Below are 576716 nucleotides of genomic sequence, written 5' to 3' on the forward strand. Positions count from 1 at the left end.
ACACCACTGGGCCGGCCCTGCCATTTTTCTATTGCATTGTCTGTCATTTGTTTATTGATTTATGGAAGTTCTCTGTATTCTCTGGATAGGCGTTGTAAATATTATCTCCCTTGTGACCTGCCGTATCCCTCTCAATGCTATCTTTTATAGAAGAGAAATGCTTAATTTTAGCATAGTGTAATTTGATAATCATTTCCTTTATGCTTAGTATTTTTGTGTGCCCTATTTAAGAGTGTTTTTCCTATTATGAAGATATACTCCTTTATTATCTTCTAGAAGTTTTTTTTTTTTTTTTTTTTGTGAGGAGATCAGCCCTGAGCTAACATCCGCCAATCCTCCTCTTTTTTTTTGCTGAGGAAGACGGCCCCGGGCTAACATCAGTGCCCATCCTCCTCCACTTTATATGGGACGCCGCCACAGCATGGCTTACCAAGCAGTGCGTCGGTGCGCGCCCGGGATCCGAACCAGCGAACCCCGGGCCGCCGCAGCGGAGCGCGCGCACTTAACCGCTTGCGCCACCGGGCCGGCCCCTCTTCTAGAAGTTTTATTACCTCACTTTTCGTGTTTGATTTGCAATCCCTTGATCTTTGTGTATGGTTTGAGGTAGAGATCATTTCATTATTTTTTTCCAAATTAGTATCTAATTGATCTAGCAAAATTTATTGAATAGACTATCCCGTTCCCACTGCTTTTCAGGGCTTCCTTTGTCATTATATGTATGTATCTATTTCTAGATTCTCTACTCTGTTCCACTAGTCTATTAGTCTATCCTTGGGATAATGCCTCAAAGTTCTCTAATATTTTTTAATTTTTCTTAAAGATGATTCTGCTATCCTTAATCCTTTACATTTCCATGTGAATTTTAGGATAATCTTGCCAACTTCCACCAAAAACAAAATGTGCTGTCACTTGGATTGGAATTGCATTTAATCTGCAGATATTTTCAATACAATTAATGAACATGGTCTATCACTTTATTTATTTCTGTATTCTTTCATTTCTCTCAATAGTGCTTTAAAATTTTATGTGTCTGGAGGTCTTGCATATCATTAGATTTATTCCTAGATATTTGATTTTTTTATGTTATTATAAATGTATCATTAGTCACTTAAATTCTCCATGTTTTATTTTCCTAATTTTTACCATACAGATACTTTAGATGAAGAAAATAAAGCATGAAGAGGTGAATTATTTTGTACAAGATCACACTTCTAATAATTGGCAGAGACAAGATTTAAATCCAAGCAATTTGACTCTCTAGCTTATACCTTAACCACCACCTTATGAGATCTCATCAGTCATTGCTGATTTCAGAAATACCCCAGCGGACTGTCATGAGACGGGTCACAGAGAGTGCTACAAAATGCCCTATAACTCTGGGCACATACAGGATGGCAGGCAGAGAAAAGGAAGAAGGGTAAACGTAGCCTTATCAATTTGCGGAAGAAATTAAATTCTCAGATTCCCAAGAAAATACCAAAAAAAAGTAAAGGATTAAAGGTGATTTTAAAAGCCTTGTTTTCAATTCTTAATTTCAAAAAAAATGAGAGAGAGATGGGTGATTCCCATCTGAGCTTCCTGGAAGGCAGGACTGAGACCCTCCTGAGTGACCTACAAACAAAGGAGGTAAGATATCTGTCTTATAATGAGGCTCTCCTACTCCACACTTGCGGAAAGATCACCACAGAGCCAGCCACTGTTATTAGAGTGGGAGCTACAGTCCTCAAAACCCAATTTGGGAAAGAGAAACAGTCCCACACTCGAGATGGAGGTAGAGAGTGATATCTGGATGAAAGTGAAATTTCTTTGCAGAAAAACAAAGAATTTCTGGAAGAATGTACCAAGATAATATTTTTTTCTGATGTTAACATATGTCCTATCCTAGTATTTCCTCTTTTCCATTCCCCCCATTAAGACAGTTAAGATAATCTTAGCCTCAGAGAAGGGATGTGAGAGCTTTTAGAGAGCAGATTAAATAGCTAGGACAGAAACATGAGAGAAAAAAAATGCCCAGAGTAGGGAAGAAGTTCCCTTGGATCAGAAGGATGTGAGGAGAAAATGACGTTACTTTGAATGGCTTTCAGAGAGTATGTCTGAAGACAGCCAGGACTCTGGGCGGCCTCACATAAGGGATCTCAGGTCCCAAGCATGGCACAAAAGCTGAAGGGGTTTCCTGGACCTTAAGGCCTTGCTGACTGCATCATTGAGCATCTTAGCAGTAACCTGTGCGTCTCTCTCCTCTGCCTTGTTGCCACATCACCTCTCTGAGACATAACACAACCCTGGAGAGAATTGATAAGACTCATGCTAAGATTTCCAAACACAGCCCAGTATGACAGAGCTTAGAGAGAGTTTTATTTCTTAGACTTCCGAGTTTGTGGTCTGAAGTACATTAACTACTACATTCTATCCTACCATACCTAATACAACTAATATAGAATTTCCCAAAATGTGTTTTTAGGATACAAAAGGGGGTTCCTTATTTAAACAGTTTTGTGGAATGTTGTCCAAACTATTAACAGTGGTATTTCTATTGCTCGTGAAGCAAGAATTTGTAAGGTGATCAGTGCTAGAATTGGCCTGGGGTCCACAGCAGAGAAGCCCACAATATAAGTTCAGAGAAAGCTGGCTATTGGGACAGCCACGTTTCCAAAGGCGTACTAAGAGGTAGCATTCAGCAGGACCAGGTTCTGTGGAACCTGGAGGGGAAATGGGCTTCCCCTTCTCCAAGTTACCAGTACTTGAAGATTAAAACTCAAGAGTCGGCCTCAGTAGGTAGCTGAAATTGGGGCTTTAGCCTCACAGGGGCATGTCACAACATAGCACAGAGAAGCACATGCTTCAGAGGAATACAACATGATGTTGCCAGCTACCAGTCAGCACAAAGATATAGCTGAGTCTTGTATGGGCCACCAAAGCCAGGGCTGCTAGGAGTGAGTGGGACAGAGGGTCCTACTGGAGTCGCCACCTGTCTTACATCAAGATGATGAGAATAAGCGAGAACAGAAGTTATAGCCACTTGCCAAGACAGTCTGTTAAGCAGATATTAGTATTTTCCTTCCATCTTCTGCCCCATCAGCAGAGGAACAAACATCGTTTTGAGGAAGGAAAATAGAAAGGTGTGAAGACAGACTATGTCTTTTTTTTTAATAAATATTTCATGGTCAAAGACATTTGGAAGACTTCATATTAAACAAACTAAATAAGTTTCTTTGCTGCACTTGCTTCTTGGAGCATTTAATAATATGAAATCCTGAAAAGGGAACATTAGGTACAATCTGCCCAAATTCATTTAGCCACTTAATCCTTTTTTCACAGCATGGTATAAAGATGTAGGGTACTGCTGAGTACCTTTTAAGAAATGTTAGATTATTTTTCTGTACAGTCAGAAGCAGGGGTGGGGAGTTCACAGAATACGAGGGAAATATCCAACTTCATTCCAACCCCATGCTTAAATAACACCCATATGTCTTTTAAAAAATTTAGGCAAGTATTTTTCTCTTCAAAGATGAAATGGTAGTAAATATCAAAAGGTTGAAAGTCCTTTCATCTGTGTATAGGCTGCAAATGTTTTGAGTCTTCAGCAGCTTATCAAGTGTTTAAATGACCTTGTTTTCCAGAACAAAACATTCTGGAGAAAATATTTCTTTCTGAGCCTTTGGCTGCTGGAGAACAAGATAAACAGGTTTTATTGAAAGAGAAAAAAGTTAACTTTCATTTCAAGAAGTAAACATGTAATTCAAAAAAATAAGTACATCTATCATCAAAAATGTCTATCTAATTGTATTCTGAACATTTTAGAAATGTATTCACGTTTCTATTTACTTCCCATTGGCTTTTCCACCCCCTCCAAAACACATTCATTTTTAAAGATTAAAATTTTTTCTTGCTTAGTCAGTCATTCCCCAACACACACACACACACACACACCCTTTCATACCTATCTTTCTTTAAAAATACAGATGAGGCCATTCATTACCATCAAATATTTCCCTAAAAAACCAGTTGGATTTAGTATATTCTAGCCTGGGAAAACATGGAATTAGAAATGACTCTTTATTGATGATTGAATCCCTGAGGGGGGTGAGTTCATCGGTGTAAAGCCTCCGTTTATTTTGTCTTTGTTTCACTTACCTAAACTGGAGTTAAGACACCTGAAGTAAAATTTTGTTGGAAAAACCTGAAGTCAAGCTGCAACAGTTAATTTGTTCTCATTTCCTGAACTTCTGGAATCAAATGGAAGTGAAATTTAATATGAAAGCACTCTTTTCAATCACTTGCACTTCACTCCTTGTCTCCATCAAAATACACAAAACTCTTCTCAAGGAAAGGAGTTAATGTTGGAAATACAAGTCTGATGATACCTAAAGTCAAATTAGTTTTTACCAGTGAGTGACACATAACTCTGAAAAATATCAGGGTAATTTTAGTGAGTAGGATTAGGAATCCTAACAGTTGCCAAGAATGGTAAACAGACCATAACATACACGTTGCACTCATTCACCTCTGGTTTTCAGGTGAAGATATCAGAGAATAAGGTGGGAGAATGGGCAAGGCATGAAGGAGATAATTATCAAGTGTCACAGTTTGTCTTGGGGCCACGTTCAGCACCTCCCCTTTTAGCACCTCTTTCCCTCCAGATAGTCTCAGCTTCTAAGCCATCTTAATAAACTGAGACATATTCAATATACAGGCAAGTACAGGATTTCAGACACGGGGACCACCTTCCCACTGCTTCTCAATCACACCATAAATACACACAAGGGCTGATTTACTGATGTAAACATAAAAAAACACAGTTTGTTTCTCAATTGTTGTTTCCTGTGCTTTTCCTTGATTTGTCTTCTGATTCATATGATTTGCTATAGCAACTACTCAGGTTATTTAATAGTCAAAACATAAAACACCACTGGAAAGACAAAACACTAAAAAGATCATTAAACTCCAAACTGACTTCTTGTTCCAGCAATAATGGATTTTTATTGACAATTTTAAAGAGCGGTAATGAAAAAAGCAAAATGGCATGTAACAAGCTGACACACTGAACAAGTCCCATAATATTAGGTGACCATATGAAATTGTTGAGATTTCACCATTTTTGACATGCAAAAATGGCAGTTTGATATGGTTGGATCTAATAACCAAGCACGCAGACCTTGTCTAAACTGGCTTGCTGTTGCCCCCCTTCCAGGTCCCCAAAGGTCAAGATTCCATGTGTAAATTAAGGAATTCCTCTAATTGCTAAATCTATGCAATGCTGAACTGTGGTAACAATGGTAATAATGGTAGCTACTACTCACTGAGTGCCTACTATGTGTCAGGAATCTTATATTATTTATCATATTTAATCATTACAGACAAAACATTGGCTTCTCCATTTTGCCAATAAAACTCAAGGAGGTTAACCATTTTGCCGAATTCACACAGCGTGGAGGTTCTGATGTTGGCAGTCTTTGGATTGAGTTTTGCCTAACTCCAGAATGTGCACATCACATCCCCTCCCACTAATCATATAAGTTCGTTATTGTTTCATTTATTTTTTTCCGAAAGACAATCTCTTTCACTATGTTTTCAAGGCGTCAACTTGGAGTTAAAAATAATTACTTTCTCATTCAGTGCTGTGTTACTAGAAAAAACAAACTATAGTTGAAATATATGAGTTCAAAATGAAACTAATAGTTGCAAAGTTTAGCTAACCTAAATAAAAAATAATAGAAAGTGAGAGCAGTTTAAATTTCCACTTTACCGCCTGGCTTCCTCTAACCCTGGTTAAACTGTTACTTGCATTTCTTCAAATGGCAGGTAATAGAGACCAGCCTAAATAACCTTCATTTTTTTTTTAAGTGAGGAATATTGACAGTGAGCTAACATCTATTGCCAATCTTCCTCTTTTTGCTTGAGGAAGATTGTCCCTGAGCTAACATCTGTGCCAATCTTCCTCTATTTTGGATGTGGGATGCTGCCACAGCATGCCTTTATGAGTGGTGTGTAGGTCCATGCCTGGGATCGAAACCTGCGAACCTCGGGCAGCCAAAGCAGAATGCGGGAACTTAACCACTATGCCACCAGACTGGCCCCTTGAAGTACTTTTTAGTACAGACTCTGATGAGCTTAGTGGTTTTTTAAAAACAAAAAATCTCTCGGTGTCAAGTGTAGCCAGGTGAATGCACCTTTGAGGTTTGCCCTTTTCTTTAGATCCAGTACTTTACAGAGGCAGCCAAGAGAGCTTCTGTGCATTCTGCTGCCCGGTCCAAGTGTGATCTGTCAGAGAGAGTACACGTCACAATCCCTGTGAAGGCACCTGAGGAGGGAAATACAGAGAGCCTCAGTTCACATTCCAATCAAACGTGTGCACACTTTATTACTAAGACATTTATCTGGGAATTGTACTAAAATATTATAGCACATAGTTGAAGGAAGCATGTGTTCCAAATGTCCACTATCATTTATTCCTCTATGATACTCTGAGAGTTATGCAGGACATTTCGGTTTCTAGTGAAATGACAACAAAACCTAATTTAATTTGAATCTTTGGCATCTCTGTACTGCTTATTTTATTTAATGTCATCATTTTCATATTTGATCAATTCTAGAATGCACTTTTCCCCTTCATTTTAACAGCTCTGAAATCAGGAGCTCATAATTGATGACATCTTCTAATTGCTGTTGACCCCATGACACAGTTGTAATATAATTTTCATTGCTGCTGCATGCAGGAATTTCTTAACTATTCCTGCTAATGTAGCTGGGCAATGGCAATTCCCTGACCTTTTATTCAAGAAAAATTTTAAGGATCGCTTGAAGGCATGTAAATCCTAGACATTGTCTAAAAACCTTCCTTTCACACATTCTTGTAAGATCAACAAAGTGCCAGCATCAAAGCTTACAGGTTCAAAGAAAATCCCAGAAACAATAGCAGAGAACTCTTGTTGGCACAGAGGACAATACTATATGGAAAAAATTGATTTTGACAATTCTGAGTATAAAAATGACTTGTAAGAATGAGATTCTGAATGTGAAAATGTTTTAGGAATGCTTTAACCAGTTTATTTTGCTTGCGTTTTCCTTTTCAGAAGAGTGAAGTATGATTAAATAAAATTCTGTCTAAATAAATCTAAAATAGCTCTTTCAATTAAAAATCCTAAGCGATAAGAAAGCATTATGTCAAAGTTTAGTAGAGTTTTTTTCTTTCTTGGTGATAGATAAAATAATGGTGCATTTTACAATTGAAGTTGACAATGATTGGTCATAATCTAAGCCGAGGATCATCCAAGGCTTCCACAACATCTTCCCCCCCTGTGCCCAATTAATTACGAGACCTTGTCACTTTTGCTTCTGTAATATAATTTTAATCTGACCATCCTCCCCCATTCCCACTGTTTCTTCCCTAATTATGATCCTCATAATTTCTTCCAAGATTGTAACAATAGTCTTTTATAGATCTCTCTGTCTTGGATCTCTTCCCAGACCAATTCATCTTTCTAAACGACTGAGTGATCCCCATGAAATGGAGTTACATTCACGTCACTACTCAGGTTGAAAACCCTCAACAGCTCTTCATTTCCTAAAGCGTGGTTAATAAATATACTGTGAGCATGTCCTCTCCCCACATGTCCATGGCTAATCAATCAAGGTTCTTTTTCTCCTTTAGTTAATATGCTCAATGAGGGCATCTACTAAGTTCCAAATCCTTAGCACACCACTGGCACATAATATGGTATCAATAAATTTTTGGTGAATGAATAAATGAGCCAAATGTGCTTCATAATCCATCTAAACACCAAACTCCAGGTAGCAACTATCTCTTGGAGTTGGCACTTAAAGTCAGCCATCCCAAACCTGCATGACTAAGTCCTACCCTCTTTAAAATAGTAATCAAGGTCATTAAAAGTCTATCCCTATGTTCTTTTACAGTTTCATCTCTTGTTTCTCTCCTTCATGCACCCTTACACTCCAACCTCATCAGACCACTTGACATTTCCTGAATAATCTTGCCAAAATTCATAACTTCCTCTGTGCTCCCCTCATACTGCTAACTCAACATTATTACACTGAGTTAATTGTATATGTGTCTGTTTGCCCTCTAGAAAGTGAGCTCTTGAAGGAATTAGGCCATAGTCATTTTTTATGCCCTGAATGCCTACCATCATTTCCACCAGAAAAATGTGCTGACGTAGAATATTCATGGATGACTGTGTTAGTTTCCTAGGGCCGCCATAACAAATCACCACAAACTTGGTGGCTTAAAACAATAGAAATTTATTCTCTCACAGTTCTGGAGGCCAGAAATCTGAAATAAAGGTGTTGGCAGGACCACACTCCTTTCAAAGGGTCTAAGGGAGAATCCTTTCTCACCTCTTCCAGCTTTTGGTGGCTCCCAATGCTTCTTGGCCTTCATCTTCACTTGGCTTGCTCGTCTTCTCTGTGTCTCTCCTCTGTGAATCTCTTATGAAGTAGCTTGTCATTGGATTTAGGGCCTACCTGAATAATCTCCTCTTGAGATTCCCAGCTTAATTACATCTGTAAAAACCTCTTTACCAAATAAGATTACATTCACAGGTTCCGGGATGTGGACATATCTTTTTGAGGGCCACCATTCAACCCACTAAATGACTTTCTAGCATACACACTTTCCTCACAAATAATTCTCAGAGTATGAAATCAATAAAATGTAAAGGTATATCTTAAAGGGACTGCACACAAAAAAACCTCTTACATTTCAATAGTACTACCATGTACTCATGTTGCTTAAATCTCAGGCTAATGTTGTTATTTTGTATTACTGCATTTTTACTGATGTTAGAATTATGGCCATTCTATGGTATATCACTAAAATGCAAATAAGTGATTCTATTACAGACTGTGAATTATGATCTCATCTCTCTACATTCAAAGTACGCATTTTATTCATATACTTTCCAAAGTCAAATCAGTTATTCTACAGACTATATATATGTGTGTTCATATATGTGTATATATTTATTAATATACTATATAAGTATATTCATACATCTACCTATATATCTAGGAGTGGTGTCAGCTTCCTGCTATTGCTAGCTCAAGGGAATTACCATCTCTTGTTGGTTTCCCTTTACCCTGCCCACAAATTTCAAATAATCCCTTAATTAATTTCTCTTTAATCTTTTATTTTGAGTGTGACATCTGTTTCCTTCTATGATTCTAAAATACAGTAATTGGCATCATGAGTGACCCCAGGAATTAGCCTTTAAAATGAGATTCTGTAATTGAGTTGCTAACACATTTGGGTAGAATGAAGATAACCTCCTTGCTGTAGGGAAATATGACGAGTAATCATGGCACGCAGTGGCATCACTATTACTCAGATTATCACATATGGTGGCATGGAATAGAGAATATAAAGAGGGCAAAATATTGTAAGATCAAGTGACTAACACTTGATCACTTTGGGGACAATGGTGATTACAAAATTGTGGCTTAAGCTGGTTATTTCTGACTATTCTCTGGAGTGTGTAAAGAGAAGAGACAAATTGAAAGCTTTGAATGTCAAAGTTATTCATAAAGGAAAAACACAAAGCCTTTAGGGTTGCTCTAAAGGAATATTTTATCCCCTATAGCTGCAGAGCAGATATGGTTGAGCATCAAGCCTATGGCCTAAGAGTTGCAAAGTTGTCGTGCCAATTAAATATGCAGCCTTGTCAAGTCTTTTAGGCCTATTTGATCTGGTAAGTAGGAAGTAGAGAGCACACTAGCTTTACTAAAACACATACATGCCAAGGGATAGGAGGTAAACCCCACGAAAGTGCTGGGTCCTTCACATAAGTGAAGTTTTTAGGCCTCTTGTCTGGAGCCTGTTGTGATACTCCTTCTAAAAGGAAAGGCACATCATACTGCCCACCACAAAAAAAGAGGCACAATTTGGTGTGTCTTTTTGGATAGCAGGGGACAAATATACCACGTTTGGGTGTGTTGTTCCCATTTAATTACTGAGTAATCTATAAGACAGTTTTGAGTGGTGGTAAGAGCATAAAAATATTCTGTAGCAGCTGCAGGTGCGGTGTAAACTGCCTTGCCACCTAGACCTTACGACCCAGCGGACCAATTTGTATTGGAAGAGTATGTGGCAGACAGAAAGGATCTATGGCGTATCTGGTAAGTCCTGATAGGAATGCCCTAGGGTTTTAGAGTAATGTCATGTCCTCTTCTGCCATTAACTATTTTCCATTTGAAAATCAACTCCTGGCTTGCGTTACTAGAGATTGAAGACCTGACCGTGGGATATCGAGTGACTATGCAATCTGAACTGCCCATGTTATGATCCACTGAATCAAAAATTGTATAGGTGCAGTGGTATTCCAGTGCTAAACGAAAATGGTCTGTGTGAGTTTGAGCTTTAGCAGATCCAGAAGGCTCTACAAAAACGAATGAATGGGTAGCTCAGAATCCCATGGTATCTGCTGGTACTGCTTTTTTTTTTTTTGTGAGGAAGATCAGCCCTGAGCTAACATTCATGCTAATCCTCCCCTTTTTGCTGAGGAAGACCGGCTCTGAGCTAACATCTATTGCCAATCCTCCTCCTTTTTTTCCTCCAAAGCCCCAGTAGATAGTTGTATGTCACAGTTGCACATCCTTCTAGTTGCTGTATGTGGGACGCAGCCTCAGCATGGCCAGAGAAGCGGTGCGTCAGTGCGCACCGGGGATCCGAACCCGGCCACCAGTGGTGGAGCGCACGCGCCTAACTGCTAAGCCACGGGGCCGGCCCTGCTCCTACTGCTTTGCCACTTCTTTCTTACCTCGCATTCCGGGCTAAACTATACTGTATGCTAACACATGCCAGAAAGTAGATAGCCACTGCATTACAGCTCCACTCAGAGGTGGCCCTGAGAGACAGTGGCTAAGAAAAACCTCTAAAAGAACAGAACATCTAGTTGTCTACTTGACAGGGAAGGAGAGATGGTCTGAGATGCAGATCTACATTGGTTCATGAGTAGCTAGGAAGTTTATTAGTGGGTCAGGGACCTAGAAAGAACATTGGAAGAATGGTAACAAGGAGGGATGAGGAGTAGCATCCGGATGAGCTCTTAATAAATCAATAAATAAAGCTTTTAATAAACCAATAAGTAAGATGACCTGACCCATAAATATCAGTCAGTTTTTAATCCTGGTCACTCTTAATGCTTGTTGAATGAGCCCATGAACGAAGTGCCAGGATGGCAGGGATGGAGGTCTTGCATGTACTCAACAATATGGACTTTCTCTCACTAAGGCTAATCACTAGCTACTCAATTCCTGATCCCACACAACTCATCCTTCTCTCAATTCATCCCCGAGCCCCATCTCATCCCTGGGAGAAAGGCCTACCCCTGCAGGTAGGAAAAGTCGAAGCAACAGAAAAACTGGTGCTTGAAAAGCAAACTTTACTCCTTTTACACGTGTGCCCAGAATTTAATCCCCTTCCCACCATTTCCTTACAGCGGTATTTTATAGTGTACAGATGATGGCTGTATGGGATTGGTTTTCCACTCATTTCACACTTTACACAGAAGATGAGAATTCAGGTCTTTTTTGTGTGAGTGTGAGGAAGATTAGCCCTGAGCTAACATCTATTGCCAATCTTCCTCATTTTTTTGCTTGAGGAAGATCAGCTCTGAGCTAACATCCGTACCTATCTTCCTCCACTTTGTATGTAAGTCACCGCCACAGCATGGCTGATGAGTGGTGTAGGAGGTCCGTGCCCAGGATCCAAACCTGCGAACCCAGGCCACCGAAGTGGAGTGCGCCAAACTTAACCACTATGCCACGGGGCAAGCCACCCCCTAGTCTTTTTAGAAAAAAGGCATTTTAGAGGAAACTGCAATTCTCTCTTGAGTTGTCATTTTAAAAATTTATTTGACTTGCTGCTATAAATATCTGAAAAATTCAGCAATTACAGAATACAAGTCTCTCTGTTGACTTGGACCTTGAGGGAGCTCCAGATGTTCCTCTCAGCTTTCCAAAGCCTGTGCTCTGACCCTGCATTTGTGTAAATTGGAATGCCTTTATTAATTTAGAAAACTTTAGAATTTGGAAACACCACCTTAGAAGTAATCTAGATTATTGGTTCCATTTACAAATAGGGAACCTGGATCTCAGTCAGATATACTGACTTGATGAAGGTCACACAGACCTCAGAGTTAGGACTCAGACCCACTCTTCTGTCTCTAGGTCACTCAGGGTATTGTAGACAGGGATGTTTGCCTGGCCTCTCTGGAGCATACTCTACTATTTTCATGAACAAACCAACAAATCCAATTAGTCAACAACAATAAAAAATTAATAGTGAAAAGGAAGCACCAGGTCTTTACTGGTGATGTGAGCATCCAGTTTCACATGGTCACTAAACACATCAGTATCTCTGTTCTTTCTCTCAGCATACAGTGTGTGTTGATGTTGGAGTCCCATGTGACATCTGCCAGCCACTCTGCCCCCTCAGAATTCAATTTTTCTCACATGAACAGAACTGTCCATGAAATCGACTGATAGATGGGCACAGTTCAGTTATTCACTTACCAGGAAATTAGAAAATTAGAGTTTGACAGGAGGTGGGGGGGACGTTGTGCAATCACTGTCACTTTTGTCTGTTGATTTCAAGACATAGTGATGCTAGCATGGCATAATGTTCTCCCTGAACTTCTTGTTCAAATTCAAAGACTGATTAACTAGCAAAAGAAAAGGAAAATTTATCAATATATACATTTTAAATTCAGCAGCAGAAATTTCAGGCCAATTTCCTCTCCTTGAGCCATTATTTATTGGTCCCGTAACTTCTTCAGTTTCAATTTCCTTATTTAGGTTTCCACGAGTTAGTCATCATTTAGAGTCTGCATTTTTATTTTGTCAGAAGGTCCTATGATCCCTTTAAATTTAGGTTGTTTGAGCTGTGAAAATGCTTGTAAAAATAAACATGCTTTGTTTAATCTGTTCTAGTTCTCAGAAGACTGCACCCGATTCATGCTTTTGTTCTGTTCATTGTCTTTGCCTTTGTTTATTTTTCTGATGGAGTAAAGCCTCTGAATTCTAGTCTAAATTTTTTGTGATAAACTTGTGATTATTTTAACTTATTTCCATTTCCATTGTTCCCATTATGTAACTTATTTCCATTATAGTCTGTGCCTATTTTATTTAGTTTGCAAAGTATCTTCTGGGATATTTAGGGGCTAAAAAACTAAAGATTAAGTGGGGAGTTTAATTTTGGTTCCTGAATTTATTGACAAAATATTATACCTAGATTATTCTTTATTTCCCTATGTCCCATTCAAATAATTATAAAAATTTACATTATTAATTATGTCCAGTTGAGCAATATAAGCTTAATTTTGTATACATTTTAATGAATCTCTTTATCTGTCACTCCTTGATTAAAGTAAATATATTAAATGAATTCATTATATCACATTTATTTCTATATTTTTTTAACTTAGTATCAGCGATACTACAAACCAGTTTCTGAAAAGACTGATTTGGTTATCACCTGGTGCCAGACAGCCTCTTAAATGCAAATGGAGAAGTCCACTTGATTTAGTCAGAAAATTTGCTTCTAATGACTTTATGTCTGTTTAAACTGAAAACCCAGGACTATAAATTTTTCCAAAAATAATTGAGAATGATTCCTTCTAAGATCATATGGCTTCAATTCCATCTTCTTTTTCAAATGTACTAGACTACTAATATTTATTTAAAATATTTGTTAAAATAGTAATTTCTTTTCACTTAGCTTTCTAATCAATTAAAACATGCATAATGATTCAGTTAGCATACGAAAATTTGAAAAATGGAACAGTGTATAATAAGCCATTTACCTCAACAATTGGAGAGCAATGCATATAAGACCTGGTGCTGATTCTTATTTGATTAATATCTGAGTCATCAGTCCATGCATTTCCATGTTCAATGTTGAAATGTATAAACAATAGGAGCTATGCCTATACATATTTAATAAATGGGTTTTTTCCATCACACTAATACTTTCAGCATGGGAGAAGAGTTGTGTCTGTCTAAATAAACACGTGCACATACACCAGCAGTCAAGGGAAGTGATTTTAAACCAACTAAAATACACAGACCAAAAAACGCTTTTATAACATGGTCTGAGATAAAAAGAACATTTTAAAAGAAAAGTATTCTACTGATTACCAATTGCACTACTGCTCTTTGAACTTTTTTTTTTAAATGTACAGCTGTGAAAAGAAACAATGCCTTTCAGTCTCTGTCAATATGATGGTCATTCTGTTTAATTATCTTTACAACTCAGAGGCCAAACCATATGGCAGAGAATATGTCAGGATCATCTCTGGAGTCAAGTGTCTCATACTCATGGTTAAACATCAGAGATAAGAGCAAAATTGTCAAACTACACCAGAAATTAGTGGGTGAACAAAATTAACATGGCATTATTTATTCTCATCATAAAATTTTAGGCATTTTTTTTAGCCCTTTGGGAAAGTCTGACTAAAAATGTAGAACATATTTCAAATTTAGAAATTCTGATGGGTGGGTTTTGCCAGTTGACTCTCGAGATTTATAAAAGGACAGACTTTTGTGAAAGATACACATCCTCAGCATCTCAAAGTACGTGTTTGGGAATTGTATATGGACCCTAACTTCTTTGGTGTGCCCTGGGATGTTGCCTCACACATTAGTCTCCATTCTTGAACATTTTCAACATATTCTGCTCCACAAGCTCCTTTCTCTCGTCCTCCAGGCACGCACAGGTGTCCCTCATTCTGAAAATACCTTCCCTCAACCAATCTCCTCCTCTTGTTACCACTGCTCCTCTCTCATTCCCTTCACCAACCAGCATTCTTGAAAGAATAGTCTTTATTGGTTGAGTTCATTTCCTCAACATTTATTCTCTCCTAGTCCCCTTACAATCTTGGTTCTGCTTCTAGTACTTGATTAAAAACTGCTCTCACTGAGGTCATCAAGAATATTCTTCGAGAGATTGGGAGGGGTCACTGCATTAAAGGCTGTTGAAACCTCAGATAGGATTGTGTTAAATCTAGACCTCCAAATGGGGCAGTTAGGAGAAAAGCAACCTAGGCTTTTCATTGTGGCATGTCTAGGTGTCATGAAATAGAGTGTGTACTCCCAAAGGTAAGGACGCACTTGTTTTTTTGTTTTTTTTGCTGAGGAATTTCACCCTGAGCTAACACCCTTTGCCAATCTTCCTCTTTTTGCTTGAGGAAGATTCACCCTGAGCTAACATCTGTCCCAATCTTCCTCTATTTTGTATATGGGTCACCGCCACAGCATGGCCGCCAAAGAGTGGTATAGGTCCATACCCAGGAACCAAACCTGGGCCACCAAAGCAGAGCACACAGAACTTAACCACTAGGCCATGGGGCCAGCCCCAAGGAGGCATTTTTTAACATTCCAAAATGTATGCCCTGTGATTTGGAGAGGTTAAAGCTTAAGAATGTTACCCAGTCAGTTAAGGTAGCAGAGAGACATTCTGAGATAATCAAGAAATCTGAAAATAGAAATTTCACATGTTTTTAAGGAAAAAATATTACTCAAAAATGTATATAATTCAACCGAGAAATGAAGCAAAATTAATAGCTCATGAATAGGGAACTTGTAAGAAATTATATAAAATGACAAGTAACGAAACAAGACAAAAATAGGACTAAGTCTAAATGATTCAAAATTTCATTGCAAAACTAATGTCAAAAATGAATATTGCAAAAGGAGCTATGTAATATAAAGATCATGTTTTAATAAAATTATTTGGGTCAAAAAATAATAGATTATACTAACAAGGAGCAGTATATAATTGGGGAACCCAAAAGGAAGAAGTTTGTAAGATTCAAGCTGACCAAAGAGATATGCAAATCATTCATAACTAAAAGTGTATAGGAGTTTAAACCTTCCCAATAAAGAAAAAGATTTTCATGTGGAACAAAAAATTAAAATAAATGCAATTATATGTTCTTTCCTACAGCTACCTCCATAAATATACAATTCACGTATTTTGGCTTCTGGTCCAACATGGTTTCAAGTAATACATATAATAGGTAACTCCCTGTTATAGAAACTGAAGGCTTAGTTGTTTTTTAAAAGGCAGAAAAATATATCAAACAATACAAACTTTTTGAGAGTAGTTTTTGTAGTTTGAGTAGATTTCAAGGCAAAAGAAAAAAAATTGTAAAATATACTACCCACAATGAAGATAAGTTAGTTATGGACTTTTAAGCACAGAGAGCATAAAAATATATGAAGCAAAATGTTTTAGGAATACAAGGATTCATTGATAAAAATGCAGGAGAAGTAGGAAACCACACTACTCTATCAGTATTTGGCAAATTAAGGCAAAACACAAATAAGGATAAGATGTAAATAATATAATTAGAAAGTTTGATTTAAGAAATTGCAAATATGTCATTTTATGTCCTATGATAGAGAACACCCATTTTTCAGAATCCACAGAAGATTTGCAAAACTTAATCTTAGAGTAAGCCATAAAACACTCAACATAGTCCACGTATTCTGACCACATTGCAACAAATGTAGAAATTAATGCTTTAAAGTTTAGACCTAGGCAACTTGGAAACTTAAAAAAATTACTCTAGTGCTTGAAATACACAGTATTAAAACAGAAATTCACAGTGGAAGGAGGGCTTATATTTAGTTTATTTTCGAATTCAAATAAAATTTATAAGCGTAAGACTTTCATATTTGTTAAAGAGATATTGCATTAAAATTTTGGGAAACACTGATTTTGAAAATAATTAAAATGAATATTCTATATATGAAAACTCATAGGTACAAAGTCAAACTTGAAGCAATCCTTAAGTGTTTCTATTATTAACCAGAGAGAATTAAATTACATCTAATGCTTTAAAAGGTAGAAAGAGAAAAACAACCATCTAAAAAAATCAGGACAAAAGAATTAATATATTCAGTTATGGATATCAATACAAAAGTCTTAAGTAAAATGTTCGACAAAAAATTGAAAACATACTTCAAAATGATTAGTGAAGGAAAGAGTAGATTCGTAGGAGGAAAAGCTACTATCTTTGTATTAGCAAATCAAAGAAGAAAACGTTTCACTATCCAGAATACTGTTAAAATATTTTACTAAACTGGAAAGATAAATTATCAACATGATCAAGAATTTCTATTTCCAATCAACTGCTGGTCTTAAACTTAATGGAACATTTCTATTTAAGTCAAATTTAGGAAAGAGGTGACCTGGCATCACCATCTCTATTTTTTTTCTGGAATTCGAGCTAACGCTATGAAGCAAACCAAGAAGGGAGGGAGAGAGCGAGGAAGAGAAGAGGAAGGAAAAGAAGAGACGCGGAAGAGAGTGAGAAAGAGAAAATAAGTGGTATAATATTGGAAAAGACACAAATATACTTGGAGGTAATAGGATCACCATATCGGTGCCCTAAGGAAATGTCAGCTATTAACAAAAAAAGCCATAGAATTTTTATGAAAATAAAAGCAAACTAGAAAATATTACAAAGATTTAAATGAATGGCCATTTATTTCCTACTGGGTATTTTGGTAAGACTCCATATGGTATATATATCCATTTTCCCCAAATTAATTTATATGCTAAATGCAGTTCACATAAAAATTTTAACAGAACCTGAAAGCAATCTTAAAGTACCTCTTTGGTGCTTCTGGAAGAACACATGAGCAAATATTGCAAGAAAAAATATAAAAAAGAAGAGTAATGAGAAGGAATGTGCCATGCTGATATAAAACACGTTTATAGAGGCCGGCCGGGTGGCACAAGCAGGTTAAGTGCGCGCGCTCCGCTGCAGCGGCCCAGGGTTCGCCGGTTCGGATGTCGGGCGGGCACCAACGCACTGCTTGGCAAGCTATACTGTGGTGGCGTCCCATATAAAGTAGAGGAAGATGGGCAAGGGTGTTAGCTCAGGGCCAATCTTCCTCGGGAAAAAAAAAGAAAGGGGGAAGGATTGGCCTCAGATGTTAGCTCAGGGCTGATCTTCCTTACAAAAAAAAAAAAAACACGTTTATAAAGTTACGGTATGTAGTTAAAACATTGAAGTATAAGAATAGTTAAGTCAGGGTGACAAAATTAAAAACCTTGGGACAGATGTTTGTATTTTTAATCATATATGAATGTCAGAGGAGAAATCGATACCTCAGCTCTAGCAGCGAGGTGAACATTTGTGTCTGAAACATGAGGCAAATCCGAATAAGGACCTTCAGAACCAACACACATACCAACATAATCATGTTTTTTTGCAAGTTAAGAAATGAAAGCGCTTAATGAGACTGAGTAAAGAATGAATAAAGTGTAAGGAGAAAAATTCAAAATCTAAATATATAAAAGAGGGCATGCAAAGTAATCCTATACTTCTAGTGGATAAGGAGTAAAGGAAATTTGTCAAAAAAGAGTTATTGGTAAAGCATTTAAAGTAGTAAATTGTCTTTTAAGTTTTTATTGTACAAATATTTGTAGTTCAAGAGCAAGTAGAAATGACGAAAAATCATCTTTCAAGTGATTTGATCATTCATAAACAAATGCTCCTCCTTTTTGTTATTTAACTTCATTTCAAGTAGCAGCTGCTAAAACAGCTGCAGGATTCTGTGTTCTTAAAACTGTTATTAGAGTCTTTGATGAGTCTTTAAAGTGGAAACAAAGCTGACCTTGGAGTGCAGTCATTTGTCATTAAGGGCTCTGTACAAAATAAACTTTAAAAGTCACAAATGAAGACTTATCGTCCAAAAACTTGTCACAAGATAAGTTTCCTGCCTGAGGACTTCATAGGAGAAAGCACTGAACTTGCTCCGGCAGTTTTCAGATGGTGTTTCATTTACAGACAGAATAAATGAAATATGATGCTTGTCATAGCAGAGTTTATTTTGCAGCCACAAACACTACAGGTGGAGCATGACTTTTTAAAAAAATTTTTTACGAGATTAAAACACTATCATGAGAGTCATGCCTCCTCCCTATCATTCCAGAGGCTATTCTGGTCAGAAAAATTTTTCTAACGGGAACGCTGTTCACAGAATCTCTTTTTTGCAATGTTGTTCTTTGCCAGAGACAACAATCTTCCAAATCAGTCTTTGACTCACCTCCTGAGTCGCCTTTCAAAGACTTGCCAGGAGGGAGGATAGGGGAGTGGACAGAGGGCCGGCCAGAGGAAAAGGAAACTGATTTTGATAATAGTGCATTGTATAGCTTTGTTCAAGTTTACTTCTTTATCTGAAAAGGGGGGATGACCCCGTTTCTGCCCAACAGCCCAATATGCTGGCTCTTGATTTTGTTCATTTAACACTTATCTACATGATGCCCCCATAACATTATCTAATTATTTCAATATGTTAAGAACAAGAGACTATAACATATATTTATTATATATCCCCCACAATGTTATCATAGGGCTAAGAATAGTATTTAATACTTCTGTGGAGTATCACAGATTTTGAATTGAATGAGAATTATCATTCCATATTACCATGTTGAATCACTTAAAAGTCTAAACTGATAAACAAATATAAAATTTTATTACTCTACTCTCACAATAACAGAAATTGGAGATTTGCTAATAAAGGAGGTTTCTCTCCTTTATTTTATCTTATTTAGTCCAAAAGTATTAGAGTCCAAATTCTATTATAATAAACTCTTAGGGGATGATCCAAATTATATTGTTGCCTTAAATTTTTTGTCGTATTCAGTAACACTTCAAAGTTGGCTGGAGGCTGGAAATAATTGTTATTCATAATTTTAATACTTTTTTGATAGAACTAATTTTAGATTTTGTTTCAGGTTAATAATTATCCGTCACTAACACTAATCCTCAGTTTATCTTCAAAATGGTCAAACATATTTTTTGTTAACTTAGATCTCAATTGCAATAGTTTTTTTTTTGTTCCAAGTGAAAGTATATTTTCTTATTGACATATATATCTTCAGCCACAGCCAGTCTATTACAGGTGAACAATCTCTTGTTCACGTTGATAAAATTCAAAAAACTCTGAAACCTGAAAACTTTTTGTGACTCATTTAGAGCCAGAATCAAACCCAAGTGAACTCATTAGGCGGCAAAACTTGGGTTAAGTGCTGCTAAGGTGGCTCGTATTAATGGCAGCATCTCCCACGGTTGTTTTCAGCCTGCAGAGAATACACACTACATACTTGTCAAAGATGGTTCTATCTGTTTGTCTGTTTGTCTTCCCATATTTTCTTTTTTCTAAACCCTTATCTAAAACTTTGTTTCACTATATAATGATATTCAATTTGTTTTGGTTCAGAACCTCAGAATCCATTCCCACATATATCCCTGCAGGTCTTTGCCAATATAACTTGGCAAAATATTGCCCTCTTTTTGGTGTATAAGCTTTTTCTTTCTGGGTTTAATTTTGCAATGGCTTTTGAAGCGTGCTGGAATCTGACATGAGTTATGGGTCTGAGGCATCGAGGGGTATTGGGAATAGGTTGTAAGGAAACTTTCATCACCTTGCAAGGTGACTGCCCCAGGCAAGGTGCTTACATAATTTTCAAGGAAAGCGGGAACAGCTCATCAAACACTGGAGAAAAAGCGAGTTCTTCTAGTTTAGTAACTTGGAGTATTCAAGGTACTCTTTTTCAGAGTTTTCCCATTTGTCCCAATTATGATTGGGATTCCAACGTCTTACCTTTCAATAAGAGACATGGTACCATTTGAATTCAACTGAAGTAATTCAGAAACCACAGGATTAGACTGTGCATTTACTTCTCAGTTTCATCAGCCCTGCAGAGATGAGAGCTAATTTTAGGGTAATCATTTTATCGCCCTGGCTTTTTGACTGTCTTTAGTTGAGAATTTAAAACTTTAAGCTTGTCATTTCCTTTCTTTCAAAGCTCAGCACATTTAGAAGTCTCAACTCCCCCTAAACCTCTTGCATTCTTCATGCCCATTATACTGTTCTAAGGCAGCAACCATTCCCTCCCCCAATTCCTTGCCTTTAACAGCCACTTTATTCCAGGTGACCAAGACCACACATGATAAACTAAGCAACTGTTCCACTATAGTGCACCCTGGGCACCAGTGCTCTTTTCTCTAAGACCAACCGCATCCTCAGAGCTTTCAAACCCCATCTCCCGAAAATGAATCCGAGATCCACTTCCATGAGGGTTCCTTGTACCTCTCATAGAAATTCTTCTATTGTTAAAAATCTTAGTTGCAAGTAACAACATTCATTCTGCCTAATTTAAGCAGAAAAGGCATTTTTAAAGATGCTAGATAGCTTATATACTCATTGACAGGGTTGGGGGTAGAAGCAGGCTAACATGACCAGAACGTTACCCATAGTCTACTGCCAGCTCCTGAACTGCTTCGAAAACTATCGCAAGGAAGAAGCTGCCTGTGACGCTGCCAACTCCACAACCACTAGAGAAAATGGACGCTCTCCAGAGCCTGCCCTTTCTTAATCACTACCAAATTGATGACTCACGTGGGTGCAAGTGACTGGTGGAAACTAGTCCCCTGCCTGCAATCCTGGGCACAAGGGAAGCTGGGAAATGCAGTTTTTAATTTCTATCTTGGGAAAGCAGGATTCAAAAATGTCAAAATGCAATTGGGGGTTCAAAGTATTGTTGTGCAGCCAAAAGTGACAAATTTATACTATATATGGCTGCTGTGTTTAAAATACTGTCATAAAACTTGTGAAAATATTTCAATAATTATACCTCCTTTTCTCATATATTTGTGATATGGAAATGATTCTTAAATAAGTAGTATAATACTTAGCAAAGTAATAATAACCACAGTTGTACTAAGAGCATCTAGATTCAAGATGCATTTTTAGGAACAATATCCCCACATGTATAAATTCTACAAATGTTATTGGAGTTTAGGTATATGATTCTTGCCATTCAGAATTTATATTTGCTGGAAATTCTTAAGTGGCAGTTAAATCACAAAATTTATCATTATTTTTTATCTGTTCATATGAGTTATTGATGTAAGATGTACAGTCCTTCATTAATATATATTAATATATGATATTGATATATTATATCATATATTAATATATTATATATTAATAAACGTTAAGACTCATTACTAGACCCTCTTCTTTTCTCTATTCTTTTTCCCTAAGTAATCCATACATGCCCAGTCGTTTAAAAACCATCTACCCATTGATCACCTCCAGATTTATATCTGCACTCTAGACTTCTCCTGAGCTTCAGAACCATATATCCAATCAGATACGTTAAAAGTGCATCAAGCTCAACATATTCAAACTCACATTCTTCCCCTCCAATCCTTGTCTTCTTGTGTTTGCTACCTCTATAGGCATTGCAGCTTCCGTTTTGCTATGTTGGAACCCTGAGACCACCACAGTGTGAAAGAGTCCAGGATGAAAAAACCACATGCAGGGAGAGTTCCAGCCCTCCCAGCTGTGCCAGCCATCCTAGCTGAGACTCCAGGTGTGTGAAAAAGGCCACTTTAGAGCACCCTGCTCCAGTGAAGGCAAGTAAACAAATTCTTGTCTCCAGATTTACTTCTAGGGGAACCCGCATTAAGACACCTACTTAAGATCTCCCTCTCCATCACATGCCAACTCCAATCTAATCTCAAATGCTTTCAATTTTACACTATCTCTTGAATTCTTTTACATTGATTTTACTTTCAACCTACCTATGTTGTTGTATTTGAAGTGAGTTTCTTACAGACAGCGTATTGTTGGACTACATTTTTTCTTGTTGTTGTTTTGTTTTGTTTTTAGTCCAATCTGCCAATGTCTGGCTTTTAATTTGTGTATTTAGACCATTTATATTTAATGTAACCTTTGATATGTTAGGGATTAAGTTTTCCATTTTATTATTTGTTGTTTGTTTGTTTCTTTTTTCATTCCTCTACCTTCTTTTATTATCTTCCTGTGAGTTACTTGAACATTTTTGAGGACTCTATCTTGATTTACTTATAGTGTTTATTAGTATATTGGTTTGTATAATGTCTTAGTTATTGCGCTAGATAATACAATATACATACATAACTTGTCGCAATCTACTGTTATTGACATTGCACCACTTTGAGTGAAGTGTCAGAGACTTATTTCCATTTAGATTCCTTTACCCTCCCCACTTTTAAAATATAATTGTCTCAAGTATTTCCTCTGTATTCAGTGAGCACCACATTAGATAGTGTTACAATTTTTGTTTCAACCATCAAATATGATTTAAGAAACTCATGAGAAGTAATATAGTCTGTTACATTGACCCTTATTTTTAACCATTCTGGTGTTCTTTTTGCTCTGAATTTTCTAGTCTTCTGTTATGTCCTTTCTCTTTAGAGAACTTCCTTTAGCTATTCTTTAAGGGTTGATTTCTTGGAAACAAATTCTATTCATTTTCTTTTGTCTTAGAATGTTCCTATTCCCCCTTCACTCCTGAATGATGTTTTGACCAGATATACAATTGTCTTTTTGTTAAGCTTTACTGAGGTATAATTGAGAAATAAAATTGCAATATATTTAAAGCAAACAGCATAATTATTTGATAGATGTATACATTGTGAAAGGATTTCCACAATTGAGTTACAATTCTCAACTGAAGGAAAACTTTCAGTACATTAAAAATGTTGTACCACTTCCTTCTGGCCTCCTTGGTTTCTGATGAAAAATCTACTATTATTTGAATTGTTTTTCTCCTAAAGGTAAAGTATCATTTCCCTCCGGACACTTTCAAGATATTTTCTTTGCCTTTACTTTTCAGAAGTTTAGTTATGATATGTCTTGGTATGGAATTGTTTAGTTTTATCTTACTTGAAGTTCACTCAGGCTCTTGAATCTGTAGGTTTATATATTTCATCACATTTTGGAAATTTTCAGCAGTTGTTTCTTTGAATACTTTTTCAGTCCCACTCTCTCTCTCTTCTCCTTCTGGAAATCTGGTGATACAAATAGTAGCACTTTTGTATTGCCCCATCAGTCTCTGGAACTTTGTTTATTTTTTTCTCAGTCTATCTTCTCTTTATTGTTTAGATTACATAAATTCTATTGACCTGTCTTCAAGTCCACTGATTCTATCCTCTGTAATCCCCACTCTATTATTGAGCCCATCAAGTGAGCTTTTATTTCTGATATGGTATTTTTCAGTTGTGAAATATTCATGTTTTTTTTTTATAACTTTTATTTCTTTGTTGAGATTTTCTAGCTTTTCATTTTTTCTAATAAAATTTATAATGACTTTTTGGAGCATTTTTATAATGGTTGCTTTAAAACTCTTGTCGGATAATTCCAAACATCTGATTCTTCTCAGTATTGGAGTGTATTGATTATTTTTTCTCATTCGTTTTGTGATTTTCCTGGTATGATAAGTGACTTTCCATTGTATCCTGGCCATTTTGGATATTATATTATTAGATTCTGGATTCTATTTTATCTTCTTTTAGAAGGTAATCCCCTGGTGAGATGCAGCCCAAGGGCTGGGTGAGTGTGTATGTTCAGCTTCTTGCTAGGGTCCACCAACACCATTCAGGCGAAAGTGGAGCACTGACTCGCACCGTCTCATCTGTCAAGCCAGAATTCTGTGTCTAGTGAAAATATGCTACAAGAATTAAGGTAAAATAAAGATCGTCTCAGGTGAAGAAAGCCTAAGAGAATTCAAATGTAGCCAACAGACTTGCTCTAAAAGAATTGCTAAAGGAGGCTCCTCGGATAGGAAAGAAATGGTACCAGAAGGAAATGTTAAACATTTGGAATGAAGGAAGAGCAATGAAATTCATGGAAGAGTTACACAGTTGCTGGGGATATGAGGCAACAAGAGAGAGTTGTGCCACCTGGACACACAGGCCAGTGATCCAGAAGACACGGATGTGGAACTATGGCCAGCTTCAGACGTGGACCCATTCACCATGCTTTATTTAGATACCAAACCTTCTTACATTGGAAACTACATCTACTCTTAAGTCCTGGAGACATGTCATCTGTCTATGATTACAGCCAAATAATAAGATACAACTCAACAAAAGAAACACATCAAGTTATCAACTCATTTCACTTTTCATAAGACTGATTTATTCCATCAGGAAGAAATGAAATGGTGGGAAATCTATTGAGACCACTAGATTTTTTGGGGGCAGAGGGGAGGCCCCTCTTGTACCCTGGTTTCATACGGACATGCTTCTGGAGATTTTTTTTTTTACTCTCTGGTCCACTACAAAGGAGTCACTTTTCTATTTCCCTACATTTCTAGCTTCCAAGAAACTGCTTTTGAAGCTTAAATCAGTCTCTGCCCTTGCAACCAACTGTATTGGCAGCTATTGTGAAGAATAGGCTTAGAAAACTGCGGCAATCTTTTTAGCATTTCTTGTAGTCCTAAGGATTCAAGCATAACACGTATAAGATGCAAGCATTAATTTCTGAAGTAAGTGTGTGCACAAAAGAAGGATGAAAAAGACAATAAAGGGCAAAAATAAATTTTTTAAGTTGCTATTTGAATTTATTTTAAATATATTTATTTATTTATTTAAACTTTTTATTTTGAAATAATTATAAATTCACAGAGAATTGCAAAAATTGTATAGAGAGGTCCCATGTAACAGTCACCCAGTCTTTTCTAAAGATTACATTTTATGTAACTATAGAACAATATTGAAACCAGGAAACTGATATTGAAATAATGTGTGTGTATAGTTCTGTGCCACATCTGTAGATTTGTGTAACCACAACTGCTCTCAAGATACAGAACTAGTCTATCACAACAAAGATCTGCCTTCCTTGTGCTACCCCTTTGTGGTTACAGACCTCTCCCCTCATCATCTCTAATCCCTGGCAACTTCTAGTCTGTTCTCAAGTTCTACAAATTTGTCATTTTGAGAATGTTTTATAAATGGATTCATACAGTAGGTGATCTTTTTATATTAAATTTTTTCATTCACCACAATGTCCCTGAGATCTATCCAATATGTTGCATGTAGCAATAGTTCCTTCTTATTGCTGAGTAGTGTTCCATGGTGTGGATGTATGAGAGTTTGTTTAGCTATTCACCTACTAAAGGAAATTTAGATTGTTTTCAGCTGTTACAAATAAAGTGGCTATGCATATTCATGTACACATTTTCATTTCTCTAGGATAAGTGCCTAGGCTTGCAGTTGCTGGGTTGTACGGTAAATGTATGTTGAGTTTTTAAAGACTACCAAACTATTTTCCAGAGTGAGCAGACCATTTTACATTCTCATCTCTCAGTGTATGAGGGATCTAGTTTCTCTGCATCTTTGCCAGCATTTGATATTTTCCCATTTTTTTTATTATAACCATTCTAATAGGTGTATAGTGATATCTCACTGTGTTCTTAATTTGCATTTTCTAATGGCTAGTGATGTTGAACATCTTTCATGTGCTTACTTACCATCTGTATAGCCTCTTTTGTGAAGTGTCTCAATGTCTTTTGCCCATTTTTAAAATTAGATTGTTATTTTACCGTTGAGTTTGAGACTTTTAAAAAATATATATATTCTGGATTTGAGTCCTTTGTCGGATATGTGGTTACCAATATTTTCTCCAAGTCTATAATTTGTCTTTTCATTCTCTTAACAGGGTCTTTTGTTTAATAGCATTTTTAATTTTGATAAAGTCCTGTTATTGATTTTTCTGTTATGGCTTATTGCTCTGGACTGAATATTGTGCTCCCCCAACCCCCAAATTCATGTTGAACTCTAATCCCCAATGGTATTTGGAAGTGGGGCCTTTGGGAGATAATTAGGTCATAAGGGTGGAGCCCTGATGAATGGGATTAGTACCCTCATAAGAAGAAATACAGAGAGCCTACTTTCTCTCTCTCTCTGGGCTCCACCAAGTGAAAATACAAAGAGAAAGTGGCCATCTACAAACTAGGAAATGAGCCCTCACCAGAACTTGACCTTGATGGCACCCTGATCTTGGACTTCCCAGCTTCCAAAACTGTGAGAAATAAATCTCTGCAGTTTAAACACCCAATCTATGGTATTCTGTTATAGTAGCCTGGACTGAGATACTCATGCTTTTGGTGTCATGTCTAGGAACTTTTTAAAATTATGGATTTAATTTCCTTGACAGTTAAAGGGTGATTCATTTACCTATTCATTATTTTGTGAGTTGTGGTATTTGTGCTTTTTGAGAAATTGCTCCATTTCATCTAAGTTGTCAAATTTATGTGTGTAGAGTTCTCTATAATGTTCACTTATCATTTTGATGTCTGTAGGGCCTTAGTGATATCTTTTGCTTCATTCTTGATATCAGAAATTTGTGTCTTCTCTTTTTCTTTGTCAGTTTTACTAGAGGTTTTTTCAATTTTATTGATTTTTTTTAAAGAGCTGAATTTTTATTTCATTAATTTTCTTTATTTTTTTGTTTTCAATTTTATTAATTCCTGCTCTTTATTATTTCCTTCCTTCTGCTTGCTTTGGGTTTATTTTATTCTTCTTTTTCTAGGTTCTTGAGGTGGGAGCTTAGATCTTTGATTTGAAATTTTCCTTTTTTAATATATGCATTTAATGCTATAAATTTCTCTCTCATCATTGCTTTAGCTGCATCCCACAAATTTTTATGTCATATTTTTATTTTCATTTAGTTCAATGTATTTCTTGATTTCTCTCAAGATTTCCTTTTCACCTCATTGTTTGCTTAGAAGTGTGCTGCTTGGTTTCCAAGTGTTTTGAAATTTTCCTCTTATTGTTCTGTAATTGATTTCTAGTTTTATTCCTTTATATCGGGGAACATACTCTGTATGATTTCAATTCTTTTAAGTTGTTGAGATTCGTTTTATGGCCTAGGATATGGTGTATCCTGATAAATTCCCCATGAGTATTTAAAAAGAATGTGTATTCTGCTCTTGTTGTGGGGAGTGTTCTATAATTGTGAATTCAATGTTGTTGGTTGATGGTGTTGTTGATTTCTTCTATATACTTGCTGATTTTCTGCCTAGTTCTACCATTTCTTAAGAGAAGGGTGTTGACATCTCCAATTGTAAGTGCAAATTTGTCTATTTCTCCTTTCACTTCTATCAGCCGCCTCCCCCCTATCCCCCATGCAACACTCATTTTGCAGTTCTGATGTTTGGGGCATATATGTTTAGGATTGCTATGTCTTCTCAGTGGATTGACCCTTTTATCATTATGTAATGTCTTCTCTGTCCCTGGTAAATTTTTTCACTCTGAAGTCCACTTTATCTGACATTAATATAGGCACTCTTGCTTTCTTTCCGTTAATGTTTACATGGTATATTTTTCCATCTTTTTACTTTCAATATTTCTATAGTATTGTATTTGAAATGAGTTTTATAGACACCTTACATTGGGTCATGATTTTTAATCCACTCTTGTCCATCTCTGCCCTTTAATTAGCATATTTAGATCATCTACATTTAATGTAATTATTAATATATTAGGGTTTAGATGGGCTATTTTGTGTTCTGTTTGTCCTGTTTTTCTTTTCTGTTTCTTATTCCTGCCTTCCTATGTGTTACTTGAACATTTTTTTTTAATAATTCTATTTTGATTTATCTATAGTGTGTTTGAGTGCATATCTTTGTATAGATTTTTTTAGTTATTGCATTAGGTTTTACACTATACATGCATAATTTATCACAGTGTACTGGTATCAACATTTTACCCATTTGAGTGAAGCACAGTAACCTTATCTTCCTTTAAGTCCCTTTGCCTTCCACCATTTATAATATAATTGTCTTTATTATTTCCTCTATATAGACTGAGAACCACATCATATAATGTCACAATTTTTCTTTCAAAAACTAAATCTAGTTTTAAAAACTCAAGAGGAAAGTCTGTTGTATTTACCTATGTATTTATTTTCCCATTGTTCTTTCTTCCTTGTTTATGTTCCAAGTTTCCTTCTTTTATCATTTCCTTTCTGTTTCAACAACTTCCTTTGGGCATTCCTTCAGGGTAGGGCTGCTGGCAACAAATTCTCTTTAGTTTCCTTTCATTTGAGAATGTCTTGATTTTCCCTTTATTCCTAAAGGTTATTTTCATTGGATATAGAATTCTGTGTTGACAGATCTTTTCCTTCAACACTTAAACAATATTGTGGCTCTTCCTTCTAGTTTCCATGGTTTGTGATGAGAAATCCACTTTCCTTGGAATTCTTTTTCCTCCAAGGGTGAGGTGGTGGTGTCTGTTGATTTTCTTTTCCCATTCAAGTTAGCAATTCCTGGTTCTTGTTTTGACACTGATTTTCAGTTGTATCCTGGACATTTTGGACACTCTGGATCTTATTTAAGTATGTTTTAGCAGGTCTCCTCTGACACTGTGTGAGAAAGGGAAGAGAGATACCATCTAACTACTGCCGGGTGGAGGTGGGAGTCCAATTCCCCTGTCGGTCTCCACTGTCACTCCAGTGAGGAGGGTCACCTCATTGCTGAATGGGTGTGGAATTTCAGGCTCCTCACTAGGCCTCTGCTGACACTCCTCTAGCAGTAGGGGAAGGGATGCCTCATTACTACTTGGAGGGGGTGGAAGTCCAGGTCTGTCCTGTGCTTTCTACTGATAGGAGATTGTTGACACTTGGAAGGATTCAAAGTCCAGGCTCCCCACTTGGCCTTCTCTGATATCATCCCGGGGGTAGAATGGTGGGGTGTTGTAAGTATGTGTGTGTGGGGTGCCTGTTACAGTGGGATGATGAGGGTTGAAGTCTAGGCTTCCCTCTCAGTCTTTGATGATGAGTCTGGGTCCCAGTTTTTCCCATGGTGTTAGGCTGGAGTAGGGCAGTTATTGTCTCTGTTTTCTGTCTTACTAGGCTTCTCCTTTCCCAGTCCTTTGGCTAGAGAAAGCAGTCGTTTTTTGCAACTTTTCTGTTTGCATCTCTTGGTATTTCCAGGTTGTAGGCTTCTCCAGCCCCCGGTCCGGACATATGAGGCAAAAAGAAAACACAGGGAACTTACTTCCGTGTTATTCCTTGGGTCTCAAAGTCCCTAGTTAGTCTGTCTTCTTTTCCCTACTTTTCAGAGTCTCCTATGTTTCTTTGATATACAATGTCCAGGATTTTTAGTTGTACTTAGCAGTAGGAATAGGAAAAGAGTATCCACTCGTGTTATCCAGAACTGGAAGCCCTGTAAACGCCCTTTAAATTTCTATTTTTGTATATATTTTACACCAGTTATATAACATTAATATAATTATGCATATATTGAATTACAAATAAATATACAAACACATATATAGAAGGTACATGCTCAATTTATTTTACTAATGGGATGTATAGCCAAATGCAGATCATAGGCCACTTGTGTAATCAAAGCAGCGTTGAGTCATTTCTTGGCCTGGATCTTCTACTAATTTCTATGATTTGGAGCATTCCTTTTTTTCACCTCTAAAATGAAGCAATTGTGTAAGATGGTCTCTAATACCACTTCTACCTTTAAATTCTACAAATAATACCAGCTGGTATTCCTTCTAAAAGATATAAAATACTACATGAAAATTATTTCCCTTATTTATGTTTTTTAAAAGCCTTTTTAAATCCTAAAAAATATTCTTTCCTTCAAGGATAAACTTTTACACAATTTGTATTATAATAACTTAATCAAGATTGATCTCATACAAGTAATTGTTACACAAAAACAGCAAAATTAATTTGATTAAAAAGAGTCTCTTATTGTCATTTTCTGTGAATTGTTTAAGTTCAAGGTTGCAGTATCTTATTAAGTAATTTAGTATTTTTCTTTGACGTTTTTCAGTAATACGCCCCTCTCTCCTACTTTTCTGATGAAACTGAAAAGGTAAAAAACTGGAAAGAGAGGCTGTTGTGCTCTGTGCCTAGTGGTCCAAGAAAATAGACCTTTGTCTTTTGTGTTCTGTATGTATACATAAAATATATTCATTCTACCTTAACACATTATACGTTACTGTCTTAATTTGCTAGGGCTGCCCTACCAAAAAAAACCATAGACTGGATGGCTTAGAGAAATTTAGGAGCAGAAATGTATTTTTCCACAGTTCTGGAGGCAGTAGGTCTAAGATCAAGCTGCTCACGGGGTTAGTTTCTCTTGAGGCCTCTGGGCTTGCAGACGGCTGCCCTGCTGCCTCTTCACGTGATTGCACCTCTGGACTTGCATGCCCCATAGTCTGTGGATCTCCATCTCCTCTTCCTCCTAGGACTCCAGTCAGATTGGATTAGGGCCCACCCTAACGGCCTCATTTTTAACTTAAAGGCCCTATCTCCAAATACAGTCACATTTTGAGGTCGTGGGGGTTAGGGTTTCAACATATGAATTTTAGGGGGGACAGAATTCAGCCCATAACAGCCACATTCACCATTCTGCTATTAAGAAGTAAATTCTGTAAGATTTTGAGATTAGGTCCAGAAGGGCTATTTTATAATGACCACAGCTTTAGTTTGGCTGATACAAACTTATTGGGAGATGTGTGTGAGTGACATATTTGTTCAAAAGAAACCAGCCTTCCATGGGTTGTTTCAAGGCTACAGGCTGTCAAAATGCTCTACAGATATACAGTTTAACAGTACCTAAAAATATGGGTCAGTTAGAGATACTGTAGGCTAAATAGAATAGTGTTGCTTAATCTTTTTTTTTGATCTAAAAACTCGATTATTTTATCAATTGTATCATTACTCAATAACCTGTGACTTTGTAATCTTGAAAACTGGGATTGGTTTGTTAAAATGGAAAGTTTGCTATTAACATAATTTTACTAGGTTTTAAAAATCAGTTTTAAACATCCACTATTCCATCTGCTTTTGAACCATGTGCATTATAATTTTTAAAGTACTATACTTTAGCATTAAGAAAATTAAATTGGCACTTATATTTCTAGCCAATTAACAAAAAGTATGGTTGGAAAGTAGCAAAGCAAATACTTTACAATTTCACTTGTCAGTGATATTTCATGAAGTTAATTAATTTCTGTCATAATAAAATACAGTAAAATATATATATTCTATCACTTACTTTCCAAATATAGCATACCTCAGTGTTTTGATTTCTAGAGCAGAACTGATGTTCTCCTGAGGTGTCAAACTTGATTTGAATATTCAATTTAAAAACCTATAAAATGTCTTGCTAATTTAAAAAAATGGTTTTTTAGATTTTATGTCAGTTTAATGTATTTCACCATTATGAATTCTTTGAAATTTTATGCATCTTTAAATGATTCTATTTTAAAAGTCTCTAGATATAATCCTTGTTAGCAGAGCCAATCCCTCCCACAATTTATTAGTCTTATTTATATTTTTTCTTGCAACTGCATTTCTAAATCTTTATTTCAATTTATGAATATATTTTCTGCCCAAGTAATAGCGCTATTATTTACATTTAAAAAAGTGTTCTAGCAGAAACAGAAATAAAGTAAAGCTTCAATGATAGGGCGTCACAAACCATATTCTAGAATACTCTGCAGCCATCTCAAATGGTGCTCCTGAAGAATATTTAATGACTCCAGAAAAATGCTTTGGTATATTAAGTTTAAAAATCAGATTAACGAACAATATTTTTAATAAAAATTTCAATATTTTTAACAATATTTTTAACACATAGAGAAAATAGAGAAGAGATTAATATTAACTGAGTTAGGAGATGATAGATGATTTTTATTTAGATTTTTGTTTTTTCCAAATTTTTTAAAGTAACACATATTACTCTGATAATTAGAAAAAGAACAATACATGTTATTCCAGAATGGTTCCCACAGGTATAGGATGCAAGTAAAATCAATACCACGTGATAGGTCCTCAAGTGCTGGCCCTAAGGAAGTGCCACAAGCCAATCTGAGCAGGGGAGCCAACTACATCACTCTGACTCTGACTAGATCACAAGAACAGAACTTACCTGAACCTCACTAACTGAGTCCCACAAGGAAATGTTTGTCTGATTTAGAGGCGGTTTCTGTGACTTGAGCTTTTGACTGGGGTGGATATAAAACACTACTATCTTGAAAAAAATGTGAGCAAATTTTTAATCTTCAAACTAGTTAGTTCAACAATTTATTCAAAAAGCATATTAATAAGCATTTACTATGTTCTGGTACTAAGGGATAGAAAGCTGAGTAAAACAAGTCTCGTCCTCAGGAAGCTCAGAGTCTAAATCAAGTGTTTTTCTCTGTCTTGTATAGCATGGACACCTGTGATAATTTCATCTAAATTTTTTGTTTAAAATCAGACAATAGGAATTAGAAAATGTTTTCCTTCTTTTGTTTTGGCTGTGAAGAAGGTTAGAGCTAGATCTTACAACAGAAATCATGGATATTAGTTGAGATATTTGTGCTACTTATTTATTTTGATAAGAAATTTTCTATTTATTAAAATGGCTTTATTGTTTTTTGAAAAGGACACAGGTGACAAATCATACATTAAAACCACATAAATGATTTATCATTTAATTATAAAGTATTTAAAATTCTATATAAAAACAAAGAAAATTTGTTTGGTAAAGGAAATAAAGAATAAAATGAATCTTCCTCATTGACGACTTAAATTGTTTTACTTCTCCAAAGCAAGTAAAATTTATTTCAATGACTAAATTCTTTAAAAGTTCACCTTGCAAGGTCAGATGTAGATGAACATGTATTGAAATAAAATAAAGAGAAGACAAGATGTGTGGGCAGTGGTAGCACTGCTGTTGCGTGGACAAACGAACAAGCAGTCAAATCCCATTATCTACTCTTGTCGACTTTGGGATCCAACAAAAGCAGCAAAGCGCAAAATTTAAGGTATTCTAGAATGTTCTTTCATCTAAAAGAGTAACTACTTAATTCTTTTCTTGAACACATTCTGAAACAAGTTTAAAATTTAATGATTTTTTTCTTTGTTCAGTTTATGAGGACTTCAGTTTTCCTAGACAGTCTGGATGACTGAAAAAAACAAAATATATTTACAAAAAGTATGTATAATATACACATATAAAGAATTTATATTTTTAAAATAAATATAAATTAATATTTAATTCAAGAAGTAAATATTCTACTTAAAGCTATATGAGGCAGAGATGTTTAGTTTGAATGCATGTTAGATCAAATGTGTAAATAATTCAATTTTAAAATAGTAAAGTATGAGAAAAGAAGGTTTACTGTGATTGCAACAACATGATTTTTCAGGATTGTATTTTTGAGGATAAGAATTAATAAAGAAAATGCAGCTTGATGATTAGATAAGATATAGCTTTAATTTCATATAAATGACCTCATTTTAATTATGCAGGCTTTATTCCTCGTGGAATATAATTTTATAGTAATAAGTTAATTTAGAAATAATACCATTTAAAATTTTTCTAAGCCACGAAAAACAAATTATTTTTTCTTAAACTATTAAAACTATTTTTCCTGGTTATGTCACTAAGAAATAAATTTGCCAGATTCTTTCCCTTAAAAAGTTCATTTTCCAAATCAAGCATTAGAAATCACATACAAGAAATTTCAGCTCAAAAATATTTTTTTCCAGGAAGGAACTCAAAAAGTAACTTTGGATTAATTGTACCTCCTTTATTCTTTCTTATTAATTTTTCAAAATTTAGTCAGTGCTTTATAAAATGTACTGAATAAAAGAATGTAAAGTCTCACAAAATGACATGTACTAAAGAGAATAAATTAGGTTATGGAATATTATCAACTAATGGGATGTATTTGGTAGTCATAGCTGGAAAATGTTTGGCTAGCACAACAAATAAGATCCACTAAGAATGGAGGAAGAGTTTATCCCTGGAAGCAATGAGGCTTGAAAATAGGATTAGAAGAATTGCATCTTTATAAAAAAATAAATGTGCTGCTGGTTTCTGAATTTGAATGTTGGATTGACTTAATAAAAGCTGATGTGCACAATTAGAGTTGGCAACTCTAAGCTATAGCCTTCTGTGTATACTGAAGTCCAAGGAAAAAGTGTTTCATTCTGTTTTCTACAGGGGACCTGAGCAAACTTTATGATACCTTGGAGCCAGCAGATTTTAGTTCTTATTAAAACGCAGAGTCAAAGTTATTACTAAAGTTATTACTGTCCAGGAAGGAACAATGTTTAGGGAATCAAGTTGAAAAAAAACAACAACGGTATAACAGAGAAATGGAAATGTTGGTATTTTGCATGTGTGCAAAAAGTAACGACTTCAACATTTTGGGCAAAAAATTTTAAAGTTCAGTCATGACTTTAAAAATTGGAGAAATATAGGTTAAAGCATACTTTTAAAAACTTAAAGCTAAACACTGGAAGCTGGATCAATTTCTCCTAGCCCATTGATGAATACAAAAGGAAGTAAAATGTCCTCCAATAGCCAAGACAATTGACTTTGTAGGAAAAAATAGGTCTAGGTTTCAATTCATGTACTCAGATAGCTTCGAGACTGATTAAAGTTCTTAAAAAACAAAATAATAGTAAGAGTAAGAATGGGAAATAAAAACTTTAGATGGCTACGTTTCTGATCAGATTAGGGAATGTCTTTCTAAGCAATTTAAATAAAGATGGCTTGAAAGGTATAACCCCACAAAAAATTAAAATATGAATGACAAAAAGTATTTGCTTTTATATATAACAAAGGAATAACATTCTTTATATATAACAATCTCTTATTCATTAATATGCAGAAAAGGAATATTCCAATATAAAAACACATAACGAATTTAGAATATAATATTCAAAAGAGAAGACATACAAATGATCAATAAGCACATTAAAATGTTTAACCTCGCATAAAAATTAAAATGGAAAACTCAAGTTTTGCATATAAATTAATTATTCAGAGGCAGGACATGTAAAAATGTAACACTCTTTCATATAGCTAGTATGTGTTGTTTTTAGCTTAAAATAACCTTTATTTTTATTTACTCTTGTTCACATAGCTTATGTCTATTTTCATTCATTCTCCTTGCTGATCTGTATTCATCTAGAACTTAAAGTGTAGGCACACTGGTGTCAAGTTTATTCCTCATCTAGATCATTTGTGATTTTGTAGTTGAAAGCTTGTCTTCAAGGGCCTCCTGTCGTTTTTGGGGTCTCTGACTCTACGCTCATGTCTGTTTTTTCTTTGAATTTTTGAAATCTGCTTTCTTAAAGAACAAATCATTTTTCTTCTTGGTGAAAATTAACTTCGCAAGTTCACTTCTTTTCTCTTTTATTTTCCATGAAATTATTAGTAAGATAAGGCAACATTTTGTCACATGCTCAGATTTTAGCAGAAGATATCTGTATGGCTGATGTCTCCATTAGGGACTTAATTTTTTGTTGTGCCAGTTTGTGACATTATTTAACCTGATTTTACAGACTATAATTTATGAACTCTCTTAAACAAACAAAAAATATAAACGGTTTATCATATACATTAATCATCTATCATCTATCCATCCATCCATCCATCCATCCATCTCTCATCTTTATCCTCATGCATACAACTTCTAGTGCTCGACTGTATAAAAAAGGAGGACATCTTGGGACCATATGTTCTCTTTCCAACGTCTTCTTTCCTCATTGGTATACAATTTCTCTTATCCTCATTTTCTTAGGCTGTAAAATGGTTATACTAGGAGATAGGATCCATTCAGCCATAAAATTGCATTTGTTTCTACTCAGTTTCCTTTCTCTACTGTCCATTTCATCTGGACAAAGCATATAGTGCTTCTAGACTGACTCCCACTCAAATCAGATTATCCTCAATCCTCTTTCTGTTTATTAGTTGTGAATTACTGGACACTCCCAATATGATGCATCTGTTTTTGCCATTCATGCTCTTCTTTGAATTATCTGAGCAATTTTCTTTACCTTCAACTTTTAACCTAAATTCTTTTACATTTGTTGTATAGTACTCCAATTCCCAAAGTGTGTTCTGTGGAACATTAGCTACGTGAACTGTTAAGATGAGCTACAGGATAAAAAACAACAACAACAACAACAAAATGAGGGGGGTTCTAATGTCAAAGATGTCTAGAAAGTAGTGGGTTAAATGAAATAAAACTTTTGTAGGACTTCTCAGTGCCTTTAAATGCTAATTTATATTGAGAATTTAAATACTAATTTAGGGGCCAGCCCCATGGCTTAGCGTTTAAGTGCTCACGATCTGCTACTGGTGGCCCGGGTTCGGATCCAGGGCGCGCACTGCCATACCGCTTGTCCAGCCATGCTGAGGCGGCGTCCCACATACAGCAACTAGAAGAATGTGCAACTATGACATACAACTATCTACTGGGGCTTTGGGGAGAAAAAGAGAAAACAAAAGGAGGAGGATTGGCAATAGATGTTAGCTTAGGGCCGGTCTTACTCAGCAAAAAGAGGAGGATTGGCATGGATGTTAGCTCAGGGCTGATCTTCCTCAAAAAATAAATAAATAAATATATAAAACAAAACAACAACAAAAAAATAAAACAAAAATAAAATAAATAAATGCTAATTTAATTTGAAGACTATGCTACAGGATTAGCATTCATCATTGGAAATTGTTGTAAGTACCTCTGCATACTTCTGCATATCCAACTCACTTTTACATGGAGTCTTGATTAGGGCGCTGAACCTTCTTTCTAAGATGGTATTCCCATCCACTGCCAGAAGTCCATTATTCCAGTAATGTTAGTCATGATTCAAAAAACGAAATCCCATTTCATGAATATAATTTATATAAGCAGCCATTTCCTTTCTACATCCTTTTTTCTTTTCCTAAATTCAAACATCTAGAAGGGATTAAAACCACTGAATGCTTTCAAATCCTTCAAGTTTTCTATGTATAATTTTGAAGTCACTGGAGATACAGACCAGGTTTCTCTCTGGTATTATCTATTCATTCTCTTGTCATTCAGCAAAAGTGGGTGGCAATTGGCAAACTGTCAGATCTCAGGTGCCTACTATAGAAGCTGCAATGCCAATTCCATGGGAATTTTCTGCTTGTTATGGGGAGCTCCAGTGGTTTTGAGATTTTTTTCTTCTTCTTGTTTCTCTCTGTTCACTCTTTTGCATTCAATAATTTATCAGCTTCTTAAAAGTAATTTTAATTCTCCAGGGCATCTTTAGGATTCTCTGCCCCTGCCTCCTTCTCAATTATTTCCAACACCCTAAAAGAATTTTTCATACTATTAAGAAGTCAGAGTATAAGTATTTACACAGCTTATTTTCTTCCTAGGTAGGACATGTAAGTTCCTGTAAGTCTCATATAACTGATGAGTGCCTACAGCCCTCTCTAGAGATTTCATTTAATCTCACTTTGAAACATCTCCACACTGATGATTTCCAAATGTATTTCTGGCCCTCCTCTCTTTCCTGAACTCTGGGCTCAAATATTCAGCTGTAGTTGTTATTTCCAGGTTAAATGTCCAGTGGCAAGTCAAACTCAACATGGTCAAAGTAGAAATCTTATTCCTCCCCAACCTTGCTTCCTCCCCGTCTGCTCTGTCTCAATCATCAGCACCGCCATCAGGCTAATTGCTCAGAAACTGAAAAGTCTTCCGTAACTCCCCCGTTCTCTCACTCCCTATAAACCTCTGATTCATCAGCCAGACCTTCAGTTCTGCCTCCAAAATAGATCCTGCATCTTTCCATTTCTTAGCATCTCTACTACAACCAGAGTTGTTCAAGCCACAAATGTCACTAAACTGGACAACAGCAAGTTTCCTTCCTGGTGTCTCTGCTTTGACTCTTTTCTCTTATACATAGCAGCCAGAGAGTGATCTTTTAAAAAAATGCTCATTAAATCTTATCACTCCCTGGTTTAAAACCTTCCTGTGGTTTGGCAGTGCACTGAGAATAGAATAAAACTCTTTACCAGGGCTTTCAAGATCCTTTGTGATCTGGCTTCTACCAGCTCTCGGACCTCATCTCATGCACTCGTCCCTCTTTTCCTGTGCCTTGAAAATGCCAAGGACATTCCTGCCTTAGGCTCTTTGTACCAGCTGTTCTCCAGGCCTAAAGTGTAATTCCGCCAGATCTTCTTAAGGCTAACGCCTTCCCATCATCTAGGTTTTGGTCTAATATAAACTCAGTGAAAACTTCTCTCATCCCTAGTTCAAAGTAGTGCCCCTTTCTCCACCATCCTCCCCACAAGTCACTCTCCTTAATATTGCGTTATTTTTATTCATTGCAATTATGATTATCAGAAATAATCTTATTTATTGCTTTCCTTTTTTAATATGATTTGTTATGGTAGGGACCTTGTCCCTCCTCACAGCTGCACACCTGGAGCCAGTACAGCTCGTGGCACAGAGAAGGCTCAATACATCACTGGGGTATCTACAAAACACCAATGTCTCCAGCTCTCCAGAACCTCAAGCAAAACTCGCTTTTTATAAGTCCCTAGTAAATTGACCAGAAAACTTTTTTCCTGGTAATAGGAAATTGTGGGAATATTGACTTTATTCCAACTTTAAAAGAAAATGAAATACATTTCTGACATGAAAAAAAAAAACCTCCTAGAGAATTCAAAAGGGCATCAAGAATAATTCCACTGTTCTAGCTCAGCTGAATCTGATACATTAGGAAAATCACACTCTACTGGGATGAAGAGAACCACTTCATGAGGAAGCAAACAGGGAAAAGGCCAAGGCACACAAGGGACCTTCTCACCCCATCAAACCCAGTGAGCATAAACTCAAATCTCTTCTAGAGCAGGGAATGACACAATGTCACTGGGGACACTTGAAGCTCCATTACTGACCCTGGAAAGGAGGTGCTGGGGGAACTACCTTGTAACATCCTGTCCTGGGCCAGACACAGAGGTCAACACATAAACAAACAAACAAACAAATAAGTAAAATGCAACCGAATACAAAAGAAAACATACATATTGGTTTGCTTGGGTATGTGTGTGTGTGTGTGCTTGTGCAACAAAAGGGTTTGAAAGACTAGGGAGGTGGGGAAGGGGCTACATAATTTGCCTGGCCCACTGCAAAATGAAAAATTTATTAAGAATTCCAAGACGGTGACAGGCAGCAGACCACTGTGGCAGAGCATTACACCAAGCAGGGCCCTTCTGGGGTCGGGGCCCTGTGCACCTGCACAGTCACACACCCACGAAGCCCGCCCCGGTGGGAGGAGATTAGAATTCATCTCCAAGAACTGGGAAGCACCCCCACCTCCCTACCCCGGCCAGAACAACAACAACAACAAGAAACAACTACCCAAATTAGAGCAGATGGTGCCCAACCTTGGTGGTGGTGGTGGAACTGGGAGCACCACTCCTGCAAAGCAGATTTGAGAGTGATGGAAGAGGAAAGAAAACAGTTTCTGAGGCTCCAGAAGTAGAAGCGCCAGACACAGAGAATAAGGTAGAGGGAAAGAGGCCACATCAGACCTTCCTCCTGCTTTTATGTAGACAATGCCTTTTCTTTCAAAAGAGATCGTCTCCTGAATTCAGCCACTTGTGTACGTCTGGTGCCTTGGGAGCTGCGGTGGAGTGGGTGGGGCTGTGGGTATCAGGGTATGTCCGAGGGACAGAAAAAGTAGAGACAGGTTTAAAGACGTTTCCGTGGATTGGCTTCCTGCCCTCTTTGGCAACAAACCCAAGCGCTCCGAGAAGGAGCCGGGATGTAAGTGGGTTTCCGAGGACCCTCTATTTTCACCCTCCTTAGACGCTCTAAAGGTAAGACCCACGGAGACCCGCAGGGCTCGTTATTCTTGGGTCCATCACAGGTCACCTCACTGGCAGCAGCGCGTAGTCCTCGGGCATTTGGAAGAAGTGGCAGGGACTTGGGGACCGGGAAGCTCGCGGCTCCAGGCAACGGGTCGCAGGAGGTGCGCCCCGTCCCCTCCGTCCGCAGTCGGGCAGCCCGGCCAGCGAGAGCGGAGTCCCGCCGGGGAGGGACGGACCGCGCCCGCGGGGGCGGCCCCGAGCCCCGCTGCTCGGTCCCGCCCCGGCTCGCGGAGGCTCAAGCCCGGGCACCCGCGGGCGGAGGGGGCGGCGACCGGGCACCCTGCGGCCACTGCGGCCGCGCGCCCGCGGCTCTTGAGGCTCCGGCGCCCGCGGGGTGGTGGCCGCGCAGTGCCCGCCCCCGCGCCCCCTCCCCGCCCCCGCCCCGCGGGCCGCGCCGCCCGCCGCCCGGTGCCCCGAGCGGCGCGGCGGCTGCTCCTCCGCGGCGGCGCCTCCCCCGCGCGGTGCCCGCGCTCCCGGCGGCGCAGTCCTCCCGCCTCGGCCATTTTCCTCCTCCCCTCCCTCCCCTCATCCCGGGCCCTCCCCCCGCGCGGGGACTTTTCCGGAAAGTTTTTATTTTCCGCCTGGGCCCTTGCAGAGAGAAGCTCCCGGCTCCGCGGCAGCAAAACTTTTCGGCTGCCCGGCCCTGCGGCCCTCGGCGCGCCCGCCGAGCGATGAGCGCCCCGCCGGTCCTGCGGCCGCCCAGCCCGCTGCTGCCCGCGGCGGCGGCGGCGGCGGCGGCGGCCGCGGCGCTGGTCCCGGGGTCGGGGCCGGGGCCCGCGCCGTTCCTGGCTCCCGTCGCGGCCCCCGCCGGGGGCATCTCGTTCCATCTGCAGATCGGCCTGAGCCGCGAGCCGGTGCTGCTGCTGCAGGACTCGTCCGGGGACTACAGCCTGGCGCACGTCCGCGAGATGGCTTGCTCCATCGTCGACCAGAAGGTAAGGCGCCGCGCGGCCCCGAGCCCGGCGCCTCCCCGCCGCGCAGGGGGCGCTGCCCGCCCGGCCGCGCCAACTTCCCGGCTCCGGGGCTCCGCCGGGGGCCGGCCTCGCCGGCGCTCCGGAGGGTCTGGCACCGGCCGAGGTGGGACGCCCGCGTCCGAGGCACTGCGCTCCCTGTTGTCCAGTTCTCTCCTTGCCCCACCTTCTTATATTCCCGATTTCTCTCCGGTCTGCACCCTCCTCACCCATTTCCATCTCTCTCAGGACATTTCCAGGTATCTTGCCCTTTTCTCGTCGCGCCTCTCCTTACCCCTAAGACTTCCCGGCTCTCCCCTCTTCCCTCTGGACCAGCGCATTCTTGGCGCCGGAATCCTCCTTCCTGCACCGGAGTTCCCCCCCGGGGACACGCTCCGCACGATTTCAGCACCACTCCCTTCCCCTTCAGGCCCCTCTCCCAGCTCAAACTGATGCCGAGGAGTTCTTTGGAAAGATCTGGAGATGAGGAATTTCTCACCTGTCAAATAAGCTTTTAGGGGAGGATGATTGACTCGGCCAGCTGTGAAAACAACTGACCAGACCGCAACTACCCACCTCCTTGTCATCTTTTAGTCTCACATCTGTGTGAGCAAATTTTTCATGGGAGCAAATTTTTCAACATAAAATCTGAAAGTTGCAGCCTTCTTGCTTTTCGTCCCTGGGACGCCGATAATGGGGCACTGAAGTGTCGGAGGGGCACAGGCATTTAAATGGTGGGAGTATTGCCCAAGAGCGCCCCGAGGCCGACCGTGCCCTTAAGTTTGGAACTCTGGACAGCGGCCACCAAAGGCGGGTTGGAAAAAGGACGATTATCCTGGGCCAGGCCACCGGGGAGGAGACCCAGCTGGCCCACCACTGTTTATAGTGCAGTTCCGAATTTCAGGTTGTTTCTGTAGCCATCCAGAGGGATGGTGCACGGAAGAGGGTGATAAGAGAGTAAAGGAGGGAGCGATGGCGCCAGTCTTCTGAATATAAACTGCCCGAGTTTAGGGAATGGAGACAGAGGTCTCTAAAGGTGCTGAATTTCAACCCTGGAGGAGTGGCTAGTACACACCTTATAAAGATCACTTGAATAATCGTGAATGCTTTCTTTGAACTATTTGGAACAGAATTTGCTAAACCTGAGTGTTGTGAATTGTGGCAATGAGCACAGGGATGTTAGGAAAAACCCTGGGGAAAAATCACGAGTCTAGGAAGTTGTAAAAGTTTTGGAGGCCAGGCTAAGGTAACAGTGAGTGCCGGAAGTTTTTGTTTATTGAGAGGGGTGACATTCTATGTTACATGCGACTCTCAGTTTTTTGCAACTTCCTTGTAAATTACAAAATTTATCTAATTCTGGTACAAGTTGTATCATGTGCCGCCTCCTCCTCGTCAGTATTGAAGAATGTCTATTGCAGGTGAGCAGGAGCACTCACCTAGGCATTGAAAGCCTTCCCTTAATGGAAGTTGTAGTCTGCAACAGTCTCTATTAGAGCGGACACCAGTTAATTAAAGAACAATACAGGATAAGCATGTAAACAGTGTATAATAAAACTTCTCTGAAAGCTAATGCCATTGTATAGGATTTTAATTTACCTAAATTCTAAAGCAAGTCATAGATTTACAAGGAATATTCAGTTTGGGTCAAATTAATATGAACACACTGTTTTTGACCAGCTTGAAAACACACAGACACACACGCACACACACGTACACACATACATATACACACACCTTGATGGAGTATAGGATGGGGAGAAATGTGTGGTTCAAGAGGTTTGGGATTGGGAATTTGAATGGAGAGTGGATTCCAGTGATCTCAGTAGCTACGGGAGGGATGTGACATGGAGGGAGTGAAATGAGCGCAAAGGGAGAGGCACCCAGCCCCGGTGGAAGGCAGCGGGCCTGGGGGGAGTGTCTAGAGTGTTCAGAGAGATTACAGTTCTGAAAGGCCTTGAAATTAAAGTGAACTCAGATTACTAGAAGCCTCAGTAATCTACACAGAGACATCTGGAAGGTGGATTTGCCATGTGGAAGAGGTTTTAGAATGCGAAAAATGTTATGGCAGAAAGAAAACTGGAGTTCAGTCGTGAGCTAATTGAGGGCTGAGCCCAGGCTCGCAGGGAGAGACCTGGAGAAATACTGGAAGGGGACAGACAGCGGCCCTGCGGGCTGGTTCGCAAGGGGACTCCTTTTGTATTACTCTGGTAGTTCCTCTGTCTCTAAAAGAAGAGTTTGAACAGTTTGGCTGCTTGGGAGAGCCAAGGCAAAGATCTCACTTGCCCTTTTTTTTTTTTTAAGGTGATGGCAAAGGGAGAGTTAGATTTAGAGATGTGGCTTTGAGAGTTATTCATATATACGATACTGTCAATAAATATTTACTGGATGGTGGGTCTAGACAGGGAAAATTCCATCTATCTGTCTGTCTTCTGGCATCTGTCTTGAGCTACATTGTCACCCCAGGCGTAAACAAGATTTTGGAGGCCTGAGTATCCATCACAGGGTAGCGGTGGTTTCTTTGGTTTGTGACAGTAGAAATGGCAGCGAGGGTCAGTGTGGAGTTAAGGGAGCGGGAGGAGGTGCTTTGGCCCTTTATTTCAGGTTCTCTTGAAGTACTTTCTGAAGATAGCAACTGTGAAGGAGGATGCACAGGAGAGAAAGAGAGAGGGAGGGAGGGAGGATGGATGGATGGATAAATGGATGTTTTAGGAGAGAGCTGAGAGTTTGAAGTCATTTACAGTTTACTGTGTAGCCTAGAATCATGTTGAGCCCGCAGCAGCAGGTTCTCCTGATTTTCTGAGTTCTCCTCATTCATTGTGTTATAACACGTTGAGAGAGTTTTTATATGGTTTGTTTGAGAGTTCCCTAAATACTAACAGAGATCAGACTAGCTTAAATCTTTGAAAGTATTAGCTGACAATTCAGTTTACTTCAGCAACATTCATGGGGCATTTTCTGTGGGATGAGCTGCTGAGGTGTACGGGCCTGAATAAGAGAGATCCTGCCCCTGAGAAACTGATCTTTAAGTTATTATCGTTATTACTTAGGATTTATAGTTTTTCTTTAATTGTGGAGGTTTGAAAAGTGGCAGACATATGATTGTACTCGAAATATTTTAATGGTAATTCAACAAAAATATTTTTATTTTAAGATAAAGTACCCTAAGTATGTACTGAATTATATAACTAAAGAATTATTTCTTTTATCTTTTAGTTTAGATGATAAATCTAGTCTTGCTTTTTTGTACGTAACAATGCATGAATATAGAAGATGTAATTAACTCCTGCTTTTTTGGAAGTATCAGCCCAAGGTTTTATTTATATTATGCTTATTTCTTTACTTTGCAAGCATGTAACCTTGAAGGCTGGTTGTATATAAAAACATGTATTCTGTTCATTAGTATCCATGATTATTGTTTTCTGGAGGGTAAAAAAATGATAACAGTAATTGACTTCACTTGGAACCACTGTTACTTTCTGCTATCAAAGAACCTTGAATACAAGGACTAAGAAGGAATTGTGCTGAAGGAAGGAACAGTATTCCAAAGGAAGAATTAATTTGGTTTTGTAGTACATCATCTGTCTATCTATCTACACACACACACACACACACACGCACTTTTTTAAGCAAGCAGTATTAATTTAGGGATGTGGGATGCAATTAATATGACTGTCCATTCATTTGGCTGTTATCTGAGTAGAAAGATGACTCATATTTCCTTTTTGAATTTACTTAAGTGGAGTAATAACATCTTAAGACTCTAGCATATAGTTTCTCTGTGCACAGCCATTTATGTGACCAAAGAAACTGAAGAGTGAGATTTTATAGAGGATAGCTCACTAAAGGACTAGCCCAGGTGAGTGCCTTGGTTTGAGGGCAGCTTTGCTCTGCCTGTAGTTTTTTCACTTTTTTAATTGTAAATTGTTGTCTTAGTTGTAGTGTCATTTTTAACTTTTCGTTAATTTTAGCTACTCTACTTCTACACAGAAAGCTGGAAGTAATTAGCTTCTTGACCAGCCCAACATATGTGGAACACAGGATCTTTTTAGGCTATTGATGGTGTTTGGGTCTTAGTGTATATTTTTAATTCATTTTCTATTTTTCATTATTGTATGTCTATTGATTTCTGATTTAATGATGAAGTATAGAATTTGTTGTTTCATTAATTGATTCTTAAGTAATATAACTTTAATACTAAATATTTAAAATTTCAATTTCTTTTCAAGTTTAGTAGTATAATAGGATTATATTTTGGTATATGTAATGCCTATGTAATATATATGTAATATATGCATATATATGTAGCATATTATCTAAGTGTCTGACTGTGTTTTGATATATATGTATGTTTTTTTTTGGGAGGAAGATTGACCCTGAGTTAACATCTGTGCCACTCTTCCTTTATTTTGTATGTGGGATGCCACCACAGCATGGCTTGATGAGCGGTGTGTTGGTCCGCACCAGGGATTCAAACCTGTGAACCCCGGGCCGCCAAAGTGGAGCGCGCGAACTTAACCACTATGCCAGCAGGCTGGGCCCATTGGTACATATTTTTAAAAGCCTCATTATCCACGTAAAGCCTTCAGATGCTGAAGTATTGTTTTATATTTTGTGCTGTAGGCTGCAAAAAGGGGGCCTCATTGTATATCCCATAATCCAAAAGAGAAACTCTGCTTTACATTTTTCTATCAATACACAGAACTGAAAACCTTATCTTACAGGTGTGTACTATTTGACAGTTTTCACAAGAAGAATGTCCTTTGAGCCAGTGAAGTTAAAGGCATTAAGCTTTACAGCCTTTGGGTTGGGGAGAATTGGATGGTTGACTGTTTTGACAAATATATGAATTAATTTTGACCTGTAGTTCCAGGTTGAGATAAACTTGAAAGAATTTTCTGTGAAAACTATAGTGTGTGTGTATATGAGAGTGGGGGTTAGGGGTAGGGGTGGGGCTGGAAAATTATTAGTAAAGTTTGAAAATTTGCCCCATACTTGATGGCTGTGTTGCTCCATATAATCAGACTCCTATCATAACTATTAAGGGAGATTTAAAACTTTATTTTGCCACTTATTATTACTCTTTTTTTGTTGTTGGTAGTGAGGTGATTGTATATGGATCTTCACCAATTTCCGCGTGAAAGACTTTTAATGACCTTACTATACAATACAAACAAATTCATAAGCCTATGAATGTATGGTTGTGACTTATCTAAGATTACTTTGAAGATTAAAGATGATACGTATAAAGGGTTAAATATACTGCCTGGTAAATAGATACATAATAAATAGGATTATTGATATCCTAAAGCTTTACAGATTAGCATACTGTCTGGTTAACAAAAGAAATGTGTACTTTATTATTCTTATCTCAATATATAATTAGAATTGTAGTATTAAAAAGCAATCTGGCTGTAAGGCCCAGGTAGCATTATTTGTTCTCTGCCCTCTATAATAGGGCGAATCTTAGGAGTAGTTGCATTTTGAAACTGCCTCTCAAATCGCAACCTCTCAGAATTCCTTAAAGAGTAATTTGATTATTGCTAAATGGAAAACACATATACTGATAAAAGTAAAGCATATCTTCATTGCTTTTTATTATTTTTGATAAGAAGTTGATTTAATTACTTTTCAGTTGCAAGAGTAACTTCAGTGATATTTCATTTGATAAAAAAGGGAAATAAAATAGGTAATGGTGCAACATTTGGCAACATAATGATTCCCAACTCTGGTCCTCAAGACTGAAATCAAAAGTTCTTTTGCAGATCAACCCTTGATATGAGGAGGAAGACACTTTGAAATGACTTGCTGTCATGCTAGCATCTAGAGGTTGTTTGCTAATTTGTTACATCTGATGAATAGCTAATGTAACATCATTGGTTGTACATGTGCAGAAGTGTTATAAATGGAATGAGAGGTAATTTTACTGGGAAACAATTGAGTTAGCAGTTTGGCTAAGCCAATCACAAGTCTTTTCCAGATCTTTTCACTACCACTTACCTCTCATGGAAGTCCATGCCCCATTATAAAATCATTAGACTACCACCATCAGTAATTATCCATCTTTTAAAGAAAAATGAAATGGATAATTACATGAAATGTGTGTGTGTATGTGTGTGTGTAGACTAGAATCGTTGCATAAGCTCTCAAACTATACCAGGAAACTAGTATAATGATCAAGGTAGTGGGGCTGGGCTTGGATTAGATTAGGAGTGGGTAAAATAAAGAGGCAGTTCCATAGGAGTTGATCATAACATGAGAGTTCTTTGTTTTATTTGTTGCTTTGTTTCTGTGTGTTGGGGATAACTAATCCTTTTGACCTCTGACCTCTGATAATCACTTTGGCCACTCTGAAAGATCTAAGCCCAGATGTGAAAATAGAGATCAAAACATAGTGTGTTTTTAAAGATAGTGGTCACCTTTTAATTTCCTCAGCACTATTCTAGAGAGGTTTTGAAAATGAGATTTCAGTTTCTTAAATCTTTCTTTAATGTTGGAATATGTTAGAACAATGCAAAATGACAAGGAAAAAAGCATCAATTTTTCTCTTTCTATTGATAGAATTTAGATACAGAGAAAATGGTTATTTTGCTCACATATTTTCAAAATTCTTTTCCATCTACAAGAATATGTGAAATTTCCCCCAGGAATTCCTCTGATACTGTCAACCAAATATTTTTGTACAATTAAGAACCAATAATGACAGCACCATTTGAAGTTACTTGGCAGCAGAGAAGCCCACATCATGCCGTTTCTTACTCTGTCTTTCTAGTTGCACACAGAAAACAGATAATTAAATAAACAAAGCCTTTAATTACGTGGCCACTATAGCCATTATGGAATATCATATAATTTAGATGGTTATAAAGGTAAGAATTGGTGTAAAAACACGACATATTGAGACACAATTATGCCTGTCCAAATTTACAGTTTCCTGTATAGAAGTTTATTCCAAAGTTGCAAAAAGGTTTTATTTGGCTAAAGCTAGACAGTTGATACAGCAGCTTAGCAATGTTGGCAAATATGAAGATTAGTTTTTTAAATATGCAATCATGCAGGAATTTTGTCCAAATTATTTTGGTAAAAGGGAAAAAAAATTATGTGCCCTTCACTGGTTCATTGGCTTCTATTCTGACTAAGCCACTGATTGAAGAGGAATTTGTTGAATTTACTGCTTGTATTTAGGCACAATTTCAAAAATTTCTGAATGCCTCTCTCCCCAACAGTCAGCAGCCACTTTTCTCACATATATATTATAAAACGAATGAAAAGTATGAAAGTTATAATGAAAATATGAGCAAAAGGTATGAATATGCATGATAAATGGTATTATTAATAATCTAAGGCTCTACAGACAATTAAAAGACTATTAAATATGTGAAGTAAAGATCTGTCTATTTCCTTTTTTATAAACAGTGGGATAAAAAGAACCTGAGTATAATCAAAGTCTGATTTGATAAGATATGTCACAGACAGAAACATTTGCACATCAAATAAAAGAACAATTTATTCAGATATGAGGTTCATATACCCTTAAATCAGTTTGCCTTTTGTGTATTTTCTGTAAATGGTTTAAGTTGACTGTAAGAATTTTTGGCTTGAAATTTATTCTGCTAGATTTACATTGATGTAAATTTCAGACTTTCTTAAGGAGCAAAATATTTTCCATTAAGCATTAATAAAGATTAAACCATTAGGTTAAAGTGTTAATAAAGATTTTTAAACTGTCAGTGTTGGATACACCAAAAAATCAAAACCTTTCCTGAGGTTGTCTAAATCACTCATACTAATGATATAATAACTACTGGGTAATTATAGAATATCACTTTGATTTGAATGGATAACTATAGCCAGAGAGAGACCAGGGATTCAGTTCTGTTCAGGTGCTTGAATTAAGTTCCAGACAACTTAATTGATTGAATTAGGCCATCTATCACTGGTCAAATATTTATTCATGACACCGTGTCTCAACTTTTTTATCAATTAAACATGAACCTTGTTTTTCCTCTTTTGCATCCTCAGATTATTGAGAAATGGTGGTAGGCTTGTGGTCTGGTAGTGCCTCTTAGGTGGGACCAGGAGTTCTTATAATACCTCAGAGTGGCTACGTCTGTCTCAGAGTTCTGGGAAATCATGGCCGGCCTTCAGGAAGGGACATACATAAGGGCTCCAGGGCATCTGGTGTAGGGAATAAGAGGAATTTGGGTGATTTCTTTTTTTTTTTTTTTTTTGTGAGGAGATCAGCCCTGTGCTAACATCCGCCAATCCTCCTCTTTTTTTTTGCTGAGGAAGACGGCCCTGGGCTAACATCTGTGCCCATCTTCCTCCACTTTATATGGGACGCCACCACAGCATGGCTTGCCAAGCAGTGCGTCGGTGCGCGCCCGGGATCCGAACCAGCGAACCCCGGGCCGCCGCAGCGGAGCGCGCGCACTTAACCGCTTGCGCCACCGGGCCGGCCCCAGGGTGATTTCTTTGCCAAAGAAAATAGATTATTAGGTTGGGACAAGAGAATATTTCTCAGTTTGCGGAAAGGTGAGGTCTGCTGTCCGTGCTGAGCCATCCGTATAGTCTTGGCGCTCAGCATCTTTGAAAGGTTTGGTCTGTATCCCGGATGGGGAAAGCTGCAGCTCAGAACATGTGTGACCAACAGAATTGTAATTATTTCGAGGTTAGTCCAGTGGGATCCTCAGAACAGTAACACTAGAGGTCAAGGCCCCTTGACCAAAAGCAGTGGTCTAGGGCAGACAGCTGCAGCTTCCATCGTGGAAAGCAGGAAAGAGTGGGAGGAACTGGGGGTCGGGAGGGATGGCAGGTAAGCTTTGGTGACGGCTTTGAATCAGTGGTAGTGAGTAGACCTGAGCAGGAGACAGTGGGCAAGGCCTGTGCCATCAGGAGACTAGTGGCACCTGAGGGCAGAAAAGGACAGTGACAAGGAAGCTCTGACCTGTGGATTGAGTAGCAGGAATGGCCCCATTGGATAACTCAGGAATAGCAGTGGGGAGAGGTCTCGGAGGTGGTGTTTTACAAGCAGAGGGGTCCTCTTTGGAAGTTTTCAGAGCGTCACAGATGAGGGGGTTCGAGGAACAACTCCAGGATGACTTGACTGGGAGAGTTTTAGGAAGAGCTTGTTCCTTTCTTGATCATGATCTACAAGGTTCTAGGGCTGCAGAGGGGAGCCTCCAGGAAGAGAACCTTCCTAGCATTTACTCTGTGTCCCTGTTTGTATCAAGGCTTCTTTTCATTTGTTATCTCTGATTTTCACAGTAGCCCTTTGCGATATTCATTTTCTCTCCATTTTAAGGATGAGAAAGCTTAGAGAGGTTAAATCATTTACCCCAAAACACATAGCTAAGTAGAAAGCAAACCCCTCCAATTCTTTATTCACTTCACTGTAGCTAATCCTAAGAACAGAGAGGGCTGGGATGGCCACAGATCTGTATTGCGAGTTTGGAATTATCAAATTGTGGGGGAGGGGGAAGTGTTAAACTTCCTATTATGTTGGCTGAAATGTTGGCTGAAATTTACTTATAAACACTCCGCTTTCACAGTGTGATATTATCTATATGTTAGTTTAAATTATTCCTTAGTCTGGAAGGCTTCCCTCATCTGGAATTCACTTCTCAGTTAGTGGTCAGCTAGAATTCTAGTCTCTCTGGAGGACGCCATTATAAGGCTTCTCTTATCAGTGGCAAGATACCCACCCCAGGTATTGGTAATTAATGTAAGGAATGTTAAAAATGGGCTCTTATTGGGGATATTAGGGTCATTACAGATATGTGATTGCCTAAAGTATTTTAGCAACGTCCTAACCCTTCAGGAGTCATATGAACTGTTATATGTATATATATTTTAAAATGAATATCTTTGTGGCAGAATTTGGTTTGGAATTTGCTTTCATTATCCTCTGGTAAGAAGATGTGGGTGTAGCCAATCCTCACCCATCTTTAAGTTTCCAGACACCATTGTTATTTGTCCAATGAGGTTAATTTCCTTGTGTGATTAAATTGGCCTAGGTTGTTTCACAACACTTCCTTCCAGTGAGATGTGGACACAGGTGTTGTGGAAGAAGCGCTTATAGTAGATCGTGTATTGGTCACTGTGGCTCAAGATTAGAGGACGTAAAGAATCCTGGCTACCAGAAGTCAAGAAATCATTTCTTCTTGAATAGTGCATTGGTCCTTAGCAGATACTGAGAAAGTAACTAAGAATCCTTAAGAAAAGTGCCTTTTAATAGTTGCCTTTCATTTGAAAAGTATTTGGATGCCCGTATGCTAAGGATAATGTTTTGCAAATATGTTTTCTGTTTTTATAAATTTTATGCATTTGTTTGTTTGCTTATGTTTGGTCAATTATGAATGAACCCACCCTAAGGTACACTTGTGCATGATCAATCACGGGCCACGTGGAAGTTTTCTTTCCACTTAGTAGTGCTGGCCAGTCTGAACTGTGAGTTGCCTTGCATTCCTTTGCATTGCCTGTCTGCAGAGCTAAAGCCAACACTTCTCTTGTAGACTAATTGTACTAGTTTTAGGCTTTACAAAAATGTAGTTGTATATATAGGTAGACATGATTTGAGCTCAAGTATATCCCTAATTCAATTAAATCCTAAGGGTTTCTGCCCTGAATGTCTATTGGGAAGCATATAGTAAAGTGGTTACTCATTCCTAATGGACTGGAAAGGTACCTGAACTGTTGCCTCTCTCGGATGTATTTGGAACGTTCGCAGCTATAATACAATGGATAAGTTACGTAGAGAATTCTGTTTTTGACCTGACTCACCGTAGTCTCTTGGCTGACCGAAAGCCAGCAGACCTGTGCAGCTGCATTAGAAGTTTGAATTTACTAGATGTCTGCTAGTCAAGTACGTGCCTTGTAACAAGCCTTATCTTGAGATAACTCATTTTTAACTAGTAGGACACAGGGCATCAGTTGTTGTTGAAGGAATAGTAAGGTGGATCACTCATGCCTAGTTCTTCTCTACCAAATGACCAGTGCTGAGAAATAATTGATTAGCTTCAGAGTAGCCTCTAGACAGGAAGACTCCATGCCCTTCCCTGCGACAAATGTTAGTTTCATCTACGAATGTGAAATGAGCTGTTGTCACCTGGGATGTAGATCTTTAGAATATTTTAATAAATCCAATAGCTTGCATAGATTTTCAAAGAATAAAAGACTAGATCTTGCATGATCTTTGCTTTTATTCAATTCTTTGGGAAGAATAGGGAGCAAAAGTGAACATCCAGTGAGAATGCACTGATGCGGTGGAGTTGAGCTAGGACACTAAGTTAAATAGAGAGACCATATGCCCACTTGTCCAGGACAGTCCCAATTTATGTCTGATGTCCTGGAATTCTTTTAAATTGTATGTTCGCTGATAAAAACTATGGAGTTTTAAGTTAAAAAACAACAACAACAACAACAAAAAAAAACAGAGAAACCTTAATTAGGACAGACATTTTATTACTTTTTGGCCGAAAATCCTTATACATTTAAAGATAAAAGCAAAACTTACACTTAGAATTTATTTCATGGGAGGAGTCATCAGATTATATATATTAACCATGTCACTTTGAGTGACTTTTCTAAATGGAGTCTTAAGCTAAAAACAAAAACAAATAAAAACTTTACTTGGGTTAGAATGTTATCCCCTTTGACCAAAAGTTTCTGTATAACTTAAGGATGAAAAGACAATCCACCCAATCATTGTAAATCAAGATGCTATGATGGATATGTACATTTTTCTTTTGTGTCAAATAGCAAATAATTTTACTTACTCTGGTAGTTCATACTAGCTTTATTAATTCAAATAAGTAAACAGAAAGGCCTGCCTTGAAGCTTCAGCACCCTTGGCAACCATCACAAGGGCAGAATACACTGACTTACCTGCAGAGGGATAACATTAGAGGTTCAAGTTGTACTTTATTGTATTCTCTGATCTGGAAAAAATGTAACATGGTTAGCAAAAAAGAGAGAAATTGCACACAAATGCATTTGATTACTTAGAAAACTTGTTTTATATTTAATAACAAGTAGGCAAATAAGGGAAATAAAATTTTGGAAATTATATTGTCCCACAATAAAAACGTGTAGGCTGTAGCTTATATTTTCTGAAGATGTTCACAGGAATAACCTGGATGAAGCAAATATATTCTGTTGATGAATATACTGTTGAAGTAATATTAAGAATTATAGGTTCAGAAATTATAATAAGTGTTCTAGCTCCTGAAAAATAATAGAAGTCAATGGGTCTAAAGCCACTTGAAAAGGAACTTGATTTTGTATAATCATTTCTGTTTAGAGTTTTCCCCACATGAAAAATTATAATTTTTATACTTTAATTAAATAATTGTTTTTCTTTTATTTTGAAAATTACAAAATTACAACATGTGATGGGCTGAATAATAGCCCTCAAAGATGTTCCACATCCTAATCCCTGGAACCTGTGAATGTTACAGCAAAAAGGACTTTGCAGATGTGATTAAGTGAAGGATTTTGAAATAGGAAGATTGTCCTGGATTATCTGGATGGGCCCAATCCAATCATGTGAGTCCTTGAAAGTGGTGAATCTTCCAGGTTAGGTCAGACAGATGAGACTGAAAAGCAGCAGAGATTCTAAGTGTGAGAGGGCCTCCATCCCGTGTTGCTGACTTTGAAGGTGGAGGAAATGGGCCAAGAGCCAAGGAAGGCTGGGTCCTTGTAAGAGGGAAGCAGGAGGAGTTACAGTCATAGCAGTAGATGAGACAACAGAAATAAGAGGTTGGAGTGATGCGAGGAAGGGGTCATGAACCAAGCAATACAGTCAAAGCTGGACGCTAAAAAAGCAAGAAAAATGATTCTCCCTTAGAGCCTCCAGAAGGAACCACACCTTGAATTTAGCCCAGTGAAACCAATTTTGGACTTCTGACCTTCAGAACTGTAAGAGAACAAATTTGTGTTTTTTAAAGCTACTAAGTTTGTGGTAGTTTGTTATAGCAGTAACAGAAAACGAATATGCCACATTCACTGCAGAAAAGATGAGAACTTCGGATAAGCCCCAAAATGGATCGTACCACTCAGAGTTAAATGCAGTTAACATTTTGGTGAATATCTTACCAGATTTTTTTCTGTAAGTGAATATTCTTGTCATAACTCACATATGATTGAATTTTCTCTTTTCATTTGATACTAGGTCTTTCTATATAAAATGTTTAGTGCCCTTGGGGGTAACTTTTGTGTGAAGAAAAGGCTTTTCAGATATTTACTTTGGTTTTAGAATTTAATATTCAAGTTATTGAAGTTACAGGTTCAGATGTTAATCTTTCTAGTGCAACTTATAAGTATTTTTATTTTTTTGGTCTAGCAAATTTTAACAATCATATTTAAGAACCTTTGAAGAATTAGTATCCTTTACAAACTTAATTATTTAGATACTTTTAAACATTTTGAATTGCATTTTTAAATTTAATATATTCTATTTCCTTTAAATACTGCAATTACCTGCTTGATAAACATTTATTTGTTTTTAAGTAATGCTTGTACATCTAATAAGTGAAACTTATAAACATGTAAATATGGTAAAGTTTAAGTTCTTCAGTGTTCCATGGCATACACATAAGCCGAAATTAGTTGCATAATTCTATGTACATAATATGCACAAAAGCATTAGTTTTATAGTTTTGATTCTCTTAAACTTTTCTATATTTAATTTCAAATATTCCCAAAGAAAATTTCATTTTCTTTCTCTTAAGGCTACATAATTCCTATAGATATTAGTATGTGATTGAATGTTGGCCATCTCTTGGGGCTTTGCTTGGCCGTTTAGTCACAACTTATACAATTATTCTTCTAACTCGATGTCTTCCCCTGTAAATAAAAGAAAGCTCAGAGCACTGCTTTCTAACATCTGAATAGAATTGGTATGTGGATTGATCACAATATGTTTAACTTGTTCCCTACTCTGGCAAATTTTTTCCCACTGACATATATAGTATGTATATCTGAACTTGTCCTTTAATATTCCTGATTAATATTATCTTTTAATATTTTGATATTGTCCATTAATATTCCTAGGATTAATATTTAGATTATAATTTTAATTTCAGAATTATAGTGATGCTTTGCTTTTTTCAGTTTGAAAGGTACAAATGCATGGGATTTGGGGTTTTTTGCTCTGTATTTAAAGAGAAAAATCAAGGGAAGCAAGCAGCAAGATCAGAATAAATTGTTATATTTAATAGCCAACACTTAAATATCCATTATTGGATAGACTGCATATGAAATATGTCTAACAAGTTCAACAATGAACAAATAATAAACTTTAAAAAATGATTATCACTTTCCATTTTCCTGCTTTTCTTTCATAAGAACTGGCCTGATATTTTCTCTGTGTATCCAAATTCAGTTTGATCTTTTAAAAAGCAGTTTGAAAAACACACATTGCTATAAATATTGAAGAAAATTCCATAGAATAGTTTCTTAAAGGTAAAATTTCACCCTAGTTTGTTCTTATTCAGCTCTCTATAGTGGTCTTTAGAAACGTGAAATACAAGAAACTGAGGTTTTTGTAGACATCAATGAATGTCATCTTTGACATGTCCATTCTCCCCCCAAATCGTTTCTTTTGTAAAAGAAGCAGTTGTATTGCTTATTAAATGCAGTAGAGCTGTGTTTGGCAATTTAAAGTATATTTTGATTGAGAAAACTTTGATTTACACAGCAAGGTTCAGGAACGTCTTTACTGCATGAATTAAGTCAGATCCAGTAAATCACATGAGAGTGGGAACACCGAACGCTGTCCTGTGCTGCTTTTTCACTGTTACTCCAGGGTCTAGCACAGTGCCTGCTCTGAATGACTTGAACAAATGGTTTGTCCCATTATTTACTAGTTCATTTCCTCCTCGAAGCAGAACTGTGTGGTCAATCTTTATGCAAATTAAGTTTTTTGCTATGTCTGGGCTATTTGCTTTCTAGGAAGTGCTCATTTCTACCTTGATCCATAATTATTATTCAAATAGCTGTTTTTTAAAAAGTGAATCAGAAGTATTTTGGGAGATTGATGTTCTTACAGAGAATGTTGAACTGTTGTTTGAGGAAACAAACACAAACAAACCCCTGGGATGGGAGTGTGTTCTGAGGAATTGGTATTCCTCTCCTCTAACTGGGCCAAGGACGTAAAGCCTGTGAAAGCCTTCCGTCCTGAAAACATTTTATGAGAGGGCTTGAATAAATGTTTATTGAATTGAATTCAATCTTTGGAACAAAAGGAGTTTTTGTGGTTGTTAGTGGATACCTAGTTGAAATATTATGAAAGACACTTCAGTGTTTTACTTCTCAAATCTCAGCCTAACTTACCTGTAGATTTTAAAAACATGATTATGGAAATAGTAAAAAGCCTGACATATAAATGTAGTGGTAGGAGAGATGGTGTTGGAGAGGAAAGAATAACGTCTTTCGGGAAAAAAAGCATCAGAAAATAACACAAACTCAACCACTGTTAGCTGGAAGTCCGTTTTTTGTTGCCCACTGCCTTGTGAAGTGAATTTGAGAAACTCAGATGGGCTGACAGGGAACATTCAGCAGAGTGGCCTCCAGAGAGCAGCTTTTTAATCATTAAAAGTCACTAGTTTGGCTGCTTCGATGTGGGTCAGTAGGATTACGGTTTAAAAACATTTACCTTGTCTTTGTTTCCTGCCAATTCTTAACCTTAGTTACTTTAATTTTTTACTTTTTGCATCTCAGTAACTGTGTTTTATATTTCTTATTAAGTCAGATTTCAGCTTTTTAAAAGATTTAAGCTTACACTTATTTTTGAAAATCATTTTTATTTATACTTTTAATACTTATTTATTGTATACTAGATGAAAGGTGTTAAATTATATATCTGTATCTATCCGTCTATATGTGTGTGTGTCTTTGTGTTTCTTATCTTGTTTTCTGGGATTTTTTTTTTAGTCTTTGGCTAATTCTTTGTATTTTCTCTTGTTTGTAATTTTAGCTCTTGACAACCCAGATTTACACCTCATATGTTTTAAATTTTCTGCCCTGCTGTTTGTATCTTTTTTTTCCCCTCATAATTTGCTTTCTCCTGCAGTTTTAAGCCTTTTCTGACATTCTTAAGTGTCTCATAGATACTCATGAGTTATTTTCTCCAGTCATGAACCCCGCTGGGTGGATATCATATTTGATTTTCTGGAACCCTGTTGCTTTTTAACATAACATCCAGTCCTTGGATGAGAAATCTGTGTTCTCCCAAGCCCATAACTGCTGTATTTTGGGCAAACAGTTGCATGCTGTAAGCCAGAAGTGTGTGTAACCTCAACAGTTTCCTGGGGAAAGCTTCTCCCAGCCCTTGGTGCTAAGCCAGGGGAGATGATACCCCTGTGTCACTCATTCATGAGAGGTGGAATAGTAGCAATTTTGTAGCCATGTTTCTGTTTGAAACTAGCCTGCTTCTAGGCTACTTGTTACCAGGATGATCCCCACCTTTCCTGGCAAGGTTTTACAAAGAACTGAGAAGCTGGTGGGAACAGGAGTTATCTCAACTTGGATTTTCATAGTGAAACCTGTTTTCTCCATTGACAAATAGTTAAGTCATCAAGTGTATCTTTTATCCAGCCATTTTAAGAGTAGGGTTCTTGATATCCAAAAAGCATTCCTCCTGTTTATTTTCGGATTATTGACTGTAGCCCCTCAGAATTCCTTGGGGTACAGGAACATGGAAGACTAGAGTCCCTGGAGGAAAAATGGGTCAAATTTTAGGAGTTAGGCCAAGTTACAACACTCTTGATGGTGTAGTGTGACCTTCCTGCCTTTCCCTCCCAGAATTTTCTCTCTCTTTTAAAGATGTGCTCTTTCACCTTGAGTGGGTCCATCTCACACAGTCTGTGTGGTTGTGCACCTGAAAATCAGCGAAGGAAGTGCCATCACTCATCTAGCAGACCAAGAGTCCAGTTAAATCGCCTTCAGAAAAAGTGAACATGTGTTCTCCACAAATTATTTGTTTATTGGTCTTTTGTCCAAACTGATTTCCAACTAGAAACTCTGAGTATTTTAGGCAGTGATTCTAGAGTAGGAGCAGTCAGAATTTAGATACTGTTCTTGTAGCACCTCCTCTAACAATATCAGACTCCTTTCGGGTTTTATTAATCTCACCTTGGCCTTCACATCCATGAACAAGAATCAATTGTGAGCTGATCTGTTTGAACTCAGCATTTAGCCCTGATCATTTAAGCTGTATCAGAACCTGCCCAGTAAGGGACTATTGGCATAAACATCAGTAGGAATCAACTTCTGATAGGTCAGTTAAAGTAATAATAGCAATTATTGTTACTGTTATTATTATTATTATCCTAATGTAGCTAACATTTCTCAGCCATTACAATACCACTCTTTTAAAGGGCTTAGTGAGACTAACTCATTTACCTGGGAGGTGGGTAATTACTTTTACCCTCATTTTACAAGTGAGGAAATTGGGGCACAGAAAGAATTGTCCAGGATTACAGAGGCAGTGACAGAGTGGGGTTTAAATTTAGGCATTTAGTCTCCAAAGTTTATGCACTTAACTAGCGGACTATATATATAGAACGTCTTAAACATTTGCAGGTGGATTAACAAATCTGAAAAACAATGGCCCCTCTTCCCTTTAGCTTGTTTCTTAATCATTTGATAATACTTTTGAATGAGCTGGATGCCTGTTATAGAGAACACAAAGAAAATCTTCTTTTATAAATGGATAAGTTTTATTATTTGGAATTACGAGGAGCCCAGACTGGAGACTGATACTGTTAATTAATTGTTGCCGTAAAGATGGGTACCTGTAAATTTTTCTAAATCTAAATTTATTATGTTGGCAAATGTTTCCAAGCTTATAGTTGGTTTAAAAGAAGCAATAATATTATACATGTGTGTATTTGTATATGTAAAAAGTATATATGTAAAATATAGATGTATTTGTAAAAACATATATTTATATGTAAAATGTATATGTGTATTTATTTTCAGTTTCTTGGTATGCTTCTCACAAATGGTTCATCTTAAAGAGTACATTAAGATTAGTACTCTACAATGTTAGGCTTTCTTTGGATAAATTATTAGATTTTTATTTTCACTTTTTAATTATGAATTCTATGTACCCATCACCCAGCTTCATCTAGCTTCAATCATTATCAAAATATAATCAGTCTTCTTTCATTAATAATTAATTTCTAGTTCTCCAATCATACCCCTTCATCTTCTTCGCCCCAGATTATCTTGAAGCTAAATATTAAGATTTATTTTTAATCCAAGCTCTGGAGAGTCTTCAGAATGAATTTTGCAGAGAATCCTGGTGTTACAATAACACTCTCTCTGAGAGGGGTGCCTTCCATTTAGGTGCTCCGCTTTGTAAGGCTCCTGCATTTTAGTTTTATTGTCTGTTAGGACACGCGGTTCTCTGATCATCTGGCAACGAAGCTAATCTGTGCTCCAGGCATTATACTGATGCTTGCTGCTTGGTGTGCACGGGGTGGCCTTCAAGAGGCGTTGCTGGAGGGACAGACAGTCTGCCCATTCTCCCAGATCTTTTGAAGTACACTCCTGAATCAAGTTACATTAAAGAATTGTGTGTCAAAAGGCATTGTGTTAGTGAAATGCAGAATTACTTGTGGTGATGCCGTTAACCCATCTCTAAGTTGGTTAGACAGTCTGATCTTGTCAAACTCAGGTCTAAGGTAAAGCCCCATACATTGTTCATTATACTGTACAGTCTTCTTTGTGAGGAACCTGTGGAAACATTTCCTTTTAAATTTTAGTTCCAAGAATAGTTGTTCCTCTCCTGAGCCATTCCTATACTTTTAATCTCATTGACAGGGCAAAGTGTGACATTAACATTTTTCCATCTTATGTGGACTGCCCTAAAGGTTACACCCACATTTAGGGCCCAAAGAGCAGGTATATAGGACATTGGGGCACTGATTTTAAAATCTGCTTTTTACTCCCCCTTTGTCCTCACTCTTGTTTTTCTTATTCGTTTTTCAGTTAAGAAAAACATAAACAAATTAGCAAATATCCTAATAGTGGTTATCTCTGGTTTGGGGTAAGACACTTTTTTTTTTTCTTTTTATCACTCTAAATTTCTTACGATATGCATGATTATAAAAGTAACAAGGAAGAGATGCAAACTCTTCTAAAAATTGAATCTAAATAATGAACCACGATATAAAAATTGTGGTTAGAAGCCAGGGTCATGTGAGAATTAAAGGGATCTGTGGGTACAGGTTTTATTTTGTCATTCTGAATTAGACTTAGTTGAAATGACTAAATAAGCCTTTATGGAACAGGGCTCTATGCTGAGCATGTTCAGAACAGTATTTCATTCCATCCTTGGAGCATCCATGTAGGAGAGAAATTTTCAATCTCTCCTCTGTGGGCCAATAAAAAACTCTAAAATGTAGTGATCCATCCTCAAAAATACCTTCAAAGGAAATGATAACTTCAGCTCAACAGCTGTTAATCTGATGCTTTAGCTTTACTGTGTTGGCCTCACTTTTGGAAGGCACTATACTCTTTTGATGAGCCATGTTATTGATAAAAATAATTTTACTCATTTCTTCCAGGAAGTGTAACGTATTTTTGAATGAGTTTCTTGCCATGAAAATGAATAAATCACAATTCCAATGCATCTGGATCCAAGTCGTGCTTTGAGTCCCGGGGGAAGAGTGATAGTGTGACAGTATTGAAAGAGAATAGTGGCTTATGAGTAGAAGACCTAGGTTATGGTGTTATACAGATGTGCATTCAGTATTTACTGTGTGCCAAGCTCTGTTCTAAGCACTTGAGATATAAACTCAAACAGCTTTGGGATCCTTGACAGTTGCCTAACTTCTGAATTCTGAGTTTCCGCAGCTTTACAATGTCTCATCTAACAGGGGAAGCAGTATCTGTTGTTCCTACCACCAGAGTTGTTGTTGCAGGGATCAAAGGAAAAATGGCTTGAGTATTTTTCAAAAGGGCCCAGCAATGTTGTAATTAGAAAGTAGTGTTATTGAGTGAAATAGATTGACATTTTCATGTTAACTATGGATCAGATGTAAATGGGAGTTGATTAAATAATAAATTTGGAGTTGAAAACTCATAGAATTCGTGGACTTTTTATGCTTTACCTTTTAAATTGTTTTATAGTAGAGTTATTATGAAGATCTTTCTTTTTCCCTTTCCAAAGCCAAGCATTTTTATTAACGCTGGCTCTCACTATGAACTGTATAAGGGAATAGTTAAGAGGACGAGTCTAGGTTGAATCCTGTTTCTGCTACTTGCTTTCTGAGTACCTTGGGCAGTTTACTTGTGAACTCAATTGCCTTTGCTGTAAAATGGGGATAATAAGTGTCTGTGCATCATAATAGCTGTTTTATAAGGTTATCATGTGCGTTAATAACATCCGTAGAACACAGTGCTTTGCACATGCCAAGCAGTCAGTCCATGATAACAGCCTCCTTCATAGCCTTGTTATGGTTATAATTTCGGGCCTGTGTGGGCAAAATCCTAAATAATAAATTCTTATTTTACATGAACAACCTCTCCGTGGTTAAGGATGTGTTGTATAAAAGAAATTGATTCTAAAATTTTTTGACAAGGTTTGAAAACTGGCAAATTGATGTATATGATAGTAACTCTCATGAAGAAATGTTTAAATTTTATTTACAACTGTATCTAAATTCAGTGTTACAAAAATACTGTATTTATTTGATGTAAACTGCGTTCTACTGGTGTGTGCTTGTATTGATTCTTAGTGAATTGTGGATTGAATTCAAAATAGCAAGTGCTAACCTTGATATAAATATTTTCATGTTTGCATCATAAGTATGAGAATTTGCACTTTGAGCATTTCATAAATATTAATCAATCAAACTTCAGAACACTCCAGTGATCAAGATATTCTAAATCAACCTTCTGGATGAGTATTAGAATTTGCCAGCCCACAAAGATATTCTCTGCCTTCTGTCCTCTAAAGTAACATCCAGAGGAGTCTGTAATATTGATTTGTTCTTTAACATGTATCTCACTCTCTTTTTGTTTTAAAAGAAATATTTAAAAACATCTGTACTGAATAGCAAGGGACGGCCCAGGCAGTTTGTATCTGCGGACACACCTGATGTAACCATTTGGACTGGATTGGAGCCTACTTTGTCAAATTCTCAGACAACTCAAACAAAACCAACATGAATAGTGATAACAGTGGCTTCTCTTTTGGTCAGAATTATCAATCTAGTTATATTGAAAGATATAAGGATACAGATGAACTGATGATGTGCTTTGTGTTAAGAAGGCTAAGAGCCAACTAAAGTGTGAGATGTGATATATTTTACACTTTTCCATCAAAAGCTCCAGTATTTGAATAATGTGGGGTTCACTTATTCAATAAACAGTTTGAAATGTATCTTTATTGCCCTAGGCACGCATAGACCTGTTGATGTAAAAAGTGGAGAAAAAGACCACGCCCCTCCTTGAGGAGCTCATAGACCACTCCGTGGCTTCCTCAGGCACCTTAGCTAAAATGTAGTGAAATCTTTTGAATCTTTTTAAAAAGGAAGTAGCCTCTTTTGCTATTTCAAGCTTAGGTTATCATATTTAATGACCTGCATAAACATTGTACAGAGATTCCTTGACTGTCTTATTTTAATGTGCAAAAATACACCTAAATGGAGAGCTGCAAAATCCGGAATTGAAAAATTGGCTATACTATGGACTTTGGAAACACAACGAATAACAAAAAACTAATTTTTAAGTTTTTGAAATTAAGAAACAGTAGTTTTGGGTCGGCCCCGTGGCTTAGCGGTTAAGTGCGCGTGCTCCACTGCTGGCGGCCCGGGTTCGGATCCTGGGCGCGCACCGACGCACCGCTTCTCCAGCCATGCTGAGGCCGCGTCCCACATACAGCAACTAGAAGGATGTGCAGCTATGACATACAACTATCTACTGGGGCTTTGGGGGAAAAAATAATAAAATTATAAAAAAAAAGAAAAAAAGAAACAGTAGTTTTAGGATAAATTCATTTTAATTTTTAACTTGTTTGAAATTTAAAGGAGTAACATAATGTATGACACACTGCATTTTCCTTTACATTTCGAGAAACGCTGGTAGCTCTATATTGGTGTACAAGATTATTTTTGAAAAAGCATCTCAGTATCTAAGAAAATGCTAACTGTTACTTCTTGAACATTAGTATTCAGAATTTATCTTTTACCAAAAAATCATTGAGTACTGCTGAAGAAAAGAACTTACCAAATTATTAAAAAACCCTTAATTTTTCCCCCGGATTTTAGAATATTGTATGTCTGCCTTCAGTGGTACAGCACATGTGACCAATGTATGTTGCATTACTTTAATATTTGAGTCATCTCCTCAAGAAAGGAAAGTGTTATTTCTATTTTTGCATAAAATGCCCTCCAAATCAAACTTTATGTTCAGATAACATTTCGAGTATTGCAAAGGTCTTTTTTTCTGTTAACTGTACATCACAGTCTCTTCAGCAATAACCCAGCTTTCCTTGGATGGTTCAATAGACTTTGGTGGGTCCTATTTTGCTGTAGCTTCCTGCACCTCTTGTACACTGAATGGTTAGGTAAGCTGTCCAAACATGATGAGATCCCAGGGCAGCAGTTAGTTTCTCCAAGTTAGTAAGTCAGTGTTTCAGAAATGCAACTCTATTTCTTTATCATATCTTTAGAAAAAAACAGAATTACTAGGCACCTACCAGATACACAGCACGTTACCCATTTCCTTTCCTTTTTTCTTTTTATGTTCATCAAAATATTGTGAGGTTGGAATTGTTGTCGTTTTACAGATTAGGGAACTGTGACACACGCAACTTAATAACAAGGATGCATAGTTAGTAAATAGCAAAGATCTGTTTGCTCCAGAGCATCACTTTGCCCCCGATCACGGTTCCCCACCAGAGGTCATTGCACCGGAATGCACAGGGTTGCTTGAAGTGTGGCATTTGCCGTCTGGTCATGGAGAACACTCCCCTTTTCAAAAAGAACTGGATCCATTATAGCTGTTAGTGAGGTTCCATAAGTGCAGAGTTAGAGGGGGCTTTAGACCACACCTTCCTCCCCAGTGCATACTTCCTCTTCATTTTCTCTATCAGAGTGTTTCTTTTAAATTCCTTTTTAAAAATATCAGTTTGAAACATAAAAACGTTGTATAATGCTTCCCTCCCTGGCGAGTTTTAACCCTAAGTTTAAATGTGAGTTGTCTGAGTCACACAGTTTACTACCAAATATTCTCCAACTTAAGATGCACAATTTTAAGATTTCTGAAACTGCGAAATGTCTTATCTCTGTTCTGTAGCATTGTGAAGAGTTCTTTCTTTTATTAGCTTTGTGACCTTGGGCAAGTTACTAAGCCTGTCTGAGCTTTTTTTGATTTTTACATTTCTGGAAGTATTGTTACTGAAACAAGTGGGCTCGCCTCCTGGTATGTTAAATAAGACTCTACACCAATGGAAGCTGTCTCACAAAGTAAAGTGTATTTGCAGCAAGTAGGAGACCATGAGGAATCATTTCCAAAGTCATGTCATCCCCCAACAAAGGGAAGCAGTGACCTTTATGTCGGATGAGGAGTGACTATTCAAGAGGGAGAGGTGGCCAAGGACCACCCGGTGGTGGCACAGTGGTTAAGTTCCCGTGTTTTGCTTTAGTGGCTGGGGGTTTACAGGTTTGGATCCTGGGCGTGGACCTACGCACTGCTTATCAAGCCATGCTGTGGCAGGCGTCCCACATATGAAGTAGAGGAAGATGGGCACGGATGTTATCCTAGGGCCTGTCTTCCTCAGCAAAAAGAGGAGGATTGGCAACGGATGTTAGCTCAGGGCTAATCTTCCTCACCAAAAAAAAAAAAAACCCCCAAAACAAAGGGAGAGGCGGGTATTCACTTGTGCAGGCTCAGTTGGAAAACATGCTTCCACGTACACTGTGGGTTATGGGAATGAGGCCTAAGCTCCTCCTGGAGAGATCTTAGCATTAAAAATAAGGCAGAGGTCATGGGCGTAGCTCTTGTGGTGAGGCTTGGTCAGTTTCAGGGTGGTTGGTGGTTGCATCTCCTTAGCATAACAAAAGGGAAAAAAAACAACTTGGAAAAGCAACTTGGAAATGCTTCCAAACCCACCCTTGAGTTTCTCGGGGCACCTAGTGGGTGACAGTATCTCTTGATTTTCCTGTGCCACCTGCTTATTGGGTAGATCCATTGAGACCACGGAAGCCAAACCTTTTGTAAGCTGTCCAGCACTATAAATACTTAACATACGGGCTAGCGATTCTCAGATCTGAGTGCTCATGGGAGTCAGCTGCTGAGCACTGAAAATATAGAGTCCTGGGGCCTACTCCCAGTGAGGCTACTGGTGTGGATTTGGGGAATAGAAACAGACCATTATTAAAAAAAGAAGATTGTGCTAATAAGCATGTGAAATTTTGTAATAAAAATGCACACAGGACATCTTTGGGAGACTAGTTTTCACCTGTGAAATTGATGAAGATGAAAGCAATAATACTTGGGGTGGGGAAATGACTATTCTTGTATGTCGTTGACGTGAGTAGAAACTTGGAATCGTTTTCTGGAGAATCGTCTGAGAATATGTATTAAAAGACATAGAAATATTCTTGCTCTTTGATCTAGCAGTTTCATTTCTTAAAACGAAAATCTCACATGTACACAGTCACATGTGCACAGATGTTGGTGAAGGAAATGAGCTGCAGACAACTCCAGTGTCTCACAATGAAGAATTAGGTAAATGAATTGTGTTGTAGCCACATAATGAAGAATTATGCAGACTTGAAAATGTGGATGTAGAACCATATTTTTATTTACATGAAAGATGTCTGTGATATATGGTTAAGTGAAAAAGGTTTATAAAACATGTAAAATGAGCCAATTAAAAATTTGTATCTATACATAGAAGTCTAGATAGATACTCTGATCATCTAAAATGATAAATGGTTTTCTCTGGCTGATAGGATTATAGGTGTTTTCGTTGTTATTGTATATCATTTTAAATAAAATATGAAAAATTTACAAATTTTTATAATCAGAGAAATACAAGAAAGCAATGTTTTGCTTTTAAAAGGAAAAATATTTAGGGAATTTCCATTATTGATTAATGTCATTATTTTCTCTCATTCTTTGTTTCTATAGCCACCCCCCCAACGCCCCCCTCCCCACCTGCCCCCTTCTTCTGCTAAATGTAATAGCTACTTCGTTTGTTTTTCTCCAAGGCACTTACTAGAAGACTCATTTGCGTGTTAGTTGTGGTGACACAAGCCAAGGAGGTTCCTGCCCCCTCCCTGATTTTTGTGTTTCATTCTTATGATAAATTGGAACGTCTTGAAGCTCAGCCTTTTTAGACCGTTTTCTGTAGCTAAGGCCTAGCTACCATAATTTGATGTCCTTTTACTCAGTTATCACGTATCTTGTTTGTTTTGTGTTGTATTTGCCCAGCTTTATAACCATATCTGAAGATTTTGCTGATGGAGGCAGAAATAAGTCCTCTCTTTTTATTTTCCTGATTATCAGAGAGACAAAACCACTGATGTCCACTCTCTCTCCTGTCACCTAAGCAAATACTACTTGTTGGAGGGAAAAACAAACCTATGTTTAGGCTGACAGTCTTGATGGGGAATGGTTGTTCGTGTGTGTGTGTGCGCGCGCACATGTGGAAGCTTTAAAAACCTGATGACTGTGAAACATTAATGAAAAATGGATTTACTGAACTTAAGAGTCAGGAAATTTGGATTTAAATTCTGGCTTAGTACATAGGAAAATTATTTAAATTCTCATAGGTTCTGTTTTCTCATCTACAAAATGGAGATAATTGTTCCCATATTGCTTTACAGGGTTTAGAACATGATTCCATCAGATAATATTTGTCCTTCCTTCCTTCATCTGTTCTACAGGGATATATTGAGCACCTCCTGCAGATGAGGCGCTGTTCCAGGCGCATGGGTCCGTCCGTGAACAAAACCGACAAAATCTCTGCTTTCTCAAAGCTGCTGTTATAGTGGGTAGAGATGAACAATGAAACATAAGCATAAAAATAGTAAGTTCTATGAATTCAGGAGAGAGATGGCAGTGGCTTGGAAGAGAGTGGGTGGGCCAGGTGGAGTGAGTAATCTATGAAGCACAATATAAATGAAGGCAGGTTATTCCTCTAAACATGGTGTTGAGCTAGAGGGTATCCACTTCTCAAAGTTTTTCTGCAGGGCTTACAGTTTAAATGTATACTCTCGTTTGAATGTACACGTTTTAACATCATATGTCGAAAAATGAAACAGGACATCTTAGTTTTAGACTGCTTTTACTGAAGCCCTTGTGAAGAAATCAAGTTTCAAGCTCAGTAAAGATTGCTCTTGTGCTTCCTCTGACAGTACTTATATCACACGATCCAGAGGGTGATTCAGTGTTGCCCTTGCTTATTTCAGAAATTGAGAAGTCATTCTCAACACCACCCTCTCTCTCGTCCCTCTGTATAATGACCAAGTGCTCGTCCATTGTGTTTTCAAATGGTAAATCTGTTTACCTCTGTCCACCTCCACTGTTCACCCCATGGTCCTAGACATCATCAGTTTTGCTTGTATGGCAAGTATCCTCGTTCATTCTCTACTAACCAGGTGCAGAGTTTTGTACAAATGGGAGTCTCATCAAATCACACCCATGTAAAACCGTTCAGTGACAAAATTCTTCTCCACCCGCCTCTGTCCATTCTGTGCCCAGCTCTGTACCCCGGGAGCTACAGACTTCATCACTGGAACTCCTTTGGCTTCTGGCTTCCCACTGAGGATAGTATACTTCTCCTTCCACCTAGGGTGAAGTCCACAATCCATGACACGGACCCTGATCCGCAAGGAAGGCCCTGCAAGATCTGACTGATCGACCCAGGAGACTCATCTCGCCTCTTTCCCCATCTCTGACTCTTGACAGTTGACTTTCATTTCCTTAAAGACCCTAAGCCCCTCCTACCTCCGTGGGTTCATACCTCTCATTCCTTCTGACTGGACTGCTTTTCCTCCACTTCTCTGCCCCTTCACTTGTCTCACCCTTGCTCATCCTGAACGTCTCGGCTTTAATGTCACTTCCTCAGACAGACCTTCCCTGTTATACTCCCATTCCTCACTAAATGTTTCCTTTGTAGCAGGTGGCATGACTGCACGTAAATGTTCATGTAACTATTTGCATAATATCTCTCTTCTGTGCTAGATTTCAGGCTTCATGAGGTCACAGATATGAAAGTTTTTATTTATCTTTTAAGTCTTTGCCTCAGAAGCAGTACTTGGTACGTGCAGAGCACTTGCTTAGTCGCTAACTGCCCGGTGAATGCATTCAGAAAGTGAAGATAGCTTCACAGGGAGTTTCCAGTAATTATCAAGGAAATTTTAATGTGTTAGTGTAGAGTCGGACCTAGGCGCAGAACTGTAATTCAGAATTACAGCTAGAACTGGACTTAGATCCCAGGTGTCTGTACAGTCTTTCCTGTGCTGAAACTGATACTCATGAACCCAGCAATAATATGTAAGACCCTAAGAACCACATGCTAAAGAAAATAATGTCAACAAGGCAGTTCTCATCTCTCAGTTTGGAAGTTGAAAGAGTATATAATCTGTTTCATTGCAATAACTTTTGTAACTGTAATTATTGACTTTTTTTCTGACTTTAATTAAGAACAAAGTTGTATTTAACAAACGGAAATGAGGGAGGGAAAGCTTTGGCACCAGATATGTGGGTGAAGACAAAAAAAATGACATTAATAAGGTTTGGAAAAACTAAAAAAAAACTGTATTACAAATAATTCTAGTTATTTCAAAAATAAAAATATTCCAATTATTTTAGAAAAGAATAACTTTGGTCATTAACATTCTCTATAAAGTATAACTTTTGCACAAGACAATTTGGTTTTGCTGATAATAAACTGCTCTGTTATATGCATTAAGTATTTTGAAATCTGATCTTTTCCATTTTTGTTATTATGAAACTTTAACTTATTTTCAACTATTTCTACTAGGAAATGAAAAGCTACTAATCTTTCAACACTGTTATAGCTCAGTTTTATTTCTTTATTCGTTTTAAAAAGTTTGAATTGTACCCCGAGAGGGTTCATCAATAGCCATTTCAGAAACAAGTAAACAGATATATTATTGAAATACATATGGTATTCTAAGTATTTCAAATTCATAGAGCTGAATGGAATTATTTTTAACTTTATGAAGAAATAGTCTTTGATGAACGTTTTTAATGGCGCTTCTATTCCAAATAAGTTTGTGGCTGTAACATTCTAGAAATAGATGTGTCTGATGGAAATGTTGACAGATTCTTATTTGTAAGCAATGAATGAAGCCACCTAGAATTTTAGTGACCTCTCTTCCAGTGAATGGCTATTCATATTTATTATTATCAATTCTAATAATAATCAGTTTTAGAGTGCCAACTGGGCACTGTATAACATTTGATGTGGTGATCTCTGGAATGGTCCACTTGTAAAGTACCGTGGTTCAGCATACTAAAGCCAGTGCCTACCTGAGAAGATGACTCAGCCTTCAGCCTCTGCCTTTTCCAGGAGTTATTATACGATAGGAGGTCAGGACCCATATGTAATAGACTTTGTAGCATCAAGTCATTCTTGGCACTGCAAGGGAAGGTAATTTGTGTAGGGCTTTGATTGTGAGGTCTGTCGGCATGGACACCGCAAAAACAAATTCCCGAAAGAGATAATGCCTAATACTCTTTTGTCATTTTTTTGTATGAATGTTCGGAAATGATTCCACATTTAGTAGAAAAAGGCACAGAAAATTGTTCTGGATATAGAGAGAAACTTTCTCAATAGTTTAAGGTGTTTGGAAAACTTGGCAAAGATGTTTGGAAAACTTGAGTCCTTAAATGAGAAGAGAAAACCCAATTAAAATAATTATTTATCTGGTGTCTACTGTGTACTTATTAAGGTGTTACTCTCAATACATTGGTGTGTTTTTAAATGAAAGAAAGAATGGTTGTGCGTGTAGACATGGATGTTGAAATGAAGGAAATTAAGGTGCTGACAAGCTGCGTGTAGAAAAAACAGCTGGAGAGTGTGCAATCTGTAAGAAGTGTGTGATATAACATCCCCCATATATTGAAAGGACATGCATTTTGGTGAAACGGAATAATTTTTAATTTATGCCAAAGTGAAGTCATTACTATTAATACCAAGGCAATGAATTAAGTGACTTATTTCTTAGCAGTGGTGGGCGTTAAAACTTTTGATGAAAGCCTTTTAGAAATTTTAAGAGGTGAAAAGAAAATTCTTTAGAAGTGTTTATGGAAAATCAATTTAAATTAGATTATTTTGTATGTTTATATATGTATGTGTTTGTACATAGCTAGCTACATGTAAACTCTGTTTCTGAAATTAATTCCACAAATCTCTCTCAAGTACCTTCTATTTTTCAGGCGACACATATTTTCTGTAAGGGCTGAACAGGGGTGAGGTACATGTGTCCTTTTGGAGGACCGAGCTCATGGATATAGAAAAGAGATTGGTGGTTGCCTGAGGTGGGGGTGGGTGGTGGGTGAAATGGGTGAAGGTGCTCAAAAGGTACAAATTCCCAGTCACAAAAAAATAAGTCATGGGGATGTAATGTACAGTATAGTGACTGTAGTTAATAATGCTGTATGGCGTATTTGAAAGTAGCTGTAAGAGTGGATCTTGAAAGTTCTCATCACAAGAAAAATATTTTTTTGTAGATGTGTATGGTGAAGGATGTTAACTGGACTTATTGTGGTGATCATTTTGCAATATACACAAGTATTGAATCATTACGTTGTACACCGGAAACTAATGTAATATTATGTCAGTTATACCTCAATTTAAAAAAAAACACAAAGAATTTCAAAGATGGAGTTGTGTCAAGGGGACACAGGAGCAAGCTGAAGGGGGCTCCCACCAGCCAAAGTTGAGATAATTTCCACTAACCCATTATTAGAAAATTGTGAATTAGGGGGAAAGAATTAAGCATTTATCTCACCTAAAAAAACAAACAAAAAAAGAAATTTACCATATATATGGCAAACAAAACAATCTAGATGGAGATTTAAAAAAACCAGACTAATAATTTGCCATCCAGTAGTAAAGGTGGCTTGTGAGAGACCATGTCTTGGAGAGTCAAAGGAGGGCGAGATCCTATTCAGTTAGAAGGGTCAGGAAAGCATTTTGGAAGAGGTAAGTGCTGGAATAGAACTTGAAGGAAGAGGCTTATTGTATATATGAGGATGGAGAAGGAAGAGGCGTCATAACTTTAGATGATGGACTGTAATACTATAAGAGGGCGCGTGAGAGAGAGAGGGAGAGAGACAGAGACAGAGACAGAGACAGAGAGAGAGAGCACACAGGAGAGGAGGGGGAGGAAAACAGGTTATCTAATCAAATATTTTACTTGTAATTTTTGGTTTGTGCTGCCGAGTTGGGTAGAGGCTGTTGCTATCCATGGTGGCACTGCTTTATGTGAGAAAGAGCCACTCCATTTCTGATTATTGTCTATCTAGGCTGTTGGTATCTCTTGAGTCTCTGAGCAGCCTGTACCTCTGCCACACCAGTGATATTTATGCTCCTCTAAAGGAGTTTTTCTGCCCACTCATTTTGCATTTGCAGCTTATTACCTCGCTGTCTATTGGGCGTCCTGCTAGCATCCATTTGCCGTGTGTGTGCCCTGTGATAGGAGGTGTGTGCATTGGTGCATCTCTTCCTTGATAAGTCGCCAGTGTCTCGAACAGTGCCTGGGAGATGGCAGGTACTTGTTAAATGTTTGATTAATGTTTTTGGTCGGGATTCTGTCTTGATTTTTAATATCAGGTTATATTTTGTGTGAAATACAGATAATACCATAAGAAACTGTGACAGGGGTGACAGATACAATTTTCAGTCATATAGAGCATCTGATTTCACAACAGTGGATCAGTTGCATAAAAAATTACACATCTTTCTTCTCCAAGTGTGTGGTGTCAAACAGCAGTCAGGTTTCTTTGTAATTGGTTTCACTTTGCACTCTCATCCGCTCATATGCTGTTTAGGCAGTGTCTTCTCTTGAAAGAGTTATTGTATTGGAAGGTTTCCTTTCCTTGGAAGGTACTTGGAATATTTTATCTTTAACCAGTTTTTTTGGGGAAAAAAAGAGACAAGTCAGTTTCAGTCCCGTGATGGTCCTTAAAGTATATCTGACTTTGTAAGGTTATTGCCTAAATTACCTTCCTTCTCTACACTGTCAGGAGTTTTCTCATCTGTCTATCTATCTCTCTGTCTCTGTCTCTCTCTCTACCTACCTACCTACCTACCTATCTATCTATCATCTATCTACATCCACACACACACATATGTATTTGTTTTCTGATAACATTTATTATGTCAGGCACTGGGCCATATTCGTTATTCCTCCCAGCATATTTGCTTTATAGATGAAGAACTGAGGATTAGGGGACTTAGCTTTCTTGCTCAAGAGTAAACAATTAGTAAGTTATGGGCAGGAATTGAATCTAGAGAGATTCTTTATTTGATGGGGTTCTCAGTTTCAAAAGATGCCATCCAGCGAGTCATTCTTTTATTTATTACAGGTTGGGAGAATTAATAAGAGTTCTTAACCGTGAGAAGAAATAAAACACTTGAAATATCTGAGCGTGTCAGAAACTAGCAGCTCTGCCTTATCTTTAGGAGAACAGAATGGTGTCCACAGTGAACTGCATTTGATGAAATATTGGCAAAAGTATTAAAAGACTACTATGGTAATATCAATAATATAATCCATCTAGGGGTTTATTACACATTCGGATGTGTAATAAAGATGATACAAACTGAGAACCTTGCTAGAGAATTACTGAGGAAAGATTTTTAGTTTAAGTGATTTCCTGTATTTTTCAGGGCTAAAATTTGTCCAGAAGTTTCCATTTTGAATAGTCAGTGAGAATGGACATGGTTGAAGTACATCTATGAGCATCTTAGTAGTTGACTCACTCATATTGGAATGCCCTGGATAGCCTGCCCGCTATACTTGCCAATATTCTCAGTTTGCAGCCTAGAGTACACTTTTGCGCTTCTGATAATTTTGGGGATATGACTATGTCATATTATTTTATCTCCAAAGTGAGCAGTTTTTATAGTGAAATGATCTTAGTTGTTTTGTGTTAGAGTAGCATAGACCTTTGACTTTTTCTATGTACCTCTTTTTATTTTTTTAAGTTGTACTTATCACATTATTGTCTGACCACAATGTAATTTCACATTTACTGGTGTGATTCTCTAATTGATGTCTGTCTCCTCTGTTGGGCTCTGCTCCACAAGGACGCTTTCTGCTTTCTTCTCTATCTGCAGAGCCTAGAAGGGTGTCTGGCATAGAATATGTGCTCTGAAAATTCTTGTCGGGTGAATGAAAGGACCTTTGAGGGATTTTTAGAGTAGGCTAGATAAAAACCCATTTTACAGCATCCCTGACTGCATTATGTTCTAAATGCTTAAAAAGCATTTGTAAAGGATGAAATTGTTTTAAATGGTACCTTTTCCCATTTTGAAAATCCTTCTTTGATTTGCTTGAATTTATTCATACCTAAACCACTTAGATATATTGACTTCTTGTCTGATTTTTCCAACAGCTGTTTTTTCCTCAAAGAAAATAACAATGTATATTAGACATTTTTGCCTGTATTTGCAGATGAGAAAATTGGGGTAATTTTTTGTGATCACTTAGCTAATAATTAGTAGGAAGATATAAAGAATTATATTCTTTTATCTTTTTTTTGCAAAGAAGAAAATAACCACTTATGTGGTAGTTTTTCATTTGCTTCTCTCTCTATTTAGATGTGCAGTTATACTGCAAATAATGATACTTTTATTTCATTTTCATTACATAACTCTTTTATTCCTTTTTTTTATGTCCATGGCATTGGTCAGTATTTCAGAAAAAAAAGTTTAAAAAGTGAACAACAGTATTTCTAGAAGAACACTCACAGCGCTTCATTATTCAGTAATGATGTTAGCTTGTTTAATGATAAAAATGGAAACTTTTTTTATCCCTAATACTAATAAGTGTTAGTGTATTACTTGAAGAAGCACAAGTAGAGATCATGGCAACTACAAATCTTAATCAAAAGTTTGGTTTGGGAATAATCTTTCTAATTTAGATCTGAAACATATTTGCCTTTAAAATCATAATTTCAATCATATTAGGCCAGCAGTATTTATACTTTTAAATTGCATTAAAATTAAAATGAGTTTAAGAAATAGTGTCAAGAGCTCAAGGAGTAGAGGACTAATGCTGCTGATTTTAGTAGTCTCAATCCGAGGAGAACCCAGACATGGAACCCTTGTGGGTGTGTACACACATTAGGAGCACAACTCAGGGGGTAGGAGAAGATATGTTTCAAAGGTTTAGGTCACTGTCACGGTTTGTATAATACAGGACTGGCTTTGCCTACCTTTACTCACCAAGTTATTTTCACCTTATGAATTGTATGCTTTTGTGTGAACTCTTTCTTAATCATTTTAGAAACAGGGTTGAGTATCTGTCAATAAATACTAGGAATTTTGGAACTAGGTGAGCTATAAATAACTGAGTATTGTTATAATAATAAATTATGCATTACCTAGGAACTGAATTTCTGAGTTTTGTGGTGTACATGTTCTTTCCATCACTCCTCTCCTTTTTTTCTATTTCATTGCCATGTGGAGTTTTATTCCCATTTACTCACCTGTATCAACCCTATTGGTCAATATGGATGTCACAGATTTCCTCAAATGCTACTTGTGATTTGTTATTCTGTTAACCTTGAATTAAACCATTTAGGTCTGAATTTTTTTTTTCTTCTCTTGAGCATGTTTATTTACTAAAATATAGCCTATACTCCAGGTCTCGAGTATATGATGTCTGCCTTCGTGGGATGCCTTTCTAGCCTAGTCCATGTAAAAGTTGGTACATCTTTCTCTAGGTTTGCTATAGGCCTTATGTTTTTCCACTCATAGGGCATTTATATGTTGCCTCAAGTCTTAATGAATGGGACTCATGTAACTATGACGTATTGCATTGTATATTAATAACTTGAGCTTTTCTTCTTGATTTTAAAGTCTTTGAGGAAAGGCTTTATACCTTATATTCTTTTCTATCTGTGAAGGAGCCTAGTGCTGTTCCTTCTATAGATTAGGTGCTAGGTTTTTCCATAGTATTCTTGTCCTCGTAGAACAGATAGCCTATTTAATACTTATTTAAAAGAAATAGTGTTCTTGGTGCATCGGTAATATGGACATATTAAGTACACACAGATATAATGCAGATCAAATCTTCATGCATTATAGAGAGCATGCGTCGTGTTGACTCCCCATTGTGTACCTGTCGCACTCCTAGTGGGAGACTTGTCCATCTTTGTGCAAGAGGAAGGGAGAGCAATAGTGGCAGTAGGCTGCTGTGAAAGTTAATTTATGTCCACCCCCAGGGCAATCTGAGATCTTTCCTGTAGTTTGAGCTGATCGTAAGCATTAGAACCATGTCTAGAAGATTTTATATTAACATTGGCAAGAAACAAACAATTGACATCAGGCATAAGTCTTAATTTTGAGTTATGCTTTTGGCGCATCATTGCTGGGAAAATTATGCTAATCCACACCATCTGCAGCTACCAGATGTGCCATTGAGAGGTGCACAAGTTCCTTTCCAGAAAACTGCTTGATGTCGGATGTCAATCATTCGTGTTAAAATGACAGCACCCGCTATCAGAGGAGGGAGAGCAACTACAATTCATGTTTTTTCTTTACCATCACATACCAATCTGGATGAGTAATACTGTGGTAAATTAAATGTGGCTGACGGGAAAACTAACAAATGGAATTGCTCAGTCTATCTTTTGTTCTGTTGCAAAATAGCTATAGCATCTGTTAAAAGACTGTCTCATGGAGTATGCATGTAGAGTGGGTGTGGTTACGTCCTGCTGACTACCTTACATTCCTTGGCTTGTACGGTTTATTGTATGAAGAGAATTGGCTGGAAGGTGTCAGCAGGTGGTGCTAGGCACAGAGTTGCCTGGTTGAGTATGCTTCCAGGAACTCTCTCCCAAATAGGATTTTTGAAAATAAGCTTGTTCATTTGAACACACTGATGGGTTCTTCATCCAGATTGTTATGTTATAAAAGACATTGCCATCAATTTAGTGAAACTATGAGTTTGTTTCTTTTGGTTGAGGGAGAGAGAAAGAAGTGGTTACAATCAACTTGCACCTGAAATGTTTTCATGTTCTACCTGGGTCTGGATGTATCTACATTTAGAGATAACAGAAATCCTTTATGTTCTAGTTTCATATCCTTTCAATTTTGGCAGCTACTGTGATGCATTAAAAGAATGCCAGGGCACAGAAGCAATTTGAACTGTTGAACATACCAGGTACACCCTAAAATTCCAGTGATTTCTGGAATATTAATGAATAACAGTGTTTGGCAGCAGTTAGAACTTAACTGTGAGCTTTCCTGGTGCAAGAATGTGTCAGAGTGGGAGTGAGTCTCTTCCTTTCCCTCCTCCTTGTTCTGAGGTTCCTGCCGGCCACACTGGTGCCTGAGGGGGCTGTGTATGGACATCAGAGTAGTTTCTCCTAGCTCAGATAGTCTGTAAACACGGCCAACCATTGTATCAGAAAAAAGTGGGTTTTGATTTAAATTCTTCTCCTTAGGAAATGAAGAATTCCCCCCTTAACCCTGATAAATGCTGTTCTTATTCAAGTTTTGCTACTAAATGAGGCATTTTTCAGTCATACTTATTTCTACAAACTGCCTTGGATAAATATCTGAAGTCACACTTTGGTCCTATAATTGGTACATGGTGTGGTTTTTAAGTCCTGAATAAATGGGAATTTATAAAAGAACACGAAAGAAGAGCCAGCTTAGTTCAGAAAATATGGGGTCCTCTGGTCCTACTCATAATCATAAATGTTAAAAGAATTAGGCTATTTGGCCTTTTTGAATAATAGTGCCCATTGAAGGCTCATCTCAGAAATAAATAAAACTATACATTTTATTTTCTCAGGACCGAGGAATAGAGCCTACAAAGAAAAATATTTTAAACAGTTTTTGCCAGCTTCTGTGCCTTTGCTCTGCTGTTCCCTCTGCCTAGAGATTTGTCCCTTTGCCTGCACAAACTCTGGGCTCAACCCCAGGTGAATTGTTACTCATTCTCAAGACTTCACTTCCTCGTCTTCTTTGTGGGATGCCTTTTTTTGGACTTCTCAGGGAGGAGTTCTATTCTTGCTCCTTTCCGTACCCCCAGCCTCCTTCCTGTCCACTCTCAGGGAACTGCTTATATAAGCTCTAATAACTTGCTGACAGCTGGTTTTGTTACCTGACTGAAGTCCTTGATGTGTTGAGACTGCCTGTCTCGCCTCTTTTTTTGTTAGATGTATCTTTGAATCTGTCTTGGAGACATAATGATTGCCTATTACCTGTTTGTTGAATAAATGAATGGATGAATAATTTTATAGTATGTTATTCTATGCAAAATTTTTATATGGAAAATTATGTTTGCTGTCTTAATCTTCAAGGTTCATGAGAGTATAAAATTGTGGATCATAAATTGAAGGTAAAATAATTTGTATCTCTTTTAATTTTGAAAAATGTAATTGCATAATCCATTATCTTGATTTGATATTGCTGACATTAGAGTTGAAATATTAATACATCAGTGTACATTTATATGTTTTTAATAAAGTCTTATTAACTTTCTGTTTTAATCGTTTTAAATTTGAGATATTATTTATCATATATGTTTCACATTAAAAAAAACTTAGCTGATTGAAAATCTTACCAGCAAGAGTTACTCCTACACTTTCGTTCATTACACAAGCAGAACATTGCATACCATTTGAAAAAAAATTCTTTTAGTCCTAATGTCGGTAAATTACCCTTAACATTTTTGTCTGTAGCCCTGCAGACCTTTTGAAATTTATTTATGTACAAACTTTAAAATAAAAAGAAGATCACGCTGTACATATTGTTCTTTAACTGAGCATCACTTCTGAGTTGACCAGGTTACCCAAAACATTTTAGGGTAGGAGTTGCCATTTGATCATCATCTCTGCAGATGATGCACTTGTCGACAGTAGAAAGTCAACATATGGAGAGGTTAAAAATAAAATCTGCTGCCCTTCAAAATCCTCTTATCAGCCACCTAACAAGGTCAGATGCTGACAATGATGCGCCTGAGAGCAGCGAGTAAAGACAGATTGCAGAAGTTTCGTAATTGTGAATTGTGTTTCAGTTTATTCATTTTTGCTTATTTTTGTTCCCAGTCGTGGAGTCTCTGGACTGTGCAAATTCAGGTGGCAAATCTCAGATGCAGCCCCAAAGGGCCAGTAGATGTTTACATATTCATGCGTGAAATAAAGTATTTTATGATATGTCAATCAAATATGCTCAGAAATCAGGAAAAAAGTGTTTTCCCAAAGTAAGTTCCTTCTAACTCTAAAAAGAGCTACTTTGTCATTAAAGTGAATGAATATTCATTTTTAGAGCAGACATGGTGTTTGGATTGTGTTAAACATATGTCTGTTAGTGGAAGTGTGAGTCACAAAGATAAAATTTCATCTAAAAATACAATCTATAGAAAAAAGCAATAAATATACACATGGAAAAATACTTGTCTTGTCTGTACACTTTTACTTTTTTATTTTTAATGGTTATGATATGGTATGATAGGGTTTTTAAATTTTCTTTTATTAAAAGAAACTGGAGACAATGTTCATAGTAGCGTTTTTTACAATAGCCGAGAGGTGGGAGCAACCCAAGTGTCCATTGACGGATGAGTGGATAAACAAAGCGTGATATATACATACAATGAAATATTATTCAACCTTAAAAAGGAAAGAAATTATGACACAGGCTACAACATGGATGAACCACGAGGACAGAAAAAGACAAATACTGTATGATTCCCCTTATATGAGGTATCAAGAGTTGTCAAAGTTCGTAGAAACAGAAAGTAGAATGGTAGTTGCCAGGGGCTGGGGAGAGGGGGAAACGGGAGATTGTTGTTTAATGGGTACAGAGTTTCCGTTTTGCAAGATAACAATGTTCTGGTGATTGGTTGCACAACAATGTGAATATACTTAACCCTACTGAACTGTACAGTTAAAAATGGTTAAGATGGTAAATTTTATATTATGTGTATTTTACCACAATAAAAAAAGAGAAAGAAATTGGAGAGAAAATACAGTTTTTAGACTAGAGCTTATTTATTCTTAGCCATAATTGTTTCTACAGAACAAATACTTAGGATTGATCTTTGTGCCTTTAACAGTATTGCAATATAATACATGATTAATGATCAAGTGGAAATATGTAAGAAAGCAATAGTTAAGGTTCTTTGGCAAGTCACATGTCCCTAAATTGTCCTGCTGTATTTATTTTTGGTGGAAAACATTGGATATAGTAAATTATTGTTTGTAAAATAATTAAATGCTAACTAAACTACTGAAATCACTATGTCCAAATATGTATTTAACAGAGATCCTTTGCTTTTATGATTATCAATTCATAATCCAGAATATTTATTTATTCAAATATTTATTGACTGTTTACTATTGTGTCAGAGACTGAGCTGGATTTAGCTATACGGTGTTAAAAATTTTTTAAGTCATCCTCAAGGAGTCTCAAGTCAATTGCAGTTGGGCAGGGAGAGTAACAAATAAACAGAAAATTGCAATAAAGTAGCATAAAGATCATGAAAGGGGTAAATAGTGCAATGGGAAAAGGTAGGGAGTTTTGGGATTTCAGGGTTTCAGTTCTGGGGCTTCAGGGAAGACTTTATGGAAGAAGCAATAGCTTAGTTCAATAAGAAATGGAAATTAATTAGGTGAAATGGTTGGAAGAGAAAATGGAGAGAACCATATGTGCCGAGGCCTGGAGGTGGAGTCTTCCAGTTTTCCCAGGCTAGTCTCGTATACCTGTTGTCCTGGCGTCCTGTTTGGATGGGTTCTTCCTCACTCTCCCAAGTCCAGGTGGGGTGGTTTGCCTGTAGGGCTCAGAGAAGATGGCTTGTGACCAGGAGTAGTTTACTGTGCTTGGAACACTGAGTTTGGGGTAGGGGGAGAAGAGACACTATAGGTAGGAGGAGGTTATATAATGAAGATATATGCCACCTGTACCACGATTCTGGCGGCAGTGAGAAACTGTGCAAGATGTTTATAGAGGAGAATAGTATGGAGAGATGTGTACTTTAGAAATTGAAGTCTGGTCGCGTTGAAGAGAAGAGATTGGAATGGAACAAGAGGCAGGACCATTGCTTAATAAGGCAGCAGTATGGTGGGGGCAATAACTGACGTTGGTTGTGGGGATAGAAAGGAGTAAGTGAATTCCAGAGCTATTAAAAAGCTAGACTTATGAACAAGACTTAAGAATATTGCATGTGAGTTGGTGTGGGTGTGGGTGTGGGGGGTGTGTGTGTGTGTTTGTAGGGGAGGGAAAGTAAAGGATGGCATTATCGCTTGTACTACTGAGTGGATGATGGAGCAGTTCACCAAGATAAGGACAGAAAAGGAAGGAGAGGTTTCGAGAAAGCATATCCAGTTTCATTGAAGCCTTGGGAGGGGATGGATAAGCCTGGTAAGAGTCCATGGAATGGGACCAAAAGAGGTCCAAAAAAGGGAACTGGAGGGGACCGGCCAGGTGGTGCAAGCGGTTGAGTGCGCGCGCTCTGCTGCGGCGGCCCGGGGTTCACCAGTTCGGATCCCGGGTGCTCACTGACGCTCCGCTTGTCAAGCCATGCTGTGGCGTCCCGTATAAAGTGGAGGAAAATGGGCATGGCTATTAGCCCAGGGCCAGTCTTCCTCAGCAAAAAAAGAGGAGGATTGGCAGATGTTAGCTCAGGGCCGATCTTCCTCACAAAAAAGAAAAAACAAAAATAAAAATGGAACTGGAGGAAAAAAATTAAAGAATTAACAGAGGATGAGCATGAGCAGCCCATAACCAAACTTAACGAAACCAAACCAACAAAGCCAAACGAAGAACTGAGCAGGAGTGGGTCAGAGAAGGAAGAGGAAGACCTGAAGTGTCATCTCAAGAAACCAAGGGCACAGGGCGCTTCTGGAGCGAGGCAGCAGTTGGTGGGCTTGTCAGGAAGGATTTGGCAGTGAGGTGCTGGGTGCTGTGCTTGGTGGTAGGCGTTTCAGGAGCACTGTGAAGCTGGGCCAGGCTGACGTGGGTGGCTGAGTAGATGAGAAGTGGAGGCTGTGAGTGAAGACAACCCTTTCAAGAATTTTTACTATAAAGAGGAGGAGAGTAGATTAGAAATAATTATACTAGAGAAAATATAATTTTATTTTGTTAAAACTTCTTATTATGGTAAAATATACGTAACATAAATTTACCACTTTAATCATTTTTTTTTTAATGAGGAAGATCAGCCCTGAGCTAACATCTGATGCCAATCCTCCTCTTTTTTTTTTTTGCTGAGGAAGATTAGCCCTGAGCTAACATGTGTGCCCATCTTCCTCTACTTTATATGGGACACCACCACAGCATGGCTTGACAAGTGGTGTGTTGGTGTGCGCCTGGGATCTGGACCTGCGAGCCCCGGGCCACCACATTGGAGTGCGCGCACCTGACCGCTTGCGCCACTGGGCTGGCCCCCACTTTAATGATTTTTAAGTGTACAATTTACTGGCATTAAGTACATTTGTAGTGTTTTGCAACCAGTATCACTATCTTATTCCAGAACTTTTTCATCGCCCCACACAGAAGCTCTGTATCCGTTAAGCGATAACTCTCCATTCCTCCCTCCCTCTAATCCCTGGTAACTTCCAGTCTTCTTTCTGTGTCTATGAACTTGCCTATTCTGGATATTTCATAAAAGTGGAATCACACAGCATTTGTCCTTTTGTGTCTGGTTTATTTCACTGAACATAATATTTTAAAGGCTCATCCATGTTGAAGTGTGTATCAGAATTTCATTCCTTTTTATGGCTGAATAATATTCCATTATATGTGTATACCACAATTTGTTTATATATTCATCAATGGACCCTTGGGTTGTTTCTACCTTTTGGCTATTGTGAATAATACTGGTATGAGCATGAATGTACAAATATCTGTTTGAGTACCTGTTTTTCATTCTTTTGGTATAAACCTGGGAGTGGAAGTGCTAGGTCATATGGTAATTCTCTGTGTAACTTTTTTTTTTTTTTTTGGTGAGGAAGATTAGCCCTGAGCTAACATCTGTTGCCAATCCTCCTGTTTTTGCTGAGGAAGATTGGCTCTGGGCTAACATCCATGCCCATCTTCCTCTGTTTTATGTGGGACGTTTTCCACAGCATGGCTTGATAAGCGGTGCGTAGGTCTGCGCCTGGGATCCCAAGCTGCGAACCCCTGTCCGCTGAAGTGGAGTGTGCGAACTTAACCATATGCCACCAGGCTGGCCCCTCTGTTTAACTTTTTGAGGAACTGCCAACCATTTTCCACAGTGGCTGCAGCGTTTTACATTTCCACCAGCAGTGTGTCAGGGTTCCAGTTTCTCCACATGCTTGCCAACACTTATTATTTTCTGAGTGTGCGTGTGTGTGCGTGAAGTGGTCCCTCACTGTGGTTTAGAGTTGCATTTTCCTGAGCTAGGGTTCCTTTCCTATAACACAACTCCCTGTGTGTGCTGAGGTCACCTTGTTCTCTTTGCCTTCCCTTCTGGAATTGGGGCTCAGGGAACCAGCACACACAATAGAGTGCTGATAATCTGACTAGTACACTTAATGTGAGAAAGAGAGAGGTGGAGGGGGATGATTTGGAAATTTGAGGAGCTTGAAGAAGGTTCGATATAGCTGTTGTGGAAAATGAGAGCAAGTGTTAAGGAAATATGAAATTGTATATTAATTAAAACTAGTTTTTTGTAGCAATAAGTCGTTACTGTTTTTATAGATATATGAAGAAAAAACCCAAAACAACAAATCAGCAAGGCTTTTTAACACCTTCCCTTATGATACAATAAGCCTTATCAGTTGTTTAAATCAGAGGTGCATAAACGAAAGCAACCTAATGTAAATTATTTGCCTATGGCAAGTAGATAGATGACTATGCCGAAACACGTCACTTGTTGGCAAGAACATTTAACACAATCATTAATTCTTAATACTTTTGTCAAGGCTGTCTTATAATTTCCATTTAAAATGCATGGCACAAACAATATTATACCGACAGTAACAGAAACCAGAAAAGGAAAATAATTGTGCATAATTTTGTCATCCTAATAAATGAACTGTTTTTCATGGGCTCATATGCATGACTGGGCTAGGTCCACATACATACGTAATGTCGACTCACCTGTTAGTTACGTCATAGGCAGAAGTTAATTTATTCCTTTTCTTTTAACATCATTTTATAAGCATGTTTTATATATGACTCCAGGACTGTAATAATGATAATACTTTCTATCATCCAGGCTTTTGTGGACTCCACCCTCCGCCCCCAATTTATCTTTGTCTTCGAGGCGTTATCATCTCCATTTTAAAGATGTAAAACTGAAGCTTAAGGAAGGTTTAGCAGTTTGCCTGAGCTAAGTGCATCGCATCTCTCAGGGTAAAATGTTTACAGCTATCAAGACTTAGTATGCTTATCATATTCCTTATTGGTTTTAATTTTCCTCTCCATAAATATTAGGTAAAACTCAAAGCTAAACATGTGAGATTACAAAGCAGTCTGCTTATTCATGATACGTGCAGCCTTTACTATGTATAGTACTGAGCAATGAAAATGTGTATTAATACACATGGCAGCCACATTTGATAAAATTGTTAGAGAGAACTGTAGCAAATAAAGTTTGTTAACATATAAAATAACTGCATGAATTTGATCTGTGAATGAGGAGTTTCCCATTTTGTATAATCTTCCAACTCTTTTGAACACACACACCATTGGTGAAAACAAATTCGATCACATACTCCAGAATATATATAAATTATATACATGTGCTGCTGTATTAATAGAATTTATATATTATAAAGTAAAAAGCTATATACATTTTATAAAGACAAGATTAACATTAATATGAAGATAATCTCTAGAATTTTCTCTCTCTTTACAATGGTTTTTCTTGCCCATTTCTGGGATGGGTGCATCTCTGCTTGTGTGAACTACTGATAGAAAAATGGCTAAGAGCCATCTTCTTTGATATGTTCAGGAACATTTAAAAGAAATATTTAAAACATTCTTTGCACGTGAAGGGTATTTACTCATGTCAGTTCACAAATGCGTGTTGAATATCTATGTACAAAGTATTTTTGTATATGTAATGATCTTGCTTTGCTCTCTGCAAAATATGCAGTATAACAATGAATGCTGTTTTTCTGAATCAGCAACCTCCTATAAAATCTAATTTTGAATTGATATCCAGCTGAAGTTCCAGAAGCTTGTCGTTGAGGAAGTGCCTGTAATTATAAGGGAAAATAGTATAAGCAACAGCAGATTTACTTGTAAAGAAATGTTTGCAACCTTCATCTGTAACTTATATTTGAAATGTCTTTGGAAAAGTGAACGAGGTGATAATTTCTCTCATGAAGTTGTTTGCGCTGATGTTTTGGCATTTTGAAGAAAAACAAAAATACATGAAATCCAATAGAATGTCAGGGGAAGACTGGCAAATGACTCTCTGTGATCTCAGGAAAACAATATCTAAATATACATATATATATTTTAATAGCCTGGGTTCACGTGAATATGTTTCTGTTTTGACTGCTTTTGTACATCGATTTGCTCCATAGCAACTACCAAATAGAAATATTCTAAGAGGAAGAAAGAAAAGGAGGATATTTGGTGTGGAGCTTGTAACTGCTTTTTGAGTCAGAACAGTCTGCTGTTTTCCTTTTGACTATAGTAATTATTTAAGAAGATTTGAAATGTATTTTTGTGGTTATATTTTAAGGACGTTAGTAAGTTTTTCCTGAATGGTGTGTTTTTGTTTTTTAGTTGGGTGAATAAAATGAATTTGCTCTTCTGAAACAACATCAAATTCAGTTTTTCAAGGTCAGAACGTGTAATCTTTTTCCTCAGTGGCTCCTGAACATCTAATGGCTCAATACAGGGGACTGTCTAGCTAAATTCCAGAGACTAGAATAATGAGTGAGAAGAATAATATCATGGGAACAGCTTATCAATGAATACAGCTACTGTTATGTGAGGTCTGGAATAAGCAAAAGGTGACAGTTTTCCATTTGTGCAGGAGAGTGAAGGACACACTTTCTAAGTGTGTTTCATATCTTTCACATACCTTTTTGATCCGTATTTTTATTTTATTTTATTTTTTTGGTGAGGAGGATCGGCCCTGAGCTAACATCCATTGCCAATCTTCCTCTTTTTGCTTGAGGAATATTAGCCCTGAGCTAACATCTGTGCCCATCTTCCTTCATTTTGTATATGGGGCACTGCCACAGCATGGCTTGACAGATGGTGCACAGGTCTGCGCCTGGGGATCCGAACCCTTGAACCCCAGGCCGCCCAAGTGGAGCTCACGAACTCAATCACTAGGCCACTGGGCCGTCCCCCATCTGTATTTTAACAGGATTAGTAGATGGTAATTCAGGCCAAGAAGTTTACCATCTCAGACAGAGCTGACTTGATTTCCAAACACGTTATCTCTTTTGGAAAATAGGTTAATATATGTGACACACGAGGACCCAGACCTAGAAACAAACCCTTGGTAGACAATTCATGTAAAGCAGTTAAGAGCACTTTACCATCATCCTCAGACTGTGGGTCTAGAACCGCCCTTTCAAATGATGAGGGTGGTGATGATACTGATGAGAGTAGCTAACATTTATTGAGAATTGACTAGAACCTACTTGGCTAAGAACTTTGCATGTATTATCTTATTTAATCTTCAGAACTTTGCCTGTATTATCTCACTTAATCCTGAGTTAGTTACTCTCATAATCCCCTTTTTATAGATGAGGAAACTGAGATATAGTAAGGACAAGTCACTTGTTCAAGGTCACATATTTAATGGCAGAGTCGACCTAAGAACTCAAGCTTTCTGAGTGCAGAGCCTGTGTCTACTACATTCTACTGCCTCTGATTTTGGCCATAAATTTTCTCGCAGATGGTGATCACAGAAGTTGCTTAAAGTCACAACTTTTAAGTATTCTTTTTTTCTAAAACCAAGTTGTGTAGCTCTTATCTCCCCCAAATTATGTTATCACTTTTGTAGCTTTGAAGAGGAAGGTGTGAAAATTTGAAATGTTATCTATTCTCATTTAATTTCCTACTTTCCATGGAGAGCATACCATACGCAGATCTAAATGTCATTACCAATTGTTTCTCACACAGCGAAAGGGAAAGGATGTGCTCAGTTTTGAGCAGAGGCTCCCTTGTAGGAGTCTGACAGCCCTCAGCAGAGTTTTGGCACTCGTGTTTGGCAAGACATCCCAGGCAGATGAGTGTTTCATACGGCGGGAACACTGCTACTCCAAAAGGTGCCTTAATATGAATGTTAGCACCTCTCAGTGTCTATGAAATAACCTTAATGGAAGGACTAGGATATTGACAAAACGTTTTCAAAACAGTTATACTACATTTAACGGTTAAAGATATAGACAAAGAGTAATTTATTGAAGAAGTCTGTGATGATTCAATTCCAAGTTGTATGTGATATCTGTAATTATATTTTGTATAATTTATATAATGTTATATATAATTATATAATAAATATAAATATATAATTATATTTTATATAATATATTATATTTATATAATTATATTTTAGAGGAATATTAAACAATATGGATGTGATATTTGACTCTTAAATGTCATCATTATACTGAGTTCTAAATATAATCCATCTGTAACCATACTTACAACAGATATTACTGTGTGACAAGCAATACTTAGATGTAACAAGAAAAAAATGGAAATTTCAAACTTATATGACTTCAAAATGATTCTTAGCATTTCTTCAGGGGTTATTAAGGCAAATGAGAGGCATTTTTACAAAGTGCAATTCAGTTGCAGTTTCCTCCTCAGAATTCACGTTATTGCCACAGCCTACAAATGACAAACATTTGTGGACGATGGCAGCAATCTGTTGGGTGTTTCAATCTATTTTGAGCTGAAATTGATTAGCACTTTATGAAAAGTGTACAGAAAATTGCCATGCTTATCAAGGCAAATCAAGCCATAATTCTGCCTTTTTTTTTTTGTACACCTGCAGCTATGAATATTTTTTGGTGGCTACATTGAGATGTGCTCAAGAATATACGTATTGGACTGCATATCATGCAATTTGTTCTGATCTTACTGACAGTTTGCAAACAAAAACTCAAAACAAGATGCAACTGTGTGCAGCTCCCACACTGTAGGTTCTGATTTTGGCATCTATGAATGCCGGAGGAAGGGGGCCACAGCTGAAGAGGTGTGTTTTTGCTCATCTTACTGTGAAATATAATCTGGGCATTTGTTTGATGGATTTCATGAAATACAGAAGAAATTCGCACTAAGGATTTCACCTGGTTGCCTTTATTTTTGCCCCACCTTGGTGATAATAAGAAGTGAAAATAACCTGGAGTTGATGATCTTCGTTGTGGAAGTTCACCATATTCAGGGAGAGTTGTTAAGAATGAAGTAAGTGAGCAATGATGGTGACCTTCTTATTTTGGAAGGAAGAGCCCTCTCTGTGGCAACATCTTCCAAGAAAAACAAATATCATAGGCCAAAGGAAAAGGAGGAAGACCATGGACTACATGGAAATCAGTGTTATTTGATAGGATTTTTAAAACAGAAAAATGATGTAGAAATAGGCTATTTTTTTATGCTGTTACTCTGGGGTAGAGTTGAGAATAAATATCATGAGATTAGAAAAAGAAAGAAAATCGTTGAAAATTTACGTGTGCTGTGGAGTAAGCTATTGACCTCAAGCTCAATTTAATTCCATCAAATGTTATAAGTAACATGCTGTGTGCAAATGTTTTACTTAATGCTTGGCTCTATCTAGAAAAATATCATAAATCATCCTGCTAAGTTCTGTATCTGCATTGAGTCTATTCTGATAAAATTCTGTATTTTATATGAAAACACATTTCTAATAAAAATTATCTTAAAAATAACTTTTTAAATGTTTGTTATGAAAAATAAGGAAAAGCAAGGAAGTTTAGATCACTCATGATCTTAACACTAAGAGACAACACCATTAATATTTTGGAGTACATCATTCCAGTCTTTTTTACTATAGATTTGATGTGGTAAACTGTTTTGGGATTTGCTTTTTCACACGATACATCACGAACCTGTTTCTATGTCATTAAATAGTCTCCTATAGTATTATATTTAGAGAACATACAGTTTTTTTAATCATATGGTCTTTCCAACTTTTTCATATGAATTTCTAGCATCCAATCTCTACATGGTTGGGATGTTGAGATATTTCTAGTACTTTGCAATTAACAATAATAATAATTTTCAACCTCATCATCAACATTAAAAAAATGTATTGAGGTGATATTCACATAACATAACCCTCACAGTGCTGTGCATCCACTGCCTCTCTCTAGTTTCAAAGCATTTCTGTCACTCCAAAGTAAAACCCCTTCCTCATTAAGGGGCATTTCTCTTTCTGGTCCCAGCCTATCTCTCCGTCATTATTTGCACTCCCCTCAAAATTAGACTCTCAGATCTTATCGGGCCTCAAACCCACCTTGTAAATTCCTGCCCTGTCACTTTTGTCAACTGCATTCTCTCCATTCGTTATTCAAGCCCAAGTCAGTTCCCATCTCTTTGGTGAAAACTCTTACCAACTAAGCCTAAATGATCTCTCTCTTCTGAAAACTCTTAGCACACGTGTCTGTACTGCTGCTCATTTGGCCCCTTTTTCATCTTAACTTGTAATGCCAGTTCAGTAGCATGTGTTGCCCATAAATTACATTGCAACCAATTTCTGTTTTGCTAAAGTGATATTTACCTATTTTATGTCCTCTAATGATCATCTTAGTGCATGGCACAGCAGAAATGCACAATAAATTCTTGTCCAAATGTATTAAAATTCAGTTTTTTCCCTTACAGACCATAGCATAGTGCTTAGCCATCGTAGAGTCCCAAAAAATATTTGCTGATTGATTTTAACATATTTATACTTTTATTTAATTCTCTCTCTTGAGGTCACAAGTTCTGCATAACTAACAGCTTTGTAAAACAATATTGTATGTACTCTCATTTATATGACCTTATTTAGGCGATTGCATTTCATTTGTAAACACTGCGATTTATTGAACAAGGCAAAGTTCATCATATGTAATTCTTTCTCCTGTCTTTCTTTCTTTCTTTCCTTCCTTCCTTCTTTCTCTCTTTCTCTTTCTCTTTCTATCTCTTTCTGTCTCTCTCTCTCTCCCTCTCTCCCTCTCTCTCTCCCTCTCTCCCTCTCTCTCTCTTTAAAAAGAGTTTGATCTAGTCTTTTCTCAGCCTTCTTTCTATGTGTGGTTGTCTGCACATGGCAAATTCCAAATGTGGGACTCTAAAATGTAGGATTATGTTTTTTCTTTTGTTTTCATAATGGTACTAGTGACTAGTAACTTCAGAGAACATTCCACAGTGACTTGTGGGTCCTTTTTTGGCTATTATTTGTGATATCTCAGAGCTCATTTTACTGGAGCTATAAATTGTATGATCTCTCCCTAAGTGTATTTGCCTTGTTCTTGTGTCCACATTGATTGGCCTCATTGAGTTGAATGAATGTTTCCATAGGAACTAGAAACAATAAATTGATATTACCATCCTAGAGTTTCATTGTTCCATGAAGACATTTGCCAAGCAAGAGAATGTGAATTTATATGCTAAGTAATCTGTCCATTTTGCTTTTTAAAATAATATGTATTTTTTTGAAAAGATCCACTTTAAGAAAATATCTTTCTCTTCTTTATTACTTCTGAGGAAAAATTTCTACTAGGAATTGATGAATTTTTCACTCACCCATTCCCCTCTAATATGATTCTATGAAAAGCAAAGGAAAAAATAATGCAGTGAAGATCAGATTCAGAGCTAAATCTCTCAAAGTGTTCCTCCATATATTTCTGTTAGACTTTTTTACAGCATAAGGGCCACCGTTTATTTTTATTGTTCTTGTAATCAGTGAATAGGTTGAGCTTAATTTTATTTACATTCCTTTTTAAAACAATTCAGCCTGATTTCAGAAGTGACATCTTCTGCATTAGAGAGGATTAAATGCTGCAGACTGGCATCCTTTGAGGAATGCTCATTACCAGAGTGGGAAAAAGGAACGCAGCTCAACAGTTCCTATAGTGATTGCAAACTGGCGCACTTCCCAGCTCTCAAAAATGTCAGCATGGGTTTTTCTTGATTGACCATCAGTCGTCAGCATCTCTAAACGTGTATTACACACACACACACGCACACACACAAACACATGCTTGGCCAGACACAAGATAAACAAACAAAAGACTCATTAAACTCGGGGAACAGCTTACACAGAGTGATTTAATCCTTTTTGCATAAATAGGATTCCTGTTCTGTTACGCTCTTTTGGAATATGGAAAGTCTATAAAGCTTGGCTCTAAATTTTCAGGAGGCATAGTCAACTGTAGAATGTTTTTTTAGTGTCCAGATATTCAAGGTCTATGACTAACGCTCTCCTGACACGACATAGATGCTCTGTAGTCTAAAACACATTGCCAGACTAATTCGAAAACTAATTTGTGACTACCACTTCCAGCTCCAAAAGTTGTTGGCTCAATTATGTATTAATTCTGTCATCTATTTTTGGGACATTTACCATGTTCCAGGTTCTATACTAGATAGATACCCCCACGTCCATTCTGTCTCCCCACTTCTGCATGCCACAATCATGGTCATCTTTAACGAGACAAATTTGACCATTATTACCCTCCTCCTTAAAACATTTTGATGAAGTTTCATTACAATTTGCATAAATTCCAAACTCCTTATCGCAGCTCGCAAAGCCTTAGGTGATGTGGCCCCTGCCACCCTCTCTGACCTCCTTTCCTTCCATTCTGTTCCTTGGCCCCTGTGTTCCAGCCACACTGGCTGCCTTTCTATGTCTAGATGAGGCCAGGATCTTTCTCATCTACAAGCCTTTGTACATGCTGTTCCCTCTGGTTGGGAGGGAACACCCTGTTGCCTGTTCTTCCCAAAGTTGGCTCCGTCTCCTCCTTCATGTCTTATCTTACATGTCACTCCTCAGAGAGTTTTCCTCTGACAACACTATGTAATAGGCCTCCCCATAACTCTCTTTTGTTACACTCTGTTTTCCTTATAGCACATTCCAAGTTCTAAGTTTATATTTGTTTGCCTTCTGTATTATTTTCTGCCTCCGCCGCTAGAGAATGATGTCAGGAGGGAGTTTACAGACTGAGAGAGTAAAGTTTCTATTGGATTGAAGAGAAGGTGTAGTGGAATGAAGGTTTGAGAGAGCTCGAAAGATGGAAGATTGTGGCCAGATTGCCTTCTAAGATTTTAAATGTGCAGCAGTTCTGAGGACAACTTTGGGGTAAGGCTATAGGTGCAGGAGGTCAATGTCAAGTGGAGATGAAGGTTGCTAGACTTGAGTATCTGTTGTGAGGCAGGCTTCTTTAGGCAGTGGGTACATAAGCCTCAAAACAAAATCCAAAGCTCAAAACCCGCTATGGTGTTTTTCTTATTGTTTCTAACTCATTTCCCAATGATGCTGTTTATTAACCTCCTGCCTCTGCCGCATTCTTTTCCCTAAATCCGGTTTAGGCCTGCTCTCTGGCTTTCCTTTTTGCCTGTCTAAATCCTGTCCATCCCGTAAGCCTCAGCCCTTGGAAGTCCTTTCGAATCACCTCCTTCCCAGCTGCCCCCATCTCCCACTGGCGGGTGTCGTCTGTCTTTCTCTCAGACCTGTCGAGCTGTGTGACCTCTCTTTGTCTGTGCTGCCGTTGTGTTTTATCCTTTCTCCCACAGATCTTATTTTCCCAGCTAGATGTAAACATTTGGAGTGCATAACAGTTCCTCATATATCTTCATAATACCATGTCCCAATGAAGTCTGTTAGGGAAGCCATGGGAAAAACATTTGATAACAGAAAATTAAGTGAGAATTTCTTCTCGTTTATACCTTCCAAAGTGTTATGTGGTGCTAATACACAGCCGATTAAGAAATTAACCATTTGACTACTTTGTTTATAAAATGTCTGTCTTGCCAGTTATTATAGTAAGAAGCTGATGGAGAGAGACTTACTAGATCTCTAAATGTCGTAATTGCCATATTCAAGGCAAATCCTTTTCTTTTTCTTTTTTTGTCTGAAATAATAGCAGTATACTTTCTAAATTTGCATGCCTTGTTTCCTGGCCATCACTTTATCTTATCGTGTGAACTTTCACAATGATTAATATATAGAGAACATCATCCTTCAACATGGTTGAATAATAGTACTTTTTGTTCATTTTCATTTTTGGAGAATGCAAATTATAGATTTTTAAAAAAATTAAGTCACATTCAAAGAGTATTGAGCACAAGGTAACCTTTGTTGATTAAAAAGTACTTTAAGGTCTTACAAGCCATAATTATCCACAATTATTATTGTATCCCAGATGTATGGAAGTTAATGGATGGTTTTGCTCGATAAAATACAGAACTAGGAGAGGGTTTGTTGCAATAGGTAATCTGGAGAGTAGCCAGGCAAGTGGAATTTGGGATTTCTTCCATTACCAGAAAGCAGCATGGAGATAACGGCAAACGGCGAGACACAGATAGCTGAACGACCAGGGCCATTTTGATTTCCTCACTTACACTGTTTTTGAAACCTTATTTATTCATTCAGCAAATGTCTATTCAGTGCCTAATCTGTTGTGTTGGAGGCTCGAGACAATTACAAAGGGAATAAACCAAGCACAGTCATCTACCCTCACGATGCTCACGTTATCTTCGCTACCCAACTGAGCATGCGGTTTCTTGGCACCTACCTCCCTTGCATTTAGTATATTAATTTTATATGATCACTAAGTACTTCCTGATTGACTGATATGATCATAAATATATGTAGCAGTTTTGTGTATATTTTTATAATTAGATGTTGCCTGCACACGTGACTCGTGTGCAAGTCAGAAAAATATGGAAAATATTTGAAAATCTGAAAAGACTACCATAATTTCTTAGTTCAAAGGTACAACTTTTGAGAAACAACCTGATAAAATAATTGGAGCAAGTGGCTTAAAGATTAGTCCTTGAGACAATTCAAGAGCATTCTCCAGTAAACTGAGAATTCAGAGAAATGAATCCAGTAGGTCTGTGCTGAGTTTATTCACATGGACTGTTTACTCTTCTAGTTCCTTTATTTCCCTGCCTTAATCCAAGGCTCTTGGGATTTCAGCTAAATTGCTTCTTCTTAAAGTCATCTTCAGAATGATTCATTTTGAGTACCAAACTGTCCGTCAGTTTATTTACGCATACCCACACTCCGCTTTGGCTTGTCCCTGTGGGAGGGGACATTTTAAATGTCTGTTCTGAGTCTTTGCATTGCAAAAATGACAGTACACTGTTGATAAAAAGGAGTGCCATTCTTAGGAGAAGAAGTAGCTATGTTCGTTTTTTCTTTTCTTCATCCTGTCGGTACTGAGGGTCTATGGGAAAGAATAGGTATTGAACTCAGAGCCTTGGGCTGCCTAAGGTGTACTTGGGATATACGTAGAAGTCAGATAGAATGTGCCTTCTTTTTAAGGCCAGAGTCTACATTTAGAAAGAGAGAATTGGGGCTGGTCCCGTGGTATAGTGGTTAAGTTCAGCATGCTCCGCTTTGGTGGCCCAGGTTCATGGGTTCGGATCCTGGGCGTTGACCTACACCACTCGTCAGCCGTGCTGTAGTGGCGACCCACATACAAAATGGAGGAAGATTGGCACAGATGTTAGCTCAGGGAGACTTCCTCAGAGGGGAAAAAAAAGAGAGAGAGAATTGGATTAATTGGCAGATAAATTGAGATTCCATATTCGGGAACCCTTAAAGACTTTTAAGTGCAGGCTCTGCTATTTGGATGTTGGAGTGAAACTTTCCATATATATATATTTTTGATTCCTTTAATAGAGTTATAAGGCTGTCGTCTGACCAAGTTACATTGGCAGGAACATTAATGTTTTACCACTTGAATTCACATATGGTCATTGCCCAGTAGTGACAGAAATGGCCAATTATTGTGATTTAGTTCTACTTTTTAATGCATAAAATAAATATTCTCTTTAGTATCTTACTTTGGAGATAGAGTCATTGCTTTAACTGGTACCATACATCTGTATTTGAAAAACAGGCATTTTTTTTACTGCAAAATGGTATCATATCATTTAATTTTAGGTTTACTTTAAAAATTATTTTGGCTGTTCTTACAGTCCCTCTGTTTCCTAGAAGTAGCTAAAATTGCTGTTTTTCTTTTGTGGTTTTTGAGATCATATCGTCTTACCTTAGATTCTCTGAAAAACTCTGTATGCTTTAGTGACTTTTCTTGGGGTAGAAGTATGCATTTCAGTACACAGTTCTCCAGGGATAATGGACATTATTGAAATATGAAAAATAGTAAGAATGTACAATGACCCAAGGAGGCTTTGAAAACAAAGGGCAAGAGAGTGGTGGTCACATTTTCTTTGCTGTGTATTTTGCTGGATTTTCTATTATATATTAACTTATTTATGTTTCTCCTTTTCTCCTCAGGTATAACAAGTCACTTTGTGACCAGAGCATGTAGGAAGACTCTTAGGGCTCATTTAGCTTTCAACAGTTAGTTCTAAAGGCCACTGTGGGTCCTGAAGCCTAAAATCTTTGTTTGTCTTAAAGGAGATAGAGTGAAAGATTTGGAGAGAAAGGAAAAACATGAAGATTTCAAAAAAAAATGAAAATTCTTTAATAGCATCAAGTTAGGATTGGAAGAGAGGAAGGCAAGTGCATTTCAGGAACACTAATGAATAGAGAGCTTAGGAGTGAAAATTGGGGAGATAAGAATTTGTATGCTGAAATATTATTTCCTCATGGGGCCATTCGCCATCCTCTTAGGTCAAGTGTGCCTCTTCTACTTTCTCATTCCTTTTCCTTCCTGGCAGCTATTATGCTAGTAAATGTAATTATTACATGACAGTCTGTCTCTCCCCATTATTCTCTTCTTCGTTGGTGTTCCCAATAAACGTCATGGAGCGTGGAACATGGGCTCAATGCATTAAAAATACAACAAAACAAAAAAGTTGGAAAGACAGACAATTAGAAGAATGAAAAATAAATGGTGTGCACATTATCATGTGAGAACAAAATAATACAACTTTTGTTATGGTTCCGCAGATGAAAAACAGACAATAGAAGTGAAAAATAAGATGGCTTGTTTTCAGCTCCAGGGGAATGGTGTATTTTCTTCATGCAGATGAAGCATTCAGTTCAAAACACTTTGTTTTTAATTCCACTGTTTTCAAAACACTTTTGTCTCTGACATCTTGTTTTACCTTAGTCTCCTGTAAGGAAGTATAAGTAGAAATTTATACTTGGTTTGTTGATTTAAACAGAAAAAGAACGTGTATGAAATAAAATAAATTCTTTGATTTTTGACTCCTAATCTGACTCTCTTCTGCCAATTTTAGTTAATATATATGCTTTTCCCACTTGAGAAGTCAGTGAAACGAAACCCTCGAACCTCTGCTACACTTATTCAGTAAGAAATTCTCAAAGAGTAGAGCTTAATCCAACTATGAAAATGTTGCTGTCTTTCTCAAAGCCAGAGTTGATTTTGCTCTCTGAAGTTGCCAAAGAAGAAAATGCCTGATGAAGAGGTAAGATAGAGTTATACATGGTATAATAAAAGCTTCTAGAAATTGTGTGTCAGGATACAGTTTGTAAGTCAGGGCACCTCTGGTTACAGATAAGCAAAACCAACTGATTTCAGGAGAAGTGGCACCAATCAAACTGAGAGCTCCCTTTTCCACTTTCCGTTTTTCTCCCCACAGCTATCACTCTGTAGAAGTTATACTTGGTTTAGGAGGTGCCAGTTATAGTTTATTTGGAATACTTTTGTCGTTTATTCTGGCTGAAAAATGGTTTAATTTGGCTTGTTCAGTGTATTATCAAATAATTTTTAATAAAAAAATTAAAAAGTAAGTGATGGAAAGGAGGGCCTGTTTCATCTAGGCTTGAAAATTAGACTGGCCTGTTTTCTTTGTAAATGTGGAAAAAGTAACCTGCCTGATTACAGCATTGACACTTAATTGGGTGAGATAAAGCTTCGGGAAAAGCTGGGAAGTTGATGCAGTGGAAAGTCTGTTGGCCCCGGAGTTACACGATCTAAATTTGAATCCAAGTTCTTCTTATCGAGTGACCTTAGGAATGGCATTTAAATTATTTAAGCCTCAGTTGCCTTATTTATAAAGAGAGAATAAAAACACCTACTTCAAAGGGTAGGTAGTAATATTTATAAAACCACTTTCTAGATTGCAAATAGTTAAGCACATATAAGATATGTCTATTAAATGAAAAAGGCATTTGTAATCCCTGCAAACCTTAGAATGGCATCAGTAAGTAAGAGCTAAAGTGTGATCTGAATTTGTAGAGTTATGGCTGTAGAAGTATCTGTGTGTCAGCTGTAGGCAGCAGCATCTCGGAGGATATTTGAGTTGAATGAGCTTCAGTATGCACCACCGTGAGACCTCCATGTACTGCTACTTGACTTGGTTGCAGCGAGTCTGGGAGACCTGGTTTGACTTCCTGCCTTGCAGTTTTCACTGTCAGGAGGTAGACCATCTGTCTCGCCTGATGTTCAGAAGAGTGTCTTCGTGTCCCCTTCTGAGCTACACGTTGCCTGTGCAATTGATTTGGATTTCATTCTTCCAGCAAAGTGTGGCCAGATATTTTCTACCGTAGACCATCTGCTTCTCCATAGCCTTCAGCGCGATAGAGCGGGTTATGTCTGAATCCAAGGGGCTTGTCTTGTAACCATTAGAATTTTTTCAGGAATAGCACTCCCAGCAGAAAGAAGCGTACTTGTTTTGGAGATTGTGGGTGTGGTTTATTCGCTCATGTGTATTCCAAGCGAGGTGTTTGTTTTCCGAAACCACTTCTTGCTCCTCCCCTCTTGCCCTTTAAGTTTCTAGGAATGAAGAGTTGATTTGACCAGTGCTGACCTGTATAGGAAAATGTTCTAAAAACTCACGAAGTACCTTTAATATATTTGATTCAATTCAGAGATCAGTTTACTCATTCAGATTATATATGAAAAATATTAATTATGCATTGTTTTACAGAAATAGCTTAGGCTATGCTAGTTATTTTAAAAAATATGTTATGTCCTGAGCATTGTCTCCAACTGATGAAGAATTACATGTCTCTTTCTAGGCCTTGAATGTTTACTACCAAGTCATGTAACTTCATGATTATTAGTAATTAATTAGTTACTAAATTTCCTTTTCCATCTTTGCTTATTTTAATGAGATCAGGGTTATAAAGTGAAGCTTATTTTATTTCACCCGTTTATCTACAAGAGGATGCTGGGTGACCAAATATAAAGGAGTCATTAACACCAGGCTTTTAAATATGGTTGATAAAGCAGCTGGCTTTGACTGTTGATGGCCTGATTTATGTTCAGAATTATCAAACACTTACTGTGCGAGTCTGTCAAGTGGGGAAATGGTTTACTATTTTATAACGGTTAGTATAAACAGTGAATTCATTGGTCTAAGAAGATGGATTTGACCTGCCTTTTGCCATTGGTTTAATAGTTATGGCCTTTTTGTAACTAAAAGGATAACAATTAATTAGAAATAAATGGTATTGTGCCATTATTTGAATAGAGGAGACTTCTTTAACATTGGGAGCAGGTGGTTCCAGGGGAAGTGACTTTCAGACATTAAATGTGAAATAGATTATAGTCTTCCCTCCCCTCATTTTTCTAAATATCAGTATTTTTTTCTACAGAAAAAGAAATGGGAAGGTCTTACCGTTCTGTTTACGTGATTGGCTTCAGAGGTCTTTTCAAAGAGAGAGGATGGAGAGTATACGGCACTGAAAAAAAGGCAGGGAAAGCCATTATATATGTGGAATTTTATACTTTTGGTGCAGGTAGAAACTCTCTTTGAAGGCTTGTATTTTTTCCTCAAAAAATATTCCCAGAGAAAAGTGGTGTCAAGGACAGTATCAGGACAAGTGATCTCCAGTGTTTCAGAGTGGTCAATGGGGCATTATTTACAGGGGAATGAGCACCAGCCCAGACGGTAGTCTAGTACTTGTGGGGTGCAAGAAGTGGAGAACTGAAGGAGGGGGGGACCCAGAGCCCTGCCCTTAAAGGCTCAGCATTTAACCTCAAGTGTCCTATGAGGACATTTCCCGCTCAGTTCAGTCATTCACTCATTCAACAAATACTTACTGAGAATTTACGACTTGCCAGGCACTGTTTTAGGTGAGGACTTCGGCAGTGTGCAAAACAGCATGTACCCTCATGGAGTTGATGTTCTAACGGGGAAGACAGACAATGAACTAACACACAGATAAATATGCGTTGTAAGGTCAGATAATGATATGTGCTGAGAAGAAAACCAAACCGAGATCAGGGGAGATAGATCGATCAGGCTGCTGCCTTACGCTGGCTTGCCAGGAAGGCCTTCCCTTCGTTCATTCATTCATCTGTGCATCTGATCATCTATTGGTTTAGTGAAATGTATTATCAATCTTAAATAAGACAGATGTGGTTTCTGCTTTCAGGGAGTCATGTGAGTGAGTTCTGTGGAACTTAGAACTCATTTTCCTATACCAAAAAATGTTAAACGAAGTTAAGATTCCTAGCTGGCTCACAAAAATCCCCTTTAACGCCTGTGGTACTCAGGATGGAAGGCTGCATTCTGGTTCTTAGGAGAAGGAAGAAACCAAGACAGTAGGGGAAAAAAGGAGAGGAAGTCCTCCTCTTTCCTGGACACCTGGTGGCCGTCTTATGAGCAGATTTTTACATTGACTAGTTTTGGTTTCTCACTCTTCTATCAGATTTTCAGCCCGCCAGACTTTCCTTATTTCCCCACGCTGCCCTTTTCAGCCCCACTCGGCCTGCTCTACTCTTAGAAAGTGCTCTGTTTATTCCAGCATTTTCTTTATCTTTGGTTCTCCCTCCGGTACCATGTGAGGAGAGCAGTTGGGTTGAACTACTTTCCATAAGTGTATGGATGAGGCATAATGTGAGCACAACCCCAGCCTGAACAAAGAAATGTGCATTTTCTAAAGAGGATATTTGCATCACTAATTGCTGGGGTTTTAAGCTGCCTAACAAAGCTGAGTGAAAATACTCAGAGGGGGTAGAGAAACTCCTATGGGTGGGGGGCTCCTGGGTCTTGAAAGCCAGCACTTCCTCTCTGTGGATTGAGAGGTACAGTATGCAGCCTTGCTTTTCCCCTTTTTCTCTTCCTCCTGTGAAAAGACTGGAGTTTTCTTCTCTAATGGATCCCATGCCAGCAAGGGTAGAGAGACAGAGCAGGCACAGAGGCATTTTTATTTTCTGCCTTTTGTAAATTGGATGTTTGTAAGTCAGGAGTGGCAGGGTGTGTGTAGAGTTGGTTCTACTGATGTAGGTAGTCTGACCTGCCACCATGTGTGAGTGGGGAGGCAGTGACAGCGACAATAACAAGGATCATAATAGAGATGGTGTTTTCTGCCTGTCTAACATGGTAGATATTTCACGTGCATGCATGATTCCGTTCAGTCTTGACCACAGTCCTGCAGGGTGTGTAATAAGACCATCCACCACGGAAGGCTGAGAGGTTGAGTAATCTGCCCAAGGTGACACGACTGGTAGTGGAGTTGGGATTCAGACTCAGGTTGGTTTGATCCTGAAGTCTCTTTTCTCCTCATCCCTGCTATCTCAGACATAAGTGAATGATGATTCCAGAGAAACTAGTCCCTTGTTCGACTTGAGCTCTGTTAACTGGGGATCAGTAAGTGGCTCCTGGTGTCCTGTTTGCCGAGGCAAAGGGAGAAGGCTGCGCAAAGGAAAGACTGGCAGCTTGGGTTCTGTGTGAATGGGTTTTCTCAGGTCAGCTCCCCGCAGGCTCAGAGACGTGCGTGGACTCAGTTCCTAGCTCAGGTATCCAGACTCCAGCAGGTCTCCCAGGCGCTCTGCTCGGGCTCTGTCCCGAACTTGCTCCTTCTCTCTCTTTTGAGTATTTAAAACAGATACGTGGAACAGTGAATTAGTGCATTGAGCTGACAACCCTGTTGGTCCTTCTTTTCTGCTCGCTATTAACAGAGCCTCCTTCTGCAGGCTGAAGATAAAGTTTTATCTATTATTCACACCCTTTAGCTGTTTGTATTTCTTACTCCATGGGGACCCTCACTGATTGTTTGCTTTTGGTCCCCAAAACACCTAATGAGAAATCTGTGGTTTTAGTCTTTGTTCTGCTTAGGGCACCTGACAGATCTTTGGTTGTGGTTGTATTACCGGTTATTCAGGTACTTGAACAACTGGCTGCGTTAATTTTTTTTTTGAGGGGGATGGGGAATGGCCAGTAGTGCCTGGGTTGCTGTATTTGGAATGTGAAATGATCTGCTTGGCTCCAGTGAAGAACTCCTTGTAGACTTGGCAGAAGAATTTGTCTTTGATGTATAGGCTGGCAGCTGCTTTTTGGTTTTCCAGTAGTTTCCAATAGCCAGTTTCAACTTGCTTTATTCCCTCTGTGATGTGAGGTATTGGGTGCAGCATTCTTTATAACGTATCATCCTTCATCCGGATGCACGTGTTTAGTGAAGCCCAAAGCTGAAGGAATAGAATGATTCCATGATGATGAGTCTGCGTACAGTTTTTGACTTATCCTCTGTTATCAAAGATGATCCTTCCACAAGTGTACTTTTGCGTCAGAAACTTCATCACCAGTGAAGGCAGTGGAAACTAGTATAAAGAGCAGGAATCTAGATGACCTTGTATGGTCCTATCTCTGCCACTGACTACAAATGTAACATTTGATAAGTTCCTTTATTTTGTGGGTCTTAGTTTCCTAGCTTATAAAGTAAAGCTATTATTAAGATGGCCTTTAAGGCTGTCATTCTGGTCTCATATTCTATCATCCAAAGCAGAAATAAAATATGGTACAGAGAAGTGCATTCTAAGAATGAAGAAAATAAGACTGACTAGTTAAAATACATCATGAAATATGGAGACAACAGCAACATAAAATAGCACCTGGAGATCTCAGATTGTATTGAGATGTGGTAGAAGGGTATGGATTTTGGGATCCACTACTATAATTTACTTTAAAATGCTTCATCTGACAGTGTTCTATTATGTTTGTGTTAGTTTAAGCTGTATCCTAGGGTGGTCATTGCCCTAATCAGGAATACACATCACCAAGAGCTAAGCATTTGATCAAGAGGCCAAACTGAAGAGGTGCATACTAACCCACGTTTTAATCTCTAGTCAACATGAGAAATTTTACTAGTAAGCCAGTGAGTGTCTGAAGAGGATTTTCACTGGTGAAATTCATGCCTTGTTAGCATAATGGATGCTCAAGTGAGTTTTTATTTTTTAAATAAAAAGTGGTGTTCAAGATTCATGGATTGGCTACACTATCAGACACTCATCCTGCCCCTGCAAGACCATGGCGCAGGAATCTAGTGAGACCTTCAGGAATGGCAACGGAAGCGTGAATCCTAAACTGGCATCTGATAATCAGAGGATTATAGTTGTTGGATACCCGTGTAAGGATAACTGAATTCTATCTCTAGATTATTGCGTGCAAGGTATGATTAGAGCCCCTAAAGTAATAGAAACCTGGGACCTCATCGAAGGTATAAATAATAAATGAGTTTAAAGAACTCGTTTTTTGTTTATGTACTTTTTTGCCCCTGATAGCTAATTAATGTTCTAAGTGGGTCACAATTTGTTCTAAGACTTGTTTTCACACCTACTTCTAATGTCCAGGGAAAGAAATCCAGACCCTTCTTTTACTCCTAACTATTGATGGTGGCTTTCGAAAAGAGCTCATAGTTGTGCATGGCCAAATTAGCTTAGGTCAGTTTGCATGAGAGTCAGAAAATCTCAACTCTGCTGCTTAACCAGCTGCGTGAAGAGTTATTTAGCATTTATGCGTCTTGGTTTTCCCATCTGTACATTACCTGAACTGGTGATTGTGATCCCTGAGATAGTATTTGCAGTGTCCTTGGCACAGCTCTTGAAACTATGGTCAGCATGAAGGTAGGGTGTGGTTACAGTTAGGATTTGCCGGGCACTCTTGTGCTTGAGCAGGTCCCAGAAGAAGCCAGTTTAGACGCGCCACCCCTGCTCTCCTGAACACCTGCTCCAAGCTGAGCCAATTAGATTATCTTTCCTAGGGATTTGGCTGTTGACCCTGCAGTTGGTGTGTGTGTACAGCTGGAACTGTATAACATGTTTAAATTTGGGGGCTGTAGGGTGGCCACCTTTCTCCATCATGAGGTCCAACTCCATTTCTGCCCTGGCTGCAAGAGAGAGTTTTGTATCTGTCTACTATACCAAATCAAATCAAACCAATAAAAAGTTTTGTTTGGGCTAGCTCAGGTTAGTTTCTATTAGTTGGAATCCAAAAAAAAAAAAAAAATCTTAACTACTCTATTTTCAAGGTCACCAACGGCTACAGTGTCAGTCGCATCTTTCTCAAGCTGTCAGTAGCATTTGATGTAGTTGTAGTTGCCTTCCTCTTTCTTAAAATACTTCCTTGCTTGGTGTCTGTTATACTGCACTGTCCTTAATTTCTTCCTGCAATGGTGGTGACACTTTTCCAGTCTCCTTTGCTGGATTCACTTCTCTTTCCCACCTCCAAATGGTGAATCCCTCAGGGCTCAGTTGTGGGCCTTCTCTTCTCTTTATCGACACTTAACTGGGTTATTTCATTTAGTCCGATGGCATCAAGTCCAGTTGACTTAATTAAATATTATCTATATGGTGATGACTCCCAATTTAAATTTTTGCCTCAGCCTCTTCCCTGAGCTCCAGACCTGTATCCAACAGTATAGTTAACATCTGCTCTTGAATGCTCTTAGGCATCTCAAACTTAATGTGTCCAAAACTGAACTCTTGATTTCTCCTCCCTGCCTGTGTCTCCCACCATCTTCTTGATCTTAGTCAATGGCACTGACGTTCGTCCAGTTGCTTGAGTTAACACTGGTGTCATGCTTGACTTTTCTCTTTCACTTTCAGCCTGTATCCAGTCCGTCTGCAAGTACCGTCAACTCTACCTTTCAGTGGATCCCAGCGCTGCCTCCTTCTCCTCATCTTCACCACCTTTTGTGTTTGTCGCTGCCACTCCCAGCTGCCAGCCTACCAGTGAGCTGGTCTCTGCTTCTGCCCTGGTCTGTCTGTGGTCTCTTTTCTTCTCAGCAGCTGGAACGGTCTTTCTAAAGTGTCCTCTCATGTCCCTCCTCTACTGTAAACCTTCCCAGTGGCTTCCCATTGCACTCGGAGTGCAAACCCCCTTCTCGTGGCCCCGGGGCCCTGCATGATCTGGCTTCTGGCTGCCCCTCTGACTCACCTCGTGTGACTTCCCTGCTTTCTCCTTCCAGTCCCTGCCCCTGCTGCTCAAGCATGTATGCCTCAGGGCTTTTGTACTCACTGAGCCCTCTGTCTGGACTGTCCTTCCCTTGTATCTTCATGTGACGCCTTTCCTCCCTTCAGTCAGAGCTCTGGCTAAGTGTCATACCCCAGAGAGGCTTGCCTTGACTGAATTCAAAATACCGCCTCTTTCCCCTGGACCTTGATTTTCCTTGCCAGTTTTATTTTTCCTTGTGGCACTTATCATCTGCAGTTGTATTTTATATTTATTTGTTAATTGTCTCCCACAATAAAATGTAAGCTCCGTAAATCAGGGATTTGTTTCGTTTGTACCTGTATCCCCAGGGCTTGGAAGAATGCTTGACATCGATGAATATTGATTTTAGTTTGATAATGAATGAATAAATACTACCAACAACTATCACCGCTTAGATGTTGAAAAATATGAAACTTTATTGGTTAGCTATAAAACATCTATAGCATATTTCCTTATTTTTAAGATTTTTTTGTATTTTATTATTTGAAATCAAGTTGCATCTTACAGTTGATACCTATATTTAATAATGGTAGTGTAACATCCTGAGCTGTTATTAAATAGATTCATCAACATCTCATTCTAGATTATAAATTTAAGCAAGATATTGGGTATGCAGTTGGTAGGGTAACCAACACACTTCTGGTCAAATATTTATCAAATATTTAATAAGAATAGATGCATAGTTTGTTGTTTGGAAGTACTTTTTTTTTCTTAACTGGATATAAGTTTTTGCTGTTTATTCATTATTATTCTCTAGACCTTAACAAATTTTCAGGCATTATTTCCATTGTATGTACACTGTAGTCATACTATAAGTGCTATGTAGATGGTAGTTTTGATTTTTGCAATTAAATTAGCTTTATCAATTTAGCAAAATATGCTGCTATGTAAAATGGGACATATTTTCTAAATCACATACTATCAAAATCGTATGCTATCTTCCATTTACTCATATTTTTGGAATTCTACATTTATCTTGATCACATTATCTTGTGTTCAGATTTTATCTAAATATTTTCCAAATGTTGAGCTTTGATGGAAAACATGTAACTTGGCAGCTCTTTTAAAATGTTTTATAACCAAAAAGTCTTTCTTGGAATAATTACTTTGGTAGTGTGCTTATAGATGGGAAATATATTAAACATACATGGATTTTGTATCTAAGTAGTGTAGCTCCTTAGTATTTTTGAGAGATAGATCTTTAGTTAACCTCTAAGTAATTTAGTTTTTCCCCTTTAAGTTTTCACTTTACAGATCACTTATGTTTTGATATCGCTTCATAACTTTGAATATCTTAAGCAAGAAAACCTTTTCGTTTTCAGAATTATAAATATTACTCATGCATTGTAGAACATTTAGAGAACTCAAAAAAGTTTTGTGGCAGAGACTACTAGGTGCCTTCCTGATCTCTTCTTCCTTTCTTAATTAGGAATAACAGCAGCAACCACAGTCAGGCTGGCATGCCGCCACCCGCGTAAAGACTATATATCCTTGTCGAGCTGTAGCTGTGATATTCTGACCAGAAGTGTTGTGTGGTTCTTAGGAGAAAACATCGTAACGGCAAGGGGGTACCATGCTTCTTCCCTTTTTCCTCCATCTTGTTGACCAGAATAGGTATCTGATGGGTAAAGCTCCACAGCCTTGCTGGACCGTGAGGATGAGGGTCAACCTCTCAGGATGGCAGAGTGGTGAACTGGAAGGAGCCTGGGTCGCTGATAACTTTGTGGAACCTTCGTACCAGCTTTGGGCTGCTGACCTCCAGCCTTTTTTTAAATGTGTAAGAAAAAATAAACTACTGTCTTATTTAAACTATCATTATTTGCAGGTGATCATCTGTTATCCTGCTTTACAGGGATAAAACTTGCTTTTCTTCCTGCAGTCTTTACCTATGTCTGTCTGTCTGGGACACATCCATGCACAGTCCACACACACAAACCCACACAAAGCTGAGGCTAGACTGTTGATAGTGCACTTAACTGTATTAATATATTTTTGTCTCAATATTTTATCCTCATTTTCTCATATCATTAAAATTATTTTTAAACATTTTCATCTACTTAACATGTGTATATACCATAATTTGTTTATATCACTATTTTTGGATAATTATTTCGTTTTACTATATAGCAGTCTTTTTTATTTATCCTAGGAATATTTTTATTAATATTTTAACTTACTGAGTATATGTTGCATCAAAAAACTTATTTAAACACAGCACATGCAATTCGTCTCTCACATCTCCAAGAGCCCTTCCCTCTGAGAAAGATGCCCTGGCTTTTCTGCCCTTTAGTTTTGCTAGAATTCCTTGCACTTGCCTCTAGTATAGCACTTGGCATTTCTACTTTAATTGTTTTTTTTTCTTCCTTGCTTCCCTCATTTGCCCCTGAGGAAGGTCTGGAGCTGGGTTTGGTTACTCACTGACTATTTGGTTCCCTCTGTTATCCCCATCCCTCCACACAATAGCTCTGTGCTTCCCTGAGCTTGAGTTTCCTCATCTGTTAAATAGGTATAATATATTTTTTCCACTATTAGTATCTTGAGGATAAATGAGATAATGCCTATACATTGCTTAATACACAGCCGGACCCAAGGTCGATAACTTAATAAATAACCTGTTGCCTTTAAGTCTTTGCTCAAATGTCATCTTTTCTATGAAGCCTATCCTGCAGCTGTATTTAAATTCTAAACGACTCTTACCCATCACTCTTAATCCCTCTTGCTCTTTTTTCTATAGCATTTATCATTTGCAACATACTATATGATTCATCTGTTTATTTATTTATTAGGTCTGTTGTACACTGTATGACTTGCTCCCAGAGTGGATGCTTCAGTGATGGTAGGAATGTTGATCTGCTTTTGCTTATGGAAGTATCCAAGTCCATAGTACAGGGCCAGGCACAGAGTGGGTGCTCAGTAAATATTTGTTGAACACTGGTGATATTAGTCCATTTAGGATGTATTGAATGAATACAAATGTTTGAGGAGCACTTTATAATTTTCTCTGTATTTGTGGTTTTAGAGACTCTGTGAAAAGCATCTATAACTTTTCTAGGCTCCAGAGGGTATTTTTCAGGCTCCATATCCTGTCCTTTGTCAACATCTGCTGCTGCTTGGGTCTGGAGCCTCTAGTTTCCATCCTGCGCTTACCTTCTGTGTTAGTTTTCTAGGGCGGCCATAACAAAGTACCATAGACGGCTGTCTTCAACAACAGAAATTTATTGTCTCACGATTCTAGAGGCTAGAAGTCCAAGATCAAGATGTCAGCAGGGTTGATTTCTTTTGAGGTCCCCTCTCTTTGGTTTGTAGATGGCCATCTTCTCTTTGTGTCTTCACATGGTTTTTCCTCTGTGCTTCTGTGCCTAATCTCCTCTTCTTATAAGGACCATCCGTCATATTGGGTTAGGGCCCATCCTGTGACCTCTTTGTTCTTGAACTGCCTCTTTAAAGGCCCTGTCTCAAAATAACAGCCACATTCAGAGGTACTAGGCATTAGGACTTCAACGTATGCATTTTGGCGGGAGGCGCAATTCAGTTAGTAACGCCTCTTTCTCTGACTTGCCTTTTCTTTAAGCTGCATGGTGGGACAGTCTGTCTGAATTTTCTTTTCTCATCTTTGGACACTGTCTTTTTGATGACCTTTTGCTCAAAGCTTTGAGTTGGCCAGTAATTGCCTCCTTCCCCTGCCCCGCAATATCTAACCCTATGCCTAGCCCATATTTCCAGAAGCCTTTCAGAAAATGAGGTTCAAAGGAAAGATTGCTTTCATGCCTGGTGTGCTCACAATTCTGTGGACATGTCTGTTTGGTTTAGTTTTGGAGAATAATGTGGGTCAAAGATGAACAATTAGTATTCAGAAAAGCATTATTTTATGTGTTAAAGGAACAATTCATCAGGACAGTCTAACAATTTGGATATTATGTACATCCAGATAATATAGCCTCTAAATATCTAGCAAAACAAACAGAATTACAAGGAGAAAATGGCAAATCCACAATGGGAATAGATGCTTTTTTAACATACTTTGCTCAGCAATCTGTAGATCAAGCCAGTGTTTTTCCTACTTGAGCATACTCCAGAATCACTTGGAGGACTTAAGACACTCCCCATCCCCTGGGTTTCTGATTCAGTAGGTCAGGGGTGGAACCTGAACATTTGCATTTCCAACAATTTCCCAGGTAATTCTGATGCTGCTGGTCTGGGGATCACACTTTGAGAATCACTGGATTGATCAACTAAAAATGAGAAATTAGTAAGGACATAGATGATCTTGACAACAGTTAGCAATCTTGATCTAATGGACAGATTAGAATCCTGTATCCAATAATTAGAAAATAAACCATATTTTCAATCATAAAGTGAATGTTTACAAAGTGACCCAAGTACTGTGGCATAAAGCCAACTCAGTAAGCACCAAATTTTGATATAATACAGACATTTTTGATCACTGTACAATTAATTAAAAACCAATAATAAAAAACTAACTAAGAAAACCCCCATATGTCTGAAAGGTGTTTTTACAAAACTCTGTACTTCTAAGTAATTTCTTGGTAGGTTTATATAGGGGGCCTCAATTCTACCTATAATTTTTATTTCTTAATAAACAAGAGATGGAACAATGTTAAGAATGGACAATTTGGGATGATAGTTCCATTGATGTTTTATTCTACTCTGCAGTTTTTATTTGTTTTAAATGTTTTTAATTAAAAAAATAAATGATTTAGAACCCTATACCCATGTGCATGAACTTTATGTGGGAGGGAAAAATAGAGGCATTTTCCTAGACTTAAGGGCCCAGAAAATTCACCACCCATGGAACCTATTTGAAAGAATTATAAAATCAGAAAAACCTTAGAATCCATTTCACTTGGCTAAGCATTCTTAGATCCTCTCCTATGAAAACTAGTACGTGAATGCAAACAGGGAGTTTTGTCCTCTTGAGAATTCCATGTAGCTTTCAAAAGCCGGCAGCAATGAAGTAACAGTATTTTCTAATGTAGCACAACGTTGAATAATCAAGAATGTTTGAATAATGGGTACACTGATGAAGTAAATCTGGCATTCCAAAAATTAATCAATAAAGCTTTTTACTGCAATAATTGAAATTCTATCAAATTTTTCTAAAACATAGGTGTACAGTATTATATATATATTTGTGTGTGTCACAATAAGTACAGTTAGCAAACCAAAATCTTAGTAATGATTGAGAATCAATGTTTTAGTTACGATTATTCACATCAATTACTATTACTCTCTATATTACTGTAATTAATGCGGATACTTTACATTTGCTTTTACTTATAGAAGCTTTAGGCACAAAATACAGGCCTCGTACTGAATTTATACTTGACAAAGCCATAGATTATAAGTGCCCATTTAAAATAAGTCTTTATGCTACTGTATTTCATCACAATTTGTCTTTATTGAAAGTAGGTTTTTAGTTATTCAAGGGTTTATGCAAATGAATTTGATTACCTCTCTACTTTTATAGTGTTAAGTATTAAGCTTGTCAAAATACACATAAGAAAGCTGAATAAACATCCTTAGCACTAATGTCTAATATTTATTAGAAAACATTTGATTGAAAGTACAATGATTTCTGTATAATGGACCAAATTACATTTTCTTTTAAGGCAGACCAACCTTGTACTTCAGGCTGCAGCAAAGCAAGGAGACCTAAAAGTAGTGGGTTTTGTTTGTTTATTTGCTTTTATTTTTCTTTTAGTTTTGAAAATAATTTAATTTTGAGTTCTTTACAAAAAGAACGCTTCAGTCATCTTGAGAAAAAAGGGTGCTTAGTTGCTTTCCTTCTCTTCTTTTATAGTCAGTGTATTTATTGGAATTACTTATGGTGTGGAGGTGCATTATCCTTTTTTTCAATTTTTAGCGCCATTTAAGGTCTAAATCCAGGCATGGATATAAAGATCTTTTACTGTGCAAGGAACTAGATGGAATCGTTTTAACTACACTTACAACCAGAAGCTAAGCTGACCATTCTGGTGACAGGTCTGTGGTTGTGACTTTATTATGATTTTTAGGAATACTTTGTGGAGTCATGTGGCCTGCCATTTCTTCTTCTACCTTCCTTCCTACTAAACCTCATCCTAACCCTGTCTAGCTCTCTCAGCTCTGCCCTTCCCACCTATTGGCCTTTGGCGCTAGTGGAATGCCAGTGTGTTCCATTGCTCACCCCGCAGGGTTTTCACGATTCCCATCTGCTCCTGTTACTTGAAACCGGATCCTCTGATGACGCTAGTCTTCCTCTCAGAGCATCTCCTGGGAGGCTGCTTTCCTTGCTGCCTCTGACTGAGGGCGAGGAGGAGGTGCTGGTGAACCTTTGCTCCCCAGGACTGAGTCCAGACTTTGGTTACATGATTTCTCAGCAGTCCCTCTCCGCAGTTCCGATGCCTGCTTAGACTAGCTGCTTCTCACCTTTGTTAGTGTGGTCTGGTGAACTCTTAAGATGTTCTAACACCCAGGGTTGCCAGTTTCCAGCTTACAGCTCTCTTTTTCACCTGTCGCCTCCTGTCATTCTTGATGAGCTCTACAATGTCACTTAGTAGTTCTTCAAGGTCGTCAATACCAGCAACCACTTTTTCACCCCCTAACCTTGTAATAAACTCCCTGGGTTCCATCCTACTCTCGGTTACCATATTAATTTTCCTGGTTCACTGCTCTGGTTCACAATCTTCAGTGACTCCTCAAAGTTTACCAGATACAGTACCAAAACCTCAGTCTGACAGTCCCGCCTCAGTCCCCTCAATTGGCTCCAATTTACTTTCCAAATAGTTTATTTTCCAGCTGACTAGGTGTGCTTGATATTTCTGAGCATACTCCTTTTTGTGTGAAATGCCCTCTTCCCTCCAGCCTCTTTCAATTTAGCCGTGCTCTAGTGAAAACCTGGCATAATTGCCACCTTCTCAATGAAGCCTGTCTTGATTGTCTCATCTGGGGAGTCCTCTCTCTCTTCTGATCCCCCACGGTACTTAGTTCATATCTTTTAAATGGTATTTATTAAACATTTTTATTTTTAATATGTTTTACTTTGTTTTATGATGGCATGAAATACGAAAGGGGGTCCTGGACCTCAGGAAGAATATATTTTTGATTATGCCTGGATTTTTAAATAATTTCTTCAAAAAGCAAAGCCCAAAGGTGACAGAATTTCAGAGTTTGGTCAGTACAGATTGAGGAAATGAGTCTTTGAACGAGAAGCAGCCAATTTTAAATCAAAGTTGGTCTTAACAACTAATTTCTTTAAATCTATACTGTTATGCCCGTTGAGGTAGACTCTACTATGTAATTATATGATTTTCACCCAATAAAAAATGCAAAAGCTGAACATGTCATTCAGTTTTCCATTATTCAAGCCAATAAAGGCAGGAAATAGAATATGAGCTGGAAAATATTAGTGTCCACAGCGCAAACAAGTTGCTAAGTAAAAGCAATGAATAATCTTGATTTTTTCATTTTCTTTAACTGCTCCAGCATTTCTATAAAATAAATTTATTTTTTTCAGTACACTGAAACAGCATTCACAGCATGAGTGTACATAACACAATTTTTTTACGTGACACATTTTTAATTAAATTTACTTGTTGGTTAGTGTTCCCACATTTGTTTGTATTTCTTTCTACGTTAATTTTAATTTATTGGGTTGTTCACAAATGGAGAAGGATAAGTTCTTCAGAGAAAAAAATAGGTCTCTGTACAGCATTGTGTAATAGAAGGTAGTGATTCATAGCGTTTAAAAACATTGACTCTGGAGTCCACTGCCTGACTATGAATCTTAGCTCCGCCATCTTTAGCTGTGTGACCTTCGGCTAATTACTTAACAGATATGAGTCAGTTTCCTCCCTTTTAAATGGGGATGATATTTACTTCATAGGATGTAGGAACATTAATGAGATAATCTTTGTAAAATGCTTAGTAAGATGCCTAACACATAATGATTGGTTAGTAACTTATTGTTATTGCTATTTTAATAACACATTACAACATAGTGCCACTAATATTTAGTGAAGTAGAAAAGAAAAGCATTGGGAGAAAAATTAATGATATGTAAATTATCTATAAAATAGAAAACCAAGAATTAAATAATTAAGAGTATGTTTTGGTTAATTTGCTTTGTTCTAAGATTTACAGCTAGTTAAACCTACAACTTAGTTATATATGAGGACTAATGTTAGAGAAAAAGAAATGTTTTATTGAAATACCAGTGATGTTTGCACTATGTCAAAGAAACTAGAATCATTTTAGAGGGGGAAAAAATCACTTAACAAAATCAGGCCTCTATTTCAAACAAAACAAGAAAAGTTAGACAATAGTCTGTCAACACAAACGAACCAGATAAATGGCACAGCTATATTTTGCCCAAATCACAACTTGGATTTATGAGTTCCCCCAACCAGAACAATGAACAGCTGACAGCTTCTGCCTCTAGCAGAGCCAGTTTGATGAAACTCATTAGAAGATTTTTTTCACTAAGAAATCTTGCTTGAAAATATTTTTGTAGTTTAAAACAAATTAAAGTTTTATGAACACATAAAATTTAATATTAAAACTCATATAATTACTTTTTAAAGGAAGAAAGATCTATTGCTGTAGGAAATCTATAGCGAGGGCCTCCATCGGGGCAGATGGAGAAGGACGTGCTCTTTCAGAAGACAGCTGCCTTCCTTTGCTCTGCATTTTACCTTGAGAGGTTTGAATAGCTACTCTCTTGAGACTTTTTCTTTTTTTCTTTTCAAACTCACTACTATCTATTCAGTAATGGGTCTGATGGATAGAAAATAGAGGAGTAAAAGGGATTGCTTTTATATATATGAAATTGAAATTGGTTGAATTCAACAAATAGCAATTTCAATGTACAGGAAGATAAATCAACTATGGTCAGGTCCTTTTGGAGATAACTCAGAAGATGGATATGTGGTCAGTTATCAAGTAGAATCCTGTATTATACATATTCGTATACTGAAATGTTTCCTACTTGCTTGGGAAGGAAAGGCTGTTCAATTCTGTCTGCTCTGGAAGCAACAATAAATATCTGACATCATCAGAATCCATTTCCTCTGAGGTGCACTGCCTTCAGTTTGTGAGTAATGGTTTTTATTGCAGTAGATATATTGAAGAAAGGAAGTTGCTCATCCCATTTTGGGCTGCTGAATGTTAAAATGAGATTTTAGTTTCATGGCTGCTGTATAGGCCCTCGAGAATAGTGTGTGTGTGTGTGTGTGTGTGTGTGTGTGTAGTTCAGCTGACTTATAAAGGAATAGAATTTTGGAGATCATTTTGCCAAATATATTGTTTTATGTAAAAGGAAAATGAGGTTTAGTGACTTACTTATAGCTACACAACTAGTGGCAAGGTGTTAGATGTGTAGAACTACTTACTCATCCACATGATTTCCAAAAGAATAATCCAGGATAGGCAAAGCATTTACTAGGTGCCGCCTTTCAAAAACGGGTTCTTGTCTACCTCTATACTTTTGATATATATATGTTTTTTTTTTGGTGAGGAAGATTGGCTCTGAGCTAACATCTGTTGCCAATCTTCCTCTTTTTTTGCTGAGGAAGATCAGCCCTGAGCTAACTTCTGTGCCCGCCTTCCTCTATTTTGTATATAGGACACTACCACAGCAGGGCTTGATGAGCAGTTTGTAGGTCCGTGCCCGGGATCCGAACCTACAAACCCCAGGCTGCCAAAGTGGAGCTCGCGAACTTGACCACTATACCACCGGGCCAGCCCCAAGATATATTTTTAAAGAAATATTTTATAAATAATGAATTATAGGGAAATTAGATTTTGTTCTTATAATCTGATTTCTTATGTAATAGTCTTCAGTTGTACATACAGTTTGTATTTCCAACTTCTCTGAAAGCTTAAAAATGTAGGTTACCTCAGTAATAAGACAAAATGACTCCAGAGAAAGAAGGAAGCATATACAAAGTATGATACCCAGGTACCAACAGCGGATAAAATAAAATACCACAGATAGGCCAACTGATAAAATGTATAATCCCGTAAGTTACTGGGATCCTTGTTAAGATGGATAATGTTACTTTAATAAAAATTATAAATATTTTAATATTTTTCCTTAAAATAATATAAAATGAAAAGATAATTTCACTTAAAATGAAACGATGAATTCTGAATTTTATTGATAATAACCAAGGATTTAAATAGTGACTTTGAGGGGCATTTTGCTCAGTGTGAAGAAGGGATTAGTCCACTTCTTGTTCTCTTCCTTTTCTTAGAGGAAGTTACAAATAAGGGTGCCATTTCTAAAAATCTTGGATGAAAATATGTATGCTCATATGAATTTGAATTTATTGTGCTAATCAAGAGTAAAAAATAGAATAACTTTGCTCTCTCAAAACTAAGGTCCCTGTATAATAAAGGATACTATGAACAAAGCTAAACGCCAAGTTAGTCTGAGAAAGAACAATATATGTAACAGACAAATAGAAAAAAACTTACAAATCAATAAGAAAAATATAAACCAGCCAATAGGGGAATGAGTGAATGGTAAATGAATTAAAGAAGAGGAAATATAAACAGTTAATATTAATGCACTAATCCACAGGGAAATGCATAAAATAAGAATACCACTTCATTTCCACTAACAATTTAAAAGTTTGGACATATGTGTTGGAGATTTGGCGGGAGAGTTGAGTGGGGATGAGACTTATATGGAAGGTGTTCCTGAACAGCTGCTTGCAAGGTGCCTTCAGGAGAGTGTTCTTTCATTGTGTGAAAGTGATAGCCATTCTGTATGGCTATCTGTGTAGTGGGTAAAACTCACTAAATGGATGGAACCGCTTTTGAAAAGTATTTGGCCATATATAATGAAGCTAGAAATATACATATACTGTGAGCCAGAAACTTCTACAAATAAGCCCCAAGAGACATGTACAAATATGTTCACTATAGCATTGTTTATTATGATGAAAAACACAAACAACTTAATAATATAGTATGTTCATAAGATGGCTATAACTAGAAATTAAAAATAACAACCTGGATATACATACATATATGGACAGATCCTTCAAGCATAATTTTGAGCGACAGAGCAACATATTTATAGTACAAAACATGTACGTAAATAAAAAATAATTCTATATGTATCAGTGATAAACACCTATAAGTGATTACTAAATAATCATCGAATGGTTAAAGCATGGGTGAATACATGGCATATTTAGGAACAGATGGATGCAAATAGGGAGAAAAAAAGGACTAAGAAATTATAAACCCTTACACAGAATGGGAAGTAGAAAACATTTGATTGACTACTGGACTGTGATTGAGAAGGACTGGGTGTAGATTTGTTCTGCTGCTAATTTAATTGCGACCTTAAACTGTCTGACGTCAGTTTCCTTACCTAAAAAACAAGACTGTTTTATTAAGCCATCCGAAGTGTTTCTTCCAAACTTGAAAATGTTACGAGTTTTGTAGCTGTGTGACACCAGGCCTATTTTGTAAACATACTTTGTCTCCGTTTCCTCATCTGTAAAATGGAGACTAATAGTAGTGCCGACTTTTCCCTGTAGAGCGCTTAGCGCTTAGCTCTGTGCCTGGCAGGTGTTATCACTCAAAAATGTTAGCTACAACAGCCATGACTTTCAAGTTTAAATTCATGAAACTAATCAGTTGTGGCGTACTTTAATCATAAAGGATATTTTCCTCTTTAGAGATTTCTTTTAGATAACAAGTTTTTCCAAGATATTACAATAAACTTGGTGTGTTTATGGTTCCCAGGGACTCATGTCTCATGTAGAATAAGCTGGTCGTACTTTTTCTAAATGTTGGTTAGATTGTAGTTTTTAATTTGGAAAGGAAAACATATATGAAATGAAAAATTTAAAACATTGATTTTTTTCCTTTGCATTGGTTAGAAGGTAGACCGTCTACTTGAACCACATCGTTTTTTAAGTCTGCTGATTGTTATGGTTAAATGTATATACCCACTTGAGGAAGACTAAAAAAATATTTTATTGAGAAAATGGCATTTAATCCTCTAACGTGAGAATGAAGCCACAGAGTACCTCCAGGGTAGACCTGACTTAATTCTTAGATATAATTCACTAAAATACAGATTTCTTAAATGAGCAGATTTGACAATGTGCATAATTTAATTGTACAAAGACAAACTCCACTCGGAATGTCTTCTTGGCAAACGAAGGCCCATTAAGGCATGTTTCAATACACGCTTTGCTGTGGAGGGTGGGGAGGGAGAGAGGGACAATTTGTAGTACACTGTATCTACTTTATGGCTACTGATTTTAAACAAATTTCAGATTACCCTTATTGTCTAATCATATGTTTGGGAGGATGGGCTATTTATGAGATGTTAGCTTTCCAGATGCTCGAACAATGAGCTTTAAATGCTGTATTCATAAACCGGCCCCCAAAATGCAGCAGATTAGCTGTTTCTAATCTTTGAATTCAGAACAAATGTTAGAAAAAGGAACACTTGCAGAGCTGTGTCGCCTCTATTACCTCATTAAAATGTATTTATAAATGAAGTAGACAGAGGAGCAAATGTCTGCACAAAACATTGCTACTTCATTAATATTTTCTTTATTACAAAAGCACTTTCTATGAGATCTGCCAGCCTAAAGGAAATAAGGGAATCAGTTGTCTTTCATTTTTGTGTTTTGTTTATTTTCCCTGATTGGCAAATGCAAGTTTAAAAGAAATATTTTAGCAGTAAATATGAACTTAGCGAAATAAAAAAAAAGTAGCACGTGCCTAGGAACAACATCTGCTTCAAAGTATGCATAATGCAAGGATTTAAGTGGGGAAGTTGTCTGAACATGAAAAAGGTTGTATTTTTCTTAAATGTGAGGTTTCTGTTAGTGGAGAAATATTATGTTATGCTAGGCTTCATGCCTAAGAGTAATTCCTTAAAAGAATGCTTCTTGTTATATCAAGAGCAGCTAGAAACAAACAAACATACATACAAACAAACATTTTTTTCCCTCCAAATTAGAAATTTTGTGTAAAATACTTAGGTTTAAAAAAAACGTAATAAAGGAAAGTTAAAAAAAGGGAGTGAAAATACCCCGTAGGATACTTGAATGATGGATACATGTCATTATATATTTTGCATAAATATAATTATCACCCATAGAATGGGCTATACCAAGAGTGAACCCTAAGGTAAGCTATGGACTTTGGGTGATAATGATTTGTGCATGTAGGTTCATCACTTGTAACAAATGTACCACTTCGGTGGGGGATGTTGGTAGTGGGGGAGGGTATACATATGTCGGGGCAGGGGGTATATGAGAAATCTCTGTACCTTACTCTCAGTTTTGCTGTGAACCTAAAACTGATCTAAAGAAATAAAGTCTTTAAATTAAAAAAAAGTAAAAAGTTTTAAAAGCACACTGTGACATTCTTCCCTATTAAGTTTGTATAAGGCAGTTTATTTTGGTTCCTACTTAAGAAAGATTTGATAGTGAACTACCTGAAAGGTCTTGTAATGGATCTTCTTTATTTTAAGGATGGACCTTATTCTGGTTATCTATTGCTGTATAACAAATCATCCCAAAAGTTAGTGACATAAAACAACACGTTTTTTTTATTATGTTTTAGATTCTATAGGTCAGGATTAAGAAAGGGCACAGGGAGCTTTTTGTGTCTGTTCCATGATGTCTGGGGTCTCAGCTAGGAAAACTCGAATAGCTGGGGACTGGAATCATCTGGAGGCTTCTTTAGTCCCATGTCTGCTCCTGGGGAGGTATGATTGAAGACTATATATGTCCACGCCACGTGGTTTGTGTTCCTCACAACATGGTGGCTAGTTTCTAAGAGGGGTCTCCTAAGAGGGAGAGTCCCAAAAGGGAGAATTCCAAGAAAGCCAGGAGAAGGTCCATTGTCTCTTAAGGACAAGCCTAGGAAGTTACATACCATTGTTTCCACTGCACCCTATTGGTTGAAGCAATAACAAGCCTGTCCAGACTTCAGGGAGAGGGATGTAGACCCCACTTCTTGATGGGGGAGTGTTGACAAAATATTGGTGGTCCTATTTGGAAAGTTGCAGTTAACAACAGTTCAGTCTTTAAAATCCTACTTGATATAACATGACTAAAATGTAAATCAAACTATGTCAACTATCCCTTTAAATTCTTTAATGACTACCTCTTTGGGGATTAGGTCCAAACCTTGTTATAAACTTGTTAAAAACAGTCTTTCATGATCTGGCAAGTACCTACTTCTCCTTCTCTATCCCATTGAAATTTATGCTGCTTTTACTAGAGAGAATTTTCCCTGCCTCATGGCAGTGACTCCTCACAAACACTCACACACACACACAAACACACACGTTCAAAGGTATGACTCTATGACTCTTTGCCTGACCAGTTGCTACTTCTTGTTGCCCATCAAGTGTCAGTTCAAATATCACTTTTTCAGACCTCGTCTCTGCCACACGTACCCCTTTCTATGCATACTGCTGTCAGAGCCCTCGTGACATTGTAAAGAAACCATCTTTTTATATATTATTTTCCCCTTTGGACTGTGTTAAGTCTTCATCCTTATTTCACCAGGAAGCACCTGTCACGTTTCCTGGCACATGTAATCTGAGAAAATCTTTCCTCCGAAACACAGAAGAGAACACTCAACTTTGAATTCCTCCTTAAGGAAAACTGGAGCCCCACTAGATTTTAGGACCAAAAGTGTTATTTCTCTTTGGAAAATGCTCAGACTCGATAAAATTGTAAAAGGTGGATATTCCAGTGCTCCCATGGGATACAGCATTTATCTGAAAGGATCCCCTGTCGAGGTGATTCATTCTCTGGCTTTTTCAGTATGAACTGACAAGTGGATGACTACTGAGTTGGCATCCTGTTGGATTAAATAATATGTTGTTATCATTACTGACAAATGCTGGGATATTTGCAATCACAAGGCTCTCTAATTTTGTGTGTGTGTGTGTGTGTGTGTGTGCGAGGAAGATCAGCACTGAGCTAACATCTGATGCCAATCCTCCTCTTTTTGCTGAGGAAGATTGACCCTGGGCTGACATTCGTGCCCATCTTCCTCTACTTTATATGGGACGCTGCCACAGCATGGCTCGACAAGCGGTGCATCGGTGCGCGCCCGGATCTGAACCTGTGAACCCTTGGGCCGCCGAAGTGGAGCGTGTGCGCTTAACTGCTATGCCACCAGGCTGGGCCCAAGGCTCTCTAATTTTTTTAAAATCCTAAACAAGATACATCCTCAAGTATCTATCTGGAATTTCATATGGTTGGTTGTATAACTATCTCCAAGTCACCTAGAATGGCAACCAGTTAAAGAATGTACTTAATAGAGTTTCTGGTAGAGTAATTTCATCGGTATCATGAATAAATTTCTTGTATATGAATATATTCTGTTGGCGTCAGTCAGCTTGTTTGTTTTTCAAGTAACATTTTGAGAGGTCATTTGATCCATAGGTTATAATTGGAGAGACTAACGTTGTGCCTGATTATTGGTATAGGGTCCTGAACAGAAAGTGATATTGACTCTAAATTGACTTCACGATGCTAGATCTTGTTTAGCAGGGAAGGGAAGGAGCCACCATGTCCTGGTGCTACTTAAAAAATGGTGATTAGGGTTTTGAAGGGGGATGAGAGAGTTGAGAATCAAGTTTATTTTTTAAATCATTTTGGTTGTTCAAAACGATAAAATATAGGTCTTACCTTTAATTTTTGTAAATGGAAAATTGTGAAAGCTTGTTTTGGAAACTTGGACAAAACATTATTTAGTTTAGTCTGCTACCGCTAAGTTTGCTCCTTGTAGACTTTGGCAGCAGGTAGCGAGTGTGACAGAGGCTGTTTCTCTGAAATGAATAAAGGAACATTAGAACATTCAGATCCTATTACTTTCATTTAAGACCTTTCCAAATACAGAATTGCTGCACCCTCACCATAGCTGATAACTCACTTAAAATTCACACAAACTGATTAAAAAATGCAAGGGCGTCAAGCACTGCATTCCAGCTGTGTGAATTCTGATTATACTGAATGCATGCAGTGTGTGTCCGCAGAATGTGTCAGCGTGTGGAGAACTGGGGGAGTTTGTAAGGCTTAACCTCAGAGTTCTGAAATTGAGCATTTGGAGAGCCAAAATACACAATGGAAAATACACACAATCTTGCTGTTTCCAATTAGGAGCGGGCTCCTGTTTCTTAGACTTCAGCAGGTGGCTATTCATCATTAAGATGAAAAATGTTTATTAATGTGAATATGATATTTTGGAATGTTTACAATTTGGAATCAAAGACTAAAAATCTGTTGTTTTCTCTTCCATCAACAGTTTATCATGGTCTCATGTGAATGTTTCTGTCCTCTGACTTGTTACTTAAGAGCTTTACAAAAGTGGACTTGACCTTCTTCCTTTTTTATGTCAGCTCTTGGGTTATGTAATCGGGGTGAGTGCCCCACTAAAGAGTGTTTTGTATTTGATCCAGTTTACTAGGTAGTACAAAGGAAGTGGTGATGTGGTATTCATTCAATGATTTTGTCATTTGTATCAATCAATTTGATGGGATTAGGACCCATGGTATTTTAAAATTATAAACTTTGTTTACATTTATTAATCACATATATACTTTAATATGTTTGAATTTGAATGGGTTTTATATAGAATAATTATGAACACATAGGCTATGGAAATAACTAACATTAAAAATAGCTTCGGAATCCACTTGTGATAGTTACTTACCGTGTATCAAAATGGGATATTTGTGATATTCTCTGTTCACAGACTGGCAAGTAATCATTGAAATGCAAACCACACACATGCATAATGAAAAATTATGGAATTCCCTAATGTTGTTTTCATTTACAGTGTCAAAATGGAAAATCAAGAAGGAAGGAATATTTAGTGAGTGCCTATGGGGTACCAAGTGTTAGGCTTAGTTTATTTACATAGTATATTCAGTTATTTTTATCTGAATTCTCAGCAAAGTAAGTAACTTGTCCAAGGTCATCCAGCCTGTAAATCTGGGAATTCAGGTCTGTTTGAATTCATTTGTGACTTTTAAACCTAACTGCACTGTTTCCAATCCTGAATTAGTATTTTGTGTCATTTACTTTTGGCATAACTTTAAAATTTCCTTAGAGAATATATATATTTTTTGATATCTTCATTCTTCACAGAAATATCGAGCTCTTCTTTAGTCAGATGTCCCTTTAAGAATGTGGTGGGACTGAATCAAGTACTGTGGGAGTATTTTCTTAGTAGCAAGAATCAGTAAAGAATGCCCCTTTTACATCCTAGCTGTTTGTGGGATATTCCCTAAACAGAATAGTTTCCAGATATGCATGAACAAAACCCAGGATTCTGTACTTAGAGCAACATTTTAAAAAATGTTGATGAAAATCTAGATATCATGGACCTAAAGTAAAGGGCAGGACATGAGCGGCCTGCAAACCTAGTGATTGCTGTCTTCCTCTGGAAGCTAAGGATCTCTCAGCATGAGATTTTATTTATAAACAATACTGTTTCTCTTACAGGAGGTTCATCATAAGGTCATCCTTTTGACTGTCCAGATTGAAGTACTAAAATAATTATCGCTCTATTAACATGCTAGACCAACAGCAAAGCCATTTTGGGTCTGAGCCTTTATTTGCTGAGTTAGAAAGGCATAAAGTGAATATTGACCCAAGAGAAATATTCACAAAATGAAAAACAAGGTTGTGCAATGCACATAGAATAAAATTCATATCATTTCTGGAGCAAAGAAGCCACTTGAAGGATTCTGTATGAATCGTACCTACGTCATTCGTTTTGAAGCTACTGAACTTGATCTGTGACTGATTTTTTTCTATAGCTCATGTGTAATGACTACTTGCAGTCAGATGACTGGGTGTTATTTATTCAAATGATTGTACAAGAAAAACAGATTGCTTTCTGTGGTGACCTGGGAGGCCAAGACCGTTGAAGATCTGGGCAGTACATTAATCATGAAATTTAAAAAGGAAAAAAACTTATATAGAGAACAGATTGGTTCGTGGAGTAACTTGGTTGTGAAATGTGCTTGCTCTGCTGAGTTACTGACTACAGGTCTCACTGTTTCTGTGAGCGGATAGATGATTGCACCAGGCTGGTGGTCGCTGTGGGTGATGAAGGGGAAGTGTTTAAAAGGTTGCTCTGACTGTGAGTGTGTGTGTTTGAGGAAGTTGTGTGTGAGTGTGTGTGTGTACACACACACACTCTCACTTGAGCATCTGCGGGCATTCTATGTGGAGGATGCTTGTTGTTTAACCAAGAATCACTTGGCATTGACTCCGTTGAAATCAGAAGTTTGCATTATTTTGCCCATGGTTTATTATCATATTTTTCCCATCAACAATTTTTAAAAGAAGAGTGAATGTGTTCAAGAATTAGTTTGTGAACCTTTTTTCTTTTTCTTTTTTTTTTTAAAGGAGATTTTTGTTTTGTTTTGTTTTGTTTTTTAGGAAGATTGGCTCTGTGCTAACATCTGTTGCCGATCTTCCTCTTTTTTTTTTTTTTCTCCCCAAAGCCCCAGTACATAGTTGTGTATCATAGTTGTAGAGTTGTAGCTCTTCTATATGGAACGCCACCTCAGCATGGCTTGATGAGTATGTCTGTGCCCAGGATCTGAACCAGTGAACCCTGGGCCGCTGCAGCGGAATGCGCGAACTTAATTGCTACGCCTCCGGGCAGGCCCCTGTGAACCCTTTTTGCTTTGTGTTGCTTTATAAGCCTTGCGTGGCTATAAAGGTTCTAGTGTGTCCATGATTATGCTTCCTTTTAAAATAAAGTCCTTTGTTTAATTTTGCACTTCAGTGTAAGAAGAGAGTGAAGAGAATAACTTGAACTATACTCTCAAGTCACTGCCTCATTCAGATGTAGTAGAAAATTGGGGCTAGTATAATAATCAGGACATAGCAAACCCTGTGGTGCCTAACAGACCTCAGTGAATGTATGTTGAATGTTGGTTGAACTGTGGTCACTGGGTGTCTTATCTATATACAAGTACCGTGTAATCCCAGTTACCATATAATTCTCCCTTCTCTTGGCTTGTTTTCTTTCTGATTATCTTTAAATGTCTGTCCTTAACTGTCTTCTCAATCTACAGTTTTCCTTAGGGAACACAAGAGAACTATCTCGTATATAAACATCATCAATATGACTCTAGCGTCTTTACATTTACCCTAACTTCTCTCCTGAACTTCAGTGTATTTCCCATAATCCTAAATTCTGTATTGAACATCTCTAAGCATACTACACTGGAATTTCAAACTCAATCACTGTTAATGACATCACTGTTAATGACCCTGGAGTTTAAGGTAGAAAGCTGCATCACCTTAACCCTCTATCCCTACCACATCTCATCGTACACAATCATTTGGATGCTGAGCTCTGCTCCTTCTAATTCCTTAAATGTCTCTTGCCTTGTTGATGTTGGCTCAGTTCAAGCTCTGATCACCACACTTGAAGACTGTTGCAATTACATGTGAGCTGTTGTTGATTCCTATCTTTTCTTGATAATACATGCTTGACATTTCAACCAGAATTGTCTTTCTACAACAAAAATTTTATTACGTAAATTTTCCTGTTGAAAATATTCTACCATTCTCTCCACAGGATTACCTTGTAGTTCCTTAGCGTGCTAGACAAGGCCATTCAGGATCTGGCTCTAAAGCCAGGAGATGCTGTGCTCCCAGCCATACTGATCCCCTCATTTTTCAGTGAAAACAGCTTACGCTTTCATGACTCTAGGCCATTGTCTTATGTTATTAGCTGCTTTTACCTGGAATTCCCTTCTCACTTCTTTTCCTGTCAGCTGGGGAAGCACTTACTCATCCTTAATGTTCCTTTCCCTGACACAGAGTGAATATTAATTGAATAACTGAATGAAGCTAAGTCCCACCTGTTCATTAAGTCCTTCTCAGAACATTTGATATACACCTTTATCACGGCAGCATTTCATAGATTCTATTGTAATTACAGAATTATGTATCTTTTTCTTCTTAGGTTGTGAGTTCCTTAAGATTAGTGTCAAAGCTTATATCTTTCTCTTCCTACCACATAGCCTAGCGCTGCACATAGTAGGCACTAAGTAAATAGTCACTGAGGGGCCGGCCCCGTGGCTTAGTGGTTAAGTGCACGTGCTCCGCTACTGGTGGCCCGGGTTCGGATCCCGGGCGCGCACAGACGCACCGCTTCTCCGGCCATGCTGAGGCCATGTCCCACATACAGCAACTAGAAGGATGTGCAGCTATGACATACAACTATCTACTGGGGCTTTGGGGGGAAAAAAAAAAAGGAGGAGGATTGGCAATATATGTTAGCGCAGAGCCGGTCTTCCTCAGCAAAAAGAGGAGGATTAGCGTGGATGTTAGCTCAGGGCTGATCTTCCTCCAAAAAAAAAAAAAAAAGTAAATAGTCACTGAGTCAGACCACTGGAGTTATACCCATAAGGTGTTGCCCCTGGATTGGTGGGGTGGATGAACCTTATTTCCAGGGCTGATCGGGGGTGGCTTAGTGATCCTGCAACCGTTGTGTTTATGATGGATGTGCCTCATCTTCTCGTTGTGGAGACTGAGTTTATAGTGACTAAGGAACTGGAGTGTATCCAAGAGTGCCATTTTGGCGAGACCTTAGTGTTAGAAATGACTGGTGCTCCACGTGGACCAAGGTCTTTTGAGACTGGAATGTCTGTGATAGTCTGTAACGTAATGTCAGTACTTCGAGGGCAGGTTTCAGGGACTCTGTGCTTCTGTGTCCTGTAAAGAGTGCGCTCAATCCATGCTTCTGCTTCATGTCAATAGTTTTTATTGTTGCCTTTTTTTTTTTTTACTTTTTATTAGGAAATAATTTCAAATTCACAGAAAATTTGCAAACAATAAAAATAATACAAAGAACGCCCCTCTAGCTTTTGCCCAGATTTGCCTAAACATATTAGCCCATTTGCCTTTCCCTCATTGTCATGCTTTTTTCCCCCTGAACCATCTGAGGATGTTATGTAACACGGGCCTTTGCATCCATCTGCTGCAGTGTGTATTTCCTAAGGATCGGGTATTCGTTCATACAACTAGAGTATAATTATCAACCTCAAGAAATTTATCACTGATAAAATACTTTATTCTGTCATTCGTATTAAGTTTTATCAATGGAGTCAATAACCTCCTTTAGAGCACTTTCTCCGCTCCGGTGTGGATCCAGCTGAGGGTCAGGTGGTGCATTTGGTGCTTATGTCTCTTCACTCTCCTCTGATATGGACATTTCCAGAGCATTTCTTTGTATTTATGACATTGACTTTTGAGGAATACAGTGTACCCCACCCTCTTTTTTTAGTAGAACATTCCTTATTTTGGGGGTTTGATAGGTCAGTAGATTTTTCTTAAACTTATAGATAGTTGGATTTGAGCTAATTGGTTATTACCACATCTAACATTAAAACTATTATTACTTAATTTTCTTTGAGTAAATTGATATTATTTGTGAAACTTCACACAGAAGTAAAGCAGATCCTTCAAAAAATGTTTATATCCAAAAGAAGCAGATTGAATAAATCAATTTTTGGTAAATAAAATGGTTCTTTCTGGTGTACTACAAGAAAAGAAAAAAAATGCCTACTATTGGGTTTTCATTGATACTAAAACTGAACATAAATAATTGTATTGGAGAACAGATAAAAATTTTATTTTATTTTGAAGAAAGAGGAAGTATTTACTTTAAATGAAATATTCTTTTCAGTAGTAGAAATTTTAAATGCCAAGCAGATTGAGTTTACCTCCAGTTCCATATGTTGACCAATTAATTGATATTAAGTCTTTAAGTAAGAGCTTTGCTGTTACATTGAGGAAAGTGTGCTATTTTGACTATAGGTACTTATAGATTAATTCCTTGGAGAATAAAACCCTCAAGGTATTAAAACATAATACATGAATATTTAATAGATAACAAATATTTAGAATGTTTAAACAAGAAAGTAAATTAGCATCGAGTTAAACAAGCTGCTATGGAGATTTATTAACTATTGGAGAGAATTGTGTGGTGTGGTGTTTCTGTTTGTTGTTGTTTGTCATCTGTTCTGCCATCTCAGCTAAACTCATGAATTCAGAAGCAGCCTGGGCTTATTTCCACAACATTCAGACCTTACTGTGCATTTACGTTGGCTTACAATATGCTTCTCTCTTCTTTCCAAGCCTGGTCGTCTCTCATTTTCACACCCTAGGTGCCCTGCGCAGCCACGCACACAGTGCAGGCAAATTGTCGTGAGCAGCCAGGTAAAAGGGATGCTGTCAAATGCCATTTCTTTAAACTTTAATTTGTTTTTCTCTCTTCGTTGTTTATGATAACCTCCTAGAAACTTGAAAATAGCATTTCCTTCCCTGCTGTTTTTGTCATTTGTGTTTGGAAGTCAGTTTTTTTCCATGAAAAATAATTTATGTTGCCTTTAACTGAGGAGGAAAAAAACTCCAAAGCTGTACACTTTTTACTTTCCTCTATAATCAAGATGTTTTCTTTTCTTTCTTTACTTGATTTTCTAGTGGAGTTTATGAGAAGAGTTAAGGAAGCAGTGGCCAGCAGAAGCAGAATAAGGCAGTTATTATGAACGTGGACTCTGAACTCTTACTGTCTGGCTTCAAATCTTGGCCTAAGCAGTTTACTAGCGAATGGTCTTGGGAAAGTTGCTCCATCTCTATGTTCCTCTACATTCTCATCTGTAAAATGGGATTTATGTAACAGTACCTACTCATAAAGTTATTATGAGGATTTATAGAGTTAATATTTATAAAATACTTAAAATAGTGCCTAGAATATGGTCAGTGGTATGTGTTTGTTAAAAAAAAAAACAAATATCTTCACCTTCCCCAATCTTACTACACTCATCCTTTTTCCTTATGCTATGCCTTAGTAGAAAGCAGAATTCACAGCTCTTCAGCGGGTCCTCAGAGAAGTAGGGGGCCCCTAATTGAAGAACCCTAGATCATTTTTGAAATACAGTCTTTTCAAAAGTTGCAATGTGTTGATTTGCCACTCATCCTTGTGCTTTGGCTTGGTTGAGAGAGGGCATATTAAAAGGCTAAATATGTTTATTCACCCCTGGACTTCACACATAGCATGTCTTCATTTTGCTTTAGAAGGAGCGCCACTCTATAGTTCTTGCGAGGAATGTTTATTTTAGTTTAAAATTTCACAGATGTCATGTATGTAAACTTGAAAGAAAACACATTTTCAAAGGTGATCCTAGGAGATATATCCTCATTCTTAAAACAACCAAAATATCCCCAAACCCCCAGCTAGCATGAAAGTAGAGTATATAAACGTATATTTAAAAAAATTAGTTGTAAACCTTCAGATGTCTTTTTTATTATGTACTTAAAGTGAATGTAGTTAAAGTGAATCATTTTTGAAGCCTAGTAGGTCACCAGTAGTTTATTTTATACTGAAAGTAGCAAGAGAGAAAACAAGATCTCTTGGACTGCCAGGAATTTGGGGGCATTTTAATGTGTGGCTCCATTTTTAGTAATCATAGGGTTACATGGAATAGATTATTTACTTTATCGAGGACATAATATCCTGGATGACAACTGTCTTAGTCAGTTCGGGCTGCTATAACAAATTACCATAGACTGGGAGGCTTAAACAACAGACATTTGTTTCTCACGGTTCTGGAGGCTGGGAAGTCCAAGATCAAGGTGCGGGCAGTTTCAGGTCTTGGTGAGGGCCTTCTTCTCGGTTTGCAGATGGCCATCTTCTTGCCATGTCCTTACTGGCAAGGAGAGCAAGCTCTCTTGTGTCTCTGCTGATAAGGGCGTTAATCCCAACATGTGGGCTCCACCCTCTTGACCTAGTCACCTCGCAAAGGCCCCACCTCCTAATACCATCACATTGGGGATTCAAGTTGTAAGATATGAATTTTGGGAAATACAAACATTCAGTTCATAGCAACGACTTTTACGCACCATTGAAATATAGAACTGTAAGCAAAGCTCAAGAAGCCCTAAAACAACATCTTCACACAGGCAGTCAGAGTTCATATAAACTTCTGAAGATCACTAAGGATGTGGCTGAGGATATCTATTTATTAGAAAAAGAAATCACCCAGCACTTACGGGCAGTGGATCATTAAAAGAAGTTCATATGTTGGACCGTGAATGATGAGAACTAAAAAAGCAGATAACTTGGTAAATTATTTAAATGTTGCATTCATGGGTAACAATTTTGCCATTAATTATGTTATCATATAAATTTCATAACAATAGATTTAAGGAAGAATAAAACATATTTTAAAAACGAATGAAAATCAGCTCCATACTTCCATGTTTCTATTGTTGTTCCTGAATGTGTGGCTCATGGATAGTTCTTGTATGAGGCAGTGGTGGTAGCTCCGAGAAGCTGGCTTTCTCTCTGTGCTGATTTCTATAAACTGTTGATAAAAAGCTTCTAAGAGGAGTGTTGATTAACTGCTGACATGGCTATGTTCTGTTCCTTAAAGTGTTCCCTTTTGCTTACACCTACCCTGAGGGTAGAAATATTTTTTTAAGTTAAGGAAGAAATGAGTATTATTAATATATAGAAAACAGACACCACGTTTAAACTGGTAGACGTAAGAGCTATTATAATTTCTGTAGTTTACCTGGAGATAAAGATGAGGTCTGGAGTTGTGCTGTATGAGAAGCACAGTTGGAAGTGTTGAGTGGACTTTGAGTCCCCTTCAAGACTTCTAAAGTACATACATTCTTAATGTTCTCCTGGGAAGAACCCTGAGACGAGAAGACATGTTCCATTATCCAGACAGGTGGATGTTTCATGAAGCTGAATCCTTAGTGAATGTTCCAGTGCATCGTTCTATAAATTGTTCCAGGCTCTCTAGTTAAGTACCACTTGGATTAATGTTTAGATTGTTATCAATAAATTTCTCCCCCGTTTTCTGTTTCCTCTTTTCACATTCAGATCTGAGGTTATGCTAAAGGCTTGTATTTTGTACTTGGATTTTTCCTATCATTGTCATATTTATCATCTTGCTCTCAACAATTTCCCTCTAGGGGACATTTTGAAACTGAATTTCTGGAATGGAGAGGTGAGAATATGCTGGAAGGATCTAATCATGAAACTCTCTATGGTATTCATGTTAACTATGATGTACTAGTGGATTAGAAAGAAATAGCTAATTACCATCTGTTGGATTTATCTTAAATAATTTAGCTATTTCTAATGGTAGTTTTGCCATGTCATGATTAATCATTTAATATTGTAGTAGTTTGCAGTCAACTGTGGTAATTTTTCTTTCATGATTAAAAGGTCATTGATGCACTCTTTTTAGTAGCTTTTTAGCTTTAAAGGTAGTGAGAAATCTCTCAAAAAGAGGTTGGACGAGGAGCAGGGGAAGTGGCAGCCGCAGTTGATTTGAAGGGCATATTTTAGAACACTAGTTTTTGAGAATCAACACAAAACACTTTGCATTGTTCATCTCTGTTAAATCAGGTGTTTTGCCATCTTCTTTTAGATTGGTATTTATTTAAATATTAAGCTCTCCTTTACTGTTTCTGTAGTGACACAATTCAAGTTGGCTCTTACCTGTATTTTCCTTAGTCATTAAAAATTTTGCATGCGGTTAAATTTCATGAAATATAATTAGCTTAGTTTTGAGTGCTGAGGAATCCATGAGAGACTAGAACCGAGTCAAGGTTTTTGTGGTGAGTAGATACAAAGCTGTGTTTGTATCGGTGCCAGCAATGGAGGCAGCAGGGAATCACCGAGACGGGCACGCAGCCAGCCTGGGAGCCGAGCCTGCGCCGAGTGCAGAGGGTTTTGAATGTACCTTTAGAAGTATGTCGAAGCCAGGTGTGTGCGTACTGCGTGAGGGCACATGCAGACATCAGAGTGAGCTGTTCAGAACTTGAAGGCCCAAGATGGGACAGGGAAAAGCCCAGTTCCTTAGTATACTGGCCCAATCAGGAGCCTAGGAATCTGCTGGAACTTGAGATTGCCAGAACAAAACTAGGGCCCCTCGAGCGAGGAGACATTGATAGTCAGCCAGCGCTGCTCTTCTGCCTTGGGAGGTACTTAAGTGCTTTTTGTTAGACTCGCAGGCTCAGAGCTTGGCTAGACAAAGACTCAGTAATTTGCCACACCTGGCAAACGCTGACACACATATCCACATCTGACTGGTGCTGACAGTGGTTCATTATGTCATAGGGGAGCCCGATACAGTCAAGTGAGGTCATGAGCAAAGTGCTGTGATATTTATGTTTGTGATGCCTCCCCTTCTACTTTGATATTTTAGCTCTAAAATAAGGCTGAAAGGGAAGTTAACTAGTAAAGAGAAAAAAGCCAGGTTGGAGAAAGTCTGTACATATCCATTCATTCATTCAGCCTTTCATTCAACAAATATTTTGTGAATGCCTTGGTATGTAATTACCCAAACCGAATGAATATTCATTCGTCTTTGAAATTCAAATTCCATTTTACTAATGAACAGACCAGTGTTTTACCCAGAGGTACAGAGTGAGCAGTGGCAAACTTAATTTGGATTCCAAACTTCTTTCTTTGTTTAATCAGTGCTTCAGGTCTCTGCAAAGACCTGGCTGAAACCAAAGGTGGGTTTATCTTGGCAGTGAGCATTGTCTGACAGAGCAAGAAATAATAATTGAATGCATAATTTGTATTGAGTTGGTGCTAAGCAGTTGAGGGGTCAGAGTGGGAACAGGCTGTTGTGGTTGATATAAATGGCTCAAGTCTATGAGGATTTCGAACGTGCTAGGCTCTGTGGTGTTACTTCTATTACCTCATTTAATGTAGTCAAAGTAGAAGTAGGTGCCCTTTTGAGCAGTCTCTGTCTCTGAGGCCCTGCACACTTGGCCACACCTTTTCCTCTAGGACTGTGACAAGATTGATCCCCTTCAGGCATTTGCCCATGTACGTAGTCCTAAAAAGCAACATAGAATTCTCACCCAGCTCAGTTCGTTGGGAACTCAGCCTGGAGAATTCAAATTTTCTCTATTATATTTTTGATATTTCAGTACCTGACCGGCAAGATGTTTTGTCTTTTGTGTATAAAAATTAAGTAACTGTACCAGCATCAAAGATGTACTTTCAGTTGTAAATTGTATACAGATCGCCTTTCTGGATGCAAGAATTAACATTTTAAAGTTGATTTTGTGCCATTCCACATCCACTTGTCTCTCCCTTTTGTGAATAAAGACATGCTTTTGTGTAGACAGTTTCAGTTTCCAAAGTATTTTTATAGTTTCTAGACTGTGTTTTCATTTTATCTTAAATAGATAAGAGAAGTTTCAGCAAGAAATATAGCTGAATGCATTCCTTTTGATAGTATACTGTGCGGTTAACATGCTGATTGCAGATTTCGTATTCTAGCTAGTCATTAAAGGATTACTTCTTTATGTCATATCAAAGTCAAATTATATTCAATTTAATGTTCTGAATATATCCAGGTATAGGTAGTTGTAGTAATGATCTCCTGTGTGCTGTATTTTGTCCATTTGATAGGCCTTGGATCTTTTTTTAAATTGAGATAATTACAATATACAGTTGTAAGAAATAATACAGAATTCTCTTGTACACTTTATATACAGTTTCTCCCAGTGGTAACATTTTGTAAAACTATAGTATAGTGTCACCACTAGGATACTGTCATGGATATAATCTACCTTTCCCAGTTTTCCTCAGATTTTCCCCTTTTTACGTATACGTGTGTGTGTGTGTGTGTGTATGTATGCATATATATTCTGTTCTATGAAATAAAAATATGGAGCACATAATGAATTTGTGTGTCATCTTTGTGCAGGGGCCGCACTGATGTCTCTGTTGTCCAATTTTAGCATATATGCTGCGGAAGCGAGCACAGGCCTTGTGTTTCATATGAATCAGGACTGGCTTCATGGGCCTGTGACCAGGGCAGTTGGTTGGGGTTTAACGCTCTGACTTGGCTGTCTGGAAATCCTTCGCTTTGTGTTGAATTCGTGTTTTGTAAGTGAAGCCTGAGGGGATAGTGGCCTGCCCCCGCTGCTCTGGAAGCCTTGGCTCGGTGACCGCCTCCTTGGGATGAGTTCTCTACTTCTCTCCACTGCTCTGTCCCCCACCTCCTAGGGCCCCAAGCCCTGCTGGCCTCTTCCTCCTTCCTTCTCCTGCCCCACAACTGCTGCTGCCTTCAGCCCCTGGCAGGGAAGGATCGGGGTTTGGAGCAAGAGCCCAGGACATTTCAGGACATTGATGTGGCCGTCCCCATCCGGGAGTGCCACGGTGGATGCCTCAGTAGGGCGAGCCCCTTATCCACTCCAATCTAGGTCCCTAACACATCCTTTCCTAGAGACTGCAGTACTCCTGGGGGTCACCTGTCTGCCTGTGGGTTGGGGGGTGGTGAACTGTGGGAAGGGAGATGCCTGCCTTGGCTTCCTCTGCCCTAGTTGGTGTGCAGAGCGTTGTTCTGGAGGCTGGAGAGAGGGAGAACTCAATACCTAGTGAATGCGCGGTTTGTATGCACTGGGGGGCACCTGTGGAGCAGAAGGTCTGCGCTCACCCGGCAGGTACCCCTGTGTCTGAGGGATCACGACATTGAATAGCAAATCAACAACACCATGGCAGGTTGAGAGAAACTGCAGACAAAGAAAAAATCTTGATATTTTAGTACCTTTAGTGGAACTTTTCCTCTGCCTTTTGAACAGGGGACCCCGCGATTTCATCTTGCACGGGGCCCTGCAAATTATGCAGCCCATTCTGATAGGCATAGTGTTATCTTCAGCAATCATTTACTATACACAGTGCCCACTTGTTTTCACTGCATCATCCTATATTTGCCTCAAATTTCAGTGACATAATAAGAAGATATTCAGTGAGACTGTGTGGGGACTAGAGCAGCACAAAACCCATAATGATATAAATATGTGGTGGAAAATTACAATAAAACCCTCACATCTTCCACTTTAATTTTGCCTCAAGGAAATGGCAAAATGCCCAGCTGGCGATAACCAGTTCCAAATGAGCTGCCAAAACTGCTAGGTGCTGAAATATATAGTTTGTTGCTTTTCCCCATTTTGGTGCTTGACTATAGGTTTTGAGGTTGGTGTTTTAAAGCCAGAGCAGGTGCCTGCCACCTGGAAGCATTTTCTTAAGTGCCTTGCTAATATCAACACAATGAGACCTATTGAAGTGTATTTTTAAATAACATTGAAACTGCTTTACATGTGTATACATGTCTATTGAAATGCAATCATAAATAGGCCCTAAAATGTTTTCATCTGGAATTCAAAGGGATATGATTTGTGTCTTGGAACAATGAAGGATTCTTATAAAAAGGAACAGGCTGATGGAAAACATTTAGATAAAATTAAAATATTTGAAAAGTTTGTAAGTGTAGGTTGAAGTGCTAGCATAACAAAATTAGATTGCTTCACCCCAGAACCTAATGAATAGAGGTGCCTAGTAAGTATCAGGTGGTCGTGTTAATGGGGGTGAGGTGGTGATGATGAAGTGCAGTTTACAGGACACATTTCAGTCTTGTGACCTCTCGTTTCATTTGAAAAATGTACCTTCTTTTTGGTACTTGTCAGTACATTTACACATCTCATTTCAGGACACTGAAAGCCAGTTCTTTGTGTCCAGTGAGGGTTTTTCTTTTCCTTAAATCAAGCTAGAGTTTTCCATGAGCGTCTCTGCATATATATTGCATTAGGGAGCAGTGAATGTCACATGTTTTCGAGGTCAGTTTTTGTTTTAACGCTTTTCTGAACAATCTGAACTGTTTCCCAGTGTTCATCTAACCAGACGGCTACTTTGTTTATAGTTCTGCCTGACCTGAAGTATACTCTGCAGAATGTGCTGGCTGTTTCTGATTCAGACTGCGCAATTCAGATGGGTCCGCTCAGCCTTTCTCTTCCCCCGAGACGTGAGGGCCAGGCGAAGAGGGTTCATTGATATCTAGGATTAATAAGAATGTATTTTCATCATGAGTTTCACATCCTAACCTCCCTCTCCTAAACCTATTGCTAGATCCCTGAATATGAGGAAAAAAACAAACTGATTTAATAGGCTTCTCTTCTCCCTGCTCACTTTCACAAAGTTGCTAATTAGAAGCAAAATGTCCAAACAATCCTGTAGGAAGAAGAAAGAGACCCAGCAGGGGGCCTAGAGAATCTGTAAATTAGGTAATTAGTGTAAGAATAATCATGACTCTGTCATGATTGAGTGCCTTTTAGAATATTTGGTGGAAGTAAACTGTTCCCGTCTTCCTGGGGTTGGTGCCATCTGCCCGTGGACTGGCTTCCCTCTCCTGGGTGGTCACCTGCCGAGCGAGCGGATGGGTCTTCATTCATCGCATCCATGTCCGGGTGGAGGATGCCTCTGTTACCACAGTGTGCTCTTCTAAATCTATTTTTCTCCAAACATTACTTCCATTTTCTAATTTACCCTTCTCCAGCTTGTTCTCATTTTCTCTCAAGTTTTCCTCTCTCCTCTGTTGCATATTCGCCTCCATTGGCAAGATAGAAGAACTTACATCACCTTGTGGTGAGTCACAATACCCATCAACCCTGAAAAGTGCTTATGTTCCAGACATTGGAGCCCATGCTCTGGAGGCAGCCTGCCAGGGGTTGAGTCCTGGCTCCACCACTCACCAGCCAACGTTGTGATCTTGGGCAAGTTACTCAACTCTCCTTGCTTCCTTTTCCTCATCTGTAAAATGGGGATGATGATATAGTTTCTACCCCATAGAGTGGCTGTGAAGATTAAATGAGTTATTCCATAGCCAGTATGTAGAACAATGCCTGGCACGTGTAAGGCTTAACAAATGTTAGCCATTATTATTACTTAATTTTGTTTAACTCAGTTATGTGACCACTGAGTCTCCTATTAGAAGGTTTAGTATTGCCATTTTTCTCAGTCATGTTCCAAGGAGGGCAGTTTGAGGTGGAAGATCTAGAAGTAGAATCTCTCTTATGGTCAAATCCCTCTTTTGTACGTATCCCTCTGCCAACGTGTTTGCCTTTTGCTCTTTCTCCTGAGAAGTCAGTAATGTATTCCCACATGGCGACTTCAGGTGTGGCCTGCTGACTAGCCGCGTGGGCATCACCTGGGAGCTTGTAGAAATGCAGATCTCACGCCACACCCCCGACCAACTGGATCAGAATCTGCATTTTAACAAGATCCCCAGATGATTCTTAAGCACGTTAATGTTTGAGAAGCACTGTGCTAACATTTCTGGGTCTAGAGCACCAAAATTCGGCTCTAGGGAAATAGGAAGAAACCAACCTGAATTCTATTTTACAACACATAATATTGACTACTTCTACAAGAATAGCACTTTAAACCCTGTGAGATCTCCTGGAAAACCTATGTTGGCATTCTCTTGGGTGTAATTGTTATTGATTAATGTCATGATTAAGAGTGTAGCTTAGGTCTACTGGGAACTTGAGCTCATTGAAAGAAAAAAAAACCCACCTCATTGATCTGAAGCCCTCAGTCAATCATTCTTACCTTTTCAGAAAACACTTCAGATAAATAGCAATAATCTTAGCAGTGAGAGATTTGTCTCAAGGGATAATCTTTCCAACAATGACTTGCATTGATTAAGTTCGTTGCTTTTTAACTGTTCACTTTGTTGCTGTGGTAACTCTGTTTTAAGAATTAGGATGGATTTTTTTAGTTGGGATTGTATATGGGGAAGGGAGCACAAGGAAGCACTTTTGGGCTGCTTCTGTGCTGGTTAGGTACTTGCTGAGAGTCTGGTGCCCTTGGTGTTTTCTGAATATTGTTTTGTTGCAAAAAGGTTCTGGAAAGGGGAGGCGTTGGACATGTTTACGGGGTAGACAGCATCTGGAAGGGTTAGGCTAATATTACCATTCTTGGTATCTCTGTCAGCTGTCAAGAAAGCACCAAAAGTGCTAGATTATGAACTGGAGAACTTTGCTTTCTGAGCAGTTTAGTCTTGTAAACCACGTGCAATAGTGTTGTTAGATTGTTGCCTTGCCTTTTGCATACATCTGGTTTTTCTGGTGAGTGGAACATTTGGAATGTCTCTAGCTTGCTGTGGTTGTGAAGATTGAAGACTCAGCTTGCTAACTGGAGTTTGATTTATGAACCACTAAATGGAGTATATTAACTCATTCAGCTCCCTCAGCTACCATGCATTCTTTATCATTGCAACCGTAATTATTTATAAAAAAACAGAATTTACTGCCTCTCCATTAAGAAAGACCGCAGAAATATAAGACCGGTATCACCTGTCTCCCATACTTCGCCTTGAAAAAGTGATCTTTTTAAAGATTTTATTTATTTATTTTCCCCCCTAAAGCCCCAGTAGATAGTTGTATGTCATAGCTGCACATCCCTTTAGTTGCTGTATGTGGGACGCGGCCTCAGCATGGCCAGAGAAGCGGTGCGCCGGTGCGCGCCCGGGATCCAAACCCAGGCTGCCAGCAGCGGAGCGCACGCACTTAACTGCTAAGCCACGGGGCCGGCCCAAAAGTGATCTTTTTAAAATGTAATTCAGATCATGTCTTTGTGTCACTTAAAATTCCACAATGTCTCCCTTCGCCCCCTGGACAGAGCATGACTCATCCAGACAGAACTGACCATTCTCTGTGTGTACCTGGAGTTCCTGCTGGGGAGAACTACTTGGCTTTTCCCTGAACACTTGGTGCTCTCTTAGACCTCTGGACTTCTGACCATCCTGGTCCCTCCACCTGGATTATCCTACAGTTCCCTTCTCTGCCTGGTGCCATGGCTTCAAGACTCAATCCAATGATAGCGCCTCTGTGGAACCTTCCCTAACCCCACAGGTTGTTCACCTTGTATGCTCATAGGTCTGCTGTGGCATTTATAGTGTTGTATTAGTCAGGGTTCTCCAGAGAAGCCGAACCAGTAGGGTGTGGGTGGGTGTGTGTGTGTGTGTGTATAAAGAAGTTTGTTTCAAAGAATTAGCTTATGCGACTGTAGGGGCTGGCACGTCTGAAATCCATAGGGCAGGGTGTCAGGTTGGAAACTCTCAGGCAGGAGCTCATACTGCAGTGGTGAGGCAGAATCTCATCTTCCTCAGAGAAACCTCCATTTTGCTCCTAAGGCCTTTCAACTCATTGAATGAGGTCCACCCAGATTATTGAGGGTGATTTCCTTGCTTAAAGTCAACTGATTGTAGATATTAATCACATCTATGAAATACTTTTAGAGGCACATTTATATTAGTGTTTGATTAAATAACTGGGTACTATAGCCTAGCCAGATTGACACATAAAACTGTCCATCACACGTGTCATACTGTGATCATTTGTGTACCTGTGTTTCCAGCTTTGGACTGTGAGCTCTTTCAGTCATAAATGAACATTACCTTTAAATAATTAAAATATTATTTTATAAATTGCTTAAATCATGAAATAAGAAATATATTTCTACCATTTGAATGTATTAGTCCTTAAAAACTTGTGAGTCAATTTGCCCATGATTTATAATGACGTTCTGAGTTGATACCTTGCTAATATTTTTAATGGAAGGGAAACAGAGGCAGCAATATATTTATTAACAATAATTTATACATTATATATTGGTAGACATTCATTATTTGCTTTATTAAATTATTAAACTTGCAAAATATGGGTATAAAAATGAAAGAGAAAGATCTGTGGAAAAATTGAGATTCAGCTTGTTTTAAAAATAAGAGATCTGTATCATTATATGTAAGTATAGACTATCTTTATTTTCACTCATAAAAATCCCCACTGTGTATAGTATTAAGTATAAGTGCTCAATAAGTATTTAGTGTCAGCTTTTCTTCCATATTGTGTCACCACTGAAAAGGCAGTCTCCTTATTTTGATCCTATTTCTATATTACAAATTTTTGAAAATACAGCTCAAAACTCTTTTCTCTTGTGAAAACTTCCAGGATTAATTAGATATTTTGATGTTCCTTTCCTCTCCTTAATACTTGTATGTGTGTTCACATTTGCTCTTTTTTTAAACTTATTGATATGCTTTTCCATAACCTTCAAACATTATTTTATGTTAATGGTTTGAATCTCTTAATATTACTATTTAACATCTGCACCTGGGTTCATTATTTAAGGCCAAATTCAAATTTTTAAACCCAATCTCCTTGCTACCCTATATCTGCTTTTTCCCCTGGTATGTGTATTTCTCTTAGCGGCCCTATTGTATTTCTAACCTTGGACTACACATCCACCTTCCCAGGACCCTCACCTTTCGAATCCAATCACATGCTCAGAGAATCCCAATGATTGTCCTTTCCTTACGGTCTCACCTTCACATCTTCTGTTTTTAATTCCAATAACCATCTTTCCAGCTTGGATTGTTATTACCTCCTATGTAGACTGTTGCAATAAACTTCATGGACCACTCACTTCCTCCTTAAAGATAGCTACTACGTTCTTAACAAGTTAATTATGCTAATGTAGAATTACAATGTTGATATTCCCCAGCTCAAAAAAAAAAAAAAATCAAAACTTGGTGGTTTCTCATTGCCAGTAAAATAAAAAACGTTTTCCAATCTGGTCACTTAAAGTGCTCCAAATGGCCTGTTTATCTTTGCAATTTTCTTGTTCAGTCTTCCTATATATGGACACCAAATTGGACTGTTTATTTTAATCAGTATGTGCATTATGTTTCCCCATCTTTGAGCCTTAGCTATACTTATCTCCATCTGGAATGGTCTACTCACAATTTATGCCCATTAAAGTACTTCTTATCCTCGATTTTTCTGAAGCCTCTGGGTCCTTTCTGCCTTCAGCATACAGGTATAACTCAAGGAGCACTGTTGGGAGGGAGTACAGACAGGGCAGTCACGTGTGGCCTGGCAATCGCATGACTGGTTCATTGAGGTGCAATTTCTGGTTCTCAAATTTTAAGCTTCAGAAATTTTATTTTTTCCTTCCAGCCAGAGTTGCTGTAGTTCCTAGAAGACAAACCCCTGCTAATAAGACTCACAAAAAATATTTTTATGAACTAGAATGCATATTTACCAATCCACAATGAGCGATGTGTTTTTCTAGGGCATTACTTCTTCCTAGCAAGATGCCTGCGAAGCAGAATCAGTAACTGGAAAGTTGGTGAATTGGCCCAGAGTTGAAACATAAGGAATTGGTTGGTCTTGGAGGATATTCCATCTAGGTTATGGGAAAACCTCTTTGCCGTATTGGGTCACCCGATAAGGTTCTTTTCCTTGGATAATTTGATATAAACATTGATGGATCTTCAGGTATCTACTCTCTTATCCATCACCCCAACTGACTGAATTACAGTTCTCCTTTACATTTTCCTTTCCAATAGCGTCAGTCTAAAGATGTTGCTTTGTTACCTTGTTTAAATTTAGTAACAGTTTATCCTTATCAATTAATGAGTAAAGTAATCCAGGTCTACGAAACCACATTTAGATCCATCTGCTGTGGTGTCTTTGGATGGCTGTTCTCATACATCGTGTGTCTAGTTTTGACCCTTCATGGTTTCAGAATGTGCCTTTTGTCTGAACTTATACCAGAATTTTTAAATTGCTTTATGCATTGGATACATTCACTTCTGTATCTTTTTCTTTTCTTTTTTTTTTTTTTTGTGAGATCAGCCCTGTGCTAACATCTGCCAATCCTCCTCTTTTTTTGCTGAGGAAGACTGGCCCTGGGCTAACGTCCGTGCCCATCTTCCTCCACTTTGTATGGAACACCGCCACAGCATGGCTTGCCAAGCAGTGCGTTGGTGCGCGCCCAGGATACGAACTGGGGAACCCTGGGCCACTGCAGCGGAGCGAGAGCATTTAACTGCTTGTGCCACCGGGCCGGCCCCCTGTATCTCTTTCTTAATATGTCTGTATTGTGGTTATTTGCAAACTGGCCTTATTCACTACTTGTCAGGGCTAAATTACTTGAAAGCAGGGACTATTTTTTATTCTCATTGGTTTTTCTGTAGTCTCAAGTACAGTGAGACTTAACTTTGTTAAGTTCTTTCCAGAAGTGAATGTTGACATTTATTCCTTCCTTTACTTATTTATTCATTCATTTTTTTCTTCCTGTTTTCTTTCTTTTCTCTCTCCCTTTCTCCTTCCCTTCGTTTCTTCCTTCTTTCGTTTCTTCCTTCCACACATATTTATGAAACACCTACTACACGCCAGGATTATTTTGTGTCTGTAATACGGTTATAAAAGACACAGACCCTAATAACATAGTACTGGCACTCACTGACTGCCCTAAGCTCTTCATCAAATCCATACAGTACCACCAAAAGGTAAGTGTAAATACACCTGCCCCCTCCTTTTTTTTTTTTTTGGCAAATAAGCATACTAAGGTTCAGGAAGGAAAATGACTTGCTTAAAATCACACAGCTAGTGAAACAGCTAGGATTTAAACCCAGGACTATTGCCTCAATTTGTTCCTTTTCCCTATTGCTTATAGTGCTTATTGGAGCAACTTTATGATTTAAGATACTTGGTAGTTAGTTATATGTACCAACTTGGCTAGGCTGTGGTGTCCGGTTGTTGGTTAAACACTAATCTGAGTGTTGCTGGGAAGGTATTTTGTAGTTGTAGTTTGTATCTACAATCAATTGACTTCAAGTAATAGTGTAGGTGGGCCTCATCCAATGAGTTGAAGGCCTTACTGAGAAGAAATTTTGCCTCAAGACTGAAGCATCAGCTCCTGCCTGAGTTTCCAGCTTGCCTGTCTGCCCTATAATTTTGGACTTGCCAGCCTCCACAATCACTTGAGCCATTTATGTATATAAATATAAACACACATACACCCACCCACACAATTGAGTTCTGTTTCTCTGGAAATGTACTGATTGATACAGGTTCTGACAATTAAATAGACAAAAGTATTACACAGATAAGTGTCTATTGCATTATGTTAAATTCCCAAACTAAAACAATGTTTTAAATTTAAAATCTATATGGCATATAGTAATTCTTTTTGTAATAGGTAGGATTGGCACCAGTGGTCTTATCAGGTAGCGAGCAAGTGTGGAGAGGGAAGGAAAATGATGAGGGATTGGATTATTTCCCAGAGTGACTGAAATAGAAGGCTGAAACAGCCTAAAGATATTCATGTGATAGCTGTCCAGGGAAAGATTTATGGAATTGCTAAAAAGTTTTTCTTTCAAGAAAATCTAGCAAGAACAACAAAAACAAACCCCAGTTTTTTTCCCTCCTATTTGACGCTGGCATCTGTCAAAGGTAGAGTTTGTAGTATTCAGAGTTTTACTTTGGGATTTTATAAGGTAGAGCAAGTCACATATTTTCGTGAAACATGGTCTTTCCAAACAAGAAGACATTGAAAATGAAAAAAAGAGTAGTGATTTTAGGGATTCGGATTGCAGTAGAAAAGTAATTTCATTGTTAGACTCTAAGTCATCATGGTCAATCCATAAAAGTTAAGTTTTTTGTATTTTTATTTGCTGTAAATCAGAGATATCACTTTATAACCCCGAAGTCTAAATTACAGATTTTTATTAAATAGAAATAGACAAAATCTTGGAACAAAGTTTTATTTATTTGTTTTTTCTTTGTGAGGAAGATCAGCCTTGAGCTAACATCCATGCTAATCCTCTTCTTTTTTCTGAGGAAGACTGGCTCTGAGCTAACATCTATTGCCAATCCTCCTCCTTCCCCCCCACCCCAAGCCCCAGTAGATAGTTATATGTCATAGTTGCACATCCTTCTAGTTGCTGTATGTGGGACGTGGCCTCAGCATGGACGGAGAAGCGGTGTGTTGGTGCGTGCCCAGATTCTGAACCCGGGCTGCCAGTAGTGGAGCGTGCGCGCTTAACCGCTAAGCCACGGGGCTGGCCCAGGAACAAAGTTTTAAACAAATGTGAATACTCTGCTTTACTCCCAGTGCTGCCTCTCCTTGGAATGGTATATCACAGCCAAATTGATTGGAAATACACAGTTGGCAGTAGTTATATTCTGCAAAGTCACTTTGAACACTGAATTAGCAAATACCAAACCATTGCTCCTAGGGGAAATGCAGAGTTGGTTCCTGTGAGCCTCTGGTAACATTTTTGTTGACCAATCAATACGTAATCTTGTTATGTGTGTTTGCATTCAAAGACACCTTGTTTAATATACTCATGGCCAACAGTACCATAACTCATGCCTGAATGAAGCCTATCTAACCCACATGTTTGCTCCATGAGACCCATCACAGCCTTCTTGCACTTAGGAAGATCAGATGGCAGTTGAGTACTATGCTTGGGGGCCATTTTAAACAGCAGAGTCACCAACAGGAAGCATAAAATGTGAAAAATGTGGCACTGAATAGACTGAGAAAGTACGCTTGTTTACAGTATAAGAGCTGAAACAAGAGTATTACTGAACCAAGTGAGTTCGCTTCTTAGTGTGTTAAAATCAAAGCCTCCACCAGAAGTAGTTGTCACACAAAGTAAATTTTATTTGCAGCAAATAAGGAGACCACGAGGAATCACTTCCAAAGCCGTGGCTCCCCGAGCAAGGGAAAGCAGGTGCCTTTTATTTTTGGTAGAGAATGAATATTCAAAAGGGAAGTTTTGTCATTACATCTAGAGGCAGGTATAATCTTATGCAGGCACAGTAGGTGTTCATGCTTCCTCTGTGCCTAAAAGTGTACTGTTGCCCACCCTGGGTGGGAATTTTACTATGTTAATGAAGCAGAGGGTGACGTCTGGTCATTTTTCAACCCATCTGCGCAGGTGTTGCTCTTGCGGTGGGGTCCTAACCGGTTCAGGGTGGTTGGTGGTTGCTTATCTTCCTGAATCAACGCTGAAAAACAACTTTGAGGAACTATTAAATGCTTTTGAAGCTTCCTTTGAGTTAACTTGGGGCAGTTAGTCAGTGAGAAGAAGGTAGAGTGTCAGCTGGACATGTGTACTTTGGGTGACTCAGAAATTTTGCCACTCTGTGAATGACCCCAAAAGCCCCATGAGTATTGATTTTTGGGGTTACAAATACATTTTAGCCAGTAGGCAGATTCACAGATACAGAATCCACAATTAATGGGGATCTACTGCAAATAGTTTGGGTCTTTCTGAAAGATACATATATTTGTAGTTAAATAGCTTCCTGCAAAGCCACTCTGTAAGAGAGTACAGTGCTGCCAGAGAAAATTGTTGCCTTCTAAATGTTTTCTATTCATTTGCAGGATTCTTTAAGAAACATTTTTTTATTTTTTTATTTTTTTGTGAGGAAGTTCAGCCCTGTGCTAACATCTGCCAATCCTCCTCTTTTTTTCTTTTCCTGAGGAAGACTGGCCCTGGGCTAACATCTGTGCCCATCTTAGTCCACTTTATATGGGATGCTGCCACAGCATGGCTTGCCAAGCGGTGCGTCAGTGCGCGCCCAGGGTCCGAACTGGCGAACCCCCGGCTGCCGCATCGGAGCGAGTGCACTCAACCACTTGCGCCACTGGGCCGGCCCCAAGAAACATTTTTTTTTTTTTTTGAGGAAGATCGGTCCTCAGCTAACATTGGCCAATCCTCCTCATTTTGCTGAGGAAGACTGGCCCTGGGCTAACATCCATGCCCATCTTCCTCCACTTTATATGGGACGCTGCCACAGCATGGCTTGACAAGCGGTGTGTCAGTGTGCGCCCGGGATCCGAACCAGCGAACCCCGTGCATGCTGCAGTGGAGCGAATGCACTTAACCGCTTGCGCCACTGGGCCGGCCCTCCAAGAAACATTTTTAATCCTTGCTATTGCAGCCTTTTAGGAGAAGAAAATAAGTACTATTTAAACTCCAAATATGGCGATAGGCTTTCCTCAGGAAACCTTGAGCAATTTCAGGTGTCTGTTTTGAACCACTGGAATGATTAATAAAATCAACACAAAATAAAGAAAAAATCAAAATCCAAGCAAAGTAATTTGTCATCTTTTCCAAAATATTAGTGGAGAAGCTATTTGTTTTCTTTCACCAAGATTTACAAAGTCAAATCATTAACATGTCACATGTTTAACCATGTTAAAACAATTACTTGTTTAATTGAGGTTTTCACCTTTTAATGATTTTGTCATATTGAAATTTGCTAAGAAATTAGCAAGTCTACAACTTTGATTCTTGAAAACTGTTTGTGTACTTCTAGGTTGATGCCAGTCCTTTATTTCTTTATTTGTCCAGCACTTATGTGCAAATTTCTGTGCTTGAAAGTCCTGAATTAGCAAACCAGGGCTTTTCTTGGCTTAAGCAGCTGCCATATCATAGAGGTACCCCCACCCAAGAAAGAGGAGTAAAAGGAAGATCTGCTCATTTATAGCTCCTGAAGCAAATTTAGAACTCAAGGGCAGAGGAAATAGATTGGCTTAACTATTGATAAGATTCTTACCAAAAAAAAAAAAAAAAAAAGAAAAAATGAAAAAGAATCAGTGATGTAGAAGAGTATTTGAATATTTTATTGTCAATATGTCAACCACTAGACCACTGTACACTGAAAAAAAAGGTTAGGTTATTATTTCTTTATAACAAAGATATTGCAAACCACTTTTCCCAGCCATTTCATAAATGAGAATGGGAGAAAATAGATTTATATTATAGCAAGTAGAATTTAGTTTAGACTAGTGGAACGGGACACTACCAGAGGACTTGGGTTATGAATATGTATAACTGAAATAACTACAAGAAGCAAACTAGAGAAATTAGCATTGGCAATAATTATGTTCGTATAGTGACACTCTGACTTGGAGAGAATTATATTAGGTAGTCAGAAAACTTAAGCCTATTGCTGCTTGAAATTATGTATACGTGGATCTCTAATGTTCTGGGCTTGAATTTGAAAGACTCACTCATCAAGATTTTTAGACACATTATATTTGCTTTTGCAAATTAGAAGCTCCAACCACAGATGCAAGTATATATTGCCATGTGTGGAATTAATGCTTCAGACAGCTTATGAATATGTATGTGTATTTTGGTGGCGCTTCTGCTACATAAGTCTGAAAAGGAGTGGGAAGTGGGTGGGACTGCGTGGAACTGCATATTGCTGTCAGGAAAGTGCAATTCTCAAAGAAAAAAAATTATGGGGGCAAATTTTCTTTTCAGACGTGTCTCCAACGACATAAGATTTTCCAAAACAGGAAAGCTGATATTTGTCCGTTTTAATTGTTAAAATTTCTGTTGACATTTTCATAACAACTTGGAAATGTTCTGAGACAATCCTTTACATTTAAGTGTGCATACATCTTCATGATGGTTTCTGGAATGCCTTAAGTATTAATAGGCAGTGAGATTGGATAATATTTAGTTCTGTAGTTACAGTGGTACTTGATTGAGTGTCTCTATTACTGGTATGTATTGGTTGTTTTCAGCTTAAATTTTAGTGTGAGGTTTTGTTTCTGTACGTCACCTGGATTTTGATATTAACCAGTGATTGCCTCAAAATTGTGTTCGTTTCGGCAAGAAGATGCCAAGTAAACGGTATTGCAGTTGCAATCCGTTCTGCTTCGTGGTCCCCAGGCCTAGGTCATGGTACCTGGGCAGGTTGGGGAGGAGGAACAGGAAGGCTAAGGTGAACAGCTGCTCCTGCAGTGGCGTGGTCTCTGCCGTGGTGGACTTGCCTTGAGATTCCCTGGGCTCAACGGGAAAGGTTCTGCACCAATTGATTGTGGCCCCCTGGGTAGTTTGAGTTGATTACTCATTATGGTTGGTGCAAAGTGGCCTCTTTTGTAAAAGTTTTAGGTGTTCTCAGAAACCTTGTTACTTAGTGACAAGTTGGTGTAAGGGTGTGGCTACAGCAGGATCTGATCATATTTACATATTCTGTGTGCTCTAACAGTACAATTCTGATACTTCAGACAGACATTTAAACTGTTCCCTCCAGAGTATATTTTAAACATCAAATTGAAAGGCGATCATAGCATCATCCTTACAGCTCTATTTTATTGATTAAACTTATTACATTTGACCAGTCAATCTACACCAAAGAGATTTTAATTTATCACTTACATAGAATTTGTTTACAAGGCATCTTAATATCCCCCCTAAAGACCACCTGATACAGCTTTGCTTTTTTACTTATGGGAATAAGGACCCTCAGGGGATTTCCCATTACCCCAGTATCACTTATGAAAGGGAAAAAAGCACTTGGCTGTTGCTTTTCATATACAGGTAGAATCCCTGTACATCTTAATCACTTTGAAAATAGGACTGGCCTAACTGAAGATCAGAAGTTTTGTAGACAGAAATACTTTCCTCCGGTTAGCCAGGTCATCATTTCTTTTTTTTTTTTTGCCGAGGAAGATTGGCCCTGAGCTAACATCTGTGCCTATCTTCCTCTATTTTATATGGGACGCTGCCACAGCATGGCATGATAAGTGGTGTGTTGGTGCTCGCCCTGGATCTGAACCCTCGAATCCTGGGACACCGAAGTGGAGCTCGCATACTTACCTGCTTGTGCCACCAGGCCAGTCCAGGTCATCATTTCTTAATGGCCTTCCTTATTAGAGCTTTTAATTGGATTAAGGGAATATGTTGTCTGGGAACTTGATAAAAAGTTAATTGTAAATTTTCAGTTGTCTTAAAAACAAACAAAAAAACCCCCTGTTGCCTCTTCTCCGCTCTTGCCTCTCTAGCTATTCTTTGTCTCCCTTGGCAGTGCAACTCAACAAGCCCATATTTGTCTCTACTTCTCCTTTAGTTATATCTTAGATGTACTTTAATCAGACTTTTGTCCCCACCACTCCACCAGAAATCTGATTAGGTTCAGCAGTGACCTCCTCTAATTTGCTCTATCCGTTGATCAGTGTTTGGTCTTCATCTCACTTGACCTCCCCCAGGGCAGCAGAGACAGTGCATCCTCCCAGATGCTTGTGATTCACTTGTTCCTTCCTCCTCTTTTCCAGCCTTCTCCATGTTGCAGTACCCCAGGGATCAGTACTTAGTCCTCTTCTCTCTTCCATTTGTTTGCACTTGTCACTGGGGATCTCATTCAGTCCCATGACATTAAATGCCATTTATAGGCTGATGACTGCCAAATTAATGTCCTTCACTCAGAACTGTCTCTCAAACATTCAATTTTTCTATTTTAGAAATTATACGAATTTCTGCTTCTACATCTCAAAATTTTAACAGCCCAGTTTTGCATCTTCCACCAAAAAGAAAAAGCCGCCTATAAGATGATAGATAAAAATGCAATTTAGAAACTTCGATATTGTTATAATTAAACATTCATTCTAATTTCTGTATTCAGGCATTGGGGAATTTAACTTCAGATAGACAAACTATAATCACTCAATTCAGGAAAGCACCTCATATGCGTTTAAATGATTTTTTTGCATACTTGTTGATTGCTATTTCATATTTAAGGTTATTTACCTAACAGACTAATTCATGCCAACATAATATACCATGTAATCCTATTTGGGGAGATATCATTTAGCCGGGGAATCATTTGCTTGTTTAGAAGAGTGTTAGAAATATGCATATCACTGTTATTTATCTATAAATAGATGAAAGAAGAGTCTAGATTTATCATTAAGGAAGAAACATATATACTAATATGACCAGCTGACACATTTAAAGTGATCTTAGTAAATTATGTTTGTTTTGCTTGCCTTCCTTTGGAAACGTCCTTTTTGCTTACCTACCAATAAAAAGTTAACTGTTTTAATCAAGTCGAAAAGTTGAATTTTAAAATTAAAATATGGAATCCATAGCATATTTCTTATATTTTCAAGGCTTAAAAATGTCCAAAATAATAATAATGGGCATCCTAGAACATTTTGTGTTAAGTGTCTTAAATGACTGTTTTAATACCTGGATAATATTCCAAATTATTGTGTTTATCATTATTACCTAGTTGGTCAGTTTTGCTGTAATTTCCCACTGGAAAAGAACTCTGATTTGAAAACAATTTCAGACTGCTTCATTTCAGCTGTAGAGTCACCAAAATATATACTCATTCTCTAAGCTATACCACTACTACTCATGTTGAAGAAAAGACAAAGTTAAAGATTCTAGAAATGTTTATTAGAATTTATTATATGAAAATTAGGTGAGAATAGAGTGGGAACATGAGTTATTTAATGCGCAATATTGCAAAACTGAGGTGAGAATACAGAGGTAGATAAACTTTCCCTATATCTCTTGTAATTCAAGACAGGAAGACATTTAATATATAAAATAGATTAAAAGTAATTAAATATATGTACATAAGTAAATAAATGTTATATTTAAAATATATAAAAATAGAAGAAAAACAAAAATAGACAAAAGCAAAGTGGTTTAGGGGTGACGTTTTCTGGCTTTCCCTAATTTAGATTCTCAATAAATTTAATGGTATAATGAACTATGGATACATTTGGTGACTAGAAAATTCACATTGATGTCATTTAGAGAATTAATGAAAATGTATGAGTGATAGTCAAAGAACAGATGTCCAGAGAATGAAAATAAATTTTCTTATAAATGAAAACAAATATCAAAGTTGAAAGGAAAAATGTTCAACTTAGTTGTTCATCTTAATATTACAGAAATGTAAGTTAAAATAAGTATGCATACTACTGTCCATCTACTGAATTATCAAATAAGTAAAAATTATAAATCCATTTTAGGAAAATCTGTGGGGACATGTGAACTCGCACGTTGCTTCTAGTATTATGAATTGGAAGAGTTTATCATTATATTGGGAAGGTTACAACTGGGATCATACCTTTAATTCTACCATTTGGCTTCTATTTCTGAGACTTTTCCTCAAGAAAAGAATCCCAAAATAAAATACAGTGGCAGAGAGAGAGAAGTGTCTAAATTTTTTATATCAATTATGAAGATATAGTATAAATTGATGAACAACTATGTTTGAAATAAATGTCATCAGTGTGCAGCATTTTTCCTCCACAATAATTATAAATATCTAAGAGTCTATATGTAGAAGAGAAATGAAAAGAATAGGCCAAAAAAAAAAAGGAACCCTAATAATCTATAGATGTTGTTTAGTGGAAGGGGTACTTTATAGCTTTGTTTACTACTTCACTAATTTAAATTTCTAGTTATAATAATTGTTGCATATTCCTACTTTAAAAAAGAATGCAATGATTTTATATACTAAACTATACTCTACTATATACCGTAATGTTTATTCTAAATCACGGCCCTTGTTTTATATGAGTAAAATTAAAACTTGAAAATAGTCTAAAATAACTTTAGACATTCTGAGCCTCCTTTTGTAAAATCAACATGTTAACCTTAAATTACAAGTTGTATTTGAACCTAAAATATCTGTTAATATATCTGCATTTTGGCAACAAAACCAACTTAATCACCGTGTACAGTGGAAATTTGCACACTGCTAATAAGCTTGATTTGAAATGGCCACAGTAAAAATCTGTGATGGAAGGAACATTTGATGCTAGTAAATTCAGAACACAGCCCATGAATTGCTGTGTTTAGAAAAGGTATTCCCTTAGTTTGCTTGTTTCATTGTCTCTCTTTAGCTCTCGCATTAATGCGAAATACACCTGTAGATAGAATAAAAATAATATTATATGTTTAGAAAAAATCTAATCAAATTCTACATCTCATTTTCGGTGGTTAGACAGCAGCTGTGGATGATTTAAAATGTGCAGCTTCAGTAGTTGTACTGAAGAGTTCTGGAGATCAGGTTCATTTTTCAAAGATTAAGAAATTAAAAACAAACAGAAAACCAAAAAAAAAAAGAAAACCCCAAAGACCAAAGTTGTACTTGTTTCTTGCTATTTGAATCAGAAATACCCACTGTTCATGGACATGGTTATTTTGAACATTGCTCCTATTTAAGTGCAAGAAACTAAATTGTTCAAATGAAATAGAGTTTTTATCTCCCAACTCCCCACAGAATACACAATGAAAAGAGAGCTGTGATATTCTTTACAGAATGTGGGATTTAGGTACACAATTATCTTAGAACAAATCGATTCTTGGTAGTGGCTTTTGTTTTCTTTAAGGAGAACATATCTCAAATTTACCTGAAAGGGGGACAAAAAAGTGAACTGATGAAGTGTATCTTTTGTTATTGTAGTTTGGATGATTTTAAAATAGTTCGTTCTTTTCTTTTTCCTGTGGGCATTTTTTCTTGCCAACGTTTTAAAGATGACTACTACATATGAGGTATGGAACTGGATGTCTTTTTAAGTGCAATTCCATTTTCTATTCTGCAGAAACACCTACCATTTAAATAAAATTACAGTGCTCCTACAAGCAAAAAATAGTCGTTTGGTACCTTTGTATATTTATGCATATTTTGCTTTTATTTTAACTACAAGAACTTTCTCCAATTTTGGCAGCACTAATAATCTACAGATGGTCATTTTTTTAGTGATGTAAGTGTGAAGTCTTCAAAGAATCTGATTTGTAGCTGTCTCTATATTGCCATTATGTTCTCTTGTACGTTTTTGAATGTATTTTATTTTTCGATTAGATAACTTTTGATTGAGTGAACATTAGAGGAATATTTGGCTTTTTAAACCAATGGTTCAAATTGACAGCACTTGAACGTTGGTTGTTTTACTAAAACCTTTCCAAGTGAATTTGAGTTATTTTTCCTGTCTACTTTCCATTACGTCATGGCTTTCTTCGCAAGTATTGCTGTGTCCAGGTATTTGGGAGTTCGTAGCAAGTTCCATATAGATAATAAAGCTTTTCTTTTTGCCTGAGTTCTTCAGTAATGTCATGTGCTGGCACTTAGACATTTTAGCAATTTTCCTGGCTGCTGCTTTCACTGAAATGGCAAAATTATTTCCTCCCTGTTTTTTTGGACTTACTTATAATGGTCATCAAATTTCAGCATCCTGGTTGAAATTCCATAAGCTCAAATTGTGCCAGGTGTTGGGCTTGGAAACTTTAAATATTGAATAAAACTCTTTTCTACGAAGGAACCACTTATAATAACATTTGAGATAAATTGATATGTGAAATATTCATAATATTACTAATATTTGAGAATTCTACTAAAAAGGTATCTCATCCAGCCTAACTCCACAGGGTTATAGTACAAAATTTGGACCTTCTGATCTTATAAAAATTTTTTACTATTTTTTTTACTATTTCATGTTTTTTTTTTTAATACTATTTCATGTTCTAATCTATGCCTGGGATTAAAACTCATTTGTTTGCTAATTTGCCTAAGTTTCATAATAGTGACTTAAGTCAGTATGAAAGTTCAATTTTAATAGTACCTGGCATAAGAATTTTGACATTTTAAAGTTTTATATTTTTATATTAGAACACAATTTTGTGTAATTTGAAGGGACTTTTTGTAATTTACCTCATTGGGAGGAAAATGTGGGCAGAGCTTCACTTTTCTGATCTATGACATGGAGATGATATATCTTTTTCATAGAATGGGAATTAAAGAAGATATACCTTTAGAATGGCTAAAATTAAAATGATTTACCATATCCAGTGTTGTGAGGATATGAAGGAACTGGAACTCTCATACACTGCTGTTGGAAATATCAAATGGTATTACCACTTTGGAAAACAGTTTGGCAGTTTCTTAAAAAGTTAAAAAAATACCCTGCCATATATCCCAGCTATTCCACTCCTGGGTATTTACCTAGGAGAAATTTATTGTACTTTGGTATGCCATGTCCATACCAAAAATTGTATACAAATACCTATGTTAGCTTTGTTTGTAATAGCCTCAAACTGGAAGTGACCCAACTGTCCATCAACAAGTCAATATATAAACAAACTGTGGTGTATCCAGACAATAGAATAATGCTTGGCAATAAAAGGGAGTGGAGTATTGATATATGGTGCAACATGGATGAATCTCAAAATAATTATACTAAGTAAAAGATGCTACTTTTTGTATACACAAAAAAGTACACAATGTATGATTCCATTTATAGAAAATTCCAGAAAGTTCAACCTAATCTATAGTGCAGAAGAGCAGATCAGTGGTTGCCTGGAATCAGAGGGTGGGGAGGAGCTAAGGGAGGGACTACAAAGGAGCATGAGAGGTGATATGGATGTTCTTACCTTAGTTTGGACTGCTAAAACAGAATACCGTAGACTGGGTGGCTTAAACAACACACATGTATTTCTCACAGTTCTGGAGGCTTGGAAGTTAGAGATTGTGGTGTCATCATGGTGGGGTTCTGGTGAGGACCAGGACCCTTTGCACGGCTTACAGACAGCACCTGCTTGCTGTATCCTCACATGGCAGAGAGAGAGAGCATCTGTCTTGTGTCTCTTCTTATAAGATTACTAATCTCATTCATGAGGGCGCCACCCTCATGACCTAATTAGCTCCTAATTACTCCCATCTCCTAGTATCATCACATGAGGACTTAGGGCTTCAACATATGAATTTTGGGGAGGGGGACACAAAGATTCAGTCCATAGCAGTTCCTTTGGGATAAAGCATATATTCATTATGTTGATTTTGGTAGTGATTTCAGTGGTGTATCCATGTCAAAACTTATCAAATTTTGCACTTTAAATAAGTGTAGTTTATTGTATGTCAATTATACCTTAGTTAAGCTGTTAAAAAATTAAACAAAGTAACACATACAAAAGCACCTACTATCTTGCTTAAGAATCGACAATCTCACAATGCACTGTATTAAATTGAAATGATAAAATGATGAGGTGGAGGAAAATCAGAGACAGTTTCACTTCGCTACAAGGAAGAAAATGGTTAAAGAATAGTTTCTCTTTCGGTGAGAAAATTTCTGTGTATGTTTAAGAATTGCTGTATACACTGTTTCACATTTATTTTTGTGTGTGCATTCATTGAAGCCACCCTCACCCTGTGTTAGTCACCAGGTTGTCCACACATGTGAATGAATACAGTAGCAGGTCATGGACTCTCCAAGTGACTGCTGAGTCTGGGGCTCCCTGAGGTGGCCCACACTGAACAGGAGCTGTGACTGACGAGTGTGGAGAGATGCAGAAAGGCATCCTTGAACAGGTCAAGGATGCTAAGTTTCTCAATGGCTTCACGCACACTGGAGGAATGACAGACCTAATTATGACTGAGCTGCCCGTACTCAACCCTAGTCCTTCTGTTTCCCAGAAAGTAACATGGCGTCTCCCATTCGGATCTCAGATAACGTATTTGGAGTAGGAGAACCAAAAATATCCCTGGGAGGGGCACACTGTAAAGCATCTGATGAGCAGATCTGTGATAAAGTAATGATAAAGACAATGAAACAGACAGCCACAAACTCTAAGGCCCGTTGTGTTATTTCTGAAACAACAGACAACATATAGTTTTTCCTAGCACATCTGATTCTATTCATAATATATTCTAACATGCCTGGTTTGGAGGAAAGATCTTGAGCTGAATGGTTTTAGCTGTGTAATCATCATCATCATCATCATCGTCATCATTGTCAACATCGTCATCGTCGTCATCGTCATCATCAATCATCATCAATCAACATCATTGCTTCACTGAGTGGCTGCTATGTGCTGGGCCCCAGGGCAAGTGCTTTTCAAACATTTAATTTTCACAATAACCCTCAGAAAAGACTTTTCTGAAAACTTTTTCTCCAATCCCTCTTCCCCAAATTAAGTTGGAGCTTCATTTTATATGGTCTCGTAGCGTCCTGTAAACCTCTACAACTCTTGTGACTATTGCAGTCATATAATGGATTGCATAATTAGTTGATTAATATCTATATCCCTCTAAAATGTGAAACTAGATATGTCTTATTCACAGCACTTTGTACATACTTGAAGCTTAATACTATTTGTTGAGTGAGTGAATGAATAAATATCATAACATAAGTTTTACGGTATGGCAGTAAAGACCCCGTGATATAGTGATTCCAAGTTCTGTATAAAGATGTTTAATCTAGAGATAATTTTAATTGTAAACAAGTGAAAAACACTGAATAGAAATATGAGCAATCACATTGAAAACAGGCATAGAGATTGGGAAATTGTGATGTTGTAGATAGGTTAAATCAAATAGAAAAATCCTCTGGGGCTGGCTACTTCCAGGGATTATTAAACTCAATCAGTTGATGAATATCTTCATCAATGAGAGGCATCTGTTGTTTCAAAAACCAAAAGGAAAGACCTAGTGGTATTTATGGCATATGATCAGCACGTTGTTGAATAAATTAGGAATCTTCTGTTACATTACAGCTGGCATGATGAAAACTAAATAATAGACTGTATCCATAACATACATCTTTTTGTCATAAGTTGCTCACTCAGGCAGGCACACATTATTAGCAAATATGACTTTTATGATGCTATATCTTTAAATGCAACATACTTAGATGATGATTCTAACGAATTTTCATCTTTACTGTTAAATAAACAGTGAAAAGTTCCCAAACCAAATACAACAGAAGACAATTTAAACATTAAAATTATCCAAAGGATGGGGCCGGCCCCGTGGCGTAAGTGGTTAAGTGTGTGCGCTCCGCTGCAGAGGCCCGGGGTTCGCTGGTTCTGATCCCCAGCGCGCACAGACGCCCCGCTTGTTAAGCCACGCTGTGGCGGCGTCCCATATAAAGTGGAGGAAGATGGGCATGGATGTTAGCCCAGGGCCAGCCTTCCTCAGCAAAAAAGAGGAGGAGTGGCATCGGATGTTAGCTCACGGCTGGTCTTCCTCACAAAAATAATAACTAAATAAAAATAAAATAAAATTATCCAAAGGAAAGATTCATAGTTATAATTCATTTCCCTACCTAATGTAAAATCATGTTTTGTGTTTTGTTTGGGGACTTTGTTGTTGTTGGTAATGCTCAAAGTTTCTCTCAGGAGAAATCATTAAAGTAAACTAGTCTTCAAGATAAAGCAAACTACCCAGAATGCATTTGTGAATCAGACCAGAACATCTTAGTTCAACTGCTCTTGAAATCAGAACATTTGACAAAGACAGAGAAGCACTGATAGTGTTCAGAAGTGTTCACCGGTACTTTCAAGTGGCACTGATAACATCTTTTCTCCTTTATCCAGAACTTTCTCAAAACAAGTAGGATTTTAGTCTTCAACTGAACTGAGCGTCATGATAGAATGTCTTAGGAAAACAAGTGTTTTTAGGTACTCAAGGAATATAAAGCCATAAAGAATATATCATAGACATATTTCTGGATACACAAACCATATGGATATTCTTGACAGGACAAAAGAAAAAAATGATTTAACCAAAGAGGAAGAATATAAAACGCCCACTTTATAGAAGTGGCACCAAAGTGATCACATACCTCAGTGAATTTTCCAAGAATATTCACAAATGGTACAATTGTCTTCTTTTAAATACTCTCTAGGAAGAATATGCCGTGTGCTCTTATTTTCCCCATCAAGTTACTTTAGTAAAAATGTGTTGTGTGGTTATGTTATGGAAGTGTTCCTGTAAACTAAAATCTTTGAATATACAGTGTACAAAGTGAACTTAAAAAAGATATTTCTACTCTAACCTGGTATTGGACGTTCGTCATTGTTTAGATCCTCCCGCATTTTGGGGACTTCCCTATGTTTTGAGGCAGAGCCCTCAGCCATTACTGAAACTGGAAACCCCTTCCACCTGATTGAGTTTAGACTTGTGCAGGAGGGGCCTCCCTGACTGTTGTGGCGGGTCGGGCTACAGCTGTGCTAATTCCAGTTTCCTGAGAAAGCAGTGGCACCTAAACCCGAAAGTGTCCAGCAGTGTCTTGCTTTGGAAGTGTTGGGGGTGCAAGCTGGGGCGTCAGTATCCAGTGGTGGGACCTCTGTCTTATAACTTCAGGCATTTCATGGCTGATGAACCTCCTGGCTCTCCGGTCCTCTGGAGATTCTACAAGCTAATTAGATCTTTTTAAATAAATTTTTTTTACATCCTAAATTAGACAGAATTTGTTTCTGCTGCTTCCAACTAAGAACCCTCAATGATACAAACTCTTCTATCCAAACTGTCATCAAATCTTGTCATTTCGTGCTTCAAAATGACCTCTGCTACACTCAGTTTCTCATCTCTTTAGGCATGATTACTACTACTTCTTGGTAAGTAGTCTTTTTTTCCAACCTTCTCTTGTGATTTGTCTTTCATAGACATCTCCCTAAAACACAACTGTGATCATGCTGCTTTCCTGTAGAAGAACCCCAGAACACTCCCTTAGTATCTCCTAAATGATGGGAAGCTTCGGAATCAGATGGACATGAGCCCACATCCTTACTTTTTTCATGTTAGATTGTGTGACCACAAGCAAGGTAATTCATCTCCTAAACCACAGTTTCCTCATCTTTAAATGGAGGGTAATAACCTGTAAAATGTATAGTTATTGTGAGAATTTAGTTTAGTAATATGAGAAAATGCAGAATAATGTGGATTGCCTGTGTTTCAGATCCTGGTTTACTAGCTCTGTGAATTCCCACAAATTATTTAACCTCCCTGGGCCTCAGTTTTCTCAGCTGTGAAATGGTGATGGTGATAGTACGTAGCTCCTGCATGAAATATGCTTAGGAGAGTGCCTGGCCCAGTAAGCTCTCAGCAAGCATTAACATGAGTAGTAGTAAAACTTGCAAGTAATGGTAGCACTGGTTTCCTCCTCCTCCTCGTCTTCTTCTTTCTTCCACCTCTCCTCCTCTCTTACTTTATTACTGCTCCTACAAAAGGAACTGATGGAGGTATTATTTAATAATAAAGAAAGCAAGAAAAATGTCATGAAAGACTCTCTTACATTCCAACTCTAGCCAAGCACTTTAGGCCTGTTGTAATCTTGTTCCATCCTACCCTTTCACAGTGGCCATCCTCTTGGGTCATACACGTCTCATTCTGTCCAGCACATGCCACACTAATTACCATTCCCTTGTTGTTTTCATGTTAATGCAAATAGAGAAGGTGGTTTTGTGATTGGTTCTCCGATGAGCATATCCACATCCCTTTTTTTCAAGACTTTGTTCATATTTCGCCTTTTCTGGGATGCTTTTCCCATATACTCCAGCTCAACTGATCTTTTCTTTCTCTGATCTAATATTTACGGCACATGAAACTTAACCCTTCATTTCTCTACAGTTCCTTATGAGTCTGTGTTAGTTCGTGTCTTGAAATATGAGGTCCTAGGGGGTTGGGGCCACAGTGGCTCACTCACTACTGGTCATAATGGTTAGTTTTCATTAAACACATAGTCCTGAATTAGTCACTTTGGAATAATTTTCAGGTTGTGTGGGTATATATCATAGTTTCATGTCTAGTTTGTGGTCCCTTATCAATTTAGTTCTCTCAAAATAGGAAAAAGTCAATTTTAAACAAGCAGTGGTCAAAACTAATGAGAAGTTGGAGTCAAGTTTTGTTTCTTTCTGTAGAAATGATATATCAAATGTGATTGAGTTATATAACCTTATACATTTATATTTTTAAAAGGAAGAGACAAAGCACAAACAGCTCATCAACAAAATAGATCTAAGAATAATGTATGTGTCACATAGAAACACATGTATCTACCTACGTAAGGGTTGGGTTGTCTTTACTCTTTTTTTCTTTCGGTGAGGAAGATTCACCCTGAGCTAACATCCATTGGCAATCTTCCTTTTTTTTTTGCTTGAGGAAGATTAGCCCTGAGCTAACATTTGTGCCAGTCTTCCTCTATTTTGTATGCGGCATGCCTCCACAGCATGGCTGATGAGTGGAGCAGGTCCGTGCATGGGGTCCGATCCCATGAACCCTAGGCTGCTGAAGTGGAGTGTGTGAAACTTGAAACACTCGGCCATGGGGCCGGCCCCCATCTTCACTCTTTTTTAAAGCTAATTATTTCTAAAAGCGTTATCTAAAACTATAGTTTTAGAAAGATTTATCAAAAAGTATCTTCATTGGTTACCAATGCTTATTTTAAAAATATTTTAAGCAGTACAAAAAAATTAAAATTTTATAAAGACATTTTAACATTTAAGAAATCTTAAGCCACTGGGCACCAAGACAATTGAAATTATTGAAACCCAAAAAATGAGCCCAAACAATAAGACACTATAAAGTGAAGATAAAGGATGTAATCACTAAGATTTTTCTGGAATAAAACCTATGAAGAAAGTTCCTATTAGTTGTGCTTCCTAAGGAATGTGTGAAAGCTGAAAATTGTGAGAGTACACATACAGAGGATAACAAAGAGAAATGGGCATTATTTTTGCAAAAAAGGTGAAAGAAGCTAAGATTTCTGAGAAACTAAATCCTGCAGTCTCTGAAGGTAGGGAAATATACTTTTATTTGTTTGTTGACCTAATGTGTATTGTCACATAACGTTTTATCTTAGGCAAGCTTTGCAGCCTGTGGGCAATTGTCAGATGTCAGCAAAGACAGAATTGGTATTTGTAGGTGTCAGGAACATTTTGGATGATGATAGAAGAAAAAATGTGGACTTATACACAGAAATCAATATGAAATATATAATATGTAAGGTATAATGTATGATATATAATTTATAGTGTGTAACATATAATACATAATATATAATATATAACATCTTATGTATCATTTTATATAATACCTAGAGTATTTAATGATGTGTTAGTATAAATGTTTGTTTATATTCATATATATAAATAAATTTCCTTATATAACAGTCCATACTGCTATTTTCCTATACATTGTGTATATGTATGTGTACATGGTATATAGTTTCTTTGTTAGTTTCCTTAATATACAGATGGGTTGTGGGTTGAGATAGTAAACTGCTGCTTTTTTCCACATAAAGGAAAATATTGGTATGGACTCTTTTGTAAGAAATTTTCATGTAAATTCCTGAGGAACATCGATATTCCATACTCCAAAAAAATAAAAAAAGAAACGAGCCGCATATGAAGGAGTCACTCTCTGGGTGTGTCCCCAAAGGGTAGACCTGGGGGGCTTTGGTTTTCTCTTGTTGGCAATGTGTGGAGCTCCCATGACCTGTATTTCTGTCTTTTTTTTTTCGGGACTCTTATCTGTTGACGCTTCTGTTATTTCCTGGTATTTGTACAAGTTACTGTAATACTTTTAGTTTCCTTCTTATCAGCTAACGTTTGGCCCAGATTCAGCATTTTGGGGTGTGGGGGGCAGAAGGAAATGTAGAGTTCAGGGCTTACAAGTGACTTGGTCTCCCAGATTCAGGACAGTGCATATCATGCTGGGCTTGAGATGTGTGTAACCAAGGATGGTTATAGTAGAGGGAGAGCATCTTTTAAAACTGGTTTCAGGAAGTTTAAAGCATAGAGTAATCTAACATATACAACATCCTGCCTAAAAGAAGGCATTTGAAACTAGTTTCACAATAAGAAGACCATGGAAGAGGCAAGCTAATGTTTGAGGCCTGTTATATGGTGGTCTTAGATGACAAAGAGACAGCAGAGGTACTAAATAATTGTTTTGCTTTGATCTTTTTTTTTAATCAAGGAGAAAGAGATTCAAACTCTAGAGTTAGGACAAAACTGGCTACAGGAATTTGATGCCTTGCGAGATGAGGAAATAGTGAGCAAACCCTTAGGTAATGAATGAGTTTTGTCTTGAGTCCAGATTTACTACACAGGGATCTTGGAAACATAGTTAGTCATCTTTACAGATTCAAGGAACCAAAGAGTTCTAAGAGATTAAAGATAATTTTCCAGAAGGGGTAAATGAAGAATTTACAAATTACCAATTAGTAAATTTAACCTCAAAGTTGAGCAAAATTTCAAAGCAGATTATGAAACTGTGTGAGCACTTAGAAAAGTAGCAGTGATTAATAGGAGATGGTATGGCTTCCAGAATCCAAGAACAAATTGTACCATACTAACTTGTGTTAAATTAATTAAACAAAGAGGCCGTTAGGCTGAGCTGGTTCTAATGCCTTAGTAGCCTATGTAAACAAACCCAAACCTAAGCCTGTAATGCCTCAAGGTTAAGAAATCAAGACCTGAGGGCACCCAATCCCAAACCACCTACTGGGTTTTCCCCAAATAAGACAACAGCTTAAGCTATAGCCACTCAAATCATTTCCTTCCGGGTCTTCTCTATAAAAGTCTTGCCCCTCGCTCCTGTTGGTAGAGCGCTGCTAACCACTTCCCGTTTGACACTGCCCTGTTCCAATGGGTTTTTGCTCAAATAAACTTAAAATTTTTAATATGCCTCAGTTTATCTTTTAAGACTTGACATCTCTTTTTAAACATCTCTTTTCGATTGAGGTGCAGGGAACTTGGTGTATGTGGTAAATCTGGATTGGTTTTACGAAATTTCTTTTGATAGTTTTACAGAGTAGATGGAAAAGTATGGGTTAGATGGAAATTGTTAGCTTATTTCTTAGTTGTGAAATTAACTCATAAGGACTGTTGTTGAATGGTTCAGTGTCCCCCTGTGGGAGAGATCTAGTGGTGTGTTACAAGGTTCCATCCTTGGGCCCCACCCCGTTCAGAAGTTTATCAGTGACTTGGGTGAAGACTAGAAGGTCTACTTGTCAATTCTGTGTTTATCTAAAGTGGGGGCTGGTTAATAAAGGGCAGGGAGGTAGAGCACAGACTTGAGAGTCACACAAACCACATACAAATGCTGATTTCAAGGCAAGTTACTTTGAAGTTTTTGGACCTCTAGTTCCTTATCTTTAAAATAACCACCTATTTTCTGTGTTACAAAGCAGTAGATACTCATAAAATGTTAATGATTTACCTCTTGGTTGAAGGAATAAAGATAAATATTTCAAGCAACTCAAAAGTTGGTCTGTAGTTATTGTGTACAAATATAAAGATAGATATAACTTTGTTGAAATTAATCCCTTATACAGAATATAATATAACTGTGCATGAGAGAGAGTTTCTGAAGGCTTTGCTGACTGATTTTCAGGCAACAGTGTAATATTGCTGACAAAAACAGGCTTTATTCCAGGCTGCATTAATAGTAACATGGTTTAAGTATAAGCTCCCACGTAAAGTTTGAGCACTTTATTTTGGAGAGAACAGTAACAAAATGGAGTTCAGTCCAGTGATGGATTCTGAAACCAAATCCTTTGAAAAACAGTTGAAGAAATTGAATATGTTTAACCTAGAAATAAGAAAAGAGAACCCTCTTCAGATGTATATGACAGACCTGCATGAGGTTGAGAGATTGGAGATGTCTTACATGGCTCCAAAATGTACATCGCAGACCAACTGGTACTATTTACACGAATTAATTAGAACTTCCTTACCGTTTAAATTACTCAGATTATGGATCCTGTCTCATTGGAGGTTGAGTGCATCATTGCTGAAGGTTTTCAAGCTGGATAAGCACGCAACAGAGATGAATTAGGTGGCAATGTTGCATGGGTTTTGGAAGACTCGCTCAGAATTGGATTCTGTAGACAGATTAAACAAGACCTCCAGAAACTGGATAGATCACTCAGGTGGAGCAGAAAATCTGGGCAGGTTTTCTGTTGTCAGGGAAGAAAAGATTCAGGAGAGTCTGGAAGCATGAAAATCAGGATTTAGGGGTGAGGGTTGGGGACTATAATTAAGAGTAATATAAGAATAACTGCAAGTAAGTTTTAAAAATTTAAACATGATGTGGAATACAAACTATTCCTTTTTGGAGAGTGTTTTTAAGTAAAACATTACTCAATTGGGAGAGGGAACAAATTCCTAACCTTAAGTACAGTTTCTCCCTTAGGACAGTCGGGGATTGATTACCAATTTTTAAGTCCAGTGCACTGAGTGATACCAAAGTGTTCCCAAAGAATGTGCAGCATGTTGAACAAATGTTGTAATAAAAGTAAAAGTTTTTATTTCCTTCCCCTACCTGCAAACATGTAATCTTAAATTCTGAACTAAAGTCCCGCATTTGAAAGAATCACATTCTTTGGTCCCTAAAATGTTATCTCAAAATCTGTTAGAAGCCATGAATTATGTTTAGCAGCCACATTTTTCCAATTACATTTTTTAAAAGTATTTAAAAAACAAATCCATGGGAGTATACATCTATAAGTTACAGGTAGCACTTGTACTCCTGCTGAGGTTGAGGAGAGAAATGTCACATAGTTCCTGTCCTTATATTATATCTGGAGAGCATGGCATCGTATGGTCAGCACTGTACAGCATTGGTGACATTCATGGACAATACCTGTGAAAACAACCACAGTTGAGGTAGTTATCATTATCTGGAAGAATGATGTCTGTATGATTAAACAAGTCTAGAATTGTATTCAGCAAGTTCATCCTGTGATATCCTGATCATTTCCCCTGCTCCTTGAATACTCATTCCAGGATGTATTGTGTCATAGTTTTTTGCTGATTGAGAACACTAGCAAGGAGAAGCCAAAGTCAGGACAATAGCCAAATAAGACTATAGAGAACAGCCGGGCGAAGGAGAGGGTTACTGTAAAGCACTGTATGGTAAGAATGGTCTGACACTGTGCACCCAAAGGCTGAGGTCTGGTCACTGGTCTCATGGAACTTGGGATGTAACTCAGGGTTGTTCCCCCCCCCCCTCCTTCCCCCCTTTCTCCTCCCCAATCCTTTTACTCATCCTCCTCCTCTTTCTCTTTTCTCTTCTTCCCTCTTCCTATCACTCTTTTTTCCTCTTTTTTTAAAAATATTGTTTTCATTATGGAATACAGTAGCAACCACAAAAGCCCATGAAGCTGAAAGTATGGTTTAATGAATTATTATAAAGCACAAATCCATGCAGTTATCACCAGGTCAAGAAAAATAATATTAGCAGCTCTCCTGTGTGTCCCTTCCCAGTTATAACCTCTCTCACTCCCCAGCTCCTTTCCTTCCCTTGAAAATTTTACTGCTGTGTGCATACCTAAACAATATGGTTTGATTGGGCCTGTTTTGGACTTTTATATAAATGTAATTGTACTATAGGTACTTTAGTGACTTGCTTTTTTTCATTTACTATAATGACTTATTTGGTTATTGTGTGTAGGTGTAGTTTGTTTATTCTCATTGCCATGTAATATTCTGTTGTGTGCCTGTACCACAATTTATTTATCCATTCCACTGTTGGTGGACTTCTGGGTGGTTTCCAGTTTTGGCTATTAAGAACAATGCCGCTAAGAACATTATTGTATATGTCTCTTGATGTTCCCTGTAGGATGAGTGTGTAGGATGTAAACCTCAGAGTGGAATTTCTATAGTGTGTATGTTTCTTCATCTTTATGAGTAAATGCCAAATGGTTTCTAAAGTGTTTTTTACCAGTTTATATTTGTACTGGAAAGGTAGTAGAGTTACTCTTTCTCGGTTCTCAGCAATATGTCCCATTCTATATACTAAGGCTATATACTAAGCTATATACTTAGCTATATACTAAGCTATATACTATATACTATATACTAAGCTATATACTAAGCAATCAGCAGGGTATGTAGTGTCTTTAATGGTGGCTTTCTTTTTCTTTTTTTTTTTTTTTTAAGTATCTAATTTTTTATTTATTTTTTATTTATTTATTTATTTGTTTTTTAATTTTTTGTTTATTGCAGTAACATTGGTTTATAACATTGTAAAAATTTCAGGTGTACATCATTATACTTCTATTTCTGCATAGATTACATCATGTTCACCACCAAAATACTAATTACAACCCATCACCACACATGTACCGAATTATCCCTTTCACCCTCCTCCCTCCCCCCTTCCCCTCTGGTAACCACCAATCCAATCTCTGTCTCTATGTGTTTGTTTATTGTTGTTATTATCTACTACTTAATGAAGGAAATCATACGGTATTTGACCTTCTCCCTCTGATTTATTTCACTTTGCATTATACCCTCAATGTCCATCCATGTTGTCACAAATGGCTGGATTTCATCGTTTCTTATGGCTGAGTACTCTTCCATTGTGTATATATAGGTGGCTTTATTTTTCCTTTCCCCAATTATTAATGAGGTCGAGCAACTTTCATGTATTAATTCACCATTTGGATTTCCTTTTCTGTGGAGTATCTATGTAAGTCCTCTATAGGTCTATCTATATTCTGAATATTGGTCCTCTGTCTGTGACATGTGTTGCAAATTCTCCTCCCGTTTGGTGGCTTGCCTTTTTCCTTTCTCTATGATATCTTTTGATGAACAGAAGTACTTTATTTGAATATAGTCACATTTACTTGAGTTCTAGAATGAAGATACCTTCCTGCAGATAAAATCTATATTTGCTTCTGCCAGGCACCTGGAGGCACTTTGAGTCTAGTACTAATCAAATTCAAGGCTTGAGTTTCTTTGGAGTATCCTCATAATGCTAATCTGGGCTGCAGATCCATTCTGTTTTTCCTGTACCCTGAATTTAAGTTGGGATTCCAAAAGGATTTGATATTTTGCTTCTGCCAGGTCATCTCGTATTAGATCATCCCCCCTGTGCCAACATGGGACTTTGGTTCAGCCACCTTCTGCTAGGGAGACCATTAGGACAAGAGTTCAAATGTGCAGGAATTTTGAAATTTGTCAGAATTGGCAAATGCACTCATGGAAAGGTGTCTTCCATGCTAGCTTATCTGTCTGGGTTCTGTTTTCCCTTCAGTATTGATCTGATCATTACTTATCATCTCTTTGATGCTTTTAAAATGATTTATTAAAAAAAAAAAATAATACTCAGCATTTTTTAGATTTTTTTTTTCCAGTGAAGGAAGATTGATTTGAAAACCTACTTCATTATTACTGTGAACTGGCAGTTCTCCAGTGGTTCTTTATCAAGGGTGTTCCTCAGAACCAAATAGGGACTGCTTTTGAACCCCTAAAATACACATGCTTGGATTCCATCACAGATTCTGAATCAGTATGTCAGTGGGATAGAACAAGTCTAATTTTAAAAGTCTCCCTAGGTGATTCTGTTCCGCAGAATGGTTGAAGTCTCATTGTAAAAGCAAAATCTACCTACCTATCTATCTATTTTACCTGCCTACAAAGAAACGATACAGACTATTCTAGTTCTTAAATTTAAAGCAGATTAGAATCAACAAATTAGAGAAAAGGAGGTAATGTAGAGAGGAAATGTAGGTTGCCTGGATTGCATTTGGATCCAGGATGAGCCAAAATGCAACAGACGTTGTATCCTAGCTAGAGTAGGAGCTGCTGCAGCCAGTTCTCTCCTCTGTATGGATTCTTCAACAGGAAGAATCACAGGGAAAAAGGAGGGTTTGCGGTGCTCAGTTCCCAGTCCATTGTCCTTTCTATGGCTCCTTTAAGCTACAAACCAAATCCTCAGTACCTTGAACATCTACAGAAGCTCCTGGGGACATCTATGGAAGTCCCAAGGCTGTGGGAGCTACATTTCCCTGCTGCGAAGCTTCTGCCTTCTATTCTCCAATCCCTCTACTGTCAGGAACACAAAATTAACAATAATCACAACCCTTCCCCCCCATTACTAATCTGTAATTTACTTTTGAAATACTTCAGTATAGTCAGTAATATATGTGTATGCCCATGGTTACTTTCCACTGTAGGCATGGTCAATAAGAAAGACCTTAGAGGGTGTCTGTGGTCTAAAGTGGGCACTAAGAACACTTCAAATATTGCCCTATAAATATGAACCACAAAATTCATTAATTAGTGAAAAAGATGTTAGAAATAATTCTCCAATGGTGAGATGAGCGTGGTTCATTAGAAGTTATATAGGTACCTCCATCCTTTGCCTGAAAGGTGTATAAGAATTTTGCAAGTACAATAGCTAACACCTTCAGAGTAAAGCCCCTAGTTCGAGAATTCCAATAGGTCTACTCAAAGGAGCATTCTGCCTCCTGATTTGACTAGTGGGTTAGCTGATCCTTCTGGAATGGTGAATCTTTCATTTCGAGTGGTGGTTGGTGTGCCTAAAAAGACTAGGAAAGGGGAGTTCCAGAGTCTACAGTAACAGGCAGCATGATGTTTTATGGGCCTGCTTGCTAATGCTTGTTTGAACTTGGGGCTGAGTTTAGTCTAGGACTTGTTTTCATTACAAACATACTTTGCTGATTATCTGAGGCTACTTATATGTTTATCAAAAGAATTGGACAATTGTTTCTGGCTCAATTGGTGTAAATCAGTTTGTAACACCTCTTCTTCCCCCATTTTCCTTCAAGATCCTTTTTGTTTAAGGAAACCCACTTCTCTTGCTTACAGAGGGAAGGAGGAGAACTCTTTTCTATTTTATATGGGAAGGCTCCTTTTATTTATTGTATCTTGTGCCCCCTTTTTTACTTGTAAGAAACCACTGGCTAACATAATGATAGCAATGATAGCATCAGCTTGTAGCACAGGAAAACAGACAATAATAGTAAAATCAAGCATGAGAACTGTACGTGTGCAGAAGTCTGGAGCTGTTTAGACTGAAGGCAGAAGTTTCACCTACCTCAGCAGATTCTGAGAGCACTCCAAGCCTTCTAGAGGAATGATACAGACTTATGTCCTTTGAGTGCTGTTAATTTTCTGACTCAGTCATCCCAACAACCACATGAGAAATGTGTTCTTATTCCCATTTTGTAGATAAGCAATCCAAGACTCAGACAGTCCCACATAATTGATGGATTTGGGCATTGAGCCCAGGACTCTAAAGTGCTCATGCTTTTAATCCTTCACTGTGTTGCTTCCAGTAATTATTGGTGTTTATAGTATGATGGCTTCAAGCTAATGTTCAAAATTTAAGTTAGATTTAACAAATATACTTAAGGAGGCAAGGAAGCATGTTTTCTGTGTTAGAAAGATTTCAATACTGATTGCTTAATTAAAAGAAGGGGTTAAAGTGGTAATTAAAAGTAAAACATTATGAAATCCAGCTAACAAAGGTATGCCTAGGACCACCGATTGTATAAGAGTTTTCTTTAGGACAAACTTTTACTATATAGCTATGTAAATACAAACTAGCAAAACATAAACCAACAAGAAGCTGTCTATTATTGGAGTAAATGTATGTGTTACGAAGGATCTAGAAAGACCGATAAACAAAGTGGAATGACTTGTATTGTAATGTCTGGTAGAATGGAGCTACTAGACAGTAATCAAGAAATAATTCACCAATATGCATTTTAACTAACTTATTTAGTGTTAGTTACAAGGTGAGAAAATTCTAGATGGTGAGATCTAAGTGTACCTTAAACTGAATTTGAAATCCAGAAGCTGTCCTAATGAACCACTGTGTGTGGTCTCTTATTGGCATAACTCAGCGACTATGCAAACTAGAATGTAGAACAATTTCTCCAATGTGAGTAAAGAGGGAATTTTGGGTTGGCTGAATGGAATGCTGCCTATTAAAAGGAAAATAAGAGAGCTATTGAAAACTGTCATCATACAAAAATAGTCAACAGTGGTTCTTGCCCATTAACTGGATACAATAGTCTCATTTAATAATATTGTGTATGTGTGTGTGTGGGGGCTCTGTATTTCTAAAGCCTTTGCATGTGTTTAGTCAAGGATATGGTTGTTCAGATTATTTTAACTTTTGGCCATAAACCTCTGAATGTGAAAAAATTGAAATTAATTTTTATAAATAGAAAGTATTTTGCCATTGGCTAATATGCAATTTCTTAGTCATAAAGAAAATATATGTGCAAAATTTTTTGTATGAGTGCTCTCATTAAGAGTTTTCACTTCATGAATTGTGCCACAATGCACCAGCTTTTCACTTACATGAGGTTGGCACCTCAATACCAATTTCAGCACACAATACCAATTTCTACCGCTGTGCTCGTGGCTCTTCTATTTTCTATGTGCTTGGTGGGCTGTCATATTTCTTGCATCAAAGCACAGTGTTATACATTTTAACAGAAGCGCTCTGCTAAAATGACCCCCAAACTTATTCTGGGTATGACTCAAGTGCACAACCTCCATTTTAACTACTGCTAAAATACAGAGGGTTAGTAGTGCAGTTGCTACCCCATCTGTGGTGGCTTCTGGAATGTTTACATTTCTAAATTAGTGTTAGGACAGTGTTTAAAGTTGCCTAAAGTGTGAAGATGCTTTAACACTCTTTAATGATTGAGCTTACTCTCAAACTAATAGAAAGATTGCTGTTTTTCAAATTCATTAGGGTCCGTTACATGGGCCCTATACTTACCACATAGCAGGCGATTTACGTGCTCCTTCAGGTGAATTCCATTTACACTGGACATCGTCCCAATTACTCTCTTTTTTCATCTTTTTCCTCTTCTTTTGTTTGCTTCCTAAAAGTATGCTTCATTTCACTAGCACCTTCCACACTTACTGCCTTTGCACCTAAACTCAATATTGTTTGCTAACTACAATTGTGGAACCCACAAAACCCAGCACAGTTACAACAGTCTCCCTACACTAGGGAACCGGGTGATGGTTAAGACCAAAGTGACTGCATATGATTAGTGACCACCGTCTTTAAAGTTGAGACACTATTGCTCTGGAGTGCATCTTTATTCTTATATATGAAAGTTTATAAATTGAGAGTTTGTCAGCATAGGAACTCTAGTATTTAAAAACTTATTTCTACTGGAAGTAAATGTTCTTATATCAAATGACTATAATTGCAGTATGGAAAATAATTAATGTGACAAGAGCATTCTTTTCTTCAAGAGTGATAGATTGAGGTTCCAAAATTAGCATGTTCTCTATCAGAAGAGGGAGGCTTCTCTTGGTCCCAACTTTGGATGTCATAGAGGAGAGTGAGCCTCATGTGGCCAGATCTTCTAATTTTTGAAGAGAAATCAGAAATTATGTGAAATTTCCCAATTTTTAAATACTGGTCAAAAAAAGAAGTATGGGCTACACCCAACACCTTGGTGAAACTGACCTCTGTGCTCTCTAAAGCTCAATTGAGGAGTTGAGACTTCTTACAAATATGATATAAATACATCTTGATATAGCAGTTAAACTACTCCAGTTATATCTTTGCCAACTGTCTGCATGTGTGGAGAAAGGACTAAAATACATCCTGCTCGATCCCTTCCCTCCTTGGCTCTCTCGGGAAGAGAACAGGCTTTTACTAACAAGAGGTGCCTGAGGTCTCTGACCTCCTGCTGAACTGCCAGCCATCTCTGAAAGTTTTACTTTCATGGTTTGCTGGGTCACAGGGGTTTTGAAGACTCTCACTGTAGCCACCTTGAAGTCAAATCTGCACAGCTGCTAAGGTTTGGCTCACGCTCGCTGCTGCTCATTACTTTCTTTCCACTTTCTGTGGTTCACTTCCCTCTTCTTCCACATTGCACACTCTGCTCTTTGAAGTATCTCGTTTTTTTCTCTTTCTCCTTTCCATGCTTTTATCCCCTTCTCTTGGTAAGAAGAGATTTTTATTTACCCCGTAGGAAACTATAATTTTGGCAGAAAATTACTAGCTTCTGAGCAGAGCAATCAGAAAGAGAGGCACACCCAGTTAGCAAGCCTTGTAGCCTGGCGTTTCATAGCTCCCAAGGACAGTTCCTCATCTTCTCCCCTAAGTCACTCTTCCTCCTATATCCCCAACTTTAGAGAATGTCAACATGGACTTTCTGGTAGATCTGTTCCCAGATCTGAAAGTTGTCCCGTCTCTGCCATTGCCCTGTGCGCACTACACCTTCCACATCAAATCTGCTGCCCTTCACTGTATTGCCTTGCTCTGCCCTTGGGATTATAATAAAATAACGCTTCCTCTGGGGGTTGCTGCCACTCCCACTCTCACTCCCTTTAAGCCAGTCTGTGGAAAACCTCATTTATGATCAGGCCATATTTCTATTAAAAAAAAAATAAATCAAACTCTTTTGTGTCCACAATAAACAGGAAATCCTTATTGTAGGAATCATGAGCTGTTCCCTGCCTGCTTCTCCTGCCATTTTCCTGAAATATGATTTGTTATAGCCATACTCCGCCGTTAATCATTCTCATGGAGTGCTGTATATTTTCACAGCCCCCTCTCTCTTTGCCCAGCTGCACCTTATGCTTCAAAACTCAGGTGAGATGACACTTTCTCCTTGTAGCCTTCAGATGGGGTTGGGCACCCTGCATTTAGCTTTATCATTGGGCATACCACATGGTTCTCCAGCTCCCTCACTAGACTGTGAGCTCCTTGAAAGCAGGAAATATCTTTCATCCCAGATCCTTAGGGTTTAGTGTGATGCTTGCTATCTGCCCAGGCACTGTGCTGGAACCTAAGAATGGTGAAACAGCTCTCAGACTTGAGTTATTCATTCCTTCAGGGTATGGAGCTGTTCCAGTTTACTAGCGATATGACATGTTCACTCCGCTGATCTTTATTAAGACTCATACAATCGATTCATTTAGCCCATATCTTACAATTATTATTATTTTTTGTATAGTTGAAAACTCTAGGTTATAGTTAAGTGATTTTTAGCCTTTTAACTGCACAAAGAAGTCTGAAATTAAAAACATGAAGTTTATATGGTATAAGGGTGCTATCGTCTGAATGTTTGTGTCTGCCAAAATTCATCTGCTGAAATCCTAATGCCCACTGTGATGGTATTAGGAGGTGGGGCCTTTGGGAGGTGCTTAGGTTATGAGAGTACAGCCCTGATGAATGGGGTTAGTGCTCTTATAAAAGAGACCCCACAGAGCTCCCTAGCCCCTTCCACCAAGTGAGGACACAGTGAGAAGCCTGCGACCTGGAAGAGGGCCCTCACCATGCTGGCACCCTGATTGTAGACTTCTAGCCTCCAGAACTGTGAGAAATAAATTTCTGTTGTTCATAAGCCACTCAGTCTATGGTATTTTGTTATAGCAGCTCGAATGGACTAAGTCAAAGGGACTTCAAAGTCAAATAGTCTGTTCTACTAGAGAGCACTCAAGTTAAAGGAGACATAGATATTTGTCCTTAGCCACTCTGCTCTCTTCATAAAATTCATGAACAGCTAACTCAAAGGGCAGTCCCTTCTGATGAGTCCTGAGCCTTTCAGGTAGTTTCTGAAACATTGCATCTCCCAATCTGTGACTACCACTGTGGTTTTGCCATTCTGCAGGCTCCCAGAGCTTTGTCTGCAGGACCTCAAACTTTCTGATTGTGTGGTAAAGACTCCGCCTGCAGTGAGGTTGAGGAGGGACCAATGGCATAGTTCCTGAAATCACATGAGTACTCAGTATCCACACTGATCCTGTTTCCATCAAGGATAGAATAAAAGACAGACATTGGATAGTTGTGGTGGAAGTTTTGTCTTGCTTTATTTTAAAGTAATATTCCAAAGAACTATCTATGCTATTAGTGTTTTTTTTTTAGACGTTTTTATTCTTGAAAGCTTAAAAGCTTAATTGGGTAAGAGATGAACTACCACATACATATTTTCAAATTCTGCAAAAAAAAAAAAAAAATCCTCAAGCTCTTGAATATACCTTCATCACTGAGTAAATTTTGGTTTAAAAACATAAAATGTCTTTATACATAGTACAGAGAAAGAACACTTCAAACAGACTTTGGCAGCATGTGTCATTGTTTCTAAATGTAAAGTTTTTAAACATAGCTTGATACAACAGTTTGTTACAGTTAAAATTCAGTTTGTGTCACTTTTAGAAATCTAAACATTGTTTCTCTGTCATATGTCTTTGAAATGATATCATATGTTCTGGAAACTCAATGGGGCTATTGAGAGTGCCAGAACTTGCTAGAGGAAAAAATACATATGTATAACCATTATAGATAGATATAGATATGACTATATATAAATATATTTTTTCCTATTTTTTTCTCATTAGGTTTATGAGACAGTAATGTCACAATTGGGGACTAACTATGGAAATGAAGTGATAACTGTGTGTGATAATTGGTAAATCTCTGTTTTATCTGCAAATCTATGGCACTGTGACCTGGGCAGTGTGGGGCTATGCTGATTGAGTAGAGAGCTAAAGAGAAAGCTGGTTGTTCACAGAGTCCAGAGAAAACCAAGGTCTGAAAGCGAGATCAAGGCTACTGCTTAAGAGGACTCTGTCTCAGCACACTTGAGAGCAAGCAGAAAACATGGGCTCAGAATATCAAGGCAAAGGCCACAGAGCCACAGTTTCCATCAGGCAGCGTTTTAGGGGGTCGGTAATCAACAAAGAACCAAGGAGGATCCAAGTGTACAGACTGAGGTTTAGGACCAAATTTTTTAGGAGTCGTGTGATTACAGATGTCAGAAACTAGTTGAAAAATTTTTCTCGTGGAACTCTTGGTACACCAAACTGTATTGACCAGGACTAGATTTGGTTTCATACAGGACTCAAACAGTGTCATCAGGGTTCATCTCTTGGCTTTGGTGACTCCACATTTGGCTCCAACCTACACAGTGAGCCCCTGTAGTCTAGTTTCTCCCCTTATGATTTCAAGCCTCATATTCTTATACTACTAAGCCAAGCAGTGAAGAGCTTTGTTTTTCCAACTCTTCATACAAAAGTTCTGGGTTTTATTCTCTCTGGGCCAATTAAGGTCATATACCCAATCCCTGAACCACTCCCTAGGGCAGAGGTAACAGATTTTGCTGATTGGTAGGTTTAAGATACATACCCCACCTCTAGAGCTGGGGGCAGAGTTACTTCTCCAAAGTATAATGTCTGATTTGTAAACTTTGAAAAAATGAATTCATATCTAGAAAGATATAAAGTGCTCAGATTGACACAAGATTCAATAAAGGGTTGGAATTAATTAATTAACTATTAAAAACACATAACCCAAGCTCAGATGGCTTTGTAAGTCAATTGTACCAAGCTTTTGAGGAACTCTAATTCCTGTTGTTGAAAGTTGTTCTAGAAAATTGAGCAATAGCTGTCCAGCTCATTTAGTGAGGCTAACGTAATCTTAATTCTAAAGCCCAGTGAGGACAAGAGAGGAAAAGATCATTATAGGCCTGTTTCTCATATGACTATAGAGACCACAATTCAAAGTAAAACATTAGCTAAGCAGATCCTATGGTGTGTTATGAATAATGCAATTTGATATTTAATATTTAATAAATTTAATATTTAAATATATTTAATAAGATAGTTTGATATTTTACAAAAATATATCAGAATAGTTGATTGTACTGTTAGATCAAAGGAGAAAAAAAAGCAGATGATTATCTTAATTGATCCCAAGAAAGCATTTTATAAAGTTCAATACCTGTTTATGAAAAATATATCTTAGGCAAAAGGGATTAGAAGGGTACATTCTTAATTTGGTACGTGTTATGTACAGAAAAACCTACAGAAATAATTATATTTCGTGGAAAAATTTAATACATATATTGGAACATGAAAAAGTTAATAGGTAAAGGACAACACTTTGAAAAAAAAGAAAAAAAGAAATGGAAGGATTAGCATGAGACAGATAAAGCTTTCATTATTTGCAGATGAAATGACCATCTATCTTAGAAAAAAACAAAAGAATTAACAAGCAAAATATTAGAACTATTAAAAGAGTTAAGCAAGGTCTTGGATGCAAGATCAACTTTCATAATCAATAATATTTTTCTATACCAGAAAACATCAACTAGAATTTATAATAAAAAAAGCAACCCAAGGTATTAAATGTCTATGAATTAACATAATTGAGTTTATACAAGACTTCCATGGGGAATGTTAAAACTCTAGTAAAAAGCATAATTGATGATTTGTATAAGAAGAGACAGTCCATGCTCTTGGGATGATATAATTTAATATCATAAAGATGTCAAATCTCCCTAAGTTAACCTTGATCTCAATTTCAGTTGGGAAAAAAAATACTAATTTTCTTACAAAAATTTTGTGGAAGAACAAAATTCCGGAAATAACTGATTAAACTTAAGAGGAGGAAAGCAGAGGGATTTGGCCATCAAATATTAATACATAATACCAAGTTGTAGTAAATTCGAAGAAAGGTTTATTGGTACAAGAACAAATAGACTGAAGAGATTGAATGAAGGGCTCAGAAATAAACTGATATATATGGGAGAATTTTATATATGATAAAGAGTGGCACCACAAATCAGTGGGGACAGATGGATTGATTAGTAGGTGATCTTGGGAAAATTGGCTTACAGTATGGAAAAAAAATAAACTGGTGTCTTTTAAATACCATATACAAAGGTGTATTCCAAGTAGATGAAAAACCTAAATATGAAAGTTAAAATTATGAATTGAATTGAAGAAAATTTAGTATACTATCTTATAATGGAGAGAGGGAAGAAGGCCATCTTAAAATTTCAAAAGCAAAATTAGAAAATGAAAAACTGATGAATTTGATGACATAACTTATAGGACTTCTGTTCATCAGAGGACACCATAGATAACATTAATAAACATGTAACTAAATGGAAAAGATATTTGTAATATCTAAAACCCAACAGGGGACCAATACATAGAATACAAGGAGTTTCAAAAAATCAATAAGAGAAAGAGAGCAACACCAATAGAAAAATAGGCAAAGAATATGAACAGCTAACTTATAGAGGAAGAAACCCCTAATGCCCACAACCTCAAATTATTTTATGATTAGATAAATGTAAACTAAAGGAACTATGAAATGTCTTCTTTCACCCATTAAAATGCAAAAAAACTAAAGCTGGATAATGCCAAGTGTTGACAAGGATTTGTGTATTTAGGAAATCTTAGGCACTACTGGTTAAAGTGTAGACTGGTGCAGCCATCCCAGAGAGTAATCTGGCACTATTCAGTCAAATTAAAATATGCAGATATTGTAACTCAGCACTTTTGGGTGCATATGGTCTCAAAAAATTTCTTCCACTGGTGTATGAGGAGGCATGTATCAGGATATCCATTGCTGCGTTGTTTATAGGGGCAGGGAGTTGGTAGAAATCTGAGTGTCATCACTAGAAATGTGGATAAATAGATTATAGTGGACACTAAAGAATATTATGCAGCAGGTAGAAACTATGGATTTGATGTGCATATGGTAACATGGATACATCTCCAAAGCAAAAAAGGAATAAAATGATATGTTGCATAACACTATTTGTATATATCAAAATATATGCATACATATACAAAGTAAAAATACACCTGAAACACATTATGATGACTTTCTTTGGAGTGGAGAGAGGAAAGGAAGTAAGTTGTAGGAATTAAGGAGAAAAAAAAAAAAGACATATGCCAAGAGACGCAGGAAGCACAGATAATAACATTTCCAAAAGAGAAGAATGAACCCTGTCTGACCAAAAATGGCAAGTGTCTACTCTCAGGAATGTTCTAGAAGTTGGAACATCAAGAGTAGACTCTAACCCAACAATATGCTGCCTTCAGGAAACACATCTTAGCACTAAAGACAAGCACAGGCTCAGAGTGAAAGGATGGAAGACAATACTCCAAGCTAATGGCAAACAAAAGAAAGCAGGTGTTGCCATACTCATATCAGACAAAGTAGACTTCAAGATAAAACAGGTTAAGAAAGACAAAGAAGGGAAATATATAATGATAAAAGGGACACTCCATCAAGAAGACATATCACTTATAAATATATATGCACCCAACATAGGAGCACCAATGTACATAAAACAACTATTAACAAACCTAAAAGGAGAAATCAACAACAACACAATAATAGTAGGGGATCTTAACACCCCACTTACAGCAATGGATAGATCATCCAGACAAAAAGTTAATAAAGAAATATTAGACTTAAATGAAAAACTGGACGAGATGGACCTAGTAGACATATACAGAGCACTCCACCCAAAAACAGCTGACTACACATTCTTCTCAAGCGCGCATGGAACATTCTCTAGGATAGACCATATGTTGGGAAACAAAGCAAGCCTCAATAAATTTAAGAAGATTGAAATCATAACAAGCATCTTTTCAGACCATAAGGCTACGAAACTGGAAATGAACCAGGAAAAAAAAACTGGGAAAGTGACAAAAATGTGGAGATTAAACAACATGCTACTGAACAACCAATGGATCATTGATGAAATTAAAGGAGAAATCAAAAACTATCTGGAAACAAATGAAAATGATAACATGCCATATCAAACCATATGGGATGCAGCAAAAGCGGTCCTGAGAGGGAAACTCATAGCGATACAAGCCCACCTTAACAAACAAGAAAAAGCCCTAATAGGCAACCTTAAATTACACCTAACAGAACTAGAAAAAGAAGAACAAACAAAGCCCAAAGCCAGCAGAAGGAGAGAAATAATAAAAATCAGAGCAGAAATAAATGATATTGAGACCAAAAAAACAGTAGAAAGGATTAATGAAACAAAGAGTTGGTTCTTTGAGAAGATAAACAAAATAGACAAACCCTTAGCCAGGCTAACTAAGAAAAAAAGAGAAAAGGCTCAAGTAAATAAAATTAGAAATGAAAGAGGAGAAATTACAACGGATACCAGGGAAATACAGAGGATTATAAGAGAATACTATGAGAAATTATATGCCAACAAATTGGACAATCTAGAAGAAATGGATAAATTCTTAGACTTATACAACCTCCCAAAATTGAACCAAGAAGAAATGGAGAATCTGAATAGACCAATCACAAGTAAAGAGATTGAAATAGTAATCAAAAACCTCCCAAAAAATAAAAGTCCAGGACCAGATGGCTTCTCCAGTGAATTTTACCAAACATTCAAAGAAGATTTAATACCCATCCTCCTCAAACTATTCCAAAAAATAGAGGAAGATGGAACACTTCCTGAATCATTCTATGAGGCCAACATCACCCTGATACCAAAACCAGACAAAGACAATACAAAGAAAGAAAATTACAGGCCAATATCGCTGATGAACATTGATGCAAAAATCCTCAACAAAATATTGGCAAACCGAATACAACAATATATTAAAAAGATCATACACCATGATCAAGTGGGATTTATACCAGAGACGCAGGGATGGTTCAACATCCGCAAATCAATCAACGTGATACATCACATCAACAAAACAAAGAATAAAAACCACATGATTGTCTCAATAGACGCAGAGAAGGCATTTGACAAGATACAACATCCATTTATGATAAAAACTCTCAATAAAATGGGAATAGAAGGAAAGTACCTCAACATAATAAAGGCCATATATGACAAACCCACAGCTAACATCATACTCAACGGGGAAAGACTGAAAGCCATTCCTCTGAGAACAGGAACGAGGCAGGGCTGCCCACTCTCACCACTCCTGTTCAACATAGTACTGGAGATTTTGGCCAGAGCAATTAGGCAAGAAAAAGGAATAAAAGGAATCCAAATAGGTAGCGAAGAAGTGAAACTCTCACTATTTGCAGATGACATGATTGTATATATAGAAACCCTAAAGAATCTGTTGGAAAACTGTTAGAAACAATCAACAACTACAGCAAAGTTGCAGGGTACAAAATCAATCTACAAAAATCAGTTGCATTTCTATATGCTAATAATGAACTAACAGAAAGAGAGCTCAAAAAGATAATACCATTTACAATTGCATCAAAAAGAATAAAATACCTAGGAATAAATCTTACCAAGGAGGTGAAGGACCTATACAATGAGAACTACAAGACATTATTGAGGGAAATCCACGATGACGTAAAGAAATGGAAAGATATCCCATGCACGTGGATTGGAAGAATAAACATAGTTAAAATGTCTATATTACCTAAAGCAATCTACAGATTCAATGCAATCCCAATCAGAATCCCAATGACATTCTTCACAGAAATAGAAAAAAGAATACTAAAATTTATATGGGGCAACAAAAGACCCCGAATAGCTAAAGAAATCCTAAAGAAAAAGAACAAAGCAGGAGGCATCACAATTCCTGACTTCAAAACATACTACAAAGCAATAGTAATCAAAACAGCATGGTACTGGTACAAAAACAGACACACAGATCAATGGAACAGAATTGAAAGCCCAGAAATAAAACCACACATATACGGACAGCTAATTTTCGACAAAGGTGCTAAGAACATGCAATGGAGAAAGGAAAGTCTCTTCAATAAATGGTGTTGGGAAAACTGGACAGCCACATGCAAAAGAATGAAAGTGGACCATGTGCTATCGCCATTCACAAAAATTAACTCAAAATGGATCAAAGACCTGAAGGTGAGACCTGAAACTATAAAACTCATAGAAGAAAATATAGGCAACACACTATTTGACATTGGGTTTAAAGGAATCTTTTCGGATGACATGCCTACCCAGACTAGGGAAACTAAAGAAAAAATAAACAAGTGGGACTTTATCAGATTAAAGAGCTTTTATAAGACAAATGAAACCAGAATCAAGATGAACAAACAACCAACCAGCTGGGAGAGAATATTTGCAAAACATACATCTGACAAGGGGTTGATCTCCATAATATATAAAGAACTCACACAATTGAACAACAAAAAAACAAACAACCCGATCAAAAAATGGGCAGAGGAAATGAACAGACACTTCTCCAAGGAAGATATACAGATGGCCAATAGGCACATGAAAAGATGCTCAACATCACTAATCATCAGGGAAATGCAAATCAAAACAACACTAAGATACCACCTCACACCCGTTAGAATGGCTATAATCACCAAGACAAAAAACAACAAATGTTGGAGAGGATGTGGAGAAACAGGAACCCTCATACACAGCTGGTGGGAATGCAAATTGGTGCAGCCTCTATGGAAAACGGTATGGAGATTCCTCAAAGAATTAAAAATAGAGATGCCCTATGATCCAGCCATCCCACTACTGGGAATCTATCCAACGCACCTGAAATCAACAATCCAAAGAGGCTTATGCACCCCTATGTTCATTGCAGCATTATTCACCATAGCCAAGAAGTGGAAGCAACCTAAGTGTCCCTCGACTGACGATTGGATTAAGAAAATGTGGTATATATATACAATGGAATACTACTCAGCCATAAAAAAAGACAAAATCGTCCCATTTGCAACAACATGGATGGGCCTGGAGCGTATTATGTTAAGTGAAATAAGCCAGAAAGAGAAAGACAAACACTGTATGATCTCACTCATATGTGGAATATAAACCAACACATGGACAGAGAAAACTGGACTGTGGTTACCCGGGTAGTGGGGGTGGGGGGTGGGCACAAGGGGTGAAGGGTGTCATATATGGGGTGATGGACAAACAAAAATGTACAACCCAAAATTTCACAATGTTAGAAACCATTAAAACATCAATAAAAAAAAAAAAAAAAGAGTAGACTCTAATAGGCAGAATATCTGAGAACACTGTGTGAACACCAGCCTAAGGCACAGTGGTGACTTCATTTATAGTTATTATCAAATTGAGAGCCACCCAAGGTCCTGGGCACCAAAAATATGGAGAAAATGGCTAACTACTTAAATGTTAGGAGAAGGTTTGGCAAGCATTTGCAGAATGGATTCTGAAATACTCATCATGGCACAGTAAGCCAGAAACTAATCGTGTTACATGCAAAACTTTCTCTCTAGCTCTGGAAAAATTTGTTTCATTGTGATTTTTTCTCGCTCTCTGGCTCTTGTTTGTGCTTCCTATTTCTTTTGTATGCCTCTCAATTTTTTCTATAGTGTCATTCACATTTTTTGGCTCTGTCCTTTCACAATTTTTTTTCACCACATCAACTTACTTTTCCACTTGTTTTTTCTTTCTCTATATATTAAAAAAATCTATTGTCTTGGTATTTCTCTTTCTACATTTTTCCTGTTCCAAGAGTCACACAACCTCTGTCCCCATTTCTTCCTACTAAGAGATTGATTTTCGTCAGCCTGCAGAACTATCCCGCACACCTCCCACACTCTGTTCCTAATATGACTTCGGGAGGAAAATGGTGGGAGGGAGTAAACTACTAGGTTCCTTGATCTTATTTTCATGCACATATTTTAGCAATAGAAAGTAAAGGTTATGAAAAAACCAGGAAATCAGAAAAGTTCGTTTCTAAATATACTCCTTTTACCTTTTTTTTAGCACTGTAGGTTGTTCTTTGATGATTTCACACAAACAGAAAAATTAAGTTTAATCACTCTGTCAACTAACATCATTTTTTGGCCTTGGACCTTGTGTTAAGTTGGTGATGCCCTCATGGATTCTCAAAAGTGAGGCCTGCATAAGAAATTGTTACCTGATTCCTATTTGTAATTGGTGCAAATGTTTCAGAGGGCATGGATGTAATAGTAGTAGTAGTAGTAGTAATAATAATAATAATAATAATAATAATAAAAGACTGTTCACTCCTGGGGAGAAATACAAATAAAATGTCCTTGTATTTGGAAATCCACCTCCCCACTCCACCTCCAACCATTCTAGCTTTTCCTCAGGTTATAAGGAAGTTGCAGCCTACTTTCACTGATTATGTCATCCTTTTGCTATAGAGCTGAGCAGCATTCTTTTGGGGAAAATAATGTATTATCTTTTTTTTTCATAATAGAGAACTGGAAGAATATATTCTCTGTCTCAGCCTCTGAGACTTAGGGGGCAAGGTGGCACATTATCTCATACTCAGTAGCATGCTGGTAAATGTTTACCAACCAACTCTCTGAAAGTAATATTTATTATAAATTTTCATGATATGAAAGGTGGTGTAGCATATAATTTACAAATAATAATAAAATGTGCAATACTCTTTGTTATAAATTCCATATGGCCAATTATATCTCACAGAATAATTTTATCTATTTTTTCCCTAAGCTCTTGTATCCTATGGATACAACCTATGGTTGCGAATGGTGAATGCATATAGTTATGACATGACTGTTGGTTATAATTTTGTTTATGTGAAGGAGTAAGATGCAAATGAAACAACAAAGATGGATGTCAGAACTTCATATGCCCATCAATGACATGAATGAGTTCTTTGCTGCATTGAATAATGGTTTTGAATACTGGAAGAAAATTCCCTCTGTGTGTGTGTGTGCATGCATGTGTATGCTGTTCACATTGGCAGTGGCAGGTTTCAAGGGCAGCCAGAGAGGACAAACTCTAATCTAGAGCTTGAGTCATATTTGCTTACATCCTTTTGGCCAAGGCAGATCACATGGCCAATATCAGAGTCAGAGCGGGAGGGCGCTAACAATTACAGGGTAGTGGAACAGACGTGGATACAGGGAAGGAAATAATTGCTGGTCATTTTTATGTATTCAATCCACCATAGGTGCCTTCAGCCCCAAGTCACAGAAAACCCACAGAACAATGTTAAAATATAAGGACACATGAATGTATTGAGCACGGAGTTTGCAGGTGAAAGGTTCTACCACTCCACCATCTCAGCTTGCAGGGATGGTATCTCGGATTCCCGTGGCTTTATCCTCATGGTCATAAGATGGTTACCCACATTCTAGACATCATGGCCTTATAAAACTTTGAATAAAGGCAGAAGGTATCTGAGGGGTCAGGACAGTGAGAAAGCTTCATTTGCACGCTTCATCCTTTTATCAGGAAGGAAAAAGTGTTCCCAGAAGCCACCAGTAGACTGCCCCTTATGTGTCTTTGTCCAGAATGGGATCACATGACCTCCTCTAGCTTTGGGAGTCTGGGATAGCAATTTTCAGGCTTTTTCCAAGAAGGGATGGAAATAGCTGAAGGATAGTCAACGACCAGTGACTAAGCAGGGCTCAGGAATATCCTAGGATCCTATAATTCATTAAAAGCTGAGTCAGCTTCTCCTTTTATGCCCTTGTGTTACTCAGCTCAAGGATTAGAGGCACAGCAGAGGCTAGTTGGCATAGCTTGGGTCATGTCGTGGCTCCTTTGCCAGAGGAGGAAATGTTCTTTCTTTGTACCTTCAGTGGACCAAAGATGGAATAGTAATTTTCTCCACCAAAAAGTAAAATGCTGTTGCCCGAGAGAGGAATGGATAGAATGGCAAAAACCACACTACCACCACAAATGTTCTCCATCACGGGGCATAGATCTTTTGAATGGGAAGATAAAATCTTCTGACTAATTACGAATGTGCCACATTGCATACTCTCCTGGCACAAAAGTGTACGATTTGAAGCTATGGTCAGTTAATAATTAGTGTTCAAATCCATAGATGATTTTTCACAAATTTGCTTTACTAGAATGAACTGATCCTCTTACTGGGCTTCCCTTGGCCCGGGTTTGTTAGATTATTGATCACACCTCTGAGGGAGACTTGAACTCATGAACTGCGATGCAATGACCCTTGTCCCAGACAGTGCAAGGACAAGGTCGTAATTCCTTTGGCAGCTCCCCAGACTGTGCCTTGTGACACCTCTTTTATTGTGATCTTGAACACATTTTTTTCATATTGTTTGCTGTGTAACTTTTCATGTGTGTATGGTGTACATCCCCAACTAATTCTGCCAGCAGCTTATTATATTTTCTCTAAAGCCATCTTGTACATGGTCGAAGGAAAACAGATATGAGATTTGTGATTAAATAAGGGTTTAGAGGTATAGGGTTTCATCTGTCCGTCACTGATTTTATATCATCTACTTCTCTTACTTAATAATAACTAGTTATAAGAACGTTGACTATTTATTATGCTTTATTATATGCCAGACTCTGTTCCAACAGCTTTATAGATAGCCACATGATTTGTTTGCACATAAGTAAGGAAGGTCATGCCAAGCATGGGTCAGTGATGACCATTACGTGAGTAGGTGAGCTGTGTGCCTGACCTTGGCCATGTTCTTCCCATGATTCCATCTTGGTGCTGATAACTGTGCTGTGGTAGAGGAAGCATTCCAAAAATATTGTTAGGAAGTGAGTTGCAGCCACTACATACCAATATAAACACATATACACACATACAGACATATCTGGCATATATTCCAACCTGAATAGTCTATGAAATTCTATCCTGGAAGGCAGAGCACCACCCATAGCCTGGTTCTTGCCTGTCTCTCTAACTGCCTGCTTGTCACCTCCATTTTTCTCTCCTCCTTTCCTGTGTGTTTGAACAATGGGGCTATAGTCTGGCACATAACATGGTAGGAGCTGGGTGGCTAGATAGTGGGAGAGGAGATAGCATAGTACTTCTAAGAGAACAGCAGAACTAAGTCCTTCTGTTATACAATAGCTTTGCCCCACTTCTTAATTACAAAGGGATTACACATATGTAGTGGAAAGTTTGAAAAATGCAAAAAAGCATAAAAGATAAATACAGTCTTTCATAATCCCATTCCTAGATATATCTACAGTTAATATGTTTGGATTCTCTTCAAGTCCTTTTTCTATGAATGCATTTATTTTTAACAAAATAAGTGCTCCATTGTCTGTGCCATTTTATAATCTTCTTTCTCACTTACCGGAGCATCATGACAAATTTCTGACAACATTAAAGATTTAATTTTCCACCATTCATTCAGAACATATTTATTGAGAACTTTGTATGTGATTGGCATTGGATTTTAAAGGTGACATAGGAGTACATTCAGATGATTCATCTTCATTTATTTCTTTAATTTTCTATTGATGGGTGTTAATTCATTCAATAGACAAATATTTATTGAGCACCAGTTATGTACCTGGCATGTTCTGGGTACCAAGGATGTGGCAGTGAATGATGCAGATAAGATCCCTGCTTCCTGAAAGCTTACACTGAGGGAAACAGTAGTTGGAGTCTCCATGTAAATATATGCACAGGAGAGGTGAGGGCATATGTGAGATCTGTTTCCATCAGATTTCCATCTTCTTGATGTTTGTCAAAAGTTTTGGTTCATTGATAGCTCTCTCCACTCCCATGTTCAGTGGTGATATGGATTAAATTCCCTTTGTACTTTACTCTTATTTTAGTAGAATTTATGGAAATGAAACATTATTTATGCTTCGTCTGCCATCTTGCACCAGAAGACTGATTGGCTTAAATGGTTAGAAAGGACTTTCCCCAATCAGATAAATATACTCTTATATTTCTTTCTGATGTATTTACTTAACTATTTATTTTATATTTAATTCCCTTTAGCATATATTTTATTTGGTTGTAGATATTTCAATTTATTTTTCCTCCAATATTTTGAAATCCAAGATCATAGCACATTATATGTATTCAATAAATTATAACTATGACTCTAATTATTAATAGAATCAGAATATCTTCTGTTGATATTTTCTATTGGGAAATATTGCAAATAGTATTCTATAGCCAGATTACACGGTGCCCATAGACATGTTACATAAAGTATTTGGAGTGGTTTTGGTGTATGTATTTAAGAAGAATTTTTTTTTTTTTTTGTGAGAAATATTGGCCCTGAGCTAACAACCATTGCCCATCCTCCTCTTTTCGCTGAGGAAGACTGGCCCTGGGCTAACATCTGTGCCCATCTTCCTCCACTTTATATGGGATGCCTCCACAGCATGGCTTGACAAGCAGTGCATTGGTGCACGCCCGAGATCTGAACCTAGGCCACCAGCAGCGGAGCACTCGCACTTAACCGCTATGCCATGGGGCCGGCCTCAAGAATTGTTTTTTTTTAATTATGGTTCTTTGAAGCTACTGATGTTGAAATTATTTACAGTGCATTGGCAGTAGAAACTTATAGAATGAAATGGGGAAATTATTCCAGAAAAGTAGTGAAGCAAAATCATAGACTCCTAAAATATTTCAATTCACAAATTAATGGAATATATTAATAATTGTTAGCTGTGAGTAACATTTTTTTACATTCTAGTAATGTTCTTCAAGTCAATAAAATGAGTCATTTCATAACTAAGAAAGGAACTTATATTCTAAAGTAGGTGTCAAAATAGCCTGCTCTTAATAATTCTGAAGTAAATGAAAATTCATTCAGTGACTAGTGATGGAAATTGAGAAGGGAAGATGAAGATATGCTATTTATAGGGCATTCATTTGAGAACTGTTTATTAATTACCTGCTCTGAGCCTTGTCTTGTGCTGGGTACTGGGATACAGCAGTGAACCAAACACACAGTCTCTGCTCAAATCAGGTCACATTTTAGTGATTAGAGAGATACTATACATATACACAATGAGATAATATAAAGATATTTGGGCAGAGACCTGACTCAGGTGAAGGTGTGTACCAGTGGACTGTAGGGTGGAAGAATGTTCCAGGCAAAGGGAACAGCACGGACGAAGACCATGAGGCCATCTAATCTTAGCGATTGAAGGTTCCTGAGAAGAGTGACTGAGAGGAGAATGGAGAGTGGTAGTGGATAAGTGAGAGAGGTGAACTGAGCCAAGATCGTGTGGTTATCTATTGATTTTGTGAATCAGCATAGTCAGTTTTACTTGATTCCTCTAACATTTTCTAGAGGTGATAAGGTCAAGATAGTCTGAGAAGTCAACTGAGGAAACACCCAAGATGGCACAGAAAACGAGAAATAGACCCTCGGGGACCTGGAGTTTTCGTATTGGGGAGATGTGTTTCTCCAGTGTGAGCACTCTGCCAAAGTCACCGCAAACATTTGAGTATTCTTATGTGTCTGGGCTGTAACCTCTGCAGAGAAAGGAAATCCTGATTTCTAAAAATAAAGACTGTTTTTATTTTAAGAATCAAAGGGGAACAGACTGTCCCAGTAAATACGGGTCATTGACATGTTTTAATTGTGGAATTAGAATGTGAAGAGAGATAATTTCTTTAAACCTATGGATAGCTAGATACCTGTTTGTTAAAATGTGTCCAGACAGATTCTAAAACCTCCCTTGAGAAGTCATGAATTTGTTTTTAGTCCTGCTTGTGTTGGTAATGTTAATGAAGAATGAAACAATAGTTAACTAATTCCTCTAATACTTTTGTGAGGTGAAATAGCTCGCTTTGTTGTGGCTTACTTACTCATGCACGCAACTATGTATTGAGCACATGCTATGTTCCAGACGCTATTCTAGGCTCTTGAGTTATAATAGTGAATAAGATAAAAAGTCCCTGCTCTCGTGGAGCTTATATTCTAGGTGGGAAACAGATAATAATTTTAAAAAATGAAGATACATATATTAGATAACTTCAGGGAGTGATGATTTCTCTGAAGTAAAAGGAAGCAGGATTGGGGCTGGCCTGGTGGCATAGTGGCTAAGTTCCCGTGCTCCGCTTTGGCTTGGTGGCCCAGGGTTCGCAAGTTTGGATCCTGGGCGCCGACCTACACACCACTCATCGAGCCATGCTGTGGCAGTGTCCCATGTACAAAATGGAGGATGATTGGCAACAGATGTTAGCTCAGAGCCTATCTTCCTCACCAAAAAAAAAAAAAAAAGCAGGATGAGGAAATGAGTGGGAGGAGCTCTTATTTTACTTAGGGTGGTTGGGGAAGCCTTGCTGAGGAGCTGACACTTGAGCAACATGAAGGACGTAGCTGTGTGAATATCGAGAAAAGGAATCTTTCAAGCAGAAGGGAAAGAGCAGGTGCAAAAGCCCTGAGGAAGAACTGTCAGTGATTTGTTTGAAGAATAGTAATGGGACCGGAGTGGAGAAGATGGGGGCAGAGAGGTAATGGCTGAGGTAAGAGCCTTGTGGTCTTTGGTTACGACTGTGGGATGGTTCTAAGTGTGAAGGGAAGCCATTGGAGTGCTTTGATCTGATACATGTTTTAAAAGGACAACTCCAAATCCTGTGTGTAGAATAGGTTGTGAGCATGTGGCTTGAGCAGTTACTGGGGTTTGGACTAGGGAGATAGCAGGGGAGATGGTGACAAATTTTAGATTTGGAATATACTGTACTTTTATTGGTAGACCTAACGGGATTTGTTGATGAATTACATATGAAGTGATGAGGAAAATTTCAAAGATGATTCCAAGGTTTTTGACCCGAACAAGTGAATGTTGGTGCCATTTCTTGAGATGGGAAGCAGTGAAGAGGAGCAATCAGGGGCTAGTAATTAAGAGTTCTGTTGTGGACATGTTAATGTGACTACCTCGTCAATAGGTCTACGAAGAGATGTTGAGTATCGTTAGATACATGCGTCTGTGTTTCGGGGGACGCTCAATGAGAGAGAGAGACATTTGTGTCATCTGAGTATATATGGTATTTCAAGCCAGGAGACTGGATGAGATGCACTAAGGGAGTGATTATAAATAGAGAAAATAAACTTTCTGAAGAATGAGCCCTGAATACTCCAGCATCTGTCTAAGGTTGGAAGAAGAGCAAGATTCAGTAACTGTGACTGAAAAGTTAAAGCACGTCAAGTGGGAGGAAAACCAAGAGAAGGCACTGTTCTGGAATCACAGGAAGAAAGTGTTTTGTTGAAGGAGGGAGTGATCACCTGGGTCAAATGCTGCTGAGATGTCTGTGCGGACTGAGAGTCACCCGTGGAATCGGGCGAGGGGAGGTCATTGGCCATCTTAAGAGATTGTCTTGAGAGTAGAGGTTGGGCAGACAGCCTGCCTGGAGTCAATTCAAGTGAGAGTGTATGCAGTGAGCACCTATACTTCCTGGGAGGAAATTTCTATAAATGGAATGAGGAAAATCGAATGGAATTTGGAGTACAACATGTCTTGAGTGTTTTGCCGGCAATCTGAATTTTGATTGTTGCGTTTGAAGTTTTGTGAAGCACGATGTTCTGATTCTTAACAGGCTCCAGTCTCAACTAATGAATTTTATTTTCTGTGAATTTAGAGATATCAAATTTCTTTTGGTTCTCTGTGTTCAACAAACTACAGTTTATTTTCAGTACTAATATAATCAGTATGGCTCACTGTATAATAGTGAGCTTTAAACTATCATGTTTAATTCAAATGTTTTAGTTTCAATTTTTATATGTACCCGTTCCCTCCCAGTGAAAAGGAATATGAATTAGTGCAATGACTGCATCTAGATGAAATGACAGTCTCGTGCCACCCTCTTATAAACTCCCAGTTGCTTCGAGAATACGATAGAGTTTTGACAACTTGCAGTTTCTGGGCTATTCAGATGGCCCAGATTTCTCAGCTATCACAGTGTAAACCAGATGCCTCTCAAGAGGATTTTGTTCTGCCCTCTTTTAAAGGCAAATAGAAACTTCTCTCAAAATGTCTCACTTAAAACATTTTCCACACTGACTCCTTCTATCTTTACTGTCTTGTGATTATAAGCAAATCGGATCATAGAATACAAAGGGAACAGGATGAAGAATGTCAAGAAGTTAACTTTTTGGGGATTGCCTGTGGCAACTCTAGGAAAATCATGAATTCTAGACGGAGAAAACAGAGGATATCTTAGATCTTTATGAGGGTGGGGGCTAGTCACCTATATTGTTTACCGTGTGTCTGCAGGAACCCAGTAAAATAAAAATGTAAACTTGTACTGGAATAACTTATGGCACAAGGTGTTAGTTTAGCTATTGACAGATCAGCTACCATTGTGTTTCTCTTAAAAAAACTCGTTATTTTATATTAGCGCATATATATATTTATAAATGATCTTTCGTATATATGAAAAATGAAAGAAATTAATCTATTTAATGCTGAGTCCCAGTATGAGGTTTCACCTTTATATTCATTTTTACTGTACTTTATATTCATTTTTACTGTTTTATCAAAGAACATAAACATCTATAGATTTTTTTCCTCAATGTCTCATCCTTTAATTCCACCCCTCTTGGGATCAGGTGTACTTGCTCTCTCCCACCATTCTTCAGATGTAGTCTTTGTAAATTGTCTTTATCTCCCTTTATGAGAGACAGCAATGTATCGTTGGTCAGTTTTGCTGGGAATATAATACATTTCTCTATGACCCAATAACCTGAATCAAGGTGGCAAGGTGTCACAGATGTCAAGGTGTCATAAGAGCTTTTGCAGACATTGTTTTAATACAAGCTTAGACCGGTCTTTGTAGGTGGAGCCAAAGCCTGTTCTTGACTGAGACGTCAGCTGAGGGCATCTGGCCAATTGGAAGTGAACCGAAAGGCCAATTTACTAAACGTTACTTCTGGTGGGGTGGCAGGTGGCTTTATTATCTTTGGCCACTCTTGACCCTTCCACAAGCTACAGCATTCTTTCCAGAAGCTGTCCAGCACTTTACGAAGGGAGAAGAAATTCCTTCCTATCTCGGAGAACATCAAAGTAAATGAGATAAGTTGTTTTCATTTTGATCCTTTAAATCAGATGCACTGCCTGCTTATCGGTACAAAGAAAAAAAAATGTACACCAGCTCCTTGGGGATTTGGTTTTCGGGAAATGAGATTTTTATCCGTGGAACCAAAGGATCATTAGCAGCACAATCAGAACAATGGAATTCCACAGTATCAATGCCAACAGCCAAATCTATGGCCCTTGCCATATGAAATTAACACAAAAATGTCATAATGTGAACAAATACAAGGAAGGGAGTTGTTAAGAAAATAGGTTAATTAAATTATTTTCACCAAATATAGGTTAGTTTTGAAGAAAAATAAGATGTCTTAGGTATAATGAATGTATGTATCAGATAATTCACAAAACGGGAAATGAAGAAAGCCTTAATGTAGCGTTTTTAGTTTCAGGATCTGGCTAGAGCCAGTTAGAAATCATGTGAGCTGTATTAAGGCTATAGGAGCCAAGCAGAAATAGCAGAAGACTGAGTGTACCTGATGTATGCGGCAGAGGCGTCCCTCACTTGGAGTTCATGAGGAAGAACGAAGTGGCCTAGAAAATCTTGGTTTTCTTATAACTTATTTTCTTATAACTAAGTATTATAGTTATTGTCTATAATAACAACAACAAATACTTATCAAGCATTTACTGTGAGTCTGGCCCTATTGTAAATACTTTACGTATGTTAGTTCATTTAACCTCTGCAGTGGTCCCGGGAGGCAATCAATCAATCAATCAGTCAATCAATAAACAAATAAGCAAGTATATGTATGTATATATATACACACACACAAGTGATATATGTTATGTATCTACACATATATGTGTCAAATATAGAAATATGATTGGGAAACAAGTTTCTTTATAAACGTTGATGATGATAATATGCATGGTGAATTTTTAAGAGGAGGATAGTGTATGCCACATTTTCCAAATTTATTTCAAACCTTATTGTCATAGGGCTTCTCATGGAGTAAGTGCATATGCTTTGGGAAATGTTAATTTAATCACTGAACTCAGGTCTAGGTCTAAGCCCAGTTTTCTAAATGAATGAGCAGTTTGTGGGGTCTCCTGCTACAAAGCAGATCCTGGCACAAGTGTTGGACCCAGTGTGGATTACCACGAGATGTGAAGAGGTGTTGATGTGGGAGCCAGCAATACTTTTTCTACCCTTCATCAAAGGAGATTTAGCACCGTTATTTTTAAGGATAATAAAAACACGTAAGATTTTTGCACAGATGCTTGTTCTTGAGGGAACACCCACGTCTTACCACACTCCAACCGAAGTTACTGCTTTGGATCATTGGATCTGAGCTGAAATGTCATTTCTTCAGGGAAGTCTTTCCAAATTCCCTGTCTAGTCCTTTGCTATATGCTCTTGTAGAATGGTGCTCCGTTTCTTTATAACACACATCTCACTGTGCTGTTATTCCCTGTGTGTATTTGTCTGATTACCTGTCTAATGTCTGCTCCCCTCCTTCTGCTCTCCTGCCTATGCAGCCTCCCGTTACTTGTCTCATGAGAACAAGGGAACATGTTTATCATTGTATCTCTAGCTAGGGACACAGTGCCTCAGTGTTTGCTCAGTACTGACGAGTGAATGAAGGACTGTGAGCCCATGCAATGTGCTGTGCTATGCCTGCAACTCCTTCTTGTGAGAGGTGTTGTGTGTGTTACATGTGCTGTGGTGGTCCACGTGAGTTCTCATCATGATTGTTGGACTTATGACATCAGCTTTTCAACTTTGTTTGGAAGGCCAGTGTCCATACCCATTCCTTGTTCTTTGTTCTTCTGTGTATATCATTCAGATAGCTTTGGTAAGAAAAATATTTTATGTCCAGACTCTTCTTGCTAACCTCCATTTCTGTGTTTATGACCTGGGGCGTAATCCAGGCAATTTTCCTCCCGTACTTTTCTCCAGTGTTATGTGTCTGATGATTACACATACTTAGATCTATCCAATCCTTTTTGAAGAAAATTACCTAGAATAAAATTAATTTAGAAAAAATCAAACATTTTAGAACATGAGAGTAAACAGTTAAAAAGACGATGGAGAGCCGGCCCCATGGCTTAGTGGTTAAGTGCGTGCGCTCCACTGCTGGCGACCCGGGTTCGGATCCCGGGCTCGCACCGACGCGCTGCTTCTCTGGCCATGCTGAGGCCGCGTCCCACATGCAGCAACTGGAAGGGTGTGCAGCTATGACACGCAACTATCTACTGGGGCTTTGGGGGGAAAAATAAATAAATAAAATCTTAAAAAAAAAAAAAAGACGATGGTTTACTCATTTACTTAGTTATTTTACTGAACACTGATTTTTTTTAACAGACTTTCGTAAATCGGCGTACTGTTTATGCAGTCCCATGACTATTAGAGGGTTAGTGCCATCTTTAAGGATTACATAAATACGTCGTAGCAAATATTTGCCATTAAATTAGCATTTTCTGGTCGTTGGTCTGTATATGCTTAATGTTAAAATTTAGTTTTAACTTAATGGAAAATTATATTTCATGCATCTGGAATACAAACCCAAAATGGAGTAACCTAATAGAGTTATTCTTTGTTTATCATCCTCAATGAAGATGGTAGTCAGATGTACAAATTTCCCAAATACAAGGAGAGTACATTTTATTTTTAAATTTTATTTTAGATAATTTAATGAAAATCTTTCAAGTGTATTACTCAATACTATGTATGTTACTTTTTATCTAAAGGACCAATAATTCTGTAACTATTAATTATAGTTCTCTTATAATGCAAGACTCCTTTGAGAGTGGGATGGGTAAGACTGACTGCCCCTTGTCTTAATGACCCCAGCCAGTTTTTCCACTGCTGTAAGCTGTCCATTCTGCTGTCAACCAGCCTTCAGTGCACTGTCTCACTGCCACTGCCCTTTTAATCACTTGTCTCTCTAGTAAGAACTGAAGAGTGCCAGGGAGTAGCTGCCACAAAGCTCATTAAGTCATTTACCTTGGTTTTGTTCAAAATCTAAAATCTGTAAGCCTGGGTCCAGTGCTTTCTGGCAAAGAAAAGTACTCAGGGTTTTCAGTTCAGAATCACTGTTTGCTGGACGTTTTGCCCCTCTTCTAAGAGAAGCAGAACTGAGAGGAAAGATCAAGGAGTATGATTTAGGACACGGGGCACTCACCCTTGTTCTGCCATTACCTAGCATTTTGACCTTGGATAGATTCCTCAATATGTTCTGGGCATCAATCTACTACTCACCTGTAAATGAGAAGATAAATATCTCTGCAAGTTTTTCTTCTGCAAAGTTACTGATTCTTAATTTTTGGTAAAATCTTTTTAGTGGGTGTCATATTCTTCATTTTATCTAGCACATGCATCCATTATCATTAATTCATTAAAGTAATGAACAAACATGTAGCCTTATTATGAAATGTAAAAAATCTACAGTATGCTATGACAATTTTATTCAGAGTGAGACAAAGAGTGTGAAGTACGTTTTTTTCCATTTCCAAGCTGCACATCTACACACCTAATTACTGTTGTGTGAATAATTTCAGAGTGCCTACTAAGACTTCTAATAGCTCTCACTGACTAGTAATCTGTCAAGGTATAATGCAGGATAATATGTTTTTACACAACAATGGTGAGGCTCTTGTTAGTTATTACCACCTATAATTGCTTGATATGAACATTTATTTTAAAACTTAAAAATTATATACAACAAAATAATGATTTGAAATACCTCCAGGAAGTCTATGCACAGAAGTTGCTGCATTAGAGTTAATGATGTATTAAGTCATTTCTTATTGCTTTTATCTTTTTAATAAATGACATATTATTCAAATTAAAATAGAAGAAAAGTTTCTGCCAACAATTAAGCATCACCCTGAGTCACATCTGCTGCCTTAAAGATAAGCATGTAATTTATTAAACAGGTTTCTTTAGCAATGTCTGATACAGAACGTCAATATATTTATATGCCCAAGGAAGAAGAATTTATAGTCTAGCTTTATTCCCCAAGAGTATTGCAAGTTCAGGTTATATGCATATTTCTATGTCTTGCAGAATAACTGACTTGTAAATCTCATAACCAAAATCTACCATTTCACATTGAATCTAAACTTTAATTCCAAAAGATTCCAAGCAGACCTCTTTTTGATGAAGTATGTTCCTTCTTTGCTCAGATATCTTTTTCCTTTTATTTTTCTTTGCTTTAATACAAATAGAGAGTAAGGCTAAGGTCCAAATTTAAAATTATGAGTGAAAATTATTATTTAAGCAATGGGATTTTGAACTCAATGGAAAGGAGAGTAGCTAAAAAAAGGAGATCTAAGCAGAAGAGAGTCCATGGGTCAGATTCTGGATCTGCCTTTAGGAAATCAAGAGTGGAATAAATTGAAGTCCTGTCTTGAATGAGAAAAAGAAGTTTTTTTGGCGGTAGAGTAGAGAGAGGAGGACTAACTAGAGTGGCTTTTGTGTTTCTAAATTTTGACCTTGAAGATTTCTGAAGTCGATAGACCCTGGATGTTAGGCATCCCTTTTCAAAGGAAGTGTTGGGTTTGTGGAGCGTGGAGTCCTATGATTGCAGTACTGGTGTGAGACAAAGAACTGCAGAGGGAGCAAGGCAAGGGGTGTGACCATTTGCCAGGGTTATCTGGGTTTGGACAGCATACCCGTGGCCCAGAAAATAGCCAAGTAAAATGGAGAATGCACGTGTGACTGGCTCTGCAGTGGACAGTTGTGCTGTTTTTCATGGCTTGGGAAATGTATAATGAATCTTCTTATTTCAACTCTATAACTATCATTTAGTCTTCATCATTTCAGAAACTAGACTTTTTCAAAGCTTTTAAAAAATATTTCATAAAAATAGGTATTACATCTTTATTTTCATGAATCACGTCTTTTGGACTGAGGGATCAATGGTTCCACCAAAAGTTGCCACTAGGTGAGACAGCAAAGCAATACCTTGATAGTGGTTCTTAGTTATTGTGATGGAACACTATTCATTTTCTGCCTAGCTTGGGGAGGTGGGAGGGAGAAAAAAGAAAAGTTTACAAATTTTTTCTAGTTTCTGTTTCCTAAGATTACATTCAGAAACTAGTCACATAGCTATGTGGTCGTAGTGTGGAATTCTTTTCATGGGCCTCCTTTTGAGGATATGAAATCACCAAATAAAAGAGCCTGTGCCCAAATTTGAACACATTTCAGAAATATGCCTCCAAATAATATAGATTATTCACTTTTTCTTTTCCCCTTTCATTTATACTTTGTAACTTGTATTTCTAAGTGAAAATTTAGTGTTTATGCTTTTGGTGGGCTTGAACCATCTCATAATTTTTTGGCTGTTAGAGCTGTAGTGCTATGTACATGACAATCACCCAGTGGTTATTCACTAAGTATTTGTTTTTTCATATACTTAATTTTTGGATATACTTAAATTTTCAGTCTGTTATGAGATGATTTTTTAAAATTGTGAGGTGATTAAAAAGGGGATGGTTTAGTTTCCTAGGCAAAGTTAATAATACACGTTTATGACTGTTGTCTTAGTTCTCACTCATGACATCCCTCAGAAGGATCCAGTTGACCTAAGGATTTACTGCTTTCAGAACCATCTTCAGCTGCATAACCTTTCCTGCTTTTTACAGCTCAGTGTTAGCATCACTCAGGTGCAACTCCACCAAGGGAGTTGCGAGACATTCTCACCCAGCACTTGAAGCAGTCTCGTTAAAATTGTTGCTTACAATGTGTCCTTGTTGTCCTGTACTCCTGGAACAATACTTAGGGAGTATTTTGGCCAAGTGAGGAAGTGGTAGCACCTTTGTAATTTCCTTGCTCATTAAGGGTGACCAGTCATGGCATGACTTGCTGTAAACAGGAGAGTTCTTGGAAAATGACTTGAGAGTCATGTTTGGTGAGACTAGTGCAATATTCAACTGCCTGATGTGTTCTGTTGTTGAGCAGAATAATTTATTCTCAGGACTTTCATCACCTTTGAGGGAAAGTAAACTGGCAGTGTGTCTTCATTTCCTAATCAGGCCCTCTCTCCCTTTCTCTGTCTCTTTTTTCTACTTGACTGAGTCATGGATTAATTTGTTTATGGTATTGCTTGTTCCTCGCCCTTTGTGATTGGCCTCAACTATGGAAAAGCACCCTTTGTTCCATCGAGTTCCCGTTGGCCAGGTCGCATTTCAGCTACTCATTAAAACATGTATTTATTCTACTCTGGAGCACATTGTCTGGCCAGCCATGAATTTATAGTGAAATGTAACAGTAAATTGTGCGCTGTGGTCAGAAATGCCAAACGATACACACAGCAGCACGGAGGTTTCCAGCATAGGGTGGAATTAAAGAGTTTAGGACCAGTGCCGGGATTGTTGGCCGTATTTTCACAGTGGCCAGTTTTGTTAGAGTCGAACTTGGAGAGAGCTTGAAATCACTTATCTCAGATGTTTGTGCTCGCAACCACAAAGCCTCTGAGAAACACAGAACTGATCTTGTAATAAGCTCCAGCTGAGTTTACAAGCCTCCGAGCCTTCCTGAAAGCCTGTTTAGTTTAATGAGGGTTTTCAGATTTCAAAGCTCACACACCTTCGCATAAAAACAGATGATTATGACCAAATTAGGGAATGTTGTTCCATGAGTGTTTTCCCCCAGTATGTTCTCCTCTCAGTTGTCAGGCATTGTTCCTTTACACTTTTCACCTTCCAGACATCATTTTTAAATATAATTTTTGAAAGTCGTATTGTGTGTAGTTTCTATTCAAGCAGAATGTTATGTTATATAAAAGAAAAGATTTTTTTTCTCTTAACAGTAAAAGACAAATATGCATATCTATATTTTTTCTGGCCAATAAAAAAAGGTGCAATCTGAAAAAAAAATTGAACCCTCAGCTTCTGCTGCCATGACAACTGTCCTGAGAGGCTGGGCGTCCATGTTCACCCCTGTGCCCTGCTTCCCAGACAGGGCTCTACCACCTGTTTGTGAATGGCTTGTTAATGAAGAGAGAAAGGCCACGTCTATGACCAAGTAAGAAGGAATGTGGGAGAGAGGATATATGTCGGGCAGATAACCTTCATGAACATTTACAACACTCTTCATTTTTAAAATTTAGTCTTTTTAAATTATAGCTTTTCTATGTGTGGCATATATTGATATTATTCTACCTCTTCTTACTTTTCAAAATGTTTTCTGAGTCATCCTTGGAAAGAAATATAATAATTGGGATGTGAGGCCTTCAAGCCTTACTTGAACACCGGTCATTGATTACATTATACCCATGGTTTTACCAACAGGCACAACACAGAATATGATGTTCAAATGTCAGCAATACAGGACCATAGAGAAATGGAATATAGAGATATCCTTAAAGAAATCTCTTACTCTTCAGCTATTATTTTCTGTGCACCCCAGCTGAAGCACTGAGTCAGAATCAGCTACCCATGGTTTTGGAAAGGATATGGTAAGAGGATCTATGCATTAATTAATGGATTATATTTTGAAGAACAGTTGTATGCTAATCAGGGACAATCCTTTAACAGTTAAAAAGTTTAACTCATTGTAGCTCAAACTGGGGTTTGTGAGTTGTATGATAATTATTAGATTTTGTATTTTTATTTCATTACTAATCTTAAAAATATACTCATTAATTTTGGGCATTTTTTTTTCTTTAACTTACTTTTCTTGCAAATGCTATTTACATAGAACTAAGCAGTCAAAAGGCTGGGTAGAAAAGGTTAGTGTTCTGTATTTAAACAGCCCATGAGACTGGCTTCCACTCACGAGGAACATCTGGTATGGGACATGCTCGCCTGCTCCAAACAAATAGAAAACAATACAAAATGTATAAAATGCCTCTGTTAGGCACTGGCCAATAGGCAGTACAGGATCCCTGAGAAAAGGGAAACAAACTAGGTAAGTACCACAATCATCTGAGCTTTCTGCCTGGAGGCAGGATCCAGGGTGAGGTGTAGGGAGAGAGAACCCAAACAGAGCATAGTTGTCTGGCTATGTGGGGGAGACAGAGAGTAGAGCTCAAGGAGACCAAGTCAGTAGGTTGTTTAGGAGAGGAGTACTGGAAAGGTGGGACCTATACAAAGAATGAGCTCCAGAAATCTGCTTAAGGGTCCACTTGAGTATTGGACTGAATACAAATCTGTGTATGCATAGGGTACAAATCTATAAGGCAGAAGAAAGAGCAACTGTAGGGAAGCTATGAAGCTATGTGAGCATTCTCTAGAGCTCACATAGGACTGAGAGACAGTTGAGTTTCTACCAGGCCAGTAGGAAAGATTTCACTGAACACTTGAGGCATTCCATAGAGCTGTTCAAAGAGACATGCATTAGTAGAAGGACTGAACTATCCCTAGAGCAAATACTACTCTAGAGCTGCCCAACAAAACCTAAAAATAAGTCTTGAGAGATGAGTGAAATAAATTTTAATAATATATTTTATTTTACCCAGTATGTACAAAATATATAACATGTGTGATGATTAATTTTACATCAGCTTGGCTGGACCATGGTGCCCGAACTTTTGCTCAAATATTATTCTGAATGTTTCTGTGAGGGTGGTTTTAGATGAGATTAACATTTAAATCGGTGAACTTTTTGGATAAAGCAGATTACTCTCCACAATATGGGCCCCATCCAATCACTTTAAGGCCTGAGTAGAATAAAAGACTGATATCTGAGCAAGAAGGAATTCTGCCAGCAGGTGGCTTTCAAACTTGAATTGCAATATAAGCTCTTCTCTGGATCTCCAGCCTAATGGGCAGTCTTGAAGATTTTAGACTTCCCAACCTCCACAATTGTGTTAGCCAATTCGTTAAAATAAATCTTTCTCTTTCTCTCAGTATACACATACACACACACACACACACACATACACCTTCTTGCTTTTATCTCTCTGGAGAACCCTAATAAAACATGTAATCAATTTTTTAAAAAGCCTTGAAAAGATAAAACTGATCTGTAAATAACTTAATGTTTTGCCAAAACAAATATCAACACTCTTTAAAGAAAGATAGCAAAGTCCAACTGTGTGTGACCCATAACCAGGATTCAAAGCGTTAATGGAAACAGACCAGAAGTGGTAGAGGTGATGGCCTTAGCAGAAAAGAACTTTCAAAGATTTAAATGAAAATATGAGGTGAAGGAGTTGTACACTGAAAACTATAAAAAACTGATGAAAGAAATTAAAGCAAACACAAATAAGTGGAAAGACATTCCATGTTTATGTATTAGAAGAATTAATATTGTTAAAATGTCCATGCTAACCAAAGTAATCCTACAGATTCAATTCAATTCCTATGAAAATCTCAATGGCATTTTTTTACAGAAATAGAAAAAACAATCCTAAAATTCATATAGAACCACAAAAGACCCCAAATAGCCCAAGCAATTTTGAACAAGATGAATAAAGCTGGAGGCATGATACTTCCTGATTCCAAAGTATGTTACAGTAATCAAACAGTATGGTACTGTCATGAAAACAGATATATAGACCAATGGCCAGCCTGATCAAGCAAAAAAGAGAGAAGACACAAATTACAAATATGAGAAATTAGTAAAAAGACATGATTACAGACCCTGCAGACATTAAAAGGGTGATAAGGGAATAATATGAAAAAAACATTATGCCCATAAATTCAACAACTCAAATGAAATGAATAGGTTCCTTGAAAGATCCAAACTGCCAAGACTCGCTGAAGAGGAAATTGAAATCTAAGTAATGCTATATCTATTAAGGAAACTGAATATGTAGTTTTAAATCTTGCAAAAAAAACCCAAAAATCCAGTCTCAGATGGCTTTGCGAGAGAATTGTACCAAACATTTAAGGAGGAAATTATACCAATTCTTTATAAATCTTCCAGAATATGCAAAAAAAAAAATATTAACCTCAATCCATATTTTTTACTTCATTCAGAAATTATCTCAAAGTGGATCATCAACCCAAATGTAAAACCCAAACAATAAAGTTTGTAGACTAAAACATAAGAGAAAATCTGTGTTACCTTAGGTTATGCAGAGACTTATTAGATATTAAACTAAAAATGTAACTCATAAAGAAATATTTGATAAATTGGGCTTTATAAAAATCAAGAGCTTCATAAAACAATGTTAAGGGAATGAAAAGACAAGCCACAGACTGGAAGAAAATATCTGTGGAACACATACCTGATAAACAACTTTTGTCTAGAATATGTAAAGAACTATCAAAACTCAACAATAAGAAAACAACTCAATTTAAAAAATGGGCAAAGGAGTTGATTAGACACGTGTGTGTTTGTGTGTGTGTGTGGCAAATAAGCATATGAAAAGGTGCTCAACACCATTAGTTATTAGGGAAATGCAAATTAAAACTATGAGATATCATTATCCACCAATTAGAAAGTCTAAAATAAAAACAGCTGACATTACCAGGTGCTGTTGAGGATGCAGAGCATTTGGAACCCTCATATATTGCTGGTGGGAATGCAAAATGGTATAGCCACTTTGGAAACAGTTGGACAGTTTCTTGTCGAGTTATCCAGATACTTTCATACACCCCAGAGAAATAAAAACTTGTGTTCACACAAAAACCTCTAAGTGAACATTTATAGCAGCTTTATTTGTAATAGTCACAAACTGGAACTACCTCAAATGCCTCTTAGCTGAGGAGTGGATACATACACTGTGGTATATCCATACACTACAGTGGAGCACTCCTCAGCAATGAAAGGAAGTAGATTAAGGATTCATGTGACAGCATGGACAAATCTCAAATTCATTATGGCAAGTGAAAAAAGCCAGATTCAAAATTATGAATTATATGATTCCATTTATATGACACTCTTGAAAAAAACAAATTATAAGGACATAAAACAGATCAGTGATTGCCAGGGGCTGAGTTCAGGGGAAAAGTTGACTACAGCTGTGCATGGAGAAATTTTTTTGGATAATGGAGCTGTTCTATATCTTGGCTGTGGTATGTATACTCTATATATGGCATGTGGTTATAGTAAACATTTTTTAAAACTTGCAGAACTACACACTAAAAAGGGTGCATTTTATTCTATGTTAATTATACCTTAATCGATCATTTACAATAGCATAAAAATATCAAATACTTAGAGATAAATTTAGCAAATATGTCTAAGACCTGTACACTGAAAACTACAAAACGTTTTTGCGAGAAATTTAAAAGAAACTAAAAATAGGGCAATATACCTTGTTCATAACAAAACAGAAGTCTCCACATTGTTAAAATACTATAGGTCTCCCCAAACTGATCTATGTTTCAATGCAATATCATTGAAAATCACAGCAGATTTTTTTTTGGTAAAAAATGACAAAATGACTTTAAAATATTTGTGGAAATTCAGGAGACCTATTATATCCAAAGCAGTCTGGAAAAGGAAAAAGATGAAGGGCTTACAGTCCCTGAATTCAAGGCTTAGTGTAAAGCTCCAATAATAAGTATAATGTGGTATTGGCATAAGGATAGACACAGAGATAAAACACACCCTTATCATGTGACCCAGAAATTCTGTTCCTAGGTACTTATAAGAAATGAAAACCATTTGCCCACTGAAACACTTGTACATAAATGTTCATAGCATTTTTATTTGTAATAGCTACAAACTGGATAAAAACCAAATGTCCATCTGTGGGTGAATGGATAAACAATTATCCTAGATCCGTGTAACGAAATACTAATAAAAAGAGATGAATCTCAAATGCAGTATATATAAATGAGTCTCAAAAACGTTATAGTGAGGCAAAGAAGCCAGCCAGACAAGAGTACATAGTATACACTGTATAATTTCATTTGTATGAAATTCTATGGCAAGTGAACTAATCTGTGGTGACAGAAAGTAGATCTGTGCCTCGAGGCAAGATTGTGGGTGGCATCGACTACAAGGGGGTACAGTAAAATTTGGAGGGCTTGATGAAAACGTTTCATGGCTTGATTATGACTTTAGTTCCATGGGTGTTGACATTTGTCAAAACTCGTAGATTTATACCCTTATATCCACTTTGTTTTATGTAAATTATACTAAAATGAAGTAGATTTTTAAATTCATTATCCATTGTTTTTAAGTTGGGGAGAATGGTATTTTAGTTTTTTCTTTTTTCCCTGGTATTCTAATAATATTATTGGAGAAATTACCCAAAAGAGGGACTATTTTTTTTCTTTTTGTGAGGAGATCAGCCCTGAGCTAACATCCGCCAATCCTCCTCTTTTTTTGCTGAGGAAGACGGCCCTGGGCTAACATCTGTGCCTATCTTCCTCCACTTTATATGGGACGCTGCCACAGCATGGCTTGACAAGCAGTGCGTCTGTGCGCGCCCGGGATCCGAACCAGCGAACCCCGGGCCGCCGCAGCAGAGCGCGCGCACTTAACCGCTTGCGCCACCGGGCCGGCCCCGATTCTTTTTTTTCTTTTAATTAGCACAGTGGAAGCAGTGACTTCATCTCAGCTCTTGTGTTTATTTGAAGGAAGCCAACATTGCTAAGTGATACACAGAAGTAGTTTCAAGCCTGTTCATCAATAGGCTCTTAAGAGCAAGAGAATGTTGTGAATATACTTATTTTTAATTTATATAAAATGTCTCATGTGAATATAGTCCTTGATTTTATTAATAAGAAAAAAGATAGAGGAATTCACAATATATAGTAGTTATCTTCAGAAGATACCATGTTCTAGACATTTCTCCCTGACAGTAGCCCCTTAAAATCCACGTTTACTGACATATCAGACCCGTTATCACTTGCAGGAACAAGAAAGACAATTTTCTCTCCTTGACTTAGGACCTTTTTCCACTACGTTACAAATATCAATTTATAAAAGAAATGACTATCCTTAATAATTATGTGAAAAAGGCTTGTACAATAAAAGAGCCCTTTTCACATCCCAAATAGCCTAGGTTGTTTGCTTGTTTGTTTTAATGAAAATACCCAATGCTAGAGCGGATGGACCTTCTCTTATGATGCTCATGAGATTGTGGATTGACAGTTTTGTAATGAGTTTGAAACTTGCTTTAAGATTCTTAAAGGTGTTCCTACCCTTTGATCAAATAATTCTACTTTTAAAACGGAATTCACCAATTAGGGCTATGGTTTGCATTTAGAACCTTCTCTGGCATTAGAAGGAAGAGAGTAAATGCAGCTGATGTTAATTGGTAATATTATAATAGTAATTGTTATTATTATAATTTCTCTGGGTTTATCCATTATTAAATATTATTCGTTTAGCCTTCATTATCTGCCTGCTATTGGGAGATAGCCCTTGACTGATGAACTCTTAGATTTATCCCTGTAAGGAGAGTATAAACTAGATATACTTAACGCTAATTGACTTCTAGCTGTTGGACTTATCCAGTTAACCTAGATTGCATGAAAACTAAATGCAGTGTAAGGGGCAGCAACACAGGGAGAGTTGGGTTGTCTCCTCTGTTGCTTTCCTGAGTCAAAGGATCTAGAGAACACTTCGGCCCACACGTGGAACACATTTAGACTTATTGAGTCATCTCTTCTTTTTGAAAATGCCAAAATGGACTGACCTTTTTTCGCAAGCAATTTGCAACAGTATGTGTAATGGAATTGTAATAAACTGACCCTATTTTTCTGCTATTGGATTGCTATAGGTCGTGTGAAAATGTTTACTTCTTCCCACCTATACTACTGCTTAACCACCTTACTGCTAGGAATTTCTTTGAATCTTATCTCGTACTCTCTTGCTTTCTTACTCTCTAGTTAGAAGATCATTTGGTCATTATTACCCTTAGGATATGTGATTTTTTTCCTCCTGACTTGGAGTCATGTCGGTGTCAATTTTGCCACTCATTTTTATTTTTAATGTTCTAGGTACCTTGAACTTTTCTAATTAGCTTGTATTTGTGTCCTGACATTTCTTTATTTGGTTTTTATTTCAAATTTAGGAGGATTTTGACATTTAATCTATTGTGACATTTGTATTTTGCAGTTCCCTGAATGTGGTTTCTATGGAATGTATGATAAGATCCTGCTTTTTCGCCACGACCCTACCTCTGAAAACATCCTTCAGCTGGTGAAAACGGCTAGTGATATCCAGGAAGGTGATCTTATTGAAGTTGTCTTGTCAGGTAGTATACATTTTTCTCTATCCATAGATTAACAATTTGTATTTGAAGAGTTCTTCGGCATAAGTTTTTAAGGCAACATAGTAAACATCCATCAAACTCGGCCCCCAAAAGAGATTTTAAGGCTCTGTCTACATGAACTTTCAAAATTATTTTGGAAAAAGCCAAAGCTTTCTTTTGCATTGGCTGTTTCCACACCCAGAACTGTCCCAATCACTTCTTGCAATTTCACAGTCTCCCCAAACCCCCAACAACACACACACATATATCTTCGTTCATTACCTAGAATCATCGGGCCGGCAGCAAAAACAAACAGAAAACTCACCAACAATGAAGCTAAGACAGATGTCAGGGCCCCAAATGTACCGAATGTCTGAAAGCCAAGAAGTAACAGCCGGGCTGGGAAACCATTGCTCTAGTTGAGTCAAAAGTCCAGTAGCTATAAGCCAAGACCAAGTCAGAAACCAGGGCTCAGGAGTTACAGCAGGTCAGCTGGGCCTTGTAACACCAGCTAACTCACTCCCTGAGAAATGGCTGTTTCCCTCTGCCTTGATTAATATTTCTTGTTTAGGATTTAGGAGCTGGTAATCGGACTGTGCCTATCAATACAGAAGAGGATGCATTTAATTATTTTTTTAAAAAAGTGTCAGAGAACAGCTGTAGCATGGATCCTTACAACGATGATCAGTGCCATATTGTGAAGGGGTCCAGGTTTTTATTGTTTATTTTTGTTAAAATTGAGTCATTATTGAGAAACTCAGTTTGCATTCTCCTTTCTCTCCTCCAGCCTTCTTTGCTTGCTGTCTCTTTGGCTAAAGGAAATCTGTTAGCTTTAAGGATTCCAGTCTTCATTTCCTCAAGCTCCTCACCTTGTTCAGAGCCCGGTGTTTGGGTACACTGGTTGTACTTCGGTTGGTCTTTGCTTTGATTCAGTCCAATTCTCTTTGTCTTTATTGATTGCCTGTCCTTGTACGAAGTCCTGCTGGAATTGCCACATTTTCCTTGTGTAGGTAGATTCTATAAAACAACTTGTTTTGCTAGATAAAAGTAATAGTTTTCCTGTTGTCTGTAGGGCTGCCAGTGGCTAAATAGACAAATCAAGAAAGCAAAAGCTTTTGTTTTTTGGAAAAATCACTTGCTTTGACTGGGTTCTCACTTGTGCTTTTCTTTGGCTCTTTCAGTGTTGGCTTACTGCGCCTGGCCTCACAAAGCTGGTGCCTCCTCATGTCCTCTTCTGAGTTTCCCATTTCTGAACACTAGGGGCTGCCTGAAATAAATTATTCAGGGAAATCATGCACTGGATCTGTTCGCACCGTAATTCATATTAAACTCATAGCCAGGCTGTTTTGCAAGCAATGTAATGTGTTTTATGAGTCTTTTTTCCCTGTGGCGATGTCCAGAAATATATGAGGACTTTTTAAATTGCCTTTCTAAATTTAATTTATTTTTCTTTCCTTTTTACTTTTGTTTTCAAACGCTTTATAGTAGTATCAGGCAGATTGAATGCAGGCTGTGTGTGGGTGTGCTTGTGCAGGGGAGGGGCTGCCAATTTGCATGTTATCCCAGGTCAGTGAGCCAGACCTGCGCTTGCCCCTACTGACCTGGCACAGCCCTCCAGCCCTGGCAGCATTCTGCTTTCCTCTCCCGTCTTTGCAACCGAGAACTTCACTGTGCTCCTGCTCCACTTCTTGTGTATCCTGTGTGCATCTTTATGAACATGCTCTATGTTCTGCATCTCCTGTCTTCCTGGCTGCAGTTGCTGAGAGGGCATTTAAGGGCAGCCCTCTTTCTCACCTGCTCTCCCAGCACCGGCCTCAGGAAGGCCTCTCCTACACTTACCAGCTGCCTTGTTGATATTTATAAGGAGCCACTCTCTAACAGCCCAGTCCCAATCTTGAACCTGGAGCCTTTGAACTCTTTTCTCACTCTACATAGTCCCGCTTCCCCAATGGCATTTCACACTTCAATTATTCAATTATATATATTTAATTATATATGTATATACACAATTGTGTTCCGATCTCCAGCATTTATCTGTAAACTTCTTTGTAAACTTCTTCCTAGCTCCTCTCCCACTCTAATGCTTAGCATTGTGATTTTCTCAATAAATGTTAAAAATAGTTTTTCCTTAAAACCTCCCACCCTCTGTATTACAGCCCGTTTTTTCCCCATCCCTCTGACCTTCTCTCCTACACCCTTTCTAGGCCCCGAGCCCCTTGTGATTAAATGCCTGCTGTTTCTTCCCTGTCTTCTCGCCTCAGCTGCAGCCTGGCTCTCCTGAAGGGGATGCTCCATTCCCTTCAATCTGGGAGACCTTCTTCTCATTTTCCTTCACTCTAGGGTGAGGAGTTGGGTGAAATGGTCCTCTTCTCGTTCTCCAATGCCGTTTTGGTTATTTTCTGTACCACCCTTGTCCAGGTCCAATGTTATTTATTTCACTTATTTATGTAGCTTTCTTTATCATGTTGCATTGAGATGATTTACTTCCTTGAAGGCTCATTTCTTTTTAGCCATGGCAATAACTTCACCGTCAGACTGCTACTCTTACTTGCCTTTTTATGCACCCAGTCATCTTCGGCGTTGTTAACATGCATGTTTATAACTCTTCAGACTCCTTGTTATGGCCGTTAGTTGTCTGTCGCCTGCAGCGTGGTCCATACCTGCCCTCACCAGTAAGCAGGGCTCCAGCTCTGAGATCTCCATTAGGGGCACTCCTCCTCCATCTTGCCCATCTCCGCCAAATGCGCGTACCTGTTCCTTGTCTTTTTCATTGTAGTTTTCAATCACTAACTCCCTACCACTGTCGAACTCTATTTTTCCCTTTCTGTTTCTCTCCCCACAGCACATGGCCCACTGTATGTATGTCTTACACCAAGTTGATGCAGTCTCAACTGCTTCGTATTCTCTTATACCCTGCAGGGCCTGCTGTAGCTGTCTGTAATCTGAATTACTTGACCATCCATTTTTGCCGTTCCTGATCCTGAGCCACATGTGAGTGCTAGACACACGGTCCCCTGCCTACGTGGCCCAATGCAGATCCATCTTTCACCTGGCCTTTCCGTTATTCAGCAATCTTTTCCTCCCCCATCCTTTTGTTACCATAGACATGAGGTTCTCAATAAACATATATAAGTTGATTGATTGATTATTGTGTATCACTTTAGAAGTTATCGCATATACAAAATTTTGTAAAAATATTGATTTGTTGTAAAAATAGTATTTCTAGATACAGCCTCAAAAGTAAACTGAAGTTCAAGTTTCCTTGCTATGCATTCACTCAGTCCTGACAAGAAATTAGTGCCTGTGATGTGGGCAGGATTGCATTGCATTATAATTTAAGGCAAGACAAATGATAGCTGCTAAGACACTTCAGGCTGTGGGTGCAAGGGAGCTCAGATCACATACTTATTCCTGAAGCAGTCCCTGAAGTAAATGGAGTGCTGTGATTGGCCAGAGAAATATGCCATTTCCTGGAGGTGTGGTTAAGGGTCAGCTTCACTCAAACTGCAGTGGGTGAGGGGCTAGGCGAGCAAACGCTGGAAGTCCCCTCTGTTGCCTTTTGACCAGTTCCAGCATATAAACACGCTGTGGAAATTTTCCTCTTGAAGACTATAATTTTCTGTTAAAATTCATTTAACCAAATTTTCTGTCTTTCCTCATCAAAAATTAAATTTCACTCTGTAGTTAGACATAAACGTAATCTGCTTGTTTTTATGTTTAACCAACATTCCACCAACGGGAATATTTTCTGACATAGGAGTGCACTAAAAATGGGAGAAAATATGGAAAAATTAATTTTGAGGAAGGTTAAAGACTCTTGTCTGTTCAGACAACATCAAGAATTTTCTCTTACTTACGTCATTTTCTGCTGAGACCTTTCATCATCTGTTAGTACTAACCAGGCTGCTCCTGGCTAATTTGCTGGCTTTTCCTCCCCTTTTCTTCTTGAAAAACACGCCTTATGTGAGCTAGTGCATTTAGACCCAGTAAGCCAGGAAAAGATTGCTCATGGGTGGAAGGGTTGGGTTATGGAGAAAAAAAGAAATAACTCCATAGAAGTTCCCCACTTTGCACACTCCCACCACTGGCAGATTTTCTTTGTCTGTTAAGCAAAGAATTAGCATTGTTACTATTGTTGTGAAGTAGGAAAACACTGCAAATGGAAATTTGTCTTACTAAAGCCAAAGCCAAGTTCAAGTGTATGGTACTGAACTGTAAAATAAAGCTCATGGAATTTTTCTGAAGTCTTCTTCATGATGGGTCTCTATCAAAGCCTGATAATTCAGCCATAGCAAAGCAAATTAATAACAGGACTGAATTCACATGACTCAATTCTTTTTGTTTTATTTTTTAGTTTTTGGGGGCTTGGTCTCTATTAATTGTGCGTGCATTTGTGTGTGTGTGTATGTGTGTATCTATCTTGTAGATGAATAGACAAGGACTACAAGAATTTTTCAAAGAAAATCACAGTTTTAAAGTCTTAGAGCTAAATGTTGAATCTTTCCTTCTTTCATTAATGATAAAAATCCATATTTTTCTTGGACGTTTTCATTGTTTTTTACATTAGATTATGCTATATTATTTATAATTTTTTCCAAAATGCTGTTTGCACATGTGGTTATTTGTTCCCCGCTATCTAGAGATGGGAGCCTTGGTGGAAAGCCATAGCTAGAGCCCAGGCAGAGGCGGTGTGGGCCTACACAGGTAGTGACAGAAGAGCTGAAATGGGGTAGAGGGGTCAAGAAATATTTTGGAGGTGAAATTAAAGAGCTAGAATAACCATTTGGATACAGTTGTTGAAGGAGAACGAGAAGATGAAGAGGACTCTAAGGAAAGCTGCAGCCACCTCACCATCACATTTCCTCTCCCCCACCCCAAGTTTTGCCCTCATACGTTGTTCTATGTGCTTGCCAAATGGTTTGGATACTGCCCTGAGGGGCTGAAGAACTGATTTCTTGGGTATGTAGTACCATTATTTCTTTCGTAATTTTGTACAAGTTGCATAACCTCTGGGATTCAGGACTTTTTTGTTTGTTTGTTTTTTAATACAAAAAGGAGCTTATACTGGATGGAAGTATCATTCAGGACTAATAGTACATGGATTCCATGTTTTCTTCAGTCTACATGTAAAGCCGTATGCATAACGATTGAGTACAATTCCCAGGGCCAGATCATCTGGGTTCATATCCTTTCTCTGTTCCTCACTACTTACATCTTTATCAAGACACGTAATCATTTTGTGCCCCAGTTTCCCCATCTGTAAAATGGGGACAACACTAGCACCTACATCATGAGGTTGTTACAAAAATTGAAATAAGTGAATGCATGTAAAGCACTTCAGAGAGCTTCTACACGTAGCACCTGCACAAGAAATGGTAGCCGTTATGGTTGCTTCTCCTCGTCACACCCTAAGCAGCCTTTCCCCATGACGTTCATGGTTGTTAAACATACCACAAAAGGGAGTCCTGATCTGGTAACTTTGAGATGTTGTGTTACGCAATTTTAAAGGAATTATGTACTGCAAGACTCTTCAGAACTTTGGTGCATGCTCATATGAAGAATAACTCTCCAAGATTACTTCTCAAATTCACTTTATCACAGAATAAGGTGTTTTCCTCCAAGTATCTAGTGAGTCTTGGGTTCAGCAGTCTACACTGGAAGTGCTCCTCTGGGTCAAGCCCATGGGACATCTGGGCTGAGAGGGCACATCCCTTCTCTACACGTAGGCCTCTTCTCTCTCATGTAGGGGAACATTTGAGCCATGAAAAAGCAGGAGTTGGGAAGAAAGAAATCTTTGTTTACATAATATCACAAGCTTTTGACGCAGTTTACATAAGTAATTTTGTTTCCTTTGCAATGACTCTAGGAGGTAGTGAAATCAGATATCTTAAAAGTTATGGAATATAAATTTTAACTTGCCCACATCCTGCAGTGAGTAGAGGTGGTACCAGAGCTTGAAGGTGAGTGTTCAGTCACTGTTCACACCACTTCAATGTCAGGTTAGCCCTTTGAACTTGGACCAGTAAACAGGAATTCTTGAGGACCTGTTCAAAGAATTCCTACTACAGTAAGACAGTTTATATTTCAGGGAAACACTGATGGTATTTGTACCAACAAAACCAGTAGTGAGCTGCAAGTTCCATTGACGTGATTTTTACCACAAGACTGTTATTCCCCTCTTTCTCATAAAAAAATAAATATTTAATAGATATACCAACTGTGATCAGGTTAAGAAGACCCTGGAGGCTCTTCTCTGTAGAGTTACGTACAAGATATGAAATAGTAAAGTAACCTGCCCCTGTTTACACAGGATCCTGTCACATAATTTCACGACTCTGAACAAAATTGAACTAGTGTCTTTAGGGTCACTATATTTAAGAGATCCTCATGACCACGTTTTTCTATTACTAAAATTCAATGCCTAAACCATAGGCCAGAAAAAAATATTTGGTAACAAAATTCTAGCAAGGTCCTCCTTTCGTTTACAGAAAGTGTAAATTATTGATTTATGTGGCATTGTGCCAATTCTATTCGTTTCTCTCAGATGTGGCCCTCTGAAATGTGGGTGGAAGAGGAAAACCTGGAGAGTGATTTATTCGATCACTGCATTATTATTTCCCCAAGAGCACATTGTACAGATACAGTTTTGTTTGTTTGCTTTTAAGAAAGCAGCGTTAATGGTGGGAAGCACCTCCCAGCCCTTATACTGCCTGGGTAATTAAGGTTGTAAGAGACCTGGCCTTGAGGACTCAATTTATATTTCTCTGTAGTTCTCACTCATCTAAATATGCCAAGCTGAGCGGTGCCAGTTCCTATCCAACTTATTTGCAATTTTCTGTGTGGGTGATTTTGTAACAATGGAACATTTAAATGTAAGACTACAGGTCATTACTCTTTTCTTCTAGGTATGGTTTATGTTAAGTGTGCCTTCAGCATTTCCTTTTTATTACTGTTAATATTAATTTTCTTTCCATCCTTATCTTTCAAGTAAACCTGGTTTTAGTTTCTTTGTGTCACACTAAACCATTTTCATAGAAAAGTGAATGCAAAGAGCAGGCAGATGGGAATGTTTCCATAGACTTCCCACCTTTCCCCACTTGTGACCTCAATGGGGATCGGGGGGCTTGGAGAACTCCTTCCTTTGATAGTTTTCTCAGTTATTTGCCTCTTGGTGGAATGAATTCTCCAGGGAGATGTGGCACAATAGTGCATTGCTTCTCTTTTTTTACCCAAGTACCCCTAAGTGTCAAGGCAGAGTGAAGACATTCTCCCCAGGTAGCATAGGGCATCAGACAAATCCTAAAGGGAAAAGTTCTTTGAAGAATCTTACCTCTTTTGAAAATTTTATGCACATTTTGCATTCTGCTGCATTATATTTCTCTTGTTAAATTTTGAATAAATAATATTTCTCCCCATGTTGTTCTTTAAGAAATCGTGACAAAGTTAGTGATGGTGATGGAAGGACATACAGTATTTATGATGTGTTAGGCACTGTTCTATGTGCTTTACATATATTAACTCAGAAATATGCACCATATTTATTTCATGGCATATATCCACATAACTTTAATTTGATAGATAGTGGACTTCCAGTGACTTTAGTTTGAGTCCCAGAGCTACCATTTATTTCTTATGTAATGTTGGGCAAGTCACCTCATTTCCCTGAGTCTTTATGCAACACCTGTCCAATAGCAATAACAATATCTCCGATATAGGATTGGGTTGTAAATTTCATGAGGATAAATATAAAGCATTTTATAAGATGCCTGGCAAATGTGAAGTGTTCAGCCCTCTCACCCCACCCCCACCCCACTGGACTACACATTTCTTGAAACAGGAACCATTTATTTTATACTGAATACTCAGGACCTGGCGTATCACATGCAGTCAATGTCTGTTTGTTGAGTGAATGAATGAATACTTGAATTAACAAAATGAACAAACCAACAAATGAATGATTTAATTGGTGCTCTATATATGATATCCAAAAGTTACTACCGTTCTGTAGAAATTGAATTTCAATGCCTACCATTTGCTCTCCTTGGCCTAATCTATTAGTAATATGAATATTATTATCATCTGACTAATCTTTTTTTCTGGATTCTTGCTATATGCTACATATTGTGAAAAACTAATTATTTTTTAGAAATTATTTATTTTTAGAAATCCAGTTCTGCTTTCAAAACATTGCAGTTTCCTTCACAACATTTTTCATGTAAAATGAGAATTAGTTCACAGAATACCAGTTGTTTTCCTAATTCCTACACTGGATTACGCTCATCACCACAATCAAGTAATTCCATTTGCTACAAGACCCAGTTCACTCTTCCTTGAATCGGTTTTCCCAGCCTTTGCTCTTTTCGACCCTCAATATTCTTGCTTTCTTTCTAAAATGTATTCAGTAGTCACTCCTTTTTGATGCACTCCCCCCAGTACTAATCTCACTTGCCTTCGTCAGTTTATCGTCTCTTCCTCATCTGCAGCCTCAGAGTTCCCTACCTGCGTTAGAGCTCATAGCGGTGATCCTGGAGGTGGCCACAGGCTCTGACCTTTCTATTTCAGTGTCTGGAAGGAATAAGGACTGATATCCTGAGATGCTGGCTGACCTTTCCTGCTGCTCCTCCTCCCCGCCCACTCCTCACATTGGCACTCTGCAGCTTTATCCATCCAGCAGAACAGCTGTCTACGCCTAAGGGTCAGCTGGCAAGATCTATAGGAAAAGCTGAGTCATGTGCTCCCAAGCTGGAGCCTGAATCTCCGCAGATCTCTGTGCGTGTACACACAAAGGTTTTCAGAGAGGGACATATCAAGCCCCTCTGTTCACACAGAATTAGCCTAAGGCCTTGTTCTTCACCATCTGGCAAGTGGATATCCAGCCAGAAATCATAGTTTCTCCTTCCCTTCTCTTTTTATCTATAACTTCTCCCAGTGAGGACTGTATTATAACTCATCCAGATAAATAGGAAAAGAACACAGGGGAGATGAAAACCACACAAAGAGAGCTTTCTCTCTGTATTCTCTGGTCTCTGTGTAACAGAGATTTAACAGTCTCAGTTATATAAATCTTACCGTGGTAGTGCCTCTGTGGTACAACAGGATCTCATAAGACTTTGCATATTCAGAACTCTTCTAGAAAACATAGTAAGATGTTAGGTTGTTCTTTTTGCCTTTTTACAGGAATTGGTTTATAAAACACACAAAAAAAATCTTCTTAATCTACCTTATTTACCAGATTTGACTCTGAATTATTTGGGGCTTATTTCCAAAAATCACACTCCAACTCAAAAATGAAGATTTTGACACATCAGAGATACTGAAATAGATGAATTAGAGAATCTGACGATAATATAAAAAAATGTTTTAGGCAATAGTAGTGTCTATAAATAGGTATTATTTTGTCTTGCCTCTATGCAGAGGTGATTTTTTTTCAAGTCAGAATCTTTGAAAAAATTATTAGTTTTCTGCTGAGTTAAACAACATGAAATTTTTGTGCTTTAGGCTCAAAATAGAGAATAAAACTGTTTGAGTTTTTGTTTTGTCCATCTGTTATAAAAATATGAAATTCTATTCATGAGAATCGGCTGAGAGGTATGCAGTCCAGCTATTCCACTAGTTGTGCCTTGTCCAGTGTGGGAGCCACTAACTGTGTGTGGCTATTTAAATTTAAATTAATTAAAATTAAAAATAAAATTCAGTTCCTCAGTCACACTCGTTACATTTCAATGTTTATTAGACACGTTGGCTAATAGCTGCCATATTGATATAGAACATTTTCACCATCAAAAACAGTTCCATTGGACAGAACATCTAGATAAAGTTTCCCCTGAAGACACAAACTTGAATCACGTTATTTGCACACACACACCCCCTTCAGAAATGCTTTTACTGAAATGTTCTTTAATATGACATATTGAGGGATGTTGTAAATAAGACACTTGAAAAATTTGGTAGCATATTATTACAGAAATCTTGTGGGAGAAATTGTCCACTGTATCACCCTGTGACTTCCTTATAGGATAAATTCCTCGAACTTTAGTGCCCCAAACTGCTGTATTTTATAAATAATGTCACTCTTATGGCATCTGGTTTTTCTTCTTGCTTTGGCTTTGACCTCTCAAATCTGAATTCACAGGCCACCTTCCATAATGGTACCCAGTCAATACTGTATCGCTTTTACTATACTCATTCTTTGTATTTGGCACAATATTCAATTTTCCCAGAGTTTCTTAATTTCTTTATCTTATTTCCTGGTGTGCTATACAGAATACCCTAGTGGTTAAAAGCACCGACTTTGGAACCAAACTGCGTGAGTTCAATTCCCAGCTGCCCATTTCTTAGCTGTGTAGCATTGAGAAAGCTATTTAGTGTTTGGGTGATGATTTCCTCACCTTCAAACTGAGGATTAACTATGATAATAATGTCAAATATCTAACACATTGCCTAGGACAGAGGGATCTTGTACAATCTTCTTAGAAAGGAAGGAGACAGGGAAAGTACATTGGAGAAAAGGAAGGAAGTAAGTCAGGAAGAATAATACGGCATCGTGGTATGGTATATAGACTATTTGTGCAACTTATGAATCACTTTGTTTCTGTGTTTTATCTCACATTTCCCTAAAGTATATTTGTGGTGGCTTATAAAAACATGCAAAATATAGTAAAATATCAGTGTTTGACAATGGATGTTGTCCAACTTAGAAAAGATAGCAAAGCATGTAAGTTCTAGAATATTTATTAACAGTCATATAACTTTATCCTTATACTTCATAAACTGCTTTGAATCAGAGGAAAACCGCTTTTGAAGGCCAGACCTTTCTTCGATGTAGTGCCCAGATATTTATGGTCAGGAAAATCATCTCTCTGGGTTTCGGGGAAATTCACATAGTAGCATTCTGAATGCAGCTTAAAAAATGGATTGATCAAGATTGATCAATGAAGATTAAGGTTGATCAAGATAGTTTCCAAGTGATCTTATATGGTTGGATTCTCTTTTTCTCTATGAGGACATATTGGAATGCTTTCTTGACTTCTTCTTATGCAGCGATAATCCCCTTAGTAACGAGAAAAATTGTAACATATATACTTCGTTTCCATATTCATCTCTCTCTCTCTCTCTGTATAAACACACAAGCACACATACACACACGCATATATACACACTACTGGAGAGCTTAGAAGAGGAAAGGAAGGACGGAAAGACAGAATTGTATATACCATCAAAATCAGTGAAATAAAGTCACTGAAGGCTGCCTGCTTTAACAAAGGACAATTGGAGAATGACTACTGAGTGACTGAGTCTGGAGACTTCGTGGGCAAGAATTTTTGTTTGAGGTAAAAGATTGGACTTCACTTGAAAAGCTGCCAAGTATCCCTTTTTGATGTGCCATGATTGGTGGCATGTAACACTTCAATTCAGTAACTCAGCCGTGCCACCATCTGCCCAGCACTCTCATTCTGCTGGTTGGCATGTCGTTTATTTGCTTTTAACATGCAGCCCATATAAAAATCCCTCATAATCTGCCAAAATTAGAAATGCAGCTGTTTTAAGTCTCAAACAGCAATAGCACTATTCATTATGCCAGTATGGAGGAACAAAATAGAAAGATGTATTTGAAAAGAGCAATGCTACACCAGAATATATTTGTACCTTCACTTTTCTAAGTATTTTAAAGACATCTTTAGCCTGTTATCAGTGTTGACTTAAGGCTCAAAGTGAAGTTGACACATAAATATACCAAATATCTTTTTCTACCTATACTTTAATAGAAAAATTGGGATTTGAATCAAGCTCTGAATTAATTTTTTTTTCCATGTTATGAAGCAATTTCAGCTTTTCAGTTTCTAGGAAATGAAAAATTTCTGGCTAACTCTGGGTCTCATCTTATTCTATTTTTATTTTCCCTAGAAGTTTTTTGAAGTTCTGATCCTTATAACTTGTTAATCCTGAGAACATGATAATGTGGAGTTGTGTGTTGAATTCTCAATGAGATTAAGCAGTTGGCCCCCTATTAAAAAAAAAAGATGAAGAGAAAAAAGATTTTTCTCCCACATAGTAATCCTGTGATGCAAAGAACAAAAACCAAAACTGAAGCCAAAACTACCCCTTGTTTCACTATGTTATCCACAATCAGATTATTTAGGAATGATAGACAGTAGGAAACAATAAAGATCTGGTGTGGAGCACTCACACAAAGACACCTTTCTTCACAGTGACTAGAAATAACTGTTCTGAAACTAAAGTTGGATAGTTTGAAATTGGTTTCCTCCATGCTTTACTCTTTGATATTTGTGAAGGTCTAAATTGAATTCATTTGGTTATGTGTTAATGTTGCCCCCACATGAGATTTTTCACCACATGAATTTCACACACTTAAAAAATAATTTCTTTGTGATAACTGACCTGTAAAACGTTATTTCCTATGGAATCAGGGCGTGGAAAACAATGACAGAGCAAGACACAAGTTTGCTAAAATGAATGCACTTGATATTCATTTATCTTCTATATCCAAGAAGATTAACAATACTAAAGGACAGGGACAGTGTGTTATAGTTCTTTAAAAATGCATGAAACAATCAGCTCAGTGCCAGACATATAGTAGTCACTCTGAAAATACTCGTTCATGATTGATATGCTTTGCTTGGCAATTTAAGACTTCCTCAATTTGAATGGAAACATTTAATTTTGCTTTTAAGGAGGTAAAATATTTGGAAAAATCTAAAGTTAAAAGTCACATTAGACCTATGACACGTTGTTATAACAATTATTGTAAAATTTAATGGAAAATATTTGTTTAATTCTGTAGCCTTAATATGCTACCTTTTCCTCCTAGAACAGCGTGTCATGTTTGTATATTGAGCCAAATAGATCCATCGTGTTGTCCTTCAAGCTGAACAGCGGCTGCAGGGTTCTCTCACCTGTAAATCTCTACTCTTGCTGGTTTTATGCTTTAAGAAACATTTAGTGCTGAGCAGAGGTCTTGGTCTGCTATCTCTAATGACTGAAATCTATTTTTGGTCTCCTGGAGTACTTAACACGCAGAACGAGTGAGACAAGACCAAATGCATCTTTCCAGCTTTGAAATCAGACCGGCCTCCAGAGATGATACCACCCTCGCAAGGGAGTCAGGAGTCAAAACCTGATAGCTTTTTAAATCAACTTTTAAATTTTTGAATAGTTTTAGATTTACAGACCAGTTGCAAAGAGAGTACAGAGTTCATTCGCCTCACCCGGATTTACTTTCCCCTAATGTTGTCATCTTCCATTGCCATGGTACATTTGTCAAACCTGAGAAATCAACATCGGTACATGATTTCAACTTACCGGTTTTTTCCCATTAATGTCCTAGTTCTGTCCTAGAACCCAATCCAGAGTACCACGTTGCATTTAATTGTCATGTTTCTCTGGTCTCCTCTGGTCTGCAACAGTTTCTCAGACTTCCCTTATTTTTCATGACCTTGATGCTTTTGAGGAAGACAGACTAGGTATTCTGTAGAATGTTCTCAATCTGGATTTATCTGATGCTTTTCTCATGACTAAACTGGGGTTATGGATGTTTGGTAAAAATTACCATGGAAATGAAGTACATTTCTTGTCACATCACTTCAGGGGTACGTGTATCGACATAACATCGCTGATGATGTTAACCTTCATCGCTTGGTTAAGGTGGTGTTTGCCAGGTTTCTCCACTGGAAAGTTACTGTTTTTCCCTTTCTCTACTCTGTCGCTAAGTCTAGCCTAGTATCAAGGGGGGAAAGATAAGTTCCACCCTTTGGAAGGGGGAGTATCTACATATATTAAATTGAATTCTTCTGGAAGGAAGATTTGTCTCTTCTCCATTTATTTATTGAAAACCTAATTTTAGGTGTTTATTTTCTTTTACTACATTTGATAACATGAGTTCTAGTGCCACTTGCCATAGCGATATTTTTGAGTTCAGCTTTTCTTATTAAACATAAGAGAATATATATATACTACACACACACATATAGCTTAAAGAGGTATTTGTGAACACCAGTGAATATTGGTGATGGTTAATTTTGTGTGTCAATTTGACTGGGCCACAGGTGCCCAGATATTGGTTAAACATTATTCTAGGTGTGCCTTTGAGGGTGTTTCTGGGTGAGATTAACATTTGAATCAATAGACTGAGCAAAGTGAATTGCTTCCTTGCCTGCTTGGTGTGGGTGGGACTCATCCAATCCCTTGTAGGCCTGAATAGAACAAAAAGGCAGAGTAAGAGAGGACAGTCTGCCTCACTGTCTTGGAGCTGCAACATTGGTCTTCTCCTGCCTTCACACTCAGGCTGGAACTATATCGTTGGCTCTCCTGGGTCCCCAGCTTTTCGACTGCAGATTTTGGGACTCATCAGCCTTCATAATTTTGTGAGCCAATTCCTTATTTTATATATATATCCATCCATCCTTCCTACTGGTTCTGTTTCTCTGGAGAACTCTGGCTAATACCCCAACCATCCCACTGAAGAATTAGAGCAATACCATAACCCTGAAAACCCTTTGCATGCCCCTTCCCTGATTCTATTTCTGTTTCTTGAAATTTATGTTAGTCATCTCCTTGCATTTATTATTTTATATGGTGAGATTTTGAAACTTATAAGTTGTAATTCTTCTGAGATGGTTAAGTAGTTGTGATTCTGAGCCAGCAAAAGCCATAAAATAATTCTTTTACACTTTTAGATTTTTCCTTTTATTTAGGGAAATAAAGCACATCTCTTCCTTAATTCTTTAGTAGTAACAATGATACAGCACACTCTGCGGGCTGAATAAACGAACTCCTGTGGAGTTTCTGTACTCCGTAACTTATCTGCTTCTGAAGCAGGTGCTAATCAACAAGTATAGGAACCTCTTATCTTCAGATATAAATTTGCCATAAAAAAAGGGACTTTGCTTAGTAACAATTTTCAAGTATTGTAGTGCAAATTGGAGAAACTTTGACACACTAACATTACAGTAAAAGTTAAGCATAAGAGTATATCTTGCAACAAAAATAAAAATTTTTACTATCTTGCTGTAGAAGGAGTGATTGTAGCTTTATCTCTATTTAAAGTCCTATAGTTTTTTAAAAAAATAAATATTCTAACTTATAAAGATGCTTGGTCTCTTTACCTTACTGAGACTAATAGATAAGGACAAAATATTTAGACAAATCTCTTATTGGATGTCATGGCCATCATATAAATTTTGAAATGAATTAAAAAAAATTCTATTGTTTATGCATTTACGACAATAGTCACACAATCATTATTATGAAGACTTGCAAGGTTTAAATCCTAATAGTTATTTCAGCTGTCTAAATCACTTTGCCCACTGAAGTCATGCAAAATAATCCTAATCCTACTTCTTTATGTCATCCTCTAAATACTTAATCCCCTAAAGTCTTCTCTTTTCTGGGATATGTTTTCTTTTATGTTTTCACTTTGTTTTTGTTTTTTCAGCTTGATCAAGGTATAACTGACAAATAAAATTGTAAGATATTTAAAATGTACAACATGATGATTTGATATATGTATACATTGTGAAAGGATTCCCTCCATCGAGTTAATTAACACATCTATCAGCTCACATATTTACTTTTTTATTTGTGTGTGAGAACATTTAGGTTCTACTCTCTTCATAAATTTCAATTATACAAAACAGAGTTATCAATTCTAGTCACCATGTTATACATTAGATCCTCAGACCTTACTCATCTTATAACTAGGATGTGTTTTCATAGTTCCTTCAAGTACCCACTTGCCTAAAGATCATTTGGGTTCTTGATTTGGTCATCTCATTAAACTGTCCTTCCTAATGTCATTTTATTTGTTAAACAAGGGCATCGCTATGTGTTAATCTGTTATATAGGAATCATAAGTGTACTAGAATGACTAACAACACTTAGTAAGCAACATCTGTGTTTTGGATAAGAGTTGAGCCCCCAAATGTAAGGTGACAAACTTACCTTTAACGGTTAATTGTAGCTGCAGTCAGAAGTGATGGGCAGTTAATGAAGACTGAAATATCAGAAGCTGGATATTTTCAAGAGGTCATGACAGGGTCAGTGATCTAGCAGCCTGAAAGATGTACCCCAGAGGTCATTTTATGATGATGAATAAGCAATAGTCCAGGGAGGTCCATCAACATTCAAGAAGCCAATAGAAACAGGCTAGAATCAGGAGTCTAGAGAAAGTTACTAATACAGTCATGTGCTACATGATGACCTTTCAGTCAACGATGAACTGCATATACAATGGTGGTCTCGTAAGATTAGTGCCAGATAGCCTAGGTTTGTAGTAGGCTATACCATCTAAGTTTGTGTAAGTACACTCTATGATGTTCACACAATGATAAAATTGCGTAATGACACATTTCTCAGAACATGTCCCTGTCATGAAATGACACATGACTGTATCATGAAGTGGTCAGGTAATGAACTTATACGAGCAAGGAGTTGAGCCCGAGAAGTCACAAAAAGTGTGTGGAATGGAGGATATGATCTAATTTGGAGGTGAGAATTGTTAGTTGTTTGATTGTATTTGGGAAGAAACTGATAGGAGAGGTGAGTGATGCTGGACCTATAGCTGTGTGCCATAAATTATCTGTTTAGCTGTTGTTTGTTTTTCTTCCCCTCTAGAAGATAAGTTCCAAAAGATGCGTTATTTTTCTTCTTTATTGCTTTATCCTGCTTTATCCTTTGCCTAGAACAGAGCCTGATACCTAGTAATCACAATAAATATAAGTTAAATGAATGAGTGAATCTAATAAACCAACAAGTTCTGTTGATGTTACCTTCTACTGAATATCTGCATTTCTTACTATTTGCTATGTCAAGTCACCGTGTGTCACTGGAATAGTTTCCTAATTGGTTTCCTTGCCTCTAGTCTTGTCCACTCTCATCCATTCTCTATCGTGTGACCCTAGTAAATTCTAAAGCCTAAATTGAATCATGCCGTTCCTCTATATAAAACCCTTCAGTAGCACAAGGGTAAATTCTCCTACATGGCTTATGAAACTGTTTGTGATTTGGCTTCTGCTTTTTTCTCCAGCCGTATGGTCCCGTATTCCCCTCCCTGCCCTGCCCAGCTCTAGCGTACGGGCATATAGAACTTCTTTCATTTCTTCCGCTGTATTGTAATGCCCGGTCTTGCTTCCAGGGCTCTTTTAGACCTGCAGCTCTCGCAACCTGTCCTAGTCCTGTGCAGCTCCATCCTCTTTCAATTCACCTACCCTACTATTCATGTTTCATGACTCAGCATCTATGCCCTCCGGGAGGTCTTCAGGCAGCTCTTCCCACCAGGTGCCCCCTTCATTGGCATTTATCACAGTGTTTATAACAACGTGTTCACTGGTTTTAAAGTAGACCCTACGCTGTGATGAAAGGGGCCACGGTTATCTAATTTGCAAATGTAATAAAATATCATAGAATTTTTTTTTAAAGGTTGTATGAGATACCACTGTAAACCACTTACATGTTTTAACTTTTCTTCTTATCATCATGTCCAGGACCTTGTGCGCCATCTGGCGATAAGTGTTCGCTAAATAATTATTGTTAAATATGTTTACTACACTGATTATTGTCATGGCCATTAAAGTCACATTTGAACTTAAATATCATATGGATGATAATCAGTTTAGAACATTATTATTATTCGTCAATTCAAAGAGGAGCTTTTTAAAATGAATGTTTGTGTGGGCTTTTTACACTTATAACTCGAATAGCGTCTTAACAACAGCATTTCCTGAAAAACACTTATCAGTGAACATGAATAAAGAACATACGAATTTCCAAGTTCAAAGGCTTAAAAAAGGAATGAGGAAACGAAATTTAAACATGGGCAAAGAATTTGAGTAGAAATTTCTCCAAAGAAGATACATAAATGACCAATAAGCACATGAAAAGATGCTCAACATTATTAGCCATTAAAGAAATGCAAATTAAAGCCAATACCACTTCACACCCACTAGGATGGCTATAATCCATTATACAGACAATAACGAGTTTTGGCAAAAATGGGAGAAAATGGAACCCTCATATGTTGCTGATTGGAATGTAAAGTGGTATGGCTACTTTGGAAGAGTTTGGCAGTTCCTCAGACAGTTCCCAGCAATTCTGCTCCTTGGTATATACTCAAGAGAAATCATGTTCACACAAAAACTTGTATGCAGATATTCATAGCAGCATTATTCATTGTAGCCAAAAAGTAGAAAAAAGCAAATACATTAACTGATGAATAGATAAACAAAATGTGGTGTATCCATTCAATGGGATATTATTTGGCCATAAAAATGAATGAAGTACTGATACATGCTACATCATTGATGAAACTTGAAAAGGTTATCCTAAATGAAAGAAGCCAGACACAAGTGGTGATGTATTGTTTGAGTCCATTTATATGAGATGTCCAGAATAGGCACAACCGTAGAAACAGAAAGTAGATTAAAAATAAAAGAAAAAATAAATGGGGAGAATTTGGCTTTCTCTTCCCCTAAAGGATAAAGATTTGGTGGAGGGAGGGTATTATATCAAAAATACTGTGGAGGTCTTTCACATACAATTTCAGTTGCTTTAAAAACTTTCAGTTGCTTAAGATCAATAGACTATAAGGATTCAAGAGTCGAGAAGCTGAAAAGAAGCGTTATTTCTGGGGACCTACTTAAGGAAGGATCATTATTCACATTATCCTCTTCTGAGGATAACATGTCAATGTGAGTAATTCAAAGGATTTGGCTGTGGCACCTTGCAGTTCTGAAGTACCATATGCCTTGATCCTTTGGCAGCAGAGATTGTCCGTGCTTGCCAATGCAGAGCTGCTTCTTCTTTACTTACACGTTTGTGCAGTGATGTGATATTCTTGATGGAGCAATACTACATCTATGGCTTTGACAGCACAAAAATTGTGTGGACTGAATTGTGAGTCTGTGCACACGTGTGTGTACATGTGTGTGTGTACAATAATTGGTGCCCTAATTATTTCCATGTGTGTTAACTATTTATATTTTTCGTTTTTCACTCTATCTTTGTCTTACATATGATGAGCTCACAGATTTTTATATATTCATTTGAGTTAAGAGCACTAGAGACAACCCCTATACCCAGTGGAGTGTGATGATTCACATGTAGCATTCCGCATGGTCTGCATGCCCAAACAGCAGCCCCAGAATTTAATTACCGTACCCGGTGTAGTGAGGGCTTAGCAGAGGTGAAGTAGACTTCTTCAGAATGTAAAAAGGAGATACTTTCTTTAGTCCACAATCGGGTAGGTGTAGTCATAAATGTTATCAGGGTTTTTCACGGAAGGTGATGGGAGACTTCTGGATTTGAATGCGAAAGCTTTGTGAGCTGAGGATCAGTAAATGGAGACGGGGTAGCTGAAAAGAAAGCATAGACAAAGGATGGTCAAAAACCCATGGGAAAAAAATCATGGATTGGACCACATCACAAAGAAAATCTTAGTAAATTCTTCAAAGTAGAAACCATTGGTTTCTCAGTGGAATAAAATAAAATAGAAATCTAAAGGACAAAAAAAAGCTATCAACATGGAAATTTTAACATGTCCTAAAAATTCAAGTTAAAGAAAAAAAGTGATGAAATTATAGAATATTTGGAAATGAATGATAATGAGAGCACTGTATATCATGTACTTTTAGGATATTGCCAGAGTGGTCTTAAGAAGAAAATATATATTCTTAAATGCATGTATTTATTTACTTATTGCTGAGGAAGATTTGCCCTTTTGTTTATTTATTTATTTATTGCTGAGGAAGATTCACCCTGAGCTAGCATCTGTCACCAGTCCTCCTCTTTTTGTGATTTTTAGAAGGTTGGAGGATTTATACAAGGAAATATACAAGATGTCTGAGACAGGAGATATACAAGATGAGCCTGCAAAATTTTGTTGTGGCAGGAAGCAAAGAAGTTATCAAAGACTAAATGAGTGTTGTTAAAAGGATATAGGTACATGTAGGGTCTCCCATTGACTAAATGTGGCATAACTCAAGCATCAAAGAGAATAATAAGTTCAGTTGATAGAAACATTGAATAAATAAAAATCTCTGAGCTCGTGATTTGTAGAAAAAGAGTGAAAAAGAAAAAAAATAAATATTTAGTGAATACCACTTGAAATAATTAGGGCACCAACTAATTATTGAAAATGCTAGCAAGTAAAAGGAAAGAATTAAGAATTTATCTTGTCTTTCCTGTACTAACTGTATTGCAAAATAACCAAATAGCACCAGTTTATGAGGAACAGATGTTCTTTATAGAAATGTTTCAACTAACAATGTGGAATGAATGATAGAAGTAGAAAATCACTATTTTGCAGCCTCTAATTAAATTGTTGATTCAGGCAGTGTTCATCAATGGATGAAACCATTACAGCTTTGGTTCTCAAATTTTGGTGTGCATCAGAATCTCCTGGGAAACTTGTTAAAACACAGATTGTTGGGCTTTACCCCTAGAGTTTCTGTTCAGTATGTTTAGAATTTGGCCAAGAATATGCATTTCTAATGAGTTTCCAGGTGATGCTGATGCTGCTGGTCTGAGGACCACACTTTGAGAGCCTCTGAATTAGGTGAAATTTCAGTGGGGAACTTCAGGATGGAAAAATCAGACTGTGACCGAATCTGCTCATCAATCAGCACAACTAAAGTGGGCCAGCCAGGTATTCTGGGTCTTCAGATCTTATGCACAATGAAATACACAGTACTGAACTGTATTAGACAGGGTGCTCCAGAGAAACAGAACCAATAGAGTCTGTGTGTGTGTGTGTGTGTGTGTGTGTGTGTGTGTGTGTGTAGAGAGAGAAAGAGAGAGAAAGACTAACTTTAACGAATTGGCTCATGTGATTGTGGAGACTAAGTCCAAAATCTGCAGGGTAGGCCTGCATGCTGGAGACCCAGGGAAGAGTTAATGTTTCAGCTTAAGTCCAAAGGCAGTCTGCTGGCAGAATTCCCCCTTCCTCTGGGGAGGTCAGTCTTTTTTCTGTTAAGGCCTTCGACTGATTGGATGAGGCCCACTCACATTGTGGAGGGTAATCTGCTTTACTCAAAGTCTACTGATTTTAATGTTAATATCACCTACAAAAAATATCTTTACAGAAACATCTAGAATAATGTTTGATCAAATATCTGGGTACTGTGTCCTACTCAAGTTGACACATAAAAGTAACCATCACACGAACATAAAGTGTTTTTGCCAAAAAAGTTGAACCTGAATCTAATCAAGCCTTCAGAGCTAACTTTCTTTTACAAGAAATATGGGAGGAAAAGGGAACAAGTTAAATGAGAAAACAAAGAGTAGTAGTGATTAGGCTTCTTCAACATTTCAGTGCTATTGGAAGGAAGGAAGGAGGAAAGGAAAGGGAAGAAGGAAAGAGAGAGAGAGACAGAGAAAGGGAGGAAGGGAAGGAAGGGAGGAAAGAAGAAAAAGGAGACTACTGTAGACCAAAAGAGCTTTAAGAGACATAACAACCAACTGTGATTTGTTAAACTTGTTTGGACCTTAGTCAAACAACTCAGTTGTAAAAAGAAGTTTTGAAAACTATCGGAGACATTATTGAGTAGAAATTACCAGGAAATGAAGTTTTTGTTTGTTTCAGTAGATGTGATTATGGCATTTGTGATTATGTATGAAAATGTCTTTTATTATTTTAAGAAATGCACTCTGAAATATTAGGAGTATAATGACAAAATGTCTGGAATTTTCAGCAAAGGAAAAAAAAGAATTAAAAGGGATAGGTGAAGCAATTGTGGCAAAATCTTGATAATTTTTGAATCTGGTGTTGGGAATGGGATTTCACTGTACTATTTTTTCTTCAGGTTTGAAGATTTTCATAATAAAATAAAATGAAATACCTTCTAAAAGAAGAATAATAGAGGGGCGCTTACCCTTCCAGATATCAAAACATACTATACATTTACATAATTAAAACAATGTGGTTTTGAATTAGAGATAGGCAGATCCGTAGAAAACGATAGTCAAGAAAGAGACATATTCGTGTATAAAAATTTAGTTTCATTTTGAGTCTGTAGACAAAAGAATGGATTATGCAATAGGTGATGTTGGAACAATTAGATATCCACTTAGAAAATAAATTCTGAACAGTCAACAGCTAAGAAGCAAATCTATAAATTGTAGGTAAAAGCCTTCTGAAGTGTGACACAAAACTCTTAAGTCTATAAGGGAAATTATTGCTGGATTTGAACTTATTAAAATATTTAAACTTCTGAACAATTAAAAAATGTCATAAATATAAAGCACTGACACAGGAGTTGGAGACTATCTTGCCTAAAAGACAACACATTAAGAGTTGGGATGTATGCAGAGCTCCTTCAGAAAAAAGAACAAGTGAAATTGGGCCGGCCCCGTGGCTTAGCGGTTAAGTGCACACACTCCGCTACTGGCGGCCTGGGTTCGGATCCCGGGCTCGGATCCCAGGTGCACACTGACTCACCGCTTCTCCGGCCATGTTGAGGCGGCGTCCCACATACAGCAACTAGAAGGATGTGCAACTATGACATACAACTATCTACTGGGGCTTTGGGGAAACAAAAAAGGAGGAGGATTGGCAATAGATGTTAGCTCAGAGCCGGTCTTCCTCAGCAAAATGAGGAGGATTAGCACGGATGTTAGCTCAGGGCTGATCTTCCTCACACACACAAAAAAAAGAACAAGTGAAATTAATCAAAGGAAAAATGTGCAAAGTCTATACAGACAGTTCTCAAAAGAAGAACTAAAAATATATGAAGACAAATGGGAGATGATTAATAAACTTTTGAAAGGAGGGTCAATCTCATTTGTAATCTAAGAAATGCAAATTAATATAATATAGTTTTCACCTAGCAGAGTGTCAATAATTAAAAGCCCAGGCAATATCCAGTACTGATGAAGGTACAGATAAATGTGCTGCCTCACATATTGTTGGTTGGAAAACATGTTGGTAAAGTTCTTTTGGTGAGCAGCTTGGTAGTAACTTTCAAAAATTTTTAAAAACTATCACCTAAGCAGTTCTACTTCTAGCAATCTTACAAGGTTATTAGCAAGAAATTAGAAATCCACTATAATAAGTGCCCATCAATGACCAAATAAATTTTGATACTTCATTGCCATAAAATATTATGTAATAGTTAGAAGGAAGCATGAAAGAGATCTGTGCTTACTGATGTGGAAATATTCATGACATTGAATTAAGGAGGAAAAAATAAGCAAATTATGTTCTGCAGCATGTACTTTGTCAAAGGCTGCGCTTGACTACATCAGTCTGTACTTGCGCTTATCATCTAACAGGAAACGGGACACAATTTCTTTTACTTCGTGAGAGCAGTATAGGCTGAACTTTGTGTTTTGTGATTTAGTTATAGAGTCCTAGCTGTGTTGATTTTGTCCTTAATTTTAGGGCACATTGATCATGATTAAGTCAACTATCATGACTTACAAACCAGCAATCAGTGCTGTCACATATTGAATGGAGCTGTGTCTGGGAGGCCCCTGCTTTAACAAGTGGCTCTAAAGGCAGGTGTGTGGAGGGTTAGGATGATATGCTTCCAGTGAGGAGGGCAGACCCTCTCCCAACTTGAAGAGTAATAAATGTTTCATTATTAGAGAGCTGGAAAGGAGTTGGAAAGGCTAGGATTTCCTGTAGCATTTAAACTTCAATGACAACCTGGAAAGGCAGAAATTAATTCAGAAGCCCAAACTGTACCTACAATCTAGGAGTTTTCATTATTAAATCATTTCTTCCCTGCTAAGCTTGATAAAGCCTTGCTTTATAAAATTTCAAAACTAAAAGACTTTCCTTATAAATAACACTGTTACACTTGTTACTTTTCTCTCTTTACTGAAAAATGACATCCTAGGGAACCATGTCTACTTCACTTAGTTTTAGTAACATAAAAAGTTTTATATAGTATCTCATAATCCAGATAATAGAAATTAGAAGCAATTATTTATGTTTCAAATGTCGTTTTTTAATTTTCCCAAAACTTAGCTTCAAATATCCAGATCTTTGAAGTGGGAAAACACTGGGTTAGTGCTCTGAATATCGACACTTTGACAGATCCCCTATGACTAATGATAACAGTTTTTAGAAGAATTTGAAATATAAGGTGTAATCGTAAAAGCATATTTCAGTAAAGTTTTTTGAGCATCTCTTGTTTTCTTGTGAATTTTGACCTCAGGTTACTTTCGAAATGCATAGCATCTGCAGATATTGCTCTACAAGACAGAATAGGCATTTATTCTCAGGTGCTCTGTCTTCTCTGGCATATAAAATTACAGGGTTCTTATATAATATCAAAAAAGTAGAAAGCTGTGGGAGTTATACAATTTTGTTATGTCAAATAGGAATACATTAAAGCTTACTGTTTGTTAAAGTTAAAAATACATTTGCTGAAATTGCTGAAGAAATTCAAGCACAATCATGTCAAAAAAAATGAAAAAGAACTGAAATGTGATTACCTAAAATTTCTTTAGTTCAATTCATGAATCAAAATTTTATATTAAAACATTATTGCTTTTCCCCAAAAGTTATTTTGCACATACATTTTAATAAAATAGATAACGTACATTAATCGGTGGCTATCCTACAACAGCTTCATGAAATTTAAAATATTACTAAAAGCAGATCTGCATACATGACACAGACCATCCTTATTTTAGAAAATAGTCATTCAGATAAAATTTTAACTTTTTATTAAATCTTTAATCTTGAGTACGTATAGTCACTTATGCAATAGAATCTCCGGGAGTTGTGTTGATGCTATTATGTGCCATCAGAGTAGAAGTGGCCATCTGCCTTGGAATCCAGTATAAGGAGAGTTTTCAAAAGATCCAGCTGAATGTTTTAGCTTCTGATACTGACATTTTAAATTATCTGGTCAGAGTTGGAGTGGACTTAAATATGGATACATGATTTTTTTTTCTTTGACCATGTGTCAAAATGTGTCTACAAAGTGACAGTATGTGGGCCAGATAGAACCTGCAGATGTGCTTTATTGAGCCAATGAAATGGTTTTTTTTTCCTTCCAGAAAATTAGAGCAGACATTTAAAAATATGGAGATTTGAAATAAAATCTGGATTACAGACTAAAGCCAGTTCCTTTGTTTCACATTTTCTACCAGGTTCCTACTTTTAAATGTCTATGAAGACATGCTAATGGTTATGAGGTTTCTTTTGGGGGTGATGGAAATTTCTAGAATTAGATGGTGATGGCTATACAGTTCTGTGAATGTACTGAAAACTATTGAATGATAAATGTTAAATGACAGCATCCTATGGTATATGAATTAAGCCATATGTCAATAAAGATATTTTTAAAATGTCTATAAGATCTGGTGGAAAATAAACAGAAATGAATGAAGTGAATCACTTTTATATTGTATTAACACATTCTGCCTGAAACATTCAGCCATTTCAATTTTTTGTTTTCTGTCATTTGCTAGAGACATAGTTTCCGCTAAATATTTCTGAATTATGAGAGACATAATTTGCTGTAGCAAAGAGGAGGGCTAACTGGTACTCGGCGTCCGTGTCAGGAAGACAGTGGAGAGTGGAGGTGACTTTAGTGAACAGAAGAATTGAAGATCCATCAGAAGAGAGGCTACCTACTCCAGGTGGTGGCTGCCGTGGGATGCTGAGCCCGAGTGCCAGTTCCTCTGGATTTTCATAGAAAACCCGCTATGAGAACCAGAGGGCTGATGGTGTAAGTTCCAGTCCAAGTCCCAAATCCTGAAAACTAGGAGTGCCAATGGTGTTAGTCCCAGTCTGAGGACAGGAGAAAACCAATGTCCCAGCTCAACAGTCAGGCAGAGAGAGTGAATTCTCCCTTCATCTACCTTTTGTTCTCTTCAGGCCCTCCGTGGATTGGGTGATACCCCTCCACATTGGGGAAGGCAGTCTGGTTTACTTAGTCTACCAATTAAAATGCTAATCTCCTCTGGAAATACCCTCACAGACACTCCCAGAAATAATGTTTAACCGAATATCTGGGCACCCCATGACTCAGTCAAGTTGACTTATAAAATTACCACATATTGCTATTTTTTTTGCATAGATTTCTGGGTTCTCTGGGATTGGTATTAGTTATAATATGGAAACTGTATTTTGTTACAACTCTGGGGAAATAAATGGAATGATTTGACCTAAACTTGCAGCAAAGAGTATCAGATTTAACTGCATGTTCAGCAGCCGTTGGCCACCAAAATCCAACCTTGATGGGCTTCAGAACACAAAGTACTTGAAGCTCCAAATTTCTGACTTAGAAGAGATATTTTCTGAATATCAACATTGAACAGTGACAAACGCGCGTTACAACGTCTTAAGAGTTTACCCAATTACTAAGGGCACCAGAACTTCACTGCTTGTTTAGCTCAAATGCTTTCTAGACATTGTCTCTAAGTAAATGACAGATGTTTGTCCTTTGCATTAAAAAAAGCACAAGTTCATTACCAAATAACAGAGGATTTCAAAATATGTTATGCAAGGTATTACTGAGCAGTAGTTTTAAGAAATAACAGGGCCATAGAATAATTGCTTTATTGCATATGGCCTGTACTTCACCTCTTTATATTAGGATATTTGTTGTCATATACCATTTAGTTACTGTGGAATGAATCAATATTAACCAATGTAGAGAAAACCACTGTAGTTATTTGGAAAATTCAAATAACTTGAAGAGTCACAGAAATCTTGTGTTTATCAGGCTTCCTATAAGGACATGATGACAGTTGTTTCTTGAAAAGGCAAAGGGGAAGGATGGGTGAATCAGGTGTTTGGGGAGTGGCATTCAGAGTAACCTGAATTGGAGGAAGTTGAGAATGGTGAATAAGTGTTACATCAGGCCACTGCCATCCTTATTAAAAAAACCTTGAGTGCATATGTTTCCAGTAATTTACATTCAAGCTAAACTTTGATTACAAAAGGAAAATATTCTGGTTGTCCCCTCTTACCAGACATCTTTAATTCCTTTTTTCTGGTGCCCACCAAATTTTGCAATTCTTTCTCTCCTCCCTCTAAATAAAAACAATCCTTTCCCTAAAAGCAACCCCAAGAATGGTCATTCTGTGAAGTTCTTGATTAAAATCTGGTCCTTAAGTCATAGACTCTCTTGCCTTCCAAATACGAATGAGTTTAAGTGCTAAGACAATCTGAAGCTCTAGAGATATTTACTTTTTTATTTAACTGTGTACCCAGAGAGATTTAAAGGCAGGAATTGAATCATCCAGCAGGTACACTTGGACTAAAGGCTCCTAGAACACTACATTTTGTGCTGAGCAGAATTTTAAAAAATGAGTGGGAAGTCTGTTGTGAACTCCACTTAAAGACATTTTTGCATTCCTAAAATGGCCCACCCAGATTACTGTAATGGGGCTAACTTATGAATTAATCATCTCAAGCACACAATACCATCATAGGAAGTTTAAGTTGTACTCAAAGCTTGGCTGTGTGGGTTAAGTTTCACATTTAAAATACTGCATTTATTTGCATCCGTGAAAGTTGAGCGTGCTACTTATTCCGGTGGAGCACTTACCTAGAATTGTATGTGCGCATCTTTAAAAGCCCCGGAGGAAGGCTGCCTCTTCATTAAGGTAAGGAGGAGAAAACCTCTTTTTCAAGCTCCTATAGCTGTGTGTTAGTTCAGACCATTCTAAATATATCTTCAAAGTGTGGTGGAAATGTATCCCTTTCTCTGTGATATGGTGATGACAAGTTGTTGGAATCTTTGTTTTAATTATATAAGTATTAAGTGCTGAAGAAGTGATCAACAATCAAATTTAACCCTTTATATACTGCTAATCCAACTAATTCTTCCCCTCAAAGTATCAGCCCTAGTATGAGATGCTGTCTTGATGGAATAGAATTTTTCTCTGATTCCTATTGTTTTGACCACCCTCTGCAGGGCAATGTGGGCTTGGAGCTGTTGAGAAAGACCATATTCTCATGGGAGTATTTTTAAATTAGACCACATTTGTGGTTTTAAACTTTGGCTGCTCATTATAATCATTTGGGGAACTTTTAAAAAATACCTATGCTTTACTATCCATCCCCAAGACCTAATTTCTTTAGCTGTCGTCTAGCATGGGTATGCTTTAAACCCCGCACCTCGGGTGATTTTAATTCACAGCCAGAAGTTAATCACTACTTGGCTGGATAGAATAATCACTGGCCATGAAAAGTGGCCTGGTGGCCTGTGTGGTTTGGTTGTGGATTTTCGAGACTCGGAAAAATAGAGAAGACCACATGTGAAAAGAATTGGGCTCCTTCTCAACTCCGTTTGAGTTTGGGCCTTAATGTAATTAAACATGCCCTTTATTCATGTCATAAAGGTGGATTGAGCATCCACTATGTGCCAGCATGAGGATAAAATGGTGCTCGAGATAGCCATGCAGCTGCCATTATGGGATTTCCAGCCAAATCAAGAATAAACAAGCCACCAGATGGTTTTCATACAGTACCACAACAAAAACAAGCAGATGGGGAATGTATATACCCAGACTGAGGCTAAAAGGGAAGTCAAGGGAAGACAATGAAGTTTAAATGAAAACTGAAGGATAAATAGGATTCAGGCAGATGAGAGGGTAGGAATGGGGACCATTCTGAGGAAATCAGATACTCAAAGGCCGGAAGCAAGAGAGTGTGTGTTCATGTCACAAAATGAAAGAATTTCAGTGATGCTGGAGTGAGGGGGGTCCAAGGTTAGGAGAGTTAGATGAGGTTGAACAGATAAATAGATCTGAGGATTATAGAAAGAGTCATGTCATTCTTCGTACAAGCAATGGTTGTACTCTTGCTACAACATTGAGAATAGATTGGGGAAGAAGGCAAGAGTGAAGGCAGAAAGAAGAGACGCTGAAGTAGAAATCCAGGTATGAGATGGTGGTGGCTTCATTCACAGCAGTAGAATTGGAGAAAAGTAGACAGACTTTGAGAAGAATAGTTATTGGGTATTTGGAGACAGAAAAGAGGAAGGATGAAAGGATGGCATACATATTTTGGATATGGGCAATTTGACATATATTAAAATAAGAACTTTAGGAGGAGAAACAGGTTTTAAGGAGAAGTTGATGAGTTTGATTTTGAATATATTACATCTAAGGCTCCTGTGACCTAAACCAATGAACTGTGTAATAGGTAGCTGGTAATACAAATCTAAAGCTGATGACAGATATTGGGGCTAGAGATAGACTTGGGAGAATAGACATTCGTAGGATAACTAAACTAGAGGAGTGGATGACCTCATCTGGAACGTGAGAAGAGAGGGGAGCCTGTATTTAAAAACTTAAGGAATAAAGGAGTTTGTAGAGGAATACCTGTCCAGTACCCCTATGTTGGACATCAGTTATAGTTCTGGCTTTGCCATTGCCCTGGGCAGGTGATTTAATTGTTCTCATTTCATTTTCCTAATCCATTGCAGGAGAAACTCCTGCCTCCACCTAACTCATAAGGTTAATGGTGGTGATCTACCTAAGAAGCCTATGTCCTAATCCCTGGAAACTGTGAATATGTTAGGTTACAGGGAAAAGGAGAATTAAGCTTACAGATGGAATTAAAGTTGCTAGTCGGCTGACTTTAAAATAGGGAGATTAACCTGGTGGGCTCAATATAATCACAAGGGTCCTTAAATGTAGAGGAGAGAGGCAAAAGAGAGAGAACCAGGGAGAGAGCAGCATGAAAAGAACTTGGCCTGACATTACTGGCTTTGAAGATGGAGGAATGGGCTGTGAGCCAAGGAATGCCGGCCACTCTAGAAGCTGGAAAGATAAGAAGACCGATTCTGCCCTGGGGACTCCGGGAGGAATACAGCCTGCTGACACCTTGATTTCAGCACACTGAGACCCATTTTGGACTTCTGACTTCCAGATAAGATAATCAGTGTGTGTTATTTTAAGCCACTAAGTTTGTGATCCCTCAGCAATAGAAACTAATACAAGTGTTGGGTAGATGTAATCAGATTATGGATGTAAAGTAGTTTTTTTTTTTTTTTTTTTTGCTGAAGAAAATTTGCCCTGAGCTAACATCTGTTGCCAGTCTTCCTCTTTTTGCTTGAGAAAGAGTCACCCTGAGCTAACATCCGTGCAGATCTTCCTCTATTTTGTATGTGGGTCACCACCACAGTAGGTCTGTGCCCGGGAACTGAACCCCAGGCTGCTGAAGCAGAGCATCCCGAGTTTAACCACTAGGCCATGGGGCTGACCCCAAAGTAGTTTTAAAGACAGCAAATGGATATACAAATGGACGTGCTAATGAGGGCATGTTTATGTGTTCCTCTACGAACTTCAGTGACACACGTTGAGCACTAGGTGCGGGTGAGTTGCTCCAGGTGTGATTGATTTCAACATTAGACTCTTAAGTAGTTACTAAGTAACAGGGAAAATGATCAGAAGACAAATGGCACATAAATACACAATAACAATGGTAATTCTGGTATTTAGATATCTGTGGAGTGCTAAGTACTATGTCAGAGTGGTTGTGGTAAGTGAAGACAGCTTTCACCACCCCAAGCAAGGACTCTCCACATTGTGGTAAGTAGCTTCTCTACCCCAAGCTTCACTGTATCTGCAACAACCGGTGCTGGAATCTTAGATGAGCTTGGGCCCTGTGCTGTTGACCTTGAAAAAGTTAGCAAAACATTTTGAGCCTCTGTTGATACCCAGCTTGTAGAGCTGTTGTAAAGAGGTAAGTGTATATGTAATTGATCCCTTTCTCTGCTCTCCACTCCTCATCTCAACCCCTTTCTCCTCCCACCAAAAATATGAAGACACTCAGTTTCAACTGGGCTTTAGTACAGCTGGTAAGATAACTTCAAGTACTCCTCCTTTTACATCATCATAGGAGACTGAAGTGTATTTTTTTAAGAATATGCAAGAACTTTTCTGTTCTGATCTTTTTTTTTTTTTTTTTAAAAAGCCCATATTATGAACAGAAGTATGTTGTGGATGGTGACACAGGCTTCAAGCAATGCTCAGAGTGTAGGGGTGGTTGAACTGGGCGTAACTTCTGTCTCAGGAGGGCTCAGGCTGGCAGGTCACAGAACCTGGGGCAGGGACGGGGAGGTCAAGGTCAGGCTGTGGAGAGTGAAGTAAAACAGACTGAGCTGTAGGGACTGGACAGAAAAAGGCTCTGATAACAACATCGTCGTGTGTGGTTAGTAGTCAGCTGGTGGAGTTCTGTGCCGTGGTCAGCAACGGCCCCGTCTAACCTCAGGTAGAGAGAACGGTAATAACAGATTTCCTTCTTGAGTATTTAACTGAGTGTCGTGTATTGTCTTAATCATGTTACAAGGAATCGTCAAATTATTCTGTTAGGTAAGCAACGTGATTATCCCATTTTACAGATGGAAAAACTGGGGCATAGAGAGGTTTATGAATTTGGCCAAGGCCACAAAGCTGGTAATTGGTGATGGAGTTGCATGGCCTGCAGGCAAAGCCCTTGACTGGGAATCCAGAACATCTGTCGGATGCTAGCAAGCCCCCAGCCCCTGATTTCGTGTCTGTCTGTGGCTGAACCTCTGGGCAAAACCTGGCAAAATCAAGATGAGGTAACAGATATGGAGGGGATTACCTAGACGTAGATCCTAGTATGGACAGTGGGGAAAAGACTCAGCCGTCAGAACTGGTGCTTGGAGCACCCTGAGTGTGGAGAAGAAGACTGAAGAAGCACGGTTGTCACAGTTGACTAACACGGGGAGCTGGGTAACATGTCGGGATGTAGGGCACCAGCTCAAAGCCCCCCGACCCCCTCCCAACTGACCACACTTTCCACAGTTGTTCCCCTAAATACCTCCCCCCAGAGAGCTTGTGTGAGAATGCTCGTGCTCGCCAGTGCATCCAGTCAGTCAGGCACGTCAAGCCAGGGTATCACCAGCTGAAATGTGGAGCAAACTCTCCACTCAAACAAGAAAGAACCCAAAATGATTAAAATTAAGAGGAGGAGGGTGAAGAGAGGAGGTTCCAAGCTATCAGTGGGACAGGAACTCTGTATCCCATTTCACAAAACCGTCAAGAAAGGAGGATGTCCTTTGTAAGAATTGTGCAAATGGGGTCCAAAACTGCGTTGCGTCTTCCCCTTATAATACTCTTACTATGGAACGTTATTATCTGTGTGTCTTTAAAGACTTTAAAATGGAAATAAACATTTTCCCCAAATCAGCTGTCATCATCAAAATGAGAATCTGTCTTACTGTTAGAAATTCTGAGTTAAAAAAGTTTCTATTTCTAAAACTAAATGCTGATGAGAGCTATACAGTCCAAAATAGAAAAGTTTTTTTCTAAGCATAAACATCTGAAGTTTGAGTTATAGTTAGCTGGTGCAGTATTGCATAGAAAAGACTTAACTCGCGCGTGCACGCGCGCACACACACACACAGAGTGAGGATAAAGAAACATCTTTTGCTCATTCTCTGCATTATAACTGTTCATCTTTCTATAGCATTAAACTAAAGATCCCCAAAGGATGCTATTTGCCTCCAAAAATTCATCACTTTTACTGGATATGTCAGAGTGTTGATCACAGAATTGAGGATTTTAACCACCCACATTTTTGTTCAATTCACTGAAAGTATCTTGAACCAGGTGAAGCCAAAGTTGAATAAAATGCTCCCCTTGTCATAACAGCTCCCCTTCTGATACCAGCTTCATTTCCATGAAATTAAAAGAGCACTGTACTTTTTTTTCCTTGGAGATGATCTAAAACTGTGTTTATGTAAGAATATTATTCAGTTGCGTATTTCAGAGAGATAAGTAATGACAACTTATGGAAAAATTGAATGATGTAAGCTTAGGGTATATGAGGAAAGTTCAGTTGTAAAGAACTTCATTGCTATGGTCTTTTTTCACCAAAATAAAACTTTTTAGATGTTTGGATCCTATCATTTCTATCAGAGGGAAGTTCCATTGCAGATGATGAAAGGAATAGTGGTTTTAAATGCATTTAGTTTGGCATTCACTTTCTCAAATATGTTTGGAATGACGTTGTCGAGCGTAGTTAATTAAGCAAGCTGAGAACAATCACTCCAAGCAGGAGGAAGACGAACATTCTAGCAGTCATCAAGTTAGATGTTCTGGATACAAATGAGGTGCCCCTAATCCCAAGGGCAGTCAGGCTTCTGCCCACTGGGCTGTTCTTTTGTACATTGAATGGGAAATGGCAAGAAGTCACGTTGGGTCTGTGGCCTGAGAAATGCTGCCATATGGATATGAGCAGAAAATTGGAGGTGCTTACATTTTGGAGTTTGTCTAAATCTTACTCTAAAGAAGGACTCCATCTTTCTTTTTTTAACCAAGAAAAGTTTGAGAGACGTTTTTCGGAGAATTCTCTCTGGAAAGGGAAAAAAAAAATTCTTTCAGAATTCAGAAATCAAAGAATGAAAGGCAAGAGAGCTTTCTATAATAAGCTTAAACTAAGGCTAGTCCACTGGAAAAATTGGCTGCCTTAATTTGCTAACAATCTCAGGGGTGTGATAACTGCATGAGAAGCCAAATGTATTTTCAGAACTTTTAGCTTAGAACAGCCATCCTTAGCCCAGTTGTCACAGGTCTTAGAAAAAGAACATTCTCAGCCCATGAGCAGAGTCTCTCCTTCCCAGTCGTCATCAATTCAGACCCACACAGGCTTTTTAGTAGGCCAAGAATGTCCTCCTGCTGTCTTAGAATCATCCTGGTAGACCCATATAACAGAGAACACTTCTGCTCTCTTAACCCTCAACTCAATTCTGATTTCTTTTAGAGGCTGGAGACAAGGGTTAGTTCATAACCGATATTTCCTCACTGACTATACCACGCCTCTCACTGACAACAAGTTGTTCTGTAGGGTACAGAAGAAATATGAGGTGATAAATCTCTGTCTGAAGGAGCCAGCTAATTAGTTGAGGAAAGGACGATGCTCTTAAATTCTTGGTGTCTATAGGACATTACGTAAAAGTAAATGGTCATCTACGTCTTGAGGAGCAAATGCTCTGAAGACTATAAAGAGAGGATATTTGGAGAGTCAGAGAAGACTTACTAGAAATGATGGTTCTTGAGCTGGGCTCTGAGGGCTGGTTTTGAGGAGTGTGAGGGACATTTCAGCTAAAGAAATACCACGGCACTGGGGCATGTGGGCACAAGGAATGTGTTAACTGTGAGAAAATGGTCTTTGGAGACCAATTGTCCTGGGTGCGTCCCTGCGCTGCCAATACTAACTAGCATTATGTCCTTGGACAAGCTCCTTAAATTCCAAAAACCTTAGTTTTCTCAGCTGTTAATGGACGAGGACAGTAGAATCTACCTCTTTTGTGGTTTGGGGTCAGGAATAAATGAAGTCATACATATAAAGTATTTCATGTAGTGCCTGATATATGCTATGTGCATAATAAATGTTAGTTATTATTATTTCTTAGTCCATATTCTACTTGATAGTCATCTTTTCAGCATTTGATACTGGTTTAAAAACCCTTCTATTTAGACATCCCTCCCCCCTTAGCTTCCATTGGACTCTTGCCTCCACTTTGACGATGGCTGTACCATCCCTTGGAAGACCTCTGCTTGGCCTCTCTACTCTTTCTTTTGGTGACCTTTTCACTCCCAAGTCTTGCCTTTGCGGTGGGTGACTTCTCCAGTGTCAGTGTCTCACCATCCTCTCTCCTGAGGCACCTTTCTAACCACTTGCTGGATGTTTCCACTTGGATATCCCACTGGCACTCTTAGCTCGACATATCTAAAACAGAACTCCTTGATCTGCCCTTTGCTTTTCTGGGCATTTATTTCTGGTTAGAATACCTGCCTTTTCCCAGCTGTGCCTTTTAAGTTTCACATTTACTCTTTAAGATCCAGCTGAAATCCCAAATTCTTGCATGAAGTTGCCCCTCCACTATTATAGTATTTGTCACATTTTACCTATTGTTGTGTTTGTACACATTTTATCTCTTCTACTAGACCATGAGGTCCATGAGCAACGGAACCACATTTTACTTCTTTTCTCTTACCATCTCCACCTCCCTTCTCTGCCCACTTCTTAGCACTGTGTCTTCCATGTAGTTGCTGTTCAACAAATGTTTCTTGAATGAATAATGCAGCGAGAAATATAAAGCCATTTAATTTTAAGCAAGGGAGGGATATTGATGAAAGTGGTATTTCAGGAAGATTAAACTGATACTAATTATATGAAGGATCTGAGCTAATTTTTCAGTGTATTTGGAACTTACAAAGGGAAGCAAGATTATTTTAATGAGACCTTGAACCTAGTTCATCCTTTAGGCATAGGGAGGCTCTAGAAAAAGCCTTCAAGATAGAGATTAAAGGAAATTCTTCTAATTTGTATCTTCTCTCCTACTGATGTGCATAGTTTAGTATCCTCCCTTTAACTGATGCTAAATAAATAAGTGTATAATAATTTACATTTCTAGATGACCTAGTATGATAGAGAACCATAAGTCAAACTGCATACCTAGATTCTTAATTACATGAATACTTGCACACGGAGACACACTTGGTGATTCAGTGGATATCAAATTATATACAATGATCTGTGGCCATTTTGCTAGTTTTCACTTTTCATTTGTGCATTATCTTTAGGTTCAGTGTAGTTTTTTGCTATGGAAAATGTCGTTGGTAGTATAATTGAGAATTACATCTATACTCAGCAATTTTGAAAGCTTAACTGCTCATTTTCTCAGCGTACTCTTAGTGTTCTTGGCTCTTTCTGATCTTTCTAAAAGCATTTCACCATTAAGTATGTAAATTCTTGAATACAAATTGTGCCCTGTTGCACGCTTGAATCAAAAGCACAGAATCAGAACTGGGATCCATGAGGGCAGGTTTTGGTTTTACACAAAGGACAATGTAACTATGACAAATGGGAAACCTTTCTCAGAGATAATGTTTTTTCTTATTTGATTTAAAGATGTTCAAGTGTATAATTACTTGACATATCTAAGAGCCCTCCTAATACTTGCAACATCATAAAAGGCTCTGCTTGGTTCATATGACTCAGAATACAGTGGAGAATAATGCCTGTCGTAATGACTTTTCAAATACAAATTGGCTGGTGACATGAAGAAGGCGGTTGGTCCCGTGTGGACATTCTTTACAGCTCATTCACCTTTCCCTGCACCCAGTGTGAAAATATTATTCATCTCTGTTATGGACACATATAAATATAATTAACTTGTGATTATTCTGAAATAGAATGAATTTTCCAGGATCCTAGCTTTTCTTCTCTTTTTTCTTTTTATTCTTGAGCTTTTTAATTCATCACATATTCTCATTATCATGAAAAGACAAAGGGTCAGGACGCAGACTTGAAAGTAACATAAGAAAACTTGAAGTTTTACTGTGAGAAAAAACTGGGGGCAGTAGCTAAATCAAGTTTGGGGATTTTTTTTTTTAATGCATTAGCCTCCCGTTTTTGAAAGTGAGAAAATATCAAAGGAAGCAGGCAAACAAGAAGTATACTTTATTTGCAGCAGGAAATTTGTCCCAAAATTGCATCATAGAACTCTACAGAGCTAAGCTGAAATAAATGAAACAGTGCTTCTCTGTCATAGTTTTCTTTTGCTGCTTTAACAGATTGCCACAAACTTATTGACTTAAAACAGCACAACTTTATCTTAAGTTCTGGAGGTCAGAAGTCCAAATAGGTCTCACTGGGCCAAAATCAAGGTGTTGGCAGGGCTGCATTCCTTTCTGGAGACTCTAGGGGAGAATCTGTTTCCTTGCCTTTCCCAGAGTCTAGAGGCCGCCTGCATCCCTTGGTCCCTGGCCTCCCACCATCCTCAAAGCCAGCAGAGGTCAGTTGAATCCTTCTCATTTTGCATCACTCTGCCTTTGACTCATCTGCTTCCCTCGTCCACATTTAAGGACCATTGTGATTACATTGTGCTAACCCAGATAATCCAAAATAATCTTCCTATCTAAGGTCAGCTGGTTAGCAACTTTAAGTCCATCTGCTACCTTAAGTTATCTTTGCCGTAACATATTCACAGGTTTGGGGGATTTCAATGTAGACATTTTTAGGGGGTTGATTATTCTGCCTGTCACAATCTTTCCTCTGGCCTGCAAAGATTCACATCTGGCCCATATCCATAATGCGTTTACCGCATCCCAAGATCCCCCACAGGAATTACAAAATCAACTTAAAGTCCAAAATCTCATCAGCTCAAAAGTTCCAAATCTCATTATGTGCATTTGAGTACCCTGGTATCGTGTTAAAATGTAGATTCTGATTTAGTAGGTCTGGCAGGAGGAGATGGGGGTGGGGTGGGGTATAGGGTGTGGATTCTGAAGTTCTGCATTTCTAACAAGCTCTCAGTGATGTTGATACTGCAGATCCATGGACCACATTTTCAATAGCAAGAATTTAACTTCTTTTCCAAAAGCTCTGGTGAGTATTCTTGGTAAACCTTTTGAGGATTTGAGATTTTTAGGCATTTGGATTGAATACATACAGCATGTCTTTGGCAGATTTTTAATACAGTGTCCACAAGGACACACACACACAGTCACACGCACACAAGAAAAGAGAGGAAGGAAAGGAGAGAGGGAGGGAGAGAGGAAGAAAGAAAAGAAAAAGAAAAAATATAGTAAACAGCAACAATGAAAAATTTCCTACATGTTTACTATTTGCCAGGTGCTGTTCGAAGAGCTCATTCAAACCTTAGAACCAATTAGGTCCTATTATTATTCTCAATTCCTTTGTCACATGAGGAAACTGAGGCACAGAGGAGTTAAGTAACTCACCTTAGGTCACCCAGCAGATGAGTGATGAGGAGAGACCAAAGGCTTGTGCCCAAGGCTCTGACTCCAGAGTATGTGCTCCTGGCCATGACTTAGAATTGCCATTGCTCTGCTGCCATCATTGCTCTCCTGCAATGGATAGTCTAGCTCCACATATAGGTCAAGTTGATGAGGGCAGTAGCTTACGCCACAGGCTGCCACAGCAGATTAGAGAGAATACCATGAAAGGCTGTCCTCACCTTTCACCTCTCTGGATGCAAGGAAAACTGGAGAGAAGAGACCACACCCTTACCTCAACAAACTGGATTCCTCTGAATGCTCCATTCCCTTGTAGAGCTGTAGTCTACACAGTTTCTTGGAATATGACCAATTAATTACAGTGTAACTTCCCCTTTGAGAATGGACCAAGGTTCTGTAGTTGTCCAGAAATGGTAGCCTTGGTTCCCCCATGAGGTGATCTGCTTCTTTAGGGATGGGTGTCCCCCCTGGCAAGCTGAATTCAGAGCTCGAGAATTTGTGATGAATAGGCAGAAAGTAGATACCAAGAGAGGCCACTGGGTTAGAGTTGAATGATTCTCATCCGACAGAAAGACTCAGCGGGAGGTCAGTCCGATTCTTGCTGTTTAGGATCAGTTTCACCAGGATCTAGGTTGGACCGTCAGCTCTCCATAAGTGGCATTTTTAATCGGACTGTGACCGTCACTTTGAGAACACTCGCTGCTGTCTTATGTCTTACGCGGGCTATTCTTTCCTGCTATGCTGGCCAAGAGCAAAGAACTACTTACGTGTAAATGTTAGAATCCAGAGAGAGAAACATGTATAGCTTCTCTCCCTTGGTTATCCTACAGCTAATTTAGGTAGAGAGCCCAGGCAAGGGATGGCACATATACTCCTGTTTTGTCACCATCCTTTCCTGTTCTTCTGGGAGATGTTCACAGCACTGCCTGTGGAGAGCAGTTATTGAACTCATAGGCAAACACTAATCCATTGGCAAAGGATGCGTGGAAGATTGAAGAGTTTTACTACAGTTAGACTCTTTTTCATAGGCTTACAATCTCACTAGGCTTATGTTAAACTAGAATATTCTCTCCCATACTTTGAAGCGTAGCTTCAGGCATATATTTTTGACTGTGTTAGCCCTCACTGATTGTCATCATACAATTCAGCTCTGAGTCACATGTCTTTTGACATTCTCAACATTATTATATTCAATGTTGTTTTATTTCCCCATCTAGTAAATTATGGATAGCGATGATGTCTTACCTTAAATATGTCCCTTAATACCTCGAACAATAATAAACTGATGTTAGGTTCTAAGTCCTTATTAATTGATTGACTTTTGGAGACAGATGAAAATCACTGAGGTTACCCTTAAGCAGTGATTCTCAATCCTGATCACTCATGAGAGTTAAAAAAAATCCATATCCATGCTCCAACCCAGAACAATTAAATCAGATTCTCTAGAGGTCAGGTCTAAATCCTTCCATTGGTTTAAGGCTCCCCAGATGATCCTAATGCACAGCCAAGGTCAAGCATTTCTGTACTAGATGTAGGCAGTTTGTGGACAGGAGGCGCAGGAAGGTTTAGGAAAGCTCGGCTGCTTTGGCAGTTGAATAGGAAATAATGTATTTGTTTTTGTTTCTCTTTCATAAGGCATAAAGAGGTTGGGAGCAGAGAGAGGTGATGGATGTCTCAGCACTGCCCTGGGCTTGTTGTAGGTGCCAGAGGGCTAGTCAGCAGGAATATCATCATAGGGCCACAATCCAAAGACATTTGCTCCAGGGACCCAAACGCATCACTGTGGACTTCTCCTACCCTAGGGTGCCAATTGCTGTGGATAAGAGGAGCTCAAATATGTGAGATTCCTCCAGCATTCCCAACGAGGGAAGGAGTACCTGCACAATCACTTTCCTCTTTCATCTTTTTCTTTCTCAGTTGCCAGCAGATTGGACTCTGCCCCTTCACTCCCTTTAGCAAAGGTCTCTAATTGACCTGATGTTAAAAAACATGGAGGTGTTTTCTCAGGCCACACAACTCACTCTTCTTCAAAGGCTTTCTTCTTTCCTCCTCTCTGACACTGAGTGCTCCTGGTTCCCCTCTGCCCTGTGTTTCCACTTCTAACACTCTCTCCATCTGGTTCTTTCTTAGCCCTCAAGCCTCAAATCTTAACTCTTTGCTCTTGTAATTTCTCAAAAGGCTCATATATTCTCAAATTCTTCAACAGGCATTTTTTGGAGACTATTTCTTGAACTCGTATCCTTCACCTTGGCTTCATTGTGCATTTCCTTCTACTGATGTAGTTTTCACACTTAAATGTCTCATTCCCTCAATTATGGGTCTAAAACATGAGCTATCCCTTCAAACTTTCCTTTCTTTCCTATTTCCACTAGTAGTACCAATATTTTATTTCATCCATGCAGAAACAAGCCAAACTAAAACAACTCAAGGGAATAAAAAAGCCAAACAAACAACATCAAATTGAGTCATATTTGCCTTCCAATACTTCTGTAACAGTATACTGTGGATTTTTTCTCTCTTTTATATTCCCACTGCTTCTTTCTGAGTCGAAGGCCCCCAGGATTCTTTATTGCTCTCTAAAGTATCTCTGTTGTCTTTGTGTCTTCCTCTTTATGCTCCTCAACACTACTCGACTAATCTCACCGAAACTGTGACACTTCTCTACTTAATCCACCCATCTGGGGAGGGGATCACAAAGCAGCTTCTAAGGTAATGGTAATTTTCTTTTTCTTCAGTTGGATGGAAACTACAATGACTGTTTATTATTATTATTCTTTAAACTACACATATGTTATGTATGCTCTTTTGTATATGTGATACTTTTAACTAAAATAAATTACAGTCATTTTTTTAAAGAGTCCAAACTATGTCTTATTGCATTCTATCGACTCAACTTGAACTACCAAAATTGGCCATCAGCTAATCCCAAAACACTGTCTACTGTCTTTTCCACTGCTTGACTGTAGTAACCTTCCCTTCCAACTATGTTGATTCCTTCAGTACCCCTCACTTCCCACATTCGTATCCTCTTCTGAACCTTATTTCTACTCTGTTTATATCTGAGAAAGTCTGTTTCTTCTTCAATCCAAGATTTATACTTTCCTTCATCTTTTACAGCAAATCTTCCTGTACACTCTCCCTTCTCCTTGCCTGCAACTCTTCCTGATCTTTACAATCTCCAAATCCATGTTTGGTTACATACTGTTTTATAGTCTACTTGACTATTTTGTTTGTTTTTTAGTATTTTTCATCTTTTCTCAGCTAGAATATAAAATCCTAGAGGGTTGACCATGAATCTTATGCTACTTTGTTTTAAATACGCTGGAGGATGCTGTTTTTGTTTAGTTTAATCATGTTGAGTGTCGAAATAATCCAGAGAATGTAACTGTAAATGTGGAGCGAGCCAAAAACTGTTGAAGGCCAGATACAATCTTTGAGTGCCGAGAACAATGGCCTTTGAAAATGACTTCAAAGCTCTACCAAATGTAATAATCCTGCAGGCAAAGTCACCTTTTGGAACGTTTTGCTCAGAATCGCTTGTGCTAATGTTATGTTTATAGCACACTCTAGGAAGATGGGCTAAAATTGCCATATGGTACATGTTTAATCTATTCTCTGCTTATCATCAAATCAGCTTTCTTCCATTTTAAATTTCCATTTTTAGGTTCATTTTCATCAGCTTTTTTGATAACGTGGCACATGGCTTGGGTTCCGAGTTTTGTAAGTTTTCTTTATCATTTTCATCTAGGAAAATTACTAAAAAGAGTCCAGGAAAATAATCATATTCTCCCTTGCCATGTGTCCTTCTGATTAACAGGCAGCTTTTAATAATGGCTGCAACTTTTAATTTACCTAAAGCTGGAAATTGATGTACGAATTGTTCTCTGTTTTTAATGTTTATTTTAATTCTTACTTATTATCATTTCAAACAATATTTTATGATTTAAGATGAGGATTCTCACGTTAAATGTATACCAATTGTATTGTGACTCAGATATTCACAGTTTGTTAATTTAAATCTGCACATTTATCTTAAAATCCATTATTTTCATCAGAGATACAATTAAAATCAGTTAAGTATTGAAATACATTTTAATAGTAAGATTTATCCATGAACATATAATTTGGATTGTAAAAAGTCATTGGACTGTCCTCTTTACTCTCTGATACACACACACATACTTTTTGATAGAAAGAAATTGAAATTTAAGTTGTACCAACTACCCCACTTTCTGTCCATCCCCTCAAAAAAAGAGCATTGCATAGGCAAGTGTAAGTGAGATTTCTATCAAACACTTAAGCATAAACTATTTCAGAACACATAAAAGTTGAAAATCCAGTCTAATAAATTATCGAAATCTAGCAAAATTTTAATACTGAAACCTGGAAAAGATAGTGTAAGAAAGAAAAGAAAATTGCAATGATTGAATGCGTATGTCCCCGCTAAATTCCTGTTGAAATCCTAACCCCCAAGGTGATGGTCTTAGGAGGTGGGGCCTTTGGGAGGTCATTAGGCTATGAGGGTAGAGCCTCATGAATGGGATTAATGCCCTTATGAAAGAGACCCCAGAGAGTTCCCTCATACCATCTGCCATGGGATGTTATAGTGAAAGAGAGCCATCTCTGAACAAGGAAGTGGACCCTCACCAGACCCTGAATCTGCCGGTGCCTTGATCTTGGACTTCCCCACCTCCGGAACTGTTGGTTGTGAGTTACCCAGTCTGTAGTATTTTGTTACAGCAGCCCAGACAAACTAAGACAGAAAGAAAACTGTAGACCGTGTCCACTAATGGAATGGTTAATATTTTTCATCATTTACTTTTCACTAGGTACAATGATAACCCTTTTTCAGAGGTATATAAATGTTAAGTAATTTGCCAGGAATCACCTAGTTACTTAGTGGTAAAATTATACTTAAAATCCAGGAATATCTGAAATCAGAACCCACATGCAATTAATGAAATATTATTTTTGCTTCCTAAAAACAAGAGTCGTAAATAAAATATTGGGAAAAAATAGAATTCATAAGAATGCCAAAGAATAATACAAAATAACCAAGTAAGTTATTCTAGGAGTAAAAAGATGATTTGACATTATTAGTAAATCAACTTTTATATTCTGTCATGAGCTTTATTACTCTTTTAAAGTAATAAGGAATAGCTAACTCAAATAAACAGCATCATATTTAAGTAGAATATATGAGGCACAGTCCAATCAAGGTTAAGAAGAGCTGTCTTTACTAGTATTCTACATTGTTCAAATGCAAAAACAACACAATAAAAATCAAGTAGAAATACTGGAAAGGAACAGGCAAAGCGATACAATTTGCAGTTGATATGATGACTTGGAACATCCATATGTAGGTCTGGATTCGGATTGATATAAATTATTCTCCAGAATTTCTCTATTATTAGTTTGTAGCCTGATTTGCCCACATTCAAAGCCTTGATCTCTTCGTCTATAAAATGAGGATAATAATAGCACTCAATTGTGAATTTGAGGGATTAAATTAAATAGATAATATATTGCTTTTAGCACAGAACCTGACTAAAAGTAGGAGTTCAATAAATGTTAGCCTATTATTAATAAGTGCAGTGATTATAAAGCTTGAGAATAAAGATGAAACTTGAGCTTAATAAATAAATGTAGAAAAAGTACTATCTGTTTTATATACCAGCTACCAGTTCTTTTTCCTTGGCTAAATTCTCTCTCTAGAACAGTGCTGACCAATGCAGCTTTCCGCAATCATGGAAATGTTCTATGCTTTCCAATATGGTAACCCCAAGTTGTGTGTGGCTACTGAGAACTTGAAATGTAGCTAGTGTGACTGACGAACTAAATTTTTAATTTTATTAAATTTAAATCAAAATACCAACAAGTGGCTAGTGGCTACCGTACCGGAAATTAAGCTCTAGAGGATCTCATAAATTCTCATGGCTTAATTTGCTGCTGTTATCCTGGTGATTCCCAGATTAACTCTCCAGCCCACACCTGACTCTAAACTTCATTGTGTATCCCGTGTATCCATTTGCCTACTCCTCACCTACCCTGCTTGAGTGTCTTGGGTTTTCTCACTGGCACCTTGCACTTAGCAGATACAAAACTGAACTCAGGAATTGCTCCCATTGATGTTCAAGGAAATACAAAATATAAAAAACATTCACTTTAAAAGAGACTATTTGCCTCTCGGTATCCATCGTCCCTTCCTTCTTTAGTGATGTGAACCCCCATTTTTTTGGACACATTTTCTGCAATATTCCTTGCAGTTAGTGACTTCCAACAAATGTCGGTAAAGGGAGGTGGGCTGTCCTGTTTCTCTATTCCGCTGGTTACAATTGATGACCATTTTGGAGCTGAAGGGAAAACCAAACTCAGGAGCTATCTGAGTGGTCAGCTGGAAGGAGCATAGATTCATGAAGCAGCCATAGCAGCATGGAACTGCCTACCTCTCTATGTGAGAATGTAACACACTTCTGTCTTGTTTATGCCACTATTATTTTGGGTTTCTTTGAAATAAACACATGAACCTAATCCTATCCTAAGACAAGTATAGGACCCATATTATGAAAACTTTAAGGACATTAAAAAATTGAATGAATGGAAAGTCATACAAAATAACAACAATAATGATCATCATCATACTAATGTTTGATAAGCATCTTACCTGGCAGATATAGTAAGTGCTAAATAAATTTTTGTTTGTCTCAGCAACAATAAATACTTGTTGAAGGAATGAAGGTTTCTTTGGGAAAGAAATAATGCATTCATTCAACATATTGCTACTAAGTACCTGAAATGCCAGGCTTTATTCTGCAGAATAAAAATGAAACAAAATAAAACAAAGACAAAGCAACAAAACAAAAACAGAGTATTGAGAGCCTGTACCTCTGTATATTTCTTTTCACTGGTGATTTGCAAATGTTGATTAGAAGAGTTAGGTGGGATAAACTTTCAATTTAGAAACAGCATTTAAAAAATTATTCTCTATGAAAGCTAAACAAAAGTCACCCAGTTCCACTCCTGCAATATTTTCACATAACTTTAAAACAAATAAATTATAAAATGAATATGGACAAAATAAACTAGACAGGACAAGTTTATTGCAGATATCATAGTGTGTCACCAATAAAACTTTAAAGTGAGAATAAAGAAACATAAGAAAATTTCCTAAATATTAGCAAACATTTATTATGACAAGGTTATTCTCTGCCAGGCACTGGTCTAAATGCTTTATATATATTTACTACTTCAGCAGCCCTGAGGGAATTACTATTTCATTTCTCCCTCTCGGTTTACAGATGGGGTAACTAAGACCTATAGAGTAAGAAACATGGCCACGTTCAGACACCTAGGAAGTAGTGAGGCTGAGTTTCAGACCGAGGCACTCTTGCTCCAGATCTGGCGTTCTTAACCCATTACACTGTATTGAAAAACACAACCCTTTCTGCCTCCATGTTATCTACATGCCCAGCACAAAGTCAGCTCTGCCATCCCATGGAATAATACTCAGTCACAGGAGAATATTCCTCTAGACTAGGCAAGAGCTACTTTCAGAACGTCAAGAGGTTCATATATAATCACAAAACTACTTCATTCCCCTCCTTCCCAATGCTGGTATATCTCACTGGGAAAACATTACTGCTGTGTGAGAATCCCTTACTTGAACAAACCCAAACCATAACAGGAAACAACAAATTTAGATAAAAATTTACATCTCCTTTTAAGCATTTTTTTCCTGTATTATTTGTCTTTTATTGTCCTGAAATCACTAGATGGTTGGTTCAGAATTTATATGATGATAAAATTAGCCCCTGGTTGCTTTTATTAATAGTGACATTATGATTTGTATTGTAAAAAGGGAGAGCGAATGGAATTAAATGCTAAAATCAGGTATGACTATAATAGTACTATGTGAGGATAAAATGTATATTAAGTGAACAAATGAACAAAGTTGACGTATTAATTTACTTACCATACACATGCAGAGAGTATTTTGATAATCAAAAAAGGAATGTGGTTGCAAAAAATTAATTAAAGGCTGTCCAAACATAGTTAATTTTAGATTAAAAATCATAATCTGCAATTACTTGTGATGTTTTCTAAAAATTGTTTGGTAATGATGACTTAATCTTCCAAAATGTTCCCCTAAGTATTAGGACCATAGTTTGTGATTTCAATTACAAAGGTGGAATGAGGTATAAGATCCTAAGACAAACATAGGTAGCCTTGTATCTGAGTGAGTTATGTCCCAAAGTGCATGAATATTTAGAACATGAATGATTTTGTGATTGAAAGAGTATCATAAATGTTGATAATGATCCCAAACTAATTCACTGAAGCCCACTGAACTCCAGCATACTGCAGTGAACTAGGTTTCATGTGCCTGTTTGCCTTCCATGTAGCTTCTTTGGTCAACTGTGTTTTCAAACCTTTTGCCTATTTTTTAATTGGTTCTTTTTTTAATACTGTTGAGAGTTTTTAATATATTCTAGATACAGGTCCTTTATCAGAAATGTATTTTGTAAATATTTTCTCCCAGATTGTAGCTTTTCTCTTCATTTTCTTAACAGGTCTCTCAAAGACCAGAAGTTTTGAATTTTGATAAAGTCTATCAATTTTTAAAAATGAGTTCTATTTTTCTTGTTGTATCTAAGAAATTTTTACTTAAACCAAGGTCATAAGCATTTTCTCCGAGGTTTCTTCTAGAAGCTTTATAGTTTAGGTTTTATATTTGAGTCTGTGGTCTATTTTAATTTTTGCAAATGGGGCAAAAACGTAGGATTATTATTAATCTATATGTACATGTTTGAGAAAATGTTTACCATATTTTGTGCACTACCACAGTGTAGTGCAAAGTATGATGCTGTTATTTTTACGTGTTTTCTCATTGCAAGGATTATGAAACTATTCTTTGAGTTAATAATTATACCCATTTCAAAGGTGAGGGAAATGAGTTACAGAGAGATCCTACAGTTTATAGGTGGTAGATGGAAACAGCAATGAAGCTACATTATCTCACTCTAAAAGTCATATGCTATCCAGTGTTGTAAAAAGGAAATTGTTTTCAACAATAAAGTTCTCATGTGAATGGCCTGTACAGATCACAAACAAACATTCCCTTTCCACCTCCATCTCCCCACTGGAGCCTGGGGTTCTGGACCCTACATCCCCACTATCCTCACTCCCGTCATGATCCTTGGCCCTGATGCCCTGGTGAGTGGATAAACTGATGCTCTCTTGCAAGGATTCAACTGGTGAATGGATAAGCAAACTGTGGTATATCAACCAAATGGAGTACAATTCAGCAATAAAAAGGAATGAACTGCAGATGCACACGAGGTGGGTGAATTTTAAATGCATTATGCTGAGAGAAGCTAGACTCAAAGGACTACATTTGTATGACATTTTGGAAAAGGGCCAGAAAATAAATCAGTGGTTGCCAGGGGTTGGAGTTGGGTAAGGGTTTATATACGAAGGGGCCAGGGGAATTTGGGAAGGGTTGATAAAATAGTTCCATATCTCAATTATGCTGTTGGTTACACAGTTGTAGGTGTTTGTCGAAACTGTACACAAAAAAAAGGTGGATTTTACTTTATGTAAATCATACCTCAATAAACTGGACTAAAAAGCATAAACTCAGATTTTCAGTTAATAAAACTCTTTTGTTCTGATGAACCAGAGTGGACCAACTTAATCAATGAGCCTGATTCTTCAAAAGGAATAAGAGGAGTCGCTCAGCTGTGAGTTCCCTTCTCTCACTGCCCCTGAGTGACAGCCAGAACAATTCCTGCACACAGCGGGGGCCCGGTCAGCAGACACTGAATTGAATCCAGCCTTCATTGAACTGTTGCTTCTTCTGGAGTAGGAATACCCAGCAGATTTCACAGCTTTGAAGGATTTTGTTGTTTATGAATCAAAAATAGCATCTGTTTTTATGAAAAGTTCCATGGGACTTAAAGAAACTTGAAGCAAAACATATAGGTCCTCAACTTAGTGTCTCTATGTACAGATGTATTTGGTAACAGTGATGCTGTTTGTCGCCAGAAAGCCTGCTGCCTATTAGAACATTTCAGTATAATACTCTACCTAGCCTTTGTCTATGAGCCTTTTGTAAGTAGTCTAAAGGGCAATTTGTATGCTGGTGTTCCTCATGTAAATGAGGTCATTATCCTTTTAAAGGTATAAAGTCTCCTGTATGTGATGGAGCTTTCTAAGAAACAGACTTGACCTTTCTTTCCTTCTATTCAGGGTGCCTGCAGAGCCTGCACTCATTAGCTAGAATTTGACTCCATGACATTTTTACTTAATTTTCTTTTTCCTCCGTGTTGGACACATGGGGCAACCATTTATGTTCTTTCTTGACCTGAGATGCTCTCTAATCTCTTTCCAGCTGTGGCATTTGTCATTCAGTCACATCAGGACATGGTGACCCTTCTTTCCCCACTGCAATTCCCAACTGTTAATTGATTCGTTTTAGAGAAGGAACTAGACACAGTCCTATGGACTTAGCTCCATTTAATTAGTGTTAACCAGAACAGCGGATAGAAAAGCAATTTCCTCTGGAGTGGAAACATATTCTTTATGAGGTAGTAGAGGGAACATATTAATAATCGTTTTTAAAGCCCTTAGTTTTTTTAAGTGCTGTGGATTGGAAATAGCCTTAAAAGCAGTATTTCCCTCTATTAGTATTGAAGATGATGACAATAATAATAATTATAAATTTAACAATAACCAGGATTCAAACCCAGGTCTTTCTTATTACAAAGCCCGTACTGTTAATTGTTATGCTAAGAAATTTTTGTGATGACTACCACCAGTATGCCAGGGACTGTGCTAATCACTTTGTGTCCTCCTCACAGCCCAGTGAGGTGAGGTTCACTAAGCCACTTTAATAGAGAGGGACACTGAGGTTCAGGGAGGTGAAGGAACTTACCCAAGGTCGCCCATTTGCTATGACCAGGATGAGAACCCAGGTATGCTCTGACACTATGTCCCCGCTTTTCATCACTATCTGCACCACACTGCCTTTAGAGTAAGGTGGCATTAGCAAGACATCTCTGGAAAGCATTGATAGACACTTTTTAAAGTGTGATCCACATTATGATTCTGATGAGCTTTGCTTTTGAACTTGAAATACTATATTTACAGATTGTTAGGACTTAAAATGTAGGACCTTCGAACATCAGGCAAACAATATGAGTTTGAAAGTATTACTTTATTTGTTCAACAAGGACATTAATTGGTCACTTAATATGTGCATATAATCTCGGAGAAAATGTGATCTCTGTCCTCCAGCACTTCGTTATGTCAGGTGTGAACAGATCAAGGAGTAAGGGGTGGCAGGATAGAGTGATATATTTTATAATACAAGTGTGTCCAAGAGCCTGTAAGAACAAAGAGGGCAGTTTACATCAGGAGTGGCAGGTGTATCACAGGAGGCTTCCCAGAGCAAGTGATGCGGAGCTGAGTTGTGGGATGGATAGGAGTTAGCCACCTGAGGGGTAACCGCACGCACAACAGAAGGAAAGTTTTGTGTGAAAGACGAGGAAGCATACAGCAGTAATGGCGGGATCAAAAAGTATGTTGAGAGGAGTGTTGTTGGCTGACTTCTCAGTGTGAAGATGGATGGAATAAAAGAACTCCATCTTATAGCTCTCTTCCTTTAGTTATATGGAGTTCCATTTTGTATCTCTTTCATGCTAGTAGCATCTTCCTGGCAGGACGAATTGCTGCTTCCAAAGCAGATGTTCTCCAGCAGCCGTGGAACTCAGCTGCCTGGGAGGAGACAAAGGATGGCTCAGGTGTTAACTGTAACTCTCCCAGTTCTCGAACAGATCCTAGACTGCTTGTTGAGCAGGGTTTTAGCCCTACCACCAAACACTCCTAGTCTTGATGCTTGCTTCTGGTTAAAAAGAAAAGAAGAAGAAGAAGGATTTTTTTCTTTCTGAGCAGGAATGAATACACGTAAACTTTCCTAATTTTCAAGATCGAATGTTGGCCTTGACCCCTGATCTAACAATGCATAGGGATCTCTTCATAAATGTTAGTAATTATATTCTAAATACCTGGAAATATTAAGCATAATTAGCTTTCTGTGACCTAGCATACATAATTATTATAAATAAACCTGTTGTAAGTCTGCGAAATAAAAGAGACTTTTATATGGCTCTTTGGCAAGTCAACCAGTAGTGCCTGCTACATGATTATGCTAATGAATCTTTTCCATTTGATTTCTTCCACCATTTTGAAGATTTATGAACTCCTCTTACTTTGTAAAGTCATTTTTTCCTCCAGAGGTTTGGTAAGTATTCACTTCTGTTTCTTTCTAGTTTTTCTATGGTTTGGTATTTACTCATCAGGATGGAGAGATGGATATTTTATATTTACTATATTTATAGGGATATTTATATTTACATGTATATATATATATTAGTGTAACATAGGCGATAAACTTCTAAATTGTGTTTTTCCCCAAGTAGCTAATTGTTAATCATTCGTTAAATAATGTTTTCCTTCTGCCTTGATTTATGATCTCTCTTCTATCATATTTTAAATTCATACAAAGGTTAGATTTCTGTGTTATCGATTCTATCCTATTGGTCTCTCTTTTTTCTTACACAACCACAATATATTTCTAAATATCATAGTTTTATAGACTATTTTGATGTCAGGTAGGGCTAAATTTCTTCATTATTTTCCTTTTAAACTTTTCCATTCTTATCAGAATATGTTCTCTTCTTCTTACAGAAGGCCTTTAGAATGTTTTCATTAAGTCCAATAAGATTCTGTTAGAATATTGAGGTAGATGTTCTCTTAAGCTTAAAGTAAATTTTTGAGCCCTCAGGTATAATTCGTTTAGACCTATTGAAAATAGTTCATTTAAAGCCCTTACATAATCTTTGTTCATCCACCCTTGACTTCATTTCCTTCTCGAGTATATTTGGTCTTCATATTTTTTTTGTTTTTGTTTTTGTTTTTTAGTTTGAGGATAGTCCATTTCTTCTAGAAAAGATAGAAACAAAACTACAACTGAATAATTTAGCTTTTTCTATTTTGTCTGTTAGCATTAATCTTTTTTTTTCCCCATGGTTCAGGCCTGTCTCTGCCTCATTCTTTCCACGTATAACACATCTACAAGGCCTTTTGTTCTGTTTCAGCTTTTTCCAAGCTATAGCTTTTTACTTCTTTTAGCGTTTTTGGGGTGGTTCTCACTCGCCGGAGCCACTCTGTGCCTTCACCCTGACTCTGCTGCTGCTTCTGTAGTTGATGGATTCTCTTTCTCAACCGGAGCTTATCAGAGAGTTCCCTGAGCAGTTATGTCAGTTTCTCTAGATACTGCCCTCTTTTCCTCCTAACTAGGGTAACTTGTTATTGTGCTATCAATCTGGCTTGTGAGCCTTTTTTATTCTTCTTGGAGCCATATTTTTTTAAGAATCTCTGGCCATGGATTTATAAAATATTTTTCCAGAACTTTCTAAACTGTGTAATCAACATGTCTAAATACATCTTATGTTTTTTCTGTTGGCTGCTGTCATCTTTGGGATGATATATTCACAGCCTCCCAAGTTCCCATCATTGCACCTCACTAATGTTTTTCTGGCCAGATGTGAGTCAAAAATGGAAATTTCCATCTTTTTTCTTCAACCATCTAAAAGATGTTATTGCAAGTGTTTCAGCAAGAATGTTTGTAATGTTCTTGTTGCTGGAGAGCCATGGGATCTTCCCAACTCTAGATGTCTCCAGGTATGCCAAAAATGTGAAATGTGTGATTAATTTGAACAATGGTTGCATGAAGGGAGAGTCTGGTACAAAAGTGGCTCAGAGAGACTGGGACCACGGAGAAGCAGAAAGAAATGACCAGCCTCAGGGTGTAGGTATGTGTGTCTTGGGTGGAGGGGGAGGGAAGTAGACATGTGCAGGCTTAGTTTTACAAGCACTGTCACACATCTGGACCACAGTAGAGTGGAAGTGATCCGTTGTCATCTCTCAGTTACCTGCCTCATGGATAATTTAGAGTCACTCTTGCTAACTGTCCTGACAGTTCACCAAAGATGATGAAGTGTCAAGAACCCACTGTAATTATAATTTTAAAGAAATATGTAGGTAATCCTATAAATTATAATTAAATAAAATCAGGCATATAAAAATATAAAAACATATAAAAATGGCAAAAACATATAAAAATGTTTCCTCTTTTCTCTATCTCATTCTCTGCTTTTCAAAATATTCTTCATCCTTCCAATTCAGTCAGTGTCCCTCCTCAATGAAGCTTTCCCTGACAGTCCAGACAGTCTTAGTCATCCTTTCTTTTGTGTTTCCATTGCTGCATTTTGCATTATGATTATTTATGGGTCTGTCATCCTCATTTTGACTTTAAACTCTTAACAACAGATACTATTCCTTGTCATTTTTCTATTTCCAGTATATACTATATTACCTAGTAGGTTCTAGGTATATTAATAAAACATAACATAAATCAACTATATGCTTAAAGATATTAGGACCACTTGGCCCACATGAGCTGATTTGAGAAAGATATGAAAATGTCTTAATTTTAAATGCTTGCTTTTAGAACTATCACTACCAAATATAAGTTAGAGAGGAGTGTTTGGGGCTCAGTATAAAAAATCTTTTTAATAATTTGAGATATTCATAAATGCAATGAACTGATTTGTGAGTAGTTGTCATTCCAGCAGTGAAAGCTCTCAGGGAACAGAGGATTATTTATGTCTATCTCTTATGTGTGTCTGTGGGTGAATGATAGGGTGTTAAAGTAGATATAATTTCTCATCCACAGAATACTTTAAAACTGATAAGTATGTGTATTTATGTGGGGGAAGTGATATCCAGAAGCATTTTCAATATTCCAGAGGTTAAGGAAAAAACAAATTTATCTACAACAAATCTTAACAGCTTTAAAAAACTTCATAATGTTTTGCTTTTGGCCAGACTTATAAGTTGAATGTGGTGACACTGGTTATCATGTGGACACAAAGCTCCAATTGGCTGTAGTTATGCATTAGCTTTGATTTTTGTAAAAATTTAAAATGAGTTATTGTTACTAACTCCAATTTGTTTGGAGGGGGAAGGATTTCAAAAAATGGAGTCCATACAAAAAGCACATTAAAAGAATTTTTAATCATGAACTGAATTAATTTCATTCTATACCTTATTTCATAGACTCTTTTTCTCCCCCAGTATTTTTGCATCTCTGAGATAAGGATGCATCTTACAATGGTTGTGCATTATATTTAATTGCAGTGTTTTTTAAATCTTTCCTAGTGATTCATAAAATAAAGATGCAGTTTATAATTGAGTGTTTAATAGAGAAATGCGATAATTTGATTCAGAGTGGCTGAGAGAATTTGTATGGTTCAGATATGAGGACTATTGAATCAAGATCCTTTGTTACCTAAGGCAGCTCCTTAATGTGTCTGAGACTCAGTTTTCTCATCTGTAAAGCGGGAATAATAATAATAATATCTCCTTCATAGATTGCTTGTGAAAACTTGAATGAGATACTAGCAGTGTGTTACCTATTTTTCTTATTATATCTGTCCCAACTTGTCAATGCCAGAAACCGTTAATGCTTCTCCCAAATTACTAAAATTACCACTAAAAAAAATTACTGAAAACCTTGGAGGATCTGACATTATTTTATTTTATTATGCAAATAATTTTGACCTCCAGAGATTATTTATTTTGCTTCAGAAGCCTCATTTCTTCTGTACTGCTAACCAAACAGTTTATTCCATTTTGTGCAACAATTTTAATAAACCTTAAAAGAACTACTGATTATCTTAGAGTTTTTGGCTCAATTACCTGTTTCAAATGCTCAGTGACTAAGGAAAGCATGTCATTTTCTCCTCTCCTGCACACTGGAGTATAACAATAGACTGTGAATAGTGCAAATCAAAGAGACACAAATACCAGTATAAGGGGCCCATTGTGTTTAGTTTGTAGCCTTGTCATATGGTTTTAATTTAGATCAGCTGATAGATTATGACAGACTGACAGATAGCACATTGTTCCTCTCTTGGAATCTCTAGACACTTTAATATTTCTATTCTTATCTGTCCACTTTGATTCCAAAACTTAAGTGAAATGGAATTACAGCATTCACTTTGTTTTCCTGTGCTAAGTGATTATCTCTGAAGTGCAATTTTGTGATTAGACGAGATGGCATGCATACACTCAGTTGATGCTGATTTCCCCCAGGGTGCAGAACAGGTAAATTCATAATGAATGGATGTTGTACTTTGATTTCAAATGGATGTAAAACCTCACCACACTTGGTAGTTTTATTTTAAAAATGTATTTAATTATTCTAAAATTAACAGGAGAATATTAAAATTGAACTTTAGAAAATGGCATTTAAACATAAGTCAAGGGTGCTAACTGCTTCTGAATGTTAATCCCTTTCAAAAAGTGAAAAAACAAACTTGTCTGACATAAATGGAGGGGGTGTGGTCTTTGAAAATCTTTAGTTTAATTATTTCTGTTCTTTCTGATTAATTCAAAAAATATCTGAACGCAGCTTGGTATTAGTATTGTCAAATTCTAATGTTTCTTATTTTGAAAACTACTGTAATTATTCAACTAATTGCTATCATAGTATTGTCATAGTTCTTTGGTCCTGAGGGGTGGCTTTTTGGGGGGGAGAAAGAGAGAAGCTGGGAGTTAATGGCTGGCACAAAGTGTTTTCTTTGATGTTTTAATAACAAATTTTGTCTTTGAGTATGAGAGCCCAGTTTTACAGAGGATTTAGCATTCCCCAAATTAGATACATTTTGACCAAACCACCAAAGTAGATGATTGGTACCCAAATCATACTTCTTTACTGATTTACTTAGAATGAGCATTGACCCTCATATTGTGAATCTTGACTTGAGAAACATGATATGCAATTTCCCAAACTTATTTCAGTTGAAATCCTGTTTATGAGGAGTATTCACACTGGGCAGAACTCCCTGTGGGCACTGCTGGTGTGTGATCATTTGGCTGCAGTTCTGTCATTGGCTCCTTCTCCCCACATTAAATCTCTTAGCATAGTGTCCAGTATATAGTAGGAGCTCCATAAATCTTAGTTATTCTTGTTATTCTTTTCATTATCTTTCCGAGTGAGTAAAAATAATTAAGTTGATAGGTGATTTTCAATAATAGAGCACATTAATCTGGAATAAAGTACATTTTGTTCAAGGGAAAACCATCCCATTAAAATTTTTCATCTCCTATTATGGTCCAGTTATATGTCCTGGGAACCATCAACAATATTCTTTCTGGTAGAAGTGATTCCCTTTCCTGCATGTTCTGTAATCACTTGCACTGATGGATGTGATACCCTCAAAGTTGTCCTCACAATTCTGGACACCTATCTAGCAGAGGTGAATTGCCTACATTTTCAGCATTCACTCTGTCTCACCTTGCATACTTGAGTTAACAAGGTAAGCACTTCATAAGTGCACTCAGGGAGGGATTTGTCGGCCTATAGCCTGCTCTCCAAGGAAAACTGCGAGTTTTCCAACAGGAAGACTGCGAGTGTTTATTCCCCACTTCATGGGGCTATTGGATATAACTCTTCGGGCAGAGTTAGGGAAGATAAGATGTAACACTGGTGTGATGAAAAGGGCAGTGGGTTGGAGGCCAAAACACCTGTGGATTGTAGTCTTAGTTCTAGTTAGTATCTGTGTAACTTAGGCCACGTTTTGTAGGTTCTTTGAACCTTAGAAGTTATTTTATAGCTATTGTGGAATTTTTTGTTTATTTATCTGTCTTTCCTGCTAGTCTAATGGGCTCTGCAAAGATATCTTACTCATCTCTATGTCTTTATCCCCGGCATTGTGCCATTGACAACATTGAAGATGCTTAACAAATGTGTGTTGAAAAATAAGGCAAGAAGACAGATAGGAGGAAGAGAGAGGAAGTCAGAATAGAAGGATGTATTTAAGGCCTAAGTTTCCCCCCAAATTCTCTTTGGATAAAACCTTATGAAATCAAGTGCACATGGTTTTGTGCTAACATTAATGGGAGGTTAAACTTTAAGGGCCTGGAGAAGTCACCATCAGTCAGACCTTCTCTTTTTAGGTATGAGAAACTGAGGTTCATGATGGTAAGTGAGGTGTCACTCCCGGTAATGGCAGATCTTCATCCAGCTCTGCCCACTCCCAGGTCAGCACTCTCTGGACTATACTGGGCAGCCTCAACATCAAGCTAGGTGTGCAAACAGGTCTAGAGGAATATTCCGCTACTCATTAGCATTTTGAAAAAAGAGGTGGTCTTTCACTTTCAATTCTCTATGCCTTTCTATTTCTTGATTTGAACAACAACAAGAAAAGCATGAATTACTTTTGTAACATAATAAAAAATATCATGTGGAAAGTATAATTTAAAAAAATAATGAATTTCGATACTCTGCCTGAGTATTATGTAGAATAAGTAACAATAAGCAATAACCAAAAGTACCCTACAGCATGAATGTGATTTGCTAAAGTGTATTTCTGAAAGAGGGAACTGGAATTCACCAGGGTGTGTATTCAATCCCTTTGGCATATTGGTGAAGAGGCTGCTTGGTTAGTTTTAGGTCATGATTTAAATGCTTGGTTATGTTGGCTTAAGAGTTCAAACAACTCTATCCCCCAAGAAGAGGCTGCTCAGATTTCTTATCTGTCTTCCGATGGGGCCCTGCCCTTCTGATGTACCTCTTCATGGTCGCATTCAAGCACTACACCGTCTTTTGATCTGTCTAAATCCAATTCATCAGATTTTTTCTTTTCCTTAATATTTCTGAATTCCTTTCTGGTTTATTTTAGGAAGAGAAAAAGCAAAATATTTGTAAGTAACAGCAGGTAAATGTGGTGGAGCTATCCTTTCATTCCTGCTTTCTTCCAGCATTTTGGCTGTTTTCAAAGTGGCCTGAGACTTCAGCAAGCAGGAAGAGGCAAAGAGAGAGGGTTGCTGTGCCACTGCTTGTCAAGCTATGGTTGGGAAGAATGGAGTCTAATGCCTAAAAGTCAAGCAGTGTTGCATCTTATCTTTCCTGACTTTCCCCGGAGAGTTATATCCATACTTGCATTGTAACTGTCTTGCATGCTAATAATCTACAGCTCAGGGTATCCATTCAACTTATTTTTCAACATTACTATTTTTACAGCTTCTGCCACCTTTGAAGACTTTCAGATTCGTCCCCACGCTCTCTTTGTTCATTCGTACAGAGCCCCAGCTTTCTGTGATCACTGTGGAGAAATGCTGTGGGGGTTGGTGCGTCAAGGCCTTAAATGTGAAGGTAAGGTATTTCCTTCCCCAACCAACTCACACGCATGCTGGAGTTATCTGCTTATGTCGTGCCCTCTACAGCAAGGTCTTCTCTCCCTCAGATATCTTCCAGGGATTTTTGGGGTGTGTGGATTCTGTTCTGTTCATTTCTTTACATTTCCTGTCTTTAATGTATTTGCTCTGATCTGGGAAACCTGATTCTCATGTCTTTTCCTTTATATTGTGTGGATATATTTCTTTCGTCTTGATTATTTTGGCAACAGACTAAAAATAAAATTTGCTTCTTAAGCCAGAACTTGCCTTGTGAGATATTTTACATATTTTCTTAACAATTCTGCAAGATAGTTATTATCCCCATTTTACAGACAGGGAAACTGAGATGAAGTAATTTTTGCAAGGCCATGTAGACAAACAAGTTGTAGAGCCAGAATTCGAATCAGTGTAGGTCAAGAGTTGTGATATAGTGTGATTAATAGTTCCTCTGTGCCACTCACATTAGAACTTGGGGCAGTAAAAATGACTCAGATCTTCTCTTTGGAGGTTTGTTGCTGGAGCCCTCAAAACCCAAGTCCATTATATCAGAGAACATTTTAGAAAATGATAACCAGGGTAGTTACTGAGCCACTTCAATAAAATCAGAATTCAAAACCCAGCTTATTTACAATTGGGAAAAGAAGTCAGAAAAAGCTCAAAAGAAAATTTGAATTTCCAAATAGCCTCAAGATAAATGGAAGTAATACTGTTTTTAAAAATTTATAATTACTACCAGTACTAGAATAGCTTATAATTTATGGTTGAACAAAAGTCATTTTTACTTTCTCTTTCCAGGATGTGGCCTGAATTACCATAAGAGATGTGCATTTAAAATCCCCAACAACTGCAGTGGTGTGAGGCGGAGAAGGCTCTCGAATGTCTCCCTCACTGGGCTCAGCACCGTCCGCACAGCATCTGCCGAGCTCTCCACCAGTGCCCCCGATGAGCCCCTTCTGGTATGGCCTCCTGTTCACACGAGAAATCTGTGGGTCGTTGTGATGACAGTGTCAATCCCAGACAGTGCCCTGGGAGGGTGGACACAACCAGGGTGTTTCTTCAGGGCCCGTGCTATAGATTGGTCAGTGCTTCATCAAATATCTGACAGCTCTGAGTTTGCTTTTATCTGTGAGCTTAGTGTAGTTGTAAAATATGTGAGGTGTTGTCGCGGTCATAGGGCCAGAGCAGCACAAACTAATGTGTGAATGTTGCAAAACATAGTTTGTCAAAATTTGGAAACCAGAAATAAAAGATGTTCTTCTCTCCAGATTTTTAGAGTACTTGGTTGCATAGCTGAGTATTTATTCTGGGAGAAAATTTGGAATTTCCTCTTATGAAAATTTCTCATGTGAAAGTCTTTAATTGCTTGTCATTACTGGCATACACGCCGGTGTATTGTCGGAGCAGTACTGATTGACAAAGGCCGTGAGAAAAATAGCACTTAATACTTTTAATATTTTCATTAGCCCTAAAACGTATATATCTTATTGATGTGGCTTAAATATTCTTCTTTAAGAAGTTAAATTTGGATTTTCCAAACATTCAAAACACAGTAAAAATTGTGGAAATTATGTGAATTATTTAAAATAAGAACATTATTCTGAAATAAGCTGATGGTGTGAAGCTTTAAATTTACGTTTACTCCCTCCACCAATGGATGTTACAAAGACTATAATCTAGTTATTGCAAAAATCAATTAAAGAGAAAAATAAAAAAATACTGAAACATTTAGGTTAAATAAATCCTTCTTGGGGTGTAGAGGGGCAATACATCCTGAAGACATCTCTAAAAAGTTGTATTAATTACTTCATTGTTTGGGAAATATTTTATTGTGATCTTTATGTGACTTAAGTTTTGTGACAACATAAACCAGACATATAACTCAAATGAATGCTCTTTTTGATAAATAAGAAAATGCCATACTCTGTTTTCCCATGACATTTTTGGGGGAGTTTCTTGTGTTTTCAGTCCTTTATGAAGTGATCCTGTTGGGAAGGCAAGTACTAAATCCACCAATAACTTGAAGAATATATTATATTTTGATGACTATTCAGAATGTGTGTGTGATTATGTATTATTTCATAAAGTTGTATTAATTGCAATGAATGGTATTCTTACTGAAAGGTGCGTAAATCAAAATCTATTTTTCAAATAACGCTCATGTCACCTTCCCAACTCTGAACTTCCTTGATTTAGTTTGAATTTTTACAAGTAGTGATTTTACAAGTTATAGCAATTACTCTTGCTTTTAAGAATAGTCACTGAGAGTCATACTGTTTACAGGATGGACATTTAAAAACAAGTTTAAGAGGGGCCAGCCCAGTGGCGCAGGCAGTTATGTGTGCGCGATCCGCTGTGGCGGCCTGGGGTTCGCCTGTTCGGATCCCGGGTGCGCACCGACGCACCGCTTGGCAAGCCATGCTGTGGCGGCGTCCCATATAAAGTGAAGGAAGATGGGCACGGATGTTAGCCCAGGGCCAGTCTTCCTCAGCATAAAAAAGGAGGAGGATCAGCAGATGTTAGCACAGGGCTGATCTTCCTCACACAAAAAAAAAGTTTAAGAAACAACATTACAAATTAATTGTGTGTTGTTTTCAGCTTTACCAGGGAAAGATTTTTAAAAATTATTTAACATCTCACAAGAAATGTAAAACTCTAAAGTCATTTGTCATTAGACTAGATTAGAATCTAGATAATTAATGCTAAAGACTCTTCTTTTGAACCTATATCAATTTTTTATAATATAAACATATACACACATATGTGTGTATATATATCTATACTTCAAAACATCACCTACCTATATATAATTTAGATTTTATAACTATAAATTAAATTATATATTTGAATTATCATATGCATACATATATGTATAAATATAAATATATTTATATTTTATGTATAAATATAATTTAGGTTATATAACTATAGTCTTTAACACAAGTTTTTGTGTTTTTCAACCAAATTATTTAATTGCTTTATCCAAATTACATAATTGTTGAATTATTTGAATTACTTGATTGCAAGCTATATTTTACATCAAATGTTGAAATTCATTAGTGCTTTATTGCTGAATGGAAATTTTTTGTAGTGGAAAGCTTAAAAACAGTTTTTAAAACTATATTTTTAAAAATCAGATTTTAACTATATCTGTCAAGAATGTTTGTAAAAGTTTGATCAAATCAGATGTTTATGAGGTGAGAAAATATTGCAGCCATAAGATATTTTGTAAAATATTATTATGAACTTTCATAACCTTGTAAAAAATGCCCTACGTGTAATTTTTAAATGAGTAATGCCTTTGTAAATAATGTTTATGACACTGTTTAACACACTGACTCTTTCATGTTTCGTATTCATCAAAGCCTTTTGTGGCTTCGTGGGGTGCCTGTGTGTCTCTCTTTGCATGGTTGGCATGCAAAGAATATGTCTCTTTTCATCCCTAGGCAAGACCTAAAAGGCAAGTAACTATAGTTTAAAAGTTACAGTGAATGCCTAGTCAAAGGTAATATCATGGTAATAGTAGTAAAACCTTTACTTCTATAAATAATAAGGAATATTTTCTATTTCCGAAAAGGATGATGGCCTAGCTAAAGATGGCATTGCTTACTAATGCCACTAGACCACCCATGTTGTAAGTCTGCCATAAGTGTGTATGTAGCTTTTCTCTCAAATGTAAGAAAATTATTTTTTTTCCATACTTGATTGCCTGTTTTGACTATAAAATCACCATTTCTCATACAGATTAAGACATTGGTAATTCTATTAATTCATACATTTTGGGCACATAAATTGAATATCAGATTTTTAAATGCTACTAAGATAGAAAAAAGGTGTAACAACATAGATCATATGACAAGCTTTATCTGTAATCAACTTTGGCAGTAAACTGTATCCATTATTCTAACCATAAAGCAGTCCATGTTTTAAGAAAATCCAAAATGTAGTCAATTTATGACATAAGAGCTCTATGCGGGTGTATATCTTTTTGTAAATCATCCCCAGTATTAGAAGGAAACAAGAAAAACTCAGTAGGTCCTTAAGTAGGACACACTAATATACTGTATCATTATGTATATATATAAGTATACTTACCAAGATTATATCAATTTTATAGACATAGACAATTGCAGAAGAAAAGTCAGGATTCAATGATCCTATCATTCTTTATGCTTTACTCATCTTTTTATTTTTATTTACACACGTTCTTATGATATTTGGGAAAAGTCAAAGCTATTTGAAACTATGTTATGCAAGACTTAGTCTTAGGCAAAAAGTTAATAATCTGTTCCAGAACTTCTGCTTCTGGCTATGAAGAAGCTTGTATCAGATCTACTCTCCTGCAAGGGACAATTATAAAAACTGAATAAAATATAATAGAACGGAACAAAACAATATTTGAAGGTTCCCAAGAGCAACCAAGGCAATCAGGATTTGATGGACCAATGTCTCAGAAATAAGGAAATCACGGAGAGGTCAATGCATAGGACAGCCCCCCACAACAAAGAAGTATCCAGCACAAAATGTCAATAGTGCTGAGTTTGAGAACCCCTGAGGTAGAACAAAGCTGGAGAATTTCCAAACATATTATAAAGCCACAATCAAGACAATGGTATTACACAAGGTTAGGTATTAAGTGTTAAGACAATGTGGTATTACACAAGAACAGAAAAATAAACCAATGAAACAGAATAGAGGGAGTCCAGAAACTACACACATATACAGCCCAACTGATTTATGAGAAGGATGCCATTTCTGTGAGAAAAGAATGGTCTTTTCAACAAATATTTCCGGGACCAAGTGAATATCTATATGGAAAATATGAGTCTTGACCCTGACTTGCGCTATATGCAAAATCAATTCCAGGTAGATTGGGAGCTTCTAGGAGATAACATAGAAGAATATGTACAAGAACTTGGGGTAGGAAAAGCTTTTTTAAGCAGGTCTCAAATCACTGATGACAAAAGAAAAAGACTGATACATTGGGCATCATTAAAATTAAGAAATTATTTTTAGCAAAATGTCCCATTAAGAGAATGGAAAAGCAAGTCACAGAATGATGGGAGAAGATATTTTCAAAATATATATCCTTTAAAAGACTCATATCTAGAATGTATTAAAGAATATCTACAAAAATTTAGAAGACAGACAACCCCATTTAAGATACAGGCAAAATAGTTGAACAGCATGTTACAAAAGAAGACAGCCAATAAACATGAAAATGTACTTTACAACATTAATTATCAAAGATCCTCAAGTTAAATCTGCAATGAGGTGTCTCTACACCAGAATGTCTAACATTGAAAAAAAAAACCTGACAGTAACAACTATTGCTGAGTATATTGAGCAACTGGGGCTCACATACACTACTACTTGGAATATAAATTGGTTCAACAACTTTGGAAAACTAGTTGGCAGTCATCTTCTAAAGCTGAACATATGCGTATCGTGTGACTCAGCAGGTAGGTATATACCTATTTTCCTAGGTATATATTCAAAGAACTGTGTATAGATATACATAGAAAGATATGTACAAGCATTTTCTTTTTGTTTTTTTATTTTTTTAGACTTCATTTTTTTTTAGAAGTTTTAGGTTCACAGTAAAATTAAGAGGAAGGTACAGAGATTTCCCATATGCATAGCCTCACACATGCATAGCCTCTCCCGTTATCAACATCACCCCCCAGAGTGGTGTTTTTGTTAACACCGATGAACGTACATTCACACATCATCATCAGCCGAAGTCCATAGTTTACTTTAGGGTTCACTCTTGGTGTTGTACATTCTATGGGTTTGGACAAATGTATAATGACATGTATTCATCATTGTGGTATCATACGCAGTAGTTTCACAGCCCTAAAAATCCCTTGTGCTCCACCTATTCTTCCCTCCTCCCCTCCACCCCAACCCCTGCCAACAACTTATCTGTTTACTATCTCCATGGTTTTCCCTTTTCCAGAATGTTGTATAGTTGTAATCATACAGTATGTACCCTTTCCAGATTGGCTTCTTTTACATAGTACACATTTAAGTTTCCTCCATGTCTTTTCATGGCTTGATAGCTCATTTCTTTTTACTGCTGAATAATATTCCATTGTCTGGATGTCCACAGTTTATTTATCCATTCACCTACTGAAGGACATGTTGGTTGCTTCCAAGTTTTGGCAGTTATGAATAAGGCTACTATAAACATCCGTGTACAGGTTTTTGAGTAGACATAAGTTTTTGACTCTTTTGAGTAAGTATCAAGGAGTGCGATTACTGGGTCATATGGTAAAAGTATGTTAAGTTTTTTAAGAAACCACCAAACTGTCTTATAAGGCATCTGTGCCATTTTGCATTCTCACCAGCAATGAATGAGAGTTCCTGTTGCTCCACATCCTTGCCAGCATCTGGTGTCAGTGTTCTGGATTTTGACCATTTTAATAGGTGTATAGTGGTATCTCATCGTTGTTTTAATTTTCATTTCCCTGGTGACATATAATGTGGAACTTCTTTTCATATGCTTATTTGCCATCTGTGTATTTTCTCTGGTGAGGTGTCTATTAAGCTCTTTGGCCCACTTTTTAATTGGGTTGTTTGTTTTCTTATTGTTGAGTTTTAAGAGTTCTTGTGTATTTTGGAGAACAGTCTTTATTAGATGTGTCTTTTGCAAATATTTTGTAAATATTTTCAACCAGTCTGTGGTTTGTCTTAATTCTCTTGACATTGTCTTTTCAGAGCAGAAGTTTTTAATTTTTATTATTTCTTTCATGGATCATGACTTTAGTGATGTAGCTAAAAAGGCACCACCATATCCAAGGTCATCTAGGTTTTCTTCTGTTTTATCTTCTAGGAGTTTTATAGCATTTTGCTTTACATTTAGGTCTATGATCCATTTAGAGTTAAATTTTTTTTTTAATGTGTAAGGTCTGTGTTTAGATTCATTTTTTTGCATGTGGGTGTCCAGTTATTCCAGCACTATTTGTTGAAGTGACTATCTTTGCCCCATTGTATTGCCTTTGCTTAGTTGACTGTATTTATGGGGATCTATTTTGGGGCTCACTATTCTGATCCATCAATCCATTTGTCTGATTTTTCACCGAAGCCATACTGTTTTGATTATTGTAGCTTTATAGTAACTCTTGAAGTTGAGTGGCATCAGTCCCCCAACTTTGTTCTTCTCCTTCAGTACTGTATTGGCTATTCTGGGTCTTTTGCCTCTCCATATAAACTTTAGAATCAATTTGTTACTATCCATAAAATAACTTGCTGGGATTTTGATTGGTATTGCATTGAATCTATAGGTCAAGTTGGGAAGGACAGACGTCTTGACGATTTTGAGTCTTCCTATTCATGAACATAGAGTATCTCTCCATTATTTAGTTCTTTTTAATTTCTTTCATCAGAGTTTTGTAGTTTTCTCTCACATAGATCTTGTACATATTTGGTTAGATTTATGCCTAAGTATTTCATTTTTGGGGGGTGCTAATGTGAATGCTATTGTTACAAGCATGTTTTTAACATCTATATTCGTAGTAGGTAAAAGCTAGAAACAAATAGATAGTGATATACTATTCATACAATGGAATAGTATACAGCAATACAATTAGCGAACTGTCGATTCACTTAACAGCATGAATGAATCTCACAAAATAATATTTAGAGGAAAAAGCCAGAGGCAAAACAGTATATACTTACCAATACAGTGTATGAAGTTCAATCAAGCAAAACTAATTTATAGTGAGAGACATCAGAATAATAGTTCCTCTTAGTCAGGTGCTGAGAGGGAGCAGGAGAGAACCTTTTGGGATGCTGGAAATATTCTATATCTTGATCTAGGTAGAGGTTACATGGGTATATGCTCATGTAAAACGTCATCAGGATGTGCAACTAGAATTTTCTGCACTTTATTCCATATAAATTATATCTCAATAAAAATGTTTTGAAGTGATAATAGCAAGTAGCTATCCAAATAGCAAGTTATAAAGTCATTAGGTTTCTTCATCACAGGTCATGTGAGAAAAGGATAAAGTATTATATCAGAATAATTAATAATTAAATTTAGTTCTGAGATTCCTATCAGTCAATTAAAAGAAAATGATATTATAGAAATTGCATTATTTAATAACAGGAAACCTAAATTCTTTGAGTGCTAAATGACAACTATTATGTGCCACATCATCCTAATATCCATAATATTCATTTGCATAATAAACATTGTTTTCTACAGTTTTCACCACAGATGCAAAACTGTAATTTGTATGATCTTTCTTCAAGGGGAAAACAAAAATAAAACAAAACTATAGTATAATATTACAACCAACTACCGAGGGAATAGGTGACTCTTTTTTCTTGGTGATCTATGGACATTTCTGATGATTTTAATTTGATAGCATCATAGAAAAATAGAGCTGTGTGTTTCCCAAAATTTTTTCTTCAAAATAATGGTGCTATAAGATATTCTGCAAAAAAAGATTTTCCTGGCTAAATAAGATTGGGAAATGCTTCTTCTTGGTTCATCCAAGTATTAGACCTCACTGGTATTCATTAAGCCTGGTTATGGTTCTCAGAAGACCTGAAGTAATGAAATCAGTCTTCCTAAACTGACTCAAATATGGAATCCCTTTTTCTCATAAAACCTAGGATTATCTAATAGGAAAAAACAGGAACTTTGAGAAATGGTAACTTAGAGGAATAAGTGAATTAAGGCATGTTGCATAGACCATCTTCTGATATCATGAACTGAACAGCACTCAGCTGAAGTTGAGTTCTGATGAGATCCCAGAGTAAAGGTATTCAGGGCTACAAATGGGAGGAAAATCATGAGCTTTGGGTATCAGATATGTTGATGACAAGGATAATGTCTTATTTTAGAAATCAGGAAACTTGATTTTCTCTGCCACCTCTAGATGAAAATGTTCCATAAAAGTGCATACAAACAGAGTTGTAATTTTTCCTCAAAAGTCATGTTTGGATCTGTTCAAGTGAGCAATTGTTGCCGCTGAGTTCTGCACATGCTTCATATCAATCAAAAAATGCAACAGGTATTACTGGGTAACAGTTAGTCATGGCAGAATCTCAGTCTAAATGTACACCACTTCCCAGAGTCTCTGACAAAATGGGTTGGCTGTAGACTGCAAATTAGGCTACAGGGGTTCAGAGAGCAGATAATAGCATTTTTCTCAAAGTGCGATAGTTTATTCAACATTGGACAAATTGCTGATTTCAAAACATAGTAATGCATTTTTGTTAAGAAAAAGAGTCAACTATATTTCAGTTTTGATTTTTTTCTAGTTATCAGATAGAGCTGCCCAAAAAAGCTTACAGGAATAGGGATGAAAAAGAACACATTCAGTATAAATTACTGGATATGTGTTGTCTATTTAACCAAGACGTTTCTTACTTTTTCATTGATACTCCTCCTCTTAAAAATTCAGAATAACCTTTCTACTTTTGAATTATATTTCAACCTTGAATGAAATCAGACAGAAAACAATGATATGCAGCAAAGACTCTAAAATGAGCAAAGGATGCACTGTAGGCAGATTTCTCTCATTAAAAGTCTAACCCACTGTTGGACTTTCCAAGGTTGTAAACCACTGACTGATACTGATTATTCATCAGCTTATTCTTGCCTGCAGGCAGATAACAACTATGTAACATTTGATTACTTTGATGACCTTTTTCTTTCTTTTCCCATTGAGAGGATGAATTATTGTGAAAAAATCAAATCTTTCACTTAAAGGTCAAAAATGCTTCATTCTGACTATAATTTATTTTCAATAAGGTGAAAGAATCATCTTTCATCACTGACACCATGATGTGCAGATTTTTTTTTTTACCTCTACCAGCTCACAGCTGTAAACAGTGTTTTTGCAACCTTGACTTAGTGTCAGTAGTTCCATTTAAATGTTAAAAAGTTGTTTCCAACTCAGATGTCTCTGTGGCCACAAAGACTGATTAGTATAACATTTTGCTTTTCCTTGAAAATACACCTGTATGAAACATTATTGCGTAACATGCATTGCTTTTCTCCAATAACACTGTTTTCTTGTCTTTTCCTCCCTTTCTTCGGCTCCTTTGCCTGCTTTGTGCTCTTATGACTTCATGTTTCAGTCTCCTGTGAGTCCCGGCTTTGAGGTAGGTACTGACTCTACCTAGCACTAGGGACGTGCTTCACCAGCCTTTGCAAACCAACATTGTAATACTAGACTGACAGCCAATTATCTGTGTGGACGCCATGAGAATAATCAGGTCAAAATTTAGCTCATGATACAACCTGTTGAACTGCAGAAAGCCCACAGGTTTTGTTTTTTGTTGTCTTATCTTGTTGTTACTGTTTAAGTTTTCATAGTCCTCAGTGATAGAAAGAGCAATGCCTTAGAGTAACAGATTTTGGTTTGCCCTCAGATTACTTGCCTCCGTAACATTGGTGTCTTTTCTATGAAACTGAGCAGACAGGTTGAGAATAGAGCAGAATACAGTCAGCACTCCCTCTACCCGAGAGCATCTTCACTGAAAGGCACGCATAGTGGAACTGCGTCCCCATCCTAGGTACCACAGACCCCTGCGAATTGAGAGCATCATCCCAATATACACAGGTTTTGGTTGGCACGGTAAGGCACAAGACAGAGACTGCCTTAAGATGGATATAACTTTTTCAAGAAAGAAACTTTTAATCCTTAATACATTATCACAATCGAATTATTTTTAAAAAGGACGGTATGCAAGTAGATATGTCAAGGTCTCAATCCAAGAAGAAATTATATATGGAAAAGACACAAATTTTGTTCATAAAGATTTTAATTAAAGTCCACTCCAAAACTGGCCTTTTATCTGTCTAAAGCAATTAATAACCTGAGCACGGAGAAGAGGCATTTAGGTCAAGCGTTAAAGCAGAGCATACAACAGTGCTCTTGTGATAACTTGTTTGGATCAATTGACTTCTTAATGTTTAGTTTTCCTTATTTCTGTACCTCTGCCAAATTGAGAGCTGATGTATTTTTCCTCATGAGACTAAATTTCAAATACCATTATTAGTGTCCATTCTAAGATGGTCTTGTTAACATAACTCTAACAAAGGAAGCTAATGAAACACAACCAGAACACGTTCTGGGTTAAATAAAATTGACAAGTCAAGATATCCTGATTTATAAGATGTGAAGAAATCTGCTTCAATAATAATAAATTCCTGTGTTTGGAAAAATCATCCTGGTTCAAAATGTATCCTACTTAGAAAAGTCCAGGGTGAAAGCTAGGTAAATGTAATTTTTGATGTTCTTGTAGATTTAAATTTTGTAATTTATAATGCCTTCCGTACATAATTTTAAATGTGAATTAGTATCTCTCCCTTCAAATTATCCTTTGGGAATAAAGCCAAAGAAGGACGAGAAGCATTTTTCACTTCCTTCTCCTGTGTTGCAATCAGGAATGGATTGTATAAAAGAGGACTGAAGAGGACTGTGCTTTCTGTGGAAGCTGTGTGACTTAAAGGCAGCCAGGCCTTCGCAGGATAGCTCCTGATGGAAATAAGATGCATTTTCTGTATAAGCTATTGTTCTTAAACTTGCTTTTATCTAGTTTGTTGAAAGAGTAGCAGACTTTTCTTTTCTCTTTATAAACGTCTTGGAAGAAAATGATGCACAGCATAAAATTTGACCAATATTTTAGTGATAGTTGTGTGAGTTGCAGAATTGTTACAAAAACCTGCTCGTGGCTCAACGTTCAGCAGTTCTGGTCAATTTACATTTTCAGGTTTGTAACTCTAGGATGCAGAAGTGTACAAAAGTAGATAAATTCTCTGCCCTCATGGAGCTTGCATAAATGGACAATTTGCAAACAAATATATGTCTTTGTAAAAGCTTCCTGGTACTACCTCACAACTAATATACTTAATCAGAGTCTCCTACTATTTAGGTTGTTTCTATTTTTTTTCATTTTGAACAATCCTGAAATAAACATCTTTGTATGTATTTTGTGAACATTTGTAAAAGTATTAGGAGGTTTCTCAATAAGCATTTGTTGAATGAATTAGTAAGTTATATTCTTAGAAGCCAAATAGGCTAAAGAATATACACAATTTTTTCCAAATAGTTCTTCAAAAGGTTGTAAAAGTTTAAATTTATAACTCTGCTGACTACAGTGTATAAGAGTTTCCATTTCCTCATACTCTTCCCGACAAGAGATTTTATCAATATTTTAAAAGTTTTTTTTCACTAATTTGTTAGGTAAAAAAATTTCTATGCCTAAATATGTATTTCTTTAATGGAGAAGAGAAACAGCTTTTTGTATATTTATTGGCCATTTGTATTTCACCTATGGTGCATTTTATGTCTCTCTTTCTATTGAGTTGCTTATTAGTTGCTTAGAATCTTTATATATTATAACAGTAATCCTCTGTCTGTTAATATGTTCAGTTTTATGTGTGTTTTTGATGTCTTTTCCCATATTGATATTTTATTACAGAGGAACCATTTTCACTCATTCTCTTACTGTATATAGATTGTTGAAAATAAATCAATGTGAGCAGATTAAACATAATATTCTTGTCAAATGATTGAGGAGAATGATCTTTTCTTGAGGTAAAGGAGCTGAAGTCAAGGTAGAAAGTGAAGCAGAATTGAAAACACTGGTGTCATTTGAAACCACAGGATACAATTGATGGCACAATTTTTTTAAAAAGTAAGTTAGGCCTTATGGAATTTTTCTGAATTTTAAGAGCTTTACTGAAGTTATTTTAGATATTTTTAAATATTTTTAAGGAAGCATTTACTATTATAGCTTTGAGGTTAAGGGGCCCTATGGAGAATTTGTTTTTGGAAAATTAAATGCTTTTAGCCTAGTCTTTTTGGTAATTCTTATTCAGACTGCCTTACAGAAAATATTAGGAAATAAATTACTCATTCCAAAAATTTTCCCTCTGTTTGACTGTTTTATATCCTCTGCATCCTTTAGTTTTTGTGAAATTTAAACAATATGTGAGGGTGCATATTTTCTAAATAATAATTTTCCATAAACTGCTATTATTTTCATAAAGTTTGCTGACTCACATTTAATTAAGACAAGCATTGTACTAAGAAGAACTCTTGGCTGCATACTTTCCTAGAAAATCTCCACCAAAAATGACTCATTCAGTTACTGTTTTTGTTCGTTACAAAAAATATAAACAAAGACAAGACAATAGCAGTATTGCATTATCTATCTGTAATTGGATATGATCCTGATATGCATTATAATAGTCAAGGTAGATTCTTTTCAATTGAGGAAATAATGGGGGAAAAAAACCTATTTCTAATCCCGAATGAAATTATGGTGATATTTCTGGCCAAATGAATATTTTCCAGGATATTTTCCAAAGTAGCAAACGTCTATCCAGAAGTAGAGACTTTAATTGTTACTCTCGTATTCTGGAATTTCAGGAATCCTGGTGATTCATCTGAATTAAAAAGTCATTTTTCCATTTAAACATGCTGACATGCATATAGTACATTTGCCAGATATTGTAAGATTTCTTTTGATGATTGTATAAACTAGTTCTCCAAATTCAAACCTGGGCAGTGTATACTTTCAGTGAGGAAGGGCATCCAAGAATTCTTTAACCAGCACTTCTCCACCTCCTGAGAGTCAGAAAAGTATGTGTAGTGGTGGGTTTGTTAGGAAGGAGCCTTCAGTAAAATTAAGCGTGAGGCCTACTTTGATGTGAAACTAATTGGCTGTTACCTTATTTCATTTAACATGTCTGGCTCACCATATGTACATTATTAATTGGTGCTCTTAACAAAACCTTCCAGATATGTAATTCTAAATATGAACACTGCAGGAGGGTTCGTCATGAGCTCCAGTGGGAGAGGGGGGCATCATATACCACTTGCCCATGCTTACAAACATACGGGTCTTAGGAACAAATGGATCTTGAGTGAAGGCTCTGAAGGGCCTGTGGTCACCTCAGGAAAGGCCTATAGCTCCCCACAAGCCATCCCTTAAGACACAAAACATTGCTCTCTGCTTTAAGACACAAAACAGCCTTGTTGCCAATAATAGACATTTGCTTAGTCGCCACCTGTATCCATCTAATGTCATGCCGGTACTGCCAGATTGAAGTCCCTTCCCCTTTAATTCCTGACCGGTCGTGACTACTGAGCTCCTAGCTACTGAGTACTATGAACAAAGGTTGTTCATGTTCACTTTGAGGACTTGTGTGTCCTCATGAATGTTCCTACTAGAAAAAAAGAAATAAAGGTTTGTGTCAAAGAAATAATAATGAGGAGGAGTGAAGTGAGTGGAAGACTGGAATTAGTACTATAAATTAGACTTCTAGAAATTTAAGAATTCAGCTTCTAAAATATTTATCTGTGATTTCAGAAATATTTAGGTACATTATTTTACTTGATCCATTAGACATGGCTTTCTGACATTTAGTTCTATTTGATCATTTGAATTCCTCCCTTCTCAAGAAGAGTGAAAGTATTGCCATTTTGATAATAAATATAGTGAAATGCAAGAGGAAATAATGTCCAGAAGTTTTGAACAAATATTCCTTTTTCTCCGAATAGCCCAGTTTTTGATGGTGTCTCTTTCTCTGTAGCTAGGCACTGAAAATATCACTGAGTGATATAATTTAATTGAGTTAGTGCTTTCCTATATTTTTAAAACTCAAAGCTTTCCTTTTATGGTAGGTAAAAGAAAAGGTCTCTTATCTTTTCTCTCTCTCTGTTTTAACTGAGTTTCATTAAGATGCATGTTGTTTCAGAAGTACATGTGCAAGTACATACACACATAGCACCACATATTCCTCATTGACTGGTATAGGCTAGGATTCTACAAAATACTATAAGGTTATCCTTATGGACCATTTCTGAAGGGAGAGGCTCTAACCTTTGTAGCCCTGGACTGCTTTTATGGTGCTTTCCAGTGTCTCCAAGGCAGTAATCAATGCAACAGCCTCTTTCTAGGTTATTTCATTCAGCTTTCCAATGAGCTCAGAAATACAGGCCAGGCCCCTGTCAATTCAATCAGGGTCAAATACTACGGAAATGTATGTCCCTAAAATTGCTATTCTTGATTTTTCCACATAATCTGTTTATCGTCCAGTTCACTTTCTATGTGTAGATCAAGTCTTAAAGCCCCAAAGCAGAAGCTGTTGACGTGCAAAGTTGTTTTCTTCCTCAGTGGAAATGCTCCTTTTTTATTTTATAAATTTAGAGTGCATGGCATTAAGCTTGCATTGCCTTCGAGTAAAAGGGGAGGTAATCTTACTTATGTCTCCCCTTTCCTCCAAGAAGCTACAGATTTGTAGGATGTTGGTAACTGACATTTTGAAAGAACAGTGCGTGTAATTTGCAACAATCCTCCAATAATTCTGGTGCTTTCCCTGCAAAGGGTGGATCACTTAAGAAAATAGTAAGGTTCCTTTACCCTTCATTTCTGTATTTAAAAAGAGTGAGGCAATATAAAATTTAATATAACTTCCAAGACTACTTTAGCACTCAGCAAATCCAGATCACCGTGTATTTTTAATAAGAGATTATATATGTTATTATAGTGAAAGCTGTCACAAATTGTGGGTTCTCCACTGTAAAACACAGCATCCATCACCACTGAGCAGGGGGCACACTTTTTTTTCCCCTGACCTGTCGCAACCCTTTTCACTGTTATGAAAAGGTGTCGATTAGCTTTTATTTATGCTATATATTTAGAGTATCCAACTGAGGAGCCAAATTCATTTATCTGGCACACTTGGCAGGTAGTTCAAGGGATGTAGAATCAGAATTGTAACAGAAGCACTGAGCAATTTGAAACTCACCAAACACCCTACTCTCTACTCAGTGAATTACAGGACATGGAAATATGGGTGTTCCTATGTGAACTCCATTTCCCAGGGGTCTTCAGACTTGTCTGTTGCCCAAGGACTGCTCTGTGCTGGAAAATTACTGCCTCCCCATGTTAGAGGTAATATGTTCATCTAAGTGTTGTTGAAAAGAGCTGATTGTTTCTTTTGCTTAGAAAGTAGTTAGTCTCAGCCTGAGCATTCACAGCGATGTTTTACTGGCAGCGACTATGGGTGGGGTTAGATAATCATTTCCAAGTGGGATAAACAGATTTCAGAGTATATAAAAGAAATCTCTAGGCAGTCTGAAGATGGGGAGGACTGAGTTGTCCTAAACAGAATTCTAACTGCAAATAATACTCAATATAATCATTACATGACAAGACTCATGTCAGGGTCCACGCCAAATGCCTCTTCTTTAAGAGACCCCTTTTCTGAATGACCCCTTTGCCTCCATAATGAGTGTGGTTCATCTTTTCTCCAAACTTTCATATATATATGGGCACTTATTCCGTGTGAGGCAGTGTTCCTAAGGTTGGTGATACAGTGACAAAGAAATATCAAGATCCTTTCCTTAAGGAACTTATATTCTATTGAAGAGAGACTGTGAAAAACCAAAGAGACTGTGAAAAAGCAAATAGGTAAATAAGACAGTTGCAGGCTGCAGTAATGGCCCTGGAGGAGACAGGATGACGTGCCAGAGAGTAATAGAGTGCAGACAGGGAGTGAGCAATAAGCTTGGGGGTCTGGAGGCCCCTTGGAGGTGACATGTGAACTGAATTCTGAAGAATAAGGCAGAACCATGCAGAAAGAAGGGAAGAGCACATATTTTTATTGTTGATAGTAACAGTTGTGTCCAGAATTCTACTGGCTAGTAAACTCATTGGGCACAGAGAATGTTATTTACTGATATTTGTATGTCCTGCAGCATCTGAATTGAGCTTTTGGTTGGGATAGGCTCCAGGAAACACTTGTTAAATTAGATAAATCATCTTGATGGCAGTAGGCGAGAACTATCATAAGGTGCCATTCTGCACAGTTCTTTGAATGATAGTCCAAAATGCTAGATTTTAAAACTTCTGGAATAAAGGATTAATATTTCATTGGATCTGTTGGCACATAGTTGTGCTAGTATCTTTTAAGCATAACAGCAACTGAGTAGGAAAGTGGGCAGCCAACTGGGTGATGCTTATACAATAGAAGCTGTTTATTCAGCTAGCTATCATGTTCTAGAAAACATGCATAACTCAGATACTGTCCTCTGAGCACAGACAGCTGGTTGCAAGTCTCTTCTGTAGATCAAGGTTACATTGCATTTTAGCACGTAGAACATTATTCTCACTGTCACCTGTGAACTCTTCCTTCATGACGTGAATGAGGGGAAGAAAGTACTTTCTATTTTTATATTAGCATAAAACTTGGGAATGTGAGAGCTGAGAGGGACTAAAAAGAGAGGAATTATTATTATCATCTGGAGTAAGACTATGTGAGTTCATAGCTCTGCTACTTACAAGCTTTGCGATCTTGGGCAAATGATTTAACCTCCCTGTGGTTCCGTTTCCTTATCTGTAAAATGAGGATCATAACACTAGTGGTCATGAGGTTTAAATGAATTAATGCATGTAAATGCTATGAAAAGAGTTTGGCACTTATAAAGGTTATAAAAAATGTTTTATGTCATTATCTAGTTCAAAGGTCTCTGACTCCTCATGGACCTGATTTATTCCTCATATCAGTTGGCTTGCACAATGTTTCAAATTTTTTTAAGTTGCCAATGTTGAGCACTAGAATTATTTTATACAACAACTAGATTTTCTGCTCTTTTTGAAAAACTAAGAAGCCTGCAACACTGGGCTTACATTAGCATGGCAACTTTTCGCGGTGTTAGAGCAGTGGCCTTCCCTTTTATGCTGAGCCTGTCCTCTCCAATTTACTGTAGTCTCCACCATTCTCTATTGCATCCCTGACATGGAGGGGTCACTCGTTAATATTAACAGCCTACAAGTATTTGGGCTTGCTACTCCTCTCTTTCTAGAGCAGAATAGCTCTGCACAGATTTTGCATTCATGTTGGGTATGCCAAGTAGGGGTGAGGAGCAGGCAGACAAGCATTCTACGAAGAGCAATTGCAGTGAAAAACATTCCTTAGCCAATCGTACTCTCTTAAAATTGAAATCCTGTAAAGCCATTATGTCAAAGTTACAGTCTATGTAATACTAAATTTAAAAAAGGCTTATATCACAGTCTGTATTTTGAATATATCTATTGAAATGGCTCATCCATTATTCCCATGCATTTACTTCTTGGAAACATTCATTCTGTTCAGTTCAAGCAATGCTTATTGTTTATCATGCACCAGGCACTTCTTCCATTAACAGAGGGCAAATGTGGTTAAGACACTGTCCTTTCCTTAGGATCTGATTGTCTGATGACTGAGACAGGTCCCAAAAGAGACGTCAACAGGTATGCTAAAGTGTTCTCTACTTTTCTCTTTCTCTTTAACTCAAGGGGAGTTTATGTCACCCAAAATCCAGTCTCACCCAATATGGGGCTGTGAAATGAATTTTAGTTAATAAACGTAAACATTTTAATTCTGCAGAAGTTTTTATTTGAGCCATGTATTTTGTATAAATTTTGCATAAATGACAACATGCAAACTACAAGTAAAGGCAACTTCCCCCCTCTGTTTTGGCTTTACTAATGAAGAGAATTCGTTTTGCACTACAGAGTGGAATATACCTTGTTGGGAAATTGTTTCAGAGTCCTGTTAAATGTTTAAAGACGTGCTGGCGGTTGGAGTTTCCATAATGTAATCTAAGCAATCATTTCCTGGGAAGGTTCCAGACTTGCTGAGTCATTAATTTAGCATACCAGGTTAAAACACAAATCAGTCTCTAGAAAAGCAGGATACATTGTCTCTGTAAGTAGGTGTTCAGTGCATATAGTTTCAACTTTGGCAGTAATTTCAAATGGAACATTATTAGCGTAAGGCGCTTCGCAAAACCATAGACTTTAAAAAAAATTTTTTAATCTAAAATCTTTCTTCTATTTAATCTCTAATCCTGGCTTTCAAATTCAGCTTTCATCATTTTTATGTTCTCATATTCTCTGCCATCCATGAGGGTGATGCCTCTTACGCTGAGAACAGGAAAGAGACCTTTATACTTTCCATCATTTCTAATTTGCCAAATCAAATCATTTACGTACATCCATCCCAATACCATATATTATAGTGATGTCAGTTCTCACAAAAGTTCCACACCTGTAATTTGATCCAAACTCCTCCACTCAGGAAAAAAACAATTCATAGGACCATTGGCTAATGTAAAAATGTAAATTTTTAGACGCACATTGTCCTGCATATGCTTACCATAATTATAGAGACGGGAATTTTAAATCTGTTCTGAGTTTTGAGCCAGTTTTTGCTCTGAACATAATAATGACGCAGAATGAGACAAAATGTAGCCGTTCCCTTTCCAAGGCATTTCAGCTCTCCTCCCTCTTCCCGTAAAAGACAATCATTCTGCAGATTGCCCAGGTTCACAGGATGCACAGTGCCAGACTGGAGCAGCAAGTAAGGGTGGAGATTAATTTAAACACCGTTTAGCTAACCTAATAAACTTAGTACAACCTTCACTAGTGTTGGTGGGTAAGGAAGATTTTCTCTTTCCCAGAGTTCACTTTAAAAAGATTTTATTTAAAACTCTAAAGTACTGTACACATTATAGTTAAATATACAAATAAGTAAAAAAATAAAATGAAGTATGGTAATGGAGAAATAAAGCAATAGTATATCTCTTTACTTTGAATAATAATGCGTTACATGCAAAAAAGCCTGATTATTAAGCCAATATCACCCTTTGAATCACTAAGTCTGGTTTCCTGTTGACATTATCTTAACGTCCAGTCTAGTTGGATTTAGATCAGTGAGATATTTTAAGCATCTATTTCCTTTAAAATTACCAATTTCTGTTTTTACCTACTCTATAACTTGCTGCCATCAAACAAAAAAATACTGTAATTGCGGCTGTCTGGTGTACTTACCTTCAAATAAAACTTCACGTAATAATTGAAATTACGTATTTTTTGCTTAAAATAGTAACTGAATATTAATTACTAATGAAAAATATATCACTGATTCTGAAAATCCTTAGAAGTATTTGGTTTACATTCAAATTATTAGAAATATTTTTAAAGGGATGATTTGGCAGGATTACAGAAATGGTGGGTCTTAAACATTTATGATAAATATATTATAAATATAAATATAAATACAGGGCAATGGCCTTATTTCATAGGCTCTTGTTTTTCTGTTTGTTTTACAATCTGTTATATATCAATGAAGGCCTTGTTTTACATTTTAAGTAAAGAATGGATAAATATCTCTTAAGCATTTATGGTCATCAGATAGTGACCCAGTCTTCCCTTTATGTGTTAGCTTCTTAGATTTGCCTCACGGTAGGGAAAAGCACATGCAAATATACGTGTGCACACTCCCAGAAACATAGAATATAATTCTGCAAACAAAATTTCGGAAGGCTTCTCCGCTCTCCCTTTCCCAAAGTGTTTGTAATTTAGTAAAATTAAACAACTCAATCTCTTTCCAGCAGATCAGTTCCCACATAAGTCACCATGCATGCACCCCGTCTCAAGATTTTAAAGCTTTGCCTTTTTCTTTAGAAATATAGGCCACACTGAAAATGATTAGTTATATTTGGGAGTATAAGAAAAGGTAACAATAAGAAATAAGTATTTCTGGCCATGTTGCTAGCTGGTTTTAATTTTAAAATGTCATGAATGACAGGAGGGCACTCTTTATTAATGCTATTAAAATATTAAATTGTTATTAAATCTTAAATGCTATTAAAGTCTTAATTTCTGACACTATAAATTATGCAGTTTGTGAGTTGTTATTCTGTGTCGAGGACACATGTGGCTGTGTGAATCTGATCATTGCCTGAATATATGTGTAGTACCGTCTCTGGGCCACAAAGTAACAGCCAATTTCTTTTCCCTAAACTCTTGTAATGTTTTAAAATTCCTTAGGTAATCCTGTCTTGAAGGTAATAAATGAAATGACTTCTTAAGGATAATTCTGGTTCTTGTAGTTTATGGCAGTGTTTATGTGACTGTTACCATGTTGGATGAAAAGAAAACATTCAGTTTATCAGACTGCCTCTTGCTCTTCTGAGGGAATTTGCCCCGTGGTAGAGTAAACAGTCCTATGTCAAACTGGCTCTGTTAATACAGCCTCGAATTAGGTATCTTAAATTAAGGAATATAACTGAACAGTGATTTGGTCAACTTTTCTTATGATTTTCCAAATCGGAGAACATTTTAAGTCTGCTAAGAAAGTGTGACATCAGGTCAGTTTTTATTCAGTGTTGAAACTTTCCAACTATGGAAAAATAGCACTTTTCATTTTAGTCTATGTTCAAAACTGGCCCGTTGGCTACAGTTGCTCAAGAAGGACACATAAAACAGGGACCTAACACTGTGGATTTAATTATTTTTCAATTCTATTGAAGATATTTATTCAATATATTCATCATTCTGGCTTGGCAAACCTTTGACTTATCTTTAAAAGCTCCCTAGATGTCACTACAAGAGTTGAGCCTTTCCAGGGTGTTTATACTTTATAGTTTTCCTTTATGGAATTGTAATTTTAAATCTAACTGTAGACATACTATTCCTAAGTAGAACCTCATCTCAAATTTCTTTTTATCGAAGCTAGTGAATCTACAAATCAAAATTTCCCCATTTGGTAATAAATGGTATTACCTTTTGGTGCAGATAGGCATTGAAATGAATGGAAATTGTATGTAAATATGATTTATTTTTCATCTTGTCAGTAATTATTCCAAATTAGAAGTTAACCGGAGTAAGGTGATAATATAGGGGCTCTAGAGGCGAACAAATGTAGTTCATGTTTTGGCTGCACTGTTTATTAGCATTTGACCCAGAATTTAAACTTTATGAGCTTGGATGCTCAACTGCAGATAACAAGGCCTATCTTGTAAGGCATCTAACACAATGATTACTAAGAGTAGGAGCTTAATAAATGAGATGTATACTTATAATAATTATGAACAAATAATTCAATTTGTCTTTTATTCTGATGATTCCCAAGTACATTTCCATATCAAGAAATACCATGAAATTGTCCAAAAACATTGAAAGCAGTTCATTTTAATTCATTTAATTTTTAAAAATATTTGTACTGGGCTGATTAAATAATCCCAAAATGAGAAACAAGAGTGCACAGAGGCATACTTGTAACCAAAATCCCAGTATTTATGTGTCTTGTATACTCCATTAGTCACTATATTTTTCAGTCGTAAAAATGATAGTGTAATTTTAACCCTTTACTTTTATATGGTTGAGGAATAATTTTAAATCATATTTATTTTTTTCTTTGAGGGAGTGCAAGGAAACTGTGGATACTTTTCAGATGAAGTACCATGTAGGGCAGACTGGGGGGATTTACTCTTCATTTTCTGTCTTCCTGAACCGCGTGCATTTTCCAGCAATGTGCATATCATACTTTAGAAGATGTCGATGAAGTAATGTGTGCAATGAGATTAAGAATCATTTTTTTGTTTGTTTACAACTTTATATTTCTGTATTAAAACCAATTAAATTACTTTTTAAAAACCAAAAATTATTTGAAAGTTCTAGAAATCAGGTTCAAATATTCTGATCTCCAATTCTTTTCAGACTATAAAAACAAGGTAACTCAGATAAGAAGTTAAGGGGGAATAAATTACAGTAAAGAACAGAAACATAGTTTTAGTTTATTTTTCTCATATTCTTAAGGATCAAACCACTAAATACAATAGTAAAACAAAATGTGATTTAAAAATACATAAACATATAAATCAAGTAGTCTCTTACATCTTATTGTCATTTATTGTTTTTCAAACATAGCAAAAGTCACCATCAGAGTCTTTTATTGGTCGAGAGAAGAGGTCGAATTCTCAGTCATACATCGGACGGCCAATTCAGCTCGACAAGATTTTGATGTCTAAAGTTAAAGTGCCGCACACATTTGTCATCCACTCCTACACCCGACCCACGGTGTGCCAGTACTGCAAGAAGCTTCTCAAGGGCCTTTTCAGGCAGGGCCTGCAGTGCAAAGGTAAGGATCATCTTGCCACCAAATATTTGTCACCAGCCAAAGTTTGATCCTTAAACTAATCCTCCTCCATTTGAAATTACTGTGTTTTTGTTTCACAACTTCTCTTTCTGAGGAATCCTTGATTTTTCTTTGTTTTCTTTTTAAAATCATTGTGATTAGATTGCAGATTCAACTGTCATAAACGTTGTGCACCAAAAGTACCCAACAACTGCCTCGGTGAAGTGACCATTAATGGAGGTAGGTGAAGATCAGCAGTCACGTCCCTGCTTCTTTCCTGTTAGAGAGTGTGTCAATTATGACTTAACAGGACTTGTTACTCTTATTGTTTTCTGCTCAGGTATTTGTGTCCCAGCCCAAGGTAAGTTATGGCCTCAGTTTGTTCTACTTTACTGTAGAAAGGCTCCCATTCCAGCTCATTGAGTTTTAATAAAAACCAAAGAGACTTTCTCAATTTTTACATGGTGAACAGCTAGTATTGAAAACTTGGATGTCCCAAATTTCTTCCCCAGCTCTCTTGTTTTATATGCCTATCCTAGTTTGTTCAGAAACATGGAAATTGTTGGAATTCCAGCAAGTTATAGCTGCGTCTCTTTTCCTCCATCTTCATTCCAACCATTGAGACAGAAGTTAACTTTTCTTCCCCATCTGCGAAAGAATGGAAGAATCACAGAGAAATAATCACCCACTCCCTCCACCCAGTTGCTTCCACTTTGTATGTGCTTGTTAACCTGTGTCTTTAATAATAATAAAAGGACCTTTAATTCAGCCAATTAAAAATACGTATCATTTTCTATGTTTGGGAGTATTCCTTTGAGAAAACTCTAACTGCATAAATTAACTTTGAAGGATTCCGAAGAAAAATGCCATGTCCTAAAGGAACAGCTCACGTTTTCTTCCCAAGTCGTATTTCTAATGGATTCTTAGCAAAATATTTGACTTAGTATCCCAGACTAACTTTTTCCATAGATAGTGGACTGCTTTATACCTTCAGGCTGATATCAGTTTTCTGATTCCTCTGGAAAGAAAAATGGAGATAGAATACCAGAGAAATAAGTTGAGTATTTTTGTTACTAAAACACTGAAGAACAAGGGATTATCTTCGCTCTAGAACTTTCTTCTCTAGAAGAAATATATACCTAGCAGAACAATAAGAAGAAGGGAAATCTCTCCAGGAAAACATTCCCATACTAGTTTCTGCCTTGGAGATGCATGAATTAGCTGCCAAAATGGAAAGCTTGGCAATCTTCTCACTTTCTGTGGCGTGTGATATTGACTTTGTTCAGGCGCAGGAAATGTCTTGATAACTAGAACTAAGGGGGAACAGTGAAGTTTTTGATGTTGTTGATTACTTTGAAATTGCATTTTCCCATGCAGTCAGAAAAATTTGGTAAAATGTGAATTTTCCAAGCTTGGCAGGCTAGGGTCTCTAATCAATCTATTTTCTAATTTTAAAATAAGTACTTTGCATTAGTAATTTATTTTGCTGCATTACCGTCACCTACATAATAACGGGATTCAATATTACTTCAAATATCAAATATCTTAGGTATTTAAAAGCTGTTGCTTCTGTGGCCGATTGTAATATTGGAATCCATGATTTAAGAAGTTACTGGAATAGCAGGAATCAACAACCCTGAGTCGTCTTGCGTGTGAAAGTTTCCCTCATCCTCCCGTGTATTTCTTTTTCCCACCAGGGCTGTGCTACTGAAATATGATGGGTTTCCTCTTCAAGTGTACCTGGTATCACTTTGCTTCCTAGCATTTCGCTTCTATCCCACCCTTGGCTTCCTTCTAAGGCTCTCCAAGACTTTTCATGTTTTTAGGCTTGGGGGCACAAAAAACAAGCATCTGCTTGTAAAATTATGTATTCATTCTTTTACAAATTCAGATTATTATGAGTTACAAAAGGAAAGTGAAAGAAAAGGTAAATTCCTCACATAAGTATTTATTTTAGGGCTTCCAATTGATTTGTTTTACGATTGGCTAACTTTCTCTTAAGTCCTGGCTCCAGGATTCCAGGCTTATCTTCATGGGTGCAAAACAATTTTTTAGATTTGCTTAGCCCTGGGGCAGAGTCTGACGTGGTCATGGAAGAAGGGAGTGATGACAATGACAGTGAAAGGAACAGTGGGCTCATGGATGACATGGAAGAGGCAATGGTTCAAGATGCTGAGATGGTGATGGCAGAGTGCCAGAACGACAGTGGGGAGATGCAGGATCCAGACCCGGACCACGAGGACTCCAACAGAACCATCAGGTGAGGGCTGTACTCCCAGCCTCCGTCCAGCAGTGGAACTCCAAGTGGTATTTACTTTTTAAAGCTCTTTGATATTTTAATCTGTTATAAAAGAAGTTTAAAGTGTATGCTTAATTTGTTGATGAACGAGCGGGGTACTGTCAAGGAGAGGAGAGCCTTTGGAGTTAGGAGGTCTGGATTCCCTTGGAGAAGTATAGTCTGCATCCTTTCCTAGCATTGCCTCATTCTTTGACCCATTTTCTTTTGCGTGTAAGGGTACTCAAATTTGCCATCTACAAGTTGACTACTAAATTAACGTTTATTCAGAGTTCATTGTGTGGAAATACAAAGATCCAGGACCAGAGTGGACATAATCTATTTTATAGCCGGCCCCTCTTAGAAATATCACATATGTCTACACCTTACTGTTCTTGACTTTATTTCAGAAGTATGTGAAATTTTATATTTGTGATCTAATTATTGATACTTTTTGATTACTAGATGATCCCATTTTTTTATATCAGGGGTCAACACACTATAGCCAAATGAGGCTGCTGCCTGTTGTGTAATAAAGTTTTATTGGAACATAGCCATGCCCATGGCTGCTTTTGCACTACAATGGCAGAGTTAAATATTCTGCAAAGCCCAAAATATTTATTACCTGGCCTTTTACAGAAAAGGTTTCCCAATGTCTGATTTATATTCTAAAGTTTATTCAAACTTTTGTGTCCATTTTACAAATACCGCATTCATTGACAAACTGAAATTGTTCATGAAAGTAGAGCAATAAAATAATTGGATTTTTTTTCCATTTAATGACATAAGAAATATGTTTAAAATACTGGAAAACATTAGCCTTTGACCCAACTGTCTTTTGAAGGTGTGTATTTCTTCAGTATCCAAGTGTGAGGGGGCTGGAGAGTATGCTTACATATATGCATGTTGGGGAATGGGGAGAAGAAGAGAGGAGGAGATAGAGACAGAAAGGAAAGAGAAAGAAAGAGATGAAGGACTGACATAATTCCATGAGCAATAGTTATTTAAAAGACAGTTTAAACGGCATATTCTAATTTTTATGAAATTCTCCCGAGAGATTCAAATTCATGTTAAATATTATCTATCATCTATAAATGATGAATATTTTGCCTGTAATATGTAATAAGTAAGTAAATAAGCTTTCAGGTGTGATTCTGAATATGTGGCCTCAGTACACTGAGACAGGAATCTACCTGATGTTTACCCGAAAACTGAGCACCATATAGTTCAACCTTAAAACCAAGGTGCTTATTATCCTGCCTCGAGATTTTTAAAGTGTACATATGAAGTGTCTGTCACTCCTCAGAGTAATCCAGATTCTGAACCATGATACTCTGACAATACATTTCACTAAAAATGGGATGTGAATTTCTTTTGACTTTCACTTTGAAATAGCTTAAATAAGGTTTTATGCAAGAAAGGAAGATCTGCATCTAAAAACAATTCTTTCCTATAATATTTTGACTTTTCAAGTCCGTCCACAAGCAACAATATCCCACTCATGAGAGTAGTGCAGTCCGTCAAACACACGAAGAGGAAAAGCAGTGCGGTGATGCAAGAGGGGTGGATGGTCCACTACACCAGCAAGGATACGCTGGTAAGGTCCACGGCAAGCGCTTGTCTCTTGTTTGGCTAGATTTAATTGGAGGAGTTGCTAATACCCTGTGAAGACTGCGGGGTGTCTGAGCTACCAGGAGCAAACCTCAGCGCAGGCGTGGCATAGGATCCGGTGGAGCACAGCGACTGACTCTGGGTGTAGGATGTAGTCAAGCAAGCAATGAGTTAGGAAAAAGCACAGACAGCAATCTCGGGGAAACAAAATCATTTACCTCTATGGCTTGAGATGATCCCCAAACAACTTGAATGTCTGTCATTTTATAGCAGTCGCGAAAACGACAGTGTGGCTTTCAGAATGCTCCTCTGTGATTCAGAATTTTTTTAAAAAACACTGCATTTTAGGGAGAGAAGAACAATGACCACTATCATATACTTCTTAAATCCTTAAAGTGTTCACTTAAAAACTGACCTATTGAGGAAAACAGTAATCCTATACTTTATTAGATAAAAGAAAAGTATTAGATAAAAAACAACACATTTTAATTGTTTAATGTAATCTGAGTTGTTCACTACTCCAGATTTTCCTAATAGTTGATGAATGAGGTTGCGCATGTGTGTAAGAGAGAAAAATTTGATTTACGTTTCAGTTGAACTAATTGACATTTGGTGATAAGCTTCTTTCTCAGTTACTGGTAGTATTTTCCTCATCACCTCCTATCTATAGGCTGTCCATCATTTCTTTAGATAAACGGACACCTGTAACCTAATTGCTGTATCGATAATCTCAGTCTTCTCTGATGGAGAGAGATTTACATGACTCACTGTAGGACTCAATTGAATATCATATAGTTCTTCCTAGACATGGCATAAAATATGTAAAGCATATTTAGTGTATTTTACTGGTGTAAGATTGGTTGTGGAAGGGACCAAGAAAAATGCCGGGGCTTTTTGGTCTAAAAAGATGAAAACACACACACACACACACACACCCTAAAATCATGGAGCATATACCTACAGTGAACAAGGACCTGATCACCAAATCATAGACGTTTCAATCTGTAGTGAGCTTAAGAGAAAGTAGAGTTATTTGATACATTCCCGTGACTTAATGTTAAGTTGATGCTGTGGAGTCAACCTTGCCATCCAACAAAATATTCTTTATAAGTTCTGCTGCAACATTCAGAATTCTTTCATCTCCTAATGGAAGCCAGAATACCTGGCTAGATCAGCATGGCATTCCTTATGTTCTAAAATAATGAGAATATGTAAATATTATATCTCCTACTAAGCTCTTTTATTTTATTACTATCTACAAATTCATTTTATCTCTTCAAGCAGTCAAATAAATTTAAAAATAGTATTTTCTGTTTACTATGCATGCACTAAGTGCTAGGCACTGCGCTGGGGGCTAATACATCATCTGCTTTATCACTCATGACTCTCTGATGTAGACGTGGAAACTTATCACACGTTTGCTAGACAGTCACCTTCTAGAGTCTGAAATTGAGTGTGAGTCTTTCTGGTCCAAAGCCCATGCACTTTCCACCATCAAATCTTATGTCCCCATAAAATGTTTTCATTTGATCAATCTTGGGTATTTTTAAAAGATCCTGAATCTAACTTCTGTTTCAGCGGAAACGGCACTATTGGAGATTGGATAGCAAATGCATTACCCTCTTTCAAAATGACACAGGAAGCAGATACTACAAGGTAAGGGTGGCTCTTGCCTTGATTGGAGTCTCATGCCCCCTCTTGCTTTCTCATGGGCCAGTAGAGTATCAGAAATACAAAATACGTCCAACAGACATGACTGTTTTTGTGCTTGCTCCAAGAGATAGTTTTTCTTCTCTGCAGTTTACAAATTTGGGGGGAATCAGGTTGTGACCCCATGATAGTTATCTGTGCATTTCACATGTCCCTGGGGAGTGCTTCTGGCCCCATGGGATGGTGGGGACAAGGGGAGGAAGCTTAATTGAGTATTTTAGCAGAGATGTGTGATTTAACTAGAAAATTCAAGGTCACAGCAGGTTAGCTAAAAGTAAATTCACAAAATCCACCAGATCCAGCTTTTTTAAAAAAATTTTTTCGTCTATAGCCTTGCAGCACATCATAGGGCATTAGGAAACATTGTATGATTTCTCCATGCTTTGCCAATATTCATAAGGAGCAGTTTCCTCTAGAGAAAAATTTGGCAGCAATTTTCATTCTTTCTCTCTACATGAAATAATATAGATGTCACATAATCTATCACCCAGTAAAACATGGTTCCAAAGAAGTTCATAGGGAAAACAGTATATACTTGCTCCTTCAGAATTAATGCAGGCTCAGGCATAGTTGATATGATTCTCCATGGCCACTTTACACAGCTCTAACAGAAAAAGGAAACCTCAATAATTTTTACATTAAAAATTTGTTTTAAAAGTTATTATATCCTAGTCACTCCATACCTACTGGAAGACAATGTGCTGATTAATCTTTTAATATCAAAATTGTCTTAAAAGCAACTGCTTTTAAAACCAATCTCTGTGCTTTTCCTCACTAAAACTATTCACTTGGCTATATTTTTATATTAACATCTGTCGAATCAAATTATATGGTTCATATTCAGTCCCTTAAAGAATAGTTAAAATTTAAAAACAGCGGCACATACCCAAAATCATTTCAAAAGTGTTGTCTTTCTACCTCAAAATTATAAAAATTATCATTTATATTCTTAGATTTTAATGCAGGTTCAAAACCATTATTCTTATTTATACTTATTCCTGCCACATAAACATAGTAAAAAAGTCACTTGAATTTTTCTGGAAAAAGGAGATGATAAGGTTTCCCCTAGTGAAGTTATTTTTGAAGTTTGTTTAGTAATATTCTGTGTTTTATAAAACCATTTTATATAAATGATGGCTGTTTGTGGTATCATTTCTCACATATCCTTGGCATGAATTTTATTTGAAAGTTTACATATTTCTGATAAACTACATTTAGCACACTCTTTCTTTCACAGGAAATTCCTTTATCAGAAATTTTATCTCTGGAACCAGCAAAACCTTCAGCTTTAATTCCTAATGGGGCCAATCCTCATTGTTTTGAAATCACCACAGCAAATGTAGTGTATTATGTGGGAGAAAATGTGGTCAACGCTTCCAGCCCACCACCAAATAGCAGTGTCCTCACCAGTGGCATTGGTGCGGATGTGGCCAGGTTGTGGGAGATGGCGATCCAGCATGCCCTCATGCCCGTCATTCCCAAGGGCTCGTCCGTGGGTTCAGGAACCAACTCGCACAGTGAGTCTGCTAGTTTTCTAACTGTCTGTAGAACAGAGGAAGAGAGTCTCCTTGGGGACTATTTAGTTTATTGGAGAACATAGGGTCTATAAATAAAAGCTGCGATACATACTAAGATATTTCATTCATTAAATTATCCTATTTTATTGTTTATTTATATTAAAATATGGGGGCTGGCCCGGTAGCACAAGTGGTTAAGTGTGTGTGCTCTGCTGCCGCGGCCCGGGGTTCGCGGGTTCGTATCCCGGGCACGCACCGATGCACTGCTTGTCAAGCCGTGCTGTGGCGGCGTCCCATATAAAGGAGAGGAAGATAGTCATAGATGTTAGCTCAGGGCCAATCTTCCTCAGCAAAAAAAAAAAGAGGAGGATTGGCATCGGATGTTAGCTCAGGGCTGATCTTCCTTCACAAATAAAAAAATAAATAAATAAAAATAAAATATGAATAAATTCACGTAAACCCCATATATTAGGCAATAGCAGAAGCCTAGAGCTATTGATCATAAAGGAAGTGATCTAGTCAGCTTGAGCCTGACCAGGAATGCCAGTCTTGCCGTTTGCGAATCTGAGTTAATGCTTCCTGAAAACCACCTAACATGCGACTCTGCCAGATCCTGGGTGTGCAGAGTACTGGGAAACTCTTGATACTTTTATCCCAGGGAGGAATCTCTGTTCATTAGTAGAATGAGGTAGATTTTACCAAAATGCAGCCAGGATCAAGTATTGAAGGTGAATTTTGAAAAAGGTATTTTAGAGGAATATTTGTATAAAAATGTAATTTTAAGTTTCATGATGGCTGTTAATAATGAAGCCTGTAGAAAAAACGTCTGTTTTTCATATCACGTTGTGTTATCTGATGATCTATCACAACTTTTTAATTAATCTCTACAACCAATGTACATTTTAATAGAATATATATGCCGATATTGGTGCTAAGCACTTAACACGAGGTCTCCATTTTAATGCCTAAATCAAGCCCAACAGGTGGACGTTAATGATTCGCCTGTTTACAGGGGAAGAGATCAGGCCCTAGAGAGATGAAGTTGTCTCAGCTTGTACCAGAGCTACAAAGTGCCAGGCTAGTATTTGAACCCGTCTTTATGACTCCCAACTCTAAACTAACAAAATATTATTTTTCAAAGCCAAGTACAGAGTAAATCTGTAATTGTAAAGGGAAAGGAATATTCTAATAGACATATTCCTAGAAAAATCTAATTGCTATGATTTAAAAACAGCCCAGCAGCTTGATTAGTAAGCATGAGTTGGTTTGTTTTGCTATTACTTATCTTACTTCTTTTGCATATTTTTTAACATGTTTTTCCAGGAGATATTTCTGTGAGTATTTCGGTATCAAATTGCCAGATTCAAGAAAATGTGGTGAGTATGTACCTACTAATATAAAACTTGGTAATGTGTTTCTGTATTGAAAAATAAGAACATCATAAAATACACGTTTATTTCTCTAACATTTTAATTTTTCAGGATTTTATAGAAAATAAAATAGGGTCTACTTGGATATTTTTCTTCCACAAGATTTAGCACCGTTACATTATATGGATTCTTTCAGTGATTTTCTATAATCTATTCTGGAATGTGGAGAGCTAAACACCTATGATTCATCTCAGATGAGCAATTATAAAGCAATGCTTGAATTTTCACACATTTGCCCATCTTGGCACTGGAATTTTAATGGTTGATGTTACACAATACCAAATAAAATAAAATAAATTCTTTGAGTTGCATGAATAGCTTAAACATGTCCTTATTCTCATTCCTTGATTGTTACTGAGGAGCGCTGTCTTAGGACAAGGAGTTGCAAATGTTCTTACAGTCACTTGTACATATCAAGGAGACCTCAGAAAGTTGCATAAGTCAGATTTTATGGGTCCACTTTCTAGCCCCCTAGTCACCTGTGCCGCATAAACTCCATCCTTTCAGCTCAGTTTTTGAAAATTATAGATCGGACGTATTATAAAATAATTTCCACTCTGTCATATGTTTACTTTATTTGTTATACTTTGTCACTATGGCTAGTAGCCCAAAAGTAATAAGGCCTTTCCTGGCTCATCCTGTGACTCAGACCCTTCACTCTATTTTGCCAGCTATGACCAAAAGCAAAAAGTTTAGAGCCTTACTTACACTGATCTGAGTTTATTATTTAATGAATAAATGCTATGAAACTCTATTTATCACTAGTACAGCTTTGCAACCTTTGCTAAATTGACATAAAGTAAACTGAAAACCAAAGAGAATTAGAGAGAATTAGGAAAACCTCATATTGAAGGTTAGATGAAATCTTGTGCTGTCAATCATGAGATAGATTTCTAAAGACCTGCAGGTTCCTACTTGCTCTGGCTTAGCCAGAGAAGACTTTGGGAAATATAATTTATAAGCCTCTTGGAAAATTCTAGATACTTGTGGGATTGTTCCACCCTGTTTGACCACTGTTGTCCACTGAAAATTCTGGGTGGGCCATTGAGCTATCAGAGAAAGATGGAGTAGCTTGGACTCAGAATACTGGAGTGGTATTAATTCTTTCCTTGTCTCCAGACAAGCTTGAACTCACCCTGTGGATACTCTGAAGGGATCCCAGGACGGAGACAACTTGTAGTTGTTTTCTGGGGAGAAGGATAAAGGAAAAGGATAGAGGTGTATAGGATATCCAGAGGGTGGGATTTGATGTAAAAGGACTTCTTCTCTTTTTGAAAAGACAAAGAGTACAGGAGTGGAGAATAGGCAGAAAATTCCATAGGGTATAGTAGGAATACGTAAAGTGAAAAAGTATTGCATTGTGCTCTCGTGAGTGTGGTCATCAAATAACAGACTTTAAAACATAAAGCTTTATTTAGCAATTCTTATTTCATAGAGAAAAGAGTAGACAATTGGAACTTGTTACCTCCAGAAGTGATAAAAACTCCAGAAGAGTGTAGTTACCTCAGAGATGAGAATTTCACAATGGATTGTCATCCTCGCAGTGACTCAGCCCACTCTTCCTTCAGCTGAGATTCATGTGGATGTGGATGATTGATAAAGAAGCAGCATCAGCATTCTAGGCTTAAAGAATGGAGTGGTTGGAATCAGGACTCACACAGACATAAGATTAGGAACCATGATTACTTAACTTGAAATTTCTAAATAGCCATCTCAATAAGCTAATCCCTTTTTGAATACTGACAGTAAATGGCGTTGTATAATTTTACGTCTTTTTTCTCTCTGATGAAACATATTTAATTGAACATTAGAAAACCTCTGCTGCTTAAGAGCAGAGTAGTTTTCAGAACATTACAATATTACATTAATTGAAGAGTGCACTTTGTATAGTACAGTCATATTACAGATTTCACCTAGCATTTACAATTTAATTGTTTAAGATATTTAATAATATTTCTGGTATATTTAATAAAATTAAATAATTCATTAGAACTAATGTTTTGTTTCACTTTATGTTTGTTTTTCACTGAACTTGCACCTACAGGACATCAGCACAGTGTATCAGATTTTTCCTGACGAAGTACTGGGTTCTGGGCAGTTTGGAATTGTTTACGGAGGTAGGTTAGTTCACTAAGTATTTTTATTAATTTAAAATTACTACTTGTGTTTAGAAAAGTAATATTGCCAAGGAAAATAGAAACGACAAGACCTGTGTGTATATGTGTCTGTACGCATGTCTCTCTGTGTTTTACCTTTTTAGAAATTTGTCTTGAGATAGTCACTATTTGGCAAATTGGTCCATTTCTATTTTGAAAGAGAAATTGTTCTACTCCTAAAAAATTTCTTTTGCTTAAATATGGACAAACTCTATACACAATGTTGGTTAAATATTGGTTTATTTAGACAAAATATTGGGAAACAAGGAAGTTGTAATTCATAAACATTCCTTTTCCTTTTAGCATATTTGATCACAGCTCTAAAGAAATCCATTCATGTAACTACACACACAAAAAATTCTAACATCTTTAACATTGTATGTATCTCATTAAAGTTTGCACTTTTTTAATTTTTGAAGTGAAATACTGAATTTTTACCTTTTTCTCATTGTCAAGGTATTGGGTGAATTTATTATTTTAACTTCTGCTGTTTTAGAGTCTACCCAGTTCAATCATATTTTTCAAATCTTTAAGAAACATTTCATATTAATGTTTTACCTGCTTTATAAAATGACATCATAACTCTCAGTTCCTTAATATAATCAGTAACAAATTATCTTTTTTGTGAGGTGAGGGCGCTCTGAAATAATCAGTGTCTCACTCAATATTATTTATGATAGTATAATATGGTGCTTTTTAAAAAAAAATAAGTTCTAGTCTATTTTACAAAGTAATTTTGATTCTTATAAAATGCACAAATGATTTATTTTTGATAGAGAACCGATCAATGAGTCAACAACCTTTGTGCTTTTTGTCAATGCATAACAGTGTAATAGGGAACAGCAAGTACTACACAGAGCATCGCTCTACAGTGTAATAATTGCGTGCAAAAAAAATCATGGTATATAGAGCGTGGTAAATAGACATAACTGCACATAGTGTGGGGGTGAAGCAGGGGTGAGAAGTGAGGTGAGAGAGACCAGCAAGTGCCAGATAATTTGTAACATCCAACACTGAAGGAGCAGGCCTAGGAGGAGGCCTCCACAAGGAAGACTGAAAAGTTAAGACGCAGCATGCATGGGATGAGGCAGATGAGAAGAGTCTCAGGGCCGGCCCGGTGGCTTAGCGGTTAAGTGCACGGGCTCCGCTGCTGGCGGCCCGGGTTCGGATCCCGGGCGTGCACCAGCGCACCGCTTCTCCGGCCATGCTGAGGCCGCGTCCCACATACAGCAACTAGAGGGATGTGCAGCTATGACATACAACTATCTGCTGGGGCTTTGGGGGAAAAAAAATAAATAAATAAAATCTTTAGAAGAGTCTCAGAAGAGCGGTCAAGTACTCGAGTGACAGAGTAGCAGAGACAAAAGAAGCTGTGACCTTGAAGAGAGTAGTTGCACTAAAATGTGTACGTTAGAATAGAGATTGCAGTGAGTCCAAGAGTGAAGAGTGATGTTAAGGAAGTAGAGAACGTGAAAACCAAGACAATTTGCTAGTGAAGGGAAGCAGTCTGAAGGATTCAGAAGGAATAGTGAGAGCGTGATGTACGGGAAGGAATGCTAGTTTACAACAAATGTTGAAATAATGGAATTTCAAGTTAGTTTCTATGTGACAAAAAAAACTTGAGTAATTAGGTGCCTTATTCCCTTTCCTTTTTATTTTCAGAGTCAATTAATGCTACTATAGTCTATTCCTACTACCGTATAGCAGTGTAGAAGAGCTCAAAGGGCCATATAGACTCCCTCAAAGTTTTGTTGTGAGAATTAAATGGGATGGAATGTGTGTAAAGGGCCTATCATGTGACCATAATGATGATAATAGTAGCGATGATGATAACTAACAATTTTTGAGTGTGTATAGTTATCTGGGCACTGTGTGTACTTTACATATCTTATATCATCTAATTCTCACAACCTACCGCTGAAGATGAGGAACCTAAAACTCAGAAAGCTTAAGTGACTTGCTCAAGATCGTGAAGCTAATAAATGACTGAGCTAAGACTTTTATTTTTTCCATTATAGCTTACATTAGTTTATCAGGACTTTAAAATTATACTTTCTTAAGGAGAGCATTTTGCTGGTGGTATGAATATTTTCTTTATTAAGCAACTCAATATCCTGTTTCTAAAACATATACTTTTATGAGAAAATATCAGGCTGTTGCTATGTATAGCTTTGAATGCCTCAATTCTTTGTGTTCTAAATTGTGACTAATTTTATAGTACATGTTTGATGTCAAATAATGGAACTAAGCAATGAAATCTTTATCGATATAAGTCAGTGCTCTTTAGAAATGTTAATTTATTCAGTGAAACATTTTTATAATTCCTATAAGTGTCCTCATAAATTCTGGTGTTCTTTAATATAGATGGTATTTAAAACATTATGCTAATGTTTCCCTTTTTTGTTTTAAAGGAAAGCATCGTAAAACAGGAAGAGATGTAGCTATTAAAATCATTGACAAATTAAGGTTTCCAACAAAACAAGAAAGCCAGCTTAGGAATGAGGTTGCAATTCTACAGGTACGTCTTTGTTTTTCATTTGGGGACTATAAAATACCCCCTCCACTTCTGCAAAACACAGAAAAGTCATCCAAATATCTGTAGCGTAGATACCTAGGAACACTTTAAAATAACTGGCAAGGCAGATCAAGCATCAGAGTACCGCCTGGGTGGTGTCCTTCCTGTGTCTATACAGTAGTTATTCTTTTTGTGTGTGTGTGAGGAACATTAGCCCTGAGCTAACATCCGTTGCCAATCCTCCTCTTTTTGCTGAGGAAGACTGGCCCTGGGCTAACATCCGTGCCCATCTTCCTCTGCTTTATATGGGACACTGCCACAGCATAGCTTGGCAGGCGGTGCGTCGGTCTGCGCCCGGGATCCGAACCTGTGAACCCCATGCCACCAAAGTGGGGTGTGCGAACCTAACCACTACGCCACCGGGCCGGCCCCAGTAGTTGTTTTTTTTAATGTACTTAATTCTGGCTTTTAATATATTATTAATACTCATTAAATGGGTAATGTTTCAGCATTTACTCACAGTGAATGTTCTGAGACCATTTTTTCCTGCATTATAAATGACCTTGCCTTCATAAACATTCCTCCTTTATGCTGGATACTTATATGAATTGAGTATGTAACTCTCAGCCTATCAGGTAAATGAGTAATATATGTCTGAGAATCAGAGCATCTTGACCTTATTAATGTCGTCTTTGTGTCTCACTGTAAACCTTTCATTTAATACTGAAAATGTTACTTAATTCCTCTCATTAGTAAAAGTCCCTTGTTAAAACCAGAAGTTGTTAACAAAAGGTATTATGTGGTATGGGGCCGGCCCCGTGGCTTAGCAGTTAGGTGTGCACGCTCCGCTGCTGGCGGCCCGGGTTCGGATCCCGGGCGCGCACCGACGCGCGCTTCTCCCGCCATGCTGGGGCCGCGTCCCACGTGCAGCAACTAGAAGGATGTGCAGCTATGACGTGCAACTATCTGCTGGGGCTTTGGGGGAAAAAATAAATAAATAAAAAATTATAAAAGGTATTATGTGGTATGTATAATTTTTGTAACCATTAAAACTTTTTCTGAAGACCAAAAGGAAAATTGAGCAATTGTTTGCTAAATGTGGTCCACTTAGCTATCCAGTCTAGACAATTTAGACTATTGATAAATGCCTGTTTTTTATATAACTACCATAATTCTCTACTTGTCACACAAGCAGATCATAATTTCTAATTCCTACTTTTATTGAATTTTTATTTGAACATTGTTAGCAAAATAAAACAGATTGCATTTCTTCATTTATTGTTTCATTTAACTGCTATTTATTGAGTTTCATACAATGAAAAGTTGGAAGAGAGACAATTTCTGCCCTAAGGGAGCTCATGTGTACAGACAACCAAAAATAATGCCTACTGTACATAGAAAAATAACATAGACTTCTCTGGAACTCAGAATTTCTAAAGATGGTGTTTTTGTGCTTTTGGATGACTAATGTAACACAAGGAACTACCACAGCGTTCTCTGCTTTTAGGGGGAAGAAGATGACCACAATCTTAGATGCCAATTCATAGATTCATAGCTTAGCGCTTGCTAATCAGTTACCCCAAAGAAAGATTTTTTTTTAATTCTTAACTTGGCAACATTGAACTGCAAATGACATTTGAAAACTTAGTAAATGATATCTTCCCAAAACTGGCCCCGGCTTTCCCAGTCTCCACCCCGACATGGTGTCCTGAAGACAGACTCCTTTGCAGCGTGCCAACCCCCGGAGTTGGCATATGTACGGAGACATTTATCCTTTTTTACAGGATGTGCGAAGAATTTCACGGTTAACATGGTTTTGTCTTTCTACATTTTATTGCAATTGCAGAGGAGGGTCTAATTTTCTGTGTATAGGCCCTTTAATGGGCTTTCCTGAGCCTGTCAACACATTATCAGCTGCTGACTCTGTAGTGAGGTAGAAAAATAAAATACACCTGAGCATCAACTGATTTCCATCTCCTCTTCTAAAAGATTAGATGCAATCAGCAACTCAGATGCAATAAACATACTTTTGGCAAAATTTTCATTATAATGTGGTTTTCTAAAAAGAGTTTGGTTAAGTTAAAAGTCAAATTCTGCTCCTTGAGCATATGAAGTGGTTGAACAGCTCTCTTATTATGGCCGGAAATTTCAAAATCCTCATCACTTATCACTCATCCCCACTGTCGCCAACCATTCTTCACTTCACTCATCAAGTTCGTCTTTATTGAGTGCATACCATGAGCTAAGCACTGTTCTAGGTCCAATAGATCCAGTGGGGACAAAGACACACAGGTCCTTGCTGTCGTGCGTCTGTAACTTGTTATCACTCAGGTATGCCTTTAATCAGATGTTTGCCGATATTTGCGTGTTGAATTTTCAATCACATAACCTGTACAATGAGTCTTATTGAGATTTGGCTTAATTATATGCAGATACCAGGTTCAGGAGTTCATACTTGATCACAGAGTTGCCAATTGTTTCAAAATTGTTCATCAGAAATAGGAAACTCATCATGTCCCCCAACTAAAAACAAATGGAAAAAATGTTTGAACGCTTTTTACATTGTCAGGTATATCAGCCTCTCAGGAAAGATTATAATTCACTATCCAGAGACAGTGAAGTTCAAACTCACCTCCTTTGAGTCTTTGATCAAATATCACACCAACTATATAAGCACTACTCTCACACCCTAGTTAAAGCCACAGTCCACTCAAACCCTCTCCCCATCCCTACCCCCGTACGCCTCTTGCTCTGATCTATGTTTTCTTTTTTCCATAGCACTTATCACCTTCTAGCCTATTATAGAATTTCATTTATTATATTTGTAGTGGGTTTCTGTCTCCACCCCTAACCCCAGCCCCTTGACTAGAATATACACATCAGGGGGCTGATATCATTGTTTTGTTTACTAATATATCCTAAACACCAGAAATTGTTCCTGGCACACATTAGATGTTCAGCAAATATTTGTTGAATGAATATTTGTTGAATTAAAATTGTACAGACACACCATCCTGTCACATAAGGTGGCATACATAGTCCAACCAGGTAGCAAAAGTCAAGACTGCATTTACTATTAATGGTTAATTAGTTGGTTAGTTAAGAAGGATTATATGTGGTATGTTCTTTGAAAGCCCTCATTGCCTTATTTTATATTTCTTATCAAAAGAAAGTACTCACCTTTTTGGACCTGAAAAGACAAAGTGGTAATGGGGGTAGGGAGTGGGGGTTGGAATCCTGACTCACTATCTGGTATGTTCAGAAAAAGTACCATGATTGAGGTCAATTGAATAGTGGGGAAGATTTTCTTTTACTAATCTTGAGAAACAGAATTCTGTCCCTCTGGATGGAAAAGTAATACCTACAGAAGCATTTGATATCCTCTGCCTTGTGGTCCCCAGCTTATGAAAGCTGGTGTCACAGTTTATGGTTGTACCTGGAGTCTGACAGGTCTTGCCCCATCTCCTTCCTCCTTCTGATGAGCATGTGGGCTGAAGTGGCTGATGGGAGAAAATTCTCCTCATGCAGTTCTGTTAGTCCTCTGGTCAAATATTGATTTGTTTCTGTTTTTGTAAAAAAGCACCTTAACTTATAGAAGACTTCAAAGTTGTGTAAATATGGAATGAGTGAAAAAGTGGAATTCTCCTTTCTTTTTCCATTTCATCTTCTTTATGTAACCTAGGTAAAAGCTTTCCAAGGTCTGATTCAGTCATTAGAAAACTAAGCTCTGTGGATATTTTTGAATAGATGAAAAATTAAGGCAAGTGTGAATCTTATGGCATAGTTATCTCTTATTTATATCCTTTAGAATACCTCTGTTTTCATTATCTCTAAATACTTCATTATTATTATCATTATGTTTCAGAAGAATGTTAATTAATGTAGATTTTAAACATATTTCATAAAATTCCCAAGGGATTCTATTTATAATATTTTAAAAGTTGTATCTTGATTTAAAAAAACATGATAAATTTAAAATTATTGTTTTTTTCCATTCATGTCAACAAAATAAGAATAAAAAGATAGTTGTTTTATGATTATTAGAGATATCACAGAAAACTGACCTCTATAAGGGGATGCAACTATGTCTTAGAAAAGTTAGAAACTTAAAATCTAAAGTAAGTAATATTGGTATGACATATTTAATATAATTTAATTTATCTACACAGGCTTGTTCAGTCAAAATTAATTTTTATTTTCTAACATTACAATATCAAAGTGCATAAAAAGCTTTAGGATAATACTTATTATGCATATAATTCTAATTGATTTACTCTTATTTTCTGTCTCTTAACCACTTTTATTTATCTAAGGAACAATACTAGAGTTTCTGTTTATGATACAATGTGTGAAAGCATTTTGGAATTATAAAACTAAATATAGAATACAGAATATAGAAAAAAATACACAAGAATTTTACAGGCCATAAATTAAATGTATCCCCTTGCACTTAGCTGGTAAAATTACCCCTGTCGTTCTGGTTTCTCTGTTGTGAGGCACCCCTCTTCCCATTCAGTCTGTCTTAACTTAACAACAAAACAACAGCAGCAACAAAATGTGATCTTGACTTGTCTAGGCTGCCTCTCGGCCGCGGCCCCATCTCTTCCTTTTATGCTGCTGCCCTTGAGGTTTCTTCTCTGTTCTTCTTTTGATTCTTGCTCGTAAATTCCCTGCCTTCTCATCCTTGGTTTCCACACCTTTCTCAAAAAAAAGGCAAGGCCCTTTTTTGCCATCCCCTTGTTTTCTACTTCTGCCCAACTATCACCCTTTGGCTCATTTTTAGTCTTTATCCCACTTGACTAATCTCAGTCCTTCAACAGTGTAGATCACTTACTCCATTTTAAATCTCTTTCCTCGCTTCACCCCTGCGCTTCTCAGATCCTATTTCTCCTTCCCTGCTAGCTCCTCACTGTCTTCTTGAACTTCTCCTTCCCTTCGTCTAAATGGTTTGTGCTGATTTGGAACACAGTCCCAGAGTGAGGTCGTCCACTTGAAGAATCATCTGTCATCTCTTCCAGATCTTTCCTTAATTTGTCTCTGGAGCTCGGTTCTTTCCTGGGCCCTTCAGTCCCACATTTCTGACCTTAGAACATCTCCACTTTGCTGGGCCAGCCTTACCCCAAACCAGCCAGCCTAAAACCAAACCTTTAATCCTAATGTCTTTCCCTGCAAGATACTCCCTCCCTAACTTTGTCTATTTTGCTATCATTCTTCCAGTTTCTAAAGCAAGAACCATTTTCCTTCAATTAATGAAAGTATTAAGTCGTTCAACAGTAGCTGTGAAGCACTTCCTTCCTTTATACTAAGCAATTTACTGGGCCTCTGGGCCATATAAGAACGAATGAAACCTTTTAAGATGTTATCATCTATTTGGTCAGTCAGGTACAAGTAGCTACAAGTCAGGAGATCTGTGGAAGCATAATGAAAGATGTCATGGATTATGACTGAGGCCATGGCATTGGAATCAGGGAGAGCTTCAAAGAGAAATATAGCATTGGTGAAATCTTGAAAGACTCATAGGTTTTTGATAACCAAAGAAATGTTAGAAAGGGTTATTAGGCTGAGGGGCCATCTTAGTAAAATAAATATTATATGAAAAATGAGTAGAAAACTTTAGATCATTCTAGAAGAGTGGCTCTCAAACATTTTCCTCGTGTGTCCCTGAAAAGAATTCTAAACTTTGTACTACTTGGGTATTTTTAAGTTAACAGCTAGAACTCTTTTGTTAGAAGTTTAAAGAGTTTTAATTTTGTACTGCATAGAAAATATAGATATTTGAAAATAAAGCTGTTATATCACTCCTTTAAATATATGTATTTAGAATCTAAATATCATAGACATTTGATTCTTTTTCAGTCATTTAAAAAAATACATGAATAGGCACTTCTTTAACAATAGTATATTTTACAATATTCCTTGTTTTCTTTGAATATATTACATTTTCCCCACAGAATTGTATTCCCATGTAATGTGTTTTTATACTTGAAAGTCTTTTATTGGTCCCTTTTAATAATTGTTTACCATAAAAATAAGTATATATTTTAAAATTTCTTGATTACAACACTTTAAATGTTTAAAGCATTCTCCTGGATTAAGTTATCATTACAATTATTATTAGTAAAAACTTTTTCCAGCAAGATAAATAGGCTGTAAATTTTGATCTATGCTTATTAAACACAAAAAATAAAATGTTACTGAAAATACATTATTTAATGAGATTGATTTTTTAATTTAGTTCGTAAATTGGTGGATGAATATTGCTTATTGTTCGAATTAGAGTTCAGCAACAATTTTATTCCTTTTTTTAAACTGTAGGAGCCAAGTTGTAAGCCAAAAAAAGAAAAACAAAAACTGGTTTATCTTCAGAAATTCATTTTAATCCTCTCTGTTAATAAATCCATTAAATCCTTCTCTAATTTTGGTAAAAGCATGAATTAGAAGCTAAGTTGCAAAAGAACAGATTTCCAAGTTACTAGGGTCATTCACTTCATAGCAACACAGTATTTCAAATTTTCCCTGTATTTTTCTCCCAGAGGACTTTCCTCCCCATGGCAAGGCACCCTACTAATATTTGGAATGTGTGAGAAGCATACCTTTCTTTTGGAAGGTGGGAGAAAAATTATTGTGAAAGGGAACTTGGGGATGGAGAACTTGAAGACTGCCGGGATAGTCTTAGACAGATCTGTATTAGAAGGCTATGGGTGGACTATTATGATTCATTCAAAGTATAATTATTGAGTGTCCACCATGTTCCAGACAGTAGGGATCCAGATTGTAAACAAAACAAATTTTCTTAAAAATCTCTGCTCACATATCTCTTAAAAATCTTTCTGTCCCCAAAGATTATGCCGTCCTTAGTTAGGAGACTGGTGTGGTGGGACAGAGTGTGCAGGAAATGACTTTCACCAGGAAATGGCTTTCGTATGAGTTCATGGAGAACCATAGATATTGTGCCAAGTCAATTGGATTTTGTTATGCTTGACCAATTGTGAATTATTGAAATGTTTTGAAAAAGAAATTATTATGATCAAATGAGTATTTGGGGATGACATATTATAGAGAAGAAAGTGTAAAGGCAAGAAAACTTTGTTAGGGGCTATTTTCAGCAGGTAGTGACAGTCAAAATGCCCCCGTTCCTCTGTTTTTCTTTCTACAGAGTCACCTTGGCTTCAGCCTTAGCATTTCCATTGCTGCCAGCCTAGACCAGGCTTTTAAATTCATGTCTTGGTTACTGCAACAGATGGTATTCCTGATAGCTGAGTCCTCCCCCTTCTCCCCCTACGTTATCATCTTCCCGGCCCACCCTTTTCCCTGGTCCATCCTGCATACCACAACTCGATGAGTCTTTGGTGGGTTTCCATCCTATCCCTCCCTGGTTTAGTAGTTTTCTCTTTCCTATGTCATCAAATCTATCTACTTTTCCTGGCTTTTAGCACCATAAGTGATCTCACTGGACCCTGTGTCTCCTATTCAACTGAGTCTTTCATTTCTCTTCAAGTCATTGTCCTTGTCATACTTTTCATCTCTGGCCATTGCTCAGCTCTTAACTCCAAGCCCAGATTCCCATTCTGATTTGCTTGGCTCATCCATGTTTGATTGATCTTCGAGATCCACCAATTTTCCCTGACTGTCCTGTGCTGCTTTCCATATCTCCTGTGTATTTATGATTTCTAGTCTTAATATAAAGTAGTACTTTAACATTTATCATCTACTTCTTGTGTAATAGATTATAAGCAATTTGAAGGTCTCAGCAATGCCTTATTTTTTTCAGCTTCTACAATGCCTACCACAGTAGTAAAGACAGTACAGGTAATTGATTAACATTTGACAAAATTGTCTTAAATCACATACTGTTTTCCCTTAAATTCTTTCTCAGGGCCTTTGTTATAATACCTTTCGTATAAAAAAAATCATTGAATTTTAGGCTTTAATTAGAAAATTATGGTATTTGATGAGGAGAAAGAATTTGTAGAATAGCTACTCATTGTTCCAGATGTTACAGGCTGTTTCAAAAGCTGAGCCCCAAGGGAAAGAATTAGGCATTGGATGCAAAGGAAATCAGAGAACATGTCAGAGTGATACTTTTAAAGACAGTGGAACTCCAAGATCAAGAGGGGGTTTGGTAACACAGAACAACACTGTGGTGAGACATGGGCTTAAAAATAGAATAAACTGGAGGGAAGAAGTCTGGCCAGTCAGGAAGATAAGGAATCCAAATCATCAAGGGCACTTGTCCAGATGGATGTCATAACAGGTATAGGGGACACTATGGTGAGAAAACTGACAACAGGCAGCATTCAGAAATCCAGACAACATGCCTTGATGGGTCATGAGATCATGGTGAGGAGGCTTAAGCAGCATGGCCCCTGAAGCATACTAGTTAGAACAGGCAGGACCCCGGTCCTAAATGGATTTGAGTCCAAGGAAAGAATTAAGGCAGTGTATAACACAGTGTTTCAGGAGCGTAAGTTCTGGAGTTAGACTGCCTGGATTCAAGTATCAGATTTGTATATAAGAGTTCCTAAGAGCTCGAATAAGTTACTTAAGCTCTCTCAGCCTCAGTTTCCTTATCTAGAAAACCTCATAGAGATGTTATGAGAATCGAATGTGATAATTTTGTGTACTCTTAGCAGTGCCTGGCATGTAGTAAAGGTTCCATACTTATTAGATGTTACTAGTGTTGCCACCACTGGGTTGTAAGTCTAGCTTCTAGGAACAGGTTCAAATAACTGATGTTGAATTCCTTAAATAGAGAACCTAGAGACACATAATTTCATCGTAACAAAGATGGTTGACTCAAAGCTTCAGCTAGGGCTGAACGTGCCTTAGCATGTGCATGGGCCCTGGTAGGCACTCAGGAGCTGTTTGTTGAACAAATGACGTAGCCACAACTGAGGGAACCAAGGGGATACAGAATTGCAGCACAGGCCAATAAGACAATAGAGTACTCCTTACCTTCATTCCTTTTTGTTTAAAAAACATGGTAATTTGTCTTCATGGAGCAAGATTAGATTTATATATCTTGTAAATACATGGCTTTGCTCTCTTAGTCTAAAAAGAGGCTCAGGAGTAGGTGGAGAAGAGATATCAGGATAGAAAACCAGAGAATAACGTTGCTAAGTGTGGGTGGGAAAATGAAAATTTTTGCAAATAGGTGATTTTTTTTAACTCATGAAGGAATCAATTTTTCTTTCTCTAGAGAAAAATATGCAAAATTTGAGTGCTGTCTCTTTTAGTGTGTAGTGAGAGGTTAGTTTATACTTCTGTTGTTCCATCTAATATGTTTATTATATATCTTCAAATATTTCTATTTTCATCGCACGAAGAATTTTCATGAGATTGTTGCTTAAAGACAAGACATGTTTTGCAGCTCTGAGGTAATCTTGTTATCTTCTGAATGTTCCAAAAAATAAAGCCCATGGATTATGTGTATACATGTATAAAATACAGGAAAAAAGAAAACGGAGATCTATTATAAGAAAAAGAAAGTGAACTTAGAAAATTTTCCGAATAGATACTGTGTTTGATAAGTTAGTCATAGTGAAATTAGTGTCAAAAAGCCAGGTTCCAAGTCAAAATTTTTCCGTTTTTTGGTAAATCTCTTTTAACCTTGATTTCCTTACTATGGATTAGAATTTGTCTGACTTGATATGCTTGCTTCACAGGAATGTTTTGGGGAGACTAAATTAAATAATATACAAAGTGTTTTTTAAATCAATGTTTCCCAGTATACTTTTGGAAAAACACTAATCTTTTGAGTCCTTCGTGGAAGGAGTTGGAGGTTAAGATGTCCTCTTTAAGAGAATTTAGAAAATATTGTGTCCTCTATCCAGGTCATCCATGTCTTGGAAATGAACATGGTCTTTTATTTATTAAAGATTCTGAGAAGCTCCATAATTAAGAACTTGTTTAATTTTGAGAATATGCCAGTTAAACACATTTTGCCACAGAACCCTTACACAAATGTAAGATATCACTATTTGACCTTTTTGCACATAACATTCTGTCTTCTAGCCCTGTCCAGTAGACCCTATATACTCACTCCAGGTCCTATCATCTAGTACGTATATAAGACATCAGAAGGATTATGTGTCTACACAGATTTTTGAACACTGTAATAGTATGTTATGCTTTCTGGAATGCTGACATCTAAATATAGACATTGGGCTGCAGTGATAAGATTTGTTAAAAATTGCACTTTAAATTAACACCAGGACGAGATTGGATTTATGTGTTCCTGTTTCCAGCCAGGTAGATTAAAAGGAAATAAAACAGTGTTCCAGATGTGTCTCTATTGCTGTGCATTTGATAGCAAATAAAAAAAATCCATATATTTGATCTGTTTCAACTTTTATGTACAAAAAAAAACACATGTTGATGTACAAATTCCAATTGCCTTATTTTAACAAGCCATACTTTTAATTCTTGCCTTTCTCCTAAACACAAACTGAGTGATGGCTGGAGGGAAGGGGGTCAAACTTTATAGGTGGAATGTTTACTAATATTGATTTTTTTTAAAGGTATTAGTCAGTTATTAATTTTCTGTCTTTGAAGACTTTGTTGCTGGTTCTCAAATATTATACCCTTTTTCCTAAATTCAGCTTGAAACTCTGACCTTGACTGGGGGTTATGGAGATCAGTACTGGGGTGCATACAAGATCCTTGCTGTGTGAGGGTCTTTCCCAAGTTCTCTTGAGAGAAATCATTCCCCCTGCCCCCAAAATTACAGCATCAACTTCAGCCATATACACACATCGATGCCAGTGAAACCACACTGCAAGAGTCCAGATGATGGGCTTAGGACGTCTAGATTTTGTTTTTAAAATTTCCCATTCATACCTCTGATCTGAAGGATTCCTGGTGATAAGTAGAGAATATCACATATTCGTGTATGATTTCTATCTGGTGAAAAATCAAGAAAGGCTAGAAACAACATGAGAGATGATGAGAGGGTTTTTTAAGTGTTGTTTTCTGCATACTCCTTCTCGCCCTCTGCATTTAGCTTCTTCTCCTTCTGTAAGGAAAGGAGAGGACTCAGTATATTTATTGTATGTCTGTAGCAACCCTGGAATCTAAAGCTAGATTGAAGCATTTCCAGAATTGGTGAAGTGCAGAATGACCTAGAGGTGTGTACATAATTGTGAGAGGTGTGTTATGGATATACATGAATACAGAAGTTATACATTTGTTGTCACACATCACTTGATTTTTCTGCTATGCAAATACCGAATTGGTCCTTTAAAAAAAATTTCTTGGGTCAGTGTTACTTAATAGAATACCCAGGACTTATAGCAAATTTAAGATGAGAAAAGTGTAATGGTAAATTGTGCATTGCAAGCTAACCACCTAAAAGTTGACTACCTTTCTTGATATCCAGGCACAACATATGCATTGTTGTTAGCAGTTAATGAAGATGCTTCAACTTATTATTTCTCCCACAAAATTTTGAACTATATTAAACCAAGGTCAACCTGTGCTAATTTTTGCCACAACAAAAGTAACATCACACTCCAGTTCTGATGGATGGTATGAGCAAACAGTTCTTACCAGGAATGATCTGAACATTTCTGAGTTCCTAGACTCAAATGGTCTAGATTTGATTGTGGCCCCATTGATCTAAATATCAGCCAGTGATACCTGTCCACAGGAGGGTGGATTGTTATATCTGGTTTTGTTGTTGAAGTAATATTGTGTGTGTTTATTCCTCTGATGGTATATGTTAGTTCTGTTTTGTTCTAGGTTCATATCCATGTGTGTTTCTAAAATTTTATAGATGAAATTTCCTCAAAAAATGCTACCTCCTAAAAGATAACTAATGAAGTATGAGCCTATTTAAATTGTAGCCTTTTTGCCAACTGAACATGAAATGTGAACACATTCAACATGCTGCAACCCAGCGATCTCCATCCTCTCTCTGGGTCAGGAGGGCTCTCATGTGTTGCAATACACAGCTTCACCTGGTTGACCTGAGTCGAAGCCCCTCTGCCAGCATTGAAGTTCAAAAACACAGCAAGGGGAAAGATGGGGGAGGACAAACTAGAAGGTGTGAGTTTGTAGCAGTTCATACTTAACCTACTGTAGCCTCTGTTAGGTGAGAGGCAAAAGGAAATTTTCTTTTCTGCCACTTAGTGTAAACTTTCAGTTATTAAACTAAAGAGGGAAGTGTCACCCACATCTTTTAAAAATCACTGACAATCTGGCCAATAACAATAACAACTTTTACTGTGTTCTAGGCAGGATTCCAAGTATTTTGTATCCATTAAATATTAAGTCCTAGTTATGTTTCCAGATTAGACACATTTTATTATCCCATTTTGCATATGAAGAAGCGGAAGGCAGGCGCTGGGACCTGGCGGAGCTGGAAGTCAGGCTCAGCCAGTGTCTGCAGAGACTGCTCCTGAAATATGCCCCAGGCCTCAAGGCTGTCCTTGTCCCCGTTCCTGTCCTGGGCTAAATCAGGAACGGAGAAGGAGAGGGGAGTTGGAAGGCCTCTTCTAACTAAGGGGCTAAAGTACAGTGATCATTACCATCTGAACAGGCCATCTTCAGTGCTTATTTCTCATCCTCAGGACAATAATGAAATCATAGGAAATTAGGTTGTCACAGTTCACGTAAGGGAGGGTTGGCACGGAGGGGAAGGGGTAATTTAAAAGGAATATCCTGACTGTGACCTTTAGCTGCTGCTGCTGCCTTGCTTATCTCTTGCTGATGACTGTGTCCTAGGGGCCTTCGAGAACGTGCTGAAGCTAGGAGTATCTCCTTAGTAACAGTTAGCTATAAAATAAATGTAAATGACCTAGACTGTAGGAAAATTATGTGTTTCTTCCTATTACATAAGCTGAAATATTTACAAAAGCAGTGGCCAAAACTTGCGTATTTTGAAAGAGTGGTACCTGGAAACCACCGAGACGTCTTTGTTATAACCTTGGAACTTGAGAAAATCATTTTGCAACTCATACCAATGGTGGCATCTCTGATATTCACATCCATATAATTGGTATTTATCATAAAATCATTGCTTATGATCATACTAGTCATCATCAGAATCCTGAGTTTGCTTACCAGCAGATTCAAGTGAACTCACAGTGAAAGAGTCATGGACTGCATTTTTTTCTGAAGAGGGGATATATCATGTTTAACGCAAAATGTACTGTCATTAAATATGTCAGACATGTATTAGCATCTCTTCAACAGAATCATTTAAATCTTAAAGAATATTATTCATGTACTGAAAAGTAAGGAGATAAAGGGATTCTTCATTTTTCAGTTAAGTTTACAAACTTGTGTTGGGCATTTAACATGTACCAGGCACTAGGCTTACATTGACTGGGAATATAATTGATATAATATAGGCCTTAAAGAGCTTGTAGTCTTGCAGGTTCGCCGGTAAGACATATAGGTTCACCAGTAGCTAAATACAATACGTTAACTGTTATGAAAGAGGATTGTACCAAAGACTATGAGAATAGAGAGACGTCTAAGTCAGACTGCGGGAGTCAATGAAATGGCCTGGTTCAGGCTGAGACAACAGTATGTATGAATCCATAGAAAGGGAAGAGAGAGCGCGGCTTGTTCTGAAGATAGTTCAGTCTGGCTAGAGAGAAGGGCAGATATGTGGGAGAAGAAGAGAAGAGCTGGAGACATATTTGGGGGGTGAGGGAAAGGAGCTGATAGTGAAGGGCCCCATGTGCCTTGCTAAAGGGATACCCCCACTCTGAAGCTGGTGGAGATTCCTTATGGACTTGAAGCAAGATAGTGTGATCAGAAACACCTTTGAGAAGGTCACAGTGACAGCCCTTTAAGAAGGTTTGGAGGAGAACGAGACTTAAGACGAGGAGATCAGTTGGGAGGCTGTGGCAAATCCCTGGGAAAGAGATAAGGCTCAAACCAAGGCAATAACGGTGAGGATGAACGTGAGGCGTCAGTGTGAGAGAAATGAAGAGGGTGGACTCTTAGATTTAGACACCAATTAGTTGTTGGAAGTGAGGGGAAGTAACTATTTAGGATGACTCTCAGGTTTCTGACCTAGGTGGCTGGCCGTTTACCAAGAGAGGAAACACTAAAAGAGTAAGTTTGGATGGAAAGATATTGATTCCATTGTTGGACATGTTTCCTTTAAATGACCTTTCCTTTCCAAAAGACAGTTGGATTCTGGAATTTAGGAGAGAGAGCTGAGCTTACCATATCAGTTTGGGTGTTATCTTTAACAAGACTTTTTATAATCATCTGATCTCTACACGATGACATTTTTAGCATCTATCAGGGAATTACAGCTATTTCTCCTTCATAAGGCATTGGTTGATTGTGATTTCTAAGACCATTAAATGAAGCATAAATTGTAAGCGATTGTGATTAGAAAATGGGTAAGATGGTGTGCTCTTCTCTCAACCCTGGCAAACTGGCAGGAATGAGAATCAACAAAGCCCCATTACCATAATACTATACCTCTGAGAAAGGCACCTCACTCCCCCCCCACACACACACACCACTGTGCAATGGAATATTCTTCCTTCTGCTCTGTGTGCCATTTAGAATTCAGATCCTGGATTCATCTCTTTTAAGTTTATTTCTTTCTCTTTCAGTATGAGCTAAATCATTCAGTCGTTTGATAGAAAAGTAGTCAGAAGTTTTCATATTAAGGCTGAGTTGCTCCTAAATAACCTGTTGAAAAGATATGTTGATTCTAATTTTCCTATTTTCCACGTCTCCTGTGTTTGAGTATAATAATCTTAAAGGTAGAAGAGAGAAGGGGAAGATATGACAACATTTTCTTATCACAGCTAAATATGTGGAATGAATTCTCAACTCCAAGCTTACAATATAGCAAAACTGTTAGTATTAAAGAGTATAAGTACAAATGAAGTGTTTAATATGAATCCAAGAAAAATAACATAAAATCGAATGTATGCATAAACTAAAAATTTAAATTAGTTCAATCTTTATTTCTTTTTTTTAATAAAATATTGTTACTTTAATAAAAGCCTTTGCTTTGGGTGACTAGTTTCCATTGATTACATAAGAATTCTTTAGGCAACTTGAGTCAGGAACACTTCTGTCTCGATCTCCAAATGACATTTCCTCCCAGACTTTGAAACAACTTATTCACCCCATGGATATGTCATCAATCTGTTATGTGTGAATGGACACTATTCTTTCCTGTACTTTACCAAATGTTTCATTTCCTGAAAATTAAATTACTTAAATGCAACAAACAGATGGCCAGAGAGTCCTGTAGTAGCTTATTCTGCCATGAAATTTATTATCCGAATTCCTGAGGTAGGCCTGATAAGTTGGCAAAAATTCTTTCAGAATACTACCATGCCATAGCTCATGTTGCAGTCGTCAAGCCATTTTTAAATTAATTCTGTTATGTTAGACATTGGGAGGAAAATGTTGACAAGCTATTCCATATTTTATATAAAAAATCAAAATTGTGGGGGCCAGCCTGGTGGGCATAGTGGTTAAGTTCGCATGCTCCACTTCGGCGGCCCGGGGTTTGCGGGTTTGGACCCCGGGCACGGACCTACGCACCGCTCATCAAGCCATGCTGTGGTGGCATCCTGCATACAAAATAGGGGAAGAAATAGAGTCCAAAATCCTCCCATACTTTTGGCCTAGAACATCCTGGGAATACACCAATTAGATAAAAACATATTAAAGTCCTACCCTCTGCATAGAGGCCCCTCAAGTCATGTTGTAGAGTAGGGAAAAGGAAAAAGGAATATATTGAGTGAAGGACTGTAGTACCTCTAAGAACTCACATCCTTGAAGGAATACAGGTAGAGGTACATGAGGGCTGACATTGCATATATATTCAGATAGTTTAGGTAGGAAGGCTTCCTGGTCATCTGCTGACTCCCTCTTCTCCCCTAGCCTTCACAGCCTAAGACAAGGTCAGCAGAAGCAGCAGGCTGACCTGCTACAGCATCACTCTGTCTTTCCCTGCCCTCCCTGGGCCCCTGAGGTTGCTCTCCCATAACCTTAATCTCCTTCACACTCTAGTTTTTCCTCTGTCTACACACAGGACTCCCCCTTGCCTGACTGCCTGCCTCTATTGGTCTGCTGCTTTCCTCTTCATTGTTCCTACTCCCCACCCAGACAACAAGGCCTTGGCAATTTAAGGAAGCCAAACTCCCCAGAACACTGCTTAAGTGCTTAAAGTTAGAGTAAATAGAAAAAAGAATCAGTTAAGAAGATACTCAAAAGAGGAAGGCACACTTAGCGTACCTGATAGTGGACTCGTCCCAGGAGAATCACAACTCAGGTAGGGCTCTCATGTCATCCTTAAAGCTTCTGCTATGATCATTGATTTAAAAGAGGACAGCTGAGACACCTGGACACCCGGAGGCTGGTGGTCTGCCCAGCTGGTGTAGCTCCTCTATCAGAGAAAGGGATATAAGGAGAAAGAAATGAGACAGCCTGGGCGCAGGTCCTGGTATGAACCATGCTCTCACTGGTGTTCCCTACTGCATGTCAAACAGATATATGCAGTCATTAATCAGAGTCTTTCCCCTGAGGAGGTGGTGCTTCCACAATGATCAAAGCCAACTAGCTATCTGGCCTTATTTGTAGGAGGTCAGGACAGATAAAGTAAGAATAGTTGAGAGTGTTAACTTTGTAAATCCCACCATCTTTCCATGTGCTTCAGCTGTGACCAGGAGAGAATAACTCTGGAGGCCTAGTCCATATGAAGTAGCCAGATCTGACCAGTTAACAGCGTGACAGTTTCAAGAACAATGACTCCAGCCCTTTAGAGGTGAAAGGCTGTTGGGTAGATATGCAGGCATCTGCGGGAACCACATTCAGAAACTTGCTATTGCATGACCGCTTTATGCTGCATGATTGGACACCAAGGCATCAGAATCAAAAAGACCCATCAGATGTCTGAGGCAGAGACTGAAATTGCCCCGGTAGCGGAAGGGCAGCCTGACAGACAGGTTATCATCGTGGGAGCTTCTGCCAACCAGAGCATGGCTCCATATCCAGTTGTTGCCAGGCTTTCTCTGCCAATGGGTAGCGTGGAGGACGACGAACATAGATTCACCCACAACCCCTTCTGCTGCTCACCACCCAGCAGCCATCTGTGAGGGTCTGAAGAGTGAGCCATTTCAGGTTTCAGGTAGTTTGTGAAAATTTCATTTTACATACAATTTTATCCCTCACTGAGATTTTGTTTTTCTAAAATAAAGCACTTATTTTTTTTCTCTGTTGAGCTGTTAGCATTTTTAAGTTAGTCCCTATTTTTTTCTTTAGGTAGTTTTGTTCATCATGATTTTTTTTCCTATTTCTCATTGAAATATAAGTGGAATATATAATAGTTTTTTAATGTTAGGATTTTTTGTTGTTTTGCACAGAAAAAAAAAAATAAAGGTCAAATAATCAAAGGCTTCTGTTAACCCCAGACCAACATTCAGACTTAAGCGTTATTACAAGGGCCCATCTAATGTTAAGAGTAATTTTACTTGACATGTGTGACAATTAACATGTTGAGGTAAATGGAGCCTATCATTATTAGCCATTACTTTATCGTGGAAATATTTGTTGAGTGCTTGAGAGCCACATAGGACTTCCATGTAGCATGGTGTCCTGACAAGCAGGGACTCAATAATAATTTTTTTTTTTTGCTGTTTTCATGGCGATCTTCACTCTGTATAAGAGCTTCCGTAGCAAACTACTGTGGCCTCCAGTAGCAGAGCAGTTTTAGAAAGTTTTGACTAATGTGCTTCATCAATGCAGTCAGAAGCACACGTACAAATTTCATCTTTTCTGCATGAAATTTCTACAAAGTGTGTAGAGATGGCCTGGTATGCTTATTTAGGACAGTATGCTTAATATTGGAGATGATCCTAAGAAATTACACATCTCTCAATATGGTATTCTAATTAAAACCTAATTAGCAATTCACTGTGCTGGAACTTGGATTTTTAGCATAGAAAAAATAATTTCACTATGCATAGAAAGTAAAGATGTATTTTTTGGAGACATAAGAATTTCAGAAATACAAGGCAGCACATGTGGAATTTAGAGGTGTTAAAAATCTTAAGTGTGGGTTTCTCCATAGCTTTAAGCTTGAACAGTTTCGTATCATCAGTGAGCTTGCCAAACAGTATCAAAAAACTCGTTTTCTTCAAGTGCTTTATTTATCTTTAATAGAACCTTCATCACCCTGGTGTTGTAAATTTGGAGTGTATGTTTGAGACTCCTGAAAGAGTGTTTGTTGTTATGGAAAAACTCCATGGAGACATGCTGGAGATGATCTTGTCAAGTGAAAAGGGCAGGTTGCCAGAGCACATAACGAAGTTTTTAATTACTCAGGTAAGAAATCAATTAGAGGCAGAAAAAAAGATAATATTTAATATCAAATGTTATCACTGGTTAACTGCAGCTTTCTAGGCTTGTTCAGTCCCTACCTCTGAAGTGTAAACTACACTCGAAAAGGTTGCAATGACTTATTGTATTATCTAGTTTATATCTGTGGTGTCGGCGTCCGGGATACCAAATGAGTGATGTGTATGCAGGCCCATGTGTTAAATCTACTCATGAAATTTTTAAATGCACAGTGGCTGAGTCCTGATTCTTTGAAAATATTCAAGAATGAGTATCCCTGTTAGACATTATTGAATTCTTTTATCTCCACCTGTCTTGGCTGCTGTAGGAATACTATCATCTGCTACATTTTCCATTGAAGTTTCCTTAGAAACCTGCTATGTTCATCTAGCTCATTTCAGTGTCTTGAGCATAAGGAAGCTAAACTGTTCATTGTGAGTTTTCTCTTGGCCCTTTAAATTTATGGCCCAGTAGAAAACATTTCGAAAGAGACCGGTGGACCAAAATAAAATTATCTTGATGATTTTCTTCTTTGTAGATACTTGTGGCTTTGCGGCATCTTCACTTTAAAAATATCGTTCACTGTGACCTCAAACCAGAAAACGTGTTGCTAGCATCAGCCGATCCTTTCCCTCAGGCAAGTATAAAAGCCTCGCTCAGCAAAGAGCCAGCTGACAGTGACACTGGCTCGCTGCAGCATCCTGTCACCTTTTTTCCTCAAAACCTTTATTTGTTTCAAGTTTTACCTGTTCCTTTTCATCCATTTGTTATCTTGTGTTTTCAGACTGGGGCTTTGTCATCCTGGCTTCTCAGGTCACCCTGCCTTACTAGTATGCACCATGCCTTCTCATTCTGCTTTTTGGCATCTGTTGTGTGCAGATCCTGAAGAACTGGCAGCTCTGGGCCAATGCTGAAAGCACTGGCCTGAGAATGAGAACACTTAAAAATCCCGGGATGCGATCAGCTCTCTAATGTTGGGCAAGACGTTTGCGTTCAGTGTTGTTCTCAGGGACAAGGGCAAAAGTTTCTGCTTTTCCTCAGCTCAGAGGGTGGAAAATAAACGCTCAGAGGGTCTCTCCCCATGGAATCTTGCATCTGAAGTGACCTGGCTGGGGTGACTGTCCTTCCTTGCCTCCCTGACCCCTTCAGGTCCTGCCTAGACACCCGTGCAGAGCTAACGTGGAGGTTTATTGTGGATGACATACCGCGTCCCTGTTTCTTCAGCCTTTATTTATAATCTGCCCTTGAGTTAAATCTGTCACTTCCCCAGTTTGCGTGATGTTTTCCTGCCTCGTACAACAATATTACCCACTTCTAAGTATACATATTTTCACATTTATCTCTTGGTTTTGTGGGGGAGGAAGGGAGGACGTTTAGATGATATTTTTATGAGTGAAAACCTACTTTTGTACCGGTACATAAACCACTATCTTCAAGTACCTAAAAAGGAAAATGGCTATTACTTCTACCATGAGAAATCCATACGATACATGTAAAGATTATAGTTGTCTTCGGCGGACCTGGGCTAAGACATACACAGACACAGTTTGTGACCTTACCATTTCTGCAAACCATCATTATCAACAGGTGAAACTTTGTGATTTTGGTTTTGCCCGGATCATTGGAGAGAAGTCTTTCCGGAGGTCGGTGGTGGGCACCCCAGCTTACCTGGCTCCTGAGGTCCTAAGGAACAAGGGCTACAATCGCTCTCTAGACATGTGGTCTGTTGGGGTCATCATCTATGTAAGCCTGAGTGGCACGTTCCCATTTAATGAGGATGAAGACATACACGACCAAATCCAGAATGCTGCTTTCATGTACCCGCCAAACCCCTGGAAGGAGATCTCCCACGAAGGTAATAGCTTCCATTCGAGAATGGTAATGGTTTAATCCCTAAGTGTTCTATTAGTAACTCAGTTGTGAATTGTTCAATTGATAAATGCTCAATGTACATTGCCTGCTGAGTAGGGGCACGAATTATTTGAGGTAGATTGAGAAGTAAAGGAAATGAAGACCAAAAATATCTTCTGATGAAATGTATATGTATTATGGAGAAATTGAGATATACATATTAAGAGGTGAATGAAATGAAGAAACTTAATATTTTGGTATACTCCTTAGAACTTATAAATATTTATACACTGATTTAATGGTAGTACCTAATTTTACCAAGAGTAATCTTTACTTACTATATCCCTGTTTCTGTATTAAGCATTTTTAATCTATTATGGATACAAGAACTTTATGATATTGATATTTTAATTATAATATTACATATATTATACAAATTCTTTGTGCAGTCATTTCTTTTTTGTGACATCAGAGCATGTATAAGATTTTATTTAACCATTTCCCTGGTATTATATTTTTAGATTGTTTCTATTTGGTCAGTATTAGATTATATATCTTATATATTATATATCTTTAAAGATAATTTCTTGGAGTAGTGGAGTACTTTTTCTTGAAGTAGTGGAACAAATGATGCCCACTCTCTGGTACCGTGGAAATGTGCTGGCCTTGCCATGTAAATATAACCTATCCAGGCCAGCAGTGAATAGCTATAGATTGTGAATGGTTAATAATCACTGATAATGGAGACCAGAGGCATAGCCGTCAATGGCTCAAGAAACTCCTGTTGGGAAACCACAGTATACATACATTATAGGTAATAGGAAAGTAAAGAAAGTGAAGAACAAAACATAAAATGTGCTTCAAAGAACTTGAAGCTAGCTGGAAGATGAGTTATATGAATTTGGGAAAATGATTATTTATTTCCTTCAGTTGTTAGCTAGGTATAAAATCAGGATCTTCAAGTTCAGAGGAGGAAGGGTCACTGAGGACTTAACTAGTCAGAATTGCATTTTCAGAGGAGGTGGAACTTAGGCCAGTCACTGAAAATTGAAAAGGAAGAGATAAGGCATTTCAGAAAGGGAATTACATGGAACAATTCAAAAGGCATTTATATTTGACCAGAGAGTGCACATTTTACTTGGCTATGGATATGTCTAAGCACTAAAAATTTCCTGCCACTGGGACAAAGTGGTGTGGAGTCCAGCTCAGATAGAACCCCGCTTTTCTAAATGACTCAAGTATCAGTTTGGGAATTAACTGGCCTCTCTGCTCAGTATCTTCCTCTGGCTCATCCTTGCCTTTGAGGCACAGAAGTTGTATTACTTGCTAGCCGAGGCTCTGGATGGCAAATGAGTTACCTCACTGCAGGTGTATGAACAGAGCTGATACTTGAATATAAAGAAAAGTTAGTTAAATTATGTCATAATATTAGCTGAGGTGTTGCAAAAGTAATTACTGGCCCAGATTCTATCCCACTATTTTGAGAACAAATGATTCCCTGATTAGAAGTTATAACAGGGGCTGGTACCAAATAATTTTAAGCACGTCAGATCTGATAAATACACAAGCAAACTAGTGTCTGGCAGACGATGGCACAACTGGTATTAGTAAATTTTGAGTCTCAGGTACTTTAAACCACACCAAAACCACTAAGAATCCAGATACAAGGAAATAAAAATCTAGGCACCTCAGTGACTCTTAAAGTCAAAGGTAAGGATCAACAGTCAAGCAGTTTTAGATATCGTCCTATCTGCCATTCTCATTAGCCATCACTTACCTTCTTTGAGCTTCAGCTCACCATCTGTAAAACAGGGTAATGATTCCTGCCTATATTATGAGGCTATAACAGAGACTGAATGAGATAAAGGATGTGAAAGGCGTCTATAAAGGGAGGTGTGGGGTGAGCCAAGGATTTGGATTTAGGAGGAGAATAACAGAACACTAAGCTAAGCAGTTGCTCTGATGGGTAGCCAAGAATTGTATAATTTTACAAATTATGTGCAACCTGATGTGCATGTTTCCAAAGTGTTCTTCAGACATATTTTTAGTTGTACTTTTTTTCTTGTCATGAAAAAGCAAAAGAAAAAAGGGAGTTGTAAGGTCTTTGTAGCATACATAAATGTGCCAGAATGAAAAAATTCATAGATTTTTTTCTTTAGTGTAGACATGGACTTGATACAATGTAATACTATATATTGGAGTGCTTGAGCTGTCACTGTGCCATTTGATCCTCCCAAGAATCCTCTAATAGATAATTTGTTTTGGTCTCTGTACTAGAGAGAAACCAGAAAGGTTAAGTCACTTACCTGAAGTCACATAGTAGTAGGGCTTGGACTTGAAATCATTTATTTGTCTCCATTCTTTGCACCATACATCTTTGCACTCCAAAAAGTGCTTATTTCTCATGGCTTGATATTTAGGACTATAGGGAATATTTTAAACTCAATTATTTTTGTGATGATAATATAATAAGCTGAGTACCAGCATTCTGGAGATATGGTTACTAATAGTTTATCAGTGAATTAATCAGGACTCTTGTGTGCAAATAATAGAAAGCTATCTCTAACTAACTTAGGCAGAAGATAGTTTATTGACTCATACAACTGGGAAGTCTACAAGGTGAGCCTCATTCATCTGGATCCTGCAGTTTAAGTGTCACGTTTCTCCATCTCTCAGCTCTGCTTTACTTTGGTGGCTCCCTTCTTAGGTGGACTCGTCATGTGATGCAAAGTGATCCTCCAGCAGCTCTAGGCTTACATGGTACTCACTGTACATGATCTCAGAAAAGAAGAGTAATTCTCTCTCAGGAGCCATAGAGTCTCTGAAAGGGGCACTGATTGGCTATGCTTGAATCCGGTAATATCCTGGGAACAGTAACATGGTCGCCACAGGAGGCTGGCTCTGATTGGCTGTGTGGATGATGGAGAGCCGCTCCAGGCTGGAGAGAAAAGATACCTGCAGGGAAAAGATACTCAGCTAAAAACAAACACAAAAGCATTAACAGATGCCCATTATAAAAATAGATTTTTGTGTGTAAATCAAGGTATGATTTGAAAAATGAGAAAAAATTTGAGGAAAACTTACCTTAGCAAATGCTACAGGTAAAATGGAGATAGTAAAATTAATTAAGTTTTGAAAGAAGAAAATAATAATAGCTAACACTTCTATAATGTTTGCACTGTAGCCAAGCACTACTTAAAGCACTTTACATATATGAACTCATTTAATCGTCCGCAACTCTTGGGTAGGAAATATAATTGTTTCCATTTTAAAGGTGAGGCAGTGCAGGCATAGAGGGTTAAGTGGCTTGTCTGGGTGGGTTCAGGGCACAAATCCTGTCCAATGGCTCCAAGGTAGATGCTCTTATCCACCACATTTACAGTCTCTTTTTTAGAGATTTAGAAATGCTGTCACATTAAAATTTTAATATGCTTTCACTAGCTTAGAACTAGAGTAGCAACACAATTTTTAATAATGTCTAAAAATACACAGAAACAGGATCATGTTCTGATAAAGACCTGAATCGAGAGCTCTTCCGCTTAGTGTCTTGGTGACCTCATCCAAGTTACTTATTCTCTTAGGTCTCAGTTTTCTTGTCTGAAATAGAGTGATACTAATTCCTAACTCACTGGGTTAAGTAATAAATGAGATTGCACTGGAAAGCACTTAGCATAGTGATTGACATAACTAGATTACCTTAAATATATTGAACACTTTCTATTTCCCAATCACTTTACGTGATCTATCTATCTGTATATATGTGCTTAGTTATGTACACACATATGTATAACTAATTATATAAAGTTATATATGTAACTAAACACATACATATTTAATTACAGTTATACATAGTTATAGATGTAACTAAATACATACATTATATATATAGTTATACAATATAACTAAATAAGAATGCATATATACGATAAAACATTCCAGAATCATATGATTACAAATAATTGCAGAAGAGGAGACTCTAGGTAATCCTGGGAAGGGAGTTGGAGAACATTTCAGTTCATTCTAAGGCAGTGTTGTGTGTTCCACCTTGTTTCATTTCATCACTGTGACTATCTGGATGGCCATCTATCATCCAGGTTATCTATTACTACTCATCAATAATTAGACATGGCCTCGCTCTCACTTCCAGCTTTATCTCACACCAGGTGAAGCTTCGCCCTCAGCACATCCATCCTATGACCTTTCTTGGTTCCTTGAAAGGACTTGTGCACCTGTTTTAAAATATTTACTTCATTTATCTTATGAAAAATGTAGCCCATTATCACTTAAACATTTTTTTAGATAATCAGATGAAACCAAGGAAAATTGGGCCTTACTTGATCATGTACCAATACGCGTCTCCTTTCATTGCATTTTTAGCAATTCCAAAAGAACAAGAGATAGGCCAGGCTATCCTCCATGTTTGTCACATCTGGTGCATAATAAGGGTAAATCCTGGGTGGACATTGCCAAAAAATCAGGAAATTGCAAGCAAGACTCAGTCTGTGACTTAAGAAGTAGGTAGCAGAAGTGTGGAGCCTAGAAATGAGAAATGGAAAAACTAGCTAACAGTCAGAACACAGGAATATTTTCAAGGTAGGGGGTGCCTAATAATTTTACCAAAGACCCTCCTTAACTGTGGCTCATTTGAAACAACCTGCCCAGGTCTAGCTCTAGGTCTAGAGCAGGCATTTTTTTAAATTTGGCGTGCCCACAGTTAATTAGAGGAGCTAGTTAAAAATGGAGATTCCCAGGCTCCATCCGTGTAAACTGCCATCCTACGCTCAGAATAGAAGTCCGTGGATCACACTTTCAAACAGTGCTTGAGAGCCCTGATCAACCCCTGAAAGACCTGACAGCTGACAGTGCTCTAAAAAATTTTAAATAAGTTTCTAATATTCAAATTTAGATAAATTATAAAGTTCTTCTCTCACTCCTAACATCTTTTTGCATCCACATCATCATCTTTATCAGATATTTAATATCAAGATGTAATTTGTTTGAAATGTCAAATGTATTTCGATATAGATTGCCATGAATATAGTAGGAGTAGAAAAATAAACACAAGCTTCTTTTGTCAAGAAGAAAAAAACATGTAAACTCCAGGAAATTCAAAAGTTGTATAATAAAGAAGCAACTAATATATGTGTCATGATTTTGAGCAATTAAAGAAACCTTGGGAAAGAGAATCCTTTTAACACCTGAAAATTCTCCTTTGAGTGGGCATAGGTTTAGTACTTTGAGGTTATAGGTTATAGGATTATAGAGGATATGTGTTATAATCCTATAGTTCATCAGTTGATAATTATATATAAATTATTCCATATATTGCTTATTATTTTAAATTTTATATAACCTTCAGACCAAGCATGTCTGACCACATTATAATTATGCAAAAGAATGTAACTAATGAAACTTCTATAATACTTGGGAGGAAGAGGACAGAGAAGAGGTGAAGAGAGCTGTAAGAGCCCTTAAATGGGATTCTGCCTGGGTGAATAGATTGAGTTATATATGTTTACGTGTATGATTTAATTATGAGTTAATATTTTTGAATAAATGTTACATATATGTGTATGAATGTATATCTTACAGTCCATGCCAGGCACTGTTCTAAATTACAAAGGTGGCGAGTACATTAACTTAATATAACTAAATTAATTGGGAGAGAGAGGAGGACAATAAGGTAGAGAAAATTGGAATGAAATGATTCATTGTCCTTAATGGAAGGGAATCTTGTGTTTTGTTTTGTTTTGTTTTGTTTTGTTTTTTTTTTGTGAGGAGATCAGCCCTGAGCTAACATCCACCAATCCTCCTCTTTTTTTGCTGAGGAAGGCGGCCCTGGGCTAACATCTGTGCCTATCTTCCTCCACTTTATATGGGACGCCGCCACAGCATGGCTTACCAAGCAGTGCGTCGGTGCGCGCCCGGGATCCGAACCAGCGAACCCCGGGCCGCCGCAGCGGAGCGCGCGCACCCAACCGCTTGCGCCACCGGGCCGGCCCTGTTTTGTTTTTTTTTAAGGTGGTTCGTCTCAAACTGTCTGTGATAAAAGACCAGTTTTATTTTACTTTAAGTTCCAAACACATGGCAAGTACTTTGTAAAATATAATAAGAATGTGACAGCAATGTCAAATTCCTGTAAAAGTTTCTGAAGACGTAGTCTCACTTTCTACGCTTATCTCATCGTAGACCAATAAACAGTTCACAGGGTGGCAATGATCCACGGCCCCCACTTTGAGTAGCACTGGTTTATTGATTTAGGTCTTTTGCCGGTCACACGTGACATTTTGTAAAAAATAATAAAAATGAACAAAAGTGCATGGAGGGAAAGAAGGCTCCAGGAATAAATGGAATACAACCTTTTGTATAACTATAATTCTTCCATGTCTGGTCTAAAAGTTGTCTAAAATTTTAAATACACAAACACTATTTATAGTATTTTATATATGAATGTCCTTCACTGAAGAGCTAGAGGGTTATATTTCCTTTTCTGTAACCCCAACTCTTGCATCGTGACTGAGCAGATGAAGATGTGATCTTCAATCTCTAAACCCATCTATGCCGCCACAAAGGAGAATTTTCAAGTGTGCAAGTCAAACAAATTCTCTTTTCAGAGAGAGTTCCTTCAGTTGCTCAAAATCATTATGCACATCTTAAATTATTCTTTTTTGTATGTGACTTTATTATACTGCTTTTGTTTTCCCAAGAGTTTATTGTTAGAGGAAGAAGAGGAGTGACGTGGATCGTAGAGCTGGTAAAGTGAGGTATAATTTGCTTCCGTGCAAGTTGTCTTGCTAAGAGAAGGATGACAAACTTGCAGCGAAGGAAAAACATTCTTTAGAGGAAAATAACATTTCCATCATCAAATCGAAATGATGTGTTCAATTAGAGACCCATGGTAAATTTGAGGAAGGTTAGTAATAGACCATGAAGATCACCAGAGAAATTACTATTTTTTTCCTTCTGAGTTTTGATATTCCTTTAGATGCGGTTAGGGAGGCAGGCAGGCAGTAATCAACACAGAGGCAACCTCTCGGAAATTGTCTCACAATGAGCCCCCGCCCCCCCGCAGACAGAGATCATTTTCTGTGTTCACAGGTGGAGTCTGGAGAAGCGCCTATTCTCAGGTCGCCTGCTGTGTTGTTACTGCTCAACTTCAGAGTCACATGGTTAGTTGGTATTATCAAGAATTAAGATCAGACACGAAGCCTTGACATACCACGTATAAAAAGGGAAAGAAAAAGAAGTAAATGCCCTTGCATTACTACTATAGCTTGTCTTTAGTTCAGAATAATCAAATCGTGGTGGTGCACTAGTGACACAGGTTTTTTCCATTTGTGTGCTCCAACAGCCTCAATGGTGGTATTGCTGCCTCTTCCTTTCCCCAATAGGCACAACTGTAGTTTATTCTTTTGGTTGGTCTCAATCCTCTGCTGACATTTCTGTACAGTGTAGAATATATGGCATCTCAAGGCACAGAATGGCTATCATAATATACCACTAAATTTATCAAAGCATCTAAATTTTACTTTAAAAGCAAGTTTTGCCATTCAATGTGGTAAATGCAAATAAAATTGGTCACAAGTGTGTTTTCTCCCCCAGAAATTGGAGATGAAAAATACAGCCAGTACAAACACAAAGCAAAGCTAAATAAAAGCCTAGCACCAGTGCCACATGGTATGTTTTCAGAATCCAACAGTGTTCCAGAACACTAAACACTTAAGTTGGAAGTAGCACTTTGCCATGAAAAGGAACCAGCTGTAGGTCCCTCTTTCACTACGTATTGTTCAAAACAAAAAATAACTCCATTGAAAATAAGCCTCGGGTAGATGAGACCCAGAAATCCAATGGTATGAGAAACAAAAGAAAGACAACTGTCATTTTAATAATTAAACTGTGTTTGTAACAGTTTATGAGGCTTGCAGATCCAGCAAGCCTGCTGAATATTAATGAATAGAGTGATTTGTCAACATATTAGCACCACTGTCACACATAACAGCACGGAGGAGATGCAAGGGGACTAGCCAGTGAACTGCTTAAAAATGCTTGAATGGGTGCCAGGAAATTCTATCCCTACTGATAAACTGAAGTGAATTATGTGGGTCAGAACTTCCACTGGGGTTTAACGTTTTAAACAATCTCTACTTGAAGTTCTGGAATTACTTGTTTTTAATTTTTTAAATATGTGTTTTGTTCAATAATAAGGAACTTTAAAATTAGGAAACGAAGGTATACAATGATTTAAAAAAGTCTACCAGTAGAGAGAATTTTTAAGTGTGTGTGTGTATGTACACACATATATTTCAAAATTCAAATGAGGTAATATCTGAAGAGATGTGCCACCAGGAAAGGAATCATTTATTTTGACAGCAAGTAAAATGTAATCAATAAAATTTTCTCTAAAAAATGATAATTCATAGAGAGAAACTGCTTAGAAAGAGTTTTAGCAAGAACATTGGCATTATAAGTGCTCAAAAATTGGCTATTTGCCCCCCAAAACTGAAATGTTCCCTATATATTCCAACTATAAAATTAAAATTTCACTTCTAAAGATATATATTATAGTTGAGTTGAAATATAAATATATGAATATATGTGGAGTATATTCATATATGAATATATGAATACACCTGAATATATGTGGAGATGTCAGGGGAGAGGAAGAACAAAGGTTAAATATTCTGTGAGTTTGCTTTCTTCCACAATGACAACACAGAATAATATTTCAAAATACAGGATGTTAAAAATCTTATCTAACCCCTATTCTGCTCCGCAGTACCAATCCACTGAGCAGTTTTATCCAGAATATTCTTAAATTGCTCCAGTGTTGGAAAATGTACAATTTCATGAGGAACCCTGTTTTTTTCTTAATTTGACCTTCAGACAATGAGCAAAAATGTCTCTGTGTTTATACGCACTGGTAGAACAAGCCCACTCCTTTCTCCAAATAAAGGCTCATCTCAGAGATTTGAAAGCTGCCATCATGTCACCCCTGAACCTTCTCTTCTCCTGAGCAATCAGTTTATCCTTCAGCCTCCTGTTCACTCTGGTCCAAACACTCTCCTCTTTGTTTATGTTCTTTTGCGATCAAACCCCAAAACTGTTCTAACTCAAGGTTCAGTGAGTCTGGTTAAGAGTAAAGTAAAGCCAGCACTTCCCTCATTATAAAGAAAACATTTTTTTTTAGCATGGCATAAAATAACAGTTGATTCGGGGACAATGAGGAGACTCATGTTGAGTTTACTGTGGGTTTAGAAGCCTGAATTCTTTCTCAAGCATGTCGTTGATAAGCTAGGTCTTCCAATTCTGTACTTAGATCTTTTTTTGAGGGGTGGGGAGGTGGGACTTAAATAAAGGACTTAGTTTCATCTATCCCTGTTACATGTTATCTTGCCAGTATGGCCCATAGCTCCAGACTGTGATTATTTTGGAACTTATTTGTGTAATCCAACTTATTTGCTCTTCCTGTGAGCATCCTCTGAGTGGAATCTATACTCAAACCCTTTGATGTCTTCATTCCAGAACACTGAACAAAATGGGGCTGAGGACAGATACCTTTCCTATGTTTACATCCATCTATTCAGGGGCCTTTGGGCAACATTAAGCCGGTTATTAACCACTTTCAGTGTTCTCATACCTCTAGCTCCTTGCTATTCAAAATGTGGTCTAAGGCTCCTCATGGGAGCCGTTAAAATACAGACTCTCAGGTCCCACCCAAGACCTACTGAATCAAAATCTTCAGTTTAAGATCCCTGGGTTTTTCACGTGCGTGTAAAAGTCTGAGAAGCACTGCTTAGCATAGCCATTCTCAACCCTGGCTGCATGTGTTAGCAACACCTGAGGCGCTTCTAAAACTACCATTACGTAGATGCTCCTCCCCTAAAAATTTTCACTTGACCTTTGGCGTGAATATCAGCATTTTTTTTTGGTGAGAAAGATCAGCCCTGAGCTAACATCCATTGCCAATCTTCTTCTTTTTGCTTGAGGAAGATGGTCCCTGAGCTAACATCTGTGCCCATCTTCCTCCACTTTGCATATAGGATGCCACCACAGCGTGGGCTGATGAGGGGTGTGTAGGTCCACGCCCAGACCCTGGGCCACCGAAGTGGAGCACGCGAGCTTAACCACTATGGCACCAGGCCGGCCCCTGGTATCTGCATTTTTAAAAAGCCAAAAACCGAAAAAACCTCTCCAAAGGATTTTAATGTGCAGTGAAAATGGAAAGAAAAAAAAAAAAATCCACCCTGAACATTATTAGAATAATAGAAATATATTTTGATTTCTGCTTTAAACTTGGAATCAGTTTGGGATCAGTTTGGAGGCTGCTGTGTGCTGTGTTTAAACAATTCATAATTTCCAAGATTGTGTTTCTAGTCTTCAAGAGGAAAGGAAATAGAATGTAAAGCAAAGGAGTGGCCATTGACAGAATAACTTTCTATGGAGGAAAGAACTGGAAAAGGGAAGACACCGACTTGAGTCTCTAAAGGTCTTGCACTTCATAGGATCATGGGAATTGACTGAGGAGGGGGTGAGCTGATGGTTTCCAGCGGCTTTGTTTGCTGCTGGCAGCCTCTGGCGTCAGCCCCGGTGAGGAGCGTCCCAGTTAGTGTTGCTGGGCAACAGCTTGCTGGGTTGAGAGCTGGAATGTGAAGGGTTGCAAAACGATCTTTAAAATAAACACACAACTTACCACCAGCATGAAGCAAACCAAAGGAGAAGTACTGAGCACTACGCTGTGACAGGCAGTGAGGCAGAATGGAAAGGGAAAAAAGAAAACACGGCCTTGAAGGCAAGAAGCTCAGTGGTTGACAGGGGATGGCTCCATCACTAGAATGATAGTTCTGATCTGATTTCTAATTTGAAAATTTGTACTTGAATAATTTGTGGGTGCGTAGAAGAGAGTATGGAAAAAATAAAAATAAAAAGGACTGTGTCTGAACAAAACAGCCCAGCCTCAGGGTTTCACTGGTCATTTCTCTTCTGTAAAATAAACATAGTAAAATAAATATGATCTGTATTGCAGATAGTCTTAGCGTTATTCTGATTTTCTGATAGAAGTCACTGATCCTATGATCTGTTACAGTGTGTAGAGTTGTGATGTCCTACGATCCAGGAATATTTTATCCAAAATATACAAACCATATGCACATAATGTGGATATTAAAATTTAGAGCTGAGAAAATGGCCATTTAAATTTCTAATTAATGTATTCAATCCACCAAATGCTATTTAGGAAGCATTTTTCTAATGCATTAAATGATGCATTTTATTTTAAATATTTATGAAACTTCTGTGCAAAAATGGATACACAATCTGTGTGACCTTAAAGGAGCTAAAATCTAGTGGGGAGAATGGGGGGAGACAGACATGCATTGCAGTAGAAGATGGGAAATGGAAGATGACTTAGAGGTGTGATCTGAGGGACCGCTTATGGATTTAAATATGTCCCGTTCCATTTTTTGTAGAATTTTCTCCAAGCTTTGGATGCTGTTCAGTTTAGCCATAGCAATGGCGTATACAAATGTCCCTTCTACATACACAGGACCTATTGTGTCTGTACACATGGTATCTGCTTTGAAATAGAGAATGACTGCCGTATAGTTTCCACAATTTCAAAGATAATTCTGAATTTTAATACCAGAAGAAAATGGAATCCATACAATTACCACTCTGCTGAGATGTTTCTTTTCACATTAAAACTAAAGCCCTTCAGCACCTGTATGTACCATTTAATTTTGTTTTTGTTCAGATATACTTGCTCCTGGCAGACAGGCTCCACAGAACATCAGCTATTTTAACATCTGCTGAAAGTCCCATTCTGGTAAAAGAGAATGTTTGATAAAATTTTCTCTTTGCTTTCCTGACATTTTAGTCTCTCAACTGTTGGGGCGACAAGAGAAAGTGCTTTACAGGAAATTAGGGGGAAAGGAACTGTGTGAGCCAAGAATTTATTGTAGCAAAAAAGAATCATTAGACCTCATAAAACAGATTTTCTTTCTTTTTTTTTTTTTTTTTTAATTATAGGAAACATTAGTGTGAATTCACAGCAAGAGACATTTGAGAAAGTACAAAACTCTTTGCTCATGAGGGGTAGGGAGTTGTTTGAAAATGAAAATTTGAACCGTACAGTTGTTTCAAAATTTCCAGTAAGAAAGGAAAAGGGAAGACTTCCCACATTACCCTAATGAGGCTGCCCAAGGTATACAGAGAGCTTGGATTTAAGACAATTTATTAATGATATGGAAGGAGGGAGTTGAGTATAAGGATGAAGAAGAGAACAAAACTCTCAATAATATTAGAAAGGCTAACTCCTAGAATAAATGGGCGGGTACAATCAGAAAATAATCCTACCGTTCTCTAAAAAAGTTGGCATCGTGTTTACTGCAAAGAGGAGGAGCTAACCACTGCCGATTTTGCTCCCATTTTCTTCAGAGAGAGAGGGGGAGAAACGTCTTCAAACTGAGAGAATAAGGGGTGGGGGCTGTGAACCAAAAACTATAACCCGAGAGAATAGAGGATTCTCATTTCCTGCACAGCTTTGGCCCTAGCCCAATGCCAGCTGTTTAAAATGGCATCTGCTTAGTGCCCGAAACCGCAGAGACACCAGCACAGTGTTGCAATAAACCTAGCCTCGTGGAAGGCAGGTGTTTGGATATATACTTTTTGGTATATCTGTGAAAAGAAGTACAGAGTACCAGGAATTTCTGAGGCATTGTCTATTGTCCCAAATATCCATCTCTCATGGGGCTCCAGATTCCTCATGGGCTCCAGATCCTCGTGGAGCTCCAGGGAACCTGAAGTTTCTGCATTTTTCTCCCCTCCCTCATTGGGCACCAGCATCCTGTTCTGCTGCTGTGCCAGCATGCCACCTTTCCTTCTGACTTTCCCTTCTGCTGCAGTCATCTTCCTTAATTCCTGTTTCCCACAGCCTGACCATGGTCCTTTCTCCTTTGCTTTGCTTTGTTTTTGAGAGAAGTTCACAGAAGTGCCCAATTTTGTATCTGTCTCTCCCATTGTCTCTCCCTCCCTGCCCCCCTGCAGTTCCAAAGGCATGCCCTACCACATTCCCTCTAGATCAGAATTCTGAGTCTTGGTTTGAGCTTTGGAACTGGAGTCAAGACCTCATTTGGACTTTTTTTCTGACTCTTGGCTCTCTTTGGGACTGCTGGGGCTACTCCCAGTTTTGCTAGTCTTTTTGCTCCTTTGCTACTGGCTTCCCCCTTCTCTTAGCAGGGATCTTTTACCTGTGATGCATTACCCATTGCAGTCTCTGCTGGGACTATTGCTATCACAAGAGGACACTCAGTGGCAGCTCTAAAATATGATACATGTTCAGAACTGAACATACTGCATATTGAGGATGCTAACAGAGGTGCTGTTAGAGCCATTGGGAGTAATTTTTAATAAATCATGGATAAAATGAGAGAAATACCGGGATACTTAAGACAGGCCAGAGTTCTCTAAATTGCTAAAAGGGAAAAGAATGGATTCTGAAATCACTCAACAAGAAGCTTAACGTTTATCCTTGACAAAATGCTGGAATGAATGACTGAATGGATAGTTTGCAAACATTTAGAAAACAAATCCTGGTACTTAGAAGGAAATGACTAAAAGTCAGTATTAATCTACTTAAAATCAATTACTCCAGAATAATTGCATTTTTTTATAGGATTGCCAGATTGGTAGAATGAATAATACCAAGAATTGATGTGTCTTGACAATAATAAAACATTTGAAAAAATCTCCCACAATAGCCTTTGGAGAAGATGATAATATGTGGACTGGATGCGATGTTCCTAGGAGGAAACATTGCTTATTTATCAGCCTACTCAATGAATAACTAATAGGTTTGGCAGTTGGGACTGTGTTCTATGATAGAGTCATCAAGCCCTATATTTAAGCCTTATCCTGAAAAAAAGCTTCCTAATAATTTGATTGATACATAGCAGATAGCCTTATTCAGTTTGGAAGTGGTGGAAAGCTAAGAGGATTAGTCTCTATAATAGGAGGGGAGCGTGTCACATTCAGAATAGTCTTTGCTGGGGCCGGCCCAGTGGCGTAGTGGTTGAGTTCACATGCTCCACTTCGGCGGCCCGGGGTTTGCAGGTTTGGATCCCAGGCACAGACCTACACATGGCTCATCAAGCCATGCTGTGTCAGTGTCCCACATACAAAATAGAGGAAGATTGGCATAGATAGATTGGCACAGATGTTAGCTCAGTGACAATCTTCCTCAAGCAAAAAGAGGAAGATTGGCAACAGATGTTAGCTCAGGGCCAATCTTCCTGACAAAAAGAAAAAATAAAAAAAGAATAGTCTTTGCTGAAATGTTGAGCTAAAGTCAAAAAGATATATATGTATCTCCCTGTTGCATTTAGGTACATAATATATATTGTGTATATATACACAATATACACAATGGTGTATATATATACACATATCTATCTCCGTGGCTAAAAATGTGGTGGAAACATAACTAAGAAGAATTTAGTGTTCATTATTGGAAAAAAATTAATTAACTTTTGATATTATTATCAGTTAGTATTAATGAGTCAATGGTATGATCTGGCTGCTGTATGCCACAGCGTTTAAGAGCAGGAGCTTTGTAGCTGGTCCCCCTGTATTTCGACTTCAGCCCTGTTACCTAGGAGCTATCTCCCTTTGACCAAGTTACATGACCTTTTGAAGCTTCAGTTTTTCCTTTTATGTAAAATAGAGATTAAAATAGTAACTACTTTTCAAAAAAGAAAACCCTGAATCCTAGGCTATATGAATGATATCTGTGTACAAATCAAGTTGGTAATTAATTATGAGGAAAATTCTGGTCAGTAATGAACAGGGACATTGGGAAACAGCTAGCGGACATTAAAAGGAGGATGCACAGGAAAGCTAGGGAGTCTGAAGGAACTGTGGAAGGTGAGGTTAAGGCAAATCACCATCCCCAAGACTTGAAGAGCTGCCATACAGAGTCAGGTTCTCCATTGCATCTATTACATAAACAGGATTAATGTGAGTATGGTATAAAAAGACAACTTTGGGCACAAGATAGGAGAAAAGAATTCTTGTCACTAGTATTGTGCAACACAATTTATATATGAAAGAGATCGGACCATTGGGGATATATATGGTCTGATCTAGGACCCTAGCTAGTTATATTTCAGAAGTAAGTCAGCTGAAGAAAACATTTTTTCTTTGAGTAGGATATTAATTAAAGGTCAAAGATTCAAAATGGTGCATTTTGTCATTATATATGTGTGTGCACGCATTTATGTGCACGTGTTTTGACTTTGTAACTAGATTGGGAGCTTTTCAGGTCCAGGGCTTTATCATTAACTTATTATTCTCTAAGTAATTGCCAACAGTAATTCCTTTGGGAAGATTTGGTGAATGAACAGATAAATGAATGACTGATACAAACATGTAAGGAACGTGGCCAATAAAGAGAACACTGTAGGAAAAAAAAAAAGAGCCACTTTAGAATCTCTTTTAAAAATGAGTTTAATGAAAGGCATTTTGGATGGTACAGTTAATGCTGGATTGTATGAGACTTGATTAATAAAAAGGATGTTTTAAGAGTTCCAGAAACAGTGACGAGTAGAATGGACCTCTCAAACCCTGATGATGGGCCTATTTTCCCAGTAACACCAGGTTCCCAACATTTAACTACAGGTTCCAACATTTGTGTGTGTGTGTGTGTGTGTGTGTGTGTGAGAGGAAGATCAGCCCTGAGCTAACATCCATGCTAATCCTCCTCTTTTTGCTGAGGAAGACCGGCTCTGAGCTAACATCTATTGCCAATCCTCCTCCTTTTTTTTCCCCAAAGCCCCAGTAGATAGTTGTATGTCATAGTTGCACATCCCCCTAGTTGCTGTATGTGGGACGCGGGCTCAGCATGGCCAGAGAAGCGGTGCGTCGGTGCGCGCCAGGGATCCAAACCCGGGCCACCAGTATTGGAGCGCGAGCACCCAACCGCTAAGCCACGGGGCCGGCCCCAGGTTCCAACATTTAATACTTAATTATTTCTGTTTTCTGCTGCCAAGAGCCACAGAACATATTTATGAACACACAAATACACACACACATGTATTTATGCACACACACATCTCCCCTCTCATTCTCTCCTTATATCCTAAACTGTTTTCTCTTGGAGGTACTTGTCGTTATCTTGCTGTGCTTATTCGGGTCCCCTGGGTCCTGTGGCTGTAGTCAGACTTGTGATTGTATGCTGCATTCAGCAGAACAATTTCTTCATCTTCACATATTCCAGTCCCTTCAGACACTTGTAGTTTCTCCTCTGGCAGTACTTCCCTCCCCATTAGGCAGTGTAGTTCACTGTTGGGGCCCATTTGGGCACAAACCAGACCTTTTGTTGAGTTACTGTACTCCTACCTTCCTAATTATAGAATTCAAAGCAGAATGAGTGAATTAATACCATGTATTTATTCCCTGCAGTGTCTGGGGAAGCGTAATGCTCCGGCATGCTTAGAGTCGCACATAAGCTCTCCCTTCACCCCTTATCCTCCATTTTTGCTGTGTGACTTCACAGCAGCAAGAATGGAGGGTGCACTTTACTCACCAGTGAGTAAATCATGTGAATGGATGTTTTAAAGCACATACCCAATACGCAGTTCACGGAGAGAACTATACTTTGAAAAGCTCTCTGAGAACACATGCTTGGATTTTGAAATTGTACTAAGTACTGTGTTTGCTAAGGTATCCCAGCTAAGGCAAGGCGCATAGGCGTAGACAGCACTTAACTGTGTACTACTGCATTTGCTTTCTCCAATCAAAGAATTCTTAGGTGTTTGATTCTACAGCCCTTCCATGGAGGCAAATATTTGGAATATTAGTATGAGAGAGGTACAATTCTAGATTATCCAAAGACTGTAGAAATCATTTGTCTTTGCCTGATAATGAGAAGGATTCTGATTCATTCGGATTGAAGGAAGTGATCTTTGTTCCAGGTGACCTCTGGACTCCTGTGATGGTCTGTATTTTCAGGTCCACACAGGCTGATGTAGACCAAACAAGAGTCAAAGCTGCCTGATACAGGACTTGGTGGTTGGGGAAGTTAAGTCACATTTTTTTTATCAGCTACTTACTTGATTAAGACTTTTGGTAGAAAGATCCATCTCTCAGGAAACATAATGACCAGGGTAGGTTAAGGGTGGGGATTAACTCTGGTGAAATGCAAATGCTTCCGTTAATTTGGCATATTTCACTAAGCTCTTTTTGGGAAGAAAATCATAAGATGAAAGAAAGAAATATGGGAAGTTATTACAAGAATGAGTGGGAAGCATAAGGTAATGAATGTAATGAATAATGAACTATTAATTGTATAGGCTGAAAATATAATTTTCAGAATGGTGAGCAAGAACTCCATCACATGGTACTCTGGGTAACTAAGATGCCTTGTAGACTAGATAACTAGAAGAGTCACTTTTTCTTCCTAGATTATACTCCATTGAAGTCCCAGTCAGAGGCAGCGTACTAGGCTGGAAAGACTGTGGTTCGTACCTCATAGAATAATTCTTGTTAGACAAGCGTTTTTCCCGTTTTCCCCTAGAAAACAATGAAGGCTGATATAATTCCAATTCATTGATTATTTTTAAAATCAAAGTGAAAGAGACAAAAGTGTTTTCCTGGTGGGCTGTTGGTTTTTAGGCTCTAAGTATATCCTGAGTCATGGCCCATGTTATGCTTTATTTTCCTTTTAAATATGGTGTCCAGATGTCTGTCTGTCATTTAATTCAAGACTATGAAGCCCATTATGTGTATTCAAACTTCAAACACATTTTATAACAAAATTAGTAAATGGTTTCTCCTGAATAGTAGTTTTATCCTGCCATTAGTGCAAGACATATTTAAATGATGTATGTTTAAACAAAACTTCTACTTTAGAGAAATGTTTTAAAAACTAGACCAAATTCACCTCATACTCACAAAAGACTTATACTCCTTCCTCCACAATTATTTCCAATTTCATTTTTTAACATCCAAAATAAAATGAAGGGCAAGATTTTAGAATTCTCAAGAGGAATTTTTTTTAGGTTCTACTGCCTGTTATCACTATGCTGCATTTAACTGTGTAACTAGGAAATGTAAAATAAACTGTAAATGAATTATACATATGTTCCAGATTTGTCATCTATTTTTACCCACAATTATTTTTTTTCAGCCATTGATCTTATCAATAACTTGCTGCAAGTAAAAATGAGAAAGCGCTATAGCGTGGATAAGACCTTGAGTCACCCTTGGCTACAGGTAAAAATCAAGCACTGATATTTTCTCAGTCGGATGAGCTTCTAAAGATTTATAAGATTTTGATGTTATTTGTAAAAATCTTTTGTCGTATTTTAAAAAGTGTAATTCTAATATCAATTTGTTTGCCAGAATGCGTGCAACTCCTTAGGATTTAGTAACAATTTAGTGTTTCTAAACCTCTCTCTTTACCAGGAAAATTTGATAGGGGAGAAACATACCACACACACACACACACACCCTGAAACTAAAACCAAAAACAAAAATACTGAAAGTCATAACTAAACTTCGAGGACCGGATTTCAAAAGCATCTGTATATGTAATCCTGATAAGGATTGCATGACCTGATGGACATTTCCTAAGGATCCTGTCCAAGGAAATGTCCATCTGGTCATGCGCTGGACTCACTTGGAAACCATATTTTTAAATGCTAGGCTAATATTCATGGAACAAATGCATGGCAAATATAAAGCATATGTATGTGTTTGCTTTCTCTTAAATATTTGTTATTTTCACATTGAACTTAAAGTTTAGAAAAATGATACTCTGAAATACTGAAGGATTATTTGTAGGCATTAAATTTCAAAAGAATACCAACATTCCTAATTGCTTGATTGCAGGCATTCATTGCCCACCCCTTGAGGCATGATATCATGTAAAGAGTATGCGTTTGCAAAGTTTAGGCAAATAGGATGCCTTTAGTGCTGATGCTGTCACTTCAGGGTGCCTGATGAAAGATGCAGTGAGCGCTGTTAGAGTGGAAGAAAAAAGGGGTAACTCATGGGTGTGGGAAGTGATAACATAGGAAACAGTGTTTTAATGAGTTTTAATCATCTCTATGGTAATATTTTGGAATTTCTTCCTCAGGATTATCAGACCTGGTTAGATTTACGAGAGCTGGAATGCAAAATCGGGGAACGCTACATCACCCATGAAAGCGATGACTTGCGCTGGGAGCAGTATGCGGGCGAGCAGGGGCTGCAGTACCCCGCACACCTGATCAATCCAAGTGCTAGCCACAGTGACAGTCCCGAGACTGAAGAAACAGAGATGAAAGCCCTCAGTGAGCGTGTCAGCATCCTCTGAGTTCCATCCCTATAATCTGTCAAAACACTGTGGAATTAATAAATACATACGGTCAGGTTTAACATTTGCCTTGCAGAACTGCCATTATTTTCTGTCAGATGAGAACAAAGCTGTTAAACTGTTAGCACTGTTGATGTATCTGAGTTGCCAAGACAAATCAACAGAAGCATTTGTATTTTGTGTGACCAACTGTGTTGTATTAACAAAAGTTCCCTGAAACACTAAACTTGTTATTGTGAATGATTCATGTTATATTTAATGCATTAAACCTGTCTCCACGGTGCCTTTGCAAATTGGTGTTTTTCTTACTGGAGCCTCAAGTTAGTAAGAGTCTACAGAAATAGTTCTGTTCTGTGTGTCCCATCGGCATTGTCGTTATAAGCAAACTCTTGAAGAGTAGATTATTACCAGTGTTCTATGAACAACTCCAAAACTCATGTGGAAAACATGAATGATGGGGGATGGGGGATGGATATATAATCCTAAAACACAAATGCATGAAAGAGTTTTACTGTACAGTTTCAAACCCTTTGCCTGCCTGGCGTGCCTCAGTATATTTAAACTCAAGTACGTGGACCTAGGCGCACCTACTACTCTTAAGCCTAAATGCCTTAGAAATGTAAACTGTCAGATATAACAGATATATTTTCCCATTTCTTACAATACCCTGCTGTACTATGGAAAATCAGCAGCTAAGCAACCTTTTGCCTTTGTGTATTTTTCAATAAGAACAAATAAATATTCTTGTCAAAATATGTGTCCATCTGACTGGATTATTTTCATTTGTAATCTGCACTGGTGTTTTCAGGCCTATTAGGAGCAGAGGTATCTCCTCAAAAAGCAAAAAAAAATCGCCTGGTCTAGAATTTAGCTTTATGTTTCCAAGTGTAGTGGAACCTTTCTGTCTTGTGTGTCCTCTAGTTTCCAATAAAAAAGAGAGCTTTCGAATGGAAAAATGACCAAAGCCAAACACGATACTTGGAGGCAGAAGTAAGAATATTGCAAATAGCAATCTCAATGTAGTTTCCTGAGTGAGTCAGTATAAGCCAGGGATTTATTAGAATAATGACTCAGTTTCTTTCTATATTATGTAAACAAGAAGGTTCTGAGGTGAACTACAAAAACACAGAAAGACTGGAAAACAATTCCTAAAGAGAAAACCAACTAAAGGGAAGTTCTATAGCCTTGCAGAAGAGAAAACTAATACTGGACTTAACAGACTTTAGGTGTATGGAGTGGGTAACACGGGCTATTTTTGTTTGTAGCAGGCTGACAATGAATTAGCATGTATTACTGTTACTATGCAACAGAATAAATTGTAATAAATGTTTGAAAGAATTTTGTAAGTGTTGTGAGCCACTTGAATAAATTAGATACGTATGTTAAGACTATAGACAATGTTTACACTCGGAGAGATGGGGGGAAACAGTTGGTCTTTCCAATGATTAGTCACTATTTTCTATCGTTACTTATCTCTTATTTTAAGGGACTTGGAATTTATTCTGTGTAAGTCTCAGGAAGCCACTCAAACATTTTAAGCAGAAGAATAAGCAATGTCAACAAGTTCACTCTGCCAGCAAGACAGAGTGTAGGTTGAAGCCAGGGAAAGCAACGGACCAAAAGGCCAGCTGAACTATTGTAATCACACATCTGGGATGATGAGGGCATGAACTAAGGCAGTAGTAAATAGGAAGCTGGGTTTAGAGAGGTACACACATGAGATGTTAGTAGGTGGAGTCAGTGGGACTTGGTTACTGTTTGAATGTGGAATTTAAAGAAGTCCCGAATGAGTCCTAGGTTTTGGCTTGGATGATTGATGGAACTATTAATTAAAAGAAGTTATGGCCTTAGAAAGGGTGAGTTCATGTTTGAACATGTTGAAAATAAAGTTTCTATAGGACTTCAAGTTTGAGATATCCTGAAGGTATTTAAATTTGTGTCTGAAGTTTAGGGAAGAATTCTGGAGTTGAAGGTACAGATTTGGAAGTCGAAAAGCCCGCAATATGTTGATTAGAATAACTCAGATCCTTGGGGATACAATGAGAAAGAAAGTGATCTTAGGACGCAAACCTGAAAAATATCAATATGGAAGATTCAGTCAGAATAAGAGGAAAATTGAAAAGAAATGTTTAAAGATAGAATTAAATGGAGTAATGTTATGAAAGTCAAGGGAAGAAATAAGTTCAAGAATGAAGTAGACAACGGTAGAAAATACTACGGAGAGGTAATCGTTTCAGACTTTTGGGGGCAGCGTTAGCAGCTATTCCAGCAGTTTGTAACAAACGTGACTCCCCTTCTGCTGCTTTCAGAGTATCCACGTCAAAAGGATATCTGTGTGGGCAGTACTGTTGACACAACCTATTCTGCAGTGTCATCAAGCACAGGAAAGAAAAAGTAACTGCCAATGTTCAGAAAAAAGTGGGCCACTAAAAGTCATGCCACTTTCTTCCATCCAGACTATCAGTGATGCTGCAAAGAATCCAATTTCATTGAGTCAGCACCCACTTTTTATGCTAAATATCGTCAATAAAATTGTCCAGACTTCACATCAGTGGTATACCATAGTGTTAAATGACATGGGCAGGTCAGTAGTCTATGTTTAATACAAGAAGCAGACCAACATTTTTGATACAAACATATCTTCTGATTCTGACAAAAATAAGAGAAATGACAGAACATTTTAGAGAGGATGTGTCCTCTGTCATTGTCACAGAGGCAATATTCCTTAAACAGTGACATTATCAGCCCACCCAAGATGCCATAAAAGTTGCTGGTCTCTGTATATTCTGAACCATTAGAGCAGACTGCCACTGTTCTTCCTTTTGGCCTGAGCAAGAGGCCAGTGCTGAGAAAAATATTTTGATCAGTGATGCTTTGATATGGCTATTATTCCTAATGAAGAGATGGTCTTTGAGTTTAATGAATACTCACTCTGATGGAGACATTTTTGAGAAATATATGGTCAGCTATTGCATTGATGTATAAAATAAGTACGGCAATGAGAATAAGAAAGCCATCAGTCGTCTCCTCTCTGCGTCCATTATTCAGTCAATGTTAAGTTTGACTGTGTCTATAAAGTGATGACATTTTGCATACCATTTGTTTAGACCTAATTTAAGGAACCAGATACTGGTTCATCTGAAGACACACTAAGGCCCATGGAGAAGGGCCTACTGCTTTTAGTTGCCAAAAGAGAACAAGCTCTTTCATCTCAGCCTTTTCACATTGCCTGGAACACTGTTCTCTCCACCCAACCCCTTTGCCTTCTTAACTCCTAGTCACCCTTTTATCATGCAGTTGACCTAGGTCTCATGTCTTTTTTGTTCCTCTGCTCCTCTTTAACTACCTTTTTTTGTTGTTAGACATTTTTAGTGTACCGTTTGAATTCCTTTGTTGGATTTTTACTATTTTTAAGTTATTAATGATTGCTCTAGAGATTATAATATGCATCTTTACTTATCACAATCTACTTCACATCAATACTAAGTGAATTCCAGTGACATATACAAACTTTGCTCCAATATAGCTCCATTCCCTCCACCGTTATTTGTGATATTATTATATATATTACAGATTTATATGTTATAAACCCAATAATACTAATTTTTAATTATTGTCTTATGCAATTATCTTTTATCAGTTGAGAGAAGAAAGGAGAAAACATACACTGTCTTATATTTGCTTACCTTTTCATTGCTCTTTATTTCCTCACATGAATTCAGGGTACTGTCTAGTGTCATTTCTTTTCTGCCTAAATGACTTCCCTGAGTGTTTCTTTAAGGCAAGTCTGCTAGCAACAAATTCTCTCAGTCCTTGCATGTGAATGTCTTTATTTCACCTTCATTTTTGAAGGAAAGTTTTCCTGGATATAGAATTCTTGGTTCACAAGTATTTTCTTTTGGCATTTTTGCATATGTCATTCCACCACTTTTTAGCCTCTATTGTTTCTGATGAGAGGTCCCACTTAATCTTATTGTAGTTTCCTTGTATGTGATGGTTTGTTTTTCTCTTGCTGCTTTCAATATTTTCTCTTTGTCTTTCAGCAGTTTGCCTATGATGTGTCTAGGTGCAGATTTCTTTGTCTTTTTCCTACTTGAGTTTAAGCTTCTTGGATGTGTAGATAAATTATTTTCATACAACTTGGAAGAATTTAGGCCATTGTTTCTTCAAAGGCTTTTCTGCCCTGTTATCTCTCTCCTCTCTGTCTGAGACTCCCATTACATATAAGTTGATATTCTTGGTGATTCCCACAGGTCCCTGAGGATCTGTACATTTTTCTTCATTTTCTTTCTGTTCTTCAGATTGGATAATCTGTATTGATTTATCTTCAAGTTTACTTGTTCTTTCTTCTTGCAGATCAAATCTGCTATTGAGCCCCTCCAGTGAATTTTTCATTTTAAGTTTTATTTTTTCCAACTCTAAAATTTCTCTTTGGTTCTTTTTTATTATGCTTATTTTTCTAAAAAGAATTTTCTATTGAGTGAGTAACTGTTATTATACTTTCCTTAAATTCTTTAAACAAGGTTTCCCTGAGTCCTTTGAACATATTTGTAATAGCTACTTTGAAGTCTTTGCTAAGTCCAGCATCTGGGCCCTCTCTCTCACCCTTTACCCCACTAGAGACGGTTTCCATTGAATGCCTTTTTAGCCTATGTATGCATCACACTTTCTTGTTTCTTTTCATGTCTTATATTTTTTTGTTGAAAACTGGGTATTTTAACTAATGTATTTTAGCAATTCTGTTTTGTGACCCCTCTTCAAAGTCCTCCAACCCCCATGGTGGTTGTTGCTGTTTGTTTGTTCAGTAATTTTCTAGGATTCATTGTCTAGAATCTGTCTTCCCCAAAGTATGCAGCTGCTGATGTTTGTGCTCAGTTTTGGTTTGGTTTTTTAATTTTTATTTTTAAGCTGGCTTCCCAGAGGCCACCTCTGGGACAGCATAGATTAGTGGTCAGATAATGATAGTTCAGAGATGGTATTTAAGCATCTTGAGCCAATAAGGCTTATATCCTTTGCTGCTAGATCTGAGTGTGGTTTAGGTTTAAGCAGTTAATAAGTTTCTTTCCCCTAGATGCTTTTACTCTCTGTATGTGTAGGGTCTTACACTCAACCAGGTAAAGAGTAGATGCCTAAGGCTCAGTCTTTTCTGAGTGTGTATACAACTTTGTACATACATATAGCCTTACATACACCAGCCACCAGGGATATGTGGAAACCTCTGTATCTCCCTGTTAAATTTCTGGTTGTTCTACCAATCTGTTCATTATCCCAGTCAGTATTATAACCTCAGGATAGCTGTAATGTTGGTCTTCTGTGATTTTCACCACTGAGATTGCTACTGTGTTTGACAATAATCCTGGAAATGGGTTTTCCATTCTCTGCTCCAAATCAAGTCAGCCCCCTCCATCAGTAAGACTCCTGGTTTTACCCAGCCTTCCCCACCCTAGTAGAACTACTCTGCCACAGAGCTAAGGGGACAGGGGAGGTTGGGAGAAGGCTACAAGGCCACAGACTCCCATTGTTCTTACTAAGGCTTAGTAGTTTTTCCTGAATAAATGTTTATCAAGTCATTGTATGCCTTTGGCCAATTTCCAAAGTCCTAAAATGGTTATATTGAAAAAATTTGCCAGTTACATCATTGCCCTTTGGGGAAATATTTGCTGAGCTTCTCTCTACGCTATTCTGGAAGTCCCCAGAGAAAATAATATTAACCACTTTAAGAATATTCATAGGACGTTAAACAAACACCCTGAAAACTTATATAATCTATTATAAATAAAAAGAGAGAGGAAATTAGGAGAAAATATTCAGAGAATTCCAAGTTTTCTCATTTATTCAGATTTCTCATGATGAGCTACTAAACAATCAAGTAGTTAAATTTTAATTACCTTGTGAAAGTGAAACGTCTCATTTAAAATTTTTATTTACTCCATTTCTACCTCTTCTGGGATCTGAGTGAACAATATGACTCCCTGTACCCACGTGGATAAAAAACTTTCCCTAATTCCACAACAAAGTATGAGTGGGTGTGGGTGTGGCCCGCATGAGCCATTAAACCCTTAGAGCTAACCTCAGCTAACAGCAGCATGCCCCATGAGGAGAATGTGTGCCAAATTGTTTTTCCATATACAACAATTTGGCACTAGCGGTAACTATTCTGCTTGTTTTCCTTGGTATCTTGAGCTTCTTTTCTCCTTTGTTCCTCTGGTTTGACTTGTTTCTCTTTCTGCCAGCTCTAAAATTTTTTCCAGGTTCAGAGAAAGAATTGTTTTTTTATCTCCTCAGAGGCTGACTAACTCTTCTACTTGACTCTTCTCCTGATTCTTTTTTGCCTCTTTTCAGACAGACCCCACCACCACACCCCCAATTATCCTTGCTGTGTTTGGTATCCACCAACAAGTTACCCTTTGACTTTTAAAACAAGTTCAGCTGCTGCCTTGAACAAAGCACAACAAAACGATATAAACAAGTCAAGTTGGACCTTGCATCTCCTTCTAGCAAATATCTAATTTCTATCTTTCCTTTCTCTGGCAAATTTTATTATGGAATAAAATATTCATTTTTATCGTCAATGAATCTCTTCTCACACGAGTCATCAGTGGCCTCTAACTCAAAACTGATGGATTTTCTCAATATAGTACAGAGATTAGAAACCCAACAGACTAACGTTGGCTTGGATTCTGAGTGACCATGAAAGTGTTGTAATCTCTCAGGTCTCTTTCAGAGTGTTGTTAGAGATTAAATAGAATAATACATATAAAACTCTTCAGTTTATACTTGGCCCAAGACATCAATAAAGACATCAATAGGTGATATTTATTATTTATTTAGTCATTCAGCATCTATTTTTGACCAATTTCTATGTGCTGGGAATATAGCAGATGAAAAGACAGATGTGGTTCCCAAATTCTCTAAGACCTTCCTTCTCTGGTGTCCTGTCTCCACTTATTTTGATGGGCTACTGGAAAGGACATGAACTTTGAAGCTTAACAGGGATGGATTCAAATCCCAACTCTAAGCTTTGTTGAGTGAACTTAGACAAACTAAAGTCTCTGAGTCTACTCAGGTGTAGAATGGCGACAATGCATATTTTAGAGTGCAGTTGGGATAACTAAATAAGATAAGTATTTAAATTTCTTAGCCAAATTTCTGGCATATGTTGCAGCTCAGAAGATGTTAATTTCCTCCTCTCTCCTGCCTCTATGTGCTTTTTCCAAGGTTTTCTTATTTTCTCTTCCAATATTTTCTCCTGATATGATTTATTTCTGTGAATTCAACTATTACTTTAGCTAACACTCCCAAATCCATATTGGCCCTCTCAAACTCTCAACAATCCAGTTTCATCTTTCCATGAATTTATAGAATATATCTGTCTGGAAGTCCCACCATGATTTAAATTCAACCTGTCTAAAATCAGTCATCATTTTAACCCTCAAATCAGCTGCATTAGATTGTTCTAAGTGGAATCTTTTCCTTCAGGCTCTTCTCCCTCCCATCTACTCTACACACCACTGCTAGATTTATCTTCCCCAAAAGTGCTTTCATCATTATACTCATGTGTTCTGAAATCTTCAAAGACTCTGCTCCCAGTTACCTACAAGATAAATTCAAATTCCTTAGTGTTACAAAAGCTGTGGGGTCCAAAAATTAATAAAGTACTATTCAATAAGAATTCCATGTATCCCACAGTTTTCTTAACCACAGATTTGAATGTCAAGGCTTAGACAGAAAAAATTTTCACCTCTTTGAAGTTCATTTCTTATTTCTATAACAAGACAAGATGCTGGAAAAGATGACTTCTAACTTATCTTCTAATTCATAGACTTCATGAAAGCATGGTTTAATTTGAATGTCAACAAGATGTCAATGATGCATACATTTTCTAATGCTCTAGGGAGAATTCTATTCTGAAAAAAGAAAAGTCACGTCCTTCCCCATACCCCCTTTGTGTCACAGATGGTGTCCAGAAATTTTTGACAGTAGATGGTTTCTGTAAGTGAATCTGGGCTACCAGCTACTCTGCTGAAAAGTGTGAACATTTGCTACAAAACTTCTTTATATACCTTGAGTGAAATGGTAAGATTTTGAATTAAGATTTATTTTTTCTGGGAAATGGAAGAATCTTCATGTTTTATGCTGTTTTTTGAATGCAACCGGAACTCTTGGATCTTTTCCTTTTGAAATATTTAGCCTAGCTTGGTCTGAGAACTGAGGTTGAGCTTTACTTAAGCCTTGAACGCTTGGTGATCTCAATTTTCAAGGAGATTCAAATAGATTATTTTTATTTTCTCTCGTAATTTTGTCTCCACACTTGAAGGTAGATAACTGTCTAGTATTGGTTGACTGCTGGATTCTGCTACCTTCCACAGAGACAAGGATTATTAGAGGCAAATACCTGAGTGTGACCTATATATAAAATCTCCAACTAACTGAATTCTCTGCAGGAAATTTCTTCCCTCTAGATTGAGGCAGAGGAGCAAGAGGCATCATTTGAGTAAAGACACAGAAGTAAGAATGAACCTGACACAAATGAGGTAGAAGGTCCGGACGAAGCAGAGGGTTAATATGCAGGTAGACCCAGGAAACAACATTGTCCAGGTTAAGCAGAGCTAGATTATCAAAGGCCTCAAAAACCGAGAAGAAGAATTCACAATTTGTTCCAAGACAAGTAGGAAGCTACTGGGGATATGGTCAGGGGGAATTGTGGACTCTTTTTTTTGCACTTAAGAAAGGATAATAAAAATTTTGTTTGGGGTCCAAGAATTTAAATATTATCTTTAATCCATGCTTATGTTCATAAAGAGCTTAAAAGGCTTTAAAACGAAAGTAGTACAAGCAGAATCTAAATTAAACTGACTACACTTTGTTTACTTCCCTCTGTAGAGAGAATACTCTTTTACTATCAGATGTGAATTTCTTCCTTATACTTGATTCCCTCTATTCAGACACTCAGATAAGCTAAGAACTCTCAGAGGAGATAGTGACTTGAAGAATCTTCTGTAGGCAAAACTGCGGAATAAGCTACTCTTGAACTTCATAAAATTGTAGCTTGAGTACATAGAGAAATAATCATTAGAGCCAATTATCTTTAGACAGACTGATGTTTCAAATTCTAATTACAAAGTTTTAGCCTCATTAACACATGTGCTTCATTTTATATCTTGGCTACTACATTTTATTGTTACAATTCATTAAAAATAATGTGAAAAATGAAGATGATCATAAACTTCATCATATAAATGAAAGAAAAAAATAGTGCCTGGGTAATGATAACAACACTTTATATTTGCATAGCAACTTCCTTTTAAGGAGCTCAAAACATTTCACAAATATTATCTCATTAATTCTGTGAATACAGCAATAAAAAATAATTTCTTAGATCTCTGAGCTAGGGAAATTGATGCATTAAATGGCTACAGTTTGTTTCCAATCTTGCACATTTAATTATGAGCAAATGAAGTAAAATATTCAGATTCATTTATTATTATTTTAAATTTTACATAAGTAAGATTGACCTTTTTGGTCTACATTTCTATGAATTTTAAATCATATAGGATAATGTAACTACCACCATTATTCAGGACACAAAACAGTCCTATCACTCCAAAAAATTTCTTTGTGATACTCTTTTGTAGTTAAACTTTCTCCCACATTTACCCCTGGCAAACACTAATCAGCTCTCCATCCGTAATGACTTGTCTTTTTCAGAATTACATATAAATGAAGTCATCGAGTATGTAACCTTTTGAGGTTGGTGTCTTTCCCTAAGCATAATGCCTTTGAGATCTGTCTGTGGTGTTTTGTGAATTGATAGTTCATTCCTCTTTATTGCTGAGTAGTATTCCATTGCATGGATGTATCCAGTTTGTTTATCCATTCACCGATTACAGGACATTTAGGTTGTTTCCAGTTTGGATTGTTTTTTTTTTTTTTTGTGAGGAAGATTAGCTCTGAGCTAACATCTGTTGCCAATCCTCCTCTTTTTGTCGAGGAAGATTGGCCCTGGGCTAACATCCATACCCATCTTCCTCTACTTTATATGTGTGACACCTGCTATAGTATGACTTGATAAGCAGTACGTATGTTCGCGCTTGGGATCTGAACCTGTGAACCCTGGGCTGCTGAAGTGGAGCGCGTGAACTTAACCTCTATGCCACCGGGCCAGCCTGGATTGATCTTTAATAGAGCTGCTGTGTATATTTGTGTACAGACTTTTGTGTGAAAATGAATTGCGTTTCTCAAGGTTAAATACCATGAGTGGGATTGCTGGGTTATATGGTAAGTGCCTGTTAACTTTATAAGAAACTGACAAACTATTTTCCAAGTGTCTGTACCATTTGAATTCCCAACAGCAATGTATGAAAGTTCCAGTTGCTCTACTTTCTCACTACCACTTGGTACTGTCACTCTTAAAAATTTTATTCTAACAAATCAGTGTGCACTGGTATGTCATTGTGGCATTCACTTGCCTTTCCAAATGGCTAATGATACTGAATATATTTCATGTGTTTATTTTCTATTGGTGTATCTCCTTTGGTAAGGTATCTGTTCAACTGTTTTGCACCTAGAAGTTCTAGGAGTTTTTCTAGATTCCTTGAGGTTTTCTATACAGACAATCATCTGCAAGTGGAGACAATTTTATGTATTCCTTCTCAATCTTAAGCATTTACTTCTTGGTCATTGTATCTAAGTTGTCAAATTTAGGCACACAGATTTATTTGTATTATTCTTATGTTATCTTTTTAATTTGAGAAGCATGTAGTGATATTTTGTCCTCCATTCCTGATTTTGGCAATTTGTGTCTTCTCTCTTTTTTCTGTGTTACTCTAACTATAGGTTTATCAATTTCATTGAACTTTTCAAAGAACCAGATTTTAGTTTAGCTGATTTTTTTTCACTGCTTTTTTTGTTTTAAATTTAATTGATTGTATCTTTATTATTTTCTTCTTTCTGCTTGCTTTGGGATTTTTTCTAGTTCTTAAGGTGCATCTTACATTGCTGATTTGACACTTTTATTTTTAATATAGCATTTTAATGCTATAAATTTCCCTCCAAGCATTACTTTAGGTGCATCACTCAAATATTGATATATTTTAATTTTTGTAAAGTTGAAAATATTTTCTAACCTCCCTCCAGTCTTCCTCTTTGACCCATGGATTATTTAGAAGTATGTTTAATTCCCAAGTATTTGGAGATTTTTGAGTTATCTTTCTGTTATTGATTTCTAGTTTAATGCCATAATGATCAGGCAATATAGTTTTCTTTTTTATGTAGTTTTTTTTTCTGCTGAGGAAGATTCTCCCTGAGTTAACATCTGTGCCAGTCTTTCTCTATTTTGTATGTTGCTCACTGCCACAGTATGGCTAACAAGTGGTATAGATCTGTGCCCAGGATCTGAACCTGCAAACCTGAGCTGCCGAAGCAGAGCGCACTGAATTTAACCAGTATGCTACAGGGCTAGCCCCAAGGCAACATACTTTGTATGATTTCAATTCTCTTGAGTTTGTTGAAATTTATTTTATGACCAAGATATGGCCAATCTTGAGAACATTCCACATGTACTTGAAAAGAATATGTATTCTGCTGTTGTTGGATGGAGTGAGCTACAATATCAACTAAATCCAGTTGATTGATGGTGTTGTTCAGTTCTATATCCTTCTCATTAGTGTTTGCATGGTATACATTTTTCTGCCCTTTTTCTTAAAATATATATACATATATATATAGTGAATTTCTTGTAGATATCATGTAGTTAGGTCTTGAATTTTAAAAGTTCATTATGAAAATCTTTGTTTTTTAATTGGTGTGTTCAGAAAATTTAAATTTAATTTGATTATTGATATTTTTGGATTTAGGTCTTACCATGATTTTTTTTCTTTTTATTCACTCTTTATTTTCATTCCTTTCTTTTCCCTTTCCTGCCTTCTATTGAATGATTAGAATTTTTTTTTAGTATTCTATTTTAGTTTATCTGTTGAGTATTCTATTATAGCTGTTTGTAACTTTTTTGTTAATATTTGACCTAAAGATCACAATATAGATACTTAATTTTTCACAGCGCACTTAGAATTAGTATTTTACCACTTCAAGTAGAAAAAAGAAACTTTGCTACCATATAGGTCCCTTTACCTTCCCCCCTTTATCCTGTAGTTGTAATATGCATGACATCTACATATGTGGAAAATCCCATCAGATCATTACAATTTTTGCTTTCAACCATTGTACGTATTTAATTTAATTTATTTATTTTTAAACAAACTGTTTTTGTTTGTTTTTGCTGAGGAAGATTCTCCCTGAGCAAACATCCGCTGCCAATCTTCCTCTTTTTGTATGTGAGCTGCCACCAGCACGGCCACTAACAGACGAGTGGTGTAGGTCTGCACATGGGAACCAAACGGGCTGCTGAAGTGGAACGCACAGAACTTAACCACAAGGCCACCAGGGCTGACCCCATCGTACATATTTTAAAGAGTTGAAAGGGGAAATTTGTCTCTTATACTTGCCCTGGTATTTACTATTTGTGTTCTTCTTCCTTCATTGCTGACGTTCCAAGTTGCCTACCAGTGCCATTTTTATTTGGTCTAAAGAACTCCCTTTTGCACTTCTTTAAGAGCATTTCTGCAGGCAACAAATTCTCTAGTTTTCCTTCATCTGAGAATATCTTTATTCTGCCTCCATTCCTGAAGGATAATTTCACTGGATATAGAATTCTCACAGTTCTTTTCTTTCAGTAGTTTAAAAATGTCCTACTGCTTCCAGACCACTGCTTTCTGAATTGTGATAGAAATCCCTCATCATTCGATATTGTCTCCCTGTGTGCATGCAATGTTTCATTTTTGTCTGGCAGCTTTCAAGATATTTTGCTTGTTGTTAGTTTTCAGAAGTTTGATTATGATGTTTCTGGCCATGGATTTCTTTGCATTTATCCTGTTTAGGTTTCACTGAGTTTCATGAATCCCTAAGTTTACGTCTTTGGTCAAATTTGTAAAGTATTCGGTCATTATTTCTTAAAACAGTTTTTCTTGACCACACTCTTTCTATTATTCTTCTGGGACTTGCAGTGACGTGATTGCTCAACCTTTTGGTATTGTCCCACAGAGCCCTGAGACTCTGGTCATTTTTTTTCAATCTTTTTTGAGATTGGATACTTTCTATTGATCTATATTCAAGTTTACTGACTCTTTCCTCTGTTGTCTCCATTTTGTTTTGAGTCCATCCAGTGAGGTTTTCGTTTTTGTTATTATATTCTTCAGTTCTAAAGTTTACTTCAGTCCTGTTTTTATATCTTCTATTTTGCTGCTGAGACTTTCTATCTTTCCATTCGTTTCAAGAGTATTTGGCATTACTTCTTGGAGTACAGTTAAAATAGCTGCTTCAAAGTCTTTCTTTGATAATTTCCACATCTGTGCCATCTCAGGATTGACATCTATTGATTGTCATTTTTCTTGTGTGATGTTGAGATTTTCTTGTTTCTCTGTATGTTGAATAATTTTTGGATTTTATCCTGAATATTGTGAATATTATGTTTTTTGTCTTGTTTAAATCTCATGGGGAATAGTGATTGTATTATTTATTTCTTGATTTTAGTAGTAATTGATCCTATTAGATTCAGGCTACAAATTCCTGCTTGCCTTCTGTGGGCTGTGGTCTCAAAGTCAGTTCAGTTTTAAAAGACTTTGCAAAATGTGCTATTGGGACCTGTCTTTTGTGTGCACCACCCCATGGCAGACTGGGATCTGGGGAGTGGTCTACCCCACATTTAGGTCTCAAAGCCTTTAGTGTGCTAATTAGAGTCAGATTTAAGCATACACAACTTATGACTGAACCCAAGAGTTCATATACAACTTTCTGGAATTATTTTCCTGAACTTTCTCCTCTCTGTGATCTCCCTGACACATTTGTTGTTTTAGGTACCTGCCTGTCACTGCCATTGCTGCTTTAGGGTTGCCTGGTGGCTGGTGTAAGAGACAACAGAAGAAAACACAAACAGATGATTTTCCCCACTCTCTCTGACCCTGTGGGGCCCCTTTCCTGCTCCTTAGCCAAGAAATAGAGAGCTTCTCTTGGGGCTATTTTTGTTCACATTCAAGGCACTGTCTCAGGTTTGGGTGCCTTTGAGTTCATTGCTAAGAGAGACCACAGAAGAAAAATCTGGGCAACTTATTGCTGACTTGGTGGTAGTTCAAGTTCTGATTTCTTTCCCCAATCTGTCTGCTACCATTTACTTTTCAGAGTCCTCAGATAACTGCTGCATGCATTCTGGCCAGAGTTTTTAGTTGCATTTGGGAGAAGAGACAGGGTGGAATGTGTTTACTCCATCTTGATTAGAACCAGAAACCAAGGTTTAGCTCTCTTGAGTCCTAGTCACCAAACTAATCTTAAAAGTATGCTTTAGTCTAGAGCCTAAAACAAATGTCCAAACAATAATAGTATGTAAGATTTAAGTGACAGGTGCCAAAAACTCAAGCATTTCATTTAAACCTGCCAAAACTCTCTGAGGGTTACATAACAGGTGTTTTATAGATTTTTACTTTACAGATAGGGGACTGAAGAACAAAGATGTTAAGTAACTTACCCAAGGTCACACAGCTAATAATTGATGGGGTCAGGATTTGAATCCAGGTATTCTGGCTCCAGAGACCAAGCTCTTAATCCCGACTCAAGATTCTCTATTCTACTCCAGTGTACCTGATATTGTACATTTATGGGAGAACACTGAGTGTAATCGCTAAAACTACAAGCTTAGCTTATTTTACCCCAAGTTTAGGAAGGAGAAAAGATTAGTTGGCAAAGAGGTGATATTACCACTTCTCAGAAGGGCCAAGAAAATATTTTGGGAATCAAAACAATTTTAAAGTCCCATTGATCTTTTAACAATATGTGTGTGTCAGCTGGATTTATTCACACAGTTCTCCTTTTCGTCTCAGATTTTTAAACTCTAATGTAAGTAGAAGGGCATATGGATGGTAGGAAGTTTCTGTAAGATTCAGCCCTTGCTGCAAAAAAAATCTTTTTAATTAAAACAATCAATAGCTTTCACTTACCCGTAAAATTAACACCCCAACCAAGGCACTAATGTAGTGCTATAAAAAGTGAAATCTTGGGGCCAGCCCAATGGCATAGTGGTTAGGTTTGTGTGGTCTGCTTTGGCAGCCCAGGGTTCACGGGTTTCAATCCCGGGCATGAGCCTATATGCTGCTCATCAAGCCATGCTCTGGTGCATCCCACATACAAAATAGAGGAAGACTGGCACAGATGTTAGCTCAGGGCCAATCTGCCTCAAGTAAAAAGAGGAAAATTGGCAACAGATTTTAGCTCAGGGCCAATCTTCCTCACCAAAAAAACAAACAAACAAAAAAAAGGGAAATCTGTGGAGTAGGGCTAGTCTTGGACCACCACAAGATGGGTACAGAAATTGAAAGTAAATGTTTAGGAATTTTTATGGAAATTTGGTAGAGTAATTTTATGTTGTTGAATAGAATAATTAAAAAGTGGACTTATGTCTTGTTCTTGTTTTTATTTCATTCTTATAGTAATTCATTTTTACTATATTTTCCAAAAGTATAACTATGCAGTGGATTGGAAGTTAAAACAAAAATGAAAAAACAAAAAATTGGTCCTTCACCACAACTAGTTTGAGAAGTGCTATGCCAAAGCACAGCGACTGCCTTCTAATTTTGAAACAAACCACTGCAAAAATAATTAGAACACTGGGTCCCAGCCATGGTTTTCTTTCTTCAATGATACTTAAAGTTTCTAAAAAGTATCCCTAGAATTTTAAGTAAGGCTGTGTTTATAAGAGACAAAGACCTGGAGAAAGGTCTCAAGTGCTGATTTTGAATCTGCCTGAAAGCTGGTGTTTATACTTATTTTTTTTTCCTTTACATTTTAGCCTTGGAGGGTAAGCCCCTACAGTCCCATAATGAAGAGCCCAGAAGTTGCTGCAGCAGGAGACACCACTGAAACTAGGCAAGGTCCCGGGCTGGGGTTTCTCAGGGGGCTGGAGGTCAGTTAGAGTACCAAAGCATCCCTTGCAAGATGATGACAAAAGAGAGGGACGTGGAGGCAAGTTCATCCTACACGTGCTCACTATTTTCCTTATTATTCAACTCAGTCAGTGACAAACAGCTCTGATTCTTTTAGTCTAATCAGCTCAACCAACACCCTACTAGTATTTTTTCACAGGCATGCCACATAAACATCGATGTCTGGTTAAACATGACAACCAACCATCTTCTCTGGATGTTCATTTAAGTATCTAGAATTAGATCTTAATGTAAGATAATGTATTGCAACAAACACTAAATGTCTTCTTAGAGAAAAGAACTGTCTACTGGGTGGAGATTGTGTTCCTTGTGATAAAGTTTTACAGTATTTAATCAGAAAAACCCTATCTGAATTTGTTCAAGATTCTTCTGTACTTTTTTTAAATGCTAGTTGATCCATATCTCAATATTGTAAAAAGAAAACTTTATACAGAATTGGAAATTTTGGATGTATAAATGTCTCGATTTGTTCTAATGAAAATACTAAGAAGAAGAATTACTTTAAAGATACAGAAAAGAAAAATAAGTCATTAGTTATAAATATCATGTTGTATGAACTAGTCCACCATTGTTGGTTTACAGCCTTCAGATATCAGTTGCTTGAATATATTCAAGTCTTTCGGTCTGCTTGAGCCACTCCATCCTGTAAAAATGAAATGTTCTTTTTAAGGTAGGAAACACAGTGTTTCATCCAGGATTTCCTGGAAATTCTTGGGATAATCTGATATTTCTCCCAGTGTCACATCTCTTCCCACTAACAAAAAATATTTTTGATCTCCCTGTGTTTTCTCTAGTCTGAATTTACCCAAAGGTGGAACATAGCCTATAATTTCCCCAAATTATTGCTTCCTTGTGGCATCTGCATTTTGTAATCCTTTCCTGAAGATTGGGGTTCATAGTAGTTCCTACTTCATAAAACTGTTAAGAACATAAAATGAAGTTATGAAAATAAACTTCCTAGTATACAGTAAGCATCTAATAAATGTTGGCTGTTATTATTTGTTTAGAGATAATGGTATGGGGTTACATCACAGCAGATAGAATGAAATGAAATATTAGACATCCCTGTTCTCTTTGAAATTTCTTTAGCCTGTTCAACCTTGGGCATTTCTCACTAGGTCAAACTTGCTTCCACAACCTGCTTATTACCCTTTCAACCTGGCTGTCCATACATATCTCAAGTCCTGTTACTTTTCTCAGGCAGAAGAACTCAGCGTGCATGCTCTCTCTCTCTCTCTCTCCCCCCCTCCCCCTTGTCTCATGGCACCCCTGTCCCATGGTGTGGTGGAGAGGAGAGAGAATTGGGGTCAGATATGGAACCAGGAATCTTTTGATGGACTCTTTCATCTTCCAAACCCAAGTGACCTATCAAGGAGGAATTGTTCCCCTATCTTAACAGCTAGAGTCAGCTAGGCCAATCAATTGTGAGAACAGAGGTTAAAGTAGCTCCCAAAGTATAATTTGATTTTACCCAAAACCGTTTCCAGAAATGAAACTATCATTGAAGCAAGGAGAATTTGACAGTGTGGCACATTACTCTTAGAAAACTAATGTCAAATATTGCTCCACATTCAATCTTTTAATAAGCTATTAGCAGCAAATCTGAACAAGAAATAAAGATTTTGATTTTACTTGTGGTAATCAATTCAGCTAAAATTATATTGAAAATATTCTTTCCAAAGAAATAAAACTGGATATTAACAGATCTCTAAGAAAAAAAAAAAAACTTTCAAATATTTACCAAACTAATTCTTTCATTTAATGAATTTTTAGAGATCGCTCATGTATTAATTTCCTAGGCACCTTCACAAATTATCACAAATGTGGTGGTTTAAAACAGCAGAAATGTATTCTCTCATAGTTCTGGAGGCCAGAAGTCCGAAATCAAGATGTCTGCGGGGCTCTGCTCTCGTGGCGAGTCCTTCCTTTCTTCTTCCAGCTTCTGGTGGCTCCAGGCACTCCTGGCTGCATAATTTTAATCTCTGCCTCAGTCTTCACATGACCTTTTTTCTGTGTTGCTCCTTTGTGTGTCTCTTCTAAAGAAATGTATCATTGAATTTAGTGCCTACCCTAATCCAGGATGGTCTCATCTTGAGACCTTTAACTTAATTACATCTGCAAAGACCATTTTTCCAAATAAAGTCACATTCACAGATTTGAGGAGTTAGGATATAGACACACATTTTTGAGACCACAAGTCAACCCATTACAGCTCAGAAAATGGATCATAGTGGGCTGGCCCTGTGGCATAGTGGTTAAGTCTGGTGTGTTCTGCTTTGACGGTCTGGGTTTGTGGGTTTGGATTTTGGGCGTGGGCCTACACCACTCATCAAGCCATGCTGTGGTGGTGACCCACATACAAGATAGAGGAAGATTGGCACAGATGTTAGCTCAGGGCTAATCTTCCTCACCAAAAAAAAAAGTAAAATAAAATAGATCATGAACTGAGTTGGAAAAAATAACTTTTCTAGCAAAATTTCATTTGTTGGGGAGAATTAGGATATGTATGAAATAGTGAAAAATACTTGAAAATGTGATTATATTTTAGTATATACAATAATTTTAGCAAAGCTAATTGAGTTACAATGTCAGTGAAATGCGAATGGTGCCCTGCAAATTTAAAAGCAACTTCTCTTTTCCCTTAAGAGTATTCTTTATATTATTGTGTATGATTGCTGATATGGTTAGCAGATACTTCCATCACAGATAAAATCAATTTGAATCGAGGCTTTTTGAATGATCAGAAATTAGTTGAGTTTGAATTTATAAAATATAACTCATAAATTTTTAAAGTTGAATGAAGAATTCCACAGTTGAATTGAAACTTACTTAAACTCTCTTGGAGACTTGCTTATTTCAACACATATCTTTATCAGTTAATATTATTCCATACTCTGGAAGAAGTCCCAGTTTGATCAGCTTAAGAGGAGATGAAAAGATATTAAAGTCTTAAATCTTGACCTACAATATTACAGGTATATTAGAGTATCAGTACTTTCTAACCAATTGGCTAAGGAAACTAAAATTAATTACTTTTATATCAGAAGATAATTAACACAAGAAACATGTGGACTTTCATACCTACTTGTCTAAGTTAGGTTTTGATCAAAAGAATTCTCAGCTACCCTCAGAGTAAATCAGTAGACTATCATAAAGTGCCTTTAATTATATTCATTAATATTCATTTGGGAAAAATGCATCATAGTTTCTATTTCAAGAACAAAAGCTGGAATATGAAACTTTGCTTTTCTCTAGAATGTTCAGTTTGAGGCTAATCTTTTCAAGACGTTTCTCTGAGGAGATTATTGTGCTTTAACAGTTCAGTTACTGAAATGTTAACAAATTTGCTCTATTGAATTATAAACAATTTATCTAGGGAATATCTTATTTAGACCAAAGGTGAATGATTTTAACTTAGTTTAATAATTTGCCTCATCGTTTTCCTGAGACCACATCAGCATGGGAAATTGATCAAAGGCTATGGATCACAACAATTATCAAGGTAGGATGTCAATGATTTAAGAGCCACCAGCAAAATGGCCAGAACCCCAGTCCTGAACAATAGCATTAGCAGACATTTATTTAGCACTCACTCTGTGTCAGCCACCATCAGCACTTTGCATGCATTAACTCATGTAATTCTCATAACAGCTCTATTACTATCATTCCCATTTTATAGATGAGAAAACTGAGGAGGAGACTAAATAGCTTGGAGTGAGAAAGTGACAGAGCCGAGATATGAACGAGGTAGTCTGGCTCCACAGTCCTCTCAGCTCCCCCAAATTTTGTTTTTTACTTAATATTATACAACAAACATTTTTCTAAACCATAACATTATTTGAAAATGCTATTTACATAGCTGTACAATATTCTTAGAGTTTTACTGTAATTCATTTTACCATTTCTCTATTGTCTATTTAAATTTTCTGGGTTTTATTTGCTATTATAAATAATATTTATACAACTGCCAGACCCACTTTTTGATGATTTCCTTTTTATTGTTTTATTTTTATTTTTTTAATAATTTTATTTATTTATTTTTTCCCCCAAAGCCCCAGTAGATAGTTGTATGTCATAGCTGCACATCCTTCTAGTTGCTGCATATGGGACGTGGCCTCAGCATGGCTGGAGAAGCAGTGCGTCGGTGCATGCCCGGGATCCGAACCCATGCCGCCAACAGCGGAGCGTGCGCACTTAACCGCTAAGTCACGGGGCCGGCCCAATGATTTCCTTTTTAAAAGTGGAATTGACAAACACAAGAGTATACGTTTTCTAAGGTACTGAACACATTATGCCAAAAGCTTCCAGAAAGCTTGTATCAGTTTACAACCTTAGGAGTACTAGCTAGATAACAAAAAATAGCATGAGCAAAGGCACAGAAGGGCGAGAGAATGTAGTAAGTTTGGGGGAAGGGCATGGAAGGGTGAAGGCTGAGACCAAAGAAATGGGCAGGATCCAGACCATGAAGGATACAGGGAAACAAGGAATAGATACTAAGCAGTCCCAGGTTTCTGACGCGGATGTCACAGTCCATTGGAAGCCAGAAGAGAAATCAGATGAAAGGAGTGGGCATTTTGGGAGGAAGATAATGAGATCAGTTTTAAATATATTAAATATAAATTGTGTATGGCATATCCAGATGGCTGTTTTAGATTTTCTGGTCTAGGACTCAGGAAGCCAGGGCTTCAGATGTAGATTTGAGAGTTATTATTATATATTAGGTCACTGAAAACTGGTTGATCACTCAAAGTACATTATAGAGAAAAGAGAAGCCAGAGCATAGAGTTTTGGGAACAACAATATTAAGAAGTCTTATAATCTAGCTTCTCTAAACCAAAAATTTTTGAAATATAAATAACTGTAATTTTGTGATAACTAGCACTAATCATATAATCACATCATGGTTCTGAATTTGTGTAGCAGTAACGCCCACTTTCCTACTGACTCATGTATACATATCAAATGGATTTAAAATGTAAGAGAGGGACCCAATAATTTTGCTTTTAAAATATACATTTAGGATTTAAGAAATTCAATTTTGCTCTAAAAAGGAAAAATTTATAATAAATTAGAATAGTAACATGATGCTTACACTCATCTCAAGAACCAGGAATTTGGAGTAATTACCAAATTTTGAGAGATTAGTATAATTTTGCTATTCTCTAGCCAGCAGACAATCATACGAGAAGCCTTCCCCTCACCCCCTCCTCCATGCTGAAAGACATTTTTTCTCCAGGAAGATCCCATCTAAACGATGTAGATTTGTATACTTTGCCACCTTGTGGTCATTGTAGTTATTTGCATGACTCCATCTGTACTGTGCCTTGAAGATTTTCCTGTTAAAAATGACTAGATGTTCTTATATACTTAATTAATAACAATATCAGCAAAAATATATTAGAATGAGGCTGGCCCCATGGCACAGTGGTTAAGTTTGGCACACTCCGCTTTGGCAGCCCGGAGTTCATAGGTTCAGATCCCGGGTGTGGACCTACACCACTCATCAAGCCATTCTGTGGCAGGCATCCCATATATAAAATAGAGGAAGATGGGCACAGATGTTAGCTCAGGGCCACTCTTCTTCAAGCAAAAAGAGGAAGATTGGAAACAAGTGTTAGCTCAGGGCCAATTTTCCTCACCTAAAAAAAAATATATATATATATATATATATATACATATATATATATATATATTTGAATAAACTTGAATGACCTTGACAAAAAGATGACTAATGTCCACAATGAATATCTAGCTGATGAATTTATTATGGGCTAATAAGTCTGCTGGATAACCTTTCCTGGACCTTTCTTTAATGTTTTTTTCCACATGTTGCTACAGTAATTATTTTGACACAGAATAAATGCTAATAAAAATAAGAAAAGGGTTGTTACTCCTGACAGTGTGAGTATTGGCATAATCTTTTTTGCGTTTCACTAAGGTTTTAAACAGCCAGGTTCACTTGTGGGTCAGGGCACCACACCACCCGTCTGTCAGCTGTCATACTGTCATGGCTGCGTTTTGCTGTGATGCTGAAAGCTACTCCACTGGTATTTCAAATACCAGCAGCGTCACTCACGGTGGACAGGTTTCAGCAGCTCTTCCGGACTAAGACAGACTAGGAAGAAGGACCTGGCCACCCACTTCCAAAAAAACTGGCCATGAAAACCCTGTGAATAGCGGTGGAACATTGTGTGATACAGTGCTGAAAGGTGAGAGGATGGCACAGAAAGACGGGGCAGGGTTCCACTCTGCTGTACACAGGGTTGCTAGAAGTCGGAATCAGCTCAATGGCACTAATAATAAAAAGTTTTAAACAGAAAATAAAACTCATGACATCCTACATATATGGAGTATACATATGAATAAACAAGACAACTTTCTGTAAAACTCAAAGCATAGCATCCATGAACACTTAGGCTAAGCTCTAGTTTCTGTATTTTCTAGTTCAATCTATCAGAAACAAATGTGTTGGAGAAATGAATTTTTTAAATGTCTCTAGAGGTTCAGGAGCCATTGCCAGATAACTAATGTGGTACAGATGCAATTTTAAGAGGTTTGGGTTACTTGCAAGATAATAATTACTGTATATTTCATTATGTTTTTCTTTCATCTTCTGGTTCCTTTTCACATTAGATTTGATTTTCCTATGTTTATAAGTCTACAAAATAGTCAAACATTTGTCTTGGAAGCTACTCAGAGAACATCATCTTGGTTTTAGTGCTCTTTATTAGGCATAAACAGAGGTTTTTGCTGTTCTGTATCATTAGTTCCCTGTGTCTTGAGGTGATAAACAGGGTTTTGAACAACAGTTTCATAGGCATAGTCATTTTATTTCTCAAAGTACAAGTGATGCTATTAAAATTTAGTGAGCTGAACAGCTGGGCTAAATTTCTGTAATTTTTTTTCCAAAAAAAAAGTCTATACACTTTTGACTTATTTAAGCTTTAGTAATAGAGTTGATAGACTGCGTATTTACTCATGTTGTTCAATAGAAGGAACTTTCCCAACGTTACACCAGTAGTGGAGGAGCCATGTACAACACTCTCGAAAACACACTGCCTTGACTGTAAGAGAAAACATGGGGAGAAGTGATTCTCATTCTATCCCTATTGCTTGAAAACCAACCCAAATTACAGATGCTCTTGATGTAGGTCTGCAGTGCATATGATGAGCTCCCAAGAATTATCTTGGCTCACGTGTCCAATAAAGAACCGAGTCCCTCCAGAACCATCAAGTAGCCAGGACACACAGGCTTTTGTCACATACTTGTTCCCAATTACCCACCAGCTTTAATTGGAATGAGGAGGGAGATTTCTTAGGGGATAGATTGTTCTCTGCTACATTTTGGGAAACAAATTGTGGTACCTTGTTAAACTTTAACTCTGAATTGGAAGGTTGGGTTTTTCCTCACAGAATAAGAGGCTTTACTTAGGGAGTGAGGGTGGTTGTAGCAGGGATACATTGAAAAACGTAAGGCTAAAAAGAGATGAAAGGGATCACTTTTGTTCACATACCAGGGAGATTTGATGCAAAAATAGTAGCTCCATTCACATGCAAGTCCCATTGTATGTGATTTAATGATATAATAAATCATTATATTAAAAAAATGATACAACAAAACCATGATATAATAAAGAAATAGTTTAAGTAAAAAAAAATATCAGTTCAAATGAGAGCTGGATTTAAATCCCAGCTAAACCATTTCCTATTTAGGAAAGTTATTAAATGCCTCCAAGTCTCAGCTTCCTCATATGTAATATAAAAATAATTATACTTGCCTCCAGCGAACTCTTAAACTTATTAAATAGGAAAATATTTAAAATGGCACAAATGGGGGCCAGCCCAGTGGCACAAGTGGTTCGGTGTGGGCGCTCCGCTGCAGCGGCCTGGGGTTCGCCAGTTCAGATCCTGGGTGTGCACTGACGCACCGCTTGGAAAGCCATGCTGTGGCGGCATCCCATATAAAGTGGAGGAAGATGGGCACGAATGTTAGCCCAGGGCCAGTCTTCCTCAGCAAAAAAAGAGGAGGATTGGCAGATGTTAGCACAGGGCTGATCTTCCTCGCAAAAAAAATAAATAAATAAAAAATAAAAATGGCACAAATGTATGAGTCAGGACAGCATAGACTATGCTGTGGTAACAAATAAACCCACGAGTCTCAGTGGCTTAACATAAAAAAGGTGTATTTCTTGCTCATATTACAGTCTGATGCAAATATGGTGAGGCTCTTCTCCAAGATGAGACCCGGAGATCCTGAGTTTCTAGCAGCACAAATGGGAGAGAGCACGTGATAGAAAGCACAAGCAATTTTTGCTGTCTAGGACAGGAAGTGACACATCACTTCTCCTAATGTTTGATTGCTGAGAGAGTCACATGATCTTATTCAGATGCATGGGAGCCGAGAATTGTAGATGAGCTCGTGGATATATTGCCGACATCAACAACCTCAACTACAAGCAGTGTATTTTTATTGTTGGAAAATTAGAAAATACAGATGCACATAAAGAAAAAAGTACATATTAAGCACAGTCGTTTTATCTTTTCGAAATTTCAGCAACTTCTCAAACTTTTCTATGTATGCGTTCTCATATAATTTTTAATGAGTACACAGGTTTTCAACAAAGGCTGTTTCCCTCTCCTTTAGGGACTGCACTCATCTCTCTTCCACCCAAGAAAAGCATGCAAATTGGAGACAAGAGTGACAGTATAGGGATGAACTTAAATCTGCTCTAATTTCCTTAACATAAACACCAATTACACATTTCTGTAATTATTGGCAGCAGATTACTTGTGATACAACCTTTTCCCAAGACCATGAAACAATGTATCCTGATCCAGAGAGTGAAAGTCCTTGCTTGTAGAACTTGCCAGAAGAGTTAGGTGGTGATGAAGGAGCCATTAAACTTGGAACATATTTCCTTGGCTACCTATGTTGCTTACGTTAATTTTACATGACAAAATAGTATGTATGATTTTTCATTATTTCCTAATGATGTTTGTATATGGGATAAGTCAAATTGCAGCATCCAATAAATCCTATGTTCCTGTTCAAAACAAATTATGGTGCACACAGTTTACTTTTCTCTCTCTAGTATCAGTCCAGATCAGTTACCTATTCTAAATATTACAAAACAAATACTTCGTTTTAGAAAATTACAGAAAATAGCATCACCTCTTACAATGTTACAGAAGTATGTGGCTATTTGGAAATCCTAAATCAAAGCTGCTATGGATTAATATCCAAATGGACTTAGGAGAAGTAAGACTGATTTTGTTAAAACACTTTTTCTGATTTTTAATGCTAAGGTAGATATTTCATTGTGGATTAAGCACGGCTATAGAGATGTTTAGACAAATAAGACCGTTTATTCCTGCCACCAGGACACTAAAGACAATTGTTAAATGGTTGTAGCAGTTTGTTTTTCAATAAAAAATATTAAGTCCTGAGTGACATTCTTAGAGCTGATAAAATACACTGTTGGTAGTCTCATGAATATATTCATCGGAATTTACTGAAATATTATTTATTGAATTTAATTTAGGGTAGTAACAGCAATAGATGCCATTGGTTACCTGTCTGCTACATGCCACATACTCTGTTGGGAGCTGGTGTGTGCTCTACCTCACGTATTCACACAAAAAACTGTCATATAGCTTTTAGCTTCGTTTTACAAGGGTGGAAACTGAAAATCAAAGAAATTATGTAAAGACAGAATGTGGTAGAACCAGGCTTGTAATTCAGGTCTTGGCTTCCAAAATTCCTCCTCATCACACAGTTTCCCAATAAACATTTTCAGGTCCCCTATTGTGATTCTTGACTTAGAGGCTTAGTATTTTCATATATATAAGGGCTCCTAAATTATCCAATGCATGCCTCTTGTTTTCCAGATATGAAAACTGAAGCCATGTGAGATTACCTCATTAAAACACAACTACATCACCAGAGCTGGACCCAAGTTATGAATTTACAGATTCTCCATACAATGCCCCCTCATGGTTATTCCAAACTATAGGCATCAAGCAACTGAAGACTAGAAAATTGGGAGCTAGAATTCAGGACCAAGCCATTCACGGAATGGCCACAGAAAGAGAGAGGGAAGATGTAAAATACTCAGAGAAAAGCAGAAAAGCCAAGGTAGACTGAGAATGAGGTAGGAGCACAAATTTATCTGACTGATAGGGCTCTGATGTGATGTTGCAAAAAGTTGAGGAGACACCCACAATCTGGAAATAGGAAGACAAAGACGAGCACTCATCCTTGCCAGACACAAGGGACAACTGTGTTTATCTCTTTATCTTCTAGATTAGCTGTAAATATAATCTCTCCATTGAAATGTATTAAAACTTCCATTCCCCCAGATAGAGGTGAACATTCCTGCATTTGGGTTTTCCCTCCATCCTGTACCTACTGCAACCACAACACAACTGGTGTTGCGTTGTCCTTACATATTTACTTCTCTGTCTCCCTCTGTTGGTCTCTAAGCTCACAGGGCAGGGACTACGTCCTACCCATCTTTGCATTGTCACTTCCAGTGCAGGGTCTGATGCTTAGGCTCAGAAGGAAGCAGAACAGCCAGGATAGAAAGAGAGAAAGATATTTGGAGAGAGAGACCATGTGCAATCAAAGAGAAGGAGAGAGCAGCTTCAGATCGATTTCATTCTCCCATGAGGCTTATCGGTATAACAATTCCCATCCTGGATTCTTGAAAGTTCTTCTCTAATTTTATTAACACCCAACTTTGATCAACTTTTTTTTCGTTTTAGTTATCTTGATTGGATCTCTCTGTTACTTGAGAGCAAATGGCCTTGGCTACAATGAGTCTTTTTGAGAGGTGACCACGTAGTCTGAAATTAATCATAATTATTGGTCTCTGAGCTCCATGAGGCAGGACCCTTCACTTGGGAAACTGACAGATGTTTGAAAATTTTTGAAAGCAACAATACACTCATTTAAACAGGCATTTAAACTTTAAATGAGTAAATATACTCATTTAAACTAAATATACTCATTTAAAGGGGCACATTGTTTATCTGGAATAAGTAACATGTTACCTCACTTGCATCCTGCGATCCTTGTGTGGTAATTAACTACGTGAGAGGAGCTGGAAGAACAGTGTCTATTTCACCTGGCATGATTTTAATTACTTTGTCGATGAAAATATTTCAATTTTTAATGGTCTACAGGAGCAGGGTAGGATACTGCACTTGAAGGTTAAGAATTTTCAGTTCCAGATACTAAGTTCTTGCCTTGCTAGAATGACCTACTCATTTGGGAATGTAAGTTTCCCTAGTTCTACTTGTGTAGACAGGATGATCCCAAAGGCTGGGTGGGAGGCATCATCTTTCACCAAAGGAGGATGATGTGAATCGGGGTCTGGCGTTAAGACTAACTTCTGGGCCCTGGCAAAAATTGTGTCCTGCTACAATAGTATTATAATTGGGAACATATTTTAGGAGGTTTGGAACAAACCAGCCATAAAACATTTCTAAATCCTGGGAAACAATAAACTCACAGTTTATATCTGTAGGAAGCCTACCATATATCTTAAGCAGCCAGAATTAACAGGGAGAAATGGGAGAGAAAGAGAGACTGATAGAAAAAGAAGGTAGAAAGAGAGGGAAGGAGAATTGGAACAGATATGAAAAGCCAAGACAAATGGGCAAATAGCTGCTCCAGTTCATGAAAACGTTCCTGTCCCAATACCAGCTCACATGTTGCTTAGTTGTCCTTTGTATAACTTAGTTCATTTTGATGAGCTCCTTATATCATTAAAAGAAGAATATTTTTTCTTGAACTGGTTTAACTGGATTTCTCACCTTTGCAATATCACACACATACACACAAACACACACACACCTTGATACGTGCATTCATTTTCTCAGTGTTTCAAGAAAACCTACTGTGTGCAACAAAGTAGTGTATTCTCTGTAGAGAGTATGGAGATAAACAAAACAGGAGTTGAATTCTGCCTGGTGTGACTTGATACAGCCAAGATAATACTAAGGAGCGTATTTATTATTTTACGTATTTTTTTAAAAAGCAACATTTACAGAGAGCCCATGTTTTCTGGGCATTTATAGAAGAGCAATAACAAGACATAATTCCCAACCTGGAGAAGTTTGAGTCCAGCAGTGGAGGTTCACAGTCTGGCAAATTCTGGAGGGTTCTCTTTGCACTAGAAATATTTCTGCCATTGATAAATCCACCGAGGTTGTGGGCTGCCTAGAGTTGGTCATTTCTGTGATTGGTGTCAGTATTCCATGTGGCCCCTCCTTATCATTATATTGTTAGATTTCTTACTCCTTAATTACGCTTATAAAAGAATTCATTACTGACTCTGAATTCTTTACCGTGAGATTCTATTTTGTTTGTGAACAGATCAGATTCACTTGCTGTCTTAGTCAGTTCAGGCTGCCATAACAAAAACATCATCGATTGGGTGCCTTAAACAACAGAAATTTATTTCTCACAGTCCTGGAGGCTGGGAAGTCCAAGATCAAAGTGCTGATACGTTTGGTTCCTGGTGAGAGCCCCCTTTCTAGTTTGCAGACAGTCGCCTTCTTGCTGTATCCTGACATGGTGGAGAGTAGAGAGAGCTCTGGTCTCTTCATCTCCTCATAAGGACACCAGTCCCATCATGGAGGCCTCACTCCCGTGACTTCATCCAAACTTAATTAATTCCCAAAGACCACACCTCCAAATACCACCACGTTGGGGATTAGGGCTTCAACATGAATTTGGGGGGTGACACCAATATTCAGTCCACAGCACTTGTGCAGGGTCACCTTTAAAAAGAGTATTAGTTAAAGATGAACCAAATATTTGATTTCTTGGTAAAATTTTAGCTAAAATATGAGATGCAAATATGTTCTTTTGCCCAATTGAGATAAATATACTTGAATCATCTTTTCAGAAATCTAATCAAATGGAGAGTTCTAACCCTGGCCGAGTTTTCTAAAACATTCAAAACACTCCATTGACCTACATCTTTGTATATTGTTAGCAGCTGAAAACATAACATCATAGCGTGCTAAAGCTAGAGTTCCAAAATGTTTTGAAATAATTCTAGAGACCTGGTTATGCTTAAATAGCTTGGCAAAATATTCAGTCCTGCACGTATTTATTGACTTCTTGCTATGTATTTTGCAGGCACTATGCTAGATGGCGAGGACTCAATCCTCAAGTAGATTTTAATCCAGAAGACTGAAAAAACAAAGGCACAACATGTCAAAACTCTCAGAGATGATGGCCTGTAGCATTCCAGAGAAGTCGGATTCTGGAAGGGAACCAAAGCATCTGGCCCAGCCTTTCACGGTGCAGAAGGGGATGCTGAGGTTCAGAGAAAGTCACTCATTATGGACTTGTGAGCACTAGAACTCAGGGCTTCTGACATTCATATGAGCATTGTTTATTTTTCAGAGAGGGGCTGCATACCGCAGATTCTAAATTCCTTTTTAGAATGATTTGTTTTGGGACTCCTTTAAGTTCTTGGTTGTATTATTTTTTAATGGAGTTAGGGTTTCACTGCAAAGAATATTGTGAGAATCCAAAGTCAAAAATGCACAAAACGATGTTCTGAGAAAATTTCACAGGACCAATTTATAAGGTATTCTTATTGTTCCCAATCTTGTTCGATTTTAACTCCTAGAAGGAAGGAAGTTATACAAGCTGGTATCCTCACAACATGGAACGCGTGGTTGGTGTTAAGTACCAAACTGTTAGATTAATTAATTAATATTTAAATTGGGGACAGGGAAGTGCAAAGGTGGAGTTTCAGGAAGAAGTAATTAAGTTGTTTTGAAAATAAGTTTACCTCATAGCAAGTGTATCCACCTGAGTTATAAACGACTGAAAATAGCACTTTCTGTGAAAGCATAAATCTTACGTATAGTAGCCTTGCCAAGCAAAATTTGAATAAGATTTTCAAGGAAAATAACATAGTAGTCCCCCCTTATCCACGGTTTCACTTTCTGTGGTTTCAGTTACCCATGATCAACCATGGTCTGAAAATATTAAATGGAAAATTCCAGAAATAAACAGTCCATAAATTTTAAATTTTCTGCCATTCTGAGTAGCATGATGAAATCTTGCATCATCTCCCTTGGTCGTGCTGGGGATGTGAATCATTCTTTTGTTGGATCTCCAACCATCAGCATTGTCTACTCCTGACATCCGACCATCGACATTGTCATGGGTTGAGGATCCCCTTTCTGACGTGTGGTCAGAAAATGTCTGTAGTAGCCTAACGCTACGTCACAATGCCTACGTCATTCACCTCACTTCTTCTCATCATGTAAGCATTGCATCATCTCACATCATCACAAGAAGGGTGAGTACGGTACAATAAGATATTTTGAGAGAGAGAGAGAGAGAGAGACCATGTTCACGTAACTTTTCTTACAGTATATTTCTATAATTTTTCCATTTTATTAATAGTTATTGTTGTGAATCTCTTACTGTGCCTAATTTATAAATTAAACTTTATCGTAGGTAAGTATGTATAGGAAAAAACAGTATATATAGAGTTTGGTACTATCCACGGTTTCAGGCACCCACTGGGGGTCTTGGAACATATCCCCCCTTGGATAAGGAGGGACTACTGTGTAACAAATGGCAGAAAAATGGGTGGTATGATATAAAGGTTAATACCATGTTCTTGCTTTTTGTGCCTTTAGATTTCAGACATACTCGGATTGAAACTCCATCGTTAAAAGAAACCTTGGTTTCCTCGAAGACCCTGTGGGACCTCAGTAACCCTTTTTCTATTTGTGTGTCACTGTCATGTGGCCTATTCCTCAGGCCATGAACTACTGCACAAAGCCACGACTGCTTTTGCAGCAGCTCCAGGCGAAGCTCAGAAAAGATGAAAATAATTGGCATCATCACTAGTCTTTCCATAGAAATTTCACAGAATTTCAAACCCTCTTGTTTGTTTGTTTCCTTTAAAAAGTTCTGACATGAGCTTCAGAGACACAATCTAGAACAAGATTATTCATTCATATTAGATCGTTTGAATCTTTCCTTTTGACACACACAAAAAAAAAGAGTCTCCAAATAAACAGAACATTAATATTTGTTTTAAAAGGCATGGGTTTATAAAAAATAAGCCCTAATTTCCAACAGGTGGCACCGACCGTGCGGCACAAAACTGGTAATTATTTGAAAGAACACTCTGCATTTAGAAAAGATTCAGAGACTGAAAAATAGTAATAATTAAAAAGTTCTTGATCAGGGTTAGTGCTGGATGTTTTCCATTTGTTTCTCCAGATCCACTCTGCTGCTCCCAGCCACTGCTCTGTGCTCCCGGAGGCTGAGCTGTGCGTGCTGCTTCACCTGGCCTTCCTTCCCTCTGGCTTCAATCGGCTTCAGCCAGTGGAAGGAAACAGCAGGAGAATGAAGGAGGGAGAGGGGGGAGGCTGGGACTGATTTCATTGGTTCTCCCTCTAAAGATGGACGACCGGCATGCTGGCTGAAAGGCAGCCTTCCCCATACAACCACCTAACGAGAATGTGGGTAACCACTCCTTCCCTTTTCCTCTAGAGGTGGGGCTGGTAACAGTTCCCCTTGTTGTGAGCCCCAGGGCACTACACTACCTTTTTTTAAAAAAATTGTGGTAACATTGGTTTATAAAATTATATAAATTTCGAGTGTACATCATTGTATTTCAATTTCTGTATAGATTACATCATGTTCACCACACAAAGACTAATTACAATCCATCACCACACACATGTGCCTAATCATCTGTTTCACCCTCCTCCCTCCCCCTTCCCCTCTGGTAACCACCAATCCATCTGTCTCTATGTTATTGTTTGTTTTTATCTTCTATTTATGAGTGAGATCATATGGTGTTTGACTTTGTCCCTCTTACTTATTTCACTTAGCATAATACCCTCAAAGTCTATCCATGTTGTCACAAATGGCCAGATTTCATCCTTTTTTACGGCTGAGTAGTATTCCATTGTGTATATATACCACATCTTCACTATCTTCGTTTCCCTTCTTCTTTTGACAGATACAGAAAATCTTAAGCAAAAACACAGAGCTAATTGAGCTCAGCGAGGTTGGGAATTTCTGTCTGCTTTGCCCAACACTTAGAAAAGTACCTGGTAAATAGTGGGTACTTAGCACATATTTGTTGAATAAATTGTTATACATTTTATGAAAATTACAATTGCTAAGTGGATAAAGATAATATCTATAATTTGCCAACATAGAAATTAAAAATAAATTCCTACATGCATACAAAAAACCCCAATCACCTCCATTTTTATTATATGTACTTGATTGTTGCTACAAATGTATGAATAAAAAAGATATTAATAAGGGCCAGCCCAGGGGGGTAGTGGTTAACTTCGCATGCTCTGCTTTGGCTGCCCGGGGTTCGCAGGTTTGGATCCTGTGTGCGGACCTATGCACCACTTATCAAGCCATGCTGTGGCAGGCATTCTACATAAAATAGAGGAAGATGTGCATGGGTGTTAGCCCAGGGCCAATCTTCCTCAGCCAAAAGAGGAGGATTGGCAACAGATGTTAGCTCAGGGCTGGTCTTCCTCAACAACAACAAAAAGATATTAATGAATGAAAGGGACACTGGCAGTGCCCTAATGGAAATAACTGAAGAAAGATGTTCACTACTTAAAACCAAGTTTAAGCTTGTCAGCAGGAGATAGTTCATGCTTTCTTTTTCAACTGCCCCAAAATAAACATGCCCATTTGTATTGTCCCTTATTTAATAAATATTTGTCTAGCCCTAACTGAGTGACTGCACTGCTCTAGAAGCTGGGAGCATAATGGTGAATATGGTGTAATGGTGAATACCTAGATCCCACCTCTCCCCACCCTATGGAAATGTGATGGCCTGGGGTGGGGGGTGGGTAGAGGAGTACAGTACTGGGTGTTCTGGGATCCCATGAAAGGATATCTGATCTTTGTCTTAAGTCTTCTTAATAGGAGAGTTGAGAGATAAGAAGGTGATGGGGCCAGGAGAAGTATGTTCCTGGCACAGGGGACTAGACTATGCACAAAGAAAGGTGTGGAGAGTGAAAGCATGGCTCACTCAGGCAACTGAAAGAAATCATTATGGTTGGAGCACAGAGTTTGAAAAAGAATAATGAGAAATGAGGATGGAGAAGGAAGTAGGTCAGACTATGAAAGACTTTATATAAGATTTAAAGGAGTTAAGATTTCAAGCCAGTTGGCTGTTCATAGAATGGAAGAAAAAAAAGATAAGGAAAATAATTAATCTTCCCCTATTCCCCAAAATATAAACACACATACACATTTTATATCTCCCAACGGGGAAAAAGTTAAGGATTCCAAAAGTTAATGTAAAGCAATGATTCTCTAGTAGATATTAACCCATATTCTTCGACATATTTAAGTAACTATGATAAAGCAGCTAATAGTTATTGTGTGTTTACTATGTTCCAGGCACTGTTCTCAGAACTTATAGGCATGATTTCCTTTAACACTGGACGTAACCCAATACATAACCTTATGAGGTAGTTACTATTATTATCTGAAATTTACAGATAAGGAAGAAGAGGCACAGGGAAGTTAAGCGACTTGCTCCAGGTTACACAGATAGTAAGTGATAAAGATTATAAAGAAGTTGGGGGTGGGGGTGGGGGGGCGATAGTTGCTTTTCCTCACCTCTTATAGAAGGTAGGTTAGGAATAGACCTGGGAGCAGCGTTGATGTTGAACATGAATAACAAGGACTATGCTGATAAGCTTGCTTTATAGCGAGGCAACAAGTTGTGCATGCACTTTATACCATGGCATAGAGAACAAGTAGTCTATGTTGTATAGACTATAGTAAAGCCTTTGAATGCGCAGATCATGAAAAGCTATGGGCTGCTCTGAAAGAAATGGGTTTTGATTGTCAGCACTTGATTGTTGTGTTGTGTAACCTGTATTGCAGAAAAAAAGCCACTGTCAGGACAGAATGTAGAGAGGCAGCATGGTTTCCTACAGGCAAAGGTGTCAGACAAGGGTGCATTTTATCTCCCTATCTGTTTAATCTGCACATAGAACGTACCACACGAAAAACTGGCCTAGACTCAGATGAAGGAGGAGTGAAAATTGGTGGAGGAAATATCAAGGATCTAAGATATGCAGATGCCACCAACTTACTGGTAGAAAGCAGCAATGATTTGACTTCTGATGAAAGTGGAAGGAGAAAGTGCCAAAGCAGGACTGTATTTGAACTTCAAGAAGAGAAAAATCATGACTACAGAAGATCTACACAACTTTAATGTAGACAGTGAGACCTGAAGTTGTTAACTTTGTTTACCTCGATTCATTCATCAATTTAAGTGGAGACTGCAGCCAAGAAATCAATAGAAGATTGAGACTGGAAGGGAAGCAGTGAAAGGATTAGGAAAGATCATCAAGTGTAGGGAAGTGTCTTTAGAGACTAAGGCCGAGATTATCCACCCCCTTGTATCCCCAGTTACCATTTATGGGTGCAAGCTGACCAGGGAAGAAGGCTGAGAGGAAAAAATCTGATTCATTTGAAATATGGTGTTGGAGGAGAGCTCTATGGATACCCAGGACTGCCGGAAAGGTGAACAAGTGAGTCCTAGAGCAAATTAAGCCTGAACTGTTGCTGGAGGCAAAAATGATAAAACTGAGGCTGTCCTACTTTGGGCACATCATGAGAAGGCAGGATTCTTTGGAAAAGACAATAATGCTGGGAAAAGTAGAGGACAGCGGGAAAAGAGTAAGACCAAATATGAGATGGATTGACTCCATAAAGGAAGCCATAGGCATGAGTCTACGGGAGCTGAGTAGGGCTGTTGAGGACAGGACATTGTGGACATCACTTATTCATAGGGTCACTAGGAGTCAGAGCCAACTTGACGACACGTAGCAACAAGAAAACATACTTAGTGAAGGGGTAAATTAAGACTTTATATGTTGAAATTGATGTAATCACAAACATAGCCATTGAATTGCTTTTCTAAGGGGAAAATTTAACAGAACTTTTTTAAAAGTCAGGACAGCCATGGAAACTAAAAAAATGAAACTTGAATCGTAACAGATCAGGGAAGAGATCAGATCAGGAACGAGATAAGTCAAGACAATGTCTGGTGCCTCCATTTTCCTAACTTTAGAATAAAGTGATATTTTATACTGCCATATTGGAGAGGAGTGCTTAAGAATTAGGCACCAGACAAGCATTTGAAAATAGCCTATCCTATAATTCAATAAGTTGAGTCAAATTCCATAATTCTAGTCAAATAACTTCTAAATCTTTAGTTTTAATAGAAGCATACCATTTAATCTTTAAGAAAAATAAGTCTTTGGCTGTTTGACACCAGCAGATGGCACCCTAACAAAATAATTTGTGTGCCGTAGGTGAACTTTTTACAGCCTTCTGTACATTCAAATGCAAAGCAAGCTCACTGTCTCTGGACATCCAGGAGAGAAAAGAGAAAAACCAAAGGCAAGACTTGCTCTTTTTAAGTAAGATAATTTTTGTTTTGGGAGGAAAAAGCAGAAAGAATATTTTCCTTATTATTCTTTATTTTGTGAATACCTGGCTAGCTTGAATCATTATTGTAAGAAAACCATCTATAAATCTGCATAAAAACCCAACCATAAAAGATAACATGATTACATTAAAAGAATAAAATGAGCTGATCCATATATTTTCCAACCCAAAAAAGGAAGGAATTTGGGGAAACAAATATTCCTTTTGATTGCTTCAACCGTCAGAGATGACACTCGAGTTTTGTTTTGTTTTTCTGCTGTTTAAACATGAAGTCTGCATTGACGCTACGTGCCACAATACCCATTTCAATTTCAGACCTATTCAGTTTGAATTGTTCCAATTAGATAATTGGTGTTTGAATGCCCCCCTTGCTATTCAAGCATTAACTGTTATTTTTAAAGCAAATAGAGGATATTATGTCAAGATCATGATAAATACATCTATAAGGGATGAGTATATTCTTGTTTTGGAAGGTGTCAGGGTTACCACTTTTTCTTTCTTCTTCCTCTTGTCATCCTTTTGCTTAATTCAGATATTTGATTTAAGAAATCAACCAGATTTACAGTTCGCCTATCATTTTCTCGTCTCTGAAAAGAGTAATGATGCAAGTTATTAGTCTTTTTACTAAGCCTTCTCACCTGCCCCAGTCTCTTAACAAATAATTTTTATCTTCTATAGATATATCTGTTTATAATTAACTTTGCAAGGAACTGTAATAAAAGAATCAAACTTTGGTATAAAACCCTGGGGATGTAATGTACAGCATAGTGACTATAGCTAATGATATTGTATTGCATGTTTGAAAGTAGCTAGGAGAGTGGATCTTGAAAGTTTTCATCACAAGAAAAAAATTTATAACTATGTATGGTGATGGATGTTAACTGGACTTATTGTGGTCACCATTTTGCAATATATACAAATATCAAATCATTACATTGTACACCTGAAATTAATATAATGTTATGTCACTTATACCTCAATAAAAACAAACAAACAAACAAACAACTACCCAGGATCCAAGACCAGCCCTCTCTAAGGTGGAAACTCCAGGTATGAGGCAGCAGCAACAGGCTATAATCAGGACCAATCCACTTTCCTTGCACATTTACTGGAAAGAAAGAAGAAAGACATGGAGGGTTGTGTGGGGCTGGTCTCAGGGAAGGCACAAGAAGATGTGGCCAAATTGTGAAGACCAGCGGGGATCCAAAAGAAGAACTGCAGCTTCCTCGTTGTTTATCTGCCTTATAGGTCTTGTTCAAGAAAAGGACTGAAACTAAATATATAATTCTATCCTTTTCAAAACCCTGAATGAGAAGAGAGAAAGGCTAAGCGGTATGATTAGTTATTTTAGGGAATAGGAGTATGTGGGAAGAAATCAGAGTGATTTCTTTCTGAGAAGAGACGAGTGGTTACTGGAGGCAAAGTCCTCTCACGTGAAGAAAGAAGGTCACTTCCACCAAACCCTGGACAACAAGCAAAGCCAGTGCTTGGCAGATGAAATACACGACAAAGGAAGTGAAGTTCAGTGAATTAACAACACGCTTTGGGAGGATCATCCAGTTGCTAATAATAACGGTTAACATTTATTGAGCACAAACTATGACTTGGGGATTTCACATTAATTAATTAATTGGTTAATTAAATGTTTATAACAATCCTATGATCTTGGTGCTATTGTATATACATTTCAAAGCTGAGGAATCTGGAACATGAACAGTTTTACCCAAATCACTCGGGTGGCCTGGGCACACTTTTAACCACTAATCCAGACCACCTCTGTAACAATTTTCTATAAACCTTTTTTGAGTACCGAATTTTTTCTGGGAGAAGTCCCTACCCTACTCCTATCATCATTGTCTAAATAAAGATGGAGAAAAACAGGTTTTATACAGCAGAAATAGAAGATGCTTTTTCTTTCTTTTGGTGCAATTTAACTTTCTGGGTGGTTAACAAAGCTCAATACTGCCGAATTTTTTGGCCACCGGAAACGTGGTTCAGCGGTACTTACCCCAGAATGCCTGGTCAGCACAGCAGATCTATCAGTGTCTGCAGGAGGGGAAAGTTCCTGCTCCTCAAGAGTGCTGTCAAGGAAAGAGTGCCCCGGGGACAGAGGGAGGCACAGAGAGAAATGCAACAGCAGGTAGAGATTGAGTAAAGGAAACCAGTGCTTTACACAAACGCAGGAAGGCCGTTCCTCTCTTTCCGACCGTTCTGGAATGACTGAAGGTCGGCAAAGGAGCATACCAGGATGGTTTCAAGTTAATGAAGGAGGCCTTACAGCTTCTCTCTCCACCAAAAGAGACACTTTTCTGGATATAAGAGAGAAATGCTATCAGTTCAGAGTCTCCCACACGCTTGACTATTATTCTAGCATCCTAATGTGAGATTCATGAGTGGGGACTCCTTGGCCAAATGTCAAGTTATCGGTGTCACTTGTGAGTCTATTCGTCTAGGAGATAATGCTAAATGCTGCCAGCCCTGCCAGCTAAGTCCTTGATCAAGAAATAGCAGTCTTAGGCCTATGTTCTTCACCTTTCTTTCCTTCTTGGGATTTCAAAATGGAGATGGTTGCTGGGTCTTCTCCTCAGCAATCTTTTCACAACTCACTTCCCATCAGCCCAATTTGTTTTCCCACTTTATCCTAAAGAACTTCAAGGAGGGAAGGTAATAAAACCCATTAAAGGCAGAAGTTGGGTAACTACAGTCATTAGCGTCTCTGAAGTTTTTCCCCCTTCTGTGTATTATCACCATCAAGGCTAGGCTGATGTTTAGCAAAGAGCACCTGTCAAAACAAAAGAAGAGTTTCACACCTCACAATTTTAAGCCCCAGGTAAGAAACTCAGCCTGGTGGATCGGCAAAGAGGAAGACAAGAAACCTGAAACTCCAAGACGTGGAGAAGACGTAAATGAGTTTCCTCTGGGTACCAACAGGCTTTTGTTTAACACGATTAAATCCTCTTTGTTTCATTACAGACATCAATTCGAAAACAAACAGAGTGATCAAGATAAAGGCCTGGAGCAGCATTCTGTTTCTCTTTCTCTTTCTTCTTTTTCTCAGAGAGCTCTCACCACCTCTCAGTGGACGGGCTTAAAGGAACTTAACCGGCTCACGGAAAATTGATGAGCTGAGCTGAGCAGGTGTACAGGAAAGCTTTGGGCTGCAGGGTTAGGGATTGGAAAAAGTGTGAAGCACTTATGTCCATGACCAGATCGAGTGATAAGAGGACCAGCTTCCTTTGCTGTCTAATTAATTGTCTTTCTTTTCAAAACACAGTCTTTGATTTCAAGAAGCACCTGAAGAAGGTAAGACCTAGTCCTGGTGAAATACAACAACCCAAAAACTCATATCGGGATGGGGGGCGGGGGGCGGGGGCGGGAGTGTATGGTGCAGACCGGGAGGATGGAGAGGGGAGGAGGGGGAGGTTACAGAGTCTGTAAAACAACAAACTATTTCCAGTCTAGAGACAGAAGTCAACTGAATTCTATCAGGGATGTGACAAAATTGAAACTGGTGTTCATTTCCAAGGCAATCTCTTCTATATTATTAAATTGCTTATTTTATTGTTGTTAGACAACACTAACTCCTTTTCCTAAACAAAACATGGACGTTGTCAGCGTAACAGCTACACTGAGCTGACAGAAGCTGGGGTCATCCATATACACATTTTAATTACCTCTTTTCAGTCAGGAACATCATTAGAAGTTTATTATTACCAGCCACTATCTTGTGATCTTAATTGGCTTCCTTCACAGACTACACCATGAAGCCATTGCAGAAGCTCTGGCAGCCTCCCAGAGATAGTGACCAGATCGGTGACACTTTACACGGATGCTGTCTTCAGCTGAATAACAACCATCAGTTTAAGTTTTAATGCTAGACATGAGGTGGAAGCTTCTTTTAACACCTGTATGCAGAGACGTTCTTGATTCCACGGTGTTGAAAAACACTCCGAAAGGTAGCGACTTTTCACACACCTTTGTTAGGGTTACAGAGAAATTATCTATACGCAGGAGAGAAATATGCCGAGCAGCCAGTTCTTCACTTTGGCTATCTTGGATTCTGGTAAAATGAAAAAAATAGTTTGCTTACCAAACGGAAAAATCTGGATCCATTGACACGCAAATTAAATCTGCAGCCTGGGCCATGGTTATCTGGCTGCTTGCTACTCAGAAAGCAGGGAAACACCCTTAAATTCATAGTCTGCATTAATAACATCCGGCCTGAATCAATAATAGTTGTTAACTTAGCTTCCAAAGCATTTGTAATCACGTTGGGGATAAGGGAAAATTTTGAGGCAGAGGGAAAAAGAGAATGATTATGAAATAGACATATTGTATGCCCTGTGGTGGATGGGAAAGAGAAAGGTCTTTCTGTGAATAGAATTAGTGTCTTTCTCTTTGCAAAAGGAAAAGAAATAAGCTCTGAAATTTTAAACACTGGAGTTCACTCTCTGTAAGATCTGCTGGTGGTATCTTTGGAACAACCTTACTTGGATACCTTCTTATTAGAGCTAATTATACTATTGATTCCTGGCCCTTTGGGCAATTCTTATCTTCAGGCAAGTCACAAATGTTCTAACTTTGGGTAATTATCAAAATTCAGTAAAATTTTGAACTCCACCAAAGAGGAAAAAATCATTTAAAAAAGCTACATATATCAGTGGATTACTTATTCAGAATAATAATGGTTAGAAAATTTATTTATATTTTTATGGTTAAGATTCAAATAACGTTGGTATTATCAATATATTCCTGACATTCTTTTAAAAGAGATTCTTGTCATTTATCATGATCTACAGATTTTAGTAATACATCTACAAACATCACTGCAGAAAGAGCCTAGTAAATGGGTAGACTCTTAGGAGTAAAATTTTCCATTCAATGAATTGTAGACATTAAAGTCTTTGGAAAGAATCATCAATCTACTTTGTTATCTCCCTGAGTTTTGGTTATCAGAAGATTAATACATCTGCATTCTTTCTGGCAATTACTCTACAGCAACCTGAAACATAGGCTGCTTTGCCAGGACTTTATATTTCACTTTTTAATAATACTCAACCATTTAATTATGGGTAAATGTTATGAAAATTTAAAAAATATAAATGACAAAATCAACTTCAGTTTACGGAATTCCTGGAATATGAGGTCATGTCATGATTATCCATATGTAAATATAATTTCTATGCCATATGTATAGATTTAAATTCTAAAATGTCTTTTAAGACATGACATTGACATATTCCTCCTACAAACACAGCTGAATTCTCAGTGAGAAGGATCTTGAAATAAAGAAAAATAATTGGATGAAAAATTCAAATCATCATAATCATTATAAGATAGCTAAGTATGGTTTAAACTACACACAGTAAAATGGGAACTAAATAAAATAATTCTTCTCTTCCTTCACTACCAACCATAACCTCTTGGCGGCTCCAATTCCGCTATTGGAAGGGTCATCTTTTGCCTCCAGACAATGAATGGTTTCCTTCACATGCTCATTTTTTGTTTACCTGATGGATTTCCTCTTTTAGGAAGACATGAAAATCAGCTTTACATTTCAACTGCTTCACTACGTTGAAATAGGATGGTGAAAATACAGCTGTTTAAAACACTGTGAGCAAAAAGGCAATGAAATATTATTTTTAAGAAGAGTTATCAAAATCAGGGTGCCCATCACTCTTAGAAGCAGAGTAAAAATTACTTGCACTTCAATCTTTATATTTATATTTATTATAAGAAAAAGTTTTTTGTTTTTTATTTTTTTCTGGAAAGAAGGTACAGAAAAGGGCACAGTATTAGCTAAATATTGTACCTTAGAACATCAGTCATTTCCTTCTCAATAGTACCGAAAGGGTCTAATTTATAAGTTCTTCCATCTCCCTGCTATGCGGGTTTGTAAGTTCTGACACTGCTACTGGTATGTTAATGAGAAGCCAGCGTTCCATTAAGAGAAAACCATATGCTCTGCTGCCTACTGTGAAAGAGAAAGCATGTAATGTGGCTGTTGCCTTAGTAACACATTAATTCATTTTGTCAGTGTTGGCACAGATCATTTCATTTATAAGAAAACAAGTATAATAGTTTACCACATCTATAATATTTACAGTGTTTCTGTTACAAAACAGTGACAAAATGAGCTTAAAAAATAGAGTTGGTATAATATCATTAAAATACGGAATTTGTGGTAAAATTTTCCCTGTAAAAATGAAAAAAAATAAAGATTGGTGTCAAATTTCTCCTCACAATCCTACTTAAAACATTTTAACACCAAACTGTTTGCTTTTTAGCATATTTGTATTATACTAATAACGTGCGTCTGCTGCAAAAAATGTAGCCCATGAAAAACACGAGTGCATTAACAGTTTTTAATGAATGCTAAACAAAATATTTCATACAACAGTTTTGTTAAATTACAACCATTATAAACCTAATCGTATGCTAGTGTGTTACTCATAACAAGGCTAAACATTTATCTAGTTTTATCTGTTCTTCCAGATGTTTATTAGTATTCTAGCACTCCTAAAATATTTAAATTAAACCACTCCATTTTCTCTTGTGAATGCATTTTGGGTTTTATTCACAGAAAATCTAGTCACATGTATATCTAAATAAATATAGTACCCTGTATATGCTTTATGCACAAGTGATACTTAATGTGAATTGAGATGATCCAAAAGCATGATAAAGGAGAGAAGTGATTAGAGGGAAGACAAGTTCCTGTTTATTAAAGTCTGCACCTGCAGCAGGATATCAGTTCTACCCATCCTTAGGGTATTCTACACCTGTAAACACACATTCTTAACAACAAACATTTTGCATCTGTGATGTTTGCCTACCTTCTTTAACCAATAAAAAGGGACCTGTGTACAAGATAGGGAGCAACTATCATTTACCGGTTTATATAGTGATTCAAGTTTTATGTCATTTCAAAGGAAGCATTTATACGTTTACATACATTACACCAATGGTTGCAAAGCACTGCAGAGCTGGCCATCTAAGTAATGAATGGCCAATCATACTTTCAACATTGAGAAATACCTTCCTAAAATATCAGTGTTCAATGGGTTCATCCAAAGCTTCATGAACCAAAGGTGGGTGTTTTTGTTTTTGCTCTCCTGACTCTATTCACAGCACTGCTCCCAAGTTTGATGGGATTCTTTCTAATTAGAACCCAAGACCCAAGAGTACTTTTAAGAGTTTCCTTTACAGACCTGCAATGCGATTACTCTGGGAAACACTTTAGAAAATAAAATTTATGATTAGCTTTGATGAAAATGACTTTAGTCTTAACTTCATAATATCTCTGCTTTGATACGAGCAGAATACTTTGAATGGCTACATCACCAGAAGAGAAAATATAACCAAACATCAATGTGATTTTATATGATGGGGAATTAAATGTCTCTGAAACCTAATCATATCACATTGACTCACCCAATAAAAGTAACTTAATGAAGTATTTTATCTAATTCATATGTTTTTACTTATTAGTTTGTGGTGATTGAAAAAATAAAGCTGTAAACTTTTCAAGATCCTTCTTTCAAGTTAAGCTATTTCTATCAATAAAACTGGTTTGTCAGCAGTTAAATGGCACCACATTTATGCTTTAAGTACACTAAATTATGGGTAGCTTTACCATAAGATTCACTGATTAGATGTACTATAAATAATATGATACATATTAGTATGACTTTGGTTAAATAAAAAAATTATCCAGTGGTATAAGTGGTATATAACACCTCAAATTTTAAATCCTTTTGATTTTAACAGCTTATGGTTACACAGCTCCCCATTAATTAATGTATTAATTAATGTAAGGATAGAAAATAAGATTATAAACTGGAAAATATACATATATAAATGCATATATGTATATACACACATATATTTATACTATTTAATATTTTATTATTTTCTCTTAATAAATAAAACCGTATATATATATTTTTTTTTGCTGAGGAAGATTTGCCTGAGCTAGCATCTGTTGCTAAGCCTTCTCTCTCTCTCTTTTTTTTTTTTTGCTTGAGGAAGATTAGCCCTGAGCTAACGCCTGTGCCAATCTTACTCTACTTTTTTGTATGCGGGTCACCTCTGCAGTGTGGCTGACGAGTGGAATAGGTCCACGCTTGGTATCCGAACCTGCGAATCTGGGTCACTAAAGCGGAGTGCAGGGAACTTGAACCACTCGGCCACGGGGCCGGGCCCTAAAACCACATATTTTATATGCAATATTACCTTAGTGAATTCTCTTATTATTTTCTCATGATGATTTCCAAAATCCGTATTTAATATTAAGAGCAAAGAAAACTATTTGTTCTACCTATATGATCTTTAAATAAAGATAAAGTAAAATTCACAGAAAAAATGATTTATTATGTTTAGATATATTATACCTGGTAGTCAGGTTAACTATCCCTTCCTCACTGGTAGTATCAGTTGTGTTTACTTCATTTCTACACCAAAGTATGAATAACACAGAATGACAATCATGAAGGCCAGCTACAGTCAAGGCCAGTTTTATAAATCTATCTGCTAACATATTTGAGTTTAAGGAGTTCAACTCTGGTAATATTAAATTACTATATTGCTTCATAACCACTTACCCACAATATTATAAAATAATATAATTTTTAATCTATAAATAATATTTATTATAATCACTATTTTGAAATATAATCAATACATATCAAGTAAAAGTAGATATTTTTGAGCTTTTTTGAGTATTTATTTTAAGGACTATGAAGGGGCATATAATAAATATATTAAAAAACAACATTAAAATATTTTTAAAATGATACACATTCAATAACAAATGCTTCATGAATACTTGTTGAATAAATGAATGAACATAGACTATATTAGTATACTTGCATTCATGCCAACCCTCTAGTCACATACTCACTGAATTTATGGTATCCATAAACTTACTGGTAGAGCACTTTGATCATAAGAGTGCTGAAAGTAAGTATTTAACAGTAGCTAATCAGGCTTAGCTTTCGGAGTTAATCTTTTATGGAGCAATGTTTCAGTCTAGTTTAATTCAATGTGAATTTGCTAAGTGGTGGAGAAGGAGGGACAGAATTAAATGACCTCTCAAATCTTTTAGAATTTTAAGATTTGAGCAGATAAAAATGACAGTATTTGGAGAATGACTAAATAATGTTAGCTTCACATTTATGCCTTTTCAATGTTTATCTTCACTTTTGTTTAAATGCTTATAATTCAACAAAAAAGTTGGTCAATGGTTTCAGGGGAACTCAAATTAACCATGTGGTAAAAACTCAATTTCTCCAAGAGATGAATCATTTAAAATAAATGTCTGAATATTCATTATGCCTGAATTAAATTAGGTAGCACATTTATATAATATTTTACTTAAAGTGTGAAAAATTTAAGCATTATATATTTATCATAAAATTATATTAAAATTGTTGTACAATAAGAATGCACATTTTAATAGATATCAAAAGATATTTTAATCTGAGATGTAATTTGTTGTCATAATTATTTAACACAAAATATGTAATATGATACAAATAAACTTTAAATAGTTGAATACAGAAAAAATTAGTCTAATGCATTTTGGGAATAGAGATCGAAATACATCAGAGTTAGGATAATGACGTGATTTGGGCTGTGTTATTTTCTGGGAAAATTCAGATTCCTGTTTTAAGTTTTTCTTATTATCTACCATATGAATGATATTTCCTAGTTAAGTAAATTGATACACACGCTATAATATTTTAGAAGATACATGTAGTATTATTTTATGTTTTTCCACTAATTAATACATAAACAATTGCTCCCTATTAACTTGTTTCTAACTATTCCAGTGATTAGGGTATTCTAAAGAATTTAGTCCTGGGATATTGTTTTCTGAGCTTAAGTCATATGGTATAAAAGAATATGTTACAGCACATGTGATCCACATTTTTGTGATATAATTAGTATACAAAAAGGCTTTATTTAGAAATATTGGAGCACTAGATAGTTATCTTATATGTTTCTTTAAGTTGACTTAAAAAATCATGTTGGAGATAGACATTTTCCCAAGTGAATGCTAAGATTGTTCAAAAATACACCATGCATTTTTTTTTTAGTTTTGTCTTCTTTTTAACTTTTGGCTAATTTGATAAGCAGCCCAGCTTCGTCATAGTTTTATATGAAGGCATAATTATATCTAAAGACTGGACTTTTTACTTATGGGATCTTATGTTCTATCCAGTCCAACACGGTTTTCTTTTGTGTGTTTGTTTTGGTTTTTCATCTTAAATACAGAGAAAGAATCTTATGCCTCAAAAAGAAAGACTATTATGTGGAAAAAAATATAGTCAAAAAAAGTACATAATATCAAATTTGAATTCTTCTATAGAAAATAAAATTTAGGCATATATATATAGAATAATTTTATCCAGAACAAATCCCCATAATCTACACCCTATTTTGATAAAATCAAAGAATATTTCCATAAACAAAGAGTTATACTAAGACACTCATGTGAGAACTGGACCTTTCCATCTTTAATATACAAATAGTACTTGCAGAACTTTTAATGTCATAATATTTTCTCATTTGTTAATCAATAAAGAGTAAGATACATTTTCTATAAATCCCACTCTATTCAAGTCCTCTCAAGGCTATTTTACCAGTCTTTTTTACAAACTTTTGGTTATAACATTCATGCTGAAAAATTTTTTAAAGAATATGATGACAGGGGGCCTGCCCAGTGGTGTAGTGAGTAAGCTGGCTTGCTCTGCTTCAGTGGCCCGGGGTTTTCGGTTCAGACTCCGCGCACAGACCTACACACCGCTCATCAAGCCATGCTATGGCGGCATCCCACATACAAAGTAGAGGAAGATTGGCACAGATGTTAGCTCAGGGCCAGTCTACCTCACCAGTAAACAAAACAAAACAAAACCAAAGAATATGATGATACCCTCAAAGCAATAAATAATTATTTCAGATTTGGTGTACGAGGAATGCTAGACCCATGGCCTCACTAAAGAGTTAATCACAAGATCTTGAAAGGTGGGTTCTCTGATTTATTGAAGATTTCCTTTTTGTTTGAAAATAGATCTCTAATTGTCCTGCTTGGTTCATTCATGCTCCAGGAGGGTGGGAATTTTGTCTTCTTCCTCCGTGTATTCTTCCTAGTACTAAGTTATTGCTCCTTAAATGTCTGATGACTTGACATATCTTACTTATAAGCGATGATATTGTGCCTTGTGTTAAAATATTTAAATTTATAGAAATAATTAACTTCAGAGGTAAACCTAGACAAAATGTAATTCCCTTTCTTGGTTTTCATGTACTAAATATACACATAATTTTGCCATAATTGCTTTAGTGAGTTGACAGCTTATGTGAAATTTTAAATAATATCCAGTTAATTGTGTATTAAAGGTTTCAAGAAATACAGCATGATGTAATATCTCATGCTAGAGTAGGCAAGTAATCAATACTCGTACCAAATGATGTTCATAAAATTAACTTTGACATTTAAGATTTCTTTTGTATATGTTTATTCTCAATGTTCCTCAATGTACGTGTAAAATATCTGATTACATAGGGAAGTTTCCACTTATTTGAGCATCTAGCTTGTTGAGTTTCATATGTGACTCTAGAAAGATTAAGTTATTTATTCAAGATTATAATTTAAATACTGCTCAGAATTCCAAATTTTCTGCCAGTTTAGATTATTTCTAGATATAACTAATTAAAAAAATTTTTATACTAATAAACTTGCAACATTAAGTACAATATGGTTGCTGTGAGGAAGTAAACAAATCTACATTGAAAATTATAAAACACTTATTTTTCTTTCTCCTTTTTAATATTTATTTTATTTTCCTGTCATTAAGCTCATAATAAATTATTTCACTGAATATAGTACCATTTATGTACAAGTCAATCATTAATAACAGAATAATTCATTAAGCTTATATAAGTTTGCTAAATTTACTTATCTAAATTTAACCCTAAAAGAAATGCAGAACATAGTATTACCATAAAAATTGTAGAATTTTAGGCTTTATCAGGATGTTAACGGGACAAATGTATACCATCTTCGTTTTGTAAGCCAAAGATGTTTTAAAAAGTTCTTTCTTACAAATAATTACAAGCTATAATTTGGAAAGTAGATTTCTGGAACTTTGAACATATTTTTCTACATATATAATATTATAACAAAGAAGAAGGAAGAGGAAGAAGCTGAGAGAGAGGAAGAGAAGGAAGAAGGAGGAGGGAGGAGGAGGAAAAAGAGAGGAAGTGGCGAAGCGGGGAATACTGGAGGAAATTTTCCTGAATGACTGAACAAAAGTTGAAATAGGGAAAGGATAGGAAATTTAGAAGGATGTGTGTGTACATGTGCGAAAGAGATTGACTAAAGGTAAGTTTAGTCATGTGTTTAAAATTGGAGAGAAGGATGAGGGACGAGGAGAATGCATCAGGAGCCTAGTTCCCCTCAAAGGAGCAGGGAGGTGGATAGAAATACATGAGGCAGATAAGGGCCAACAGCTGGCACCAATGGATAGACAGTTTAGTTGTTTGCCAAGTACAGCTGGTCAGTTTGGAATTGGGAAGAAGAGGAAAACACTGAAAATATTGCATAGGATACATATTTGTCCCGAGGAAAGATTAAACACAGAATGGTTTCTCTAGTAGAGAGAAAAACAAGCAATTAAATTTGATCAACAAACAATTTTGAACACCAACTATGTGCCAAGTACTGTTACAGGCCGTGGAATTACAGTGGTGAGCAAATAGACAGAGCCTCATGGAGTTTCCAGTTCAATGAGGCCAACAGCCAGTACTTATCAATGCATCATCAAATAAACATTTAAGTTTAAACTGTGATGAGTTGTTTGGAAGAAATGAACCAGGAGTGTTTTAGTTTATGACACAGATGCTATACTTGTCCTGGGGGGAGCGAGACTTCTCTGTGGAAGTGATGAGTAGACAGAAATTAGGTAGAAGGTGGTAGAAGAAAAAATGTGCAGGAGAACCCTAAAACAGGAAAGAATTTATGTATTTGCCACACTAGACACAGGCCAGTGTGGCCCAGAGTTTGCTGAGAGGAGTGGTTAGACACAAGGTTGGAGAAGTAGACAAGGAAGGTCAGTCAGGGGCTTTAGGCAAGGTTAGGATTGGGCACTTTATCTTATGAGTCATAGAAGATGGTAGAAAGTTCCAAATTAATGTATTTCATCATATTTGTGGTTTCAAAAGATCACACTGACTGTGATATGGAGACAGAATTCAGAGTGTGTGTTTGGGGTAGGGGAGATAAGGGGTGGTAATGGGGGAACAGAGTGGATTCAGGAATCCTAATTTGGAGGCTACTGTAGCAACGCAGATGAAAGATGAAGTTATCTTCTACTAGAGTGGTGATGGTAAAGGCGGAGAGGAGTGGGAAGATTCAAGGTATATTTAGAAAGCAAAATTTACAAGAATGGCAATATATTAAGTATGGGAAGTGAGGAAAAGGAGGATGTCAGAGGCTACTCTTGGGATGGGGACCTTTTCAAATATCATAACTGAAAATTATTTTCTCACATTCCACTCTGGTTGAAAATTCATACATGATTGTGAAATTAAAGGACATGATTATTTGCAAGGGATCCCAAAACAGAAAGTTGCATTGCCTTGGGAGCTCTGTAAAAGACAGGCATCCATTTCCAAAATGGTCGGAGAGTCAGTGTTCTATTGCTCCCAAGATTTCCTTCCTGGAGGTAAGAATGAGAAGCATCCCTGTTCCCTGCTTTCTCCTCTGACAGTCCTTTGCCCCAGATGCCCCTGAATTCCATCGTAGATCACTGGCGTTTATTCTCTACACCCCTCCTGTCCCCAGTTGGTGATGGTAAGACTTTGTAAGTTCGAGATTGTATCAGCTACAGGAAAAAACTGTGGATCTCTGCTACTTATTATCAGGTTTTACCATCAAGAGAATTAAATTCAAACAAATTAAGTTAACAATAAAAGTATAAATGGGATTCACATTATTAAATTTTCTTATTCTTATCTGCTACAAACATTAAGCATGCCATTTATAATTATACTATTTTTAAATTTGAAGGATAAGGAAATGGTAATTATTGACATGTGGCCATCTTAGCCATAAAATAGCTAAATCGTGTTTTCTTTTTTGAGTCCACAACACAAATTTGAACATTTTTTTTTGATAATAATGGCTATAGTTTTCAAGCCTCTGCAAAGAAAATATATATACACATGGTCTCACTAAAACCCTATGAGGTAGGTTACTATTCTCGTTTTTCAGGAGAAGAAACTGATTTTTTTTAAAAAAAATCAAGTAACTTGTCGAAACACAGGTCTAGTTTATTTCTAAGTTCTATGCTATATCATCTTCTTAAGAAGAAATTTTATGATTTACATCTTTACTGAAAGCTGTTGTAGACTGAATCTTAGAAAGAAAACAGTTTTTAACATTCTTTTTGTGTTTTGAAACTAGAGTAAAGTTAGGTATTCTTGGCCTAAAACAAATTTTTAGAAATAAATTTTAAGAAATACGCATCACTTGCTCTTGGAAAAGCTTTTGCTGACATCTGACTTCTGAATACCAGTGTGGAAGGCCCATGGAAGGCCCCATGCTGGCTCCCAGGTCACCCACGGATGCACTGGTTTTTATCTCTGGGCAAGTCATTTAACTGTTTTAATAATTAATTGTTTCATTTTAAAATGTGAGTAGTAACATTTGCTTCTAGGAACTCCAAGAAGACCAATGAATATAAATGAGATAATTGATTAGAAATTATCATTAGAATGGTTCAGGCTAATTCAATGTATTTATTATCTTTTAGCTATCACACTGGGAAATGTGCCATGACCCTAAAAGGTCTCAAGAAAAATTTGAAAAAGGATCTTTTCATGACATCTAGAATTCCCTCACTACGCACATCACAGTGGAATAAGGTGTGGTAGAATTAGAATCTTTTCCTAGGGTTTTTCAATAATTACCTTACACACGGGATAGTAATGTCACAAGTTTTTCTGTCTACATTTCCAAACAACACATAGCTTATTAAAAAAGAGATAAGTAAATTTGATCAGATAAAATATAAAACACATTTTTTATCGAAACTGTTACAGTCTGGATATATTAAATTATTTTGGGAAAAAACAAAGCAAATAGGGAAAAAGGCAGTTGCATTTTTGGAGACTGTCACAAGAGGGCATTTATGGATTAACTCAGTACATTTTTCTGTGTTCCAAAACACCGAAAAGCATTTCCAACTCCCAAAAGCAAACTAAGAATAATTAATTAATTAAAATTTAAAGGGAGAAAAAGAAAGTCTTTAAAATTTTTATTTTATATTAATTCTGTTGTAGGAAATTGGCTGTTCTTTTTCAGGTGTTTCTGTCAGAGGAAAAGTAGTATATACTTTTAAGTATTAGATGTCAGTAACTCATTTCTCCAAAATACCTAAATCCTAAAAATATCATATAATCTAAAAAAAAAGATCCACCCATATTTTGTTTTTAGCATTTGTTTGTATACTATTGCAAAACAAATATGTAAAATAAATCGTACTACTACAACTGATAAAAAGGTAATTACGTTTTTAAAACATGATTTTATGTTTTGTGCTGAAAAACAAGCTAATTAATATTCCTAAGTATTTTGAAAACAGGTGCCATTTAGACACTATGAGCACAAATGCCTTAATAAAATAATGAAAAGCTTAGCTTTGTTAGGAAATAGGTAAAGTAAATTGCTAGAAAAAGAGTGTTTTGGGGCCCAGTGAAGGGGAAAAAAACCAACCTGAAACAAATGTTAAAATGTTTTTACTCATGATGTCTTGAGCTCTTTAACAGCAAGGCCTTTGACATATTCATCTTTGTAATCCCAGCCCAGCATGGCACTGAGCATACAGTAGGTACTCAATGAATAGAGCTAAAGGAATAAATGAAAGCATCTCTTTAATTGAAGATAAATTTAGAAGTGGCAGGGCAAGGGAGAATTTTCAGTGATTATTAATTAAATTGATGACTTTCTTGTTGCATTAATGGATGTCAAACCTTCAAACACAAAGGGAAAACTTCATTCAATCACCTGGGGTTTCCAAATAACTGCAGAGTTGGTGCCATATAAACAAAACATCAGGAGAGCTAATGTGATGATACATATATATTCCATTGGCAAGAACAAAGAAGTTGCAAATATGGGAGCAACAATGTATATAATATAATCTGGGAAACCCAGAGCTGTAAATCTCTTCAAGTAACAGCTAGTCTATCCCAGTAACACCCAATTTTATATCATGAAGGATCCCTATAATTTTTACCCAATTGATCCAATATTTTGTAATATTTTCTTTTTATTCTTCAAAGACCTGTAATGGGCTGCAAGAGTATTTAATAAGCATTTTAGATAATCCTTGTTATCATAGGATTTTATGTAATTTCAATCAAAAGTAAAGAAATGTAACATTTTAGAGAACCTTCAGTCTTATTACAGATAAACATACGATTTCCTTTAGGCATTTCAACATAATTAAAACAAATTTCATATTTGTTTTCTTATTTATGCCAAAGCACAAGCTTTCAAAAGCCATTTCATTCTATCATACTCAGGAAAGACATTGCACTGTTTATTTGAGTTAAACAGCCCTAGATTCAGAACTCAACTCTAATACTTATTAGGAAAATTGTTTTCTGTAAATCTGCTTTTCATCTATAAAATTGGGATAATATTGCCTATTTTAGTGGATTATAGGTTGTATTGTTGTAGGTAGTAAGTTTTAATATATGTAAATAGCTTGATAAGTAGAAGGTAGTCAATAAATGAGTCTTTATAATCAGGGAACCATAGATTTTAGGACCCCTGTTGAGAAATTTGAGACTGTGGCAGATATAGAAATGATCAAAAAATATTCCATGCGCTCCTTTATATTCCTCAAATGTCTTTGCAATTAGCTTGGACCATGAGAATAGTTCTGACCCATTAGCTGTGATGGAATGATGTGTATCACTTTCTGGCTGAGATAACTAAAAGCTATATGCCCCCTTCATCAGTATCTTCCCCTACCATGGTACCCATGAAACCTGGTCCTTAGACAGTGGTGTCTCAACATAACAAGGTCTCCATCAGTTGGGTCACTGAGTCACTAAACGGAGCAGAACCCTTGCAGGCTGGTATTGGACACATGCAAGATTTAACATTTGTTGTGTTAAGCCACTGATATTTAGGAGTTCAATTATCATTGCAGCATAATTAATAATCTGATCTAACCCACACACTTCGTTTTATTAATAAGGAAACTGAAGTCCAGAGAAGTCTGTGTAACAACCAACACGAGAATGCAAAGATTAAATGAATATAGAGGTATCATGGGTCCTTTCTCAAGTGTTATGTCTTATGAATCACAGAGCACTTTCTTAAGTTCCTCTATAAGTATACTAATATATATTCCTAAATTCCTCCAGTGAACTGACATCTTAAGTTTTTTTTATCATTTTTTTTCCTTCCTTCCATATATATTCACTATAAAGACCTTTTCATCAGGCCAGATAATCTTCTGGGAAAAGACCTTCTTGTGTATCTATTCTTGTCTTCATCTCTATCCAAATATTGTCGTTATTTTTATGTTTTAAGCTATGGTCCAGTTATCAAATCCTATTTATTAAGAATATATTTGAAACCAGGAGTTCCTTTCCCAGATACTTTTCTCTGACTAACCATTGATTGAATTTTTTAAAAAAAATTAAACATGACTTTAAAATGCTTTAAGTTCTAAATTGAATTAATCAGGTACTACATTCTATAAACGATTAATGGAACTTTTTATTGTGCTAAGTGTGGACTGGAATTTCTGGTTTTAATTTGAATTTATTTTTCCAATGTTTGGCTACCTCTTGAAAGGATTGACTCATTTTTTTTCTTTTGTGATGATTAGCCCTGAGCTAACATCTGTTGCCAATCCTCCTCTTTTTGCTGAGGAAGATTGTCCCTGGGCTACCATCTGTGCCCATCTTCCTCTACTTTATATGGGACACCGCCACGGCATGGCTTGATAAGCGGTGTGTCGGTCCGCGGCTGGGATCCCAACCCACGAACCCCAGGCAGCTGAAGTGGAGCCTGCGAACTTAACCACTATGCCACCAGGCCAGCCCCCGAATGACTCATTTTTTAATCATAGTACAGTGATGAGAAGTGGGATTATTTAAATCTATATTTGATATACTCATTTACTTAATCCTCAATCCTCTTTATTCTTTTGCCCAATAATTTGAAAGATTAAAAGAAGTCTTCTGAGTATTTTGTGGAAGTGGGAATGGTTGTCAGGAATGAAGGTCTAGAAACAGAAAATAACTTTGCAGGACACATACATTTAAGAGCAAAGAAGATGAAAAGGAGCCAGTGAAAAAGAAAGATTAGGCACAGTCAAGTAAGTAGAAGAGTAGGCAATAAAATAAGTTTTCAAGAATCATAGGATAGAGTTTCAAGAAAGAGATAGTAAACATCACACAGCTCTGAGAGATAAGGATTACAACTGAGGAAAAGCATCTGATTTTGTTGTTAAAGACATCTTTGGCGGTTTTTGAACAAAGTGATTCTTAAACTTCTTTTTCTCTTTGTAACATAGTATATATAAACATTTCCATCAGCAACAATGCATTGTCATAGCAGGAAATTACCAAAAGCAGTAGCTTGTATCAGAATCTCATAGTAGGACGTGTGTAGTTTAAAAATGTTTCAAGTTATTTAGATCCACTGCCCTAGGTGGCCAAAAACTCTTTGCTCCACCCCAATAAGAACCATTATTCTAAAGCACTTTTCTCAAACTGCCCTCTGCGCAGTCCTGGGGTTCATAGACAGCCTTGAGGTCTATGAGTTCACCGCGAAAAAATTTTAAATTCTGTTTTCATTTTAATTCAAAATCTAAAAAATAACATATAAACATAACTCATATTATTGAATATCCACTTGCTACATGATCAGTGCTCATGTTTGAATCTAGAATATATTTTTTAGGAAGTGAAGGACAGGTGGCATCTCCATCAGTGTATGCTGTACTGATGATGGTTTCATAGTACCTGATGGGGAAGCATTGGGAGAAGTTACAGTACGACATGCACTTCAGAGCATAGGCACCTGAGCTCAAAAGAAGCAGGTCATATCCACTTTGTGAGCTGTGTTGTGTGGCTTCTGTCTTTGTTCACATCCATCACTAAGAGTAATACTTAATCTAAATACCTTAGGGAAGAACTTTTCTGTTTCTTCTTGTGGCGTTCATTGGATTACTTAGGCATTTAACATAGATTCCAACAAGGTAGCAGTACTAAATTTATCTTTAAGCAAAGAAGACAAGTTTAGAGAGTTCTCAAGGGGCAGCTAATTAAAATTGACATTTTAAGATTGCTCCCTCAAAGAGTTTAGGTTAAGTATAAGATCTGATTATTATGAACTAGAATTCAAAGAATTAATATTATTCATATATTTTCTGCAACTGGATTATATAGATAGGTGTAATATTATTGATATCAAAATAGAGAGGCAAATTAGATATAGAAGTGCACATTATGCAACATTATATTTTCAGTAAACACAACTATTTTCTGAAATAAATATATCATATGGTATATTACATTTGTTGTTAATTTATAATTTATTGGTTTTCCAGTTTGTATTTAATTTATACTTTTATGGTTATATTATCATAATTGATAACACTTCTACAGAGTTTAAATTAAATTTATAATTTTACATATTTAAGTAACATGAAAATACAAATAATTTAATACTGCCAATGTGTTAGAAGAGAATTCTGTTACAAGAGGTACATTTCTCAAATTTAAGAAAAACTGTTCTAGAGCTTACTTCATAGGGTAATGTGGATGAAAGACAGATTCTTTTCATCTAAGGAGAGTCTATGGTGAGAAAATAGTGGTTGTTTTGATACAAAACATCCATTAGAGAAATATGATGGAAAAAGGAATAAGAAAAATAGGGCTAGGGCTAGAGAAATCAGCTGAGGCAGGCTGACTGGGCCAAGATAGAGAAGACGGAGGCATGAAGGGAAGCCAGTGCGGTGAGAAAGCCATGGAGGGAGAGACCAGGGAGGGCAGATGATGGTGGAACAGATCTGTCCTGACACTTGCCATGTGGAAACAGACTGATGACACATGGTAACCTGCCACATGGCTTCAGCCTTGAAGCAGCACTATGCAAAAAACTGACACCATCCCCACTGCCCTTCTCCACTTGCTGCCAGAAGCCTTTTGTTGGCAGGGATCCTCCACCTTGCCCAGGGAAAAGAGTCATTGAAGATAACTGTTAAAATAAAAATTCCCTGATCCCACGCCAAAAATTCAGAATCAAAATCTTCTTGAGACTAGTCTAGAAAGTTGTGTTATTAATAGGTTACAAGGTGTGATGATAACCTGGTACTTTTTGTGGCATAATTTAATACAGTATTTCTCAAAATGTGATTCACAGACCAGCCGTATCAGCAACACTTATACATAAATTCTCAGACTCTACCCAAGACCACCGAATCAGAAACCCCGGAGGTGGGCTCTAGAAATCTGTATTTTAACAAGCTATCTGGATGATTTTGAAGCATGCTAACCTTTGAGAACCACTGGATAATGGGAAACCAACGGAAACAGGATCTTTGGAAAAGGAGGCCTAGGCATGGATGTTTTTTAAAAGGTTTCCTAAGTCGTATGAATATGTAGCTGTGGTTCAGAAACACTGCAGTAAATCACGGAATAGTCTATATGAAGGGCATTTGGTTGATAAGGGCTGAATAATAGATTAATTTACAGCACAGAAGAAAGCTCCCTCCAAGATTCTCTCCTCTATACAATTAGGGTAACTCAACCTTTCTTTCTTATCCCAGTGCCCTCCCTCACCTAGATCATCCCCCTCTATTTACTATATACACATTCTCACATCAATGGTTGCTTGTTGATTGAATTAACCATTTAATACATTAGTCCTAAATAATATCTGTCCTATAACAGACGTAAGGGATGTTTACATGCAGAACCCAGGCTCAACTTTCTGTATGTTCTTACTCTAATTTCATCTTTCTCATTCCAGGAAAGATTGGACTATAAGTTGGTGAGAGTGATATTGTGGATAGGAGTAACTTTAAGTTTGCTCTAATTTATTTAAAAAGGTAACTATTTGTGAAATTTGATAGTTTATTATTAGCCACAAATTACTTGAGGCACACCTCACAATTAATGAAGGCACACCACAATATTGAACCATATCAATATTGAGAACACCAAATTAATATGTATGGAAACTGGTCAGGTTTTTGACTCCAGCTTAGAGCCCTTTAACCTGAGAGACACAAAATGATTTTGTCCAGGAAAAAGCGTATGCAGATGGGTTAGGTCTTAGTCTGCCTTAGGCCCTCCTTCCTTGTGTAATTACAATGGGCCCTAAAGTGAGACACTGAAGCCTTCGTTCATTACCCTAATTCCCATAGTCAGTTTTCTTTAAAACTAGGCCCCTCCCTTCTTGAAACCCGGTAGGAGGGCTTGGATAAAAGAGCTATGCAAAAGAAAGAATTGTCCATTTTTTCGATGTCTAGTGCAGAACTGGGAGGAACTGGTACAAAGTATTTGTCTATTGGATCGTATATCAGCTGTTGTCAGGATTATTATATCTGAGACCCTCATTTTACACATGTAGAAACTGAGGCAGGGAGAGTTTGTCCCTGCCCTTGCTCTGCGTGCGTGCCCTTCTCTCCTAGACAGCAGTCAGTTCAGAGAAAGTGTAGGTGAAGGTGAGTAGGCTGGTCTCTTTTCTCTCTGTGAGTCATCTCCTGGGATTCTAACTCATTATCCAGAGTCTTGGAAAGCTGAACTCTTGACTTATTAGACAAAATGAATACTTGTCACTGAGAAAAAGAAAAATCCTGAATTGAGTGAAAAAAGAAGGAAAGGACTTGGATATTGAATAAATAATAGGAAAGGCATAAAGGCAGAGAATGAAATGAACATGAATCCCAGGTCACTTGATAAAAGGATGTTATTTTTAGGTAATACATCAAGGATTACTTCCCGTTTATGTAGAATACTTTATAAAAAAGTTATATCTATACTGTTACATAAGTTATTATATCATACACTGTCATAAGCTTCTCAAAGAAGCCTTGAAAAATGAGTGTAGGAGTGGAACAGGCTGATGGGGATGCAACTCCAAAAAGAAGGAATAGAATTTTTTCATCTATTTATTAATTCTCTTATTCTTTGTTCATTCTCTTACTCACATATTCATTCATTCACTGAACAAATATTTATTGAGAACCTACACAGACACAATCTCTGCTTTCAAGGAACTTTTACCGTGTAATAAAACTCAGAGACATGATATAGTACAGCTCATTTAGAGCTCTTTAAGAACTGCAGTTTGGTGTGTCTAAAGGGAAGGATTCACAGGCCAGCACTGTGTGATGAAGCTAGAGACTTCGGGAGAAACTCAGACAGAGACATGGGGACGACTCAGTCAGTCCACTTTAGAAAGATCACTCAAGCCATCACGTGGAGGGGTTGATTGGAGGTAGCAAGTTTGGAGGTATGGAGCCCTCTTAGGCGCTGTTTTAGTAATCAAAGTCAGAATGGAGGAAGACTACTGTGGACAATTTCAGTGAGGATAGACTAAATGGGGCAGAAACTGCAAATGTAAAGGTTGATAAGCAACGTAACTTGACATCCCGTTTTTGCGATTTTGTTCCAGGTGTGGCTCTTGTATACAGAAAAATCTCCATTTTGTTTTTTTAACTTAATTCAACAATCTCTGCTTTTGAATATAGAAATCTAACCAATTCATATTATTCTGGGTAATTGAATTTTTTATTCCTAGCATCTTTTTTTTGTTTTCTATTTTGTGACCATTTTATGATGTTTCTCTACTACTCTTTTAGTATCACTTTCTGCTTTCCCCTTGTCCCATTCCTCACGTTAGCTAAATTGATAAAGATGTCTTTTGAATTCCTCCCTTTTTCTGGATATTTGGATGTTCTACTATGCGATCTATTTTTCTAGCGGATACCTTCATTTTTTTCTTTAACAAATACATTTACATCCTTACTTATCTATCTAATTTATCTATGTAAGGATAAAATTTAACTAAATAAATGATATAATAACATTAATCTTTGTCTTCCAAACAATCTAGCAGTAGAATATCTATAATTTCTTAGAAATAAAAAGAGAGTTGATAATACCATAATCATAGTGGAAAATTTTAATGTATTTTCTTAGAAGTTAACAGATGAGCTAGATAAAATATATTAATGATATAAAGGATCTTATTAACAAAAATAAAAATCTTAATTATACCCCGAAATACACACACACACACAGAAAGAGACAGAAAGAGAGCGAGAGAAGAATACGTATTCTCTGTAGGATACAGAGGTTTTGTTTTTACAAAACATTTGTGAGAGGAAAAGAAACTTTCATTAGAAAGAAGGTTACAAATAAATCTTAAATTGTAACTTGTAAAATGTGCATCTTAAAGAATATTTGCTGTACATAATTAAATAAAACAAGCAATTAAGAATGAAAAGACACAAAAGAATTAGGCACTTGAAAAAAAAAACCTGTTCTAAATAACACATGGACTAAAAAGTCAATCAAAATTGAAGTAAATGATTTGCAATTTAATAAAATAAATGTGAATATATCAAAACATATGACTGTAGTACAGGCTGTAGTTAAGATTTATGGCCTTATATTGTTTATCATTAAATAAGCATTGAACAAATAGAAAAAGATGAAAAGCAACAAAAAGAAAGGCACATACATGTAGATAAAGACGAACAAGTTCTAGAGATTTGCTGTACAACATTGTGCCTATAGTTAGCAATACTGTATTGTGCACTTAAAAATTTACCAAGTTGCTCTCATGTTAAGTGTTCTTACCTCAATAAAGAAAAAGATAAAAGATTAAACAATAAAACAAGAAAAAAAGTAGAACTGATGGATAAAACCAGAAGTTTTCACCTCAAGCTGTTGAATAAAATCTATAAATCTGTCATGAATGAAAAAGAGAGAGAGAGAGCGAATTTATAATATTACAAATGAAAACATGGATATAATTATGATAAATATGATGTTAGTATTATAAAAAAATATTTATAAACACATGTCAATAAATTAGAACAGAACAATAACTGTGGGAGAAATTAAAAATGTGGTCAAAGATATACCAGTAGATAAGGCTGCAGGCCAAAATAATTTTATATGTACATGATATTTAACCTCCAAGGAACTGTTATATCCTATATTGTTTAGAATATTTCTGAGCATAGAAGAAGATGGAGAGCTTCTTAATTCATTTTAGAAAAGGTAAGATACCACTAATAGTAAAATCTCATACATTTACTTTTTACCCAAAACTCTATAGACCAATCTCCTTTGTTCATATAGAATTAATAATGTAAATTACACAATTATATTCTGTACTACATTAAAAGTTATTTATTTTATTAATAATACATAATAAAATATGGTTTATTCTAGGAACCCATGGATTGCTAAATTCTAGGAAATAGATCAACATGAGAGAGGAATAATTTATAGTGGGTATGAGTGTGGGCTTCCATCTAGACTGCTGGGTGTGAATCCTGATCATTCCACTCAAAGCTGTATAACTTCTTAATGTACCAGCTTCCTCATTTTAAAGTTGGGGTAATGATATGACATACCTCAGTGAGTTCATAAATATAAAATGTTTATGCCCGGCACGTACTGAAAACTACGTAAATGTTAACTATTATCATTATCAGTAAACTGATCACAAAAACCTATATGATTATATAAAATGACCCCAAAAAGTACTTGACAAAAATCGGTCATTTCTGATAAATTCCTTATAGGTGAAATAGGAATTATAGATACATCTTAAATATTATAAAATACTTATCAGAAATATCAAACATCTGAAATCATATTAAATGCTGAAATACTATATACTTTCCTTTTTAAGTCTTTCTCAAGACAGGATATTTACTATTATTTAACATTCCTGGAGGTTCCAGCTAATGCAGTAAGATTAAAACAAAAAAAGTGGGATATTTATAGGCAGAAAATAAAATGTGTTAATTCTTTCAGTTGATATGAAAGATATGAAATTTACTTAGAACATGTGACAGCTTCTACAAAAGCAAGTTGCGTAAAGTTGTAGGATACAAAATAAATATGCAAAACTCAATAGCTTTTTTATTTATACCAGTGAAAGCTAGTTAGAAAGTAAAGTGTAAGCAAAGATTCCCATCACTCTTGCATCAAAGACTATAAAATGCAAAAGAATAAGTTTTTAAAGAATAATATATATATTTCTGTGTATGCCTACACAAAATATATAGGTGTATGTGTGTACCCTGAAAACTTTACTGAAAGACATAGAGATTGGTCTAAATAAATTAGCAGGCAAGTAGGATTTCAAATCTAAGGAAAGTAAGTCTTTTTCAACAAATGGCTTAGGAAGAATCAGCAACCGTTTGGAAGAAAATGAACCTAGGTCCCTGCTTCACTGCATGTTAAAATAAAAATTCTAAATGGATTAAATGTATAAATATGTTTGTGTATAGTATTTGAAATAAATATAACATTTTCCTTTAAGATTACAGAGGATTGAGGGGAGATTTAAATTTTTTTCAAGATGGAGTTCGTTTTATAAACTTACAGGAAGGAGTTAGAAAAGAAAGAGGCTTTGGAATAAAGGCGTGTAAGAGAAGAGTAAAAGGAATGGAGATGTGAGGGGAGGTGATACAACGGTCTAGAGGAGATGATGTCACCAGAGAAAGGACAGTTCCTCTGCAGCCAGAGTGTTGAGCTACCACACGTGTGCTTATGTTTTAGATGGCCAAGAAAAAAAGGAGGACTCAATGTATATTTTTCTCCGTGAAAACTGAAGATTGTGAATGAAAAATTATTTCTTGTGAGGAGTGAGAAGAATTCCCTCGGAAAGGCACTTGAGAGAATGGTCTTCATCTGTTTATCCAGGAGGAGTGAGACAAGTCAGAAAAGTTGGAACATCACATCGAGACACCCTGGTTTCAATGGCCTAAGACCATAAGCACTCTCTTCTCTGTGCGGGTGTGGTTCCAGGAAGCAACTAACGAGATACAATTATAATGTCTTCTGCTCCTATCCGTAGTAACCTTTTTGAGACTTATCTGACCATTTACAAAACATTTTCTTATTTCTCCACTGTAGTGGAGTGTATAGTGTGTAGTGGAGTGTAGTCCCTGTGTATATGGACTGAGGAAAACTTGCCAGGCCAGGAGTTACTTTGGAAAGAAATGATTATTGTTCCCCAAATATTTTAGGAGCCTCTTATGGAGATGGGACTGTAGGGGCAAAACTACCTTACACCAGTGAGGTTAGATAAAACTCTTGGTGAATTAACTTTTAATGTGAAATTTATTTTCTATAAATTTATAAAAATTTATAAATTATAATTTATAGCATAAATTCTTCTTTTTCTTCTTTTCTTTACACGCCAAAGAGATGGCCAGCTGACTTCTTTTGGGACAAAATAGCTGGAAGAAAAATAGGAGCTGTTAAGCTAAAACCTGCCATACCAAGTTGTAAACTACAGCAAATTTTCATGGTTGAGTGGAAAAAAGTCCTGAAAGACCAGGCTTATAATGGAAGTGCTGACAAAACCAGCTCTAGCAGCACAAATGCAGACCTATTACCAGGCCCTTAGGGTGGACTAGTTGATATCATTTGCACTTTAAGCAGTTTAGGTGTTAAATTGCATGCAATTGCACAGTGTGATAAAACACCCTTCAAAGATATGAAATAATCCCTCTTTTTCCTGCACTATTTTCTTACAGGAAATCTTAACTCATAAATGGTAGTATTGGGTAATTTGTTTCTAGTAAAATGCAGCATAATCCATTTAGTTACAATGCTTATCCCGTTCCAGTGGCAAAATGTAACAGGTATATATTCAATGGACAGTGAGCCTAATTTTACAGATCTGAGTTTGGATTCAGGTTTTCCTTTTTATTATTCCTTTACTGATTTTTAATGGCAATCTAAAACCATTTGACCAAAAGAAAACAGGAAAATAGCCAGAAGTGGATTTTTTTCATGTGAAAATTTTAATGTAACCGTTCTTCTATCACCTCTCCTTTTCTAAGATTGAGCACACAAAGAAAATAATCTGTTCCATTCTAGCATATATATATGCATATAGTTTGGTTGCTCAATTTCCTTCACTAATGTTATATTGGTTTAATTCAGATTAACCTGCAGCTGGGCTAATGATACAAAAATAAAATACAAATGATTTTAAGTTTTTGGTAAAGACTTCTTGAGAGTGACAGGCTTTAGAACAGGACTTTTTCTATCACTTTATGGAAATTATCAATCTGGAATTGGTCAAATAAAGACATTATGGCAGGCTGTATCTCATAATGGAAATATTTATTAGAGGCATTTATAAATATATTTTAGAACACTTTTTGAAATAAAATCTTAGTATTATTTGATGACCCTTGTTAGAAAATATTGAGAAATAATCTTTAGGAGAATTGAGGAAAGAAGAATTGCAAGAACCAATGAAAATGGTTGACCAGAAAAATGGAAATATACTATATTTTTTGTAAATGAGGTTACTTGTTAACACCTGGATTAACCCCTTTTTTTGGGGGTGGGAGAGTTAAAAACTATGTTCTTATTATAATATATCAACACAGTAAAGTCAAGGCAATGCCTAATTGTTAGCAAGGGCTATATACTAACTACCTCTCCAGAAATCTTATACACAAAGTTTTTTCTGATGAAAGAAAGCTGAAAGCTGTAAGTGAATATAGCCATCCATCCATCCATCCATCCACCCACCCATCCATCATTCCATTCACCCATAAAATATGTATTTTCTATTTCTCTATGCCAGACATAGGTAGGTAGATGTTAGGTACTAAGCATACAGCAATGAATAAAATTTATCCTCAAGGAATTTATAGAACAATGTGTGAGATATTCAATAACAGTAAATGCATTGATAAAACTGAACAACAAAATTGTAAAAGTAGGCTATGTAGCAGGCAAATGCTATTTTTATGAATGGGTTCAAAGTGAACAAGATGTGATTGTTTACATGGATCACTTTCTAGGTAGCTATGTGAACTGCAGGAACTCAGAGATAACAACTCTCTCAACTCAGTGGGCTATCTTAAGGAACCACAGGGAAGCAGAACAATTGCTACTGCTGATTGAACCACAAATGTATGGACATGGCAAAAATGTTGCAACAAAATTTTCAAAGTCTTAAAGAGACATTTATATATCACTGAAGCTACTACGGTGAACTTAAGCTATGAAACGTGGGTGGAAGATGTGGTGATCTTTTAAATGATGTGTTTTCCACTTAATTGATCCATGCAGTGAAATGACCTCAGACAAAGTTACCCTGGCTTGGATACAGCTGCTTGTGCACTTGGATTTTTTTTCACTTGAGCATAATTATGTTGGTTGATTGCTGAGCACGGGGATCTGCGCCTATTGTCCTAGATGAGGCTGGGAATAGTCTTCAGCTCACTAGTTTGGATCTTCACGAAGATTTGAATGTCCTTCAAGCAACCACTCTTAAGTGTATGTTTGTGTCCTTCCAGTTTTGTTCTGTTTACACACACACACAAATGCATAGGTTTTTTTTTTCCAACATAAACAGGATCATTGTTCTGTAATTTGTTTCCAAATGTAAAATTTCAAAACAATATTCAAGTCATCAATTGCAGTATTAACGCATTTTTAAAGACACCAATAAAAATACAGAGGGGTATTGTAATAGACCTCAAGTGATTCTCTCTGTAGCCCTTGACAGCGGGGCTTGAAAGTGATTGACAGGGCACCTCAAGAAAGCCACAATCTCAATGCATGGGTGGGTTTGCCAGAAGAGAGAGTACCCAGAGGATGAGTAGAAGGGACTTTTAAGTTTTCTTTTCAGTTGAGATTTTTTCCCATCTGTTTAAATGTTAGACAACTTTATGATTATTATTATGTTTTTATAGCTTCAGATTTGTGGTTAATGAGGTTAACAACCTTTGAAATAGATAGAAAATTTTCACAAGATGTGTTGAGTCATGCTTCTCCTTTTGTTTGCCTGCTATCAAGTGGGCTCTTTCAATTTGAGTCTTTAATTTAGAGAAATTTCTTTTTTTATTTGATTCTTCCTTCTGTTTCATTTTTTTGGAAAAACATATAATATATATGTATTTCCACATATATGTATAGATATACATACATATATACATATATATGCATAATATAATCTTTATATAAATACGTATATTATCTTCTGTTGCTATGTTCTTTTTTCCCTCATTATCTTTATCACTTCATTCTTCTGTAAGAATATATATAGCTGATATTTGATTTTATTTACTATCTCCACAGCATTTTAAAATTCAGTATGTTCTACCTTCAGTTTTAGAATTTCTTTATTTCTGAAATGAAGATAATAAGGACATCTCCCTTACAGTAGTATGTGAATTAAATTACAATGCAAAATTAGTGCTTAATAAATTCTAGTTATTATTGCATTGCGATAAGAGAAGGTGTCCTATAAATTTGGAAATTACTGAGGCTTATTTTGTTTCTTAGTGGATGATTAAATTTTTTGAGTGTTTAGAAAAAAATATATTTTTCAGTTAGGTACAAAGGTCTCTGTATATGTTTACTAAACACATTTGTCAATCATTCATTCAGTTCTGGTCATATCAGTTTTAAGCTATGTCACTCCACAATCAGAGTTTCACCGAATTGTTCTTATATTGTTGATGTTCTTTAGTTTATATATTTCAATGATACATTTATTGGTGCATAAAAGCTCCGGGCTATGTATCTTTGAAATTTTTTTTTGTGTGTGAGGAAGATCAGCCCTGATCTAACATCCATGCCAATCATCTTCTTTTTGCTGAGGAAGACTGGCCCTGAGCTAGCATCTATTGCCAATCTTCCTCCTTTTTTTTTGCCCCTTCTTCTCCCCAAAGCCCCAGTAGATAGTTGTATGTCATGGTTGCACATCCTTCTAGTTGCTGTATGTGGGATGCGGCCTCAGCATGGCCGGATAAGGGTGCCTCAGTGCGCGCCCTGGATTCGAACCCGGGCCGCCAGTAGTGGAGCGCACCCACTTAACCACTAAGCCATGGGCCGGCCTCCTTTCTGAAATTTTTACCCTTACAAAATATCCATGCCTACTTTTCTTCATTTAATGATTTTAAGTTGAATTTTACTTATGTTTTATACCTATTTGTGCTGCAAATCTTATGCTTTCTGCCCAGATCCACTCTCCATCCTTTTTTTGTTGTGCTCTGCCTCTAGATGCTGATTTGTATGGATCATACACATCAAGAGGTGCCCTTGCCTGCTGGCTTCTAGTTGGGTTAGGCTAATGGGGAGCACTGGTGGGACATCCTAGGGAGGGAGGGTACTATTGGGGTACTATTCCACAGGATCCTTCTTCGTGGAGTTGCCATGTGACTATAGGTTTTGACCAAAGGTCACAGCTCCTGTCAGATGGCATTTCTCCTTATAGCCTCTGGTTTCTGATAATAGCTCCCTCCCTTTACCCACTGAGACCTAAAGGTGGTAATAAATTCCTGCTATAACTAGTGCTGGTTTTCCTAAACACTGCCCATCATTTGTAGATAGTCCCTTTTATTAAATGCTCTTCAAATTATCCAAGCTAAATGTGCTAAATATTTTCTACCAGGATGCTTATTGATATATTATTTTCAAGCTTGCTTTATTTATATTTTTGATATATTTTTACTTTTCTCTTTATTTTTAATCCTTTCGTGTCATTTTATTTTAACTATGTCCCTAAAACACAGCATTTGTAGATTTTCCTTTTTGTTTATTCAAACCAAATCTTTAGTATTTTTTTTATTTTTTTTTGCAGGGAAGATTTGCCCCGAGCTAACAGCTGTTGCCAATCTTTCTATTTTTCTTTTTTTCTCCCCAAAGCCCCAGTGCATGGTTGTATATCCTAGTTGTAAGTCCTTCTAGTTCTTCTACGTGAGCCACTGCCACAGCATGGCTACTAATAGATGGGCGGTGTGGTTCCACGACCGGGAAGTGAACCCTGGCCACTGAAGTGGAGAGAGCACTAAACTTTGATGACTAGGCCATCAGGGCTGGCTCTGTTTGGTCTTTTTTTTTTTTTTAAAGATTTTATTTATTTATTTTTTTCCCCCCAAAGCCCCAGTAGATAGTTGTGTGTCATAGCTGCACATCCTTCTAGTTGCTGTATGTGGGACGCGGCCTCAGCATGGCCGGAGAAGCAGTGCCTTGGTGCGCACCCGGGATCCGAACCCAGGCCGCCAGCAGCGGAGCGCGCGCACTTAACTGCTAAGCCACGGGGCCGGCCGTGTTTGGTCTTTTAAAGGGGATTTTTAGTCCATTCATATTTATTATGAACTCTGATATATCTTGTTCCTAACACTTTATTTTTTGCTTTCCTTCCTTTCTGTTATTTGCATTTGTTTAATTTTTGACTTCTATGAAATGATCATGTTGGATTTTGCTGCTTTCAAAAAATCTCCTTAGTGGTTTGGAAGTTTTGCATCCTATTTTTTTTCCCTATTTCTATAAAATATTTGACTTTATGTTTCATTATCCTCATAAAGAATATTGATAAACTAATCTTCAAACAAGATTTGACTTTGGCATACTTTTATTCTCCACCATCCCAAGACTTCAAATTTTTTAAAAAAAATTAGAAATTTTACTTCCAAATTGTCATAAAAGTTTATTCTAAAATGAGAAGCAAAGGTGAGAAGAATGTACAGGATAATCATAGTCTTGGAGGTGCTGGAAAAGATGGCCATTCCTCTTGATAAAAAGCTAAATGTAATTAATGCTGGACTTACTTGGTGATATTTATGATTGGACTTATTTCCATGGAAAAAAATAAATTTGTTGTTGCCAGTTTGAAATTTTGTAGTCCTAGTTCCATTTTTTTCTTAATGAAAATTAGTATTATAAAGTAATTTTTGACGATAGCCGCTTGGTAATGCAACAGTTGCAATACTATCTAGACTATTTTTGAAAGGATTGACCTGGTTCACGAATTATTTTATTCCTTAATTTGCCATATATTATTGAATGCCTACTGTGTACCAGGCATTGGCATACATCAATGAACAAATTAGCCAAAAATCCTGCCCTGGGGCAGCTTATATTGATGAAGTGGGAGACAGACAAAAGTAGTATGCATAGAGAATAAAACCATTCTTCTTTGGCTTCTCCCTCAGTTATGCTATTTTGAACTATTTGTTTCAGGTCATAAGTGAATCTTGCTTTTCTTACACCACATTTTACTTGATATCTTCTGAGGTCTTCAATATGGCTGATCCCCTTTCCCTTTTCATAAATTCTTATTCTCTTACCTTCCAAGACTACAATAGTCTGATTAATTTGTCTTTTCTATCTTATCTCTTTTTCTTCTTTTCCTGCATGAGTTTTTCTACCTTTTCTTATTCTTTAGCTGAGATTGTTTTATTTTATTTTATCTTTTTTGCTGAGGAAGATTTGCCCTGAGCTAACATCTGTACCAATCTGCCTCTGTTTTGTGTATGGGTCACCACCACAGCACAGCCACCGATGGGAGGTGTAGGTCCATACCCGGGAACCAAGCCTGGACTGCTGAAGCAGTGTGTGCCAAATTTAACCACTAGGCCACGAGTCTGGCCTAAGGTTATTTTTTTAAGGCTAAGATCTTGGCTCTCTTCTTTCTCTACTGTCAGAGATCTCATTTATCTCGTGTTTAAATGATCACTTCTACAAAAATCTAATCTTGTGTTGCCAAATCTCTACTAGATAATTTCTTTCTTGGCTGATCATTTTCTCCTCCAAAATTGCTGCTTTTTCCTGTCCACTCCCCCCATTGGTCAATAGCATTCTTATTCTTTCTTCAGCAAGGCTCAATATAATAATTCAATGATAATAAAAATGATTATAATAATAAATAATACGTATTGAACTCCTTCTATATGCCAAGCACTGCACTGAGAACTTTATGTTTAATAACTCATTTACTCCTCACAAAACCATATGAGGTAGGTAAAACTTAGTTTCAGCATTTTACAATTGTAGAAACTGAGATACAGTGAGGTGAAAAGTTTTCTAATTGGTCTCCCAGAATCTACAGCTTCTGCTGTCTTTATCCAAACCAAGTACCAAACAGTCACTAAGTATTTCTAAAACTTTCTTTTTATCATGTCAAACTCTTACTTAAACTCTTAAATGTTTATATATTTCACATTTACTCATAATACTAATATTTATCATTTATTGAGGATTTACTATATGTGCTAAGAATTGATCTAAGCGCATTGGCCAAAGTTTGAATTGTGCATATATTAGCAAATGCTTTTTACCTTTTCTTGGTTTTAAGTAAACATTTTATTTTAGGATAGTTTTAGATTTACAGAAAAGTTGCAAAGGTAGTACAGAGAATTCCCATATACTCCACCTTTTCCTCTATTTTTAACATCTTACATTACTATGGTATGTTTGTCACAACTAATGAACCAACATTGGTACGTTATTATTAACTAAACTGTGTATTTTATTATTGTCATTAACTAAACTCCATTGGATTTTATTAGTTTTTCTTTAAAGCCCCTTTTCTGTTTCAAATGTTCCATATGGAAAAATAAATATGGAAAATATACTTTGCTCTAATGCACAATAACCCACCCAAATTTACTGTAGGAAACACATTTTTTAATGTTGTTTTCCCCCGAGCATTTCTGTAATCCCCAGGGAAATTTAAATGTTGCACGTTTATCTGCTGTCACATCTGCCCTCACTGAGCCACCTCATCATGAGCCCTTTTCTGGTTGCCCCCTTGTCATCTGATAACATGAGCCAAGACTTCCACAATATTCCCTTAGACTCTGGTTGTAGAAGCCAGCTCATCTGCCCCTACTTTGAAGAAAAAGAACTTAAAAACTGTTCCATGTGAATGTCTTGTTTGTGCTGGTGGCCATGAAGAGTAAAACAACTGTTATATTAGTGGAATGAAGCTTAAATATTAAACGATCTTCAGATTTTCAACATACCTTTGAGATCTTCCTCTTTCTACTTACCCATTTCCCAGATCTTCTTAAATCTTGTTTATTCTTCCTTTGCAACATCTTTGGATTTATCCCTCTTTCTCCCTTCATTATGTTGTGATAATAAGCTGAAATTCTTTCTTTCTTTTTGAGCTTAGTGTGGTTCTGCTGTGTGAACAACCCACTGTGAGTGTGGGTATATCTGAATGGTGTTTTGTCTTCTAATCAGATGCAAAAATTCACATTTAAAGGTATGCATGCTCACTATTGAGCAGTATGGTAATTAGGTATAAATTCTAAGTAGTACACATAAACGACTAGAATTGATATTACCTTTTTTTTTTCTTTTAACAACTTCCAAGAAATAGTCCATTGATTTAATGGGGATCCCTCCCACATTTTCAGGATTTAGCGTGGTATTTTATTCACTTATAGAATAACTTGCACATACTTATAATATTTATTATCATTGGGTAAACTGGATAACAGTGAAATGGTGGAACTTCAACTATGAGCAGCATTGCCAATTGTTACGCTTGTGGCCTCCTTTGAAGGAATTGGGTATAAAAGACTAGAACAAGTTTAAGTTCCCAGTTTTACAGTAATAGCCACTAGGAAAATGATATAACATAAAGAAATGTAAATGATCTTTCTATTTAGGTATTATATTTCTGGATTGTTTCAGCGTATACGAGGTGAGCTTGGACAGAAATTCTTTGAACATAGTAGTGCCCTTGGTTTTTTCTTTGCAGCGTTGTGGCTTCTGTGTACCCATGAGTAGATACATATTGATCTAGACGAGGAAGAATTCCTTTGAAATATACATTTATTGTGAGTGGGCATGCTAGGTCAGAGTGTAAAGTCTTGTCAATCATCTCTCTGCCCTACTAGCCTTTAAAACAAGTTTATTTCCAGTTTAATCAAAATGACAGGAGTCAGCTTTGATGTGTTTGTCTGGTTTCAGTGGTCAGGTCACAGACCTGTCCTAGAGCATGTCTGAGTGCCAAGTTCTGTCCCAGAAACATCTGCTGTAGTGGCAGTATTGTTTAGAGGGGATGACCTGAGGTCTGGTTAGACATCTCTGGTTATTTTAAAACACAATGGTTTGGTGGGGAGGAAAGGACAAAAATGTCTTCTCTGGCCAACTCTGTGTCCATTTTTTTCTCCATTTCCCCTCTTAGGGGCAAAGCACTGCTATGGTTTCTGCCAGATTATAGGATTTTGATTGAGACACATTTGCTAGTGAGTGAGGTCACTGAAGGTTAAGGAACATGCACTCTTCCCTTTCCTTCCATTCCTTTCCTTTCTCTTCTCGTTTCTCTCTTTTCCTTTCTCTTCCCCCTGTTCTGCTCCCTGCTCACCCTCAACTTAGTGCATTCACTAAACCAGTTTAGAGCTTTCCGTGGGGCCAGCTTATCCCTCTTTCTCTCTCTCTTTTCCCCTTAGTTTACTGGTCACTGCTTTGAGTTCTTATGACGTTGGGCAGAATGATCCTTCCAAGATTTAGACGGAGAATGGATGAAGCTGGTTGGAAGGTAGAGGGCTCTTTTTACACATATTCCAACCCATATTTTCCAGAGTTCTGTACATTGGAGAACTGGGTGCTGGTCCAACTAGTCCTTCGATTCCCAGCTTGAAATTGTTTCTCTCTTGTAGTTCTAAAAATGGCACACTGTGAGGACAAGTAATGGGCAGTTCCATGGTCTAACGTTCCTGAACGTAATCTCATCAAATTCCTGCAAATTTCACCTCAGTTCTGAACAGTGGAATGGTTCAACTTGCTTCCAAGGCTCCCAGGGGGAGAATGGGGTGGGCCTGTCTGGAGGTGTTAAGAGAAGCTTCACTGTGTTCTGATTCCATGTTATCCTTCAAACTTATGCTTAGTGTCTCTGCCTTGTAGGGAAAGCCCAGGTGGAGACTCTGAGAACAGACTTGTCATGGCACCTCCCTCTCTTATTTTGTTACCCTGAGAATGCCATTCCTCCCACCAAGGAGAAGTGCGATTGCTTGCATATGCCATCTGCTTACAAACCCCTGTGAGCTGAAATTCTCCCCCAAAAGGTTTATGTAAGCCCCCTGTGAACTCAAACCACTATGTTTTGCTCAGCTCAAATAAACATCGAAAGAGTATATAAGCATTTGAACTTATAATAACATATTTATCCCAACACATGAGGCTACTCATCATTGGTGTATGTGTAATATATAATTGCAGTGTGCAGAAAACAAACAGCTCTCGATCAGAGAAGTCTCTGGATCCCACGGGGCACTAATCATCTACCAAAAATAGAGATGGTTGGGGAAAATAACTTATAATTGCATTGGCAATCCACTATTAAAGTATAATTTCATGTTGTTTTCATTTCTAGCAAATAAATAATAAAAAACTGATTTGAAAAAATTGCTCATTCACTTAGTAGCAGACTCAAATAGGAAATCTAGAAATTGAGTAAGTATACATATTTTATTGTGTGCATTTAAAAAATCTAGGAAAAAACATGCACACACATATGTGAACTTGTACTCTTTTAATTTATAAATAAAATTTAGTTTATACTCATTATAAAATTTAAATTACACTTTAAAATATAAATTTATACTCAAGTTATAAATAAAAATTATGAATATATATATTTCTCTTTAATGGTTTAAAAATATTTATATTTATAAAGACCTAGTTTGGCTATATGTTCTCAAGATGGAAAAATTGCATTTTAACTATATTGCATATATGAAGTGTGAGGTTGGAGGTCAACCAGCAAGCTAAGCCTGAAATTACATAACAGTAATTGGACCTGGAATTATTTGAACAAAAGAATTTATGTTAACAAAAATTATATATGCTTAATCAAGGAAGAATAAAAATGATATTATAAGGCAGAGAAAACAAAAGAAACTAAAGATAATGGTGACCAACGCCCATCAGCGAATGTTTTGTCTGTATTTCCCATTGTTGCTATTTCACTGAAATTTGTTCATGAAATGGGTCAGGGCTGTAGCATGGTAGAGAATTATCTATCATCTCTAAAATATCCATGTAAATCTTCCAGCTTACAGATAAGAGGCAAGAGTGCCCTCCACGGGTTTTCATGGGGTTAGGACATTTTGTCTAAACATGTCCAGCAATAAGTCTCCCCATTTCAATATGTCACCAAAGAGGTTTATTGTACCTTTTGGTGCTAGAACATACTGAGTGGAGTCTTTACTTTTAAAAATGTATAAGGCAGATTTTCTAGTTGCCAAGATAAACTACTAGGAAAATACATTCTGCTGAAGCATCCACCTGTAGCAGGAGGTTAAATACAGTTGACCCACAGGTCAAGGGAGAGATTCAAAGATGACCCCAAGAGTTTCCTATTAGAAAAAAAGTGACATTTGGGGCATAAGCTGCACAATATATTGGTTTGATTTACTAGGCAACAAAAAAAATAGATTCCCAGGAGCGTCGCCTTTTGAATCTATTGTTTGCTTGTCCACTGGTAGCGGCAGCGACTACTAAGCAATAGGTTTTACTGATGAGCTGAGCAGAACTTCCAATGAATAGTACCTTTGGAAGGTGGGTTACTAAAATGTACATTGCTTTATGGATAACAGTAAATCAGTTAGTCTATAGTTAAAGACGGAAAATTTGGAGGAAACCCTGCCGAGTTCAAGTAGGGGTAGAGAAAAATCTAAGACAGCTAGTTGTGTGGGTTTTACATAACATATAACCTTTTTAAATAAAGTGATCTGCATTGGCTCGTGTAGACTGTGGGAAGGCTTGGCGAGGAATGCTTTTGGGTATATTCAAGTCTGTATAAATGACTCCCAATGTGTCATCTGAAAGCTGTTAGGATTGAAAAAGGCACTGGAACCAGTTCTTTCTTTTGTCTCCAGGAGGATTTGAACAGCCCACTCTCCTGGACTCAGAGCGAAGTTTTTTCACACCTCTTCCAAAGACACTGGTGCCGGAAGCATGCTCTGGGCCATATGTAAGAAGCAGTTAGTGCAAAGATAGCCTTGCCAGTGTATTCCCAATGGCCTTTAAAGGACAGAGGTAACTTGATGCAACACTCTCATACCTGCTCCTGCTTTGTAGCCTTTCTGTCATGCGTTGTGCTACATTTTGGGATTATGCTCACAGAGTGGAAGGAAATCTTATGATGCAAAGTCTCATCACCACGTAGGGAATGCTCTCCCTGAATTTGAGTTTCTCAATATCTTAAATGGGGATGAGATTACTCTAAAGCTCAAGTGAAATAATAAAAGCATTTCAAACCTTGTAAAGTGCTAAACATAGGATATTATGAGCTGGTGTAAAAATTCAGTTGCAGAAAGAAAATATAACGATACTATATTGTGAAATGAGTCCTGTCTCTAGGCAGTAAAAGTCTGCGTATTCTAGTTTTATAGGATCAGCAGTGATCCCCATGTCAGAATTATCTCATTTCAAAACACTGGAATGCTTTTGTGGCCCTTCGAAGACTTCCACCTTTCATTTAATTTGCCAGCTTGGGGACTGTATCCAGGGCTACCAAATTTTATACAAATCTAAATTATTTGGTATGGCTCTCTGAGCTCCACATAAACAGCTCATATTTGAACTGTACTGCTCTGAGAACAGGGTTGCTAAAAGGGAGCAAGGAGCTATTGGGGACAACAGGTCCCTAACCATTAAATACTTTGATGAATATGACTATTATCCTAGCATTGTTTCAGGGAATAGTGAAAACAAGCAAAATCAACCCAGAGACTGGCACTCAGGTGAACAGCTGCATTCCCACCTGCAGAAAACTCTGGGTGGTCTTGAAGGCTAGCATTAAGTATAGAGCTTTACAACAATTAGCCTGGAGGTAACAAAAGTCTGTATGGATGGGTATTTCACCAATTTTATATGAACAGTCCCACATCAAATGCTACTTACAGAATGTATGTATTTCTAGTTTCTTTTTTTAAATGTCAGAGTTTTATGTTTCTTTAACTTGATAATTTCTCTTCCATTAAATATACTATAATGAGATTCACAGAAAAAATAAACAAACAAAACTAAAAGCAAGCATATTTTTAAGGCTTTGATACATATGAATTTACTTTTCAGAAAGGTTGTATTCCTACAAGCTCAGTTTAAGATTTATTTCCTTGCACTTTTACCAACATTGAATATTATACTTAAAACAAATACCAATTTAATAGATGGAAAATGCTACCTACATATCTTTATGGTTAATTTATATTTATTCATTTGTGAATTTAATATTTATGTAATCTGAACTAATTTTAAAACTTCCGGTGGAAAAATCCATAATTCTCAGGCCCAATGACAACTCATTGTCAGTAAATTATTTTTTAATCTGAACTATGACATTTAAATCTCATTTATCATCAACAATAGGGTGTAGTATTTACTGAATGTTAACTATGTGCTATGCACTCTGGTAAGGACTTTCAGACATCACATAAGTCAACTATTAATCCTCCAACCATTTGCCTACTCAACTTTCCTTGACAGTAAAACTTACCAAAAGTCCATACTTATTGCCTCCAGTTTGTTACCCTCCCCCAAGTTTTGCCTCAATCTATTTAGATACAGATTTTGTTTGCCATTTCACTGAGTCTTAAGGACACAAACAATCTCCTTACCACCTAATTAAAAAATCATTTCATATTTCTAATCTTTCTCCACACCTCAGCAGGCATTCACACAGTTAAACAGTTGTTAAAAAAGGATTTAAATGGGTGAGTCACTTTTTCTCTTGTCTTCTGTGAAGGCACAATCTTCTGGTTTACCTCCTCCCTCCCTGGCAACATTTTCAGTCTATTCTCTGTGGGATCCTCCTTGTGCTGTCAGCCAATCAACGTGGGAATGCCCCAGAGGTCAGTCCTGGATCCTCTTCTTGCCTTCTATGTTGTCTTTCTGCGGAATCTCTTCATAGAATGTTAACCTCATTAAGGGTAAGGATTTTTATGTAATTTTTTTTTTTCAATATTGTATTCCTAACACTTCAAGCAGTACTTGGTTCATATGAGGGGCTCAATAAATATTTGTTGCATAAATGAATGAATGACTCCAGGCTCAAAGCATAAGTATCATCTATGTCGATGTCTTTCAAATGATAACCTCCTGCTGGACTTCTTTAGCTTGTGAACTCCAGATCTGGATTCTGGTCACCTCTCCTGTCTCCACAGGGTACCTCCAATTTATCATGTCTGAAGCACAACTCTTGATAACTCAGACCTGTTTGTCATCCAGTCTTCCTCATCTCATGACATAGTTACTTACGTGAAAAACCTAGTATTTGTTCTTGATTCCCTATCCCCCCCCTTTTTTTTTGTGAGGAAGACCAGCCCTGAGCTAACATCTGCCAATCCTCCTCTTTTGGCTGAGGAAGACTGGCCCTGGGCTAACATCCATGCCCATCTTCCTCCACTTTATATGGGAAGCTGCCACAGCATGGCTTGACAAGCGGTGGGTCAGTGCGCGCCTGGGATCCGCACTGGTGAACCCCGGGCCGCCACATTAGAGCACATGCAGTTAACCGCTTGCTCCACGGGGCCGGCCCCTCCTATCCCCACTTTTAATCCATCAGAAAGTCCCTTTAACACCATTTCTGACATATACTGAATCTGTCCATCTTGCACCATCTTTGCTGCTATCCCTTTTGGTGAAGCCTCCCTCATTTCTCATCCGGACTACTAAAACATATTCCTCTCTCCCCATCCTCACACATATCTCCCCACACTAATCCACATAGAACCCTGACTGAGTGTTTTAAAAATGTCGCCTCACTCTCCTGCTTAGTACTTTCTAATGGCTTGTCACTGCCCTCATTATATAATCTTAACTCTTTACCAAGACCTGTGAGATTTGCATCATCCTTAGTATCAACTCAGGATGTGAACTGGATCACAGAGTATGTCAATGTCTGCAAGAGTTGGAAGTTTGCTACGTTTTTAGGTGGAATGGAGCAATTCCCCTCCACAATAGCCAAAGACTAATTAATCAGATTTTTTAGTTCTGGATTTTATTTTCTGAAAGCTGGTGCTTTGTGGGGAGGAGGATATGGATAGAGGGCTTTTCACAGCTGTTAGGATGGGTGCTAAAGGAATACTTATTGTAAATGAATACTACAATACTGTAAGTAACACTTAAAGCAAATGCTTAAAGTAAATATTGTATTTATACTTAAAGTAAATAAATAGGAAAACTGCAACATCAGAAATGACCACAGGCTGTTGCTATTTACCCACAATTTGGGGAAAAGGTAGCATTTCTTATTGCACAGGAATTATTTTTTTATAGACTGTCATTTCATTGGTGTGTATTGACTAATTTATTATATATATTATATATTATATGTATATGATTATGAATGTTGAATATATGTATAATTACACATATTTCAACACTTTGGTTCTATTTCATGATTTTTTTGTTAACCTGCGGAAATGAAAACTATTTTAATGTGCAAGTATACTAGAAGAAAATAGTGTAGAATATATGATCTTTACTTTTTTTGTTGTTGATAGAATATTTAAAAATGTCTAATATATTCTCTTAAACTTTCACAATTTGACATGTAGGTATTTTATATACTCAACTATTTTTGAAAACATGTAGGCATATTATTTTCACAGGTGTATATGTCTATAATCATACATATCTCTATGGTATATTTTTAAGATATCACAAATCCTGGCATTTTTAGTTCTGTTTCTTACTGTCATTTGCCTTGGTAATAATTGATAGACCCTTATTGACTTTTAAATTATCAATCTCTTCAAATATGTCTAGCTTCTTGTCTCCAGCCTTCTTTTAGATTTCAACATATTTGTAAGAAACTACTAAAGAGTCAAAGAAATTAACTAATCAATTCACTGATCAAGAGTGTCCACTTCACGTTATATAGAAATAAATTAGCATGTTATTGTAGAACTCAGTATCATCTGTTTTTTAATCTGTAACATTAGTTGAAAAATAAACTTTCTTTTGTGTTTGATATTTTCTATCTGGCAGCATCCAGCTATTAAACAGGTTTTAAAAGAAAACTTTTCATTTGTTGTTAATTTAAATGAATTTCAAAATCCACCTCTTAATTTCCCTTGATTTCTGAGAATCATCTAGTCTTTTGAAGCCTTTCGTTAAAAAGTGCACATTAAAATAGCCTGTCATTAATTCCATACCAACTCGCAAGGTTGCACTCTCCACCATCATTAAGAGAAACTAAAAGAAATCATGACTTTATTATTTCCTAAAAAATATGGAACATCCACTGCCAATGTATAATAAACAGCCTAAATTTTAAATGAGGATTTAACTGTTGGGATAATGACTCAAGCTCCATATTAAATGTGATAAAATCTAACTGAGGGTTGTGTAGAAGGCTCATAAGGTGGTGTATTGTGAATGCCAAGGCTTAAATTGCGTGGTATGAAGTAAAACATTAAAAGAAAAATCTATCATGAATATGAGTTTTAAAATTGTCATCAAGTTATTTCCCTGTCTGACCATTTTCATGTTTAGTTAACAAATACAAAGTGGATAATATGACATATGTTAAAGAAAAAAACCTCATGATCTTTAATTGTGTGAGAATTAATGTAATGCACAGGCTTCCTACTGTTTAAGAATTTCTTAATTACAGTGCTAAATTGGCTTACCCCAAGTTTAAAAAAATTTAAATTATGAATATTTTTAAGAACCACAAAAGTATAAAGAGTTATAAAGCGAAAACTTGTGTTTCTACTACCAGGATTTATATTGACTTCTTTGATTCTTTGAATGAGTAGGAATGGGAGAAAGCAAATTTGGAAATTTTTTTTTTATGATAATGGACAATTGTGTTTACTTAAAAAGGCTATATTAAAAAAAATCTACGTCAAGATGGCGGCGTAGGCAGACTCTGAACTCACCTCCTCCCATGGACACAGCCAATTTACAACTACTCGTGGAAAAATTACCCCTGAGACAGAACTGAAAACTGGATGAGAGGAACTCCTGCAACAACGGACAATCCTAACTGAGGTGGAAGAGGCAGAGACCCCCTTCCGGAGACGAAAAACGCCGCCTTCACAAGCCGCCAGCTTCACGGCCGCGGGAGCAGCTCACAGGTCCGCAGCCTCCCTGGAGGCGCGGGGCCCTGAGCCGGGAGCGCCCCCGCTGTGGGCATATTGTGGACCCAGCACAATCGAGACCAGCGGCATAATATCTGACTGTGCCTGCTGCTAAAGCACTGGGGAGCACCCCCAGAAAACCCGGTTCACAAAGAAACTAAAACTGGCTCTTAAAGGGCCCGCGCACAAACTCACCCGTTCCAGAAAGCATCCTAAAATCACCAGAAAGAAAGGTGCACAGTGCTTTGGTGACAAGAGACTCACCTAATAGGCCCTGAGTGCATCTCGGTGAGGGGTGAGACCTCTCCAGGGACTGGGACATTGGCGGCGGCCATTGTTGTGGCCTGGTGTGAGCGTGCTGACACAGACGTCATTGGAGTTCTCCCTGAGGCCTGCTAGCCCAGGGTCTACCCCACCCGCTAGAGCACCGATTTAATCCAGCTCAGCCAGGGCAGGCAGCCCACCCTAGAGACTGGCCCCACCCAACAACAAGCCCTCAGGCAACGTGTGGGCCTGTATAGATTGGTGACTGGATTCTCTGCAGCATGGCAACTGAGCCGAATTGAGCGGGGCAGGGTGTGCACAAGGAGCGGGTGGAGAGTGTGGGGCGGTGGCGGAGTGTGTGGGGCTCCCGCGGTGGAGAGACTGGGTCCGCTTGGGGAGGTCGGGGCGCTCACACGGGGCAGGACTGTGTTGACTGTGTGTGTGGACCTGTGGGCAACAGGGCTTGTCAGCTGCAGAAGACTTGTGCTTCTCAAAGACCCACATAGGAGGTTTGCCCCACCTTCCAAAGCCTGAAACAATTGGGTGCTCCTGTGCCTGAGGCCAGCCCCACCCAGCTGCAATCCTCAGAGAGCTGACAAGAGACCTAATAGGCTAGAGGCTTACAGCAATTGTAAGGCCCTGAGCCTAACAACCTGCCACGCTGGGGGCCTACTCAGTTAAAAGAAATACTGCAACACAAATGTGGTATTAGAACTTACAGCCAACTGTGCTGGGGCTCCCCACACCTGATAAAGAGACTGAAGGGCCCACAACAACTACAAACAGCTGAGCATTACAACATCTGGCCAGGAGCATAACTCAACCTCCCTGGGTGCCTATAGGGAGAGCTAACAGGCCACAATAGAAGGACACATGTAGCCCACATAGGGGTCACCCCTGGAACATTGAGAACTGAGGGAAGCACACTGGAAACCTCCTAAAGCATCACTTACATAAGGTCACCTATCCAAGAGCAGGAGACATAGCTGACCTACCTAATACGTAGACACAAGCACAGGGAAAGAGACAAAATGAGGAGGCAAAAGAATACATTCCAAGTAAGGGAACAGGACAAAACCCCAGAAAAGGAACTAAGTGAAACAGAAATGAGCAACCTACCCGACAGAGAGTTCAAACTAAGAGTGTTAAGGATGCTCACTGATCTGGGGAGAAGAATAGATGAACTCAGTGAGAATGTCAACAAAGAAATGGAAGATATAAAAAAGAACCAATCAGAAATGAAGAATACAATACTGGAAATGAAAAATTCATTAGAGGGACTCAAAAGCAGAGTAGAGGATACAGAAGAACGGATCTGTGAGCTGGAAGAAAGACTAGAAGAAATTACCCAAGGTGAACAGGTAAAAGAGAAAAGAATTAAAAAGAATGAGGGCAGTCTAAGGGACCTCTGGGACAACATCAAGCGCACTAACATCCGTGTTATAGGTGTCCCGGAAGGAGAAGAGCGAGACAAGGGGGCAGAGAATCTATTTCAAGAAATAACAGATGAAAACTTCCCTAACCTAAGGAAGGAAACAGACATTCAGGTACAGGAAGCACAGAGAGCCCCAAACAAGATAAACCCAATGAGGCCCACACCAAGACACATCATAATCAAAATGTCCAGAATTAAAGATAAAGAGAGAATCCTAAAAGCCGCAAGAGAATGTCAAGTTACATACAAAGGAAACCCCATAAGGCTATCAGCCGACTTCTCAGCAGAAACCTTACAGGCTAGAAGAGAATGGCATGATATATTTAAAGTACTAAAAGAAAAAAACTTACAGCCAAGAATACTCTACCCAGCAAGGTTATCATTCACAATGGAAGGAGAGATCAAAATTTTCCCAGATAAACAAAAATTAAAGGAGTTTGTCACCAAGAAAACAGTGCTACAAGAAATGTTAAAGGGACTGATTTAAGGGGAAAAGAGAAGACCACAAACAGGAAAAATTATCTATTTCCATGATTAGAATGTAATGGATACAAATGCACAAAAAAGAGGTTAGATATGATAGCAAAAACATAAAAGGAGGGAGGAGGGGAGTTAAAGAGTACAGCTTTCAGACAGAGGTCAAACTAAAGTGACCATCAATTCTGTATAGAAGAAGTAAGGAACAGAGAAGGACTACTACAACACTGAGGAAAAAAAAAAAATTTAAAAAAATGGCAGTAAGTACATACTTATCAATAGCTACTTTAAACGTCAATGGACTAAATGCTCCAATTAAAAGGCATAGGGTGGCTGACTGGATAAAAAAACAAGACCCATACATATGCTGCATACAAGAGACACATTTCAGACCTAAAGACACTCACAAACTGAAAGTGAAGGGATGGAAAAAGATACTCCACGCAAATGACAATGAAAAGAAAGCTGGGGTAGCAGTACTCATATCAGACAAAATAGACTTTAAAACAAAAACTGTAAAAAGAGACAAAGAAGGGCATTACATAATGATCGAGGGAACAATCCAACAAGAGGATATAACACTTGTGAATATCTACGCACCCAATGTAGGTGCACCTAAATATATAAAGCAATTATTAACAGACATAAAAAGAGAAATAGACAGTAACACAATAATAGTAGGGAACTTTAACACTCCACTTACACCAACGGATAGATCATCCAAACAGAAGATCAATAAGGAAACATTGGCCTTAAACGACACACTAGAACAGATGGACCTAGTAGATATATACAGAGCATTCCATCCAAAAACCGAAGAATACACGTTCTTTTCAAATGCACATGGAATATTCTCCAGGATTGATCACATATTAGGCCACAAAACAAGTCCCCATAAATTTACCAAGATTGAAATAATACCAAGCATCTTTTCTGACCACAACGGTATGAAACTAGAAATCAACTATAGGAAGAAAATCAGAAAAGCCACAAATACATGGAGATTAAACAAAATGCTACTGAACAACGACTGGGTTAACGAAGAAATCAAAGAAGAAATCAAAAAGTACCTGGAGACAAATGAAAATGAAAATACAACATGCCAGAATTTATGGGATACAGCAAAAGCGGTTCTAAGAGGGAAGTTTATAGTGATACAGGCCTATCTCAACAAACAAGAAAAATCTCAAATAAACAATCTAACAATGCAGCTAAAGGAACTGGAAAAAGAAGAACAAACAAAGCCCAAAATCAGTAGAAGAAGGGAAATAATAAAAATCAGAGCAGAAATTAATGAAATAGAGACCAAAAAAACAATAGAAAAAATTAATAAAACCAAGAGCTGGTTCTTTGAAAAGATCAACAGAATTGACAAACCTTTAGCTAGACTCACCAAGAAAAAAAGAGAGAAGGCACAAATAAGTAAAATCAGAAATAAAAGAGGAGAGGTTACAACAGACACCTCAGAAATACAAAAGACTATAAGAGAATACTATGAAAGGCTATATGCCAACCAATTCGACAATCTGGAAGAAATGGATACATTCTTAGAATCATACAACCTTCCAAAACTGGATCAAGAAGAAGTAGAGAATTTGAATAGACCAATCACCAGTAAGGAGATCGAAACAGTAATCACAAACCTCCCCAAAAATAAAAGTCCAGGACCAGACGGCTTCTCTGGTGAATTCTACCAAACATTCAAAGAAGACTTAATACCTATCCTTCTCAAACTCTTCCAAAAAATTGAGGAGGGGGGGAAGCTCCCTAACTCATTCTACGAAGCTGACATTACCCTGATACCAAAACCAGACAAGGACAACACAAAAAAAAGAAAATTACAGGCCAATATCACTGATGAACATTGATGCGAAAATCCTCAACAAAATACTAGCAAATCGCATACAGCAATACGTTAAAAAGATTATACACCATGATCAAGTGGGATTTATTCCAGGTATGCAGGGATGGTTTAACATTCGCAAATCAATCAACGTAATACACCACATTAATAAAATGAAGAATAAAAATCACATGATCATCTCAATAGATGCAGAGAAAGCATTTGACAAGATACAGCATCCATTTATGATAAAAACTCTGAATAAAATGGGTATAGAAGGAAAGTACCTCAACATAATAAAGACCATATATGACAAACCCACAGCTAATATCATCCTCAATGGTGAAAAACTGAAAGCTATCCCTCTAAGAACAGGAACCAGACAAGGATGCCCACTGTCACCACTCCTATTTAACATAGTACTGGAAGTCCTAGCCAGAGCAATCAGGCAAGAGAAAGAAATAAAAGGGATCCAAATTGGAAAGGAAGAAGTGAAACTGTCACTATTTGCAGATGACATGATTTTATATATAGAAAACCTTAAAGAATCCACCAGAAAACTTTTAGAAGTAATAAACGAATATGGTAAAGTTGCAGGATACAAAATCAACATACAAAAATCAGTTGCATTTCTGTATACTAACAACGAAGTAGCAGAAAGAGAAATTAAGAATACCATCCCATTTACAATTGCAACAAAAAGAATAAAATACCTAGGAATAAACTTAACCAAAGAGGTGAAAGATCTGTACACCGAAAACTATAAAACATTTCTGAAAGAAATTGAAGAAGACGCAAAGAAATGGAAAGATATTCCGTGCTCTTGGATTGGAAGAATTAACATAGTTAAGATGTCCATACTTCCTAAAGCCATCTATAGATTCAATGCAATCCCTATCAAAGTTCCAACAACATTTTTCACAGAAATAGAACAAAGAATCCTAAAATTTATATGGAACAACAAAAGACCCCGAATAGCTAAAGGAATCCTGAGAAAAAAGAACAAAGCTGGAGGTATCACACTTTCTGATTTCAAAATATACTACAAAGCTATAGTAACCAAAACAGCATGGTACTGGCACAAAAACGGACACACAGATCAATGGAATAGAATCAAAAGCCCAGAAATAAACCCACACATCTATGGACAGCTAATCTTTGACAAAGGAGTCAAGAACATACAATGGGGAAAAGAAAGTCTCTTCAACAAATGGTGTTGGGAAAACTGGATAGCCACGTGCAAAAAAATGAAAGTAGACCCTTGCCTTACACCATGCACAAAAATTAACTCCAAATGGATTAAAGACTTGAACGTAAGACCTGAAACTACGAAACTTCTAGAAGAATACATAGGCAGTACGCTCTTCGACATCGGTCTTAGCAACATCTTTTCAAACACCACATCTGACCGGGCAAGAGAAACAATAGAAAAAATAAACAAATGGGACTACATCAAACTAAACAGCTTCTGCACAGCAAAGGAAACCATCAACAAAACGAAAAGACAACCTAACAATTGGGAGAAGATATTTGCAAACCATACTTCTGATAAGGGCTTAATCTCCAAAATATATAAAGAACTCATGCATCTCAACAACAAAAAAACTAACAACCCAATTAAAAAATGGACAAAAGACCTGAACAGACATTTCTCCAAAGAAGATATACAGATGGCCAACAGACACATGAAAAGATGTTCAAAATCACTAACTATCAGGGAAATGCAAATCAAAACTACAATGAGATATCACCTCACACCCGTCAGAATGGCTATAATTAACAAGACAGGAAACAACATGTGTTGGAGAGGATGTGGAGAGAAGGGAACTCTCATACACTGCTGGTGGGAGTGCAAACTGGTGCAGCCACTGTGGAAAACAGTATGGAGATTCCTCAAAAAATCAAGGATAGAACTACCATATGATCCAGCTATTCCACTGTTGGGTATTTATCCAAAGAACTTGAAAACACCAATTTGCAAAGGTACATGCACCCCTGTGTTCATTGCAGCGTTATTCACAATAGCCAAGACTTGGAAGCAACCTAAGTGCACATCAAGGGACGAATGGATAAAGAAGCTGTGGTATATATACACAATGGAATACTACTCAGCCATAAGAAATGATGAAATCCAGCTATTTGTGACAACATGGATGGACATTGAGGGTATAATGCAAAGTGAAATAAGTCAGAGGGAGAAGGTTAAAACCGTATGATTTCCTTCATTAAGTAGTAGATAATAACAACAATAAACAAACATATAGGGACAGAGATTGGATTGGTGGTTACCAGAGGGGAAGGGGGGAGGGAGGAGGGTGAAAGGGATAATTCGGTACATGAGTATGGTGATGGGTTGTAATTAGTATTTTGGTGGTGAACATGATGTAATCTACGCAGAAATAGAAGTACAATTATGTACACCAGAAATTTTTACAATGTTATAAACCAATAAAAAAAGAAATTCTAAGACTCAACATTGACTAATATCTGGTTAATCAGAAAATCTTGGGTGATTAATAAACTACAGAGTTTATAAAGAAGAATCAAAGGGATATTTTGGAGAAGGAATTTTGGAAATAAATGTTTGTTTATTTGTTCTCAATTTTTAAAGTTTTGATTTAGGTTTACTTTAAATTTGAAAGTATAAAGATCCAAATATGGACATGAAGATGACGAGCTAGACATTTGAATTTTAAGTTATGACTGATCTCGACATAGAGTAAAATATTGATTACAGTTTCTAAAACATGTTGCTGTTGCTTTATGGGCATTATCAGAACATGTACTGGTCAGGTGGAGGGATGAGTGCTGGCCATGTGTGCAAAGACTCATTATTAGCCGTATCATTTCATAAATGCAAGTTTCATTTTGTTTTACGAATATGTTAAATAGACAAATATGTTACTCAACCCTAGACCCTGGAGGCTAAATGGTCTGTTATTAAGATAGTTGATTACCCGAGTTTTGCCCAAAATATGAGAATGAACGTTAAAAATAAGTGTTCTAGGTTAAATCTCACAAGAGAGGCAAAACTCATGCAAGAGTTTTTTTTCCTATATTAGTTATAAAACAGTATTTTCCAAAATTGTATAATTAGTGGAATACGAACAATTTTTCTGATAAAATTATCAGACAAGATTTTTTTCAATATTGGTAATGTCTCATATAATAAAAGTGTTTCTGAAAAGTTATAAAATCCATGTTGATGTATCACAACAGCTCATTGATCTATAAAGTACTAATGAAATTCTAGATATGAAATTCTAGCTTACAAATTATTCTTTTAATCATGACTTTCTTGATTCCCCAGTCAGAATTTCTGTGTTTCCTGTTCATTTGCATTGCTAAAATTTAATTCGTGCAAACACTAAGTACTCTTCATGTGTTAACTAATTTATAGTCTTGACACCCTGTGAGGTATGTCCAATTATTATCGTCATTTTTGGATGAAGATGTTGAGAAGAGGTGAATCATTTGCCAGGATTACTGACCCCGACAGTCTAGCTCAAGAACTGATACTCTTAACTGCTATACCACGTGACTACTCGTATCTTATTTCCCAGTTTAAAGATGAGGCCAGCTTCCCCATTTATACTAAGTAAGGGAAAGTTATATTGCATAATCCACTCAACGAAAAGCTTCTGTCAGTAGTCCTAATAAAGCAAAAGCTATCTGTATTTACTGAGGGACTACTCTGTATAAGGCTTAGAGTCAGATTCTGGGACGATATAAAGATGCATGGTCTTTGTCCTTAGAGAAATCTATAAACCTAGATGGGAAGATGGATGTGTTCACAAATAGAGATACAAGCAAAATATTGTGATGGCATAGAGAAAATCATGAAAATTCCAATCTGAGATGGATAAAGGGAGTGAGGAGAGAAAGAAAGCAATCAATATTAAGAGGGTCTGGCGTAGAAATTGAAATAACATGCATATCTGACACCAATGAGTGTATTTTTTAAAATAAGAACAAGTACCACAAGAACGAGTACAAAAAATTTGTTAATTAAATTCTCATTAATTTTCCAAAGACGAGAGACAAACTAAAGATAGTTTCTATTGCTGTGCTTTAATACATCACCCACATAAGTCCACAAAGAAAAATATAAATTGCCATTTTTTAAGATGATCCATGGCCTATACCTTTTTAACTTAATGCAAGGGACAGGGACAATCTCCATACCATCAGGTAGGGTGGTGAGGCAGTTCTAGTATAGTTCTAGCATCAAGACCCTCCAGCTTTTGGAACACTCAAAACTCAAACTGTCTATGCTAGAACATACTTGAGGTCCAGTGGAAGGTTAATATGAAGAGTAGACCATAGCTACTTCTTTCTTTGTGGGGTTCAGGGAAGTGATTTGCAGTAATAAGTCTAGAGTTCATCAGTCTCATTTCCTCTAGTTTTATTGATATGATGAGAGTAAATGAGATTTTAAAATGATCAGGGTTTAGGTAAGGATTAAATACATATATGACACAAAATTAGCAGCATCTAATTGAGCACTCTTATTGTCTCAGATGAGTGGCTGTAAGTTTCACATGCTGTTATGACCTTCAGGAGGTCAGACTGGATTCTGTTTGTAGAGTTGAGACCCTTCTGCACAGAGGGGAGTTGAAAGATGCCAACTCTCAGGGCTAATCTTTTCTTTTAAGAAGTAGCTTGTCAGCTACTCAAATTCCTGAAGATCTATTTGAATGGAAACATAGTTATACATCAAAATGAATGGGAGAAATAATTTTACCCTGAAACTTTAAGAGTAAGCCATCTACCTCAGCCTTAAGGGCACTACAGTTTTATAACTTTGAAATGTTTGAATTATATCACAATCACTAGCTAAACTAGCAAAAGTTAGTAGTTAAATCCATTTCAGGAAATCAAATAAATTGATGTAATAGATTGTATTGTTAAATATTGGTAACATCAATTTTAGTTTTAGTAGAATTAATATCAGAAATGTTATGAGTTAGCAATAATAAGGCAAGAACTTCTAAAATGTAAAGATTTGAAGAGACAGGCAAAGGGTAATTTAGCCTATAACATGACATTTCAGTAGGGCTACTTAAAACATTTCATAATATGGTAATGGGTCTCATTGCAAACATGGTTTAGGAGAGAAAAGATGCAATCCTGTTAAATATAGAGTAGTATGCAAATTTCCATCTCCAGCATGTCCACTGGAGAACCCCAGTGATTCCACAGATCCTTCTCTTCCTTCTCTCTGGACTGAATTGCCCCTCAAACTCAGGGTCACAATAATTAATTAAGAAGTGCTGTTTCTGGTATATTTTTTAATTTACCTGAGGTAATTTCCTCTCTGAAGTCACCAGCTGTGACAGCTATAGTGACCCATGTGAAGCTGTTAATAAGAAAAAAAAGATGATTATTTCTCTGGATCAAAGATGCCTCTTTATTATGCATGGGTTGTTAATATTTGCATTGTTTTATTTGTCTTTGATTTGAGTCAGTCCACTGGACCTAGAGCATATTGAAAAGCTATTCCCAGACCCTAGGACCAAAAGGTCTTAAATAACAATTAGTTGAGATGGATTGAGAGAAATTAAAGAGGTAAACATTCCAAATCATCTATTGAAATCTTTAAAGGCGATAAATACCTTGGTGTTTAAATATCAAGGGCTTTGGCTGGACATCAACAGAAAAGGCAGAGTGAGAAACTTCAAAAACGAACTCCTACATAGAAGAATGAGAATATTTAAAAAATGGTCAGAATAACTTTTTCAGAAATCTGGTAATTACCCCAAGGCCTGCAACAATCCAAGGAGCATTTATTAAAGAAAAGTGATTGAATTTTGGTAAGAACAGTAAGGTCTGTGGTATTTTAACTTGCCCTAATTCCACCCCCCTACTTCTCAGCTCTGAAGTAGCCTTGCAAACCAACAGGTTTCCACAACCACAGTGAAAACAAGCAGATTAGTAGCCATTGGAAGGGTCACAATCGGTTGGAGCTTTTTAATGCCCCATTCTCAGAGAATTGTCATCAGCTGACCTGTTGTAGTTCTCTGAATATCTTCACTTGCAGGGCTTGCATTTACTTGACCCAACTCAGAGATCACTCAGTGAAAACAAATTTTTCCCCTGGAAGGGAACTATCAGTTGCAATTGTTTAACATCACCTCTGTCTAAGGCAGCAATAACGGTTGGAGCAAACAAGAAGCTGACCCAAAACATGCTACAGAATGAGCTGTTCATAGGGGACTTTGAAAAGCTCCTGCATATTCCTGGAAATCTAGAAGGCCACACGTGCTCAGAGCAGTGCACATGACCAGGACTGTGTGAATGCCCAGGAAAGAGCTGAGAAGGCCCTAAGCTCTCACCTTTGGTTGATCCTGAGGCCCTGTGAAGGCAGGAAGTGAGGGCTAAAGCAGAGATATAAACTGGCTGCCTGGACATTGAAGGGATGTCCCAACGTGTACACAGAGAACCTCAGCAAAGGCTAGGAAACTTATTGCTTTCAAAAATTTAAGGGAAACTCTGTTTAATCATTAGCCAACTATTAAGTTACCTGAGAATTAACTCCAGTGACCACACAAAGAATACGGAATGTCCAGAGTTGCAATTACTTCAGGAAAGTCATTAAATGAACAAACAGTAGCAGCAGCAGCAACAACAAACCTTCAGGTAGGAAATCTGATTTCTAGAGTTGTCACATATTATTTTAAATGTCTAGTTTTCAACAAAAAAATTGTGAGATGTGGAGAAATAAGAAAATATGGCCCAAACACAGGAATAAAAGCAGTCAATAGAAACTGCCCTTGGAGAAGTCCAGATGTTGGACTTACTATACAAAGACTTTAAATTAGCAATTTAAAATATGTTCAAAGAAGTGAATGAAACTATATTTGAAGAACTAAAATAAAATTATTAGAATATAATAATTTAGAATAGAGAATATCAATAAAATAGAGAATATCAATAAAAAGAGAAATTATAAAAAAAAACACAATTAGAAATTTTGGAATTGAAAAGTACAACTAAAATGAAAAAAATCACTAAAGGACCCAGTAGGAGATTTGAGCTACTAGAAATAAAAACCAGTAGACTTGAAGACAGGCCAATTGAGATTATTCAATCTGAAGAACAGAAAAAAATGGATGAAGAAAAATGAGCAGAAACTTAGAGATCTGTGGGCCACCATTGATCATAACAACATACACATAATGAGAGTCCCAGAAGGAGAGGAGAGAAAGAAAGGAGCAAAAAGAATACTAGAAGAAATAAATTTGGCCCAAATCTCCCCAAATATCTACATATCAAAGAAGCTCAATAAATTCCAAGTTCAATACACACCCAGACACATTATAATCAAACTGTCAAAAGCCAAAGACTGAGAATGAATCTTGAAAGCAGCAAAGAGAAGTGATTCTTCTCTCAATAGAAACTACACAAGCCTGAAGAAAGTAGAATGGCCTCTTCAAGGTGCTGAAAGAACAAGACTATCAACCCAGAAATCTATATCCACCAAAGCTATCCTTCAAAAATGAAGGAGAAATGAAGACACACCAAGATAAACAGAAACTGAGAGAATTTATTGCTAGCAGACCTGCCCCAAAAGAATACTAAAAGGAATCATTTAGGCTAAAATGAAAGGACACTAGACAATAACTTGAATCCACATGAAGAAATAAAGAGCACCAGTAAAGATAACTGCATAGGTAAATGTAATAGATAATATTAATGTATTTTTTGTTTGTAGCTTGTTATTTTCCTCCTATTTGACTTAAAGAGGCAACTGCATCAAGCAATAATTATAAATCTGTGTTGATGGGCATATAATGTTTAAATGTGTAAGTGTATGACAATAAGAACACAAAGGAGTATGGAGTGAACAAAACTGTATAGGAGCAACGTTTTTGCATAGTATTGAAACCAACTTGGTATTAATCTGAACTAGATTATAATAAATTAAGATGTTAATTATAAAGCCCAGGACAGCTACTAAGAAAATAACTCAGAAATATATAGTAAAAGAAATGACATTTAATTAAAATGGTACACAAGAAAACATGTATATAACATACAAAAAGCCTATAATGACATGATAGAGAAATGAAAAAAGACACAAGACAAATAGAATATAACAGCAAAATGGCATGTGTCCTCATATCTTATCAGTAATTACATTAAATGTAAATGGATTGAGTACTCCAATCAAAAGGCAGAGATTGGCAGAATACATCTAAAAACACAATACGCTGTCTATAAGAGACATACTTTACATCAAAAACACAAATAGATTAAAAGTAAAAGGAATGGAAAATGATATACTCTGATTAACCAAAAGAAAGCTGGAGCGACTATACTAATATCAGACAAAATAGACTTTCAGGCAAAAATTGCTACTAGAGAAAATGAAGGACATTTTATAATGATAAAAGAATCAATGCATCAAGAAGACATAACATTTATAAATATATATGCACCCAATGACAGAGGTCCAAAATACTTGAAACAAAAACTGACAGAACAGAAGGGAGACATAGAAAACTCATCAATAACAGTTGGAGAATTCAATATCCTAATATCAATAGTGGATAGAACATCTAGACAGAAGATCAACAAGGAAATAGAAGAATTTAACAACACTATAAAACAAGTAGACCTAACAGACATTTATATAACACTCCACCCAGCAATGGCAGAATACACATTTCTTCTCAAGTGTGCATGAAACCCTTCTCCAGGATACACTATACATTGAACCAATTTTCAATAAATCTAAATATATTGAAATCATACAAGTATATTCTATAACCATAATGGAATGATATTTTAAATCAACAATAAAGAGAAATATGGGAAATTCATAAATATGTAGAAATTAAACAACAAACTCCTAAATAACCAATGGGACAAAGAAGAAATCACAAAAGAAATTAGAAAATACTTTGAGATGAAAGAAAATGAAAACACAATATTCCAAAGCTTGTGGGATGCTGTTAAAGCAGTGCTTAGAGAAAAATTCATAGCTGTAAACATCTATATTAAAAGAGAACAAAGATCTCAAATCAATAACCTAGGTTTCCCCCTTAAGAATCTAGAAAAAGAGGAGTAAACTAAACCCAAAGCAAGCAGAAGGAAGGAAATAATAAAGATTAGAATAGAAATCAGTGAATTAGAGAATAGGAAAAAAAATAGACAAAGATTGATGTAACCAAAAGTTGATTCTTTGAAAAGACTGACAAAATTGGGAAATCTTTATGTAGGCTGATGAAGAAAAAAAGAGAGAAGATTTATAATAATAAGGATTATAAAGGAATACTATGAATAATTTCCTGCAAAAAAAATTATATAGCCTATATTAAATGGGCAAATTCCTAGAAAGTCACAAACTACCAAAACTGAATAGAGAAGAAAAAGAAAATCTGAGTAGATCTATAATAAGGATATTGAATTAGTAATAATGATGATAATAATAATAATAATAATAATAAACTTTCTACAAAGAAAAGTCCAGGCCCAGATGGATTTACTGTGAATTAACATTTAAACATGAATTAACGCCAATTCTTTACAAACTCTTCCAAAAAATAGAAGAGAAAAGAACATTTTCCAGTTCATTTTCTGAGTCCAGTATTAATCCAATACCAAAACCAGACGAAGACACTAAAAGAAAAGAAAACTACAGACCAATATTCCCTATGAATATAGACACAAAAATCCTGAACAAGATACTAGCAAACAAAATCCAGCAACATATAAAAAGATTTTACACCACAACCCAGTGGGATTTATGCCAGGAATGCAAGGTTGGTTCAATATTCAATAATCAATCAATGTAATATTCCATATGAATAGAATAAAAACAAAAACCACATGACCATTTTAAGAGATGTAGAAAAAGCATTTGATGAAGTCCAACATTCTTTCATGATAAAAGTCCAACATTTAACAAACTAGGAATAGAAAGGAACTTTCTCATCTAGAAAAAATACTTACGGAAAAGACATCTTTCTTTTTCCAAAGGAAACCACAGCTAACTTAATACTTAACATTGAAAGACTGAATGCTTTGCCACTAAGGTCAGGAACAAGATTAGGATCCACTCTCATCATTTCTATTCAACTTTTTCCTGGAGGTCCTAGCTGGAAAATTAGACAAGGAAAAGAAATAAAGTCATGTACATTGGAAGTCATGAAATAAAACTATCTCCACTTGCAGATGACATGACCTTGTGTATAGAAAATCCTAAGAAATTCACACACAAAAAACTCTTAGAGTTCAGCAAGGTTGCTAGCAACCAATTTTTGTTCAGCAAGAGCAAAAAATAATTGTATTTGTATACATTTGCAATGAACATTCTGAAATGAAATTAGAAAACAATTGCATTTACGATAGCATCAAAAAGAATAAAAGGCTTAGGAATAACTTTAAGAAAAGAAATACAAGACTTGTCTACTGAAAAATACAAAACATTGTTGAAAGAAATTAAAGAAGACCTAAATACATGGAGAGATATCTTGTGTACATGGATTTGAAGACAATATTGTTAAGATGGCAATGTTCCCTAAATTGTTCTACAGATTTATTTTAGTCCCTATCAAAATCTCAGGTGCCTTTTTGCAGAAATTGAAAAGCTGATCCTAAAATTCATACAATGGAATATTTTCAGTCATAAAAAGGAATCAAGTTCTGATACATGCTATAGCGTGGATGAACCTTGAAGACATTATCTTAAGTGAAAGAGGGCAGACATAAAAGGCCACATATTGTATGATTCCATTTGTATGAAATGTCCAAGATAGGCAAATCCTATTAGTGGTCACCAGGGGTGAGGGGAATGGGGAATGGGAAGTGACTGCTAGAGTGTAAAGTGTTTCTTTTTGGGTGACAAAAAATATTCTGAAATTGGGTAGTGGTGATGGTTACACTATTTTGTAAATATACTAAAAACTGTTGACATGTACAGTTTTAAAAAGTGAATTTTATGGTATGTGAATTATTTATCAATTTAAATAATAAATGAAAGAGTGAATGGATTGAATTTACTGAAAATTTTCCACCAACCTTTGATTAGAGTTTCCCTTCCACATTAAATCTGTTTTCTGACAACAAGTAATCAACAATAAAACACAATTCCTTGAATCGCAGGTACTTACGAATACCAGTGTATACTACCTCCAGCTACTATGTGCTGGACTAAATATATTACAATATTTAGTTTCATTAGAAATTGACATAGTGACTTAGTCTCAAGTTTGTGTGCCTGATGCACAGTAAGCCAAACACTGAGACTTTGGTGCTTGGAGATGGAGAAAGATTTATTCGAATTGGCCAACATGAGAAGGTGGGAGCATGGGTTTGCTCAAATCCGCCTTCCCAAGAGCAGAAAGCAGGGGGGTTTTATAGAGCTAAGGAGGTTTGCAGGAGGAGCTGCGGAGAAACAAATGGGTCACTTCTGGTAAGCCCCTGGGCAATCTGACTTCTGGGTTTCAACGGCCGCTGGGGACCGGCCATTCACTTTCTTCTGCAAAACAACCCCACCACTCCTCGAGACCCCTGAGTCACCCCTCAAGTTAAACAGAAAAACAGCAAATTGCTTATTGAGTATCTACAGTAACCCTCATGTACCTGGCTTCAATGGTAAAATTCTGAGAATACTATATTGATCTTAATATTTTATTGTTTTTTTAATCCTTGAATTGTTAAACTTTCTTAAAGCTTTTATATTTATTTATTTGTTTGTTTGTTTGTTTGTTTGTTTATTTATTTATGTGAGGAAGATCAACCCTGAGCTAACATCCATGCTAGTCCTCCTCTTTTTGCTGAGGAAAACTGGCTCTGAGCTAACATCTATTGCCAATCCTCCTCCTTTTTTTTTTTTTTTCTGCAAAGCCCCAGTAGATAGTTCTATATCATAGTTGCACATCCCTCTAGTTGCTGTATGTGGGACGTGGTCTCAGCATGGCCGGAGAAGCGGCGTGTCGGTGCACGCCTGGGATCTGAACCCCGGGCCGCCAGTAGTGGAGCATGCGCACTTAACTGCTAAGCCACGGGGCCGGCCCTAAAGCTTTTATTTTTATTTTTAAATTTGGGGAAAATTTTTTTTGTGTAACTACTTTTTTCTCTAGCCAAATTATTCCCAGGTAAGGGTATATTCAGGGCTACTGTAGACTGAATAACAATAACAAAAAAGAATATCTCCATATAAAACAATATTCACTTCATTACTAAACTCTTAGTTAAATTCAAATGTAGTCATTCTGGTGGAGTAAGTTCATATTTTGATAATAATGACACATTGTCCTTTTATAACAATGGATGGGTATCCATGAACCATTTCCTGTCAACTGGGAACTGAATTATTGTGGCCATTTATTTGCCCAATGTCAATGATTCTTCTGGGTGTATATGTAAGGAAGTATCACATCTTTGGAGTTGAAATACCTTTTTTTAGTCAGATGATAGTGCATTGGAATGGGCATTTATACACTGTGTTTGTAGGTTAATATGAAATACAGCAATATAAAACAACTATACAACAACGTATTTCTAGATGAAACAAGCACTTCAGTTGATTTGTGTCAGTAGTAACTTGTCTTAGAGCTGATGAATCAAATGAAATGTTCTCTCAATCTAGGTAATTTCTAGCAATGCTAAATCAAACTATTTGAAATGAATTTTCTCATCTGCGCTCCTAATTGAGTCAAAGCTTTTGACTGACAAATCTAGAGATTTTTCTATGTCAATTTCTTTTATGTTTATCTCTGTTTACCTACGCAGTGACCCATTAGTGGATATGACAGATATTCATAACCACAGTGAACATTAATGTTGATTAATCAGAAAACATGTATTTATTCTTTTGGTTTAAATATATATGTTTAAATATAATTTAAACTAAACTAATAAAAATAGTGAACAATTGTTGAAGTCCTACTCAAAGTGCTTTACGTGTATTGGTATCTTAAAAGTGAAGTAACTAAGGCACAGAGAGGATAAGTAAGTGGCCTGAGGTCCCTCAGACTACCCAGCTGGCATGTAGCTGAGCTGAAATTAAAATCTAAGCAGTTTGTTTTCAGAGGTCATTCTTTAACTACTTTGCAATGTTGCTTCTCCATAAAAACTAATGAAACTATGACATATTAATACTTACTAGTTACTTTGGTGAAAAAGTAGAAGAGTTATTAGGCTGAGAAGTTAAGCAAAAGTGTGGTTCTGAGATTATTTGTGGATCTTCACAGTCATCAGTAATTGTATGACGGCCATTTCCTACCTCCAGTAAAAAGAGTCAAATATTTGGAAGTCATATCAAGTACGTCAGACGTTTGTTCCACCATAGTCTCAAATATTAGCTGACATTAACTGGTCTGAGTATTAGTAAGAACAGATTTTCCACTGCTTCACAAACTATTCCACACTAGCACCTCAAACCAGAGAGGAGAGTGAACTGGCACTCCATGGAGACCTAGGGAAGGATGACGCTTGGACTAAAGTAGCTTGCTGACATTTTTATCTTACAATATATATGAGAAATTTCTATGCAGAATACATTCAATTTCGCAAAAAATCTATTTGTTTTAGCACAAGAATACGTTTTACCCAACGCTTTGCAATAATTTGACATTCTAGGAAGATGCACCATGTTAAATCTGGATAAGCAGATTGTAGTTTAAGAAACACAAGACTCCATGGGGCCGGCCCAGTGGCGCAAGCAGTTAAGTGCGTGCTCTCCACTGCGGCGGCCTGGGGTCTGCTGGTTCGGATCCTGGGCAGCACCGAAGCACTGCTTGGCAAGCCATGCTGTGGCGGCGTCCCATATAAAGTGAAGGAAGATGGGCATGGATGTTAGCCCAGGGCCAGTCTTCCTCAGCGAAAAAAAAAGGAGGATTGGCAGATGTTAGCACAGGGCTGATCTTCCTCACAAAAAAAGAAACACAGGATTCCACCTCACATCAATTAGGCTGGCTACTATCAAAAAAACTCCAGGGGGCTGGCTCTGTGGCCTAGTGGTTAAGTTTGGCCTGCTGCACTTCACTGGCCTGGGTTTGGTTCCTGGGCACGTGCCTATACCACTTGTCAGCAGCCGTGCTGTGCCGGCAACCCACATACAAAACAGAGGAAGATTGGCACAGATGTTATCTCAGGGAAAATCTTCCTCAAGCAAAAAGAGGAAGATTGGCAACGGATGTTAGCTCAGGGTGAGTCTTCTTCATCAAAAAAAAAAACCATCTCTGGAAAAAAACAAGTGTTGGCCATGACGTGGGGAAGTTGGAAAGCTTGTGCACTGTTGGTGGGAATGTAAAATGATGCAGACTCTGTGGAAAATAGTATAGTGGTTTCTCAATATATTAAAAATAGAATTATCACATCATCCAGCAATTCTACTTCAAAGTATATACCCAAAAGAATTAAAAGCAGAGTCTTGAAGAAATATTTGTGCAGCCACGCTCATACCAGCATTATTCACAATAGCCAAAAAGTGGAAGCAACTCAAGTGTCCATTAACGGATGAATGGATAAACAAAATGTGGTATATACATACAATGGACTATTATTCAGCCTTAAAAAGAAAGGAAATTCTGACACATGCTACAACATGGATGAACCTAGAAGACATTATTCTAAGTGAAATAACCCAGTCACAAAAAGACAACATATGATTCCATTTATAGGAGGTACCTGGAGCAGTCAAATTCTTAGAGATAGAGATAGAGATAGAGATAGAGATAGAGATAGAGATAGAGATAGAGATAGAGATAGAGATAGAGATAGAGATAGAAAGTAGAATGGTGGTTGCCAGGGGCTGTGAAGAGGGAGAACACGGAGCTATTGTTTAATGGGTACAAATTTTCAGTTTTATAAGGTGAGAAGAGTTCCGGAGAAGGGCGGTGGGTGATGATTGCACAACAATGTGAATGTACTAAATGCCACTGAAGTGCACACCTAAAAATGGTCAAAATGGCAAGTTTTATGTTATGTTTATTTTGCCCCTATTAAAAATAAAAAAGAAAGAAAGACAAGAAACGTAGGATTATGTGATAGAAATATCCATTTCCTCTGTATAATATGTTTTACTTCTCTGCTACCATCCTTATCCAAGCTACCTGGATCAATGTCTTACTGGGTCACCTCCAGAGCTTCATACTGTTGAGTGACCATTTATTTGTCATTCAAATTGGGGCACCTTTGAGTGAGAGAGGGCACTATCATTATTATCCCAAGACAATTAGTATAAACCAGGATTGTTCTATTCTCAACAGAGAAGCCACAGTGATCTTTGAAAAACGTCAGCTCATGTTTTACTGAAAACCTGCAGCAGCCTCCTATTTCCACATGCGGCTAATGGCTACCATCTTGGACGTGCTGATCTAGATGATTTATATCCCCAAGCTCTCTATTTTCCCTTAAAAACTGGGTTTGTCCTCACTTAAAGAAGTTTGATAGTTTCCATAATTTATAGCTCCATCAGAGCAGGGACTGTGTGTTTATTCACTGCTACATCCCCAGCATTCAGTCCAGTGTCTGGCGTGAGGTAAGGACCTCATATTTGTTGAAATAAAGAATGATTATATTAGCTGTATTCAAACAAAATATGACTTTGTTTTAAGACCAGAAAAATATTTAGAAATACAGCACAGCATTTGAGGAACTGTATCCTTGGAACTGTATTTTTTTCCTTTTCCAATTTCTCTGATAAATATTGTGATAGATAATATATAGAAAGTTTGGACCAAGAGATAAAATAATCAAGATTATGTCAATGTAACTGGTACATCAAAAGTGAACAACATATTTGAACTTCGTCTTTCCTTAGCCACTATAGAGTTTTCCATTTTTTCCTAGTATTTCTTTGGTGCAACGAAAATATCCATTATGTTGGCTTCTACTTGAAATATATCCGTTAATTGGGTCATATTTTACTAATCACCACCTTTTGTAGCTTTCACGTTTAGGATGTGGGTAAGGAGGGAATGGGAAATATTTGTGGCATGCAGGATTCACAAAAAGATACAAAGAAAGACCGAATGGAAGTGCTGTTGCATCTCCTTTTCTCTATTTAACTTGGCTTGGATGAGGAATATGTAAAGCTTCATGAGTGTGTGTGTGTGTGTGTGTGTGTGTGTGTGTGTGTGTCAGAGAAAGGGGGGAGGAGGGAGGGAAAGAGAGAGAGACAGAGAAACAGAGAGTCAAAGAGAGAGAGAGAAAGAGAGAACCTGTGCTTCCTCATGAAAGTCAGAGCATGAGAATATGCTACAGGGACTTGGATCATTACGGCTATGGGTTCCAGGCATAGTTCTTAGAAACTGGGTCTATCGTAAGTCAACGGATTTTTCAATTTCATTAGAAACAAGCAAATTATGGGTAGTATCTGTATTTTATTTATTTCTCCGTTCTTCACAGCCCCGAGCTCTCAGTAGATTCTCAGAAAATGTTACTGAAAAATAATAGATTCCCATGTAGTGTTTGTTATCAACCAGTGGCAACCAAAATTATATTTCTGCAGCAATAGGTGGACATTTCCCAAATTTGTAAGGATTTATTGGATTAGTATTACTACAACCGGGGAGCATTTTAAAAGTTCAACGTTTTACATATGCAATGCAAGTATCTTCTTGATATATTGAATTATTATGATACAAGTTTTATTACTTCAGAACAGATGACTAATGATGCAGACATGAATACTGAAGAATATTCTTGTTAAATGGATGGACAAAGTGTCCAAGAGCATTCGAGGAAACAGTTTACTAAGCATTTATCTACGTGCGGACTCAAGCAATTTCAGAGGAAACTGGTGTGTATGTGTGTGTAGGAAGTAAAGACCAACGACAAAGATATTTATCTGTTTTCTTTTTTAAATTCATGGCATTAAATTCATAGTTAGTTCATAGGTGCACAGAACTTAACCTGTTTCCTCTCCGACAATCTCTTCTTTTATAATTTGTTTACCATGAAGCGATTGGAGAAGCCCACTGATGTACAATGGTGGAAAATAGAGAATCATGGTAGAAAGCAGTAATTAACCGCTCTGTCTGGCAGGTAATGTTGGAAGCTAATGGCTCTGGAGTATAAGTTGGTAGGGGCACTTAATTATTGCAGCCTTTAATTTAATGTGAGCTGCCTGAACACCAAGAGTTTGATCAGTATGTGTTAATCTAGTTAAAATAGGCACTTTTTCTCAAAATAAACTGGGTGCATAATGTATGCATCTCAACTCCTGATTTATAGCAACTCCAGACTTCAAGAGATAAGGATTTAGGTAGGGTTGCTTTTAAAACAAACAATTTGCCATTATCTGTAAAAATGTGGTTATTCTAACTCCAGGATTGAGTCTTTCCAAAGTCTTTTCCCCTTTATATACACATGTACTCACACATATATGTAATGAATGATGATGGCATATAATGAAACGATACTGCATTCTCAAAGCCACTTACCTTTTAACCTACCCGAAACAATACCCATTTGCACTGATTAGGTGGCAGCTCGAGCAGCTGCCTTATGACTTCTTTTCTATTGAAGTTGCATTCTATAAATGACAGAAACTTTAACCTTTATTTAGCGGGAGAAGCCATTAATCTGTCTTCAGACTTTCCCCTACCTCCCACAGAAAAAACAATTTGCTCTTCAAAAGTTTGTTTGGAAATGAAACCAAATTCTGTGTTTCCTCTACAGATGGTTGACCTCTTTCAGTTGGTGGCTGCATTACTCATTTAAACAATTATACAGGTCAATATAGTGTAATCTAAATTATTTAGTCTCTTAGTGTTTTTCAGACACGACTGACAGTTGGAGAGGCTCCAGCTGCTGGTTGTACCTGGATTTGAACTCCACCCAATGATAATAGAATTTTTGTCTGAATTCCAGAGCCCATCCATTGACGGTGACTGGTAACCCACTTGATAGTCTTGCACATTGGTCCTGAGGGAGTTAGAACTTCAGAATCAATATGTTGACACATGATGATTAATTATTTTCAGACGGAAAGTTTAAATTATGTGTGATTTTCAAAGACTCATTACTACCTGGATGGTCGTTCTGCTGAAGCCTAAGTTTAAAACACCTTTCTTTTCTTGTTTGTCCCCCACAGGGAGCAATTCAAATCTACCAAATAGACTAGCAAAATATTATGATAACCTTTTCCATCCTGATTTGTACTGGAGGCTGAACGTGTACTAGGATCAACATTAATTACTGTATAACATTTCAGCAGTGTGGTTCATGGAAATGTCAGGGAGTTAGCTATAGGGGACTTCAGGTCTTAGAAGCATCAGGGGGCAAATAGCTAAAGAACATGTGCTCCACAGGACAACGGGGATTTACAAGCATGAAATTTAGGACTGAGGTGGAAACAAAGCCCGGGTCTAAAGTGGTAAAACCAAGCAAATCCAATAAAAGTTAGGTTTATCAAGGTAGAGAAAAGGCACAATGCAGTACAATCTGGTGGTCTTTCTACCATTTCTGAATCATTTTAAAAGTACTAAAATTTGGGTTTCAGCAGTGAACACAACAGCTTGTAAAAATGATTCTTTATTATAAGGGATCTAGTTTGTTAGTTAATGTATCAGTTTGAATTAATGAATTTTTAATTTAGATTCCTTTTGCAGCTTGAATTCAGACTAATTACAGGTTTTAAATTGTCACTAGTCAGAGCTCAGCCAAGGCATATTTCCTCTCTTCTTTACTTGTACCCTGAGAATTCATGAATCAATTTTTTTCTGGGTCATGACTCTGCCCCACTAGGAGCAGAGAAAACTCTTCAGTGAGAATAAAATTCAATGGCAGGGATCCCAGTCAGTCAGAATTTATGCGCAAAATGCAAGGAAGTAAATGACAGAGGAAATTTCCCAGCTATAAGGGAAAAAGGCTTAAAAATCACATATGTAATCGAAACAGTAGTGAATATAGTAAATACTTTTAAGCACAGCAGTATCCACTCCTATCCTTGTAATTTAGGATTACTGAATATTTCAGGAAAGGGACTACTTTTGCAAGCCTTTTTTTTAAACAGCAGAGGTCACCTTAGTACAAACCTCTTCTGGGGGGAAATGCTTTCTGTTCAGTGGTGATAAATTAAGTACTTTTAAACCATCAGCAAGTCTTCTCTTATTTCATTCAAACCCCAAAATCAAACACACACAGTTAGTTGGATTTTTTTCAAAAATTAGACAAAATGAAATTGTTTTAAAATTAAATTACTTTCTACATTTATATCCTTTTTTAAAAAAAAAGATTCCAAATGAATGAGAATAATATGAAATAATTTAAGTAATCATAGCATCAATTATCTTTCCAATTTGCTTAACAATATTCCATTTTGTATTTACTATTAGAAAAATATCCAGTAAATCACTCTGGCTCAGCCACTGTGTCTTATTTTTAAAACTAATTGTATCTATAAAATATATCCATTAACAAAGAATACCTAATAAATAGCTGATTAAATGTAAAAAAGGGGGAAAAAGTTATTCAACAAAGCTCCATTTAATAAAACATCCATTAGTTTAGATAAATGGATAATAATTTCAATTTTTGTTTTGTGACCATTCTAACTTTAAAATATGGTTCATCTAATGTTGCATTATAAGCCAGTAGGGGATTTGTTTTTCAGAAATTTAAAGACCAGAAGGTGTGTAATGGAATGCTTGTTTTACAAGATTCCATGTAAAATATTCTTTAATAATCTAAAGTTCATTAGAATACACTTTTAATTAATAATTAAATCTGGCTACATTATATGATCTTTAAATATTTAATCTATGTTTTCTAATGAACTCATTATCTACAAGATATAATCAATTTTAAACATACTTCCAATATCCCTTAATTACATATGCCAATATATCATTTTCATATTATAACTAACAGCAATAACTATTTTGACCATGAAACAAGATTTATTAACACTCTCTTCTTTCCCAGCCCTTTCCTTCTTCCTCAACAGATGACAAAGTTGCTATAACTTTCACGCTAAGACTGTTAAGACAATTGCCATCTTTCAGGGAATGGGGGGAATATTCAAAGAAATAAAAATGCCCAGGAAGTTCTTCAATGCTATTTTAGATTTTAATCACTTTATTAGATTTCTTGCTTGAGTGATTTGTGCAGAAAACATTTTATCTATTTTGTTTTCCTCTGATTACCAAACTGTGTTAGACACAAAAGTCTACTTGAAACTAGCTTACAGTTTAAAGACAGGTTTAATAACAGGTGAACACTGGAAAATATGCAAACAAAATGGCAGACATGAATGACTTCATTTAAGGCATAATTGCTTCTCATCAACCCAAGAAATCATGCAGAAACAGTCTCTGTTTTACCCAGCCAGGAAGAGCCCAGAGAAATCACTCAGGCAGAGATACTAAAAGGAAGGTCCATTCTTGGGTCTCAGCCAGACAACCACTCCACACACAGATCCAAGCGTAGAGACAATAGTCTTTAGAATCACAGTTCATCATAACAGATAATTATACAGCAAGTAAGACAATAAGGTTTTTTGGCCTCTGACTATATAGACTAATTGCTGGCTATGGAACTCTGCCTGGAAGGCATACAGCACAGGCTCTGCAATGTCTTCTTATTACGTGAGGACTGGCGTAATTTGTGTGGACAAGAGGTTTAGTGTCTAGTGAATTCCATATGGTGGCTCTTTCTATTTTGTGGATTTTTTTTCCCCCTGACAGACATATAGTGGTATTCCAAATGGTTGCTGACATATCTACCTGGAAGGAGTTTTCAAAGGAAATAATCCTGCCTAGTGTTCCAAAGAAGTTTTCAATTGATTAAAAAACAAATCGATAAATAATGACAAGAGAAAAACTGGTCACTGAACTCTAGGGTTTGCCTGTATACATTGCAAAATATTAACATTAAGATATCAGTCAGGTTTTACTTACATGCATGTGGGCGTCAGCAGATTTGCTGGATAATACAGGGCAAACCCCAGAGTTAACAATCAAACGTTGCTTTCAAATATGCATCTGGAAGGAACGACAGCCCACCTTCATGTTTGTTTTGTTTTGTTTTGCTCCTTTTACTCTCTAACAGGATCTATCATGATTGCATTTATTTTTCATTTATTTATTACCAGGAAAGATGAAAGATGTCTGCGCTTATGATATTTACTTATTGGAGTGAGTTCCTGACAAGAGAGCAAGAGGGTGCAGAGGCTCTGGAATATGGATCCACTCTTCCGTCAGAAACAAATATGTCTCTCTTCCATTTGTGCAGCCCTCAACGCCAGCCAATTAACTTGAAGTTGAGTTTTGACTCAAGCTCGTGACCCTTGGAGCCATAGAGCCCTATGCTACATCTGGCGTCATTGAACCAAGTTGGGGTAAAAATAATCTTTGCTATTGCTTTTGTGTGTTGCTTCTTTTCCTTGCTTTTAAAAAAATAATTGATGTTTCTAAGACCTACTGAGGTCTTTAGGATTCCTAAAGCTTTCTACATGATAGTTGTCTGTTTTCCCCTCTTTTGGAGGAAAGAAAGAGCTGGAGCACAACCATTTTTATTGAATCAAGTTTGCAGTTCATGAAAGGCTTTCTTGCTCCCATGTGCGAGCGCTGACCATTACATCATGCGCCCTGAGGGTTGTGCTAGAAAAGAGAAAAGAAGGCGAAATCAGCAAAAATAAAAGAGTCTTCCTGACTTGAATTGAAAAATGTGCTTGTTTTTTGTTAAACACCACAAATTTGCAGGAAGGCTGGCAAGTGTAATAGCATTCTGAGCATATGCTACCTCGGAGGCACAAAGCCCTCACTTAAAGAAATACACATGAAATGTACAATTTGATCCTCAAGATTTGTTCAAATAAAACTATAATTTCCAAGCTGTGTCATCTATTTTGAAGTTAGTTTAAAAATTCTGTTAAATAGGATTGAATATGCACTACCCAAACCAATTTTACTTTGTTCACTTTCGTTGTAAGTTAATTTGAAAAATTTTTTTCCAGGGAAAAAAGAAGGCGGATATCTTTTGAAACAAGGTGAACTGATGATCAAAATAAACAAAAAAGAAGGCCTGAGCATAGCGAATTTGCTCTTTTGTTTTTTCCTATTTTACTCCTAATTTCTACAAATGCAGTGACATTTGGCCATTGGAGATGTTTGGTACATAAGGTTATGTATAAAATATATACTCAGACATTATCAGTAAAATTATAATAGAGGTTCCAGGAGTGTAATGAGGTGCATATGTTCAAAAAGGGCTTCCAGTAGTGTCTGCAATTTAGTGGCTATTAAACACTCGTCTCATTTCGACTCCATGGAAGTGTCTATTTTATATCAAGAATAAAGTGAATTCACTATTTGTGGTTTGATCTGCAGAAGAAAATGAAAACAAAACCAAGCCCAACAAGGCCAATCACTTTGCCATTGTGGTGGTATTTTAATGTATTCTCTTATTCTGTGTGAATATTTCTATTTGAAAGTACACAGATCTTAAATATCGTAGCTAGAAAGTTGATATGGTTTAGATTTCAGATGATAAACACTACCAAACGGTGTCATATTAAAATGTAAAAACTATGCATGCGTGCCACCGCCTCTGCCTGCGATGAGTTTGGTTGTACGAATGTTTTTTTGACTTCTAAATCACACATTTGCTAAAATGAGCTCTGCTAGATATCAGTTTGCGCACAGGCACAATGTGTCTCAGTCAGATTCATAAAACAGATAACTGAACTAGACTTTGACTTTTGACATCAACAATCTGACTTCAATATTTCTCCACAAAAAGAGATTCCTGACTCTGCGCCGTTTCCCTGTGATGGAGAGCTTTTCAGCTGCTGACAGCACTGAAGATAATAAATGTATTCATTAGCTTTGGGGGCTGTGTATCCCCATGTCTTAAGTTTTACAGCTAGTGGCTTTGAAATGCCACCCAGAAACACCTGCAGCACTGGCTTGTCTCTGCAGAACTGCAAAGCCACTGTGAAAAAATATTATTATAAAGTTGTCTGTATATCAGCATTTCTGTGCTAAACAACCTTTTAATTGCCTACCCTCTAAGTTTTCTTTGCCTGGAAACACTTGCAGGCACATATTTTAATTTAAGCTGCTCTGTTTGACTCCTCCGATCATCTGGGTTTTCATTGTCATTGCTTCACAATAATTTAATGTCATATATAATGGCATCAAATTGGGGAAAGCCCTAAAAGCTGCCAATCCAAAGTGATCTGAATGTTCCCGCGTACAAGCCTAGATAAGCTTGATTTGTTTGCGCCAACATTATTCATCACATTCTGTGTCTAACTGGGCCAGTGTTCTCTTGCTCTTGCGTTTTCAAATCCTCTTTCAACATACACTGAAGCTTCTTAATCAGTGTGTTTTCTACACTACAGTTAACAAAATGGTTGAAAGTGTGCATTTGTGACCAAAAAAAAAAAAAAAGAGTATTATGATGATGCTTACCACAGTCTTATCTAAACATTTTTCCATACTGTTCTTTAACTTGGTTCTTGTTAAACAAATTTCATTTTGTTTGCCACTAGAAGAGGAGAGTTGGACCACATGTGCAATTCAACATTTGTTTTAGATTTTCATTTAATAATATTACTGTGAGCTAACTACTGTTAATGAAAACTTATTTGTGAGTCTACTCCAAAGCTGATCATATATGTCTTCTTGGGAGGAGAAGAGTTTTATTTTATAGCTAATTAAAAGTTTCTAAAGATGCTGTGGATTTTTTTTTGGTGCAAATTAAAATTAATTAGAGTTATTAAGGAGCCATGAAAAGAAGGATTTGAGAAATAGTGAGAAATATTATTTAAACCCTAATGGAATTCAGTGAAACCCACAGGTCTATTACAGGCCCCTGATTTGCCAGGATCACTGCAGGGAATCTAACATTAATAAGCACACTGGTAATTAAATCATTTGTTACTTTGTCTGTAATGTTGTAATGTTTCACTGATACTCTGTCAGAGCTCTTTGTGCAGATCAGAGCTAATCAAAGGTAATCAATTTTCAGCATTTGAGAAATCTGTAAATGATTATACATTCATCAGATCATTTAGTGGAGTGCAAGGAAAGTGCAATGCAATTAATCTTCCTGCATGAGGAGGAATTACCACCACAGAATTCAACAGTTATAATTAATTTCATTGTCTTGCTGTGAATTTTGATTGCTTTTCTTTGGACTGTATAGTACAAATGATGATTCATTGCAAAGTATTTGCAAAGCAAACACACCAGTGTGCTATGCAAATTATAGCAGCTGTATAACAGATAGGTTTCAAACTTCCTATTTACTCAGGGTTGTCGAGCACTAATTTGCCAAATAATAATTGCTTGTTAACTTTATACACTCTTCCCTTGAATATCAAGATTGGTAACCAACATAAATAGAAAGCACGTGCTGTTTTGTACCCTATGGTATGTATGCAAAATACTAGTTAGCACTTAAACTTGTTCGCTTTACCAAATAATTTAAGCATTAAAAATGGTTATTTACCTCTGAAATAATTTGCTGTTTATTTTACTCACGCAAAATAGATAGAAGCAATAGATTACGCATAGAAATTTTCTTATATGTGTGGTGCTTTTCCCATGATTGTAGCTATAAATCCTAAGAGACTTTCACTTGAAGCATTTAATTCTTAGAATCTATTTGTATCCAAAATAGTGATTGTTTAAAAAAAATATGTAATTTTTGGTACATAGTAGGGTGTTGCCAAAACATATTCTCCATAGTTTACAGATTTCCTATATAATTCCTTTTCAGTTTCCTAATGTTCTGTTCATATAATACTGTGCCTGTGGAAACAAAAACAGATTCAAAACAACCTAAAGTTTCATCGCACATTTTGTGATAAAATGAAATGATTTTTAGAAATGAAATTAAGGTTAGTGACAAAAAATGAAAAAATGAGCGTAACTTTAATGTTAACTATTTGCCAAATGACTTCAATTCCTGTAGTAGTTAAAATGTGTAGCACAAATTTTCTTTTCTTTAAATCAGTTTGTGAGATCCAGGTCTCTAATGTTTTCTCCCAAATTAAACTCTATAAGTCTTAAAATCGGCTCTAATTCTTTCAATTCCTATAGATCCATGAACATGAGACCCTATTTTAATATTTCTTAATCAAGAAGTTAATCTATGTACATGAATCGCAATTGAACACCAATATAAGACATTACTTCTCCCGCAACTACAAGCTATGTATGATGTTACTGAGGTCTTTGTTGAATGCACATTGAGAAATAAATCATTTTTCCTGATATTAATTTTTTAGCTTGTGAATCAGTTTAAATTAGTTCAAACCATTACTTACTAAAACCAGAAGGGTTAATATAAGTCTTTTCTATTCTGAAAAAACAAAAACCTAGAATGGGTTAACTGACTACATTAACTCGTTCCAAATTGTCAAGATATCTTCACTTAAAATTCATGGTAAGGTAAATAATACTAGGAAATAGGCCAATATAATACAAACATAATAGTAAACTAATGCTATTTTTTTCTGAGACAATTAAATTATTAAATTGTCTAGAAATCCAAAGAAATAGTCAAATAAAAAATGAGGCTCCCAAACCACTATTTTGCTGTCAAAATTAATAAAGCAACTATGGGAAAATTCTTTGATAGCATCAAATCTTTCGTATACTTTAAAATATTTGCCTAATGTGGAGATGCAATGAATGTCTCATACAAGACTTTGGTAAAAGACAAATAGTTCATAGGTGCAAAAAATTCCTTCTTTCTTAACCTTAAATGTACCTATATTGTCTATTTTTTCATAGAACTGTTTCTTTTTAATTTATTCAAATTGCACCATCTTTATCTTGGCTAGTATCTTCTCTTTTAAAGATTTTCCATTGTTGCTGACATTATAGCATTCCTTTTTGACAATTCTCTCCAGATCTCACGTTTGATATACCATGCTAATTTCAGGTATTCTAATTGGTTCCAGCAATAGCATGTGCTAAATATAGTTCAACTAATTTAAAATTATTTGAACTGTCAAGCTTAGAAAATTCACTTAAGAAAAATTAATCCTCCCAATTGATGCCTGCCACCATAATTTCTTAAGGTTGAATCTGCAAATATTAATCCATTTGATTGTTTTGATTAAATTTACTGATCATATCATTTGGAAAAAGAGAGTCTCTCTGAGTTAATAGAGGAAATAGAGATATAAACACAATATACACAAAGATGGAAGAAAAGTTAAATATATAATGCAGCATGTTTTGTATGAGAATCATGGCCTTTGGAGTGAAAAAGACTTGGTTCAAATCCTGGGTCAACTTCTTTAAAGTGGTGTGATCTTGGGAAACTTTCCTTATGTAAACTTTCTAAGTCTCATCTATAAAATGGGCATAATAATCTATTTTGCCGGAAGTTGTTTTATTGGAAATGTACATTAATACCATTGGCACATAGTAGGCACTAAAAGAATGAAAGCTGTTATTATGACCCACGAAATGAAGAAAAAGAAGCGTGTGAGGTGATGGTGGAAACAGTGGAAAAAAGAGCCCTAACTTCTGGGTTTTATATATAGATGTAAATCAGTTTTTCTCTCATATTGGCCTCTTAGTTCCAAAAATCAGGCAAACAAAAATACAGAACGGTATTGAACAAAGAATTTGAAACACATCATTTGGGTTGGAGATATCGATGTTATGGATTTCTCCATTCGCTGTTTCCAAAAAGTTTTTCTTTTCTTTTCCATTAATACTTTTGAACTACTCCAAGCTTTTATTTCTGAGTGTTCATCAACTTAGGTCTCTGGCATATCTATTTTTTAAAAAGTTTCTGTAGGTCACCTGAATTATTACCTTCTCTTTCATTTGCATTGGGATAGACTAGTTCGAAATGGTAGAAATATTTCAATAATTTCTACTAGTTTGTTAGGCATTTTTTTAATTAACAGTAATTCGGAAAATTATTTATTCAGTTTATCATTAATTTATTTAAGCAGTAATTTTATAGATAGGATTGTAAAATCCAAGACATTCAGAAACTCTTAGCTCACCAGAAGTCAATTTGAAGAACTTAATCAAGGTCAATATCAAGTCATCAAAATGCAACCTAAATATTTTTTAAAATAAAATCTCTCTAGAAAGATAGATTTTCATGGTATAGTTTCTCCATAATCCTTGGTTGGCTCTTTTCTAAATCTCTTCTAAAATTTTCTAGTCTGAGCATAAAAGAAAAGTCTTTGTAAGTGAAAAATAAACTTAAGGATAGCTTTATTAAGATGGAAAAATCTAAGTTTTATTTTGATTGTAATAATTAAAAATCCAAGAAAAGTCCCTTATCTGCCATTTGATTAAAAATTTGATGAGACTTGATGTTTCTTCTAGAGCACGATTCAGGGAAACTTTTTATAATTCAATAATTATCTTTATTAACAAAATATATTTGATGAATATTTGCTTCCACTGGTAATTTCCATGATTTGTCTACTAAGTAACAATTGCTTTTTCCTTTTTCTTATTTTTTTGATTCAGAAAGTCTAATTTCATTTTGTCAAACATCCAAGTGGCTTTGAGGAATTCCCAACTATAATAATTAAGATAATGCAAGTGGGGAATGAGCCATAAATATTTTTGACAGATTTTGCAAGTGTTTTTCTGTTCTTTTAAAGCACTAGTCTTTGAAATTTTTCTTTGATATAAGATGGAGAGCAATATAAATAATCTATCTGACTTAAAGGATATGAAAAAAAAGAAAAAAGAAAACTTGATAGGTTCTTGCAATATTATAATTTATGTGAAACATGAAAAAAAACATGCATACATAACACCTTTCCTGTCTGGCTTCATCTGTATTCATTTGTTGTCAAAACAGGTTTCCATATTTAACTTCTTTTTTTGATTATGCCTTTTCCTTTATTTCATGGAATGATATGTTATTATCTCTGAAGTGTAGATTTCTGCCAAGTTCTATGCACTTCAGTGTTAAGAGTATGGCCCACAACTCTGGGAATCTTTGTTGAAGCTGTAGAAATAAAATGAATAGTATAAAAGCTTGATGGCATCTGTGGATAGGAAACTCATTAAAGGCCCCAGCCCTGTTTTATTTCTAACCACATTTTCCCTGTGGGATTTCAATGTCTTGCAGGATGAAACCAGCAGGACTCATTACTTACAAAACAATGTTTAGAGTCCTTTCGTGGTGCTGGAATGCTTCTGCCAGTCAGGTAAAGAGCCTAGGCCTTTATCCTTTGGGGGACAATGCCGGCCAGCTCACAAACTGCTTGGAAAAGTCATGCCTTTGAATGTAACTGCAGGTGTTGCTCCCCAAAGGCTGTTGGTTGGTACCCTTCTATGCAATGTACAATGGGATAATAGAAAATTCACTTTGGAATTCAAACAAAGTCTTAGAGAAATGGAAATAATAGGAACACAATTTTGAGACTTTCTTAGTTTTTCCCACGAACTATGGACCATGACTAATACCCTCGGGGCAAAAAACATCCCTTTGCCTTTAAGGGATGTATACAATTCAGTGTTTCAGATAAATAAGTTTCATGACCTCACCAATTTTGTGGCTGCCATTCATTTATGAGAAAATAAATTTAAACAAGAGAATAAAGCCATGTTATGGATAGAGTGTTAAGACACTCAAACTAATAAAAGATCAATGCATTTGAATATAAAGTATAACAAATTGTTTTTTTCTTCTAGAAAAAATCATTGCTTTAACTGAATTCCCTAAATCAAATTAGTATGGTTCTGACTGAATTGCCTGTCTCTCTTTGGCAATGTGGCTAGTGGCATTTTGGAAATATTCTTAGAACTTAGAAATTCTTGCAAGAATAATAAGGACCTTGCCATTGTGGAATCAAAGAGATTCAATCACTTAAAGTAGTACTATAGGCTTGTCAAGTGGAATTGCTTTTACAGATTTGCTGAATAACTCATCCATAATGGCTGAAAATTTCAGCCATTTTGTTAAAACACCCAAGGCAGAAGAGATTAGTGCACACCATAGAATAGCATATGTATAATCACGAAGAAGTTTAGTCCACGTCTGCACCGTGAAGTACCAGTTAAACATCCCAAGCCCCAGTCATTACATTATGGAAAACAATGTGAGTTATCTAAAAAATGAAGTGTGGCTTGCTTCTCGCTAGCTGCTGAGACTTCAATAGCATTTAAGCTTGGTCAAATGTATTTCTAAACAAAGTTGCTATCTTTACAGCATATCTTTACAGATGAGAAGGTCATGTAGAATTTGACTGGAGGGAATTTAAAAAACAGTTAAATGTGGCAACTATAGAGAAGAAGTTAAACAGTGAGAAAGCGCTAACCTAGTTGTTGAAGAATTAATATCAATTAGATTCCTATTAATAATAATAGGATAAGCTGACAACAAACATCTGGGTTGTTAAAACGAGAAACCATGAAGCTCTTCCCTTTTAAACACATTTTTGACGATGGAGACGTATATTATTCATCAATGGGTAAGTTTCAAATTGCAGGCTGCTGGCATTTATTTTTATAATTTTATCTTAATTCTGAAAAAGAAATCAGGAAATAAATTACCGTTTTAAAGATTGTCCCTTAAGCCTCTTGTGCTTTGCAGAAGCTATTGTGAAAGTAGGTTCTGGGGGGGGAAAGCATATTTTTAAATGTCAAATTCACCTCTCGTTTTCCATGTGGAAAATGTCACAAACACTATACTTGATTTTGTACAGTCAAAGTCTCAAATAGATTTCACCGAGAATAAATATTTTTTTATCCACTTATACTTCGAATTTTGAATTTTGGGGGCTCTATTTAGCGTGAGTTGTATATGGCATTCAATAGAATAAAAACATGTATATAAAAGTCATCTTCAGCTTGAGTTTAAATTCATCTGCTTGTTACCTTGTTTAAACAATAAAAAGGGAAAATATTCCCCAGGAAAGATGTTTAAATACGAGCAGGTAAACAATGATGTCACCTTGTAATTTGAATGAAATATTAATGGAAAGAAGAGCAGATGAATATCAGAATATATTATGAATAGAGTAAATGCAACAGAAGGGTATTTTCTACCAAAAGAAAGGTGGTAAGAAGTTGAATAGATATAATTTATGGTCTCAGTAAAATTAATGCATTTGGAATAGGTTATACAGAAGTCATTTAGCTTCTCTGTTCCAAGAATCTCAAGAGTCTATGCACATGTAGATTAAAAAGTTGAGTCAGGGGGCTGGCCTGGTGGCATAGTGCTTAAGTTCCTGTGCTCCACTTTGGTGGTATGGGGTTCGCGGGTTTGGATCCTGGGTGTGGACTCACCGCTTATCAAGCGGTGGCATCCCACATACAAAATAGAGGAGGATGGGCACAGATGTTAGCTCAGGGACAATCTTCCTCAAGCAAAAAGAGGAAGATTGGCAACAGATGTTAGCTCAGGGCCAATCTTCCTCACCAAAAAAAAAAAAATAAAGTTGAGTCAGAAGAATGATAACTCAATCTACAATATCTTTTGGTTTTCACTGTTTGTCAAGCTTTTGCCAGAGGTCATGCAATAGGTCAGCTGCATGCTCAGGAATCCAAACTTTAATTCTAGCATTCTTTCTACAACACATTCTCCAAAGCAAAGTTGCCTACATAGAAAGGATCAGAAAATTTCTCTTGCACACAAAGCTATTTGGAAAAAAAAAACCCAACTAATTAACCCATCTAATGAGTCATTCAATAGTAAAAGCAAGATTTACGTGACATGTTCCAAATATGCCAGCAAGTGCTGCCTCTTCTTCCAAATCATATTGAGTCCTTTGCTACCAAGCTTTCCCATTCTAGTTAGCTGTGCTCAGGGTTTGAGAGGAGGCCAATAAATAACAACTTCTCTTTCTCTCCTAAGTTTAGAATCAATTAAAAGAGAGGTATTCGAGGCAGCTGATTAGAGCTCAAAATGTCTACTTTATTACTGGTAAATGGTGGAGAATAAGACCTGACTAATCGGGTAAGCACTCAAAACATCACTCGGTAAATAAAGCTCCTAGCCGGCTCAGGCAGTGTCCCGTACCCGCAGGCCTCCCTAGCAGGGCTGGGTCTCCTGACTAGCGGGAATGTGGACCTGGACACTCTGCCTGTTGGCAGACAGACCTGAAGGAGAAAAATGCTGAGATTTCTCCTCAATGCACCTTCAGAGAAATTGCTCCCCTCTCCTGGGACCTGGAGTGAAGGCTGCATGGGTTCCCTTAGACCTTTCTCCTCCTTGGAAATAGAGGGGACATTTCCCCTCCTCGAAGGAAACAAGAGGAGTGGGGAACAACTGCTAGATGAACCCTCTAGTTGGGCTACTGGGTTGAAAAGTCTCATTTGTTCTGTGTGCTTATTTGCTTCCTTTCTCTACCCCAACTTTACTCTATTTCTCTATTTCTCTTCTTCTTTTCACATGTGTGCTTCTGCTTAACTTGCCTAGATTATTTTATCTTGCAAATATTTGGGGGCTAGAGAGGAGAATTTTGTTTTTTCATCTACGTATCTGCATATAGCTTCCTATACCTCAGCCTATGGTTCAGTTTTCTGTATGAGAATGTCCAAGTCAGATACAGTAGCCGAAAGAGGTGCAATAATAATGGTAAAAGCAATGAATTTTATTTTGAAGGGGCTAGAGGAGGTAGGTACTCCTACTTATCTTAATGAATCATAATATGTCTCTTCCTCATTCTCATATTTTTATAGGCACTTCCCAGTTTCTATTCTGGGAAGGGTGAGGGACCCTTTTGTACCAGTCAAATAAATCAGTTGATTTAGGAAGTAAACTTATTTGAGAAGGATGTGGATCCCTACTACTTAAAAAATCTTTTTCATTAGATCAAACCAGTGCCTGCCATTACAAACAGGCACTGAAAAAAAATGATTTCTGTTTTCCACACGTAAGAGAACCCGTTATTGCTATTCAGCGCGTGGTGCCAGAGCCACCAGCATCAGAATCATGAGAGCTCTTAGAAATATAGAATCTTGGGTGCCATTCCAGACCTCCTGAACCAGAACCCGCACTTTCACAGGTGATCTAAGGGTGTGTTAATTTTTGAGAAGCACTGGTTTAGGAAATTATTACCTTCTCTCAAGTGGTCAGCTGGTTGAGGAGGCTCAGCTCTTGCTCCGTTGAGGCTCTTGGTACTCAAACTATTTTTGGAGCTGTGGAGTGGAGGAGTGGCAGGGCCACAGTGGTCTGTTCTCGTAGTTTCCGGGAGTGTTTTCGTCCAGTAGGTGGGAGAGTGTGTGGGTGGGCAGGACCCTGCACAAGAATCCATGACTATGAGCAGCACCAGGGTATTATTCAAATAACATGGACTGTGGACTCAGACCTACGTTTGAGTCCCAGCTTTGCCACTTACCAAGACTGTGGGCTTGGCCTGTTACTTGGCCTCTCTTGGCCTCATATTCTTGTATGTGAAAATAGGAAAAGGATACTGTGCTTTAGGTTTGTTGTGAAGATTCCATTAAGAACTATATGGTAAGTGCATGACACACAGTAGGGAAAAAATACATTTTTATTATTTCCCCCTTCATTGCCTACAAGTGAAAGATGTCCTTGCTTATTTTAACAGCCTCAGCTTCAGCATCCTGATTCTATACCAGCCAATGTGGGAGATGTGAAGGGAGGGAGGTTTGCTTCTTTCTACGTGAGGCCATCGCCCATCGTGGCTGAGCAATGCTTGTCATATTCTATTCTGCTGCTGCACTACAAATACCTCTTGTGCACTGATCACTGACTATTCTCACAACAACCCCATTAAGTGGGAACTATTACTAGTCCCATTTGCACAGGTGATAAAGAAGTGCAACAAAGTTATGGAACCTATCTAAGGTTACCCAGCCTCTACGAGTTCAAGTTGAGATTCAAACCCTGAGCTACATTATCAACAACTATGTTAGACATGGAATTGGAAAGATTCAGTCACTTTCTTTCACGTGGTTTCTGTTATGACCAAGGACGTGTATTTTCAGGTTAAGAGTAGAGTGGAAAATCTGTGAGGAAACACAAAAGCACATGTAGGGGAAGCCACGCCTTACATTCTGACCTCATTTTTCTGGGTAAGAGTCACAACCTTCCATCTGCAGAAACAGTTCCTTTCCTCTGCAAAGTTAAATCACTTCATATTCCTATTCTCTTGGGAAATAAACAAGTCTGGTTTTGCACAGCCTACTTTGAAGAACTCTGGCTCAATAATCAATGGTTTTGAAGGAGAAGATGGGCAACCGCCTCCCTAGTTTTCCTCTGTGGTCCACCACAGGCTGTGCCCAATGTCCGTTCACCTCTACGTGGAGAACAAAAATGAACGTCCGCTCAACTTCCTTTTTTATCTTCTTTATTGTCTATTATTATTATCAAATTTTATTATAGACAAAACACGTATGATTTATAATATACTTTCAATGTCTTAAATATTGCAAAAAACTGCACTCAAGATGATATTTTAAAGGATATCTGAAAACTCTGAATGCTTTTATTACTGTCATTCATTCACTCATTCGTTCAACGGATGCATATTGCGCACATTCATAGGTACTGAGTCTTGTCATAGGCACTGAGGACACAGCACTTAAAAGGACAGACAAGGTGCCTACTTTCACAGAGCCTGCAGTCTACTCCGAGGAGACAGAACTCATACTCTACAGGTAAAGGTTTTGATGTCCCATTTCATCAAACTTGATCATTAGCTAATGGTGAGAGAAAAGATGTAGGATATTTAATGTAGTGAAATGTACCCAATATTTTTTAACTACATGAATAAAAGAATTAATAATAGTCTTTACCAGATGAAAACTAACACATTTTGCTAGGTATATGTCTTAGCATAATCAGGTTCTGTCTCAGAAAACGTTGAACGATGGTAACAATTTAAATGAACAACATAATTTGCACTGCATGTAAGGTAAATCAATTAATATCTAAATATATAAGCTTGGGTTTCCAGAAACATATCAAATAATGTCCAGAAAATATGGTGAACAACATGAAAACATCTGTCTAGCAATTCATCTATTTATCTATCTACATACATAATATCTAATAAGTTTACCATTTTTTATGCTAAGGAATTTTTTGCCAAGTGCTATTACTTAATCTATCAAATGAACACTTTGATCACCTATACTTCAGAAACAACACTTTGAAGAGAAATGTGCCTTGGAATTTTCCAGGTCATTATTATTCTGTGGAAAGGTAGTATTGCACACTGCTGAAGAAGGTGCTCATAGTTTCACTTCTCACCCGAGACTCTTAAATTTTCTATTTTAAACATTTCTTTTCCTCCATTCTTGACATTTGAATTCATCATTCACGTCTGTGACATGTTTTCATATTATCATTTAATACTGATGTCAGTACCAAACAGTAATAAGGGTGCAAACATCTGTTGTTTACTCTGAAATGATTAGCTTCCATATATAATAATAAAAATTTACCCTATTACAATAATGTTTAAAAAAACCTTGCAAACATTTTGGACTCTGGTGATACCTTTAAAAAGGCAATGGAAAATCAGCTATATAAAGTTTACCTGCGAGTTGCTTAACCCCAGTAAAATCTAGGATCAGTGTGAATAATGTTCATTGCAGAAAATGTTTACATTAAGGTGAGTCCAGTTAATATATGCATAGGCCTGCTTGGTGTTTAACCTCACTGAAGCTCAGAAACAATCCAACCAAAGGGATAAAATCACCTAGACTTCTGGTGAGGAAGGCCTACCATTTTTCTGCCCTTTTCCAAGCTGGCTGGGTGTTTCTTTGGTGACACTTAAGGACAAGACACAGTTGGTTGATAATACTGCTGACTTTAAGCTGAAAAGGAAACATCTGGAGGAATCACATTTCTTTGCCTGGCTAACCTTTATTCCTCCTTTGAAATTCTGCTCTGGCATCATTTTCTATAGCAAACCTTCCCTAAAGTCCTAGGTTAGGCTAAATGTTCTTCTTTGAACCTCACAGCACCCAGTGGATACCCCTAACTCACCACTCACCATAGTATTATATTTGAATCATCTCGTATCTGAAAGAGGCCCAGCCTTCCTTATCTTCGTATCACTGGTACCCGATATAGCAATATATTGCTTGATCATGGATAAGGGGCCAGAAGTTGGACAAATGATAAGCGTTAATAGAACATTGCATCAGTGCTAGGTAGGCTCAGGACGAACAAGATATTTCTTCCTTTATGATATAATTGTCTAATAATCTAGACATAAATACATGCTATCACGAAAGTACAAGTTGTGCAAGTTGCAATGGGGAACAAAGAGGGAAAAATAATCAATTTGAGGGAAAAGGAATGCCAGGGAAGTCTTTCGGAAAATCTAATGTGGGAACTAAGTATTGAAAGATGCACAGGTACTCACTGATTCACTGATTGCCTCAAGAGTAAGAGAGTAAGACAACGTTGGGGAATTACAAAGAGTTAAATGTGTCTTGAGTTTAGGATTTTAAGGGTAGAAGATGGTGCTGGAAAAGTAGATAGGAGAACAGGATGGACATAATTTGAGATGCCAAGTACGTAATTTTTTAACGTGCAAAATGAGGAGCCATGGAAAGATTTTAAGCAGAGGAGTGATGTAGTAAGATTTAAATTTGAGTGATAATCCACAGTAGCATGATGGAAGATGAATTATTGGGGGGCGCAAACTGTAGCAAGGAAACAGTGAGGAGAGTACTAAGCCAGAACTAAGGAATGGGAGTCAGGGATAGGTTAGAGGTATAGTGAATAGGTAACCTCAAGAGGACTTGGTGAATTAAGCATGAGGGGTCTGGCGAGGTGGATTGAGTTTCTGGGTTGACCATGGGGATATGAAGGTGGCATGCACTGAGAAAAGCGGTACATGTGGATAAGGATGCGAGCCCAGTTTTGGACAAGGCATGTTTGGGGAGCCTGGCTGACAAGGAAGAGTTCCAATAGACGGTTAGATCTATGGATCTGGAGTTCAAGAGCAAGGTCTGCAGTAGTGATACAGATTTGGCATTTGTCATGCTGGTTGAAGCTGTGGATGTTTTAGCAGACGCTGATATTTTTCACACAGATCCCCTGGGATCGCTTTTGTATTTTCTAGCCAGCATCTTCACTCCAGCTTCCTTATGGTTTTATATCTAAAACCTGAACCTGTGGAGGGCTGTCCTCAAGTACTGCAGCTGCTTTGCCTGCAGGCTGGGAGAGTTGGAAGTGTCTGGTTATTTCAGTCCCCAGGGGCAGACCTTAGCCAATGATCAAGTGGTACAGGATTATGAAAAGCCCAGCTCTCTCGTCTCCAGTTGGGTGAAACTGTGAGGTGTAATTTGCCCCCCAGGACTTTGAGCCAAATTGTCCCTTTGCTTGGTTTGTCCCCATTCCCTGTCCTACTTCCCCACTCCCTTACTAGTCTCCCTGGGAAGCACTTCCTTAATGAGTCACTTGCACACATATTCTCATGTCAGAGTCTATTTCTGGGTGTGTCTACCTAAGACATGTTGTGAACTCAGCGGAGTACCCCCAGTTAAGAGGTGGCTGTGAGATCCATTATTTTGATCCCATGAACCTGGATAGGGCCATCTTAGGGGTTGAAAACTGTCCTCTCAGACCAGGTGGTTCCTCATACCTTGCTCTTTTTCTGGAGGGACGAAATTCCTGCTGCTACTAAATGTGATGAGGTGAGGGCTTGTCTGATGAAGCATCACAATGACACTTTTAGCAAGGATGATAAGCATATCTTGGCCATAATAGGGAAATGGGCCCTGGACCAGAGCTAAGTGGATATTGTGGATTTGCTTATGAGAGAAGAATGAAAATATAATACTTCATGTATGGGGAGGAGATGTCATTTTCTCCCTTTTCACTCAGTATTATGTGGTGACATCTTTCTATGCAAATGAATATAGATCCACTTCATTATTTTTAATTACTGCATTGCATTTGATATGTATATGAATTACGGTTAAATAAATAACTAGTCTTTCATTGATGGATAGCTTGGTTTTTTCTATGCCTTTCTTATTATGAATGATGCTGGGATGAACAACCTAGGACACATATCTCCTTTTGTATGGCTGAGTATCTTCTCAGAAAATTTTTTCAAGTGGGATTTGTTGCTTAAAGGGTATATGTGTTATACATTTTGACATGGGTAGTTATACGAATTTTTTAATTAAATTGGTATACCATATTCATGTGTGTAACTTATAGTTTTATTTTCTCATGATTCAATTGTTGTACGCTCCCATTTCCACTTGATAACAGAAAATGTTGTCTAGTCAATTTCAGGTTACATCAGTTCAATAAACTAAGTTTACATTTAGTTAATGCAGGTTAAAAATTCAGTCATGTGGAATTTTAAATTTTCTGCTCTGGCTCTCTCTCACCATATCTCTCTCACCTTATCTCATCAGAGTCAGTTCTAAGTTCTAGGTGCTTATGCAACTGCCACCAGGGCTAGGGAGGGGAGGACTACTTCCTGCTCTGGCTCTAAATTGGTTCTGCATGACATTTTCCCCAGATGTGACTCATCAACCTGTCCCTTGGCACAAATGGCGTCCGGTGTTGCTTCAATGATGACCAGTCTGTGGTTTTAATGGAACCCTGCTTGCATCTTTGGTCCAAGTGATTTCTCTGAGATGTAGCCATGTTGTCCTCAGGTTTCTGGTTGGAACAGGAACCAGCTGTCATCCTCGCCATATGACCCCGGAACCCCTGCTGGCTCTCTCCCTCAGCCAATCTTCACATCCCACTTTGTTCATGGAAACTTTGGATTCCCTGCCACACAAATTGGGGTCACAAGCAACTGTAGGAAAGGTAGGAAGTCTAACACTTTCCCCGCTTCTAGCCCTTTTAGGTTAATCTTCATGAGAAAAGAGATAAGGTCACTAGGTAATTCTGAAGAGAATGCACTTAAGCTTGAGGAGAGTAGCTAAGTTTTCAAAGAACAGTTGTGAAGAAAAAGTGGACTTTGGAGAAGAAATGTCAGGCAATATTAAAAGCGTAATGTAAGTTCCAGATCATAAATTTCTAGTGGAAAAAACTGGGCAAATTTGTGACATTTTCTCCATCATTGCTCAGTGATAGCGAGGGTTGAAGACTGGGAGAAAATGGAGGGATATGGAACCAGAACCTCGAGGATGTTGACAGATTCTGAGAGTAAAACAATAAATGAGCTAGACAGATGGCACATTATGGTCAGAGAAGAAGGTAATGGACTTTAATAGCTTAAAGGTAGAAAGTTTTTGGGTGATGAAACATTTTTGGGGTGGTGGTGGGAGTAAAGAAACGAAACCCATTAAACTGAAGAAGCCAAATCACTGTGAGACTGGGGTTGTGCATGGAAATTGAAGCTAGTGAGAAGGAAGGTTGAACTTGGGGTGAAGAGGAAGACAAAAAGCCAAGTTCTGAAGTGTTCAGAACATGTGGAGGAGTGATGAGGAGTTAAGTGGAATGAAATAAAAATATGTGAGCGACAACAGCAAGGAGGAGTAAAACATGATCTATTAGAGGGCAAAAGCCTGAAGGAGGAAAGATTTGATACAAGGGAGGAAGATAATGGTTTGGGAGTGAAAACCAGGAAATTGGAATACTAACCAATCCCTCCATTCTGCTTCCCCAACTCCAGATGTACAAGACACAGAGAAGGATGAGAAGAGCTATTTTCAGGGGAGAGCCAGAGTTCAGTCAAGGCAAAGAGGCAGAGGTAATTCATTTGGCATCTGACTCAGAGAGCAGGAAGAGCCAAGTGATAAGAAAGTGAGAGTTCAGGAAAGAATGAAAGACTATTAGGGCTTGCGTTTGGGATGAAGGCAAAGTAGACAGGATTGGGAAAGATAGCTGACTGCTCTCAAGGTTCTGAGAGAACTTTTGTACACAACTGTTTGCTATCTCTGGCTAAGGTCTCAGGAGTGGTAAACCTCTTCATTTCCTCTCTGTAGCCTAGTCAGCAGAGGGTTACTTGGCTTGAGGGTCCAAACAGAATGTTGATTAAAATACATTTTGAGGATTAAATCCAGAGTGTGTCAAATATAATTCACTTGTGGAACAAAGTGGTTGAAATTCTAATGTGAACCTAGGCAAAACCTAGCCAAAAGTTGTTGAGTTTCTTGGGTGTGGTATAATCAGCAAAAATATTAAAGACTTTGAAAGTCATCTTTCCCAAAGCAGATGCTAATAGCAGCAAAAGAAGCAGTATCTTTTATCTAGAATCTGAGGAGTACAAGAGACGGTGAGCTGAACACCGTGAAAATGTCACAGCTAAATTTGATTAACTCTATTTGTATTCTGCCATCCTTAATTCTTATTTTTTAGTTACAACAACAAAGCTGAACCCCAAATCTCATTAGGAAAGAAATTTAAAAAAATAAATAGTTAAGAAACAAATAAAAGACAGCATGCCTGTTATTTTCTTGCTCTCGTTCCCACTTCTCCAAGAGACTGGCAATAGCATCAGGCAAGCATAGGCACTGTGACATGTTATGGTCCTGTCCATTGAGGGCACAGCTAAAGATCCCAGACTTGAGTTGGGTCCTGGCTTTGCATTTCTGTTCTGTCTTTAATCAATCATTTCCTGTTTGATGTGAGTTAACAGTTCCTCTGGTGGATTTTTTTTCCTCTGAGTCATCTTTCTTGATAATGTCAGCCATGGGCACACTGGCACATGTTGTATTGTCAATCTGTGATTCTCACTTTAGGCCATTTCTGTTGCTTGTGTCTCTTCTACTTGCAATTTCCCTTTGGTCGCCATCCCCTATTTTAGGAGAACTCAATCCACGTGCAGAGAAATATTATAGGTTAGTCTCAGCAGGATGTGTGAGAAAGAGACCTTGGAAACAGGATGAAACTTGGAGTGTCATAATTCTATTTGCAGAGACTTGATCCTTGCTTACATGGACCGATCACAGTTGCTGAAAAAAAATAACTCTGTGATATTTTCATGGATTCAGCCATATGGCACCGCCCTACCTGAACCATCATTCTGTTTTCCCTTACAGACTCTGAGGAATGCAATATGGACATCCCGTCTGACTACACAGTATACAAACTCTTTACCTAATATTGCAGATGGGTTTCGTAAATCCAAGGGGCTGTTTATTAATGTGGATATTTTTTCTCTCGCTTATTTACATATTGCTCAGAAGCCTGCCTACAACATGGAAATGATTTGCATGCATCTCATTTCTCAGGAGTAAAGCACACTCCTACACAATGCGGCACATCATTTCACGGAGAGGCAAGTCATTTTGGGGTCTCCAGTTCCATGTTTTGTGGGGGCAGTGCCATCAAAGCACTCTCTACACAAAGCGCTTTCCACAATTTACTTGGGATTTTGAGCAAATATAAAGAGGTGCTTAAATGCTTGGAAATAGTAGGGTGTGGGTGAGAAGCAGGACCTTGGGAGGGGGTTGGTAGAAGGAGTGTGGGCCTTGGAATAAGAGAACTAAAGAAATATTTCTGGCTTTACTATTTATCACCTGTGCAGGCTTGGAAAATATTTAACCTGTATCAGCCTGGTTCCTCATCTATAAATAGAAAACATAATATATATCATGTGGAGTTGTAAGGATTGGATGCTGTGTATGTATGAACTAAAAATGGTAGAAATGGCATTATTAAAAATAGCATTAAAAGAATTTAGGAATTACTGTTATCTGTGTTTTCTCAGGACAAGAGTATTGATACTTCCAGGAAGCAAAGATAATTGTTTTTAATTATTTGTCTTTACCCCATGAGAGTTCTTGAAGTATATATTCCCTGTCCCTGTGTAAGTGCCTAGCAAGTAGTAGACGTGCAAAACATGTTTGTTTAACTAACTATAAAATTGATTCATTCATATGAGAAACATTTAATGTGCCTAAATAGATATGCATATTTAGCGAGACAAAATCAAAATTTTATAGACAATCACTGGATAATTTTCTAGATAAACTTCTGGAAAATAAATCTAATATGGAAAGAGATGTAGATTTTTTTTTCTTTTCACTTGCCTCAAAGTCTTTTGGTTTAGAAGTAGAAACCTGACACTTAGAGAACAACAAAAGAAAAGGAACATCATTCAAGTGAATTTCTTCATTTTTATATACTGCCTTCTTTTAATAGAATGCCAGCCTGCCCAAGAACACAGATCTTGTTTTATTTTATGCTAAAAACCTGCCCAGTGCCTAAAACAGTGTTTTGAATATAGTAGCTGCTCAAAAGTTACAGAACAGATTTCCAGCTCTTTGTGGCTAATACCTGGAGAGAAGTTTATAATAACAACTCATCTTTCTTCCTCTTTATCCCTAGAACTACGTATGAAGCCCATAGTACTTACATTCGGGATGTTTTATTTTTTAAATTCCAGTATTTATTTTTATTTTTAACAAGAACATTTCTTCTTTTACTATTAATTTCTACTTCTATCCTTTGGTTAAATGGTTATCCAAATAATTTACCCTGCATATCTGACTTTGTTTCAATCAAAATTTTAAAATTTGGCTATCCATCACAATCAAATTAATGTTCCTTTTTTGTCTGGTCTGTGTAGACTCAGCCATGGTTTTTTCAGGTATTTCTGTTTGGAGTAGACACATTAGCCAGCACAGCAAGCTTTGTGGGAAAAAAATGTATATTATAATTATTTTCTCGGGATTTAATTTTTTTTGTTTCTATGAGATAAAACTTCCAGATGGATAGCAGATCATAGAATCACATTTTCCTGCTATCTTATGGCACATTGAAACCCTTGATATGCAAGCTGGAACACAACGATCTGACCATGGAACTGTCAACAGCATGACCGGGTATACACCTTATGCCTAGATCCTCTAACTTGCACATTTTTTTCTGACATATTTAGAAAATCTACCGTCTGATTCCTTCATGTTCACTTAGAAGTTAGTGAAGTTTTAAAATATACCAACTACTAGGAGTCAGATGAGAACCAATAAGCAAAAGCACAGATTATTCCCAAAGCTAATGAATATCTCTCATTGGAACTAGAGGAAGGGTCAGCATCAGTTGAATTTCTTGCTCTTCTTAAGCTCTTCTTACAGTAAATTTTCTGGTAAGCATAGCTGGCCACAAAATGAGATGTCACACACACTAGGAGGGACTTAGAAATGGGGCAGAAAGGTGGATTCTAGGTCCTTCATCCTGGTGTCTGGTTGCACGACTTTGGGTCAGCCGTTTAAACCTTGGGCCACTGATTCCTCATAGAGAGAAGGAACGGTTTCAAAAAGATAATTTTGAGACCCTTTATATCTCTAAAATTTGTATAATCTACAAACCAGATAGGTCAACCCTAAATTATTGAAAAATCAGTACATAGTTATGTAAAAGGAAGCAGTTCTTTCTATCACAACAAGCCCTTTAAATAACAGCAAAGACTCTTTAGCCTTGCTTACATTTATATGACAAAACACCATGTCAGTGACAGCCCTGTCCTAGATGATATCATTCATCAGGAATACACTTTAAAACATTTGAGGGGTTCAAGGGATCACTCAGATTTGTCTCTAACAATTTGAGGAAAAATAAACTCTGACAAAATTAGATTCCAAGGTCTGGCTTAGTGTGCTCTGGAAAATATTAAATACTAAAAAAAACCCCCCAGGAATAGCTAATATAACAGTAATTTAGGGATCATGATAGAGCTCAGGCATGTGTGTGGCTTATCTGTATATTCTAACATGTTGACAACAGAGCAATAATGATGTTTAATTCAAACAATCTTTTTATGGCAGGCAGTATGTGAGAAATATTTTTGATATATTCATCATGTTTTTGTGTTCCAGGATCATCTTGCAAAAGCAGATGATCCTAAATGCGTGGTCCTTCGATTTGAACTGATAGAATATTATGACTTCCTTTGTCTTCTGTTTTGTGATTTTGCCAGTAGTTGAAACGAGGAGAACAATAGAGTGTACATGAATAGAATTGAGCATTACGGAAGGTGTAAAGATACTGAAAGCTGACAAAAAAGAAACACTAATGAACTGGAAAAAATTGGTTTAATTTCTTGAGTTAGGGATTTTTATATCTGTATCTCTGTATCTTTTGTTTTCCTTTAAAAAAGGACAAGTAGTTTATTCAAAGGGAATTAATTTCTTTGCTAAAGCTATATACAATGTACTTCAACTCAAATGGAATTTATGTAATAGATACTTAAAAGACAAAGATAAAAATGATACCGATCTTTGTGGGGAAAATGTCCCACATAAAAATAATGGGACCTCAAATACATATGTTAAAATTGTTTATTGATTTAAATGTGATCCTTGCTCTAATCCTTTTCATTAGCAACCTTTAGCAGAAAGTCAATTGCCACATCAAAAGGATGTTTCATAACATACAAGCAGTTTGTTCTAGAAATCCAGGCGCTGTTGTTTACAGGGACTTTGAGTCTGTCTTAGAAGCCCTCCCCAAAGGCCTTTGCTCACCTTTCCTTAAGCACCATGTCGTCTCCTGTTCTGTCTGCTGGGAACTCATTCCCTTTCCATTGAGCTCTCTATGCTGCCAATTTCCTCAAGTGATGTACTCCTCTCTCCAGAATTAACACTCCAGACTCTTCTCCCTCAGTCAATCTATGAGTTTGGATATTTTAATGTATACTGAAGTATGAATAGATTTAGCTCCAGTGTAATTTGCATTTTTTAATGTTTCATTTCAACGGAAAGTGATCCCTAATTGGTGGGTTTACCAATCCCCAATTGGTGGGTTTATCCTTACTCCCAGTTCATTCTCTGCCTTAAACTTCTCATCCTGCCAATAAAAGACCTCATTTGGTTACTTTGAATTTTCATGTTTGTTGAAAAATAGTTTACTTCTTTACAAAAAACTATTTTGTGGGGAAAACATTTTGTTTTTTTCCCTAGTCTATATGTCCCCTAGTTTTGTATTTAGATATTACTCTCTGCCATTACTCTAGATGCCACAGTTAATGGGTCCTACATGAGAGCACTCTAGTTATTCATTCCCAGGCACAGTGGGTCAATAGACTTCACCTGCCAAATAGAACAATGCCTGCTCCCCCGCATTGTGCAGGGTCTCTGAAGGCACTTCCAAAGGAGGTGAGGGGACTCAGAATTGCAGCCCCAGTTTCTTCTGCCTGCTCCAGCTGTTCCTTTTTTTTCCTGGTCTGCCTCCAGATCTCTCTCTCTTTGATATAGGAATGACAGACCTGTCCTCATCTACTATGTTCCACGGTATCTCAGAGGCCACTTGGGGTAGTTTGTAGCTGCCTCTACTTCTGATCTTGGGTAGTAAAGATTGTTTCCATCCAGCAAGGAAACATCTTCCCTTTTAGTGTCCCGTATGTTAGTGGTGGTGGTCCCATGGCAATGAGACCAAGTCGTGAGTGACACTGAGTTTTCAACTTTGTTGCACCGATGCTCTGCTTCTGGAACTCCATCCCCTGGGTGGGGTTCTTGAATTTGCCTGGCAAAGCCAGGTTTGAGCCTTACTCATGATGCTTTTTCTATTAGGAGACCATTGTTTCTCTCTATAGTCTGGCTTCTATTTTCACTCCCCTTTAGTCTATAAGACATATTAGTATATGTTTGGACTCCTATTGAAGACCTGGTTCAAGTTCTTCCCCACGATGTTCACGCCTGGCATACAAATCAGAGGATGTGGCTGTTGACCTCTGCTTAAGTTTCTGTAAACAGATAAGGAGGCTTTGTCTTACCAGTGTCAGCTCTGGCCCAAATAAATCATGTTACACCACATTTCTTCATTTGGTCAGACTAATTTATTTATTCAGAGTAGAGGAGGGAGAAAGATCTCTCTCTTCACTGCTGGTCTAAATATTCTATTAACCAAGCTGCCTGCTTTGTTATCGGCTTAGGAAGAGTGAACGGCAAGGCATGTGGGGGTTATGATGACTCCAAGTTTTTTATTATAAAGTATTAGCTGCACATTCTAGACCAACAGATAAGAACAGGGTGAGTGGAACCCTCCCTCCTCCATAGTTAAGGTCAGTTAAAAAAAAAAAAGATGGAGAGAAACGCGGTAAATGCTAAATGAGTACGCGTTTAGAAATAGAGAATGGAGGAGCCACGGATTTGCAAGCAGAGTAGAATTTTGTGGCAGTCTAAAGATGCAAGACAGAACTAAGAAATTCAGAAAGTTTCTCTGAGTATGAACTTGGGAATGGAAACATGGACTCAGACAGAGTTTTCTTAAATCATACCCCAAAGAGCTTTATTACAGGGAAGAGGTGTGAAAATGACGGTGGCTTAACAAAGATGTGCCGGGACTAGGAAAGACAAGTCTGTCCTGGATAGAAACGGAAGTCTCCAGTACTAGCGCAGAAAAGTAAACACAAATAGAGGAAAGGAGCTTTAAAGTTGAAACTGATTTTTCCTAAAATCTACCTTATTTTCAATTATTTCCTCATTTAATATCTTTTATACCTTGAGTTTTCTTCAAGCTCATAAGGAAGCTAGTGTTCATAAACCTGCCACATTTGGCCACCCCGCTACAGTGGATGCTATGAGAGAAAGGGAATATAGGACAGAGAAATGATTTTGCATCAAGATGTGGGCCCTGAAAAAGGGAAAGGTGACACCAGGTCTTGGATACTGGGGAGGAAACTCAGGTATTTGGGTAAAATGAGAGATTCCAGGGCAGAAAATATGTGTACAAACTTTCCTGTGTACATTACAAAAATTTTCTTATTACTCCCCTACAAATTCCCCTCTGGGAATTAATACTTTGTCTCTATATAATTTTTATGTGATATAAAAGTGTTCATTTTAAATAAACTTCAGTGCATTTAGGAATTTTCTTTTATACTCTATAATTAAATGTTGGTAAATATGGTTAGAAGGTAATAATGGCTGCCCCCAACTAAGAATAGGAAATTTCAAGATTTTAATTTCCTTAACCAGAGGTTACCAAGTCACAGAATGTATTTCTTGAAAAATGGTTTCTTTTCTTTGGGCTACAAATCTAGTGAGGTTATTATACAAATGTGTTGCCAGAGAACAGTGTCATTAAAAATGAGAAATTCTTAGGTCAGGATCAATAGAAGTTTCAGTGAATAATGTTGTTTTATACAAGTCCTTAATTGACGAATTATTTTTATGCAACTGGTTCTGAAGACTTTGAAGACAGAGTCTTGAGTGTTCACGAGTGTTTAGTGGAGTGTGTCTCTGATCGTGGTCTTCATATGATTTCATTGGTGTTTTAAAGCGAGGATCATAATGGTGGTAGAACTGTTGAAGTTGTGTCATAAAATTGGTACAGGTGTCTTCATTCTCCTGGAAGGCTGCACCTTAGTGTTTCTATAATATGAAAGCCCTCCCATCACACTGATGGGGGAAGCAAAGCTGTAGCCTGGTTATCTTCCACCTTAGAGTGGGCATAAGGTATTACTACCCTGACTGTGCTAGTTTTATTCGTCAAATGAATGAATTCAACTAGATCTTTAAGGTCACTCCCAATTCCGATTGTATGATTCCTAACCTGATTCTTTATCAGTTAATTGGAAGTGGAGAGATTTAGATCTTTAAAATATTGAATCTTCCCATCCTATACATTTACTCATTTTATTTTATGTCATTTAATAGTTTTACAGTTTAGTGCTTATTTAGTATTAATTTTTTTATTTGGTATTTCAGAGTTTTGCTGTTGCTAGGATGGGAAAGCTAATATCGTCCCACGTAGCCAAGCTCTCTCGTAATTTCTAAGAGATCTTTTGCTGACAGTCTTATATTTTCTAGGTAGACATGGAAGTGTGCCTCATGTATTGGACATCTAGTTTAGATCTTTTTATTATTTTTGAGGAAGATTGGCCCTGAGCTAACAGCTGTTGCCAATCTTCCTCATTTTTTCCTTTTTTTCTCCCCAAAACCCCAGCAGATAGTTGCATGTCATAGTTGTAGATCCTTCTAGTTGCTCTATGTGGGATGCCACCTTAGCATGGCTTGATGAGTGGTGCATAGGTCCACGCCCACGATCTGAACCGGCGAACCCCCGGCGCCGAAGGGGAAACAGTGAATTTAACTGCTATGCCACCAGGGCTGCCCCTAGATTAGATCACTTTTTACAACTTCTTCCTCTGTGTGACAAAACTATTTTCAATAATAATCAGGAAAGGAAACAAGTAATAATAATGGTCAGAAAAGAAATGCAGACAGATTACACAATTTTCTTAATTGAATTTTATATTTATATACATGCCAGTTAAAATTAGTATTAAAAATAATACAAGTATTACAGTACTTAACAGGAAAAAAGCTATGGGTTAATACTTTTCAATTATATTAACGTATTTTTTGAAAAGAAGGGAATTTGTATCTATCTATCTAGTCTGTTACAGTAATAATTAATTACCTTACAGTTTCTATTTTCCAGCCTTAACTTCTAGAAATTTGTCAATTAAATTTTGGGAAAAATTAATCTTGGTATATTCATGCTTAACAGTATAGTTAGGTTTGTTAATCAGTCTTTGCTCATAGTAGATAGAACATTTCTCTTAGTTTTTGTTTTAAAGTTTTTTTTTTCACATGATGCAGCAGATATACAAATAGGAAAAGTTTTAAACATAAGGATAAAATTTTCAGTGATTCATAAAGATCCCATTTCTTAATACATTCTAGAAATTATAATCCTTTCCACGTCTCTGTTTCTTGGGGATCTATTCTATCAGCTTCCAAATATCTCTGTGCATAAAAAAGTTCCACTAAAATATCTTCATCAGAAAGTCATCATAAATTTCTATTAAATTTGGTTGAAACATCCAAAGATTTCTTCTTCTGCAAAAATCAGAGGAAATAGCTGAATAGCAGCAAACATTGCCATTATTTGATCCACTGCTTTAGAATGAGTGTCCAGTTCTTGGGGAAAATCATCGAGGCATTCAAGCCCAGTATCTTTTGTCTTTCTCCTGGCATTCATACGATGGCAGAAGCGAAGTAAACCCAGTTCGGTTTCTTCTTCTTTATAATCACTGTGATATATATATGTGTGTGTATATATATATATATATATATTTTTTTTTAAATCTACTGTTTAAATGCAGGAATATGTAGCACCATAGAGGTACTAGATGCAAACAGTGCCTGAAGCAAACTTGAATAATTCTGAACTGTTAGGAACTTTCTCTCGGTACAAATCCATGTAACTGAGCTCTGTGTCAGGAGCTGACTGTATAACTAGGAATTCTCCATATTGGCTTCCAGATATTACAAGTGATTAAAGGCTAAATAATAAAATAAAACAACAGTCACTGAAGCTGTAGTTTTAGAACTGAGACCAACTATATACATCCATATTGTTTTTTTTTGGAGAGAAGTACTTTATCATTGACATTGTTTAGGATTGCTGGAAAATGGTGATAATAAAAGCAGACTGAGTTTTAGTTGGTTTTGCTGCTGTTTTCCAATTCTCTACAAACCAGTACCTTTACGTATCTGAAGTTGACCACTCCGACCACCATGTTGTAGCAGGGCTAAAGACCATTCTCGACCAGATCCTGCCTGAAATGAAATAGTCTCTAATTGTTCCATTATGTATAAGTTTCCCACATTATTTTGTAAATAACCCATTACCAAGCAAAAGAAGATTCCTTCTATCTCTAATTTACTAATTTTTCTTTTCTGCTGAGGAAGATTCGCCCTAAGCTAACATCTGTGCCAATCTTCCTCCATTTTGTATGTTGGTCCCCGCCACAGCATGGCTGATGAGTGGTGTAGATCCATGCCCAGGATCCGAACCCACACTCTGGGCTGCTGAAGCAGATTGTGCCAAACTCAACCACTAGGCCATGGGGCTGGCCTTCTCTAATTTACTAATTTTTTTTTAATCACAAATGAATGATGAATTTTATGAAACAATTTTTGGTATCTATTGTGATGATTATATGGTTTTTATCCTTCAACTTGTAAATGCCACATTAATAGTTTTCTAGAAGTTGAAGTATCCTTGAACTTATGGAATAAAACCTACTTGATAATGTATTATTCTTCTATATACTGCTTTTAGTAATTTGCTAGCATTTTGTTTATAAACATTAATAATGTCTTTTTGTGTGTTACTTTTTTAGTTTTGATATTGGGGCACAATATCTCATTTAATAAGTGTTGGAGGTTTCCATTTTTTTGGTACTCTGTAAGAATTTATGTAACATAGTAATAGTCTGTTCCTTGCAGGCTTGGTCCCTTTTTTTTTTAATAAATAGTTTTGTGTTTTGTTATCTTCTGTCTACAACTCCCAGAATTAAGTTTATGATCTTACAATAGTGAGCCTATCTCAATTTAAAATATAGATGTGTTATCATCTTCAATCTCTCTCTTGGAAACATTATATAAATTATTTTAGAGTTACCAGTTGTCTCCCCTAATGGCACTGTTTCATTTGGTGTGGAGTTCAGGTCTTTTCCGTGTTGACTATGTTGACTTTAGTTTCTCTTTTGCTGGTGGTTTTCCTCAAATGCCTGCCAATTCTTTGTTATCTCTTTTCACGTGTAAATGAGGTTCTAGGTTGAACAGTCTTGGTATCTGAAACAGAATTTCAAGATATCTGCAGACAGCAAAAAGTGGCTAATGGAATCTGAAAGCCCTACTCATCACTTCACACTTTTCACTCCCTAGCCATGAGAACAAACAGGCCTAGGACAGTTACAGCAAAGATTAGAGTGGATAAAAAATGATCCCTTCTTCCTAGTCCCAGAATATTCATTCTTAAGGATGAGAGTACCTACTAGGGAACTCTCTATAGTCTCTGTGTGTGATGCTGAAACTTATACAATTACAAAAGTCTGAGTTAACATTTCTTTACTTTTTGTTCAATGAGTCAGAGATAACAGGGGTTCTATTTGTCTTAAAATAATATGGAAAAGAATTTTCTATTTAGGTTGACATATCCAAACCCAGGCTCCTGACCATAGAAAAGGAGTTAAGCAGTTTCCAATTCTTAGTTGCTGCAGATAGAATTGCAACCAGTTTACCACAAATCTTGGCTCAATGTCTCCGTCAAGGGATATATGGGGGAAAATATATTAAATATTAAATAATTTTTTAATTAAAAACTAAGGAGAGCAGAGAGTCCTCTTGAATTCCCAGGGGAGGAATCCTCATCAAGTGGAGACACATTAGTCAGTGCTCAGAGCCCCAGTCACTGCATCTAGAAAGCTGAGTGGTTCCCTAGGCTATGTGGAATCCACCCTTTGTTTCTTTTGTTGTTCTGGTACCAGCGCCAGAAGAGACTTCTGATGGGGCTGTGGAATTCAGCTGGAGTTGCTGGAAAGTCACTGTTTAACCTCAGGTGTCTGTGAACCTGACTTTTGCCAGAACATTCACAAAGCCTCCTCCCACACTACCATATTGGCCAGTTTTTAACATTTTTGTGGATGCCAAGATACCAATGCTGAGGACTCTGCCAATGCTGCTCTGTGCTTTTGATGTCCCACAAATATTTTAGTCAAGCAGCTATTTCAGGTTTTGTCCTAGAGCTTGGGCATGGGACAGTGACGGACAGCCTGGCACATGCTTCTCAAATACTGGCCCAAACCCTTGGATCTATCCCGGACCCCTCATCTCCCTGTTTCCTTGAGCTCTTTTCCAGTAAGTTTCTAGGTCCTTTATGCAAATAAACCATGGACAGGTCTATCATGGGTGTTCCCAGACAAAAAAAAACTTTTCTCCGTCATAGAGCGCAATCAGTTTAGCTTGCAAAGCTTGGAATCAGAGAAAAAGATAAATAATGAATACGTAATAGTGAATAAATAATGTTCTGTTTTAAAAATCTGGGACCTGGGTAGTGGACACAAACATTCATTTTGTTTTTATGTTTTATAACTTACATTAAAATGTCCTATAGGCACATATATTATGTGTGAAACATTTCAAAAATAAAAATGAAAAGGGTTAAATGAATAAAATTAATATATATTCCAAGACCTCTCTCTACTCAAAGAATTAATTTTGAAATTACGTGTGCAGAGACTAAGACTCTATAGACAAATTTATATAAATGGTGGTTAGTTGACATGGTGTAACTTGAGAATTCTGTTAAATTTCACCTATTCTTTAGATTTCCAGCTCTATTTTACATTTGAGCTCAGAATTACTCTACCTTAAACTCACCTCTCACGTGAGTTTTGCTACTTGTGAGCGTTGCTACTTGGAGAGGGAAGTGAGGCTGAAGTTGACCCCTGCAGCTTAACTAATGCGTTAACATATATTAAAGCAACACATGCTTTAACTGCCGTCTTGAAAGGTACAAAGAGTCTGAACCTAGAAGCAGATAGGAAAAGTGACACAGCTAGTCTGTTTCAGTAGAGGAAACAGGCATAGCAATCAAAGTCCTGGTTGACTCGGCTGGGGGCAGGAATAAGAGGGAGACTTGAGGGTGCCTGGGGAGGAAGCCTGGTCAGCCTGCGAATTCCGTCTCTGAAAAGATGCTTGTTTCCCCGCTGTCTTTGTCCTGGTTCACTCTCTCATTTTCTCTCTGTCTAGATTATCACTGTTGTTTCCTGATTATCCCCCTTGACTAAAGTCTCCTCTCCACTCCCATCCATCCTCCATGTTGTCTTTCCAAAACACGAACTTGAGCAGTCATTTCTCTCCTTAAAAACATTCAATGGCTCCCTGTTACTACAGAATAAAGTACAAATTCTTTGGAGTGACGTCAAGGCCATTCCCTCCCCTCATTCTACCATTTTTGTAGTATGTATTGGTATTTGGGAGCCCACACTCTGGACCGTCTGGTTCCAAATCTTGACTCTACCACTCACCCTGTTGCGTGACTTTGGGTGAGACACCACACCTTTCTCTGTCTCAGTTTCCTCTGCTAAAATAATAATAATCCTAACTTTGCATGGGATTGTTGTGTAGGGTCATTGAATTAAAACATGTAAAGTGCTTAGAAATGGTGCATGCTAAGCACTCAATAAGTGTTAGAAATTATTATTAATATCATATTACACCAATCTCCTCCATGTAATTTGTGCTATACTATATTAAAGTATTTACAGTTCCCAGAAAGTGCTAGATAGGCACTCTCCATGCTCCCAGTGCCACAATTTTGCTTATTCTACCCTGGAAGTCGCAAATTTAAGTATTTTCAGGCATTTGGCAAAGCGGGGAAGGGAATGGTGTGAACTGGAGAGCATATGCCCTTTCCTCATGAAGACATACAAATTAAAATGTATATTTTTACTACTGTGCTGACCAAAGGAACCATATCTGTGGTTCTTACTCTATTTATGGAAAATTACAGCCTATCGCTTAAGGCCAACAGCAAATCTTATTTCTTCCATTGACTTCTGTGACTTGCTTCCTCCTTTGTACTCACATGGTGCTGACTGCATTAATGCTCCCACATATTATAATTTAGTTACCTATGTAATTGTTTACTCTGCTTAAATTTTTTGGTTCTCTGAGAGTAAACAAAATAGCTTGTTATTTTTTGTTTTTCCAATATCTGGCTAGGTTTATTACATTTTCTTTTGAATGAATGGTGATAGTATCTGGGATATATACAAATATGGAAAACCAATATGAGTAGGGTTGAAAAAGGTTAAGAAGCCGAACTGGTGGGGCAGTGAAGGCAAATGTGAACTACTTTCCATGTTTGTATTGGCTTTGACCTGAACCTCACTTGTAGATTGTTGCTCTATACTGCCTTTGGGCAAATGTTATCAATGGCACTTTTGAGGCTCTGCCAATTCAACAACACAAGCAATGAAAAGGTGCTTTGATAAAGTAACAGACTTCTATTTCCCAGTGGAGGTTGGCTGGTTTCTACATAGAAATTACTAAGAATCATCAAAGTTATTGATAGAAAATACTCATTAAAAGATTAGTTATTTTTCAGATGTGGTAAAGATGGTGATTCTCTTCTTTACTTCATCAGGATAGTTTTTGTAAAATAAAACGACTAAAAACTGAAACGCCAATAATTTGCTTAATTGAAAGGCATCTGTTTTTATATATAACAAACACACACACAAACCAAAGCCAAACAAACAGCTCCCCCTTCCCCACAAACACACAACAAAACAAAAAAACAAAACCAAACAAACTAGAGCCAAACCCATCAATAGGAAGGGACATGGCAAGCGTCTTGGATTTGCAAGCCCTGCTGGACTGTTCAGGCCCCTTGCTAGTTCAGGAGCACGTGGAAGCAGTTCTCACCTCCCCACTGCCCAGTCCCTGTGACTCGCCACCAGCTTTGCAGGGAGCCCTCACTTCTTCCTGGGTGTATTAATCAGCTTGGGCTGCCATAACAGAATATCATAGACTGGGTGGTTAAACAATAGAAGTTCATTTTCTCACAGTTCTGGATGCTGGAAAGTTCACGATCAAGGTCTGGCAGGGTTCGCTTTCTGGTGAGGGCTCCCCTCCCGGCTTGCAGATGGCTACTGTCTTCTTGTGTGCTCACACGACTTCTTCTTTGTACACCCATGGAAAGAGGGAGAGAGAAATCCTATCAGATTAGGGCCCCACTCTTATGAGCTCTTTTAACCTTAAATATCTCCTAAAGGCCCTATGTCCAAATACAGTCACACTGGGGTTAGGGTTTCAACATATGAGTTTTGCGGGGGACACAATTCAGTCCACAGCACTGGGTTAATGTCCTCTTAACTTGCTCTGAGTGCCAGTTCACAATGTCATTCTCTTCCCTTTTGATCAAAACACTTTTTTTGATTATTTTTGTCATAAGTACTGACTTTCTATCTTTTGAACCTCTCTAAATATGTTATTTCTCACTTTAACGAACTTAGTGAGTTTTGATTATTATTGGGGGAGAGTCTCAACAAATAAAATGTCTTTCAAAACCTTAAATAAAAGCATCAATCAAGGAAAAGAAATGAATACTGTAAAGATCTTCTTTCTCAAACAATTCTTAACAATATATTTACTCATATTGATATGATCTCAATGAAAAAAAAAATCCCAGGGTTTATTTGTGATCACAATCAACATTAAACATAGCACCACCAACTTTTTACTGATTCTCCTTAGCCCAAATTCTTAAGAACCCCAAATCTGATGGTACAAATATAGTTCTGACTAAATAATTCAATTGATACACATAATGCAATAGATTAAGTAAAGGAAGGGAAAGGAGATATTTTTAAATACATCTTTTTGGTGTTTCCAATAAAGTGTGATTTTTTTTCCCATCTCTCTGAGACACCCAGTCTTTGCTAGAAACTTTACTGTCATGATAGTACCTGCAGAGTGATACCACTACCAGACCTGGCTGTTTGTTTCTGAGTAAGAACAGCTGTGCGACAGACTGCCTGAACAGTCACCGTTTCAGGATGCAGCTCGGATCTCTGACACCGAGGCAGTACCGCACCAGCTGGCTCTGCACTCGGCGCCTTGCTATTCCTGGATGATTTACCTGTTCTCAACCCTGTCACCTTACTGTTTCTGCCATCTAATTAAAAACCCATGTTACTGGATTCACTCTGCTACAAATTAGCAATTCTATCTGTGTTCTTTCTGAGCCTAAACTGGCCATTTTTACTTTATGATACATGATTTATTTTTAAATTCATACAAGATGCTTGATTATTTATTTGTGGTATATTTTAGCTCTCTTGTGGAGTCTCGATCAGAGTAATCCTCTTCTAATGTATTCATATAGAGTGAAGATCTAAATTTCCTAATCAAAATCATGTCAGCAAAAGTAGAGCTGCTCTTATGATAACATTTTAGTCTCGAAAATGATTTTCCTTTAAAAGGGATTCAATGGACATGATGACATAAAAAGAAGCAGCAAAATTACACACAATCAGTTCACATAATCAAAACAGCAATGTTTTGTATTCAGCAAGGATTTCTTCCTTACTATAATAAATGGAACAAAATAGTCCTTTTGGAATTCTGCAACTGTGTTACGGCTACAAATGCAATAGTACCAGCATTCTACAGAAATTAGGGACAAGCATTTTCAAAACTTTCCAGGAAAGGATCCCACTGAGAAATAGTCCCTAAATTGGGGATAAGATTCCATTGCTAACGCTGATGTTCTGCCTTGCCTTTAACTCCATTAGGAGATCATTATTAAACCAAGATTAGTCTATTTTTAAAACAGCCTAATTCATGCAAATAGTCAGTTCAAATGGTTGCATTTTAACCATAATTTCCTGGAAAAGAAATATTATATTATCCTAATATATACATTGGAAGTATATAAGATCTATGGAGCCTTTCTAGATTCATCAGGAAAATCTGGTCCTATCTCGTGAGATGCTCCAAAGGCCTTCGTGCATACTTCTATCAGTATATTATTTTAGAAGGGTGTGTTGTAAAGTGTGTCCAGTTTCTCAGAAACTGGAGTTCTGTGAAACAGGGATCAGGTATTGTACATCTTTATAATCCTAGAACCTAACCTGGGCCTGATATATGGAAGGTGTTCCAAAAATGATTGTTGATTGACTTCATGGAAACTAAAGGAACATAGACTAATGTTTGTATGGACTAAGGTACTAAGTTAACTGCCTTCATAAGATGTACAATTGTAGTCACACTTGTATCTACAACAAAGTAGCCAAATCAATCACATGAATAGGTGTGCATAATCATTATCAAAGCTCTGCTTCTTTTTTATTAAAGCCTCTTTGATTCATATTCACACACGCACACACATACATATCTTTTATGAATTTGAACCGGTTAGATAACAACTTCCTACTCAATGATCAAATTATCCTTTGGTCTTTTCTAGACTTTTGACTTTATGGATTTTATTTATATAGTGCACCTCTTTGCTTTTTACTGTAAACTATAACAAACTTTGTGCGAATTTTGGGAAGATGGTTTACATACTGCAGTGGCTACATTTGGGAAGTAGAGATGGAGTGACAGAGGAGCTGGAGAATTTAAAAAGTATCGAAAGTGTCTCTCAGTAGTTAGGCTACTTTTAATGTGCAGGAAGTCACGACCTCAATCCATGACAGATATGTGCTGCCTCCGTAGCTTCCAGAAGCCTTTGTTGTGAGCCTGGAAGTCACCAAGAAAAATTAACAGGGATAGAGGGAAACACCACTGAGAAAGAGGACTTTATTCTCCAGGGGAGTCTGTCGAGCTTCCCTTCTCCCAGAAGCTATTTCTTCCTGCTTCAAACTGTAAGCGTATGAAGGAAAGAAGACTTTCCCTTTTCATGAAAGCAAACTGTAAAGATTCAGGAAGATTCATAGAGCAGCACAGAGCAGCCTGTTAATTGGAAGTTGTCAGAAATTACCTTGTCCCTTAGTTAAACTAGCATCATAACTGGCTGAAGTTAAACTGGTAAGCTTGTGGCAACAAGACAAAAACATAAGAGAGCAATAAAGTCATTGATGGAAGCGTGACCAGGAAGATCATTGCTTTTGTAGCCATTTGGCTAAAATGGAGCACATAAAGGCTGAGGAAACAGCCTAAAAAGGAGCCAGAGAGAAAGCATGAAACTCAGGGTCTGTGTTGATAGCAGCAGGAAATGGGTACAAGAGGGAAAGCATGGAGTCAGGAAGCGCACGAGGAGAAGAGGATAGAGAACAGCAGTACTAGTAATAAAGTTCTCATATCGTGGAAAAGATCACTGTGAATGTAGAAAGGGAACCTGAGGTCTCTTACTGCTTACAGGGAATGTAAACGTAGAGCCCAAGAACTGGGCAACATGATTAGGGGATAAAAACAAAGGAGGCCAGAAAAAGAGGCCAAAGACTATGACTTTGCATACAATTTTCCTACAACAGTGTCTAATTCTTTGTATGGCCCACACATGCTTTTTTTGCATTTTATAGCAGAAACTTGTGGCTTGCACTTATGGGCTTTTTTCTTAATTTTTTCTGAACTTGAAAAATTTTCTAAATTATATTTTTTCTGATACTCATTTAAAAATTATATTTAATTTTGTCACGTATCTATTTGCTTAAATATCTTCAATTATTTGTAGATTAAGACAGATAATTTAAAAATAAAAAAATAGATACGTATGTTTCTACATTCATTATATGTATGTATAACAATTACCTTCAGCACAAATTTAGTTAATTATACAATATATTTTATATACAAATTTATAATTAGGTACATAGTTGCCTACATTAATTATGTACACATATTTACTTAAGTGTTAATTTAGGCATTTCTATAACTAATTATAAAAAGTTATAAAATGTATTTGTTCCCTAAAAGTGTTGTTTAGTTCCTCTGAACTTTTTTCAGGAGTTTTTTCTCCTTTAGATCCTAAGGAACCCCTTCAAACATTATCAACCATACACAACTGAACTCAGGGGGACCCAACCAACATTAGGCACCATCTTGGAACATTTGTCAAAAATAAAGGACAAATTCTTACACCTTACACCACCTCTCATGAAAAAGGAAGCACAGTGCCGGGTGAGCCTCACTGGGTTTTTAAGTCATCATAGAGCACATATTTGAATGCCCTTCCGATCTACATAGGTGACAGAAAAGGCTGCTATTTTGACTGGGCCCAGTTAAGGGCTTTGGATCAGGTCTAAGTTGCAGTAAAAGCAGCTTTGCTACTTGGTCTATATGATCTGGTAAACCCCATGGTGTTAGATATATCAGTGCGGGAAACATGGCGTGTAGACTTCATGGCAAGCACCAATGGGTAAATCACACACAGAGAGCAAGGGCTCTGAAATAAGGGCTTTCCTTTTGCAGTGTGGAATTACACACCTTGTAAAAAATAGCTACTTGTAGGTGTCTGGGTCCAAGTAGAGAAGAGGCTCTATCTGGTCGGGCATACAGAACCTGACAACTGGCCATCTAAGACCTGGCCTGTCACATTCTCCATTCTAGACAGGGCTGCCTTGCCATTTTATTCTTTTACCGCTAGTCTGATACAGAGACAAATTTGGAAAAATAACTTTGAATATACTAGGTGGAACCACATGAAAATTATGGCTTTTTGGGAGAAAAAAGCCATACCAAATATATATATTATTGAGTGCCTAGTATATGCCCATGATATGACTCCTTCCCCTCTTTCTCCTTTCCTCTTTTGCTTTCTCCCTCCTTTCCTTTCTTTCTCCCTTCCTTCTTTACAATGTACTTTCCATCCTATTGTATGATTTGACAACTTTATTGCTTTCTAAGCTACTAAATGTATTTGCATTTTTGCAGCATTTTACTGCATTGATTTTTGTGATTATTGTTCTTGGTTGCAATAAGAAATTGCATGGAAATCTTAACGAGTCCCTGTTCCAAATGATCAGCTTACAAATGGCTAGAAAACCTTCTTTCAAGATGTTCTCCAAATATATGAGCCACACATCAATGGGTGTAATGTTAGAAACCTGCAGGCAAGATGAAATGCTTAAAAATTAGTAAATAAAGCTTTGCTGGGGTTGAGCATAATTTTAGCCAAACGGCAAACGTTTACGGCTTAGTTGGAAGCACGTCTGACATTTAGTCCATTCTCCTTTTTTATCATTAAGGTTCCCAAAAGATAAACTAACACCATCTGACACCTAGAATTCCTGAGTAAACTTTTGTAGCACTGAAAATGCACATCAGGTGCTTGGACAGAATTGCGGGGGAAGGACTGCCCTCATCATCTGGTAAGTTACACTAGTATGTATGCTGCTCAGAGTTAAGAAATATCTCCTTTCAAGACAAGAGGATAGGTTTAAAGTACAAGGAATAAAAAAACCTGTACTAATTTTTTCTCCACAAATGGCATAATAAGATCAACCCAGTGCTTTTTAATTTAATAAATTTGGAAACATTATTAATATTTGGAGGCTATTTTATCCCACCTTATTTACTATAATATTTGCAGAAATAACTGCAACTAATAAAGAAGAACAATTAAAAAAGAAGAACAATTAAAAATGTTCTTTAAGGAATTGAATTGATCGTAGATATAGCCTCTTCATTTTCTTATTTTTAACATAAGGCTTCCAAAGGTAGAATTACGTAAGTCGAAGAAAGGGAGATTAAATAGCAGCTAGTCTGAGTCCTTTTATTTTACAGACGAGAAAAGTGTGCCTCAGAGAGGGTGACTTTTTGATGGAATCAGACCAAGAACTCATGTCACCTGACTCCTCATCCCCTGTGCCTTATTTCGTTAGACACGTGGATCAAGATGAGAAACATTCAGCATTCAGTAGTGGGGACCATTTTGTCAACTGTTGTATAAGCATGCTTTGCTCAGTATATTTACCGTGTGTAAAGCAATAGGTACGCCATGTACTAAATGTACATGGTAATTATTGCTTGAGGGTAATAGAATGACTGACTGGTTTGTGATTAAATTTTTCACATAATAAGCAGAGTGCTTGGATATTGTTATTTTTAAAGCAAATATGAAATTAATTTCAAACTAAAGCGTGAATATCTTAACAAATACACAGAATAGCAGAGAAGAGGGAGAAAGGATTTTAGAGTAATGAACTTAAAGGATATGATTAATTTTTGACAGGTTTCTGCATTCCTTCACCTACAAGTTACGTGATAAAAATGACCTAAAATTTTTTTTTGATGCTATCTCCTCAGCTCCCCACCATGTCATTTTAACTAGCAGAAATGCAGCCTATTTGTACTTTTTTCCTTCTGCATTGGTTTCAATTCCTTTTTATATACTTGCTTTTATCTAGGTGTCAGATTCTCTCTAAATGATACATTGTAATCTCAGCTATAGAAAAAAATGAAACTTACAAAATGGATGGATTTTATTTGAAGAGATGTGGTCTAGTCAGGTGGCAGCTACAGAGATGAGCCTCTGGTGAGCTCTGGCATTATGTGTGTTTGACGTTAACTCTTGGTTGCATGCATATACAAATATTTTGTAAGAAGTTTGTTGTATTTTGTAAAATTATTTAAAACGCCTTTCCTCCTTAGGCTTTTGAGAATAATCCAAAACCTTTGGCAGTTTTTAAGTCAGACTATGAATTATATTCTGAAATACAGTCTATTTCTTTCACTTTAAGTACACGTAAATCAGTCACTTATTCAATCTTTTTTATATATTGAGAATTTACTAATGCTATATATTGGAAATATTTAGCAATGTGAATGAGGAATGAAGAAAACTTTCATGGAACCTATAGGCTGATGAAGGAAGCAGGGAAGTAAAGAGACAATTATTACACAGTGTGACAGACTTTATCATAGGGGAATAGACACCATGCTAGAGGGAATAGAGTTGTGGCTTCTGTAAGGCAGGGACTGTGCTGAAAACATGCTTAGGTTTTATTAAAAAAAAAAAATCTATCTGTGGCATTGAGTTGAAGGTCTGTGCCCTACAATTCTCATTAAATAAATCAGACAGGCACCAGGACTTCAGCTCTTTTTTTTTCAGGGAAAGAGTCACTCTGTGCCAACATCTGTTGCCAATCTACCTCTTTTTTTTTTTCCCTCCCCAAAGCCCCAGTGCATGGTTGTATATCCTATTTGTAAGTCTTTCTAGTTCTTCCATGTGAGCCACTGCCACAGCATGGCAACTGACACACGGGTAGTGTGGTTCCGTGACTGGGAGATGAACCCGGACCACAGAAGTGGTGAGAGCGCTGAACCTTAACCAGTAGGCCATCAGGGCTAGCTCCCTTCATTTCTTATTGACAGCGTGTAAAATGGATCTTAAAAACAGCTGAATATAGAAGGGAAGCACAGGACAAATCAAATTATTTAAATGATGTCTCCACCCCAATGAAGTTTAAAGAATCATATTTAGAGGAATCTAGTTTCACATGTGACTCATTATGGTCTGCACAAATTTGAAAGGGAAGTGGTTTGAGGCATGAGAGAGGTTGGGGGAAATGTCAAATTCTGCTGAACCAGATTTCCCAGTGGGGTTTCATTTTAAGCATTGTAATGGAGCTTCTGAATATCATACTAAATTTTGAGTATAAATATTACACAGAATCATAGTTTATAATTAAATAAAATATTCTTAGTAGTAGCAACAATTCAGTTTCTCTATATTCCAGTAGATAATTGAGAGGTGATAGTTTTTACCCTGAGAATGTCCCATGGAAAAATGATGATGACAATCATCATCATCAGTACCAGTTATTGAGACCTATGTCAGGCATTGTTCTATGTGCCTTATATGTATTAACTCATTTAATCTTGTAACACCTCTAATAAGTATATAAAAATATTATCTAAATTTACAGATAAGAAAAATGAGGCCAGAGAAGGTAAGTGCTTTTCCCAGTGTCTCACATCTAGTAAACGGTGAAAATTGATAATCTCCTTGAGTCACTTGTCAATCTCAAACTCAGGAATTTAAATATTGTATGCAGGCTTTCATAGATCTATTTTTAACAATAGGCCTATAGGTTTAGAGAATATTAAAAATATCCTATATTTTCTGGACTCTATATTAAAAAATTTGGATTTAATTATCTGAGCTCATGTGACCCTATTTTTAGATTTGATTGTATTTAAACAACAGTAATGAGACATGCACATTCAGACATATCATGAAAATAATCATTTGATGGAAAACTGACATTTACTATTTTTCTTTTAAAAATTACTTCACATTTACTTAGTATTTTACAGCTTGGAAAGCACAGTTGTTTGTCCGTGGTAATCTTATACTCTTTTCCATTACCAAATTTTAATTTGCTCCATTATCTTGTTTCATGTATCCTTTTACTCTCTTTCCATCTCTTTCCTCCAGTCACTCTTTTCTCTTTTCTATTTCTTAGGCTCTTTTTTGGTGAAAATTTAGCTTCAGAGTTCCAAATGAGTTGTTTTCATCCATATGCCCAGCTTGGGGTCTACTCTTCATTCTGGGTCCATCATGCTTGTGGTTGAAGGTTCTATCTCTGAGCCTGGGGCGGAGGTAGGTAAGGAGAAGGTAGAATGATGTTCCACATGGAGGCATATTGCCCCATTGCTACAGACCTACACTCTCTCCATGCTTGTTCCCCCATGTTTCTGACTTCTAGGGGCAATGCAGTGTTTCTTTAACTTGTACTCTCAAAGGGATTTTGTTTTGAATCTCTGCCTCCCACACAATGACACCCAACATTCTGAGGTCGGTTTTGTTTTCTAGTTGTCTGGCCAGCACAGTTGTGACAAGTCTTCGTTGTGTTGTGTTGATTTTGTTGTCTTGATAATTGGGTGAGACATGTTTATTAGAGAACTCCTTATTAAGATTTTATCTCAACAATCAGACCTGGAATCTTATTTGAGGGGAAAACAAAAACAACAACAAACTAACACTTAGGAACATTAAATCAAAATCATCCAAAATGCTCTCAAACAAAATACTTGCTTCCCAATCTTTTTTCTTAATTTCTTTATTTTCCTTCTTCTTCTTCTTCTTTTTTTTTTGGTAGATCTTTTTAGTAAAAAGTAGCCAGTCGTGGTTTGGCCAGGAGGAGTAATTTGTAGTAGACTGGAGCATGGGAGAAAGGAGAAGATGGAGTATTCATATCCCTCTTCTGAACCAGGTCTACCACCGTTCCCACCGTGGTGTGTTCTTTATATTTTCATTCTCTCTGTGCTCCCAGTAACACTGTTTCTTCCCCTCAACTCTACAGGCCCAAGAATGCTAATTACTTCCTCTTGCCATCAACATCTAGGTGCCTCAGATCCCAAGTTGATTCCATTAATTCTGTCCACACCTATGTAAAATGTCTCTTCATTAAGTTCTCAAAATTCCAGCTGAGTGTGCCTTCTGCTCCCTGATGGACCCTCACTTATATACAGCATAATTTAAAATCCTGAATTTTCCCTAGCAAGTATCCTAGTGAGCTCACGGTTTGAGCCCCTAGGTAGAGCTGGGCAACATTTGAAGCAACTGTTGCCCTAGTATGTTATAATGATGGCCAAACTTCTCAGCCTGGGATGTAGGTGTCATGATCATCATCACTGTACTCAGTTCATTGTATATTTTAGGATCTATTACTTATAACACCTCACTTTTAGGACCATATTCTATATCAAGGATGGTGTTTTTATTTGTAAGTGGAAGAAAATATAATTTAAACAAGCCTAATATGAAAGAAAATGTATTACCTCACATAACATAAAAACCAGAAGCAGGAAAGGCTTTAGTCATGGTTCCATCAGAGCAAAAATTCTCTCTGTTATTTTTATATCTTTCCTCATGCTGACTTCATTCTTCTAATGGCTTCCTTCATAGTTCCAAGATGGCCACCAAGAGCAACTGGAACTACCAGCTTCCTGGTTTACACTGGGCAAGAGCCCTTGGTCTTCACAGCTCTCATACCCAGGTCCTATGCTTTACAGCATATAGCATAAACAACAACAACAAACGTTTAAGAAATTAGGCAGGAGACAATGATGTTATGTGACTTGGCAGAAAAATATCTGAATTCTGTATAATTGAACATAGGAAGGATGTTTTTATCTTTCCTTAAATATTAGATGATGGTTAAATATATTCAGGGAATTGTATTTTATTGTGACAAAATGGCTTGAAACATTTCCTACTTGTGCCAGCCTACACTTATCCTTTTTTACTTATAATTTGACCTCAGGCCAGAGTTATCTTGTTCATACTTCATTATTAAATATATAGTATATTTTTTCATGAGAATAGCAGTGTGCCAAACGTTTAGCTATTTAACAAATAGCTGCGAAATTAGCTCTGTAGGTCAAGTATTACTGGAAAGTATAGAAAGATGCCGAAAAAAATGATGGCATGGTCCTGTGTGAAAAATGCCTCCACATCTTCAACTGGGCAGCATCCCAACCACCACTCACTTCTGGTGAAGATAAGTAGATTAGATGCTGTTCAAAAGGTGCATTTCAATTTGTTTCCCAAAGTGTGTCCCAAACAACAGTAATTTTAAAGCTATGGTCGTAAGGTTACATGGTATAATAAATTTAGGAAATGATGCATTAAAGGCTGAGTTCAAAAATGTTCTTTATACTTGAATTTCTCAGGCTTTTTAATAGGAAAGTGGGTATTGCAAATGGTCAAGAGGGTGGTATAGTATGCTGCATTTCTCAGATATATTTTACAATAGAAACCTTTTTGAGACTACTGTTTGAAGGCGTGCACCTAGAAAAATGACAGGTTAAGTTACTACTTCTGAGCCTGGTTCTCCTGCACTTATGTTTAGAATTTATAAATGTCTACATGGTTTGAAAAAATATGCATTCATTCAGCAGAAATTTAAGATTGCTTACTTTCTCCCTGTCTTAGTCCATTTGGACTGCCATAACAAAATACCCTAGGTGACTAGATGGTTTATAAACAACAGAAATGTATTTCTTACAGTTCTGGTAGCTGAGAAGTCTGTAATCATGGCGCCAGCAGATTCTATGTCTGGTGAGGGCCTGCTTCCTGGTTCATAGATGGCTGTCTTTCACTGTGTCCTCACATAGTGGAAGGAGTAAGGGATCTCCCTGAGGCCTCTTTTTTTTTTTTTTTCTTCGCTGAGGAAGACCGGCTCTGAGCTAACATCTTTTTGCCAATCCTCCTCCTTTTATTCCCCAAAGCCCCAGTAGATAGTTGTATGTCATAGTTGCACATCCTTCTAGTTGCTGTATGTGGGACGCGGCCTCAGCATGGCAGGACAAGCGGTGCGTCGGTGCACGCCCAGGATCCGAACCCGGGCCGCCAGCAGCAGAGCGCGCGCACTTAACCGCTAAGCCACGGGGCCTGCCCTCCCTGAGGCCTCTTTTATAAGGGCACTAATTCCATTCATTAAGGCCCCACTTCATGACCTGTTCACCTCCCAAAGGCCCTGCCTCCAAAGGTATTGGATGTTAGGTTGGGGGTTAGGTTTCAATATATGAATTTTGGGGGGACACAAACATTCAGTCTATGGCACTCTCCTGGTTTGATACAATGAAAGGGACCAAGCAGGAGCTCCATAAACTTTGAGGCATAATCATCTCTATTAAAACCACACACATCTATTGGCAGTGTTCCATTATCCTTGGGACACTGTAATAAGATTTTAAGGGCCTCATTATGATTTGAAAGAACAGATTAACTTAAAAAGTAATTAAATCTACCAGGTGCTGTGTGCCAAGGGACAAAAATTCTATAACAGGTGTTTAAGGTAGAGGGTGATCACCAAGGACTGAAAAGGTGAGAAAAGTCTTTTTTAAGAATGTGGGAGCTAAATTGAACTTTGAAGGAAGGATAGGGCTTGTAGGAGGTCCAGGTAAAGAGGGCATTTTGAGATCCTGTGAGAGTATTTCTCAGGAAACAGGATGATTCCTCTGAATTACAGAGATTGTCTTTCTCTACCAGATTAATAATCATCTTTGTTCTTTGTCAATGTAGATTGAACATGTTTCTCTTTAAAAAAGATGTAAAGAAAAGGATCCATCGGAGGAATTACAGATATCACCCACTATTTAAAGAGCTCATTGTATCAGGAATGGTTCTAAAACATCTATATAACTTTGAAAATAAGAGAAGTTATAGCATTTTAAGGCATTTTTGGACCATGCCAAATCTAAATGACTATTGGAAATCTAATAAGAACTGAAGTACTTGTCACAGACAGCACCTCTTATTGTCATCTAATTTCAAGGTTATCTACTTGGGATAGTGGAAAATCATGAACACCAAAAATTGTAGATTCTGTAATTTCCCTGCCTTTTGCAATTTTTCTTGTTTTCTTCCACAGGTAAGTTTTCATTTTAAAGAAATACATTTCTTTCCTTTCCAGTAGCAAAGATAAAAACCTTTAAAAAGTTTCCCAAATTGCCACTCTATATCTCAGCTATGCTACTTTCAAATAAACCAGAAAAAGCATATAAAGTAAGCTGTAATTATTTCTTTTCCACTTTAAGACGTCATACAGAAGCCTATGGTGGGTCCTTTAAATCCTAGTTCTTGTTTCTAAGAATATTATTTTTTCATAAGCATTCAGTTGGAGTTAAGGCATTTGAAACTACCCAACCAGTTTCAGTCTTTTTTTCCCCCCCAATTGGCCATTTTGATTATTTATTAATAAAAGCTGTTGACCCTAATCGTTGAAGTCCTGTTCCAGTGGACCACTTACTTCATTTTGGTGAACGACAAGCCTGACAACGAAGGGATGTGGAAAGAGTTATCACCAAAGTCTAAGTCAGTAATTGGAAACCACAAAACTTTGGTCTTCTCACTAACACCATTAAACAAATCTTTATTGAACATATACAGAGTCTGAGGTACTATTAAAATTATAGCAGAGGGCCCAAAGATGGATGAGTAAATCATAGACCACATTTTCAAAGATTCTATTGTCTCCCGGGGGACAAAATAAGTAACTAAGCAGGGATGCATCAATTCAAATATGTTAAACAAAATTAAGGAATAAGGTGAGAAATCAAAATAGGGAGTGAGAACAACTGGGGCTACTGAACAGGAAATAATCCATGTGGTAGAGAAGAATTTAAGATATGCCATTAAAAGAGTTAGAATTTCTATAAGAAAAAGTCGGATCTGGGGAGGAAGGCGCAAGTGTGGGGTATGTCAAGAACAAAAACAGACAGGAAAGTAAAGGGCTTCAGAAGATAATGAGTAATTTCAATTGGATTGCCTCATGGGTTGGAATGGGGAAGCAGCCAGAGCAAAGGTTGGACGGTGGGTTGGGATCACACTGAAGTGCTTTTGGAAGCACAGGGTGGGGATTTGGTTTTGACAGTGGGAAGAGGATTACAAAAGGAAACTTCACCATTGACCTGTAGCTTGCAGCTAAGTGTAGATGAAACTGAAGTTAGGTTACCAGGTAGGAGGTCACTGACTTAACCTAATGATACACCCTTGGCTCTGTGTTAGAAGGAGACTCCTTAAGCAAAACAAAATAACTCAGAAATATTAGAAGGCATTTGAATCCAATAAATTTTTTTACTAACCTTGATTCATTTTTCCTTATTCCAGACATAAAATATTGAATGAGAGCTTTTCCTAATGCCTAGTTTTATACTAGTTTACTGTTCCAAAGATAATGATTAATGATAATAATAATTTCTTGTAGGTTAGAATATTTAATGCTTAAAAGTGTTTCCATATGAATAGGCTATAAATAAAAAAAATAGTATTTGGCCCCTAAATTGTAATCATCCTTGAACCCAGCACTGACATGCATGTAGCATTGCTCCTCGATCTGCTGCTTCTCTCTCCAGCATTTCTCTGTTTAGGGGTTCAAAGGCATTTTTTCTTCTCAGCAAAAGCACTAATACAGTCTGTTTTCCCATATAAAATCAGATTTTTTTGATTCTTCACCGCTTTCGACCACCCCTTCAATCAAGTCAATTTTTCTTTCCTTCTTTATCTCTCTTTCTCCTTCTCATTCTCTTTCCACTCTCTCTCATACACAGAAATGGTACAATATAAAATACATTTATTTATTTTATACTTCCTAACCAATTACTTTCAGTCTGCTTTAGTATTTTTGGAGCCATATTTCTTTGCTTTTGCGTTAACTTTTATGATTAATCTAAGAGCAACTTCTAAAATAGAACACATATTTGATATCTTTTTAAACATTTCTAATACTGTATACATAAATCTAGCTCTTCTATAGTAAGCTATATTTTTCTTTTGAAATTTTAAAATGTAAGGTTGTCAGATAAAATACAAGACACTCAGTTAAATTTGAATTTCAGATAAACAACAAATAACTGTTTCATATAAGTGTGTCCCAAATATTGCGTGGGGCATACTTATACTAAAAATTACTTGCTGTTTATCTGAAATTCAAATTTAACCGGTGTCTTGTACATTTTTTCTTTTCATTTTATTTTTGCTAAATCTGACAGCCCTTTATATTATTTAAATGCAAAATAATTAGTCCCCTTTTATTGAAATATTTTTTAGGTCTAAACAGCTGGGCTCACTAAGACATTGCTACAGGTGTTTGGCAGAACTCTGCCAGTTGGAAAGAGCACATGGAAATACTTTCTCGAACAGCTCAGCAGATGTAAATTGTTCTTGATGTCACTTAACAATAAAGGAATTATATTCTTTTTAATAAAATAAACCAACTCTTACCAAATAATAGTAAATACTTCTTGAGATAAAATACAAAAAAAAGTTGGCAAACCTATTCTACTTCCTAAGATTCTTTAGAGTATTTAATTATTTTCCCTAGACTCTGGGAACCAGTGATTCCGAATATGTCATTGGTTTTAGGTAGTTCAGATCTGGAACTGTGTATTGGTGCATTTTCTAGCTTTCAGAAGGACTGTAAAAATGACATTAAGGCAATTTTTATCAACATGGGTTTATCCTTGCTTATCTAATTACTCCCAAGGCAAGTTGGTCTAAATTTTCTATTCAGAAAGAATTTCTATTATATACTGAATGGACCATTGATGATATAATATATATCATAAAAATCATAAATTTTAAAAATAATGTAGATTTACTTCCACTTTTGGAAAAGTAGATTAGACAGACTTTTCCCTGAGTAAAACTAAAAACCCTGGACCTTGTATATAAAGCAAACATAAGGAGATTCTGAAAAGTAAAGAGGAAAAGGCCCAGAGTGAGTTCCCTAGGTTTTCTTTTTGCTTCATGTATCGCAGACTCAGAGCTGAAGAAATTGGTAGCCCAGAAATGCCAATGGGTGCAGACACAAAAAAACCACAACAAAAGCCTGCTCTCTAGCCAAAGGACAGGAAAGGGGCAGTCTAGCAAAACAGAAAAAATTTAGACAATAACTGCTTTACCTTAGCCAAAACACTGCAGAAAAATCTGTGGCCTAGCCCCTACTCGTACCAGCAAAGGCTAAGTGGGGAGTCTAGAATTCTACCCTCTCTAGGCTGTAATGAGTTTCCTCTTTTCCCTCCCTGGGGTGGTATCAGAGCAGGCTGAGTAGAGAGCTGAAACTTTCATCCCCCACCAAGAAGTAATGAGCCCTTCCACCACCTCCCTACCTGCCCTCTACCACTGCCTCGTGATGTCAGTAGAGACCACCTGGAGAGCCTGAACCTAAACCCTTACCCAGCTGTAATGAGGTACTGTTCCCTTCCCAGCCAGAGTGGTGTCTTCTCACCCTCTTCCTCCCACCCCTGTGGTGTCAGTAATGAAGCACTTCTACTCTCCCAGCCAGGAACTCATCAGTGGAGGCAAAATAAATCCAAAGCAGACAGAAGGAAGGAAATAATAAAGAGCAGAAATCAATGAAATTGAAAGAAAAACACTAGAGGAAATATCCATGAAATAAAGAGATGGTTCTTTGCAAAGATTAATAACGTTGAGACATCTAGCCTTCTAAGTCTATCAAGACATAAGAAAAAAAGAGAGGCAACACAAATTGTCAACATCAGGAATGAAATAGGGATATAACTACAGACCCTGCACACATTAAATGACGAATAGGGGAATTCTATACACCAGATGTAAAAACTGGGGCACCAGACATGTAAGAGATGCCGGCACTCTGGAGCATGGCAGAGGGAGAGCATGAACACAGTGCCCACCCTCCGAGGTCTCAGGAAAGGTTTACAGTCAACCCTTGGATGTGTGTTTAATTAGAAGCCTGCCCCTCAGCCTGCAGCTATGATGATAAGCTATAAGCCTCTCTCACAGAAAGACTGAGCTCCTGGGTCTGCAGCCTCTTGCTGTGCTCTGGGGGTGGTAGCTGTTTAAGAACTCTTTCTCCATTGGTTACAGTCCTGAGGGACCAAAGAGCGAGCGTAAGCCCTGCTGGCCACCAGAGCCAGGTGATGTAGAGGTGCCTCTGGGCAGCAGACCACGAAAATCAGGGCGCCCGACAAGGGTATAAGCTCCTTTCTGGAAGATACCGGCAAGCTGGCACGAGGCAGAGGGAGAGTGCAAAGACTGCCTCCACCACTTCGGTTCCCTGTAGGCCCCTATAAGTGCGCCAAACCAGAAGTCTGTCCTTCAGGCCAAAGCTCCTAGGCCTCTTTCTCAGAAAGGCTGGGGGTGGGTTTCAAGTCTGCTGTCTGCAGGGCCCTGGGGGAGGTAGTTGGCCAAGAACTGTTGCTCTGTTGGTTACCGACCCATGGGACCCTGGAATGCAAGCCCTCCTGGCCTCCAGAGCCAGGTGATCAAGGGGCGTCCTCTGGGTGGCAGCTGCAAAAACCAGGTCCCCAGATGTAAAAACCAGGGCACCAGATGTATGTAGAGGCACCCCTCAGGGAGATACTAGTGCTCTGCAGTGGGGAGAGGGAGAGCGTGAAGATGGCACCCACTGGCTGGGCGAGGCAGAGGGGGAGTGCAAAGATGGCACCTGTCCCCCCCAAAAAAATAAAAAGAAAAGAAAAGAAATTAAAAAAAAAAAAAAAAACTGGCACGCTCTGGCTTTAGCAAGGCAGAGGGAGAGCAGGAAGATGGCGCCCACCAGCCTCCATCCCCGGAGAGTTTGCCAGCAGGCCCCTTGCCCCTCAGACCAACATTTGAAAATTAGCAAATGAATCTCTTTCACATAAAGTCTGGGCACTTTTCAAAGGGCTGCTTCTGCAATGGGGCCCTGCGTAAGTCTGTGTGCTGGCCTTTTAAAAGCCATTCTTCAAATTGCCGCCCACACATGGGTCTCATGGATGCCAGCCCCATTAATCTTCAAAGCCAGATGTTTTGGGGGCTTTCTCTCAGGTATCAGTCTTAAAAGTTGGGGTGCCCAATGTGGGGTACGAACCTTTCACTCCTCAGGGAGAAGCTCCCGGTTTTGAGTTCCCCTCGGATTGAGGGTCGTTCGCCCTGGGTGGGGTTTATGGCGAGATTGCGTCTCAGCCTCTCCTACCTGCTTTGATGTGGTTTCCCTCTTGTTTGCCCAATGTGAGGGGGTCATTCTGCCAGTTTTTAGGTTTTTTCAGGGGAAATTGTTTCATATATAGCTGTAGATTTGGTGCGGAGGTGGTCTGTGGGAGGAGGTGAGTTCAGGATCTTCCTACATCACCATCTTGAACCGAAACCTCTAAAAAATCTTAATAGTAAAAGGAACCAGAGCATCTGAATCAACACACTTAGAGGAATTAAGTTGAGGTGAGGGATGACGCCAGACTCGCTTTTTCACACATTTATTTTCCTATACTCGAATACTTTTTAATTCTTTGAAGACTATCAAGGTAAATCCATCATGTTTCTACTCTTGTGATTTTCCCTCAGCTGAATTAATTTTGAGACTGATCTCCATGTATTTCATTGAGGGTGTTTTGGGCAGATTCTAGTAGTTTGCATTGAAGGGAGAGGGTTTATTACATGTTTAATGTGGAGAAGTAGAACATTCTTTATGGATCTTTGCAAAGAATACACTTGCCTTTCACAAATATCATTCAGGTGCTTATGTTTTGAAAAGATACCGAGTTTTCTTTCCCCGAATATACATAACTCAGGCACAGAAACAGACATCATTTCTTCTTTTCTTTTGTTGTTACTAGCTTTTCTAACTTTTTGGAAAGAGCTGAATTCAGGTTTGATTACAGGTGACCATAGAGATATGATAAAAGAACTTATGAAATCTTGAGAAATCTAGGAAGTGTTGTATTATTTTTACTTGTCTAACTTTGCTCCCTTTCAACTAGTAGTATTTTCATGCTGAAATAAGGTTAAAGGTGTAACTTTTTTTAAAGATTGAGAAATTATTGAAATTTATAGGGCCACTCTCATTTTCCCCTTTAAACTTTGCCAGTGATATGCCTATTAAGAGCAATTCCATGGTGTGTTGATTCAGCTGGTGGCTGGTCAGAAGTGATGGCCATGACTCACCTGTACGTTTCCTCTATTTTTACTTAGATATGCTACGAAGAAGGTAAAACAATAGAACTAAAATAAAATGGAAGGCAGCTGGGCTGTGTAGTGTCAGAAACAGCTCATTTACTCTGAATAGTATCTGAGGACATTTGCTAACATATTACTTCAAAAACCAAAACTGAGTCACATATTGAATAAATGGGACAGTAACAGTAGTATTTGTTCCTAAAGAGCCTATAATGTCCATATTTCAATTGGAAAAATGTTGAAAACGTTATTTTATTTGAAAGCTAAAAGTTTTATTTCGCAAAATTACATATTTTTTCTATGTTTTTGTTTGTTTTCATATTCAGGCTTTTTATCAGAGCCTTTGTTGTATCAGCGTGTAGAATGTTTGAACAAATGAGTGAAAAACATGTCAAGGCTGGGCAAAGAGTCGGTCGCATTTGGGAGTACCTTCTTAGGAAGATTGTTTTTTCATTCTGGAATCAGAAATGGTCATGTTTCTAATATATTGCTATACTCAGACACAGAGACCCAGTATACCAACTTTTGAACTATGTGCTTCATATTTTAAGATGCTGTTTATTATGACAGTTAATATCTTGAATACAAGATGTATTATCTCATCCTCACCCTCTCAAGTGTGTCCTGTCCGCAGAATTAGTGTTGTCTAAGACAAGGCCTTGGGAAATTGGCACATATTGTTTATTTCTGCTTGCTAGTAGAGGGTTATTTTTTCAAAATACTGTAATAATACATAGTTTTATGGATAGCCATGACAAATAAGAGAGTTGGTTACCTAAAATAATAATTAGTAAAATGTGAGACCTTTAGGTACAACTTGGGAGACGCATCAAAGGATAGGGCTATACTTATTAGAATCCTATAACCTTAGCTTGTAAGGAACTCCCGAGTTGTCTTTGGCGTAGGGTCATTCAAATATTGGATGACAGTAAATGTAAAAGCCCAAATCTAAGCTTCAGTTGTTCACTAAAATACTCTCCAAACTTTAAAGCAAACAGACAATAAAGAAAGGTAGATGAATTGGAGTTATTTTGTAAAGAAAAGCACAATCTGAGTGGGCATTAATTGATCCCAAGTAATTGGTGATATAAGTAATTTCTACTTCCATTAAGGAAATGATGAAAACCATATAATTTGTCATCCAAACTTGGAAAATTTAAAAATGAATGGGCCTATTAATAATTAAACGTGAAAAAATAGGTAAAAAGCAGGATGTATGGTCACCCTAAGAACGATTCCTTCATTGGTTAATTCAACAGGCACTTGGCTAAGTATTCGGGGGAAAACATGAAGAAATCACCATCCTTGTCCTCAAAAAGATCAAGGCCATGTGAGTGGAATATATATCTTTTTATTAGGAATTAAGATAAAACTCTTTTTATGGAGCGCAGAGAAGAGGTTTCTGTCTCTGAGGATGCAAAAAAATGCTAAGTCTTTAAAGATCCATAGGGTTGAGAATAACGGGCTCTCACTCCCATTTGACAGCTAGGGACACTGAGACTCAATGCTATTCAACTAGCTAATAGCAGATATGAAGCTAAAGTATATGCTTCCTGAGTGCCATTGTAAACTTTCCAAACCACTATGTTATTCTTACGAGAGTTACCAGAAGAAAAAGGGCATATGAAAATGCTAGAGATTTACTTTACATTTCTCTGGAGACAAAGAGTAGCATGATGCTTCTTTGTGATTTAGTATCCTTGCAGTGAAAGAGAAGGTACCTAAACGACCCAACTTAGTCACTTTTAACCTTATGACTCTAAGACTGTACATTTTGCTCTTTCAATGCTTTGAGATATCTAATAGTTTTTTTTGTTTTTAAGGAAGACTCTTTGAGATAAGATTTTCCTCGCAGGTTGAATCTCATGACAAGGGGAATTGCAATTTGCATATTGTACTGCTAACATAACTGAGCCTTTCACTGTACCACATTCTAAATGGGATTTCATTATATCCAAGCATAGCATAAGCAGATCCTACTGTGTATACATATCAACTCAACTGAAGTCCATTATGAAAATATTTCTCAGAAGATGCTTTATTATATTCTACAAACACACTTGTTAGCTGGATATTGTGCTGGTCCATAATATCTGGGTGAGCCTGCTCACATGTAGACACACACTTATTTAGACACATGTTACATTGTCGAGCTATTCTGCCGTTCAGTCTCTCTTTAGTGCTACTCGTTTCATTAATCATTTGGTTGACTTCTTTTTTGACTCAATTCACGGCATATGACCATTAACTCAATCAAACAGGAATACCTGAAACTTGTTTTTAATATCACTCCTTGTTTTTATTTTAGTAAAAAACTTAGCTCTTTGAAATGTTCATGAGTCCAGTGTGTTTATTTTGAAGACAAAATTTTAAAGATAGAAAATGGTAATTATAAGAAAAGTTAATAAAATGTGCTCTCTTTGAGGCAGAAAGTGATGCACTTAGAACAAGACAATGGCCTACATTCTCTGACTGACAGGTGGATATCACATTAGATGAAAATGATAAGAGATTTAGTGGACTGAAGAATAACTTCCTCTTGACAGCACCCTGACCCTTGACCTATGGCCTAACTCTTGTTAGCCTCACTAACACAGGGTAATTGTCACAGATGTAGGAGAAAAGATATCTCTACAGAAGCTACCAACAGTCTGAGATTTATTTCTTTTGATGACCACAACGTTGAGATAAAACCATAAGTTCTGACCTTCTCTGACCCGTAAAGACATGAAAATTTACCCTTGAGAAAGCAAAATTCCAAATACAAAGAGCTTTCTTTACTGTTTGGCTTGAAGATCCCTGTTGTAACAGGCGGTACATGCACCAGGGCAAAGCGATGGTAAATATATTATTGTCATGACCCTGAAAGCATGTTTCACACATAACTGTGACACAGATCTAATAAAGAATGCTCTATCCACAATAGGCTCCCTGAATTTTTATAATTATTCGCAAACTCTTACTATGTCGTACTCTGGAAGCATGTTTCATTCTGAAATGATTCTTTTGTATTTATATGCTAATCACCTTGTGCGAAAGAAATCAGATCTTTGAGTTTTATTTAAATATTCTGAAGGTAGCAGAATTTAAGAGTACTTACGGACGATGTGGTAACAATTGTGATTTCTCCTGAAAGTCAATGCCTCCTCCTGTGAGAAAATAAACTGTATTCTCCTTTTTCAGCAACACAAGTAAGAAATTCAGAAAACACAGTGAAGCACAATGAGTTATGCAAATCCATGTTATAATAGAAGAATATTACAAGGGAAAACCAAATGACTGTACCATCCAATAAAGTGAAGTCAATATAGTCAAATACCCAAGATTAAAAAAAAAACTGCATAAGAATGAATATTGCTGGTGAAATGAATATGACTTCACATTTCATTAAAGTGAAGTCAAAGCAGGAACCTGGCAGTGTTTTCAAAATGTTTTATCATGAAGGAAACGGAGTCAACTTTTCAAACACTTGGAATAATGAAGTGGTGTGTTTCATTATCCTGTTTATTTAGGGGTGTAATATTAGAATCATCCAAATGTTTGTTACTGAAGATGAAGAAGCCATAGTATATTTCCAGTGTCCAATTTCTATTCAAAACTATGTGGAGGGCATAAATTACTTTTAAACTCATTGAGAGTTCTTATTCAGGTCATAGGTCTTGCCCTTCAGCAACTTTTCATCCACAGCATGCTTTGATGACCCAAAATTAGGATATATAAGCTTAGGGTAATCAGTCAAGGAAAATACAAAGATTACATTTATCTTAAAGTGATACTATAGGTAAACTACTTCAGTGGGTTCAGCAAAGGTGTAGCCAAACCCATCTGTTTCCAAAATATCACACTTTCTTTTTATTAAATCATGAAAATAAGGGATTATAATTGTGTAACTTGTTGTCATGCATACTTGCTATAATAATGCCTTCTTCCCAGACTACCATCTTTTCAAATGTGATGAGATCATCAGGTAACAGTGTAGGATATGAAGGCTTAGCATGCTGTGTTGTTAGCACATTAAAAAAAGAAATTGCTGGGATAATTAACAACTACCTATTTGTCTGTGGGATGCATTCATTATGGCTCTACAAATTGGAGGTCTCCAAAATCTGTGCAATAAAATTTACTCTTTGTTCAGGAAGTTCCCCTTGGATTTGGGGAAAATTCTGGTTTGCTGTGTCTATTGTAATTGTGACAGGCAGTTGACATGTCTCATAGTCTAAATGTAGAGGCAAGCAGGGGGTGGTACAATGATGAAAAAACTGCCATTCATTCTTGTGCAAAGGAAAGGTGTTTCTTAGCATATTCCAACCTATGTTCGGACTAGAGTTGGGTCTCTGGGGTTGAAGGTCAAATCTGTGAGGTCAAAGCTATTTCTTGTCAATCTTCGTTCACTAATGACACATGAATTGGAAATTAGAACAAAGTAAGTAAAACGAATAGCCAGAAGGTGAGTGTCTGTTTTATTACTCAGAAGAGCTGGGAAATCTGGCCAATTGTTGCCCTATGTGGCTTGAATGACAGTTGTTAAGTTGAAAAAGGGACAGTGTGATGGGAATGCCACTTTAAATCTCAATTACCTCCTCCACTCCAATCAGCTTGGTAGAGCTTTAATGAAGTGCAATTCTCTGTCCTTTTCCTCATACTTCTATCTCTAGAATAAGCCTCACATTCAAGTTTGACAGCAGTACAATCAGTTTTCCATTCATCACTGGCCCTGTTTTAACCCTGCTGAAAAAGGGCCTAATGTACGTGGCAGTGATGGCAATTAGGCAGAAAAGTAATATTAGAAACAGACAAAAGCCTGAGTCTTTTAGCATTACAGGTGTTTTTTTTTTTTTTTTTTTTTTTTTTTTTAGCCTGTTCTAGACATAAAGGAATAGGCAGTGTTGTTAAGTTCCCTTCTTCAGTCTTCTCTTAAGCTGAAAGTCCAAGGATTTCAAGATTCAATTAATTAGAGACATGGAGAGCCAAAGAACAAGGTAAAAGCTAAGTTCTTTCTAACTGAAGACACACTTAGTAATTGGCCCCTTATTAAAATGGATATCTTCTGGGTGTATGTTTAATAAGGTTGATAAAAAGTCGTCATTTCCTCATTAGGATAGCACATGAATACACTCTGTATGTAGAAAAGAAATCTTAAAGAGAACAAACAGGAAAATATCAATCTGTTAAATATAGGAATGTAAAACATAAAAATTGAAAAGCTTGAGAACTATAACTTTTCAGAGATGGGGTGATGTTAAATGCATTGTGTGTGTGTGAATGAATAAGTGTGTAAGCTGAGATTTTTTTTTAAGACAAGTCTTGGCTCTTCAATCAGTTTATCTTGGGACGCAAAATATTTAAGCATTTGAGTTCTATAACCTGGATCAATGATATTTACTGTGACTTTTTTTTTAAAGCATAAAGATAAATGACACATTTAAATGACTTTCTCCTATGAAAACAAATGCAAGCTTTCAAAATCTATGTATTTGTGTCTGCATGTTAAGAATCCATGTAATAATCATGCTTGTATCTTTGCACAGAAAAGTCACATATACATACACGCGTATTGTTTTATCTAATTATATTTGTAAATATGTCCATACTAGTGTGTGAAATCTTAGAAGAGATAAAAGTCCATGGATTTTTGCGCATGCCTTTAATTGTTTATATATGTGTTTTCCTAATGGTTCTTTTTATGCCAATTTTTAAAAATGTCAGCCAGGTTGGGGTGTTTTTTCGTTTTGTTTTGTTTGATAGATTCCACAGGAACATGTGGCATCGGTGTAAGGATCTTGTTTAAGAGAATGGAGGCTTGGAGGAAAAAAAAAAAAAAAAAAAAAAACCAGATGCAGCAATTAGGCGGTTCTTGCTGCTCATTGGGGAGGTAACACAAGTGGGTGATAGTGGCTTTCACCTCTCACACTCCCTTCTCTCCTGCCTGATTCCTAGAACAATCCCTGTCAGAAACACTCTTTGAAAAAGGCTGCATTAGACAATGGCTCTTCACCCTTATTTTACGCTTTAAGTAGTGGAGCAGAATGCTGTAAGGGGCTGAAAACAAGGCGTAATCTGAGAAAGACGCGCAGGCATTGTTATAACTGTGAAAACCAGAAGAGCCCCTTTCAGAGCCGTGACTGAAAGTGCTCGGAAGACCTTTAGTCCTTTGCACTCTCCCAATCACCAATTAGACAAACATTAACATCAATTAAGCTGTTATACGGCACAGGTTCCGTATAATTACCTTAATGGGTTGACGCTTTCTTTAGCAGCAATTTCTTAAACAAACTTCATCTTTTGTGCAACAGGCTAAGAAAATTTTCAGCAGGGAGCATTTCCTTTTGTCAAGTTTTCTAAAGAGACAGCTGAATTGTTCTATTTAACAACAAACACCTTCACTAAGGACCCTCGTCTTGTCCCCGTTCCCACCACATTTGACTACTAGGCTCAAAGCTTATTAACCATCAGAGACAAAAAAACGGACTGGCCAGGGGAGCCCAGACACATGCAGGGCGGGCAGTACACAAAGGACCAGCGAGTCTGGCACCGGTTTGCAAGCAGACCCTCGGAGAAAGCACCAATTGAATTAGTTGCCTATTTAGTATCCAAAGCGCCAGATCCGTCCTTACCAAAAGCACAAAGAAAATGAAATAGAAAAACAGGATCTTGCTCATAAAACAAGACAAATCTGTCTAATTTATTTTGTACCAGTAAGTGCTAATTAAATGCAAGCTACTCAGAATCTTCCTGTTCCTGCCTCACCTAATTCGCTTAGAATCACGACAATGCCAGTCTGATTTTTCCCCCTGTTTAACAAACATTCATTTGAAATGTACTCAAATACAGCTATAAAAATACAACCCTTATATCACTTCTATTTTTATTTTATATAAAGTCCATGTGTTTTTACTCTGTTGTGAAATTATTTGGGGGGGGAAGCTCTTGGCAGAAACAAGTCCTTAAACTATCCTTGTGCATCATAAGGAATAAACAACTTGAGATGCATATAATGAACTATAATTGTTTCCCCCTTCTCCAGGGTTGGAGTAATGTATGTAACCAGATTTCACAGCAATTCATTAAAAGTCAGAAGCTTAACTCCTCTATCTACAGTTTTTAAAGCAGACCATGATTAAAAAAATAAATAAAATTAAACAAATGTAAAATATATGCTAAATACTTATGCCAAACCAAGGTCTTTAAAACGCTTTTCCTTACCTCCCCCTTCCACCCCCCAAATCTCTTTTTTTTTTCTGTCTTTCTTTCTTTCACATTCCTATTGCTCATTTTTACATACCTGACTATAACAATATCATTGGGAGTAGGCAATTCATTTTACATCTTTAAGGTCAGGGCTTGGGCTCCCAAGGCAAGTGTTTGCTCTATTTAGTCCTGCCCTTGTGAACTCCCCACACCTCCTTGGGTCAAAAGCTCAAGGCCACAAAATTAAAAGATGATGATGAACTTATGTTTAGATTTTAACCTCAGGCCACTATCACTCATGGGCAGAGGATTTTACAGGGGAAGAATTCTAGACACGGAAACATATACAGTTACAAAATAATTGTTCTCAATTGTGTTGCCAAGGATTAGCATTTGAAAAAATATATATATACCAGAGATCAGTTTATCTAGAATATCCAATCAGGAACATGTTTACTGAAGAGCTTTATGATCACAAGATAAATGTAAGGTTAACATTCCTTAAACTTCTCCCTTAGTAAATTTAATCTATGGAGTGAGGTCATCCATTCCAATGTTGGTCTATTATTTACTAGCAATTATTCTTTTTTACTCAATTTATACTTTACATTTACATTAATTTGGTTAAAAAATGTATTTTGAGTCTTCCTGGATTACTACCTTGGTGCCTCATGACATTACTTTAAATACAAAACTGTGTTGCTCCTATTTTCTTCATTGCTTATTTCTGTCTGCTGGAGCACAAATACCGCTACTAATTGAGGATGTCACAAATAAATGTGGGAAGCCCAAGTAAAGAGTTTCCATCACTGAATTGTCTCAGATTGGAGTTCAGCCACTCATGATACAGTAGGAACATGTAAGATTACCAGGAGAGACCTGAAGGAAAGGAGACGATGGTAGATATCCTTTTAATATTTACTTTATAATTAAGGAAGCATTAATCTTTTCAAAATAGATTAGGTATTAGAATTACAAAAAAAAACTATTTCTTGGTAAAGCACCACCTGAGAATTATACAAATTTGTATCCTTCTTAGAACTTTAACATATGACGGACATAAGTGGGTATGGTAAGGGGAGACAGGATGCCAGGTAGCAAAGTCATCTCTGTAACCACAAAGAAAATGTGCGTGGAATCCGAGATACGTTTTCCTAATTTCCAGTATTAGGGATGAGTCTGTGGTGTATGAATGGATTTTTTTCCATTCAACGTATCAGGCAATGATCTGAATAAAGCTAATGTTCGCTTTTTGACACCCATATCAAACTGAAAACACCTCAATCAACTGTTGGATGGATTTGGCATAATTATTGATACACTTTGCAAGATTTAAAGAGTGAGGATTCAGTGCTCACATACCACATTTGAAACGAACACAACTTATCAAGCAGAGTTCTGACATGTGTGACTCTTAGTATCATTTTGGAAGTGAAATAACCTGTCAGATTTTAAAATGTGTTAACAACTGGATGGTTAAATGGCAGGGACATGAGGAAAGGACATGAGTTTGGTTTGAGATTTTGTTCTGGAGTAGAGTCATTGACTGCCAGCCTAGAAGTAATCACAACAAAAGTTTCCCCCCAGGGGTTCTGAACAAAAATTCTATAGTAGAATAAATAAACTACTACACAGTTAGATTATCTTAACTAGCATCTGCAATCTTCCTTACAATAGCCATTTATTGATGTCATTCCAAATACATTAGAAGTGGCAGATGATTTATTTTGCCTTTGAAAAGTACTTATAACCATTCATTCATTCAACAAATATTTAAGTTTCCACTATGTGCCAGCCATTCTTTTCTAAGTACATTATCAAAGTCACATAGTAAAAAACGCTTAACATCTTTTTATTGGAGATGTCAACTTTAAACAGATTAAGGCAATTTATATAGAAGGCATAGACAAAAAAATCTACCTCTTTTGGACTTTGTACAATTCTTCATCCTGATTAATTTACGTCTGGTGCCTGACACATAGTAGGTGCTTCAGAAATTGTGCTCTGTTAGTTTCTCTATATTCCAACCCCAGCTGATTTTTTGTGTATGCAAAGTTGACCAGCAAAAGAGATCCTCTGACCACTGCCATTGTTCATTTGCACTAGTCTCATTGCCATCTACGACAGAAATTTCTTTTAAGGGGCTATAACACTCATTTTGTGTTTGATTTCAAAATACGTTTTCCTTATTCTTTCCATCACATTCCTTCTGGAAAAAAGCAGGAGGGCAGTGCGTGTGGAGCAGCGTGGATGGTGGTATTGGGAGATGTCTCAGTGTTTTTTTTTTTTTTTGATATTAGAGTTTAAGTGACTTTACGTGTGTGTGTGTGTGCATGTGTGTGTTACACTTTAGAATGAATTGGAATCTCCCAAAATGAGAGTTAGAGGTTGCAGCTCTTCAAGGAAAAAATAGTGGAATTGGGAGCAATGAACTTAGGCTGGATACAGTTTCCCTTTTAAGAACAGCGAGTCAGTCAATACCCATGTTGCTGAGCATCTATGGGGCTGAGCAATGCTCTGGGTACCACTGAAAGAAGTGCAGAAGCACTGAAGTGTTTAACAGATACAAGTGTGATTGAAACTTTCTTCTGAAGAAGTTCAGAACCTGGGGTCTGGACTGCCATAGGACATTTATATTACATCCTTTGAAAATTTCTTGCTTCTTGGGGAAATTTTGGCCACTCATTTATGCCAAAAGTTGGTGTTTAATTCCCTTCCCACCATGAAAAACTATGATTTCTTTGATTCATAATTACTTAAAAAATTGATAACAGTCATTACTTGCAATCGATCTAAATGGAAATGGAAATAAAACATGGGGACACTCACCTAAGGGCAGAAAATAATTCCATGCCAAAATTGATCCCCTTGACTTCTACTGAAGTTCTATCTATATACCTATATCTATATTTCATATCTATATCCATCTATATAATCTCTGATGTCTACTTATCTCCTGGATTATTATAATCAAAATGTACCCCCTATTAAAATTAAGACAATAAAAATGTACTCTCACTTAAACATAATGGCAGATTGTAATAATTCAATAAGTGGTTCCACACACCCATACACTAACAAATGCAAAGAAGTAGTATTGGTACTGAGATATTTGGAAATGCTAATATATTTCTAGCACTTCAAATATTCTGCATATACATAGATATAAAGGGACAAGCCCTTAGAACCTCTTGGAAGGAGGTAAGCATTTTCATTCAAAAGGTTGAGAATAAAATGAGAAGGCAAAGTCTGGCAGTAAACATACTACTAAATATCTCCTTTGAAATTCCTTCCCTGCCATATTTCATTGTTCAAATTAGTGAAAGGAAGGTTCTTATTGCGAAGGACATTTTTTTCAAGCTAGTGGAGCCTATATGTGCACATAATTTCTATGGTCCAAAAATCACATCCATTTTATAAACCTTTCACCTTTATCCAAGCTCTTCTATAGGAACTATATCGTGTAAAGAGGGAACATCAGTATATTAGACTTGGACCCTGCTTCCAGTTTTTAACCTAATTCTTCTGTATTTTACTTCTAATCGTGTTCCTCTTTCCACTTTGAGTAAGAATGCAATGAAAACCTGGGAAACCATATCTTTTTGACTCTTTTAAAATTGTGCTCATCTTTCTAATGTAGTAACTAAAACCCAAGCACTATTGACATCAATTTCTTGACAATCAGTCCTGCATGGTTTTGTGCTTTATTTACAAAATGCAAACGTGTTTCTGCTCTCAGATGGAGTATTGCCAATGTGCCAAGTACTCTTTCATCTCCACGAGATTTAAAAAAAGAGTCTTCATAACCCAATTCTTTGAAGGTCCTGTATAAACTTGGGCTTTTGGATGTCTGGGGGTCGGGAAAGTTCACCTGATTTAGTGGCTTCCCATTTAGTTAACCTGGTATCGCCTAAATTCCTCAGAGTTTCTAAAGCTACCCTGTGGCGTGTGATCTTTTCAGTGGTTCAGCCTGGTTAACAAACACTATTTCCGCATTGTGCATCCCTATCTATAGGATAGGCCAAAGCTTTTCATTCAGACTCTGGAAAGTTTCCTCTTCATTTGCAGGTGGTGGTGTAAACAGCAAAGAAGATTAGGGGCCATGTCATTCCCCAGTGCCTCTCCTCTTCTCTCTTTGACAAAGAACTGACAAGAGAAGACTAGGAGACTGGCAGAGGGTTAGTGCAACAGGATATAGACCAGGACAGTGCGAGTAGGGAAGATGAAACAATGAGGAAGAAAGTGAAATGAGAGAATATCAGAAAATACTCTAAGAAAAATAGGCACAACCAAAAAGAGGCCTTACAGCCTCTTCATATACAGCTTGTTTGTTTTGCTTTTGACAAGGTGTTATGAATAAAAGTACATTAGGTCAATTAGAGGTATCCCAGATCTTAAAAAGGAAAGAGAGGGAAAAAACCCTTTCCTTTATAACCCCCCGCCCTTGTTATTTTGGTACAATGCCTCAGGAAAAGATTATGACAGAGTGGCCTTGCTTTTTATAAATACATCATCTTTTCTTATATAAATATTAACTACATTTGGCTTTTTGGGTGTTGCACAATTAGCAAATTAGTCGTTCACTAAGAGTATTCATTTAGGTTTTATAACACTTTCCCCACCTTAATTTTAGAATATTACATGCAAGGGGAAAAAAATTGCCTTCTTTTTTATTGCACTCATTGAAACCCCTTCTCTTAATGCTAGGCTCTGGAGTTATAGTGGCAGTTACTTCTGTCATCCGAATATCAGCAGTTTGAATGGAATTTTGAAAATTACAAAGACTGCACTGGCATTACAGCAGAATCGATCATTCTCTCTATACGATAAATGCACTCTCATTTTGAAGCTTATGCATTCCCTTTAATATAGCTGCCCTTTCAATTCAATTCATTGCATTTATTACAAGTATGAGACGGAAATTAGAAACTTTCTCCAAGGTTTCAGATCTTTTGTGCGCAATATTTAAGGGAAAAGGAAGAACTTTTGCTGTTCATTTATATATGAGATTTAGTGAATTGAGCTAATGTTCTAAGAAGTAAAAATAAACTGTTCATTTGCCCTTCCATGTGCAAGTATAAAATATAATATTTATATTCAAGAGACTCCAGAGGTATAATGGAGGGCTTTTAATTTCATGTTTAAAGAAACCTAATTCTTTCTAACGTGGTATACTTCCAAAATGCAATATTCTAAGTATGACATTCAGAGAGGCCCAGATGCTGTGTTGCATCTCTCTGGAACAGCCCTGTTGAAAATTTGCCAAAGGATTGTCATCTCTGTGGACTTTGACTAATGAATCTTGGGTATTTGAAGCTGAAGGGGAGGCCATTTTATTTTAGTCAATCTCTTCTAGACTTTCACAATTTGCCAATAGGGAAATAAATGTCTATTCCTCAGCAAATCCAAGAGCAGTTTGTTATGCTCTGCCAGAGGGAGTCACCCTTTATTGCAAGTGGCTAGGGGGTACTCCAGAGTGGCAGCCTATGCCATTCCTGGAGAACTGGGGGTGGGGGGGGACTTGAATGCAATCTGTAGTATTTTTTCCATCACACCCATTAAGAGAGTTGCACAGTGAAATTTAATTTTTTGAGGTGAGTGTTTAGCTCTTAGAGTCACCGTGCATTGCTATTGAGACCTTGAATAAGGTCCTCATCTTAGAGAGGAGCTGGCATTGTATAAAATAGTCATATATGTTCATGCATTTCCATCTGTTTCTCCAAATATGGGTGTTTCTTTCTTCGTCAAGTCATTAATCCTCTACTTAATATCACACTCAAACCGAAACCTAATTATACGAGTCCAGAACCACAGCATAATATTATGAAGACAAGTGCATATATTACTTAAAGTCCCAGAGACAGTTTTAAAGGTTTATATAACTTGGAACCACCATTTTGAATATTATTGGTAAAATTATGAAAAGTAGTTCTAGGATCAAAACACAATGGCATGTTAATTTCATAGTAAAATGTGATCCTGCAACTGTAATTAATATTATCCATCTCAAAGGCTGTGGGTCATTATATAGTTTAATTCAATTATTCTTGATTAAATAGAGTTAATCCATTGTAGGAATTGGTTAACATAATTTATGGCAATTTACAGTGGATAGACTTATTAAAGATACATAGTGAGAAATATTTTCTTTAACATATATTTGTACTAGCTTAGTTTTAGAACTTCAAGATCATAATTTACTTTGCTCTGGCAGTACACACACACACACACACACACACACACACACACACACGTGCACACACACACCCTGTGGTTAGTTTATTCCTTGCTACTTTAACAATCAGTTACTGCTTTGGTGAAAGCCTGAAGCTTAATCCATTAAGAGCCATTCAGAATAAAACAAACAAACAAAGCTTTAACCACTTCAGTAACAACAGTGCAGAACCAACAAGCAGCCTTCTTAGAAAACCCTCACAATTTTAGGATCAATAGCCTCATACTGGATGCTCCTAAGTGATGAAAGCTAGAACGTTTGTACTGCCAGGTTTTAGAGAATAAAACAGAACACAAAAGTGTCTGGGAAAGATGATTTGGTAAGTTTAGTTTGGAAATACCCGTGTAGTCCGGAGGGCTGACTTGAGTCCTATGAGCAGTCACAATGAAAACAAACTAATTTAAAAGTCACTTTGGGCAGAAAATTTTACCTATGTATCTTGAGAGTTGAAACTGTTAAAATATCTTAGTCTTTCTCCAAATTCTGCTACGTACAGCTTTATTATTATGACGTCTAATTAATTTAAGTGAAATCTTTGGTATATCTATATCTATCTCTTTGAAAACAAATCTTATCTCATATCTTTATGTTAAAGATTTCTTCTATAAATAAAATAATCTTCTATACTTCATTCAGGGCTACAGTTTTAATAATAAAACTAACAAATACATTTATATATGAGAGAAGAAAAAACAAACATTTTTTCCACAAGATTAAAAGCCTGTTTATTTCCTTTTAGAATTATTCCACTGTATATTATCCTTTGTGAAAAACCCATTAGCTTCTTTTATACATCCTCAAGTCTTAAATAATTCTCCAGTGCCGCAGAATATGTTTTATGGAAAAAAATCCGTCATTGCATAGAATAAAAAAATGCCTCCTACATCCTTTGTATTCATTACATTATCCTTTTCAGTCTCACAAAACAATCTTAGAATACTGTATCTCCTGTAGTTATAGTTTTTTAAATGCCTTTACATTTATACTTAATTATAAACTCAGTAAATGAAATAGGAGTATTATTTATTATTTATCTCAAAATGTCAGCTGGTTAGACTTTACCCACAAATTATCTGGAGGCATTAAATTATATACCTTCATAGGTAGTCAACAGACACTGTTGGGATTGCCTGCAGTATGTTTACGAGCTAATTTGTTTACTGAATATTGTCTACTCATTTACATTCTGCTTTTTTTTTGTACAAAGCAGATCCTCACTGAAGAAATATACTTAATATAAGGAAATTATAAAAAAAAATCTTTTTCGTTTAAAAAATAAGTATCAGATCAAATTCAGAATAATCTCTTTGCTTAAATGTTATCAAATAACATTGACCATCAACATTTTACAGACTAAAGAAATAAATTACCCTGCAATACCATTAAAATGCATGATTTTCCTGTGTGTCAGGAATGCTGTGCAGTTTTGTCTGGATTCATTAAGGCGCTCACTGCATAAGGGCATTGCCAACCGGGATGTGGGTGGCTGTAATGGCAGCCTGTAGGTTTGTATGGAAAACAAGTATGGCACTGTGAAAAAAATCCTTCTCTCACTCTACAGATACCTGTACGGAGAGCTTGGGAGGCATTTCCATAGGCTCATTGTCAAGTGAATGTTAAAGCCCCCATTCACTGGGAAGCAAAGGTAAGTCTGAAAAACACATTGAAGACAGAGGAAGGGGGGTGAGGATGGGGGAGAAATCACCTAGCACTGAAGCAGCCTAACCAAGTGACAGACACGGAGACAACTCTGATGCTGCCAGAACAACACTCTGCACAGCCCACCAGCAAGCAATTTGTCACTGCGACAAGAATATCCTCCGCAATTTGGCATCAGGGTCCTTGGACAGCCAACTGCGCCCGTACAGCACGAGACGTGCTACCGGCGACGGGACGATGGGAACCAAGGTTCTCGTTATTACGTCCAAATGTGTTATTTTATGAAAACCATAGCTTTTGTCATGATCAACATAGAGATAGAACAGTAGTAATTGATAATAACTGGGGGCAAATGAGACAACAAATTGAGAAAAATATGTCCTTGTGTGTTTTTGAGGTACCCTGTGTTGGGAAGAGTTCAGGATATTTGCTCTGCGCGTCTGGTATTTTATGGCACACTCCTCCAGTGTTTCATAGAAATAATGAATCCATAGGTGCAAGAATGAACTGGGAAGATTTTTGGTAGTAAACCATTTGCTTTTAGCAGAGCATACTCTTTGCTTTGTTTTAGACTTATGTGTTTGTGTATGGTGTGTTGATTAATATGTTGCAGAGTGCAAGTCCTTTCTTACTGGTAGGATTTGAAGTGAGACAAAGAATTCAAGGTAAGTTGGGTTATAACTGTGCAAAGGAAAGACTCTTTACTCTTTACATTGCTACCCTGGTAATCTATTATAAAAGTGCAGTAAAGGAGAGAAGCCAGGGGCATAGGATAAAGGTATCTGATAAATAAGCAAGTAGTGTTCCCCTTGCCAATTACTTGGCATCTTACTTTGTAATTAATGCCACCGTAATGAAAAAAGTGGTAGGCATGAAGATTGGGCCTTTTGTGCATTCTATACAGAACCAAACACTCATAAAAATCTAGCTCAAAGCTAGCCTAGTTTGGCTCTCTCCACAATCAAAACTTGCTAGAGAATTAGAACAATCCCATAGGGGTGTGCGTGCGTGTGTGTGTGTGTGTGTGTGTGTGTGTTGCAATGTATTATATAAGAGTGACATCAGGCAATTGTGGTATTGCTCTCTCCGTCACACAGACAAGGGTGTCCTTCATTCCCCAGACGTGATGGAAACTTGTACCCATTCTGCCAGAATCTAACATCATGGTATCTATTATGCTGTTCTCTAGTTGTCCTATGAAACACTTTAGCTAACTGTGGCTTAAGTGGCTGTGACAACTGCCTTGCAGTGCCTGGTGTATTTCCCAGTAGCTTATATATTTGTGCTCTATGGGGACTTTCAGGAAATATTAAAACTACTAAGAATTAAATAATAATGAAAGTGATAATACTAATAGGTATTTTCAAGAAGTAAGAAAAAATGTAGTTTAGGCAATTTTGATATCGTTTGAAATACAGAACAAACTTCAAAAATATCCAGTAGATATTATAACAACATTCCTTAAAAATATAAAAAATATATTTTCTCTATCCACATAAACTTGACAGTAATGGATGGTTTGAGAATGAGGGGTTGGAGAAAGAGATGTTTAATTGTGAGACTTGGAAACAGTGTTAGGAGTGCAGTATGTTGCCCAGTATGTATGTGGGTGGTTAAATGCAAAGGCCTGAGATTTAGAGGGAAGGTAGAAAGAAAGGGAAGAACAGAGAGATGTGAAGAGAGAATGTTCAAGGTTAGAGGGTACAAAATACAGTGGAGACCATAAAAAAAACTAACCCCTACTTTTCTAAGCTTTGCGTGGGGTGTTTTCCTTGCAACTCCCATTAAAGTCAATGGGAATCATGCAGCTAAAACCCTGTGTAACTCTTTGACAATTTACTTCCTAGTGTCTGGAAAAGAGTACTACCTACTAAGGGCAATTTACTCATTTTAGCTTGTGCCTCCCATACAAAGATGAATTTGATAGCACATAGCAGGAGGAAAAGAGAGACTGCATTTAAGATTTTGTTATTGCAAAAGAAATCATCATTGAAAAATGTCGCCTAAACTCTCACCTTGTTTAGCAACAACAATAAACAGAGAAAAGCAATCCAGTGAAAGAATATGAAAAGAAGTATGGACTTGATTACAGGAAAAATGGTGATTGCTAGTATGAGGGTTTTTTTTTTTTTTTCCATTTTAAATTCTCAAGCTCTGAACACAATTGCAGGATAATAAGAATAGAGGACAATTCTTAAGACACCAAATTGAAGCTCTTGATTACTCGCTTTTTCCCATGCACCTCAAGTTGTACATATGTAAATATAGCTATGGTATCCTTACAAAATCTTTAATAATACAAATACAGTGAAGGGGGTTACCATAGGCTTCTAGTTATAGGTAGAAATATAGATAAAATGACAAATACCTACCCTGCTGTCAGCAGTAACTGAATAAATGCACCGTATCCTCTATTTAACATTATTTTGAAAGCTATAGAAGGTGCATGTTAAAAAGTGCAGGCTATTTATAATCTCTTTCATGAACTTCGAAGTCAGAAAACTAACAGTGGTTTTCAAAGCCTTTATTTTTATTATAAGGCTCTATATTTCTTTATTCTCAAATGAGATGTCTATTTAGGTGCTATAAAGCTTTACTCATATAATTTTTATAATTGCACAGCCATATAATAAGCTTATGTAGGCTGAAGATACAGCTTCTGTGTTTTCTGAGTCCCTTCTCTGTGGTTTGTTTGTGACTTGTCCTTTGGAGGATGAAGAAGTAAGACCCTACATGGCTCTGTGCATGGAGCAGAAATACATCTATGAACAACTGCCTACGTGAGTTGATTACTGGGCAATGTAATTTCTCAGTTTTTATGGGTAAATCAGTGCTTCTCGCCATGGACTAGCTTGTGCCTCATTTTAGGTAAGCATACTGCTGCAGCAGCCTTGAAACCATTGCTCTCTGATTGTACCAATTAGCAAATCCTGAACTTTACCACCAGGAAAAGACATAGCTCCACATTTATGAATGCCTGGCTTTTGAGAATTAGCGTAAATTATGTCACCAAACCTACCATTGATTTTCAGATAGACATCTCAATAATTTCGTAAGAGTAAAACCTTTCTGAAAGTACACTGATATTTTTTATGGCAGAAATAATACATAAGGATGAATACAGTGATTCGATATGTGAGAACATTTAAGGGAGAGAGATATTTTACTTGAACAGAATTTAGATGTGTTTCTGGACTGAGTCTTTGATAAATTCATTGTTGGAGGGTTTTGACTGTGTGAGAACTTCTGAAATCTGATTTTCTTGGAGGAGGGGTTGCGAATTCACAAAATAATGAAAAGCATGTGTTGTTATTCAAGTAGATTATAGTACAATTATAAAATCATAGACAGTGATAAATTTGAGACGTTAAAATTCTCTAAGTTTTACTTTTAAAACTCACAGCTGGTTCTTACATCCCAGGCCATTCATCGTTTATGACCAGATCACATATCCTTAACCAAATACACATTAAAAGATTTCTCTTCACAGATTAAACTTGAATTGAATTTAGCACATAAAGCTCTTTAGTTATCTAAGTGTTTTTCAACTTTCTCTTCTTACAGCATTTTTATAAACAGCAAGAATAAGTTCATATAAGTATTTAAAACAAAAGCAAGTCAGATATTGCAGTGGCGATGTCTTCATAATGTTATAGAAACTCGTTTTCCTCTTATGTTATAGGGCCATTGTTTCATTTTGGGCAAGAAACTGAATAATCATTAACACATTTCATAGAATCAAAGATTTACAGGATTACATATTCTAGATCTCTTATTTTAGGAATTGTCTTTGCCGTGATCTGGATGAATTAGATACTTTAACTAATTAAATTCTAAAATTAATCTCTGTTTATTTCAGACTTGTTTTGCTGGGAATTTACTGTAAATCAATGTTTGCTAGCACTGACGTTTAAGACATCTTTCAATATTCATTTTTTTCACATCTCCCTCCACATGGTTAAGAAATTGTTATGACTTTGACATGACATCTATGCAGTCATTTTGTAGTATATCTGGTTGGGAAAGACATACAGAAATAGTAATACTATTTTCCCTTGCTATATCTCAAAATCACATATTTGGTTTGCAACGCGCACACACATGCACACACTGCATTTCTTTTTGCTCACTGAGCACATTTTGAATATATTTGCCCTGAAACATTTTCCCAGTCCCAGGAATGGTGTTTTGTGAACTGATTTTATCACCTGTACCAGAGAATTATACAAATGTTCTCACTATGAAACCAAACAAGTGTATCGTCAAATTAATGATTAATTATATTCATGAGGATGAGTTTACATACATTATTTTCTTTACTGTGACCACATTTGTCTTTTTCCTGTATCCTTATCTATCTATATTTCTTCAGACATGACACTTGAATTGCCTTCTACAACTAGACTATATTTGGAAAGCTAAAGCATGGAGGAAGGTGATTTTGGATAAAGGCATGGTACTGTTAATGATGTTGATTCTCTGGCTCCAAAGATCTTTGGGATTTTTCATATGGTAAATTCCTGATGCTCCACTTCAAAGATTTGAGGCCTGAACTCTTCTTTGCTACATTTAAGAAAAGGAAGCCATTGTACAGTAGCCTGAGCAGTCTGGAGCAAAAGGGCACCCAACATTACACGTGCTTGTTTGGGACGAGAGCATGAAAAGGAAATCATGCCAAGCAATGTTATTGTCTGCTCTCTCCTTGGCGTGTGTACCTGACTTCTTTAACATTAGGGGGATTCCAGCACAGGTATTCAAAGAGGAAGAGGCCTTTTAAGGTGAAATGAGATCTGGAAATTTTTCAAAGATACCCTAAAATAGACAGGAGAAAATCTATTTCAAATAGTAGGAACTTTGAGGCTTAAAAATGATGGCGCAGAATGAAAAAGACTTTTTTTTTATAGTTCTAAAACTAAGGGGATGGTTCAGGTGAAATGCAACATAATTTTCATAATTATTTAAATGTGAAAGGCACATAATTGGTAGGTTCATTCATGGTCTTTCAAGTGGCAGTGTTGGGCAATGGGAAAACCAAGAGGATTATTTCTCTAGTTTTCCAATATCCTGCTATATAAATGTGAGCAAGCCATTTAACTCTTCAAGGCCTACATGGGTACAAAACAAACAAAATTCTAACATTGTTAACATAAGAAGGAATGCAAGATTATTTCTGATACTAACGTTTCCATTGTTGTTTGAGCTTTTATGCTCTAAAAGAGTATATTCTATTTGCTATGATAGTTTCATTCATTTACTCATTTATTCATTTAAAGATATGTACTGAGTATTGACTAAAAGGGCATACTTGCTATCAGCTATTCAGAGACTACTAAGACAAAGTTTCAAACCTTCAAAATACTCATAGTCTGGTGAATGAAGCAATAAACCGAAATTAACACCGCAATATAACAAAGGCTATGAAAAATGCATGCCCACATTTCTATGGGAAGTCAGAGGAGGAGCTTCTACCTTTGCCTCAGAGAGACTAGAAGGCTTCATAGAGGAGGTGCTCACTGAACTAGATTGATGGTAAAAATGGGACCACTTCAATTCTTGCCAATAGACCAAAGATTGCCACAGGAGTGCTGAGTTGATTTGTGCTATTTTGGAGCCCTTTTGCTTTAAAACACTCTTTTTCTGCGTGGCTTTAAAAATATACATTTTTTGTGAAATTCTGCTTCCATCAGTTTGTTTTGATCTTGGGTTTTCTTTCTTGTCTTTTATATTACATAGAAAGGAAAGGGGAAAACAGTAACTACTAAATATAAATGTGTGATTAATATCATGACTACTTTCTACCCATTCAATACCCCTATTTTTTGAATGGTGTGTGTATGTACGAAAAATTAAAGTAAACATAAGTTAAGTAAATATTATTGTGAGACTTTTATGATCTCTTTTGAGATAACAGGCGTGATGCTGGCATATTAACAAACCCAAATAGGGAAATCGACATTCAAATTGTTTTAAATATTTGAGGAGATTCTAGGGCTTTCCAAGAGCAGCTAAATATACACAGCATATTTTTTTTCTTTCGATTATATAATGTGTTAGAAGGATTCTCTCTCGAGCAGGTGTGAAAAAGAAGCAGGTAGCAGGAGGGCTTGATACATAGAAAATATTTGAAACAAAATCAGAATTTAATGATCTAGGCCAGTGATTCTCAAACTATAACGTGCAGAAGAACCACCTGGAGAACTTGTTAAAGTACAGTAGGCCTGGGGTCGGGCTGATGAATTTTCATTTTTCACAACATCACGTGTGATGCTGCTGCTGCTGGTTGAGAATCACACTTTGAGAACCACTAATCTAGACCAGTGCTTCTCAGATTTAATCTGTATATGGATCTCCTGGGGATCTTGTCAAATTGAAGATACCGATTCAGTAGGCCTGGGGTGGGCGAGAGAATTTGCATTTCGAACAAGCTCACAGGTGATGGTGCTGCTGCTGGTCCATGGGCCACACTGGGAGAAGCAAGGACAGATGATTTCCTACATTATGAATCCAAGTCATATGACATGGCTTGGGGATTTCAGAAAATAATAGGATCAAATAATGATTTTTAAGTTCCTTTCCTGAGCAGATGAGATTGTATCCTTACCAGCTAAGGCTAATAAATAATTAATGTTTCTTCTTATATATCATGTGAATAAATATTACAACCCCACTGAGAGAAGTATTTACTGAGCTCCTGTTTCCTGTATAAAATGCATGCCCTAGTTACTGTAAAAGATTAGGTGAAACATAGGTTTCTTCTGTTAAGTAGTTTCTATAACTACTTTGGAACTTTAGAAATGAAACTTTACCCTGATTGGCCATGCACTAAATGCATTCTATTTCTCTGCTTCTGATAAATTGTGTATAAGTACAGAAGGTAAAAAAGGATTTGTCCAACATCTCCAAAAAAAAAGATCTTAGAAGTAGTACACTATTCAAGTTGTGTTATCTAGCCCTCCCCTTTTAAAAATTCTATTTAGTTAGACAAGTTCTATTCATATAAAGCAAAGGTTGAACTAAATCTAGTGAAATGAGAAAATATACTTAATTTTGATTAGATAACAGTCCCTGGTATATTATATGGGTGCAGGTGTGAAAGAACCTTATTGATATATATTGGCTGTCTTCAACCTACATTTTCTCAGTAATGGATAATTCTCCATTCCCTGTCTTCTGTGTATATCTTTTAAGAAATAGAGGAGTGAAGTAACAGTAATGGTAGTACATTAAGGGATTTGAAGTAGAAATTTCTAACAGAACATTCAAATAAAAAATACAAGGAGTAGCATCTGTAGTACATACTTTGGCCAACTTTGAATGATTTTTAAGTGCCCTGGGATGCATACATTCCTGTTCTCCATATGCCCCTCCCATTCACAAATTTTCAATATGATATGATATTGTTAAATTCAATGATTCAACGTGGATTTTGCATAACTGACAGTAAATTTCTCAGTTTATTTTTTTGGTAGACTGGATCAAATATGGGTAACCTACCCAAGCCCTCAGCCAAATAAATGTAAAAATACTTCGGGTATTAATATAATTTTAACATTTTTTTTTTGCCTGGGGTATGTAACTTTTTATATTATCATTTCTGAGGATAAATGATTATCTTTACAGCAATAATTTATGATTAAGTACTTTTGTCATTTCTACTCCTTTTTCCTATTTCCCAAGGGTATTAGTTTCTGATCCACTTACCAAATTGGACTATGCCAAGAAAAAATTTTACTTGCCGGATTTTGACTTCTTAAAACAACATACTTATGTCTTTAGTTAATATCTATCTAAAAGAAGTTGCAAACAATATGATTTTAAAATGTAGATGTTTGGACTAGAAGAGCAGTGGTTCTTAACCTTTTTGGAAATATGACCCTTTATACAAGCTGTGGCTCCTCTTCACAGAAAAGTCTCGTGAAATACACATAAAGAAATATTGCATACAAAGTAGTGCATGTTCACTGGCCTTTTGATGGAAGATTAACAACTCTGATCTTGATAATTGAGATGCGGTTAACCAAAATGCCATCTTTTTTTCCTCTTCTTTCTTACATAGACGTTGAAACCAGATGGATCAATAGATTGTTTTTCTAAATACATCGTTTTGTTTTTATTGTGTAAACTTTGCCTTACAAATAAGACTTTATACTGATTTGTAACATGGAAGCAAGTGGACATCTGGCTTCTGTGAAAAGTATGATTCACTCATTTGCATTTTTAAATTCCATTCATTCCATTTTTAAATTGTTCACTTGTCCTCTTTGCTCTTTCTAAAAGCAACTCTTCTCAGCTCTCTTCAATTTCAAATACCCACAGAGTTTGTTACTTATAATGCAGAACATCATCTCTTTAAAATTTTTAAATGAAAATTAATATTCAAGGTCCATAGCATGAGGAAACCCACAATATCTAGGTAAGCGAGAAGTTAATTGAAAACCAGCAAGGACTTTGGATGACAAATACCCATTTACTCCTAGTACTTTATATTGGTCTTGGATGACTGAAATATCTTTCAAAGGCCATTTAAAAAATTTCAGGATCAAAATACTACTAAATAATTAATTTGTTCTTTACGTTGGTTATGATATTTCTTCAAAAAATATTTTGGGTATATAAAGGTGTTTCTATCACTAATGATATGCTGTATACAAATGCTGGAATGAAAGGCTATAGTGCTGTTTGGTTGTTCACGAATATTATTTGCAGCGGTAGTTTTTGTGAGTAAAAATTGAAAGTATAAGAACTTGAAACTTGCAAGATTGATTCATTTATTCTCAGTCTTAGTCCTTTCTCTTTATAGTGGCAAATCCAGAATCTAATAATTTCCACGACAATGAAATCTCACAATAACCAAGAGCAGAATAACTCAGAAGCTCCATTTCAATTTTAGGTAAGACTTCTCATGAGTGTTTCATTCCTCATCTTAAACAATTGGCCTGTTTGGAATCCTAGCATTTCAAAACGATAGTGTTGAATAGTTAAATAGTTAAATTTAATCTTTTTGCATATTTCCTTTGTAATCAGCTAGTTATATCCTGGAAAAATGTGAATGCATATATGTGTGTGTATGTGTAAATGAGAAGATTTTCTTCTATTTGAGTAGAATAGCCGATGGGTCTAAAACTAGACAATGGAAACAGGGATAACCATGATAGGCAAAGATGAGAGAATAAGAGAAGTTAGTTCATCATGATCTTCAGCTGTGAATTTTGGATTCGATTGTGTAAGTATGCCAGAAGATAGTACTTATCTAAGAATATCAATCACACGCGTTTTAAAGAGATTTAGTTGGGGAACATGTAGCATGGGCAGTGGAGAGGTATAGTTGGGAAACTGGAACAGAGAAGACCAGGTGATGAAAGTTCTTAAACTCTGAGCTTGCACGCTCTCATTTATAATTCATGTCTCACTACTGATGTTTTTTGCTAACGTCATACAATTTAGAAAATTCCTGGAAGAATATACTGAACTTGAAATTAGGAGAAGTGAATTTTATTAAATTTCCCAGTCTGGATTTCGTGCTAGCTATCACATTGAACTAAATCACATTTCCTTTCAGGATTTGGTGCCTATAATTGGGGGGAAATGAATGATCATTTTAATGATTTAGTCCATATATCTGTTAGAGAATGAGAGCACCCTTCTTGAGGTCAAGGCATTATAAACCTGTCTGAGGCAAGTTGGAGAATTTTAGAAGCTAGAATCGTAGATGTAGATCACTCCTACAACTAATTACACACTAGAAAAGTTGATCCCTAGAGTAACGTGAAACATAATCAAGATAGACTGATGTGATTCCAGTGAGATAAGGCAAATTGGTCCCATCAATCATTTCATAAATGCCTCAATTCTTCTGTTTTGAGGAGAATGAGATGTACTATCATAAGGACACTCACTAGATCTTTTGAGATGTTAGTACTTTCAAGTATATTGCGTGGAAGTTCAATATGGATGTAACAATCTTCAGTTCCTTTAGAACAAGTAGCAGTCCACCTCTCTCTTCAACTGATGCAGCTGTCAGAATTCTGGATCAGGGGACACATCCTCTCTCTTTAAAGGAAATTTAGCTGCCCTCTTGGTAGGAGAGAGTAAAGCTCTGTAAGGTGTTAATCGCTGATTAGCACGTTGGTCAGGCTCTCTATCTGATGTAGTCAAAAGAATTAAAGGAACCATGAAAAAACAGTTCTGGAGAGAAATGTAGATAGCTGTCCAAAGCATGTTATGTCTCAAACAATATTCATGGACTTCTCCACTGAAGGAGATGCTAAAAAACTAGTCTCTGAAAATGACTAGAGGGGTCTGTGTTTGGTAAATTAAGTCAAAGGAGAAATCCGTTGTTTCAGTTGGCAGGTCACAAAACAAGTACTGCATCAATCGGTCACCCTCTTTTAGTAAAAATCCACATGGGTTTTGGCTGTGTTTTTGACTCATTCTACCTCGCTTGTGAGATGGGATAATAGCATCATCCCCTACTCACTTCACAGGGATGTAGCCAGGCCACAATAAGACAATTACTTCTCAGTAAAATAACTTTTGAGATTTTAGGGGAAAAAAGTGCAAGCATATAAAAATCTAAGACATAAGTGTCCTATTGTGCTTTATAGTGCCTTTCATTTGGAGTTATTATTGTAGAGGTATTTATAAACTGAAGTCCTTAACTTCTCTTTACCATTAGTAAAATTGAAGACCAAAGTCTTCATGAAGCCCATATAGGACCCAAAGCCATGGAACAATATCTTCATGGGTGTAATAAGTCAGTAAAGAACATGAAAAGGCAAAGCTAAAACTTTTCTTCTGAAGCCTGTTTTCATTACCATGTAATTATTTGTTTTGTGTTAAGTAAACTTTTCATTGAAGTAAAACACTTATTCAAAAAATGCACAAATGTAAGGGTACACATTATTGAATATTTGAATAAAATGAACACATATGTGTAATCCTCAATGATTTCAAGGAATAGAACATTATTAACATATAAAAAATTCCCTTTAGTCCCATCCTGTCACTACCCCCAAAAAGAAATCACTATGTTGATTCCCATTTCCTCTGATTAATTTTATGTTGTTGACCTTTATATAAGTAGCAATATATGGTATATGCTTTGTCATACCCGGGCTGTGGTACAAATGTGATGCAATTGTGGTTGATGTATGTTCATTGCTGCAGAGTATTTCATCACAGGAATATACCAAAATTCTTTTATCCCTACTTTTGATGGACATGGGTTGTTTCCAATTTTTGGCTTCTATTCGTCTTCTTGGATGTGCGTTGGGTACATAAGTATACTTTTTTGTTAAATATATAGCTGAGAATGGAAATGCTGGGTAATAAGGTGTGTTCAGCTGTAGCAGATTTGGCCAAACAATTTTCTGAAGTGGTTGTGCCATTTCATGCTTGTACCAGCAATGTCTGAGGTTATTTCATATCCTCCCCAGGGTTTGGTGTCATCACTCTATTCAATTTTAGCCACTTTGGTGGGTATGTAGTGATATCTCATTGTAATTTTAATTGCACTCCTTAGGCAGCTAATAAGATTTGGTCACTTTTTTCTGTGTTTATTTGCCTTTGGATATTCTCTTTTGTGAATTATCTGTTGCCTCTTTTTCTTTTGGGTTGTCTGTCTTTTTTCTTATGGCTTTCTGGTACTTGGTATATTCTTCACATATGTCCTTTGTAAGATAAATACTTTGCAAACACCTTTTTCCAGTCTATAGTTTGCCTTGTTTACTTTCTTAGTAGCATCTTTGGATGAACGTAATCTCTTAATTTTAATGTAGTCTTCTCCTTTATGGTTAGTGCATTTTGTGTCCTATTAAAGATATGTTTACCTACCCCGAGGGTGTGACAATATACTCCTATTTTGAGGAGAAGCTTATTTTTCACCTTTTATTTTTATATCCATGAACCACCTGAATTGATTTTTGTGTATGCTGTAGAGTAGGAATCAATCATAATTTTTTCCTTATGTATATTCAATTGGCCCAACACCATTTATTGAAAAAAGAACAGTGCAGTGTCACCTTAGTCATAAATCAAATGATTATATAAATGTGTAAATCTGTCTTTAGATTCTGCCTAAAGTTTCCTTATGCACTACAGTGTCTTAATTATTATACTTTCTACTGTCTTGATTTCTAGTAACGTATATCTTTTGATTTTGTTCTTTTTCAAGATGATCTTGGTTTTCTTATTCATTTGCATTTAAAATTATCTTGCTGATTTCCACATTTAAAAATGTCTACTAGAATTTTGATTGGGAATGCACTGAATCTATATATCATTTTTGGGAGAAATGCTATGTTTTCAACATTGTTTTCTTCCTAAACGTGGTAAGTCCTTTTATTTATAGTTTTTATAATCTTATTTAATTTCTCTCAATAGTGTTTTGCATTTTTATGGGTAGAGGTCTTATGCATATTTTGTAAGTTTTTTTGTTTGGCATTTGCTTTATTTGGATGCTGTTACAAATCATATGTATATTTTAAAAATTTCATTTTCCAATTGTTAGTTAATGGTATATAGAAATACAATTTATTTTTTATATTGACCATTTGTCCAGTTCCCTTGCTAAGTTCATTTAAAATTCTAATTATTTTACTGTAGAAGCCTGTAGAAGCCTTTGGATTTTATATACAGTTACATCATCTACAAATAATGTCATATTTCTTTCTCTCTCTTTTTTTCTTTCTTTCTAATCCTATATCTCTTATTTCTTTTTCTTGCTTATTACTCTGAGTAGATGTTGAACAGAAGAAGCACTAAGGGACATCTTTGTTTCTTTCCCAGTCTCATGGAGGAAAAGTTCCTATGTTTTACTATTACATATGATAGTTGCTGTAGGTTTTATGCAGATACCTAATAACAGATTAAGGAAGTTTTAATCTATTACTAGAAGTATATTGATTAATTTTCAGACATCTGTGGATTTTTGACTTATCTTTTTAAAAAATTGTTTTCCAACCTAATAGCAATGAGGTCAGAGAATACACCATGATTTTAGTTCTCTGTAATTTCTTGAACATATACCAACATTGATAAAAGGTGGTCTATTTCGATATATATTCCATGTGCACTTAAAAGAATGTATATTCTATCACATTTGAAGACAGTGTTCTAAATAAGTCAGTTAGATCAAGAGTATTTATTTGCATGCTAAAATCTTCTATATGCTTATTGGTATTTTGTCTATTTGTTTTATCATTACTAAGACAAGAATGTTAAAATCTTCCAATATGATTTTTGATTTGTACATTTTCCCTCTATTTCTGTCTATCTTATTTTGCTTCATATATTTTGAAGCAATGTTATCAGATGTATATAAATTTAAAATTGCTATATTTTCCTCATATATTAGATCATTTATCATTAGAAAATGCCCATCTTTATCTCTAACAAGATTACTTGCCTAAATGTCTATTTTGTTTTATGTCAGTATGGTCACACCAGTTTTCTTTTGCTTAGTATTTGTAAGATATATGTTTTCCATCCTTTACTTTCAACCTCGCTGTGATATTTAAGGATATATTTTTTAATAACATAGAGTTGGCTTTTTAAAAAAAAACTCATCTGACATCTTTGTTTTTACAAGGGTGTATTTAGTCCATTTATATTTAATATAATTGCTGGTACATTTGAGTCTATATTTACTACCCTACCATTTATTTCCTACTTATTCCACCTGTTTTAGGTTACTTTTATTTTCTTCCTTTCTTTATTTTACATTAATCAAATATTTTTAGCAATCCATGCTCCCCTCCTGGCTAGTTTGGTAATTATATTTCACTATTTTTTTATTTATTACCCTAGAGATTATAAGTCACATCATTATTTTATGACCATCTATTTTAAATTTGTACTTTTACTACTTCCCAGGCAATGCAACGTACGTAGAACACTTTATGTCCATTTACCCATTTCTTGACTTCCATATTATTGTTGTAACACATTTTAATTCTAATTATATTTTAAATCACAAAATATATTATTTCTTTTTGTAGATTAATACCTATTTTGATGCATAGACATATTTACTTTTCCCATTGCTCTTCATTCCTCTCTGCATTTCTCTGTTTGCTACTAGATTCATTTTCATTCTTCTCAAAGAAGTCTTACTATTTTCTTTAACGTGAGTCTACTGCTATGAATAATCTTAGTTTTTGTATTCTTATTTCATCTTCATTTATTGAAGGTTATTTCATCTGGGTATAAAATTCTAATTTAGTAGGATTTTTTTCTTTCAGCATTTTAAAGATATTTCATTGTTGGCGCCAGCTTGGTGGTGTAGCGGTTAAGTGCGCACGCTCCGCTTCAGTGGCCCAGAGTTTGCAGGTTTGGATCCCAGACACAGACTGACACTTCACTTGTCAAGCCATGCTGTGGCAGCATCCCATATAAAGTAGAGGAAGATGCACACAGATATTAGCCCAGGGCCGGTCTTCCTCAGCAAAAAGAGGAGGATTGGCGTCAGATGTTAGCTCAGGGCTAATCTTCCTCACAAAAAAAAAAAAGAGAGAGAGAGATATTTCATTGTCTTCTGGCTTCCATTGTTTCTTTCACTTCTTTGAAAGTAATGACTTTTTCACCCTTTGGGCACTCTCAAGATTGAGCTCTTTGTCCATGGTTTTTGCCTGTTTTATGCTGAAGAACCTCAGTGTGATTTCCTTTGTGTAATCTTCTTTGTATTTGCCTGCTTTGGGTTTATAAGACAACCTGAATTTGTCCTTGCAGTTTTTCTTCAGTGTTGAAAAATTCTTGGTAATAATCTCTACAATATGGTCTTTGCCACATTCTCCCTCTGCTCTCTTTCAAGGACTTAAATTGCATGTATGTTAGAACTTTTTGTTACCACAACCCATATATATCTTATGACATTTTCTATGCTTTCCATTCATTTTATTCTCTGTGCTTCAGTCTGGATATTTTCTACTGATCTATCTTCCAGCTCTATAAGCCTTTCTTGAACTCTTTCCAAACTACTGTTAAGCTTATCTTTGAAATCTGAATAAGTTATTATAATTTTTAGAAATAAAATTTTTGTTTCTTTTTGTATGTTTCAGTTGTATGGTAAGATTCTCTGGCTTGTTTTGTTTATTGAATATATTGATCAACTTATCTTAAATTCCATGTTTGATAACTCTAATATTTGTGTCACCTATGGATCTGTTTCTATTGTCTACTTGTTACTTTGATACTTTTTCTTCAACAAGACTAATTTTTTTTTTGATTTTTAATTTTTTGTTTATTGCAGTAACATTGGTTTATAACATTGTAAAAATTTCAGGTGTACATCATTATACTTCTATTTCTGCATAGATTACATCATGTTCACCACCAAAATACTAATTACAACCCATCACCACACACATGTACCGAATTATCCCTTTCACCCTCCTCCCTCCCCTCTTCCCCTCTGGTAACCACCAATCCAATCTCTGTCTCTATGTGTTTGTTTATTGTTGTTATTATCCACTAGTTAATGAAGGAAATCATGCGGTATTTGACCTTCTCCCTCTGACTTATTTCACTTTGCATTATACCCTCAATGCTACTCAGCCATAAGACTAATGTTTTATTGAATCCTAGACATTGTGTTTGATTATAGGAACTGATTTCTATGTCGTTCCAGACAAGATTCATCCCATTCCTTGCCAGGTAGCAAAAGGGTAGAACATATCAATCTAGTGATGGATTGAGCTGACTGAAGGCTGATTTTCTGTCTTTGTAAGACTTAGTCTTCCTCTTATTCGCCCCTTTCCAAAGGTATGGCTTTCCAGAGTTCCCAAGTGAGAGTCTTCCAGGGCCATGAGAATGTCAGTACTCTGTCTTGTTTTATATTTGCTTTCTGCTTTACTTCTTAGCCTAATTATTGATGGAGCTTTATTGGTAACTTCTGTGAAAAGAAGATATTCTTCCTTTTTTGGGAGGTTCTAGGCTCCTCAAATTCCTGCCTGCCTTGATGGCACAAAACTCCAATTTTTGGCTTCTCAGTAGGCAGTAGCTGTCCTCCACCTGCCTCCTCATCTCCTTTCCCTAAGCCAAGGATTGGCATATGCCATGAAAGGAAAAGAAGTATTCGAAGAATTGGGCTTGTCTTGATAAGCAACTTTTTCTCCACACACTTGCCCTTCAAATCCTGGCTGCCTCGGAAACTCTTTGATGCCTTCAAGTTTATGTCTTTGTATGTTATCTAGCTTTTCCTAATTGTTCTCAGAAAGAGCTTTGATCTACTATAAGTTGCTCCATGTATTTAGAAGTGAGGGTAACTTTCTATGTATTTTTGCTTTTGGAAATCATGAGATTAGCTAATATTGGGTGATATTTTACATGTTAACAATTTGTTTTAAAATAAATCATTCATGCTCCATGTTACTTTGTATCACAAGGAGCTCCAATAACTTTTTGAGTATCTTGTCTTGGGTATGTATATTGAGAATCTGAATTCAGATAATTTTCCATTATCGTTTAAAGTATATGTATTTTGTACTTTGGAAGCATAGTTATGTTTTGAGATATTAATAAGTCCGAATTTTGGTATCTGGTACTTTAGTTATAAAATAATAACAAAATAGGAGGAAAAACATCTCTCAGGGCATCACAATAATTGTGTTCTTGGGGTACAAGCTTATCACATTATTTGGTTCTTGGGGTACAAGCTTATATAGCTGTTTTAAAATAGAGTCTCAATAATCATATTAGTCTCTTGTATGAAATTCAAGAAATGCATTCAGCAATATAATGAACACTGAATATTGTTAGAATGAGTTTTCAGAATCACAGCTTTCAATTAGCTAAGAATAGATGTAAGCATTAATCTGAAACATTTCACAAGTGAAATGAATCCTGTAATCCCTTACTCAAGAGCCAGACATCAGGAAAACCCTATGGCGCATGAAATATTTTTGAAACTTCTATGTTCAGCACCTATTTCCTTTTTGACATTGCACAATCACTGTATGCACCAAAGGCCCATCTTACGTATGCCATCAAAATCATGACCAGTCTTTCCTCTATAGCTTAGCATCTTCATTCTCAGGGAGGTTTAATTTCATGTTTTCCCCTCCTTCCCATTCTCCCATGTAATTTTACCTGACCTGTATCTCAACTTCTTAAGGCTTGTATGATCAAATAGTTGATCTGATAAACTGATATATAATAATAACATAAATGTTTCAAGTAGAAAGCTTTAAACACATCTCAGTCAAAATACTTCATTATAACAGCTCTTGAATAAGATAATCTTAATAGTAATCTATTATATATACAGTTTCAAAGAAAACCATTGCTTTTTATATCATTAAGCATTTGCATGAGTCTTTAAATTATAGCTTTCTGGTTATAAAGATATAGATTTGAATAAGTTCTAAAGATTTTTTCCCCTCAAACCAATTCAAACCTGGAGGATATGGTATAATAACTGTCATAGTAATTAAGATATTCTTGTGCTTTGAAACTTTTCTTTCAACCAAAGTAGCATCTGGTTTTCTTTATTTTGACAATCGCAATTTCCCAGTTTCAGGACTTTTTTACATTATCCTTCAAATTAAGGTTGCATAGTGTCTGCCAGTTTTCATGGTTTGCAAGTATAATAACCATTGGATGTTTTTATTGAAAATTACAGATTTTTATTTTCTATAATAAGTTTTTAGGAGGGATATAATTTGTAAATCCATGAAAGAATGAATCCATTTTCATTCAGATCTCTAAACTATTTTATTGCCTCTGTTCTACAAAAATACATTTGTCTCAAGGGCATCCAAGGATGCATTGGAAAACAAATAGTATGTGTGTTGCCACTTGTACATAAAAACAGTTTTGAAGACATTTTACATGATCCAGAAAACAAACCATAAAAAGGAAAATGGAAATATTATATCCCTCATGGCCTTTATCCTCAGAATTTACTCTCTTAATATTATCATAAGCCTTATTTTCAGATTAGTCCTTTTATATAAATTATCAACAGCAGACTAGTGTCTCTGTGGTTATATTACTATTCTCTTGTATATATCATAAACACCTTACTACTTAATTATATTCTCTAAATGGTGTTAATATAAAAATGTTGTGACTTCAAAACATTGAAAATTCCTGGTCTAGCTGTTATAACACCATGCCCACAAGATATAGCTATATGCCTGCTTTATACTGCACTTATGTTTAAATTTAATGCCAACATTTCATTGCTAAGAAACATGTTAAATGAGGATGGAGATGCCATATTTATTGAAGGGCACATCTACATTGGCAGGTGTTTTCTGAATTAAACATTTGTTTCAGATAATATTTTATTCAGGAGCATCTTATCAGCCAAAATGTTTTCTCTCTTTTTTTTCAAGTTTTGAAAATTCCAGTTTCCTCACCACATATTCTAATCTGGAAATGTTTGGGAAGAAATATTCTTTTCCTTGGGTCCCAAATGCTACAAAACTCTCATTTCCTCAGTGAAAATCTTCTGTCTAGGGTTGGTATTTGCACAGAATATTTCAGCTTTTTAGGCATTGAACTTTATTTTCCAAATGTTTTTCTTTAAAAATAAGCTTTTAGATTGGAGCTTCTCATTTGAAAATAGTTGAAAGAGTGTGTAAGTATAAAGGTCAAGGTGGAGGGACTGAAAAGCATCATTTAGAATATGATACTTGTCTAAGATAATTTTCATAGTACTCTCAGAAAGATGAGTGATTGAGGTTCTCAAAGAAAGTGACTGCAGGCAATGTCTGGAATTAACACACTTAATTCTAAATCTATGCAATTTGACCTTAATTTTTTTGTGAGCAAAAGTTACACTTTGCACTAATTTACATTGCTGCTATTTTCATTTTAAATTGGAATTTTTTATCACCATCCATCTGTAAGATACCTCCTGTTACTAATTTCTGATGTGGATTCCCTCATTAATATGAGATTCACAATTGCATAGATTACAAGTTATCTGATCATATCTGGCTCATCCCATGTTGTATCGTTCTGTTCCTATATTTGATAGATAGTGATTTAACTGTGACAATGTTAGTATATAAAGATAGTGAGTCAGATGGTAATATTGGAAGAGTAAAATTTTAATATATCTGTTGATGTTTTATTTTACAGGATTTAAAATTATTAGGTGCAGTTTTCTTTTTTATCCATCTTAATAGAGTAGAAAACATAAATTTAGTGTTTTGTAGTCTTATAAATAGTAAAAATTTATATCTAAATAGTATTAAAATCAAAATTTAAATGGTTTTCTAATTAAATGTTATGCACGTTTATGCACATCTGACTAAAACAATTTTCTTTCTTTTCTTTTCATGATTCATCATTTTGAAAGCTCTTTAACTGAATGAAATTTCTTTCTGATAAAAACCTTCACAAGTACATGAAACGATATAGAAAACATTGTTTTTAAGAATGTTTGAAAACCAAAAAGTTGAGTTAGTGAGAGAGTAAGAAACCTCTGGAACATACTGCCCACAGAAACTTACTGCTCTTAATTGGTTGTTTAGATCAGGGGCGAAGAAACAAAACTCAACAAAAAATATGAGTGCAGTGAACTGAAGATTCCTTTGAGAGCTGGATTTGATAGCTGTGTGAAAGCATCAATAGAGACGTCAAGAATTCTCTTTATAATCTCAGACTTAACTCTACCTGAGTCACCTAATGCTGAGACTTGAGGCTACTTGGAAATGCTCAGCATCTGTTCCTTTAATTGCTGAAAAATTGAGCATCTCTAACTATGAAAACCCTATCTTTAATATCAGTGAGAATTTACTGAAGGATTAAAGGACTCCAGCTGCTCTCTGGTTTCCGTAATTATAATAAATTCTATATAAGGTTGTGCATTTTTAATCTCTATCCTTCCCGTCACTTGGTCCTTTGCACCTATTATTTGGGCTGCTCTTTTCTGACCTGCCCAGTGTGTTAACTCTGAGAAGAAACATGCCCTTTGCTTCCTAGAATATGTTTTTATTTTCTCTTCTGGACAGCAAGGATGACTCTACTCATCTTCCAAAGTGGTTGGACAATAAAGGAAATAATCTTTGTGAAGGTGCTCAGCCCAGTGCCTTGTGTGTAGAAGGTGCTATTATATTTTGGCTCTTTTACCATCTATTCTCTTCTCCCTAAACCCCTCCCCGTGTGATGAGAATTGCTGGTGCCCTGGGTAAGGAGAGATTTTGGAACTAATGGAGTTTAATGCTCATGCTATGTGGAGGATCACCTACCCCTGATAGACTCTTCTCTGCTGCTTGCTGGACCTTAAACTCCTCTGTTCTTAAGCTTCTATGTATTCCTTGCTATTTGACTTAGTTGAGACCTGAAGCCTAAATTATCAGAAGCTATAAACTATTCCTAACTGCATACCAAGTAAAGAGAAGAATTGAAAAACTCAATAAATCTTAGTGTGAGAACCATGATGACCACTGAGGTTACCACAGGAAAGTGAAAAGAACTCTGGCTGAGTGGTCAGAGCCTTTTGCTCTTTCCTAGTTAAGTGTGACATGCTAGTAAGCTACTTTAGCTTTTTATTAATCAATTATAGTATCTGAGTGTTAAACTAGATCAGGTGCAAAGATTTTTTCAGAACACTAGTATAATGAGATACTCTAAGAAAACATAGTTAAATACACTTGAAAACTGTGTACTATACCCCGTTCCTCACATCCCCAATCTTGTAGAGTCACAAAATGACATTAACAGAGTCTGTGAGTTCCTGGAAAATGAAATTTGCTTAAGATTATCTAATCCAGTGTCCCCTATAAATTATTATTTCCTAAAACTCATTCTGGAAGACACTAGACAGCTTCAGTGAGAAAGCTGATTTTAAGAACGTGGCTATCCTCATGTCTTAACTAGCCATTCTTATTGTAAGAGGAACACGTCATCAAACCCTCAGATTTTCTATCGGACCTATTTCCCTAAAAATGGTGTCATTTTCAGGCATTTTTGGCTTACTTAGAGTCACAAAATGACATTAATTATTGTTGGCAGTTAAGAACAGCTCAGCGAGAGTGACGGTAACCTGTCGTCACAGAACACCTATTTATTTTGACCTAATCCTAAAATACGAGATGCGTTATTACAAAAAGGTTATTACTAACTCCCACATTGTATGTAATAGAGATTTTTTTTCCTCTTTGTGTATTAAATGTAATTTCTCATCAGCCAGTATAATATCAGTTCAATCTTCATAAACTCCTATTCCGTGTCTTCCATTAGTAATGCGTGGTACAGGAATGCCTGCTGTGCCTCTCCCTCTTCTGTGGCTAGCTTGGGACACTGAGGCAGCAACAGAGGTTCAGAAAGATTAAGTGCTACACCCTTTGGCTCATGTTGTGTTGAAGACCCTGGGGGATAAATTCATGCTGTGGCACATGGGTAGAGGAAGAGTGACTGAAGGGATTCTTGACCTTTCTCTGCCAAACATAGCACAGGCCCCTTTGCCCTCTCAGTGTCCCATTTTCCCATGTGACAAAGGAAGTATAACTAAATCCCAGCATTTCTGGGTCTTTTCACTTTCTAATCATCCAAAGAACTCTTCAGCTAGTTAATAATTCCTTTTCATCATAATAGAACCTTGGAGCATAATTTTGATCATGGTTAAGCCTAGTTAAGTGAAGCAGAGTTAATTAATAGGCATTTCATGTTTCGTATGTCAAGTAGTTTTGTAGATGGAGATGAGGCCTGGAATAGGTGTCATAGATGTATTAGTGTGGGGGTATGCGTATGTGCCCAGATTAGGAGGAGCAAACAAGGACAAAAAATAAGTAAAAAAGTGAAAGGAAAAAATTTGGAGAAGAATGTGAAGGAAGGTGACTGTGGCCTGACAGAGATTCTTTAGAAGGGGAACTACAATTTATATTTGTGTTGAAAAGAGGTTATGCAAAGTGCTGAACTGAAGGAATGTGTAAAGTGTGTGCGTAGTGATGAAAAGTAGGAGTTTGGTATTGAAAATATCTGTATCCGGTGGGAATGGAGTAATGGCTGGGGCATGTTTTCAGTCTAAGTGACAGAAAAGTAAGTAAGTGTAGTTTTTGCTATTTTTGACCTGCAAGGTTGAATGGTATGTATGTGCCAACTAATAGAAAAGCAGAGTTAGGTTCAATTTTGAATTTCAGGTGGGTTATCAAAATAAATACTGCTTTATTCCACCAGAAAGCTTCAATAAACAGAGTACTTTATTTCTTTTTTTAAATTAAAGGCTTGATTGTTAAATATTAAACTTGACATCTGGATTAGCATGGCTGTCAAAATGGTCTCTGTCTTAGGGGTAATTAAGCATTATGTGAGAGCATATCCCATTTTCAAGGGTAGCTTTTTGATCGATACTACAGAAATACTAAGCATATAGGAAAAACATGTATAATTTGTTGATATACAAGTCAGAAAATTACACTAATGGTTTTAATTTACATTCCATCCTAGCCTTCTATTTTATAGGCAGAAAATTTGTGCTTCCTTTAATTGCACAAGCAATTAGGTATTTACACTCTCAAAATTAAGAGAAAATGGCTAATTGTGTATGCAATATCTGTGCCCACCGCTAACAGTGGCTACAAATAATCCTGCTACCAAATGAAAGCCAGAGATGAAAAGCCAGCCGCAAGTCACTGCCCTTTTTGAAGCTTGGAATGTGCTATGCTCATAACTTCAGTGGCTTTGAAAGTTCTGTTTTTGACAGACTTAAGCATTAGCCTGTAGTGCTCCTTACGATCTGAAGTACAAATTATTATCATTTAAATAAAGTGGAAATGGTGACAAATTCTGAACAATTTTATTATAGGATATACTATATTTGAAAATTTTCTTTGGAGTATTTTAGACCAATCATGTTGCAAATTTAACATAAGTGCCTGATTTTTAAAGTTACGTTTCCTGCTCTTAAAGCCCACCCAGAATTTGTCTCTAGTCATTTAACACCTCTTCAATGACTCCCAAATATTTACAGCCCCCAAAGCACCACAGGAGTTCCACTAAATATAGGACATTCACAAAAAATGCTGTGGAAATGAACAAAGGATGAGTTTGTGTTTCTCCATCTAAAATGTCTATTTCGTTTGTATACCGAGTTGATGTTGCTTTTTCCTCACTAAAAAATGTGAAATATGCTTTCTGTGTCAATGCCTATCTTTCAGAGTAACAGTTTGGAAGAAAACAGTGTCCATTTACTGCTGAATATTTCCATTCAATGTCTCCAAATAAGAGATAAAGACTTTTTAAGGCCCTTACCCAAGTTGAATACCTTCCTCGCAGTAATCAAATTCAGCTATTTTTAAAAATCATTAATAATAGCTGTTAAACACAAAAATCCGTGAGATTAAATTTTGCTCTAACCACATACTGAAAATCCCTCCTTTTGCTAAATCTATTTAGCAGCTCACAGGAGTAGCCGAGCACAGCCAACTAACTCTTAATTCTACTTTACTCCCTCAGCCTGATATTCTAGCCATTATTTTTGTTGTTTTTCAAAAAATCTAACTACCCTTGCACTTATGTCATAAAAAATTCTGCCTTTTCTCCCTTTTTTAATATTTGTATTCAAGACAAACAACAGGAGGTTGAAATCAGGCCATTTAAAAGAAACATCTGCTGACATTTATTCATATGCTACATGTTCCACTTTCATCATTGAATGTAATGATAAACACACATTCCAGTCAATAATGGCAATTCCCAGCCAAGCTTTACAAATGGTCTCTTTAACACCTAAATTGACAGCTCGGGAGATTTTGAGATAGAAGCTAAATATGGTACATTTGGACACTGTTTGCCTAAGTCTAGGATGTCTTGAAGACTTTAATAAGCAGACATACATTATAAAATAGAAGAAAGTCTTGACTGTGCAGGTATTGGAGCAGTTGAGTTTGACACTTTTTGAGCAGATTAAAAGCAAGAAAAAAGAAAAACCTTCAAAAACAAATGGCCCCTTGGAAGAGTAAAGTAAAATACGACTCTGGCCCACACTTTGTAGAGCATAGTCTCGTTGAAGAGAGAAAACTAATTGCATCTCATTTAAATTATAGATCTTAATTGTGGAATCCTAGATAAGTTAAATATTTATTTTGCTTTCCAAGTTAATTGAAATAAACCCTGCTCTGAGTTTCAATTATTATAAGAACATTTTGATAAAATATTATATGTGTTCCATTTATTGCTTGCAATGAATAATTATGTCAGCTTTTAATATGCTAAGGATTTCTTTCAAGGCTTTGCCGTAGGTTTTGATACATATTCCTAAATTTTCCTCAGAAAGAGATGTCTCACAGCACAGTGAATTAACAACACTCAAGGTAACCATTAGAGATCTCATGATAGGATTGAAATTAGCTGGAGTCGTCACTGTGAGGACATGTAAATACACGCTCCTCTGAGACATTAAGGATTCCATTTTATGTGTATCTTTTATGCATATCCTTTTACATTTTAGTTCAGATTGATTAACCTTATAACTGAATCATAGACTGTGTTCCAGCCAAGCAGAAAATCACAGCTTTACCCAACTCCCTCATGTGTGAAGAGTTTTTCTTTTCAAAACTCTGCCGTTACTGTGGTTTAAAACAGGTCACTCGCTCCCTAACTAAAAAGAATCTAGACATTTAACAAACTATTTCTGAAACATAATAAGAAGTTTGTGGTTATCTCCTACAATGCCATCCAAAGAATAAGTCACACCAATCTGTGGTGCTCCGATTAATGGTATTTTTCTCTGAAATCAGCTCAATTTAGGAGACAGCTTGAAATTGTTTTTTGTTTTTTGATTTTGTTTCTCTATGCAGGACAAATGGAGCTAAATTTGGAATGTCATACTATGATGTTTTCATCTGCTTCCAAAGCATGTTGAGAAAAGTAGCCAGACAAATCCTAACACCTTATTATTGTTGTATGTGGGAAAATAAAAAATTCAGAAGATGAATTTACTGTGCTCTGTGGCATGTGCTACAGCAATATAAAGCATGGTGGAGGGAGGACGGGTCTCGAGGACTGCTCAGACAGTATGAAGGGGTCCGGATTGAACCCCTGGTTTTCAGAGTCAGCTTTTAAATTAACAGTGAGTGCATTATAGAAAAACCTTAACACTATCATGTTCTTTTTCATAATGTCATCTCTCCTATGACTCTATTGAAAATGATCAATCATCGAAATTTTCCTCCAACCACCCACTTTCACATATTCACATCTTTACTGCACAGTAAAATTATGGTGGGTGAACCAATTTGTTAAAGCTTTTGGGCAGAATTTAGAAGATTCCATTGATTTCCACTGATACTCCATCCTAAAAGCTTTTTAAACGTGGGTGTTTGGCAGGAGTGTAACCCAGACCTGCAGCAACTACACTTGAGCAGAGTTTACTTAATGGTAAAAGGGAGAGAAAGTAGTATGTGCTCTCTCCCAGGCCCCCAAAGCCAGAGTGGAGTGAAGATGGGACGCCAAAGAAATCTGCCAGTGATTACGCTAAAGGAAATTATGATCTTGTTATAGAAACCATTAAAGGAAAACCAGAGTTGGTATGTAAATATTGTTGCATCATTATACCACTGAAAAAAACAACCTAGTGCAACATTAGTATGTTATGCAGTTAACAAAATGAAAAATGAGCTGCTTGAATTTAAAGCTTTTAATGTTTTTCAAACAGATAATAAGCATTTTCAACACCACTGTAAAACATAATATAAAAGGTCTCCCTCAAAGAGAGAGTGACATATTTCATCAATACCTGCTATACATTGAGGAGCTGATACACATTCACATATCTCTGTCATTTGTTATTTCTAACTCATCAAACAGCAATCACATATGAACGAAAGCAGGATGAAGGTGGAAGACTTGAGAGAAGATCAGGAAGTGATTTTTGTGATTTTTTAGAGATTGTTGGCCTGCAAGTGTTTCACTGATTTTGAGAAAAACAGCTCAGATAGCCAACTTTGTGTAGGCAAATGCGCCGTTATTAATTTGTGTGAAATATTTTAAATGTGGAAGTATTTTTAAAATATTAATGTAATTCTTCAAAGCCTTACAATTGTAAAATATAATTAACATTTACTCTATTATTTAATACTGTTATTGACTCCTGAAAACCAGCAATTAATTTATATATTCAATTACTCTAGTAGAATCTAAAAAATACTTTAGCAGAGTTACTTTGTTGACAAATAGGAAAACAAAACTTCTTCAAAATATACCATAAAATATTCTCATGCACTATAATATGCAGATACTATGCAAATAATATAATATTCATAATATATTAATTATAACTATTCATCTTACTGCACTACTACTTATAACTGAACAAAAAATATGACAGTTATTTACTGTTTGAAAGTCATAGAATCGCTCAATCAAAAACAATTTTATAAAAATGAACTTACATTACCAACAATGAAGCTATTTTACTTTGCAGATGATGAATGATTTCAGTATCAAATTCAGAATAGTAAGGAAAAATTCATATGGGGACAATGCAACTTTCATAATTTCTAAATGGATATAATTTACTGTAGGCACTAGAAAGTTAATATGTTCTCTAAAGATTTCTTTAATTTAGTTGTTGCTAATTTATTCACACTAATACAGAAAAAAATACTGCAAAATTTTTCATAACAAAAAAACTGTGCATATCTCTGTGTTTTAGCTGGCATGTGGTTCTACACAGATGGTTTGGGGCTTTCTTTGCTGCAAAACAGATGGGCCTGCACTGTCCCTTACCAATCAAAAGAGAACTTGAAAATATAGGAATATCTTTACCTACATTGCGTCCTTTAATTCAAGAAATTAAAATGCCTAAAAGTATAAATAACTGCCTATGGAAAATAATTTTTGAAATGGGATGTCATATGTTGAAATTATACAGTAACCCAATTCATGTTTAATGCAAAAAATATAAAAAGTTTGGCTTGTACTTGATACTGTTTGTAACATGTAACTATTAACTTAGGAAATTTACAACTATGGAATGACTGTTATCATGTGTTCACCTTGCCTAAAAAACACTGCTGTTTTAAAACTTGAAATGTAGTTAAGCATATTTCAATTCAAAGTGATCATTCTAGGCAGCATCATCCATTGAACCAAGTTAGCAAACACATATGAGTTTGGTACACTTGTGACTGACATACTTTTACAACTAAAAGAGAAGTGAAAACAAAGCTCTGAATTAACCTGAGTGCTTTAAGTATTACTTTAATTATTCACAACAGAAATGATAAAGTCTTTTGCACATTGAATTAGAATTGCGGCCTGCCTTCAGTTTTAAGATTTCTGTTGGAATGTGGAAGTATGATATTCAGGACTATTAAGAGCACTGTCTTTGTTTTGTATCTATCAGTAAATTGTACATAGTAATGTGGCAGCACACTCCCATGTTATCACCATGAGAGAGACGGACGTTGTGGGCTCCTGAGCTTAGAATGTAGTGCTGCTTATAGGGAGAGCTCCTACTGCTTTTATCTTTAACACGTAAACGAAATTGTCAACACGTGATGCTGCGACCAATTTTTGATATTTTGTAAATATACATTCTAACAGTGAGTAACCGTGCTGAGCATAGTCAAGGCTAACGGTAAGCGTTTAGAGGCTGGTTAACGGTAAGCGTTTAGAGGCTGGTGTTTCTCTGTGGCAGTATCCACAAAGGCCAGTTTAGCTGTCTGGCCTACCTTTGTTTATCCAGGATAAGTGGTTTCAGAGCACTGTGTACCCTATATTTTACTTCTTTCCCAAACTATGCATTTATATATTGTACAACCTTTCCAGGAACGGAAAAGTGATGAAGCTCTAATGCTTAACTATAAGAAAAAAAATCTAAAATCACTCACTATATATCTATATCATCTATATCTATATTTATATAAACACACACACATATATGTACATATATTTACATATTTGCAACTATACATATAACTATATATAACTGTGTCTCCCTCTCTCTCTTTCTCTCTCTCTTTACATATATCTATGTTTATATAGATCATTCCTTGAAAATATTTTACCAAGGAACACAGAAAGACTTTTTTCTACATATAAGCAGTGTATCTTAAATTGGTTTCTTTTTTTAATGTTCAGATTCTGAAAAGAAACTGAGTATTTTTTCTTTTGTCTGTGTGATGCAAAATAACAGCTTTGCTTATATTTTTTCAATTACACGAAAACCAGTTTCTCTCGTAGATCTATGATAAAAGGTTTTGCAAGGCTAGTAAATGTAAATAAAACTGTAAAATAAATATATTTAAGAAAAGAAACTGTTCTCAAGCACTCTTAAATACCTTGGCAGCATCTACATAAATAAACAATTGATATGATAATTACAAATAATTTTTATCCATTCTTTAGAAACAGTTTCTGGAGATGTCTTCTATCCTAAACCTAGATCAAATTACTATAGTTGAATGAGGTAAAACTGCACTGTTAAAAATGTCCCACATTTTAGTTTTTAAATAATTCAAAGAGTCTTCTATTTTTTTTTTTTTACATTAGTGAAGTTTGCCGGAATAGTTTTCCAGTGAAGTATGAGTTATGAAGTTCTCTGGCTTAACGTTCAGTCAATAGACATTAAGCCCACTAGAGAATCAAGGAGCATAATCAACAAAATTTAAGCTTTGTAGCATTTTTAAGAAAAATATCTGAATGGTTGGAATATTCTGGCTATTAAGGGGAACCAATACAACCCAAGGTAAAAAACTCCAAGGAACTAGGCTGAGCATTTTATGGATTCTTCCTGAACTCCACTGAGATAGAGGATACATCTATACAACTCACTGGTATTGGAAAATTTAGATTGTGCTGTCAGCCATTGCTGGCTTATATGGCTCTTCAATGTCCATCTGGAAACGGTCTGATGTACCCAAAACATAAGAAATATTCATGCCTATTTCTTGGAAAGTTAGAATGCTCCAGAGATTTTTGGTCATTTTTTAAAATATTCTCCTAATTATGTGGCCCAGGTTCAATACTGCCAAGCCATATTGACCTGAACAGAAGCTTAAGACCCTTTATTTGACTTTTGTCAAAACTAGACTGTAAAATTGTATTAAGTTTCTTGCAAACACACTCATTAGATTAGTAAGTAAAAGTTAGCAACTCCCGCTCCTTTTTCCTCATTTCAACTATTAACGTCTGCGAAACCTGTATGAAAATGCAAAGAGAAGGCATCACTGTTATTTGTCCTGTTATTGTTTCCACTTATTTACAGTCCCTCCCTCTGATGGAATTATATTAGTCACTGCACGGCTGATACCTGGCTTGGCCACAGGGCTTTCTTTCTCAATGGTCTGTGAACCAAAGTGATGTACGCGGCATCTGAGCAGAAGCTGTAAGGGCTGTTGCCTGACTCTGCCATTACTCTTTTCCCAACGGACTAGATCAGAGTTTCTCTTCCTGTGTGAATCCTGGAATGGAAAAGACGTGGAGGGCAGAGTCCGAGCTGCTCCTCAGGTGACATGTAACATGAGGAAGAAATAAACCTTTGTTTTTGTGAGCCCCTGAGATTTAGGGGTTATCTGTTACTACAGCAAAACTTAGAATAAGCTAACTAATAAGGAAACAAAGAATTCTCAAGAGATGTTACATCATTTCCATTTTTATTACATCAAAGGAACTCTGCCTGCGATGTGGAGGACAGATGAGCACGGGGAAGTCTGGAGTCGGGAATATTGGCACTGGCTAGAGGATACCAAGAGGAATAAGCTTGCGTCCCTGCTACTAAGTAACTGACAGTTTAGTGGGAGAGAGAAACGCGTACATTGTTTCCAAGCTGATGCGGAGCTCTGAGTAGTGGGCGTAGCGGGATCATATAAGGTTTTGTGCAGAAGATGAGTCTAAGGAGGAAGTAAAATGTGCATCGAATATTGAGTGGAAAGTGGTTAAGAAGGATTAAGGAAGATCACTAATTGTTTCCTGACTGATCTGACAAATCATCGAGTTACCTGAATTCAGTTCTTTGTTTTCTTTATGATTAAAAACATAGTTTTATTTAGTGTTTTCTGGACTTCACATGCTATTCTTCATGTTTTTAAATTTATTCTTTTAATTAATATTCATTTATTAGTTTATTTTAAAGTGTATTAGGTGTTCAGTTTGGAAAATTTGGAAAATGTAGGCAAGCCCCCTTCCCCTCTGAAATCCTCTGACAACAACAAGAAAATTCTCTAAAAATTATTGTCCAGTGATAACTTTGAACATTTTGGTGATTTTTCTAATATATACCTTTTATATAAAAATATATTTATCTTATAATCGAAAGATCATACAATAATATTTCATAACCTGATCTTTTTGCTATATCACTAACAGACTAACATTTTCCATATCATTACATTTTAATCATTTTACATTGCTATATAGAATTCCATTTATAGACTTAATGTTTGTAACCCATTTTATATTGTGTATTTAGGTTGTTTCCATTTTTATTTCTGTTCTAAACAACGCAGTAGACGTCTATCCTTATAGCTATATCTTTGAGAGCATTTAAGGTATTTTCTCAATTATTCCACTTACCAGCAGGATTTGACAATATCTATTTTCCTCACTCAGTATAGTCTTATAAATAAATCCCCTTCCCTTAGCAGAAGAAATTCTTAAGCTATGAACTGTGGCCCTCATATACTAACAAAGAATGTTATAGTAGCCCATTGGGTGGTTTTTGTTCCTTCACTCCTGAAAGCTGCTCTCCTGCCTTGTGTATTTTTCCCTAGTAATCTAAGAGCTGTGGTTGTCTGCAGAGATACAAATCAAGAAAACACACTTGTATCCTGTCACATTAAGCACGGATATGCTCATCCTGGCAGCACTGTGCCAGATATCAGTTCAACGGTTCCCCAGATAGTCTGATTTCTGTCTCTGTGGAGCCAACCACCATGAAAGGATTATTTATCTCCACCTGGCAGGTCTCAGGAGTGGCCATGGAACCTCCAGGCAGAAGTTTGAAAGCCAGATATGACTGTCTATTTTTTTCTCCCTTTCTCATGAGACCAGATCTGGTAGTCTGCCCTGTCTCCTGGCTCCTGTTATGCACATTCCTAACAGAGCCACGGCTGCAATGGACAGAAACTAGGAGTGAGAAATAACCCTCTGTTGTTAGGAGTCATTTGTTATGACACACTGCTTATCCTCTCCTGACTAATGCACCTAGAAAACAGCCATGCATTCATGCAGATAAGGAGGTGGTGAGAGGCAGTATACAGTAATGGATGAAGCCAGTCTCCCTAGGCTGACAACCTGCTCCTGCTTCTTCCTAACCAAGGAATCTTGAGGACGTTGTATAACTTTTCTGAGTTTTCTTATCTTCACAGGAACATGGAGATAATAATACCTACTCTCAAATAGTTCTTATGAAGATTGAATGAGATATCAAATCTAGAGTTTAATATTCTGATAATGCTTAGAAAATTTTCAATATATCTCAGCTATTATTTTTTAAAGTAGTATTAGTATTACCAGTTTTAAGCAGTAAAGAACTTGAGTTTTAAGTAAAAACCACCTACATTCAAATCTCAATTTTGCCACTTACTATCTGTGTGAATTTGGATACATTACTTGAGTTCTCTGAGCCTCTGTTTACTCATCTACGAAATGGAGATAGGAATGCCTAGCACTGTAGCATTGAGGTGATGAATAAGTTTGTGTATGCAAGGAGAACAATGTATGGCATATTGGAAACACTCAATAAATAGTAGCTGCTATTATGATTAAAAATCAATAGCGCCCACTACTTAAAAGCCTCTGGATAATGGAAAAGTATTTCAGTGGCCATATTTGATCTTCTCTGCATACTAGATTCTCAACTTGTTACTTTCAAATCTGCTGCTACACTCCTAAATCAACTTGACAGATCAACTGATTGTATCCACAAATTTCATGTAGCTTGGCTGCAGGAAACATCTTTGACCAAAAATCTTTTTGGAAAACTAAACCATGCTGAATGACATAAAAATATGTGTAATACAAAATCTAATAATCCATCTAGTCAAAGAGGATTTTTATTATACTTTGAGATAAAAAGATCAGACAAGGAGTGAAACTACCTGAAGTAAAGTCTTGGTATACCATAAACAGACTCTATTAACTTGGGCAAGGGCTTTGGGTTCCACAATTCCTGATCTGTAAGGTTAGGTTTTTGTTAGGGTTCACCACCAATGACTGAAGTAGGAGACATTGTACATAGGGTTCTTAAAGCCCTGTAGTGATAAACAGATATTTTTTTATCATATTACTTTAGCATGATTTTTTCTTCAAATGCAGAACTGGGTGGAAACTATCAAGTATAAGTAAGCTTTGAAAGTGCCAATAAGCTAGGGCTTTACCTTTTGTGGCACCATGGTTCTTGAAGTCTTCGAGTAAATTTGGAGCAAACAATAACAGCATCACCATCAACAACAAGAACCAAACAATCCCATCAGCCAGCCCCATGCCCAGGGCCCCTTGTTGTAGTGAATATGGTCCTGTGAATGTGAAAGAGTGAAAAAACAATTACTTTCCAACAACTGTATTCATTTATTCAAATCTTTTCTTTCTCTCTTCCATACCATCCAACATCTGTTTATTTTTTCATTCATGTTAATTGTGTTTTTCCAAAAGTTCTCAAATAAGTTGAAGAGAGTTACTTTCACAGAAACAGAGTCCAACCTAAATACAGAATATTCAAAATATATTTAAGGAAGTCATGCAAAAGTGGTAGATATTCATAAAAATGTTAGAAATTGATAGAACTTAGTTTAGCTTCTGTCTTATAATATCATCAAACCACAGGATTCTATTTTCATGACCTCAAAATCAGGATGAATATGGGGGAAAAAAATCTAGTCCAATATCTGAGTGTTTGCAAACATCCAGATATTTGTTTTTGTATAACTACTGCGCACTTAGAATTTTTCCCATGTCAGTCATACATGTAAAAAACATTAATACTTTTATTTCTGTTTTGAACTAGAAAGGATAAGTAGAAATCAGGAGAAACAGTAAAAACATTCCAGAGGTATTGAGCAAGCAGAAGCCTGCAAACATGGTAATTTTACTGGCCTGCCAAGTAACAAAGCCACCTTAAAATGACTCAAACTTTCTGTGCAGGCAAGGGGCATTACATAAGAATGTCTTTATTGTGGACCAACACAGTGGTGTCTATCAGAAGCAGACCAACAAATATTTACTGCCTCAAGGTATCAGCAGGTGAAAGGTGAAACAGACAAAGCGAAAATTTAAAGGATGGATAGGGAGCGAGAACAGCATAAGTGATACTATGAAAGCCCCAAAGCATAGTCATACATATGGTGACTTGCTAAGAACACAGTGTGGAGAGAGTCTAGGTAGGGGTGTCATGAGCCTGGTACACAATTAGCTTAGAAAAACAGTGATGGGAAGTTTAGAAAAGGATCGTGGAGGGCTTTGAACATCAAGCCAAAGAGTCTGGATTTTGTTCTGGAGACAGTGGGAAACCACAAATAGTTTGTAAGCAGGGGCTGACAAGAGCAGAGCTGTGCCATGGGAAGATTGATAACCTGGCAACAATGTGAAAAAGGGAAGTGTATGCAGAAGGTTTCCTGGCTTTCAGATGACAAGGTGCCATCAAGACGCAAAGGGATTTTTTTTTTCATTTGGTTAGCAGAAATCTTATATTCCCAATTCTTTTTTCTTCTAAGCTTCAAAATCTGTACACATGGCAAAAATATGATTTTCAGCCTTAAATTAAAATTTTTTTAACTCTGTAGTAAAAATTGAGGGTCCCAATTGCAAATCTTTTTCTTTTTTTATTTTAACCAATTTTTCCCCTTGCAATTACTAACATTCAACAAAAGCATGAGCTGTAGAATGATGTAAAGGTCAAAGAGAAGAAACCACTGTAGCCTAGAAAGCCTTACTCAGTCTCTGCCCTACCAAGTAAAATAAGAAAAAAAAAACCAACACAAATACTTTATCATGCAATCCCATAGTAACTTTACTAGTAATTAGGAAAGGTCTGTAACCTCAAAATTATATCACTAGAGAAGCAGAATATTATTGCAGGCTATTTTTTTTTCTTTCTGAAGAAAAGATATCTTGCTATTTCTCTTGAAAGCTTGATAATAATATTCATTCATGTCTTCCTGTGGTATACAATATTATTAATTATAAACAAGTAACTGGAACTCAAATGAAACACTGACGTATTTTCCAGAACCACCCTCAACAAGATTTTGACACTTTTAAACTTAACAAATGTTGGCTGAGTTCAATAAGTAAGTAATACAATTTTAAATATATTTAAATAGCATCAAAAAAGGCAGAAACATTCTGAATCTTTAAGCAGATAACTACAATTACTATAATCTTTTTTTATATCGTCTCTTAGAACATATTTAAATTATAAATGCCATAGAGGGATTTCAAAGATATAAAATTTCAAATACAATTAAGGCAAGTGTCAATTTTTTTTCTATTTGTAACTTACCTACCTTTCACAAAACCTCACAAAGAAACATTTTGTCAACTAATAATTTAATAAATTTGACTTGTGATTTGAAGTGTTAAAACAAAGGATTGTTTTCAATACAGGTAATACAAGACGGTTTTCTGCTGTACTGTTTCAGAACTCTTTCTCAGTAAAGAAACCTTATCTAATCCTGTTTCATCCTTTAAAACTGCCTACACACTAATCTCTAGGGACAAATTTAATACTTTGCAACAAAGAGAATATATCCTTTTTCAGTTTGAATAGAGGAATTGTTAGGACACCAGTGAGGTATGAATAACATTATAATGCTGCCATTTACTTGGCACAAGAAAAAGAAAGTCTCTTGTTGCAACCAAAGAAGGCCTCCTTCTTTAGGTTAAATTTTTTGACCCCTGGTATATCCCCAGACACCTATGTTCCTGCGCTATTTGGGTTTTCTACCTCTTGCGAAGTAAACACTGAGCAAATCTAAGTAAACAGTTTGTTTTAGTTGAAGATAGAAAGACTCCATTTAATTGAGTTTTGATGATAGATGTGCTCCAAATGGTGCAAACAACTTTGACATGGTAAAATAATATTGTCTTATGGCAAGTGTAACACTACATAAAGAATCTTAGCTTAGCACTTTCTGAGTTTACAACATTTAAGTGAGAAAATGACAAAAGAAAGCCAAACTGTCAGAAACAGAAAAACCTTTAACAATCTTAAAATACAGACTATAATTCTCTTCTTTATTCATTTGATTTGGGAATAATCTTTGCAACAGAAGGATGGGAATGAGAAAGAGCCGAACTTTGTACTCGTGAAACTTTATTTTTCTGAGGTCCACTGCATATAGCTGAAAATAACACCTCAACTCACACTTGAGCAGTGATTATATGATATGGTTGTGGGCGAGTAGTTGAGGCAAATCAGCATGTCAAGGAAAGTAAACTCTAACTGAAACAAATCCTCCATTTCTATATTATTTACTACTGCCATTCATGGATTAGATTACATAGAGAGCATATTGTCGTTAAAACCACGCATAGAATTTAAAAATCAAAATCTCATATCATCAGTTTCCACATAAAATATATTGCTCATTTGAAATATGTATTAAAAGCCAGGTTATTGTAAAATGACAACATGCAGGTGTTATATTATCATGAAAATCATAGACTAACCATTTTCATTCTCTTACTTCTGTGCTGTAGGTAATCCTTTGCTAGCTTTTGAGAAATATTTTATATAGTCTTACTAAACATCACTTATATATATCTTCTTCCTATATTCTTTAAAAACAAACTTTTTCCACATTCAGAAGAGTCACTTGATTTGATTTTAGTTACATAATATAATATAGCTAGTCTCATTTATACAGTGTTTTCATATATGTGCTACTTTGAATTCATGGCAACACAATGGCCCCTTTTAAATGCAGGACAACAGTATCCTGTGGGAACAGATACAAAATTTCATGCAATTTCAAAATCAGGAGAGGTTAATCTGCAGTAGAAAAAGTGATTTTGGATCATTATAAGCTATCATCCAAAATTTTCAGGCTGTTCTCGAAGTTATACTATCAGTAGTAAAGAACAAATGTTTCTGAGCCAGCAAAATTAGAAAAGTAAATATTTCACTTATCCAATACTTGTAATATAGATTATAAACTTTGACTACACTATTTTTTACCAAGAACTTACTCTCTTAATTTTCTTTCTCTTCCATATTTTCAACTTCTCTCTTACAACTGATTCTTGGTCTTAGGCATCTAAATATTCTTGCTTCTTCTATCTTAAAATGCAAAATCTCTTGAACAGACACTTCACAAAATACATAATATATATAAATAACCAATAAGCCCACGAAAACACTTAAATTTATTAGTTATCAGGGAATTGCAAACTAAAACCTCAAATAAAAGTTCACTCTAGAATTATCGAAATTTAAAGAGACTGAAAAGATCAACTGCTAGAAAGGATGTGGAACAGTGAGACTTTCCTAAACTGCTAATGGGGAACGAAAATGATACAACCACTTTAAAAAACAGTTTACAAAGTCAAACATAAACCTAGCCTATGACCTAGTAGTCCTAGAAAAATGAAAAGATATGTCCACAAAAAGACTTGTTCAAAAATGGTAAATCAGGGGCTGGCCCTGTGGCATAGTGGTTAAGTTAGCATGCTCCACTTTGGTAGTCCGGGGTTCGCAGGTTCGCATGGACCTATGCACCACTTGTCAAGCCATGCTGTGGCAGGCGTCCCACATATAAAGTAGAGGAAGATGGGCACGGATGTTAGCCCAGGGCCAATCTTACTCAGCAAAAAGAGGAGGATTGGAATAGATGTTAGCTCAGGGCTAATCTTCCTCACAAACACACACACACGAAAAAGCAAAAATGGTAAATCAAAATGTTCAGCAAGAGATGAATTGGTAGACAACATACGGTATACCCATACAATGGAATACTACTCAGCAATAAAAAGCAACAAACTAGTGATACACAACACAAATGGATAAATCTCAAGAATATTATGTTGAGTGAAAGAAGCCAGACAGAAAGGAGAACATACTGTATGCTTCCATTCATATGAAATTCTAGAACAAACAAAACTAAACTGTGGTGATAGAAATGAGAACAGTGGTTTCGTTGGAGGATTGATCTGAAAGGGGCATGAGGGAACTTTCTGGGGTGATGGAAATGTTCTATACCTCGGATGAGGTGATAGTTACATGGGAATATAGTTTTCAAAACTGTTTACACTGTGCACTTAAAATCTGTGTATATTTTTGTATATAAATTATAACTCAATAAAAAAAAAGAAAACAAGATCCTCTTTTGATTCCATATGGACCGGATAAAACCTATCTCTTCAACAACCAAACTTCTTGAACAAGTTACTTCCGTTTGCGTTCTCCATTTCCTTACCTTCTGCTCAGCTTTAAACTCAATCATTCACCTTATAAGGCCCCCACCCAAGTGCTGTTCCTACTATCCAAAATTCTGTTTCCCTGGAGGATTTTGCCTGGCTAATGCCTACTCATTCCTTAGGTTTCAGCCTAAACATCACCATCTCCTAGCTCTCTAGACCACATTGAGTGCTGTGGATATGTATTTCTATAACATTCTCTACTATCACACTACAGCATTTATCATCTCTTCACATAATTACTTGCTTAAATTCTCTCTCTTTACGCTGAGCTGTATGCTCTGGGCAGGGATGTTTATTTTGCTCACTCCTCAATTCTCAGTACCAAGGAAGTGCTTGGTGCACGATATCTGAGAAACTATTTGTCAAATAAATAAATCAATATGTAAATGAAGGAACTGTCTCTGTTACCTTTCACGTATCAGTTCTATCACTCCTCCTTTGATTTCTTCTTCCGTAATTCTAGTTTGATCCCTCAACATCTCTTCCCTAGGCCTTTGTAATAAGTTTCTAACAGATCTCTCTGCCTTTGGTCTCTTGTCTTTCTAACCCAGCATTCACACTGCTACAAGAAACATCCTCCTAATGTGCCCATTAAATTGTAAAAAACAAAATTCAACTGAGGAAATTTGAAGATCTAATTGGCTTTATTAAGTAATTCATGAATCAGGCAGCATCTCATCTGGCATGCAGAGAGATACTCCAAGGAGTTATACAAGACGGAAGGCTTTTATGGAAAGGAGGGTGGGACAAGGACGTCATCAGCAAGAGAAAAATAAAGTTCATTGGAGGAAAGTAAGAGTTCAGGCGATGAATGCTTCTCATTGGCAGAGCTATGGCATTTTCCGTTAGCTGGGCTTGTTGCTGGGCAAGGGGAAAGTCTTCCTTCCTCCTGCTAGGGTGGTAAAGTAGTTACCCTTCCTGTTTGGGAGTGTAAGGTATGTCTCTTCCTGTTTGGGTCTGTAATTGATGTTGAACGGTAGTATGTGAGGGTTTCCTCAAAAGGCCTTCCTGACTCCAATTTTAGTTGGGATTTCCTTTATTAATTTTTACAAAATCAAGTCATTTTTCTCTCCCTTCAGAATCTTTAGTTACTTATTAAATAAATTAAAAACTTCTGTCATCATTTTTCAGGATCAATCCTTTGTTTTCCATGTCAAAGTATCTTGAATATCTTCTCTCCATTTCTACTTTCTCTTCACCTCTTGCTTCAACTATTGCAAACCCCTAACTGGTCTCTGCCTCCAGTGCCTTTCCATTCTAGTGCATCTTCCACAGACTCATCAGCATTATCTCCTCTTAAAATAAATTTCATCATATCTCTTTTCAGTTCAAAAACTTATAGGCCTGCTATTATCTACAAAATAATATTTGTACTTCCTTACCTGGGAACACAAGACCCTCTGTAATACGGTTCTCAAAAAATTTTGCACATGTTGTTCCTTATTTTTCTAGAAGGTCCATTTTTCCGTTCTCCACAGTGAAATACTCAGTGAAATGTCACACCATGAGTGGTCTCACCCAGGCCCCCAGGCGTGGCTGATTTCCCTGCTTGTTCTCTGTGCTAACCCATGGCTTAGTTCATTTTCCTGCAATAACACTTCCATGCTGTAAAATGACTTTTCTCTCTTTTCACGTTTGTTTTCCCTTGTTAAGACTATGGACCATTGAGGGTAACAACAATGTATTATATTATTTTTCTTCCCTGTACTTAATACAATGCTTGGGGTAGAGAGGTGATCAATAAATATCTGTTTAATGAATGGACTAGTGAATGATGAATCCATACCATTTCTGAATGCACGTGCTTTGGCTTCTATGGTTTGTTCAACCTGGATTGTGCTCCTTCCAGTTCTGTGACTAGTGAAAACTCGCACCTCTTAAAGGTCTGGTTTGACTGATTCCTTTTATGTGACTCTCTCCCTGCTCTCTTGAGTAAGAATTAATTATGTCTTCCTGTATGTTCCTTTGGTGGCTGTTGCTTATTTATCCATTATTTAATTTAATAAACATAATATTGTGAACTGGCTACATGTCAGGCACTATATATGCTGTGGAGCTTACAATAGAGAGTGCGACCTGGTGGGTACCATTGAGAAGTTCACAGTCTAATGGGGAGATGTATTTATAAAAACAAAGATACAGTTCAATCTGTTAAATGCTATAATCAAGGTGAGAATAAAATGCTGTAAGATCAGAGAGCTTGTAGGAATTAATTTGACATGATTCATAGGCGATGATTCATAGAGTGTTTGAGATTTGAGCTGGTACTTGAAAAAGGCATAAGAGTTTGACAGGTAAATGGGTGGTTGTAAAGATATTCCAGGCAGAAGCAACAGCCTTTGTAAATGTACAGATTCATGAAAAAGAGCTCTGGCAACTGATTTACCCTCTTTTCCTCCACAATGATCTCCTAAACTCCTTGTCCATGTATATAATACTTTTGAACTCTAGCTAACAACTTATTAACTCTAAGCACCAGAGACTCCAGTCAGTCTCTCCAATGACTATACCTTGGATTTAGTGCCACCTAGAATAGTAAAAACTCTAAATTCTTAATTCCAATGTTCTCCTCTCATGCTTCCAATTCTCGCCCTTATTTCCCCACACTTACTTTGTGTACTTGTCATGATCTTATGACTTTTCAACTCACATTACCTCTCTTGTTTGTGTCCCCTCCCTCTTTGATTGTTTTCCGTAAGAAAAATGTGTTAAATGAGTATCTTCAAGATTTAGGAAAAACTGTAACCAGATCACTAATAATAAATATTATTGTAATATTTGAATATTGTAAAGTTTTGTTTTGGAGCTTTCCTGTCATCATAGTTAGGTGCATCCAAGGCTGGCTCCAGATGGAGAGAATAATATTCTGGAGTAGAATCCTGTGGCCATAAAAGGATGTTCCTGCAGCCCAGCACCTAACTGGAGTCTGAGCGAAAAGTAGTTAAAAATATAAAAGCACAGTTAGGACTTTCTTGGGCTCTCTCTTGGGGGGATTGTACACTCGGACAAGAAAGCTCTGAATTAAAATGAGTGTACCATATTAAATCAAATTATACCCCATTTAACTGGATTATTTAGCTTTCAACTCTGTAACATAATGTCATGCGTTTAGATATTTAACATGTATATATTTCTTTAATTAGCTTTGACTTTTGTGACTGTGCATGAAATTCAGAAAACTACCAAAATAATACATTAAAGGTGATATCCTCATATTTTAAATAGCCCATGATCTTAATATAGATTGTATTTAAAATGTACTAAGAGTTAGTATTGTTCTAAGTGTTTGGCAGAGATGATATCTTGGAGTGAGCTGGGGTTCAAACTGAGGCAATCTGGCTTGAGAATTTAGGCTTACAACCAACAGCTTTGAGGGAAAATCCTACACATCAAATCATCCCAGCTTGGCAACTTACCACCTACATTATCTTGAGTATGTTACCTAAGCTCTGTGAGTCTCAAGAGTCCACATATAGAATGGAGGTGATGTAGAACCTACCTCCGAAGGTTGTTATAGATATCAAATGAGATTCTTATGGATATTAAATGAGATTAAATGAGCCCTAGAAATCACTCAACGTCCCTTCTGCCGTATTTTATTCATTGAGGAGTTACGTAATCCCACCCTGACTCAAGGAGAAGACTCTATATATTGCCTCTTGAGGGGGAGTGGCAAGGTTCTGGATGAACATGTAGAACTGGAAATATTGCTATGACCATTTTTGGAAAATACAATCTGCCATATTCATGAAGATTGCCAAGACATTTTAGCTGCAAGCAACATACTCCCCTTGGTTTAGCTAGGGCTGCAGTATAAAGACAGTCACAGTAACCTTTTACTTCTGCCCTTGGTTCTCCACATCATTCAAGTGAAATCATTAACTCAAAATTTTAGGCTCTTTTTATTTCACTCCTAAATCAAATAGAACAAATTAGAACTTTTCTTGTATTCAATTTGTTGCCAATGTATGTAAGAAAAATACATCATTCTAAGTTTCTTTCTTTCCTTATTCGACAGACTACTTGAACCCTCTGTAACTACTCTCTTGGTGGTATCAACATCCCTGATCCCTTATCCTTCCACCCAATATGCTAAACCAATCTCCAAACCTAAATGCATTTTACCACCTCCATTTTATGGTGGTGTTGTCCAGGAATTTTTCCTCACTGTTTTCTTGTCTCACTGTATATACTCATTTCACCTATGTTTCAACTATAATTAAATGTGCTAATAATGCATATATTTCTATTGCCATATCTACTTAAAGCTCTTGTCCCTTTGCCCCCAACTTACTATGTAATCTTCTCCAGAATGGAGGAGATACCTGAATCTCAACATGGTGTTCAAACTCAACTCATTGTTCTCCTTTCCAAACTACTCTTTTTATATCTCCCCTCACTCCATTAACCATTTCTTTTAACCCAGAACTCTTGGACTTTTTCCTCTCTACTTTCTATTGCTTATCATGACTAGTTGATTCTACTCCTTAATATCTTTAAATATAACATCCACTGTTCTGTTTCAGTTTAGGGCCTCATCATTTCTCGACTGGACTCCTTTACTCACTCCAATCCTTCCTGACACTTTCCACCTGACTAATCTTTCTAAAATATAAGGCTTATTATGTCACGCCTCTTTTAAAAAAAATTACAATCAATTCTCATAACCTACTGAATAAAGTCCAAAGTCTTTATCATTTTTAACAAGACTAATTTTCTAGACTCTACCTGACTTTCCAACCTCATCTCTATATACTTGGTGTTCGAGGAATACACAATGATGTTCTCTCCTTCAAAATGTGCTGATCTGGGACTCTGGGTCTCTATTTAGGCAGATCCTTTTACACCTTTTCCTGATAACCCCAAAAGTCCTTTTGACATTTCAACGAGTACTTCTTCCAGGGGAACTTATTTAATGCTGCAACCTGAGTTATATGCCCCTGTCTGGCTCCCAAAGAAATCTGTGAATGTGTTTACCAATCAAAACTTCTTACTACAATCATATTGTTGGTTTACTGCTTTACTTAAGAGTAGGAACTGGGTCTCATTATTCTTATTTTTCTAGTGCCAATTGCAGTTTCTGTCACCATGTAGCAGGTTGATGGAAATTTTTTTTAAATGAATGCGTGAATAAATAGACTCTTACCTCAAATATCCTACCTCTTTCCCACTTTAATTAAAGCAAATCACTAGTAAACTTTACAACAAACCTTTGTCTAGCTGTGCTTCTTTGTAAACTCTCTTTAAAATATATTTTTGTTAGGGTTTGCATCAGTATCTGTCACCATGATAGTATTGCGTAATAAGTAACCACAAAAACTCAGTGGCATAAAACAATAAGTATTTATTGCTTATGCATCTGGATTGATCACATGGGTTGCTCTACTGACATTACCTGGGCTTTTACACATCTAGAGAGTGGCTGGCTGTTGGCTGATCTAGGATGGCCTCAAAGGTTATTATTGGAGCCTCAGTTCTCCTGGTAGTGTTTCTGGTCCTTCTTTTGGGCTAGTCTGGGAATGTCTTTTTTATGGCATTTGTAGAGGCGTAAGAGAACAAGCCTCAATATGTAAGCCCATTTCAAGCCTCTGCTGATGATCCCTCTGCTAACACTGTATTGGCCAATATGTGTCACATGAGTAGCTCTAGAGAAGGCAAATTATGCCCCCTCCCTTGCCATGAAAGAGCACTTCAAAATTACGTGGCAAAGGATGTAAATATATGGAATGTTTAAGTATATGGACCAGTACTGCAATCTACCACAAAGCCATTCAATCAATGTATTCACCAGTAATGATTGTTGGCACTAATAATTGTATAAAGCAATGATATACAGGCTATTAGAGAAAAACGGATTAATCATCCTTTTCCTCTAGGACATCACAGTCCTATCTGAAATTTAAAGAAAGAAAAAAATCTATGGTCAAGAGTTACATGTATGGGATAAGAGATATTTCGTTATCAAAGAAATCTATCATTATCAATAAGAATCATTAAAGGAGGCTTTGTGGAGGAGAATGAAGGACTGGATTTTGAAATATTGCTAAGATTTTGAGAGAAGATGAGAGAGGAATTTCATGTAGAACAATTTCCCTTCTTCCATGGTATCATTAGCTTATCACATAAATTGCTTAGTATTCTTTATCTGGAAATTTGCAGACATCATTCCTAAATTGGTCTCCATGTGGTGATTGGTGCATTACAAGTGAATAACAACAGTAAATAATTCATAATCAAATCTCCCTTGAAGACATAAGTAAACATATAAATAACTGTAATAAATTAGAAGGGAACATGATGACTTTGATTTGATTGACAAAACTACCTGATCCTTTGTCTCCAGGGAGACATCATCAGGCACGGTGAAGATTTTCCACTGCAAATTAGAATTCCGTGCACGACTTTGCTCTGAAACTCAATTAACTTTGAAATTTAAAAATGCTTTAGGGAACCAGGCTTGGGTTGATGACAAGGAGAGTTATTAGTTTTAACTACAAAATAGAATATTTACAAACTATGTGGAAAGACTAAGATAAACCAAAATAAAACCATGCATTCAGGAAGTAACTAGTGTATAAGAGAATATGATAAAAAATTCAAGTGTTCTGTTGGCAGTTTTTGTTTTTATTTTTGTTATTTTACGTCTAGCTTGCTTAACATTTCTGTAGCTATCAGACTTTTTTTTTTTTTTTTTTGGTGAGGGAGTTCAGCCCTGAGCTAACATCCGATGTCGATCCTCTTCTTTTTTTTTGCAGAGGAAGATTGGCCTCGAGCTAACGTCTGTGCCCATCTTCCTCTACTTTATATGGGATGCCGCCACAGCGTGCGTGACAAGTGGTGGGTTGGTGCGCGACTGGGATCTGGGCCGGTGAACCCTGGGCCACCCAAGTGGAGCGTGAGCACTTAACCGCTTGCGCCGGGTAGGCCAGCCCCGCTATCAGACTTTTAATACCTTTGTTAACATAAAATTTTCAGAGTCTTGCATAAACACTCTTTTGTAAACAGAAGGTTATTTATTTCTGCCAAAAAAGAGATGAAGAGAAATGAATTTTCATGCCAAACTATATATTTTGTAAAACAAGCCACATTGATCTAGTTAAAACTGAACTTTTAATTTCCCTCTCCTCACTCCTCCATCCCCATCAAATTTTGTGCCATATCCTGTTCTCCTCTTCTCTTCCTCTCTTCTTCCTTAGGACCTGAGCCATTTTATAACTGAGGTTGAAATTACACAGAATCCAGTGTTTACCTTTTTGTCTATTCCCTTGGCACCTGAAGATGGTGCCAACACTGCTACATTAGTTTAAATGGCACACTACTTTTAGAAATAGTGACTTTTATTCATTTATTCAGAGAAGTTATTAATGAAGCAACAATGAAGTTCATTCAATTTTTGACAAGTGTTTCTCCTGGGGGAAAGGTTATGGAAGAAACTCCAAGGGCTGGTTCATTTTTAGAACTTGTTTACAACACACTCCCTTTTATCTGTCTAAAAATGCGTTGCTTAGAGAGTCATTCCACGAGTGTTCCCCTCATTTATAAATAATGATCTGGAACATCACCTAGTGGGAGCATAAAGTCTATGGATTTAGAGGTGGTAGAAAGACATTGGATAAAAGTCTGTAGCCTCTGGATTGTGGTCCCAGTTCTGCCTCATTATAAACTTATCTTACACGTCCCTTAGATTCTATGGGTCTGTTTTTTCTTAAAAAAAAAAAAATAATGTGTAGGAAATAGCAGTCTGTTTTCTTCACAGGATTGTTGTGAGGAACAAATGAGATAGATAGTACATATAAAAATATTTTATTTTTAGGGGGCGGTCCAGTGGCGCAAGCGGTTAAGTGTGTGCTTCGCTGTGGTGGCCCGGGGTTTGCTGGTTCGGATCCCAGGCACGCACCGACACACTGTTTGGCAGGCCATGCTGTGGTGGCATCCCATATAAAGTGGAGGAAGGTGGGCACGGATGTTAGCCCAGGGCCAGTCTTCTTCATCAAAAAAAAGAGAAGGATTGGCAGATGTTAGCGCAGGGCTGATCTCCTCACACACAAAAAAATGTTTTATTTTTATTTATTTTAACATGTTACAATGGAAAATTTCAACCATATCCACATGTAGAGAGAACTTCCTTGTACCAATCCCCAGCTTCAAGGGATATCAACTCATGAGCAATCCGTGGCTTCTATGTTCCCATCCATTTCTCTCTCCACAATTATTTCAAGCAAATCCACAATGTTTTATTATTTGATCTGTAAGTATGTTAGCCTTTATCTTAGAAAAACTAGTCTCATAAAAAATCACAGTACTATTATTATAAGTAAAAATAATTAAAAAGTAATTACTTAGTACCTCAAATAATCAGTCAAATTCTTTCTGTTTGATAAATTGTCATAACACTTTGTTTTTTTTTTTGGTGAGGGAGATCAGCCCTGAGCTAACATCTGTGCTAATCCTCCTCCCTTTGCTAAGGAAGAGCGGCTCTGAGCCAACATCCATTGCCAATCCTCCTCCTTTTTTTTTTCTTCCCCAAAGCCCCAGTAGATAGTTGTATGTCATAGTTGCACATCCTTCTAGTTGCTGTATGTCGGATGTGGCCTCAGCATGGCCAGAGAAGCCAGGGACGGAAACTGGGCCGCCAGTAGCCGAGCGCGCGCACCCAACCGCTAAGCCACGGGGCCGGCCCTGTCATAACACTTTGAATCACAATCCAAATGAGGTCCAATTAGTCCATATATTGCAATTAAATGTTATTTTAAACTGTAAGTCACTCCTCTATTTCTTCCGCCATACATTCTATTTGTTGGAGAAACTGAGTAATTTGTCTTGTAGAATTGTTTCCTCATGGGGTTAAAATGTTGTTCTTTTGTATTTCTTATAAATTATAGCTATATCTAGAGCTTTAGTAAGATTTAAATTTTACTCTTCTCAGGTTCCAAAATTATATTCCTGACATTATCTTGTAAACAACGTTTTTTTCTCTACAAACAATTGTTCCCTACAATTTCGGAGTCTTTTAAACTAACACAAAACCATATGATACACCGAACAAGACCACACATCAAAATGCTCTGAAACATACTTTCCCATGTGTTTCATTTATGACCAAGAAAGGATTACTGGGTTATGCTTATTGCCATGACACCTCTCCCCAAACCTTGCTAATGGAACAAGTGTTCAGAAGTATTGTGGGTAATTATGTTGTTTTCCTTCCATTCTTCTTCCTTCTTTCTGCTTCTTAATTATCTTTTTCTTTATTGTTTTGTTTTATTGCGATAACATTGGTTTATAACACTATGAATTTCAAGTGTACATCATTATACTTCTATTTCTGCATAGATTACATCACATTCTCATGTTCTCCACCTAAATACTAATTGCAATCCATCACCACACACATGTGCCTAATCATCCTTTTCGCCCTCCTTCCTCCTCTCTTCCCCTCTGGTAACCACCAGTCAATCTCTGTCTCTATGTGTTTGTTTGTTGTTGTTTTTATCTACTACTTATGAGTGAGATCATACGGTATTTGACCTTCTCCCTCTGACTTATTTCACTTTGCATAATACCCTCAATGTCCATCTGTGTTGTCACAAATGGCTGGATTTCATCGTTTCTTATGGCTGAGTAGTATTCCATTGTGTATATATACCACATTGTCTTCATCCATTCATCCCTTGATGAGCACTTAGGTTGCTTCCAAGTCTTGGCTATTGTGAATAATGCTGCAATGAACATAGGGGTGCATGTATCTTTACGAATTGGTGTTTTCACGTTCTTTGGATAAAGACCCAGCAGTGGAATAGCTGGATCACGTGGTAATTCCATTCTTAATTTTTTGAGGAATCTCCATACTGTTTTCCATAGTGGCTACACCAGTTTGCACTCCCACCAGCAGTGTATGAGAGTTCCCTTCTCTCCACATCCTCTCCAACACTTGGTGTTTCCTGTCTTGTTAATTATAGTCATTCTGATGGGCCTGAGGTGATATCTCATTGTAGTTTTGATTTCCATTTCCCTGATAGTTAATGATAGTGAACATCTTTTCATGTGTCTGTTGGCCATCTTTATATCTTCTTTGGAGAAATGTCTGTTCAAGTCTTTGACCCATTTTTTAATTGGGTTGTTAGTTTTTTTGATGTTGAGATGTATGAGTTCTGTATGAATATTGGAGATTAACCCCTTATCAGATATATAGTTTGCAAATATCTTCTGCCAATTGTTAGGTTGTCTTTTCATTTTTTGATGGTTTCCTTTGCTGTGCAGAAGCTTTTTAGTTTGATGCAGTCCCATTTGTTTATTTTTTCTATTGTTTCTCTTGCCCTGTCAGACATGGTGCTTGAAAATATGTTGCTAAGATCAATGTCGAAGAGCGTACTACCTATATTTTCTTTTAGAAGTTTCAAGGTTTCAGGTCTTACCTTCAAGTCTTTAATCCATTTTGAGTTAATTTTTATGTATGGTGCAAGATACATGTAAGATAAATGTAATGAACTACTTTCATTTTTTGGAAAGTGGCTATCCAGTTTTCCCAACACCTCTTCAACATTTGTTGAAGAGACTTTCCTTTCTCCATTGTATGTTCTTGGCTCCTTTGTCAAAAATTAGCTATCCCTAGATGTGTGGGTTTATTTCTGGGCTTTCGATTCTATTCCATTGATCTTTGTGTCTGTTATTGTGCCAGTTCCATGCTGTTTTGGTTACTATAGCTTTGTAGTATATTTTGAAATCAGGGAATGTGGTACCTCCAACTTTGTTCTTTTTTCTCAGGATTCATTTGGCTAGTTGGGGTCTTTTGTTGTTGCATATAAATTTTAGGATTCTTGGTTCTATTTCTGTGAAAAATGTTGTTGGAACTTTGATAGGGATTGCATTGAATCTATAGTTTGCTTAACCATGTTGATTCTTCTGATCCAAGAGCATGGAATATCTTTCCATTTCTTTGTGTCTTCTTCAATTTCTTTCAGCCAAGTTTTATAGTTTTCTGTGTACAGCTCTTTCACCTCTTTGGTTAAGTTTATTCCTAAGTATTTTATTCTTTTTGTTGCAATTATAAATGGGATTGTATTCTTAATTTCCCTTTCTGCTACTTTATCGTTAGTGTATAGCAATGCAACTGATTTTTGTATGTTGATTTTGTATCCTGCAAATTTACCGTATTCATTTATTACTTCTAAAAGTGTTTGGATGGATTTTTTAGGGTTTTCTATATATAAAATCATGTCATCTGCAAATAGTGACAGTTTCACTTCTTCCTTTCCAATTTGGATCCCTTTTATTTCTTTCTCTTGCCTGATTGCTCTGGCTAGGACTTCCAGTACTATGCTAAATAGGAGTGGTGACAGTGGGCATCCTTGTCTGGTTCCCGTTCTCAGAGGGATAGCTTTCAGTTTTTCACCATTGAGGATGATATTAGCTGTGGGTTTGTCATATATGGACTTTATTATGTTGAGGTACTTTCCTTCTGTACCAATTTTATTCAGAGTTTTTATCATAAATGGATGCTGTATCTTGCCAAAAGTTTTCTCTGCATCTATTAAGATGATCATGTGATTTTTATTCTTCTTTTTATTGATGTGGTGGATCACATTGATTGATTTGTGAATGTTGAACCATCCCTGCTTCCCTGGAATAAATCCCACTTGATCATGGTGTATAATCATTTTAATGTATTGTCATATGAGATTTGCTAGTATTTTATTGAGGACTTTTGCATCGATGCTCATCAGTGATATTGGCCTGTAATTTTCTTTTTTTGTGTTGTCCTTGTCTGATTTTGGTATCAGGGTAATGTTGGCTTCATAGAATAAGTTAGGGAGCTTCCCCTCCTCTTCAGTTTTTTGGAAGAGTTTGAGAAGGATAGGTATTAAGTCTTCTTTGAATGTTTGGTAGAATTCACTAAGGAAACCATCTGGTCCTAGACTTTTATTTTCGAGGAGGTTTTCAATTACTGTTTCGATCTCCTTACTGGTGATTGGTCTATTCAAATTCTCTACTTCTTCTTGATTCAGTTTTGGAAGGTTGTATGATTTTAAGAATTTATCCATTTCTTCCACATTGTCGAATTGGTTGGCATATAGTTTTCATAGTATTAGCGTTTTCATAGTATTCTCTTATAATCTGTTGTATTTTTGAGGTGTCTGTTGTAATTTCTCTTCTTTCATTTCTGATTTTACTTATTTGAGCCTTTTCTCTTTTTCTCTTAGTGAGTCTAGCTAAAGCTTTGTCAATTTTGTTTACCTTTTCAAAGAACCATCTCTTGGTTTTATTAATTTTTTCAATTATTTTTTAGTCTCTATTCTGTTTATTTTTGTTCTGATTTTTATTATTTCCCTTCTTCTACTGATTTGGGGCTTTGTTTGTTCTTCTTTTTCCAGTTCCTTTAGGTGCATTGTTAGATTGTTTATTTGATATTTTTCTTGTTTGTTGAGATAGGACTGTATTGCTATAAACTTCCCTCTTAGAACTGCTTTTGCTGTATCCCATAAATTCTGGCATGTTGTATTTTCATTTGTCTCCAGGTATTTTTTGATTTCTCCTTTGATTTCTTCATTGACCCAATTGTTGTTCAGTAGCATTTTACTTAATCTCCACGTATTTGTGGCTTTTCTGATTTTCTTCCTATAGTTGATTTCTAGTTTCATACTGTTGTGGTCAGAAAAGATGCTTGGTATTATTTCAATCTTTGTAAATTTATGGAGACTTGTTTTGTGGCCTAATATGTGATCAATCCTGAAGAATGTTCCATGTGCATTTGAAAAGAATGTGTATTCTTCAGTTTTGGGATTAAATGTTCTGTATATATCTACTAAGTCCATCTGTTCTAGTGTGTCATTTATGGCCAATGTTTCCTTATTGATCTTCTGTTTGGATGATCTATCCGTTGGTGTAAGTGAAGTGTTAAAGTCCCCTACTATTATTGTGTCACTGTCTATTTCTCCTTTTATGTCAGTTAATAATTGCTTTATATATTTAGGTGCACCTACATTGGGTGCATAGATATTTATAAGTGTTATATCCTCTTGTTGGATTGTTCTCTTGATCATTATGTAGTGCCCTTCTTTGTCTCTTGTTACAGTTTTTGTTTTATTTTTATTTTATTTTATTTTTTTTGTGAGGAAGATCAGCCCTGAGCTAATATCCTCCTCTTTTTGCTGAGGAAGACTGGCTCTGAGCTAACATCTGTTGCCAATCCTCCTCCTTTTTTTTTTTTTTCCCCCGAAGCCCCAGTTGATAGTTGTATGTTATAGTTGCACATCCTTCTAGTTGCTGTATGTGGGATACAGCCTCAGCATGGCCGGAGAAGCAGTGCATCGGTGCCTGCCTGGATCTGAACCCGGGCCGCCAGTAGCGGAGCGTGCGCACTTAACCGCTAAGCCAAGGGGCCGGCCCCCCCGTTTTTGTTTTAAAGTCTATTTTGCCTGATATGAGTATTGCTACCTCAGCTTTCTTTTCATTGCGGTTTGTGTGGAGTATCTTTTTCCATCCCTTCACTTTCAGTTTGTGAGTGTCTTTAGGTCTGAAGTGTGTCTCTTGTATGCAGCATATATATAGGTTTTGTTTTTTTAATCCAATCAGCCACCCTATGCCTTTTCATTGGAGCATTTAGTCCATTTGGTTTAAAGTAGCTATTGTTAAGTATGTACTTACTGCCATTTTTAACTGTTTTTTTCTCAGTGTTTTAGTAGTTCTTCTCTGTTCCTTTCTTCTTCTCTTGATCTCTTCCCTTGTGATTTGATGGCTTTCTTTAGTATTATGTTTGGGTTCCTTTCTCTTAGTTTTTTGTGTATTTATTATAGGTTTCTGGTTTGTGATTACCATGGGGTTCATAGACAGTAACCTACGTATATAGCAATCTATATTAAGTTGATTGTCTATTTACTTTGACCTCTATCTGAAAGCTCTGCTCTTTAACTCCCTTCCTACCATGTTTTATGTTTTTGATGTCATATGTAACCTCATTTTGTGCATTTGTATCCATTACCCTCTTATCTTGGAAATAGAAAATTTTTCCTATTTGTGATCTTCTCTTTCTCCCTTAAATCTCTTTAGCATTTCTTGTAGCACTTGTTTCTTGGTGACAAACTCCTTTAATTTTTGCTTGTCTGAGAAACTTTTTATCTCTCCTTCCATTTTGAATGATAACCTTGCCAGGTAGAGTATTCTTGGCTGTAGGTTTTTTCCTTTTAGCACTTTAAATATATCATGCCACTCTCTTCTAGCCTGTAAGGTTTCTGCTGAGAAGTCAGCTGATAGCCTTATGGGGTTTCCTTTGTATGTAACTTGTCTTTCTCTTGCAGCTTTTAGGATTCTCTCTTTATCTTTAATTCTGGTCATTTTAATTATGATGTGTCTTGGTGTGGGCCTCTTTGGGTTTATCTTGTTTGGGGCTCTCTGTGCTTCCTGTACCTGGTTGTCTGTTTCCTTCTTTAGGTTAGGGAAGTTTTCAGGTATTATTTATTCAAATAGATTCTCTGCCCCTTTGTCTCGCTCTTCTCCTTCTGGGACACATATAACACGGATGTTAGTGCGCTTGATGTTGTCCCAGAGGTCCCTTAGACTGCCCTCACTCTTTCTAATTTTTTTTCTTTTATCTTTTCAGCTTGGGTGATTTCTTCTAGTCTTTTATCCAGCTTGCTGATCTGTTCTTCTGTATCCTCTACTCTGCTTTTGAGTCCCTCTAGTGAATTTTTCATTTCCAGTGTTGTATTCTTCATTTCTGATTGGTTCTTTTTTATATCTTCCATTTCTTTGTTGATGTTTTCACTGAGTTCATCCATTCTTCTCCCAAGATCAGTGAGCATCCTTAACACTCTTTGTTTGAACTCTCTGTCACGTAGGTTGCTCATTTCTGTTTCCTTTAGTTCCTTTTCTGGGGTTTTGTCCTGTTCCCTTACTTTAAACATATTCCTTTGCCTCCTCATTTTGCCTCTTTCCCTGTGCTTGTGTCTACGTATTGGGTAGGTCAGCTATGTCTCCTGATCTTGGAGAGGTGACCTTACATGAGTGATGCCTTATGAGACCCTACAGTGTGCTTCTCTCTCGTCACCAGTTCCAAAGGTTCCAGGAGTGACCCCTGTGTGGGCTACGTGTGTCCTTCTATTGTGGTGGGGTTGCTCTTCCCATAGGTGCCCAGGGAGGCTGAGCTGTACCCCTGGCCAGCTGTTGTAATGCTCAGATGCTTTTAGTTGTTGTGGGCCCTTCAGTCTCTTTATCAGGTGTGGGGAGCCCCAGCACAGTTGGCTGCAGGTCTAATAACACCTTCCTATTGCAGTATTTCTATTAAGTGAGTATGCCCCCAGTGTGGCTGGTTGTTAGGCTTAGGGGCTTACAATTGCTATTAAGCCTCTGGCCTTTAAGACTTCTATCAGCTCTCTGAGGATTGCAGCTGGGTGGGGCTGGCATCAGGCACAACAGCACCCAATTATTTCAGGCTTTGGAAGGTGGGGCTGATCCCCTATGTGGCTTTTTGAGAAGTACAAGTCTTCTGCACCTGACAAGCCCCACTGCCCAGGTACACACACACAGTCAACACAGTCCTGCCCGGTGCACATACCCCAACCTCCTGAAGTAGACTCAGTCTCTCCAAGGCAGGAGCTCCACACACTCCACCAATGCCCCACACTCTCCACCTGCTCCTGGCACATGCCCTGCCCACAGAGGTGGGCCCACACCCCCAGGCTGCAGAGAATCCAGGCAGTTCACTTAGCAGATCCACAAGTTGCCCAAGGGCTTATTGTTGGGTGGGCCAGTCCCTAGGGTGAGCTGCCTGCCCTGGCTGAGCTGGATTAAATTGGTTCTCTAGTGGGTGGGGCAGACCCTGGGCTAGCAGTCCAGGGAAAGAACTCCAATGGCATCTGCCAGCATCTGTGTCAGCACGCCCATACCAGGTCACAACAATGGCCACTGCCGCCAATGTCCCAGTCCCTGGAGAGGTGTCACTTCTCACTGAAATGCGCTCAGAACCTATCAGGTGAGTCTCTTTTCACCAAAGGACTGTGCACCTTTCTTTCTGGTGATTTTATGTTGCTTTCTGAAAGGAGTGAATTTGTGCGTGGGCCCTTCAAGAGCTGGCTTTAATTTCTTTGTGAACCAGCTTTTCTGGGGATATTCCCCAATGTTGTTAGTAGCAAGCAAAGTTAGATATTATGCCACTTGTTTCAGTTGTACTGGGTCAAAAAAATGCCTAGAGCAGGAGCGCTCCCCAGCTCAGGGCCCTCATTCCTCCAGGGTGGGCTGCATACCTTTGGGTTGCTCCTGGCTGGTTGTGAAGCACTGCTGCTTGTGAAGGTGGTGTTTTTTCTCTCCAGAAGGGAATTTCTTCCTCTTCCACCTCAATTAGGATTATTGTTTGTTGCAAGAGTTCCTCTGATCCAGTTTTCAGTTCTCTCTCAGGGCTAATTTTTCCAAGAGTAGTTGTAAATTGGCTGTGTCCATGGGAGGAGGTGAGTTCAGCGTCTGCCTACGCTCCATGTTGACTTCTTTCCTTAATTATATTTAAAAAAAAAAATCTTAGTTATCTTTTACCATCTGATTTGATCCATTTAGTACCGCATCACCAATATGTAAATTATAAAGCATGATGATAAAACAGTGAATCCACCAATCAATGTACCATCTAGAATGTTATGAATATGGCCTTTGTACTCTTAGCCTATACTATCTCCCTGCCTCCTTCCTCACAGACGAGTACTATTCCCTTGCTATATAAAAATTAGTTTTATTCCATATATATCCATCCAGTAACATTATTTAGTCTTACTTTTTTGAGTCTTATTGAAATGCTACACTACGTAACAGTAATTGGAACTGAATGTATTTATTCAAACTGTGTTCCCAAGTCCCATCCATATAGTTGTCTAATTTATTTATTTTCCCTGCTGTACATAATGTCATTATCCATTGATTTATTCATTCCCCTATCATTGGACATTTAGTTGTTTCTAGTGTTTTACAATTGTACACAGTGTTGCTGTGGACATTCTTATACCTGTCTCCTGGTGCACATGCCCCAAAATGTCTCTAGGGATTATATTTAGGTACGGAATTGCTGTGTTGTATCATGTGCAGACGTTAGCTTTACAGAGTGATACAAAAATATTTCCAAAGTAGTTTACCACTTTGTACTACTATCAACAGTATGTGAGTACATATGTAAAAATATTTTATTGATCAATGACATCTTCAACATTTGGAGCTACCAGAATTCATGATTTTTGAGAAACTGGGTGTGAAAGAGTATCTCTTTGTAGACTTATTTGACATGGTGCTGACGAATAATAATATTGCATTTTCTTTATTTTGCATGAGTTATTGGCCATACGTATTTAAACCTCTCTGAAATTCCTTTTCATATTTTTTCCTCCTTTTTTTCTGCTTTAGAGGAGTCTATTATATATTTTCGATACTATTTTTTGTCAGTTACGTATGCTGCAATTATTTTCTCCCATTTTGTGGGAGATAATCTTTTAATTTGTTAAGAATGGCTCTTGATGAACAAAAGTTTAAATTATTAATGTAATTGTATATATCAGTATTATCCTTCATTGTTAGGAATTTTCAACTTTTCCTTTTTATTCCTATTCTGAAGTCATAAATATATTTTCCTATATTTTTATCTAAAATTTTCTAAGTTTCACTTTTCGTATTGAAATCTTTGTTCCACTTGGAAATGGTTTTTTGTGTATAGTGTGAGCTAGAGTTCCATTTTTTTCCCCCGTTCATGAATAAACAATTGTTTGGACATCTTTTGGGGAACAGTACTTCATATTCACGATGCTCTATAATAACACATCTGTCAATATTAAAATTCCACGTATAGACATGTATCTATGTATTGGCTCTTATTTGGTTCCACTGATCTCTTTGTCTATTACTATTCTAGTATCATACTATCCTAAATACTTGAAATTTAGAATAATTCTTGATATCTTGAAGGAAAGGTTCTCCACATTAATCTTGTTTAGGAATGTTTTGGCTATGATTGACCCTTTGCTCTTCCAACAAAGTTTTGATGTCAAATTCTTTAAAAAAACCTTTTGGAATTTTTATTTGAATTACATAGAATCTATATATTTGGAGAAATTGACATCTTTATGATATTAAGATTTTTAATTTGTAAATGTTGTATATCTCTCCATTTAATACATCTTCATTAAGATCTTTCAATAAATTTTATAATTGTCTCCACAAATGATTTAAACCTCTTTGTCTATTTCTTCCTCATTAATGTACACATTTTATTGCTATTGTAAATGATTAAATTATGATCCATTTTTTCTGATGTACATTAAAATTGATTCTTTCATATTTATCTTATATCCTGACACTTTACTAAACTTATTTTTAATAATTTTTTCGTTGTTTCTTTTAGGTTTTCGATTATATCAATTATATCATCTGCCAATAATGACAGTTTTGTTTCTATTTTTCCAATTTTTAGGCATTTCATTTTATTTTCTTGTCTGATTTCTCTACCCACTATCTATTAGTGTGTTGATAGATGTGCTCTTGACCCGTATCTAAATTTTTTAAAAATATTATTTATTTTTTTAATTAGGATTTTTTAAAACCTTATTTTTTTAGAGTTGTTTTAGATTCACAGCAAAATTAAGAGGAAGCTACAGAGATCACCCATATAATCTCTGCTCCTACATATGCATAATTTCCCCCATTGTCAACATTCCCATCAGTGTTTTATATTTGTTACAATTGATGAAATTATGTGGACATGTCACCAACCAAAGGTCACAGGTTACATTAAGGTTCTATCTTGATGTTGTACGTTTTTTGACTAAATGTATAATCACATGTATCTACTGTTATAGTTTCATACAGAGTGGTTTCACTGACCTAAAAATCTTCCGTACTCTACCTATTTATTCCTCCCTCTGCCCAACCTCTGGCAACCACTGATATTTTTACTGTCTCTGTAGTTTTGCCTTTCCAGAATGTCATATAGTTGGAATCATACAGTATGTAGACTTTCAGATTGGCTTTTTCATTTACTAATATGCACTTAAGTTTCCTCCATGTATTTTCATGACTTGATAGATCATTTCTTTTTAGCGCAGAATGATATTCCATTGTCTGGAGGTACTACAGTTTACTTATCCATTCACCTACTTAAGGACATCTTGGTTGCTTCCAAGTTTTGACAATTATAAGTAAAGCTGCTGTAAACATCCATGTGCAGGTTTTTGTGTGGACATAAGTTTTCAACTCCTTTGGGTAAATACCAAGGAGCGCGATGGAGGTATCACATGGTAAGAGTACTTCTAATTTTGTAAGAAACTGCTAAACCGTCTTCCAAAATGGCTGCATTGTTTTGCATTGCCACAAGCAAGGAATAAGAGTTTTTGTTGTTCCACATCCTTGTCAGAATTTGGTGTTGTCAGTCTTCTGGATTTTGGCCATTCTAATAGGTAGCTAGTGGTATTTCACTGTTGCTTTAATTTGTATTTCCCTGATGACATGTGATGTGAAGCATCTTTCAATATGCTTATTTGCCATCAGTGTATTTTCTTTGGTGAGATGTCTGTTAAGGTCTTTGGCCCATTTTTCTCCTCTCTTATTTGGGACAGGATGACTAGAGTGAGCTGTAGTTGGGTATTTCCCTTCCCCAGGTCATTTAGGTACTGACAATACCGTAGCAGATTGTGCTCTGGTAAAATAGTTTCTCTTAAGGCAGCCCTTGTTAAGAATGGAGTTTTCTGAAGTATTTCAAAATGGTTCCTTTTCTCCTCCCACTGACTGAGCCAGAGGAGATTTTTCTCTGATATTTACTGCGGGAATCTGGTTGAGCTTCTGGAGGTAAATCTCACAATATTATGCGGGGCCCTCAGTGACTGGATCCCCCTGGACTTTTTAACTCTCTGGGTTGTCAACACTGAGCCTCTGCAATTTGTCAATTACAGTTCAGGTTTTTCTTCCTCTGGCACTGGATCCCTGGGGAGTTTCTCCTTGTGAATCTTTGCTCAGGTAAGCCATGCCTCCCTGTACTCGTAGATCTGTCTCTTCACTCTTGCAGACAGTGGTTTGCCCTGTGTCTTCCCCTCTCTTACAGATCCAAGAAGAGTTGATGAATTTTTAGTCTGTTCAGCTTTCTACTTGCTAGGTTAGAGTGGTGACTTAGCTCATTACCTGCGGAACCAGAAAAATTGTATCTTATTTTTTAAGGTGTGCTTCCAAAGTTCCCACATTGAAAATTATGTTTGCTATCAGCAAACAAAAGGGAGTTCTCCTTTGTTCCTAGTTTGCTAAGTGTATTTTTTAAATCATGAATGCATGTTGAATTTTATCAAAATTTTTTTTTGCATATATAGGAATGATAATATTGTTTTCCTATTAATAATGTCAAATAACTCTTGTATTATTGGGATAAATCCTACTTTGTCATGTATTTTTTTGTATATTGCTATATTCAATTTGTTAACATTTCATTTAGAATTTTAAAATTTATGTTTGCAAATAACCCTAGCTTTTTCTTTTCTCATCCTGTCCTTGTCTGATATTGGTATCAAGGATATGCTGGTCTCCTGGAATGAGTCGGGAGGTTTTTCCTCTTTTTGTATTTTCTGAAAAAGTTAACTTAAGATTGGAATGACTAGATCCTTGAAGGTTTGGTATAAATTACCGTTAACCCTGGATAATTAGTGTTTTCTTTGTGTGAATCAAAATTAACACTCAATTTATTTGACTATTAAAATATTCTTTCTTACTTTGCATAAGTTGTATTTTACTAGGACGTTTTCATTTCATCTAAAACTTTCAAATTGATTGTCATACAGTTGTTCAGAGTATTCTTTTCTTTTTAATTGCTATATATTTAAAGTTGTATCTCCTTTTTGTTATTTCTAATATTATTTATTTGCACATTCTCTTCTTTGTAAAATTTTTACTTTTGTCCATTTTACTAGTCTTTTCAAGTCTTAGTCTTCGCAGCAGTGGCACACTATGAATGGAGTGGTAGGATCTTCCCTGGGTACAGGCAATAAAGAGGTGCATTGTCTGTAGAGAATTTAAAAACAACGATAAAACTGACTAAAAGTTGGTGTGCTTTTTATTATCATCACGCACTGGTAATTTTAAACAATATCAGTGATAAAACATTCCCCCATTAAAAACTATTTTATTGGCTTAAGATCTAAATAATTGTTGTGGTTACTATTGAGTTTTGAAAACATATATATAAATTTCAAATTACTATGTACTTCTCATTTGCATTATTATATATTGTATTCATCCTAGAAGCTAACGGGAGAACTCCCAGTTATAGAGTCTACTTTTGATGTGTTCAGACTCAGTTGTATGCATTCATTTAGAGAGCAAATTCATGATTTAGCATTGTTAGGTCTTATCTTAGACAATTTATGACTCCAATTGCTACATTTTTTACATGTCCGTATGTTTAAACAGTAGATTAAAGAAAATAATGATAATAAGACATAGACCTAAAGGTATTTCATGTCTGTCATTCTAGGTTACAGTTGGAGCTTTTATGTATGTTTAAAATTTTAAATAATGAAATAGAGTGTGAGGTACTAGGTGCAATATTGCATTTGTTAGGTGAAAAGTTTTAGTTCAGACATGAAATATTGTGTAGAATTTGAATAATATAAGATAGAAATCTATTCTTTATTAATTGCCGTTAATAAAGACCTTTGTTATTAACTGTCGTAATTTTTTATCATTTAATTGCCCTTTGTTATTAACCCTAACATTATTACTGTAATAGATTATATAGATATGTTTTTCTATTCTTTTTTCAAAATAAAATATATTAGTGTAATTTAAAAACATTATTTCATTATTTTTCTCCTTTTTGTTTTGACATTTATTTAAAAAAATTTTCTGCTGGCATGATTGTATACATAAGTTTAATAAAATATTCACTGTTTGTGTGTCTTTTCTGACCGTTATTATTAGTTATTTCATTTCATGATTATTGCTGATGGTTATTTATCAGAGAGAGGAAGGGGATGTTAACAAGAAAAGATCTGCTTCGGATGTCAAATATGCCAGGTTTGCCACTACTGTGTAGATCTTCTCCACTATGTCTTCATTTCTTTATTTGGGGAATTTTTGCTTTTATCTTCATTATCTCTTTCCTTCAACTCTCTTTGGATTTATTTTGTGGTTCTTTTTCTAACTTCTTAAGTGGTACATTTAACTCATTAATTCTCAGCTTTTTCTTTAAGCTCCAGATATTTAAACAAAATTTTAATTTTGCAATTTAAGTGTATCTTTCTTCAGTGAAAGAGAATTTCAGTAGCCTATGGTGACACATTTTGTTATCACTCATAATTATCTTTTTTTAACTATTCTGTTATATTGTCTTATATCCACTAATTACTTACTAAGTGCTTACCACATACACAGCAATGTACTAGGAGATACATGTGCTACAAAGATCCAGGAGATTGTAAATTCCTCGCATTAAGGATATTGCATTCATTGTTAGCAATTAGCGTGTCACGAGTCTTGCTATTGTTCCTTGTCTGGGCCCAGCTATCACAAAGGCTGGTGGATGGAGACGGTACTCCGGAGAAGTATGGGTAATGATGGGCACTGGACCTGAGACTGGATGTGGGCTCATAGAAAGTGTATTTGTTTGATCCGCCATATTGTAATCTTCCACCAGAGTCCTCAGTTATGTTACTGACCTTGCGGTGGCTCCAGCTCCTCATCCTCACACTCCATAAACAGAGCCCCATGAGTCAAGTTTCCATTGTCATTGGCTTCCAGTCCCTCATCTCCTGGGCTTTAATGGAAACTTGCATTGCTGGTACACCTGGCAAGAGAAGAATGGGATCAAGGGAGGGAAACGATGTTTAGGAAAAAAAATTAGAAGAAATGGGTGAAAACTCGTATCCCAAAGGTGGAAAGGAACCACGCTTCCCCTCAGGTCAGTGATTTAAGGTTGTTGATTTCCACAGATGATGGGAGTAAACGCAGAGGAGAACAGGAGGCAAGAAGTGTAGTGGACTACACTTCACATCAGGTTCAATTTTTTTTTTTCAGCAAGAATAGTTTATAGGTGGTATTGGGTACTTCCCTTCGGAGGCACATAGTGTCTGGTTAACTTTTGTCATTTTAGAGCAATTGATGATTATTGCTCAGATTCATATTTCATTAGAACATATAAAATTATATTTTAATTTTATAATTTCTTCTTCATTTATTACTGGAATAATTCTATAAAGGTAAAATTACCCTCACCAACTATTTGGTGACCCTGAATTATAGTTTGTATAGGAGAGATGGGCTAACTGCTTGCTCTTTTCTTTTATTTATTAGTCTTAATAAATGAGTTAGTTTGTGAATGTCCTCCAAAGGGGACCAATAAGTTTTTTTGGGGGGATCTTTATAAAGTGATGGACTTAAACATATGTCATGTGTTTTAATTCATGGCGGTCATTATCCTTATCAATGCTCAAATTGTCCAGTCTCTGGCCAGTGGTAGCCTTTTTCATGTTAGTTCCTAAGTACATTAGAGATAACACTGAGGGGCTTCCATAGTAACTTGCTTTTTTGGTATTTAAGATGACCCAGGTTCACATTATACATTTCTTTTCCTAGACTGGGAATCAGCTATTTCTCCAAGAAGTCTTAGTTCCTTTTACTCAGAAGTTGCACTTAAAGACCAGGGGCGTAGGTTGCATATTGTTACTATACTGGTCACTGCTTCAAGGCCTTTTGGTGGACAGAGATAGGAAATACATGTTCTTTTTGTACATATAAAATACATCATCAATTCTTATTGGTAATTGCAAGTCATGTGCAGGACTATGGGGTTTTTACTTAACCTCATTGATCTTATAATTGCATTTTGTTTCTTCTATGCTTAAAATCCTAGTTTTCAAGAACACCAACATAATTACCCATTAGCTTTATCCTACAATGCACACACAATAGTCCCAGAATAGTAATATTAACACTCACTAACTGAAAACAAATTAAGAATTTGTTTTCACAGTTCCTGTTGCCTTTAAAGTATATCCCACTAGGAATGTTCTGCCAAATTACAAGTTACTCGGTATAGTTCTTTCTTGTGTGGCTGTGCTATCAATTTGATACGTGGATTTTACTTTTAACTTTTAGGAAATGCTTTTTGAAATTGATTTTGATTTAAAATTATTTAAAATATTTAGATGGATTCAAAGTCAAATTTGAAATTTACAACACAGGGCGTATTCAAAATGTTTAGTTTTTATACCCGTCCTCTCTATTTCCTCTCCTTCTAGAGAAACTTTTATATATTCAATTTTATACTTGTTTTTATAGTATATATTTAAATTTTTTTTTTGTGATGAATTTTGTCCCTGAGCTAACATCTGTGCCAATCTTCCTCTACTTTTGTGTATAGGACACTGCCACAGCATGGCTTGATGAACTGTGTGTAGGTCCATACCCGGGATCTGAACCCGCAAACCCTGGGCCGCCGAAGTGGAGCGCATTGACTTAACCACTACACCACCAGGCTGGCCCCTTTAAAATTTTATAATATAAATTTTATATTACTGTAACATTGTAATGTAAATTTTATAATATAATTTTATATGTTTATATATATTTGTACATTTGTCCCTTTCCTTAGATAAACAGTAGCATGCTACATATGCTGTTTTCCACCTTGATATTTTTCACCTATCTTGGAGGTCACTCCATAGTATTATACAGATATTCCTCACTAGTGTTCATAGCTACACAGTACTCCATTGCGTTGTGTATATGGCCTATTCCCAATTTGATGGATATCTGCTTTGTTTCAAGTCTTTTGCCATAGCAGAGTGCTGTAATAAATCAACTTGTGTATATTTTACCAGTATATTTTGAAATAGTCTCCTAGAAGTGGGATTGCTAGGTCAAAGGGTAAGTATATATGTGAAATTTTGTTAGACATTGCCAATTCCTCTCCTTTGCATTCCTACCTGCGGTGTATTAGAATGCCTGTTTCCCAACAGCTTCACCTATAGGTTCTATTGTCAAACTTTCATATTGTATCCAGTCTGATATGTGAGAAATGGTCTTGCAATATATTCTTTTATTATAAGAAAGGTTGAACATTGTTCATAGCCACAGACCATTTAAAGTTTTCAGTGCTTTTCTTCTCTATTATTAAAAGTTAATACTATATTAAGGATACTACCTCTTTGCCTGGGATATAATTACAAAATTTTCCCCAGTTTGTATGTCTTTTTACCTAGCTTATGATGTTTTTTTTTTTGTAAAATATTCTTAAAATTTAATAAGATTTGTCATTTTGCCCCTTATCCCTTCTGGATTTTGAATTATAGTTAGGGAAGTTTTTCTCAAACACAAGTTATAGAGCAGTTAATCTATATTTTCTTTTAATACTTGTTTTGCTTTATGTTATTTTTCAACAGTCAGCTCTCTGATCTTTTTGGAATTTATCCTCATGTATGATGTGAAGAATTGATCCACTTTTATTGTTTTCCACGTGGATATCCTCATTTAACCACTCTATTAATTAAGGAGTCCATCTTCTCTCTACTTATATGAGATACTGACTTTCTTGTATACTTAATGTTCACACACAGTTGAGTCTATTTCTTCTCTTGCCCTTCCCTCCAACCCTCTTTCTGCTCTCTTTTTCTTGGTATTAAAATAGAGACTGGTCCCTCATGTTAAGGATGAAGGTATACAAGCTTAATGTTCTCAAAACTCTCAGGAATGCAAGCATAAACATGAATGCAAAGAATTTACAGCCTTTAAAAGATAAATTTTCACATAAATATGCATCTCTTGCTCTATGTGTCTTTAACACAGAGACCATGACCACAGATCCAATATCTAATTTTTTGTTTATTGCAGTAACACTGGTTTATAACATTGTATAAATTTCAGGTGTACATCATTATACTTCTATTTCTGCATAGATTACATCATGTTCACCACCCAAATACTAATTACAACCTATAACCACACACATGTGCCGAATTATCCCTTTTGCCCTCTTCCCTGCCCCCTACCCCTCTGGTAACCACCAATCCAATCTCTGTCTCTATGTGTTTGTTTGTTGTTGTTATTATCTACTACTTAATGAAGGAAATCATACGGTATTTGACCTTCTCCCTCTGACTTATTTCACTTTGCATTATACCCTCAATGTCTATCCATGTTGTCACAAATGGCTGGATTTCATTGTTTCTTATGGCTGAGTAGTATTCCATTGTGTATATATACCACATCTTCTTTATCCATTCGTCCCTTGATGGGCACTTAGGTTGCTTCCAAGTCTTGGCTATTGTGAATAATGCTGCAATGAACACAGGGGTGCACGTATCTTTATGCATTGGTGTTTTTAAGTTCTTTGGATAAATACCCAGCAGTGGAATAGCTGGATCATATGGTAGTTCTATCCTTGATTTTTTGAGAATCTCCATACTGTTTTCCACAGTGGCTGCACCAGTTTGCACTCCCACCAGCAGTGTATGAGAGTTCCCTTCTCTCCACATCCTCTCCAACACATGTTGTTTCCTGTCTTGTTAATTATAGCCATTCTGACGGACGTGAGGTGATATCTCATTGTAGTTTTGATTTGCATTTCCCTGATAGTTAATGATTTTGAACATCTTTTCATGTGTCTGTTGGCCATCTGTATATCTTCGTTGGAGAAATGTTGGTTCAGGTCTTTTGCCCATTTTTTAACTGGGTTGTTAGTTTTTGTTGTTGATGAGATGCATGAGTTCTTTATATATTTTGGAGATTAACCCCTTATCAGATGTATGGTTTGCAGATATCTTCTGCCAATTGTTAGGTTGTCTTTTTGTTTTGTTGATGGTTTCCTTTGCTGTGCAGAAGCTGTTTAGTTTGATGTAGTCCCATTTGTTTATTTTTTCTATTGTTTCTCTTGCCTGGTCAGACGTGGTGTTTGAAAATATGTTGCTAAGACCGATGTCGAAGAGCGTACTGCCTATGTTTTCTTCTAGAAGTTTCATAGTTTCAAATCTTACGTTCAAGTCTTTAATCCATTTGGAGTTAATTTTTGTGTATGGTGTAAGGTAAGGGTCTACTTTCATTTTTTTGCATGTGGCTATGCAGTTTTCCCAACACCATTTGTTGAAGAGACTTTCTTTTCCCCATTGTATGTTCTTGACTCCTTTGTCAAAGATTAGCTGTCCAGAGATGTGTGGGTTTATTTCTGGGCTTTCGATTCTATTCCATTGATCTGTGTGTCTGTTTTTGTGCCAGTACCATGATGTTTTGGTTACTATAGCTTTGTAATATATTTTGAAATAAAGGAGTGTGATACCTCCAGCTTTGTTCTTTTTTCTCAGGATTCCTTTAACTATTCGGGGTCTTTTGTTGTTCCATATAAATTTTAGGATTCTTTGTTCTATTTCTGTGAAAAATGTTGTTGGAACTTTGATAGGGATTGCATTGAATCTATAGATGGCTTTAGGAAGTATGGACATCTTAACTATGTTAATTCTTCCAACCCAAGATCACGGAATATATTTCCATTTCTTTGTGTCTTCTTCAATTTCTTTCAGCAAGGTTTTATAGTTTTCGGTGTACAGATCTTTCACATCTTTGGTTAAGTTTATTCCTAGGTATTTTATTCTTTTTGTTGCAATTGTAAACGGGATTGTATTCTTAATTTCTCTTTCTGCTACTTCATTGTTAGTGTATAGAAATGCAACTGATTTTTGTATGTTGATTTTGTATCCTGCAACTTTACCGTATTTGTTTATTACTTCTAAAAGTTTTTTGGTGGATTCTTCAGGGTTTTCTATATATAAAATCATGTCATCTGCAAATAGTGACAGTTTCACTTCTTCCTTTCCAATTTGGATCCCTTTTATTTCTTTTTCTTGCCTGATTGCTCTGGCTTGGACTTCCAGTACTATGTTAAATAGGAGTGGTGACAGTGGGCATCCTTGTCTGGTGCCTGTTCTTAGAGGGATAGCTTTCCATTTTTCACCATTGAGGATGATATTAGCTGTGGGTTTGTCATATATGGACTTTATTATGTTGAGCTACTTTCCTTCTATCCCCATTTTATTCAGAGTTTTTATCATAAATGGATGCTGTGTCTTGCCACATGTTTTCTCTGCATCTATTGAGATGATCATGTGATTTTTGTTCTTCATTTTGTTAATGTGGTGTATTACGTTGATTGATTTACGAATGTTGAACCTTCCCTGCGTCCCTGCAATAAATCCCACTTGATCATGGTGTATAATCTTTTTAACGTATTGTTGTATGCGATTTGCTAGTATTTTGTTGAGGATTTTTGCATCGATGTTCATCAGTGATATTGGCCTGTAATTTTCTTTTTTTGTGTTCTCCTTGTCTAGTTTTGTTATCAGGGTAATGTCAGCTTCGTAGAATGAGTTACGGAGCTTTCCCCCTTCCTCAATTTTTTGGAAGAGTTTGAGAAGGATAGGTATTAAGTCTTCTTTGAATGTTTGGTAGAATTCACCAGGGAAGCCGTCTGGTCCTGGACTTTTATTGTTGAGGAGGTTTGTGGTTACTGTTTAGATCTCCTTACTGGTGATTGGTCTATTCAAATTCTCTACTTCTTCTTGATCCAGTTTTGGAAGGTTGTATGATTCTAAGAATTTATCCATTTCTTCCAGATTGTCGAATTGGTTGGCATATAGCTTTTCATAGTATTCTCTTATAATCTTTTGTATTTCTGAGGTGTCTGTTGTAACCTCTCCTCTTTCATTTCTGATTTTACTTATTTGTGCCTTCTCTCTTTTTTTCTTGATGAGTCTAGCTAAAGGTTTGTTAATTTTGTTTATCTTTTCAAAGAACCAGCTCTTGGTTTTATTAATTTTTTCTGTTGTTTATTGGTCTCTATTTCATTTATTTCTGCTCTGATTTTTATTATTTCCCTTCTGCTACTGATTTTGGGCTTTGGTTGTTCTTCTTTTTCCAACAGATCCTATATCTCACTCAGCTCTTGAGTTATTGGCTGTTCCTATATATATCAGTTCCTCGAAGCTAAAGAAGGTTTATTATGCAATTATTAAAAAGAAAGTATATAAAACATATGGTGGAATTGCCTCTTATGGCAAGCTGAATCATTGGTATACATTTAATAATGCACCTATTTTAATTCTGTTATTAGAGCTTTGACACTAGCCCTTTGATCCAATTTGTCTTGCAACAAACAACATGCAGGATGCACTATACCTGCAACAAGTTTTTCCGAATCACATTTAATTGAAAGATCTCAATTAGCAAGTTGTTTATCAGTACTAGGGACGTATCCACATTTAGGTTATTGCTGTGTTCTTCTGCTTGCCTAAGAATTACTGGAAAGCAACTGTTGTAAACAATGGCAGAAGGAAAGAAAGAAAAGGGGAAAAAATCTCTTGCAATTTTAGGGAAAATGAAGTAGAAAAGGACTTTCTGGGGACTTCGTTATAAAAGGTTACCACAATTATGCTAAATGGAATCAATATATTTACGTTGTTTTATTGAAGGTTTATCATGTTCTATTGTGAAACAATGAAATGCAATTAATAAATAGTTCATTTTTCTTGTTTTATTTGAAAGTGCTTCGGCATATTTTAGCATATCATTTTTAGAGTAGCAAATAATTCTAATGTATAACATTAATAAACGGTGATAGACTTTACTATAAATATTGCATCTGTTGCCAAGAAAAGTTACATACAAAAACGGAGCTTTGCAAACAGCAGTTCAGTAATTCTTTTGGTAGTAGAGACATGGGCCTTCTGTATCATTTGAAGTATCTTTGCACTACTTGACCCTCTGCACTTGGAGAATATTGTTTTTTATACATCAACAGTTTGCTGGGTTTAAGGGACTAACACCATATATGTGGTGTTGTGAGAGCCCGGGAAACCAATTGAGCAGTTTTCTCCCCCTTGTGTTTTATTTGAGGGGGAAGAGTTGAGGACTGAGGAAAAGCTGTGACAAACTTTTCGTGTGTGCAGTCATAGCCGGATATTGTCACAATGAATAACTAAAAAATCAAGGCAGTCGAATCAAATATTTAGATATAACATGAAACAAAAGCCCTCAACCAAATAGTTTCCACAGACTGAATCATTTTGGATTCCAAAAACTTATTGTTGTTATTTGAATATAAATATTTAAGTAATAAAATATATAAGAATTCAAAATATATTGTTTTCTGTCGTTGCTTGATATATTGAAGCAGATACCAATTATATTTAACTGGAACTACTACACAATTAAAAAACTACACTTTGAATTTTATATAAAAATTTCATTTATGTATTCTATGTCAATTCAAAAGAAGCCTGAGGTGTTGAAAAGCATACAAGATACCACAAAATCAGAAAACCAGATCGACTACCATTATTTTTCTTCTTCTGCCTTCTTCTGTATTAAATATTATGAGAAATGTGGCCAAATATTAGAATTTAGTTTTTATATAAGAAAGGATAAAATATTTTATATTTTTTTAACAAATAAAAGTAACAGAATTTGTATCTATAAGTGTTATTTCTCTTAACATAGGAGATATTTAGGTTGACTTCTAATACTGTACATTTTTAAATTTGTGGCTACCAAATTCCTGAATGTATCAGGAATTTCAAGGTAACGACAGAAAATAGATGACATGCAAGTAGGTGATTGTAGAGAGGTGAAATATATGATCTCTGAGTTTCATAGAATAAAAAGTTGTGTGCCCCCTGTGTTATGAATGGTTTTTGGAAGTCCTACCTCACTCCCTGCCTTCTAATCCAACATATTCCCTTCTTATTGGCCTGATTGCTTCAGGGTTTAAAATTCCCATTAGAGAATCATTTCTTCAGACTAAGACATGTTCTTTCTCTCTTTAAAATACACATACAATTAAAAAAATAACATGTTAGGTTAATAGTAACTGAAAGTCGATTTATATTTTCAAAAATGAATAAATCAGTAATCTTTAGCTCAGGCATGATAAACTTGACTGGTAAATTGATGAGGCGATGGAAGCATTCCAAGCATGAGTTTCTGCTGAAAGAGAGGTAACCTCAGTGGGGTGCTGCAGCAGAGAGACATCTAAATGTGAAAACACACAAAGCGAGGATAGGTTTCAAGAACTTTGCTCCCACACTTATCAATTCCATCACGTTCAATCTCTTACTCTCCTTTGATTTCCTGTTTTCTGTCCTCAAGTATACTTCCAAAAAAGGAAGCTTGTAAAAGAAAAAACAAATATTTTTACATTAAATATTTTCCTTTATCTACCATCTAAAAATTTTCCTTCCTTTCACTGGAAAACTTTTACACTGAATGGTTAATGTTCATTGTCTCTGTTTTATTGATATCCATTGTCTTATAACACTTTTGGTCTTGTTTCAGACCTCATCATACTACTAAAATTTCCATGTTGAAGAATTTTTATCACCAAAACAATATTTACTCATTCTGTTTTTTTGTTGTTGTTGTTATTGTTAGCGTAAACAACAGACATTTATTTCTCATAGTTCTGGAGGCTGGAAGTCTGAGATCAGGGTGCCAGCATGGTCGGGTTCTCGTGAGATCTCTCTTCTGGGTTGTAGACTCCCAGTCTCTAGGTGTATCCTCACATGGTGGACAGAGAGAGAGCTAGCTCTCTGTCCTCTTCTTGTAAGGGCACTAATCCCATTTATGAGGGTTCCACCCTGATGACTTAATTACCTCTCAATGGCCCCACCACCTAATACCGTCAAATTGGGGGTTAGATTTTAACATATGAATTTTGGCAAAGTCCATAAGAACTACCAATTCTTCAATGTCCCATATTATTCCCAACACTTTGATAAATCTTTACTAATTCTTCCAGACTTCAACTGTCTCCGAAATTCTTTGACATATGGAGTTCCTACCACACAATTTTGTACTTAACTATATTCCATCCTAGATTGTTCATCATTGGTTCATAACTTTGTAATCTGAATGTTCTCAGGACTTTATCTGTGGAATTTAATAACTCATTAGCTCAATCTTACATATATCATTACAAGACTTAGGCACTTTCTCCTGGGATCTTCATTATTTCTGGGGCCCCAGGGGGCATCGTAATGTGCTCAGGAACAAGACTGCATACATTCTTCTGCACTAACCATTTAAGAGTGATGACTCAACGTGGCCAACACTGCTATGAGAAGGCCCCTCAATGAGTGATGTTCTTGTTCTTGTTTCTGTCCAACACAGGGATTTCTACTGATGAATTCTTTGACCTCTCAATGAATCAAAACTGCAGAGAAGTCTAGGAAATAATAGAAAGGTACAAATGAGATTTTCTCCAACTTCATGCTGAATTTAATTACTTGCACTCCATCTACTCCACCCCTTGAAACAGTGTTACTTTAAGTCTCATATAATCTTGCTTCCTTGGATAATCATCTGAAGTTTTTGTATCTGTAACATCATTTCCTACAAGAACTCAAAAATGATTTCTTCCAGAAATCGATGCTGTATCTTTCTCTTCTTTCTTTTCCTGCGTCTTCCCCATGAGTGTGCACAATGCAACTTTCCTCTGTTATTAGCCCTGCTTTCTTCTTAGACAAAAATACTAAAAGCCCTCATATAAATTAGCTAGTAAAGGTGAAGATGGAAGATGGGGAGTGAAGAAAGTAGTTATAAGCCATCCTACAAAATTTTCACTTGTGTTTGTCTTAGAAACCTCCCATATTTATATCTTGGCTTCCAGTTCTGTTGACAAATTACTTAGGGGTGGGGTCTCTGTTTTCCCTGTTCACCAAAGTGCCTAACACAATGTTCTGCAAATGAATTAATAGAGTAGAAATAAAACTCTGAGGACATTTTCAAGCATCAAGTGGAAAATTTTACAGAATAAGTGAGAACCATTCAACCCAGAGATTTTTATTAATCTATGAAATTTTTCTATGTATAATTTTGCCAAAAATTATCCTGTAGTCACTATAGTGAGAGAGTGCATTATGAAAATTTAGGAAATTTAGGGTTTTGAGATTCCCTTTGGGAATCAAATTCAATCAAGTCTAACCTTGATTAAACAAACCTTAAAGTGACTGGTGCTTATTTATTACGGAAAAAAACATATCTTTTACCACATTTTGGACGTACAAGAGCATGTGGGATCATTGCACATTAATGCAAAACCTGTATGAACTTATAAAAAAACAAGGAACCATGTGATTATAGATTACGAAGATGGTGAATACATTGCAACGACATTTGCATGTTCCAAGGAGTGGGTCTGAGTCAGAGGCTGAGCAACCGGGAATAGAAGCCAAGGACCAGCAATGGCACTGAGGATTTGGAAGGCTAAATTTGTGCAATGAATTAAGATTTATGAGGATGATTCTCTATATCATATAAATAAACCCTGTTATGTGTTTGTGTTTGTGTAACATGTATATACTTCTCTCATTCATGTTGTGCAAAGTAATTTCATATTTATTCTATAGCCCTTTTATCTATAGACAGTATTGGGAGGTTGAGGTTTTAAGATATGGATTATAAGGTATAATAGTTTTCTTTAACTTCTAGCCTTGCTTTTTTTCTAGGACAAAAAATATCATGACCATCTTTTCAAAAAGATACTTTAGATGTCCACTTTATTGTTCTAGAATAAAAAATAATCACCACTCTTAGTGTAATAGGTGACCTATTATTCATTGTCATTCCAGGCCATAAAAAACCAGATTTTAAAGCTTGACTGCCCATCTGTTTTAGTTGGCATAATTAATGAATATCTGCCAGCTGCTGTACTAAAACCACGTTTTTAGCTTTTTATGACAGGTGAGTTTTTTAAGCCAGTATACTGCATACTCTATTCAGCCATATTCAAGGTGAGGGGGCAGGAGGGCAAGGATGGTTATGATCATAATTTGAGCTTTTACAAAAACTATTTCTTAATTATATTTGTTAGCATTTTCTATCTTGTATGTACACTTCCATTTGGGTTCCTGGTAGATCACTTTTTGAAATTAGCACTCCTGATATCTTCTTATGTATTTTATAGAGGTATAGGAGTCCAAGAGTAAAAGGCAAGGAATTCCTCATTTAATGTAGTTAACCAGACTGCTTCTTTCACTTTCATTTCTTTCCTGCTTAGGCTGACCAGCTGCGCTGATAGGGGTGCTTAAGCGTTGGAGTTCCTCTAACACGTGCTGGATGTGTATGAGTATGAAGGATAAAGCAAGTAGAGAGTATGCGTGGGTGTCTTCATCAGGACCCCAGAGAGGAGTGTTCAGTGGATTGGTAAAGGAAATCTTCAACTACCTGGTCCAGAAATACAGAACCAAGCAAGAGAACCTGGGAAGATGGGAGCAGGGGTAGTAATTCAAGACAGGGAGGTTGGAAGAGTGGTGTAGGTGAAATCTGGAGAGAGCACTTTCTGAGAATAGACATTTGATTGTTATCAGAGGGAAGTACTTCTATATTGCTGACCTTTGCATTCTGCAAAGCATTGACACGGCATTTTTTAAGTTGAGGCATTGAATAAATATATTTTGAATGAATGCTTATATCATAAAATGTCACATACTATTTTTTTACCAAAGAATAACTTTTATTAAATTTCCAATTTACCATTGGTTTCCATGGATAAAAAGTGATATTTAACTTATAACGTGTTTTCAGTGCAAGACCTCAACCATTATCTCTTTTTTTACAGAGAAATTTTGAAATTGCTAAGCAATGATATTTTGAGTACAGGAGAGTCCTGATCTTTTTGCATAGATTTCTGAAAGAAATCTGCTTTATTATTTTCTGCTTTATTTTCCTTTTCATTTGCTTTATTTTTCAAAACTTCTTTAGTATCAGAAATTTAATTATTTGCATCTTATCACAGAGAAGATCAAATCTCAGAAAATCCTTCTTTTTGTACAGTTTCTAGTTGCTCATCTTTATCTTCCTCCTCAAGTTCTTAGGTCCCTTTAAGTGATTTTTGATTTTTGATTCATGATTTTACTCCTCCTGCCTATGTCTGTATTTTC

The 576716-nt window shown here is 37.0% G+C and overlaps 1 protein-coding gene and 1 non-coding gene across 4 annotated transcripts; one reads left to right on the forward strand and one right to left on the reverse strand.

Annotated features, from left to right (window-relative positions):
* The first annotated feature begins 40453 nt into the window (after positions 1-40453).
* On the forward strand, positions 40454-336003 carry PRKD1 (protein kinase D1). 3 transcript variants are annotated; one of them, XM_058540799.1, is made up of 19 exons: positions 40454-40474; positions 202416-202554; positions 259421-259552; positions 260371-260531; positions 282307-282517; positions 282677-282754; positions 282855-282875; positions 284570-284774; positions 286263-286386; positions 287979-288056; positions 289348-289627; positions 290951-291003; positions 293102-293174; positions 295625-295731; positions 313882-314043; positions 314594-314692; positions 315643-315910; positions 334085-334170; positions 335036-336003. In XM_058540799.1, exons 2-19 carry the CDS (start codon positions 202440-202442, stop codon positions 335252-335254), a joined length of 2472 nt encoding a protein of 823 aa, XP_058396782.1. In that variant the 5' UTR covers positions 40454-40474; positions 202416-202439; the 3' UTR covers positions 335255-336003. The 3 variants fall into 3 exon arrangements, with proteins under 3 accessions (XP_058396782.1, XP_058396780.1, XP_058396781.1); XM_058540797.1 differs by lacking the exon at positions 40454-40474 and adding an exon at positions 40970-41460; XM_058540798.1 differs by lacking the exons at positions 40454-40474; positions 282855-282875 and adding an exon at positions 40971-41460.
* LOC131406710 (U6 spliceosomal RNA) lies at positions 131709-131811 on the reverse strand. The gene has a single exon (XR_009220332.1). It is a non-coding gene; the product is annotated as a U6 spliceosomal RNA (small nuclear RNA).
* Positions 336004-576716: the final 240713 nt, after the last annotated feature.

This window comes from Diceros bicornis, chromosome 5 (genome assembly GCF_020826845.1).
Source record: "Diceros bicornis minor isolate mBicDic1 chromosome 5, mDicBic1.mat.cur, whole genome shotgun sequence".
Lineage (NCBI taxonomy): Eukaryota > Metazoa > Chordata > Mammalia > Perissodactyla > Rhinocerotidae > Diceros > Diceros bicornis.

Excerpts from the sequence above, each read along its gene's own strand:
- PRKD1 (XM_058540797.1), top strand. The coding sequence starts at position 41,197 with ATGAGCGCCCCGCCGGTCCTGCGGCCGCCCAGCCCGCTGCTGCCCGCG. Across the intron at positions 282,755-282,854 it reads TGAAGTGACCATTAATGGAG|GTATTTGTGTCCCAGCCCAA; the intron begins GTAGGTGAAGAT and ends TTTTCTGCTCAG. Across the intron at positions 314,693-315,642 it reads CAGCCGATCCTTTCCCTCAG|GTGAAACTTTGTGATTTTGG; the intron begins GCAAGTATAAAA and ends CATTATCAACAG.